This window comes from Bubalus bubalis, chromosome 12 (assembly GCF_019923935.1).
Source record: "Bubalus bubalis isolate 160015118507 breed Murrah chromosome 12, NDDB_SH_1, whole genome shotgun sequence".
NCBI classification, from domain to species: domain Eukaryota; kingdom Metazoa; phylum Chordata; class Mammalia; order Artiodactyla; family Bovidae; genus Bubalus; species Bubalus bubalis.
The window spans coordinates 103,791,754-104,348,003 of NC_059168.1; the positions used below are offsets into that span (position 1 = coordinate 103,791,754).

The following is a 556,250-nucleotide window of genomic DNA, read 5'->3' on the forward strand; positions in this document are numbered from 1 at the left end:
GAGATTGTGGGTGGGGAGGGGGCTTGGGCGTCCAGCGGGGGTCCTCCAGGACTGGACCGCTGGAGTCCCTGGCGAGGCAGAGGAGGAGGAGGCGTCAGCGAGGGCCGTCCCTCGCAGCTGCTGTCCATCGGCACCCTGGAGCACTAGTCTGTGTGGAGACACTGAAAACCCGCTCCTGGCAACGCAAGGGCGGGGGGAGTCTGTCTTCCGAGGCTCAGAGCTGCCCTGCGGCCAGCTGACGTCCCTGTGCTGGGAGGTGGCTGCAGGGCTCTGTGCCCGGGCTCTGCCCCCGTTTGTGGGCGGTGGGCTCACACTGTTCTGCAGTGGGCAGGGCTCGGGGGCTCCAAAGAACAGGTAGGATCTGCCCCCAGGGGTCTCCTCCTCCCCCCAGGCTGCGCTCAGCGCCACAGACCAGAGGCCACGACAGCAGCCCAGGCCGGGCCACCTTCTCTGAGGGGCTCTGTTGTGTGGCCCTGGGGTCTGCATCCCAGCCCCTCAACTCCAGTGTCTCCACCAGGAACACCACGCTGTCCCAGGGAGGACCTCGGGGTCGTGGGAGGCTGGATTCCGCCTGGTGGGCTTCATCCCGGGCCCAGGCCACCCTCCGCCCCCTGCCCAGCCCTCAGGAACGTCCACCGGCCATGGGCAGAGAGAAGGAGAAAGGCTGCGGCCCCGGTGCTGGGAGCCCGGCGGCCCTGACCCAGTGGGCGGGCGCACCTCCTGCACTCGGGCGAGCTTTTGACCCCGACCTCTCTACCAGCCTCAGCGCCACCACCAGGGAGAAGGGCCGGGAGTCTCTGGGGGGAGGAGCTGGGGTGGAAGCTGAGCGGGCTCTGGAGGCTGAGCACCCCAACGTCCGGGGACCGGGGTCACGTGCACGCCGTGGGCGGCACCCCCGGGGCAGGGGTCTTCCCTGCTTGAGTTGGTGGCCGACCCTGTTTTCCCACTGGCTCTTCTTCTCAGGGGGCCCATAATGCTTGCTGCCCCCCGGGCAAGGGAGGCCAGGAGGCCAAGCCCACTGCACACGCACGGGTGGCTGGACACGCGTGTGCATGTGTGTTTGTGCATGTGTGTGTGTGCTCCCGCCTCCTATAGGATGGGCCGGCTGGGGGCCCTGGGCTTTGGGACACCGGCCACACCCTCCTCTGGGACTGCTCATGCCCATCTCCCAGCTGAGCGGTGGGGTCGGACCGGCCCTGCCCTGCGGGGGCTCAGGGTCTGCTGGGGGAGACAGAAGCTCGGCAAGAGGGCACGTGGCAGGGGCCCCGGGACCCAGCCTGGATGGGGGCCACCCACACCTGGCACCGACCGAGGGCACCTGAGCTCAGTGTAAATGCCTGTGTTGGGAGCTGGGTGCTGGCTTGCGGGGACAGGCCGGGTGCTCCTGAGGCCCCAGGGCGGGATCCGGGGTGTCTGGAGCCTGAGGCTGAGTGGGCTGTCGAGGGGCAGCCTTGGACATCGGGGCTGAGCCAGGAGTGGGGTGACCTCGTGGTGTATGTCCGCTGTCTCCCCAGCTGGAGCCTGGGTCCCAGGTCTGTCGGCCTGGACAGCCCTGTGTGTTTGGAATCATGGCTGTGATCTCAGGGAAAGAAGCAGCTGAGGGGCCTGCCCCCCGCCACCCCTGGCCTTTGGAGGCTCCATCTGGGCAGATGCAGACCCTAGGGAGTGCAGCCCCTGGCAGGTCTGTGAACCGGGAGCCCGGCGGAGGCCAGGGTCTCAGGGGCTGTCCGGCGTGCAAGACTGAGGTCTCGGGGCTGACAGAGTAGCCGCCCCAGGAGAGGGCTCTTAGAGAAGCCCGGCTCTGACTCACAGGTGAGGAGCTGGGTTTGCTTTCTGAGGCCTGAAGGAGGGAGCCTGGGTCCCCGTGGTCCTTAAAGGGACGGCGCCACGAGCTTGCTTGCAGTGGAAGGTCTGGAGTCCAGTGGTGGCAGAGGAGGAGGGGGCCGCTGGTTGTTGAGGTTGGATTCCCACTCTCTTTGGAACATTCCCCAGGAGCAGGCCTGGCTGTGGGAGGGGCTGAGAGTGGGCTGGATGGCCCGGGATCCTGGCCAGGCCCAGGCCTCCCCAGCATCCACCAGGTGGGCGGCCTACGTGCATGGCTGACTGGCCTTCCTCCAGTTCAGCTCGCCAGAGGCCATGGTGACCATCTCCTGGGAATGAGGTCCGTGTGAACACGCCATCGGCAGAAGCGATGTGCTCCCTGCATTAGTGTATTAACAGCAGGATGGCCCCGGAGCAGCTCGCCCACCGAGGCTGGAGACTGACATGGTCCAGGCACGTCCTCTGACCATTGCCCTGTGGCCCCCTCTCTGCCTGCAGATGTGCTCTTCAGGGTCCAGACGTGGCTTGGTTCCAGGACATGGCCCTGGCTTTCTCTGTGTGTGCTGAGCGCACTGGTCCCCCGGACTCTGCTGGGGCAACAGTCTCATGATGCTTATATTGTCCATTGGACGGGACTTGCCAAGTGGGAAGTCCAGCTCACCTATGCCCCTCCTAGCAAGGGCAGGGGCGTGTCCTGCAGCTGGAGCCCTCCCCGGTCTCAACCTGAGGTCGGGGCAGCGTCCTTGCTGGGCGGACCCCTCCATTGCTCCCTCGATGCTGGTGGACCTGGATTTCAGCCTCAGAGACCTGGAACCAGCCCCTGGCCTCTGGGAGACTGAGCTGAGTGGACTTGGCCTCTCCTCTGTCAGGAGCTGGACTTCTTGCCTCAGCCAGGGGTGGGGGCAGCAAGCCTGGCCTCGAGGAAGGGGTCCTGGGGCAAGGCTGTCCCCACAGGGCCCCCCAACCCAGAGCGTCTGTCCACCCTGTGAGGTGATAGACTTGAGAAAGGACTCAGCGGCGAACCTAGAAGGCGTTTAAGAGAGATGGGGGTGTGGCCAGAGGGACGTGGGCGTGGTCAGAGAGCTGGGGGTGTGGCCAGAGGGACGGGGCGTGGTCAGAGATATGGGGGCGTGGTCAGAGGGACGGGGCGTGGTCACAGGAGAGACAGCCGGTGATGTTCCCACGGGTTCCCAGCCATCGGCGCCCTTGACCCTTGACCTCGCACTTCTGTCCCCTCACTGTAAGTGGTGAGGAGGGGGGGGCCCCCTCCCCCGCCCCCACTCCAGGGCCAGCACGCCACCCTGCCCCACAGACAGCACCCAGCTCGGGGCGGCGGCTGCAGAGAGGAGGCCCGAGTTCCTCGGGTTTGGAGCTCTGTCCCCCCGCCGCTGCTTTGTCAGGCTGAGCCGGGGGCCAGCCCTCCCCCAGGACACGCCGTCCCTTGGCCGGGCCTGCTGGAGCGGGGCCCGTGCGGGGAATGAATGGAGTCTGACCCTGTGCTCCAGGCATGCCGGGGGCGGTGTCCTAGGGAGGCAGCTGTGCCCAGCTGTTCGCGGAGCACCACCATCCGCCCCTGCCACTTGGCTGACCAAGGAACACAGGTGTGGGGGCCCTTTTGGGGACCCAAGAGTCTAGGGGGTAACAGGGTGGAGGCCGAGGCCTGCTTGGCTGGCTGAACTGTGGGCAAGTGCCGACCCCCAAGTTCTCCGGGGAGCATCAGAGCTGAGGTTTGTCTACAGCCCAGTCTCTGGGGTGCCCTTCGCCTGCAGGCAAAGGCGTCACTCTAGTAGAATTAGGGGTGGCGCCAGCTTCTGATGGAGTGGCTGGCAACTCCCACATCGTGACCACCAGGGTCACCAGCAGAGGGAGGCCAGTCGACCGCTGTGCCCTTCCCGGGCCCAGAGATGTCAGCCCGGAATCGCTCATCTGAATCCTTGTTGGAACTCTCACCTTGATGGAGACGGGGTGGAAAACCACAGGCTTGGGTTCAAGGCCAGCTCAGCCATGAACCTTGGGAAATCACAGAGCTGGCCTGACCCCAGGGTTCCCATGGTCAGCAGGGTCACCTCCGCGGCCTCCCAGAGGCACAAGCGCTTAGGGGGGGTCCCCCCACTCCTCTTAATGGGGTCCCACTTAGAGGAGGGGTCCCAGACTTGAGGCCCCGCTGGAGTGGCCAGTGCGGGCCGAGGTCTCTGCGGAGATGCAGAGCCTCTGACCATCCCCGACGGCCTCTGGAAGGTGAACTCTCTGGGGGCAGTGATGCCACCCTTGGCCCTTGCGGTATCTTCAGGGCCTCAGCCCGTGCGGCAAACTGAAGAAGCTCAATGAATATTTGAGGCGTGAATGAATGAACTCACCAGTTACCGACTCATTTGTTGAGCACATGCCGGCGCCTCTGCAAGCGAATGGCAGAGGTCAAGTGCATAGACCCGGGAGGCAGGGTGTCTGGGTTCCGAGGTTAGAGTCTGTGAATTATGAGTGTCCCCAAGTCTCAGTTGGGCTTCCCAGATGGCTCAGTGATAAAGGATCCACCTGCCAATTCAGGAGACTCAGGTTCGATCCCTATGTCAGGAAGATCCCCTGGAGGAGGAAATGGCAAACCATGCTGGTATTCTTGCCTGGAGAATCCACTAGACAGGAGTCTGGCGGGCTACAGTCCATGGGGGTTACAAAGAGTCAGACAGGACTGTGCATGCACGCACATACTAAGCCTCAGTCTCCCCATCTGTAAAATAGAGGTAAAAGATATCTGTTCCCATCACGACACCCAGTTAAGAACCTGTACACACCCTCTCACTAAAAGCAGCTACACATTCTGAGTAAAATAAGATATTCATCTTGAAAGCTGTCTTTTTTTTGGCCATGCTGCACAGCTTGTGAGATCTTAGTTCCTGATCAGGGATTGAATCCTGGCCCTAAGCAGTGAACGAGCAGAGTCCTCACCACTGGACCACCAGGGAGGGACTTCTTGAACACTGCCTTGAGGTGGCTGCGTGTGTGTGTGCGTGTGTGTGTGCGAGCAGTCGCTCAGTCATGTCTGACTCTTTGTGACCCCATGGACTGTAGCTCACCAGGCCCCTCTGTCCATGGAGTTATCCAGGCATGGATACTGGAGTGCGTCGCCATGCCCTCCTCCAGGGGATCTTCCAGAACCAGGGATCGAACCTGTGTTTCCTGTGGCTTCTGCATCAGCAAGTGGATTCTTTACCTTTGAGCCACTTGGGAGACCCTTTGAGCTGGCTAGGAGGTACGGAGTCCTCAGGGCAGGCTGGCAAAAGTGGGGGCCCAGAGAGGAGCAGCCAAGCCAAAACTGGCTCTGCTTCGAGGGGGGAACATGAGGCTGCTGCCCCCATGTATGACCAAAAATGCTGAATGGATTGATCGTTAGGATCGAGAGAGCCACGGTTGTGAGCCCAAGCACCCCTCCTGCCGGCCTGGCCCGGAGTTTCAGTTAAGTGCGGTGTTGGCCAGGAGGACTGTCAGAGGGGAGCAGGTAGGCACTGGGTGGTCTTCAGCGAGGGAGTGCCGTTCCTGGGGTGTGACCCCCCTGACTGGCTGACTGAAGCTGGTGGTCACCAGCAGATGCAGCTGGTTCTGTTGTTCACTGTCTATGACGGCGGAAGAACAACCTGTCTTCTCATTTTGAATTGGAAGAATCAGCGTCTCTGTCCTGGTGGGTGAACCAGAGCATCCTTTGTTTGTTTGTTTGTTTTGTTTTACTGTTGTTCTTGTTTTCTGACTCCCTTTGATCTCAGTGTCAGAAGACAAAGCACAGAGAGGGCGTACTGGGGGCCCAAGGGAGGACTACCTCGATGCATCCAGGGTTCCCGAGGGCTCAACCTCGTGTCCAGCTATGCTGGGACCCCACCTGGCCTCCAGGTAGCGCCTCGGCTCTAGTGTCTCAGGCCGTGGTACTGAGGAGAGGAGGAACTGGGCTCAAGAATCCATCATCCAGACTCGCCCTCGGGGTCTGTGCAGCCTGAATCCATCTCCTCTCAGTTATCCCCAAACTTCAAATGAAGGGTTTTAGTTTAAAGGCTTCTCAGACCGCCAGCGCTTTCTTTTTTAAGAAGAGCCATGTGTTTGCTTGGCCACCCCCATCTTAGCTGCACTGTGGCGTGTGGGCGCTCTTCGTGGCGGCATGGAGCACTCAGGTGTGGTGCGGGGGCTCTTGTTCCCTGACCAGGGATCGAACCCGGGCTCCCTGCATTGGGAGTGTGAAGTCATAGCCACTGGACCCCCAGGGAAGTCCTGCAAGCACTTTCTGAAGGAATCCACCTTCATCTCAAGCCTCAGAGACATTTCACAGAGTCCCAAAGCCAATGAGCAACTCAGTAAATATTCACTATGTACACAAGCGTCCCTGGTGGCTCAGCTGGTAAAGAATCCACCTGTGATGCAGGAGACCTGGGTTCGATCCTTGGGTTGGGAAGATCCCCTGGAGAAGGGAAAGGCTGCCCACTCCAGTATTCTTGCCTGGAGAATCCCATGGACAGAGGAACCTGGCGGGCTACAGCCCGTGGGGTCACAAAGAATCAGACACGACTGAGTGACTAACACTTTCACTTTCACATACACAGGAAAACGAAGCCCCGTGAGTGAAAGCAGACGGAAATAGGAGGCAGCAGAGTCAGAGTCCCAGGCAGCGCTGGTGCTCAAGAATCAACGGCCAATGCAGGAGACACGGGAGACGCAGGTGCAATCCCTGGGAAAGAAAGAGCCCCTGGAGGAGGAAATGGCAACCCACTCCAGTATCCTTGCCTGGGAAATTCCATGGACAGCGGAGCCTGGTGGGCTACAGTCCATGGGGTCACAAAGAATTGGACACGACTGAGTGACTGAGTATGCATGCAGAGTCAGATCGGCAGAAAATTCAGATATTAAAACTATCAGTCCCAGAAAACAAAGTGAATATGTTTTATAGAAGAAATAAAAGAGACCTGAACACGTCAGTGAATAGCAAGCCGATTCCTAGAAGTAAAAAATATTTAACGCTTGAAATTAAAAATCAGAGGAGAAATGTAACAACAGCTTAGACACAACTGGAGAGAAATTAGTGACCTGAAGGACAAAGTCAAAGGAACTAGGAAAATTGCACCTGGGAAATATAAAAAAAAATCACAGAGGCTGGAGTGAGAGGGTAAATGTATTGCTAGCTGGAGCTCCAGAGAATGAAGAGAGAAGCAGACAGGGACAGAGGCAGTGTTTGTAGAGGATTAAGGCTGAAACGGTTCCAAATTTAATGAAAGAGAGCTGACCACAAGCACAAGAAGCCCAAGGAATGTCAAGCACTATGAGAACACGGGATCCACACCTCTTCACTTCAGAACATGCAGGGCACCAAGGCCAGAAGAAGCCCTGAGACAGTCAGAGAGGAGGCACAGGTCGCCTTCAAGGACTCTGATGTTGAGAGCCAACTTCTCAGTAGCAAAAATGGGAGCTTGAAAACAGAGAAGTGGTGTTGTCAAAACTCCACAAGCGGAAGGCTCCTGGCCTAGAAGTCAACAGAGAAAAGCGGCAACAGGCAAAGGAAAACCAAGAAAGTGTCCCATGAGCAACTGCGCTTGAGGAAGCTTTAATACTTGAGGAGGAAGGAAAGTGACCCCCGATGGACAACGGAAATGCTAGAGAGGATGGAAGTCCAAGCCGCTGTTACACGCGTGGGCACGTCTGGACAAACGTGGAGGGCAAAAGTGCCGCGCGGGATTTAAACGGGGACAGTGTGAAACGCTAGGCTAGGCTGGCCTTAAGCTGCAGGGACAGGGCGTGTGTGGTCAGTTGGAACGAAAAGGTTCTGAAAGAGAAGAAAAAGTATTAATTTAGAATCGAATTTGATAAACAATCACCAAAAGAATGGAAATAGAGTGCATAAATTCTAAACCAGTGGAGAGGGAGGCGGGACAAAGATGCTCGAGAATCCAGAAGAAGGCTAAAAGAGAGAGAGAGCAAGACATAAAAAAGACAAACTATTGATAAGGTGGCAGAAATCAGCCCACCTATATTGGCGATCACAATACATAGAAACTAATAGAACAGTTAAAAGTTATAGTGATGAGACTTTATGATTTCAGGCCAGATAAAAAGGACAAAATCCAGCTGATCTTTGTAAGAAACTTACCTAAGACATAAAGATACAAGAAGATAGCAAGGAAGCATTTACGCAAATACTAAGCCAGAGAATGTTGGAAAGGCTGTCTTCACATCAGGAAAACACGCTTTATCCACCTGAAATAACCACAGCATCGTTACCCGGCTCTGCTGCTGTTGTTCAGCCGCCCCGCCGGGTCCGACTCTTTGCGACCCCGTGGACGGCAGCCCGCCAGGCCTCCCTGTCCGTCGCCATCTCCCGCAGTTTGCCCAAGTTCATGTCCGTTGCAGTGATGATGTCCTCCAGCCATCTCATCCTCCGATGCCCTCTTCCCCTTCCGCCCTCAGTCTCTCCCAGCATCAGAGACTTTTGCAGTGAGGTGGCTGCTCGCATCCGACGACCAGAATACACAGTCTCAGTGTCAGCATCAGCCTTCCGATGACTATTTAACTAAAATGAGCTATACCCCAACGCGACATAAAAAGTTTAAGGCTTGGGGGAAAAAAAGAAATACACTCTGTAAGTCAAAAAGAACTACTAGAAAGAGTCGTCCATTCCTTGCTTAATAATAAAGAGAAACCAATTTATTGGGAAGATCGAACTGTTCTTCTTTTGAGTGTGCCTACTGACAAAACCTCAAGATACATTATGGAGCGAAATTTGGCAGAACTGGAGGGAGAGGCCACAAAAAACGGGTTTAGACGTGCAGGTTCCACGCCATAAATCCACCCACATTAAACCCAGTGCTTTTGTGAATGGAACCCTCACGACGGTCCAGTTTATTTGCGGTTGCACCGGGTCTTCGTGGTGGTGCTCGGGCTCTCTCTTGTGGAAATTGGACGATCCTGTCCACACGAAGCGCCGTCGCTGTGATCACAGCCAGCCTGGTGCGTGTGCAGTGGTATCTCACTGTTGCTCGATTTGCGTTTCCCTGTTGACTTGCGGTGCTGAGCATCTTTCCATACGCTCATGGGCCATTCATAACCCTTTGCTGAGGTGTCGAAATCTTTTGCCCATTTTTTTTCTTCAGTTGTCTCTCTTCTCACTGAGTTTTAAAAGTTCATCTGTGTGTTCTGGATACAAGGTCTTTATTGTGTACAAAGTGAAGCGAGTGAAGTCGCTCAGCTGTGTCCGACTCTTTATGACCCCATGGACTGTAGCCTACCAGGCTCCTCTGTCCATGGAATTTTCCAGGCAAGAGTACTGGAGTGGGTTGCATTTCCTTCTCAAGGCATCTTCCCAACCCAGGAATTGAACCTGGGTCTCCTGCATTGCAGGCAGACACTTTACCATCTGAGCCACCAGGGAAGCCCTCATTCTGTATATGTCCTTCAAATATGTTGTAGAAGACTCTTGAGAGTCCCTTGGACTGCAAGGAGGTCCAACCCGTCCATCCTAAAGGAGATCAGTCCTGGGTGTTTATTGGAAGGACTGATGTTGAAGCTGAAACTCAATACTTTGGCCCCCTGATGCGAAGAGCTGACTCATTTGAAAGGACCCTGATGCTGGGAAAGACTGAGGGCAGGAGGAGAAGGGGATGACAGAGGATGAGATGGTTGGATGGCATCACCGACTCAATGGACAAGAGTTTGAGTAAACTCCGGAAGTTGGTGATGGACAGGGAAGCCTGGCGTGCTGCAGTCCATGGGGTCACAAAGAGTCAGACACGACTGAGCGACTGAACTGAACTGACTGAATGATGTCTTTTGAAGGGCAAAAGCTTTACATTTTGTACAGTCTAGTTTATTGATGTTTTTTGGATGGATTGCACATTTGGTGTCCTAGCTTAGAAATCTCTGCCTCACCCAAGATCACAAAGACTTTCTGGTTCTTTGGGTTAATTTTTGGGACAGGGTGTGAGGTTTCTGACTGTGGACATCCAACTGCTCTGGCATCCTTTGTTCTAAAGGCTGTGTGTCCCAGGTCGTGAGATTTACAAACCTTCTAAACGGCGGCTCAGCAGTAAAGAATCTGCCTGCAATGCAGGACACCCGAGCTCAGTCCCTGGATTGGGAAGATCCCCTGGAGAAGGAATGGCAACCCACTCCAGTATTCGTCTCTGGAGAATCCCATGGACAAAGGAGCCTGGAGGGTCACAAAGGCCATAGGGTCATAAAGAGTCAGACACAACCGAGTGACCACCAGACACAAGTAAGTGACATCGACCACTTAGTCAGGACGTAGGCGGTCTGAGCGAAACACTGGGCGCGCCAGCTCTTGTGGACCCTCCAGAGTGTGACCAGGCTCCCCCAGGGCCCCCAGGGCAACTGACCACACACCCTCAGTCGTAAAGTGACCACAGCCCATTTTGAAGCGTCGGCTGAACTCAGGACCAGTCAGAAATCAGTAATGACAACGGTAAAACAGCCTGAGAATCCCCTTGTCCACAAATGAATCAAGAACACATCTTCATGGAAATCAAAGCAAGGCAGATCTCAGGGCTTGTCTCGGAGCTTGAGGGGCCAGGAGTCAGTTCGTATTAACACAAAGCCGTGCGGGCAAGCGTCCGGTAGGCGAGGTGTGGGCTGCGTTCGTTCTTCGGCTCCTTTCGCCTCCTCCGCTTCCTGCTCCTTTTCTGATTCTTGCCCTGGTTTGTTTGCCAGGGTTCCCAGTTTGATCAGTTATGCCCCAGCCTCGGCGGTGGGCGGGGGTGGGGGGAGGGAGGAGGCTCCCTGGGACCCCCGGGAAGCTGGAGAGGGTCACCGCTGCACAGAGGTGGCCACGAACCCAGCAGCCAAGTTCCCTGAGAGCTCACGGCGGGGTGCAGCGCCCAGTGGCCCGGCTGGTTGGTCCTCAGTGGGGCTTCCGTGGCGACAGGAAGCCCAGGGATGTCCGGGCTGGATGGGGAAACCCCATGCCAGATGGGGTTAAGTCTCAGATCTCTTGGTCTGAGATCCCAGACACACCCACACACAGCCATCCGCATCTGCCAGTCTGTGCAGGGGGATGGCCAAGATGCGTGGGGATGAAGGGGTGATCACAGGTGTGAAAGCCCCTTCCAGGCCTTGGAGTCTGACGCGGGGGGTGAACGACGCCCATCCCGAGGACACAGGCGTCGGGAACCTTGTGCAGAAAAGCAGGTGTTTGCAGAAGGGATGAGCCGGCCCACGGAGCCACCTTGGTCGCTGTTTGGGCCCTGCTGTGATGCGATTTCTGGAACTGGCGCAGACAGTGCCCCGTGCTCCTGCCCCCCTCGCCCACCCTTGGACTCAGGGCTGTGAGTCTGGGCCCGGCAGGTTCCTGGAGTCCCAGCCGGCGGCGCTTATCAGCTGCAGCTCTGAGGCTGGCGGCTGTGGTGTGGGGGGCCCGGGGCTCTGCCAAACCTTTTCCAGATGTGGCCATGGCTGCCCGCTCGCCGGGCTCCGCCTGGGGCTCTCGGCCAACAGGCTCCCGTGAGGAGAACGAAAGGCTCCCAGTGAAGGAGCGGGGGGCCCGGCTGCTCTAATGGGAGACAAGGAGGCAGGCAGGCTGGGCGTGTGGCTGCAGGCACACGCTGGCCGCTTCCTTCTCTGCGGCTCCCCCAGACTGGCCCTGAACGTGGGGTGGTCACAGCCACCTCTGGCTGCCTCCTGGCCTGGGCCCTGAGTCTCTTCAGCTGTGGCCTGGCTCCTGGAGGGCTGGGTGGAACCGCTCGGCTCTGCCTCTCTGCTACGCGTCGGGGTGGGTGGCACTCCACAGCATGGCTCCCCTTTGCTGGTGGAAGGGGCTCTTGTGTGCCTCTGCAGGCCCTCCTGAGCCAGGGGGGCACAGGGGAGGTGCCATTGGACGGCCCCAGCAGGATGAGCAGGGGCCCCTGTTTCTGGAGGTATTGGGAGCTGAAGGTCGCCTAAGGTCGCATGGCCCCTGGGAGTGGGCACTCCAAGCCGGCCCCTTCCCCTTTCTCTTGCTTTTGCAAGGACAAGTCAGCAAGGGGTCAAGGCTAAAGCCTCTGAGGTCACAGGCCAGCCGTTTGTCAGGCGTGGGCTCTTCCAGGAGCTGTGAGCCAGCCCTCACCACAGCAGATATGGAAAGAGGTGCCCGTTTACTGGTCTGACCCACATTGGGTAAGTGTGAGCCGGGTGCGGATTCAGACCCTCCAACTGAGCTCTCAGACTTCAGAGGGTTTCAGATGCCTCCTGGCCCCTCCGGGCATGACATTGGCATGGGTGGTACCCGCTGCCCGCTGGGCCAGCCGGTCCTCACCTCTCTCTCTGCCTCCCCACAATCATGCAGGAGGGTGAGGGACCAAGGGCTCTGGGGCTGACCGTGACTCTACGCTCCCTGACAAAACCAGCGGGCGGTTCAGAAGCTTCCGATGGCTTCCCCGGACTCTCAGAGCATGCAGACCCACCTCCCTGGGGGCAGCCAGGGAGCCAGCGAGCGTTTGCCAGCCTGGTGCACACACTGCCTGCCCTTTTTCAGGGACTGCCCTCTCCCCCACGCCCCCTTCCTCTGCCCTCGCCAGGCCCACCAGGGCCTCCTGCTGGGCGGCTGCCTCTGTTGTTTTCCCTGGGCTTTGCCCTGCTTCCCACGGCAGTGGGACCTGACCCCCTAAAATCCTCCCACAGAGCCTTTTGGGCCCTTGGGAGCCAGCCCATCCATTCTCCTCCTCGCCCTGCCGACAGCCGTCCATGGCCACTCAGACCCTGCGGTTCCCAGATGTACCTGTTTGACCTTTCACCCTCTTCCTGGAGCTCCGCCCCGTCTCCCTGAAGTCAGTGAACAGCACACCCTCTGCAGGGACGCTCCTGATGCCCAGCCCTTGCCTCTCATTCCTGGTTCTGCTGCCCCTGCTAGACCACGGGAGTTGGAAGGTCTGCCTGGTTCCTGGTGAAGCGAGGGGCTGGGGGACCACTCGGTGCCCATGCGGGGCAGCGGCTTCCTCCTCCACCTCTAGACCCTGAGTCGCCAGACGAAATCACCTCTCTTGTCCTGGTGATTTGCGCTCAGTTGTGTCCGACTCTTTGTGACCCCATGGACTGTAGCCCGCCTCTGTCCATGGGATCCTCCGGGCAAGAATACCGGAGTGGGTTGCCATTTCCTTCTCCAGGGGATGTTTCCGACCCGGGTATCGAACCGCATGCCCTGTGTCTCCTGCCTTGGCAGGCGGATCCTTTACTACTAAGCCACCAGGGAAGCCCAGTCCTGGTGTTAGGGACAGAGTAGAGGGTGATTAAATAGTTAATCCCACTAGGGGATTTCAAGTAAAGGAAAAAAAGTACTGGAGACCCGTGGAAGTTAATGATCACTCAAGAAAGCAGGTTCACGTGACCACAAAACCAAGCTGGCTGGCCGAGCGACGAAGCCGTGCGGCGGAAGCGCGAGACGTGTCCCGGAACCATAAAACCATGGTGGCGTGAGCCCCACATCCTGCCCCGGGAGCTCAGCGAGTTAATGATTCCTAGGACATGCTCCTCGGGGCACACTGGGAACAAGAATATAAGGGAAAGGTGGCATCCTACTGAAACCTGAGGCCATTTGCCATTTTTAGTGCATGTTACCACCTTCTGCTCATTTCCACAGTGCCATGACGGTCCTGGCTTGACCATGTGGGAACAAGGAAACCCCGCTGCCTGACGTGGAGGAGGAGCTGATGATGCAAGCGTGATGTCTCCTCAAGAGAGACGAAGAAGGTGGTCTTCTCCCCTCCACACTTTGCCTTTGATTATAAAACTGCAGCCCACTAAGTTCTCGGAGTGCGGCCCCCTCTCGCCCACCCACTAGTAAGCCTCCTAAACGTCCTGTTCTCCTAAATCACTGATCTCTCGCTTTGCCTCTCGCTGAATTCTTCCTGTGCTGAGACGTAACGAGCCGGCGCTCCTTGGACCCCCGGGACGCGTCTCGGCAATTTCCGTGGCACTCACGCCAGCGACGGGAGCAGGGACCGCTCCCCTCTCAGCTGTTGGCACTGTCTCTCCTTCGGGTCAGCAGTGGTTTTCTCGCGGCTCTCAGGAAGGGTGCAGGAGCTCAGGGACACGGTTAGACTCGGAGTGCGGAACTGTGAAGCCATCACCGGAGAGGTCCGAGAGCCAGGTGTGTGCAGGCCCACGTGGTCCCATCCACTTGCTTTTCTAGTTTCGGTCTCAAACCTGCCTCTTCCGAGCAGCCTGCCTTGCTTAATCCCTTCATGCATAATAAACGCTTGTTTTGAGCATTTTGTTTCCTTGTCAAATGGGAGTGTGTGGGGGGTGGACGTCCCCCGAGGGTCAGGATCCTTCACTTACATTCTAGAGACTCCTTTGCTTGACGGGACCACGGATGATGAAAGTGACGATGACCACTAAACGATGACGTTTAAAGAGATGCTCGCCGCTGCTCTGTATTCAACGATCTCGTTTAATCTCAGCAAAACCCAGAGAAGTGAGGGCTACTACAAATGGACAAATTGAGGGGGAGAGGACCCAGGGGACTCGGCGAGCCTGCGTGGGGACGCAGTGGGGAAACTACAGGGGGGATCCTGACTGCCTCCCCACACCCCCAGCCCCCACCTCCCGCCTCCTGCTCCTGCCTCCTTCCCTTTATTCCCGAGACCTCTTCAGTCCAGCCAGCCTCTGACCTAATTCACCCTCATGGGCCCGAGAGCTGGGCAGGGAGAGGCTGCCGCCCGCAGTGGTGGGAAAAGCGGACGCAGGGATGGGAAGAGCACAGAGCTGCGAGGAGGGTGGCCAGGTCCCCGGGGGGCATGTGCCGTGTGTCTCTGCGGACCGCGGCTCTCAGCTCGCCGCCGTGCTAACCAGCTAAGCTGCAGGCCTGAGTTTTATACCCCGGGGCTTCCTGCCGACTCTGCAGAATCGTCCTGCCCACATACCTGGCCCTCCTCCCTGCAGCTCCTGCCGCCAAGACCCTGCGGTGGAGAGCAGGGCGAATTCCTGCCACAGCACCGGCACCCAGCAGGCCTCCCCTAACTACAATTGCAGCAGCCCGGAGCAGGAGGAGGAGGAACAGACCGGGATGCAGGAGATGGCGTAAAGCCCTTTTTTAAAAGGGGCAATAAAAGTTTTGGGTTTCAGATGGTCTTGCTGGGGAAGAGAATAGCAGAGACAGGAAATCTCAGTAGCAGACGCGACAAAGGCCACAGCGTGTAGACTGCCCTCAGACGAAAACACCTCCGCTTGTGCAAACAGAGGACGCCCTGGCGGGGGCCCGAGCCCTCCCCACTCCATGCCAACCTCGCCCCAGCTTGGGGGGAGGCGGAGGGGCCCACTACAATAGACTGTTTTGTCTACGTTGTTGCGAATGTTTATAATACTTCTCCGTTTGGGCCGCCGGAGGTGTGGGCCGTGCCCCCCTCCTTCTCCCGCAACGGGGCTCCGAGTGTGCTGGGGAGAGGGAGCTGTGTGCATGGGCCTGGGGCACGCGTGTGCTCGGCCAGGGCATCGACTACTCTGCAGGGTCTGGAAGCCGAGCCCAGGCCCCGAGAGGCCAGTGTGGGCCTGTACCCGCCCAGCCCCGCCTCGCCTGCGCCGGGCACTGCAGCCTCCCTTCCTGTGTCGCCTGGTTGAACCCTGGGCGCCCAAACCCACGTGTCCAGGGAGATGCCCATCCTTTTGTTTTCTGCAGATGCCTTACCCTGTGGGGAGCTGCTAGCCGTGGGGGCTGGATAAAACACAGGACATTGGGTTACATTTAAATTTCAGAGGAATAGAATCATTTTTAAGTAGGTCTCCTGCAAGCGTGCTCCAAATTAAGACACACCGAGGCAAGATAATTATCTGTTATCTGAAATTCAAATAGAACCAGGCATCCTGTATTTTATCTGCAACCCTACCCATGTGGCTATTGACATTCAGATCAATTAGACTCAGCTGACATTTAAAGAGCCAGCTCTGCCAGGCACGTTTGAGAGGCTCACGGGCCTGTGCATCAGTTGGACGCTGCCCGGGCCGGGTGACCGTCTCCACTGTTAAAGCGAGTTCCGTGGCACGCCGCCACTCGAGGCGTCCAGTGACATCTCGGAGGACATTTTCAGGCACTCACTGTTGGATATTCCAGGACTCGGGGACCCCAGTCCTCCCTGCCTCAGGGCTGGGCGGGAGGGGCAGTCCTGTCTGGAGCCCAGGGTGGCCCGGGATGGCCTGGGGTGGGGGCGCTCCCTGCACCCGGGACCTGAGTCTCAGATTCCAGGGACCTGAAGACCCCAGGACTCCCTGACACTGTGATTGGAGGTGCTGGAACCTGAAGGCCATTGCACTTGGTCCTTATCAGTCTTGGGGTGTTGAGGGGGCTGCCTCTCTTCTAGGTCCCCTTCCTGGGCACTCCCCTCTGACCCTTGGGTAGACCCCTCCGCCTCACAAGATGCCAAAGTGTTCCTTCAAGCTAGAAGAAGACGCCTCTGGGATGTCTGGCAAGACCCTGGGCACTGCCACCAAATCAGTGGTCCGTGCCCAAGGGATGAGGGCCAGCTGCTACCTCCCCGGCCATCAGGGTCCTCATCTGCAAAGTGGGCTCAGGACCCGCCCCTGGGACCCTCCGAGGGGGTCTCCATGGGGGCCAGCGGTGCTCAGGAGGGGCGCAGTCGGGCCTGGAGCCCGAGAGGCAGACAGGGCTGAGGCCTGGAGCGCGCCTCCTAATTGTCCATGACTTACAGACTTGGCCAGGCTCCCAGACGGCCTCATAAATCAGGGCAGCCACAGTGAGCAGCCTGTGGGTGCAGCCCCTACGCGCCTGGCAGGCCCCTGCCTCCTCCCTGCTCGGGAGCAGGCTGGGGCCTCCAACTTTCCAGGCACTGCACAGCCGCGGGGCTGGGAGCCGGGGCGTGCTCTCTGGGGGGCCCGAGGTGGGGCTGGGCGGGAGGTGATGGGTTGGGAGGATGGTTGGGGGATGGCGGGAGGCGGTGGGCAGAGGCCAGCCACCTTGCAGATTTATGGAGCGATGCCACCCGGCTCCCCTCCACCCGCGCGGCCCCCAGAGTCTGTCCTTACCACCTGGTGCTGAGCCGTGAGTCTCCCGCTGTGGAACTGGGAGTCGGAACCCGAGGGGCACACCTGAAGTCTCTTCAGGTGTGTGTGTGTGTCTGTGTGTGCACATGTGTGCTCACACCCCCACAACAAGGCCCGAGGCTGATCAAGGCGTCACCTGCCTGCCCCTGGGCCGGGGCCCCGCTGTGTCTGTGCCCGCCTGTGGGGACGCGTCTGGCTGATGGCCCTGGAGCTGTGATGAGCTAGCTCTCGCCCCACGAGGCTTGGCGAGGACCCTGAGTGCGGGCGGGTCGCTTTGTCGCTAGCGGACTGTGGAGACAGAAATGGGTGGGGCCGGGGCCGGGCTGCGGGTGTCCAGGCCCCCAGGATGCGGGACCCCTGGACAGTCAAGGGGGCCTGCAGATACACGGGGGCCGGGCTGTGGGGTCCGCCTGGTCCCCCGCCCTCGGTGCCAGCTCTCTCCCGGCCCCTGAAGCGTGGCCGGGGTGACTTGAGGACGCGCCAGGGGCTGCCCCATGTGGTGGGCGCAGACGTGGGTAGCTGCACGTCTGGAAACACAAACAGGCCCCAGACAGGTGTAGGTAACTTCCTGCCTGACGGATATGCCTGGATCATTCGGGAAGCTGGGAGCCTCAGCTTTGTGAGGTGATGTCTGGGCAGCCGGCTCCCGCCCCCACTGCTGGGTGGTGCCAGCGGGCCCTGGACGGGAGCGGGCTGACCTCCGCACACGGGGGCGAGCCCTGCCCTGTGGGGCCAGCCTGGAGGCCCGGCGGTCTCGCTTGGGGTTCCGGACCCGGGCCCACCTTCCCAACCTGGGTGGGATCTCGAAAGCCCTGAGGGCACTCCAGAGCGAGGTGCCTGGAGTGGTGCCAGGCCCCGGGGACCGTGGGCTGAGGTCAGCGCTGCCGTCTCGAGCTCTGGGCCCGAAGAACCCCATGGACAGAGGAGCCGGGCCGGCTACAGTCCATGGGGTTGCGGGGTCGGACGTGACTGAGTGACTTCCATACTATAATCTTAACCCTACATCACTTTCCAACCTTCTCTCTCCATCAAAGTAGGGTACCTCTGGGCCTTGAACTTGCCATCTATTTAGACTTGCTTTGAGGACTGGACGAAATGATGAGGGTGAACAGGACATGGAGATGGTTTGATTCAGGGGCCTGGCAGGAAGGGCAGCAAGGGACAGGCAGGCCTGGGCCAGGGACAGAGGAGCCTGGCTGACCCTGGTGCGCTGAGCCTGAGGGCACAGGTCAGGAATGGGGAGACTGGTTGCCAAGAGAAAGCAGGTGGCAGGTGACGTGGGAAGCACATGGCCGGGGGCGGCGGGCAGGCCCCTTGTCGCTGGGACTGGGCGGGGTGAGGGGTGGACAGACACTGGCTCCGGGGCTCTGCAGATACTCCCATCTGCCAGGACCTTGGCCTAGGAGAAGGGAGAAAATTCTTTTCTCTCCAGTGTGGTGCTTAGCACCCAGTACAAACCTAATAAGTGGATTCTCAAGAAGCGCCCGGCCTGTGCTTCCCAAAGCCCTGGAGAGGCCTCAGGCTCCGAGGAGGGATGTTCCTTCAGGTCAGGCAGGACGGGGCGCTCTCGGCAGGCTGGGGACAGGGCAGGGCGGGGCTCAGAGCTGGGATGCACGGTCAGATGCAGGCACAGCAGAGGGTGGAGCAGTCCAGCTTGGCGGGGGGCCCTGCACTTCCGGCCTTCTTGTTGACCTTGGGCAGCAGCAGGGTGAAGGACATGGCCAGGGCACAGTGGTAGAAGCTGTGGACGTAGGTGTAGTCCCAGTCCTGCGGGGACGGAACGGGACCCGTCTGCGGCCTCAGCCCCCACCCCAAGGCCCGTCTTCTTCCACCCGTTCCTGCCTGCCCTGGGCCCTTGGCTTCGGGCCTGGTGAGACCTGGCACCTGCCGGGGTCAGCGGGCCCCTCCCCAACCATCCAGCTTGTCCCTTGGAGTCTGGCCAAGTGTCCCCTCCAAGAGGCTTCCTGTCACTGTCCAGCCCGTGGTGGTCTTGCCCTCCACACCTAGACCACCGCAGGTCTGTGCTGACTCACGGGGGCTTTGCCGGTGGGATGGGGCTCCTCGCCCCATGCCTTCCCCCTTCTCCCTCTTCCCCCCTCCTCCAGGTGTGGCTCCTTCAGGGCTGTGCACCAACCAAATGCAAGCTGTCTGTACCCCCCGCCCCTGGAGGTGCTGGTGGTGCCAGGGAAGGACCAGGCTGCGATTGAATGGGGTGCTCGTGTCAGCAAGAGTTGGCTGCTGCTGGAGCCTCCTGGAGGGGTGTGCCCACCCAGCCTCGGGCCAAGCAGGCTGGGGCTGACCATGGCCTTCGTGGGGGGCTCCTTCCCCACCCCCTCCCAGAGTACCTCAAAGAAGAAGCGCAACATGAGGGCCAGGGCCCCGAAGCAGAGGCCAGGGCCTATCTGGTGGGTGTACACGCTCTTGTCTGGAAACAGGCGCCTCGTCTCCTTCATCTGCTGCAGCTGCGGGGACGGGGGCCAGAGGGAGAGTCTCAGGCCCCAGCCGCGGGCACTTGCACCCCGGGCACCCTCGGGGGGGGCGGGGAAGAGGGCTTGGGGAGGGGCCCAGGCACATTGGGCTCCATAGCTGCAGGACCCACGGGAGACCCTGCCTGGGTGGGCGGACTGGGGCTGCCCTCGGCCCCTTGACCCCGGAAGGACCCTCTGCCCCGTCTGCCTCTTGGAGAAACCCTTGCAAGTGTCCAACCCGAGGAGACCAGTGGCGCGGTGTCCTCCAGCAAAGGGGTGTCGGCAGTGTGGGACCCGCCCTCCAGCCTGACCGCAGGAGAGCGTGGGGAGCGTGTGGCCGACCCTGCGAGACCTCTAGCCACTTTCAGAGTGGACCGACTCATCGTAGCATTTCTTAGACAAACCCGCCCAGCACGTGAGACGGCCGTGCCTCAGCTGGGCTGCCTAGAGTAAGACTCAAGTAGGAATGAGAGACGTGGGTTCACATTTGCTAAACAGATGAAGAAGACTCAGGTCTGCGTCCCGAGAACCCGAACCGTGAGTGCTACAGCCGGCCGGGCGTTTCGGATTCCAGCAAGGGACCCCGCCGGCACACGCTCCGGGTGGTGGACAGCCCACCTCCAGTGGCTCACACAGAGACTGTGAGTAGCTTCCTGCTGGGTCAGGGCCGGTTTTGCCACTGAATAAATTCCGCACCGATATCCGGTGTTCAGTTTTCTGGAATTTTCCACCACTGGTGAGGACTCAGGACCTGCAAAGTCGCAGGTGGTGTGTGGGCACAGCTAGACAGTGTGACTCTGGGCACAGGTGCCTGGGGACCCAGGAGGCCTCCTTCGGCCCGCCCAGCACCTTTGGACTCGAGGCCCCTGCCCCAGGGGGCGCCCGGCCTGGCCCCTCCCCCAGCCTGGTCACCCATCTCTCTGCACTTCCTCTCCCTGACCGTTGCTCAAGAAGGGACGAGGCTCCCAGAGAAAAATGCACCCTCATTCCAGGAAACAACTGCCCTGGAAAAGCCAAAATAAACTCCACATTCAATGGTCTAGAAAACACAATTTGAGCCCCAGATGGAGGGAGGCAGGCAGCCTGGGTTCCCGTGGGGCTTCACAGGGACACGGGCAAGGGACCGCTCTCCCGGCTAATTAGAATCCAGCCCAGAGCCAGACGGGTCAAGATTCTGTAGGAGGGACAACCCTTCAGGGCAGAACAAGGAGCCTTTATCCCACTTCCTGCCAGGGAGGGAATGAATTATCAGTGAGGGGAGCTGTGTTTACGCATTCCAGAATGTTAATTAACGCGGCCCTTCCTCTGGTCCAGACAAGTCAGACCCCAGCGCGCTTCCTCCCCTCGCCTCTCCGAGGGCCTCCTGGGTCAGCGTGGGGCCAGCTTGGCTTCCCCGAGATGTGAGGAGTCACAGCCTGGCCTCGCTTGTCCTGCCGTGACTTCTTGTTAAGTTGCTGACCTCCCAGCCTTGCTTTCTTCACTAACCAGATGGCAGACTAAATCCTCCACACTCTGGGCACAGAGAGGAGGGCGGCGTTTGGAAAGCTCACCCCCAGGACTTCATTTTCCCTCCCCAGACTGCACAGTGGGTCAGTGGGCAGCTTCCCACCTCCTGCCCAGCCCCACCTCTTTCCCAGGTCTGCGTTATGGTCCCCTCGAGGTGCAGTTCCTCAACCCTGCCCTGGTGGCCCAGGAAGTACCCTGGGTCTACTCTGCCAAGCATCCCTCTTTCACTTGGACTAGTTTGAGTGGGTTTCGGCCCTTGCAGCCAGGACGGCCTTGGGGTGGGGGAGGCCTGGGGACTGTATGTAAAAGGCCTTGTGAGCGCTAGGTCCCTGGGTGCCCAGCGAAGGGCCATAGGTGTTGGAAACTGGCTCAGGCCTCTTGCGCGCTCATGAGTGGTCCCGCCTTCCTGTCGACCTCACACTGCAGCCTCCCTTTTCATTGGAACCAGGCTCAAGGCTCACCCCCTCCAGGAAGTCTTCCCAGATTAACCCAGGCCACTTCCAATTGACATTGCATCTCTAAACCAGCCTTTCTCTTCAATAATAATAGTGATAACAATGCCTATAATAGCAGCTCCTATCTGTCGAGCATACCAGAAGCCGGGCTCTGTGCCAGTCCTTAAGGTTCATTATCTCAGTTAATCTTTGGACCGACCCCTGTGAAGCAGGTACTGAGCTGTAACACCCGTTTTACAGATACAGAAAATGAGGCAGAGAGATTAAGTAACTTGGGTCAGATGCAGAGCTGGTGAGTCCAGACATGATACAAACTGGGTCCACAAGGCGGGGGCAGCCGACGGTCCCTTCCTGCGTGTTAGCTGAGGCCCCGTGTCCAGCCTGCCGACCCATGAGATGGGAGGTGGGTTGAGACCCCGAGAGGGAAGAGTCTCCGCCAGGGGAGGCGGCCCGAGTGTTGAGGCTCGCACGTACGCACCCACTTGGCCGCAATGATGAGGATGGCCGAGCCGATGGGGCCAGAGTACACCCCGTAGCCCCAGCGGTCGTGGTAGATCCGCACGGCGATGGTCAGGACGCCAAACATCACGAAAGTCGACCGCTTGGGCTCATCGAAGTCGGCCAGCGCTGAGGGGGAGAGAGCTGGGTAAGGTGAGGGGACTTTTCTAGACGCACAGTTTCAAAAGGTTATGAAAGACGGGAGTCGAGGCATTGATGCCCTGCATGTGGTTTCTCACAGGGGAGCAGAGGGGTGGGCTGTCAGCGGCCGGTCTGGGTGGACGGTGGGCAGTGGGGCATCCTGACCCCCCCCGTGCAGGGCCGGGCTGCGGGCGGCGGCCACTCACCCATCAGTGAGACCCACATGCTGAGGGCCGTTCCGTAGACGCTGAAGTACTCCAGGATGTCGTGACGCAGGAGGCAGAGCAGCGACAGGCCGGGCCCAGTGCAGGCGTGGTGGAGCTGCGGAAGCCACGGCGGAGGGTCAGCAGGCAGGCGAGGACGCCGGGGCCCCAGGCCCTGTGAGCCGGCACCTTGGGCGGGCCGCTGAACGGCCCCAGGCCTCTGTCTCCCCATCTGAAAACGGGGGCGCTCTGCACCGCTCTCCCATAGGGTCCCCCAAAGCCCCACTGAGGTGGGGACTCCCACATGATCTACACGTTCCCTCAGCATCTGCTCAGCGGATGCCAGAGCCTTTTCCCTTGGGTACCAGTCTGCTCTACCCAGGTCGGAGTGGGGGACCTCCTCTTTCACAAGTGACCCCTCTGACCACCGAGTCTCTGGAGCCCTGGGGGCGGGGTTGGGGGGGCTGGTGAAGACGCAGGCGCAGACCTGGCCTGCGAGTTGGCCTGTCAGATGGTCAGGGTGGAGGCTGGAGGCTTGCTTTCTTAAGAGGCTCCCGGGCTGGTCCCAGGGTGCTGCCAGAAGGGAACCCATTTTGAGAACGGCCGGCTGGTGGCTCTCAGGTTCTGTCTGAAGTGAGGGCCGATGGCAGAGATGCCCCCCCCCAACCCCACACCCACCCGTGTGCAGGCGCTGAACTCGGCGTCCTCCTCTCAGCCCCTGGCCTGACTCCTACGGTCGTCTCTCAACATCGGCTTTGAAAGCAGAGTGCCAGTATTCTCAAAGCCGTCCACTTATTTCTGGACAACTCTCTCCTTTGGCGTACCCGTTTCATCATTTTCAGCAATATTTAATTACGTGATGTAATTATTTTGACAAGCTCAAGGGCATAAACAGGCTTGGGGACCAGCACAATGGACTCTTGGTTAACCCGGCTCAGCAGGATGGAGAGGCGTGCAGGAGAGCAGTCCATGTCTGGAGACGCCAGGGGCGCTGCGGTCGGGGGTGGGGTGGGGTCGGGGGAGCCCTGGGTCACCTGGTGCATCGAGCCAAGGTGAGGGCAGCTTAGAGCCTCCACTAGTTGCAGCTGTCCTCAACCTGAAGCTGTGGGGCATCGAGGCGGCATTAACAGAGATATAGTGTCCAGAGCAGGGGAGGAGAGAGTGCTGCTCCTGCCTGTCCGGTCAGACCTAACCACAGGACCATGCTGAGCTTTGGGTGCCGTGCCCTTTGAAGAGACACAGGGAAAGAAAAGGTTGAAGGGGAGGAACCAGGTGATGGATATGACTGTTGGGCGCAGGAAAAAGAAGAAGCTTCAGGTGGGGCCTGATCAAGGTGCTCACCCCTCCAGGGTAGAGGAAGGAAAATGCTTGCTCCCCCGCACGGCTCTGGCAGGCAGGGCCAGACTCTGAGAGTGACACGGGTCCCTTTCTCCCCCAGCCCCACCCAGGCCCATCGTCCGCTATCTCTTTTGTATTCAATGCACCCGTAATAGCACGGGTCACTGTGTAGGGTGGGAGACCTCATCGCTGTGAAATTCTGGATGCGGGCTGTGCCCTCGCTCCCGTCTGCCTTGTCCCAGCCGTGACCTCAGCTCGCAGCAGAGCTGGCTTGCCCTCGGCCAAAGGCTTGCCTGTGAACGCAGAGTCAAGGAGGCGGGGTTTGGAGCGGTTTGGAGGAGAGCTGGCCCAGGAAGGGACCTGCCCCCCGGGCCCGTGGTTCACTGCTGCGGGACTGGTGGGGCAGGTCAGCTTCGGGGAGGGACCACGTGCCAAGGAGCAGGAAGGTGTGGCAGCGGGCACTTGGCCTCTGCGTCTGCCAGGACGTGGCTCCATGTGTCACTGGTGGGGTAGGGGTGGGGCTTGGGGCTGGGGGCCTGGCAGGGAACGCATGGCCTCAGGTCCTGGCCTTGAGCTCGGAGGGGTGGCTGATGGCCCCTGGGGCCACGGCGGGGGCTTATGTCAAGTGGGGATCAGAGCCCCTGCCCCACAGGGTGGCGTGGGCCGGGGAGTTCCATGCGACTGAGCACATAGCGCGTTGTCCAGCCGTGTCACACCTTCTGGTCAGGACACAGAAGATGCCACGTGGGAGGCAGAAGCGGAGATGGTATCGGCTGTACACCAACACAAAATTCAAAGGGAAGTGATGGTGCTTCCGGGGGCTCCAGAGAAAGGGGCTGAGCGAGTCTTTGTGGCCAGAGGACATTTGTCATGGAGGCAGCTGGCCCTGTCCCTCTGGTGGGGCGGGGCGGGCGGGGCAGGTGGGGCTGGCCTCTGAAGCAGGCCTAGGAGGCAGCTGTGGGGCCAGCTCACCCTGGCAGGGAAGGGGGGGCCCGGCGGTGACCAAGGTTTCCTGGGCCGGGTCTATCGTGGGCTCTTGGAGGACGAGACCTCGGCTCCTCTGCCCGGCTGCAGGCCCTCGTCCCTGCAGAGAAGCCCCCTGCCTGCCTGGCCCCAGTCTCCCACCTGTGGGACAGACCTCCTGGCCCTCACCCAAGCCGGGGTCCTGAGAAGGGGGAGGGAAGTGGCTGTTGACAAGATGCTGCGAACGAGCAGGGAGGGGCTGCTACTGGGGAAGCGAGCTGCCTGGGGCAGGGGCAGGCCACCTCTCCCCCCGAGCATGCTGCCCCAGGGAGCTGGGCTTCAGTCAAGGCTGGGACTGATGGAGTATGCTGGGGAGTCAGAGCGGGGCCACTCGCGGGGGTCCACTGGGGAGGGTGGTGGAAGGAGCTTCAGAGGGACGGGGGTAAGGGGGCGGGACGGGGGTAAGGGGGCGGGACCGGGGTAAGGCATAGAGAGATGATCGGTGGCTGTGTGGATGGCTGAGCAGGCAGGTAGAGATGCGACTGATCACATATCTGTATGGATGATGGATCACAGAGAGAGTACATAGGTAGGGAGGTGGACAGACAGCTAGACAGAAGCCAGCAGGATGGATCCATAGAGCCAGAGAGACGCATGGAGGCTGAGGGGGACGAGGCCAGGGAGGGAGAGACCCAGAGACTTAGAAAGAGAGTCCGTTCCATGGGCGTACAGCTCCAGAAATCAAGAGGGAGCCAGACACAGGCGGAGAAACAAAGAGAAGCAGGCCCAGGGGGAGTCAGTAAGAGAAACAGAGGGAGACCCACAGGGAGGTGGGGGCGGGGGCAGGGAGTGGGAGCCCAGAGCCAGCAGCCAGAAGCATAAATAGAGCGAGAAGGGCCCAGAGAGAAGCGCAGGCCCCACGAAGGGGAGACGCGCGCACGTGAGCAGGCCGTCGCGAGCCGAGGCCAGCTGCAGCGTCCTGGAGGCAGATTCCTTGGCTCCTCACGCTCCCCGGGCCCTGCTAGCTCCCCTGTGGGGCCCGGGGTACCAGGGGGCAGGGTGGGGAGCCGGACCCGGAGCCACCTGGAGGGGTCGGCCAGTGACAAGAGAAGGGGAAGCTTGGAGGGGCCGGGCCTGGACCGACTGTCCCTGGCCCCTGTGGGCTTGGTCTCACTCACACCAACCCTGGAGGGCCTTCCTGGCCCAGACGGGAAAGCTGGGGTCCAGGGAGGCGAAGGGGTCCCCAGCCCTCTCTCCTGGGCTCTTTCTTTCACTCCCCATCACTTTTCTTCATCACCCAACACAGGAAAGTGGTAAAAAGGCAGCCCCTGTCCTCTGTCCCTGGGAAGGTGCTCTGGGTGGATGGGGGGGGGGGTCCTCTCCCCAAGACTTACCGCCAGAAAGAACGTGGTGAAGAGGTAGACCATGGCCTCCATGTGGAACCGCCTTTTGGCGGCGATGCTGACCGTGGGGAGGAAGGCCAGGCTGCTGATGGTGGGCAGGAGCAGTTTGGCCATGAGCGTCCCCATGGGCTGGGGAGGAGGGGCGGGGTGCCGGCTGCCGGGGTCCCCAGGGCAGGGAGAAGAGAGGGAGACGGACTGCTCCTTCCAGTGGGGGCCCCGGTGGCAGCTGCAGCTTAAATGGCCTGAAGGAGGCAGGGATGGGAGCGCACATGTCGAGAAGCTCGTGGGGAGGGTCCAACAGCTGACGTACCATGTGATCAGCACTTGTCTCTGGTTTTTCTGGGGGATAGGTCAGAGTTGTTGATTCAGGGAGACCATACTTCTCTTCTCTGAGGCAGCAGCTCTGGAGAAAAGTCCCCCATGAGCACAGTCCTCAGTATCCAGCCACTTTCCACCCTGGCCCCTCCCCAGGGCTCTGGGGAGCCCAGAATGAGAAAGAACAGATGCTGTTTATTGAGTCACATGTCCACAGGGGGGCAAGAGGTGGGAGAACCCAAGGGTTAGCCGGTTCCCCTGGAGAAGGAAATGGCAGCCCACTCCAATACTCTTGCCTGGGAAATCCCACGGATAGAGGAACCTGGCGGGCTACAGTCCACGGGGTTGTAAGAACTGGACACAGCTCAGTGGCCAAACCACACCACCAATCACTACAAGGGCCTTGTAGCGAAATCTCACGTTTTACCAGCCCATGTCCAGGTCTTGCTCGCCTGCTCTCGCCCCAGACAGGTTTCCTTGGTAACTAAATGAATGAAACTAATGTTCCTTTCTGTTTGATTACATTGATCCAAGCCTGAAGCGCACAGACCGTGCTCTATCAGGGTCCCCGAGGCGAGGCCGCCACCAGCCCTCTCAGTGCTCCTCTGCCTTCAGGAGATACTCTTCCCTTTTTGAAGAGGCCTGGGGGGAACTGCCTGGCAGAGGGCCCCCATCCTCTGGCCAAGTTACCCCTGGTAACTCTGTGTGAGTTACCCAGGCTGACTCTCCCTGGAAGGACTGCTGGATTGATTTATTTGTTGTCAGCAAAAGGACAGCTTTCGTTGCACGTTTTGTGTTTCATCATGGTGTGAGGATGTCACCCGCAGCAAAGTGCACAGATTCAGAACGTGCAGTCTGGTGGGATTTGCCAAGTGCCGTGTGACGCTCTAGTGCCCCCTTCACTCCAGCGCGGTCCTTGAGTGCCCAGCAGGGGCAGCCTCTGTTCTGGCTTCTGTGGACACCTGTCTCGGCCTGTATAAACGGACGCACGCCGGGTGCTTTCTTTCACAGTCCCGAAATGTCCCTGGGAGTTGCCCACGTGTGTCATGTGGCTTGTTCCTGTGGTCGCTGGGTGGCTACTCTGGATTTTGTTCTCCTGGGAATTGGAATTTGGAGAATGGGAAAAACAGGAGGTGGGTGGAGGGGCGAGGCTGAGGGGTGCCCACACTCGCCAGTCGGTGCCTCGAGGAGAGGCTGCCGGCTTGTTCCTGGCCTTCGGGGTGCACTTGATCCACCTTTCCTTCCACCTGGGAACTCCCTCACACCTTTCCAGAAAACTCTCTGTTTTGTTGTACGCTGGCTGGAGCCCGTTTCTGCTGCCTGCAATGAAAAGTCCTACCTGGGACATGTGGTCTCATCTTTTTCTGCTCGAGTGGCTTCTTCTAGGCACCCACACCCTCAGTGTGAAGTCCAAGGTCTCCAGGAGAACCCGGGGCCATCTCCCCTCAGCACCCCCAGCCGCCCTTGTGCGCCCAGAACCTCCTCCTGGCCTCCCTGCCCTCCTGGAATGAGCACCCTTCCTCGACCTCTGAGTCTGTGGGGAAGGCTCACCGCGCGGCACAGGTAAGCCCAAGTGCTCTGCGCTGGGCCCCAGCACGCTGCTCTCTCCCATCCGAGCATCCGCGCCTCTGTGCGGAGCTGCTCGGGTTGTGTGCCCGGGGCTTGGTTGGCCAGCTCCCCGCCCAAGCCCTGGGCAGAGCCTGGCACGTGGTGGGTGGTCAGCAGACATTGGCTGGATGAATGACTCTGTGAAAGGAATGAATCAAAGTTGGGGGAGGTGGGCGGCAGCGCGCTTCAGCCTGGCACCTAGGAGCCCCGTGCTGCTCCAAATGGGAGAACCAGGCCCGCCGTGCGTGCGTGCAGCTCTGGGTAAGAGGCAGGTGACTCCCGGCGAGCTGGTCACCACCTCTGCCCCCCAGCCCCGGCTTCCAGGAGGAGCAGAACCCGCACGGTGTGGACATGGATTGGATGTCAGGTGCGAGGACAGAGCTCTGTGGGGCCAAACCCCTCACTCGGAAGCGGGAAAACATTCCACAGTTGGTTTTGTGCATGAGTGTGTGTGTGTGTGTTTTTGCAGCTGTAAACCAGGGCCAGGGCTGAGAGCTTGGGGAAGGGAAAAAGAGAAGTGGGGAGGGGCTGGGGGGCAGGGGAGTTGCACATGTGTTGTAGCGATTAAGGAGGAAGGGGGCTGAGGAGGGGCCCGCCCTGAAGAAGGGAGACAGGTGGCCAGGCTGGGGCAAGGGGCTGGGGCGGAAGACCACCCCCTCACCGCCTCTGAGGAGAGGGGCGGAGCACAGAACAGAGGTCGGGGTGCAGCCTGCGTGTGCTCCCAGCCGAGACCTGGTGGCTGGAGACAGACCAGCTGGCCTGGGGGAAGGCCTCCTGCTCTGAACAGGGCTGGAATGACCCTCCGTTCTCACTGGTGCCGGGGCAGCGATCCGCCTGGGGAGCTGGGAGGGGGTGCAGAGCAGAAGGAGCAGGCTGGTTGCTTGAGGGTGGCACTGGCCCTGGAGCCACAGGGCTGGGAGCCCACTCAGCCTGGGCAGGCTCGGAGCCAGCAGAGACGTGAGCTGGCACCCCGTCCCCCCCGCTGCCCGGGGCTCTGCCTGCCAGCTGGCCTCTGATACGCCCCCCACCACCCCACCCTCACCTGCTGGTGCTGGGGTCAACGCAGACCCCAGAGGCAGCACGCCTGGATCCTCCTGCCAGGGTGCCCGCCCCTGGGGGTTGCCTCCGAATTCACGGTGTAGCTGTCTGTCCTGCCTGAGCCCTGGAGATGGGGTGGGGAGCTCTCACATTTTCAGCCCTGCCACCCTGTGTATCTTGAAAACCATTTACGCACACAGACATTCATTCAGCGCTGGTGTGTGCCAAGCTCTCTTCCTATTTTGTCCCTCTGGGCTGTGTCAGTGGCTGGACGTCTCTCTCTCTCTCCCCATTTTACAGAGGAGAAGACTGAGGCTCAGAGAGGAGGGGAGGCTGGCATTGATCCTGGCCGAGGCCCCCAACCCCTACCGCAGGCAGCATGCCCCCTCTTCCCAGCAGATGGTGCCAGTGAGACCCAGCAGGGTCTGGGTGGGGTGGGCCGCTTGACTGGGCAGCAACAGCCTGGGGAGCGGGGAGGGGGAGCCAACCCGTCCCCCCTCCCCTCAGGTTTTATAGAGGTGCTGAAATGCCCGGAATGCCACACGGCCCCCGCCTCCCGGACAGCTGCCTGTCTGCCCAGCTGGGCCTGCAGAGCAGGGTCAGCTGCTGCAGTCGCGTCCTCCACGATTTGAAGCCCCAGCCTAGAGCTCCGGTCACCCGTGAGCACGGCAGGCCTTGGCTCTGGGTGCAGGGATCCCCTGAGGCGCCCCCCGCCCCATCCCTGGGCACTGATGCTCCTGACCCCTTTGTTGGGGCCCCCAGGCTGGAGTGCCAGCCCAGACCTCCACAACCGGCACCGTGGCAGCAGGCACGCTGTGCCCAGCTAACGGCCGGACGCGAGCCGGTCACGCTGCCCCCAGCTCCTGCACAGCTGCCGGGTGAGCCAGGCGAGGGCTCTGCCCTGCTTGCTCCACAGCCTTGCTGTGCCCTCTGGCCCGGAGCCTCAATCTCCTCACCGACACAAGGGACGCCCGTCGCTGTCCCACGGGGTCGCTGTGATCACGGGCAGGTGCGCTGGGCTCTGGGAGCAGCTGGCCCAGGAAGCACTGCACGTCTGTTCGTGAGAAGCAGCGAAGAGCCGATGTGGGTCATTACAGGGGGATTCTCTTCTGAAAGGTGGGCCTCAGCACCCATGCACGGAGACAGCTGCCCAAGGGACCTGGGGGCTGGGAGCAGGGCTGGGACGGGGACACAGGCTTGTCGTCCCCTGCCCCCACGCCCCTGTGGGTGCTCACTGGGTCCGCCTCTCTGTGCAGAGGGGAGAGTGAGGCTGAGATGGGACGGAGCTTCTGGGCACCTGGCCTTCCTGGGGGGCTCCTACACATCGGGGCGGGCTGTGTAATCCAGGAGCCCAAGGACGCAGGTCCCGCCCAGCCCCTTGGCCTGGTGGTGGGCTGTCCCTGGAGCTGCAGTGGCGAGCTCGCACCCGAGTCGTGCCAGGCCCGCAGGGCCCCATCCTTCTCTCAGATCTGGGGACAAGAGAGCGTCTTTCTTGTGGATTTTAAGAGCGAGGAGGCCTACATATAGAGGCCCCCGGTTGAACGTCAGGACTTGGCCTAACGGAAAACGTCAGTGCTGGGAAGGAGGGAGGAGGAGAGCTCTGGTCCAGCCCGCTGATCCCCGGGGCTTCCCCGGGGCTTCCCCGGTGGCTCAGATGGTAAAGAATCCGCCTGCAAGGTGGGAGACCCAGGTTCGATCCCTGGGTGGGGGCAGACCCTCTGGAGGAGGGCATGTCAACCCACTCCGGTATTCTTGCCTGAAGAACCCCATGGACAGAGGAGCCTGGCGGAATAGAGTCTGTGGGGTCGCGAAGAGTCGGACGCGACTGAGCGACTGACACACACGTGCGCTGCTGACCCGCGGTGGTCTGTGGAGGAGGGTCCTCCCGGAGCGGGAAGATCCAGAGCAGAGAAAGCTGGGCCTGCCTTGGGCTGGGCGGAGAGCTCTGGGGGTGGGGTCGGCCGCTGGGGCCTCTGCTGGGGCCTGGTCCTCTTCCGGTCCTGGCCCACCACTTCCAAACTGGCCACAGCGGCCCTTGGTGGCCCAGTCCCCGTTGGGAAGAAGGGCTCCGCTGTCAGAAGTGGCCCAGGGTGCTCCAGGCTCTGGGTGGGCAGCAGGACGTGGCGGGGAAGGGTGGGGGTCCTCCAGGCCATGTTGGCGGGCCTCTGGGTGCCAGAGTTGAGGACCCCCTTGCAGGATCTCTGGCCCTGGTCCCCCACCTTCAGAGCTCGGTTTTGGACACTTGGCTGTACAGGACAGGGCCCAGCTCCCAGCGTGACTGTCCAACCACCAGGACCGCCAAGCCGGTCACCCCTGGCCCACTGTGTCCCTCCTCCTCCCTGACCCATCCCTTTCCTGAGCAGGCTCCTCTCCTTCCGCCTTGTTCCACGCTTCACCTCACCTTCCCACAGAAATGTGCATGTTTTCTTGTTTCCAAGTTCTTCAGAAATCCAGGTCTGGTGAAAAATCTCTAAAAAAAAACCCAGGTGTCCAGAGCATCTCAAGCCAGGGCTACACAGAGAGTGGTAGGGACACCTCCCCCTCACCCCAAACGTCAGGGGCTGCCAGACAAATCCGCCCTTCCACGCGCTGAGCACCTTCTGTATGCTGGGCCCTGGTAGGTGCCAGGGATGCACTGAGTCCCAGCCACGGGTGGGGAAGCCTGATCAAAGTGCTGGGCTGCTGCCTGGTGGGCTTCCTGGAGGAGGTGTGCTCAGGAGATCATCTGGAGGGCCAGGAACATCCAGATGGGTGTGAACAAGGGCTCCAGGGAGAGGATGGCAGGAACCAAGATGGGGGCTCCGAGCCACTTCTTTCTGTGACACCTCAGGGAGCCCTGGGCATCGTCAGGGCTGGGAAACAGCAATTCCAAGGGCCCCCGGGTGAGCTTGGGGTGAGCTGAGGGTGACCTGGGGCTCAGTGCAAAACGGGCAGCCCCTCATTCACCAACAGGTCAAAGCTTCCTCTTTCTTCCAGGGCCTCTCCCTCTTAACGTTGCGCTCCGCTGGGCCCGGGGAGGTCGTGGCGTGAGCGCTTGGGATTCCACCAGAGACTCCGCCTGAGCCTGGCTCCCCAGGGGGCACGAGGCAGACCTGAGAGGTACGGGGGGTGGGCGGCCGCCCAGCAGAGGCTCCATCGCCCCATGCGATGTCACCCCCAGAGCACAAATTCTAAGATGAGGCGATTAAACCTTCAGCAACGGTGATGGCAGAGTATGGACCCCGGGCGTGGCCTCTTCTGAGCCTGGGCTGCTGCTCTGGTCGCCAACACTTAGATCCTCTGGATCTGCCATCCAGGTCTGGCTGCAGCCCCATGAGGTGGGCCCAGAGGGCACGTGAGGACCAGGAAGCCCGGCCTGACCAGTTCTGCGGAACCGAAGGCAGCTCTGCGCTGGGCACAGGACAAGGCCTTCGGCCGTGCTTCCTGGCTGTGCTTGATTCTTTACCACAAAACACCCCCTGCAATTCTTAGGGTTTTTAGGGCCCCGGGCCTTCCCCCAGACCACCAGCAGACCAAGCCGTGGTCATAGCTCCCTGTGGGTCTGGAGTTTGGGGGAAGGCTGGTGTCCCTTTGGGAGGGGGAGCCCTGGCCAGCTCCTGGAGGTTGAGGGTGGAGTGGGGATGGATGGGGGGCCAGCCCAGGTCACACACCTGCTGGAGGTCCCAGAGCTGGGGTGGCATCCTGCCTCCCAGGCGCCGTCCCACTGAGCTAAGAGAAGGCACTGGGGCGTTTGCGCCGGCTGGCTGTAGGGTCCCTCCCACGGGAAACCATTAGTCACTCTGGCTCTGGCTGGACGCAAATCCAGCTATGTCCGGAGAGCTGGGGACTCTGACTGGGGACGCAGAGCCCTGGTGCTTGGCTGGAGGGACGGGGTGGGGCAGGCAGAGGCCCCAGCGTGCGAGAGTGATCAGCAGGGTGCCTGTGAGGGGGTCGGTGAGTGTGTGCCCCTGTATGTGTGTGCACATACGTGTGCATGGATGTGCACACACGTGTGCACATGTGTGCGTGTGCACGCTCACCAGTGCTGTGTGACAGGTCCCATCGTGTCTGCTATCCAGTGTGCCAACAGGGGGCAGTGTGGGCCTGGGTTCCACCGAACATCCCAGGGGCCCCAGGGGAAAAAAACCAGAGATGGATAAGACCTGCCTTCTCAGAGTCTGGAGAGGATGAACCCGATCCAAGAGCCTGCCGTGGTGGGGATGTGCTCACCAGGGGGCTGGGCTGTGCTGCTTACCAGACGTGCAAGCCTGGGCGTCCCTGGGCGGTCTCGGAGCCTCAGTTTCTCCGTCTGTAAAACTGGGAGCTCCTAGCTCTCAGCAGGCAGAAAGGACTCAGGCAGGAGGGACAGGACGATGGCAGGGCAGCGGGCGCGGTTGCTGGCTCTCCTCCCCCGCCGCTCCTGTTGGTGGCAGAGCTTCCCCAGGGGTGGAATGGTTCTCGGCCTGGAGGAGCTCGCCGCAGTTCCTTCCGGCAGGGAGGACGCAGGAGGGGGAGGGCTCTCCAGGCGCCACTGTGAGCCATCTGCAGCGCAGAGGCCTGGGATGGCTGCAGTGTCCGGGGTCGCCCCCTTCCACGCCCACCGTGTGTGGAGGTGCCCCTGTGTGCTGGGCTCCGGAGGGCCTGGTGTGTGGGGCGGGGGCCTGGCCTGCTTCCGGGGTGACTTGCAGTGTCTGGGGTGCCCCCTGGGTGCCGGGGAGGGAGGGGGGTGCGGCCGGAGTGCGTGCTGCTGGCTCCGTGCTCTGCTCCACGCTCTGACTCAGCAGGAACGCAGGCTGGAGCCCCACGCCGGCCTGCCAGGGGCTGCCCAGCTGGCGCGCGCCCAGCCAGGCCGTGTGCCCTGCCAAGCTGGTGTGAACATCTGTAAAGCTCTGCGCTCCTCCCCCCCGCTGGCTCCGGCCATGCTAGCTGTCTGGTCCGCGGGCCGCGGGCCCTCCTGTCCCGTCCCCGGACCCTTGGCTGGGGCCTGCGCTGGGTCTCGGTCAGTCCCTCCGCTGCTCAGGAGAAACGTCTCCAAGCCTGGCTGGGTGACCTCAGAGCCTGGTGTCCCCTCCCGACCCCAGCCTCACCATCTGTAAGCGCCAGCCATCAGATGGCCGTCTCACACACCTAGGATCCATTCTGGGGAGGGGCAGAGACGGCATTCCCCCACCACACACACACACCCCGCCCCCCCCCGCCCCCCCCAGGGAGGCAGGCATCCAACGGACAGAGCCTGGGGCTCAGTTCTGCTCCCCCACCCTCCCCACCGAACTCCCCTGTGACCCTGGGCCAGCGGCCACTCTGTCTGGACACCCAGACACACGGTCCCGCGTGGTGTCCCCGGGCCGGCGGCCTCTCTGCTCACGGCGGCGGCGGGCGGCAGGCAGCTGGGCCGGCCTGGCCGTGCTCCAGAGGCGCGGAGCGGGTTAAAGTGTGCGCCGGGCCGGCCGGCGGGGCGGCGGGCGGGGGAGCAGCCTGGTGGGAAGTGTGAGTTCCTCCCCGTCTGCCTGACAGCTATAAAGGCCGCCGCCCGCCCGCCCGGCCGCCGCTGGGCTGCGCCTCCCTGGGAACCCCCTCTCGTGGGTGCGCTTTGAAGTGGAGGAGGGAGGCGGCCAGGGGGCGGGGGAGCAGACGAGAGGGAGAGAGGCACAGCCTGCGGCCCTCAGCGTCCCAGCCTCCCCCTGCACCGCGCACCTGGCTAGCCTGCCCGCGGCCGCGGCCCCTTCCCCCGCGAGGACACCCTGCCGAGCCCGGCCAGGTAGGCCACCTCCCCGCGTCTGGCTTCCCTTCCCATGGCTGCCCGCCCAGGATGAAGGTGCAGCCCCAGTGTCTGCAGGTCAGCCCCTGGCCCCTCGGGGAGCCGTTATATAACAGGAGCAGGGGCTCCTGGGGAGGGGTGCAGACCTTCTGAGCCCGGCCCGGGGCGGTGGGTGGGGGTCCCTCAGCTCATAGCCTCCCCGAGCCCGAAGCCCTCGCTTGCAGGGCAAGCCTCTCCCGCTGGCCAGTGGCGGCTGTTTTTGGACCCCAGGGAGGGCTGGATCCCGCGTGAGCCGGGCCTGGCCTGCAGCCACGGCTGTCTGGGAGCCTTAATGAAAACCAAGTGTGCGGCCGGCTCAGCACCTGTCTTCAGCCTGCCGGCAGGAGCCGGGGCCGCAGACGAGCCAATGGGACTGCCGGCAGGGGTCTGTGCTGGCAGGGGGGCTGGTGGGGGTGCAGGTGGGGGCCTACGGGGGAGGGGCAGCCCCGGGTGGCTGGCGGGCAGGCAGGCATGCAGGCAGGCAGGCAGGCGGCTGGGGAGTCGTGGATCTCAAGGTCTCAGCTCCAAATTCTGGGGTGGACTGCTGCCCCATCTGGGGCAGAGAGACATTCCTGGGGTGCGAGGCTGGCATTGGCGTAGCTCCTGGACACTCGCAGGTGCTTGAGCCACGAGGAGGTGAGGGTTTGGGGGAGGAGAGGGGGCAGATGAGGACCTGTTTTCAGGGCTGGCAGGCGTCCGGTGGCGGGTGCTTTCTGCCTTCTTTCCCTGGAACTTATCCCTGTTTGCTCTGGGGTCTGGGGGCTAGTTGGCCACATAGATGGCTGTGTGGCTTTGGGCAAACTGGCTCCCCTCTCTGGTTCCGGGCTAGAGAGAGGTGGGCTTGGGGCTTTCTGAAACCCCTCCAACCTGTTGGCAAGCGACGCTCAGGACCTGAGACAGACCCTGGCCAGAGGTCACTGTGGGCCCCCAGATGGTACTTCTATTTCAGGGGCACATAAGGGAGGCTGAGGGCCCAGGAGGCTGGAGGCAGCCCTTGATTTGATCCCTGGCAGGGAGGACAAGTATGGGCTTCCTGATGGTTCAGTGGTAAAGGATCCTTCTGCTAGTGCAGGAGATGCGGGTTCGATCCTGGGTCCGGGAAGATCCCCTGGGGAAGGAAATGGCAACCCACGCCAGGATTCTTGCCTGGGAAATCCCATGGACAGAGGAGCCTGGCAGGCTACAGTCCATGGGGTCGCAAGGAGTCAGACACGACTGAGTGACCAAACCGTAGCAGGGAGGTCAAGCCGTGTTTTGGGCTGGGGGTGCTGGACTTCTCGGGAAGGGAAGAGCCCCAGGGTGGCCCTGGGTCACCCTCACGCCAAGAACCCAGAGGTGCGAGCTGCGTGTCTTCTCTTGGGAGGGAGGGGACAGAGGTGCCTGGGCTCTGCGCAGCCTGGGGTCCCTCCGAGGCAGGGAGCAGCTGTGTCCAGGGAGGGCCTGGCAGAGTCCACGCATCCACACCTGCTCCAGCAGGTCCACATGGCTGGTGGGAAGGATCGTTCCCCCGTGTAGGTCAGCAAGTGCTGAGCAGACAAACATCCCAGGGTGCTCTTGCTTGGGCCAGGTCCAGCGGCCGAGGTAATAGACTGATCCTTAGCTCCTTCATCCAAGGGGTGAAGCCTGGGCCTATCTGGGTCCCTGGGTTTCTCCCCAGGCATCCTCCAAGGAGCTCAGGTATTCCGAGGCAAAGCTTGGCCCATGTCCCCAAATGCCCTCAGATCTGGTGGAATGGGCTTAGCACGCACACCATCATTCTAGGGTCTCAAGCCCATGGCAGGCATCTCCAATCACTCACGGAGCCCACCCAACAGGGCTGGCAGGCAGCCACTACCAACAGATCCCAGATAATCTCAGGCCTCACCGGGTGGGCCCCTAGGGGGTTTTTCACCAAAGCAGACTCTGGACGCCTGCAAGGGGAGCTGGGCCTGGCCTGGCAGTGACTGTGGCCTTGCTTCCTAGGATGGAGGGCAGATGGCAGTCTTCACGATGGGCCTGGCCCCTGCTGGCTGTGGCCCTAGTGACTGGGAGCGTGTCGTGCACGGGGACCACGGTGAGTGGGGAACACAGGCCCTCACCCAGATGGGCTGACACTGAGAACCGCGTGGCAAGATGCGGGGCAGGGGCCCGGGGGCACCCTCTGCTCCCAGGAGCACGCTTTACACGCCGGTCAGGCCAGCCCCTGAGTGGGTGGTGGGGGGGCTCTGGCCACTCCGGCGACCTTGCCAGTCTGGCAAGCTAGGGGCTGTGGGGATGGGGTGCTCCCTTTCAGCGCGAAGGCCCGGGGTGTAGCGTGTGGACAGGTGGGTTTGGGTCCTGCAGAACCCAGGCTGGCTGTCACCTTCCCACAGGCCACTTGGGAACCAGAGAGGATGGTTAGGTTTGGCATCAGGATCCCACCAAGCCCCCAGAACGTTCCAGATCTCAAGATTAGGCAGCACCTGAGGTGCTCAGCTCTCTGGGAGGTCCCTCGGAGACCCCCCTGGAGGTCTGAGCCGGGGCTTCGAGCAACCCACCCAGGGGGCTGTGTCCTCCCGTCCAGGGCACGGGGTCGGCAGGCCCGTCTGGCCAGGTGCTCCAGCCTCCTTTTAACCGTCGTGGGGCCTCTCACCCAGGACAACAGCCCAACGTCCAACAGCCTGGAGGTGGGCCCCGACGCCACCGCCTACTGGTGGGGAGAGTGGACCAAATGGACGGCATGTTCCCGCAGCTGCGGGGCCGGGGTGACGTCCCAGGAGCGGCACTGTCTACAGCAGAGGTGCTGGTGTGAGAGCGGGCCCGGGGGCTGGCCGCCCGGACTGCAGGGGGCGGGGAGGCGGGGCCCCGGGGGCTGGCCGCCAGGACTGGAGAGGGGGCGGCGAGGCGGGCAGCGGCTGCTGGGTGGGGGGCTCGGGCTGAATGCGGCCTTCAGGTTGAGGCTGCACAGGCCAGCTGAGCCAGTCAGTCTTTTCACTGGCCTCCCTTGGGGATGCGGCTTCTGTCGGGTCCCAGGCAAGAGTGTCCTGCAGTTCATCCCTCTCTGGGGCACTGGGGAAAGAGGACCTGCCTAGGGCTCTTTCAGGGAGTGGTCAGGCCTGCCCTGGCCTTCTCTCTCCTGGAGACCCGAGGTGAATAAACACGGGGTAAGCCTATGGTGTGGTGGTTTCCGCTGGCCAGACCTGCGTTCGCATCTTGCGTCTGCAACTTCCTAGCTGTGTGACCTTGGGGAAGTCACGTAACCTCTCTGAGTATCAGTTTCCTCTTTGTGGAGCGGAGATTATGCTCGAGCCCACCTGACGTTTCTGAGAATGCGAGACCGTGTGTGTGTGCGCGCGCGCGCGCGCACTTTAGCAGAGGGCTGGGCCCGTGATGAACGCTGTTCTGCCATCACTAATTCCGTGCCCTAAGACTGTGCACTGTGTGCTGAGGACTCGGACGTGAACGGGACCTCGCCCGTCCCCCAGGAAGAGGCTGAGAAGCACCCTGAAACTGTGGGGGTGCCTGCGACAGGAGCGGGCTCTGCTGGAGCAGCGGGGTTGGAGTGGGGCAGAAGGAGGCCTCGGTCAGAGGAGCCCGCGGAGGCTCGGGGCTGGGGGGCGCTGTCCAGGGGAGGGCTGGGAGCAGGGTCAGGACGGCAGCCAGCCACTCCTGACCTGAGCTCACAGCCCGGGTCCTCCCTCCAGGAAGACGTCCGTCACAGGTGCCGGGAACCGGACCTGCACGGGCACGTCCAAGAGGTACCAGCTGTGCAGAGTGCAGGTGAGGCCCGCCTGGCTGGACCACCACCCGCCCCCCACAACCCGTCACAGGCAGGACTCCAGGCGGCTTCCTGGTGGCCCCAGCCCTCTGAACACTCTGTCCTGGGCCTGCCCCCTGCATCCCAATGAACAGAAGTGGGGGTGGGGGCCCCCAGGCTCAGAATCCCGCTCCCTGCCTCAAGTCAAGTCCCTGGTGCCCACCACGGGCTGCGGGCATCTGAGCAGGAAGGACCCGCTTCTGCTGGCAGAGCTCTCATGTGACCTCAGGGTTTGAGGTCTTTGGCCACCTGTGCCCCCCTGCACCCAGGGTGAACCGTGTTCCCAGGGAGGCTTGATGTCATAGGCGGCCCCGTTCCGGCCGCAGCCCCCGCGTACCCGCTCCGTGCCCACGCACTCAGCCCCTGAACCTTCTCTGTTAACCTCGCTCTGCAGCAAGGTGGCTGGGCTGGGCTGGCTGGAAGCAACCACTCTGGCTTGGCCTCCAGGCATTTCACGATGATGGGGCCCGAGCCAGTCTGAACCCCACCCCCAGGGCAGGGTCGGGGGGCAGACAGGTGACCTTGTGTGTCCTTGTGTCTGTGTGCACGTGTTGGGGTTCAGAGGTCGGCGAAAGTGAGCAGACTGGCTTCTGGGTCAGCCTCGTGGGTCAGCTGCCCTCCGGATTCGAGCTCAGGAGGGACACTTGGCCAGTTGGGCTTCTGGCCTCCTCGGGCTCCTCTTCCACGAAGTCAAGCCCATTCAGTCAATGCCCATGTCCCGGGCCCCCTGGCTGTAGCTGCAGACACTCAGATGGGCCCCTTTCTGCAGGAGGCAGGGAGAGCACAGGCCAGGATGGTGTCCCCACAGCTCCATGGGCAGTGGGGGAGACGGCCAGGGTGGCGGGGGGTGACGGGATCCAGCCCGCAGCAGTGGGAGGGCCAGCACACGTGGGCCTGGAGGCCTGGTGCCCCCGCCCTCCTTCCAGAGAGCCTGACAGATTGAGAGCGGGGAGGAGAGGCCACCCCGCAGGCCTCGGCCCTGGCACGGCCGTGCCGGCTGCAGCCACTTCCTGCCCAGCCTGGACAAAAATGCCTTTGTCGGGCCGAGTTCCTCCCAGAGCCGCCCTCCCTGCCTCTTGCTCCCAGGAGTGTCCGCCGGACGGGAGGAGCTTCCGCGAGGAGCAGTGTATCTCCTTCAACTCCCGCGTGTACAATGGGCGCAGGCACCAGTGGAAGCCACTCTATCCAGGTACCGCGGCCCTGGGCCGCCCAGCAGGGGCCCGCTCCACAGGCATCCATCCCTGTGGCCAGCCCCTGGGGACCACGGGAGGGAGAGCCCTTGTCCAGCGGGTGGGCAGTTGGGGAAACAGGCCGAGAGGGAGGGGGGGATCTTCTCGAAGGTTCCCAGGAGTTCAGGCAACAGTGTACCGGACTTGGCTTCTCCTGCTCACGGAGGAGGTGCAGGGTCCCCAGGACTGGCAGCCTGGGGCCTCCAAGTCGGCTCAGACCTCCTGCAGAGGGGACGCTGCCCACTACTCACAGGGTAGCAGAGGCTGGACTCTGGGAGCCTGTCTGGGCCAGATCACGTGCATCTCCGTCCCCATTTCTACCGCTGAGGCCCTGGGCAAAGTCCCTTCCACTCTCCAGGTCTCAGTGTCCCCATCTGTGCCGTGGACAGAGGGCTGTCTCCATCGGGGAGGGGGGTGGCGAGAGATGTCCCCGACTCTGGCCCTGCAGCGCCCTGAGACACCCGTCTCCCCGCAGACGACTACGTGCACATCTCCAGCAAGCCGTGTGACCTGCACTGCACCACCGTGGATGGCCAGCGGCAGCTCATGGTGCCTGCCCGCGACGGCACGTCCTGCAAGCTCGCCGACCTGCGCGGGGTCTGCGTGTCTGGAAAATGTGAGGTTGTTCAACACTGTAGCAGAAGCAAGCACCGGTGCCCTCGCGCCCGCCGCCCACCCCGTCGCCCAGTCGGTGGCGGCCCCGGGGTCTCGCCTCGGCGCCCTCCCAGCAGCCTCTCCGCCTCCCTTCCTGCAGCCCATCGGCTGTGACGGGGTGCTCTTCTCCACCCACACGCTGGACAAGTGCGGCGTCTGCCAGGGCGACGGGAGCAGCTGCACCCACGTGACGGGCAACTACCGCAAAGGGAACGCCCACCTGGGTAAGAGCCTCTGGCGCCCCAGGTCCAGGGCCTGGGGCAGCCTGCCTGTGGCCGCCGAGTGACCGTGCAGGGTTCTTCCCCTCCTGGCCCCCCGCCCCCCTCCGCCGATCCTCTGCCCAGGCCTGGCGGGGCTGGCTCAGCAGCTCTGGAAGGACCCCTTGGGGACAGGACTGAGAGCAGCTCTGTGTTCGCACCCCTGGATCCCAGGTGCCCTGGTACGCACGGGGCTGGGGAACCCCCTCCAACTCAGCACAGCCTACAAGGAGGTATTAGCCCTGCTCATAACAGGGGGAAACTGAGACACGCGTTCGGTCCTCACCGCTGACCTGAGGGTGGGGCCTGGGCACGTGGATTCTGAGGCCTTAGCTCTCAGACCCAAGTCTCCAGGGCTGAAAGGACACGCTGTGTCCCACTGGCCCGGCAGACCCAGCGCAGAGCCGGCCCCTCTCTTTCCCAGGCCGCGGCTTGTCAGCAGCCTCACCGGAGCATCCAGCTCTGGGGTCTACGGGCTGGGCCGACAGGGGGTCCATGCATGTGCTGGGACTTGACGCTTTTGGAGGGATGTCGCTTATAATATTCGGGGTTAAACTGGAGGCATTCTTGGGTCTCGGTTAATGCTGTGGGATTAAACTGGGTTATCACAGCCTCTGGACTGGGAGAGGCAGGGCAGCTCAAAACCCATTTAGCAGATGGGGAAACTGAAGTGCAGGGTGGGAACTGCCTACTTGAAGTCCCCCACAGAGGCCAGGCACGTCTGGACTGGAACCAACCCCTGGAGAGCCCCCAAGGACCTGGCTGTTGGGACCGCGCCTCTCCTGGAGGTGGAGCAGATGCGTAATTTCGGAGTTAGTGTTAGAGCTTGGACGTGGGACCCAGGGATGAACATGCCGACTGAGGAGGGTCAGGGTAAGAAAACGAGGGGTGTCTTAGCGGAGGCCCAGCTGGACAGGGCTCTGAATAATGCCTGACAGGTACAATGAGCACAGGCCACTTTCTCTGCAGGGCTCACTTTGGAAGGAGTGTGGGCAAAGACGTCGTGTGCTTCCTCCCTTCCATGCACACACCTGCCTGCAGGGCCTTCTGCCCGGTCCCGGGGTGTGGACACAGCAGAGGCAGCGTTCGGGCAGTGGTCTCATCTGAGTACCGCCTGTGTGCCAGGAACTAGAGGGTACGGGGCCCATGCCTGCACGGAGCTCTCAGCCTGAGGGCCTGGGGGCTGACACGGAGCCAGTCCCACACATTTCTTCCAAGTGCCTTCTGTGCACAGAGCCACGCGCAGCAAGCCTGCCCCCTCCCGCCTCACAGCAGCTCCTCTGGGCAGGGCCACACTGCCGTCATGTTACAGGTGTGGAAGCAGAGAGGCTACGAAACCAGGTTAAGGTCACGCAGCCAAAAGAGCAGAGACTTGGGTCTGAACCCAGACAGCGTGATCCCAGGTCTGAGGTCCTTAGCACCGGCCTGCATGGTCCCCTGGTAGACGTGTGCATGGTAACCACGGGGAAGAATCTTGTGAGCTGGTCGCTAATTTAAAAATAAGTATATGTAAACTAAGATCATGGCATCTGGTCCCATCACTTCACGGCAAATAGATGGAGAAACAGTGGAAACAGTGTCAGACTTTATTTTTGGGGGCTCCAAAATCACTGCAGATGGTGATTTCAGCCATGAAATTAAAAGATGCTTACTCCTTGGAAGAAAAGTTATGACCAACCTAGACAGCATATTAAAAAGCAGAAACACTACTTTGCCAAAAAAGGTCCATCTAGTCAAGGCTATGGTTTTTCCAGTGGTCATGCATGGATGTGAAAGTTGGATTATAGGGAAAGCTGAACGCCGAAGAATTGACGCTTTTGAACTGTGGTCTTAGAGAAGATTCTTAAGAGTCCCTTGGACAGCAAGGAGATCCAACCAGTCCATCCTAAAGGAGATCACTCCTGAATATTAATTGGAAGGACTGATGATGAAGCTGAAACTCCAAATTTTTTGGCCACTGGATGCAAAGAGCTGACTCATTGGAAAAGACCCTGATGCTGGGAAAGATTGAAGGCTGCAGAATAAGGGGATGACAGAAGATGAGATGGTTGGATGGCCTCACTGACTCGATGGACATGAGTTGTAGTAAACTCGGGGAGTTGGTGATGGACAGGGAGGCCTGGTGTGCTGCAGTCCATGGGGTCACAAAGAGTCAGACATGACTGAGTGACTGAACTGACTGAACTGATATGTAGACCTTCAATGCTAGCCACTCCAGTACTCTTGCCTGAAGAATCCCATGGACAGAGGAGCCTGGCGGGCTACAGTCCATGAAGTCACAGAGAGTCAGACAAAAGTAAGCAACTATGCACAAACCTTCATTTAAATAAGAGATATTTAAGCAAAGTCAACCAGTTAATCCTAAAGAAAATCAACCCTAAGTATTCACTGGAAGGACTGATGCTGAGCTAAAGCTCTAATATGTTGGCCTCCTGATGCAAAAAGCCAAGTTATTGGAAAAAGACCCTGATGATGGGAAAGATTGAGGGTCGGGGAGAAGGCGACAGCAGAGGATGAGATGGTTGGATGGTGTCACTGACTCAGTGGACGTGAATTTAAGCAAACTCCAGGAGATGGTGAAGGACAGGGAATTCTGGCATGCTGCAGTCCACGGGGTTGCAAAGAGTCAGACACGACTGAGCGACTGAACAACCACAGTCCTCACTTCCTAATCGTTTTACCTCTAGAGTTACTGTTGAGTCTGTGTCAGCTGGAAATACTAGGGCAGCAGGTAGATGATTGTGTCCCTTTCCGCAGCCCTGCACCCAGCGACACCGGTTGGCAGTTTGAAATTGGCCACCGTGACAGGAAGTGTTTGCACCCCGGAATCAGGCCAGCACTGCAGGTCAGAGCACCTGCGCCCCGACCAAGAGGGCCGGTGGTGAAGCATTTAGGGGCACCCTGCTGGCTGAAAGGACAAGCTCAGGGTCTTCGGGTGCCTGTGAAGGGGAGCAGCCTGTAGAAGCGTCTCATCTGCCAGGTGGGCCCACATGTTCCTCAGGTGACCTGAGGGTCGGGCCCAGCAAACCTGATTCCAGAACCTTCTCACCATCTTCTCCTGGAAGGCTTTCAATTCTTAAGGCTTTAAAAATCTCCCCTCCTTCTCCCCAGCGAACCCTCTACCACCTTCCAGCAGCAGCCCCCTTCCTCAGACCCTGCCCCCAAGACCCTTGGTCCCTTTGTAGGGGGCTCTGCGGGAATCTCCGTGGCTGCCTCCTCACCTGCTGGGGCCTTTGATGACAGGCCCCGAGCTGGGGCCGCGTGCTTCCTCACCTACATTTCTAATGTAGGAAGCCTGTAAAATCAGTGCGATGTTATGACAGCGTGGGTTTCTAAAATAATAATAATGAGAGCGTCCTCAGGGTCAGACTCTGAGCTACCCAGAATCTCCTCCATCACCGAGCGTGGGGGCCGTCATCCCTGTGTGTGGATGAGAACACGGAGGCCCGAGGCTCCAGCAGCTTGCCCAGGGCCACCTTGGTGGTGGCGGCAGAGCAGGACCGAGGATGTTTGACTCTGGCCGATCTATGACCCGCGGGGCCTGTGGCATCCCTCGGGAGGAACAGGGCAGGTACTTGGGAGCGGCACCCATGGCCTCGATAGGAAAGTGTCTTGGAATCCAGTACTGCTCAGGCCGTGCCGGGGAGGCCGGTCAGCTCTCCAGACTCATAGGGGGTTCCTGCAGCCCTTGGGGGCCTGGGTGCAGCTCTTGGGTGGGGACGGGGCTGCCCTGAGACGCTGCCTCTCGCCCACCAGGAGTGCAAGAGGGTGGTGACCGCCATCCAGAGCTGCCTTTCCTCTCGAGAGGCGCCGGTCACGGCCGACCCGAGGCTCACTGCTGTCCCCTCCCCCAGGTTACTCTCTGGTGACCCACATCCCGGCTGGCGCCCGAGACATCCAGATCGTGGAGCGGAAGAAGTCTGCGGACGTGCTGGGTGTGTATGTGGGGCCCGGGCGGCTTGTGGGGCTTGCGGATTTACAGGGGGTGAGATGTAGGGGTTGTGGGTGAATGGGGGGGCGTTTGACCTTGCAGGAGAGCGGTGGCCCTGGAGGCCGCAACTCTGCCTGTGTGTGAGTGTCTATGGGGTGGGGGTCGGGGAGTCACCCGGAGGCTGACCTTCCCAGGTGTGGAAAGACCTCACACTCCGGGCAGCTGGACTCAAGAGGGGCTGTGACCCAGGTAGTGAGCGCCCCATCCCCGGGCGGCCTGGCATGGGAGAAAACTGGAGGTGCTGGAGGCGGCATCTCTGAACCCCCGTCCTGCCCCAGGGTCTGAGGACTGACAGTCCGGGGGTGAGAAGGTTGAGGCAGAGCAGGATGGAAGTGGGCAGCCAGTCGGAAGCCAAGGGTGACAAGAAGCAGGAGTGGGATGCAAGCTCCCATCTGGGGCCTGGAGTTGATGTTCTGGCCACTGGCCATTCTGGTGGGAAGCCGGACTCAGGTGGGGTCTCTGACTTGAGGATTCTGGAGTAAGTTGCGTGGTGGCCGAGGCAGTGAGGCCCACCTGGGTGACAATGTCTGGAAGGGCTCCCTGTGCGGCTGGAGGTTGGTGGGGCCATGCACCTTGTCTGTACTCCTGGGGAACCCTTTCTGGCCGAGGAGGATAGGTATTGACAACTGATCTCAGCCAGGCAGGCCAGGGATCCAGGCAGGCAAACTGTCCCTGAAGCCTGATGCACCTCCGTGCCCCTCGAGGCATCTTCTCGGGGGCCAGGGCTGGCAGGGTGCAGCCACCCTTCCTGGGGGGTGCTGGCATTGGGGTGGGGTATTTGCTAAAGGTCCCCGGGTTGAATCCTGCACAGGCTGTCAGCCCCAGCGTCTGGGCCCCTGAGCGCCAGCCGCTGACCCGGCAGGTCTGCAGGCTCCAGGCCCCAGCCCCGGACCCGAGCGGGAGCCCGGCCTCTGCCAGGCCGGTTGCTCTGTGGCCCGCGGGGGAGGGCGGCGAGGCCAGGAAACACCGTGTTCCCAGAGCTGGCTGCAAAGACATCGTTCTTGAAACAGACGCGTGGAAATACCGAGGGCGGCCCGGAGCGCCGGGGAAGCCGCAGGAAGGAAGGTCATTACTGTCAGGAAGCGGGTTTTGGACGCGGGCCGGGGATTTAACCCCGTGCGCGAGCCCGGCCCCGCGGGTCCCCTCGCCCAGCCCATGCTCTTGCCCTGTTGTTTTTGATGGTGCTGCACGGAGAGTGCTCTTCCAGCGGGTGGAGGCTGCTCGCTGTGTCTGTTTCATAATAAATTAACTGCCGGGCTCCGCCGTGCGTGTTGCATCAGGAGCTTTGGAAACTAAGCTCTTCCCCGCCTTCAGGCCAGTTCCTGGAACGGGACATCCTCTGGAAGAGACGCTGTCCCCGAGGTGGAGCCCCCCACCCCCGCCAGCCCCGAGGCCCCTGGGGAGGGCCAGCCGCCCGGCTCCGGGGCAGACGTTTCAGCCTGTTGCCAGGGGTGTTTGGTGGGGGTGGGGGTTCCAGTTCCAGGAGCAGACGTCCTTCCGAGGTCCTCGGTTCCAAGTGTCCACCACACCCTGCCTCAGAGAGAGGCTGACTGGGAGCCCTGCCTGGGAGAAGGGGCAGCCAGGTCTCCCAGCCTGGCAGAGTGTCATGCTCCCAGCAAGAGCATCAGGCCGGTCCGCCTGGGGTGGTCTGGTAGGGCCTGCGGGGGATGCTGGGACAGGGCTGCAGTCTCTCAGCGTGGGCCCCGTCGGGGTGGGAGGCTGAGAGTGGCGAGTCCCCCGGCTCACAGGGAATCTCTAGCAGAGCCGGACTGGTGGCCTGGCCCCAACCTTGGTGACACCCGCGGCCCAGCGTGTGTCTAGACCTGGCGCTCGGTCCTGACGCTCCTCATCGCCCTGCATCCCCAGAGTGGCAGGACCAAGTGGGCCCCGGGCCAGCCATCCTTGGGTCATCTAGACAAGCCCTTGTTTATTTTAGGCTGGTTAGGAATGAGGACTCATGTCTCCCCGGCCAGGGCCACATGCTGTGGCAGACGAGCCTGCCACTCCCACACCACATGGAGGTTCCTGGCTTTGAGGGTTTGGGGGTCACAGGGCCAGGCTAACCAGAGAGCCCGAGCGTGGGGTCCCGCTCCTCCTGGCCCTTCAGCCCCCTCCCCGCCCCCCCCCCCCCCAACCCCAGCACACGTGACTGGGCAGCTGTGGTCTTTCAGCTCTTGCAGATGAAGCCGGCTACTTCTTCTTCAATGGCAACTTCAAGGTGGACAGCCCCAAGAACTTCAACATCGCCGGAACCGTGGTCAAGTACCGGCGGCCCATGGACGTGTACGAGACGGGCATCGAGTACATCGTGGCGCAGGGGCCCACCAACCAGGGCCTGAATGTCATGGTGCGCACCTGGGGCGGTTCCTTCGCTCCCCCGGTCACTCACTGACTCGCGCCCTCATCCCAGCCCTCACTCAGACTTGAGTTCCTTCACTGGCCTCCCAGTGACTCATGAATTCATTGGCCCATTTGCTCGCTCACCGTCTCACCTGTGTGGTCCTCCCCTCCCCTCCCCGGACCCTCAGGGCCAAGGACATGGCAGAGCTTGTCACGGCCATCCCCCGATGCTGGCCCCGGGATGCTCACGGCTCCTGGTAGCGGGACGGGGGCCCGAACAGAGGGCAGGAGAGTGCAGCCTTTAGGCCCAGCTTGCCAGGACTCTCCCCAGGGCTCCTGTCTGGAAATGAAGGTCACTGCCACCTCGTGCCCGGCTCTGGAAGTGTAGCGGAACTGTCAGTGAGATCAGGGGGTGCTCAGAGGCAGTTCTGAGGCTCTCGGAGGCCTGCGGGCCTTCGTGGACACCGAGGGACACTGAGGGAACGGAGCCCGCCCACCTGGCCGATGCCGCAGGCTGGCCCTAGTCAGCCGGCAAAACCCTTCTGTCTCTTGCCTGGTTGTTTCAGGCCCTCCCGGGGCGGGGGCTGCCCCGAGGGGACTAACAGATGAACCAGAGACCCTCTTCCCCGAATCCACCCAGGCGCGCCTTCTCCAGACCACCTCCTCCCTGATCTTAAAATCTTTTTCATCCAGGCGCCTGACCAACCAGCCAAGCCAACTGCACACAGGCCACGAGTCAGCATTTATTCCTACCTAGGGCCACCCTGCCTTCCTTACAAACTGGGTGACAACCTTGCATGCACTGCCTGAGCTCGCTAGGAGGGTTTTCTTCCACAGCAACTTTGCAGGGTCGCTCCAGAGCAGAGCTCATTTTCAGCTTGCACCCCAGACCAAGCTGACCTGATTTCGCATCAAGTTTGGCCATTGTCCTCCTCTCTGACTTCATCAGAAGGGTACCCTACGCCGCCATAGCCGTGAACTAAGAGAGGAGGCTGGCGCAAGAGTCGTGGATGATGGCAGTTGGGTCGCCTGCTGACCAGCTTTCTGTCGCTCTAGCCCTGGACTGCTGCTGGGCCCTCCCAACCCCGGAACTTAACGGAGCTGTGGGGCCTTGTGTTACGTTGTCCAGCTCTGGTCACTTGATGGCCTGTGGTCAAAGGGCCTTGTAGCCTGCCAGGAGTTTTTCCCAAAGCACATCTATTTATTTTAGGTGGTATGGCCTTTCTCTAGAACGCTAGGGTCTACGTCATCATTTTCTCAGCTAAGGTTGGCAGGAACTCCGCAGTCCATCTTTCTCCACTACAGACTCCTCTGTTACTGCAAGGGCTGCTGGGTACTATGGCCCAGGTGGCAGGATGTATGCACCACCACCTGGATCTCCTGCAGAGCCCTTCCCCCTCAGGACCCCACTCAAAGCAAATCCTGTGTATGGATTGGACCAGTACTCCCAGACGTGGAATATGTTGTGTCCAAAATTCTTCATGATGGGGGAGCGTGAGATGTGGTCATTTCCCCTTTATTTTCACGGAGAGGTCCTTTCCTGCCCTTGATGACTGGACCTGGAGATTTTCACTGACTTGGGGCCAGTCTTCCCAGTGGTTAAATCTCCAAGCATCTGGAGTACCTGTTTTACCAAGGCCTCTGGTGCCCCTTCCCGCTCATCTGATAAACATGATGTTGTCAACCTAGAGGATCAGGTCATGTAGAGTGGGATGGTTCAGACCCCTTTGTCCTGTGTTGTGACAGGGAGTGGGTGAGTCAGGGTGGCCCTGGAGCAGAGCCACAAACACGAAGGGGCAGACGAGAATGTGCCAGACGGATGGCCACACACGGTCAGCTAGAGGGCGCATTAATCTGCTCTAGAAAAGCCGCCACGTCGGCCCCAGAGCTGCAGTTGAGGCTATTGCTGGGCTGAGTTTGTGGCAGTCCACCGTCACCCTCCTGGCTCTGTCTTGCTTCCGTTGGGGTCAAACTGTTGAATTAAATGGGGGCCTTGATGGGGTCAGCACCCGTGCATCCTTGAGGTCTTTGAGCAGCACCAATCTCTCTGTTTTCCCCAAGGATGTGATGTGGTTTCTGATTTACCCTCTTGGATGAGGTTGGGACTCAGGTTCACAGGCTTCCCAACTATGGTATAGCTACTCCCTCCCAGGTCAGGGAGCCAACATGAGAGTTCTGCCAACTCCCAATTATGCGTTTGGGGGCTGGGTGAGCCTTGGATACAGTGGATGGACTCTGGGTCAGACCAGGGTCATCTTGGGGCCATTACCTGTCATGCACGTGTTCTCACAGTAACGGGAGGTAGTAATGATGCTTTGGGTCCCTGGTCAACGAGGACCACGTGGACCCAGGTTCCACAGTGTCTACCTGTTTCTCCACTGAGCAGTTCACCACGTAAATAGCTGTGAGTTTTTGTGGGAAAGAACTGGGGGAGCCTTCTTCCTGGGGACTTGGCTGTTCCATCCTTCAGTGGATTCTGGGTCTAAAAAGTGGTCCAGGAGATAGAGCAGGGACGGGTACTTTCATGTGGCTGCTGCCTCTGCCTCGTGCGTATCCACCCTCGATTTCTTCTGATCGGATGGATGGAGATGCACCTTTCTGGGCCCACGCATCTGTCCCCAGGGCATTCTTTGTCCTATCAGCTGTGTCCAGATGTGTCCCTGGCTACCGTGGCAACCTTCTGGCTCATCACGGTACTTGAGCCCCCTTGTTCTGACTATCCTGGAGAGCAGACGTAGCAGCACCTCTTGCCACCAGCCCCGGCCCACGAGGACCCCCAACACCAGCCCTCGGGTGTCCCTCTGAGTGGCGCTGGTGGCTCTTTGCTGTCACATTTCCCTTCGCGGCGGCAGATGGCGTGTCCTCCAGGCAATCCTACAGAAAACAGTCGCCCGGCACTCACTCTTTCGCCATCTGCTGCAGTGATCCCAGCGTGGATCATTCCCTCAGTGTCGGCCTGACCTCCTCCCGGGGCTCTTGCCAGTGTGGTTCCTCCCTCATCCCGCACGAGGGCTCCCCTGGGAGACTCCTCCTGAGGCCTCACTCAGCCTCAGCTTCTGCTGCCCCCGGCAGCTGGTCCTGTAGGCCCGTCACAGATTGCCCGTCTCCCCTGAGCAGCCCCATGGCCTCCCTGAGCAGATGAAAAGGGGTCTGAGTGTGAGCCCCCAGCCGGGTGGTCCAGGGAGGAGGCGGGCACGGCCCTGAGGGAGGCTGGTGGGGTTTTGAAGGCAGAGACCTCTGTGCCATCTTCCGGTGAGGGCTGGGGGCTGGCTGTCACAGGGGTGGAACGACCGCTTTCCAGGCCCTGAGATTCAGGGGAATCTGAGATTTCAAAATTTTCAAGCAGATTCACTAAGATCCCCAGGCTCCAAGTCTTCCCCGGGTCGGGCTCTTGGTGAGGTGGAGAAGCCAGCCTGGTTCTCTGGCCTCCGGTACACTTTCTAGTCCTGCCGGGGGATGTGCGCGTCTCCGTGTGACACCGAGGAGGCCCTCTGGCTCGGCCTTAGGTTGCAGGTTAGGTGGTGACGTCACCCTAGCCTTCCACTGTCTTTCTCCATGGACCCTTATCTTTTCTCGAGCCAACTCCCAACACCAGAGACATGGCACCCAAAGCACATTTCAGTCCTCTCGTATCCTCCCCAGCCCCCCATGTGGGGGGCATCTTAGGGGTCTGTGCACCGCCAGGGAATAACCCCCGCTGGCAGGGAGCCCCACACTAAAGTCCTATTTGAGAGCCCACTTCATGGGGCTTCTGACACCACCTGACTTAGACCAGGTGAGCCCTCGGGGGGTGGGGGTGGGAGCTGGACAGGCCGGGGAGACGCTGGTGGTGATGCGGTCTCAACAGAAGCCTCAGCACATCCCCCACCAGCTGTGATGCTGGGGGCCCTCCGGGGCCTGGGCCTTGGCCCTTCCCGCGCGGCCAGGGGGGCAGGTGGTGGGGACGGTCCAGTCTTATTGCTTAGGACCGCCGGCATGCGGTGATGGTAAAACGTAGGCTGGGTTTTCACTGGCTTTATTACCTTACAAACACTTCTGCTACCCGAGCGCCCTTGACTGCCTGTGCCTGGGCTTTGTCCGCTGGTCCCGGGCTGTGTTCACCCGTCTTTGGACACGGGCTGCTCGTGGCGCTAAGTGGGTGGGTGAGGCAGCATCCTCCAGATAAGGAGGAGTCCCCAGGAAAGACCCAGCTGTGGGCCTGTGCGTGGCTGGGAACCCTCCCGTGGCTCTGGGACCAGAGTCTCCTATCCTCAAGGGGCTCATGGGCGGCGGGCTGAGCAGTTGCTCCAGGCTGGTGGGGAAGGGGCTGGGGTGGGGAGGGGCCAGGGTCCCACTTCTTCTCCTGCACCCCCAGGTGTGGAATCAGAATGGCAAGAGCCCCTCCATCACCTTCGAGTACACACTGCTGCAGCCGCCGCACACCCACCGCCTGCAGCCCATCTACTACAGCTTCTCGGATCCCACCTCCGACAGTGCCGAGAGCCAGGAGCTGGACGGGGCCGGGCTGGCGGGCTTCTTGCAGCACAATGCCTCCCTCTTCGGCCAGGCCTCCTCGGAGCGGCTGGGCCTGGACAACCGCCTGTTTGGCCACCGGGGCCCGGGGATCGAGCTGGGTCTGAGCAGAGGCCAGGAGAGCAACGAGGTGTGCGCGCAGGCCAGCGGCAGGGCCTGCGAGGGGCCCCCCAGGGGCAAGGGCTTCCGAGGTAACCAGGAGGAGGGGCGGGGCGGGGGGGCTCCTAGGGAGAGGGCCCTCGGGTGAAGGGTCTTCAGAGCCCGCAGCCCGCAGAAGAGGGCGGCGGCGGCACCGGTCACGCGCGGGCTGCGGGGCAGGTGTGCCCCCCACACAGCTCCTTCGAGGCGGGTAAGGCTATCTCCACTTGATGGACTCGGGGACTGAGCCCTAGGGAGGGGTCTTGCCCAAGTCACGCCATCCCCATCTGCTGGGGGCAAATCCTAGAGGGTCTGACCCTATAGCCTGTGCTCTTGACCACTTGGTGGAGACAGACAATGCAGCAAGGTGCGGCGAGAACTCTGGAAGGGAGTGATGGGCAACTGAGGGGTACAGGGAGGACCTCTGGCCCTTGGCAGGGGGGACCCCTGAACTGAGGGCCCAGGAGTGAGTTAAGGGTGAGCCAGGGGAGGGCTTGGGGCAGGCAGGGGACCTGCATGGGGCGGTCTCCAGGGGGAGTGGCAGGAGGCGCAGGGGGAGACTTGGGGGGTGGACTGGGGTCCCCGAGCCCCAGGCTGGCAACTGGGCTGTGCTCCTGAGGGCTGTAGGGGGCTGGCCACGACCATCACTCCTGCCGAGGGCAAAGGGTGGACCAGGCTTGGGAAGAATGCGCTTGCTAACTTGGGGGCATGTTTCCGAGACCCTCGGAGTCCTCAGGTAGAAAACACTTCGGAGGCTGTTAGTCCCCCGGGGCTGCGGTGGCAACCGACCGCAAGCTGGGGCCGTAAAGCCACAGAAACGCACAGGTTCTGTCTTCAGCCAGCTTCTCCTCTGTCTGTGCGTCTCCCCGTGTTCTTCTAAGGGGCATTGCAGTTAGAACCCACTCTAAACCTGTAGCGATCTGCTCTGGAGCTCTGTAGTCTGTAAAGATCTCATTTCCACAGAGGCTCACATTCTGTGGTTGTGGGGCAGGCATGCATCTAGGTTGTGGGGACCCTATTCAACGCCCCCGCTGAGCTCAGGCAGGTTCCCCAATGAGAGCTTGTCTGGGTCGGCTTGCGGGCCTCCGCTGGACGATCTGGGTCCTCTCACTGGGTGGAAACCTGCCTCTGGGTGCTTCCTGGATCGGGTCTTGCTGCAGTCCCGCCCCCCCCACCCCGGTCGGCACTACCTGCCCCCCACCCCCCCGCAACCAGGGCAACCCTTGCCCCACATGAGGGATCGTGGGAGGTTGAGCACTCGTCTCCCCCGTAGACGGTAACGCCACCCTGACGGTTCTGGTGGGAGACCCGGACGACCGAGAGGCCGACGCCCGTTTCGCCTCCCAGGAGCTGCTCTCGGCCAACGCCATCTCTGATCAGCTGCTGGGCGCAGGCTCCGACTCCAGGGAGCTCCCCCTCAACGAGACCGTCAACAGCATCTTCTCCCAGGGTGCCCCGAGGGGCTCCCCGGCCGAGAGCCTCTACCTGGACTACGAGGAGAGCGAGGGGGCCGGGGCTTACCTGCTCAACGGGTCCTACCTGGAGCTGAGCAGCGACAGGCTGGCCAACACCTCCTCCGAGGCCCCCTTTCCCAACGCCAGTGCCAGCCTCCCCGCCTTGGCCGGGAACCGGACGCAGAAGGCCAGGTAGGCGGCCTCCCCGGCCCTGTCTGCCAGGGCTGGTTGGGGTGGGGGGGCCTGGGCAGGGGTAAGGGGGAGGGGGCTGCCCCTGCCTGGCCCCTCGGGGAGCCAGAAGCCTGGGTTTTAGCGTCTTTCCCACAAGTTAGTACCATGGGTTGAAGTTCCTGCTCTGCAGTGGGGCTGGGAAGTGGGGAGGTAGACAGTCCTGTGCACGTGGGGCTGAGCATCGCCCATACAGAGGCAGGCTTTCATCCCAGCCCCCTGTCTTCAGGGACTGGTAGGGCTCAGAGAGGTAGGTGAGTGATGCCTTTGGGGCTCAGAGCCTGGAGGCTTGGCGTCCTATGGTTCTTTGTCTGGACGGTCATTGCACACATGGCCATCAGGCATGAGGTGGACATTCCCTGAAGGTGGAATGGCTCAGAACAACCTTCCCTGCTGTCCAGGGAGGAGACCGGGGGTTGGTCCAGTGGGGTCCCCAGCCAGGGGCCAGATCCCAGGTCAGGCACTGGGAACAAGGCCTTCTGCGGCGTTGGCTGGAGCTGCTTCTGGGTTTGGGATGTGGGAGGGTCCAGCGGTGAGGATACACTGCAGACACCTGAAAAGTCACAGCAGGGGACGCCTGGACAGTCACGGCTGGGGACGCCTGGACGGTCACAGCTGGCCCTGGAGGAGTCTGAGGCCATGAGCCTCCGGGGCTGGGGCCAGCTGGGAGCAGGGTGGCTCCAGGCCTGCTACTCTCATTCCCTCCAAGAGGACAATCCTGGTGACCAGGCCCCTGTTGGCCAGAGGCTCGCAGGGCAGCGAGGCTGTTTAAGCAGACGGAGGCGGTCCAGCAGACACCAGTGTGGGCGAGGCCTGGAGGCCGGAACAAGCCCAGCGGGTTTTGTTTCGTCCTGTTTTCTGCGGACCCACCTAAACCCCTTGGCTTTAGACACCAAGCCAGTGGAACCCTCACCAGGGCTGGGTGTGCAGAGGGGGGCATCCTTAGGGAACTGAGTTTGATGGAGTATTTGGGGTTCACCCTCAAGGTGGCACGGTTGGAGGCGACTCATCCCCAGAGGACAAGAGCAGGGGGGCTAGGCCCCTGAGCCCACAGGAGGTGCCCTTCTGGCCCTATTCTCAAGGTGTTTTTTTTTCTGAGGCTCCGTGAGACTCCCCGGCACATCTGGGCCCTTCTGAGGGGGAGACTTTGCAAATGCGGACAGAGTGGGAGGTCCGGAGTCCCCGAGGCTGTGCTTCCTCTCCCAAGGCCCATTGAGGCCATCTGCTGGCCCGACATGGGTCCAGAAGCTCGCAGAGTGGGCCTCAGGGATGTGTGGGACCCAGCGGCTGGAGGGGGACAGGCTCTGAGTCTGAGAGCGGGATTCAGAATCAGCTGCACTCGCCTGTGTGACCTGGAGCCAGTTACTTATTCTCTGAGCCTGGGGGGCTCTTCTCAGCCTCAGGGGTGTCCAGAGGACTGAATTCTATCCAGGGCACCTACCCAGGAACCAGAAAAGAGGAAGGGTCACAAATGCACTCAGCCTCCAGGGCTGGGGGACGGGCCCTCCTGGGACCATGGGTGTGAGGATGGCCAGCTCTCCGATGGTCGGTCCCTGCCTGAATGGGTTTATAGAGGCGGCATACAGGCTGCTGTTTAATGCGGCTAGAGGCCTGGAAAGTGCAGTGGAGATCCGGGTCACCATCCTAGCTCGGCCCCCCTACACGCGCACACACACGCGTGCGCACACACACACACACACACACGAGTCCCACGGGACTGGGACACACCAGTGATCCTCTGTGGACCTCAGTGCCCTGTCCCTGAGTGAGGGGCTTGTCGGGGGGCTCGTCAGGGCCGTCAGCTCAGGCACCTCAGGATCCCCAGGATCCCCAGGCCGGTCACGGTAGCAGCTTTCCGGTCCTTAGGTCACATTTTAAAGAGTCTCTCCCATCTGGTCCTGTGGGTTCCCGCCCCCACTCCTGGGCCCTTAGGGGAATGTCTGGGATTCAGGAACCAATACAATGACCATCAGGGCTCAGAAAGTCCCCGACGGGGTGAGATGGGGCCACTGCCCGCCAGCGGCTTCAAAGGAACCGCTGACGGAGACCAAAGATGGTCTTTGGAGATAAAGGGCTGAGGCGGCGGCGGGGGAAACCGCCAGGCCAAAATAGCCCCGGCACGGCGAGTTGTCCAAACACAGGAAGTCGCGTCTGCTCAGGGAGGGCGCAATCCAGGCGTGGTCCAGAGAGCAAGGTTATTTTCACCTTCTCGGAACCGCCTCGAACAACCAGGGGAGGCCTGACTCCAGACGCCAGGGCTGGGACGCAGACCTGGGGTCTCTCTCGCAGCCTGGGTGGGGGCGGGGAAGCAAAGCTCTTTCCAAGTCTCTTAGGAACCATCCAGGCCATCCAGAGAAGGTTCCAGATGAAGGACTTGGAGTGTCCCTGCGTGATGCCCAGCCCAGCCTGGCAATCAGCAGGCGCTAGCTTCCCTCCAGACGGAGGCGGTGGAGGGCTCTTGGTCCAGCGATTTCCTGGGTGCTCTTCTCTCCAGAGAGCAGAGCATTTTAGGCTTGCGTTGTTGTGCAAAGACGTGTTTTGAGCAGGAGGGCCTCCCCTGTGCTGCGCTGGTGCGAACTGGGGCGGGCAGCCCCTCCAGAAAGATCTTTGGTGCTGAAAACCCAGAGGGTTATTTTGAACGGCTTGCTGTCTCTCCACCATGAGTCACGCTGCCTGCTGGCCCAGGAGTGTGTAATTAGATAAAGATGGCGTGGCTCCCCCACGGGTGGGGTGGCGGGGCGGGGCTGAGGTCCTTGGTCCTTGTTTGTTCTGGGGGAGATTTGGGAGCCGTTGACGGGAGGGCGGGGGTCACTGCGCTGTGCGGGACATCCGGCTCTCCCTCCCCGAGGAGGTGCCGTGGGCCCTTTGTTCAGAGTTGCCTGGTCTCGGGTGGGTGGGGGGCCCATCTGAAAGGGCCCCCTCACTTTTCAGGGGCATAGGGGAGGACCTTCCGATTCCCCCTGTGTGTGTGGCAAGGCCGGGGCAGGCTTGGACGTGGGGAGGGTGCGGCCACCCGGCGAGGGCTCTCGGCGGGTGTGACCCAGCGACAGGCTGCTGTAGGCTATCCACTCCATCGCCTCGCCTGCTTCCTGGGCTCATGGAACCGCATCAGTGAGTTCATGACTTAATGTCCGTCCGTGGGTAGATTATTTCCTGGTTCTCAGGGCAGGACGTGCCTTCAAGGCCACAAGCGCCGTGTAAGAGCCATTCTTGTGAAATTCCAGAAGTTGGAAGGCAAACTTCCAGTCAAATCCAAACCAAGGTCTCTATCACAGAATCGACGGGAAAGCCTTTTATTTATTTGTTTAGTTTTAAAGGGTTTTTTTTTTTTTAATTTTTTGGTTGTTATTGTCGCTCTGGACCATTTTTTAAAGGTCTTTACTGAATTTGTTACAATATTGGTTCTGTTTTTAATGGGGTTTTGGTATTTTGGCCATGAAGCATGTGGAATCTTAGCTCCCCGACCAGGGACCAAACCCTTAACCTCTGCAGTGGAAGGCCAAGTCTTGGCTGCTGGACCACCATGGAAGCTCCTGGAAAGCCTTTCAGAATGTGCACTCTGCAAACCCTCCTCTAAGCCTGACCTCCGGGGTGACAGAGGTCCCCAGAAAGGACCTGTGGGTGTGCCCCGTGCAAGGGTCTTGGCTTCAGGTGGTCTTCCGTCAGCCCCTCTGGATGGGAAGCGAAGCAGGGCTGGGCGGTGGGCCCATCGCCCCGCGCCCCCCGGCTGGCTCCGGGGGCGGCTGCCTCTCCGGGCAGATGCTGGGCTCGGGGAGATGTCTCCGCCACCTCCCTCGGCTCCTGCCGAGTCCACAACGAGCCGGCACATTGGATTCCGAGGTTGGGCCCGGCACACCGACTGGTTCAAAGAAGCAAACAGTCCTAACAATAGTTGGCCGGGCCGCCTGAGTTCCGGCCAAGAATCCCAGCCCGTCGCTGGCGGGGACCCAGCCAGGCGTTCCCTTGCTCAGCAGCCCTCGCAGACCTGGGCAGAGGCGTCTGCAGGGGATGGCCCTCCCCCATCTGCCCCAGGGGCTGGTCTGTTTTGATCCCCGGAGGCCCGGTGGCCAGGGGGCCCCCATTCAGTCAGAATTCCAGCTGGGGAAGGCTGCAGGAGAGGATTCCGGTGCCTTCTACGCACACCAGGTGCCTCTGAGGCCCCTTCCCGGGGATGGGGGAGGAGTCATCGGCGTGCTCCTGCTGGGGGGGTGGTGAGAGGCCTGTGGGTGTGGAAGGGGCAACTATGATGGCGGGGAGCCCCAAGTTCTTCACCCACGCCCCCCAGAGCTCCCGGAGGGCCCCGACAGCCGCAGGGCCGTGTGCTCAGCCCGCTGTTGAGATGGAAAATGCCAGCTCCCCCTCCCTCCTAGCCCTGCCACCCCGGGGGTGCTCCCTCTAGACAGTGGGCACTGGGGCCTCGGAAGGGCAGCGAGGCTCTGCCCTTTTGCCAGGAGGAGGGGCTCAGGACAGGTACACACAACCGCGCCCCCCACCCCAGTGATGAGAACCTGCGCTTCCCCGGAACTCAGCCCCTTCTCTGCCTCACCCACTTTCAGGACCAGGCCCAAGTCCCGCAAGCAAGGCGTGAGCCCCGCGGACATGTACCGGTGGAAGCTGTCGTCCCACGAGCCCTGCAGCTCCACCTGTACCACAGGTACCCGAGACGGGCCTGGGGGCGCCCGCTGAGCCTACCTCCACGGCGGGCGCGAGTCTGGGCGTCGGGGCCCATCCACTTGCTTGTAGCCCCGAACTGCCCGCGGTGAGCTCGTCTAGCGGTTTCCTGGCCCACGGGATGCGGTGGGACGCGGTGGCAGCCTGGGTGTCCGCGCGCTGGACCACGTAAGGGTCCAGCCGGGTGGGAGTCAGTCAGCACCCCCAGGCTCCCTCGTCCATCTTTCCGCATTCAGTACATCGTTAGGAAAAGCCTCCTCTTGGTTAAAACGTAGGAAACCTCGGGTGGTGAGGAGAAGGGGAAAGTAGACCCGTGTGGACCACGACAGAGGAAACTTTCCAGATTCTAGGGCCTCGTCTGGGGAGGAAACAGCGGCGGGTATCGGAGGCCCTGGGGCTGCCTGGACAGACACTTGGGGTCAGTAGGTGTCAAGCCAGGGCTTGATGTCTGTCTGCTCACTTGACCGGCCGCCGCTGCATCAAGATGCTGGCTTGCAGCCCGGAGGCTAGGACCCCACCTGCCTCCAGCCGTGGTCCCCTCCCTGTAAGGTTGGATGTCAGACCCAGGTGCCAGCCTGCGGCAAGTACAGGGAGACCCCGGGTGCTGCCGTATCTGTACCTGGGACGTGGTGTTTGGGCAAGACTGGGCTTGCTGCTGCTCAAAACGTGCGAGGTCCTGCCCCTGCCCCTGCACTGCCACCCCAGCTGGCCGGAGCTCTGGGAGCCCCTGCACGCTCTGGCCAGCATGGCGGAGGAAGCAAGAGGCTGACGGGGCCCTGGACAGCCGGGGGCCTGTGGGGGTGCAGCATCTCAGGAGATGTGGCCGGGGAAGGAGCTGGGGAGGTGGTTCTGCAGGCCGCTGGGGGGCCACCAGCTCTCTGTCTCTGGCGGGAAGCCAGGCCCGCTCCCGCAACACTGTCCTTCCTCCCCCAAGCAGGGCAGGTGACGGGCTGAGATTGCCCCCGATATTCTGGAGGGTTCGAGGAGGGCTTTGTGGGGGTGTGGTGAGCACTTGGGATGAACTATTTGGTCGTCCACACCCCATGCTCTTAATTTCTTAGTCTCTCCTCTCTACCTGTAAGATGGGACGTCCACCTATCCAAACGTGGTTATAAGGGTAGACGGGAAAGGAAAAAGAAGCAATCAGGGTCAAACCTTGACAGCTGGCTGCCATCAGCAGGACTGCTGCTGCGTGCCACCAGGGGGGCCTGGAGCAGCCACAGCGCTGGTCCGGGGAGTGAAGTCGGGGCTGAGTGCTGGGGCGGGGTGTTGGAGGAGCCCGCTTTGAGAGCCTGCTCCCGAAGGGCAGGGTCCCATTCTGAATCGGGAGCCCCGACGTTATCTGTTGGACCCCACGCGTGCCGAGGGGGCCACAGCACATGTGGTGGGGAGCGTCTGGTCTTCCCCTTGGACATGTCCCTGCCCTGGAGGTGACAAGGCTTGAGATCCCTCCTGGACGAAGCCGCCCTGGTGGTGAGCGGCTGAGCCTGGCCCTGGACAGAAGGTGGTCCCCAGGGAGGTCACCGCACTGTGTCTTGACGCCCACAGGCTGCTGGGCAGGGGATGGGCTGGCCCACCCTGGGCAGCCCGAGGTGCAAAGTAGGATGCAAGAAGAAAGGAAGTGAGGAAGACAGGTTCTGGCTCTACCGAAAGGATGCGCTCTCCTTCAGACGAGCCCGTCTGGGACTGGAGTGAGCGGCCCCGACCCAGAGTGGGTTCCCTGTTGCTGTGGAGGCACCAAATGGGGTCCAGGCGGCACTCCACAGAGGTGGTGAGCCAGGGTCCCTGCAGGATGGCTCACCTCCACACACCCTGTGGCGAGCTCCTTTTGAAATCCCACTTGTCGGGGTGCCGACCCCAAGGGGATCGGGGGAGAGGGTGGTGGTTTACAAACCTTCTGTGGCCTGTGGGGCCCGTGCAAGCATCACTGGTGATCAGCGAGTCTCCTGTGTCCTGAGCCCCGGCCACCGCAGCCATACCAGCAAGCATTCTTTCTTTTCCTTAAAGATGCTCTTGAGAGCGGGAGAAAGGCAGGTGGATTGGTTTGGACCCCTCGCTTGAGTCACACGGGATGATTCCCGATGGTTCTTGGCACCCCCCTGGCCCAGAGCGAGGGGAGTGGAGTGGACGGCCTCTGAGACCCTCTGCCTGCGGGCAGAACAGGCCCACCCAGTCCGGCGTCAGGGCCTCCTGCTCCTTCCCTTTAGAGGAAGGGCTCAGTAAGAAGGTTTGAGAAGCCCCGCATTCCGGACTGACGCCGTGAGGTGGTGCCCAGAAGACCGGAGCTGTGCCTCCCGTCCCGCCTGGGGGGTTCCCGGGAGCGGGTGAGTGGCAAGCGGAGGCCTGGAGAGTCTGACCGCCCTCACGTCACCCCCAGCCAGGGACGGCGCTGGGACCAGCAGTCCCATCCCTCCTGATCAGGACCTGCTGTTTGCCCTGATGACGAGGCGAGAACGAGCAGATGCTTGCTGAGGGGCTGCGAGTCCTCAGACTTGGACCTCTCTGGGCCCCAGAAGTGGTGTCTCTGGAACATTCTGAGCAGGCCTGGCCAGGAAGCCAGCCCCCGGCTCAGCGACGGCTAAAGACGACACAGCCCAGCGCTGGCAGAGGGGAAGCCGTGATTGCAACCTGGCTCGTCCCTCACGGAAAAAAGAAAAAATCCCCGTGTGGGCTGCCTCCCAGGCTGTTTTCATTCCATGCAATGCTGGGGCTTGGAGAGGCAGGAGCTGCTGGCTCTCAGACACGCGCCCCTGGGCAGGGAGCGCGAGTCGGCAGGGGCTCTTGGTTTACAGGGCAGGGCAACCCCTGAGGGGAGATCATCCGGCAAGGCTGGGTCCCTGCCCCTCGGCACGCATGCGCTGGTAATAACGACAACCCCAGCCCCTGACCCCACCTGTGTTCACACTTGCCCGAGTCACCCTGGCTCCTTGGCAGGGAGGGAACCACGCACTGTGGAGTGAGTCTGGCCCCTGTGTCAGCCTGGTGCCTGGCATGGGGGTGCGGGGCAGGAAGACCAGAGAAGCAGAAGGTGGAGGTGGCAGTCAAGGAATGAATAATTTTAGTTGAGGGCTGGCCCTTTACATACGGTCCCCCCACAGGATTTATAGAGTGAAGTGAAGTGAAGTGAAAGTCTCTCAGTCGTGTCTGACTCTTTGCGACCCCATGGACTTTGTCCATGGAATTCTCCAGGCCAGAATACTGGAGTGGGTAGCCTTTCCCTTCTCCAGCAGGTCTTCCCAACTCGGGAATTGAACAGGGGTCTCCCGCATTGCAGGCGGATTCTTTACCAACTGAGCTATCAGGGAAGCCCGAGATTTATAGAGTAGCAGGTATTTAATCACAAAAATGATAAAATAAAGTTTGAGAGGGAGCTTGATAAGGACTAGGGCATGCCATGGGAGGGCAGGGAGGACCTGAAAGTCGAATGTAATCTCTGAGGAGTCTGGAAGGGGCTGGAATGGTTAGATTACGCATCCATGCATCCACCATCCATCCATACTTCCCCACCTATCCACCAACCTACCCATCCATCCATCCACTCATCTATCCGTCCATCCACCCATCCATCCGTCCACCACCAACCTACCATCCACTCATCCATCCATCCATCTACCCACACATAATAGTCATTGAATGAATGAAAATGAGTGACACCTGGCTGTGTTTGCCTCTGAGCCTCTGTGAGGGCCATTCCGGGTTTACTAAAAGCGCAAATGACTGAGACTTCTTGGGCTTCCCTGGTGGCTCAGATGGTAAAGAATCTGCCTGCAATACAAAAGACCTGTGTTTGATCCTTGGATCAGGAAGATCCCCTGGAGAAGGGACTGGTTACCCACTCCCAAGTATTCTTGCCTGGAAAGTCCCATGGGCAGAGGAGCCTGGCGGGCTACAGTCCATGGGGTTGCAGAGTGGGACACGCCTGAAGCAACCAACACATCACCTCCTCGTTTCAGTTCAGGGTTTGTGACGCAGCACTGGGTGCCCAGCCTGGGCAGGGTAGGCTGTGCAGAGAGGAGCTCAGGCCCTCGGGCCCAGGCGGGGAGGGAGCTCAGATGCACAAACGCGGCCTCGCTGGGGCCCACAGTCTGCTCAGCTTACCTGTCGTTGTCCTGGACTGAAACCAGGAAGCGCAAGAGGTCGGGTGGCTCGCCCGCGGCCCCGGGGCCCGCCTGCCGGCCTGCAGAGCTCACGGTGGGCTCAGGTGCCCTTCCCTTTCCTGCACTCAGGGGTCCTGTCGACCTACGCCATGTGTGTGCTCCAGAGCTCACGGTGGGCTCAGGCGCCCTTCCCTTTCCTGCACTCAGGGGTCCTGTCGACCTACGCCATGTGTGTGCTCCAGAGCTCACGGTGGGCTCAGGCGCCCTTCCCTTTCCTGCACTCAGGGGTCCTGTCGACCTACGCCATGTGTGTGCTCCAGAGCTCACGGTGGGCTCAGGCGCCCTTCCCTTTCCTGCACTCAGGGGTCCTGTCGACCTACGCCATGTGTGTGCTCCAGAGCTCACGGTGGGCTCAGGCGCCCTTCCCTTTCCTGCACTCAGGGGTCCTGTCGACCTACGCCATGTGTGTGCGCTACGACGGCATCGAGGTGGACGACAGCTACTGCGATGCCCTGACCCGGCCCGAGCCCGTCCAGGACTTCTGCGCAGGCAGGGAGTGCCAGCCCAGGTGCCGCCACCAGGCCCCGGGCGGCTGTGTGCGGGGGCGAGGGAGCTGGGGCTCTGTCGTGCCGCGTCCAGGGGGCTGCTCCGTCCTGGGGTCTCTGCTCTGTCCTGGGGCCTCTATCCTGGGGTCTCTATTCCGTCCTTGGGTCTCTGCTCCGTCCTGGGGTCTCTGCTCTGTCCTGGGGCCTCTATCCTGGGGTCTCTGCTCTGTCCTGGGGTCTCTGCTCCATCCCGGAGTGTCTGCTCCGTCCTGGGGTCTCTGCTCCGTCCTGGGGTCTCTGCTCCGTCCTGGGGTCTCTGCTCCATCCCGGGGTGTCTGCTCCGTCCTGGGGTCTCTGCTCCGTCCTGGGGTCTCTGCTCCATCCTGGGGTCTCTATTCCATCCTGGGGGTCTCCGGTCCATCCTGTCTCTTGTCCATCCTGGGGTCTCTGCTCCATCCTGGGGTCTCTGGTCCATCCTGGGGGTCTCTAGTCCATCCTGGGGGTCTCCGGTCCATCCTGTCTCTTGTCCATCCTGGGGTCTCTGCTCCGTCCTGGGGTCTCTGCTCCATCCCGGAGTGTCTGCTCCGTCCTGGGGTCTCTGCTCCGTCCTGGGGTCTCTGGTCCATCCAGGCCTCTGCTCCCTATGTGTCTGCTCCTTTCCGAGAAGCTGGGTGTGCAGTCATGGGGGTCCCCTCTTCCCTTCAGTGGGGCTGGGCACCCCAGGACACTGAGGCAGGACCCCAAGTTGGAGTTAGCAGGAGCGGAAGGCGCTCTGGCTGGAGGGAACCGCGTGGAGTCGCAGCTGGGAGTGGGTGGGGGTCACCGAAGGCTGTGCCCTCCCGAGGCAGGTGGGAGACCAGCAGCTGGAGCGAGTGCTCACGCACCTGCGGTGAGGGCTACCAGTTCCGCATCGTGCGCTGCTGGAAGATGCTCTCGCCCGGCTTCGACAGCTCTGTCTACAGCGACCTGTGTGAGGCTGCCGAGGCCGTGCGGCCCGAGGAGCGCAAGACCTGCCGGGGCCCGGCCTGCGGGCCACAGTGGGAGATGTCCCAGTGGTCTGAGGTGCGCAGGCCAGGGCGGGTGGGGGCCGAGCAGGCCGGGTGGGAGCCGAGCGGGCCGGGTGGGGGCCGAGTGGGCCGGGTGGGAGCCAGGCTGTGTGGGGGCCGTGGGCCGTGGGCTGGGTGGGAGCCGGGCAGGGGTCTGCATGCAGCTAGGGCCGCCGCGAGCCCGCCCTTCCACCGTCTCCCCTCAGTGCACGGCCAAGTGTGGGGAGCGAAGCGTGGTGACCCGGGACATCCGCTGCTCGGAGGACGAGAAGCTGTGTGACCCCAACACCAGGCCTGTGGGGGAGAAGGACTGCACAGGGCCCCCCTGTGACCGCCAGTGGACCGTCTCCGACTGGGGGCCGGTGAGGGCCGGGTGCTCAGGGGGCTGACCCGTGTGACTACGGGGGATCAGAACCTTGAACCAACACAAGCGGTCCCATTGCGATGCCCCCGTTATAAGCTCCCTGCCTGCCTCTCTCTCTTCTCCCACCTGGGTGAGATGCTCAGATGCCCACTGGGCTCCCCTCTGGGTGCTGGGTGCGCAGGGGACTCTTCTGGGGTTTTAGGTGTGTTTTTCATCGAGCCTGCCATCTTTCCGTAATTAGAACAGAGCATGGTATTTAAAACAGTTACCGTGGCAACCCCCCCTCCCCCCACTGCTCTTCTCTCTGGGGAAGGAGGCCCGGGGGCCCTGGGAGGGGGCTCTGCCTCTGACCCCGGGTGCTCCCCCTGCAGTGCAGTGGCAGCTGTGGGCAGGGCCGCATGATCAGACACGTGTACTGCAAGACCAGCGATGGACGGGTCGTGCCCGAGTCTCAGTGCCAGATGGAGACCAAGCCCCTGGCCATCCACCCCTGCGGGGACAAGAACTGCCCCGCCCACTGGCTGGCCCAGGACTGGGAGCGGGTGAGTGCCCCCCACCCGGCGAGCAGGGCCCCTCTGTCTGGGAGAGCGTTTAACTGGTTGAGAGCCAGGTGGCCAGAATGACAGGTTGGCTAAATGAGGAATTAATTGGACATTATGATGCCACAATCCGCTAAACACTAACTTGAAATAGAAAAAAAAAACAAAAAAGGTAAGAAAACCGCTTAAAACTTCCCAGATCTAAATAGTCAATGTTCGGAGAGGCATGCACGGCCGATCCGTTTCCCACGACCCCGTGTTCCCGAGGTGGAAGCCCAGGGTTGGGGGTCCTTGGGCCATACCCACCCTTGGGCCGTGGGCCCTGTGCATCCGCTTGTTCTCGTGACCTCTGGGGACCCGTCAAGGTCACCAGCTTGCCGTTTTCAGACGCATGGTTCCCAACCACACGGCTTTCAACCGCTTGGTTCAGGCAGATTGCTATCCGCTAATTCATCACCAGGCAAATGGTCACTGACCATTTTATTTCACAACAGATGGTTTTTCTGTTAAATTGTTTCTGATCAAATCTGTCTGGGGCCATGTGGTTATCGACCAGCAGGTTCCCAGCCAGTGTGTCATTGATCTTAGCTGTTACCCACTTGCCGTTGACTGAGCCGTTTTCACGGGCATGGCTGTGGGCCCCGTGTTCTGGTCTTCCCGACCTCTGGCCCCTGACCCCTAACCTGTCTGCCCTTGCACCCCAGTGCAACACCACGTGTGGCAGAGGCGTGAAGAAGAGGCTGGTCCTGTGCATGGAGCTGGCCAACGGGAAGCCGCAGACGCGCAGCGGCCCCGAGTGTGGCCTGGCCACGAAGCCCCCTGAGGAGAGCACATGCTTCGAGAGGCCCTGCTTCAAGTGGTACACCAGCCCCTGGTCGGAGGTGAGCCCTCCACTGGCCCTCCTAAGGCCGGGCCTGATCTCTGGTCCTGCCGAAAGACCTCCTCGCCCACCCCGAGTGCCCCTCACGTGCCCCGGCTCAGCCTCCATCAGGTCTTTCCCTCCCTGGAGAGATTGTCAGCGCTTCCACGTGGGCGAGCACGAGGGCTGCCTTCTCCAAGTCCTCCCGGATCTCACCTCTGGGATCTCTGCTGCACTCATCCAGGGCCCTTTTATTGGCCCAGGTCACTTCGGCCTTGCCTTTGGAAGCCTTTCAGTCACGCGCTTGAAAGCCTGTGTGCCTGACACTCACCATGGGGCAGACAGATCCCGAGTGGGAACTGGGAGGGTGGGGAGCCAGAGTCAAGGCAGGGACACAGAATCAGAGAGGCAGAGGGGACGAGAGGACGGTGCACGCCGGGCAGAGGGAAGCCAGGAGGAGTGGCAGTCGCCGGCCTGACTCTGGCCTGTGGGCTCCTTCCTCCGCCTCTGGCTGGAGGGTGGCGTGGAGTGCGGCCTCTCCACTCTCTACAGCCCAGGGGTGCATCTCGGGGCCGTTTTTACTGGTTCCCACGCACCCCCCCTCTCTCCTGGGCTGCATCACCGGACCCCACCCTGAGGCCCCCCTCCACCCGGGGATGCACAGCTTCCGGGGGTTGGGGGGCCAGACGGGGAGGCCCAGACGGGTCTTCGCCCAGGAGCCTGGGGCACGGGGGCAGGGCACCCATCACCCTGATGAGTGGGTGGGCTAGGGGTGACCAGACGGTGGGCAGGAGGATCTCTGCGTCCTTGTCCCTGGCTGGGGTGGGGTTTTTTCCCCCTGTGGCCGCCTCTGCTTGGGTCGGGGGCTTAGTAAGAGTGCATCTTCTGAGCCATCCACCCAGGGTGGAGGAGTGGGTGCCAGGAAAGGCCAGATGTGCGTTCTCTCTGGGGGGTGGGGGATGGCTGCGGGTGCCTTGGGGCATCTCCCCCAAAGGCTGATTGTTGTCTGGCTCCGTCCCCCAGGCTGGGCTGGTTCCCTCAAGCTGGGTGCGGGCATCGAGCTGGAAGCCCTCCCGGTGCCTCTGTGAATAGAACTGGTGGGTGGTGGAGCGGGGTGGTCAGGACTGGAACCCCACCCCCCAACCTCTGCAGACCGAGGGCTCAGGTCCCAAGCCTGGGTGATATGGGGTCACCCACAGCAGGGGGAGCCAGAGGGAACCACCGCCTTTAGGATCTCAGTGGGAGGACAGCGGGGTAACTGGGGTCAGCAGATGGCCCTGGCGTTCTGGGCAGCTTGGCAGGGTTTTCCGAGGGGAACATCTGGACGGGAAGCCGGGGGTGGGGGTGCTGGCTCTGGAAGATGTAGTCGATTGGCCCCCAGCTCTTAACTGGAGCGGGAAGCCAGTCTCTCCCTGGACTGTGGCCCCCTGTGTCCTGAGCCTCCCGCAGCACAGGACACTGGAGAGCTGGAACCAAAGGACCTGCCTCGGGGGAGAGATGAGGGGTCCACGCCCTCACAGGGAAGCTGAGTAGTATGCAGCAGGGGGGCGGGGGCAGCAGCATCTGGTTGCCCGAGCCCCTGAGCATCTGTGTGTCCCGCGTCCATGGAGACTCAGCAACCTGGCAAGAGGAGGAGAGTCCCACTGCTCCTCTGGCTGGGCCCCCGCCCCACCAGGGGCTGTGGTCACACCGTTTCTCCCCGCTCAGTGCACCAAGACGTGTGGGGTGGGCGTGCGGATGCGCGACGTGAAGTGCTACCAGGGCACCGACATCGTCCGGGGCTGTGACCCGCTGGTGAAGCCTGTTGGCAGACAAGCCTGCGACCTGCAGCCTTGCCCAACGGAGCCCCCAGGTGAGGAGGCAGACTCTGAAGCCGTGCCGGGGCCTGAGGGATGCGCAGGCAGTCACCCGGCAGTGTCTCTTGGCTCCAGAGACCAAGGCAGGGAGGGGAGCGAAGTCTCTCTCCGGGAGTGGCCAAGTCCAGCTGGGAGTTGTGGGTGGGAAGGGCGGCAGGTGAGATCTGACTGGAGCCTGTGGCCCTCAGGAGCCAGGCCGAGACCCTCCCTTTTGCAAAGAGCATCTGGCTTCAGAAGATGCGGTGGTGGGGCAAAGGATCAGGGCCTGGACAAACTCATCCAGAGCACCTTCAAGCTGGCCACACAGGGGCAGGGTGGCAAGGGCCTGAAGCAGGCTCTCTGGCTCAGGCACCTGGAAGATGCAGGCATGTCCTAGGCTCTGGGGGGCACTAGGGCCCAGCGATGAGCTCTATTTTGGACCCACTGAGTGGAGGGGACTGGTGGGCCTCCCGGGGATGTTCAGACCTCTGGGGTGAGGTCAGGGCCTCCTCCAAATCCTGGTCCCTGGGTATCCACCTTCCCTGTGAGCGCTTCACATTACTGGTGGGGTCCTGATGTCCCTAGCGAGGGGTACGAGGGAGAGCTCCAGGAGAAGAGGTGGATGGGGCGGGGCAGGGGTCCTGCCGTGTCGTCCCCCCAACCACCCCACCGCCCGCTGATGCGCTGTGGTCCCTTCCGCAGATGACAGCTGCCAGGACCAGCCGGGCACCAACTGTGCCCTGGCCATCAAGGTGAACCTCTGCGGCCACTGGTACTACAGCAAGGCCTGCTGCCGCTCCTGCCGGCCGCCCCACTCCTAGGCCCGGCGGCCGCCCCTCAGAGACCAAGCACCCTGTCCCTGGGGCACAGCAGCCCCTCCATGGACACCCTTCCTGCAGGGCGCCCAGCTGTGAAGACGTGACACTGAGCCCCTGATCTCCCTGGACAGGAGAGCCCCCCTCCCCCGGCGTGCCCGTCGGCCCCCCTCACCCCGGGACAGAGATGCGAGGATGGCTCCCCGCCCCCCAGAGGCCCGGGAGCGCCCCGTCTCCCTGCGGGGCTGCAGGCCCAGGAGACCAGCAGGGGCTGCAGGAGGAGCCTCAGGCCCTGACCCTCCCGGTGATTCCTGCGGGGCACTTGTAATCTTACAACTTAGCATCACTCGCCTGCCCATCCGAAGCTCCTGGCACGGAAGGACCCACCGCACTTTACGCCAGGGAGGGGCGTCTTTCTCACGGCCCCGGGGCCGTGCTGTTGTCCGCCAGCAATCTCTGTATGTTAATAAAGTGATCGTATTTATGGCGGCATCGTGGGCTGTCCGGGGCTCTGAGAGGAGGGCCGGGGCGTCTTCTGGGCTCACCGCTCCGGGAAGGTCTGATGCAGCCTCGGGTCCGGGACCAGGTCTGGGACCAGGGCTGGGTCTGGTTCTGAGGCTGGGACCGGGTCTGGGACTGGGGTTGGGGCTGGGTCTGGGTCCAGGACCAGGTCTGGGTCCAGGGCCGGGTCTGGTTCTGAGGCTGGGACCAGGTCCGGGACAGGTTGGGGCTGGGTCTGGGTCCAGGACCAGGTCTGGGTCCAGGGCCGGGTCTGGTTCTGAGGCTGGGACCGGGTCCGGGACAGGTTGGGGCTGGGTCTGGGTCCAGGACCAGGTCTGGGTCCAGGGCCAGGTCTGGTTCTGAGGCTGGGACTGGGTCCGGGACTGGGGTTGGGGCTGGGTCTGGGTCCGGGGCCGGGTCTGGTTCTGAGGCTGGGTCTGGGGCTGGGACCGGGTCCAGGTCTGGGACTGGGTCCTGGGCCAGGTCTGGGTCGGGCTGGGGCTGAGGGCGGCTAGGGCTGGACTACAGTGTCTCCCTGAGGAATGACATTTGGGGAAAGCAGACAGAAAAAAGGTGACAAATGAGTGAGCGCCTGCAGGGAGGGGGCTCAGGGGGCTTTGGACTCGGGTGCTGGAGTCAGAACTGAGCCAGTCTTGTGCCTCCCGACTGCTGCAGGGCCTGGGGGTCTGCAGGGCCCAAGGGACCGCCCCACCCTGGGGGGAAAGTTCCCACCTTGGGGTGCGCTGGGAAGAACACAAGGGGCGAGGCAGGCAGGATGGTGGGCACAGTGCGGGCCCACGTGGGGGGCTCAGGAAACAGTCCTCATTACTGCTGCCGGGCCTCTTAGACGAGCCACTTCATCTGGACTGGCGGGTGCTGGGACACCGGCGGGCTTCCCAGAGGAGGTGATGTTTCGGCCGGTCCAGCCTCAGGAGTGACTGTACAGCCTCCAGGGAGAGGGGTGGGTGTGTACGATGCTGAAAGCACCTTGGTTTGGCTGCAGAGGCGGAGGGAGGGTCTGGCTGTCCACCAGCTGAGGGACAGTGAGCCGGTCCTGGGCGCATATGCCACGGGGAGGGTCTCCGTCGGGGGCAGGGACTGGGGAGGTGAGTGGCTGTCAGGCTGTTTCGCTGGGATGCAGAGCCTTCTGTCCCCAGAACCGGATCACAGCAGGTGGGCTGCGGTGCTTAGGACAGCGTCAGAGTTGGGTCCGTGGCCGTGAAGGTGGAGGCCTGTGGGGTGGGCTCCCTCAAGGTCAGCAGCTCGGTTCCAGCGGAGGTGGGATCACGGCAATCCAGGGGCGCAGGGCTCCCTGACACACCCCACCATCACGCCCAGTCCCTCTCCGCCTTGCTCCTCCTCCCCACTGCCCCTTCCTCCTCTCCTGATAACTCCCCATCCCCCAGCACTTGTTGTGTGCATCCCGTGGGTCGGGTTCTGTGCCCAAAGCGTCCCCAGCACCTCCTCTGGCCCTCCTAAGAGCTCCGTGACGCAGTGTTATTGCCGCCCATCGTGTGGACGGTGAGACCGAGGCCCACAGAGGCCACAGCGACTCACCCCCCAACCCACTCTCCAGGAACTCAGGGTTTTTAGGCCAGTGGTTTCCAATCTTGGAAGATCGATACAGCCACCCCAGGAAAGTCAAAATCCAATGCGGCTGCGACCAGGACCAGCCCCTCTGGGCAGAGCCTTGACCCCTGGGGCTGGACGGGAAGGGAGGGCCCACTCTGTCTGGGTTGGGCTGGATGTGGCCCCTCCCAGGAAGCTCAGGAGAGGGGTCTGGGTCGGCCTGGAGTCCCAGGCGGATCAAAGACAGCACGTGAGGTGTCGGAGAGGAGTTTTATTGGCTCTCAATTCTGTCGGGGAGCGGGCAGCTCCCCCAGTCTCCACGGCAGAGCTGAGGGAGAGCTTGGATGGGTGTGTGTGTGTTGATGATGTCAGATGGATCTAGGAATCTATACAGAGGCCAGAGACCAGAAAAGGAAACAGGAGACCACGCAGAACAGCCACGGGAAGTGCCACCTCCGGACCCTTCCCCCACCCCTCCCTCCCCACCCCCACCCCTCCCTCCCCACCCCCACCCCCAGCCAATACATCAGAAATGAACTCGTGGGGTTTGACAAAGGGACGGGAAGCTTGGGCATGAATCCGTTAGCGAGTCCAAACTGAGGCAGGAAGCAAAGGGAAGAAGAGGGGAAAAAAAATCGAGAATGCCCAAAATAGTAAGTCTTCCTAACTCTGCTCACGTCCAGAGTCACAGCTCTGCAGCGCTTTCAAGAGAGAGTGAGCTGTGGTGCCCACACCAGGGGGAAGCCGCTGGCCCCAGAGCTTGTCTTCCGGGAAGCCCGCTTGGCTGGGGAGCTTGGTCCATCTTCTTGGGCAGACGGGGGCTGCCCTACGGGGGTGCTGGGGGGCGCTCCATGGCGGGGCCCAGAGGCAGAGAGAGAGGGCGCGAGAGCGGGCCCAGGAGAAGACAGGGGCTCTGGGGGCCAGGCTGCAGAGAAAGGAGACAGGGCCTCTGAGTCGGGGGCTGTGTCCCCCACGGTAGGTGCCCCTGGGCTTGGGGCAGCTCTCTCACTGGGTGGAGGGAGGAGCCGCTAGGCCTGAGGGGGCCTGATGGGGGCTGAACTCAGCTGTCCTCGCCTGGGGGGCCGGGGTGCTGGGGGCTGACGCAGGGAAGGGCAGCCTGAGGCCTTGCTCCCAGGTCTTCCTGAGACCCACCAGGTGGGAGGGCGTGGGCCTGTCCCCCTGTGGACCTGAGGGCATGTCTCAGGTCCCACGGGGCATCAGTGGGTCTTTCCGCCTCTAGTGCGAGGCTCTGTCTGCCCGACCATATCAGGGCTGAGTAGTGGGCTGCGTGTTTTACTTCTGAAGCGGGAGGATTGGCACAGGGCCTCCTCCCCACTCCATTTTCACCAAAAAGCCAGTTGGGGCTGCACCTTCCGAGAAACCCCCTTTTCTCTGGGCATCAGCGGGGAGGTGGGCTCAAGCAGGGTCTCAGCTTCCCTGGAAGCCGGGCTGTCTGGGGGTGGGGGAGACAGGAGACTTGGCCCCCAAGGCTTGAGCTGCAGGACCCCAAGCCTAGTGGCCACCACCTCATCCTTGGACATGTAGGTAGACCGAGACCCAGGGACGGAGGGGCGTGGCCAGGCCGAGCGGCAGAGGCGGCCGCGACAGAGGCCCCGGCCCCCCGCCCCGGCCCCCGGCCCCTTGCTGACGGCAGCCCTGGCATCCGCAGCCCAGTGTCTGCACCCCGGAGCCCCACCTCACTCTGCAGCTGGGGCACCTGGGGGCCCCACCCGCGCCCGCATCACGCCTGCCTCCCTGCAGACCCAGGCCCCGGCGGCTACTGCCTGGGGCGGCCCCACCAGCCTTCACTGGGTCTGAGCCCTGCACGGAGCCCCGAAGTGTCTGTGATGACAGGCACGCGAGGATCGCTGGGTTCGGGGCCCGGGGCCAGGCGGGGACCCCCCACCATGGTCTCAGGCTCTGCTGGGGGCCGGGGGTGCGCTCAGACGTCGGTGCTGACGCTGCGGCTGCGGGAGAAGGCCTCTCGCATGGCTGAGAGGCGGTTGGGGTTGAGCGCCTGCAGCCCCCCGAAGCCCCCAGGCGGCGGCCCCACGTCCTCCTGGCTGATGCTCCTATAGGCCACGCGCTCCCCCCCGTTGCTGACGCCCTCGTCCTCCGGCTCCTGCAGGAAGAAGGCGGGCGGCTCGGAGCGGGAGCAGCTGCGGCAGAGGGCGCGGGCCTGCGGGGACCTCTGGCTGAAGGCGGCGGCCGGGCAGAGCGCCGGCCCGTTGCTCAGCACCAGGTTCCGGTTGGAGTGCAGCGGCGGCAGGCGCGAGTGCACCGCGAAGTCCGGCTCCTCCTCGTCCTCCTCCGACTCGTCTTTCTTGCAGCAGTAGTACTGTGGGCAGAGGGCCGCCGTGACCCCCGGCCCCCACGCGGGCCCGGGAGGGCCTAGTACAGTAGGCAGAGGGCCGCCGTGGCCCCCGGCCCCCACGCGGGCCCGGGAGGGCCTAGTACAGTAGGCAGAGGGCCGCCGTGGCCCCCGGCCCCCACGCGGGCCCAGGAGGGCGCTGGGATGCCCCCACGTCATACACCCATGTCCCCATCTCGACCACGGAGGGGAGCTCGAGCCCAGGTGCCCCGGACTCCTGGCATCCCTAAAGGAGGGGTTCTCTCATTTCACCCCTTCCCTGGTGGCTCAGCTGCTAAAGAATCCACCTGCGATGCAGGAGACCTGGGTTGGGATGATCCTCTGGAGAAGGGAAAGACTACCCACTCTAGTATTCTGGCCTGGAGAATTCCAGGGACTGTACAGTCCAAGGGGTCGCGAAGAGTCGGACACGACTGAGCGACTTTCACTCACTTTCACTCATTTCGCCCCACAGCAACCACGGGGCAGGGGCAGGGACCAAGTCCCATCTGCAGGTGGGGACGCTGAGGCCCAGGGGGCCGGGGATCAGGCAGCCTGCCGGCGGCAGAGCTGGCCCCAGTGTAGCCCAAGGGGGCCGGGCTGCACACGCGGCTTGCCCTGCGCACGTGGCTTCTCCTCTCATGAAGACACAGGGCCCAGCACAGCTGTTGAGGGTGGGCACGGCAGGGAGGCGCGGCCCGAGGGCTCACCACTGTGCCCCTCCAGGCAGCTGTGTGATGTCGGCTAAGGCCCTCACCCTGTCCAAACCTCTGCAGCTTCGCCTCGCAGGGAGTCTGGGAAGCTACCACTGAGCCCTCACACGTGGAGGCTGGGCAGGGCTGGCTGCCTTGCACCTTCTTGGAGGCCTGGCCCTGGGGGGGCCCTGCCCTCTGCAGGGCCCCGCTCTGGGCTCCGCTCCCCACCGCACCCCCACGCCCCCGAGTACCTGGAGCCGGCAGTAGCACAGAACCGCGATGATGCAGAGCAGAATCACAGTCGCCAAGATGCCGCCGGTGATGACCACTGTCCCGGCTGTCATTCGCCCCCTTCTCCATCAGCGGCCTGCAACACACCCCGCCACCTTCACCGCCGGCTCATCGCAGGAGCCTCTCCTAGGTTAGGACACCAAGCAAGTGCTCCAAACGGGAAAACAAACACCCCTGGGCCGGCAGGAGGCAGGGGCTCGGGGCGGGAGGGACCCCTGCCCCTGCCAGCACTTCCCGCGTCTGCAGGAGGGGAAGCCAGCAGCACACACCCCCGCTCTACGTGAGCGCTCAGCCTGGCACACCTGCAGCTCGGGCGAATGGCTCGTGCACATGTGTGTGCGTGCGTGCTCAGTCGCTTCAGTCCTGTCCAACTCTTTGTGACCCCACGGGCTCTAGCCCGCCAGGCTCCTCTGTCCATGGGATTCTCCAGGCAAGAATACTGGAGTGGGTTGCCATGCCCTCCTACAGGGCATCTTCCCAATCCAGGGATCGAACTGGCGTCTCTGACATCTCGTCCTGGGAGGCAGGTTCCTCACCACTGGCACCACCTGGGAAGCCTAGACGACCAGCTCATGTGTTTAAAAATTGACCCCAGTGCAGTCAGGCTGAATGTACGCTTTTGTAACCTGCTTTATCACCTAACCAGCTCACCCTCATTTTTCTTTATCATTAAATTTTCTTCTGCAACATAATTTTGAACCATATTCCATTTTATAACATAAATGATCCCTTTCCTTTAAAATATCCAAATTATACATCACATAAAATTTACCATCTTAACCATTTTTAAATGTCCGGGTCAGTAGTGTTAAGCGTATTCAAACGGTCTGCAACCGATTTTCAAAAGTTTTTCATCTTTCAAAACTGAAAAACAACTCCCTTTTTATATTTAGGCTGTTGACATTAAAAAATTCTTAAGGGACTTCCCCGGTGGCCCAGTGGTTAAGACTCCACCCTGCCAGTGCAGGGGCGAGGGTTTGATCACGGGTCGGGGAATTAAGGGCTTCCCTGGTGGCTCAGTAGATAAAGAATTTGCCAGAGATTCTGGCTTCAATTCCTGGGTTGGGAAGAAGCTCTGGAGAAGGACATGGCAACCCACACCAGTATCCTTGCCTGGAGAATCCCCAAGGACAGAGAAGCCTGGCGGGCTACAGTCCATGGGGTGGTAAAGAGTCAGACACGACTGAAGCAACTTAACCTGTGGGTCGTGTAAATATTCCCACTGTGGCCCATTCCAGGTCACCGAGGTTTGACAAGGGGCTTTGCTGAGTACACCCTGTCTCAAACTCCCAATCCCTTCCATTCCCCTCACCCCAGGGAATAGCATGGAAGGAGCAACTGAGTTCCTTAAAGGAAATCCCAGAGCACATCAGTTTATTTATAAACACTTCAGCGCAGACTCTGACAAGTGAGGACCTTCGAAAAGCCTCCGCTCATCTCCAAGATGCTTTCCCACAGTCACTTGTTCAAATCCAGATCCAGTTGTGTTTGGCTCTTTTGACTGTTGTTCCCCTTCATACCCGCTCCCTGCAGGTTGTTTACAGAAGAAACTGGGTCATTCATCTCACAGAATTCTCCATGTACGAGAACGGGCTTGCAGTTCCTCCAGCATTTCCCGTGTTCCTCTGTCATGGTTCTGCCCTCTAAATTGGCTTCCCACCACTCCACCTTCAGGGCCCCAGGACCGCTGTTCCTCTCATCGCAATGTTGGGATGAGCCCAGGCGTTCAGCTGCCCAGGCCTCCCCGCCGGCTCCTCCTTATTCTTTCAGCAGCGGCTGGGAATCCCTGAGGGATCTGTTGTCTCGTTAGGAGTTGCAGACAGAGACTGTTCGGAGGCTATCACCTGTCCTGCGTGTATCAGCTCCGACTCTTCTCTAAAGAATCTTCCCTATTACGTAGCCGGTAATATCAACAGACTGTCTGCAGAGGAAAAGCATAGATGCTCAGCTTGTAAATTTTTCAGTTTTCAGAACAAGTTGGCACCCTGTGAGGGCCATGGCTGTTTCGCCATCTTATTCTCACTGGTTTATATGTATTTGATGCGTTTCAATGCCCTGCAGTCATTCTTCTTTTTGACGTTTAAGTGATCTCACTGGGACCACGGGCTTGGCCTCCACGTGGGCTCCAGTGTCATTTTGATGGTGGTGGTTTAGTCGCTGAGTCGTGTTCGACTCTTTTGCGACCCCATGGACCGTAGCCCGCCAGGCTCCTCTATCCATGGAATTCACCAGGCAAGAATACTAGAGTGGGTTGCCGTTTCCTTCTCCATGGGTTCTTCCCCACTCAGGAATCAAACCTGGGTCTCCTGCATTGTAGGCAGATTCTTTACCGACTGAGCCACCAGGGAAGCCCCAAAGTTAGTTTCGTGGGACCCCGCTAACCCTTCATGGCACGTTGCTTTCAGGCATAAGATGTCCCAGTTCTTGCTGCAGTCCTGGGACGCTTGGCTCTCTTGCTGGGGGAAGTGGTTCTAGAAACCACAGTCTGGGCCCTAGAGGTGTTAGTTGCTTCTGGCTTTGCAATGGTTCTGGGCTTTTTCAGTGGCCAGATCTAGGAAAGACTTTTTTTTTTAAGGGAGAGAAAAAATGAACATGAGTTTATACTGATATTTCCACTTAAAATTAGACATGAAGGAGGTTTTTCCATGTTAAAATATGATGTCTATGTGACTTTTACAGTGCAAATTTTATTTCCTCATAACATATACTTCATTACTTACTTGCTTTTTCCCATTTAAAAGTATCCTTACCAATGTTTTTACTAACAAGCTTACTGAACGGAATCTGGTATTTGTTATTCTTTTTGTTTTTGTCCCCTTAGGGATGTGAAGTAAAAAGACTGTTTCAAAGTCACTTGAAATAATTCTTAGTATGCTCTTTCCCCCCCCCCACCACCTCAATATTTAGGGTCATTTATTTCAGTTAGTTTTTACTGTCTTAAAACACACACACACACACACACACACACTGATTTAGTGTGGAACCTAAAAGTAGCTTAGCTTTTTTTTTTTTTTTTAAAGGTGGCTTTAGTATTTTAAAGTCTTTACTGAATTTGTTACAATATTGCTCCTAGTTTTTTTGGTTTTCCGGCTGTGAGGCATGTGGAGTCTTAGCTCTCCGACCAGGGATGGAACTGCAACCCCCTGCTTGGAAAGTGAAAGTGTCAGTCACTCAGTCGTGTCCGACACTTTGCAGCCCCCATGGACTGTAGCCCGCCAGGCTCCTCTGTCCATGAGATTCTCCAGGCAAGAACACTGGAGTGGGTTGCCATTCCCTTCTCCAGGGGATCTTCCCGACCCAGAGGTCAGACCCGGGTCTCCTGCACTGCAGGAGGCTTCATCAGCGTCTGAGCCACTGGGGAGCCCTGCCTGCCTTGGAAGGGGACGTCCTCATTAACCACTGGGCCTCCGGGGAGTCGCCGGTTTGCTTTTTTCACTGTAGAAAACATTTGGTTCCAAAGTCAAAAGCATAAAACCAGGTGCATTCAGAGAGGTCCTGCTTCCTCCCTGCTCTGTCCTGACTGACGGTTTCACTGAGTTCTGGGTTTGCCCTCCTGTGGCTTCTTTCCAAAAAGGTAAGCAAATATAGATTTCCGTCCCCCTCCTAAACGAAAGTGACACTCTGTCTGCACCCTCCGCACCTTCGCTGGTTACGGAGACGTCTCTCCCCAGATGCCCCAGGTTCTTCTAGATGAGAGACTGTCTGCGGGGATCCCCGGCATGGGCCCCACCACGTGGAGGGGCCCCGCTCGCTCAGCCAGGCCCCGCGGGCCAGGAGCTGCATTACTTCCCAGGTTCCTAGGAACGCGCAGTGAAGAGTTTCGTGGTGTGCACGTTTCTAAAGTTGCTGATAAGCCTTGCCAAAGACTTGCTGGAATTTGGGCTGATTTTTCTTCTTCCAGGAATGTGTGAGAAGAACTGACAGACGGGGCTTTCGTAGGGAGACTCAGTGGGTCTGGCAGTCGGAGGGTCAGGGGTGAGGGGACCTGAGCCCCGCGTGGCGAGGCTGAAGGCTCGGGGGTTCCCCGTAGGCTCATCTGCAGGGTCAGGTAGCCTGGCAGGGAGCAGCTGGGCAGGGGCGCCGTGGACCCCAGTCCACAGACGGAGGAGGATGTGGACGTGTCCGTGGGGTCGGGCCCAGCCAGCGCTGTGTGTCAGAGACCACGGGGGGAGGGGCCCCCAGACCCCGAGCAGACAGACAGAGGGACAGAAAGGTAGATCCAGACAGGCCCGGAGCAGCAAGACAAGAAGACCCAGACTCAGAGACAGCTCCAAATTCAGACAGACAGAAGTGTAGACAGGCAGGTCCAGACAGCTGGGCCCATGGGGCCCGGTCAGGAAGACACAGCGCAGGCCACACAGATGAAGCAGCAGCCCCAGGGACCCTGCATTCCTGGGCACCCTGCCGGGCAGTTCCAACCTCCCTTGGCCCCCAGGGTGGCTGAGGCCAGCTGGCCCACCAGCCCTGCCAAGGGTCAGGCCGACTGGGGCCTGATCCAGGGAGCTGGGTGTGCAGAGGCGGCGGCCAGCGGGGGATGGGGCCAGGGGCCAGGCCTGCTGTCCACGTGCGCTGCACGCCCTTCACGGATGTGAGGCAAAGCGAAGCAAGCAGCTGCCGGCGAAGCACCGGACCCCACGTGCCCACACACTGCCCTCCGGGGACTCACAGGGCACGGCTCATCTCAGCCTGACCCTGGGGTGGCCAGACAGCAGGCAGTGGAAGGGGCCCCGGCGGCCCTCCCTGGCCTCCCGGGGGGTCGTGGGGGGTAGCAGAGGCACTGGGACCCCAAATTTGCCGATGAAGAGACTGAGGTTCAGACTTGGCCAAAGTCAGTCCCGCTGGCTAAGCCAAAGCCCAGCCCCCATCAGTTCACGGATGTGAAGCACGCGTGTCGTTTCCAGTTAACGGGCCCATCACAGCTGAAGGCCACGGGGGACCCACTCCCTGCCGCAGGGAACCCAGGGCCTCCTGGGCCCAGAGGGTCCCACAGCCTCGTGCCCAATGCTGCTGCCCCTCTGGACACCGCTTGCCAGGCACGGGGTGGAAAGGACTCCCCCCACCCCAGCTGGGCCAGCCCTCTTCTGTCTCCCAGGAAACAGAACCGGGGCCTGGAGACTGGCCAGTCCCTACTCCCTTGGCCCTGGGTGGAGACACGGGTGCCCAGGCTGCAGCAGGGCAGCCTGAGTGTGGAGCCAGAGGAGCTGGTCCACGGGAAGACAGGACGGAGAGCCGGCTGTGGGCCGGTGTACAGGCCCCCAGCCCTCCCTGGGGCCCACGGGGTGACTCGCTGTGAATACACTGCCTCGTGTGTGTCTCTGCTACTTGCATCCCAGAAAGCTCGTCATGGTCCTGCCTCGTGGACAAGGGGACTCGCCGGGCAGGAGAGAGGTCTGGCAGGCAGGACAGGCATGAAACCAGACCCCGCCCCGGCACGTAAGCTGCTCCCCGTGTGGCCCCGTCTCCTGCCAGTTGCAAGGACAGGGCTCCAAATGCCTCCTTTTCTCTGGGCCTCAGTCTCCTCCTCTGCAGAATGGGAGCGCATGGAGGATTCCGCCAGACGGCAGGTGTGCTGCACTCAGACGCACCTCCCTCTCCACATCTGAACTTTCCACCGGGTTCCCGAGGGCGTGGCCACACAGCCTCCTCCCAGGTCTGACACAGATGGCCCCTCGGTCTTCCTGGCTCTGAGTGGGGGATCCCCAGTGGCGGGCAGCCTGGCGGTGTGATGGGAGGGTGCTGGCACAGGCCAGGCGCCCAGGGCTGTCAGCAGCCGTGGCTCCGACACCCCCGCCCCGTCCAGCTGGAGCGCCTCAGCCTCACTCTGCAGACATGGGCATGCCGAGGAGCAGCAACGCCCGAGCCAGGCGCTGGTCCCAGGACCAGACCCGGCAGCAGGTGCCCACGTGCACCCCCGGCAGCTTTGCTTACGCCCCAGCCCGACATCAGCCCCTGAGAGTGACGTGGCTTCCTCTCCCCCACCCTCCAGCCGCCCCTCTGCCCTCACCCGGCCCCACCCCAAGGTGCTCTCCCCTCTGCCTCTGCAGGCTTTGCCCTGCCATCAGCGCTCAGAACACGCCTCCTCCTCCAGGAAGCCTTCCTGGACTTCTCAAAGCAAGTCACAGAACCTCGGATGCCAGTGCTTCAAGGACCACGTCCCACACCTCTGTTTAACGGGTGAGGTAGGAGGAGACCAAGGCCAGTGCAGGGGTAGTGACGGGGTGGGGGGCACACTCGGGACCTCACGCAGCAAGTCAGGGGAAGAACAGCAGCCAGAGGCCCTTTCCCCAAGGCCCAGGCCTTGCTGAGCTGTTGCTTTCCCGCTCTCCTTCCTGCTCTGGGGACTCTGCCCAGCAGGACACCGAGCAGTCTGAGGGGCCCTTGTCCTGCCCACGAGGGCGGGCAGCCAGGTCGGGGAGCACCCTGCCATATGCTCACGGGGAACCTGGGTCACAGGCTGCCCTCTGGGCCTCGGAGTCCTCCGTAGTCTCCTCTGTAGTGTGGGTACAGAAGGAGGTAGAGAACCGACTCCGGTCAGCTCTGGACCTCAAGAATCTAGGTGTGCGTCCTTAACCGGCCCTGCCTGTGAGGGGTCCGGATAACTGAGATGTACAAGTTTCAGGATCACGAATGTGAAAACGTGGAGCTGCTGATTCAAGCATATCAGGATGCAAACCCCTGCAGGGCTGCAAATGCTTGACACACTCGCCTGGGAGCTTAGAGGGAAACTGGGCTGACCCAGGAATGGCTGAGTACCCCGGAGACCAGCAGACGGCTTTGGGGCTCAGGGGGTGCTATTGTGTCGGGGAACCATGGGGGGCTTCCTGGAGGAGGAGGCTTCTGAGCCATCCCGGAAGGATGGCTATCTGATGGGCCGGGCTGGGAGAGGACGGTGAGGGACAGAGAGGGGCCACGGGTCCAGTGACAGCCTGGGGGAGCTGCCCGCCACCGCCGCACCTCCTCCAGCCCCCACCCCCACCCCAAGTCTCTTTGCAACGCCCGACTGCCCGCCAAGACGATTTGGCCAGGATTGCGCTGAATTGTTAATCTGCCCCCTGGGACCATAAACGGTTTTAAAGCTTTATAAACGGCTTTGCTTCCCGGTCCCGTCCCCGGCTTTTACAGGGACAAGTTGAGAGAGGGGGGCCCCCTCTGGGCACCCACAGCCCCGAAGTCTGTGGAGGGGGGCTGGGCGGGCCGCAGCCCCCTCCCCACAGCCCGTCTCCAGGGAGCCGCTGCTCTGCGGGCTCTGGTTGTCTCCTGCGGGTGTGACGACGAGGGAGTGGAGGTGGGAGCAGGAAACGCCTGGCGGCAGAGCCAGACGCCCTCACCTGCCTCCCGCCACCGGCCCCAGAGCCCCTCCCCTGGCAGAAGATCCCCGGGTGGCTTCCATCTGGACCACATGGTCCGCCCCATTTCAGACCCTCCGAGTCTTCTCTGTTCCCCTAGCTCCATCCCACCCCTCCCTGTCCTGAAGACCAAGGACTGAGCCTCCTCAGTCTGTCTTGTAGGCAGCGCCCCCCTCCCCACCCGCCAGGCCCCGCCTGCTGCAGGGCACACAGCAGTGCCTCCTGAAGGCTCAGTCTGCCGCTTTCAGGAGCCAAGGAGAAGCCCAGCCCTGCACCCCCCGCACTGGCCGGGCCTCTGGCTCAACCCATCCAGCCACTTCTGGGACCAGACCCTGGGCAGCCTGCAGAGGCCCAGGCCTCAGTGGGTCTAAGTGGGGCCCTGGAATCCGCCTGTTTCGCTAGTAGCACCTGAGACCAAACAGCGATGGTGCTGCTCCTTTCTAGACCGGGAGCCAAGGCTGGGGCGGCGGGCAGAGGGCAGAGCATGGCTGGGGACCCGGGTCTGCCACCCCCTGCCAGCCTCTCCCCACCCTGGTGTCTGGTCCATGGCTTTCCCTCCACAGCATCTGTCTGGTTCCTGGGAGCCCAAGGGCCCCGCCGTCCGCGAGCGGGAGCGGCCGGAGTTCCTGTCTAGACCTCCTCCACATTTGGCCCTAATTTCACGCTCCGTGGGCTCCCAGATTCCTGCGTTTGGTAATAAATAGACGGTGAAGCGCTCCGCATCGCTGCGGCCGGTCTTGGAGATCTTACCCAGAGCCTGGCTGGGGGTGGGGGTGGGTGGTTGGAGCGGCCTGGAGCCTGGAGAGGCTGTGCCCAACCGCACCTGGAATGGCCCCCTGTGCCCCCCTCCCTACCCCCAAGCTCCATCCTCAGCCAGATCAGCCCAGCCTGGAGAGCACCTGGGCCAGCTGGGAACCAGGACCTAGTGAGCCGGGCCTGTGCCCACCCTGGGTCCCAAGGCCGGAGGATGCCTGCAGCATCGGGCCTTGGTACTGCCAGGTGGGCTGGGGCCAGGTTACCGGTGTCCAGAAAATACTGTGGATGCCTCGGGCTGGTTGGCTTTGTGGTCTGGACTCCTCCAGGGGCCCAAGAGCACAGGGGCTGTCCCATTTTGCCAGCCGTTTCTGGGGTTCACGAATGTCCAGAAGATCTCCCCATAACCCTGCTGCCTCTTGGGGTGAGCAATGCAAGAGCAGGGCCCTGCCCATGGTCCATGGCTCTGCTGCCCAGCACAGAGCAGGATGCCTGGCAGGGACTCAGGGGCTCTGACTGTGAATGAAAGACCTGCCAGGCTCCTCGAACTTCTGCAGGAGGAACCAGAATTTCCTAGTGGGATCCCGGCAGAGCTCCAGAGTGGGGTGGGGAGGGAGACTGGGGTGCCATGGGGAGCCACTCCTCCGGGTCTCAGCTCAACATCGTCAGGGCTCAGGAGGACATCAGTGACCACCGCATCCACGCATTGATCTCACCCCCGGCTCCCCCAGGGTGGACCGCAGGACACACCCCTCTCCCGGGCCACGTGGGAAGCAGGGCTCAGATGCATCTCTCTGCACAATCACCCCACTCGCATTTCCCAGGGGTCCACTGAGGCTGGAGGACTGAGTCAACCCACCATGAAAGAGGAAAACCCAATCAGATGGACACCCCGTTTTTGTGGCCCTGCTCGCCTGCTGGGGATACAGCTGCAGCTGAGGAAAGAGGCCGGTGGCTCTGCAGTCCAGGAGGAGAGCCTTCAGGGTGGACCCCAGGGCCTGGTGGCTGGGGAACTGTGGGCAGCAGGGGTTTGCCACACATGAGTGGGCCGGGTGGCCCGGCTTCCCCACTGCCTGGGCACCCCCAGCTGGGTGGCCTTCCTGGCCCCTCTGGCGTGGTCCCCAGGTGGGCGCTGCCCCAGGGAGCAGCAGGAGGCGCCCCTCCTGGCCTCCGTTAAGGAGCTGCACCAACAGTGCCCGGGGTCTCCCCGGCCTTTGGGACAGTGGGTGGTGCCGGCGGTGGGGGGGTGCCTAGTCGTCCTGGTGGGAGGCCTGGCCTAGAGGGTCCTCTTGTGAGGCCGGCGTTCAGAATCTACTGCAAAATTAAAGCCTGAGTTGTGATTGCTGCTGTCCAGCCCGGAGCCCCTGCCTCCCCCCACTGCCCAGCTCATCTAGAGGAGCAGAAATTCAGGGTGCACGCGCTGAGGACTGTGGTCAAAGGAAGCTGGACCCCTGGCTCCGTGGGGGCCGGCCTGGGGGTGTGAAAGGCTGTGAACACATCGCCGCCTGCTCACCGTGCCGATGGGTGGCTGTGCCCCTGAGGGGGAGCCTGGCTCAGGGTCACCCTGACGTCTGCACAGAGGGAGGGCCACAGGCCAGCGACCCTGAACTGTGTCTCTGGGCCCCCAGGTGGCGGCAGGAATCGGGAGGTGGGTGGGGGGGAGGAGGGCGAGCCCCCAGCTGGAGGTTGAGCTCAGCAGCACCCAGACCTCACCGGCCTGCCCTTCTCGTGGCCTGAGAGAGTCTGCATGCTGTGGAGACGCTCACAGTTCAGGCCCATCTCTCTGGTGGGCCCCCCAGCTGTTGATGTCAGCGACGTTAACACAGCAGAGAGGCTGTGGGGGTGTCCCAGGACCTGGCATTCCTGCCCATGCCACCCCCTTGGGGCTCCTGAACCTAAGTCTGGGCAGGTCCTGGCATAAGCACAGGGTCCTGTCCTGAAAACCTCCTCTGTGCCAGGCCGGGCACTACACCCTTGACCAGCATCCTGAATCCCTACGAGGGTCTGAGCAGGGTCGTCATGGTCCCCTTTGGCCAACAAGGAAACAGAGCCAGACACAGCTCACATGATTTGAGGTGGGGAGCAGGGGCTGAGCCTGGGTGCCACCCCAGGTCAGTGTCTTGTCTGGTCCCCCCTTTGCCCAGCCCACCCCTGCTTGCCTATGGGTGGTGGGGCACACGTGTCTCCCGGCGCCCCTCCGAATGGAAGCCCCCTGAAGGCAGGGACCTGGCAGTCCATCTGCCACCGGGGGCAGGGCCTCCCAAGGACACAGGGATGGCTCCGTGTGGCAGGCGGACTGAATTGAGTCAGGGTCCGTTTAGCACGGCTTGGCTGAGCAGGCCCTGAATGTGGGAAAGCGAGGGATGGGCTCTCAGCCCTGCGGCCCCCAGCTCTGGCACGGCCGCCCCCAGCGTGTCCTGGGCAGGTGGAGGGGATGGTAGACACGGTGGGCACTGCAGGCCAGGTCAGGGCACGGAGGGCGGGGGTCCTGGTCAGGAGAAAGGCACTGGGGTGCCCCATTCAGGGGCTTCCTGGGAGGGTGGTTTGAGACCCCTGAGGGAACCCCAGCTCAGCAGCAGGCTTTTCCTCTCCCTTAAAGTAACCACGTGCAGAAGCTGGGTTCTGCTGCTGGACAACTTTGTTTTTACCTTCCTCGTCTAAGACCTGGGCACAGTCCCCGGAACCAGTTCAGGGCTGGGCGGCTATGCAGGAGGGCGCCCCGGCCAGGGCTCCTTGGACCGCCAGAGCTCTGATCGCTAAGTACGTACGAAATCTAGGCGCTGGGCAAGGGCTCTGCCTGCCGCGTTTCACTTCGCCCTCACAGGAGCTCTCAGCACGGGCGAGGAACAGACACGGGGTGTCCAGGTCTGCCCAGGGCACAAGCAGGACCCGATTCGGCCCTGGCCCAGGACTGCAGCTCAGCCCTGGGATCCACAAAACCCTCGTGACTCAGCCAGACCCCGGGGGGCAAACAGAGGCTCAGAGACTCAGCAGGGACGCACCTGTCCCTGGTGACCCAGGACTGCCCACCTGTGCGCGGCCGCACGGCTGTCCCGGGCACCGCAGGGCAGGCTTTCGGGGCCAGGCGTGACCGTGGGCCCAAGGTTGGGGGGCCTGCCTGCTGGGGGTCCTTCCCCTGTCCACAGAGCTGGCCACTGCCCAGGCCTGCGGGGGCCACAGTGACATGACCCCCCACCACCGCCAGATCGCTAAGGCATCCAAGTGAACTGGCCACCCCCACCTGCATGAGCCTCCCACCCACACTGTGGCTGGTCCTGGCCACTTGCCTGAGTTCCTTTGACATGTCTGTTGTCTATTATGTACTGGCGCTGACCCCAACTTCTGAGACCTCCCCTCTCCGTGAGGGGCCCATGGGTGCCCAAGGGTCAACAGAGCAGTACCACTGTGGCTTGGGGAGGCCCCCCCACAACCCAGGCCTAACCTCAGGGTGCTGTCTGCCTGGGTGAGTCAGAGGTAGGAATGGCCCTGAGACAACATCAGGCTTCAGCACTCCATCCCAGCCCCTTCCCTCCTGCCTCCCGGACCCTGGGCCAGACTGGCTCCCCAGCCAGTGCCTGCCCCCTTGAGGGCTCCCCTCAAATTGGAGATTCTCACCTTAGGCCACACTGGCTTCCCCTGGGGGGCTGTGGGCTGCAGGGATTCCTCTGGAAGCTTGTGCTCAGAGGTCCAGGTGGGCTGAGCATGCCCGGGGGCTGCTGATGCTGCTGGACCAGGGAGCTCGCTTGGAGGACTGCTGTCCTGAAGGATGGGCCCCAGAGCAAGGCTGGACTCACAGTGGCTCCCAGTTGGCTCTGAATAAAGCCACTTCCCTAGGGCCAGCCTGGATGCCCTGCCTCTGCGCTGTGGGGGCACAGGCCTGTCTTTGCCCCACGGTCCCTCGGCTTGGGACGCCTCTGGGACCGCTGCCCGCTTCCGTCCAGGCGGCCGATTCCTTCTGACCCTGCCGGCTGATGCCCAGGTCTCCCTGTCTGCAGGAAGCCTGTGCGCTCCTCTGTGCACCCAGCCGTGCTCTGCATACCCTACGCTTTCATCCTGAGCCGCCGCCTTCCTGCCAGTCCCCGCGAGGCCCTGGGAACCCCCGCACTGTCAGCCTGCCCTTGATGCACAGGCTCCAGTAAATGGCAGGCGCTGTCTGCGCCCCTGTGCATTGAGTCACTGGCCACAGCAGAGCCCCTGGCAGCTAAGCGCTGGAGGAGGCAGATGGGAACTGGAGCCACTGATGCATTTCCGGGAAGAGGATCAAGCCGGCTGTGAAGGGCTCATGCCAGAGGGGTGAGCGGAGGAGGGAGACTGAGGCTGCTGAGCCCAGGAGACCCTGACCACATCTGCTTCCGCTCCTGGCCTGCTCTATGGCATCAGGAAAGCCTCACTGCGCCAGAGCCTCGGTTTACCATCTGCGAAAGCAAACGGGGACAGGCTCCAGGGAGACAGCGCAGGTCACATCCTTTAAGCCTCACCATCAGCCTTGGCTTCCCCGGTGGCTCAGTGGGAAAGAATCTGCCTGCAGTGCAGGAGATGCAGAGGACATGGGTTCAATCCCTGGGTCTGGAAGGTCCCCTGGAGGAGGGCGTGGCAACCCACTCCACTATTCTTGCCAGGAAAAATCTCATGGACAGAGGAGTCTGGTAGGATATAGTCCCTGGGGTCACAAGGGGTTGGCCACGCCCCAAGCGACTGAGCACACACACACGTTGTCCCTGGAGTCAGAATAATTGACTCCATTTTACAGATGAGGAAACTGAGGCTCAAGGAGAGAATGGCACTTGCTCAAGGTCAATGACAGGCAGAACTCAGGGCCAGGCTGGAGGGACGAGACTTTTACAGAAATGCCGGCCGCCTCTGGCATCGCACAGTGATTGAACAAACACCCGACAGCCAGTCCCCGTGTCCTGACTCCAGGACGGGAGGGGCTGCCTCGTGCTCTGGGGAACAGAGGCGCCTGGGGGTGAGAGCGAGACGGTTCAGAGCAGAGGTCACAGTCAGTGCAGACTTCGGGGGAGGCGGCAGCCCTGGTCTGTCTGGGAGTCAGACAGACCTGGGGGTGAATCCAGGCTCCTCGCCCTAGTGCCAGGGCGACCACGGGCATCGTGTCCTCATCTTCAGAACAAGATGTTCATGCCAGTCTCCACAAGCATCTGTGGGGTGTGGGCAGTGTGCCAGCTTGTGCCGTGTGGAGGTCACGGCAGGGAACAGGGCCAGGGTGCCAGCCTCCTCCTGGTCCTCAGGGAGCAGGACTTCTGGGGAGCCCCAAGCCTGGCCTGAGATGCGGGGATCCTTGACAGAGCCCTGCTGACCACATCCCCTCTGTGTTTTGAGTGCTTTTTTGCTGCATCCCTGAGGCTCCTCCTCCCCACCCACCCCTCTGGGGCCGAGTCCCCTTCTTGCCTGCTCCCCGGGCCTGCTCTGTCTCGTGCCAGGCCCACAGTGGCTGCGGGGCCTCTGCACGCTGCCCTCTCTGCCTACAATGCCCTGCTCTCACAGGCTGTGTGGCTCTTCCCCTCATTGCACGCAGGTCTCTGCTCAAATTTCTCCTCCTGAGAGAACTTCTGTGACCATCTGTCCAAAATAACCTCCCTCCCCACCATGGCTGCCCCGTACCCCGAGGGGCTCATCCTTCCAGCCCTTACCCTTTTACACATGATACATTCATTCATTGTCTGTCTCTTCTCCCAGGAATCTGAGTCACTGAGGACAGGGGCTCTGTCTGTTCTGCTTCTTGCTCTATCCTGGTGCCCAGAACAGTGGCTCATATTACCTCAGTTAAGTGATGAATGAATGAGTGAATCCAGTGCGAAGGCTCGGGAGGGTGTTGACAAGGACAGTCACTGGGTCAGTTCTGCTTTTTAAAAACTCTGTGGCTGTGGGGTGGGTGGCTGGGCACAGAGGCAGGGTGGGAGGGGCTATCTGGAGGCTAGCATAGGCTTCAGGTGACAAGAGGGGTGGAGATAGAGAGAAGGGGGTGACTGGGAGGCAGGATGGGGGTGCGGGGTGGGGAGGAGTCCTGGGGACCCCAAGGCTTCAGGCCTGGGTGTCTGCATGATGGGGAACCACTGAGTCTGCGGTGCTCCTGTCTGTGAGAGGCAGCATGGTGTGGCCCAGGACTTGCCTCCAGGCTCGGCATCACCCTGGGTAAGCTGCTTAACTCCTCTGTGTCTCGGCGTGCTCACTGACCAAGTGGGGGTGATACTGGGGCTCCCCTCATAATTGGGAGCACTAACCTACGTCCTGAGGAGCAGCCTTGGCTAATCAGGGTCCTGGCCAAGATGGAGGAACTGGGCTGAGATTTACCCTATGGCCTGAAACAACTAAGTACCCAGGACAAAATCTATGAAACAATGGTTCCCAAGGCACTGGCATCAGGTGAGGAAGGACCATCCTCAAGAGATGGGCAAGGAATGAGGACAGTCCAGACTGAACAGGATCCCCACCTGGTGAGAGTATACAGGCTCCCCACCTGGTGAGAGTGTCCAGGCTCCCCACCTGGTGAGAGTGTCCAGGCTCCCCACCTGGTGAGAGTGTCCAGGCTCCCCACCTGGTGAGTCTCCAGGCTGCAGGGCAGGGAAATCCAGGTGGGGCCTGGTGGTCCCCCTAAGTTGGGGAGAGAGAGCTGACTCCAAGGAAGCTGAGTGATGCTACTGCACACGGCAGGGTCTTAGGAAGGAGGAGCTACATAGAACCATGAATCTGTGCAGAGGATCCCCTTGATTACTCAGCTACATACCAGTCAGCACAGCTATGTGGGTGAAACTCCCTGAGGTCAGAGAAAGAAACTTTTTTTTTTTTAAGAGAAAGAACCATTTGAAAAGATTCTAGGGAACAATACTGGAAGCTCACACAGGTCCGGGAATAGTTCCTGCTCCTATCAGAGAGGAAAACTTCATAATTCCTGGAGCATTGGTTAGAAAATTCAGAGGGCTTTGACTAAATGTGCTTTGTTCCTGCCTCCCAAAGCATAACAGCTAGGGCTGAAACCAGCTGTTTTCAAGTAACAACCAAACCCCAGAACAAAGTTCACAAACATACACAGGGGACCTAGCACCCGACAAGGTAAAATATACAAGGTTAGCATCCAGTAAAAAATTACTCGGCATGCAGACAAAAACAGATACAATCCACACGGAAGGGAAAAATCAACCGGAACTAACCCAGAAATGGCACAGATGATAGAATTAGGAGACAAGAACATTAAAATAGTTATCGTAACTGTCGCCCACATGTTGAAACACTAGAGAAAAAATTGGACATGTTAAGTAGAAACATAGAAGATGTTAAAAAGAACAAAATCAAATTTCTAGAGATAAAAAAAGATACAATGTCTAAGATGAAAAATATACTGGATGGGGTTAACACTGATTTACTTAGTGCAGAAGAAAAGATCGGTGAACTTGGAGACAGCGATAGAAAGTATCCAGAATGAATACAGAGAGAGAAAAGACAAAATGCAAATAAGTGAACAGAGCCTCAGTGAGATGTGGGAGACTTCAAGTGACCTCATAGATGTGTAACTAGAAATCCTAAAGGAAGGAGGATGCAGAAAAAATGATCAGAAGTAGTCCTGGATGAAAAATCTCCAAAGTGGGTGAAAACCTACGGACCCACAGATCCAAACACTCGGAAGCACAAACACAAGAAACATGAAGAGAACAGCACCAGAAACAAATCAAATTCCTTTAAACCAGGGATAAGGACAAAATCTTAGAGAAAAGGGCACAGGCCGTGGAATACAGGCAAGAAGGACGGCCGACTTTGCGCTGGAAATGATGAAAGCCAGGAGACAGTGGGTAGCATCTTCAAAGAAGGCACACCAACCTAGAATGCTCTACCCAGCAGAACATCCTTCTGACGTTAAGGTGAAATAAAGGACAATATGAGCACTGTCTCCTCTTCTTGACTAGAAAGCCCTGCAGGGCAGGGCCCACAGCTCAGCTCCTTGCCAGACTGCACACGCTGTCTGGACCTGCTGCTGGAGGAGTCTCATTTTCTTGCTGGGTTTGGGTTCCCAGTGACCCTACCTGAGCAGGGGGGTCACGTGGGAAGTTCCCTGCTTTTGGGGAGGCTAGGTGGAGTGTGGCTTGTCTTGGGGGAGGCCCAGGTGAAAGGGGCAGTGGCCCTTCCGGGGCTCACCCCACCGGGGACCCTGACTTCTGGGATCCGGGCCCTGCCAAGTGAGCAAGGAGGAGGGGGTTGGAGGCACGCTGGCATGACGACCTCGTGCTCTGCATTCCCCTCACTTATCCCCACAGGAGTGTGACAGCGCAAAGGAAATCTGCATAATGTTTTTAAAAACAACCAACCAAAAAATATATAAATTTTAGCTGTTCACAAGGTTACAGGCAGTTTCCATGGCTACTGTTGCAAGCGGTACGCACCGAGGTGAGGAGGTGGGGCTCCCCTTAACCCAGTTGATAAGGGCACTTGGACAATTGATTGTGGCCCAGGGGCCAGGTGCCTGGCTGCTGGGCTGGAGGCAGCGAGGGGGCAGAAAGCAAGCCAGGAGGCCCCTGCCCCCCCACCCCCGTGCCCCCCACCTCCACCCGCCCACCGGCTGGCACGGATTCTGCTGGCTAATTAGAACAGTGCCCGTGACTTTACAGCTCTCTCCAGTGTAAGCTGGCTTTTCAGGCAGGGAATCCCCGAAGCACCAGCAGCCCTGTGGGCTCGGAAGACAGCATGCCATCCTCCCTCCCCACAGGTGGGCACTGAGGACCGGGGACCAGGGCCACCCAGGAAGCCACAGTCAGTGAGATGAAGGCCTGGGCTGCTGGTGCACTTGTGAACTCCCGCCCGGCATACCCGGGGTGGCCCTGAAATTCCCACCCCCGCTGGAGACCACCCAGAGCAGACAGAGGGGCCAGGGCCAGCCCTTCCTGCTGAACCCAGGCTGGGCCACCTGCCCTGGAGCTGTGTGTGTATGTATGGGGGGTGGGGCGGGCATATGTGTATGTGTTTGTATCTGTGTGTGCACGTGCGTATCTGTATGTGTATGCCATACACGTGTGTGTATGTTTCGTGTGCACATCTGTGTAGGTCTGTGTGTGTGGTGCTAATGTGATTGAAGAGCAGATGAGCAGAGGCCAAGGTAAATCAAGCCACCGGGTTTTTCCAAAGACACAGGCAGGACCGTCCAGCACTGGGGGCCCGTGTCATCACCACTCTGTCTGGATACACCCCTTAAGTTCAGGGGACCTGGCACCTGCCACAGAAAGCCCCCTGGACCCCAGCCCTTGTCTCTGACCAGTGCAGCTCATTTAAGTCAGGCTCAGCGTCTGCCTTGTGGCTTCAGGGAGGGTCTGCAGTGGGTGTGGGGAAGAGAAAGGGGGGCAGAGGGTAAAGGCTGGGTGGGCAGCCAGGGGACCCGTGGAGCAGGTGCAAAGAGGCTGCTCTGAGGTGGCGGAATCAGGGACTCCCGGGACACAAGCACCCACGTCCTGTAGTCTTAGAAAATCAGAATGCCTGGGCCACAGATGCCAAGAAGCAGACTCTCCCGTCTCCTCCTAGGTTCAGAAGGGCCTTTGGACGTTACCTGGCCTAATCACCTGCTCCGTGAACAGTAAGGGAACTTTTCTCCTCTTGAAATCACAGTTCATCCAAGGTGGTCAACCCGAGGGGTTGGATCTCCAATTTTCCCTAGTGGGGCAGAGGAGGGCAGTACCACCTCTGATGCTCAGTCAAATGCTAAGCTTTCTGTTCTTCCCTGGAGTCACCGCTGGTTCTCCCCAAGTACAAGCCAGGGGGGCCCCTGAAGAAGGCCCCCCCAGCCTGTGCACCCCCACCCTGGGGACAGAGGCCTCAAAGGGCAGCAGTCAGCCCCCGGTCCATCCTCACCCCGTGCCCACTCACTTGCCTCTTCATTCATCTGATGGTTTATGAAGCTCCACTGCCCACCGGGCCTGCCGGCACCATGGCTGCAAACTTGCCGCTAGCCCTCTTCCACCCTCGGCCACCACAGCCAATTCAGCAACCCCCTTTTCCACTTCTGGGGGCCACTCAGATGCCCTGGGCAGTCTTCCCTGGCCCAGGCACCAGCGAAGACTCTGTTCGAAGCAATCTGTTTATATCCATTTTCCCTTAAAAAAAAAAACTGGGCTCAGCCATTTTTAAGTGAGTGTAGGCGTGTTGTTGAAAGGACCCGTCTTGCAGATTAAATGAATTTTTTTTCAAAATCAGGAGTCGCTGTCAGTGAAAAGTGGCATTAACCCCCAAGGCCTGGCCAGGAGCCGAGGCCCCACCTAGTGAGGCCGTGAGTCCGGAGCTGTCAAGCAGCACCTCGTCTGACGATCACGCTTCCGCCGCTGGAGGGCGGTGGGCGCTGCTTGGAACAACCCCGGGTGCTGGCCGACCTCCCGCCAGGTGAGCTGACTTCCTATCTCTGTACGGTCTGAGGCCTTGCTTCCCCGAACAGGCTTGGATGGTGTTGCTTCTGACTTGAGATGTCGGGGGAGGGGGTGGTCCTCAGTCCAGGGAAAGTCGGCAGAGGCCAGTGCTCCCTCCTGTCCCCAGCAGGTGCGGCTGACCTTGACCTTGAGAATGGCACAGAAACATCCAGCCACCCGACAAAACCTGTAAGCGCCCCACTCGGGTGCCAGCTCTGGGCTCCCTGATGAGCCAGACCAACAGGTGCCATTCTTGACGGGCTCCTGGGCCATAGACGGAAGGAGGCCAGGGGGCACAAGCTGCAGAGCCGGGTGCTGACCGGCTGAGAGCGTGTCCTGGACCTGACCTCCTCGGGAGGTGGTGTGAGGTCAAGGTCGCTTCCCTGACAGGCAGACCTGTGCCAACCATCAGGGACCTTTCAGGCAGGGAGGCGAGGAGGCAGGAGGACCCCTAGGGACGAGGGTCTCGAACGTTCCAGAATGGAAGTAAGTGCGGCAGGGGACGTCAGTGATGAGGCTGGGAGTGGGGGCTGGCAGGGTCTGTCCCCTGCAGGGCCCCTGGACTGTACCAGGGGTCTGGGAGCTGGCCTCAGCGAGGACGGCTTTCAAGGTGGCGAAGTGGTAAAGAACCTGCCTGCCAATGCCGGAGACACAGGAGACGCGATTTCAATCTCTGGGTTGGGAAGATCCCCTGGAGAAGGGAATGGCAATCCACTCCAGTGCTCTTGCCTGGAGAATCCCATGGACAGAGGAGCCTGGCAGGCTCCACTCCTGGGGGTTGCAAACAGTCAGAGACGAGTGAACACAAACACGAGTACCAATCACACGCGACCACAGAGAACCTGAGCTCCAGCCCCGCCCGCCAGAGCCAGAGACCCCGGAGTCCAGCACCAGGCTGCATGTGTCACGCTCCTCTGGCACGCGGGGTCTTAGGTGGGTGACGACGAGCCCTCACTGTGAGAGGCGGATGACTGCCCCGTCTGTATGGACCAGAGAGGTTCAATCACACACCTGAGGTTGCCAGCGGGGGGAGCGCAGGCCGGGTCCCAAGCCCGGGCCTGTTCTGAGCTTCCCACTGCATCTGCGGCCCTGCCGGTCCCCGGCCACCCCCACCCACGCCCTCCTCCTTGCCTCACCTTCCCTCATCCTGACGTCTAAATGCACCGACGCGGAGGGCAGACAGCAAAACCCAGACACAGCCCAGCGGTGGTAAAGTGTTAGTCGCTCAGTTGCATCTGCTCAGTCCCCATGGACTGTAGCCCTCCAGGCCCCTCTGCCCGTGGCATTCTCCAGGCAAGAACACTGGAAAGGGTTGCTGTGCCCTCCTCCAGGGGATCTTCCCGACCCAGGGATCGAACCTGGGTCTCCTGCCTTGCAGGTAGATTCTTTACCGTCTGAAACACCAGGGAAGCCAAAGCTACCGTGAAAGTGATTATTCAAGACACAGCATTGTAAAACAAAATATTTTGGGGGAGGAGAAATCTGTTTAGTAATTAGGGGGAACTCTCTCGTGTGAGAAGTTCCATGAGGTACAATTAAAGTTGACTATGTTTTTCATTTTGTAAACAGGTTCGCACTGAGCCAGGAGTCTTCTGTATAATGAGCGCTTTAACCAAACAAACCCCAAACACAGGCAAATACCAGACGCTCACAAAGTTACAAAAGAGTGGCTGCCGTTTTTGTGGTGAAACGGACTCTTCTCACTGTCTTCATTCAAACCAGGATTGGATCATCGCATCTTGGGGTCGGCCCTCTCAGAGCCATGGTTGGTTTTGTGGTGTTTCAAGGGGAGCCCCCGGCAGGAAAAGACACGTGGTTTCTGGATCTACATGTGGGTGCTTCTCTAAGCCAGCGGCTCTGCTGGGCTCTGGGAGCAGTGGCTGGTGTGGGTGGTGGGGAGGAGGGCCCCCTGAGGAGAAAGGATCCAGGGCTCGCCTTTGAACTGGAAAGGAGAGCATTTTAATTTTGTCTGAAGGGAGCCCCTGAATGGATGGAGTGTGGGCACATTTGCCAAAGCCAAGTGGAAGAATTTGGAAAACAGGATGTAAATATGACCTTTCCACCTGCAAGGTGAGGCCCAGGACAGCGTTCCGGGTAAACTAATGATGCTTCCCGGGCCACCCCGCTCCTCCGCTGGGTCAAACACACCCCCAAGTTCCCCGCTGCAGCCCCAGGCTTTCCTGCCTCCTCCCACACTTGGCAAAACAACAGGCATTAGCACTCGGGGTGCGTCGGCAGCAACGGCAAACCCAGCCGCCACAGCGGGGCCGGGGGCGGGGGCCGGCAGTGGGTCCTTCATTTACTGCAGCAGAGCGCCCTCAGCCCGGGGCAGGGTGTGTGTGTGTGTGTGTGTGTGTGCGCGCGCGCGCGCCTTTTCAAGCCTGGCAGAGACCAGAGGATGAGAGAGGGGGCCGTGGGTGGGGAAACCAACTTCAATCACAGCACATTCTCGAGTGCTTCGAGCCAGGGAGACCCCCAGGAAGGAGCCCAGGTGGTTCTCAAGGGGAGCAGAGAGGTGAGGAAACCCGGAGCATCTTCAGTGGGTCCCCCGTTAACAGCCAAAACCAACAGACGTGCCCCCACATCCGAGGGATGGCAGAAACGCACCATCTCTCCAGCGTGCGTGCTCCTGTCCACTCCATGCTCATCTCTCAGGGCTTAGCTTGAATTCCACCTCCAGGAAGCCTTCCCTGACTGCCCCAGCTCGCAGGGTGCCTTCCTCTGAACCCAGGCAGTGCCCGCCCAGGGTACGATCCACCGGGAACTGCCCTTGCCCTGTCGGACATTCAATGCATGCACGTCCCTCCCCTGAGGCCGTGCCTCCCTCCTGCTCCAAGCCACTCCCTGTGGGCATTACTGAACTAATTTGTACAAACTATGCAACAGAGATGAAACCCTGCTAACTAAGAAGCGTCCAGGTAACTCGACGAGAGAATGGGGTGCTGGCGTGGGAAGATGTTCCAGACCAGCCAATAAAACGACAAGGGAGGCAGAAGAGCCCCCGGGGACGCCCGGTGTGGCCGCAGCGACGCTGATGGCCAAGCTCAGGTGTGCGGGCTGCAGCCGGAACCACGCCTTTACTTTGTCACAAAGCTGGATGGCTTGATTTATTTTTTTAACAGCAGGCATGCATTTATTCTATTTAAAAAACTCTTTAATGTATTACAACGAATATATGTTCATTAATAACGTGAGGAGCATAAGGTAGACCATCACCTACAAGAGCTTTCTGCAGGCACAGCCCTTTTTCTGTTCTGGTGTAGAGTATGTTTTCCACAACAGTGTGTCTCAAACTTTGCTGAGCACCAGAGCTCTACAGCAGGTCTGGAGGGGGCCTGAGGACCTGACTTCCCAACCAGCCCCCAGGGATGCTGAAGCTGCTGGTCTGCGGAGGACCACTGCTCCAGCTGATGCTTGGACGGTTGCTGTTGTTGTTGCTTAGTCACTAGGTCTTCCTAGAGAAGGGATCTTCCCAAGCCAGGGATCGAACCTGGGTCTCCTGCATCTCCTGCTTGGCAGGCGGACTCTTCGCCTCTGAGCCACCCGGGAAGCCCATGCTTGTGGACGGTATGTGGAACTAAATACCGCAAATAGTGGTAATAATAGTCACAGAGAGAAGACAGTTCTCCAGGGACCCAGGGCCCACACAGAGGCCCAGCTGCCAGACAGAACCGGCCTGGGAGTGCCCCCAGGGGCCACCTCTGCCATTACTGCTGCCTGCAGAGACCACGTACCTGGGCGGGTAGAATCAAGACGCAGGTGACAGTCAGGGAACCATGCGGTCCCAGTGTGGGGTCTGCCCGCTTCTCAGCCACGAGGTAAGCCTGTGGCCAAGCCTGGACGTGACCACCAGCAGGAGCTGCCCTGGGGTAGACCCGGCTGGGAAGAAAGGTTCTTGCTAGCGCGCAGGAGTGTATGGATTTGACGTTATTATTGCCGTTTTGTGAATGGAGAGCCTGGGGTCCAGAGAGGCTAAGTAACTCCACTGAGGACATACAGCTTGCACACAAACACAGATCCAGTCGGCCCCGAAGGCTGTGCTCGTGCCTACCGGGCCACACTGCCCACCTGTCCTCGTGGCTGGGGGGCGTGGCAGGCCAGGCTGCAGCTCCGAGAGCCTGGCTTGAGCTGGGCCTCCGGGCTGGTCCAGCCCTCTCTCACCTCTGCCATCTGGGAAAGCTGAGCCTGGCGCCTACCCGCCTCTCACTCTCCTGGCCCAGGCTGCTACTGCTTTCCTCTGGTTGAATGCTGCAGTCTCCTCCCAAGCCTCCCTGCCTCCAGCCTCACCCCCTCCTGGGAATCCTCCACACTGCACCCCTGAGAGCCAGACCTGCCTGGGGTCCTCCCAAGGCTCTTCCCACCTGTGGCTCCTGGAGACCTTGGAGAAAGCCCACCCACAGAGCTGGGCTCACAAGCCTTGCCTGATCTGACCCCCCACCTGCTCCCCACTTCCAATCCCAGGGCTCTCACCAGGACTGTTTATATAATCCTCCAAGGCTCCCAGGGAATTAGGGGCCACAGTCCCCACTTCACAACCGGGACGCAGCAGCACTGGGCCTGGAACTCACGCCTCGGTCTGAGTTCGGGGCTCTTGCTCACCCTCTGCTCAGGGCAGGCTGGCCTGTCCACCCAGGTTTCCTCCTGCAGTCCCTCCATCCCCCCCTCCACCCTCAGACTCCCACAGGAAGCGGGTGGGGGAGGTTCGCCACCGTGAGCCTCTGTGGGGAGGGGACCTGATTCCAAAAGGAACAAAGAGCTTTGCAAAGACAAACAGGCGCAAGCTGGGCACCCAGGAGCCTTTCTGCTACACAGTGCAAGGAGAGAAGCTGGCAACCCGAAGATGCTGGGCTTGTCAAATCCCCTCTGGAGCAAATCCAAAGGGACTGAGATACGGCAGAGAAAGCCAGCGCCGAGGAGGGCAGCAGAGCCAGGCGGAGAAGCCCAGCTGCGTGGCCTCAGAGGGGCCGGCCCTGGACTAGGCTCCGGGCACTGGTGATGCGGCCGGGACTCTCAGTTACCCCTCCATGTGCCGGGGTGGAGGCGGAGGCAGAAGCACCCCTTTTTTTGCACATGACGAGGCCGAGTGATTTGCCCAGAGCAGCCTGGAATCCACTCTCTCTGCCATGGGAATTGCCTTTTCCCTGATGCACAGATGCGGACCTGCTGCTCCAGGGAGAGGGGCAGGCTGGGGGCTGCTGTGGAGGACCGGACAAGGGCCGGCTGCCACTCTGCCTTGCCTCCTGCCTGGCAAGCCTCGAGTCAGAGATGATTTACTGAGATGTAATGAAGCTCTCCTGCAGCCCCATCTGCCCCCTCTCCCGCTGTAATCACTCCTCTGGGCTCCCGCTGCCATCACTCCGTAGAGCCAGCCCGTGTGGCTGGAGCCCAGAGGCTTGTCTGCGGGAATGGGTCCCAGGGTTCCATAGCCTCCCGGCCGGACACACCGCCTGGTTCGCCCAGAATCAGCACCGGGAGTCGGCAACTTTGAACCAGCCCCCAGACATGCAAGACTGGGGTCCTCACTTGAGAGGGAAGTGGCGTTGGTGGGATTGGCTCCAGGCCAGCCCTGAGATTTCAAAACCCCACTGAATTCCTCTAAGACTTCGACTCCTCCTAGCCAGCCTTACCTGCTCCATTTGGGGCTGCAATGAACAGACTTGCAATGGCCCACGGGGGACGTGACGTGATTCACCCCATCATTTCACAGATGGGAAACCGAGGTCTGGAGAGAGAGCGACTTGTCCAAGGTCACCCAGAAAGGTGGACAGAACTGGGCAGAGAAACCCCAGCTCCTCCAGCTGCGGCTGCCTTTCCCCGCCCAGTGCCCTCATCCACTTTGTCGTGCTGACGTGTCATGGTGTCTGGGGGCTCAAAGCCTTGGAGGCTGGACGGGAGCTCTGGGGTGGGCATGTTCTCCCCTCCCCACGCTAGAGAGGCGAAGATGGAGCAGCGGCAGTCCTTCTGTGGGCAAGAGCCTGGAGCAGAGCATCCGCTCGCTCCAGGAAGGCCAGCAGGGCTCCCCGGAGCTCCCCACCCCTACTCCTGTTTATCCTGGGAGCTCCTAGGCTGGGAGAACCTGGAGGTCCTTTTCGGACCCCAAGCCCTTCAGGAAACCATTTCCAAGCTTTCCCAGTGAATCCCCGGGATTCAGCCCCTTTGGAAATGCAGTCCACGGGGAAATGGGAGCTCAGCAGGGTCCAGGGCATGGGGATTACTCTGTCTTTTTCTTCTTGTTCTCCAGGTGCCTAGCCGGCCGCTGCCACATAAAAGAAAGGATGAAGAAAACCCCACACTGCCTGAGCCCCAGCTTCAGGAGCAGGACGCATGTTTCAGAAGCCCCTAGCACACAAGCTCTTTAGAAAGCTAGTGGTCAGCATGCGTGGGGTTAAACAAACTCTTCCAGCACAGGAGGTAGTCACACCCACCTGCTTAGATAAGAAGAGCCCTGGTCACCGAGACCCAATGCTCCCCGAGGAGGAGGAGGCAGGTGGGAAGATGGGCACGTGCGTTTTCCTGGCAAGCCCGAACTTTGGGGGGTTGGAAGTCCTCAGTGCTCCTGGAAGCCATCCCTCCCCAAAAGCCTGGCCTGGCATGGTTGGAGAGCGTCGGGGGGTCCCTCCTTGTCTCCCATGCCAGTTTCTTGGGGGCATGCGAGGGGGCGTGCTGGGGCCATGGCCTCCAGGATGCTCCCTCATTTTCCAGATGGGTCCTTGAACTTGACCCTCAAGATCCTAGTCTCAGAGCTGCGGGGGGCTGCCCACTGGCAGGATTCCTCATGCCCGGGTGGCCCTTGGCCTTGGGAGTATGGGACGTGGAGTGAGTTGAAACAGCAGAGCTGGGAGGGTGGACAGGATTTTTAGTGTTCGCAGTGTCTTTCCATCCCCGACTGGAGAAACCAAACACCAAACACCAGACTGGTCTCCCCTCCCCCACTTCAGCTGAGATTTCGGACAGACAAAGGTGGGAGTGAGGCGGGCAGCAGGCGGGTGCGTCAGAGGCCAGCTCTACCCCTCACTGGCTGTGTGACCTTGGGGAAGTGGCTGAACTTCCCTGAGCCTCGGTTTCCTCATCTGTCAAGGAGGGCCAATGCCCCTCTTCTCCTGGGTGTTGAGCACCTTGAATGGGTGACACCGCAGGTCTGGCCCCAGCAGGGTGTCTCGCAGGAGGCGGATCTTGGTAAACAAAGGGCTCAGCCCCTGGCGGCAGAGAGAACAGGGGCCAGGCTCCGCTGGGAAAGTTTCCCTCTCCAGCATCCCTCATCCCCCCGCCGGGAGGGAGACGAGGCATCCCTTGGCACCGTGGGTGCCCCCGCCTGTTCCTCAGGCCCTCGCTGCCCACCTCCGGTTCTGTCCACAACCTCCTCAACAGGCGCGTACTTTGAGGGCAGCCAGGGATGGGACGGGTGTCAGCGGCCCTGCAGCTGCCCGGGACAGGAGCCTGGCGCAAGGCAGCCCGGGGCAGGCTGCGGTGGGCACTCCAGACCAAGTAAGCACTGCGCCTGGGCTTCCCCGCCTGCCTCCTCTGCCCACGCGCCCCGTGACCCGCGCGCCCGCTCGGCCCTTACCTTGAACCATGGGAACGGCGCGGCCCCGGCTGGCCGAGGACTTGGGCGCACGTGACGGGGCGGTCCGGCGTCCGTCCCAGGCCAGGCGCAGCTAGTAGCGGCCGCTCATGCCCAGGCCACGGCTGCGGCGCCTGCTGGGGCCCGGCGGGCGAGGCGGGCGCGTGAGAGGCCCCGGAGGACCGCGGCAGGCGGCTGCGTGCCCAGGCGGCAGCCCCTCGCCAGCGCCGGCTGCGCCGCGGCTCCGGACGCCAGGCTGGCTCCCGGCGAGCCGCACGCGCGCTGCTCCGGCCGCGTCCCGGGCGCGGGGCGCGCGCGCAGGCGGGGAGGGCGCGCGCCCGAGCCGGGCGAGAAGCGCGCCGCCGGCCCCGCGCGCGCCGTCGTCGGGGGCTGCGGGGAGCGGCCTGGGAGCTGTCCCTGGTGCTGACGGCGGGTGCGCTCCGGGCCGGGGTTCGCGACCTCCCGCCGGCCTGGGGGTGACCCCACACTCTGACCGCGCTTTGCGGGGCTCGCTGGCTCTTCGCCTGCTTTCCTTGCACTCCCCGTTTCCACCGCGCTGAGATTCGGACCCGGACCGAAGTTGCTTGTTTACAAAGAGTGCAACCTTGGGGCAAGTCCCTTACTGGGGTGCCCCTCTGGCTCTCATCTTCAGAATGGGACTGGGAGCAGTGCCTAGAAGGTCGGTCTGAGAATGAAATTCAACCTCGTCCAGGTGCCTGGCGCACAATGAGTGCGTAGTAAATGCTTGCCTTTATCACGATTCCTCCCCCTCCCCCCCCACCCCCATTTTCTTGGTTAGCAGGCACAGAGCAAGTGAGAGAAGGGGCAGTGCTGGTCCTGAACTGGGCTGGCCGGTGCTGGGGGCTTGATGGCTGTCTTTGCACCTCTCAGAGCATTCATAGGGGAAGGGAGTGGACTTCTTCCTCGGGACCTCAAAACACAGACTCAGGACCAACAGTCAGAAGTTAAAGTGGGGCAGCTTTGGGCTGGGTACCAGAGAAAACTTTCTGATGGAAGGTCCTTGACCTTAACGGAATATTCTGTGACCTCTGTCCCCATGGACACTCCAGAGGAGGCTGCAGCCACAGAGACCCTGAACTGAGAAAGTTCTGGAATTTAAAAGGCTTTGAGTTAGAATGTATATGCACGGAAAACCACGCCAGGCTCATTGAAAGCACTGTGTGCATGCTTGCTTTATTGACTCTTTCGTGTGTTCTAAGTCGCTCAGTCGTGTCCGACTCCCTGCGACCCCATGGACTGTAGCCCACCAGGCTCCTCTGTCCATGGGATTCTACAGGCCAGCATGCTGGAGTGGGTTGCCATTCCCTTCTGCAGGGGATCTTCCTGACCCAAGGATCAAACCCACACATCTTATGTCTCCTGCATTGGCAGATGGGTTCTTTACCACTAGCACCACCTGGGAAGCCCTTATTGACCCTCAGAGAGAGAGAGAGTGAAAGTCGCTCAGTCGTGTCCGACTCTTTGCAACCCCATGGACTATACAAGTCCATGGAATTCTCCAGAATACTGGAGTGGGTAGCCATGCCCTCCTCCAAGGGGGTCTTCTCAACCCAGGGATTGAACCCAGGTCTCCCTCATTGCAGGCAGATTCTTCACAGCTGAGCTACCAGGGAAGTCCCTTATTGACCCTAATGTTCTCTATAAGAAGCTCTACCCTGGTAGGAAGAACATGTAACTTCAGCCCATTCTGGAGATGAGAATACCGAAAACAGACAGGGGAGGTAAAGCGACCTCCAGGGAGTTCATTCCCACCTTACAAATGGGCTGAGGACAGAAGGGTATGCAGCTTGCTTGGAGCCAGACAGGGCTGAGAGGTGAGTGCTTACAAACCAAGCGTCAGACTCCACTGCAGCCCGCCCCTGCTGCTCTGGCAGGGGTGCCTGTCTGATCTTCCAGAGTTATTCAAGCAATTTTGACTCTGGAGAGCTTCCTTATAACAAACCAGGCAAGTAGCTCGTTCCTCTTAACTAAGGAGAAGAGCTGGAGCCTGCCCTGCGGTGTCTCTGTCCCTTCCAAGCAGGGTAATTAAGTGTCTCCTGCCTCATCTCCCAGGGGACCAGTGGCTGTGCTTAATTCATTAACTGACTGTGAGCCGTGCCTGCATCCACCAGGCACTTATCTCGTGACAAACATCGTTATGCTCTGGACACAAGGCTACACACTTGTCCTGAATTGCTGCATTTACTCCTCTCAACAGCCCAGCGAGATGGATACTGTTGGTGCCTAAGTTTGCAGCTGAAGATCGAGGCTTTTAAAAGCAGCAGGCTAGAGTTGGGTTGGACCAGTTGTCAAGCATGGGCTCCTAACAGTCTCCTTCCAGATTTTCCACGTTGTCCCCAAACTAGGAAAATAGGTGGAAATATGAATAGAAATTCCATATAAGGAGTTAGAGAAAGAGAGAGAAAGAGGAAACCAGGAGAGAGATGCAAAGTAGCCAGCCATTCAGCGCCCTAGCAGTCGGCATAGGAATCCTTTAAATCAACATTTCCAGTCAAAATCCTCATTTTGACTGCTGAGCAACTTTTTCTTTTTTTTTTTTTCAAGATTTCTTGGATCCTAGCAACTGTGTGCCAGGAATTTTAAAAGGAGTGTCGCTGCCAAACCCTCCTTACCAACCCGTTCGCAGGCCCTTCCACTTCTCCGCAGGCCTGCTTTTCATTCACTGTGCGGAATTTCACAGCCGTGGGTCTGGGCAGCTGCAAATCTCAGAGGCTGATTCAGGTTCTAGAGCTCTTGACCTGCTGAAGCACTGGTTTCCTCCCAGGCTGAGCAGAGAGATGGACTCCTGGTGCTTGTGACGCTGCAGTCCAAGCCCATTTTATTAAAACCAGCCTGAACATCCCCCCTGACATGTAAGGCAGGCACCTTATCCTCAGTCTATAGATGGTAGCAGAGGGTGAAGTGGGTTACCCATGGTCACACGACTGGCCAGGAGCTGCACTGAATGGATTTTATTTAGATAACCATGCCTTGTGATCACCACCAAACTGGTTCTTTGTGTGACCAACGCGTGGCTTCATTTTAAGCAAAAACCTCGTTTCCAAAAATAAAAATAGGGGGAAATGAGGATTCATTGGTCTGACTTTATAGAAACAATTCACCTTCAGATTTCCTTAAATAGCAATTTCTCCCGTGCATGAAAAAAAAAAAAAAAAGGATTAGAGCTACACACAGTTCTCTCAGGTCGGCCAAAAACAGGCCCGGGGGCGGGAGGAACGGCACGGCACCACCCCGCTGGCATTCCTTCCACTACAATCTGCTTTTCGGTTGCATGGCAACTTCAGTCTACGGCAGCTACTATGTCCCCGGCTCCAGCATCTTTCCGCGACGCAGAGCTCCATGGATAGAACTCAAAGCCAACAGATGGCCAAGTTGGTCGAAAAAAATCCCGGCACGTTGATCACGCGTGGCAATTCACAAAGGTGCGTTTCCCACTAAAAGCAAATGGGGCTCTTGGAAGTTGAGGCTGACACAGTAAAGCCAGGACCTTGATGGCCACACACTTCCTGGGTGCAAGTCTGGGCAGCCTGCTGGGGAGGGACCATGACCTCACCGTGGGGACTCAGCCTTCTACTCACAGCCACGTTGCACGCACAGCACATGCAAGTTCGGGTGGACTGAATTAAGTTCTTGGGAGCCGAGGGCATTTGCCCAGCTGCAATCTCTGGACTGAACTTGGTCCTGCAGAGGAGCAGAGCGCTCGAGGAGTGAAGTTTCTGCCAGGATGTGAGACTAATGGCCCAAAGCCTTTCCAACTCTTTGGAAACCTTCAGGAGGGGGTGAGTTCGCCATCTCCAGAAGTGTCCGAGCAGCAGCTGTCCATCACTTACAGCAGGAACAGGCTGGCTGACCTGGCCCAGGGGATGCTTCCAGCCTTGGAAGTCCATGAGCTTTCAGAAGGGGCAGCCGATGGCCGCCCAGAGGGAATCCCACTTCCCTCAGCCTCTATTTTGGCTGATGGTGGACCTTGGGCACCAAGAAGGGCCCCCTGGTGAGTTTTCCAAGGTTACGGGCCTTGGGCCAAATGACCGAAGTCCTTAAGGAAACTGTCCATACCTTCGGGCAGTTGCCACATTAACCTCTGTTTGCCCATTGAATTGTTTTGTTCTCTCGGTCTGCACTCCGGACGGATTCTACCTGATTGAATGGGCTGGTGGCAGTTTCACTGATGTCACTACATCTAGGTTGCAGGTCAAGTCCATTCAGAGAACAAATAATTAAAAAAATATATTTTTTTCCGTGATGGGCAACGCTGTGACACTGAGATTATTCTGTGATGTGGGCTAGCAGAGTGCACTCACATCCTACCTCAAGGACTCTGGATTGGATGCTGTCTGGACATGACCAGGAGAATAACGAGGCATCAAAGTGCGTGAGAGCGAGCAGGCTAGGCGACCAGGCGTGCAGGGGGTCGGGAGTGGGCGGGTGTCCTGTGTGCGTGCCAGCGTTCCCCACACGTGGCGAGTGGGGTGATCCCAGTCGCCCTGGTTGGAACAGACAGCCTCATCTGTTTGAACAGACATGACTGGTGGTTTTTAATTACCGCAATGTTTTAAAATGTTGTGACAGCAAGCTTGATCATTCATTCTTTAGGAGTCTTCAAGGCTGCCGAACGAGGAAGCCTGGGCACTGACTGAGGTGCTCTGACAAGGTTCCCTCAGGGCTCCTTAAATGGGTCTCAGGACAAGTCCTCCCGAGGGTGGGGGCCCAGGCGGGGCCCCGGAGGCATCTTGTTTCCTCCATTTCAGACATTTGTTACTTGTTGAGACGCTTTAACAAGAGCTCTCGGGATGCGATCCTGTTTCCCAATCAAACCTTTCTGCAGCAGGAGCAAACCCGAGCGGTGCCTCCCTCCCTCCATCCGTCCATCCATCCATGTGCCCTTGGGAGGGTGAGGCAGAGACACAGCCAAACCCCCGGTATCTGGGAACTCAGAGCTGGGTGAGGTTTCCAACAAGACCAAGCTCCTCTCACTGGATGGAGCTGGACCCAGGACTGTGCTACAAAGAGCTACCACGTTCGGGGTCTTCTTATCACTGAGCCCTCCTGACAGTCCTGGAAGGCGAGAACTCTCATTTTACGTGACTCATTTGACAGCAGAGAGCCTGAGGCTTGGGGACGGGGGTGCCTGCCAGGCTGTGCGGTGACCGGGACCGTGCCGGCCCCCAAGTGCACACCGAGCAGGCCCCCGCTACCCTGCTTTGAAAAAGGACATAAGAACAGAGACTCCCCGTTTGGACGATGTGCACCCAGAAGCAAGGGCCTCTCCTGTCACCCGTCAGCTTCCATTAGCGCAGGCTGTAGTGAAGGCCGAACGCTGCTCCTGCTAACAGAAGACGCAGCCGGCGGCGCTTCCGTGACTGACACCTACATGTCAGGACATGACATTAACGTCTGCGTGCGGTTGGAGGCCTTTCATCGTAACAGCAAGGGAGCCGTTCCTCCCCCACCAGGACGGTCTCCGTGCTGCCGGGGGAGCTCCGCCACCCAGGCCCTCAGCGATGACCTCCTCCAGGGCACAGAGACCGGACACAGGAGCTTGGCCTGCCCACTGTCAGGACCCGTCACGGCCACCCGCCCCCCACCACCCAGAGGCAGATCTGAAAGGGGGGCACAAATGAGGCAGGGTTCAGAGACGAGGGGACCAGCAGGGTTCCACGAGGGGAAGCAGAGCTGAGCACGGTGTCGGGGTCTCTGAGTGCAGGGGTGAGGGGTGGGCTGTGCCAACCAAAGGCTCCCTCCCGCCCTGGACTTGCTCCCGCGCCCCCCACCTCCCCACCTGGGTGGCCTGGGGTAACCTGAAGAGCCTCGGCCACGGTTCTGTGCTGAAAGACACTGCTCCCGAGCCAGTGTCTGCACGGGAAAAAAAATACACGTGGTTTTTTGAATTCCACTAAAGAAGCCTGGTGGCACTAAGAGTCGGCCTGCCGATGCTGGAGATGGGGGTTCAGACCCAGAATTGGGAAGATCCCCTGTAGAGGGGAATGGCAACCCACTCCAGTATTCTTGCCTGGGAAATCCCGCGGACAGGGGAGCCTGGCACGTTATAGTCCAGTGTTGCAAAGAGTTGAACACGACTGAGCGTGTGCACAGACACACACACACACACACACACACACACACACACACACACAGGGGCACATCCGCCCTCGACAACGCCCCCTCCCCTGCCCCGCCCTGGCCCTTCTCTGTCGACACCTGCTCCCTTTCTTAGTGGCCCCGAGTCTCGGGCGCTGTCTCACCTGTGGTCCCTTCAGGCTCTGCCGCTCTCTTCACAATGGAAGGTCTGCGAAGACTGTGCTTTCTCCATCTCGGGATCCCAGCACCAGCCACAGCAACTGTTTGTTGAATGAAAGAAAGACCTTTGTGTGAGAATGCAGAGCCTCCCTCTGCTCCCGACGTCCCACTGAGACCGCTGGCCATGGTGAGCCTTCCTGTGGGACTGATGAGGAAACTGAGGCGGTGAGGGGCGAGATTGGCGGGATACGGAGCTGATGCACAGCCCAGGGGATCCTGGCCCAGAGCCGCTCCCCAGGCCAGGCTCTGCAGAGAGGAAAGGCAGAGCCCTCTCACCCATCTGCCCTGGGCTCACTGTACTTGGAGCCTCCCTCACCGCAGGGACCCACACAGGCTGGAGCCCCTCCCCAGCAGGAACCCCTGTCTACGTCCAGGGGCCTTGCGGATGGAGGGCAACCTGGGGGGGGGCGCAGCCAAGCGCTGGCCCTGGATTGGCAGTTCCCAAGGCCACACCCCACTGCCATCGCCCTTGCTGGTGCTTCTGCCAGAGATGCCCTATCTACCCAGCACCATCACATGAACTCCTATGCGCCCTACAAAGCCCAGCTTGAATGTTGCCGCCTCCAGGATACCAGGAGGGTCATATAACACTTTGATCAAAATCCCAACAATACTTTTTCTGCAGTTGTTTAACCTATTTGAGTGCCCACGCCGTCAGACCAACTCCTCTACTGAGCACTTACTGTGTGCAGGCAGGGGGATGGTGCTGGGAGGGAGGGGAACAGGACAGGCCCAGTCTCATCCTCTCAGAATCCACCCCTGGGTCAGGCCTGCCATCTGGACGGGTCCAACATTTGGGCCTGGACATGGAGCTCTGGCCACAGTGCCCTGGGGCAGCCCAGGAGGAGGGGAGGGGCTTGGACCTCGGCCCCTGCTTCCTAAGTGGGCGAGCATGAGCCCCAAGCCCAGCCTCTCCGAGCTCGGTTTCCCCACGTGGGGCTCTGAGCCACGTGGGTCTGCTCACCTCCCAGGTGAGGGTGAGGCAGCTTGCCTGGCATGGCTGCTCTGTGAGCAGGGGCTGGAGGCGAGGCCGTGGCCGTCTCAGCAGAAAGGGCTGCACTGGGCAGAAATCCCACCCTTCCTCCCGGTGGTTCCCCCGGGGCCTGGGTGCTGGTCTCCAGAGCCTCAGCCCTGCCAGTTTCACCCGTCCTGGAGGGGGGTGGGGCTGGGCAGCTTCCTTGCCTCTGACAGAGCCTGGAGGGGCCGGTATTCCACCCTCGGCTCCAAGCAGGGCCGCTGGACAAGCCGCCCGGACCCGTGGTGGCGGTGGTGAGGGCCACCCCGGGCGTGTCTCCTCACTGCCCACCCTCGGCTCCAAGCGGGGCCGCTGGACAAGCCTCCCGGACCCATGGTGGGGGTGGTGAGGGCCACCCCGGGCGTGTCTCCTCACTGCCCCATTGTCACCCGAAACGGGGTCGGTCTGGGGTTCGAGTCCCAGCTCACCCTCCACGCCCCCTTCTCAGAGCCGGGGTGCAGTGTGGCTCCCACGTGGGGAGGGGAGGGCCCCCGTTCTCGTGATGGGACTGGAATCGCCGGGCAGGACTGGGCACACCTTCCTGACCCCGGCCGCGTCTCCTGCCACATTCTTCTCACTTGCTTTGCTCTTTCTGTTCTGATGAGAAGTTTGGGGTGGGCGGGTGCCCTGGAGTGCTCCAAGACCCCGCAGACTTTATGGGCTGTGCGTCTCCCCTCGGAGGAGCCAGGGATGCACTCTGCTCTCAGTGAGCCTGCCTCCCTTGGGGGCTGTCACCCCAGCACAGGGGGCTCAGGCCAGAGTAGGCTCCACTCGGCCTGAATGTCAGGTCCCTCCCTTGTATGGGTGGCAGCGGTGTGAGGCTCACGAGGGCAGGTAGGAAGCAGACATGTCTGCTGCCTGTGTAGACGCCAGCCACAGGCACCTTCCAGTCTCCCCAGGTGTGGCCGAAGCAGAAGAGGGGAGGGCTGGGGGTCTTCACGCCCTGGGCCCCCTCCCCGCCAGATTCCTCTCTCCACATCACATCCCAGCTCCTGGGACCCAGCCGTCTCCCTCTGGGGCCTCATCTCTTCATCCCAGCAGTGGGAATAACAGCTCATCACTGCCCTTCACCTGGGCCCCTCACTGGACCCAGGTCTTCATAAAACCCCCACTATTAAACCCTTCTTGAGCTCCTTTATCTGAGTGACCTGTCATTTTCCTTCCAGGACCCTGCCTGATGCCCTTCTCCCAGCTACACTGGGACCCATATTGGATGTGATTAAATGGGGTGATTTCTTCTGATTTCTTGGTGTTAAACTGCATCTCACTGGTTGATTATGCCTTGGGCTGCCAGCTGGCAAGGCTGGGAATCCTTTCTTACACTTGCTCATTTCCTTGGCCCATTTTTTTCCGTTGCAGAATCTTTGTGTCTTCATATTGATCTGGGGACGCTCTTTACATATTCAGGAAATGAATCCTGGATCTGTTTTGTGGCTGGCAAATATTTCCTCCAAGGCTGGTGTCTGTCTTCGCCTCTTTTTAGCATCCATCGTCATGCTGAGGCTGATAGCTTTCGAGGGTAGACCTGTCAGGCTTTTTCTTTAGGCTTCTGGGAGGCTGATCAAAGTAGACAGTATTTTCCCTACTATTGGTGCAATTTTATACTTTTATGCTTAGATTTTAGCCCACTTAAGATTTTCGCAAATGTGGGCTAGAGGTTTGCTTGTTTTTATTTCTATTTTGTTTTGACACATGAATAGCCAGGGGTGACCTGTTCTTTATCAAAGTGGAACTCGCATCAATTGTTAATCTCACTCCATACATGCAAGGGTTTCTGGACCCTTTGCTGTCCCGCTTGCCCCTCCCTTGCCCAGCATGTGGCGGATAGAACTTTTACAGCTCGTGGAACCATTGTTATCGAGAAGCGTGGAATGCCTGCCAACATTCCTTTATCTGGCTGTCAAAATTTTCTTGAGTTTTCTTGTGTTTTGAATGATCTGTATAATCAGCTTGTGAGATTGGGAATCCTTTGGGGGCTCTATGTAAGATCAGTCACAGTTTAATTTGAAGAAACTCAACGCCTGGAGAGGAGGACAGAGTGGCAGAGCCCTAGGGCCAGACAGCGTGGGTTCAAACCCCAGTTCTGTCGCCCCCAGCGGCGTGCCCTTGGATAAGGTGCCCCCTGTGCCTTGGCTCCTTCATCTGTAAAATGGGGTAGTAATCACACCAATATTGCTGGAGGCATTAGCGTGAAAAAATAAAAGGACTACGATATGTAAAGCATGTAGGAAATCAGACGTCATCTGTTTTAAGCTGAGTCACGATTGACTTCATCACTAGGAAGGAAAAACCTGCCAGCCAAGCTGTGATATGCCCTTAACGGTAAAGTATACCTCAGTTTCAGAGATGTTCAGAGGTGGAGAATGTATTCATTAGAATCAATACAGGAGAATATGTCTCTACAACTTTACAGTATCTTCCCATCAAGGAACTAGGTTCTTATCCTTAAGTATTTACCGAGGTTTTCTTTTTCTATCCTTCAGTAAAATTTTATAGCAGTCTTCATATGAGTTCTTTAGGGTCTTTGATCATTTTTAGGGGAGTAAAGGGTTCCAGAGGCCCCAGAGTTTGAGAACCATTGTTCTGCATTAAGAGAAAGGCAGGGAGGCTTTAGGAGCATCTTAACAGATGCTGACAAAGCAAGTAATCCCAGTCAGCACCTACTGCTGTTTGAAAAGAAATGGAGAGAAGCTTGCTGCCCGGGACAGGATATTTCATGCCAGTCTATGGCAAGCATCCTGCCCTCGAGCAGACACGCCAGGTGCCGACGGGAACCAGCTGAGCTGTGCACCCTCGCACTCTGGGCCGGGGACGCCCGGCGAGTCTGCGTGATAGAAACGGAAATAAAAGACACAAATATTGAACCAGAAGACGCTGAACTGTGAATGCTCAGTGACGCTGGAAAATTCCACTTGACAAATCCAAGCAAACCCAATGAAGATTTATTACAACAATCACAGGTTTAGCAAGTTGGCCAGCAACAAAATAAACACTTAAAAATCAATGGTTTTGTACCCAGCTGAGGGCAAGAGGAGAAGGGGGCAACAGAGGATGAGACAGTTGGATGGCATCACCGACTCAATGCACGTGAGTCTGAGGAAACTCTGGGAGATGGCGAAGGACAGGGAAGCCTGGCGTGCTGCAGTCCATGGGGTCGCAAAGAGTCAGACGCGACTGAGCGACTGAACGACAGCAACCGTGACCCAAGGAGAAATGCAATGAAAAGCTGTTTCAATTTGAGGTGAGGAACAGGGCCGGCTTAACTGGACCTGTGATACTTATTTGTTTTGTGAAACTAAAGCCAACACAGTATAATAAACACAGAGAAGAGCTGAGTGGTGAGCACATCTCTAACACCGTTCTCCTCACTTTTCTTGTGTTGGAAATATTTCAGAATGCAACGATGATGGAGCCCGGCCCTGACAACAAGAGAATGACGCAGACTTCACCCTCTGCTGACTTTTCTCTTCCCGTGATGTCTTCTGTCCCCTTTCCTCTTCCTTCTTAAGATTTTTTTTTTTTTCGTGAGAACACCACCCTTGAATAATTCTTTCAGAGAGGAGGGTAGTGGCAAAACATATGAGTCCTTGCGTGCTTGAATATTTTAAATTCTGCCCCAAAACCAGAACGCTGGGTTTGGAATTGTTGTTGCTGTCCAGTCGCTCAGTCATGTCCAACCCTTTGCGATCCCATGGACTGCAGCATGCCAGGCCTCCCTGTCCCTCACCATCTCCTGGAATTTGCTCAAATTCATGTCCCTTGAGTCATGATGATGCCGTCTAAGCATCTCATCCTCTGTCGTCCCCGTCTCCTCCTGCCTTCAATCTTTCCCAGCATCAGGGTCTTTCCCAATGAGTCAGCTCTTCCCAGCAGGTGGCCAAAGCACTGGCGCTTCAGCTTCAGCCTCAGAGCGGTGGACTCTGCGGGAGGTATCATTTTCTGCTGCTCTTAGGGAAGTTGCCAGTGCCCCACAGGTTCCTCCTCAGGTAAGCTTTCTCTGCCCCCTCCCCTCGGCCTCTTTTTCTCGGTTTTGCTCTCCAATGGACATCCTCTCTCTCTCTCTGTCTCTCTGTCTGGGAGCATCTTTACTTTGCTTCTGGTGCTCTTTCTGGCCTCCCCGTATCTGTGCGCCTGTGTTCATTGGCTCCGGGTCTGAAGACGGATGGATGTCTTTGCTGTTTTCTCCCTTCTACCCTTCCTACCCCACCTCTGGATGTCCCTTAGTTGGCTGCGGGGTGTTGCAGCTGTCCCCAAGTCCCCATATTTCCCTCCTGTTTTCCATCCCTCTGCACTTGAAGACAAATTCCTCTACCAGCGCCGGGCCTGGTCTTCCAGCTCACCGGGCTCCTCTCAGATGTCTCCCTTCCGCTCTCAGCTCATCTATTTTAAATTTCCAAGATCTCTAATTAGTTCTTTTATATCAAAGCCCATTCTCGCTTCACGACTACGATAACCTCTCTTATCTCTCTAAAGATACTAATTATACTTATTTTCAAGTCTCTCTGCTGACTCCATCCATGCCTCTTCCCTGGGTGCTGGCGTTTCTGTTTCTGAGACGAAGGCTCTTTGATGGGGTAGCTTTTCCTCAATATGCTTGGTCTGGCGGGCCCTTTGCCTGGTTTTGCATTCGATCCCCGGTGTGGCCGCCTGTGGCTGCTGTGTCTGTTCTGAGCCGCTGACCAGGATGGGGAGGAGTGTGCATCCTGGTGGGGTGGGCGGGGAACTGCTCACGTGGACCGCGGGTCCCTGGTCAATGTTCTGCGGTGGCGACTGTCCTCTGCTTTAATCTGGGGACTCGGGGGCTCTCTGCTGCCTACTTCGTGGGTGAGGGACGATCAGTCACGTGGCTGGTGCCTGTGAAGCCGCTGGAGGAGCCTGCTGACCATCCTCACCCTCCCAGTGTCTGGTCCCCAGGGCTCCGGGTCTGGCTCTCGTAGCGGCTGGGGTTTGGTTCCCTCTAATTTTGTCTCTTTGCCTCTTTCTATGATTCCTGCAGAATTCTGATCCCCTGAAAAGACTCCATTAAAAAAAAAAATCAATTCTCTTGTGAATTTTTTCTTTCAAAAGCATCTTTCTGACACGGGGTAGGAGTTTGGTGGGGAGGAGGTGTTATTAAACATGCCCGAGGATTGTGTTTGCCCTGGGTACCTAGCAGCCTCCCTCCAGTGCCCGGGAGGCACCAATCGCCCCTGGGTACCAAGGAGCAGCCATCCAGATGCAGCCGCATCCCTTGGTTTTGGATGATGCTTCTGGTTTGAGATTAAAGTTTGGTTCTGCTTGACCTTGTGAAGACCCTGCAACAGAAGATAAAATGCTGAAGCTGCACTTCAGGGCGCTTCTCTGGACTGGAGGTGGTGACATGTACTCCCCAGCAGAGACGCCAGCTCACCCAGAGTTGCCCTTTGCCCCTCAAAGTGCTGTCCTGACGCTTCTGTTTGTCCAGATGGAAGGAAGGCGGTTGATGCTTTGGTTTTAAAAGAGGCCCCTCTGTGCTGAGACGGTGTCAGTGGCAACAGACGATCTTAGCCAGGGGGCGGCAACATGGACCAGCCTGGGCAAGGAGGCTCCATCAGATGAGTCCCTTGATAGGCTCTGGGAGGGACCTGGGGCCCTCGGCAGCAGTGACACAGTGATCCCGGTGCTCCCACCACGCGGGGACTGTCAGGCACAGACCCGGCGTCCAGGGGTGGCGATGCCCGGTCCTCCTGAGACATCCTGTCGCTCCAGGTATTGACCAAGTGTCCGCCGGAAAGATGTCCCTGCCTGCACGCCACCGGCTGCTCAGCTACGTGCAGCATCGTCTCTGTCCGGACGTTTAATTCACCTTGTCCCCTGGCCGCTAGCGGGCAAATCGCTCCGTAACTCGATCAGCCAAGGGACAATTGGATCAGAGAGCGCTTATCCGCTGGCCCCTCTCACTGTGCGAATGTCAGAGGCCCCCCGGGCACAGAGACCTGCTCTTTCCAAAGTCTCAGCTTTGGAAAGCAGGTGGTGAGGCTCGGGCTTTATTGAATTTGCGTTTCTGTCTGTGATGCATCTGACTGTAGCCCGAGGGCAGCTGTCCGGCCCAATAGCGAGTTTGGCCCATCAACAGGGCTGAAACCTACTTACCTGTAAGAAGCTGTCTGTTCCAGGCAAGGGGCTTTGCGTCTGCTGGGCGGTGCACAGCCAGCAGCGGCCTGTCCTCCTGGATGAAGGCCTTCTGGGCCTCAGGACGCAGTGGCGTCCGAGGGGAAGCCCCGCTGCCTCTGGCCCCGTGGTTTTAGCTCTAGGGGTGGCCCTGAAGGAGCAGGAGCACACGTGTGTGAGGATGGACGTGTGTGGTCACTGGCTTCTCTCCTGTCACTGCTGGTTAGGTGAACGCACAGACACCCAAACACTGACCAAGAGGGAGTGGGCTCCCTAAGTTAGCGCAGTCCCACAAGGCCATGTCGAGAGTTACGGAAGGGAGAGAGGCCGCACGCCCGGCACCCTCGGAGGCAGACGCGGCTGCTCCGTGTAGCCTGCGTCCTCAGCGGGACCGCGGGTGTCACCAGGCACTCTGGCCAGGTGAGAGCTCCACTGGGCTGGCCAGGTGCAGCCCTGCAGGCCTCTCTCAGATCTGACGTCCAAACCCACCCTGCCTCAAAGCAGGTCGGGGGCCAGGGTGGGCTGGGGCCCTCTGATCTTCAGGCTGGGGTCACCGTTACTTAGCTATGGCTTAAGGAGCAGGGCAAATCAGGGGGTCCTGGGCAGGGTGGCACCCGCTGACCTGTGGTTGGTGTGTCAGCTGAGCCGCTGGCGACCCGAGCTTCAGGGCCTGGGACCTTCAGGGTGTGGCCTCTGAACTTTGAGCCAGGGTAGAGAGGCTGGTCATCCAATTGTCTTGACTGTTGACCAGCCTTGCTGGTCAAGGCTGTCGTGTGGGTGGGCAGGGCCTGCGTGCAGCCCTGGGGGTGGGGTGGGTCTCAGCTTCCAACAGCCCCATCAGCCCTTCTCAGCCCGCGTTCCATGCTGCCATCAGCTGGACTGCTGGAGTTTCCGGGAGCGGAGGGCGGTGGGCACTGCCTGTAGCTCCCTTGGGGTGACTGGGGAGTGGCCTGGCCTGGCCTGTCTGGTTGAGGCCCCCCTCTGGTTATGGCCCCACTGGCTCTAACCTGGTTGTTGGGGAGCCAGCCTCACGTGGCAGAAGCCAGGGGGGATTATAGCTCCAAGGATGACAGTGTCAGAGAGAAGCAGGAAGGCAAAGGGCTTATTAAAACCCCGAAATCGGTTCTAAATGAGGTCAGCCGTCGAAGCGCTTTGGAGGAGAGCCAGGCGCTGAGCGGTGAACTGGTGTTTATTTCCTGACAGGGTGGCAGAGACACCCCGGGGTGCCACCCCACCCTACCCCCACTTCTGGAGGGCAAACTGCACCTGATTGCCAGAGCGGAGCCAGGTTGGGGGGGATGGGAGTGGAAGCAGGGGGCAGCATGAGCCCCCACCCCATCCCAAGAGTGCATGGAGAGGGAGCCAGCGATGCGTCCCGGGGGGCGGGGGTGGCCGCCGTCCAGAGGACGCCTGGGGTGAGCAGGCATCTCACCAACACGGCCAGGGCAGGAGCGCTGAGCACTGCTTCCTTATTCCAGGTCAGATTGCTTGTTTTTTAAAAATCCATTAATGCAAGGAGCTGCACATCGCGGAGGAGGCCGCTGGATTGGACCAGCTCCCTCCCACCCCCGCCGGCCCAGAGCCACCTCAGCTTCTCCCCCTGCTTGCGTTTCTCCCCCCAGCATCCCTTCCTCCTGACTCCAGTGGAATTTCCCTGACCTTGGCTGCCTTGAGTGCAGCCCCCTGGACCGCGAGTGCGCTCAGGACACCAGGCAGACCCTGCTCCCGACAGGGCCCCCCCTCTCCTGAGCATTATCTCGTGTCCGAGGACGGTCACAGACCCGTGCCCACGGGCTGGTGGGGCTGAAATGAAATGAGCAGGTGAAGGGACGGCCGTGAACACGATTTCCAGCTCCGGTTAATTACTAGCATGGGCAATTCTCATTTCTGAAGTCAGCCGAACCCTTTTTATCAAACGCAGCTGGAAGGTCAGCATGCCAGTCCGGCTCTGAGTGGAGACAGAGAACGTCTTCCGAATCCTGTTAAAGATAAATGCGCGGGCACAGCACTCTGCTGTGTACTGAGAGCGCTCGGACCTCGCTTCCTCCGTCTTTGAGCAGCTGTTGCTCTCACCTGCATCCAGAGAGGAGAGGCGTCTGCCTGGGCTTCTCCCCACAGGGCTCCTGACCCCTATCCTGGGCTCTGGCTCCCAGGCCTCACCGCTGGGTTGAAGAGGGGCAGAGGGATAAACTACTGATATCTGCAGATGGGCGCAGGTCTGGGTGGGAAAGCCCTTCCGTGCGAAGGTCCAGCCGGGACTCTGCAGGGGTGCGGCGGGCTTGAAACCAGAGCCCCCAGCCCTGGGTATGAGTCCTTGGGGGTCCTGCTACTCCAGGTGGTCGGGGGTGGGTGGGGGGTGGTACCCACTCTTTCTCTTGTAGCCAGAGCCACGTGGGTGGCCAGGACGCTCACCCAGAGCCAGGACTGCCGTGGAGCCTGGTCGCCCTCGCTTTGCACCTGCTGGCTTTGTCCCTGTGCCCACCGGGAGCACGGCGCCTGCCCCAGCAGCCTGTCTCACCCCCTCGCCGCAGCTGTTCCCTAGTCGGGGGAGGAGGTGGCTAGTGGATGTCCAGACAGTGGGTGTCTCAGCGATCTCAGACGCTCCACGCCTGCCCACCCAGCACAGATGACGGGGTTTGGGCAGAATTTTAAAGAACGAGGCAGTGCCCCGAGGGGTGGGACCTCCGGAGCCTGCACTGTGGTCTCCCCTGGCCTGCACCCTCCTGTCTTCCATGCAGGGATCATTACCTAAAGGCCTTTGTGGTTGATCCTGTAGCCAGGCACCCCCGGGGCCACCCCATCCGTGGGAACCCCATCCTCCCAGGCTCTAACTAAGTCCCTGCCCTGCTCCAGGAAGCCCACCCGCCGCCCCAGGCTGCAGCCCTCCCTGGGCTCTGTCTTGTCACTGGAGCCAAGGGTCTGTGGCCTCCGGGGCCCAGAGGGCCGGCTCTCGCGACCCGTTATCCGTCCGCATCTTTCCTCGGGCCCAGGACGCAGGCTAGCGGCGGCGTCCCGCCTGTTCGTGAGTCGGCTCGCGTGTTCACGGATTCACTCACCCTGTGTCTCGCCCTGACGCTGTGCCGGCTTGGGGAGCGGCCCCAAGGACAGCCATGCGGTGATGGCGCTGTGAGCAGCGTGCCCTGTAGCACCCCACCCATGTACAGTCAGGGGGGGTCCCAAGGCCTCTCGTAGCAGCCTTCTCCTTCCGCCCTGTTTGCAGGGTGGCCCAGCCGCCTTGAGGAGAGCCCACAACCCACCAGGTCCTGGGAGCGGGGGAGCTTGCTCCAGATTTCGCCTTCAGGCAGACACAGTCACCCCTTCCTGAGGAGCAGAGCTCAGAGCAAAAGCAGGGCCAGACGCTGCGAGCTCTAGGCCGGCCTTCGTCGCTCTTTGAGGACTTGTGGATACTTGGGGGCAATATTGTGGGTATTGAGGATATTGCTCAGGTTCTTGGTTTTGCCAGAGAGAGGAGCAAGTGAAGAAGGAAGAAAGAAGGAAGAAAGAAGGAAGTCAGGTTCCTGGAAGGAGGCAGCCAAGTTCAGAGCAGAAGGCAGTCAGGGAGAACTTCCCAGCGGCGGTAGCACATGCCCAACCCACTCTGCACGGAGAAGGACTGGGTGAGCTGGTCTGCAGAGAGACTGACACCTGAGCTCAATGGGACATGAGTCCCAATGGGTCTGTGCAAAAGCCCTGTGGTGTGTGTGGGAGAAACACTGCCATAGACTGGCTGCCCTGGGAGGCTTCGAATTCAGACTGGGTCCACTCCAGGCTAAGCAACACTGTGGGTGCTGGAGCTTCGGAGACAAGGAAGCAGGCCTGTGGCTCACACCCCTTTCTGCAGAGTCAGCGGTCCACCCCTCCGCAAGGCGTCGTCAACAAGTCTGCTCCCCAGCAATGTGCGGTGCTGTCTGGGCTCCCCAGGAACCCACCTGCAGTCTGTGCCCCCCCCCCCCCACTGCCAGCATACCGCTGGGCCATCTGCCCCTGCCCCCAGCAGCACGCCCACTCCCTCGGGAGCAGCTGTGGCCCCAGCTGGAGCCTGTGGGGAGAAGAGAGCAGACAAGAGCGGAGGCAGCAGGCCCGGGGAGAGTGTCTAAACACGGGGACTATTTGGGGATCATCTCTTATTTTTAGTTTGAAGTTGGTCCGCCCTCCAGGGCTATAGACATGGCTCCCTGGGCCTGCAGCAGTGAGGTCTCTTTTCTCACTGGTCACTTTAGAAATAGGGGTTTCCCTGGTGGTTCAGTGGTAGAGAATCCGCCTCCCACTGCAGGAGACGCGGTTCGATCCCTAGGCCGGGAAGATCCCCTGGAGAGGAAATGGCAACCCACTCCAGGATTCTTGCCTAAGAAATCCCACGGACGGAGGAGCCTGGTGGGCTTAGAGTCCATGGGGTCACAAAGGAGTCAGACGCGACTTCACAACTAAACCACCACCACCACCACAACCTTGGAAATAACCCCACGGAGCCTCGGTCTGCCCATCCACAAATGGGGCGGCACGGCCCCGCCTGCCAGCCGTGCGGGGACAGGCCCTGGTTGTCAGCCCGGTGCTCAGCTGGAGGGCGCCCGCAGGGAGGAGCCCTTCCCGGATGGCTCTCGGGGACCATTCAGAGGGAATGAAATCAGCCCGTCTGCTTCGATTCCCGCTGATGATGTCCATGCGTCATTAGTGACAATTAGGAGAAACGAGGGCAGAAAAGCTTTTGGCCTGGGGGCCCGGGCTGGTGGGAGGGTCGCTGGGACAATTGAATTCCCCACCAGACAAATGAGATTACCGGTGCAGCCTGGGCCCACCTCCCCGGGCGCCCGGGACATAAATGGCCAGGTGGGGCGGCCGCACTCGCCCAGCCATGCAGGTCCCCAGCCCCAGCGTGCGCGAGGCGGCCTCCATGTACGGCACCGCGGTGGCCGTCTTCCTGGTCATCCTCGTGGCTGCGCTGCAGGGCTCGGCCCCCGCCGAGAGCCCCTTCCCCTTCCACATCCCCCTGGACCCCGAGGGGACCCTGGAGCTGTCCTGGAACGTCAGCTACGCGCAGGAGACCGTCTACTTCCAGCTCCTGGTGCGGGAGCTCAAGGCTGGTGTCCTGTTCGGGATGTCGGACCGAGGGGAGCTGGAGAATGCTGATCTGGTGGTGCTCTGGACTGACAGGGACGGCGCCTACTTCGGGGTGAGTCCTCCCCGACCCCAGCGCCCCCGATCCTGCCCTTCTCTGCACTCGCCCTCCCGAACCTGGCAAAGGAAGTCTCCCTCTCGCCTCTCTGGTCCCCTGTATCTGAGCATCCCTGTGTCCCAAGCTTGGGCGTCTCAGATGCCGACGTGAGGTCAAGATGCGAAACAGGTAGCTTCCCTGACTGCCCGGCACACCCAAGGAGCGCAGCCCAAGACGGGGGACACGCTCACCACATAAAGCACAGCCTCTCCACACCTCCCTGTCACCCTCAGGAGGGCGGCCCCCACCCCCCCACCTGCACAAACGGTGTGTGGAGCTCACACGCACCCAAGCGAGGGGCCCAGCCTGCGCCGCCTGGGAGCTGGTGCTTGCACACGTGGGTGACCTGTGCACCCGGCCTGGAAGGAACCATCCGCACTGAGGCGCACACCTCACTCCACACCCCAAATTCACCCTCAATTCTTGCTGGAAAGGGTGGAGGAGCAGGGAGATTGCCCTTCAGAGGAGAGGGGCTTGCGGGGCCCTGGACAGACTGCAGAGGGCCCCCCTGCGTGGGGAGAGCCCAGCCATCCTGCCCTAAGCACCGCCCCAGCTTCCTCTACCCCCGCCTCCCCGGGGGGCCAAATCTGCTCTCTCAGGGACACAGACCCAGGAGGGCTAACACGCTCCTGCAAGTCAGCAGGCACTTGATCTGTGGGCAGAGGGGCTCTTACTTCCTGAAGAGTGGGAATCCGGCTGGACTGGCTAGCCAGGCTCAGGAGGGGCCTCCCAGCCTCGTGTTGCCCATCTGCAGAGTGGGTACAATTCTGCCTCTCCACTTTCTCTGGATAAGGGGGTTCACACGAGCTGACACCCTTCGCTGATCTTTCTGGAACCCCAGGGGTGCTCCGTCCAACCCCCACCACAGCTCTGCAGGCAGGAAGGAGCTTTGCCCGTTTTCCGGGGAGGCGGGAGCCTGGGCGAGCCTGACCACCAGCCGGATGGGATGGGGGCCACTGGCTCTGGGCCTCCCCGCCTCCCCCACACGAGGCAGCTCAGTGGCTCTGGGTCACGGCCCAGGAAGACCGGGGCAGCACGGCTCCAAGCCGGTCCCAGAGGAGCAGCGAGCCCCGGGCCCAGCTTCCCCGGCTGCCAAGAGAGCTGGGGTGACTTTCGCATCCTCCCGCACAGGCAAGATTAATTTGCACAACAAATTCCTATGCAAACAAATGTCAGGCTTGTTTTTCCTCCTCTAGCAATATGTTCAACAAATACATTCTAGATTTCCAGCTGAAGGCTCACAGGCTAAGTTTCTGCTTCCGTTTGAACTGAGTCCTGCGGATCCCCAGCGTCCCCCGGCAGGAGCTTCGTCACGGCGCTTTTCTCCAGGGGGAAGATTTGGCAAAATCTTTCGTGGGTTTCTTTTTCTTTTTTTCCTCAAGGAAATGAAGAAAATGTGCCGCCGCCCTGAATGCAGGGTTTGAAAGCATTCTGAGGCCGAATAGCTCTGGCCCGCGTTGCTCCTCACCTGCTGGTCGGGGCAGGGCCTCCCTCGCAGCCACCTGGCCCAGGGGCTGTCTTTGGTGCCCTGGCCTGGAGCCCCTGGGTGGCCGGGCCTTAGAGCTGGGTGCCAGGGGGCAGCTGGGGATAGGGGAGGGGAGGGGCTGGCCAGAGCCACCGCCCTTGAACATCCTGGGGACCGGCAGTGGGGCTGTGTGCTCCGGGGCCTCAGTTTACCTTCTCCAGGCAAAGCTGGGACTCGAGTGAGGTGCACAGGTGCAGGGCTTCTCTCTCTCGGGGCCTTTGAGCATGGGCTGGTGCCCACACCCCACTGCCAGCATCTCTCCCCTCATTCTCCACGTCTCCCCTCTCCAAGGCTCCATGTACTGTCAGGCCGCTGTCCCCCAGACCAAGAGGGATTCTTTGTCCAGGACCCCACGTTCCCAGTCGTGGCATCTCCTGAGTAATACAGGTTCTGGGTCCCACCCAGAGGTCTGGGAACCTGCATGGCCGACCAGCGCCGGCTGGCATTTGAGGTCACCTGTCAAGGCCAGGCACCCCAGGGCGGGGTGTGTCCAGGGACTGTGCTGTGGGTGACCACCCGCCCCCTCGGCCTGGCCGCTTGGGCTCCAAGCCTGACCTTGTCTCTGCAGGATGCCTGGAGTGACCAGAAGGGGCAGGTCCACCTGGACTCCCAGCAGGATTACCAGCTTCTGCGGGCACAGAGGACTCCAGAAGGCCTGTACCTGCTCTTCAAGAGGCCTTTTGGCACCTGTGACCCCAACGACTACCTCATCGAGGTGGGTGGCGGCCCGCTTGCCGTGGGCGGGGTGGGGCCGTCTTAACGTCCTGGGGCAGCATCCCGGGCCCCTCACCCGCAGAGAGAGGGGCTCCCAGGGGCAGCTGGGCAGGGACAAGGCAGCTTGGGAGAAGCCAGCTCTGCTCTCAGCCTCTGATGCTTTGAATAAGCAGCTCTTGGTTGACACTTAGCTGACATGTTTCTAGACGTGGGTCTCGCCCCGAAGCCTTCTAATGGAGCCTTGAGTGACCTTGCCCTGGACTCGCTCTCTCCTTTGGGTCCAGCATCTTCAGTGGAATTCTGGAGAAGACTCTCCAGGAGACGTTGGTCCCCCCACCCGGCCCTGGTTGGCCAATGGGCTGTGAGGCTCAGGGCAAGCCCCCGCCTCCACTGGGCCTCAGTTTACCTGCCTGCAAAGGGAGAAAGGGACCTACAAGTAAGGCTCAACCTGCTCCGTCCAGGAATTCACGGCCACAGCGGATCCGAGACCCTTAGGGAAAAACAGCCCAGTTTTCTCTTGAAGACAAAATCCACCTAACTTTTCAGTGCACGTCGACACCCATGGTCTTGCGTTATCTTTGCAGCATGATGGGGGAGGACGTGCCAGGGGACCCATGGCACGCTGGGGACAGAGCGGGGCCAGGATAAGTCCTGAAACAGACAGGTGGTGTTCCGGGGGCTCCGGACAGCGCCAGTCCTTCCTGTCTCAGTGTAGGAAGAATCCAGCCTGGGGCAGAGGGATCGAGAAGAAGGGGTTCATGAGAACAGGACGCTTGGGAGGCAAGAGAGTGCTGCAACCCGAGAACTTAGTGGGCCACAGTTTTATAACCAAAGGAGAAGTGGGATGGGGAGAAGACCCTCTCTGTCTTTCTTGAGTAGACATCACGCTTCCGTCGTCAGCTCCTCCTCCCGGTCGGGCAGGGGAGTTTCCCTGTCCCTACATGGTCAAGCCAGGTCCACAAAGCACTGCTCTTCCTGTGTGCAGAGGGCATGCCCTAACTCACGGAGCTCACTGGCAGGGCTGAGGGCCTCGTGCCACCGTTGTTTTCTTACTTGGAGGGGGCGCGTCTCTTGCTTCTTCTGTATGGTTTTGTTGCTTGGTTCTGAGGTTAAGCAAACGCTTCTTGAGTAATCATTAACATTCAGGGGTCTCCCGTACTTTTTCCTACTTAGAATCCGCTAGTGGGATTAACTATTTAATCACCTGCTTTGTCCCTGTCACTTCCAGAAGGTCACCCGAGTCCTCAACCCTCCTGCTTGCTTACCCATGGAGGAGGCAAGGGCGGGCAGAGCACCCTCTCCCCGAACTTTGCAGGGTGTCTGATGCCCACGTGTGCTCAGCTCAGAGCTTCTAGTCTGGTGCGGGGCAACCTCCGGCCTGGAGCTCTGAGACACCTGTGCAGAGAACAGCCCTGTTCCCAGGGACCTGGGGGAGGCAGAGGGACCCGGGGGAGGCAGAGGGATCCAGGGTCCCAGATGAGCCAGCCTCGTTCACAGCGACCCAGCAATGGTTAGTTGAACCGGACACTAAGCAAATGTAGATTGAGGGCATTTGGGAAGACAAAAGGTATTAATGCATGGGCTCTGGGCGTGGGTGGCCTTGGATTTAATCCCAGCCCAGTTCACACAGAGCCTGAAGGTTCCGTCCTTCACAGAGATGAGAACCAAGCATGTCACAGTGGGGAGGGACCCGGCAGCCTCCCGCTCACCAGGAGCTGGGCTTGGGGCTATGAGTGACGAGGCCCCATCTTGCCTGCAGGACGGCACCGTCCACCTGGTGTACGGACTCCTGGAGGAGCCGCTCCGGTCGCTGGAGGCCATCAACATGTCCGGCTTGCGCACGGGGCTGCAGAGGGTGCAGCTGCTGAAGCCCAGCATCCTGCAGCCGGCCCTGCCCACAGACACACGCACCATGGAGATCCGCGCCCCTGACGTCCTCATCCCTGGCCAGCAGACCACGTACTGGTGCTACGTGACCGAGCTCCCAGACGGCTTCCCCCGGCACCACATCGTCATGGTACGCGGGCCCCGGCGTGTCCACTCCTGGAGAGCTGTCCAGGGTCCAGCCCCACGCATGCTCTGACCCCCATTGCCCTGCTCGCTCCACCCCCCCAGAGCTGCTGCACCCCGGCTTCCAGCCTGGACCAACCAATGTCTTGATTTCTGCATCTTCCCCTGGGATGGGAATGGCTGTCTATCTGTCTGTCTGTCTGTCAGGCCACCCTCCCCCTGGAAATAACAGCTCAGCTCAGAGCTCAGTTGCTCTGAACATGCACCCGGAGACACAACAAGAATGACAATACCTGCTGAATTACTCTTTGTCTGGCTCCAGGGGAAGGGAAAGTGGTTTACCCACTCCATCCTCCCAGCACCACACACACAGCCCTACAGACCATCATCCTTATTTCCAGTCGAGGGTGTATGGCCCAGAGAGGCTGTGTGAGCCCCCAACTTACACAGCAGGACGCGACGGGACAGACTCACAGCTGCACCTGCCCCCTAGGCTTAGGCTTCGCCTCGAGCAATCTCCGTGTCTCCAGCCCCTGCTGCTTTCTCGCAAGGACTGCTGACTTCCTGTCCCCCCCAACCAAGAAATGACTTGCCCGGGACCCCTTCCCTCTGCTTCAGCTCTCACCATGACCTTCTGGCAGATCCTGACTGGTTCCCGGGTGGTGGGTTAGCTCCCAAAACCCTGGACTCGAGGCTCCCCAGAAACCACCGGGTGCAGCCCTCCCATTTTACAGATGGGCAAGCAGAGGCCCACTCGGGAGGGGGGCTTCAGTGGGGGTGAGCGTGTGGGGGCGGGGTCTCAGCGGGCGCCCACCCCACAGTACGAGCCGATCGTCACCGAGGGCAACGAGGCGCTGGTGCACCACATGGAGGTCTTCCAGTGCGCCGCCGAGTTCGAGACCATCCCCCACTTCAGCGGGCCCTGCGACTCCAAGATGAAGCCGCAGCGGCTCAACTTCTGCCGACACGTGCTGGCCGCCTGGGCCCTGGGCGCCAAGGTGCGTGCCCCTCCCGCGTCTCCCCGGGGTGCCCCCTCTCCCCACTGCCTCTACGCCGCTGGAGTCCCATGGCTCTTTGGAGCCACAGATGCCTCCTCCAGCCCCTGTTCCTTCCCTCATGGGCATCATTCTCGCTCCCCGTCAAGTTCCGCTGGATTTGGAGGGGACTGTGCACAGGGTGGTCCCGGGGCCACCCTGGCTGCGTCCAGGGTCTTCCAGCAGCTTCCTCCAGCAGCTCAGCGGTGGGCTTGGGCGGTGGGCTCGCCTGGGGTTAAGAGCTCTCTGCACCCCCTGACCTCAAGTCTAACAGGAGCACTGTGTGGGCTGGTAATGAGCTGCCCATCAGCGGGGGAGCGTCGTTCTAATCTGGCTGCCCCACCAACCCTCGCCCCCACCCTTTCAGCTCAGGCTCCGGCATGGGGGTGGATTTGCCCTGACCCCCCCAGGGCCTCCCCTGGTGCCTGCCCCGTCTGTCTTCTGGGCTGAGCCCTCCCTTTGCCCCCCGCAGGCCTTTTACTACCCAGAGGAAGCGGGCCTGGCCTTCGGGGGGCCCGGCTCCTCCAGATTTCTCCGCCTGGAAGTTCACTACCACAACCCGCTGGTGATAACAGGTAGGGTTGTCCGAGACGCGCTGCCCTTCTTACTTGCCTCTGACCTGCCCTCGGGAGCCCATGGACTTGCCGTGTCCCAGGGGGGTAGCCGGGCTGGCAGGACTCAGCCTGCGTCCTCTCCCCCGAGTCCAGCCTGCCTGTCGCCTGACCCACTGTGGCCTGTGGCCCTCTCAGCCTCCTCTCTGCCCGTCTCCTGTGGCTGCGGTGGGCTCTTAAAGGCGCACACCCACACAGGAGGGGCCCAGCACCTCACCCCTCCCCCTCCACAAACACCAGCTGCTGCTGCCCTGCCACTGCCCCGGGAACCACCTGGGAAGGCAGCTTGAGGTTTCTTGTGTGCCCATTTTGCAGATGAGGAAATTGAGGCCAGGGTAGGACACAGCTCACCCCTCCCCACAGCGTTTCCTTGCTAGCACCTGCAGAGAAGACGGCTAGTATCAGGGTGTGCCGACCAAAGGGGACACAGACAGTGGAGAGAGGGTGTCAGCTGGAGGGGATTGCATACACCGTATCCCCTGGAAGTCTAACTTCTGTGAGGCTGCTAAGACCCAGAGACGCCCCCTACCCCTGAGCACGAGGGGTGCTTCCCATCTTCTTCCGTCCCCAGAACAGCATGGGCTGGGACAAGGCACCTGGCTGGATAGCAGAAAGCAGGGCCCTCCAAGCCAACATCATCCCTGCCCCAGAACCCAGCCTCCGATGGCTTGACCACGAGGAGGCACGGCCCCAGACTGTCTCCAGGGGCAAGGGGCATGCCTGGCTCAACAGGGGCATTTCTGGCCATGGACCTCCCTCCTGCTTCTCTCGATGGAGCAAATGTGTGCCTGGAGTGTGTGTGTGACAACGGGGCTTTGTTTCCACGTGTTCTGAGTCAGGGCAGCAAACAGGTCCTGCTTGCCTGGCTCTCCTCTGAGTGGCCCTCGGCGACGGCGCCTGGAAAGGCATCTGGGATTGATTGGAGATGTCTGCCCTGGGTGCTGGAGGGGTGGCCTCCGTCTGCCTCCTACTGTTGAGTCCATGCTCAGCAGACAGAAACCCACGAGACCCCCCGTGTGGGAAGCAGTGTGATCTTGTTCCCCGATCGACCACAGCAGACCTCAGGTCCAGGAAGGTGCAAAGGCTTCTCAGAAGGGAGACGCAAGCAGGGGGCCAGGAGGTATGAAAGGAGGAGTCTCGGTGGTCCGGGCAGCATGGTGGCGGCTTGGAGGACAAGGAGCCTTTTCACGAGGGAAGCCGACACGTGCTGCGTTCCAGATGGAGGGACAGGCTGTGCCTAGACATGGAGGTGGGCAAGGCCAGCATGTTCCAGAAAACATAGGTGGTCTGGCCTGGCTGCAGCATAGGGGCTGGGAAAGTGAGGTGGGGGCCAGAGAGCAGGACGGCTGGGTCGCTCTGCACCCGAAGGTGGGCACAGGGTCAGTCTTTAGGAGGGTGATGCCAGCTGATACTACCCCAGAAACTGAGAGGGTTTTCCTCCCTGTTTTACTGGCGTCTTCCGCCATATATAGCCACACAGGCTTCTTCTCACTCACTTTTTTTTAAATGACGTTTCATTTGTGTAATGAAGGGTAGAAATGGTCTGATAAGAACCTGAGCTCCAGGCTGGGCCCAGCCCGTCTCTCCCTGGTGGTGTGACCAGGCGTGGGGCACCCTCCCCCTGCCCGTGCTCACTCACTCGCTCAGCCGCTCTGGGGCTGTGAAGGCTTGGGACACAGCGCTCCCAACGGGGTGCAGGCTCCGGGGGTGAGCTTGACTGGTAGCCGCCAGCGATTTCTTCCTGGCCGCATAATTAATACCTTCTGCCACCGCTAGAATTATCTGCTGCACGCACAGAGAGGACCATAAGTCAGCTTGGGCCTTAGTGTGGTATGGGATTTATGGCTCATTTAAAACCTGAAAGCAAATGGATTTTCGAAAACTCCTTAAGCGTCAAGGAAGTCTGTCCTTTCCTGATTATCTGCTTGTATTTATGGATCCTTTGCCAAATATAAGGACGCTCCTGTCGCTTTGCAAAATCTGGAGATGGATCTCTTTTCTATAAATATCAAAATTCCACAATTATTTCATTATTTAATCCCTGTCTGAATTTTAACCAATTGCATCTCCCTTTTTATTATTATCCTCTGATGTAATCAGCCCAGAGACACAGAGGCTGAGTTTGGACACTGCGGTGGTGGTGGTGGGGGGTGGTGGCTGGTGCAAGGGGGCTGGAGGCAGAGGGGGTGTTCTTGGTTCCACCTCAGAGCAGCTGAGCAGGGAGACAGCCCAGCACCAAAGTCGCCGTGGGCTGCATTCCAGCTCGGCTACTTCCCAGCCCTGCAGTTCTTGAGCAGGGACTTTAGCTCAGGCTCTGCGCCTCAGTTTCCCCATCTATAACGTGGGACGATGATTCTTTGGTTCCATGGGCTCTCTGCCCGGCTCCCAGCTCTCCTGCATATCCTGAGGGGGTGAGCCATGTTCAGCCTCCACTCCTCCCCCGTGGGACCAGACCTGAACTGCTCAGGGCCTCGCTGAGCAATTCCAGGCAGGGAGAGGGCAGGGAGGAGTCGCTAGAGGCCTGTGGGTGCCAGCATCCCCGGACCTCCGGCCATCAGCTGCACATGACCACTGGGAGGCTGCCCAGGAAGTTTTTGGACTCGCCAATTAGCTGATGGCAAGAAGAGCCGGCAGGTGTGGCTGGACCGTGATGGGCAGAAGCGATGATTCTTCTTTGGATGAGGCCTTTGACTTCGAGCCCAGAGAGGGACAGCAACTTGCCAGAGATCACACAGCACACTTGAGCAAACGGAGCCCAGGACGGTGTGTGAGCCAGGGGGAGCTCCAGGACCTCTCCCCAGGAGCCCACGCTCCTTCTCAGGTTTCTCCTGGGACGTCCTCCCAGGAGATGCAAGCCCTGGGTCAACCCTGCAGGACAGGAATCAACGAGGGAGCCCCAGAAGGACGTGCCTTAAATACTTCCTGCTGACTTCACCACGCAAACCCGCGCTCACCTGCTCAGGGGCGGAGGCTCCTCTGTAAGACTGGCCGTGCCCTCCTCTCCATCCAAACTGAGCAGTTCGTGCTGTGGGTGGATTCCAGCTCAGGGACCTGTGAACTCACGGGAAGAGCATCAAGGCGCCTGCCCAGCCCTCGGAGGGACTGGCCAGCTTCCCAAGCCCACGGCAGGCGTCTCGCCCTGCCCGGTTTAACAGCACCATTTTCGGTTTTTGTTTGCTGCCTTAGTTAAGTCTTCCCAGAGCACTTGCCTCGTTTTCGCAGAAACAATAGCTCTTTCTCTCCCTATGGGAACCGCGCGGGGTGTGTGAATTTGTCTTCCAGTAACCATGGCGTCTGCCTGCAGTAAAGGGTGTGGGGACAAAGGCAGGGGCAGCAGGCGCGGGTGCCCGGCGCCTCCTGGCTGAGGGCGGTGGGGGGTCATGTGCGGGGCTGGGGGCCAGGGCCTCCGCTCACCTCCGTCCCTCCTCCCCCCAGGCCGGCGCGACTCCTCGGGCATCCGCCTGTACTACACGGCCGCGCTGCGGCGCTTCGACGCGGGCATCATGGAGCTGGGCCTGGCGTACACGCCTGTGATGGCCATCCCCCCGCAGGAGACGGCCTTCGTCCTCACCGGCTACTGCACAGACAAGTGCACCCAGCTGGTGAGTGGCACCGCCCGCTTCTCCTGCTGAGGCCCGAGGGTGGGCACCAAGGCCAGCAGCTGTGACCTCGCTCCCCCGACCCTGCAGCTTCTGCAGCCTCCCCAGCCCCCTGACCCCAAGGAGCCTTCCTGTGGCTGCGTGTTCTGCATCGCCCTCTCCAGCAAGAACTGTGGGCCCCCATTTGGTGGTGGGGCTGGTGGTAAAGAACCCGCTGGCCAACGCAGGAAACGTAAGAGACTTGGGTTCAATCCCTGGATCAGGAAGATCCCCTGGAGGAAGGCATGGCAACCCACTCCAGTACTTTGCCTGGAGAATCCCATGGACAGAGGAGCCCGGCAGGCTACAGTCCAAAGGGTCACAAAGAGTTGGACACGACTGAAGCAACTTAGCATGCACGCATTCAGTCCACATCCCAGCCAGCACTGAAAATACGAGTTCAGCCATGAGTGAGACAGGCACGCGTTCACCGTGGAAAAACGCAGCTAACCACCAAGGCCCCCTCAGCGCAGTGTCCTCTCCTCTGCCCTGGCTGCCAGTTCTTGGATCTTTTGTTTCCTTCTAGATGTTTTCCCTGCTTGTTGCTACAAGCCCGTTCACTTGCATGCTTCAAAACAAATTGAATAGTTCGTCCGTGACTTGCCCTTTAACCGATGAGCAGCACGGATGAAGTGGGAACTTCATCACCTGAGACCAGCCAGGCGCCCAGGGCAGAGCACACGAGGGAGCACTGGTCCCCGGGGCTGCGAGGGGCAGGTGGGCACAGGTAACATCAGTCTCCTGAGCAGAGGGAGGGCCTGAGCTTCCGGAGGAGTGAAAGGGGCTCCCCAGATTCTGGGTGCTCCGTGCCCCCTGCCTCCCCCAGTTCTGGCTGGGGCTGACCTGTCCCCTCATCACCAGCATCCAGGCTGCCTTAACTTCCCACTGATGGGAAGAAGCCCTCCAGGGAATTTATGTGCACTCAGGAGACGTGTGCCGGGTGGATTCTAGAGGCGCAGCTGCCATGCACGGGGATGTGAGCTTTCATTGGGATGACTCTGGTAAAACGGCCCCCAGAAAGCCCACTCGGAGCTTTCCTCCCCCACAGTACTGGGGTGTGCCCTGTGCCCCAGACTTACCCAACCACCGTGTTATCAGTGTCTTAGCGTGTCAATCATTGGGAGAAAAACATCCCTGCTGTTCCATTTGAATTCCCCTATTTATAGAAGTAGGCTTCCCTGGTAGCTCAGCTGGTAAAGAATCTGCCTGCAATGCAGGAGACCCTGGTTTGATTTCTGGGTCAAGAAGTTTCCCTGGAGAAGGGTTAGGCTACCCACTCCAGTATTCTTGGGCTTCCCTGGTGGCTCAGACGGTAAAGAATCCGCCTGCAATGCGGGAGACCTGGGTTGGGTCCCTGAGTTGGGAAGATACCCTGGAGGAGGGAAAGGCCACCCACTCCAGTATTCTTGCCTGGAGAATCCCATGGACAGAGGAGCCTGGAGGGCTACAGTCCATGGGGTGGCAAAGACTCAGATACGACTGGGCGACGGACCTCAGGACACATTTATAGACGCTGAGGACCTGGGCACCGACCTCTAGGCCATCTGCCCTCCTTTTCTGTGAATATCTGCTCGTAACTTTGTCCAGTGTTCCCGGTGGGCTGTCTGTCTTACTCTGGTGGTTTCTATTTGGCGGAGGTTACTTCTCAGTCTGTTGTGAATGCTGCGAACACCCTGCCGCGCGTGGCCCCTTCGCTGCCACAGAGCCAGGTGAGGGTTAGCATATCCACCCAACAGATGAGGAGCGTGGGGCCCGCGGGGGCCACGGAGCCTGCCTGTATGGAGCGAGACGTCAGGCGCGGCCTGCTCTGCGGTGAGGTTTAGAGTGGATTTGTCTTCCCATGAGTGGATCCCCTGGGATTTGTCCTTCGGCGGGGGGCTCCTCGAAGCCTTAGGCAAGCAAAGTGCCCTTGAGACAGAGCTGGTGGGCTGCGTGGACCTCGTCAGCGTCCACGGCGGATCAACTCCGTCTGAGATGAGGCTGAGAAACTGTAACCACAGCCGCGTCTGACCGCGTCCCGCGTCCCCAGAACACGGTGACTCCTGGCCGTATGAAGGGCCCGGGCCTGCGGCTGCACACTCCCCCGCGAGGAGGGGCCCGGCCAGTCCCTGCCCTGTGCCGGCAGGACCCGGGTCGTGTTGACCCGCTGACCTTGAGCACACCTCTTGCCAGCCTGGAAACAAGGGCCTGCCTGCCTCCTCTCCGCAGAGTCTCTAAGTACTTAACAGCACAAAACAAAAAGAGCTGTGTTCTTGTTCCCCTTCCAATAGTACGTTCTTTGGGAAAATCGCATTTCTGTGGACGCTCGTGGAAGGGCTTCTGGAAGAGTGGGGGTCTCGTCTCCGTTGGCAGACCCCCAAGGGGCACAGCTTCCGCATTCGGAAGTCTGTCCTGGTCTAGACATCCCGGCTGAAGACAAGCCCAGAAGAAGCACCGTGTTTTCAACCATAGGCCCCAAATAGCAATCCCCCTGCACCTTTCACACATCTGAATTCTGGGGACCAGAGGGGAGAGACTCATGGTCCCACCCATCGGCAGGGGCTCCCAGTTGTCACACACGTGGCCATAAGGTCTCCCAGCCCTCCATCACTGCAAGGGCCAGAGGGTGCCCCTAATGACCAAGGGCAGGGGCGGTGGCTGGCACAGAGCAAGCTGGAGGCACGGAGGGGGAGTCAGGTGACCTTCAGAGGTGCAGCAACCTGTGGTCACTCGGTGATGGAGCTGCCAACCGTGTGGACGGCACGGCGGTGCGAGGTCAGGGAGATGATGTGTGGTGGAGAATCGCTCGACGAATTAGGATGCTTTCCGTCTAAACCGCGTGAGCGTCACGTCGGGGGAATGTCTGGGACGTCGTCTTCTGCCCTGGGGTGATGTGAGGGCTGGCCCGTCTCCCTGGTGCTGCCCGGCCACGGCTGGGACGGCCAGCGCCTCGCCCGACTGGGGAGGAGGAAGGGCCAGGGCCGCCCAGGTGCAAGGCCGCCCGTGGGCTGGGGGCTGCGGCGGCCATGTGCCAGGCCCTGACCCTGCCTCGCCCTGCAGGCCCTGCCCGCCTCGGGGATTCACATCTTCGCCTCTCAGCTCCACACGCACCTGACGGGCCGGAAGGTGGTCACGGTGCTGGCCAGGGACGGCCGGGAGACAGAGATCGTGAACAGGGACAACCACTACAGCCCGCACTTCCAGGTGGGGACCCCCACCCCACCCGCCCCCGCCCCGCCAGGCCCGCCAGGGCACGGCCGGGGCCCCGTTTGACCTTCTCTTCCCCGACACCACACCCCAATCCTGTGCTCCTTCTCTTGGGCCAGGCCCACACACTGGAGGAGCCCACCCAGCCAGTCGCATCCTGTCAGGGGCTTGATGTAGGGAGGGACTCCGGTGGTGGACTCTGGCATGCAGCCAACTGGGGGGTTTGGGGGACCCGGGCAGCTTGACGGTGACCTCCATCTTAGATGACCACCTTCTAGTCCTAATGGCCTCCCGGCCGGAGGCCTCACTTAGCCATCCTGGCACCCCCCAGAAGGTCGTGGGGCAGCGGGGGAGAGGGGGCACTGCGTCTGCAGGACTCTGAAGTCTCGCCTCTTCCTTGCCCTCCCCGCCCTCTGCTCTGCCCACCCCAGGAGATCCGCATGTTGAAGAAGGTCGTGTCTGTCCACCCGGTGAGTGCCTGGTTTGGGGCAGGAGACCGAGGTGCGGGGAGGGCAGGAAGGATGGAGAGGGCAGAGGCTGTGGAAGGCCTTCCAGAACCAGCTCTGAGACTCCCCAGGGCTGCACAGGGGGCCCTTGGAGGGGCAAGGACCAGAGGGCACTCGGGGCCACAGGCCTCCTCCCGCCTGATCAGAGGACCACAGACCTGAGAGCTTCAAGGAGAGATGAGGGCCTGGGGCTCACTGGTGGGTCGCTGACCATGCAGCAGGGCACTCCTGAGCAGGGTGGGGGCTCACCCAAACGCAGGCTGTGACATCCGACCAGCCCCATGCAGCCACCAGCTGGCCTGTGGCCCCAGTAAGAAGGGGCCAGAGAAGTCGACTGGTCATCACTCCCTGGGGACACTCCAGGGTGGTCCTCAAGTGTGGGGACCCCGGGGGGCCACTGTCGTGTTCCTCAGGGGGACCGACCACTGTGGTCACTCGTGGGTCCAGCCCGGGGCACCTGGACCCCAGGCGGGCAGGCACTGAGGGCGTCTGTCGCCTCGGCCCTCCAGGGAGACATGCTCATCACCTCTTGCACGTACAACACGGAAGACAGGAGGCTGGCCACCGTGGTGAGTCACCCCCACGTCCCGCCCCCTGCCGCAGAGCACAGGCACCAGTCTCAGCTCCGCTGGAACGCAGGGCGGGGGTGCCCCTCGCTCATTCAGCCAGTAAAGCAGGGGCTCTCACGCGGTGGGCCCTGGGCCAGCGTTAACATCCCCTCTTCAGTTCAGTTCAGTCGTGTCCGACTCTTTGCGACCCCATGGACCGCAGCATGCCAGGCCTCCCTGTCCATTACCAACTCCCGGAGCTTACTCAAACTCATGTCCATCGAGCCGGTGATGCCATCCAACCATCTCATCCTCTGTTGTCCCCTTCTCCTCCTCCTGCCCTCAAACATCCCCTGGGTACCCGATAAACACATAAACTCATCAGTTCCTCCCCAGGCTGGGTGGTGACTCCCGGCGATGTCTGCTTTAACGAGCTACCCGGGTTATTTTAATGGCTGCCCTAGTCGGAGAGCCAAGGCCAGAGACATGTGTCAGCTACTGGAGCCCGCGCTGGGGAGAGGCTGGGGGCGTGAGGGGGCTCCCTGCCCCCAGGGAAACAGGCCAGCCACATGTGACTCCTGAGACCGGCAGAGGTGGGATAAAGCTGAGGATGCGGAGGAGGCGTCGCTCCCTGAGCTGCACGTGCCGGCTGACTGCTGTGCTGTCTGTCTCTCTGGCAAAGGCTGAGGACTCCAGGAGGGCAGGGCCTCTGCCCACTCAGAACACGATCTGGCCTTGTGCGATGAGTGGGTGCATGCGTGCGTGCGTGAAAGCACTGAACACCCAGAGAGGCTGGATGGCGGCGTCTGGGGTGACGCTGACGTGCCAGTGCTGACGGGCATCCTCTCCATCCTGCAGGGGGGCTTCGGGATCCTGGAGGAGATGTGCGTCAACTACGTGCACTACTACCCCCAGACGCAGCTGGAGCTCTGCAAGAGCGCCGTGGACCCTGGCTTCCTGCAGAAGTACTTCCACCTTGTGAACAGGTGATGGCTCCATGGGGCGTGCCCGCTGTGCCTTCCATCCTGGGCACGGCAGGGGAATCCCGGCCCTGAACACTCCCCCCAACCCCAAACCCTCCAGGCCCTGGGCGAAAGCAGGGAGCCCAGGAGCAAGGTGAGCAGGAACTGGCAATCAGGCCCCCACCCACCTTGAGGTGCTGGTGTCAGGCATCCCCAATGGATCTCCATTCTTGCTTCCTATCGAGTCTGGACTTGGCCCAAGGAGCCCCTCACCCAGCCCTGGAGCAGCCGTTCCCACCTGAGCCAAGATGGCACAAGAGATGAAGCCTATTAGTCATCAGGGCGGGAGGCAGGGCCAGGGCAGTGTGCTAGAAGGGCTGCTCTGGGGACCCCACCCCTCTGCAGAGACGCATCACGGGTGCCTTGCTGGGCTCCCCTCCGCTCCCCCAAACCCCTTTCTGGGCGGCTCCTTCTCGCACCAGGTTCAACAGTGAGGAAGTCTGCACCTGCCCCCAGGCGTCTGTCCCCGAGCAGTTTGCCTCCGTGCCCTGGAACTCCTTCAACCGCGAGGTGCTCAAGGCCCTGTACGGCTTCGCGCCCATCTCCATGCACTGCAACAAGTCCTCGGCCGTCCGCTTCCAGGTGTGCCGCTGTGCGCATGAGTGCGTGTCTGCGTGTGTGTGCGTGCGTGTGTGTGGCTTGTCCGCTTCCAGGTGTGCCGCCGTGTGCGTGCATGCACATGCGTGCGTGTGCGTGCGTGCGCGCCTGCCATGCGCATGTGTGTGCGTGCGTGCATGTGCGTGCATGCGTGCATGTCTGTGTGTGCGTGTGCATCTGTGTGTGCGTGTGTGCCTGCCGTGCACATGCGTGTGCTTATGTGTGGCTTGTCCACTTCCAGGTGTGGCTGCCCATGTGTGTGCACGTGTGCATGCGTGTGTGGCTGCCCGTGTGTGCATGTGTGTGCGTGTGTGCGCGCGCATGCATGTGTGTGGTTTGTGCACTTCCAGGTGTGGCTGCCTGTGTGTGCGTGTGTGTGCATGTGTGTGCGTGCGTGTGCATGCACGTGCGCACATGTGTGTGCGCACACATGCGTGTGGTTTGTCCGCTGCCAGCTGTGCTGCCGTGTGCGTGCATACACGTGTGTGTGCGTGTGTGTGCACGTGTCTGTGTGTGTGTGCGCATGTGCGTGTGGTTTGTCCGCTGCCAGGTGTGGCTGCCCATGTTGGGGGGAGGGTGCATGCGGCTGGGGCCGGCCGGCTGCCCTTGGCCACACAGTCGCCCCTTCCGGACACCCAGCAGCAAGTTCTGCCCACCACTGTGCCCCAGAACCCCTAGAGGACTCCAGTGGGTGACAGGCCTCCTCCCCCAAGGAGCTGGCAAGAAGCACTCACACAAAACAAAGATCAGGTGGTGAGAGATGGCCCAGACAGACAGACAGCCGACCACCTACGGAGGGTGCTGACCACTGCCCCCGAAGGTGCCGCCCTCTCTGGCACACCGGCACATCACGGGACTAACCTCAGTGGTGTGAGTGGGGCATCCGCAGCCTCCCCCGGAGCCTAACAACACAGCGCTCAGGGGGTGGGGGCGGTGAGAAGTCAGGGTCTGAAGCTGCAGGCTGGGTTCCCTCCTCATCCGGGACCCACTGGGATCTAAAGGCATCTCGCTCAGCCCCTGCAAGCTCCTGGCAGGGCCCAGGGCCTGGGCTGGGGCTGAGTTAGGTGGAGAAGGCTCCGCAGCCTGCAACTCTGTGAGGCAGCTTTCCTGGAAGCACTGGGAGCTGGACTAATCACTAATCGAACGTTCCCAGCCCCGAGGTGGGGGCCAACACTGGATCATCAAAGAGCAGTTTGGGGCTGACGTCTGACGTGGTTAAGTGTGGCGTTTGACGCAGCCGTGTGTATGAGTCAGCGGGTGGGGAGAGTGGCTGAACACTCAGGCTGCACCCAGGCCTTCTGACCGCTTCCCTGAAGGAAGTGAGGGGTGGCCAAGCAGGCAGATGGGGGCAGCCCTGGCTCCCAGGTGAGGACCCCCACGTAGCAATGAGCAGTTTGCTTTGGTTTGGGAGAAGGTGAGTTTAAGGGCAGGAACCCACAGGGTCACTGGGAGAAGTGCTGGGGGAGGTGGTCCCCACTTCGCCCCTCCAGCCTCCATTTACCTCCTCGTCCCTTCCTTGCAGGGCGAGTGGAATCGGCAGCCCCTGCCTGAGATCGTGTCCAGGTTGGAAGAGCCCACCCCTCACTGCCCGGCCAGCCAGGCTCAGAGCCCCGCTGGCCCCACCGTGCTCAACATCGGTGGGGGCAAAGGTTGAATGTGGGCGGTCTCCTCGCTCCCCTCACCATGCTGTCCCTGCGGGCTCACAGCAGCTCTGTGCACCCCCTACTCTGTGAAGACCCCCATGGAACAGCCCAGCACGGAGGGCTGGACCAAGCCACCACCTGAGACCAGGGTCCGGTCCAGCTTTCTCCCCCAGGGACCCCCTGCATGGCTGAGAGGGTCCCGTGACAACTCTCGCTGACCCACCGAGGCCCAGGTGGACCGGGACCCTTGCACACCCTTTGACACAGCATAAGGGTAACCCCTCTTGGAAGTCTAGAGTCCAGAGCCCCGAGAGCCCTGCCATCTCGCTGGGGCTGGGGGGTGCCCGTCTCCTGGGACACGAGCCACAACCGGACGCAGGCCAGACTCCCGAGAGCTGTCCCGGCCCCGCGTCCCCAGCGCCCGCGGAGGGTGATCGGTGTTGCGTGTGATGGGTACAAGCGGTGTTGCACTTAAACGTGTCCCTGCAGACCGGCTCGTGTGTCGCAGTGGGCGTCTTCTCTGCCGACGGGGGCAGGACAAACCACTTAGCTAGTTAGAGACTCGCCTGGGAAATGGCTCCATTGGAGGGTAAACAGATATTTTCGCCTACCTAAAGGGAAAGCCTAAGAACAGCTCTCACCACCACCAAAAGGATGCGATGGCAAGGATCCAGGCCAGGATCTGGGTGCCAGCTCCCTGGGAGATGGGGTCAATGGCCCAGGTCACTTCTCTCTGCGGTGGGACAGGTGGCTGACAGAGCAAGCAAGCCCTGGAACCAGACCTGCGCTAGAAGGCCGGCCCCGCCTCCCCGACCCTCGGTCTTCTCATCTGTGAGACGGGGCCAGTGTCGTGCAGGTTGCTGAGACGATAAGGCTCACGCCTGGGGCCAGCACCCGGTGGCAGCTGGTGCAGGGTGGTGCTGCCGGCCAGGCCCTGCCTCCCAGGTCATCTCCACCTTCCTTCCCTCTTAGCTGGCGCTCGTTTCAGGCCAAGTTCAGCTCTTTGATCGTTGCTGCCGAGAGAGACAGATTTAGCTCTGTTCAGCCAGTTCAGCAAAACTCTGTGCAGCTTCTAGGAGAGGGTGGGTGATGGATGGGCCTCTGGGCCCCCACTTACACCCCAACAGCCATCCGCTAAGCACCACTTCTCCTCCTGCCAGCACTTCATTACAGGCCAGGCGCTGCGCACCGCGTCTTGTAAATCACACTGCCCCTGCCATAAGTCAGGCCACGACGGCTGTGAGCTGCCAGGCCCGACAGAGGCTGCAGAGCGGCCAGCCCTCCGTCATCTTTAGAGCCTCGGGGGGCAGTGGGGCGAGAGGCCCCTCCCTGCAGGGAGGGCAGATGCGGCTCACCTAGCCGCTGGCCTTGACCGTCTGGTCCAGGAAGTCCCCTCCCTCTGAGGGGTCCCGTCAGCCCGGAGCTCTGGGGGAGGGCTTGGAGGTGGCCCCCAGCCTCACCCCTACCCAGCCCCTCCATCACTTTGTTCCCCAGACCCTGGGAGGCATCAGCGGCGCCCCGCCCCAGCCTCACCCACGGGAGAGCCCAGGTCTGCAGGAGAGAAAGTCACCCCCCGCCCCCAGGGTCCCTGGAGGATTAGTGGCAACCAGGAATCGCTCCCAGTTCCAGAACCTTCTGCCGCCCCCACTGACACACCCTCCCCTGCACTCACTGTTGCCCTCGGGCTGGTCGCTCTCTTCCTGGGGGGCAGCGTGTGGTTCGCCCCACGCACAGGCCCCTGCCGCCCCCTGCCCCGCCTGGGGCATCCCACCTGGGTCATCTGTAAGAACATGCACCCTGCTTCTGCATTAACTCGCCCACGAGCCCAGGACACACTGTCTTTCCTCCCACTGACAGACGGGGGAACTCAGATACCTAAAGCCAGGTGCCAGGGTCACCCAGCATGTGTGGGGGGGCCTGGAGGTGACCCTGGGCCTGTGTGACGGCAGAACCCATGCTCCCAGCCTCCAGCCTCCCCTGAAGACCCAGGCGGCACCCCCTGCGCCTCATGGGGACCAAGCCAGGCCAGCCAGGGAAACGTTTGCGGCCAGGGCTGCGCGCCCCTCAGCCAGGCCCCCCACGCACCGTCAGGCTTGCCCACCTTCTGCAGGACAGGAGCGATACGGGCCCAGCGGCCAGGGGTCCCGTTCCGCCCTCTGCTGAGTGGCTCTGGCCAACCTACTCTCCTTCCCTGGGCCTTCCTCTCCCTGTCCGCCCACGGAGAAGGCTCCCTGGGCTCCTGGGGGCGAGGGCTGCTAGGGTGCCAGGCCTGGAAAGCCAGGCTGAGGTGTGCCCGTGCAGGCTCTGTGTGGAGACAGCCTGGGAGGTGGGGGTGCCTGGCCTGAGCCGGCCCCAGGATGCCCCAGGGCCACACTGCCCACTGGCCATTAGGCTCATGTGGCTGTTGAAGCTTAATCGTAAATAAATTAAAGTGATGTAAAATAAAGCATCTGGGTTCTCGGTCACAGCAGCCACATTTCAAACGCTCCACAGCCACATGTGGCCAGGGCTCCGGCATGCATTGCTGGGATATCGGCCCGTCCATCAGCATGGAAAGTTCCATCGGGCTGCTCTGCACCAGGGTCAGGTCCCAGACTGATGGGGCAGGAGCTGCCTGCACCCCCACCTCCCAGCTCCCTCCCAGTGGGCCCAGTGGCCCTGATCTGGCTGTCACTGGGCAGAGCAACTGGGCCGGCAGGGCTGTGGGGCTTGTCCATGGAGGCATGTAGGGCAGGACCAGTCTCCCAAGCCAAGGGAGGTCCTTCCGGCCCCTGGTACGAGCACAAGAAATGCCCGACAGGCCTCCCAAAGCCTGAGGAGGGCCGGGCTCAGGACCCAAACCATCACAGGCTCTCTCCGTCCCTGCCCCCAACCCGCCCCAACCCTGTGATGCTGAAGGTGAAACAGCCCAGGCTTCCTGGGGGCTCCTGCTGCTCTGGGCTCCGCTGCAGAGGAAAACAAAGCTTCCAGTTACGGCAAAGAAGCCCCGTTCCGTTCCCCTCTGGCTCTTCCAAAATGCGCTGAAACCCGCCAACGGTCTCCCTGGGACACGCATGGTTCTATTTTCTCCCGTCTTTCCAGTCTCCCCCCTCCCCCACGCCCACCCAGCCTCACGCGTACATTCCACATTTCCCTGCTTTCTCAGGAGGTTCTTGGATGGAAGGCAGCCCGCCAGGTCCCGTGAATCCCTGGCCAGAGACTATGGTGTTTGTGGCAGACTCCTGATGGGGGGACTTTGGGAGCCTTCAGTGGAAGACGCTAGACCCGATCCTGGGGAGCCCTGCCCCGTTCTGACGTCACAGCCCAGGAGGCCTTTGTGTGGGGACCCTCACCCTCCATCCCCTCCCAGTCGGAGACCAAGGCTTTGCCCTGGGCTTCCATCCTGTCCCTTCTTCCTCTGGAGGCGAGAGGGCCCGACTGCTGGGAAAGGCCTGGGGGGCTCACGGGGCTAGAGGGGGAGCCCAGCGGGGGAGCCAAGGGGCAGCACCCGCAGCCCCAGGTCCCGCGTGCAGGGGCTAGTGTGTTGGCAGTAGGCTCCTAGGGCCATGAGGAGGGACGAAGGATAAAGCTGAGGGGGAGCAAAGGTGGGACCCAGCACCAGCCCACGCTGGGCTTTCTGAGGCCGCTCAGGATTGCCACGCGCCCCTGAGCTCTGGGAGCAGCCAGAAGGCCGCCTGGAAGACCATCCAGCGCCCCTGGAGGAAAGTGGACAGGCCCCCCCCGCCTACCCGACTCTCCTGCTGGCCCCTGTCCAGCAGCCTGAGCAGGCTGTTAGGGACCATGCGGGCCCCAGGTCCCTGAGCAGGCTGTTAGGGACCATGCGGGCCCCAGGTCCCTGAGCAGGCTGTTAGGGACCATGCGGGTCCCAGGTCCCTGCACCTAGCAGGGATGGTCTGCCGGCACCTGGCCTCTGGTCTCTACATGGCTGGCAAGGATGAGGTTCCAGCTTGCTCAATTCCTAGATGCCTCACACTCACGGGGCTGGCACAGGACCCACTGCCCTCCAGCCGTTAGGAGTGGTGGCAACGGCATTTGGCAAAGGAGAGGTGCTAGGGCCAGACTTGCATGCACCCAGCCCCATGGCCCTGCTCAGGGATGCCCCACTGGCCACACTGCCCACTCCTCCCCTCGGCCCACCAGATGCCCCACTGCCTCCTGCTCGAGCAGCCAGGCGAGGACCCTGGGAGGGGGAGCGTCTTGTTCGGGTCCCAGGGCTTCTGCCGGGCAGGCCCTCTCCAAGCTCACGCTGCATGACCCCAGGCCAGACGGCTCAGCACTCGCCTGTCCATCAGGGACGTGGGCAGGATGTGCTGGCCACCCTAGGCAAGCACTTCGTTCCTTGGCGTGGGGGTGAGCTGAACACTCGGGCCTGTTTGGGCTGGATGGCACCTCTGTGGGGTCCAGGAGGGTCCTCAGCAGGCAGAAGCTCCACCGGGGTGTCCCCAGACTGAGGCAGAGCAGTAACGCACCCTGCCCGCTGCCCCAAACCCCTTTGCAGACGGGGTGGAGGAAGCCCAGCCAGGCCGACACTGCCCGAGGCACACGGCGGGTCACGCCCACCCCAGGATCTTTGCATGTGACAGCTCACTGTCCATGTCACTCAAGTCTGGCCCTAGAGCCTCTCCTTTGCCAAATGCCGTTGCCACCACTCCTAACGGCTGGAGGGCAGTGGGTCCTGTGCCAGCCCCGGGAGTGTGAGGCATCTAGGAATTGAGCAAGCTGGCACCTCATCCTTGCCAGCCATGTAGAGACCAGAGGCCAGGTGCCGGCAGACCGGTGCAAACGTCCTTGCTGGGTGCAGGGACCTGGGACCTGCATGGTCCCTGACAGCCTGCTCAGGCTGCTGGACAGGGGCCACCAGGAGAGTTGGGTAGGCGGGGGTCTGTCCACTTTCCTCCAGAGGGCACGTCGCTGCCCTGAGTCCCTGCAAGAGGCTCAGAGCTCCCGGGATGGCTGGCCGCATGCGGGCTGAGTCTGAGGGTGGGGAGGGGGGGGGCCCTTCTCCTGTGTCCTGCTAACAGCCATGCTCAGACCAGCCTGTGCAGAGCTCCAGGTGGTGCTCAGAGCCATGGTGCTCATTCTGCCCAGAAAAACCTTCCAAAATTAAGGCAGCAGAGTGCTTCTGGATTAGTGTGAGGAAGGGCTGGCCTGAGGTCACCAGCTCCGAGGGGAGAGGGCGATACAGTCCAGCCCGAAGCGATGGGGAAGCTTGCTGGGGCTCAGACCTTCCCGAGTGGCTCTTTGGGGTGAAGTGGGTAAGTTGGGGGGGTGCGGCCCATGACCGCCTCTCTCACGTCGGTGGCCAGTACTGTTTCCAGAGGGGCCCAGGGTTATTTCTCCCCAGCAGAGGGACAAATACAGGCAGGGAAGGGAGCGTGAACACTTCTGTTTCTGCGCTCAGCCCCTGAGAGAGGAGTCGAGGTGGAACCTGGGCAGGACTGCCCCTCGGCTCGAGCCGCCCCCAGGGACAGCTGTGGAATGAACGCTGCACAGGCCCCGTCCGGGAGTCCGGGGCCAAACCACAGGGTCCAGGAAGCAGGCCTGCTCCCCACCCCCTCTTCTGGCTCTACAGGGTCCTCTCGGGGTCCCCCAGGCCCACCTATGGGCAAGGGCGCTGCAGGCGCTACTCCGCCCAAGGCTTGAGAAAGACAGGCCCCTGGCCCCCAGGCTGCGGTCTGACGAGGGGACCAGCTATCTCTCCAAAGGTCACCTGAAGCACAAACGTCTTCCCATGGCCTTGACTTTATTAGCCTGAGCCGTTTCAGCCCAGTCCACAGAGGGCGCTGAGTGGGATGGCACCTCTGAAACCAACCCCAGGCCCACCAGGACTTTCTGCACCCAGTCACCGCACGCCTTCTTGCCCGCGTCTCCTTGAGCCCCCTCCCCCGGGGGTTGTCTGGGTGCCCGGGCCAGGCGCCGGTCCCCGCAGGGAGGATGGGCAGTTCTGAAGGCCCTGGGATGGGGACAGCAGGGTCACCTCATCTCAGGCCCAGGGAGAGTGCCACCCCCAGGGACTGGAAGAGGGGGGGATGAGGCCTAGAGCTGAGTCAGACAGCAAGGACAGAGGCCCCCCGGGCAGGGGGGTCCTGACAGGTCCTCACCCGGCAGCACCCCTTTGTCTCTGACATGGTGAGCAAGGGGCCCCGGGGGAAACCAGGGCAGGAGAGGGAGCTTCTGCACCTTGTGTGTCGGGGGCCCAGCTGAGACCCTCCCAGCCCTGCTCCTGGAGCCAATTTCAGGGCTGGGAACTCTCTGGGGGCTTCCCCGTGTGAAGACAAGCAGAGCTCGCTTTCTGGATCCACCCTTCCTTCCTGGGACCTGGGAACAGACCATCCTGCCAACTCTGACCTCGGGACGGTGCCCGTCTGGCACGCCTGCTCTCCGCCGTCACTGCTGTGCCCGAGGCAGACAGCACCAATCAATCCCACACGGTCTCCCCTGCCAAACACACCCACAGCCCTCAAGGCCGCTACGGACAGCCTGCCCTTCAGGGACAGAGCACTGGGTGATGCTCTTTGCCGCCCGCTTTCACGAGGCCTTCTCGAGGGTTTCCTAAGCTCCTCTTCAGAAGCTCTCCAGGGCTACAGGCTGGTCCCTGAGCCCAAGGCACTGCGGGTGGCTTTTATGGGGGGGGTGGGGGTGGACTCGAGAGCCCCCTTCTGTCAGTGACCACAGAATGGGCCTTCTGGGTCCTCTTTCCACCCCCTCTGTCTGCATCTTTGGGGGCCATGGCAAGTAGCTCTCGACAAAGGGCAAGGGAGCCCACGTTCCAGCCAGGGTCTGGGTCCTGGCGTCCAGGGCGGCGCGGGTCCCTGGGAATGGGCAGCGTGGGTCCCTGGGAATGGGCAGCGTGGGCTGGGGAGGCTGGTCGCTGACTCTCGGACCAGCTGAGGCCCTGCCCGCGGCCGTCAGTAGACCCCCTTCACCCTCTTGTTGTCGGGGTCGAAGGGAGACTTGAGGTGGGCCTGGGCAGCGTGGGTCACCCCCATCCTCTCCAGGGCATAGTCCCCACTCTTCACGAAGTCCAGGGAGACCTGGTGGGCACAGAGGAGGGGCCGCGGTCACTCGGTGCCCTGTGGGAGCCGGGCTCACACAGCCTGACTCCCGGGACAGGGCCACCGTCTCACCCTCTCACGCCCCTACCTCCTCTGAGTCCAGGAACTGCCCTGAGCCCTGAGCATGTGGACTCCATGTCCCTGGGCTCCTGAGCTGGACCTGAGCCCCCAGGGTCTGGCGGAGCCGAGGTCTGGCACCAGGGAGAACCTCTCCTGCTGGGCAGCAAGCCCTGCCCTATAACCACTGGTCCCTGGGAGGGCAGGCGACCGGTGGGGGAGTTCGGGGGTTTATAAATGACGGTTTGGGCAAAATGCTTAAACATTCCACATACAGACCAGGCTGCCCCTTCTGTCTCTTGCCGAGCCCCCCAAATGAGCCTGTGCACATGTGTTTCTGTGTGCACGTATGCCCATACATGTGCTCACATGTGGGTATACCTGTGTGTACATCAATGTGCGCTCACACAACTGTTTGCACACACACAGGATCTCCAGCTCCAGGGAGCAGAGCGGGTGAGCCCTGCCCAGAGCCCCTTTCTGACCACGAGAAGCCTGGAGCTTCCAAAGTCAGATTTGGTCAGGAAGAAAATATAGAAACAGCCGCCACGTCTGCCTGGGGAAGACAGGGCCCGTCAGTCAGTCCCTTCACTGGCCTCCGGTCCCCCCAGGCCCAGCCCACCCAGAGAGGGAGGCAGGGGTGTGGGGGAGAGCCCCAGGGGGGACCAGGGCTCCCCGTGGCAGTGCAGGGGCGGGAGGACTCACCGGCCCGCCGCTGGGGTCTCGGATGTAGCCGTAGGCCAGGGTCTTATTGATGGTGAATCCGAAGTCAGCCCTCCGGACGTGGCCCACCACCTGGCCGTTCCTCCAGATGGCCTCCAGCCCGAACATGGGCACTTTCCTGGAAGAAGCAATAGACGGCTGGGACCCCAGAGCCCCCGGAGGGGGAACTCTTGCACTTTGCCTGACTGAGGAGAAAGGACAGAGCCCCCCAAACCACGGGCTCCACTCCTCAGGGATGGTCTGCTAGGGGCCCATGTGCCCCTCACCTGGCCCCCGAGGATGCCGGGGCTCAGGCTCCGAGCAGATAAATGGACAGAAAACATCAAAACCAGGACCCGACTTTCATGTTTCTGGAGGCAGGCCCCACGGATCTGGAACTGTCACACGACTTGTTTTAATCTGACGGCTCTCCTTTTCTGACAGTGGGATGTATCATTTATTAAAAGTAATTTTCTGTATTACACATAAAATATGAATGCTCGCCGTAAAATTTTTGAAAATTTAAAATAAGAAACGAGCAGAGGATTAAACTGCAACCACAGAAACACCAGTGCCAGAGTGTTTGGTGTAAAGCTTGGCCGGCGTGCCCTCTGCTGCCCGAGTCCTCATGCCCGCGGGCACTGGGCCAGGCGCTGGGGATGAGGTGCCCCCAGGGCTGCAGCACCGCGTGGCCCCGTGGGTCCTGGGGTGGGTGCCAAGGACCATGCCCCATGGGGTCTGGGGCACGGCTGGGCTGGTTACGGTAACCGGAACTGGGGGACCCTTGCACTGAGCCAGAGTCTGAACAGGGTCTGGGTGCCTCCCGGTTCGGAGGCCAGGGGTGACAAGATCTGGGCCCCATGGGTGCAGGAGGATGAGGGTGGGGTGGCGGAAGCTTTGCAAACGCATCTTGTCTCCTTCGGTCCCGTCCTACGGGGCTGCTGTGTCCACGTGAGGAGACAGCCTCAGCGAGGCCCCTGCCCTTCCCAGGGCCCCAGGGCAAAGCAGCAGCATCCTGGCTGCCCCTCCTCGGTCCGGGACGGCCAGGCCGCAGCCCTAGGTGGATTCTGGACCCCAGCGGGGAACCCTGGGGAGGGACGAGCTGGGCTGTGGCCACTGCTCTCCGAGGCAGTAGGAGCTTTCTGGAGGGCAGGCAGCAGGAGGGCTCGGCAGACCCCTGGCCTGTCTGCACCCCAAACCAGAGCCGAGTGCTCCCTGGGAGGCGGACAAGCAGTCAGGCAGAGGGGCAGCCCGATGGGGTCCCAGGGAGGAGCTAGGAGACGACACGCCCAGCTCCGCTCACTCTGCGCCCCCAACCCTGGCAGCCTCAACGCTTCCTTTGAAAGCGCCGAATCTGGGAGAAAGGGCGCCGCTGGAGTCAGCTGTCGGCCCCAAACCACCGAGACCCAGAGACGCCCGCTGCCCCGGGGACGGCTGCTACCCAGTTCCTCATCACCCCACCCACGTCCTCCAACACCAGCACCAGGGCCCCGGGGCCTGTGCAGGCTCAGCTCCCAGCATGTAAGGGCGATGTGCTCAGAACTGCCGGGGAGGTGGGGTGGGAGAGAGGTGGGGGCGGGGGAGGCGGGGGAGAAGAGATCGGGCCCCGCACGGGGCTTCCTTCCACCCTGGCCACGGGCCTGGGTGAGAACCGCTCTGTCCCTGGGCCCCTGTGGTCTCCGTCTGTCGATGGGGCTGCTGGCCCCAGCCTGGCCCCTTCCTCCACGGGGGCCCCTCCCGGGCTGTGGGGCAGCTCTGACCAGGACACGGGGGGCGATGGCAGCACCCTGACAGGCAGCCAGATTGGGGGCCTCGGCCGGAGCCCCCCACAAAGCCCGCTTGGCTGGGCAGGGCCTTCCCTTTTCAGAACACGAGTTCGGAGGAACTTCCCAGCCGTCCAGTGGTGAGGACTCGCAGCTTTCACTGCCAAGGGCACGAGTTCAGTCCCTAGGTGGGGAACTAAGATCCTGCAAGCCACATGGTGCGGCCAAAATAAATAAAGTGAAACGAAACCTGTGTTTGCCGAGGGCTGCCCTGCCCGCTCCCTGCCGACCGCCACCAGCCCACGCCCGGTTTGCCCCCTGCCTGGCCCTGGTGGGATCTGAGTCGCAGCCCCGGCTTCAGAGTCAGGCCTGCTGTGGACCCAGCCCTGCCCCGCAGGTCCCAGTCTCCTCCCTGTCGGGGGCTGTGGTGTGCGCTCCGGGAGAGGGTGCCTGGCCTGCGGGGGCAGGGGGAGCCCAGAAGCACCGTCCCACGCGTCTGCACGGCCGCTCCCCGCTCCCGGGGGCCCCAGGCCCAGCGGTACTCACTCATCCACAGTGAAGCCCACCAGGCGCCGGCGGAGGCCCTCGGCCCGCTGCTTCTCCAGGGCCTCGCGCCCCAGGAAGGGGATGGAGGACTTGAGCTTGCAGGTGAAGGCCAAGCCCGCCTCCAGCGGGCTGTCATCAGCCCGGAGGTCGGTGTGCCAGTGCCGGTAGCCTGGAGTCGGGGAGGCCACAGGGTCACTGTCCAGCGGGGGCGGGGACTTCAGAAGATGCCCCGGGGGGTGCCCACCTAGACCCTCCATGACCCGGGGTTTCTGGGGGCTGGGAGCATCCTCAGTCACAGGAGGTGCCCTGGCTGAGCCCCGGAGTTAGACCACCCCCAGCAGCATCGCCACGCATCTCTGCCATCAGGCTGGAGGCCCTGGGGAGGGGGCAGTGGGAAGCCGGGCAGCTCGGAGGGCCCCCCTCCTGCTCTGATGGTCTTCAGCTCTCTTTGGGAATCTCAGTGCTGAATCCAAGTCTGGCTCTGGGCCCCCTCCCCCTTGGAGATACCTGCCCTCCCCCACCCCCCGCCAAGAGTGCTGGGATCTCTGACCGTCCCCAGGCCCTGGTACAAGGGCAACGAAGGGGGTTTGGGGAAACAGTCCATGTGGGGGGACGGGGCAGACACGCTGTGGCTCAGCGCCCCCACTGTGGTCCAGGCCCCACACACACCTTTCTCGATGCTCAGGGAGTCGATGGCCCGGTAGCCGGCATTGACGAGGCCGTGCTTGGCCCCCGCGGTCATCAGCGCCTGGTACACGGGCAGGCAGGACGGCCTCGGGGCGTGCAGCTCCCAGCCCAGCTCCCCCACGAAGGACAGCCTCACAGCCCGGACCTGGGGGCGAGGCACAGCTCAGACCTGGCCCAGCTACCACCGATGGGTGGACACTTCCTACCACCACCGCTGATAGCCAGACCTGGGCCCAGGCCACAGGCTGCCAAGAAATGGGGCCTGCCAGTGCGAGTCCTCAGGAGCGCTCTGGAAATCTTTGAAATCAAGAGATGTTGTCGTTGGGAGTGGAAGTGGATACGTGGTTCCCAGGCCATAGCTCGTCTCCTAAATGACTATAGGAGTGTCCTAGGGCCTCGGTAGCCAGGGGCAGAGAACCACGGAAGTGAGCTCTCTGCCAGGTCTAAGGCCCGAAGTCCAAAACCAGGGTGTGGGCAGGGCTGTGCTTCCTCTGGAGGCTCTGGGGCGGGTCCCTCCTGCCCCTTCCATCTCCTGGTGGTCCAGGCTCTGCTGACATGGATGCGTCATGCTGGCCTTGGCCTCCGTCTCCTCCATGCCTGTGTCTCCCTGTCTCTCATCAGGACACTGGCTGCTGGGCCGAGCCCCCCCTTACCAGGGTGCTCTCATCCCGGGATCCTCACCGGCATCAAATCAGCAAAGCCCCTGATTCCAAGGTCCCGTTCCCAGCGCAGGGGTGATGTCTTTTTAGGGGGCCACCGTTCAATCACTGCGGTGACCTTGGGCAAGACTCTTGGCCTCTCTTTGGCCTCTAAATGTGGTCGGGAGCCTGGCTTTGTCCGGCTTAGGAAGCTCTGAGGAGGTGTCCTCGAGTAAGGATGGGGAGTCAGCCACACGACTCATGAGTCACAGCGGCTGCGCTTAGCACATTCAAGGGCAGCGGGAGGGGGCAGCTGGGCATCAGGCGAGTGTCCTGGTCACCCCCAACCCTGGCGGGCCTTGGCCAAGAGCTAGGATCTGAAGGCAGACACAGCCTCTGCCCCTCAGGCCTTGAGTCTTGGAAGGACACAGCCAGACGCCCAAGCAGGCTCCAGGGCAGGCAGGTGGAAGGACCCTGAGGCAGGCACAGGCCAAGCTGGGATCTTGTGCGGGGTTTGTGTGGACAGGCCTTCCAGACAAGCGGCAGAGTGGGTGCAAAGGCACAGAGCGGGAGCAGCTGTGGGTGTTGTCGGGGGCGGGGGGCAGGCAAGAAGGCTGGCGGCTGAGGCCGGGAGGGCCTTGCTGACCGGCTGCCGACGCTGGACCACAAAAGCACTGCCCAGCGCTGGGTTCGCAGGCCAGGAAAGGGACCGTGGGCTCCCAAACCCCACGGAAGGGACGGTGCTGTTCATGGAGCACCCCAGGCCTGCTTTTTGTAGACATCACTGCAAAAACTTTCTAAGGGATGATGCGGAAACAGGGGCTCCGGAGACAGCCTGCCGGCCGCGCACACGCAGAGCTGACGCGGGGACGGCTGGTCTCCGGGCAAGCGTGTCTGTCAGCCTGTGGCCCGCGCCAGCAGCCACGTGGAGGCCAAGAGCAGGACAGGCGACACCTGGCCCAGCAGCCTGGCTTTTTCCAGCCAGGTCGCTTGCACACCCAGCTCCTGGTGTCTGCTTCCAGCCTGCAGGCAAACCCTTGAATGCCCAGTGTCCCCACGTGCGGGGCCGGGCACGGCCCTGTCCAGGTCACAGAAGGGACAGGGAGCCGCAGCAGGCCGCAGCGCTCTTGGAGGCAGAGGACCGGATCCCACCATTGCTCTGAGCCCGAGGGGCTGCCCGGGACAGCTCCCGCGGCGATAAGGTCAGCGGAAGGAGAGCCGGCCCACTCTCCCGAATGGCTTGCAATCACAGCCGCTGGGAGGGCTGGATTCAGAAAGCTTTTGAAAGGCACACATTTGCTCTGAGCTGCCATTTGCCCGGGGCCTCTCAAAAAACTCAGAATTGACACAGAAAACATACTGTTGACGTTTCCCTGCTCCCCTGGTGCAAGCCGTGGGCCCCTGACAAAGACTGCCTTGTCAACAGGGTTCTAATTTTAGGCAGACCACGGAGGAGCCTGGGGCTCAAAGCCAATCTCATTTCGAACAGGAAAAAAATAATTTTCAAAGCTCACCCATCAATGGGCCCAGGACTGCGGGTCTTGTCAGACACACTCCCTCCCCCAGTTAAGCCAGGCTCTCGAGTGAATTCAGGGGTGGGATGGAGCGACCCGGACCCTTCCCCAGCTCCCAGGAATCAAACGAGGCTGAGAGGCTGGCTGGCGTGCTCTCCATTACAGCCCTGTGGGCAAGCCCGGCATGCAGGGGGCTGAATAAATACTTCCCGGACGGAGTGGGGAGACAGGTGCAGAGGGCCAAAGCTCTGCTTCCCGGCAAGGCGAGGGGAAGGGCTTGGGGATTCCTAGTGACTTTCTAAGTCGCCAGCATCACTGGTTCTCGAGACATCTTGCACTTTTCTCCACTGAAGCTGTGGATTTAGGCGAGCCGTAGGGTCTTCTGAGAGGGGACGCATACTGAAGGGACGGGCTGAGAACGAGTGCATCTGGAACTTGGGCTCAGAATCAGCCTGACCCATGAGTGGGCCTCCTCCAGCCTCCGTGCCCACGTCTGATAAACGGGGGTGAGCATCAGGCTCATGGAAGGCAGGTGCCTGGTACTGTGGTCTGCCAGTCAGCATCAGCTTGGACCAGCTTCAAAAGCGAGCCCCAAACTGAGGCAAACCCTCTGCAAAACAGCCCCGCCCTGCTCTGGGAACCATGGGCAGTGGGCTGGGCCACAGAGATGCAGAAGGTCATTAGGAAAGGCCTTAAACCAGGTTTTGTTTAAACCCTTTTATGACCCCAGGACTCCCCTGATAGTGTTAAAACCAACGAACCACATCAGCAAGGTTGCAGGGTACGACATCAACACTCAAAAATCAGCTGCATTTCTATACTCTAACAATAGACCATCTGAAAAGGAAATTAGAAAAAATTCCATTTACAGTCACACCAAAAAGAATAAAATACTTAGGAATAAACCTAACCATGGAGGTGGAAGACTTGCGTGCTGAGAACTGCAAAGCACTGCCAACAGAAACGAAGGAGACAAATGGAAAGACAACTCTTTTGTTTGTGGACTGGAAGACTGAATATCACCAAGATACCAATATTACCCAAAGAGATCTACAGATTCAATACACTCTCTGTCAAAATCCTAGTGGCTTTTTTTTTTTTTTTGCAGAAATAGAAAATTTCACCCTAACAGTTACACGGGTGACCTCGAATAGCCAAACAATCTTGGAAAAGAACATGGCAGAAGACTCACTTCCTCATTTCAAAACCTGTTACAAAGCTGCCACAATTGAAACAGTGCCCTGCAGCCATAAAATCAAACGGACAAATGGAATAGAGACGAGAGCCCAGAAATAAACCCTCAGGTAAATGCCTAGTGACCTTGAACAAGAGATCCAAGACCACTGGGACTTCCCCGGCAGCTCAGCAGTAAAGAATCTGCCTGCCAATGCAGGAAACGCAGGTTCAGTCCCTGAGTGGGCAAGATCCCCTGGAGGAAGAAACGGCAACCCATTCCACTATTCTTGCCTGGGAAAATCCCACGGATATTGGAGCCTGGCAGGCTGCAGTCCATGGGGCTGCAGAGAGTCGGACACGACTGAGCGTGCACGCACGCACACACGCCGTGACTATTCCACGGGGAAAGGACAACGATCGGCACACTGAGCCTTCTCATATACCACGCACACAACATACACGCCCGAACTCAAACCGAATCAGAGCCCAGATGCGAGCCCGCAGACAACACAGAGGCGAGCTTCGTGACTCTGGACTCGGCAAAGGAACAAAGAGCACAAAGAGCTAAATGGGACTCCAGCAAATCTAAAAACTTCTGTGCTTCAAAGGATACAGCCAACAGTGAAAAGTTAACCTACAGAATGGGAGAAAACATTCGAAAGTCATGTATCTGATAAGGGGTTAACATCCAGAATATGTAAAGAACACCTACAAGTCAACAAAAACAAAACAACCCGATTAAGAAATGAGTTAAGAACTTGACATTTTGCCAAAAATCTACGAATGGCCAACAAGCACATGAAAAGATGGTCAAAGTCACTAAACAGTAGAGAAACGGCAATCAAAACCACAATGAGATATGACTTCTAAGCCATTAGCATTTCAAAGAAAACAGAAAATAATCAGAGCTGGCAGGAATATGAAGGAATTGGAACCCTTGGGCGCAGTTGGGGGAATGCAAAATGGTGCGACTGTTAGGAGAAACAGTATGGTGATTCCTCGAAAAACTAAAAATAGAACTACCATATGTCCAGCATCCCACGTCTGGGTGTATATGCAAAAGAACTGAAGCGTGGAACAAGGAGCTGGTCTGGTCTTGTACCTCCCGGGCAGCAGCAGACAATAAGCAGCCGGAGCAGGGCCTTGTGTGAGGTCCTGCTGGGAGCAACGTCCTTCTCTGCTTGGCTCAGCTCGGGGACCACTCAGGAATCACCAGGGCTTGGCCAGGGCCCATCTTTCCAGCGGCCGGCATGGTTCTGCCGGCTGACCCACAGAGGAAGGAACCGCTTCTAAAGCTAGCAGGAGCCCCCTGCGAGGCTCAGAGTACTGGGCTGGGGAACAGAGATCGATGGGACCCCTTGATGAATAGGGGCCGTGCTGGGGGTGGGGAGGCAAACCCGTCAAGCCCCAAACATCTGCGTGAGCAGCTCTCCTGCTGTGCGGCTCTTCTCCAGTTTGAATTTGCTCAGAGACCCTCTCCTCGTTGGAAGGACTGATGTTGAAGCTGAAGCTCCAGTACTTCGGCCACCTGACATGAAGAGCCGACTCATTGGAAAAGACCCTGAGGCTGGGAAAGCTTGAAGGCCAAAGGAGAAGAGGGTGGCAGAGGATGAGATGATTAGATAGCATCATGGATTTAATGGACATGAATTTGAGAAAACTCCGGGGGTTAGTAAGGACAGGGGAGCCTGGCGTGCTGCAGTCCATGGAGACGCAAAGAGTCGGACACGACTTAGTGACTGAACAATAACAATCCCTCCTTCGGAAGATTCTGTGTTTCAGACCCCTCCACCCAGGGCCTGCGAGGCCCTGGAGGGAGTTAACATGGGATGCTATGGGTCTCCTCTAGTGAGAGAAGATTCTCCCCTCTGCCCGTCACCTGCTTCATTCTAGGCGGCACCTGAGATGTCGGCAAGGCGCAGTGAGGGAGCGCTCTCCCCACGCAGACAGAGCTGTGTCTGCATCAGCCTTGGCTGCAGCAGGCTTAAAGCTTATCTGCCTTGTAAGGACAAGGTTGGAATCCGGAATACGAGAATCAGATGCCTCTGAGCCCCCCAGTCCTGGGGCTCTGCACACAGTGGGTGGTCAGTAACGTCCGTCATTCCACACGGGGTCACCTGCCCCAGACAAAGGTGGCAAACCCAGCAAGACGAAGCTTCTAGCCACGCTTTCCACAAACGCCTGTGTTCCAGCATCCCCGGGGGCCCCCGCGTCACCACAGGATCTGGACCCTCCTCAGTCCTCCTCAGGGTGGGATTCACACCTGACACAGGGCAGTTAAGGGCCAGCCGCCCTCCTCAGAGCAGGCGCCCTGGTGGCTGAGAGCGTGGGCTGGGGTGCCACGTACCTACAAGGTTTAAATCTGAGTCACAAATGTTGCATCCCCGTTGACTGACATCCCTCTGAGTCTGCTTCTGCAAATCCTGGTGGGAATAAGGTTCACAGAGCCTTGGGTGCAGTCAACAAAACTGTCAGTCCAGGGCCCCTGGCTGCCTGGCGAGGTGGGTGCTGCTGGCACGCGCATTTTACAGATGAGGAAGCTGGCGCTCAGGGAGGTCAGGCCACCTGCCCGAGGCCCCGTGATGTTCTGGAAGATGCTTGACAACCAGCTCTCGGGAGGCAGGGGTTGTTTTGCAGCGTTTACCCCTTTCTGCGGGGTGAACAGTCCTACCATGGTTGATTTCAAGCTGCCAGTGGTTTAACCATCACCTGCCAATTTTCCTCCAGCTTTAGCCATCAGCTCTCACGAGCTGGAAGGAGCACTTTCCAGCACGCTCAGAGGACTCACAGCCAGTAAGTCAGAGCAGGCGCTCCACGCCGTAAGCTCTCCACACTCCCTCCCTACCCTCGACTGACTCACTGGATTATTTTGGGGGCAGTGAATACACTCAGGTTTCAGCAAGATGGATTTGGGGGCTTCCTGAAATTCCTGCCAGCTCTCCATGGGGAGGCACGGGAATGGAGGGGGTGCTATGGGGTGGTGGTGCTGGGTCCCCATCCTGGCTTGGATCAAAGGCTACGTGGGCACCCCGGGCAGGACAGTCCACGTGGCTCCCGTGGGATGGGTGCTCTGGCCACGGGTGACATCAGAACCAGCCTGGGGCTGCCTCTCTGGACAGACACCACAAGAGGGCTTGAGCAGATGTGTCCACAGACACCAGGCACAAGCCAGTGTGTCCAACTGTCTCAAATCACATTAGCTCACGGATGTTTCAATGCTTCCGGGGAGTTTGGTTGTATAACAGCACCCCTGACTCACCAGGCACGTCATCCAAACTTAGTCATCCCTTTAAATAAATGAGGATCCTAGGGGCCCCCAAGGCAAGGGGTAGACAGGGGTCTGAGCACGTGCAGCCCTCTGCAGGGGCCTGGGGCCCTGAACCCACAGACGAGCGGGGAATTCAGCTGGCGGTAAGGCTTAATGGAGCTTCATTTTCAAATCCTCTGAACAACCCAAGACACTCGACTTCAAAAACATCCTTCTACATCAGTGTGCAATTTCTCCCTGCAGTCTGGTCCAGACGGCTGCATGCAGGCATGCTGGTGGTTCTGGTGAAGGTGGTGCTGGTGATGGTGGAGGTGATGGTAATGCTGGTGGTAAAGATAGTGGTGATGGTGATGGTTAGTGAGGATAATGGTGGTGGTGATGGTGGTGGTGATGGTGGTGATGCTGGTGATGGTGGTGATGGTGGTGAAGGTGATGGTGATGGTGGTGAAGGTCATGGTGATGGTGATGATGATGGTGATGGTGGTGATGGTGGTGGTGATGGTGGTGATGGTGGTGGTGATGGTGGTGATGGTGATGGTGATGATGATGGTGATGGTGGTGATGGTGGTGGTGATGGTGGTGATGGTGATGGTGGTGGTGGTGGTGGTGGTGGTGGTGATGGTGATGGTGGTGGTGGTGAAGGTCATGGTGATGGTGATGATGGTGGTGAAGGTGGTGGTGGTGATGGTGGTGGTGGTGGTGGTGATGGTGGTGGTGGTGGTGGTGATGGTGATGGTGGTGGTGGTGGTGGTGGTGGTGATGGTGATGGTGGTGGTGATGGTGGTGGTGGTGGTGGTGATGGTGGTGGTGGTGGTGGTGATGGTGGTGGTGGTGGTGATGGTGATGGTGGTGGTGGTGATGGTGGTGATGGTGGTGATGGTGGTGGTGGTGGTGGTGGTGATGGTGGTGGTGGTGGTGATGGTGGTGGTGGTGGTGATGGTGGTGAAGGTGGTGGTGGTGATGGTGGTGATGGTGGTGATGGTGGTGATGGTGGTGATGGTGATGGTGGTGAAGGTGGTGAAGGTGGTGATGGTGATGGTGGTGATGGTGGTGGTGGTGGTGGTGGTGATGGTGGTGGTGGTGGTGATGGTGATGGTGGTGGTGGTGGTGATGGTGGTGGTGGTGGTGGTGATGGTGGTGGTGGTGGTGGTGGTGGTGGTGATGGTGATGGTGGTGGTGGTGATGGTGATGGTGGTGGTGGTGGTGGTGGTGGTGATGGTGATGGTGATGGTGGTGGTGGTGGTGGTGATGGTGATGGTGGTGGTGGTGGTGGTGGTGGTGATGGTGATGGTGATGGTGGTGGTGATGGTGGTGGTGGTGGTGGTGATGGTGGTGGTGGTGGTGGTGATGGTGGTGGTGGTGGTGATGGTGATGGTGGTGGTGGTGATGGTGGTGATGGTGGTGGTGGTGGTGGTGGTGATGGTGGTGGTGGTGGTGGTGATGGTGGTGATGGTGGTGGTGGTGATGGTGGTGATGGTGGTGGTGGTGGTGGTGGTGATGGTGGTGGTGGTGGTGGTGATGGTGGTGGTGGTGGTGGTGGTGATGGTGGTGAAGGTGGTGGTGGTGATGGTGGTGATGGTGGTGATGGTGGTGATGGTGGTGATGGTGATGGTGGTGAAGGTGGTGAAGGTGGTGATGGTGATGGTGGTGATGGTGGTGGTGGTGGTGGTGGTGATGGTGGTGGTGGTGGTGATGGTGATGGTGGTGGTGGTGGTGATGGTGGTGGTGGTGGTGGTGATGGTGGTGGTGGTGGTGATGGTGGTGGTGGTGGTGATGGTGATATTGGTGAAGGTGGTGGTGGTGATATGGTATAGTGACTGGAAACCAATTTTCCGAGAATAATAATAAGTAAAAGGTGTGGTACTTCCCTGGTGGTCCAGTAGTTAAAAATTTGCTTGCCAATTCAGGGGACACGGGTTCATCCCCTGTCCAGGAGGATTCCACATGCCGCAGAGCAGCAAAGCCTGTGTGCCTTAGAGCCTCTGCTCCAGCACGAGCAGCCACTGCAGTGACGGCATCCTGCAACTAGAGAGGCGCCCCTGCTCATCGCAGCTAGAGAAAGCCTGCACTGAGCAACCAAGACCCAGCACAGACAATAACTAAATAGATGCATCTTAAAAAAAAAGCTGTGATGCTCCGACCACACTTCACAAACTTGGCCATCTCTGAGGATCAGAAGGTGAACAGGAGGGGGCACCCCCAGAAAGACCCCACCTGCACCTACAGACGGGCAGGGACTGAGGGTCAGATATCCCTGCAGAGAAAGGTTCTTCCCTGGAGGAGCCTCCAGAATCTCTGAAGCACGCTTGTTTCAGCCACTCCCTGTCCTTACAGTTTGATGGCAAAAAGCTGTCACTGTCCCCGCGAGATAGCCCTGCGTAGTGGCCTTGGCCACCACGTCTTTCTCAACTACACACACCCCTGTCTCTCCAGGGCTGTGTGAATTTGCACGAGTTGTGCAAAGCAACTTTTCAGGCAACAGCTAAAACCCAGTTGGCAAACCCAGGCTCTGTGAAGGTGCGGGCCTCCTTCCTCTGTACGAGGCGTGCAGGGGGGAAGAACAGTCCACCCTGGACTAATGGAATCTGAACAGTGAGACACACACAGTCAGGAAAAGAAATGCAATTTCCTTTTGACCCGAAATGAATTTTCAGAAGAAAATTGCTTTATCACGTGGCCTCAAGATGAGCCTGTAGCTCAGCACCTGCTGCTTTCCGAGGGGCCCCCGTCCTCGGCTGAGGCTCGGGGACACAGTGTCTTCCCTGAGAACCGGGCCGGGAGCGGACCTACACTGGAAACCTCACTGGCCTTGAGGACATCTGGTCAGCTGGCAGCCGAGGGGACAGCTCCCGCCCCGTTCTTCCGACAGGAATGTGAGGATCTTGGAAGCCTGGGGCCCATCCAAGCATCTCAGAATTGCTGCAAAACAACGGCACCGCTCTGCTTAGGACACGGTGCGACTGGCGGCCCTGCTCAGCCTCGGTCGCCCACCCGCGCGTTTGCCATGACGTTGGGTCTTCACGGGCAGCGGCAGGGTCCCGCTCACCTACCCTTGGGCGGGATCTGTGGTTCTGGGCTCTGACCCTCATCGTCCCGCGCGTCCCTTGTGACCTGGAGGTCTGGCTGATGACTCAGACACACACATTCCTCTCCCGCAGCTGGTTGGCTGGTGACCAATTATCTCCCATAAAGACTTGGCCCTGAACTCTGGCCCCAGCATCTCAACATTGATGGAACTGGTGTCAACACATGTTGATATTATTTAGGAGAACATGAAATTCCCCCTGGATCCAGAGTGCTCAGGACGTCTGGACAGACTTCCAGAACGGCTCAAAAATGCTGACGGCCATTGTCTAGACGCTGTGTGACAGATGGGGAAACTGACCCCAGAAGGGGGTCCTGGGGTAGGACCAGAGGCCAGGCCTGCTGGCCCCCAGCTCTGCTGGGCCCTGATGGGACTGTGCCCCGGACCCCCAGATCCTGGGCCTATCGGCTCCCAGCTCCCCGTCCGCCTGTGAGGCCTCCTCAGGCGGGGCCGGGGCAGCGGCCAGCCCAGCTCCTGCAGCCGGCATCCTGCTGGGCGCCCTCGTGCAGGCGGTGGACGGGGAGGCCTTCACACCGCCCACTGGGACCATCTGGGAACTTGTGGCCCCGCCCACTGTGAGGTCATAACATCGACACTGTGGAGTCAGAGCCCCACCAGCGGGGCCTCAGGGGGAGGTGTGGTCACCAAGGCAAGACTGGAACCCCCCCGTACGCATGCTCCCAGGACCCCCTCACTCCATGTCGGCTCGCGGTAGGGGCTGCGGCCTCTCTCCACCCAGGTCTCGGGGCCAGTGCAGGCTGGGCTGGGGCTGCAGCATCCTTCCCGCCCCCAGGCCCAGCCAGGCTGTGAGCTCGACAGGCCCCTGACGTGGTAGGCTCCCAGCCAACATGCCCAGAACTGACTCCAGGGGCAGCTGCGGCTCAGCACTGGGAGAGACCCTGAGGTGTAGAAGGCAATGCCAGAGCTCAGCTGGGCATCCATCCGGCTGAGTGTGAGCCGGTAGGCTGGGCCGCACTTGGACAGCGTCTCTCCTGTCCTCCCCCAAAGGGGAGGCAGAAAATCCTGCAGAACTGCCGCATGGCTGGAAGGCTGGGGCTGCGACCCTGGGACACCTCTGCTTCTGGGTCCTGGTTCTGAGCAACGTGTCCAAAGTCAATAATCAAAGTCCTAACAGGCCTGCCGTCACGGGGAGCCCGTCACAGAGCAATTCCAAGGCGAAGAAGTGGCCTGACCGAGTGTCCCGCGTACGGTGTTGGAGTGGGTAACGCAGTATTTCAACCTCAGGCGGTATTTCAAGGAACAAGAAAACCATCCCAGCAATGTCCTAAGAGAAGCCGAGTGCACGAACTGTGTACAGTTGGTGGGATGATCCTGCTTCTGTTTTAGAATTTACAGGCAGAGATCAGGGCAGAAGGCGGAAGGAAACACCATTCACCTCGGCTTTCTCTCCGGTGGAAGTGGAGGGGTTTTCGTTAACTTGCTCTTGTCTTATGAACGTTCCCAGTATTTACAGCGAAACACTGATGCCCATCAGCTCTTCAGCCAGATTCTGTGGCTGGCGAGAAAGGGCAGGCTCAGCGAGGTCAAGGGGGGGCACCCAAAGGGGTCCCGCCAGGATGAGCTCTGCACCCCGGCCCCGCACAGCAGCTGGAAACAGGGGTGAGCAATGCGGTGCTTGCCACAGAACCGCTGAGCCAGCTGCGGGGGGCGGCGGGGAGAAGCAGCCTGTGGCCTTCCTGCGCCCCACCTCTGCCCCCGAGCACCCCGTGTCCCCCACCTTGTGCCTGTCGTCCCGGGCCGGGCTTCACCCTGCAGTCTGGCCTCTGCTTCTCCTGGCCCGCACCCTGGCCAAACCCGGCTCCCAGGCCCCAGAGGCCAAGGTGCAGCCAGACAGCCACGGGTCAGGCCTGGGGAGGCAGCCAGGGCCAGGGAGGGCCGTCCCTGCCCCCCAGGATGGGTGTGGGGAGGCAGCTGGAGCCCGTTGTCCCAGCCCAAGTCCCCAGCGCCTCCCTGGAGTGGCCCTCAGCTGGAGGGGTGGCCTTCCCACCTGCTCTTCTTCCACACGAATCCCTGAACCACACACAGGCTGAGCCACACCAGCTGCCCCCCGCCCCACATCACAAGTCAGAACCCCTACTCCTGACTGGAGGGCACTGCACAGACCACCCCCCCGGGGGTGCCGAGAGGGCCCAAGCCGCCCTCAGGCAGGCCAGTGGCCACAGTGGCCTGGGCGGAGCTGTGCTGTGCTCTCAAGACGCACACCCTCTCTGGTCCTGGCAGGCAGCGCTGCGCCAAGGAGGCAGGAAGCGAGCGAGACAGAGACAGCCCCGCTTCCTGCCCCAGCGCGGCCTCCAAGAGCGCAGGCCGAGCAGAGCTGCCTTTATCTGCCTCCTCCTGGCAGCCTCCTTGCTGACGTCAGCGAGACACTGTTTACTTGCTAACAGGACCAGACTGCGTGACCTCCCACCCCTCTGCAGGCCAGGATCTGGAACCTTCCTCGGCGCCTCCCCAGATGAACACAAGGAGAGTAAAAGCGGCGGTGCCCTCAAATCCGGCTGTCTGTCCACCCCTCCCTCCTCACAGCCTTGTCTGTGTTACTGACACATAGTCACGAGGTTTTTTATGTTCCATTAGCTGGGGGGCCCTGGGCAGTCCATCCGACTCCTCTGAGCTCAGGTTGGAGAAGCACCTGCCCTGGCGGTAACATTTCCTACATCGGGAACTGCTGGAAGACCTTGTTCAATGCACATGGCCGCGACCACCTCCAGGGTGCCTGCACGCCTGCCGACAGGCCAGTCACGGCGCAGTGCGGCCCCCCACGGGGCTCCTGCCCTGGGAACCTGTGGTCACGCCTGGACACGCTTTGGGTTGTCACATCTGGGGTGCTCCTGGCGTCCAGGGGCTGCAGGCCAGGCCTGCTGCTCCACACGCTGCTAAGCCCCCTGACCCAAATATCTGCTCCACAGCATCGTTGATCGTGCAGGGCTCAGAAGCCCTGATAGAACCTTCCATGCTGCTGGGAGGATGAAGCCGGAGCCGTGCAAGCCCTTGGCTGACAGTGGCTGACGTTACTTTGACCGCCTGCTCCTCACCTCAGCCCCAAGAAGTCAGAGTGGAAATCATGACACTTATTTTCCAAAAAGGAAACCAAAGCCCCGGAGCAGGACGCGCTGACCAGAGCTGGACCCGGGGCCTGGCCCAGGGGCTCGGAGGGCGGCGGGTCCGCTGGAGCCACTCACAGTCTCAGAAGCTTCCGGCCCCGGGACCCGACTTTCTGGGCTGGTTGGGCAAGGGTGCTGCCCAGGGGCCTGGCAGGGCACCCCGAGCAGTCCCTGCCCCCTCCCACGGTGCCAGGGGAGAGGGGACAGTCCAGGAAGACCTGGACATGCTCAGCACACACAGGCCTCAGGAGCAGCAGAAATGACTGCTGTCCACAGCCCCGAGCCCTATAAGAAGGCGCAGGAAATGCACTGACCCGGGAAGGTGTGCCCCACACCCAAGGAGTGGACATGGGGGGCAGCCGCACCGGCAGAAAGGCCAAGGCAGAAGCTTGGGACCGGGCCCCCGCGTGTGCCAGACACCGACTTGGACCCCCACTCCTCCTCTGAGGCCCTGAAGGCTGGCGGGCATGACCGTCTGGACCCCCACTTTACTGCAGGGAAGCCGGGCCCAGGGAGTTCCAGAACCCTGCCCAAGGGCACGAGATGCCCCGCCCCGGGTTTGGCCCCGGAGCACGTTGCTGCTGCCACCCCAGCCCGGGGGCCCGTGGGCAGCTGCTACCTACCAGGTGCCCGGCGGCTCTCACCAGCTTGTGGGTGGAGAAGGGGAAGGCGTCGTCGCTCAGGTCGGCCTCCAGCACCTCCTGGAGAATGGCCCGGCTGTGAGCAAGGACAAGGCTGGTCAGTCAGTAGGGCAACAAACACCTGCCAAGCCCGCCTGGGTGCACACCCCGGGCTGGGAGGGCTCTGAGGGCACCACGGTGGTCAGGCTGAGGTCCTGTCCTCACGGGGCAGACCGAGAACAAACGTGCTCTTAATAAAACACACCAAGATAGAGACGTGCAAAAGTCCAGTCATACGAGAAAGGCACCTTCAGGACTTGCCTGGCCATCTAGCGGCTAAGACTCTGTACTTCCACTGCAGGGGGCATGGGTTTGATCCCCAGTGGGGGAGCCAAGATCTCAAATACCAGGCACCATGGCCAAAAAAATTTATCAAGTTAAAAAAAAAAAAAGGCACCTTCATCGGAAACAGTGGCAGAAATAGCCAAGCCCTGGCTCTCCTTTCTCAGATGGGGAACCCAGGCCTGGGGCAGCTGTCTAACTGCCCAGTTAGACACCCCACCTGCCAAAGCCCCCCAAGGGCAGGGGCCCCTCTCCTCGCCCCTCTGCCCGGCTGTGCCCAGAAGAGTCTGAACCTCACGCTTGATACTTCGCCTGAGACCTTCCGGTGTCCATGGAAACCCTCACCTCTGGGACGCCTTGCTTCTCGCTTCCCTCCCTGCCGGCCTGAGCTCACTCTTGCACCATGCACATTCCCTCCAGGTGTCCCGGCCCCTGTTGAATCTTCCGTCATCCTTCAGGTCTTGGCTCATCTGTCACCTCCTACAAGAAGCCCTCCCGGATTCCCTGAGTCTGGGTCAAGTCCCCCCTCAACGCCCCTGGCCTGAGCCCGTGGCCCTGAAACGTCTCCCACCAGGGCACCTCTCATGGTTGCAAACCTGTCCCACTGAACTGGGAGCTCCGTGCTGACGGGGCCCCCTCTGCAGACATGCCTGGCACAGAGAGGGCACTTGGTAAATGGGACTGATTGAAGGTGGGCTGGCTTTGCACCGCTGGGCCAGCTCCCCATCGGCAGGAAACAGCTCCCACCCACCCCCATTTCTGCCTCTCAGGGTCCCAGCCAGTGCCCAGAAACACTTCCGACCCTGATGATCCCCGCCCCCCACGGTGCCGGCAGCTGCCCACCCACGCTGGCCCGAGGTACCCAGCCCGCTGCAGTGCGTCAGGATCCTTATGTAACACCCCGGCACCCACGCGTGCCCCCCCCCGGAGGAAGCACACTCGGTCCTCAAGAAGCCTGTCTACACTGCAGCCCTGGGCGGCGGGGTCTGCCGCACGGGGAAGAAGGAAGGAGCTGGAGCTGGGGCTCAGCAGGGCTGGGGGCCCCCAGTCGGGCACCAGCCTGGGCACGCAGGTCTGCAGGGCACGGGCCAGGGTGTGAGAGGCTGTCCCTCCCCCAGTGGACAGCAGGTGGCACCAGAGGGCACCGGCTCTGGGCGGAGACCGGGTTCAGGCTTACTGTCCCCCGGCCTGGAGTTGGGCCCCCTCGTTGCCCTATGAGGACCGTGAGGCAGGCGTCAGCCAGAGGCCCCGAGCCGAGCACCTGGGTATTAACCATGCAACAGCGACCACCGCCTGCCAGGCTGTCTCCACCAGCCACGAGTGGTCTCCTGAGCTTCGGTTAATTAAAACAAAAAAATTCAGCCTCGCCGGCCACCTTTCAAGGCCTTGCTGGCCACATATGGCTTCGAGGCTACCGTTCTGGGCCATCAATTCTGAACTGTCTCCCGAAAGTGCCACTGGTTGGCAGGCCATCCAGCATCTCCCATGGTCCAGCTGCCATGACACGCTTCCCACGTAACAGCTCAGAAAGTTCAGCCCATATCGGCGGCGCTGGTGACATTATTATTCATACAAGAAACTTTGGGTTATTTTTGAAGGAGTGAGGACAGTTTGGAGGAGAAAGTTAAGAAATCGCCAGGAGGAGGGGAGCTCGTCTTCCTGCCCTGGCAACCGTCACTCACCGCCCTCCTGGAGCAGCTTATAATGAGGCTGGGAGCGCTGGCCTGTCCCCGCAGGCCACGCCTTGATCAGTCTGTCTGGTGCCCCCTCCCTCCCCTACCCACTCACCCCCCACCACACCAGAAATAACCCAGTCCCTCCCCAAGGTCGCCATGGCAATGAAGCTTCCGAGGACCGCCTAGCGCTCAGGAGTCCAGGACCCCCGCCCCCATCCCCATTTAGCCCAGAGATGCGGATGTCTGCTGACCCAGGGGAGAAATGCAGACCCCCGCCTGCAGAAAAGGCGCTTCCCCGAGCCGGGCCAGGGCAAGCGTGGTCCATGCATCTTTCTGCAGAATCCCAGCATCCTGGTTCTCCTGCTGCGGCCGGCATGCTCAGCCTCTCTCCACATGTCCCATTCCTGTCCTCCCCTCCTGTCTCAGCACGCCCCCACCCAGCCACCCCTGAGATGACCCTCGTCAAGTCTGTAGGAGCCATCGGGCCGCCAAACCCACCGTCGATGCTCAGTCTTTGTCCTACTGGACCCACTGACCACCCGGACACAGCTCGTCACTCCCTCCTTGGAGTCCCTCCTTCCCCTGGCCCTTGAGGCTCCTGCCCACCTCCCACACTCTGGCCCAGCATCAGAGACCCCGATAAAGCCCACGTCCAACCACGCCCCTCCTCCACTCAGCCCCCTCTCCTGGAGGAGCAGCCTCTGCCCTTGCAAGCTCTGGCCTCTGCGGGCCTCTGAGCGCGTCCTCCCCCACAGCCCTGCCGTGGCTGCGTTTCCTCCCGCCACGGGGCCTTTGCACCTGCCGCTCCCTCTGTCTGAAACACTGGCCCTTCAGAGAGTGCCAAGGCTGGAGCCCCATTTCCTCCAGTGTCTCCTCCAAGGTCCCCTTAACAGATACTGGCTTTTGTGAGCAGCCCGAGGTCCAGCATTTGATGGATAAGGTACACGACCAGCCCTGACTCCGCGAGCACGCGCTGCCTGCCTGTCTGCCGTGTGCCTCTGGGCAACGTGGGGCACACACAGAGCCACCTGCCGCTCTGCCTGGGAGGGGAGGCCCACCCGCCCAGGACCCAGCCCGGGAGCTGCTGGCTCGGCCAGCTCCAAGGCACCAGGGAAAATGGACCCTGTGGCGGGGTCTGAGGGCAGCGACCAGGGATCCTGGTGTGACCCCAGGCTGACAGGGATGCCCGTAGACACAGCCGTGCATCGTCTCAGCGAGCAGCTGGGGGATAACCTGGCTGGAGGCACACTGTCCTCTCTTTCTCACCACTAAGGAAAGAAAACAGTTCTCACCACCTAAAGGGCCGGGGTCAGGACTGGAGCAGATGTTGGAGCACCCCAGGCACCCCGCTGGTCAGCGCCAACACGCGGTGCTTGCCCCTGGTCCTCCACCCCGCCCCCACCCAGCCCTTCTCTGACGCCCAGCCAGAGGGTCTTTCCAAGGTGCATCCCATTGCCTCAGACTGTCCAGGCAGAAGCCAGCATCCAAGGGCCTTCTGGGAGCCGGTTCTTTGTGGGTGGGAACACAGCTCAGTCAACGCTCACAGGATGAATCAAGGAGCGAATGATCGTCCGTAGACCTAGTCACTGGAGGTGCTTAGGGAGGAGCCGGTGTCCTCCTGCTGCGGAGCACCATTCTCAGCCCAGGTGGCACAGGGAGCCCCAGTCTGGCTCCGCCCACTTAGAAATGGCACACACAGTTCTCAGGCCATATCAACCATCCAGAGGCATCCCTGCCAGACCTTCCACGACCCCTGTACCCTCAGATATTGAGTATGAGTCATATATTAAGAGCTTTTCCGTATCCCAGTGCTTTGAAAACCATGTTCCTGGTTGGCCTCTTGAGGGTCGCCGGCACGTTCAGCTCACTAGCCACCGCGTCCCATTCTAGACCAGTAAATGGTTCTGCCTTGGGCCCAGACAGAGGGACGAGGTGTACCCCGGCCCTCAAGTCCCCATCCTCTCCTCACCTGGCCGGGCCCTGGACGCTGATCAGGCCCAGGTCCTCGGAGCTGTCGATGAGCTGGCACCGGAACTTCCGGTCCTGCAGCACGGTCCTGATGTGGGACCAGTTGTGCTGGGCTGCAGCCCCGCCCACGGCCAGGTAGTATCCGTCGCCTGCAGGAGAAGCGCCGGGACTCAGAGCAGGGCTGCGAGGAGGCGGGAGGAGGCAGGACCGGGAGGGGCGGCCCGAGGCCTCCGTGGAGGAAACAAGCCCACCTCCCTTGAACGTGAGCCACCCAGGCCCGAGTCGGGGGACCCTCCCAATGGGGCTCTGGGTTCTCATCGCCCACAGGACAAAATGCCAAGGGAGCATTTTCTGGGAGCATCCAAGGCTTTTTCCCACTTCTCAAAGGGTCTGTGATCCAGGGAACCAGCGCCATCACCCCTTGGGAGATCCTGAGTCCCACCTCAGCCACCAGCGCTGGGTGACCTCGGACAAGCCTCTGTCCCTCTCTGAGGCTGCATCCTCACCAGTTCCCATTTCTCTCCACATTCCCATGTCCCCACCCCATTCCCGGGGTTCCCAGCGGTGGCCTTTCAGAGGCTGGAATTTTACAGCCATTACACCGCTGACCCTCCCCCAGAGGCTGACACGCGTCAACACCCTTGGGTTTCTGAAAAGGAGAATGAGGTTCAGAGAGGCCCCACGTGGAAGACTGCCTCTAGCCAGCTCTGAGTCCACGGCCCGTGGAGCAGCCACTGGGCCAAACCGCCCCCCGGGAACTGCTGAGCGGAGGGCAGCCCAGCTCCGCCCGGTGTCCTGAGAGCCACCGTCCCGGGCGGGCGACCTCAGACGGCCGTGCGGCCCTGGGTCCCTGGAGAATCTGTCGCTGCCCACTGTCTGTGGATCTCGGCTACCGCTCTCCCTCCTGGATGGGAGGGGCCGCCGCACGAGAGACCAGACGGCTCCCTCGCCCGCCAAGGGGTGACGTGATGGGCAGCAGACCTCGCTCAGGGAATCAGACCCGTGCAGACAAGGGGCACGGACGCTGAGCTCCCCATCACTGGAGGCATGCAAGCAGAAGCGGAGGACCTGCAGAGGGCAGTCCAGGCATCAGCTTGGGCCCAGAGCTGGAGATCTTCCAAGGACCTGTCCCCCGTCTCAGACTGGGAGTTCCATGGGAACCAAGACAGCCGATTCGGCATAGATGCCGGAGGCAGGAAGGAGGTAACTTCTCCCTCCACGTGGGAGGCACGGCCTTATCCTTGGCTCACTCTGTTCCGGGCAGGTGAGCTGAACACACCCACGCTGCGGCCGCCCTGAGACCCCGCAGGACAGACAGGTTCAAAGGCATAACCACCGAGCACTCAGGGCTCAGCATCGCTGCCAGAACAGAGGCTGCATTCAGCCTGAAGCAAGACCTCTGATCTCCCAGGCCCTGACCGCAGCGGGTGCACGCAGGATTGCAGAGCAGCCTCGGAAGCCCTTCCCACCTGTCCCGCACTGGCCGCCGCCTCACTAAGCTAGGCTGCGGTCGGGGCGCTGCTGGGCCCCGGGGCACCTCTCACCTTCAAAGGCGGGGGCCAGCGGGGAGGCCTGGGGGCCGGGGGCCAGGCGGCTCACGGTCAGGTCGCTCTCTGTGCCCCCGCGGTGGTTCAGCATGCACGTGTACACCGTGGAGCCTGCGGGCAGGAGAAAGACCCCAGAGAGGGGGAGCCGCTCAGCAGGGCGGGCGGTCCCTCAGGGCCGGGTAACCTTGGCCAGATGCCCCGGGGGACCCTGATAGACCTCTCAGCTTGGTGATGCCATCGTGACTCAATGACCCAGAGAGGGACGGGCAGGCCACCGAGCACCGCCGTCCTCGGAGGAGAAAGGAGCAAGAAGACTTATATATTTTGAAATGTGACTCCTCCCAACCCATCCCTCCCACCCATCCCCCACTTCACGCTGGGGCACTTTCAGGGCAGGATTTACTTCTCATTCACTTTGGTGCTCGAGTGCCAAGCCTGGCATAGCAGAAGCTCCATGAATGCTGAATACATGAATATGTGGATGGAAGATGGGGATGAATGGGGAGGTGGGGAGAGGGTAGGGGCAGGGATGGATGGGAGGAGGGGGTGGGTGGGTAGAAGGGTGTTGGCAAGGTGAATGGGGGAGGGGGACCAGGGGAGGCGGGTAGCAGGGGCATGTGCTGAGGTGTGTGGGTGGTTGGGCAGGATACATGGTGTAATGGGTTGCACTGTGCCTCCCTAAATGGTGTGTTGGGGTCCTAACTCCCAGTCCCTCTGAAAAGTGGACCTTATCTGGAAATAGGGTCTTTGTAGACGGGATCATGTTAAGAAGATCAGAACTCATGAGAGTGGACCTGATCTCACATGACTCGTGTCCTTAGAAGAAGAAAACGCAGGGTTGATGGCCCTGTGACCGCAGAGGCAGAGGTTGGAGTGATGTAGTTGAAAGCTGTGGGCTGGCGGCTGTGGCTGGAAGCCAGGAGATCGATCCCACGGTCTCTGGCCCTGACTTTGAACTTCCAGCCTCAGACTCTTCAGACAACACATGAGGGTTGTTTAAAGCCGCTCAGTGCGGGATTCCGGTGCAGCGGTGCTAGGAAGTACCAGCGTGGGGCCGGGAGAGTTTGGGGGCAGGCAGATGGGTGGGGAAGACGCTAAGGGCACGGTTGATGAAAAAAAAAGGGGAAGTGAGGATCCCAAACGCTGTCTGGGATACACTTACACCATGGGATTGTTCATCCTTCATTCCGAATTCAAGTGCAAGTGAGCATCCTGTGTTTTCACTGAATTCTAGAAACCCTATCGGGGAGAGCATTCCTAGTTGGGGAGTGGACAGGCTCCTCAGCCCCAGGAGACTGTTCTGAGGGCCTGCTGCCTCGAATCCCATCTGGAACAAAGTCAGAGGAGGGTAGTGGAGGATGCAGAGGAAGGTGGAGGGGGCTGGGCCTTGGGGCTTGGTGACCAGGGCAGATGGGGCAGGAGGCGGGGTCCCAGGGCCGGGCTGGGGGCAGAGCCTTGAGCTGTGCGAGCCCAGAGCGGACAGGGTCAGCCGTGCCCAGGGCCGCGCTGAGGTCGGGGAGGCGCGCGGCCCACCCGCTCCATACCTGGGGACCGGCTGACGTCGGCAGAGAAGAGCCAGTCAGCAGCCTTCCTGGCATCCGGGCCCAACAGGAAGAACTTCCCGAAGTAGGACATGTCGAACACGGCCGCGGCCCCTCTACAGGCCAGACACTCCTCCTTGATCTGAAAAGTTCCAGAGTTGGGGTGTCGCAGGGGCTCTGGGACCCGCCTCCCCGACAAAGACCCCACAGCCCTGGGCTCCAAGACCCTCTCCTTCCCTCCAGCTAGAAACGCACAGGCACACTGTCCTCGTGCACAGGGAAGAATGCCCTGCCGGCGTGCACGGGCACACTCTTCTCAGGCGCAGGGAAGAGCGCCCTGCCGCTGCGCACGTGCACAGTGTCCTCGGGCGCAGGGAAGAGCGCCCTGCCACTGCGCACGGGCACAGTGTCCTCGGGCACAGGGAAGAGCGCCCTGCCAGTGTGCACGGGTACACTGTCCTCGGGCACAGGAAAGAATGCCCTGCCGCTGTGCACGGGCACACTCTCCTCGGGCACAGGGAAGAGCGCCCTGCCAGTGTGCACGGGTACACTGTCCTCGGGCACAGGAAAGAATGCCCTGCCGCTGTGCACGGGCACACTCTCCTCGGGCACAGGGAAGAGCGCCCTGCCAGTGTGCACGGGTACACTGTCCTCGGGCACAGGAAAGAATGCCCTGCCGCTGCGCACGGGCACACTCTCCTCGGGCACAGGGAAGAGCGCCCTGCCGGTGCAGGAGACCCAGGGGGAGCGGGGGCCGCAAGAGGATTCGTTCCAAAGGGTGAAGGCCATGCGGAATGTGTTCTTTGACCACAATGGAATCCAATTAGAAATCCGCAGCAGAAGGAAAACTGGGAAGTTCACAAATAAGTGAAACTAGAAAACACACTTGTTAATAACCAGTGGACCAAGTGAAAAGGTCACCAGGAGGATTGGAAACCCCTGGAGAGGGATGAACATGAGGAAACAAGGCATGTAAACTGACGGGCGGAGGCCAGGCCGGGCTCATCGCGACGTTTCACCTGCAAAGGCTCTCAAGTCAGCCTCCGCACACTCCACTTGGAGAAACCAGAAAAGGGAAAGCAAATTAAACCCAGTGCAGGCAGAAGGAAAGAAATAACAAAGACTGGAAAGGAAATAAACAAAAATCTCAATAGATAGAGAAAATAAGCAAATGGAAAACTGTTTTTTTTTTAAAGTTCAGTGAAATTAGCAAATCGTTAATTGAAATTACCAAGAATCAAAGAGGACTCCGAGTGCTAAAATCAGGAATGAAAGAAGGGTGTCACTATCCAATTCATAGGATAGAATTGTAAGGACTAATGTGAGCAACTGTCCACCAATAAATCAGACATGAAATGGAAATTCCCAGAAACACACAAATCACTGAAGTCGGCTGAAGGGGAAACAGACAGTCTGAACAGATCTACAACCAAAAGAGACTTCTTCAGTCATTTAAAACTCTCCACACGGAAAAGCCCAGGCCCACATGGCTTTGCTGGTGAATTCTACCAAACATTCAAAGAAGAATTAATACCAGTTCTTCACAAACTCTTCCCATGAGGCCAACATTACCCAAAGCCAAAACCAAAGACCTCATAAGAAAATCAGACCAACATCCTTCATGACTACAGATACAAAAAATCTCCGTGAAATACAGCACACTAGATTCAACAACATATAAAAAGGATTACGTGATCAAGTGGGATTTATTCCAGAAATGGGAGGCTGGCTCACCATTCCCAAATCAATATAATGTACCATATTAATGGAACAAAGGACAAAAACCAAATGATCATCTCAATAGATGCAGAAAAAGTATTTGACAAAATCCAACACGAGTTCATGATAAAAACTCCATATAAACTACAACTAAAAGGGAAATTGCTTGACCTGATAAAAGGCACAAGCAAAATCCCACTTAACAAGGAGAGACTGGACGTCTGCTGCTAAGATCAGGAGCAAGACGGGGCTGTCCCCTCTGTCACTTCCACTCAACATTGTATTGGTAGAATTTTTCTGCTACCAGTGATATCATTAAAGAAGTGAAAAGACAACCCACAGAAGGGAAAAAATAATTACAAATCATAAATCGGGTAAGGGACTTGTATCCAGAATGTATAGAGAATTCTTGTAACCCAATAAAAAGACAACTCAATTTTAAAATAAGCAAAATATCCAAATAGAAACTTATCTGAAAAAGATATCAGATCAGATCAGATCAGTCGCTCAGTCGTGTCCGACTCTTTGCGACCCCATGAATCGCAGCACGCCAGGCCTCCCTGTTCATCACCAACTCCCGGAGTTCACTCAGACTCAAGTCCATCGAGTCAGTAATGCCATCCAGCCATCTCATCCTCTGTCGTCCCCTTCTCCTCCTGCCCCCAATCCCTCCCAGCATCAGAGTCTTTTCCAATGAGTCAACTCTTCACATGAGGTGGCCAAAGTACTGGAGTTTCAGCTTTAGCATCATTCCTTCCAAAGAAATCCCAGGGCTGATCTCCTTCAGAATGGACTGGTTGGATCTCCTTACAGTCCAAGGGACTCTCAAGAGTCTTCTCCAACACCACAGTTCAAAAGCATCAATTCTTCGGCGCTCAGTCTTCTTCACAGTCCAACTCTCACATCCATACATGACCACAGGAAAAACCATAGCCTTGACTAGACGAACCTTTGTTGGCAAAGTAATGTCTCTGCTTTTGAATATGCTATCTAGGTTGGTCATAACTTTCCTTCCAAGGAGTAAGCGTCTTTTAATTTCATGGCTGCAGTCACCATCTGTAGTGATTTTGGAGCCCAGAAAAATAAAGTCTGACACTGGAAATGGCTAAATAAGCACATAAAAAAGATGTTCAATATCATTGGTCATTAGGGAACATTGTGCTGGAGGTCTGACCCAGGGCAATTAGGCAAGAAGAAATAAAAGGTATCCAGACTGAAAAAGAAGAAGTAAAACTATCTCTATTTGCAGATGACATGATCTTACATATAGAAAATCCTAGAGAACTCACTGAAAAAAAGTATTATAACTAATAAAATAGTTCAACAAGGTTGGAGGATATAGGGTCAATAGAAAACAAACAAAAAATCATTTCTATACAATAGCAGTGAGCCATTAATGAAATTAGGAAAATAATTCCATTTACATCTTCAAAAAGAGTTTTTAAAGGCTTACAAATAAATGGAACAAATGAAGGGCAAATTTGTACTCTTGAGAAAATGTCTCTGAAGAAAATTAAAGCAGACCTAAATAAACAGAAAGGCCTCTCATGTTTGCAAGATGAAGACTTACCATCGCTAAGATGAGGGCAGCAGCCTTGTTTATCTGCAGATTTGACAAGGTCTCTACCAAAACCCCAGCTGGCTTCTTGGCAGACATGGACAAACTGATGCTAAAATTCATGCAGAAATGCGAGGCACTTGGAATGTTCAAGACAATCTTGAAAAAGGAGAACAAAGCTGGAAGATCTGCTCTTCCTGATTTCAAAACTTACTACAAAGTTACTGTGCTCGAGACAGCGGTACTAACATACGGATGGAAATGTAGATCAATGGGAGGGCAGGGAGGGACCAGAAACAAAGCCTCGCCTTATGGTCAGCGGATCTGCCGCAAGGATGCCAGGGCAATTCAATGGGGAAAAGAGTAACCTTCAACAGATGGTGCCGGACAGCTGAATAGCCACTTGCAAAAGTCTAAAGCTGGGTCCCTTCCTACACCTTTCACGAAGCTTCCTCAAAATGGACCACACACCTACGTATAAGACTGAAAACTACAATTCTGAGAAGAAGATTTAGTAAACCATTGTGACCTGAGTTAGGAAACACTTTCTTAAATATGACACCAAAAGAACCAGGGACAAAAGCAGGCATACTTAAGCTGTTTTCATTCAGTCACCAAGTCAGGTCCAACCATTTGCAACTTCATGGACTGTAGCATGCCAGGCTTCCCTGTCCCTCACCATCTCCTGGAGTTTGCCCAAGTTCACGTCCATGTCAAGTACATAAGCTGTACTTCGTCAAAATTAGGAACTTTTGTGCTACCAATGATATCATTAAAAAAGTGAAAAGACAACCCGCAGAAGGGAAAAAATAATTATAAATCATAAATCGGATATGGAACTTGTATCCAGAATGTATAGAGAATTCTTATAACCCAGTAAGAAGACAAACAACTCGATTTTAAAATGAACAAAATATCCAAATAGAAATTTCTCCGAAAAAGATAGAGAAATGGCTAAATAAGCACATAAAAAAGATGTTCAACATCATGGGTCATTGGGGAAACGCAACTCAGATTGTTGAGATACCACTTCACACCCACGAGGATGGCTAGAACCAAACACAGAATTACGAGCGCCGATGAGGATGGAGAAATCAGAACCTCGCCCACCAAGGGTGGGGACGTAAAGCGGTGCAGCCCTTAGAAAACCCTCGGCAGGTCCCCAAAAATGTTAAACGCGGAGTCACCACATGCCCCAGCACTCCCGCTCCTAGATACGAGAACTGAAAACATTTGCCTAAAAACCTGTGCACACATTTGCAGAGCAGCATTATTCACGATGGCCCCAAAGTCCAATGACTCAAGCGTCCGTCCACAGATGAATGGATAAATAAAAAGGAGTGTACCCCTGTGATGGAATACTGTTCCGAAGAAGAAATATCGAAGCACTGACATGTCCTCAAACATGGAGGCCACACTGAAAACAAGCTCGGTGACAGAGGCCAGTCACAGAAGACTGCCACTGTGTGAGTGCCTTACGGGAAACGTCCAGATACAATACATCTACAGAGACAGGATGTAAATCAGAGGCTTCTGGAAGGTGAGTTTGGGGTGAGAGAGGGGCAGAAGCCGCGAGAGGGCCAGCAGCCCGCGCCTTCTCCCCCATCCCACGGTTCAGATGCCACTGCCCAGCGGTCTACAATTAGCCTTACAGCCAGCTGCCCCCTGAGGCCCAGGCACAGGGCGTGGTCTGCTCAGGGTTACACAGGAGGAAATGATGGAGCCTGGGTCTGTCCAGCAGTGCCCGGACCCCAAGAAGCCCCCAAGTGCATCCTCCCCACTGTGTCTTCAGTGATTCCAACTGGATGGGAGGGAGGGTGTGGATGGCAAGTCTCTATACCAGGGAAACTGGCCAGCGTGGGGCCAGCTCCCTGCCCTCCGCCCCAGGGCAACTGGCCGCCACACAGCACCCTACTGACTCATCTCCTGAGCCCCAAAGGCCGCTGCTCACCTCTGTCTAGACCCCACCACCCTTTACGGCTCCCCCTCCACCGTCAGGCGTCAGGGTGCCTTCGCTTACGCTGCTGGGGCTGCATATCCAATCCCCAGACAACTTGCAGGCCAACTCTCGTCTGCCTGGGCTGGGGAAGCTGCCAAGGCTGAGAACGAGCGTGCATCTCCTGCTCCGGGATGTCGAGGCGCCTCTGCTGGGATGCAGCCAGGAAGTGGGGCTGGCACCCCGGCCCGGCGCCCACATCCTTAAGGGTCTGAACACCCTGTGGGCCTTGGAAGCCGCCCCGTGGAGGTGCCAGACAGAGTCCCATTCGCTCCTGGGAGAGGCAGCCCCCGGGGCCTCCTGGACTTCCAGAGGCACGTGCCTCCCCTCCCGTTTCAGAAGCCTCTTCCCCAACGCCTTCACTAGAGCAAGCTTGGGGGGACGTGTGGTTCCGTCCCTACGGAACCAGGTGCAAAGTCAAGGTATGGGCCATGTTCAAGATATATTCAGAATTTGTAGGCAGCAGCAGCAGAGCATGAAACCCAGCCCAGGGTGCTTCTGAGTGAGGTGCCTCACACGACTGCAGGGGTCCCACGTCCAGGAGGCTTCCCAGGCCTCCGTCTCTGGGGACAACCCCCAGGCTGAGGCCGTGGCCCCAGCCCAGTGTAGACACTGATCGGGCCTCCATCCCCCTGTGCGGTCGGCCACGTGCTCACGGACACAGAGAGCACACTGTCCTCTGGAACAGAACAGCTGGGTGTCTCAGCAGGGACGCTGGAGCTGTCTTCTCTGCAGACGCTGAGAACCCCCAGCGTGATGCGGACCTGGGGGAGGCCTGGCCCCTGGGACCCCGTCACCGCCTCTCCCGCTGTCCCGGGGAGCCGGGCTCGGAAGGGCCCAGGAGCCACCGGAGCAGCTGCAGCGGCCCATTTCCGGAGCAAGCCGGGCAGCGAGCGGGCCCCGGCTGCGGTCTCCCCTGCTCGCCCCCTGGGGGCCCCATCTTGGACCTCCGTGTCCTGCGTCTGCTCGGTCAGAGCGGCAGACGGGAACCACGCCCCAGATCCGGCAGGCGGCTCGTCACACTTGGGGGCGGTTCCGAGGGCCTCCAAGAGATGAACCCCGGCCCGAGACCACACAGCCTGAGCCAGGCCGGGCCGCCTGGCCGGTGCCCCCAGCAGGCCGCGCCACTGGCAAAGTCTCAGTACAGCCGGAGGGCCGAGGAGAGCATCACCTATTCTGCCTCAAAACCGAGTCAGCCCCAAATGGGGTGGGGGTACAGGGAGCCGGCTGGGAGGGTCGGAGCTCCCCGGGCGCCTCCCCGGCCGGCCCTAAGCGCCGCCCAGCGTTCCGCCCCTTGGGGGTGGGCGCCTACCACGTGGTGGTGCGGAGGGACGCTGAAGGTGTACTCCTGGCCCAGCAGCCGGCCGTAGGTGTAGTCCTCGTGGGCCCGACGCCCGTACGCCCCGCAGTAGTCGTAGGGGAGCACCTGCGGCAGGCGAGGGGGGTCACAGCCCCGCCCTCCTCCCGGCACACGCCGCCTGGCCCGGAGCCGGAGACCGAGGCCCACAGGACAGACGGCTCTTGGCCCTGCCCTCACCAGGCCCCACACCCATCACGGGGCAGCACGTTGCCGACGGGGCTGGCCTAGGCATGCCAGCAGCACGGCACGAGCGAACTGTGGCCTCCGCGGCCGTGGGAGGGCGGGGCCCGAGACGGAGGAGAAATGGGGTGTGCTCGGGCAGGCGAAGAGAGGGAGAGAGGGGGCTGAACAGCAAACAGGGCGGGTTGACTGGGACCCCGGGGGCCACCCCAGGGCTTCCGTCTCAGTGCCGAGCGGCTGGGATGAGGCCCAGGGCTCAGCCTGCTGAAGAAGAGAGAGACAGAGTCAGGGGTGGGGTGGCTGCCAAGGATCCCGGATGCTGTTGCCATGGCGATCCAGGACGCAGTCCCCCTCCGGCCTGGCCCTGCTCAGAGGGTCTTGCACGTTCAGGAAGGGAGAGTCTCTGGACAGGTGGGGGAACCAAGGTGCAGAGAGACTGCCACCTGCCTCCAGTCCCCGGAGAGCCCTGACTGCCTGGCCTGAGGCGAGGCGGTGGGCCCCAGAGGCTGGGACTCAGCGCCTCTTGCCTTGGTCTCTCCTGTGCTTGGCCAGCCACTCTCAGGGAGGCCCAGAACCCCACACCCCACTCTAGTCCTGTTCCTGCTGATGGAGCCCCTCCTTCCCAACTCTGCGGCCACTCCTGGAAAAGCGTGAGCAAGCCCGGCACCTCTCACCCGCAGCAGGGCCAGCCCTGCCCCATCTCTTCTCACCAGTAAGAGCTGAGGGTGAGGTCTTGACTGAACTGGGCCTCTCTGCTCCTCCAAGTACCCCCTCACTCCCCACCCCCAGCTCCTGGCCGAGCCCTGGTCCAGGGAAGGCCTTTACAGGAGTCTCTGTGGGAAGTCATCTCCCTGGCCTGCCAAGTGGCTCCCACTGGCCCCCGAGGCCCTTGCAAGAACACCCCAGCCCACTGCAGCCTGGCCAGGAAGCAGGGAGTAAGGGATGTCCGGTTGTCCAATGCCCTGGGCTCCCAGGGTGGGAGGGGGCTGCAAAGCCCACCCATCTCAGAACCAAGGGTTTGTTCCTGATTCTGGCTCTGATCTCCTCCCCTTGCCCATGGGTTCTGGGAAATAGGGGCTTCCAGGCACCAGGCTGGAGGCAGGGAGGTGTCTGTGCGGGCCTCTCCTCTCTGCTGACCCCAGAGGCCATCAGGAACTTGCCTTGGGACATGGTTGCTATGGAGATGGAAGATAGGTCGCACTTGGAAGGTGGTTGCTCAAGTATAGCAACAGGAAGGGGCTTTTCACCTGTACAAACCTGGATCCACTCCTATCCCCCTGGTTGTATTAAAGCATCACACCGCCTGCCCCAGAGACCCAGGGCCTCACAGGCAGCATGGTTTCCATTCTTTCCTCTGAGAACCCAGTTCCCTGGAAGGAACTGGGTAGGACGTGGGAGCCCCCAAGAGGGCACCCAGAGGCCAGAACACTGAGAAAACCCCAACTTACAAACTAACACACAGAATGCATAATTTTGTGCTAAATCCTCCTACTCACATTAACAGTTGCAGCTGCCAAAAATATATGAACAAAATTATGAGAAGATGCTCTAATTTCTCCCGTCAACAGGGGAATCTCGTGTGTGGCCTCCTCGCTGTGGAGCACCAGCTTTCCCGGGCCCCTGGCTCATCTGGGCAGTGGAAGGCCGGGCACTGTGGGCGGTGAGTGATGTCTGCGGCAGGGCCCCGAGGTCAAAGGCAGACCGGGCGGACCGGCAGGGGCTCTATTTCTCCAAAGGCCAGACGAGCCTCCCACCCCACGGCTCACCAGGCTCCTGAGTGCCAGTGACATTGAGGGGTGCAGCCACTTCCGGTGGGGCGGACGCAGGGGTGGGCAGTGGGCGGGGCCGGAGGGCAGGGCCCGGCGTGTGCCGGGGGCCTACTCACCGGAGCTGGGCCCTGGGCACTGAACCATCCCGGCCGCTCCCAGCCGTGCCGCTCTTGGAACACGCAGCCTCGTGCAAGGAGCTCCTGTTGTGGGGGGCACAGCGAGCAGCCTCAGGCCCAGTGGACCCCCAGAGCAGGGCAGGCAGGCCAGGACCCGCCACCTGACACCTCAGGGGGTGGACAACAAAGAGATGCTGGTGTTCTGACTGAGGACCCAAGCCCAGGCTCTGAGTCCAGCTCTAGGGCTCCCCCAGCACCCCAGCTGCCCGCCCTAAGAATCCCCAATCTGTAGAACAACTTCTCCTGTGGACTGAACTGCACCCCAAACTCCTGTGTGGAAGCCTTATCCCCAGAGTGACTGTTCTGGGGACAGAGCGTGTGAGAAGGGAATTAGGGGAAATGAGGGCCCAAGGGTGGAGCCCGGATCCTTATCAGGAGAGGAAGAGCCAACACGGCGGGGAGATGGCCGTCCCGAAGCCAGGAAGAAGGCCCTCACCAGGGACCGGGCAGTGGGCTCCTTTACCCCTGACCATCCAGCCCCCAGAACCATGGTGAGAAATGAGCCCGAGCGCCCCCAGCTGGTGGCGTCTGTTACGGGACAGCCGGGGACCCCGCCATGCCACAGCCGGTGTCCACCCAGGAGAGATGAAACCAGGGGAACGGCCCAGCTGTGCACACACGCGTTCACAACAGCCCTGACGAATGCAGGGGCGGAGGTGTGGCCCATCCATACGACGGGGCGTTAGCCTCCAAAAGGAAGGACATTCTGACACCTGTTAGATCACAGATGAGCCCCAGGAGCAAGCTAAGGAGAAGGAGCCGTCACCAAGGGCCGCATGGTGTATGATTCCATTTATCTGAAGTGACTAGAGGAGGCCAGTCCCCAGAGACAGAGAGTAGAGCACTGGTGCTCATATGTAAAGAATCTGCCTGCAACGCAGGAGACCTGGCTTCGATCCCTGGGTCGGGAAGATCCCCTGGAGGAGGATTCTTGCCTGGAGAACCCCATGGATGGAGGAGCCTGGCGGGCTCCAGTCCACGGGGTCGCAGGGAGTCGGACACGACAGAGAGACTAACACATTCACTCACTTTCGCTTTTGTGAGGCTGGAAGGTGGGGGATGGGGAGTTATTGCTTAACGGGTATGAGGCTTCCTCTTGCGGTGACGGGAACGTTCTGGAACTAGCTGGAGGTATGGTCGCACAGCAGCGTGGAGGCCCTGAAGCCCCCTGAACTGAGCACTTCAGGTTCAAACGGCAAGTTGCATGTGACACGCACTTTGCCACAATGAAGCATTACAGCAGACGCAGTAAGTTGTTGGGGGCCGGCGTGAGGCACTCCGCCCATGGCAAAGGTCATGAGGAAGGAGGCTCGACATACGCAAAGGTGGGATCGAGCCTCAGGAGTCCCCCTGGAAATCCTCAAGCATCTACCCCCATAACCAGAGCCTGCCTACTTTACTACTTTGTGCTCTCACCTACACCTCTGACTTTACGGGGGGCTGTCCCCCACCACCTCTTTCGGAGAAGGAGTTAACCTAGAGCTCCAGTTAATAAAAACTCCTGGGCGTGATAAGAGTGTTTTAACCTACAAACTCCTCTGAAGGTTCTCTGGCCTGCCTGACAGGCTTGTCCGGCCACATGTGATTGCTCACAGCCTCCCAACCATGAGAGGCACAAGATGCTTTAAACCTTCTAAAAACAGGTTCCTTAGAAAAGTTAGAAAGCTATTAGTATATGTATAATGGGCTGATTAGAAATTGTATTGGTGAAGGGTTTTTTCATTTGTTGAGCCAATGTTTGCTGCTAAGTCTCCATATCCCCTGCCCTTACACACATTAATGAATATATAGAAGAAATAAGTATTAACCTTTGATATAAATCACATTAGACCTTAGGCTAAGTAAATTCTTTCCTTAACTAAAACCCACCCTATAGGAATGTAACTTTATTTGGGTGGCGTCTGTTTTAAGAATAATCACCCCTGGAGAAATAAGTGTCCTGGTTGACTGACCGCTGTCACAAGGAGAGGGTCATAAATTGTCAGCAGGCCCCCTGGCCAGAAGATGATGTAACACCCCTAAGACCTCTGTATACATTTGTATGAAGCACCTGACTTTGATAAAAGTCAGGACTGCTGACCCCGCGTGACTTTTGCATAACATCTCAGTGTATAAAAGTAGACCATGGAAAATAAAGAATTGGGATCAGTTCCTCGAAAGACTGGTCTCCCCATGTCTCTCTCTCACTCTGGCTGAGTCTCCATCTGGAGCGCGGAACCCACCATGCTTACTAATTATGCCTGTGCTTCTAAGATCGACCGGGGAGGCCTCAGTGTCTCCTCTCCTTCGGGAGAACGGAAGGACGCCTGCGGCCTACGTAAGTGGTGCAAACTTCTTGTCTTGAAGTTTTATTGGTCTCCCGCGTAAACCAAGCTACTCAGCCTCTTTTCTCCACCGAATTTTCCTACTGAACTATCCTTATTCTATTACTCTTTATATCCTTAATTAACGTTTAATTAAGCAGTTGTTTCCTGACCCTCGTCTACGCCGTCTCTCCTTCGAATACCCTGGATCAGCCGGGGCTGGACCCCGGCAGTAAGTTATTTCAGTGGCAGACCGCTTTGAAAATAAATGCGGTTGGGGGGGAAGAAAAGAATCTCCGCTCTTGGGTTTGGAAGGTCCTGGGGCCGGGGCCCAGCCATGTCTGGAGCCCAGGAGGAGTGGGCCTCGGGAGCTGAGTCTGGCAGGACTTACAGGTGCCAGCCAGGACCAACGGGCACCCGAGGCCCAGACGGCCTGCGTCTTCCCCTCCCTGTGGGCCACCGGCCTCAAGGGGGAGGACGCATGCAGCCACATGCCAGCTGGTGACACCCTGATGTCTCCATGGGCGTCCGAGGGAATGCTCCCCTCCAGTAAGAATGGGGGCGCCTTCGCCCAAGACAAGTCACCTCCCCGATGACACACACGTCAGCCGGCAGCGGCTGGGAGGCGTCACAAGGGGGCGGCTGAGGAGGAAGTGGAGGCCTGCGTGAATGCAGATGCCTCCCCAGGGGCACGGCTGCGCACCCACCAAGTCCCCTCCGGGCACAACTGTACACGCCTGGACAACTTGTCTGCGCCCGGCTCCTTCCACCCCAGGCTCGTGGAGCAACCCTGTGTTCCTTGGGAAGCAGCTGAGCTATGCAGACAGTGCAGGTGATGAAAGCCTGGGGTCAGGCGGGGGAAACCTGAACCCACGGGGGTCCCAAGATTGCCCCCGGGCCCTCCAGGCCAGGCTGGAGAGCGGAACAGCCCAGGAACCTCTGCTGACTCTGTCCTGGTGGGGTAGCGGGGAGTGTGCGTGGACGCCAGCTGCCTCCAGGGTCCAGGGACTGGTTTCAGAGGAAGGAGGCCCTGTCTTCTGTAAACGTGACCTGCTCGCTGAGCCTGCCACCTGCCTCCCGCTCCACCCGTCCAGGGGACGGGCAGTCCCTGAGCATCTATCCAGAGTCAGGCTCTGTACCCAGAGACAGGCCCAGGCCCCACTGGCTGGGTCCTCGCAGACAGGTAAGCAAAGCATGCAGCCCCAGACAAGGGCAAGGAAGCGGGAATGGACATGGAATGGGGGCGATAGGAGCAGGGGGACAGAGCCTGGGTTGCTGGGGACCTGCAGAGTGCCGAGGGGCAGGTCCCAGGAGACGGCACCTGGCGATGGGTTTCATCGTATAAGTAGAAGTTTGTCAGGAGGAACGACGGCCCAGGCAGGCTGCTGCCTGGCTCGGCCTCCTGACTGGTGACTGCACACATCTGCCCCCGCGGCTACCCTGCCCCCTGTGCTGCTCCAAGCGCGTTTTACCCACAAATGCCGGGAGTGAGCCAGCTGCCTCGTCACCTCACGCGCCCTGCAGCTGGGGTGCCATGTGCACGCTGTCTCCCCGCACCCGGGACTCCCCGAGAACGCCGCAGCCAGCGCAGAGCAGGCCCCGTGGGGCTGGGGTACCTCGTGCAGGGGGCCCTTCCGCATGTTGCGTCCGGCCAGTGGCTCATCATGGGGAAAGACGACGGAGTAGTTCTTGGCGTAGGCCTCGTGGCTGCGCTCCCGGATCCAGCGGCCGTGGTCTGTGAGTGAGCGGTGGAAGCGCCTGTGGTGGACAGAGAGGGGTGCGTCACCGCCTGGGGGACCCTCGTCCTCCCCAAAGGGGCCTCGGGCACCCCCAAGCCTTAGGGAGCTCAGCTGCCTCCTCTGCAGCCCCCACAGCCGTCAGGCACAGGGACTGTGGGCGCAGGGCCTCAGGCTGGGGTCGTGCTGGGGGTAAGCCGTGCCCCTCGTCCTACTGGGGAGCCGCCCAGAAGCCCGGACCTTCCGGTGGAGGTTAACATTGGGGTCTTCAGAGTCTGGGGTCAGCAGGTGTGACAGCCCCTTTCTGCATGGGGCCCCCTTGGCAGAAACAAGGGGTGAAGATGAGACCCCCTCCAGAGGAATGGAGGCTTCTCTGGGGACCCTAGCTGTGTCTGCGGACCCTGCACCCGGGGACGCTGTGACCAGGATCCCCGCAGGATCCCCCCGGGCCGCTGGGGGACACCAGGTGCAGCCTCGTCACCCCCAGGGGCGTCCAGCTCCACCTACGGGCCCTTCGCCGTTTCCCACCGAGCTCAGAGGCGCCTCCCCAGCCTGCTCACGGGCACGATGGTCGGGCCATCTGAAGACCCTTCTGCCTGGCCTCCTTGGACTGCAGGGCCGCCCGAGCCAGACTGAGCACAGCCGCTGGGCTGCCTGCCCCGCTGGGCCCCGCTGCCCTCCCCGGGCACAGCCCACCCCTCAGGCGCCCAGCTCAACACCCCCAGCCCCCACCTTCCCCCCACCTGTGGGCATCTCGCTTGTCCTCCAGGACCACCGCCCCCACCCCGGCTGCGTCCCCACAGGCTGCTGCCCTCAGGGACCCCGCCCGGGCCTCGTCGCGCCTGCCAACTCTCAGTTCTCATGCGGTTCTCGTCTGCGCGGTGCCCTGATCTGGGCGGGGCAGCGGGACCACACTCGTGAGGGTTCTGAGCCGACTCCATTCACAGAGGCTGCTACCGCGCAAGGGGCTCCCTTCCAGGGCGGGGCTGGGTGCCGGCTGCGGGAACCCGGAGCTGGTCCTCAGAGAGGCCTCACGTGTGGGGCCCGGGTTTGGCTCCTTGCATGGGACAGGAGACCCGCCTGCACTGAGCCAGGAGCATCAGCGTGAAGGCGGCTCATGAACGGGGGTCTGGGGGGTGCCCAGGAGCGGCCGGGACCGAGGAGGGGTATGGGCCCGGGGCAGGGCTGGGTGATCCCCGGACGGACAGATCCTGCCCATCTGGACCAGCCCTCGCCGGCCTTCTGCTCACACCTGTGCACGCCCGTGGGTGTCAGGAGTGGGCACTCTGCTGAGCCAGAGCACCAGCAGGGGTCAGCAGGACGAGGGGCCCTCCCCGGGGCCCGCATAGACCAGGCTGCCATTTCCCACCTGCATGCAGGTGGGCAGAGGGGCCTGCAGCTGGGCACCGGCATCCAGCCGCCCCCCCGATGTAGTAAGGAGCGACTCCTCCTTTCCTGGCTGCCAGGACCCTAGTGACTCTCCTCAAACCAGTGGCCCACGCTCTGGGCCCCGCCTAGGCCAGGCCCCGGGGGTGGGGGGCACATCCCTACCGTGAACCTCAGACGCCTCCGCTGGGAGAGGGGACCCTTGTCCCCATTTCACAGATGGGGAGACCCAGGTCAGAGAGGGGAACTGGCCGAGGGCCACACAGCTAACGGAGAGAGCCCACCCTGGGAGCCTCCCCCACAGGTGACCCCCAAGTCACCTCTGTGCCTGAGCTTGCTCTCTGACCCCTGCAGGTGTGAGCACGGGGACGAGCGCGGTCCCCCGCTCCCGGCACTGAACCCTCTATCCCCCGCCCTGCCGCCCCTGCGGCCCGTCTCCACCCTCGCTCGGCCCGGGGAGGCAGAGCCGCTCATTAGTGCCTAGAGGCCCCGGGTGCCGTGCCGGAGGCTGGCCTGGGGGTGGCGGCCCTCTGGTATGTGCGTGGGGACGGGGCGTGGTGCTGGGTGGGCACCAAGTCCCACGTCAGGGACTGCTCGGGTCGGACGTCTTCAGCTGGTCCTCTCCTGGGGCACGCTGTCCGGGCCAGGAGAGTGGGCGGACCAGACCTCCGCCCCCAGCCCCCGAGATCGCAGCTCTGGGGTCTCCCTCCCGGGACCCTCTGCCCTCCGACCTGTGACCCGAGGTCCCAGCTGGCCGGGGCAGGGGCGGTGGCTCTGCGCGCACCCACGAAGGGGCCCCCAAGACGCTCCCACTGATGTCTCGCTTGTGAGAGGAGGCAGGGAGGGAGAGAGGCCCAGAGCCCCTGAGGAGGGCGTCCGCCAGCCCTGGAGGCGGGAGGCCGTTGGTGAGGCCCAGGCTGCACCCTGGTCCATTGGTTCCCAGGGCGGAGGCCTCACCCCTGAGGGAGGGGAGATGGCAGACAGCCTGCAGGCCTGGAGCTGGGCGGCTGTGGCTCCAGGTGACTTCAGGCGAGCCGCCTCCCGTGAGGGCTGCTCTGCTCTGCTGTTTGTAGCCGGAGGGGCTGGGACTGGCCCATCCCCGAGGCTCCGGGCAGCTTTATCATCTCTGGAACATTCCTCTCTTGGGAGAGCACGTGGGCACAGCCCCAGACTGTCTCCGAAGCAGCAGACTGTGCTGTGCCAGGCGCCACGGGAGGGGTGGTCGCTGGGAGGGGATCTCAGGGTATGCCTGCCTGTCTGTGTGGGTGGCGGACACACCCCCGTGGACGCAAAGTCCCCATCAGGCCAGGACGGGGCGAGGTTAGAAGAGGAGCCAGGGTGCGCCGAGCTGAACCAGAGTGGTCTCCACCACCCCCACCACCTCCAGCCCTGCCGGGCAGCTGGGGTCTCTCCAGGGAGCCCGTCTGCCCAGAGCCGTCACAGCGCCACGGGCTGGACCCCCACAGAGGCCCCTCCAAGCCGCTGTCTCCTCTGCCCCCTGCAGTGCTCGGGCCGCAGAACTGCCACCTGGGGAGCGGAAGCCTGGCCCCACGACCCTGCCTCGGGGCGTCACTGCTCCAGCTCACAGAGGGCCGTGGGCAAGCCGGACGCCTCCCGGCTCCAATAGCTGCGCCCGCACGCACGCTGGCCTCAGCTCAGCTTTGTTTAGTGTTTCACGCGCAGACCTGATGCTGAGCATTCCGCCTACTCAGACACGCTCACTGCTCCCAGCAAGCGCCTCACACCCCCGGTTACAGAGGCACAGGCTTGCACGGGGTCCGATTTATTCCAGTCTCCCCGTGAGTGAAGTGGGCAGCCAGCGTCTCACTCAGGGCTGCCTGCCTCCCAGATGTGCTCGCATCCCAGCAGTGACCACCCTGGCTCAGCCCCATCCCCGGGCAGCCTGCCCCCCCGGCCTCAGTCTCCCCATCTGCAAAGTGGGACGATGGGATCCCACTGCTGACCCCAGAGCTGTCGGACAGGTCAGGCAGGACACTGGGACGAGAGGTCCTGGAAACTGTAGAGGGCGGTGGATTTGCCAAACCCAGGCACCCTGCAGCACCGCCCCCTCCCCCAGCTGGCCTCTTCCTTCTTTGCTTACTGCCACCTCTTCCAAGACGCCCTCTGGATTTCAGGGAAGGCTCCTTTCTAAAGAGCCCGGGATGTTCACCCCACCCCACCCCATCCCAGCAGCTTCCCTTGTAGCTCAGTCGGTAAAGAATCTGCCTGCAATGCAGGAGACCCAGGTTCGATCCCTGGGTCGGGAAGATCCCCTGGAGAAGGAAATGGCAACCCACTCCAATATTCTTCCCTGGAGAATCCCATGGACAGAGGAACCTGGAGGGCTACAGTCCACGGGGTCACAAGAGTTGGACACGACTTAGTGACAAACCACCACCACCGCCGCCCCATTCTAGGGCAGCCACCGCCCGCCCACCGGCCCCCGTGGGCACTTGCCTGATGTCATAGCTGTGCATGTCCTTCTCCGGGCGCCCGTGGACGATCCAATAAGCCAGCTGCTGCCCGCAGCCACCGCCCAGCATCATTCCTGGCAGGAGCAGAGAGCTGTGGGTCTGCAATCCGCCCCCAGGCCCTGCACCCCACCTCCGTGCCCCTCCCACCTCTGTGGCAGCATCAGCCCCCATGCCCCGGATCTCACCCCTGGGGTGCCACACGCCTCCTCCTGGCAGGCCTGTCCCGTCTCCACCCCTGTCCCAGCCACAGCGCTCCTAGGCCCACCCCCACCCCAGGAAGGGGCGGCTCTGAGAACTGGAGGAGAGCCCAGCTGGGCCCCTCACTTCCAAGACGGCAGGAGTCGGGGAAGCCGCGCTGCCCGTACTCACCTGCGCTGTTGAAGCCGCAGCCCAGGAAGAACCCACGGAGCTCGGGCGCCTCCCCCATCAGGGGCTTGTGGTCCGGGGTGAATGACTCTGAAAGGGAGGGGAGAGCCTGAGGGTCCCTCCCGGCCACAAGCTCCTGGGTGGGGTCTCCCAAGAGGACAATAACTGAGGCGGGGGCGGGCATCCAAGGCCGCTTCCTCCCTGCTCGCTCCCGCCACGTTCCGCTGGGGTCCTCCTCACTGATGATCTGAGCTGGGCTCTGCCTCGTGGGGCCCGGGTGTGTCCGTGACTTGCTGCGGTGGGGGGCCTCTCCCCGAGTCCCCGGCACAGCTTCCCATCCCTGTGCCAGCTTCCCGCTGTACCACAGCAGAGCGTTCCTGCCTGCTGGACCACGGGCCACGCAAGGGCCGGGCTTTGCTCATTGCCGTATCTCAAGGCACAGGGTCCAGCAAACAGTTGGTGCTTGATACATGCTCGCTCAGGGAATGAAGGGTTGTAAGTTCTCTGGGAGAGGGGACCAAGCCTCTGGCTTCTGTCTGCCGCCAGCGTGCTGGGGACGGAGGCTAGGACTGGTGGAGAGGAACGCTCGAGCATGATTAAAAAGGGCGTCCCTGGTGGCTGAGATGGTCAAGAATCCACCTGCAACGCGGGAGGCCCAGGTTCAATCCTTGGGTTGGGAAGATCCCCTGGAGAAGGGAAAGACTGCCCTCTGCAGTATTCTTGCTGCTGCCCGCTCTGGTATGATTATACAGAGCTGCACTTGGCAGCCACAGTCCTGGGTTCGAACCCTGCTTTACTGATTCCTGGCTGTGTGACCTTGGCTCAGAAGAGCCTTGGACCCTCGTCTGTAACACAGGGATCATGGTCCCGATGACCGCGGACTTCACAGGGCTGTGAGTTACTCAGTCACAAATATTTGCAGCCCACCCGCTGTGCCCAGAACTCGGCCCTGGGAGGTAACTGAACAGGCCCCACCCCTTGGGGAGCTGCCGGGAGAGTGAGTGGGACAGAGAGCCAAAACATGAGTAAGCAAAAAAGAGGGTGTCTGGGGGAAAAAAGTGCTACGTGATAAGGGGTCTGGAGTGACCGGAGGGCAGGCCGCTCCTAACCACCGTGCCGGCGCCACCAGAACCCCGGGTCACAGAGGCGGACGCCGCCCAGCCGGTCAGGGCCCTGGGCTCCCCGCAGGGTCCTAAGCTCCATGTGCACTGGTCACCAGCAGGTGTCTGACCCTCAGCATCTGAGCTGGAGGAGGCCGCCAGCCCCGGGGACCTGAGAAGGCTTCCAAACAGCCGCAGGGCAGGGTGGAGGAGGCAGGGCGGTCGGAAGGGCAGGGCCCCTGGTGAGGGCCTTGGAGGCCACAGTGACCCTGGCGGGCCTCCAGTGGGGGCGTCAGTGGGGGCCCAGGTCCTATGAGGGGGCCTGTGTGCAGGTCGGGCTGCAAGGGGCAAGCGGGGGAGGCCAGGAGGGCGTCAGGTGAGGCCGGGGCGGCTCCCGAGATGGTTGTTTAGGAATGACCTGGTGAGCATTCTGGGAGTGCTGGAAATGTTTCCAGAATGTTCTGAACAGTCTTCACGGAAAGTTAGCAGGAGGGAAGTTTGGGGGTCAAGGGTCACCTGGATGTTTAAAAAATGATTCAAGAAGATGCCGGATGCCCGGGACAGGGGCCCCCAAACTTGCCTCTGACCTCCCGACCTTGGAACAAGAGGTCTGAGGGCCCCCCGCTTCCTGAAGTCAAGGGTCCTGGGACTTCCCTGTTCTGTCCCGGAGGCCAAGGGCCGTTGACCGGCCAGCAGAAAGGCCTGTGTCCCCAGAGAACCTTCCTCACGCTGGGAAACCAGCCTCCAGAGGTCCTGACAGACACATTCTCCCAGTGGGGCTTCTCGGGCCGATGACCCGCAATCCCGTTAGAGCCAGGACGTTCCCTGGGATTGTGTCGGGCCTGGCAATACTCTTGCCTGGAAAATTCCATGGATGGAGGAACCTCATGGGCTACAGTCCATGCGGGCACAAAGAGTCGGACGCAACCGAGCAACTTTGCTTTCGCCTTGGCTTTCTCCCTGCCAGCCCCACCAGGCCCGGGAAGCCCTGGGGCAGTGAGTCTTCGGCCTGAGCCCCACACCCTGTGCCCCAAACCTCCCGGGCTGGCCAGGGGGACCCCAGCTACCTCTTCCGGGAAAGCTGCCTGCTCACCTTTGCTCCTTCATGAGCTGAACAGATTGAAGCAGCCAGGGCTGGCGGCTGTCTGGACCCCATGTGCTCGGGGCCCAGGAGGGCCGGGCGCCCCGGCAGGCCGTAGGCCTGGCCTGGCCTGCCCCTCACTCCTTGCTCGGCCCGCAGGGACAACTTTGCCCGCTGGCCTGCAGCTCACGTGTGGCTTCCCCTCCTCACTTGGCCTGCCACCCATTTCACAGATGAGGACACCAAGGCTCAAGGAACGCAGAGTTTCAGACCCAGAGCTTCCTCTCTGGGCAACTGTCGTTCTGACCCTCTCTCCACCACTAGGTAGGCACACGCTCCCTGCTTCTTGCCTTTGTTGAGGATTTAAGGGGCCCCTCTGTGCAGGAAGGAGGGGGACACTCCTGTGATTCTGCTGGAGCCAGGATGGGGCGGTACATCTGTGCCTGCAGGCCCACTCCCCCACCCGGAACCCTGGCCCCAACACCCCACATGGCGCCCTCTGGGTGGCCCATCCTGTACCCACCAGCTTTGAGAGCCTGCCTTTGGCCGAGTTGAGGCGCCAGTGATATCTTAGAGGCCCCTGTGAGCCCTGGCCTGCGCTACATGCAGCCCCGCAGCTGAGATGTCTGGGCCTCAGGGCTGCCTTGGGCCCCTCTTCTGCCCAGAGGCCACCCTCTCTCTACCAGGACCCCAGGCTGGCCACCTCAACCCCCACCCCCGCCTCCACGCCCTCACCTTGGAACATGCCTTCTACCCTGCCCAGAGCCCACCACCTTGGGTTCCCACTGCAGAGGCTCCGCCCAGCCTCCAACACAGGAGCTCCCCACCAGCCCGCTGGGCTCCAGGCACTCAGCTCTCAGAAGGAGCTGAGTGGACACCGTGGAGCCCCTTCACACCATGGCCCGCCTCTGGGGCCCCGGGCTCGGTTCTTACTCTGGAATCTTCTCCATCTGCATGCAGCCTTTGAGACTCAGCTCAGACGGCTCGCTCGGCGTGCATAGGTCTCCCCCCATCCTGGGGGCCCTGAACTCCCTGGGGCACCCTAGGATGACCCTGCCCCAGGCCCAGTCACGGAGCCGTCCCCTCTCCCCGCTGCGTTCTGAGTGACCCCCGTCACAACACTTTGAACATCTGCGGTGTAGCCTGGTCAGCTGGCCCTCCCACAGCAAGTGAGTGGTCTTGGCCAAACGTGCCAGCACGGAGGGCCCCAGTCTGCCCTGGCCTGGGGTCTGACCCGGCCGGCTGGCAGGCAGGGTCGGGGCCTGCACCCTGCACACCCAAGAGGGCACTCAGAAGCTGAGCCTTTTGGTTCATGCCGTTTTGCTCCAGCCTCCTGCGGTCCAGCTCTTCTGGGGACCGGAGGGGAGGCCCCAGGTGGGGCCTTTCCACGCTGCGAGGGAGTGTGGCCAGAAGGCAGAGGGGCAAGGCCGACCCGGGGGGCTCACACCCCTGAGCGAACAGCATCAGGAGTGAGCTTGGCCCTTGCTCCCCTGGCTCAGCCTCACTGGACGCTGGGAGGGGCTCACCCCATCTCACAGCTGAAGGCACCGGGTTCAAGCAGAGACTGAGCCCAGGCGGCCCCCAGGAGGGCTCACGCGAGGGTGGGCAGGCAGAGGCCTGGCTGGGGGCCCAGGGGCAGGCTTACGTCTGTCACCTGCAGGGAGAAAGACGCACAGCGCTGCCCGCCCAGGACGGAGGGCCGGCCGGCCACGCTCTGGGGGCGGCCAGCTCCCACCCCGCCCCCAGCTCCGGGCCTCCCCACTCACCAGGGCCGCAGACTGTGGACTTAATCCCGGTTTTCTCCAGCACAGGGACCCGGTTGATGGCACCTTCAATGTGCTGGGTGAACACATCCCAGTCCAGGTCGAAGAGGCCGAAGGCAAACTCGTCTGACACCTGGGGACATGGTGGGAAGCTGCCCTGTGCCGGTGTCCCCTGGGGTGAGGAGCCGGGCAGGCCCTGGCCAGCGTCTCCATCAGGTGGTGATGGTCTAGACAGTCCCCTGTGTGTCTCCCGCCCCCCCCCCACCCAGAGGGCCTGTCTGCTCCCCCTTCCTGCCTGGACCCAGGCCCACCTGCTCTGCCCTGGCCTATTGCAATGGCCTCCTGCTTGCTGCCCTCCTTCAACCCATTCGCCCAAGTCAGATCAGGCCCTTTCTTGCTCTCGAGCCCCACAAGACCCCCTGTGACTCTGTGTCTCATAAAACCCTACATAAGCAGGCCCTGCCCACGTCCACCATGGACCCACAGCCACGCTGACCTTCCTTCGGTTCTTCGAGGACACCAAGCTTGGTCTGACCACAGGGCCCTCACCTCCACGGGCGAGCTGCTGCCCCCCCTCCCTCTGCAGGGTCCACTCAGATGTCAGACCCCCACCCAGCCCTGCCTGACCGCAGTCTGAAGGACATCCTTCCATGCCAGTCTCACTAGGCTTACCCTCAGCCTGTTAACTTCACTCAGGGTTCAGATCACCATCCCAAATTACGTGACTTCTTTGTTTATTTATTGTGGGTCTCCCCACCAGAATACAAGCATCTGGGCACAGAGACTTTTATCTTGCTTTTCCTCTTTCTCCCCAAAGTAAAACAGTGTCTGGCCGAAAGAAGTCATTTTATTGTTCAATTTGAAGACCAAACACATGAATACTAGAGCTGGGGTGACCCATATGTGGTTGAAGTGGCTGAGGGTGCTGAGGTGGGCGCTGGGCCTGCATGAAGCTTCCTGCAGAAGCTGCCAGGAGAGCAGCCCAGGCCGGAGGGAGACACAGCTAGAGCCACGGCGGGCAGGGGAGGGTGAGGGATGCTTTGCTGACGGGCGGAGGGCTTACATGCCTTCATCATCTACTAGAGTCCCCACTGTATAGCTTGCAGCCTCTGACTGCTGCTGCTTTGAGGCCAGCCCTCCGCCTGCCCCGGGTCTATATATGCCCACATGCCAGGTTCTTAAGGGCTGCAGAAATGTGGGTTCGACTTCATGGGATCGGGCACCTGCCACTTCTCAGGTGTGGGGAGAGCTCCAGGATGGGGGTCTCTGGAAGAGGGCGTCTCCGCTCTGAGACGCAGCCCCATGCCCCCCTCGAGCCCTGGTGTCTCACCTCCTCCCAGAAGATGGGGTTGGTCTCGTAGCCGCCCACAGACAAGGCGTCCCCCTGCAGCCGGAGGTAGACGGAGGCGTCGTGGTCGCGGACGTTGGGCATGTTCTGGAGGGCAGAGCACAGAGGCCTTGGGGTCAGCGGGGCAGGGTGGTGGGCCAGCACCTCCACCAGGGCTCACACACCCTGCAGGGCCCACGGTGCCTCCTCCTCATTGTAGGACCCTGAGGACACGGTGGACCTGGGCCTCGCTTACACAGTGGACAGAGCCCCCTGCTCACACCCATAAGACAGCAGCAGAGATGTGGGGAGGAGGGGGCAGCTCAAAGGTAAAACCACAGACAGCAGAAGACAGGAGAGCTCCACCAGCCCAGGGGGACAGAGTGGGTGGGGGGCATGCCTCAGCTGGGGCTGGGGGGCAGAGTGGGTGGGGGCCGTGCCTCAGCTGGGGCTGGGGGTCAGGGGAGAGTCTGCCAGCCTCCATACTCCCTGTCGTCTGCAGAGGCCCAGCCTGCAGGCGGTGGCCAAGCACATGCGTGTAAGTGTGTGCATGTGTGTGCATGTGTGAGAGTATGCACGTGTGTGTGAGTGTGAGAGAGAGTGTGTATGTATGTGAACAGAAGGTTGGACTAGGGTCTCCTCAAAGCCGTCGGACCCTGGTGCCCTCCGTCCAGATGCCGTGACCTCCAGGCCCGAGCCCCGCCCCACAGGCCCGCGGACGTGTCTCTGGTGAAAAGGGTCCCAGAGACCCCAGGCTCCAGGGAGGTGAGGAGTGGGCTGCCATCCCCCCTCAACAACAGACTGGAGATTCTTTTGGAGACACTGACACCAAGGTCCCTCATCAAAGAGAAGAGTGTTTGACAGAAGGACTGGATGAGGCCAAGAACATCTTCCAGGTCAGGCTAAAACACATGAGGCGCGGGAATCAGGAACGGGGAAAAGTAAGAAAATTAGAAAGTCAGTCCTGAAGGGCTGACATTTACCTCACAGGGGCTCCAGGAAGAGAAAACACGGAGAATGGAGTCATAGGAAAGTCAAAGTAAAAAGCCAAGATGACTTCTCAGATTGAAAGTTGTGAATCTCAGTCCTGAAGGGCCCACGAGTGACTGGACCAGGCCTGCACAGAGGCCGTGCTGGAATGGACCACTGGGACACAAGTGAACACGTGGGTCCTAAATAAAGAAACAGTAGCCCTGGGGGCTGGAAGACCTGGGGCAAAGTCCAGCAAATTCTGAAGACGACTTTGAAGGCAGAGTTCCTCATCAGAGTTCCTCATGAGTTGAGTGTAAGAAAGAATAAAGATTTTTTTTTGACTGTTCATGTACACAGAAACATTTATCTCCCCAAGTACCCTTCTCAGTAAGTGGCCAGAGACCATGCCGTGGACACAGAGAGCAACAGATACGAACAGAAGATGGGTGAGGAGGGTCCCGGGGTGACTGCGGAGCAGAGGCTGATGGAGAAGATCAGAACGAAGAGCCCTTTGGGGAGGGGAGTGCAGCTTGGAGACTTTACATGATCTCTCTGCTCTGTATGAATATGCAGAAAATATTACTGTTTGACAGATCTTTTGAGACGTTTGGGGGGGAGGGCGGGGAAACTGTGACAGTTATGAATGTAGATGCAAATATCCAGAGGATGAGACGGTTGGATGGCATCACCGATTCAATGGACATGAGTTTGAGCAAACTCTGGGATACAGCGGAGGACAGGGAAGTCTGGTATGCTGCAGTCCACAGGGTCGCAGGGAGTCGGACATGATTTAGCAACTAAACAACAACAAGCCTTCACAAAATACTAGGAAACGGAACCCAGCAACATATAAAAAAGATTATCTACCATGGCCAAGTGGGGTTTATTTCAGGGACGCAAAGTTGGCTTAACATCTGAAAATCAATCTAGGTCATATACCACTATCAATAAAGGGTGAAAAACACTAATTTATTATTTCAATAGGTGCAGAAAAAGTATTTGACGGATAAAAACACTTTCATCATAAAAACAGTTAATATCCAGGAACAAAGAGAACCTCCTGATAAAGGACATCAAAGAAACGGAACCGCAAGGAGAGAAGAGAAGCCTCCTCAACCGCCAGTGCAAAGGAACAGGAAAGTACAGCACAGGGAAGCCTACAGAGCTCCTCAGGAAGATTAGAGACACCAAGGGGACATTTCATGCAAAGATGAGCACAAAAAAGGACAGAAATGGTATGGGCCTAACAGAAGCAGAAGATATTAAGAAGAGGTGGCAGGAATACACAGCGCTGACCTAAAGCCAGACATCCTGGAATGTGAAGTCCAGTGGGCCTTAGAAAGCATCACTACGAACAAAGCTAGTGGAGGTGATGGAATTCCAGTTGAGCTATTTCAAATCCTGAAAGATGATGCTGTGAAAGTGCTGCACTCAATATGCCAGCAAATTTGGAAAACTCAGCAGTGGCCACAGGACTGGAAAAGGTCAGTTTTCATTCCAATCCCAAAGAAAGGCAATGCCAAAGAATGCTCAAACTACTGCACAATTGCACTCATCTCACATGCTAGTAAAGTAATGCTCAAAATTCTCCAAGCCAGGCTTCAGCAGTACGTGAACCGTGAACTTCCAGATGTTCAAGCTGGATTTAGAAACGGCAGAAGAACCAGATATCAAATTGCCAACATCCACTAGATCATCAGAAAAACAAGAGAGTTCCAGAAAAACATCTATTCTGCTTTATTGACTATGCCAAAGCCTTTGACTGTGTGGATCACAGCTAACTGTGGAAAATTCTTCAAGAGATGGGAATACCAGACCACCTGACCTGCCTCCTGAGAAATCTTTATGCAGATCAAGAAGCAACAGTTAGAACTGGACATGAAACAACAGACTGGTTCCAAATTGGGAAAGGAGTACGTCAAGGCTGTATATTGTCACCCTGTTTATTTAACTTATATGCAGAGTACATCATGAGAAATGCTGGACTAGATGAATCACAAGCTGGAATCATGATTGCTGGGAGAAATATCAATAACCTCAGATATGCAGATGACACCACCCTTATGGCAGAAAGTGAAGAAGAACTAAAGAGCCTCTTGATGAAAGTGAAAGAGGAGAGTGAAAAAGTTGGCTTAAAACTCAACATTCAGAAAACTAAGATCATGGTATCTGGTCCCATCACTCATGGCAAATAGATGGGGAAACATTGAAAACAGTGAGAGACTTTATTTTTTTTTTTTTGGTCTCCAAAATCACTGCAGATGGTGACTGCAGCCATGAAATTTAAAAAATGCTTGCTCCTTGGAAGGAAAGTTATGACAAACCTAGACAGCATATTAAAAAGCAGAGACATCACTTTCCCAACAAAGGTCCATCTAGTCAAGGCTATGGTTTTTCCAGTGGTTATGTATGGATGTGAGAGCTGGACTATAAAGAAGGTTGAGTGCCAAAGAATTGATGCTTTTGAACTGTGGTGTTGGAGAAGACTCGTGAGAGCCCCTTGGACTGCAAGGAGATCCAACCAGTCCATCCTAAAGGAAATCAGTCCTGGGTGTTCATTGGAAGGACTGATGCTGAAGCTGAAGTTCCAATAGTTTGGCCACCTGATGGGAAGAGTCAACTTATTGGAAAAGACCCTGATGAGGGAAAGATTGAGGGCAAGAGAAGGGGACGACAGAGGATGAGACAGTTAGATGGCATCACCGACTCAGTGAACATGAATTTGAGCAAACTCTGGGAGACAGTGGAGGACAGAGGAGCCTGGTGTGCTGCAGTTCATGGGATTGCAAAGAGTCGGACACGACTTAGCGACTGAACAATAATGTAGCTGATTCGCTTTGCTGTACAGCAGAGACTCACAGTGTGTTGTAAAGCAGCTGTGTGTCAGTCACTCAGTCAAGTCTGACTCTTCGCAACCCCTGGACTGCAGCCCCCCAGGCTCCTCTCTTCATGGAAATCGCCAGGTGAGAACACTGGAGATGGCTGCCATTCCCTTTTCCAGGGGATCTTTCCGACCCAGGGATAGAACCTGGTTCTCCTGCATTGCAGGCGGATTCTTTACTGTTTGAGCCAACAGGGAAGCCCAAAGCAACTATACTCCCAAAAAAAATTAATTAAAAAAATGAATTTAAGAAAGAAGTGTGAAACTTGTACTGTAAAAATTAGAAACAATTTCATAAAAAGACAATCCAGGGACTTGCCTGGTGGTCCAGTGGTTACGTCTCCATTCCTCCAATGCAGGGGGAACAGGATTGATCCCACATTCCATGCCGCCAAAAAAAGTTTATTTTTTTTTAATTAAAAAAGACAATCCAATGAAAAATGAGCAAAGTGTCTTAATAGTGGTTTTCCCCAAAAAACATACATAAGGCCAATAAGCTCATGAAAAGATGCTCAACATCATTAGTCATTAGGGAAATGCAACTCAAAACTACAAGATACCACTTTACACCCATGATGATGGCTAGAAAGAAAAAGATAGTAACAAATATTGCTGACAATGTGGAAAAGTCAGAACCCTCATGCACTGAGGCTGAGAGTGTGAAACAGTGCAGCTTCTTTGGAAAACAGTCTAACAGTCAAAAAGCCGCACACAGAGTTAGCAACACTCCTCTGTAACCCAGCAATTCCACTTCGAGGTATCCACCCAAGAGAAAGGAAAACATACGTCCACACAAGTCTTGTACGTGAATGTTCACAGCAGCACAATCTACAGTAACCAAAAAGTGAAAACAGCCCAAACAGCCAGCGGCAGATGAAAGATCACGGTTTACAGGAGCGTATTATTCAGCCCTAAAAAGAAAGGAAATTCTGACACATGTACTAAGAGGACGAGCCTTGACAACGTCATGCAGAGTGAAAGAAGCCAGGCGTAGAGGCCGCAAATCATGTGATTCCATTTCATTCAAAGTCCAAAATAGGAAAATCCATAGAGAGAGAAATCAGATTAGTGATGACCTAAGCTAAGGGTGGCATGGGAAACGGGGACTGATAATGTGAATGGGGCTGTAGGGACAAAGATAATGTTAGATAAATGGCAGCTAGATGGTAGATACGGATGGCTATAATAATAACAGACGGATGATCAATAATGGAGGGATGGATGGGTGATAGATGATAGACAGATAGGCTCAGTTCAGTGCAGTTCAGTTGCTCAGTTGGGTCCAACTCTTTGCAACCCCACGGACTGTAGCCCGCCAGGCTTCTCTGTCCTTGGGATTTCCCAGTCAAGAATACTGGAGTGGGGTGCCATTTCCTGCTCCAGGGGATCTTCCCAACCTAGGGATCGAACCTGCATCCCCTGCGTCTCCTGCATTGGCAGGCAGATTCTTTACCCTTGAGCCACATAGATAGGAAGAATTAATGACAGCTACATAGGGAACTGAACAGCTGGAAAAACATACTTATTAATAGTAACTCCAGGAAACACAAGAAGTTGGACACTGCTTGCTCAGGAGTTAACGATGTTTTCATTGCCATCAGATTGCAAATACTGACTACTGATTTAACTAATACGTGAATGAGCAAAAAGTAAAATCATTTCAGAAAGCAAGTGGGAGTGAGGAGAAGCTCACTTCCCCTGCGGGTCCAGGGCACCGAGCTGGCTCTCAGCACCCCCAACCCTGGAGATGGACTCCTCAGGTGTGATCCCTCCACCCCACATTTGAGGACATGCAGCGACCAAAAGGGGCCACCCGGCAGGGGCCCTGCCTCCTACTCCGGACTGCGGGCCGCCTGGCTCCTCTGAGCACGGCAGCAGGGACGTCTGCGCCGAGGAGCTGCAGTCAGGAGCCACACGGGGAGTTCTCGGTAACCGAGCACTTCAGAACCTGTGATCTTGTTACCTCTGTTGTCTCTACTACCCGAAAAACAAAACACATGAAATGCTGGGGCTCCGCAGGGCGGGACGGTGGGGACACCTGGTGGTCAGGACGGCCCCTGCATGTGTCCAGCAGGATCTGTGTCCCTCCTCCCGGCCTTGCAAGGCCCCCGCTGCCACAGAGAGCCCAGCCCAGTCTCAGCTCAGCCCAAGGCGTCCACGGGGCACCCTCGCTGCCCCCTGCATCCAGGAGCCCACCCTACAGGTGCGACCCCAGGCCACTGCTGCCACTGCCTCCTGATCCCAGCCCGTCCCCGTCCATCCGCTGCTCCTGGCCTCACCCTCGTTCAAATCCCGCCAGTTGCTTCCTCCAGGAAGCCCGTCTGATGGCGCCAGGCTTCCCAGTTCTCTGAGGCCCTTCCTCACCTCGACGTGCCAGGCACTGCGCTCAGCCCTTCAGCCCACCACTTGGTTCCTCCCTCAGCACGGCCCTAAACAGTTTTAAACCCATTTTGCAGAAGAGGACACAGGCTCTGGAGGCACCTCGGCTCGCCTGGCTGGCTAATGGAGCGGGTCGGATGCACACCCCAGGCTTGGGCCTTTTCCCATGGCTCCGCCGCAGCAGAGCAGTAGGTGGAAGGCAGTAGGGTTGCCAGACCCATCACGCAGCATCTGGGCCACCGTGTCTGGTGGACGCAGAGACCAGATCCAGAGAGGTCCCTGGATGAGGTCACAGAGGAGCCGAGGACAGCGCTCGCCTAGGACCCAGGATGGCACAGCTTCTTAGAACTGGGGTCCTTGGGGCAGCACAGCCCCCTGGTCCCCCAGGAAGAAAGAAGAAGGGCATGTTGTCCAGGGGGCTGAACCCTGAGCCCTCACAAGCAGCCTGGGGCATCCAGGCCCCCAACACCATGAGGCCCAGACCTGGGCAGTTGGCCCCTCACAATGCAAGACTCTCCACTGTCAGGGAGTCTCCTGACCATCCATAAACAGACCCGGGTGTCAGGGACCTCCCAGCATGAGCCCCAGAGCCCAGTTACAGGAGCTGCCTTGGCCTAAGCGAGCTTGTTCTCTGACTCACCAAGGGGTCAGACCATGTGGGAGGTCAGGGTCAGGGGCCCGTTCCTCTCCCAGATTCAGGCTGCCCAGGTGTGATCTCAGGAGAGGCTGCCCTCCCAGACTCCCCATGTGGAGGGGAGAATGGGGAACTTGGTTCCCAGCCCCGAATCTCCTCTTTTCTCCTACAAAGAGTCTAAGAGTTTCTGGGGCTGGTGGCCCTTCCCTGGGGTGGAGCCTGGGGTTCCCAGAGGCACACAGGTCTCCGGGAGATGGTAGTGTTTGCAAGTAACACGAATAACCCCAGTGTGGCACTGATCTTAAAAATTCAGGGAGTGTCCACACTGCCCTGCTTCTCCCTGAAGCTGCCTCAAAGCCAGGCATCACATGCATCGGGGCGCAGAGAGGCTGAGGCTCCATCCCAGGCTCCGTGGATGCCCTGTGACCCTCCTCCTCCCCACCAGGATGTGGCCCTCCTCTGCCCAGACCCATCCCCAGCTCTAGCCCAGCCCCCTGTCTACAGATTCCCTGTTGGTTCAGTTAGTAAAGAATCCGCCTGGAATGCAGGAGACCCTGGTTCAATTCCTGGGTCGGGAAGGTCTGCTGGAGAAGAGAAAGGGTACCCACCCCAGTATCCTGGCCTGGGTCGCAGAGTAGGACAAGGCTGAGCGACTTTCAATTTCCTTTTCCAGTCCAGAGCGGTCAGAAGGTGACCCCTGGCGGCCACTGGAGATATTTCCCTCGGAACCAGGGCCGGCGGCTCGTCCCACCGACACCGCCTCTTTCCCCAATGACTCACTGCACGTAGCATACCACAGCCCTCAGGAGGAATGTGCTGGATCATATCAAACCCATCCATGAGTAAGGGAACTTGGTGTTGGAAGAGGGGGGCGGGAGACGGTAGAGGCTCCAGTCCTGCCCCAAGTCCCCACCCCCTTCACAACTGGGCCCACCCAGCAGCCAGCCTGGTGACCCGACAGAAGCCAGGCTTGTCCAGGGCAGGGACAAGGCTCCTGGGACCCTCCCTGCTGGGGCCTGGCCCTAATCAAGGTCAGCCCCATCTCTTACCCACACCTGCGTGCCCAGGCCTGCCTCCGAACCGCCTGCTCCTCCCCAGCTGCCGTGCCCTGCGCCCTCCCCTCCTTCCCTCCTCCCCTTATCTCCCCTCTGCCTCCCCTTGATGTCTCAGGAGGCCCTTCGGATGTGGTCTCTGCCAGGGCACTGCCCTGGTCCACAGGCTGTGGGTCCCTGGGGCCCCAGTGCTTACCAGCCCGTTTTAAAATAAATAAGTCTATTTACTTGCTCGTACCTTCCCACTGCCAGCTCACCTGGGCAAGAACTGGGTTCTTATCTCTGTTACAGCCCCAGTTTCTAGAACAGGGCCTGGAGCACAGAGCTTATCTAGTCAATGTTTGACGGAGAGGGTGGCAGGGAGGGTGGGTTGGTAATTCGTGTGAATAAATGGACGGATGATGGAGGAGTGGTGGGTGGCAGACGGGTGGGTACAGGGCAGGAAGGATGGGCAGGTGAATGGGTGGGTGAATAGGTCCATCAGCAGATGGGTGGATGGAGGGCTAGAGGGAGGGAGGGATGGAAGGAGGGATGAGCAGATGCAGGGAGGCAAGATGGACAGAGAGGAAGTGAGTGGAGGAAAGACGGGTGGGTGGAGGGAGAGACGGGTAGGGGGACAGAGGGATACGTAAGCAAAGGGATGGACAGGGTGGGGACTAGATGGAGGCATGAGGAGACGGGAGAGGTGCGTGCAGGGCAAGAAGCGTGGTCGACGACAGGGCGACAGGAAGCTCCCAGGACGGGAGAGGGGAGACGGAAAGGGAGGGAGGGGGCAGGGGCCCGTGCCCGCCTCCCCTGGCAGAGGGGTCTCCAGGGCTCCCCGGGAGGGTCCCAGGGCTGTGGATCAGTGTCCCCTGAGACTGGCACCCACAGCATATTCAGGGACCCGTGAACATTCAGGGGTTCCTAGGAACACCCGGGGCATGGGACATGGCCAACATCAGGCTGGCCACACCAAGTATGACAGGCTTGGCATCAGTGAGGAGCAGTGCCACGAAGGCAAAGGTGGGGCGGGACCTCGGGTTGCAGCTGAGCCACCTCCTCATCCTCACGCTGCCCAGAGCGTCCAGTCACGAGGAGGCCCATTTTACAGATGAGGCCACTGACGCTCAGCATGGCGACCTGCGTGTGTGGGGTCAGAGCCAGTTCCGTGGGCCACCACGAGCCAGTCTCCTGCAGACTGATGTAGGCCTGGGGGCCAGCTACTCACCTGGATCCCCTCGATGCGCTCGGTGACGACATAAGCATGGTGCATGGCCACCAGCGGGACGTTGACGCCGGCCATCCGGCCCACGGCGCGCGCCCACACCCCTGCGGGCAGAGCACAGGCAGCTGAGCCCTGCCGGCGTCTGGCGGGGGCCGCCAGCCAGGTGGGCACTGGGCACCCCCACCCCTAAGCAAGGCCAGGTTTGGGAACAGTCAGGGTGGCCACTCGGGAGGCAGGAGAAACGCCTTCCCACCTGCACAGTTGACCACACAGGGGGTCCGGATGGAGCCGTGTTCTGTCTCCACAGCTGCAACCCGCAGCACCCCAAAATCATCTGTCCGTACATGGATCCCGGTCACCGGGCAGTTCTCGATGACCTGAGAGTGAGAGGAGCTGCTTTCCAAGCCACGTCAGCTCTTGGAGGGCTAACCGCCCACCCTCTCACTGCCCCCAGCCCGGTCGGGACCCAGGACCCCTGCTTTTGCTCAAGGAGGCTTCATGTGGCCCCATCGGGGATATGCGGGTGACCGCAGGGCGGGAACTAACTCCGCGCTCCTTGACTTGGAGAACCTGTCCCCCTAAACAGAGACTTTAAAGAGAAAAACGAGGGCCCAAGTGACTGACAGATGCTGTGGTTCAAAGGTCACATGAAATTCAGCTCTGCTTTGTTTACTTCTCAGAGAAAAATACTCGCAGTAAAACTCAAGTGTCAGCACTGGGGGCCTCTGGGCGAGTCTATCTTTTCTTCTTTCTTCAACTTTTTCCATGTCTTCTTCCTTGCTTATTTGTCTTTTCTAATTTTTCCTACAACTACGTGTGGACTTGAGTCAAAAGAAGATAAAATATAACGAGAAGAGACTTGGGACAGGTTCGCTATCCCAGCAGGGTGGGGCCTCCGGGGACAGCCGACGTCATGGACGGACCAGAGCGGCCGGCCAGGGCAGGAGCAGGTCAGGGGCTTGGGTCCCCGCTGGCCCGCGGTCTCAGTGCAGAGGGAGCTCGTGTTCCAGGGCAGGAGGCCCAGGCTCGGAGCGGGGGGGCCCGGGGACAGGAGACGGTCGTACCTGCGCCCCCCGGGCAGTGGCAGCCCGGGCGAGGCTGGTGCAGGTGCCGGCGGGGTCCATGGTACCGTCGTGCGGCACGTACAGTGTCCCGTAGAGGTCCTCCACGTTCATCAGCGGATACAAAGCCTTGGTTTCCCCGGGACTCAGCACGTGGGACTCGATGCCATAGACCCTGCCCAACTAGGGGGACCCAGAGGAAAGTGAGCCTGGGGCCTGGGGGCAGATCCTTCCAGCCACTAGCCTCCCCGTCTGGGCCTCCAAGGGTCAGTTTTGACCCTAGCACCCCCAGGAACCCTGAGCCGTGCCCGGGGAAGCTCCTGTCCCTTGGGCCAGCTCCGAGGAAGAGTAAGGAACCCGTGCAGTGTTCAGAAGCAGTCTCTGGGGCCCAGGCACATAAGGACTTACTATGTAAAATAAATAAAATAATCCCCACAGGTCTGATATTTGGGGCTTGAACCAGGAGTGCTGGTCAGACCAGCTCCCCAGAGACCAGAGGGTCCTCTGTCCCAGGATCCCGCTGAATGACAGACCACACCCCTGACGCATTTCATTGGTCAACGGGCAGCCAATCAAGTGTCCGCAGGCATCCGCCCATCAGGACCTGCCCAACCAGAGATGTGTTCAGTGGCTAAGTCGTGTCTGACTCCTTGGACTGTTGCCCACCAGGCTCAGACTTTGTCCATGGGATTTTCTAGGCAAGAATACTGGAGTGGGTTGCCATTTCCTTCTCCAGCCCAACTAGAGATGAGCTGAGTCAATCAGATTCCCTCTCGGAGCATCCTGACTGAGAGGTGGCAGAGACTTCGTTCCGAACTTGAGCTGAAAGATTTGACGGGTCACCTTTGGAGGCCCCGTCCCAGCTGATGAGTGAGTAAGCGTGGGGAAGAGGTGGTGGGAGGAGGCAGAACGAGACCACCCAGAGATCCCCCGCCCTGCTGTGAGGAAGCCAGCTGCCGCTACTTCCGCCGGGGCACTCAGAGGAACGCGGCGTCCCGCGACACTGCATCCCCGCGACCCACACAGCCGGTTCTGCTCGCCAGTATACAGTTGGTGCTCAATAACCGATGCATCGCTGGAGAAACCCGTCCCTTCCATGCCCTGGAATGTGGGGGCCAGCCCTGGCTGCTCTGGGTGAAGAACCAACACTCCACACTCCACCCCAACAGCGGGCCTTCCACGGCCTAAGGCTTTCTCTGCCGTCTCCCCGACAACGGTGTTCCCTAAGCATCTCCGGCAGAGCTGGGGGAAGAGTGGTCCCTGCCTCCCGGGTTGTGCGGTTTCATCCTTCAGCCTGACCCCCGGGAGCACCGCGCATGGGGGCAACCCCCATGCACTGGGCCTCTTCTGCCTCCGAGGCTCAGCAGAACCGTGCTCCTCGACACGATCCCATTTCGAAGGTGAGAATGCCGAGGCTCGGAGGCAAAGCCTCCTGTCACAGGGGGCCCAGCCCAGCCGAGGCAGCCCGAGACTCGAGCCCGCATCCGCCGGGGCTCCTCCCTTGCACTACGCTGCCCACCCCCGCCCGCGGGGGTGCACCCACCGACATGAGCCTCTTGTACTCATCCAGACGCTGCCGGCTGGACGCGATGAACAGGCCTCCGTTCTGGATCCAGCCCGTGTGCAGCCCCGTCTCCTCCTCCAGCTCACGGCTCACCACTTGCCTTGTGTGTGCCAGGAGCTCCACCTCCACGTCACTGGGCCGCAGCTGCCACAGCAGGCCTGGCGGGAGCGGGTGGGTGGGGACGCCGTCAGCCCCTCACTGAGGGGCTGCACCCCCTTCCCCTGGCAGGCCGGGGCTCCCGAATCTCAGGCTGAGGGCCTGAAGCGACCCTGCAGGCCATGGAGAGGCCCCCGAGAGGCCGATGAGCAGGAAACGACAGGGGCAACGCTGAGTTCCAGGACACGGCCCTTGGGCAGCTCAGAGAGGGACACCACCAAAGGCTCCCTTCATCGGGCACCCGCTGTGGGCAGAGCCGGCCTCAGGGTGAGGCGGCCCTGGGAGGCAGGCGGGACTGTTGCACAGCGAAATTAAGGGGCACCAACTGCTCTGTGCCAGGATCTCAGGGCAGGTGGTGACGGGGTCCCGGGACCGACTGAAGTTCCCCCACAGAGCGGACCCCTTCTGAGCGGGGCCTGGGGAGCGGCCGGCCCGGGGAGAAGTGACGGTGGGGGGACAGGCCGTGCGGGCAGTGATGGGTGCCGTCTGAACCTCTCCCCAGCTCCACGTTCGGCGCCGTCATGCTTTTATCGGCCAAAGCGGGAGTGACTGCCCCACAGACGCTGCCAATCTTAACGCAGGGTTAAGGCAGAAGGTTGGCTGCCCTGGGGACATGCACACCAGTCAGATGCTGAGGATCATGGTGCCCGCTGAGGACGCCTCTCTGCCTCATCTCTGGCGGCCCCTCCCCTGTGCATCTTCTGCACCCCACGGATGCCCCTCATCCCGGGGGCTCCATCTGGAGAAAGGGCTTGTACTCTGAGCAGACAGCTGCCTGGGCCCCCAGTTCTGGTCTCAGCTCTGCCCCGCCCCCCGGGCCAGGTCCACAGTCAGCGTCCGCTCCCTCCTTCCCACTGCAGCTCTGCCGAGACTCAGGGACACGCAGGGCCACCTTCAGGACGAGCCCACCTCTGTCCTCCATTGCCTTCCCTCTGGCTCAGCTGCCTCCAGCAGGCCTCCTACTGGTCAGCCCAGGGCTGGCACCTCAGTGGGTCCAGGCCCTCCCGCCCCCACCTGCACCCTGACCCCTACCTGCCGTGTGCCAGGTGGTCCCGGAGGTCAGCCGCTCCCGCTCCAGCAGCACGGCCCCGCTCACGCCCAGCTTGGCCAGATGGTAGAGGGTCTGGCAGCCCAGGCTGCCCCCGCCGATGACCACCACGCTGGCTGTGCCAGGCAGGGGCTGGCTTGGGCCCCGGGGCACTGCCGAGGCGTCCTCTGCCTCTTTCAGGGTCCGCTGGTATGGCGCGCTCTTCTCAGAGGTGGGGCCAGGCCCACTCACCAGGGGTCTCAGCCCCCGGCCCCTCTGGCAAGGACGGGTGGCCGCCATGCCACGCAGGACTCGGCTCAGCGAGGCCATGGGGAGTCAGCTTCAGCACCGCAGGGAGCTGGGGAGAGAACCGGGGCTGCCTGGGTGTGGAGGGAAACAGTGGGCCCTGGGGCCCCCACGCTGCGACCCTCCAGCTTCCCTCCTGCTGTCCACCCACGGCATACATGCACCCTGCATTTATCCAGCCCAGGTGTACGGGGGTCTGTATGCTTCAGGCTCCGGCTGGGCCCAGGGAAGACCACGGTGGGGGAGAAGGAGGCAGTGTTCATGCTGAGACAGGACCACGGAAGGGTGGCAGGGGTCACAAGGCCGGGACCCCAACCCTCCAGCCTACATTCAGCTTGCCCTCCAGGGGAACTCCCGTCTCAACCCCACACAGAAGTTATTTCTGCCACGTTGGCCCCCACAGCCCTTTGGGACCCAAGGCAGAAGGTGAGGAAGGCAGTGGGGCCCGGCCTCCAGCTCCCTTGGGCCGTCTTGAATCTGGAGAGTGGCTGGCTCTTCTGTGACCTCGCAGTAGCCTGCAGGGCTCCCCTTGCCTCCCTTCTCCTCCAGGAAGCCCTCCCAGCCCTCCCCAGCCAGAAGAGCCTCACAGTTATAAGAAGACAGTGACAGGGAGCCCACCTTCTAAGGAGAGGAGGTGCAGGCGAGGTCTCCCTGGGGGAGGGTCCTGGTGGGGGGACAGGACGGCTCCGAGGAGCCCCGGGCCCACCTGTGGGTCAGCAGGAGAGGTAAGAGGGGTGTGGCTGAGACTGCGGTCCTGGGGGGGGGCTCCTGCACCTGCGTTAATAACCGTGATGGCGTCAGTCAGCCGATCAATTAACAAAGTCCACTTGCATTTTCAAGCATGCATTACACGGCAAGCTGGGAACACATGTTCTCTCTGCTCTAAAATCAAGATGACTGTTGTCCCCGTTTCACTGGGTGGGGGGGGACTGAGGCCCAAGGAAGCTGGCCAAGGTGACCAAGGTCACAGGGCCACCGTGTGACCGCGCCTGCTGGCTGTCCTGCCCCCTCCTGAGCTCTTGGGGCTGGTTTGAGGGGGCAGAGGCTGGGGGTGCCCACTGCCGCCTCCTTTCCCTCCCTTCCCCCTCCACCCCCGCGGGCACTGGGGCTCCCCGGTGGTCAGGGCTGTCCTGCCCCTGCCACAGTGACCCCCGCCCTTCTGGGGGCTGAGGGCAGGAGGAGGAGCAGGGAGGGCTGATGGCAGGGGCTCGGGGGTTTGGAGAGGTTGGAGGGCAGGGCAGGGCACCCCAGTCCCTCTCTGCCAGCTCTGCCTACCTGCTCCCAGGCACAGAGAGGGACTCCTGGCACGTGTTGAGACGTCCCTGTGGCCTTGGGATTAGCTTACTCCGCCGGGAGTCTCCAGCAGTGGTTCCTGCTGGTGGAGACGCAGCATCACATGGGTGCCCAGGACACCTTCCCAGGGCCGGGCACCCACCACCCCCCTCCCACCAACACAGGCCACGCGGCACTGCCCAGCACACACCTGCCTGGCCCCCGGCCTGGCCTCCCTCCCTCCTGCTGCACCATGGCCAAGGCTTCTGGCCCGGGAAGCTGCCAAGTGCCCCTTCCCTGCCCGCAGCCAGCCCCGCTCTCCCACCCGGGCAGGCCTGGCCCCCGCCCCCAGGGATGGCCCAGGGCCCTCTAGCCAGGGCAGCCGCTTCACCATTGACCCGCTCTCCTGCCCCCTCCAGCTCTCTCCCAGCTGAGCCCGGCCATCACTGCCAGGGTTGGGGGTCAGGCAGAGGGGGTGGAGCCCCAGGGACACCCTCCTCGAAGGCAGTAGGAGGCGGGGTGGTGAGGGAGGCACTAGACCCAGCTTCTGCCAGGAGAAGGCGGGCTGGGAGGGCGCCCAGGCCCCCACCCCCCACAGAGTCCCGTGGCTGTGCCCGCCCAGCCCGAGGGTCCCTGCAGCCAGAGCAATAGGAGTCCCGGCCAGCTCCAGGCCTGTCCCACCCCTCTGGCCCAGGCGAGGGACTGGGGCCTGCCCGCCCAAGGGGTGTACCTCCAGCCGGCCGCAGAGCTCCGAGGCCCCAAGGGGCCTGCCAGAACCCAGCTCAGCGGCTCCAGCGCCGTCACCTCCTTCCTTCCCAGCAGCAGCCAAACAGGAACCGGGGCGGCCCCTGCCCCTGCCCTGGCCCCAGAGGCCCTCTGCCAGCCCCCTGGCCCGCCCACCGCGGGGGCAGGACGCACCGCCCACCGCCCGGCATCGTGGAGGCCAGCTGGCTGAGCAGCTGCGGAGCAGGCCGTGCTGAGGCGGCAGAGCGGAGCTGCAAACCCTGAGACCCTGATAAGCCTGCGCGTGGGGCAGGTGACCTCAGCTCCTCATCCGTAAAACAGGGGTCACGGGGTTCTGCAGGTGAGCCCGTGCACCCCCATCTACCCATGCCCGCCACCATGCTTCCCGCACCAGAAGGGCACTTAGCACAGCCAGGCGGGCGGGAAGCGCTGGGTCAACAGCAGCCTTGGGCCGGCCGGCGCTCCTTGGTCAGGTGATCCAGGGCCTTAGCACGGACCTGCCTGTCCAGCCTCAGCTGCTCACCCCCAGGGGAGGGGTGCTCGCTGCCCTCGGAGGTGGGAAGTCTGGGTTGGCCCCCCCAACCCCGCTCCTGGCCACTCGACAGTGCCCATCTGCATTCTGCCCTTTGGAGTTCCCAGATGCCTCTGCTGCTGGGCGAGCCACCCCTGAGCTTCTGCTTTCCCACTGCACAGCGATCAGCTTCCCAAGGCAGGGATGCCTGCCTGCATTTGGTCGTCGGGGGCACCAGGGCCCAGAGAGGGGAGTCAGCTTGCCTGGGGTCACACAGGGGAGCCAGACCAGAGCCTGCAGTCTACCCCTGGGTCTAGGGCGTCTGGTTTGTGCTCAGGCAGAAGATGCCCAGAGGAAATCTGGAACACATAAGGACATCCACCTGAGGTGCTGAGATAAAATAGGACTTCTTCCACTGGATCAAAGAAGCAGTATTGAAATTTTGGTCAAGGAACAACGTAGTAATGTTGGCTGCTAATACAGTGAGTGATGTAGGAGAGACGCTGCTGTGATTAATGCAAATGTCTGTGCTCTTGTTCCCACGGAGTGTCCAATGTCTTGCTGCCAGTTCGTCCTCTACACTCACTGAGCATTTTTGCTGTTGTTCAGTCGCTCAGTCGTGTCCGACTCTTTGCCATCCCATGGACTGCAGCACACCAGGCTTCCTTGTCCTTCACCAACTCCCGGAGTTTGCTCAAACTCATGTCCATGGAGTCGGTGATGCCATCCAACCATCAATGAGCACCTACTATATGCAAAACACTGCTGGGAGACCCCGAGTCAACCAGGAACCCAGTCTCTGCCCTTAGGGGCTCAGGAAGAAGACAGAGGCAGGAAGGGGCACGGCAGCCACGAGGCTGGCTGTGATGGGGCTGATCCTGAGCGAGCTGCCCTTCTTTCCAGCAGAAACCCAGGAGGGCATGTCAGAGGAGGTGGGCTCAGAGGGCTCTGGCCTCCTGGGCCTTGCCGCCACTGTCAGAGCCCATCACGGGGACAGAGACTGTCACCCACTCCCTTGGTCCCTCTGGAGGAAGGCCGGCTCCACCAGCGAGAGGCTTTCCAGGGGTGGTGCTCGGGTCCAGGGCACGGAGGACACCAATCCAGACACTCAGTGGACAGCAGGCTTGGCCCTGCCACTTGAGGCAGGGCTGTCCTCCACGCATGGCGGGGTGGAGGGGTCAGAGAGGGCTAGAGAGTAGTGTGACGAGGTCCTCGGAGGACACGGGGTGCACACGGCAGTGGTCACCGCAGCCCCAGGACACAGGCCGGGCAGCCCAGACCTCGGCTCCGTGCTCAAATATAAGCAGCTGTTGCAAAATCGTCCCAGGCAAGCAGGCAGCACCGTCCTGGTGGACTTTGGACAGGGGTGGTGGCTGCAGGGCTGGGCCTGCGTGTGGGTCAGAGTTGTAGAATTTGTCATCCATCAGGCTCTGCCCGGGTCTGGGAGAGGCGGGTTCCGGGCGGTGTGGGGTGCAGCCCAGGAGGCAGCCGGGCTCCAGCCAGGGACACGAGACAGGGACCTGCTGCAAGCTTGCTGCACCATCTGGGCTGGTCTCTCAAGCCTCGGTCTCCCCAGCTGGAAACTAAGGACTATAACCCCTGCCCTGCCGGGTTCAGGGAATTTTGCAAGTTTCTCTGCAGATTATTACCAGCCCTGAGATGCCTCCTTCTGGCCCGGGCTGGCCCTTTCCACATGCCCAGCCAGGCCTCCACCCCCACCTGCTGGCCAGGCTCCCGGGGAAGAGGGAAGAGTCTGCAGGCCACCCTCTGACTGGGCAGATGTCCAGGGGGGAGCGGAGGTGTGGGCGGGGGGAGGGGAAGCGCCTCCGTGGAGCTCTGCTTGGCTCTGGGCAAGAGAGGGGCACTAAGCACCAATCTGACGACACCTGGCCCCTGGACCCAGTGCCCTACCAGACTCGGGCACCCATGGGGGTGGGCAGGCCATCCACTTGCTGAGGGCTTCGTGTGTGACCTCTCAGAGGAGGCAGAACACTGCTGCTCATTGTAAAGATGAGAAAACCAAGGCAGAGCACAGACACGGGCAGGCGCCAGACCCAGATCAGGGGTTTCCAGAGCAACTTTTAAGGGCTGCCTTTGCACTGCCAAAATTTTGTTTTTCCAATAAGAACTTTAAAAAAAAAATAATGAATCAACACCCCATGACTTCATGAAGACAATGCTTTATCATCCGGGAGTAAGCGGTCCTTGCAGGGAGACAGGTGGGTGCCTCTCCCCCAGCACGCACCACCGAAGGCAGGTGCAGAGGAGGGCTGGGGTCTGTGGCCAGCCGGGCTCCACCACAGCATACACAGTGGGTGTGCGCAGCTGTGGGCCAGAGCGCCCCCCACATACCTGGGCCCGTACCTCGCACTGGGCCGCTGAGCCCCCCACGGGCAGGCCAGTACTCAGATCCAGGCAGTCGGAGGCCCAGCCCAGCCTCCACGCGGAATGTCGCCCCTGGTGGCCACACGTGAGTATGACACCCCGGGGCAGCGGGACCCAGAGACTGGGAACGTAGAGCCCCAGGACAGGGACCGTCCCCCAAATGGGACCCGCATCCGGGCAGGGAGGTGGACGCCCACCGGGACCGACAGCCCGGCTCTGCCTGGTTCTCCCGCTGTCCTCCACATGGACACGCCCCGGCAGTCTCCTGACGGTACTGTCGGCTGTCTCTAAGTGCTGAGTGCCCCTCTGTGACTGGGACCCATGCACTTAATTCTGTTTTTATTCTATGGATTTCGAGGCTGCATTGTGAAATGCATTAACCTCCAGGACTTTTTCAGCTTATCGCTGTTAGCGAGCTGCTGCCTCCAGTGGGTGCTGCTAAATGTTTCAACATCTGGCTGTCCAGGTGGGCGACACTGGCCGATTTCTGCTGAAAATGCTCCCGTGAGGGCCAGTTTCAGGCCACTGACGAGAAGGGCACCACGGAACATGGACTTGGGAAGAGGCTGCAGCCTCAGCTCCTGTGAGCCGGTGGCAGCGCATCCCAATGCACCCACAGGGAGCTCATGCGCACATGTGGGGTTTCCTTTTCTAAGGACAGTGAAGGGTCAGACTAAATTGCTAAGGAAAGTAAATGCATCAGCTTATGATGAAGGAACAGGAGTCTGAGTTAACCCACAAAACTCGTAAAACCCCATCAGGAAAGCTCCTCACTGCCACCCCCTCCTCCACCAGCCGTGGGAACCAGCCATCCCTAAGACAGCCATCCAAACCAGAGCTGTAATTTCAAAACCCTGTAATTTATGTGCATTTAATACATTTGTAATTTTCTACTTGGAAAAATTACATTTTCTTTTTTTTTTTTAAACAAATGGAGGCCACTTACTTTCCATCTGAGTAGTTTATTTTGGACGTACCATGGGCTCTCAGTGGGAGCTGCAATGACCTTGTTTTCAAGTCAGGCTGCATTCACAGGTACTGGGACTTCAATCCGCCTTTTTGAGAGGGACACAGTTCAACCCATAACCCGTGTTCGCAAGGAAGTTTTGGCTTTTTCCTCTAGCCATCATCAAGATCCAGGAAAAAGCATTTTCTGTGTCGTCTCACGGTGGTTGCAGTTTGGGGTGGTGCATGTGTTTCTTTTATCCTGACATTTAAGGTCAGGCCCAGTGGGGTCCCAGCATGAGCAAAGAGCTCACCTGTCAGACTTGGTGCTGCGGTGGGGGCTGGGTTTTGTCCCCTCTCCTCATCCGCAGCCAGGCTCTATGGCTCGGTACTCAGGCTCACTCAGTTGGGCAAATGCCCTTAGGGGAGAGAGCTAGCTGGCCTCTCTGGAGTCCTGCCCTCACTTACCTTCTGGCATCTGTGTGTTCCTTCTTCATGACTGGCTCATTGATGAAAATCAGAAATATTTCCCCTCCGTTTCTGTTGTATTTACCCGCAGGACTGGCCAGAGTATCCGCGTACTGCTGCAGCGGAACAGTGGCCCCGCGAAGCCGTCCACGCCCTAACCTCTGCCAGCTGTGGCCATGGGGCCTCTCCCGGCGAAAGAGACTTTGCCGGTGTGACAAAGTGGAGGGCCCTGGCAGGGGAGGTTTTCCTGGATTATGCAGGTGGCACTATCTGATCACATGCGTCCTTAAAAGTGGAGAATCCTCCCCAGCTGTGTCAGAGGGGGAGGGTGAGATGTGACTTGGGAAGGGTTGGAGACGCAACTGCGCTGGTTTTGAAAATGGAGGGGGAGGGGACTATGGTACTGGGAATGCAGACAGTGTCTAGAAGCCGGAGAGGCAAAGAGATGGGCTCTCCCCTAGAACCTCCGGACAGGAACATGCCCGGCAGCACCTTGCTGTCAGCCCAGGGAGATCCGTGTGGGCTTCGACAGCCCACAGAACTGGAGGACGACGGGCTGTGTGTCCCGAGTCCCTGTGGTTACGGTAACTTGTGGCAGCAACCGAAAACCACCAACGCACACAGCTCCGGAGAAGACCCCAAGCCCCTTCTCAGGCAGCTTCGCCATCCCTCTCCCATGAGCCGTGAATGTGCCACTCCCCTTCCCCAGCCTTCCTCTCACCCCCGTCCAGTTTCAGTCCATCATCTTTTCTCTCGTAGAGTTCATCTTCGTGCTATTAAACATGCTTACGCCTCTCTTCCCTTCCCGGTCTCAACACCAGATCTTGACTTTACCTGGAAAAGAGACCAGCACCTCTGCTGCCTCCCACCGCCTGCCTTTGTCTCTCCCCAGCTCTCTTTGCTGAAATCGTTTGACATGCATTATTTCTGCTGACAGGGTTGAGAATCACTGTATTAGGTTCTGTAACCAAATCTTCCCTTTGTTTGATGTGTTCCTGCAGACAGAGGTTCAACATGCTCCCCACCCCCAATCCTGGGGTGAACTTCCCCACTCACCGGGCACCGGGTCGGCAGGCAGTGGGCCCCACACAGGCCAGCCCCTGAGGTGAGTGGAGGGTTGGAAATAGTCTACTTGCTGCCTTATGCCTGGAAGACTTAGCAAGCAGGAAGCCTTGGGCACGGTGACCGGCGGAAGTCTAGGGCAAACCCAAGCTGTTCTCCCCGTCAGGCACTTCACCTTCTGCTTGCTACCCAGGGGATTTTCATTTTATCTGTGAAGCCCAGGATTAGCCATTCTGGGTTCATGAATCCTTTTACTTCCGGAAAGTTTAAAAAGCACATGAAAATATTCGTCCTCATCTGCGATCTTGTTTGTATCTACGCGCGTTACTTTCCTTTTCATGACGGGAGACTTATCTGAGATCTCGGCTTTATGCCGGTGTCCACCTCCGGCTCCTGGCCTGTAGGACCTGTGGCTGATGTCACGATGTCCCAACCCCAGAAGGCCGGAAAGCCGAGAGGCTGCCCCAGCGCTGGCTCCCAGCGGCCGCTCTGCTCCGGGCTCCTTTCCTGGACGGGCCCCTTCTTTCAAGCTCAGCCTCCCACTGTCTTCTGTGGGCTCCTGTGCTAGGGTCGGGGAACAGGAGTGCCGGGCGTCCGCCTAGCCTCAGAAATGGGCTGTTTCCATCTTTCGCTCAGGAGGTGTTTCTCCATCTGTGGACACAGTGGGCTCCACAGTGGCCCCGCCCGAGGGGAGTCCGCTGTTGTCAGGATAACCATGGGCAGCCCGCCCTCGACGACTGGGAGCGCAATGCTCCTGGCTGCTTCTGGGGTGACCTGGGGCAGGCAGGCCCTGCTCCTTGCTGGCCTCCACCCTGTCCACACAAAGCCCCTCCAGCAGGGCGGGGGCTCCCCACCCTTTTCCGGTCAGCACCCCTTGGCAGATGCTGCTGGTGCCCTCCCCAAGGCCCCTCAGCCCCGGTGCCCAGGTTCACCCACAGCTCCCCTCAGACGGCCGAGCTCTCTCCAGGGCTCTCCAAGCTTGCTTGGGCCCCTGCTTGGGACAACTGAGTGCTGGCCCAGGGGCTGGTCAGTGAGGGTCCAGGCCATTCCTTCACCATGTGTGGACATGAGAACTCAGAACTAGAGGCTGAAGTCGGGAGACGGTGTGGGAACCGCTGGGCCTCTTGGGGGACTCAGTTCAGTCGCTGAGTTGTGTCTGACTCTGCGACCCCATGAACTGCAGCACGCCAGGCCTCCCTGTCCATCACCAACTGCCAGAATCCACCCAAACCCATGTCCATTGTGTTGGTGATGCCATCTAACCATCTCATCCTCTGTCGTGCCCTTCTCCTCCTACCTTCAATCTTTCCCAGCATCAGAGTCTTTTCAAATGTCAGTTCTTTGCATCAGGTGGCCAAAGTACTGGAGTTTCAGCTTCAACATCAGTCCTTCCAATGAACACCCAGGACTGATCTCCTTTAGAATGGACTGGTTGGATCTCCTTGCAGTCCAAGGGACTCTCAAGACCTGAGATTCTCAGAGAGGGGCTGGCCCCCCGTCAGATTGTCAGGGTACCAGCCCGAGCCAGGTCCTGGAGACCAGAGACGGGGGCAACCTCCCATTCTCTCCAGCCGTGTCACCTCAAACACCTGCCCTCGCCTCCTTGCTTTATAATAAAACCTGACACCTGCTGAGCACCCGATGTGCTCTAGACTCTGAGTGACCCTTACCACCCCGAGGTGGGGCCTGTCTGGTCACGTCTCTGCAGCAGCAGAACCCAACATTCTCCAGGCTGTACACCCAGCCCAGGACCTGCACCAGCAGCCTCCAGTGCTGCCAGGGGTGGCTATATGCCCAAGCGTGTGAGCAGGATAAGGGGGAGTGCTGTGTCAGCTTCTGTGTCTGCTCAAGGCCTTGATGGCAGGAGCTCTAGCAGCCACCTTGGACCATGAGCTAACTATGAAGAGGGAAGTATATGCTGAAGATGAGAGGAGTCTGGGGGTAGGGAGGGGGTGGGGGCACCAAGCCACCCTGCATCACTGCCTCTAGACTCCATCCCCATAAGGGAAGAATAGGTCTAGGCTGCACTATTCTGACTTTCTCTGGTCACAGGCCACAGTTACCCTCCGGAGAAACTGTGTTTTATCTCCAACATGTATATATAAAGAAACAGGTTCAGGAGGTGACGGGCACGCCCAAGTAGCAGGGCTGGGGTTTGAACCCCATCCAGAGGAAGAGATGGCCGCCTCTGAGAGCTGCTGGAGGGGTCACAGGACGCTGCACAGGAAACCTGTGACCTGGGCCAGCCTGGAGACACCTGGTTGGTGGCCCAGGATCATTATCCCTCCAGACCCCCAGCCTGTGCCTGAGGCCGTCACCCCAAGGCCCGCGTCTGACCCAGGCCACCACCCCTGGGCTGACAGTATCCAGATGGGTAGAACCTTCTGCACACAGACAGAAGAATCCAACCACGCCCTCCTCCCCAGCACAAAAGGCCAGCCACTCGTGCAGAAAAGAACTCAGGTTTATTTGCAGTAGAAACCGTGGTCTGAAAAAACCTATTGGCAAATGTACAGTCTGTGTTCTGTTTGGGGTCACCGCCAGCTGCAGGACCCTCAGACCCCTGACCTGCATGCATCGGGCTCCTAAGGGTTCACAGCTAATCTCGGGTCCCAGCTCCGAAGCCCCCCCAGAGGCGGTCCGTGTCGTGCTGAAACTACCCGCATCCCAGCCTGCATCCAGTCCTCTCCCTTCCTGCTGCCAGCAGTGCGAAAACTAACCCAACTGAGACGAGTCTCCAGACAAACAAAACCAAAGCAGAACAGTCACGAGAGCCGGGCTTCCACGCGGGGTTCTCCGAGAGCCGGGCTTCCGCGCGGGGTTCTCTGAGAGCCAGGCTTCCACGTAGGGTTCTCTGAGAGCCGGGCTTCCACGCAGGGTTCTCTGAGAGCCAGGCTTCCATGTAGGGTTCTCTCAGTGTCCTTTGTTGCCACCAAGCCCTGTTTCACAATGACCTCCAAATATACATTACTTTCTGCTATTATAAAATCTCTTCCTTATTATTCACAGATATATAATGGGAGCTTTGGAGGAAATAATTACAAACTTTTTTTCCCCCTCTCTTAAAAAGAAAACAAGCCAAACCAAAAAAAAAGAGACAAAACAAAACAAAACCCCAACAACAGTAACGAAAACCAAAACCTTTCCAACAACTGTAAACACGACGAGGGCAGCTGGTCTCCTCCCCTCCCATCGTGGCTGGCGGCTGGGCCAGCTGAGCAGAGGCCACGTGCAAAGTGCTGGGTGCGCCCTGATGGCAAGTTTCGGGTCTGCTTTCTCCGTGAAAAACTCTTCCTCCCCACCTCTCCCTTGCCCACCACCCCAAACGTGATCCTGTCACCCTCACTCCCCAAGCCTCTGCTGCCTGCCTTCCGCCTCCTGCTTGCTGCACGCCCTCTGAGACCCCTCCCCACCTCCTCCCCAAGCCAGAAGGCTGCTGTGCCAGCCAAGCCTGGAGATTATGAGGCTGACCTCCGAGGAGCCCCAGGGTGCTGCGTGGCCACCAGCACCCACCCCAGCAGGGCCCAGCCTTGGCAATGGCCGACCTTGTGCAGCTGAGCCCTGGGAAAGGGGGACCCACGAGGCCCAGGTTGCAGCAGCAGCTTTGGCACAGAGCTGGGAGGAGACAGTGTTGCTGGGACTCATGCAACATCCAGGCTGAGAGAATGGGGGCTGGCCAAGCCAGCCAGAGGTCAAGGGCCAGGAGGAGTGAGGAGGGGGAAGTCCAGGGGGTGGAGTCACCCCCAAGAGCACTTATTCAGGGCTGGCCACAGGCCCCGTTTCACAGGCTGCAGGAGTCTTGGAAGATTTGCCAAGGGCTAGAACCAACATCTGTGCAAAGGCTGGGCAGACTCTCAGTGGCCACCTGGCAGGATGTGGGAGACGCAGCAGGCCCCCCCGCCTGCTCGGGGGCAGTGGGGGGCGGGCTGGGGCATCCTTCTGGAGAGGAGTGTGAGCAGCAGACACCGAGCGAGCAGCAAACTCCGTTTGCTTCCTGCCCTCATCAGCATTTATAAACCATGTACCCACCGGCAGCAGGACAGGACAGACACACACCAAGGACTCTGGGCAGAGACAGTACCTGTGACTGGGGAGCAGGGCTGGCAGCTTCATCGTTCCTAAGGCTCCCGGCTGAGACGGGGGCCTCCCCGGGGGTCTCTGCATGCCCCTGGTGCAGAGGGACAGTGGGAGCCCGAGGGGCTGCACAGGCCCTGGTGATGCCCCCTTCTGTCCCCAGGCACAGCGGCCTGCTCTGGGCCCTTCTGCTTCTCAAGGCCTGAAGCCTCCCCCTGGGAGCAGCGGGATGCAGGAGGGCTGAGGGTCCAGAGGCCAAATGGAAGGGGCCAGGGGAAGGTCCCCTCCGCAGAGCCCAGCCCTCCCTGGATGGCACCTGCTTTTCAAACCCAGGCTCCTGAAGGCCATCTTGACAGGACAGGGGCAAGGTGAGCTCTGGCCTCAGCTGTCACCCAGAACCCGGCTCAGGATGCCACCCATGGGCACTCCCTCTCCTTGGCACCCAGGGCTGGCCCAGATTTCCTTTATGTACAAGCAGCATACCCAGGACAGGCCACCAAGGGCAGACTGACGGCAGGACAGATCACATGTAGGTTCTGAACCCCCTCCCCATCCCCATGGGCTGTTGAAGACTGGAAGGTTGGCGGGCATTTCCCCTCTGAGTTGCAGAGCTAGAGACAGACTTCATCACTGGAGCAACTCGTCCAAGAAAATCCGCGAGTCCTGTCCGTGATCTTGCTGTCACTGGACGCCCTCTTCTTCTACATACGTTGAAGGAAACCAGCCGACCTGAAAACAATGTCAGACTCATGTAAGTGTTTGTGTGAAGAAAGTGAAAGTCGCTCAGTCATGTCCGACTCTTTGCGACCCCATGGACTATACAGTTCATGGAATTCTCCAGGTCAGAATACTGGAGTGGGTGGCCTTTCCCTTCTCCAGGGGATCTTCCCAACTCAGGGATCGAACACAGGTCTCCTGCATTGCAGGTGGATACTTTACCAGCTGAGCCACAAGGGAAACCCAAGAGTACTGAAGTGGGTTTCTTATCCCTTCTCCAGCGGATCTTCCTGACCCAGGAACTGAACCAGGGTCTCCTGAATCACAGGTGGATTCTTTACCAACTGAGCAGTCAGGGAAGCTATCGGGAACTGTGTGTGAAGGATGAGGGTGAGTGGAGGCTTGTGGAGTTGGGGGATTCTTTAAAAGGCTGCTGTTCTAAGGCAGGCCTGTCCTGAGACAGGCCCTGGAGAAGAGGAAAAAACCTAGCAGAGCCAAGGCCCAGGGGTAGCGATGACCCTGGAATGCACCAGCCCCAAGCAGCTCCAGACAGCCTGCCCACCAGCAAACTGCTAGCAACAACAAAAAGTTAAACCCTCTCCAGAGGAAAACAGCATCCATCCAGAGCCTCTGCAGTGCTTTATGCACAAGCTTGGCATTTAATCAGGCCCAAGTGACAGAAACTCGATAAAACACAGACAGCAGAAGCAAATCTACAGGGAATCCAGACACTGGGGTCATCCGTTAGGAAATGTAAGTAACCCCCACTTGTCTGCTTCAGAAAACTGATGAAAAAGCAGAAAATCTTACCAGAGAACTGAAATCAGAAATCAAATAGAAATCCCAGAACTGAAAACATAATGATTAAAATAAAGAGCAGAAGAGACAAAACAGAAGACACTGGAGGGTCAGGCAACAAAAAGGAACGAGATGGGAAACCAGGGAAATGGACGAAAACCACAGGAGACCACGCGAGTCACACACGGGCCACGGGGGCTGGCATGCTGCGGGCCACGGGGTCGCAGAGTCAGACGCGGCTCAGGGACCAAACAACAGCACGGAGGGAAAGACTTGCGAGCAGAGCCCCAGAAAGAGAAGAGAGAAAATGGAGCAGACACAATAGCTGAGGAAACTTCCAAAACCGATGAAGAACGTAAAGCCACACATTCGGAAAGCTCCGCAAATCTCAGAGTAAATACAGGGAAAAAAAAAAAAAAAACACCCATAGGCACATTCTGGTAAAACTGATGAAAAGCAAAGATTTTTTTTTTCCCCACGTGGAGCCCCGTTTCTTGCAAAGGAACCACCGTAAGAATGTTGACGGACTTTTATACAGAAATGATGGCAGACTGGGGGCGATGGAAAGACATCCTCAAAGTGCGGAAATAAAAGAGCTGCCAGCCTAGAATTCTAGTTCCAGTAAAAGTACTCTGCAAAAATGAACTCCATACAATGGCTCACATAAAGGAAGCAGGTCTTGGTGGACAGATGACTGATTTTTGGGGCAAGGGGCGGGAACGACCAAGTAGAGAAGTGAAAGCCTTTTCTTTCAGTAGAATGCCCACCAAGAAGTGTCAAAGAAAAGATAGAAAATCACTATTTTCTACCACGATAGAAATAACTGAATAGGCAAAATTAATCAATGAATGATAAAACCAGTAGGTGAAAGTCTGATGAGGAATAGGCTATTTATCTGATTTCAAAGTATTATCCTGCATATTACTTATTAATTACAGCTCATTTATAGTGCAGAAACTCAGCAGATATCACTGAACCAAGTCATCAAGTGAAGGCCCAGGTGTGTGCTTATGAAGCTCCAGGCGCCTCTCAACACTTTGAGAGCCAGTGGTCCCAGCCCTCTAGGTCAACTGCCTAGAACTCAGTGGCCTCATACTTCTGAAGGGCTGTCAGATGGAAACAAGGTCAGACCCAGGGGTCTCCAAGGGCAGACAACATGCCAGGTGAAGGCAGACCAGTTTTCTCCGCCTGGCAAGGGAACGGTGAGTGACGGGAGCCAAGTCTGGCCACATCTATGGGCAGCTGCAGCCCCCTAAAAGCTGGACGTTTCCGAATCAGTGGTTTGTGGAGCTCAGGTACCCTGTTGGGTGAATGCCAATGGAACCGTTCAAAGCCAGGGAGGCCAGACAGGGTACCGGGATAAGGAGCCATGGGTCTGAGTCGCAGGCTGGGTGGGGACACTATGCGTCGCTTCCCATATCAAGGTGTAAACGGAGTCTTAAGGAATGGCAGGAACCCAGTGATGGCACCCAGGCTCTGCTCTCAGTCCCGAGGCAACCTGCCTGCAAAGAGGGTCGGGCACAAGCAAGTGACTTGAAGACTGCACCCAACATCTGTCTCTGCCTTCACCACGATGGACCCCAGAATAGGGCTGAGTACGGACACAGGGTCAGAGCAGCCGGGGTCCAGATCTGAGCCAGGAAGTCACTTCCTCACAACCTGACCCCAGCTCGCGGAGCCTGTGGACACTAAGTCTTCCGGGCGAGGTCAGAGGGCACAGGGTTGGGCAGGGTGGTGCTTGGTGTCAGCCTGAGCCCTGCCTCCCCAAGCCCCAGAGTGAGCTGGGGTCTCCGACTGGGGCCAGGGGCCAGGCCGACCCACTCACCCGGCCGTTGGTCTCGCCCTTCCACCAGCCCTGGTCCCCGCCGATGCGGCTGTATATCTTCACCACGTCACCTTCCCGCAGCGAGAGCTCCCGCAGGTCGCGGGCGGCAAAGTTGTACCTGGCCACGGCCGTGCCGATGACACGGGGTGTGAACACTGCTGGGGGAGATGGGTGGCGTCACACGGTGACATCGGGGCCTCCAGGGTGGGGGTCCTCAGACTGAGCTGGGTCTCTCCCCCGGGGCCCGGCCTTGTGCCCACAGAGGAGGCTGTCAAGCACAAAGACACCAGAAGGACAGACCAGGCTCCAATCCCAGGGCCCCTCAGTCCTCTGGGGGTGCCCAGGCTGCAGGCATGTGGGCCATGTGAGCTGCTCCGGGCTGGAGCCAGAGCTTCACCACCCGCGCTGGGGGCCATCACAGCTCTCTGAGGGCCTTCCCACGTGCCCAGAGTCTGGGCAACACATGAGTGGACTGCAGGGTGACCGCTGCCCAGCCCCAGCTGTCACCCTGACAAGGGCCTGGAAGTGGACCCCAGGGCACTGGTGTCCAACCCCAAACCAAACTGGAAACCGGACTGGACCAGCGTGGCCCGGGACCTGGGAGTCCTGATGGACAGGTGGCAATGGACACGATGATGGGGGGTGTTGCATGAACAGCTGCTGGGTGGGCTCTGCCTCTGGCAGCAGCGGGCTGAGCGGTCAGGGCCAGTCAAGACTGTCCCTCTGCACCGAGTCCCACAAGTCCTTGTTACTGCTGCCGAGCGGGGCCCACCCTGGTCTGCTCCCACCTCCCTCAAGGGGCCGCTGGGCCATTTGCTGCTCTCAGAGGCCAAGCTCCCGGGAAGCAGTAGGGGCAGTGGCTGATGAGCTGGGGAGGGGTCACGGGGTGAGCGATTCAAAGGCGAGGGCAGGGCCGAGCCCAACAGTATCCACAGGAGCTGCAGCAGCCCCCCTCCCACCCCCGCCAGCATCCAGCTCGCCTGCCCCGCCCCGCCCCGGCTGCAGTGGCTGTGGACACGGTCAGGCTGGGGCTGTGGGTCGGCTGGTGGCAGGCCGGGCCCCCCATGCCCCCGAGCAGCAGCGGTACCTGACCAGAAAGGCGTGGAAGAGCCCTGAGAAGCAAGGCCGAGGCCCTGAGGACTGAGAAAAGAAAAGTTGTAGGAAGCGCAGGAAGCTGCAAAGAGGCGAGAGAGAAGGTGAAAAGGGGAGCTGGGGGCATCCACACGCAGTCACAGGCAGCAGGGATTGGGGGGGGCCTGCCCAGGGCGCCATGAGGGCAGCTGGAGCCTTGAGGCCCACCTGGGCATGGACACAGCTGCCCTAGCCCCGCCCCCAGCACCTTGTCCTGGACCACCTCCTCCCAGCGGGCAGGCTGGAGCAGGGATGCAGGAAAGGACATGTGCAGAGATCCCAGCCTCATGCCTGCACTCAGGAGGCGCTCGCTGAAGGGCCCAGCCCCGCACTGAGCTCAGGAGGTGCTCACTGAAGGCCTGGCTTCCTCTCTGGCCTGCTCTGCCCGGAGTGGGGGGCCCTGTGGTTCTACGAACCCCTGCAGCGGGACGAAGCAGGGTGGCTCCAAGACGGAGCCCCGGGCCCACCTTGCCTGTCTCTCCAGCTGGGCCCCGTCTGTGCCAGGCAGCCCCATCCCCAAGTCGAGGTCCCAGCTCTGGCTCCCTGGCAGCCAGGGTCCCTGGGAGGTGGCGGGAGAGGGGGCTGGGGCACAGGGATGGATCTGGGGACAGAAGGGACCTGCCCTGGCTCCCTCCCCATGCTGACCTCCAGACAGAGGCACCAAGGTTTGGAGCAGTTGGAGTTTGGAGGATTCAGAGCTGGCACTCCCGACCGGTCACACGGGGCTGCCCGGGCACCCTGGCTAGGCACGGTGCTGGTGAAGAGCTGGGGGACCTGGGCCACCCCTCCCAGGGGCGGGAATCGGGAAGGGGCTCGGGCCTAGGTCAGGGAGGTCCACCGGAAGCCTTCCTGGAGGGGGCGTTACCTGGAGACCGGCTGGAGGCCCTGGAGGCTGTGCGTTCCCAGGCCTTGTACGGGTACTTGAGCGTGGTGTCCAGCTGCTTGAAGCTCTCCTTGAGCGAGTGGCACTGGTAGTACTCCACCAGCTCCTGCAGGACGTACACGGCACTGCTGCCTCCGCCTCCAGGCAGTCCTCCCGGGCGCCCCGCCCCGCCTCTGCCCCGGCCTCAGGTCCTCGACTCAGGAACTACTCCTCCTCCTAGCCGCCCCCGACCTCAGCTCCCAGACAGGGGGCGGGGCGCAGTCAGTATGGCAAAGACTTTTGATCCTGCAATTTCTCTCCCAAACATTTCTAAAGGAAGAGCCGCGGGAAGAAGGCCAGGATGGATGGCCACAGACACGCCCTGCAACATGCTTCACAACAGGAAAAAATCAGAAACCCCCAACCACCCAACAGCAGGGAAGTGCTTCTAGAATGCACAGCGTATCCACGTGACTGAGTGCCGTGCAGCTACGGCAGGGCTGGAAGAGAGAGGGCCGTCCCCCTGGTGAGTGTTCACTGTGCCCACAGGTAAACTAAGGTTGGGTCCCGTGTGAACAGTGGCATCGTCTGGAAAAGGAGCCCATAAGCCACGCCTGGGCTCCACTCCAGGCTGGGGGGACTCACCCTGAAACAAGAACGTCAGGGTTGGGGGCACGTTGTGGGCACTTTCCCTTTTACCGTGTGCTTTCCTGCAGCCACAGTGGGACATCTGAGAGCCCACGTGCTCGGGTTAGACAGTCTCCACACACGCAACACGTGTGATTGAGCAAAGAAACACTGGGTCTAACTTTAAATCATCTTAAGGAGGGCTGATCATGTATTCATGGCTTTCCGGCTAGGCCGGGACAGCTCTGGGCGAGGCGGGGGCAGGCACCAGAAGCCCCATGTGCATGAGTCCAGCCGGCAACCAGACTTGGATGCAGCCTCCCTGGGCCTCGGTTTCTGGCTCCTGCAGAGGCTTGGCGTGAACGGGCTGTGGGAGGCTGGTGACCCTGCTGGCCACCTCAGGGTTTGGGGGACAGAGGTCCTGACCTGGGAGCTGCCTTACCGGTCCCAAGGTGCCTTACAGACCAGCTTTCCTGGATCTTTCTCACACTGGAAGGACCCCCCGACCCTACCGTAGAAGAGCGGCCCCTAGCCCAGCGGTGGGGGACACTTGCTGGGCCTTCCCCACTGGGAGCCTGGCCTGCAGGAGGGGCTGTGGGGGGCCGCTCCTCCCCGGGGTGGCCTCAGTGGGAGACCTGGGCCCTCCTCCCACCTTCGGGGACAGGCCGGTGGGAGCTCCCCAGGACCACGTACCAAGAGGCTCTCAAATTTCTTGGCTTCTGTGATGTGGACCCAGCTGTCTTTCTCCACCACCTTAATGTGCTTCACCTCATCGTTGAACCTAGGCCAAGCACACAGGCGTGGTGGTCACTGCAGGCCGCGCGGCCCCAGCCCCGCAGGGCTCCGGGCTCACTGCGCGTGTGCTGGAGCAAAGACCTGGGCCCCCGGCCCACACCTCCTGCTCGTCGCTGCTCCCTCTCGGCCCTCTCCCCCGCCCCAGCCTGGGCCTGCCTCCGACTGTCTGCCCATCCATCCACCAGGCCACCTGGTCTGTCTGAAGCCCAAACTCCCGGGTCAGCCAAGGCCTCGGGCCCCAGAGCCCCACACCCGTCCTCCCCGCAGCCCCGTGGAGACGTCCATCCCAGATGCTGCTTGCTGTCTGCACTGGGGACGTCCCCCTCCCCGCGACCCCCTCCCTGCCTGCCCCCGCCCCAGCCCTGAGGCTTCTGCTGACCTCAGCCTGTGAGGTCCGAGGGGCGCGGCCTCACCCCAGCTGTGCCACTGCCTCCTAAGACTCTCCTCCTCCTTACCCTCGCCCCTGGAGGGGTTCTTCCTCAGACACACCAAGCACAGGCCCTCAAGGCCCCGGCATGGGCTGCACCCTCAGCCCGGAATGCTCAGCATCCTGCCACCCTCAGGACTCTGCCTCGTGTCCCAGATCTCAACTCAAATGTGGCCTCAAAGGAGAGCTCGTACCCCTTCCCTTCCAAATACCACCCCGCCCCTTGCCAGCGGACTCCAAAGCCAAAGACATCATGAGTACAGAAAACCACACCCCAACATCCTCTAGGACAACAGAGGCACAAATCCTCAACAGACCATCATTAGAGTGACTCTCTCTCCATGCACACCTATACACACCGACATATGAGAGGGACTTTACACCACGGATAAATGCAACATTCCAGGAATGCAAGGTTGGCTTACCATCTGGAAACCAGTGAATGGAATAAAGAGCTGTTAAGTAAGCGTACGCAAGCTGGCCAGCCTCCTCCCCAGTGGGGCCTTGTGGAACAGCCCCAACCCTGCTTCTCCTGGATTCAAAGTGAGTGAGTGTGCTCACCTCCCCCCTGCCAAGCTCCTTGGACAAGGCCCTCTGAGCCCCACTCCAGAGCCCTGCGGGCCCGGCACCCAGAAGGTGTGCCATGAATTCCCATCAGGTGAGGGACACCTCTGCCGCGGACCTGCCATCAAGCCTCATGCTCCTCTGCTCTCCTGGGGCCCTGCCAAGACTGCTGCTGTGGGAGGCCCCACCCACACTGGGCCACACACCTCACCAAGCCCCATCACCCATGGCAGGTACAGCTGACCTCTGCTCGAGAGCAGTCCCATGTGCCAGGTGGCCCAGGGCATGTCCAGCTGGAGGTCACTGGACAGCTGTCGCTTTCAGTGAACATTTTCAGGCGTCCTCTGGTTTTTGCATTTTAGAAAAACCAGTGCGTTGTTTTCAGGCCCAAACATTTGTGGGGCCTCTTAGAAAGGCCGTGGGGACCGAGGCAGGTTGTCCACTTGGGTGAGGGGTCTCATCTTCAGTTTCAACTCCTCCTGGTTCCCCAGATCCTGACCTGCAGCACTTCCACCTGGAGGTCCCCCAGGAGCCATTCTGTACAGTGGGACCCTGCCCTGGATGACCAGGGAATGACCACCTGCAGACCCCTCAGTAATGTGGGGGGGAAGGGGGAGGTTCACACACGTGCACACATTCACACACGCACACACGTTCACACATGTGCACACATGTTCTCATGACATACGTACACACACGTTCTCACGACACACACACTCGCACATGCTCACACATGTGCACACGTGCACCCACGCACACACATTCACACATGTGCACGCGCACGCACACGCTCACATGTGCACACACGTTCACACAACACACATGTGCACATACATGTGTGCACACATTCAGCACTCACACACATTCACATGCGCTCACACACGTTCACACATGTACACACACGTGCGCACATGCATGCTGGCCAGTGGCAAGTGCTCAGGTCATCACTGGCCCCCACTGCTGGGGCACCCATGCCCTCAGCCCCCACTGGGCCCAGATGTAGAGGAGGCTGCTGTAGATAGAGCGGAGAGCAAAAGCTGAAACGGAAGAATGGGAGTGGGCTGTGTCTTCAGGACCTGGGTGTGGCCCCGCTGAGCTTGGTTCTTGTCTGCCCCTAACAGCCAGAGGCGCTCCTGCCTCCTACAGAAAGGGCCTCACTGCTCCCTCATGTCGACGTCTGTTACTCACTTGATACCAGACTTCTGTTACTCACTCGAAGCACCCAGTGGCCCTGCCATGGACCTCCCCCACCCCCCGCCCCAGCACCCACCCAGCAGACCCGAGGAGGGCTTCCCTGGACACAGACCACCCTGCTCGGGGCTCCTGACCCCGCTGAGGTCACAGCAAACCGGAGCCGTCTATTCACTGGCCCGAGACGCTGGTCCAGGGTGGGTCCTGTGCCAGTGGCGACCAGCCACCAGCCGGCTTCTGTCCTTTGAAGAGGAGACAGGAGACCCAGGAGGGGGCAGCTTCGGGGCAGGGGGATCCCAGCCCAAGGCCGTGGGCTGAAGCCTTTCATGCCTAAAGTGCGCAGTGTGGGCGGCACGTCCCAAGGCCACACCCAGCAAGCCCAGGATCTGGTGGGGATGTGGACGCCCCAATTCAGAACGGCACCGGGGCAGGGGTCTGCCTGACCCCCAGGCTCCACGTACTTGATACTTATGGCAAAGCGCTCGGCCTCCGCCGGCCGCTCCCTGATTAGGTAGGTCCCGCTGGCGTGGGGTTTGAGCAGGTTGTCGGTCTGCTGCCTCTCCATATTTCCGGCAAACCTGGAGCAGAGGGGGAGACGGAGCCGCGTGTCACACGGCCTGAAGGACAACCAGCCGGCCTCTAACTCACTGCTTAAGGGCCTACTGGGAAGCGAGGCCACGCCCCCAGGAGGCGGGGCGAGGGGTGGGCGGGGCCCAGAGGAGACGGGGGCGGGGCATCTGCGCGCCAGCGCACAGGGTCGAGAAAAGGGCCCAGACCCAGCCAGTCCACCCGGGTCTCACCCTCCAGAACCCAGGGTCTGCAAGAGGCATTCAGGGAAAAGGCATTAGATCAAAATGTCCTTTCCAAATTCTTACTGTTTAGGAAGAAGAAAAAAACACCAACTGCTCACGTAGGGTCTTGTTTTGTGTTCTAACCCTTTGTGTCTGGAAGCTTTTCTCTCCATCTCTATGAAAATGAAGCCCACCCACAGCCCGTCTCTTCTCCAGAACAAAGCCTGACCCCATTCGCACCTCCCTGTAGGGCTGAGTTGGGACTTCTGTAAATGGATTCATTAGAAAACTGAAGTTCTGTGCATCAAGTGAAGAATCACAGGCAAGTCCTCCACCCTCCACATTCAAATGCAGTGAATAGTGCACTAGAGGGAACAGACCCTGGGGTCTCAGAGACACGGGTGTGGCGGCTGAGCCCCAGTCCCAGGCAGCGGGTGAGCCTGCAGACGGGGTGATAAAGCTAGACCCTAGGCCGACCTGCATTTGAGACTCACGCCTCCCACATCCACACTCACATTTATTCATCAAACAGCCCCACCTCTCTCATCAAGCACTGTGTGAGCAAATACAGTGATAACTTTTGGCCTTAAATACATGGCTCAGATGGTAAAGAATCTGCCTGCAATACAGGAGACCTGGTTTGATCCCTGGGTCAGGAAGATCCCCTGGAGAGGGAAATGGCAACCCACTCCAGTCTTCTTGCCTGGAGAGTCCATGGACAGAGGAGCCTGGCGGGTTACGGTCCATGAGGTCACTAAGAGTCGGACACAACTGCGCGACTAACACTTTCACAACTCCTTTTCTATATTTTATACTCAAGTAAGATCTCATTTAAAAAAGGTTTCCTTCTCCTAAATGTTCTAACCTGATGATCTATCTGTTTGTTACAGGGAAACAGCTGCCTGGGGTAGAGAACATTCTCCCTGTTTCCCAGCAACTCACAGCTGAGAAGGGGAGAAGAGGCCGCGTGCAGCTGGGCTCAGCCACCCTGGAGACACAGGGGGTAGCCAGGGACCACATGCCTCCAGCACAAAGGGACCCCGCTGACCCACTCACCAGGGGTACGCTGTGTAGTCCATCTCCCGGGACAGCGGCCGGCTGATGGGTGGCTGGCAGGAGAGAATGCTGGGGTCAGTGTCTCCCTGGGGACTGTCCACAGCGTGGGGACCAGTGGTTTCCTGTCACCGGTGAGCTGGGGGGCCCAGCCCTGGCTCCCAGCACGTCTGTGGACTCTCACCCAGAGCCACTGGCCTGGGAGGTGCCGGGACGCACCGTCTCTAGGCAGGTGCTCGGTGGGTTTGACTGAATGAATGAACGTATAGCACTCAACGACCAGTGCACTGTTAGGAGGAAGAGAGCAACCCAAAGGCTGCTGGGACTTCTCAGCGGTGGACAGGAGCACACCCTACCCTCCTGTTCTCTGTGCAGACGGCTGCAGCCCGTGGGTGGGCACGGGGACGGCAGTAGTGTCTGCAGGCAGAGGGCTGCGTCTGCAGGTGAACCGTGCCGCTCTGCAGACCCCACGCTGTGTCCTCGCTGGCCAGAGCCCTCCCCCCGGGCCCCCGCACCGGACCACAGGATGGGTAAAAACGCCAGACTACCTGTCCCCACCCCACCCCAGTCACCATGCCGATGGGGAAACAGGCCCAGGGCCAGGAAGTGCCTCCCGCAACACACACAGGCCACTCAGTGAGTTAGCGACATTTTCTTCTTCTGCTGTCTGGTCCCCTTGCCCTGTCAGCAAGGCATGTCCAAAAATGCTTTCTCCTTCACCGGGGCAATGGCCTGCGCGGAAGCAGCAGGCTGGGCAGTGCGGCCGGAGGCCAGGCAGGGCCCGGTGGGTGCACCAGGACTCCCAGGAGCCTTGCACCTGCCTCCTGCCACTTTGGGAGAAGTTTCATTCTCTCAGTTTTAGCTGTCTTTTCCTGGGTGAATGGGGGTGCTGCCATTCATTCAAGGCTGACAGCGAGATGCCTTTTGTAACACAGCAGGATCTTCTCCACAGCACTCAAATGAAAGAAATGCCATATTACCTCTTTTCTAAATAACACAATCCCTAGCTCTGCATCTCTATGTTTGAGGGAGAAGACCTATGAAGGCCCTAAAAGCTGAAGACAGGCAGCTGGTCTCTGGTCCATGATGCCTGCTACAGAGATGCCCATTTTAGTGTTTTTAAAGCCAGCCATGTCTTCCCACCAGGAGGGCACCCCTGCCTCTTAGACTCCCGTCCCAGCTCTGAGGCCAGCTTGCGATGGCCTGAACATGCCCAGGGTGTCCTGAGTGAGAAGGATGTTCTCGGCACTCATGGCACCCTGGCCCCACGCTCCAGAAGCTTCCGTGAAAAGTACTCACCCTTCCATCCACAGGACAGGGCTTCACAGACGAGCTGGGGAAGTAGCCTGACTTCCTGGTCTGCACCAGCCGACCCTGGGAGTGGACAGAGGGTCAGGGTGTACGGGGCCTGGCTTGGCTAGTTTTGGGGGAGGCAGGGAGTTATCCCAAGGAGGATGAGGGGAGTCCCTGAGAAGCCTGTCACAGCATCACCTGTTGTCACCGGAGCTGAACTCAGAGCCGTTCTGGGCAGGAAGGTGAAGTGCGGGGCACCCCACTTCCCAGACAAAGACACTGAGGCCCCAGAGAAGGGATAAAACTCTCTCTCCTGGAAGCCGTCTCCTCTTATCCACACCGGCCCTTCCCAAGCCGTCAGGGGATCACGGACCTGGGGTCGGGGGTTCACTCTCCCCACTCTCTCCCAAGGTCTCCCCAGCAGCCCCCACCTTCCCATCAGCCAAGTGTCTCTGCAGGGCCACTCAGACCTCACGGCCCTGGGGACACCGGGGAGAGGAGGGGCACTGGGTGGCTGGGTCAGCGTGGGGGAGACCGGACCGCAGCCCCTGAGTCAGCTCGCGAATCTGCAGTTACATGAGACACAGCCTCGTGCAGCGAGTCCGTGAGTAAGAATGCAGGGACAAGCACCGCACACAGTGACGAGGCCGCCGGTAACAGGACTCGGACGCTGACGAACACGTGTGCTAGCGTCAGTTCTAAGCAGGTCACTGCGGTCCCCGGGCTGGGTAAGTGCCCTGGGTCCCTGGGGCGCTGTGTGGACCCCCGGGGACAGGGCTTAGGAGAGGAGCAGCGCTAGCCACCCAACTCCCCTTCTCAGGCCCCCTACCCGGAACAGCAGGATTCTCGGCCCAGAACCACAGACCATCACGGGGACCTGTGTCTTCTGGGGGATGGCTGTGCAGGGCCTCGGACATGCTGTCCCCCCAGCGCTGGGCACGGTGGCGCTGGCCGGGACTGGGGCGGGCTGGGAAGCAGGGTGGGAGAGGCGTGGTCTGTGCGTACAGGACACAGCCCAGGCAGGAGGCCGCGGGGAAACGGCTCGGATGACGACGGTCTCTCTGGCTAGGGGACACTGCTCCCCTTGTCATGTCAAAGCAGACACCCTGACACCCAGGCCCCGCAAACAGCCATTTTCTCTCTGATGGTCTAGCACCCCAAACCCACCCCTGCCTGGAAACGCAGCACTCTGCACTTCTGCCCTGGGGAGTGAGGAGGGGGCAGCTGGGGGCGAGATCCTCCCGGGACCCACCTCCCACCACTGAGACTCGGGGTCGCCTCTCAGCAGCTCGATCACATCGCCCGTCTGGAAGGTCAGCGCCGGCTTCGTGGGGGGAGCGGGGTTGCCATGGTAATTCTGCACGGCCACCATCTTGGGACCTGCGGAGGACAGGGCCGGAGAGGCCTGGCTTCGTGACTTTGTCCCAAGGCACCCTTGGCCTCCCTGGCCTTCTTGGACCTCTTGGGGCTCTTGGAAGTGGACGGGGCCCTGTAGCGTCCCTCCTTGAAATCTTTCCCTAAGACTCGCATGTCTCTTCCTTAAACATCGTAAGTATCAATAAACTATTTATGTGAGGAACAGGCTCAGGGTGTCATTTCCGTAACGGTAACCTGTTTTTAAAGAGCACTTTATGTGTCTTCCTCCAGACACCGTGGGATCTGTGGCGGAGCGCTGCGTGGAGCAGGAGACCACGCATTCCTCCCGTTAGAGACGGGGGCGGGGTCAACGGCCGACCGAGCCACCGGCCGCTCAGGGCTGACACGGGGGCCCGGCTGCATCCCCGAGAACTTGTGGGTCTCTCGAGCCCTGCGCTGACCGGCCCAGCCATACATGGACCGCGTCTGCCAGGTCTGGTTCTGAGAGTGGTGCCCCGGAGGCGGGAACGTGGCTTCTTTGACTGGCTTGTTTGGCTTCTCGTGATTGGCTTGGACTTGGCCTGCAGCTCGGGCTGTGTCAAGCCTGACGCTTTCAGTTCTCCTTTTGCCCAGTTCAGAGCCACCGGGACACGGGGGACGGGAGAAGCTGGGAGCACAGATGTCTGCTCCGCACGGGGCCTGGGCTGAAGGGACCCTGGGCAGGCTGGGCCCTGTCCCCACCCCTGACGCTGTGTCGACAGAAACTAAGACGGCTCCCAGGGGAGGTGGCATGGAGGCGGGAGGGAGATGGGGCCAGAGGGCGCACAGACCCTGGGGGCCTGGAGCTGAGAACTTGGGGCGAAGCCGGCAGCCACCATGGCTAGGCCCAGGGTGACCCCCGACAAGGATGACAGCAGAGAAGGCCCAAGTCCCAGACTCACCTGGCCCCGCTCCAGAGGCGTCCTGTGAGGGCAAGGACAGACGATAGTAAGGACGGAAGGCCGCCCAAGCAAGACACCCCCACCCCCTACATCCAACGAGAGATGTCAAGGCAGGGAGGATGGAGCAGAGGGACACGTCCTGGACACCCACAGGGACTTGTGACAGTTCCCCCGTGGGACCTCCACCCTCCACCTCAGCGCCCCTCCGCAGCCCCGGGACATCTGTCCTCTTCCCCCTCCCATCCCTGACCACTAACTCCCACCTCCTCCAGGAAGCCTGCCCTGACCACCCCACCCGGGGCTTGTCTTCTCTGGCTGGGACAGGTCCCGCTGCACACAATAAATGTGGGGTGTTCGCTCCTCCTGGAGAGCATCTCTGCACCCCACGTAAGAGCCTGTTAAGTGCTGGACTGCATGGCCGGGGAAAGACGTGATGTCCACACCCCATAAGTGAGCTCAGCAACTTCATCTTTGATTAGTTCAAGAGAGGGCACTACATCGAGTCGGGACGGGAGGGAGGTGGGTGGATGCCTGTGGCGGAACCTAGCACCCACGGCCACCAGCAGGACCGCGGGCAGGCGGCACGGGCGGCAGCTGGGCAGGGGGACAAGCTGTCGGGCCAGGAGGCCACGCCCGGACCCGTTTCTGTGTGGTGACCACAATGGAAAAAAAAGGGCCCTCGTAACCAACGGGGCTCTGCGAGCCAGCCTGGCCCCACGGGCCTGAGGGCTGGAATGCTTGGGTCTTTCTGGCTCCGGGCACAGCGTGGCGTGTGGTGCAGGGCAGCGGGAAGGGAACGGTTTGGCGGACTCACCGGGTCTGCAGGAGAACCTGAAACGGAAGCACATGGGGGTCAGAGGGCAAGGGGCCAGGACTGTGGACTGGGGGGCTGTCGCCTCACGACAAGAGCCACTGGGGGCGCCCAAGTGCGCCAGGAGGGGCGCATCAAGGCCCGTGGGCGCAGACAAGGATTATGGACATGCACGGCTGGTGACCATGAAAATCCCTGTTACTTCTAACGACAAATTCTGAGCTCTGGTCACGGGGGGTCCACGGGCGAGCCCCCCATGGCCAACAGGTTTCCTGCACGAACCAACTCTGCTCCCAGGCAGCAGCTCCCCAGCCACTGGGCAGAACCCCGGCCCAAAGGGGAGAGAGCCCCCGTTGACTAGTGACGCCTGCCATAGGCCAGGGACAGGAGGCGAGCTACTCTGTCAGCCCACCCGTTCTCACATACGGGCACTCCAGCTTGTCAGATGGAAGGCAAACATTCTAGAGATTCTTTCCGCTTGCCCTGGGGTGACCCTAGGGGAGGACACAGCGCGGGCTGAGCCCCAGCCATCCATCCAGCTGGGCGGCCAACTCCACCACTGGACAAAGCAAGCGCCAAGCAGCTGACGTGTGGCTGAAGGGCCTTCAACACCACCTCACACTCACGGTCGCAGCCTGCCTTGTGCAGACGCAGGAATCCGACCCTGAAGAGCAGAGGTTAGGGGCGTCAGGCACCGGGCAGGCAGGCAGCTGGTGCCCCCAGGGGAGGATTCCTGGGGAGAGGTGCCCTGGGAGGGGCCGGCATCTCCCTGGGACATCCTGGCCCCGGGGACAGCAGACAGGTAAACCTGCCCGGCCCAGAGGTGGAGCCGAGGAATGTTGCCTGAGACCAGGAGGAAAGATAAGCACATGGGAGGAAAGGAAGCAGCTTGGACTGTGCAGAGGAGAAAAAGCCAGGAGGGGCTGGGGCAGGGCAGAGACACAAGAGAGGGGCCATGCACCTGCCCTTGGGGGGACCAGTTCAGTTCAGTTCAGCCGCTCAGTTGTGTCCGACTCTTTGCGACCCCATGAATCGCAGCATGCCAGGCCTCCCTGTCCATCACCAACTCCTGGAGTTCACTCAGACTCACATCCATCGAGTCAGTGATGCCATCCAGCCATCTCATCCTCTATAGTCCCCTTCTCCTCCTGCCCCCAATCCCTCCCAGCATCAGAGTCTTTTCTAATGAGTCAACTCTTCGCATGAGGTGGCCAGAGTACTGGAGTTTCAGCTTTAGCATCATTCTCTCCAAAGAAATCCCAGGGCTGATCTCCTTCAGAATGGACTGGTTGGATCTCCTTGCAGTCCAAGGGACTCTCAAGAGTCTTCTCCAACACCACAGTTCAAAAGCATCAATTCTTCGGCGCTCAGCCTTCTTCACAGTCCAACCCTCACATCCATACATGACCACGGGAAAAACCATAGCCTTGACTAGACAGATCTTTGTTGGCAAAGTAATGTCTCTGCTTTTCAATATGCTATCTAGGTTGGCCATAACTTTCCTTCCAAGGAGTAAGCGTCTTTTAATTTCATGGCTGCAGTCACCATCTGCAGTGATTTTGGAGCCCAGAAAAATAAAGTCTGACACTGTTTCCACTGTTTCCCCATCTATTTCCCATGAAGTGATGGGACCGGATGCCATGATCTTCGTTTTCTGAATGTTGAGCTTTAAGCGAACTTTTTCACTCTTCTCTTCATCAAGAGCTTTTTAGTTCTTCTTCACTTTCTGCCATAAGGGTGGTGTCATCTGCATATCTGAGGTTATTGATAGTTCTCCCAGCAATCTTGATTTCAGCTTGTGCTTCTTCCAACCCAGCCTTTCTCATGATGTACTCTGCATATAAGTTAAATAAGCAGGGTGATGATATACAGCCTGGACGTACTCCTTTTCCTATTTGGAACCAGTCTGTTGTCCCATGTCCAGTTCTAACTCTTGCTTCCTGACCTGCATACAAATTTCTCAAGAGGCAGATCAGGTGGTCTGGTATTCCCATCTCTTTCAGAATTTTCCACAGTTTCTTGTGATCCACACAGTCAAAGGCTTTGGCAGAGTCAATAAAGCAGAAATAGATGTTTTTCTGCAACTCTCTTGCTTTTCCCATGATCCAGCAGATGTTGGCAATTTGATATCTGGTTCCTCTGCCTTTTCTAAAAGCAGCTTGAACATCAGGAAGTTCACGGTTTGCACATTGCTGAAGTCTGGCTTGGAGAATTTTGAGCATGACTTTACTAACATGTGAGATGAGTACAATTATGCATTAGTTTGAGCATTCTTTGTTTGGCATTGCCTTTCTTTGGGATTGGAATGAAAACTGACCTTTTCCAGTCCTGTGGCCGCTGCTGAGTTTTCCAAATTTGCTGGCATATTGAGTGCAGCACTTTCACAGCATTATCTTTCAGGAATTGAAATAGCTCAACTGGAATTCCATCACCTCCACTAGCTTTGTTCGTAGTGATGCTTTCTAAGGCCCACTGGACTTCACATTCCAGGATGTCTGGCTCTAGGTCAGTGATCACACCATCGTGATTATCTGGGTCGTGAAGATCTTTTTTTGTACAGTTCTTCTGTGTATTCTTGCCACCTCTTCTTAATATCTTCTGCTTCTGTTAGGTCCATACCATTTCTGTCCTTTATCGAGCCCATCTTTGCATGAAATGTTCCTTTGGTATCTCTAATTTTCTTGAAGAGATCTCTAGTCTTCCCCATTCTGCTGGGGGGACCACGACATCTTAAAAAAAAGCCTGGTGCCCACCAGGGGCTCTCAGAGTCACGGGAAGGATGCTGACAACGTCAGCTTGCGAAAGACACACCATTGCCTGTCCCGTGAGGCCTCGGCTGTACGTGCGTGTGCTAAGTCACTTCAGTCGTGTCCGACTCTGTGCAACCCCGTGGACGGTAGCCCGCCAGGCTCCTCTGTCCGTGGGGTTTTCCAGGCAAGAATACTGGAGTGGGTTGCCGTGCCCTCCTCCAGGGGATCTTCTCAACCCAGGGATCAAACCCGTGTCTCTTACATCTCCTGCATTGGCAGGCGGGTTCTTTCCCACTAGCGCCACCTGGGAAGCCCCCAGCTGTACATACGAAAAACACGCAAACCTAAATGGGATTGGCATGGGGGGGGGTCTGGAAAAAAAAGGAAGAAGGCACGTGATGGCCATCAGCGGGTGTTTTTGCCTGGCGTGACCACAAGTTGCTTTTATCTCCTTTACTTTCCTCTGCATTTTGTATGAAAGAGGGTATTTAACAATCAGAGGGCAAAGAGAAACAGCAAGATTATTTAAAACTTAGAAAACTAGTCGGGGAATATGCCAAATACCTCCTTTGATTATTTCTTAATATGCTCATAAGAGATAATTTTCTTCTTTATTCCATTTCTTCTCTTTTTTTGCCCCTCTATTATTTTTGACAAATAAATATGTTACTTTCAAGACCACAAAAAAAAGTCAAAAGAAATGAACCGTCCGGTCTCTTGACATGAAGGACATGCGGCCACCAGAGGGCGGTATCCACAGGCAAAGAGGAAAAGCCTCCTTCTCTGGGGCTGGGGGCCGGCGGCTTCCTCCAGCCTGGAGCAGAGTAGCAGGGCTGCTGGACCTCCGCTGGGCTGGAATGGGCGGCAGAGGGGTCAGCTGAGACAAGGGGGTCCAGGCTGACCTGTCAGACCCTCCTCCCCAGTCAGGGCCCTGGGCCAGCAGTCGCAGTAAATGAGGAACTGACAAAAACTCTCCTGCTCTGCATGCTGGTATCTTGGGTGATCAGCAGGCCTGGCAAGTCCTCCCGTCTACCTGGAGTGTGTCAGGCCTCTCTGAGCACAGGTCCCCCAGGCGTGGATGGCAGCGTAGCCGCCCCATCTCATGGGGCCGCGGGGGCGGCTGAGCCCACGTGAAGCACGGAGCGCGGTGCTGAGGCTCAGCACAGGCCCGTGCCCGGATCACACGAGCAGCCAGCCCTCACCATGGCGGCTGCAATCTTTCGGAACTGCCTGAGGCTTCCGGCTGCCATCCAGCAGCTGTAGGCTGGGAACTCCCCAAACCAAGATGATTCAGAGGAGCCTCAGCCTTCCCATCTGACAAATGGGCTCGGGGCCAAGGGGAGCCTTGTGTAATAAATGCTGGGCACGCAGGGGAACCATCTACAAACGGGGCAAGAGAACCGGGGGCCGAGGTGTTCCTCTGTGAAGGGAAATCTCCACGAACTGCCAAGGACGTTCTGTGCCCTGGGCCGTGTAGGGGTCCAGGGTCTTAACTGCAGTGTGGCAGAGAAAGGCAGAAGGCATTGAAGGCAGTGAGGAGGCAGAGCAGAGCCAGGGAGAGTGAGGCGAGGAGGAGGACTTGGCCGTGGCACCCCAGCCTGCTCTCAGGCTGAGCCTGTGTGCCCAGGGGCACATGCCCCCGCCCCGAGCCTCGGTTTCCTCATCTGGTCCCTGTCTTGTGGGGCCACTGTGAGGGATGGGCCGGCCCCTGGGGCTTGTGCGCCGCAGGCGGGGTGGGGCTGGTACTCACTGATCTTGCAGGGAGGGGTCACTTCCAGGCACTCCTTGTGCGCCCCAACGCCACACTTGGTGCAGAGGTAACCCTGGTAGAAAGTACCCCTGTGCCAGGGGAGGGCGGGAGGTGAGGTGAGCCCCAACCCGCCTGGCCTTCTGCTCCCCCCGAGCAGCCAGCCCAGCCCCAGAGCCCCCAGGACCCCCGCCCAAACGCACAGCCTGGTGCCGGCCCTCCCCTTGGATGATCCTGGCCTGGCTCTGCAGCTCCTGTGACGGACCCCCAGGGACAACCTCCTCCCCTCCCCGCTGGATCCCAAGCACCGAGGGCCGGCCGGGCCCACACAGACGGGCCACTCCCCCGGATCTCTGGGGCCCAGCGCAGCGCTGGCCTAGGGGCGCTGGGCGGTGAGAATGCAGGACGGGGCAGCCCCAGGCGCCCTCGGGGGCTGGGAGCGGGCAGGGCAGGGCCCCCACCTGAGGAACATGCGGCAGGCTTTGCAGTTGGTGGTCTTGTCGAACGTGTACATCTGGAAGCTGTGGTGGTTGGCGTTGGCCTTGTCGGGCTTGATGTTTGACCTGGAGGGAGGGAGAGCGGGTGCCAGGTTCCCTGAGCCCCACTGACACGGGAGCCCCCGAATCAGCCGGGCTCAGGACGCGGCTGGGGGCAGGGGGCCAGGAGGCAGAGCCGGGCGCTGCCAGAACTCCCAGGCCTACCCGGGGACCCTGATGCCCCGGGGAGGGTGGGGTCCAAGTGGAGGCTTTTGAGAAGTTTCTGAGGGTGACAGTGAAGGGCTATCTCTGGACAAGGCTTGGGTGTGGCCAGGGCAACCCCTCGTCACGACTCAGCAAACCCTCTAAGAATGTCACTGGGTGCGAGCCCGAGATGGAAAAATCTAAATGAATCGTGAGCTCACAGGGGGTCACCTCAAATGTCACGGGGGCTGCACCCGTGTCTGCAATTCACCAGAGCGAGTCCACCAGCAGATGCTCCAGGACAGGGCGGAGGGTGGGGAGGGGGCTCCAGGACAGGGCCTGGGGGGGGGGGGGGGAGGGGATTCTAGGACAGAGCGGGGAGGGGAGGGGAGGGGGGAAGGCGGCTCTAGGAAAGGGCGGGGAGAGGGCAGGGGGACAGCGTGTGACAGAGCAGCTCAAGGTGTGAACGCAGGAGCCCAGGCATTTACCACGATGTTTTTGGATAAACACTTGAAGTTTTTCACAATAGAATATGGGGAGAAAATTACAGCCCCTGGAAGCCGCGGGACTCACCGCCTGCCTGCCACCTCCTCTGACGTGCCTCACGTGGGACCCTGTTTGAGCCTCCCAATAACCCCAGAACCAACATCACCCTTCCACCAGGAGGGGAGGCGAGTGCACCTGCCCGGAGGCCCCAGGCCCAGCCGCCCAGGCCTCAAGGTGTGATGTGGCCGGGGACCCCTGTGACCAGCTTTCTCTGTGGGACAACTGGGGCTCCTCCTGGATTTCACAGACAAATGGTTCTGGGGCTTTCCTCAAAGGTGACCATCCGCAGCCTGGAAGGCCCCAAGGACCCAGGTCACCATGAGTCCGTCTTGCATCATGGCCGTTCCTGGCCACTCGCTGCCCAGCCAGACAGGTGTGGGAGGCTCGGCTCCGGGGGCTCTGGCTGCTGGTAGATTAAGGATCAAGAATGCCACCAGGGGGAGGGGACTGGCTTCACCCAGGGCGACAGAGACAGGCTGAGCCTCCGGTCACTTGAAGGACCTCTCGTCTGAGGAGCCCACACGGGGCCGGCCACCCGCACACCCCTGCTGTGGCAGACTCACATGGCCATCTCAAACTGCTCCATCCACTTCCTCTTCATGTCCTCTGTCTTGCAAAAAAACTGGAAGCCTTGCTTGCCTTGCAGGTGAATGAGATAGAAGCCGTAGGACCACTGTGGGGAGACGGTAGCATGCTTGAAACAGGCGCGGGCATGCACGCACGTGCCCTCTAACGAGATGTCCCGGGGCCCCTCCAGGATGGCGGCCCACCCACTTCCACTCCCTAAATGTGATGCCAGAAAAACTCACTGGTCTGAAGTAAAACAACAGAAAACACACAATAAAAGGCAGAGGCGGCCATGGGCCACGGGAGCAAAGCCGGCCCAGCCTGCCCAGCCCTTGGCCACCACCAGGCCGGGCCAGCGCTCGGGGCCTCCGGAGGGAACCAGGAAGAAGAATTTGGGAAATATGAGCCCATTTGTGTCAGAAAAGCTAGAGGGGAAAAGGAAAAGAGAGCAAGACGGAAAGAAAAAAGAGAAGACGGCAGAGAGGAGACAAAACCCCCCAGCTCTGAAAGCACCCCGTCCTCAACCTCCAGGGACCGGAGTGCGGGGGGCAGGGGGCGTCACTTCACACCCTCAACTGCAGACAGATCTGTGATCACCAACACATGTCATCTCATAAGCCAGAGGCCAAGGTGAGGCCGAGGGAATGCCATGAGCTCGCCTGGCTCAGGCCCACCCTGAGCCCCCAGATGCATCCTGAGCCCTCAGACCCCACCCCTGGGGCCCCCAGACCTCACTCCTGTAGTCCCCAGATCCCACCTGGAGCCCCAGACCCCACGCCCAGAACCCCAAACCCCACCCAGAGCCCCCAGACCCCACTCCCGGAGCCCCTAGACCCACCCTTGGAGCCCCCAGACCCCACCCCCAGAGCCCCCAGGCCCCACTCCCGGAGCCCCTAGACCCACCCCTGGAGCCCCCAAACCCCACCCAGAGCCCCCAGACCCCACTCCCGGAGCCCCCAGACCCACCCCTGGAGCCCCCAGGCCCCACCCAGAGCCCCCAGACCCCACTCCCGGAGCCCCCAGGCCCCACCCCCGGAGCCCCCAGACCCCACTCCCGGAGCCCCCAGACCCCACTCCCGGAGCCCCCAGGCCCCACCCCTGGCTCAGGGAAGAGCTGTCAGCAGCAGGCCCAGATGCACGAAGGCAGTGAGCAGCAGGCTGCCGGGGGCTTACCATCTTCCCGTGAGACTAGGCAGCATGAGGAGAAGAAAGGAAAAGGGGAGATGAGGTAATCAAGGAGCCTGGCCCAGCCCCGCGTCGGTGACCACAGCTCAGGACACAGCCCACACCAAGTGCCCTGCGACGGGGCAGCCAGGGCAAGGCCCTCCTCCCAGAGGGGAAGGTGACAAGCTGCACTCAGGGCACGTAGTGGGGTGCATCCTCAGCCCTGAGCCTGGGAGGAGCTACTGCTTTCTACTTCTAAGCTTGAGAGTCCAGGCTCTTTAGCACTTTGGTTCCCTGCACCCCCCACCCAGCCCAGGGCTGCACCTGCTAGGTGCTCAGCAGAAGCTTCGGCAGAGCAGCCCTGAACCAGACAGGAGTCATGGCCCCAACCCCAGCAGTCATGGCTCCTCTTCCTCAGTCATGGCCCCGCCGTCACCCGTCATGATCCCGCCTTCATCCCTCATGGCCCCTCCTCCATCAGTCGTGGCCCCACCCCCAGCGGTCATGGCTCCTCCTTCATCCATCATGGTCCCGCTTTCATCCCTCATGACCCCGCCTTCATCAGTTATGGCCCCGCCTTCATTCCTCATGGCTCCACCCCCAGCGGTCATGGCCTCTCCTTCATCAGTCATGGTCCTGCCTTCATCCCTCATGGACCCACCTTCACAGTCATGGCCCCTCCCCCAGCAGTCATGGCCCCTCCTTCATCCATCATGGTCCCGCCTTCATCCTTCATGGCCCCTCCCCCAAAGTCATGGCCCCTCCCCAGCAGTCATGGCCCCGCCTTCATTCTTCATGGCTCCACCCCCAGCGGTCATGGCCCCTCCTTCATTAGTCATGGCCCCGCCTTCATCCATCATGGCTCCGCCTTCATTCCTCGTGGCCCCGCCTTCATCAGTCATGGCCCCTCCCCCAAAAGTCATGGCCCCTCCTCAGCAGTCATGGCTCCGCCTTCATCAGTCATGCCCTTCCTGCACCAGCCCACAGCCCCGTGTCTGGACATCAGAGTCTGACAAGCCATAGGAAGACCCATCCAGAGCTTTCGTCCAAAGTGGGAGGCCTGGGGAGGGGCAGCAGTGTCTCTTGCTGAACGGGCACAGGGGCTGGAGCCAGGCCGCCAATGTCTAAGGCTGGACTCTACCAGAGGCCTCGGGCAGGGCCCCCACTCAGTGTCCTCACTGGGGAGCTGGGATCTGGATTTGGGGCCCCCGCCCCAACCCCAGGAAAGACTCAGACGAGAGGCCAGGGAGGTGCTGGGCCTGACAGAGCGGCTAGAGGCCGGCCCGCCCACCAACCACCCTGTGTCCGGCCACCCCACGATGCCTCCCTCAGCGGGGTCAGCACCTGCCCCCGGCCCAGCCCAGCGGGGCCCACCTTCTTGACGTCCTTGTTGTTCATGGGGTCGTCGGTCATCTTGTGGAAGAGCAGCTCTATGATCTCCTTCAGCTCGTAGCTGTAGCCCCTCCTCTTGCAGACAATGACCACCTTGTCAAACAGGAACAGGTACCTGCCCGGCAGCACGGCCCGGGACCCATCAGCTTGGCCAGCTGGGCTCTGAGGTCACGTGACAGCCAGGGGCGCCTGGGTGGGTGGCAGGAGGGCTATTCCCTCCCCGAGCCTGAGCCTGCACCCCTGGCTAACTCTGACCCCTCAGCCAGGCCTCAGCTGCCCAGATACACCTCCTCCAGGAAGTCCACCTACACCTCTTCCAGGAAGCCCACCTAGGCTCCTGCCCCAGAGGCCCGAGGTGCTTATGGGCTCCTCTGCCCCTCAAGCTGGCCTTCCTCGCAGCGCTGGCCTCCGACAGTCACTCCCACTGACATGTGCATTGCACACTGGACTGGGAGCCCTGTGGAGGCAGGGCTCATATCTGCTGTGACCCCGGCCACGGTCCCAGGCCTGGGACATGGCAGGTATGAGCGGAAGGCTGAACACACTAGGGCTGCGCCAGCTCACAGGGGCTTTCCTGTGCCCCGCCCGGCACTCCTGACCGTCCCTTTGGCAGAGAACTCACACAGCCGCCCCTAGGAGCCTCTGGCTGGCCCCCACCCCCATGCAGTGCCAGCCACGGGCAGGGCAGCCAGTGGCTGTTGCTCTCAGAGAAGGAAGAAAGCAATTAGAATGGAGCAACCAGAAGCTGAATTCACAGGAAAAGCTGTTTCCAGACCTGCGAGGGCGTGGGGTGCCCCTGGGGCGGGGCGTCTGACTCGGGGTGCGCCAGCCCGGGGCCCGCTCCGCTCACCTGTCTTGCTTAGTGTGGTTGACTATGGACCGGACCTTCAGCTCCCCGTCGATCTTCGGTCTCCCGAATTCCTCCAGTTTCACTTGCTGGGAAAGAAAGGAGAAGGCCGTGAGCCCGGGAGCCAGAGCGCGTTCCCTACGTGGAGAGAAACGCAGGTGGGCACATGCCCGGGGCGGCCGTTTCCCACGGATACCGAAGGTGGGGGCCGTGGGAGACCAGCCCTGTGGTTCCTGGCTGCTGCTGAGGATGGAGCGGGGAGGGGAGGCTGGGGAGGAACCGGGCCTGAGGCCCCCACTCTGGACTCCCCCCAGCTCTGCGGCAACAAAGGGCGATTGATAGGGGGCTCACGGTAACAGGCTGCTGTTGTGTGGCGCCCGAGTGGAAACCTGGTGAGGAAAGCCAGACGCCCAACCCGGAGAAACCGAATCAAAAAGAGAACAAACAGCGCTTATCAGACGGAGGGCGGGCGGGGCGCGGGGGTCCTGCCTGTGGTTCACTTGCCACAGGAAAAGCCTCCGAGTCACAACCCTCTCTCTGGTTTGCAGGGATTTCAGTTTCGTTTTCCGCCTGGTTTGTACCTCTTGCTCTGCTTTGAGTCATAAGAGACCGCTCTGGACAGGTTGCCCTGCGCCCATCTACGCCGACAGATAAAGGAGGGGATGCTGCAAAGTGCTCTGGGGCCAGCTCGCCCAGAGTTACGATGCAGGCTCTCAAGATCTTCTTTCAGAGTTTTCTGTTTTCCAGAAGCTTCCAGAGCACGACTGAGCGTGCATCGTGGGGGCTTCCCTGGTGGCTCAGTGGTAAAGAATCCACCGCTCATGCAGGAGACAAGGGTTCGATCCCTGGTCCGGGAAGATCCCACATGCTTCGGAGCAACTAAGCCCGTGTTCCACAACCACTGAGCCTGTGCTCCAGAGCCCAGGAATTGCAGCTGCTGCTGTCCTCAAGCCCCAGGGCCCGTGCCCCAAAACAAGAGAAGCCACCCCAGTGAGAAACCCCTGCACCTTAACTAGAGAGTAGCCCCCGTTCACCACAACCAGAGAAAGCCTGTGCAGCAAGCCAAGAGCTGGCACAGCCAAAAATAAAAAATAAATAAAATTTTAAAAGAAAATAAAAAAGCGCAGCATTGGTGTCACGCAGGGTGGGACCAACACCCTGATCAGTGACGCAGAGACCTCAGGCCTCATCTCCAAAGTGCAGGCAGACAGGCACTAGGTCCACCTGCTCGGACGGGGTCCAGGGAAAACCGCACACCTGCTCACCTGCTGTTTAATCTTTGCTATTTAATGAGCAAGAACCGCCCGTACGTGAAAACTTAAAAATAAAAGTCGTTGCATGACAAGAGTAGTGCCCGTCCATCCATCGAAAACATCTGACACTCAGAGGGGATGACGGACAGGCCAGGCCACTGGCACCACCGCCAACAGCCTGGCACAGTCGCCCTTGACCTCCTCTGCCCTCTGACAGGAGAGAAAAATCAGTCGAGTCATAACGCTGTCTGGTAACTTCTGTTTTCTTTGCGGTATGACACCTGGTTTTCACACCCCATGTCTGTACGGGCAGTCCCGTCTGGGCTCTTCTGACCCTGGTGGGGTAGCCCGGGGATCTGTCCTAGACAGCGACTCCCCGAGACCCTGTACGTTCAGGGACCAGGAGGTGAAAATGTGTGCAAACCAGTGGTTTGTGGCCAGGGTGATTCTGCAGCCAGGGGCATCTGGCGACGTCTGGAGGTGTGTGTGGCGGTCATTCACTTGGGCCCCCAAAGCAGGGGGTGCTACCGGCATCGGGTGGACAGAGACCAGGGGTGCAGCCCACCACCCTATGATGCACAGAGGCACAGACGCCCCCACCACGAGCGGCCGGCTGCAGGCATCGGCAGTGCCGAGACGGAGAAACCCCGGCTAAACGTCCCGCAGACTGCGCGAGGCCGGCGCTCGCGGACACGGTGGGGGCGGGGGGAACACCGGCCTGCTTGCTGGGATGGCCCGTCTCCCCTCCCTGCAGGACAGCATGCTTCACCCAGCACCCGAGGCTGAGCCTCTGACCCGGGGATCAGGCCCCATGAGGCGTCACCCTGCTAGAGGCCAAGGTGGTGAGAAGAATCCAGGGCAGCTCCCGGACAGAGTGACCAAAGCCTCTCCACTGTCCCTCCCAGGGATCGTAGATGGGGGTGGCCAAGGGGCCCGGACCAAGAGGAGCCACAGCCCCCAGAAACCGCATCCTCCCTTTGGACCCAAGAGAGTCCTGGTCCAGGCCAGGCAGGAAGGGCAGGGCAGTCACGAGTGTCCTTCACCTCAGGCCCCGCCCCTCAGCCAGCGGCCACCTTTGCCACAGGGCACTTGGGCCAGCCAGGGTGCGCAGCCCAGCAGTTCAAGGTCACTCAGCTCCAGAAGCTGCTCGCCTCTCTCGGCGGGCAGCACGGGGCACGGCTGCACCTGCCTCCATGACCCCGATGGACAGTGTCCAGTCACCCTTGCGCTTAATTCAGTGTCAGGATTGTGAAAGTAATGTTTAGAAGTGATATCTATATCTACAGAGAGAGAGACGGTCGCAATTATCTCCACGCTTTGGGCAGTCAACTCACCAAGTTTTCTATAGAGCTCTGAAATTCGCTGATTTTCTTCAGGGTCTCTTTGTCCCGTTTAACTTCGTTTATGTACATGGCCAAGTCCTGGGGCACAACAGAGGTGGGGAGTGGGTTAGCAGGCCCATGCCGGGTGCTGTCCGAGGGCCGGACGTTCCCAGAGCACCGTCTCCTGTTCCCAGAGGAGACTGGGCCTCGAAGTGATGCGGTGTGAGAAGCATCACCCACTTGACAAATGAGTAAGATCAGAAAGGTGCAGCCCATCGGCGGGCCGCAAAACCCCCCATAGACCAGAGTGGCTCCTTTCTAACGTCACTCGGCCCTTTCTTGGTCTGAGAGGAAGAGAGCAGCCAAGGAGACTTGGGCCAGCCCGCTCCTTGTGGAGCGAGGGCAGCCCTGGGCCCGGCCGTCCGCGCGCTGCAGCCTCCCAGCGGTCCCCAGGGGGCACTGCCTGCTGCTCTCCAGCAGGCCGAGGGGGCAGGCACCCAGAGCCTGGGCTGGGGCCCAGGAGGCGGGCAGTGGGGGGGTAGGCGGCAAGAGCCTACTTCAGGCTCCCCTCCAGTGGCCCCTGCCCCAGAAGCCCACCGGCAGGGCAGGTTCCGAGACCCGAAGGCAGGACAGTGAACCGTCCAGCCCCCGCGGCCTCCATGGCCCCCACGGCCTGGAGCAAGGCTCTCCAGGAGGACAGGCTGCTAAGAGGACCTCTTGACACAGGCCGCCCAGCCGTGGGGCGCAGAAGCCAGCAAAGGGCCGGGCCTCCCGGGAACACAGCTTTGTAAAGACGGAGAATGCGCACGGCACTGCCCGGTGACCGGGGCCAAGTTCAGCCCCAGCCAACGCACAGGTGAGAAAGGACGGAGCCCCTGCGGGAGCCTGCCCGGAAGGCGGGTGCATCAGAGGCCAGGCACCACAGGCGGTGGGAGCCACGGGCTGGCTCTGAGTGGGTAGGGACGGAGCCGGGCTCTCCTTTCAGTGCGGAGCTGCTCAGCGGCTTCTGTGGACGGAGTGGGCAGGGGAGAGGCAGCGTGGCTGGGGGTGGGGGGGGGGGCATTTCAGAAGCAGCTGCCACAGGGCTGGACAGAGGGAACCATGGGGCCAGGCAGCCCAGAACCAAGTCCGCTACCTGGATTCTGCTGACGGCAGCGGTGGACAGTCAGAGAGGTAGGAGAGGAGGAACGGAGCCTCAGGGGAGTTGCTGCGGGCCCCCCTGCACACACACACGGTCCCTCTGCCCTTGGTGGGTCTCATCCACCATCCTGCCCCGTCCTGTGTCTCCTGCCACCCCAGGAAAATCTACGTCTCCGGTCACAGAGGGCAGGTTGTTTGTTAGCCCAGGTCCAGTCCAAGACGGCAGGCCCGGCTCGGAAAGCCCTGTCTGCCCAGCCTCTCCCCTGCCTCGGTGACCCACCTGCATGGCCTCCAGCGCTTCTTTGAGCTGCTGCCTCTCCGGCCGGTCGGTGGAATGGCTCAGAAGTTCCTGGAGGGGCGGAGGGCACCGGGTCACCACCCAGGGCCTGGGCCCGCCCCCCACCCAGCGCCAGGTGTGCACAGGGAGCCAGCCCCCCGCCCCCGGACAAGGCCCCCGCGCACCCTCCCCCAGGCTCTGGTCTGACTGCCCAACTCCAGACCGATGGCAAGTCCACCCCAGGGGACACATGGCGTTGAGGCGAGCTGTCCCCAACTCTCATGGATAAAGAGAGGGACATTAAGATAGCACAAAGCCAGGAGCTGAGCAGAAAGGGGAGCTGAGGACTCACTGAGGAGCCTCGCCCTGCACCTCGCGGAGACCGCCGTCCCCCCAGCAGCCTGTCTGTCCCGAAGGGCCTCCCGTTCTCCTGACTACAGGAAGGTCACGGGCTGGGTTAAGAGTCCAGCCCCCGGAGCTCTTACTTCTGGCCTGAGGATGCTTTTCTGTCTCCCGTTTCATTTTCTCTTACTGATCCGAATCATAATGTTCCCTGTGTATTAACTAACAAATACTCGTAATACATATAAATTACTGCATAGCTCCTGATACTTATCTTACAGTTTTTTTTTTTTTTTTTTTTGGCTTGCTCCTCTTGGCATGTAGGCTCTTAGTTCCCCGACAAGGGATCAAACCCCCGGGCCCCCTGCACTGCGAGTGAGCAGTCTTAACCACCAGACCACCAGGGAAGTCCCTGTTTTACAGCTTCTGGGCAGTAGGCATGGACTGTTTTCCGCTGCTTGTTCGTCTGTCAGTCTGGCCCATCTGCGGGCTCCACCGCACACCCTGGGCTCTGTGGGCCCTGGCCCGCTCCGGCCTGTCTCACCTTGAGGAGCAGGTGGTATTTGAGTACCCTCTGCATGGGGACCACCAGCAGGTCCTGCAGCTTGAACTTCCCGTCCTGGACCTTCAGGGTGCATTCCTGGGTGCCGGGGGAGCAGCAAGTGGATTTAGAGCATCCTTGCTCAGGGATGCCAGACCTCAGCTCCCCCACCTCCCAGCTTGGGGAGGAGGGCAGATCCAAGCCCTGAACGACAGCCTGGGTGTCCAGTGCATCTCTGGTCAGGCTCCTAGACACCCTCCCCACACCCACTGTGTGCAGAGGGCAAGGGGCCTGCCGCCCCTCACAGCCTCAGGGTCTGCAGTGGCCACCTGGAGGTGGATTCCGAGCGACCCCTGCCCTGGGATCTACCCGAGATGCTCAGGGGAGCCAGCTCACACTAAGGGGGGACCACCCTCAGGAATGAGGGCTCCCAGGGGCTGCATGGATACACAGGGGCATCAGGCCTCTCTAAGGGGCGTGTCACCTCCCAACACTGCGGGAGAAAGGGGACATGCCACCAGGATTCACCCTGGAAAACATCCGAGCAGCCAGATACAACCCGGGAAGCCCCGTCTCTGTGAACCGCCTGCTGCCCAAAGGAGGCAGGAGCCTGGAGAGGAGCTCACGTCGGGGGCTCAAGGCGGGTGAGACTTGCAGGGCTGGGAGACTCCACGGCTCCCAGCAAACGTCCATCACCTGGGGCCCCTCAGGGTCCAAACAGACCAGGGTCAGGGATCAGTTGTAGCCCCCCACTAAGCCAGGTCTGGTCCTGGGGCCCTGCCACAGCTGCACCCAGGGGACTCAGGCTGGGCCGGGGCCTGGGACGGTGACCTCCCCTGCCCACTCTCAACCCGCAACAAAAGGCAAAGGAAACACTCATCGGCCAAAAACATCTACAAACACGTCATGTCGCTGCCCCATCCCCACCTTTCCAGGAAACGGGCAAGAGGCCAGGGATGGGCAGGCCCAGGCGGGAAGCCCCCAGTACCTCGACTTTCTGTCTGAAGTCCTCCCTGCTGGCCAGGAGCTGGTTCAGTGTGTTCTGGGCGTGCTCCATGTGACTGCAGTACTCCCCGTAGATCAGGAGCCTGGGCGGTGGGCGCACGCGCGCACACACACACACACACAGAGACACAGAGACACACACACACACACAGACACACACAGACACACACACAGACACACACACAGACACACACACACACACAGAGACACAGAGACACACACACACACACAGACACACACACAGACACACACACACACAGAGACACATACAGAGACACACACACACACAGACACACACACACAGAGACACAGAGACACACACACACACACAGACACACACACACACAGACACACACAGACACACAGACACACACACACACACAGACACATACAGAGACACACACACACAGAGACACAGAGACACACACACAGACACACACACAGACACACACACACACAGACACAGAGACACACACAGAGTCACAGACACAAAGAGACACATACAGAGACACACACAGAGACACACACACACACTGGGTGTGAGTCTTCTGCTTTCATGACAAGCCACAGGTCTCTCCCCGCGACAGCCCCTCACGAGTTCTCTGCGTGAGGCTGTGTTCCCTCCCTTCCCTGCCCCGGAGCAGGGCTGCCAACCACGGGGAAACGGGCACCCGCCTTCCCCAGACCTTTCTACTCCAATGATTTGCTATTAAACTGAGAGCTTTCACGTGAAAGCTGATTAAGACCCATCATCTCTGGAAGCGATCAGGGGCTGGAGACCCAGAGATCTCTGTGCAAGCTGTGCCGGTCCGTAAGGCAGGGCTGCCCCACGTCGAGGGAAGGCTACGTGGGCAGCGAACGCCCTGCCCACAGCCCAGCGGGCACTGCCCACATTGCCGGGCACAGCTCCTCAGCAGCCCCGACTCCCCGGGCCCTGCAGACCTGCTCCTGAGCACCTGAAGCCTGGAGCCCCCGAGCGGCCAGCCTTGGGGAGCCCCCTTAACTTCCGCACTCCCTCGGCTCACTCAGCCTGAGGTTCTGGCAGACAAACTGTGTGGACAGCAGGTCCCAGCCCTGTTTTCCTCACCGCACGCCCCTCACATCAGCGAGTACAGCTGCAGACTTCCCCAGCCAGAAAACTTCTACTCATCCATCAAAACCCCGCCTTACCACTTCCTGCTCTGCGTCCCCACCCCTCCCCACCCCGTCCTCCAGCCTGGTGGGGTCCACAAAGGAGACGGGGCCCCCTGCCCGCCACCAGCTCTGAGCTCCAGGCACGGGTCTCCTTCCTCCCCGCGTGCCAGCATGCGGCCTGGAGCCCCGGCTGGCAAGGCCTGCACAAGGCCCTTACATACTCGGCTGTGAGTAGCCATGTTCATCCGTAAACAGGTGACAAGTGAAATCTGACCACGGCAAAGACCAAGGGACTACCCATGCCTGCTCTCAGGCTCACTTACACACCACATTTAGGCTCTGGGAGGTGATCAGACTCCTAAGGTCACCAGCAAGGGAGTGGCCGGGCCGGATCCCACGGCAAATCCAGAACCCACGTGGCTCCCGAGCCCAGTCTCCCCAGCCCCGTGGGGAGGCCTCTTCTGAGTCCAACAGCCAGCACCCCAGGGCCACCCCCACCCACTACCCAACTGCAGAGCAGAGCTGTGCTGCACACACCCCCCGCCTCCGACCACAGCTGGCCCCACTGAGATGGGAGGGGAGCTTCTCAGGGACTCAGCTGACTGGCCAAGATGCTCTGTCCTGGGTGGGACAGCGGTCCCCAAAGGCATGTCCACCAGGGGCCTCAGGATGTGACCCTGGAAACAGGGTCTCTGCAGATGTAATCACAGCCCACAGAGTCGCGGTCAGATCACACCAGACTAGGGTGGGCCCTGCATCTGAGGACAAGGTCCTTGTAAGAGAGGGAAGGACCCAGAGACACAGAAAGAAGCCGAGTGAGCATGGAGAACAGACTGGGGGCTGCGGCCACAAGACAACGACATCTGGGGCCCTCGGGCGCTGGAAGCATCAGGGAGGCCCCTCCCCGCAGCCTCCAGAGAGAGCAGGGCCCAACGAGACCGGTTTTGGACACTAGCCTCCAGGCCTGAGAGAGAATTAAACTTCTGATGTGTTAAGCCTCCGAGTTTGTGGGAATTTGTGGCAACAGCCCCTGGGACACTCATGCTGACCCCTTGGCCCTCCGTCCACATGACGCCGTCCGATCACCAGCCCCAGGCCAGGTTCCCTGGGCTGTGGAGTCTGGGGGCGGTTTGACTCTTCCTTGAAAATCCAGAGAAACCGACAGGATGTTCTGAGTCAGTTGGAGGAAGTCGGTGAAGGAAGTGAAGTCGATGGGCCTTCATTCGAACCATAAAAATCTACTGCTGTTGAGTGAAAGTCTCTGAAACGGGGAAGCAGAGCGATGCGGGCGGGGAGGGCTTCGTGGCTCACGGTCTCTCGGGGGCGCCAGGGACACCCGGGGAAGGCGGCCTTCTCTGACCCGGCCTGACGCACCCTCGCTGGACACTGCTCGGGACACGACGTCCGTCCCGGTGCAGGAGCGACCCGGAGGACCCGGCGCTCTTGTCAGGGAGGAAACAGACTGGTTTGTCTCTAACATGGCCTCCTCCTCCCTAACGTCTGTCCCCACTGACCGCGGCCAGAGCGTCAGAGCGTCCCCTGAGCGAGCGCCGTCATCTTTCCGGCCTCCCTTTCCTGAGCCGGCTGATGTCTGTCAGCGGCTCCATGTGGCTCTCCACCAGGGCTGTGCTGTTTACCCCGGAACGTTCGGTTGCAGCCTCATAAAGGGAAGCACGCAGGCGTCTCCCAGAAGGACTGACAGCCCAGTTCCTCGCTGCGTCACTTCGGCCTCAGCACACACGACCCCAAACGCTCAGGGCGTGGGACACGCTGAACCCCCGCACGCCCAAGCCCCAATCCCTCCCCCGCCCTAAGCTCCCCTATCTGGGAAGGGAGATGTGGAGAGACTCAAAAGTCTGGCCTTTCCAGCTGAGGGTCCAGGGCAGCCCTCCAGACAGGGCAGCCATGCGAACCCCTGTGGGGGCTCTAGGAGGGTACGAGAGGGCCGTCCCCATGCAGGACCACCCAACCTCGGGCTTTGAGATGAGAAGTCCCCAGAGACCCTGCCCCCATGAATGGAGATTACAGTCAGGGCGCAGCACCGTCCCCCTAACACTGCAGCCAGCAGAAGCCACGGGGCACGGAAGCCCTCACCCGCCCAGGACCCCTCTCCAGACACTCACGGAAACCCCCGGGGTCCTGGGCAGGGGGGACCTGCCTTTCTGAATGACATCCTCCTCGCAGCACTTATGCAAAGCCCCACAGGGAGTCCCTTCTAAAAGCCAGGACTCCTGCCCTCCCACCGGGCCACCAGCTCCCCGGGTCCCATCTGGCCCGAGCCTCTGACCCACCAGAAGTCGGGCTCTGGGCCGCTTTGGTCAGCCCCAGCAATAAATACAGACAGTCTGACTTTAATGTAAACCTCTCCTGAGAGCCTGTACCTCTGGGTGGGACATGTCTCTTTAGGCCCACGTGGTAAACAGGAGTATCTGCCTTGTCTAAGGATCAAGGCCACATTAATGGGAGTATAACCTCCAAAAAGAGGGAGGTGACTGTCCTCTGCCACTTGGCACTGGTCATACCACACTCAGATGCCACCCCATTCCTCATCCGTGATGAGCTGCCAGGATCTTGTCCCTTGAGTTCCTCAGTGGCTTTTCCTGCCCTCAGCTAAAAAATTCTGCATCCCTCTCTCAGCCTACAGGACCCTGTAGAACCTGGGATTGCTCCTGAGAGAGCCGCCTCTTCACCCCCTTCATTCCTGCTCCCCTGGCCTCTGCCAGTTTCCAGAACAGAGCTCCCGGCAGCTTCCCTTCAGTTTCTGCTGCCCACACGGCCTCGGGGTTGATCCTCTCCCACCCAGGTCCTCAGGGGCCCCACGGTCGGCTCCAAGTCCCTTCCCCATGTCCCCCTTCCCCTGCTCTCGTGCAGTCCGTAATAAGTCTTGTCTGTGGACTCATTCCCAGGGAGAGCTGAGCCAGCTCTGTTCACCATGATGTCCTTGGCCCAGAGTCTGAATGCCACACACAGCAGGCATTCCATAAATGCTCATGTGCTGCACACAGTAGGCACTCCATAAATGTTTGTGGAGTCAGTAAGTCAGCGAACATCAGCGAACATCAGGGTCATCACTGACTCAGAAATTGAAGGGAAGTGCCAGAAAAGGTGGACGCTGGGTGGACACAGCGATTCGGCCAATACATCTGATGACACGCAGCCAGTCCATCCCACAAAGGGACCCCAACAAAAGGACCCAGGTCCCCGAGGCCTTGCAGGGGGTGACGTCCGCAGAGCTCTTGGTACCAGGATACGCTCAGCTCACTGCCGTTCTCCAAGGTGGAAACATCCATCATGTCCCGAGGAAAGGAGGCCTGGGAGCGGGTCAGCCCGAGGTCGTGCGTGGAGGGGGGTGCTGGGTCTTGCTTATGGGCCAACTGGACCATGGGGGCCAGGCAGCCCTGGCACGGGGGATGAGGAGGGTCTCCAAGAGGGCACATATCCATCTATGCCTCGGCCACCTGCCCTTGAGCTGGGTTAACGGACCCAGAGTCCCGCTTCATCCATAGCCGCCCCCTGCTCAGCCAAGGCACAGCACGAATGAGGCGCTGTGCCCGCCATCCGGGCGAGGGTCAAGTCTGACAGCTCAAGTTAGCCAGCGGGGCACCATGACATGGGCTCATCTGGCACAGTGGGCTGCAGCCAGGTGAGAGGAGAACCTTGCTGGGGGCAGAGGGTGGGCTAGAGAGCTGGCCCGACCCCCGGTCTCCATCTGTGCGTCCTCGCCCGGGCCAGCCAGTGTGCCCACACCCACTGGTCCCCGGAGGAACCCTGTCCACTCCCCTCCCCTTGCACGTGCATTTACATGGGCACTGTTGCTCTCTCGTGGCTCCCGGGAGCCCCCAACTCTTGGCCCCTGAGAGAGCAGGCTCGAGGACCCTTGCCCGCTCAAGGGGGCACAGTGCCTTGCCTGGAGCTGGATGCACCTGGGGAGGCAACTTCAGGGGGTCCCAGGTGAAGGCACCCTGTGGTGGCCATCTGGGCAGGAGGGTTATAAGCAGAGCTGAGAGTCACCTGGCAGACGATGCAGGGGAGCCTCCTGCAGATGACGGTGACACGAACCCAGGGTCCCCACCAGCCCCTGGGGGGCCTTCTACAGCTCTCGGGACCCCTCCTCAGACCCCAGGAATGGGTATTTTTAACAAGCTCCCGTGGCTTCAATGAGCAGCCAGGTCTAAGCACCATGAAGGTAAAGCTCTGTGGGCTCCTCCTCCAAAGATTCCACGACGGACAGAAAGCAAGGCCCCGTCTCCTGGTGGATCTCCTGGGGTTTCAATGGCTAAAACCACTGTCTCCCGGGCCCCCCGCAGGGCCGGCCTCTCGCGAGCCCCCTTCACATCCCACATCACCTGGTTTCTTCCTCGTCAGCATCTCACCCTCGAGAGCCTGCGGCCGAGGTGTGAGGGAGGGAAGCAGGGGCCGAGATCTCTGCTGGGATGGCAGAGCCATCCTGACAGCTGCCCTCCGCACTCAGCCAGAAACTTCCAGAATCCCGATTCCACGTCCCCCCACCCCCGCCAGGCTCCAGCAGGCCATTCTTGAGAACAGAAGGCCACCTCCGCACCCCCTCCATCAGCTGGGGTGGCAAAACAGAGGCTTAAAGCAAAGAATCAAACAGATTCAGAGGCCACACGATAGCAGTGCAGAGACAAGGCGCCCGCACTGATTCCTAAAGCTGTAACTCTCCCCCGCCGGCAGTCTGGATCCCGGACCAGGGCTGTCACGTCGGGCACGTCAGGGGCACGAGGACCGCAGGACACTGCTGGGCTGGAGGCCGGGGCCTCTCTGCATCCAGACTCCGTCCAACCGCCCGGGTGGGACCCGGAGGGGAGAAGCCGCCTCGGGTCCTGATGAGGGCGTCTACACCCCCTCAGCCCCGTGGACACTTGTCCCGAGGCTGCAGATGCTCAGGCGGAACCCGGGCACCACTGGAAGGCCCAGGGCTCTGTGCTCTTGGACCCAGAACAACTGTCTCCCCAAGTTCAGGGCCGAAGCTGGTTTACGCCAGGATGGCCACGCATCCGCACCCACAGCTGCTGCTTGCACCCCTCCCGGCCACCTGGGGTCGGCCCCTCCACACGGCCGGCCGCCGCTGCCTTCACTGGCTGGGGACCAGGCCTGGCCTCTGGTCACTTGCACGGCACTGAGGGGCACAAACGCCATCCTCGCCCCTGACCAACTGATAAAGAACTCCAGGTGTGGCGTCCTGGCAAGGAAGCAGGCATGTGTCCTCCGCCCGGGGGACCCCGAGCCCCTGAAGCCCCTCCCTCAGGCCTGCAGAGGGGTTGGGGGGTTGGTTCGTACAGCAGCAGCGTCCAAGGGCCATGCCCACCAGGCTCAGAGCTGGAGTCCCCTGGCACTGGACCCCCGGGGGCCCACAGCACAGTGGGGAACCCTGACGGCAAGAGGGTCCCTATCCCCCCAGACCCCCAGGAAGAGAGGTGAAGGGGCTGCTAGGGCCCCGTGAGGCCCCCTCCCGTCCAGGCTGGGAGGGCAGTTTCCTCAGTTTACAAGTGAGGACAGGGCGGAAACGGAGACGCCCCCGAGGCCCTGTCCGCTCACCTCTCCTTGAAGTCCAGGAAGACCTTGGCCAGCGAGCTGCCGCCCGCCATCATGGACACGTCGATGGCCCTCAGGAAGCTGTGATGCACCTTGATCAGGTCCTGGGACGAAAAGCAACCGCGTGTGAACAGGCTCGGAGGGCGGGGCTGGGGGTGCAGAGGCTCTGCTCAGGCTCTCTCGGGGCTGCTGCTGGAGGGACGTCCACGTGCGGGCCGGGCGCTGGGTGCGCCGCCCCGGGTGCGATCCACTGCGAGGCTCTACAGCCGGCCACAGCCGTACCAGCCTGTCCAGACACCGCGGCCAACCCCAGGCAAGCCCTGGAGCCAGACCCCAGCCAGCATGCTCGTGACCCACCCGCTGGGTGAGGGAGCGAAGGGGTTCACAGGCTCTGAGGGTCGACTCTCCTCTGCGGAAGTGGGGCCCAGCCCCGGGGAAGTGTGCCCACTCCAGAGCAGAGGGGCAGCCATCACCCTCTGTGTCCGTGTTCAGACCCCACAGGGCAGCGAAGGGGCTCAGTCTGCTCAGAGAGGGGGAGGGGACAACTTCCCTCCACTGCTAAGAAAACCTTACGGGCCCTCGAGGACCTCCAGGGTCCAGCCCTCCAAGACCCCTCAAGTTGGTGCCCGCCCGACATTGGAGCGGGTTAGGACGGCGGCCCCCACGCAGCGAGCCGGGCGGGACCCTCACCTCCAGGTTGATGAAGATGGCCGCCATGTCCACCGGGCTGAGCACCAGCCTCAGGGGCGCCACGTAGTTCTGCAAGAGAGAAGCCTGCACTGCACCACGGCCTGGAGCCGGAGGGGCGGCGGGGGCCTGACGGCCTTACAGGGCCAGGCGTCCACAGACGGGCTCTCCGTGGGGTGGCTGCTCAGCCTGGCACACAGCAGGCTCTGTGCCTCCCAGAGAGCATGGGCTTTCTGGGGAGACCCAAGAGTCACTCTGCGGGGCAAGCCCAGTGTGGGGCCGGGCGGGTTCTGGCCTGGGAATCAGTGTGAGCACTGGACCCCCACCCCGCCAAGGTGGGCACAGCTCCACAGGGAGCCCCTTGCACGTGGCGCTGGACTTCAACCCCAAGGCAACCAGGGTGGGCTTTGCTGTTGCTGTCTGAGACGTTTGGGGAAAATGAGGTTCCCCTGGGACGTGAGGGGCATCGCCCAAGGGTACATGTGAGGACAGAGACACAGCCGTGAGTCTCTCCTGACATCAGGTCCTGGGCCTCTGCCCCAAGTGTCCCCCCAGACCTGTCATCAGAAGGGCGCACTCCAGCCCCACTCGCCACAGGAGCATGCCTCAGATAAGGTGCCCACACGTGGAACCGGCCCTGGAGGCCCCCCAGGGAACGGCCGGCCACCCTCCCCTCCCCCTGCCCCTCCTCCCGCAGGGTCCCAGCCGCCTGGCCTCTCTGCGGCCGCTGTGTGAGCAGAAGGCTGTCCCCCCGCGCTCGTGGCCGCGGGATGCACCTGAACAGTTCTCCCCCGCGGTGCGGCGGCCCCTCTGGGACTGCTTCCTCCCCGGAGACCCAGCTGGGGGGCAGGGCAGGGTTACAAACACCATCCTCCCCGGGGGCATCTCGGGACTCCTGGCTGGAGGCTCCTATGTGCCCCGAACAGTGGGCTCACCTAGGGATCCCCATGACGGTTACACTTGGCCTACTCTGCAAAGAAGGACTAAGCGGGCCTGGTCCCTCCTGAAAGCAATGTCGGTTCTTTCACGCCTCTAAGCACTGCCGTGAGGATGCCAAGTGACAGGGAAACGGCATGGAGCCACTGTTCACGGGAAGCGGGGAGAAAGCCCACCCGTGTCCTCCAGGAACCGGGCAGGCCGCCGGGGAGACAGCACGGACCAGCCAACTGGGAGATCACGCCGTCTGCCAGCGGGGCTGCAGAGACGGCCAGCCTCGGGCCCGGCGGAGCCCCGGGTGCGGGGCGCTCCTGGCCGCCTATGGGCCGGCCCTGCTGCACGCCCGGCTGGCAGAGGGCAGGCTGAGTGCAGACGGTGCCCAGGGAGGCGGTGCTCACAAAGAGCTCCCTCAGTGCCCGGCCTGGGTGGCAGCGTATGCAGAAGGCGTTTAGCTCTGGGCTAGGATGCACACAGAAAGAGCCTAGCTCAGCAGACTTCAGGAGCAGAAGCGGCAACAATGCCCAGTTTCAGGCTGGAAGGAACGGCAGAAACAAGCTCAGGGCAGTCTCGGGTCCGAGCTGAGGCCGAGGGGTGGGAGGCGGGACCCAGACCTCCCAGGAAACTGGCCTGGGCGGAGCCCACAGCCTGCGTGGGGCCCGAGGGCCCAGCACAGGCCAGGGTGACCTCTGGAGAGGTGGGGGCAGGGGCGCAAACCTGAGAGGGCCTGCGCCCCGCCCGTCACCGCTGCCCTGCGCCCCTGCCTGGGGAGGGGCCCCGGGAGGCAGGGGCCCGGGCGGCCCTGGCGGCCGCGCCCACCTTTTCGATGTCCTCCAGCGTCCGGTAGTACTTGGCCTCCGTCTCCTGGATCTCCAGCAGGCAGCAGTTTCTCTTGTCATCCTCTGTCATGCCCATTTTCTAGGGGAGGACACAGGACATCAGCCAGGACCCTGCCGTGCCCCCCGCTCGGCTGGGGGGTCGCTGAGTGAGGAGCGGGTGCGAGGGGGGGTGGCCCCTCCCCGCCTTCCTGGGGACGGGGACGCTGAGGCCAGCGCAGGGGGCCTGGCGTGACCTGAGGACCGGTGACAGCACAGAAGGGACAGGTCTCCACCAGCCTGGCCACCCCCGCAGCACCTACGGCAGGCGGCACATGCTTAAAGCGCCTACTGTGCGCCCGGAGAGAGGCTCTGACCGGCTCCCCGGGGACCCACGTCCACCGATCCACCGTCCCAGACTGTTAGTGCCTTGGAGAAAGGGGCCAATCCCCAGCAGAGCCAGACGTTCCAAATACCCAGCGGTCTCTGACTTTGTGCAGAGCTCTGAGCCCACCGGCAGGGGTCCCTGGGACAGGCCCCTGTGTGGGGGGCCTCTGGAGCGGGACTGAGCAAGATAACGCGGCCACAGAGGCCGGGGAAGGAGCCGGGGGGAGGGGGGATGACTGTCGGGGTGACTGTGGACGGCCCAGGCCTTCTCCTTAGGTTTTCGGCTGAGAGAATACTGGACGGGCGACACAGTGGCCATTTGGACTCAAACCCGTCCTGACATCATCCTTCTTTTCCAAGAAACGCCCCAGGGCCCCGAGGGGGCTGGCTGGGGCCACAGCGCTCCAAAGAGCCTGTCAAGTGGGCACATGACCCAGGCTCCTTCCCAAAGCCCGAAGCCCTGCTCAGCCTGGGAGCTTGGTGCTCAGGGTCCACGACCCCCTAAAGCTGCATCTCAGACTGTGGAGCCTGATAGCATCTCCCTGGGGAGGGTCTCGGGTAGTTGCAAAGGGACTGAGGCTTCTTGAAGGTGTGGGAAGACGGTGCTGGAAGAGCTGAGCCTGGGCCTCCCCTCTGCCTGCCACTTACCTGCATGTATCTAATCTGAAAGCGTGGGGAAACAAGCAGAAAGACCAGTTAGCAGTGCTTGCTCTTACTCAAGCCGAGCTTGGGGAGGTCAGGGAGCTCGCTGACACAGACACCAGACCCGGGGATCACGCCACACCCTCCACCCGCCGAACGCCAGCCCGGCTAGATGGGAGGATGGCATTGGGATGGGGTCAGACTGGGACGGGGTCAGACTGGGATGGGGTCAGACTGGGATACAGGACAGACTGGGATGGGGTCACACTGGGATGGGGACAGACTGGGATGGGGACAGACTGGGATGGGGGGTCAGCACTGGGACTGAGCGGGTGACACCTTCACCCATCCCGGGCCAGGCTCTGAGTGGCACCTGCCATGCCCTGGCTTTATCTTCCTTTAGAAACATCACTATCCCCTGTACCTTCCACTCAGGCTGTTCAGATAGCTCCAGACATGATGAGGAAGGAAATTAAGCCAGCTGCTTTGTCTCTGAGGACCTGCCATGTGGCAGGAGGTCCGCCCTGCCTGGTGGACCGGTGTGAGCCCTAGGCCAAGCCTTGGGAAGCTAAGCGTCGCTGGGCAGGTGGGACGCCAGCCTGTCCCCAGGACACAGGCAGGCATCCCCCCAGCCCTGCAGATGCAGGGCTGTATCTGTATGTCCCTTCAGGACCAGAGACAGCAGTGGGTCCTGGGGTTCTGTGGGCTAGGGGCAGATTGGGTCTCTCAGGAGCCAGCTGGGGGGGTTCCCCCAGAGAACCACATGGGCCACTGCACCCACATGCCCTTCCCTGACCCACGGACACCCAGCTTCCAAAGCCTGGGGAGTGAGCGGGCCCCAATCTCAGCTTGCTGCCAAATGCGGGAGGCGGGCCAGCCTTTCAGACCAGCTCCAGGGAGGCGAAGGGGAGACCTCCAGCCCCCTGAGCCCACGTCCCTGGAAGGTTCAGGAGCAGGACTGCCTGGATGGAGGGGCAGACCTGGGGTCACAAAAACACCCCTGACTCTTTAGAGCGAGATTCCTGGTGATTGTGGAGAAGGAAATCCACCTTCAGACCCTCAAGGGGTAAAACAAGAAACCTCTTCTGGAGTCTGGGGCTGTGAGCTGGCTGCCTGGTGTCTTGACACCTCCCGGCAGAGGGCAAGGCCTCAGAAAGTCCTGTTTCTGCATCAGCAGTGCTCACCCCCACACTGAGGGAAACACCAAAACTTGCTTTGGGAGAAACTCCCTGCCTTTCTTTGGTGAAAGCAAATGGCAGCACGAGCCTCTAGAGTTGTCAAGGGGCATCTCGCCCACCCCAGGCGTCTGGGGGTGCGAGGCGGCTGGGGTCCACCCCACCGGGTCTCCGTCTCCCATTCTGGCCTGGCAGGACCCCTTCCCCAGCTGAGCAGCTGCACAAACAGGCGTCGAGGGGTGACTGCCGACGGCTGGAAATGAACACCCCTGTGCAGGAAGGTGCCCGGCCGGCTGACTGAGCCCACGGCGTCTCGTGCCTCTGCACAGCGGGAGCGGGGCAGGGGTCCAGCTGCCTGAGGTCAGCGCCGAGTCTCCGCCCCAGGCTCCCTGGGCAGGAGGGACTTGGGGTCCTGCACACCTTCTGGGGGGGATTTCCACGGCAATGTGGCTGGGGCGGTGGGGTGGCGGGGGTGGCACCTCCTAGTCTCCCGGGAGCATTTCATGGGAGAAGGGGCGGCTGGGCCCCTCTTGGTGGCTCGGCCGTGGGGTCGGTTCAGAGACTGTGCGGCGGGGCGGGCGGGCTCACCATGGGCTGCTGCACCTCCACCTTGATGATGTCCTCATAGATGTCGTCCCCATCATCCTCGCACGGGACGCAGTCATAGATGTCCTCTCCCACGCCGTGCTCACTGTGGGGAGGCAGAGGGGGTCAGGGGGCACCAGCTCGCAGGGGCCTCCTGGAGAGGAGAGGCTGTCGGGGCCACTGAGAGCCTCTCCCTCTCAGCCTCCATCACCCAGTCCAGGGACGGGGTGCAGCACCTGCCTTCCGAGGCTTCTGGGATCTCAATTTCAGGCAGCCTCAGGCTCTGCCTGCTGCCCTTCTGGAAGGTCTCCCACCACGATAAAGCGCACCCATCCCAGTCGTTTAGTAAATGCTGGGGATACCCGACGGGAGGCTGGGGGCAAGATGCTGCCTTAACAGGTGTTGCCCAGCTCTGGGGACCAAAAATGCCCTTCCCACGCCCACACCTGGGAGCTGGAGCCCCACAAGCTCTCGGCTCAGCCCAGAGTCTCCCCAGCCCCTGCAGTCCAAGTGTGAAGGTCAAAGTGCAGAAGTCGCAGGCACACGGACATCTTCCCTGCCAAGAGGTCAGGGAGCCGAGCAGAGAGGGACGCAAAGCTTGCAATGTGCCTTTCCAAACGAGCCAGGAAGTTACCGGCCTTCCCCAGTGGCTCAGTGGTAGAGAATCGCCTGCAGTGCGGGAAATCCAGGCTTGATCCCGGGGTTGGGAAGATCCCCTGGAGGAGGGCACGGCAACCCACTCCAGAATTCTTGCCTGGAGAATCCCATGGGCAGAGGAGCCCAGTGGGCCATGGTGCATGGGGTTGGAAAGAGTTGGACACGACTGATGTGACTGAGCACGCACACAAGGCAGTAACTGCTTGATTTATAATTCAGTAAACATTTGTTTCTGCTCATGAGCTTGACCAACAAGTCATTTCCTCTGATCTGCAAGAATCAAGTCATGAGATACCTCCTCCAAGAGGCCTTCCGGGACCTCTGCCCAGTCTGCCATCCCGGACTCTCCCCAGCGCTCTTATACGAAGGACTCTCCTCTCACGGCACCTCCAGTTATTCCATACATGCCTGTGGGTAAGCCTGTCTCACCCCCAGACGAAACCCAACTTCGTAATCCCTTCTGATCTCCATGCCTGATATAAGGTAGGTGCTCAATAAATTTTCACTGAATCAGCAAATGAGCCCATGGGACTGTCCAACAGTCCCCACAAGCCTGGCACACACAGCCCACTCCTGACCCCAGGGGTCACTCTGGCCTGGGGCGCCACCGGGCCCGGGGTGGCCAGCTCTTCAGCCTGCTGTGGGGTCTGTCCTTGGGGTCTCAGCAGCCCAGCTCACCATAGAGGCCCATGCCAGCCCCTCATGCGCCTCTCTGCAGGGTACAGCCTACCCAGCCGGGTTGAAGGCGGGCTGGCCAAGTTCTCCTCCAAAAGGCATCAGGATGAGGTGGACCACTGCCCAAGTCAGTGGAAGGGGGAGAGAAGCGAGGAGAAACGACACCAGCCGCTCGTATGAATGGGTTTCTGGCCACGTCCCAAACTGAGCTCTTGAATATTAGCTGCCATTCTAGAGGCGAGGGCGGGCGGGGCCTCCGGGGTGGGGGAGAGAGCGCTCTGCAAACGTAGCAGAGAGGAGGCCGTGCCGTTCTAGGGAAGACCTAGGCAGCCAGAGGGGCCTGGTCTCCCCGGAGCCCTCGACGCCACCCCAGCTCACTGCGATGGGGCAGTGAGCAGAAGCATCAGACGTCCCTCTGCGGGGGCGGGGGCAGCCAGCGCCCATCCTGGTGAGACCCCCACAGCTGATGGGTGGGAGGGCGGGATGGGATGCGGCTGCTCTGGGGGACCTCCCCTGGTGTTTCACAACCTCTCCAGGTGTGGGGAAGCAGAAGACGGGCAGAGAACTCGGCCGGATCGCACGGTGCTGCGCCAGCTAATGGACCCCCCCAAAGCTTACGTGAGCAGCCACCCACCCACGGAGGGGCGGGCAGGATGTCAGAACACATGTGGGCCCTCGAAAAACACGCATCTGCTTTTCAACTCAATGCCGCCTGGGAGGCGGGCAGCGCTGGCACCATTTCACAGATTACGGTCACACAGTGAGGCTCCACGGTGGCTACGGGGAGGGGCGGGGGGCGAGCTCGGCCAGCCCCGTCCCTCCTGCCCTCTCCCGCCCGCCCTCCACCCTCCACAGCAAGCTGCGTGTCTGGACGTCGGCAGTCCCGAGAACTGGGGTGCAAATCGGCACCCAGACGGTGACAGAGCCCCCAGCTCCCATCAGAACCAACGAGAAGGCAGAGGAGGGTGTCTGTCCCCCGAGGTGGGCCTTGGGAACGGTCACTCGCGTTCACACGCATCACCCCTTGCCCCTCCAGTTGTTGCCCCCGAAGGAAGCGGGGCTCCTGCAGCCCCGGCCGCCCGGGTCCTGGGTTCAGGCAGGGACCTGCAGGGGTTCTTTCCTAAGGATGCCGGACACCCTGGAGTTTCCATCGTCAGCCGAGCGAGGCTGGTGACTAAGGAACTGTGTGGAATCCTGACAGCGTGGAACAGAGGGGAGGCGGGCACACTCTCAATCCCACCATCTGCAGACAGACATCTGCTCTGCTCCGATGGGCCGGTGGAAGGCAGTCAGGTGGGTGAGGGGGATCGTGATGGTTAAATATTCCAAAAGCTGATGAAATGAATCAAAATGACTGAACGTCAGCCTGGAAAGGGTCTGTGGGGTCATCAGGTGCAGGGGCAGCAATGTGCCAGCCCAAGAAGAGCCCCCTTTATCATCCCACATTTGGGGGAACATCCTCATTGACCCCAGGACTCTACCCCAACCCGCTCGGAATCATTTTCAGCAAAGATCCCCCTGGGGAAGTGCCCACCACCAGTCAACCCGAATCAGGGCTCAAGATGCACCTAAGCCCAAAGCCGTCCATCAAGCAGATGGGAAAGCCAGGGGGACGGGCAGGGAACTGGGTGTATGTCTTACGAACGCTGTGTTCCTGTTTTGTGGCCCCCGGTCAGCTGGGCCTGTCAGCAAGCTTTCGGTGGATGAGGCCCTGATGACGTGGAGCAGAGGCTACTCAGAGAAACGGAACAGGAGGCTCTCCATCTCAGGGCGAGGCGGACACCTGCCCTGTTGGGATCCCCAGCCAGAGCCGCGGTATCATCCAGAGGGAGAGGAAAGCGAAGGCTGGAGGCTCCAAAGCTCCCAGGACAGGCAGGACTTGAAAGACGCCTGGATGCCCATGTGGACCGTGGGGTCCTAGGAAAGGTGCTGAGGGACAAGCCCCTCCTCTGCCACCCTCTTCTCTGGTGCCACCCGCTTAACTAGGCATGCACCGATCTCTGCAGGGCACCCGCTGCATGTTGAGCACAGGGTGGAATGCCATAACACAGGCTCCCACCATGTTTAGGGTTTGTGCAGACTGACATGTGGCCTTCCCAGGTGCCTCAGTGGTAAAGAATCTGCCTGCCGTGCAGGAGACGCGGGTTCGATCCCTGGGTCGGGAAGATCCCCTGGAGGAGATGGCAACCCACTCCAGTATTCTTGCCTGGAGAATCCCATGGACAGAGGAGCCTGGAGGGCTACAGTCCACGGGGTTGCAAAGAGTCGGACATGACTGAGCAACTGAGCAGGCATGCGTGTAGGCTGAGATGTACCTGAGCTGTACCATTTTGACAAGGGGACCCACACTCCATGACATTAAAGAACATTCTCATCTCCCCTAAAAGTTCCTCTCCTTCCTGATCATCCCCTCCCCTAGTCACCCCTCTGACTGTTCTTCACCACAGATTTTCTCTTCGGCTGTTCTGAATGTCACATCAACAGCATGGTGTGTCATGTCCATTTCTGGGCCCGGCTTCCTTTCCTCAACATCACGCCCCTAGATCCAGGCTGCTGCCTCCATCAGCAATTCATCCCTTTTTTATTGCTGAGTCTCAATCCACTGCATGAATGTGCCACAATTTGACATCCATTCTCCTTTTGATGAACATTTGGGAGGCTTCCAAGTTCCGGTTATCGTAAATAAAAGCTGCTTATGAGCATTTGCCATTTTCTTGGTGGACATATGCTCTCATTTGCTTTGGAAATGAAATTCCACAAGGCGTGGAATTGTTGGAGCACAGGGGAGGTGAGCCCGTTTAACTTCATCACTAACTGCCAAGCGCTTTCCCAAAGCGAGCAGCTGCAGCGTTTAGGCCACCAGCAGCAGCGTGCGTGCGCAACAGCTCCTCCCGTCCCTTCCAGCTCTGGCCACTTCCAGCCTTTTAATTTTACCCACTAGACTTAGTGCGTAAGCAGTGAGATAGAATTGTGGCTTTATTTTGCATTCCTCCATTGATTAATGATGTTGACAACTTCTCTGCGTACTTATGGACATTTGCGTATCTTTCTATGCAAAAGGCTTGCTCAAGACTTCTATCCATTTCTAAACGTTAGTTGCCATCTTCTTACTGAATTCTAGGAGTTCTTTATATATGATGCATACAAGTCCTTGGTCAGATATATTTTTTAAAAAATCCACACCCCGCCCCTCCCCCGCCAGTCTCTGCATGGCTACTTGTTTTCTTCATGGTGTCTTTCGCTAAACATCCATTTTTCATTTTAATGAAACTTACTGAGTTTTTCTTCTATGGTGTCCTGACTCTATCCTGTATCACGTCTAAGAAACCTCTGTGCCTCATGTAAGAATCTCTGCTTTCTTTCAGGGTTTTCTCCTCTATCTTCTTCTAAGATCTATATGGTTTCAGTGTTTTTGTTTAGGTCTCTGATCCATCTCAACTGGATACCTACGTATGGTGTGAGGTAGGGCTCGAAGGTCATCTTCCCACCCCTGTGTGGATACCCAGATGTTTCAGGACAATCTGTTGAAAACTTTCTTTTCCCCACTGGATTGCTTGGATCCCTTTGACAAAAGCCAGTTGACTACATGTGTGTGGGTCTGTTCTAGAATGCTCTATCCTAGCCCATCACTATATTCAGCTATCATTATGCCAGTACCACTCTGCCTTAATTTAAGCTTTACAGAAGGCTTGAAATCAGGTCGTGTAAACTCTCTAGCTTTGTTCTCTCCTTAACCGTTTGACAGGTAATTTTATTTGTTTATTTTTGGTTGCGCCGGGCCTTGGCTGCTGCACGGGCTTCTTCCAGATGCAGGGAGCAGGGGCCACCCTTCGTCGTGGGGTGTGGGCTCCTCACTGCGGGGGCTCCTCCTGTCGCAGGGCGCCGGCCTTGGGGCAGCGGGCTTCCGTAGCGGTGGCACGTGGGCTCAGCAGTTGTGGCTCGCGGGCTTAGTCGCTCTGCGGCACGTGGGTTCTTCCTGGATCCGGGTCAAACCCATGTCTCCTGCATCGGCAGGTGGATTCCGTAACCACCGAGCCACCAGGGAAGCCCCAGCTCTGTTCGTTTATAGGACTCTTTAGATTATCCTGAAGTCCTCTATATTTCTGTATCAACTTTACAATAACTTTGTCAATTAAAAAAAAAAAGGAATCTGCTGGAATTATAATAGAATTGTGGTAAATCTATAGTCTAATTCGGGAAAAACTGACATCTTAACAAGACCATCTTCCAGTCCATGAACAGAGTGTATACCTTCATTTATTTGGTCTTTGATTGTCTCTCAGCAACATTTTGTAGTTCACCACAGAGGTTTTGAATTTAGGAAGCTCGAGGCTACTATTTTTTTCAATTTTTTTTCCTGCCTTATTTGTTTTTTTCTTCTCCTTCTGGGATTCCAATTATGCCTGTTAGACACTTGATATTGTCCCACTTGTCTGAGACTCGGTTCATATTTTTCAATCTTCTCTTCTTTTTGCTACTTAGAGTGGATGCCATCCATTGAACTATCTTCAAGTCCAATGATTCTTTCCTCTGCAATCTGCAGTCTTTTGCTAAACTGATCCACTGACTATTCATTTAAGTTACCAGGCTTTGCTGTTCTAGAATTTCCACTTGGTCCTCTTTTATAATTTCTATTTCTCTACCGAGGCTCCCCATCTGTTCATTCACTTGACACATATTTTCCTCGAAGCCCTGATCAAAATAATAAAAATTGTTAATTGTGACATCTAAGTCATCTCAACAGCGATTCCCCTGGACATTGTTTTTCTCCTTCAGCAGGACTCATTTACACCCGTTTCTTTGTTTGTTTGACGATTTTTTATTGGATACTGGGCACCACAGATGATTCGTTACAGAGATCCTGGATCCACTATTTCTTTCGAAGAGTAATATTTGTTCTGACAGTCTACGTGGTTGGCTGGACTCAAACTTCAAGCTCTATCTTCCCTTCTGTGGGCAGCAGCTGAAATGACAGCTAATTCAGTTTCCAGCCGCTGCATGTTTTGCTGGAAATCTTAGGGCCTCTCCTGTGTATGTGAGGTTTAATGGTCAACCCAGGACTTAGGTGGATTCTGTCAGCAGGTTTGAGTCTGTGGGCTCCTCCCCTCCAGCATTCCCCACCGAACTTTTTGACTGTTCTACTGTTCTACTGGTCTCAATTTCTTGCCCCTGACACCTCACGCCGGTGGACTGGGGGTTCCCTCGGGTAAAGGACTACAAGCTCTCGATCCCAACCACAGAGAGCAGCTCCTGAAGAACAGCCGGTTCCTCCAGCTAGGGGTGACATGATACCGTCCCTTGCCCCCTGCTCTGTACTCACGATGGAACAGAACCACGAGACCGAGACACCGGGAACCCACCCCCTGTGGTCCCCCAACACGTGTCCATCACCGCGAACTCGGCTGCTCCTCCTCCTCAAAATCAATATGGACAAGGAACAGTCATTCAGGCAGGATCAATTTTCCTGCACCACATTCATCTCTTCTAATTCACTCAGGGCACCGAGGTTAAAAATAGGCTGCCAGGGACACCAGACGGAGAGCTGTGTTCCGGCATCTGAACTCGGGACAGAAAAATCTCAAAAATGCAGACACGGTCACTTCTCTCCATTCTGCAAAATGTCTGTTATCCAGAACCTGTTGAAAACTTGTGGGAGGGACGGATAAATTAGGCGTTTGGGATTAAGAGATACACACACTATATATAAAACAACCAACCAAGACCTACTGTGCAGCACAGGGAACTATACTCAGCATTGCAACAACCAAAAGGAAGAGTCTGGAAAAACACACATGCATGCATGTATCACTGAAGCACAGTCCTTGGCACCTGAAAATAACCCAGCTCTGCAAGTCAGCACGACCTCAGTTAAAAACAGACAGACAAGCTTGAGTGGTGAATGAGCCGCTTCACGCCTTTAACGTGCTAACTTTACCCCCGTTCACAGGGCCTCGTTATCGAGCCATGAGGATGCTCATAAGCCTGCTCTCTACATTTATAGGTCTTTTCAATTATGAAGATGCTTCTCAGCCATTATTTAATTCAGGTCGATGAGCACCAAGAAACATAGGTTCGGGCATATTACACGAAATTATAAAATAGTAGCACTGAAATTTCATTTCGTGCATGTTCCACGTTCCAGGAGAGGGGGAAATAAAAGAAACAGCAAAGAAGTGAGTTTTGTTTTTTGTTTTTTTTTTTAAGAAGTGAGTTTTTTTAAAAAGCAAAAAGTCATATATTTGTTCAATTTGGCAATTAAGATGAAAAGATGATCAGATTCGACTGTTTTAATCTACACTTATCCTAAGGCCGAGTCTGCACTGGTAGGTGACTCCCGGAATCCGGGGGACACAGAGGCACCAACTAACTAACTGTCCACTGGCCTCACAGTCCAGGTGGGGAGACCGACGGGGAGGCAGTTACGTCTGAGATGCAGACCCGTCTAACCTGGAGGGATGTCACTTGCGTGGGGTGACAATCTCTGGTCTCCAACCGCTCTGTCCCTTTGGCCAACACTGCATGGAAATTCCACCACTGCCCCGCTGATTCTCAGCTGAGGCATCGCCTCCAAGTGTGAGTCTCCTGAGCAGGCAGAGGGCAGATACATTACAAGCCTTGGGCATCTGCTAACACAGATGAGTTACTGCTGGGCCCAGCTGGCCCAGTTCATCTGACAGCCACGGGAACTGAACAGAGAAAAAGGCAATGGCAGGTGTGGGGTCAGGAGGGGGAGGGGTGAACATGAGGCCCCCGAGGGTCTGAAGGGTCCTGGGGCACAGGGCGGTGACCTGCCCAACGGGGCACGGATCCTGGTCTCTATTTTCTCCTGTAACAGGAGCTGGATCCACCCAGTTATGCCCTGGCCCTCGGAGCTCAGCGGGACCCCATGGCCCCTACAAACCATCCCACGGGGCTAAGGCCAGGATCAGAGCCTGGTGCACTTGACCTAAACTCCAGTCCCACCTCCTATGGTCCTGGAAAAGGAACTCAAGGCCCTGAAAAAACCTGAAAGGGACTCTCAATCACCCAGGCCGAGTTCTATCGTGTCAGGCCATCTCAGTTCCAGCCTGAGTCTTTTCTCAGCATCACGCAGACCCACAGAGCCTTGTCTGGAAGTTCCCAGCTATCAGAGGCTGCGCTTCGTGGAGATACTGCACGTCCCCACCACGCTACGGCGGTCTGTGCACACGACCACGCTCAGGCAACGCTGGACCAGGGCTGGCGCGTCCCCTTCTCCTCCAGCTCAGGCTCTCATCGTAGGATCCTGACTCTCCTGAAAGCAGCCCCCTCGGGGGGAAGCAGTCAGGCGAGTCTGAGATGGACCCTCAGCCCTCGGCAGGGCTCTGGCAGCTCTGGGGAAGAGAACCTAGACCTCAGTTTCCCCACCTGCAAACTGGGGATAAGGCCAAGCCCCGAACTGGGGATAAAGTACGTCGCTGGAAGAATCAGCCTCAACGGAGCTGACAAGCATGGCAGATGCTCACTAATGGCCATGGCCCAGCACCCCACGAGGGGAGGAGAAGGTCAACCAGACTGTACTTAGCACGGTGGTCCAGGCTCAATAAACAGACGCTGTCAGCATCAAAGTCATCAGATATCCTGAAACACATCCGATCAGACAGTCGGGAGGCGAGTGCCAGCACGGATTTGTCCTCGGCGGGCTTCAGCGAACACCCTTCTCTGTCTAATTGTCCAGGAGAGTGTGGAGGACGGTGTGAGCAGAGGAGTCCCGGGCCACGGCAGAGCCAAGGAGGCCCCCACCCCTCCGGATCGCACCCAGGCCACCGTGAGACCCCAGAGCCCCATTCAGCTGGACGCTACGTGGATGCTGGGCAGCCCCGAGCCCACGTCCCAGGGCAGCCCCCTCCGCTCTCCCCCTTTGCTCTGGCAGCAGCTGTATGGGCAGATGCTAAATCCTGACAATTACTCTGGCCCTCACAATGGCCCGAGACCCTCCAGGAGGCCCCGAGCCTGGCCTGCTGCCTCCCTGAGACAGCAGAAACCTCCCCTCCCGCTGAGACCCCAGGCCCGCGCCCCGCTGCCCCAGGAGCCTCGCCCGCCAACCTCGATTTGGGTACAGAAAGTCAGCTGCTTAGAAGAGCTTCCCCCACGCCCCCCGCCACGTGCGGAAAAATCACAGAAGAGCAAACGGACTCTCCGCTTTCTGCCTCCGGCGAGCCTGTGCGTTTACGGTGGACATAAACCGTCGTGACTGACAGTGTGATGTGCGTTCAGCCCCGGGCCGGCTGACACTGAGCAGCAAGATCCCCGACCACCACTAAACTGTTACTAGGAAACCAAGCCCGGCATCTCCTGACCTCCGTCCACATCAGTCGGGGGGCGGCGGGGTGGCCAGGACAGTGGGCTTTGGAGGGCCTGGCGAAGCTGGCTGTGGGCTGGACGGGCTGCACGTGGGGACAGACAGACAGACAGACAAGGCACTGCTCACACTAGGAGGCAGGCCTCACCTGCCCTCAGCCGACCCTCGCCCAATACTCGGACTCCCTACAGGAGCAGACAGCAGGGCCTGAGACGGCAAGATGGTCCCCGAGGTTGCAAAGCCATTCGAGGGTGCCTCTAGACGGCACCACTGTGGCTGCGAGATTCCCAAAGCGGGCTGGGCTCGCCCGGCTCTGTGCTTCCTGCCAGAAGCCCCTCTTTCTCAGGGATTCTTTCGAAGCAGCAGGAGAATCTCCCCACCATTCAGACTTGGTCACAAAGATGAAGCCCAGGCTCCTGACCGGGCCAAGCAGCAGATGGCTCCGGGTTTTAGTCCCTCCTTGGTCGAGTAGAGCTATTTCAAATCCTGAAATGATGCTGTGAAAGTGCTGCACTCAATATGCCAGCAAATTTGGAAAACTCAGCAGTGGCCACAGGACTGGAAAAGGTCAGTTTTCATTCCAATCCCAAAGAAAGGCAATGCCAAAGAATGCTCAAACTACCGCACAATTGCACTCATCTCACACGCTAGTAAAGTCATGCTCAAAATTCTACAAGCCAGGCTTCAGCGATACGTGAACCATGAACTTCCTGATGTTCAAGCTGGTTTTAGAAAAGGCAGAGGAACCAGAGATCAAATTGCCAACATCTGCTGGATCATGGGAAAAGCAAGAGGGTTCCAGAAAAACATCTATTTCTGCTGTACTGACTGTGCCACAGCCTTGGACTGTGTGGATCACAATAAACTGTGGAAAATTCTGAAAGAGATGGGAATACCAGATCACCTGACCTGCCTGTTGAGAAATCTGTATGCAGGTCAGGAAGCAACAGTTAGAACTGGACATGAAACAACAGACTGGTTCCAAATAGGAAAAGGAGTACGTCAAGGCTGTATATTGTCACCCTGCTTATTTAACTTATATGCAGAGTACATCATGAGAAATGCTGGACTGGAAGAAACACAAGCTGGAATCAAGATTGCCGGGAGAAATATCAATAACCTCAGATATGCAGATGACACCACCCTTATGGCAGAAAGTGAAGAGGAACTCAAAAGCCTCTTGATGAGAGTGAAAGTGGAGAGTGAAAAAGTTGGCTTAAAGCTCAACATTCAGAAAACGAAGATCATGGCATCCGGTCCCATCACTTCATGGGAAATAGATGGGGAAACAGTGGAAACAGTGTCAGACTTTATTTTTTGGGGCTCCAAAATCACTGCAGATGGTGACTGCAGCCGTGAAATTAAAGGACGCTTACTCCTTGGAAGGAAAGTTATGACCAACCTAGAGAGCATATTCAAAAGCAGAGACATTCCTTTGCCAACAAAGATTCGTCTAGTCAAGGCTATGGTTTTTCCTGTGGTCATGTATGGATGTGAGAGTTGGACTGTGAAGAAAGCTGAGCGCCGAAGAATTGATGCTTTTGATCTGTGGTGTTGGAGAAGACTCTTGAGAGTCCCTTGGACTGCAAGGAGATCCAACTGGTCCATTCTGAAGGAGATCAGCCCTGGGATTTCTTTGGAGGGAATGATGCTGAAGCTGAAACTCCAGTACTTTGGCCACCTCATGCGAAGAGTTGACTCATTGGAAAAGACTCTGATGCTGGGAGGGATTGGAGGCAGGAGGAGAAGGGGACGACAGAGGATGAGATGCTTGGATGGCATCACTGACTTGATGGACATGAGTCTGAGTGAACTCCGGGAGTTGGTGATGGACAGGGATGCCTGGCGTGCTGCGATTCATGGGGTCGCAAAGAGTTGGACACGACTTAGCAACTGAACTGTACTGAACTGGTCAAGTAAAGAGTGCTGTGTGATCTCAGGCAAATCACTTACCCACTCTGAGCCATAACTTCTTCAACTACAAAATGACTCGATTGGACATGAGTTTGAGCAAGCTCCGGGAGTTGGTGATGGACAGGGAAGCCTGGCGTGCTGCAGGCCATGGGGTCGCAAAGAGTAGACACAACTGAGCAACTGAACTGAACTGAACTGGACTACAAAACAGGGACAGGACCAGTGACCCTGCGGTGTCCTGAAGGCTGAGATAATGGGTGGCACTCAGGCACTGGGCCTTGCACTCGGGGGGCCCTCTGAACTGCCTGGAACCACTGCTTGGCTCCTGAATATAACAGTAACAGATGTTAGGGCCTCGGCCCCTGCCATGGTGTGCAGGGCCCAGCTCAAGCAGCTGCCTTTTCTCTGCTCTGCTCCGTTCGGGGTGGCCCTCATGAGGAGCTCACCTCAGGGGCCTGGGGGACCCCAAGTGCAAGAAGATAATGGCAACACCATGGCAACACTGACCCAGGTGGACCTCTCGTCTCCTGGGGAAGGGGCACCTCCTTCAGTCTTCTGGGGTTGGAGATGGCTTCTTGGAGGAGGTGACCTCTGGGCTGGGTTTTATAGGATGAATTAGAGTTTGGCGACCAATAGAGCAGATGTTATGTACCCGACAGGGTTTTTTTAGAGTTAAGTCCAACATGTTAGGCTTATTCATATTTTGAGCACTATTTTTTAAGGGCTACTGTGCGTCGAGTCTGTGCTGCGCATGGGGGAAGTAACGTACAAGGGGCCTCGTCTCTATCCTCAGGGGGTCCGGAAGTCAGCATCCGGAAAGCGATTTGAAGAGGCCTTCATTAGACAGACTGCAAACATCTCCTCCTGGCCACTGCCCAGCTGGTCCCTGCTTTTTCTTGAAAAGAGCACAATGAATGCCTACCTCCTCCACATCGGCCTCCCCACCCTGCGGAGACTGTTAAATCGGACCACGGAATCGCTGCAACAGCCTTGGTCCTGAAAGGACTCGTGCTTAACTAGGTATTAAAAATAAAAATCCATCCAGGTCTGTCTCGTGTCTGCTGGCCTGTGTGATTTGACTATCTAGCCAGGACGGAGTGGCACGGGGCATCCGCTCTGCGGGCACTTGGGAGGCCCCTCAGACTCACTCCAGCACAGAGAATGAACACGCTTCCTTCCTGGAGTGCTGGGCTTCAAGGTCACTGATGCCCTGGACCCCCAGGGCACGCAGGCCCTGTGAAACAGCTCAGGCCCAGGTGCCAAGAGGTCAAGACATCCCTGGAGGGCAGGACAGGAAGCGGCGCAGAGCAGAGCTCAGGGCTGTCAGCCCGCCGGCCACCTCCATAGCCAGGAGGTGGGGGAGCTACGAGCCTATTCACTGGGCAGGGTGTGGATGGGCTGCCCCTGCCCGGCCGTCCAACAGCCGGTTCTGGGAGGGCAGGGAGCGTCGGGCAGCTGGTCTAGACCACAGGGGCAGGAGGGCCGCTGGGCTGCACACACACACGGTGACTTTGGGGCCCAGACGGCTGGCCCTCGGGTCCTGAGTAACAGACACAGCCTACCCCCAGCGTCTCCAGGACCTCAGCCCCAAATAAGGCAGCGGCCGGCCTGGTGGGGGTGGGGGCATGCTTCCTAAGTCACATCTCAGCAAACCCTCTGCAGCTTCTGTACTCTTGCAGTACCCCTTCCTCCAGGAAGCCCTCCTGGTCTCCTGGCCTGTCGAGGTCTGACCCCCGGTCATCACTGCTCGGGTAGCTGCTCTGGGGTTGGGAGAGCTGAAGAGTGAGAACTGCAGGGGCCAGGTCGCATGGGACTCTACCCAGCCGCCCTGGGGGATGGCCAGGACTTCTAAGTGGGACCCACTTCAAAGCCACTCTGCCCCTTAGCTGCTGGGCTCAGCGTGGGGACAGACCCCCATGTGCCCTGTGAACACTGGCTTCAGCTCCACCATCCTGCCAGTCCCATAGCCCAGGCTGGGCTTCCAGATTTACAAGCGGGTGAGAGCGGTGGGTGAGAGCCCCCCAACAGGGCCGCAGGGACCACATGCTGCCAAGGAGATGCCAGCCCAGGACCGCACCTGCCCTGCATACAGTCGGCGCTCCCTAAGTGCTTACTGTACAGACGAAAACCTGAACAGCCAGAGGCGTAGGCCGCTGGACCAGCACCCGAGTGGCCCCGTCCAGCAAGGACCACAGGAGAGACAAGGCATTCCTATGACCGGCCGTCACCCCCCGAGCAGCCTGGAGCCAGTGTCCCTGGCTCCAGGAGGCAGGTGGCAGGGCAGGGTGAGGTGTCCCAGGCACCCAGGGCTTGGGGCACCCTGCCTGTCCCCATCCTGTGGGAAGAGGGCAGCCGCGGACACCCCCACTTTCGGGGGCCTTACGGTTAGCCCACTTTGGGCTGTGGTGGGGTCTGCATCCTGCAGGAGTGGGCTGTTTTTCCGAAGTCAGATTTGTCCTCTCGGAGAAGCAATTCTTTCAGAGAAACATGAGGCGCGCCCAAACCCAGGGACACATCCAGGCCTCGCACTTGGAGGGTCCCCCACATGTGCAGGTCTCTGGCTCGACGTCGACCTTTCATACAAGGCGGCCTGAACATAAGGGAATTCTCGTCACAGCTGGGAGAGCTGGGCAGGCCAGCTAGGTTGCTGGGAGGGGTGGGCCTCAGCTTGCCCTCGTGTGAGGGTCACAGTCAGGCAGAGCGACAGGTCCTTGTCCCCTGCAGGGACGGGCTGGCCAGAGGAGCGTGGCCTCCGCCCTCCCAGCAGGTGGCCCCCGCCTCGCTCCCCAGGGACGAGGAAGACCAGCTCCCAGAGCATGCCCAAAGCCCTCGAGGTGCCTCAACTCAGAAACGCCTACATTTTACGCATCTTCAAAAAATCACCCCAACGAGGCTAACATGACACGTTTAAAGCTGTGGAGTCATTTTATGACGCGATAAAACATGCAGCTCTACATCTGAGGATGAATTATGTCCCCTGCCATGTCCAGTTGGATTTGCTCAAGCCTGAAAATCACTTCAATCCCGAGGAAAGGGAACCTTCCCGGTGGCCGGGAGCGGGCTCCTAGCTCAGGAAACTGCAGCTCCTTCCAGCTCGAGGGTCCACGGATGACCTGGGCCAACGCTTTCACCCTAGGGAGGGAGGAAGTGAGCCCCGAGAAGGAGCTACTGTGCCCGGAGAGACAGGAGGCTGCCACAAGAGCCGCACGTGGCCAAGGTGGACACTTGGGCTGCATGGCGCTCCGTCGCCAGCCCGCCAGGACGACCTCCGGGCCCCCTCTCCTCGCGGGGCGCGGCCAGCACTGAAGCGCACCCGGCTGGGGGTCTCTACAGGCCTTCCGACGTGGGCCGCGCCTTCCCAGGTGTGAGGGTGGTCCTCCCAGGGAGCCCCAGGGAGCTTCGGTAATTCTGATTTCTTGTCAACACCTTGCAGCTTCTCAAACCTGCCGTGCCTCCACGGGGCAATACCAGGCCACGTCTCTGAGACGGGAGCCTGGGGTCCTGGGCAGGCGGATCCTGTCTTGCTCTTCCTCACCATGCCCCACCTCCCGCTTTCGGGGGCCACCCGCCCTGCCGGGCCTTAGCAAAGCTGCTCCTTCCGCTGGGACGCCAGCCCTGCCTCCGGCCACTTCCCATGTGGACTCTAAGACTCAGGTGTCACCTCCTCCCGGAAGCCTCCGCTGATTTCGAGGCTGGCGTCCACCCGGCCCTACTCTGAGCTCCTGTGGTCAACAATCTCATACATGTTTTTCTCCTGTGTGCAAGTCTGGCTCCCAGCCCTGCAGGGGGCCGGGGGCTCCTCTAGGGCAGATACTTAACTACAAGCCCACCCAGGAGCTGGGCAGCTCTGAGAAGCTGTGGCAGGCGGCTCCAGGCCCCTGGGAGCACCTGGAAAGAAGCAGTGGGTAGCGGGAGGGATGAGCCATCAGGCAAATGCAAGGCACCAATCATCAGGGCAGTTTAAAAACAGGCCTCTCATCTGAGGCTCAGTTTGCTTGACAGAGCGTTCCTTTAAGTGGCAATATTTTGTGCTAATTTTTCCGGCCAGCTGCTCTATTATTTGATGATACACTCTTCAAGGATCTCAGAAGTGAGCTCTGAGTGCTTGAGAACATAATCTCAGCTCAGTGCCATCCGCTCACACAGAGCCCGCAGAGCGGTGCTGTGGCTCTGAGACGGGGCTGCCCACACGGGGTCACCGAGCCACGTGTGCTGTGGGCCACCTCTTACGTCAACGATCACGGGCTGAACTAGGGGATATTTTGGATACGCTGGGTCCAGTAAAAGTATACTCTTAAAATTCATTTGTGTACGCTCAGTCGCTCTGTTGTGTCTGACTCTGTGACCCCATGGACTGTGGCCTGCCAGGCTCCTCTGTCTATGGGATTTCCCAGGCAAGAGTACTGGAGTGGGTTGTCATTTCCTCCTCCAGGGGATCTTCCTGACCCAGTGATCAAACCCACATCTCCTGCGCTGGCAGGCAGATTCTTTACCACTGAGCCACCTGTTTCTTTTTTTTTTTTTTTTCTGATGCAGCTACTAGAAAATTAACGATCACCAGGCAACTCGTGTTTGATTTCTCCTGGACAGTGCTGCCACGGCCGTCGCAGGGGCGTCTCTCCTTTCCCTCTGCAGTTCCCGAAAGTGTGCGGTAACCAGCTGCTGGCTGAACGCACACACGACCCACTGACAGAACGGAAGCATTCTTGGGGCCGCACACACCTGGCGGTCCCTCCCTGGGGCCCCAGACCTTCCACGGGGCTCCGGCCACCCGTGGAGCCGGAGCTGGACTTTCTCCAAACAGCTGCAAAGCGTCCAAGGTCTGGCAGAGCAGCAGGGCCCTTAGAGACACAAGGTGACCATCCTTTCTGACACCTGGTCAGAGCCCAGAGGAAAGAACGAGCCAGTTCTGCTGGAAACGTCACCCCCTCGTTCCCCATCACCGCTGGGCATCAGATCCAGGCCACCGCCCGGCCCCCGCCCCCAGGAGAGGCCAGATAAGAAAAGACATTTCTGTTTATGTCATGTAAATTGCCATAATGGATAAATATGAGTCCCAAGTCCGCAGAGACAAGACGCTAGGAAATCTTGATTTTCAGTGAAAGGAGAAGGGGAGGCGGGGAAAGCATGAAAAATTTATTAACCTGGAGCCTCTGGGACCAAACCGCAAGTTAAAGACTCAAATCCATCCCCCTTCCCTATAACGTATGATTTACGTTTGCAATAACGGGCGCCATACGGAACTCATTGGATTAAGGAGGCTCACTCTTAATGTCACGGAATAATATTATTGAACCGCGCAAAGCCTCCCGTGAGGGAGGAGTTTCATCCTGTGTGTTGGTCTGAGGGGTCAGGCAGCAGTGGAACTGGGGGAGGAAGGGGGAGACGGGTGTGTGCCCAACACACCGCACAGGAATCCTCAAACCTGGACAGGCCCCCGGGACCAGGCAGGGACCCCCGGGGGCGGCAGCAGAGCAGGGGGCCTGGTGGGAACTCAGGAGGCTGTACAAGGTGGGCCCTGCTGTCATGGAACCCGCAGCCTCTGCTGACCACTAAGGCATGTTTCCGGAGGACACGGACCCCTAACTTTGGCTTGAGGGTGACTCTGGAGAAATGGCCTGACACTCAGCACTGGGCAGGGGCTCCCCCGGGGTCCCCGGGCCCCACATCCACAGAGCTAGCCCCAGAGGGAGTCAGTTAGGTTCGGTTCAGTCACTGAGTCGTGTCCGACTCTTTGCAACCCCATGAATCACAGCACGCCAGCCTCCCTGTCCATCACCAACTCCCAGAGTTCACCCAGACTCATGTCCATCAAGTCACTGATGCCATTCAGCCATCTCATCCTCTGTCGTCCCCTTCTCCTCCTGCCCCCAATCCCTCCCAGCATCAGAGTCTTTTCCAATGAGTCAACTCTTCGCATGAGGTGGCCAAAGTACTGGAGTTTCAGCTTCAGCATCATTCCCTCCAAAGAAATCCCAGGGCTGATCTCCTTCAGAATGGACCAGTTGGATCTCCTTGCAGTCCAAGGGACTCTCAAGAGTCTTCTCCAACACCACAGTTCAAAAGCATCAATTCTTCGGCGCTCAGCCTTCTTCACAGTCCAATTCTCACATCCATACATGACCACAGAAAAAACCATAGCCTTGACTAGACGAATCTTTGTTGGCAAAGGAATGTCTCTGCTTTTGAATATGCTCTCTAGGTTGGTCATAACTTTCCTTCCAAGGAGTAAGCGTCCTTTAATTTCACGGCTGCAGTCACCATCTGCAGTGATTTTGGAGCCCCAAAAAATAAAGTCTGACACTGTTTCCACTGTTTCCCCATCTATTTCCCATGAAGTGATGGGACCGGATGCCATGATCTTCGTTTTCTGAATGTTGAGCTTTAAGCCAACTTTTTCACTCTCCACTTTCACTCTCATCAAGAGGCTTTTGAGTTCCTCTTCACTTTCTGCCATAAGGGTGGTGTCATCTGCATATCTGAGGTTATTAATATTTCTCCCAACAATCTTGATTCCAGCTTGTGTTTCTTCCAGTCCAGCATTTCTCATGATGTACTCTGCATATAAGTTAAATAAGCAGGGTGACAATATACAGCCTTGATGTACTCCTTTTCCTATTTGGAACCAGTCTGTTGTTCTATGTCCAGTTCTAACTGTTGCTTCCTAACCTGCATACAGATTTCTCAACAGGCAGGTCAGGTGATCTGGTATTCCTATCTCTTTCAGAATTTTCCACAGTTTATTGTGATCCACACAGTCCAAGGCTTTGGCACAGTCAATACAGCAGAAATAGATGTTTTTCTGCAACTCTCTTGCTTTTCCCATGATCCAGCAGATGTTGGCAATTTGATCTCTGGTTCCTCTGCCTTTTCTAAAACCAGCTTGAACATCAGGAAGTTCACGGTTCACGTATTGCTGAAGTCTGGCTTGGAGAATTTTGAGCATGACTTTACTAGCGTGTGAGATGAGTGCAATTGTGCGGTAGTTTGAGCATTCTTTGGCATTGCCTTTCTTTGGGATTGGAATGAAAACTGACCTTTTCCAGTCCTGTGGCCACTGCTGAGTTTTCCAAATTTGCTGGCATATTGAGTGCAGCACTTTCACAGCATCATCTTTCAGGAATTGAAATAGCTCAACTGGAATTCCATCACCTCCACTAGCTTTGTTCGTAGTGATGCTTTCTAAGGCCCACTGGACTTCACATTCCAGGATGTCTGGCTCTAGGTCAGTGATCACACCATCGTGATTATCTGGGTCGTGAAGATCTTTTTTGTACAGTTCTTCTGTGTATTCTTGCCACCTCTTCTTAATATCTTCTGCTTCTGTTAGGTCCATACCATTTCTGTCCTTTATCGAGCCCATCTTTGCATGAAATGTCTCCTTGGTATCTCTAATTTTCTTGAAGAGATCTCTAGTCTTTCCCATTCTGTTGTTTTCCTCTATTTCTTTGCAATGAGTCAAGAGGCATCAAACTGGGGTCTCGACACAGCAAGTGCACAGGGGTCCCACTCCCACTGTGACCACAGCTCTCACTCAGTGTGAGCCGTGTGACGCAGGAGAGGGAGGCCGCGAGGCTCCCCAGAAGCAGCGGCCGGCTATCGGGGAACAGAGGAACGTCTGCCGACAAACGGGAACGAGTCCCCTTGGCAGGTCGTCGCCTGGCCTGAGGGCCGTGGGCCCACCACCTCGTGAGACAAGCGGGCCCCCCGCCACGGCCCAGGCAAACCCGTGATCTCTCTGCCTCAGTTCCCCGCCAGCCACGTGGAACAGTCCACACGGCCCCGCACCAGGCCACCGCCAATGTTGAAGAAGCCAACCTTCTATTCCAGAAGAGCCCCCACCCAGGGACTCCTGCCAGTCCCTGGGGAGGGCTCCAGATCCCTCAGGTGAAACGGCCGCTGGGGTGGCCGGGCCAGGCTGCATGTGACGGCCCAGGCAGTCCTTGGAGAGGGAAAGGCGGGGACAGAGGCAGGCCAGACCAAGGCTTCGGGAAGCAGGGGACATCCCGGTGGCTCCAGGAGGCCCCAGCCTGGAGCCTCAGTCCAGCCCCGGCCCCTGTCAGGCCGAGAGACAACCCTGAATCACCAGCCGCCCCTGCTCGTGGCCTGTGCTCCCGGGGGCCCAGCTTCTGGAAAAGCGCCTTCCTTCCCCGGAGCGGCCTCGCCCGCCCGGGGAGGCGTGGGCCCAGCCCCACCCCGACAGCAGCACTGAGCCCGGCCCTCCTGGCGCCTGGCCTTGGGGAGGAAGCCACAGCCATGCCACCACGGGAACGCGGGTGAAGCACTGTGATCCTCTGGCGGGGGGAGCGCGACCCCCAGCCCTGCGCAGACGGCTGAGGCGGGCTCCCGTCCCGGGGAGACCCCCCCAGCCCCCCTTCCCTCCCGTCCCCCGCCAGCTCCTTACTCTGCCAGCTCCTCCAGGCTGCGGTACACGTCCTCATCATTCTCCGTGGTCTCCTCCGAGGGGAAGGGCCTGCGGAGACAGACAGGGGGCGGTGAGCGGGTCATGGAAGGAAACAGGTGCATATGACTCGGTGTGTGAGACGGGGCCCTCCGAGTGCAGATGCCGAGCGGGAGGACCCCACGCCCAGCCTGGCCCCAGGCACCGCGGAGCTTGGCCCTTCCATTCAGGCCCCGGAGCACCTGCTGGCAAATGAGGGAACCAGGTCAGGGATGCGGGAAGCTTCCATCTGAGTTACGGTCCTACCTTCACACGTCAGGGGTCCCAGACACGGGGACCCGGGCCCCCCCTGCGTGCCTCGTGGTGGAGCGTGAGAGCCTGTCTTTAGGAGATGGGGGTCAGGGTGCGAACCCAGACTTTTCTGGACTTGAGACCCTTTATTTCTTCCATGAAGACCTCCCGGTTCTGTATTTGGGGGATGCCCAGGGTCCCTGCAAACCCTGTGACCCTAGGATGCACCTGGGAGGATTAGGAGATGGGAAGGGGCGTCAGAAAGCTTCCCAGCGTGGCAGGGGCGGCCAGGGTCCTCACCAGCAGACAGGGGCCCCCTGGGCCGTTCGGAATCTGTGGAAGAACTCACGGGGAGGAAAAGGGGGTTCACAGGGAAAGCGGGGGCTCAGCCACACCTGTCACTACTGCAGAACGAACCTGGGCCTGACTCCCAGAAAAGGGGCGGAGCCAACCCCCGCTGCCCAGGGCCTGAGACGGGGGTGACGTGGAGCCCTGGGCCCGGCCGGGCTCGCGGGAAGGATCACGGGTGCCGCACCACCTGCAGGACGTCCTCTCGGGGAGGGTGGGTGAACCCCGGCTCTGTCACCCCCTCTACCGCCATCCAGAGACTGATAGGAGGTGATCCCAGCTCCCAAACTGGAGGAAACGGGACAGGTCCGCAAACGGGACAGCGTGATCTGGGTAAAGAAGCAATGGGTGGAGGTGGGGGCCACACCCACACCCGGCCCCCTAGGCATCCCCCAGCACAGGGAGCCACTAAGCCGTGAGCTGGAGATCTGGGTTCCGCCCAGCTCCATCACAGACCTGCATGGCCCCGTGTCTGAGGTCCCAAGGCAGATCTGCCAGACCAGGGGTCCCCATCACCTACGGCTTCCTGGCAACAGCTTGCGACGTGGCCCAGCCCGACCTCTCTGTAGATGGGCTCCCCTCCTCCCTCCCATCACCATGACAACAGCATCCCCCACCGGGCATCACAAGAAGGAAGGAGGACAGATGTGTATCTTCAGGTCATGGGGAGAGCCACAGGCCATCAGACGCCTGTGCCCCCAGCAGGACCCGGACCCTCATTGACCCAGCCAGGCTTCCAGCCAGGAAATCCCTCCACGACACAGAGGAACTGGAAGCTGATCCAGATCCCACGGGGTGCTGGAACCGAGCTCTGGTTTCCTAACTGACCCCCGACGGCCGACGGTTCCAGCCCCCACTCTACTGATCACAGAAAATTCCAGGCCAGGCTGAGATGTGACTGTAGGACCCAGAGACGGAGCGCCAGCCCACCCCCACCAGCAGGACACCCTGCTGCCATGACCAGCCTCACACGGACCCTGTCAGCTGTGTACACTCCACTCTCTGGCAGAAAGAGCTCGTCTGCTCACCCCTGGGGGTGGCTGGCGAGGACCCTTCCCAGAGCAGGGGAGTGCCAGGGTCAGGGGCACAGGCTGGACGAGGCAAAGTGGGCAGGGCCGTGCTTTTAAACACTGAGAGAGGTCACTACACTGGGGCTGTACTCACAACCCAAGTAACTTTATTCCACGAGCTCCGCGTAGATTTTCTAACAGGGGGGATGCATCTGTGCTCTGCATCATGAAGCTTTCCACTTTCCAGCTCAGGGAGTCGGCAAACCCACGGCACACACATCACCTCTCACCCTGTGGGTGCCCGGACAGACATCATTAATCAACTGCTACACTCCTATCCTTGAAGCCCCCTACAGTCTCTCTTAACACAGGGCTCTGCTCTCAAGCAGATGAGACATTCAGGTGAAACCCACCTGCTCTGCCAGGTGAGCTGAGACACAGGCAGATTAGGAGAGGAAAAGCATTTTTTTATTTTTTATTTTTCACTAAAAAAAATTGCTCTTCACCATGCTCCACGGAGAGCAGGACCTTATTTCAAGCCACTGTGGTCAAAGTGTCGAGTGCTAACCACTGGATTGCCGCAGAATTCCCTTGGACAGGAAACGCTTTGGAGTAAGGCACACCCAGGGGACGGGAACCCTAGGCCCACCGCCGGCACTCTGTGCGACCTTGGACCCGCTACCTACCCTCTCTGACTCTCAGTTCTCTTCCCCTGGAACATGGAGGCAGAAGTAACCCCTTTACAGACCTGTACGCACTGCTGTATTTTAAACGGTTGACCGACAAGGACCTATTTTACAGCCCAGGAACTGCTCGGTGTTATGCGGCAGCCTGGATGGGAGGGGGCTTTGGGGGAGAGATGGTTACAAGCGTATGTCTGGCTGAGTCCCTTCGCTGTTCACCTGAAACTATCATAACACTGTTAGTCGGCTACACTTACCCCAGTACGAAATAAAAAGTTTTTCAAAGAAACAACCCCTTATTGCGTTGTCCCGAAGGCTGGCTGTAAGATGGGGCCTGTTCTGCACTTATTAGGGCCCCAACACTGGCCGCTGCTATTCCTTATTTCTGCTCAGCCTCATCCTCTCAGCCAGGCCAGTTAATGCCACCCAAGAAAAGTAACTTCTGATGCCTCCATAAGGCCTCAGAGCCCCAGAAAATTTCAGCATCTTGTTTCCTTCCAGACAAACAGGAAGTTCAGTTCAGTTCAGTCGCTCAGTCGTGTCCGACTCTTGGCGACCCCATGAATCCCAGCACGCCAGGCCTCCCTGTCCATCACCAACTCCCGGAGTTCACTCAGACTCACGTCCATCGAGTCGGTGATCCCATCCAGCCATCTCATCCTCTGTCGTCCCCTTCTCCTCCTGCCCCCAATCCCTCCCAACATCAGAGTCTTTTCTAATGAGTCAACTCTTTGCATGAGGTGGCCAAAGTACTGGAGTTTCAGCTTTAGCATCATTCCTTCCAAAGAAATCCCAGGGCTGATCTTCTTCAGAATGGACCGGTTGGATCTCCTTGCAGTCCAAGGGACTCTCAAGAGTCTTCTCCAACACCACAGTTCAAAACCATCAATTCTTCGGCGCTCAGCCTTCTTCACAGTCCAACTCTCACGTCCATACATGACCACAGGAAAAACCATAGCCTTGACTAGACGGACCTTTGTTGGCAAAGGAATGTCTCTGCTTTTGAATATGCTCTCTAGGGTGGTCATAACTTTCCTTCCAAGGAGTGTCTTTTAATTTCATGGCTGCAGTCACCATCTGCAGTGATTTTGTTCTTTTTTTTTTTTTTTTTAAACCTCAAACACTGTATTAGTTTTGCCAAACATCAAAACGAATCCTTGGAGCCCAAAAAAATAAAGTCTGACACTGTTTCCACTGTTTCCCCATCTATTTCCCATGAAGTGATGGGACCGGATGCCATGATCTTCGTTTTCTGAATGTTGACCTTTAAGCCAACTTTTCACTCTCCACTTTCACTCTCATCAAGAGGCTTTTGAGTTCCTCTTCACTTTCTGCCATAAGGGTGGTGTCATCTGCATATCTGAGGTTATTGATATTTCTCCCGGCAATCTTGATTCCAGCTTGTGTTTCTTCCAGTCCAGCATTTCTCATGATGTACTCTGCATATAAGTTAAATAAACAGGGTAACAAAATACAGCCTTGATGTACTCCTTTTCCTATTTGGACCCAGTCTGTTGTTTCATGTCCAGTTCTAACTGTTGCTTCCTGACCTGCATACAGATTTCTCAACAGGCAGGTCAGGTGATCTGGTATTCCCATCTCTTTCAGAATTTTCCACAGTTTATTGTGATCCACACAGTCCAAGGCTTTGGCAGAGTCAATAAGGCAGAAATACATGTTTTTCTGGAACTCTCTTGTTTTTTCGATCATCCAGTGGATGTTGGCAATTTGATCTCTGGTTCCTCTGCCTTTTCTAAAACCAGCTTGAACATCAGGAAATTCACAGTTCACGTATTGTTGAAGCCTGGCTTGTAGAATTTTGAGCATGACTTTACTAGCGTGTGAGATGAGTGCATTTGTGCGGTAGTTTGAGCATTCTTTGGGATTGGAATGAAAACTGACCTTTTCCAGTCCTGTGGCCACTGCTGAGTTTTCCAAATCTGCTGGCATATTGAGTGCAGCACTTTCACAGCATCATCTTTCAGGATTTGGAATAGCTCAACTGGAATTCCATCACCTCCACTAGCTTTGTTTGTAGTGATGCTTTCTAAGGCCCACTGGACTTCACATTCCAGGATGTCTGGCTCTAGGTCAGTGATCACACCATCGTGATTATCTGGGTCGTGAAGATCTTTTTTGTACAGTTCTTCTGTGTATTCTTGCCACCTCTTCTTAATATCTTCTGCTTCTGTTAGGTCCATACTATTTCTGTCCTTTATCGAGCCCATCTTTGCATGAAATGTCCCCTTGGTATCTCTAATTTTCTTGAAGAGATCTCTAGTCTTTCCCATTCTGTTGTTTTCCTCTATTTCTTTGCATTGATTGCTGAGGAAGGCTTTCTTATCTCTTCTTGCTATTCTTTGGAATGCTGCATTCAGATGCTTATATCTTTCCTTTTCTCCTTTGCTTTTTGCTTCTCTTCTTTTCACAGCTATTTTTAAGACCTCCCCAGACAGCCATTTTGCTTTTTTACATTTTTTTCCCATGGGGATGGTCTTGATCCCTGTCTCCTGTACAATGTCACGAACTTCAGTCCATAGTTCATCAGGCACTCTATCTATCAGATCTAGGCCCTTAAATCTATTTCTCAGTTCCACTGTATAATCATAAGGGATTTGATTTAGGTCATACCTGAATGGTCTAGTGGTTTTCCCCACTTCCTTCAATTTCAGTCTGAATTTGGCAATAAGGAGTTCATGATCTGAGCCACAGTCAGCTCCCGGTCTTGTTTTTGCTGACTGTATAGAGCTTCTCCATCTTTGGCTGCAAAGAATATAATCAATCTGATTTCGGTGTTGACCATCTGGTGATGTCCATGTGTAGAGTCTTCTCTTGTGTTGTTGGAAGAGGGTGTTTGTTATGACCAGTGCATTTTCTTAGCAAAACTCTATTAGCCTTTGCCCTGCTTCATTCTGTATTCCAAGGCCAAATTTGCCTGTTACTCCAGGTGTTTCTTGACTTCCTACTTTTGCATTCCAGTCCCCTATAATGAAAAGGACATCTTTTTGGGGTGTTAGTTCTAAAAGGTTTTGTAGGTCTTTATAGAACCGTTCAACTTCAGCTTCTTCAGTGTTACTGGTTGGGGCATAGACTTGGATTACTGTGATATTGAATTGTTTGCCTTGGAAACGAACAGAGATCATTCTGTCATTTTTGAGATTGCATCCAAGTACTACATTTCGGACTCTTCTGTTGACCATGATGGCTACTCCATTTCTTCTGAGGGATTCCTGCCCACTGTAGTAGATATAATGGTCATCTGAGTTAAATTCACCCATTCCAGTCCATTTTAGTTCGCTGATTCCTAGAATGTCGACATTCACTCTTGCCATCTCTTGTTTGACCACTTCCAATTTGCCTTGATTCATAGACCTGACATTCCAGGTTCCTATAGTGCTCACTAAAAGAAGATAGAGGAGTAATTTCAAAACGTTTAGTCTCAAAAAAAAACAAAAACAAAAAACCATTGTGTGTGTGTGTGATTTTCTTGTAAGTTCTCTTTTCCGTGCCTCTGTGGGTGTCCAGGTTTACACCCCTTTTCATCTCCTTCGTCTGTCCCCCACAACAGAGATGAAACAAGAATGTCAAAGGCAGAAGAACTACCCTGCTGTCCACAAAACGCCTCCTGCTTCTGCTCCAGCATCCCTGTTGGGGGCCGCAAATCCCCTTGAGAATGAGGCTGCAAATCCAATTAATTTCTGCCGCAGCCAAACAAAGCCAAGCTGCAGCCAGGCTGGGACAGAGAGAATGGGGCGGACAGCCTGCCGGGGAAGACGTGGGGCCACGCACCCTGACCACTGAGGCCAGCCCCGGGAGGGGACAGAAGGTAGCAGGCAGGGGATGCCTTTCCGACCCTCTGGCCTTCAACCCCACTCTGCCCACTGCCCCCACGTGCTCACTATCTCCAGCCTCTGACGCCAGCCGCCTGACCACCCCATTCACCCAGGTCCCAGTAGCCTGTAAGACTCAATCCAAGCTGTACCTCGGGTGGGCAAACTTGACCGCTGTCTCAGCCTGGGTCCACTTCTGCCTAGCACAGCACCTGACACTAGAGTGACACGGATGGATAGATGGATAAATGGGTGAATGAAAAGACGGATGGACGGATGGATGGACAGATGGATGCATGGGTGGATGTCTAGAACAAGTGGGTGGGAGGGGGTGGCAGTGTGGGTTGATGGACAGATGAGTGAGGTGAGTGAGCAGGGGGTAAGGGCGGAAGGATGGATGGGTGGGCAGAGGGGCAGATGTTAGACATTATCAAGCTGGGGCTCTCCAGTCAGGGCTATGGTTTCGCAGTGGTCATGTATGGATGTGAGAGTTGGACCATAAAGAAGGCTGAGCGCCGAAGAACGGATGATTTGAACCATGGTGTTGGAGAAGACTCTTGAGAGTCCCTTGGACTGCAAGGAGATCCAACCAGCCCATCCTAAAGGAGATCAGTCCTGAATATTCACTGGAAGGGCCGATGCTGAAGCTGAAACGCCAATACTTTGGCCACCTGATGCAAAATAAGGACTCACTGGAAAACAGCCTGATGCTGGGAGGGATTGGGGGCAGGAGGAGAAGGGGACAACAGAGGATGAGATGGCTGGATGGCATCACCGACTCTATGGACATGAATTTGAGTAAACTCCAGGAGTTGGTGATGGACAGGGAGGCCTGGCGTGCTGTGGTCCATGGGATCACAAAGAGTCAGACACGACTGAGCGACTGAACTGAACTGATTCTTATGCTGCCCTTCCCCCCAGAAAACAGCAAATGGCAGCCCTGAACTAGAGGCAAGGGAGCATCTCCAAGAAGCGCTTCTGAGAAGCCGGGCAGAGCTGCCCCAGTCAGCCCTGAGCTGTGACTTTTCAGCGCTGACCCTGACTCCACACCCGGGGACACATCTGCAAAGAGCGGGTTTCTGAGGCCACATTCCAGTTGGAACTTCAAACCTGCGAGGGGCTGGAGCAGGGGTGACCCTGGGGTCACTTGCAAGAAGGCCTGGCTCCATCCTTCTGTCTCAGAACCCCCCAAGCACCCCCTCCTCAGCTTGACCAGCCAGCCAGACGTTCACAGCGTATTCACTTGTTCTTGAAAAGGAGGGGATGAGAATCGGGTGTGGCAGAAGGACACAGACGTGACCAGGGGCTGGGCACACAGTGTGGTCATCCAGGTCGGCTGGGGCGGGGCTGGGTCCTCAGGTGCCGTCAGACCCTCCCTAAGGGTGCATTTCCTGGTGCCCGGCTCCTGGGCAGCCGAGTCGCTCACTCGCACCCCCAAGGGAATTAAGGGGACGCCGAGTCAGAAGCAGACAACCCCTCCAGGCCCGCACATCGGGCGGCGTCGAGTCCACCCAGCACCCCGCCCTTCCGGGGGAATAAGAGGCTTGGGCCACTGCTTCAGGGTCCCCCAAATTATACCTCCCACCCCGAGGCCAACATTCACAACCTCGGCTGTGGCCAGCCTGGCCGTGTGTGGGCAGCCCCACTGCTGGACGCTGACGGATCGCCCGCTGGAGGGATAAGGTCCCAAAACAGAGCGCCCTCAGGAGGGTGGGGCACAGGGTCCCCGCTCCGGGTGTGCCGCCCCCTCCAGCCTTTATCCGTCGGGCCTGCTCTGAGCCAGGCTTGGGGGCTGCCCCTGTCCCTGCCTCAGGGAGAAGGTGCAGCGTGACCGTGGCTCCAAGACCAGTAAACCAAGCTCTGGTCCTTGCCCGCGGGACTTCCCTGAGAATCTGCTGGAAAACCGGGGCCTCTGGGAAGTGCCCCCGTGTGCGGCCATGTCTGCAGCTGCACGTGGAGGGATGTGCGATCAGGGCCGGGGGGCACCCGCTGCTCCGGGGTCCTGGCCTGAAGGCAGCGAACACAGGCGCATGCCAGCTGGGACCCCGGGGCCTGTGGGGCATGGATGCAGAAGAACTGTGCGGCTGGGACCCTGGGGCCCCAAGGGGTGTGGACGGGGAAGACCTGTGCAGCTGGGACCCCAGGACCCCATGGGGTGTTGACGCAGGAGACCTGTGTGGCTGGGACCCCGGGGGCCTGCGGGGTGTGGACGCTAAAGACCCTGTGCAGCTGGGACCCCAGGACCCCACGGGGTGTGGACAGGGAAGACCTGTGCAGCTGGGACCCCAGGACCCCACGGGGTGTGGACGCGGGAGACCTGTGCGGCTGGGACCCTGGGGCCCCACGGGGTGTGGACACGGAAGACCTGTGCAGCTGGGACCCCAGGGCCCACAGGGCATGGACACAGAAGACCTGTGCAGCTGGGACCCTGGGGCCCCACGGGGTGTGGACACGGAAGACCTGTGCAGCTGGGACCCCAGGACCCCACGGGGTGTGGACGCCGGAGACCTGTGCAGCTGGGACCCTGGGGGCCTGCGGGGTGTGGACGCTGAAGACCCTGTGCGGCAGGCAGCAGGGCTGGGTAACAGGATGACAAATGACCCAGGAGCCAACGAGAGGCCCTCCGAGCCCAGAGGCACCCTTGCTGTGTGACCCTGAGCAGGGCTCTCTCCCTCTCTGAGCCTCAGCTTTCCCAGCTGTAGAATGGGGTGTTCGTCACTGTCAAGATTAAATGAGGCAACACGCAGAAGCCTCTCAGCCCTGGCCCTCGTGCCCAGTGAGTGACCCGAGTACGATGCCTGGGTCACCTTCCTTCCCTTTCCGGGGGCTCATCCCAGTCCAAGTCCAGGGCCCCAGACTCAGGAAGACCCCCCCATCCTAGGCTTCTGTTACAACTGCAAAGCATGCCTCGCACAGGAGTCTCCAACCCTGTCCCAGGCCCCCGGGGTCAGCAGCACCACGGGGGTCTTACATTGCCCCCGCCGCGCTCTGGAGGAAGACGGCCACCTCGACAGACCAATGTCCATATTCAGGAGGTGAGGCTATGCTTCAGGGTGGCGCTGGGCTCTGACCGTCAGCGCCATCCGGAGAACCTAGCACACGGGGTTTATTTTTCCACTTTTCAGGTGAAAGTGATCCGGGCTAAGACGGCTCTTCCCCCTCGGCTCCTTGATTAGCACGTGCAGGGAGGAACGTGGAGAAGCGACTCGCAGAAAAGTGATCCCTGCAAAGTGACCTCCAAGGTCAGCGCTCACTGCAGTATCACAGAACCGCACCGTCCGCAGACGCCCCTGGTCCTCCAGGGCCGACCGGGGCCCCGGCTTCTCAGCTCCCAGCCTGAGGCCTGGGGGTGCCCGGGTGTCCTGCGGGGGTGACCACTGCTCAGCTTGCCCCCGGACGAGGGAGTCTCTGAGGATGTAGGAATTCCAGGGCTAAACCCAGGACGAGCCGGCCGCCCGGTCCTGCCCGTGTGGACAGCGGTGACTCTGTTTCTGGCGCTGGCACCACCTCGGAGCCCTCGGAGCTCACCCTGCGGCCCAAGCAGGTGGCGGGGGAGCAGAAGGCTGGGGAGGGAACACGCGACCACAGGGCACCAGGCCACACCTGCCGTGGCAGCCATTCGCCAGGGAAACGGCAGTCAGACAGACTTTAAAGGCACATCAAACTGCAGCCTGAAGGCCCCGACAGGCCTGTTTAATTATTCAAAGAGTCACCTGGGTGCCGCCTGCTAATTGGCTGGGAGGTTGTGAAGCACTGGGATTCTTATTAAAAACAGCTCTCCGGCTAAACAGCCCGGCTGTCCAAACAAGCACAAAATCCGGCTTCTCCCCCCGGCCAGCCGGGCACCCACACTGACGGGCCCTGACACCAGGGCTGCAGGGGGACCTCCCCACCCACACCCACTGCCAAGGCCGCCTGGGCCTGCCAGGCTGAGGGCCACGAAGGCCCGGAAGCGGGAGGAGGAGGGAGCGGGGGAGGCTTCCGGCGGGGAGCTGACCCAGGGACCAGAACCTACCCTGCGTTCAGAGTCCGGCCTCGCATCAGACAGACGGGGGCTGGAATCGGCCGCACCTTAAGCTTCCTGGCCCGAGTTTGCCCAGGGACCTCAGTGAACATGCCTGTAAAATGGGGGTGCACCGCCTGCCTCACACACAGAGACACACGGTGTGGACGTGCCCCCACAGGGCCTGGCACACGAGGAGGAGGAAGCAGGGGTGATGGTGTGTGTGGTCAAGATTCAGGGGCCGGAGGAGGCAGGCCACACAGAGGGGGGCAAAGCCGCTCATGCCCTGCACACTCGGGGGCACGGGGCTCGGGGCGGCTGGGCTGAGCCGGGAGGAGCCGAAGGGCCAGTGGGGCAGGACCAGGGCAGGGCAGTGGGACACAGTGATCGATGGGCCGGCCCAGGGGCCACGACCAGGACCTTAAGCCAAAGTGACCTCAGCGAAGGCAGGTCCAGCAAAGATGCGGGTTGGGGAGGAGCAGCCGGCTCCAGGCGACCGGCGGAGACCCAAGGGGCCCTCCGGAGCCCAGTCAGGCTGTTCTGGCCCTTGTTTCCAGAACCCTAGTGAGGCAGAGGAGGAGGCTGACTTCGGGGCAGGACAACACAGTTTCCCACAGCCCACTGTCCGGGGTCAGGGGTGGGGAGGGGCCTGGGGCTGCTGCTGAGAAGGAGGACGCAGTTTCTCAGCAGCCGCGAGGCTGAACAGAGGTCTGACTTTCCGGCCCGCTTCTCGGAATGGCAGCCTTTCGCAGCAGAAAGGCCAGCGGGTCCGAGGGCCATCTCCCCCTGCAAGCAGAGCCCAGCCCCTGCGGCCACTTGGCTGTTTTCCTTTCATGACCTCTTGACTTCTTCCAAGGGGATACCTGCTTGGCCTAGGCAGGAAATCCCAGCGACCTGCCAGGGCCCCACCTGGATGGAATGCTCTGGAAACGTCCATCAGGGAATGGGAGGCCACACAGCCAGCAGGGGAGCGTTCCCAGAGCCACATCCCACATGGCCCGCCCCCAGACAGCCTGTCCTCCCAGCCTGCGGCCCAAGGCCTCAGGCAGCTCTGTTCTCACCGGCAGAATCTGCACAGAAAGCTCTCACACTGGTCACTTGAGGACCAGAGCCCTCTCGGCTGGGGGACAGCGCCCAGGCACAGCCTCGCTGGGCAGAGAGAGATGGCGGGGTTCAGAGACAGGAGCTGGGGCTCAGGGATGGATGGAACAGGCCCAGCTCCAAGGAGGAAGCGGTCCAGGCCAGCAGTCCTACCCAAGACCCCAGAGCCCCCAACCCTGCCCACCGCTCCCCACACGACCTTCCTCCCCGCCCCGCCCCTCTCGACTGCACAGGGACAGCCAGCACGCCCCCTCCCCACCTCCCTACAGCATCTGCCTGGGCCTCCGCCACCCAGACCCGTCCACCCTGGCTCTGCTCACTTCTTCAAATGCCCCCTCCTCGGGAACGGGCACAGACCTCTGCCTGTGAGGGCCTCCATCCCTGCCCTGCTCGCCCACCTGCAGGACTGGTCCCCTGGAGCCCAGCCTTGAGAGTGTGGCACAGTAGGTGCCCAGGCCACTCTGGGCTCCTGTGGGAACAAGGGCAGGACCGCTGCCCATCTCATCCTGGGCAAGGGGCCCTGGGGGTCCAGCTTGGCCACTTGGGAGCACAGAGCTGGACTGCAGCCCTTCTGCACGGCGCCAGCGCTGGGTCTGGAGGCGGCCCCGGGGAAGGGAGGACTGGGCTCGGGCCAGCCGTCCAGCCCTGCGGTTGGTTGCTCACCTTGGAGTCAGCAGGGCCGAGGGCTGGGCCAAGCCTCAGGGCCGGGCTCCAGGCCTCGGCTTTCATCGGAATCACCGGGGCCTCAGGGCTGCGCTCCTGGACACCACCCCATCCAAACGCCACGCCCAGACCGCTGCTCAGACTTCTGAGCTGGAGAGACACATGGGGCCTGTGAGTGCCCAAAAGCAGTGCCCCCAGCCTCCCACGGCCACCAACCCCGCCCGGGGCAGGGCCGAAGGCAGGCCGGCGCTGAGAGCAGCCCGCATCATGACATGGAGGCCAGACCTCCAGGGCTAGGCCGGGGACAGGCTGGCCCCAGTCTCCCTGCCGGTGACCTCACAGCGAAAACGGAGCCCCATCTCTCCCTAGGGTCAGCAGTGAGGCCTGAGGCTGGTCCCCAGCCCCTGGAGGCCAGCTCTGCTGGTAACTGAAGCCGGAAGGGCTTGGAGACACGCCTGCCCCAGGCCCCAGAACCCTGACCCCCAGCCAACTCCTGCGGGAGGAAGGGAGGGTGGGGTCCCAGTTTTACCCCAACAGGAAGAGACCCTGGGCCAGAGAGGCCCTCTCCAGGCCTCAGTCTCCTCTCAAAGTGGGGCTGATCCTGATTCTCGGGGTCCAGGTGAGCACTCAGTGAGATGAGCCCTGGGGAGGGCTTGGCCCCATGCATGTCGCTGCTGCCAGGATGGCAGGGGCGGGGGCAGGAAGAGGGGCAGCTCCAGAAAAGCCACAGCGCAGCGCAGCACGGAACTGCATGCTCTGCTGACCGCGCAACAGCCGTGAGACCAGGGACTCCCAGGAGTCAGCCCACAGCTGGCAACTCTGCCTAAAAGGTCTGACACCGCAGAGACTGAACACAACTATGCACGAAATACAGTAAAACTAAGAGCCTCTTGATGAAGGTGAAAGAGGAGAGTGAAAAAGCTGGCTTAAAACTCAATATTCAAAAAACAAAGATTGTGGCATCCGGGCCCATCACTTCATGGCAAATAGATGGGGAACAGTGGAAACAGTGGCAGACTTTATTTTCTTGGGCTCCAAAATTACTGCAGATGCTGACATGAAATTAAAAAACACTTGCTCCTTGAAAGAAAAGCTATTACAAACCTAGACAGCATATTAAAAAGCAGAGACATCACTTTGCCGACAAAGGTCTGTCCAGTCGAAGCTATGGGTTTTCCAGTGGTCATGCATGGATGCGAGAGTTGGACCATAGAGAAAGCTGAGCACCAAAGAATTGATGCTTTCGAACTGCGGTGTTGGAGAAGACTCTTGAGAGTCCCTTGGACTGCAAGGAGATCCAACCAGTTCAGTTCAGTCGCTCAGGAGCGTCCGACTCTTCGAGACCCCATGAATCGCAGCACGCCAGGCCTCCCTGTCCATCACCAACTCCCAGAGTTCACTCAGACTCACGTCCATTGAGTCAGTGATGCCATCCAGCCATCTCATCCTCTGTCGTCCCCTTCTCCTCCTGCCCCCAATCCCTCCCAGCATCAGAGTCTTTTCCAATGAGTCAACTCTTCGCATGAGGTGGCCAAAGTACTGGAGTTTCAGCTTCAGCATCATTCCCTCCAAAGAAATCCCAGGGCTGATCTCCTTCAGAATGGACCGGTTGGATCTCCTTGCAGTCCAAGGGACTCTCAAGAGTCTTCTCCAACACCACAGTTCAAAAGCATCAATTCTTCGGCGCTCAGCCTTCTTCACAGTCCAACTCTCACGTCCATACATGACCACAGGAAAAACCATAGCCTTGACTAGACGAATCTTTGTTGGCAAAGGAATGTCTCTGCTTTTGAATATGCTATCTAGGTTGGTCATAACTTTCCTTCCAAGGAGTAAGCGTCCTTTAATTTCACGGCTGCAGTCACCATCTGCAGTGATTTTGGAGCCCCAAAAAATAAAGTCTGACACTGTTTCCACTGTTTCCCCATCTATTTCCCATGACGTGATGGGACCGGATGCCAGGATCTTCGTTTTCTGAATGTTGACCTTTAAGCCAACTTTTTCACTCTCCTCTTTCACCTTCATCAAGAGGCTTTTTAGTTCCTCTTAACTTTCTGCCATAAGGGTGGTGTCATCTGCATATCTGAGGTTATTGATATTTCTCCCGGCAATCTTGATTCCAGCTTGTGCTTCTTCCAGTCCAGCATTTCTCATGATGTACTCTGCATATAAGCTAAATAAGCAGGGTGATAGTATACAGCCTTGACGTACTCCTTTTCCTATTTGGACCCAGTCTATTGTTTCATGTCCAGTTCTAACTGTTGCTTCCTGACCTGCATACAGATTTCTCAAGAGGCAGGTCAGGTGGTCTGGTATTCCCATCTCTTTCAGAATTTTCCACAGTTTCTTGTGATCCACACAGTCCAAGGCTTTGGCACAGTCAATACAGCAGAAATAGATGTTTTTCTGGAACCCTCTTGCTTTTTCCATGATCCAGCAGATGTTGGCAATTTGATCTCTGGTTCCTCTGCCTTTTCTAAAACCAGCTTGAACATCAGGAAGTTCATGGTTCACGTATTGCTGAAGCCTGGCTTGGAGAATTTTGAGCATGACTTTACTAACATGTGAGATGAGTACAATTATGCATTAGTTTGAGCATTCTTTGGCATTGCCTTTCTTTGGGATTGGAATGAAAACTGACCTTTTCCAGTCCTGTGGCCACTGCTGAGTTTTCCAAATCTGCTGGCATATTGAGTGCAGCACTTTCACAGCATCATCTTTCAGGACTTGAAATAGCTCAACTGGAATTCCATCACCTCCACTAGCTTTGTTCGTAGTGATGCTTTCTAAGGCCCACTGGACTTCACATTCCAGGATGTCTGGCTCTAGGTCAGTGATCACACCATCGTGATTATCTGGGTCGTGAAGATCTTTTTTGTACAGTTCTTCTGTGTATTCTTGCCACCTCTTCTTAATATCTTCTGCTTCTGTTAGGTCCATACTATTTCTGTCCTTTATCGAGCCCATCTTTGCATGAAATGTCCCCTTGGTATCTCTAATTTTCTTGAAGAGATCTCTAGTCTTTCCCATTCTGTTGTTTTCCTCTATTTCTTTGCATTGATCGCTGAGGAAGGCTTTCTTATCTCTCTTTGCTATTCTTTGGAACGCTGCATTCAGATGCTTATATCTTTCCTTTTCTCCTTTGCTTTTTGCTTCTCTTCTTTTCACAGCTATTTGTAAGGCCTCCCCAGACAGCCATTTTGCTTTTTTGCATTTCTTTTCTATGGGGATGGTCTTGATCCCTGTCTCCTGTACAATGTCACGAACTTCAGTCCATAGTTCATCAGGCACTCTGTCTATCAGATCTAGGCCCTTAAATCTATTTCTCAGTTCCACTGTATAATCATAAGGGATTTGATTTAGGTCATACCTGAATGGTCTAGTGGTTTTCCCTACTTTCTTCAATTTAAGTCTGAATTTGGTAATAAGGAGTTCATGATTTGAGCCACAGTCAGCTCCTGGTCTTGTTTTTGTTGACTGTATAGTGCTTCTCCATCTTTGGCTGCAAAGAATAAAATCAATGTGATTTCGGTGTTGACCATCTGGTGATGTCCATGTATAGAGTCTTCTCTTGTGTTGTTGGAAGAGGGTGTTTGCTATGACCAGTGCATTCTCTTGGCAAAACTCTACTAGCCTTTGCCCTGCTTCATTCCGTATTCCAAGGCCAAATTTGCCTGTTACTCCAGGTGTTTCTTGACTTCCTACTTTTGCATTCCAGTCCCCTATAATGAAAAAGACATCTTTTTTGGGTGTTAGTTCTAAAAGGTCTTGTAGGTCTTCATAGAACCGTTCAACTTTAGCTTCTTCAGTGTTACTGGTTGGGGCATAGACTTGGATTACTGTGATATTGAATGGTTTGCCTTGGAAATTAACAGAGATCATTCCGTCATTTTTGAGATTGCATCCAAGTACTGCATTTTGGACTCTTTTGTTGACCATGATGGCTACTCCATTTCTTCTGAGAGATTCCTGCCCACAGTAGTAGATATAATGGTCATCTGAGTTAAATTCACCCATTCCAGTCCATTTTAGTTTGCTGATTCGTAGAATGTCGACATTCACTCTTGCCATCTCTTGTTTGACCAATTCCAATTTGCCTTGATTCATGGACCTGACATTCCAGTTTCCTATGCAATATTGCTCTTTACAGCATCGGACCTTGCTTCTATCACCAGTCACATCCACAGCTGGGTATTGTTTTTGCTTTGGCTCCATCCCTTCATTCTTTCTGGAGTTATTTATCCACTGATCTCCAGTAGCATATTGGGCCCCTACTTACCTGGGGAGTTCCTCTTTCAGTACCCTATCATTTTGCCTTTTCATACTGTTCATGGGGTTCTCAAGGCAAGAATACTGAAGTGGTTTGCCATTCCCTTCTCCAGTGGACCACATTCTGTCAGATCTCTCCACCATGACCCGCCCGTCTTGGGTTGCCCCACGGGCATGGCTTAGTTTCATTGAGTTAGACAAGGCTGTGGTCCTAGTGTGATTATCTCCTCCCGGCGGCCGCCCCTGACCTTGGACTTGGGTAGCTCTTCTCGGCCGTTCCTGTGCCATCGCAGCCTGGCACTCTCAGCCGCTGCCCCTGACCTCGGATGTGGGGTAACTCTTCTTGGCCGCCCCCTTCGGGCATGGTGTCCTCCAGGCTTCTGTCCCTGACCTCGGACATGGGGTAGCTCCTCTCGGCCGTGCTCAGTGCGCCGGGTGCAGCCGCAGCCGCCGCCTAGGAGATCCAACCAGTCCGTCTTAAAGGGAATCAACCCTGAATATTCATTTGAAGGACCGATGCTGAAGCTGAAGCTCCAGTACTTTGGCCATGTGATGCGAAGAGCTGACTCATTTGAAAAGACTCTGATGCTGGGAAGGATTGAAGGCAGTAGGAGAAGGGGATGACAGAGGATGAGATGGTTGGATGGCATCACTGACTCAATGGACATGAGTTTGTGCAAACTCTGGGAGTTGGTGATGGACAGGGAGGCCTGGAGTGCTGCGGTCCATGGGGTCACAAAGAGTCAGACACGACTGAGTGACTGAACAACAACAAGTTTACAAGACCCAGGAGATGGAAGACGGGCAGTGGAGGGCCGCGGCTTCCTCCTGCCAGGACCGCGGGGGCAGGATGGAGGAGAGCAGCGGGTGGTCACAGGCATCCGTGCACTCCGCGAGCTAGAAGGGTCTAGCTTGGGCGCCAAATATCAAGCTTGTGAGAATTAAAAACAAGTTAAAGCTAAATGAACGAATCCATAAAAGTAAAAGCAGGCAGAATGACAACCAACAGGGCATAAGCAAGGAATGCTAAGAGAAGCCAGGTGGTTAATTTCAAGAGTCCTCTCTCTCCTATCAAAATACTCCTACAAGTTGCCTGAAAACGCGCGGCATGTGGTGATGGGCACCCCGGACCCAAGCGTGGAGCCGGAGGTGAGGGAGACGGGCAGGCGGCGGGCAGGCCTGGGCCACACAGGCTCACGTGCCAGAGGCTGGACAGGGTGGCGGGCCCTCGGAGGCAGCCTGGCGGGGCTACATGTCGGTTCCCTCCGCCTCTCCCTCAGCACCTGACCTCAGGCCAGCCCTTCAGCCTCTCAGCCTCAGTCTCCCCATCTCTGAAATGGGACACAGCAGTGCCCACTCAGCAGCGTCACACTGGGGGGCAGGGAGAACTCTGGTGGCCGGACATCCCGGCTTCACCGACGGGGCAGAGGCCGCAGGAGCCCGTGGGAGACCTGCTGGGTCTCCTTCCCCAGGCACAGCTGCCCTTCTGCTCCAGCAGGATGCCATCTGTCAGCCTGGCTCTGGGGCAAGCGGCACGGAGGGGAGCACCACCCACCCACACATGCCCCGCGGCAACTCAGCGAGCCTCAGGGGCTGTTCGCTGGCACTGACCATGCTGGCCCGTGCTGACCACAGCAGCAGCAGAGGAGGGACTGGACAGAAGAGCCCCACGGTGAGGACAACCCAGCGCCCCAAGAGGGGGCTGTCCCTCTATTACCAAAGCCCCTCTTCAGATGTAGCTTCCCTGGTGGCTCAGCGGGTGAAGAATCCACCTGCAATGTGGGAGACCTGGGTTTGATCCCTGGGTTGGGAAGATCGCCTGGAGAAGGGAAAGGCCACCCACTCCAGTATTCTGGCCTGGAGAATTCCATGGACTGTATAGTCCATGGGGCCGCAGAGTCGGACACGACTGAGCGACTTGCACTCTCACTCTCCCGATGACGGGATGAATGGGCCTCAGACTTGTCGGGCGCCGCCTTCACACTCTGTAACTGGATGTACCCCAAGCCCCGAAAAACCTTTTGCTGATGATGCTGCATCTCTGATTGGTTGGCCTGGGCAGCCTCCCTGCCGTGGAGGAGACTCGGGCTGTTCCCTCCCACCGGCCACAGCTGGGAGCAGAGAGCAGGACTGGCCTGACCCCAGAGCTGGGCAGGGGGTCACATCCCCCACACCATTGGCCGCACTGGGACGTCCATTGTGTTCCAGGGCATTTTTCAATACCCTCAACATGCCTTCCGCACATGGATAAATCCCAGTGCAAAGCATGACACGATCTCCTTCCCTGTCTAAAAACGAGCTGATAGCGTTACACAGCTGCCTGATAAATGTTTCATGGCGGCACTTGCTGAGAAGGCAGCCTTTGATTGTTTTCCTTGTTACACAGTGAAGTGATCTTCGCTCCCTCGAGGGGAGGACAGGCCTGGGGTTGGGGGGAGCTGGGGCTCCAGGGCACGTGGACATTTTTACAGCCCCACAACTGAACGCCATCGGGGACATGGAACCCACCAGTGAGGACACCCCTGTCCACCTACAGCCCCTGATAACCGGGGGGCAGGTCCCTGAACCCCAAGCTCCCTGCCAGCCGCTGGCCTCCGCCTCGGCCTTCAGGCCTTGACCTGCAGGGGCTGTGCGAGGACCAGGTCAGGGGTGGGGTGGGGTGTGGCCAGCCTTTAGGAGGGGCAGCTTTGTGCCCCCACACAGAGGGGACCCGCCTATCTCAGAGATCACTCCTCGGCAAAACCCACACCCTGGGCTTGAAACAACAGGAATTCATTCTCCCGGGGCTGGGAGGCTAGAAATCCTATATCAAGATGCAGGCACGGCCAGCGAGGTTTTAGAGGAGGAGCCCGCCGGACTCGCTCAGCTCCTGGTGGTCCAGACAGTGCTAGGCTTCACAGCATCAGGCTAGCCTCTGCCTCATCTCCCCGTCCCTCTCCCTCCCCTGTCCCCCGTCCCACCCCATCCCTGCGGCACCCCCACCCGGTCCCCATGTCCCCTGACCCCTGAGGGGGTGAGACGGGCCAGACAGAGCCCTGCCCCTGCCTGCTCCCTCGTGAGGGGGCCCAACCTCACAACGTGCAGCCCCTCTGAGGCACAAGGCGCCCCCCACCCACCCAGTGACAGCCGGTCACCAGCCTCAGATGCCACTTCAGCCCCGAGAGCCTTGAAACAAAACTGACCAGGCCTAACGGCCCCTCCTCCCCCGCCCTCACCTCACCTCCTCCAAGGCCTTCCAGACAGGAGCGCCCGCCCTTCCACTCCTCCCTTCTAGAACTTTCTATGGATCTCCCCCCCAGGAAGGGTGGGGAACCCTTCAGGCACCACTGCCCCAGCAGGTGGGATCCTCCATTCAGGTGTGACATGCTTGGGAATGATATTCGGGGCAGTGGGGAGGGAAGCGGGGTGACTGCAAACACCAAGCCACAGCCACACACCTCAAAGGGATGAAATGTATGTTCTGTGAATTTTACTGCAATTCAGTAAAAAGCCAGAGAGCAGGAGGCTGGGCCAGGTTAGGACCAGGGAGTCAAAGACAGAGGCTTGTCCCGGCTTGCAGGAGCGCTCGGGTCCCCTGAAGACCCAGAGCCGAGCCCACCACGCGGGCCCCACAGGGCCCGGGGCCCCACCACGGCCCCGCACCGGATCCTCAGGCCCACACCCACGTGCCTCCCCAGCACCAGCGCCGCTCTCACAAAAGCACCTCAAACAGCTCGCGTTTACTACCTTGCGGATCCAGATGTCAGGAGTCTACAGTGGGTCTCACGGACTCAAATCAAGGGGTCGGCAGGGCCGGCTCCTTCCGGGGGCGCCAGGGGAGAACCTGACCTTTTCACAGCTTCTAAGATGACCCGCATTCCCTGGCCTGTGGCCACACCTCTCCAACCTCCTTCCTCTGACTCTGACTCGCCTGTCTCCTCCTTATGTCTACAGGTGAAATTCCATCTATAAAACTTCACCTGCAGAGAAGCTTTTCCCAGTCTAGACACAGGGTCTAGGGGCTAGGAGGAGGGTACATCTTTTGGGGGGCCACCTTTCAGCCAGCAGCCCGCGGGTGGCACAGGGTGTCTGGGGCAGCACGAATCACTCTGCACAGGGCACAGGCTCACAGCAACCTTGGGTGGCAGGGGGACCCTTCCCCGCCCACAGAAGAGCCAGAGGGTCCAAGAATATCCCTGCCTAAGACCACTCAGCAAGCGGGCGACTGAGAGATGAGACCTCCAAGGGCTGAGGGTGCCCTGGTCTCACCGTTCAATTTCAGGCCCAGAGAGGGTCCGCCCTTTGCCATCTCCTCCTTCCCAGGCATTCAGAGCCATGATGACCCCCAGACAGGACATCCTTCAATCTGGAGGGCCAGCTCCGGCTGTGACGAGGACCCCCATCCCCACACACCGGGCTGAATGACTCCCCATGGACTTCCCCACCATCACTGCTGGTCCCCCAGCCGGCACCGGGGTGGGGTGCTTAGATTAAGTCTCCTATTCATCACAACTGGGGCTTTTGTGGAAGATCAGCTCATGGCACACGGAGCAAGGGTGGTGAAAATGGTCAGTTTTTAAAGGAGCACGTTGGGCTCCTCTCCAGCCACGAGAGAAGCGCGGGAGAAATTCGTTAGGGCTGTGGGCTTGGTCTGCGGGTTTTCAAAACAGAGGAGTCTAGCTAGAGGAACCCCTCTTGCTAATTACTGACACCATGAAATGCTCTCAAGCGAACAGCAGAGTCAGGGTTCTGTGTGAGTGTGGCTCCAGGCCGTCACATCTCCTGTGAAACCCTCGGCCTGCGCGGAACTGCTCAAACGCGTCCCGCTTGGGAGCGGCCGGAGCCCACCTCCCAGGCCCAGGGAGGGTGAGCTGCGGGGTGTGCCAGAGGGTCTGTCCCCAGGCGCTGCGAAGGGAAAGGACCCCGGGAAAGTTCTGGACTGGGGCTCAGACAGGGAGGGAGAAACACGGGTGAGACGGAGCCCGGGGCACATTCAGTGATCAGGGCGAGGGGGAGACGCAGGCGAGCCGGGCAGCGCTTCCCGCAAAGGCGCTGCTCCGGTCAGCAGGTCCCGTCCCCGCCTCTGGTCCGCAAACACCTTCCCGGCCCCCTCACTTCCTCCCCCACGTGCAATAAAGGGTTAATGCAGCAGCCCTAGGCTGCCCACACCCTGTGTGTCCAAGGAAGCTCTGGCCTGGCTCCCGAGAGGGACCTCTGAGCCCCTGGGACATCCTGCTGATTAAAGCATCTCTGCCTACCTGGGCGGGGTGGGGGAAGCGCCCAGGCCAGGCCAGAGGGTCTGTGAAATGATGGGGTTTATGGGGGACCTCAGGCCCACAGTATCAGCTGGACCTCTCCAGGGGCTGGAAGCTAAGGTCACCCCCACAGGGCAGTTAGCCATGCCTACATGACCCACACCCAATGAGAACCAGGGCACCGCAGCTCAGGGGCCTCCCTGGCTGGCAACTCCCATCTGTGACGTCACACATCATCCTGGGGGAGTTCAGCGCTGTCCGTGCAAGTCCTCGGGGCGAGGAGGCCCGGAAGTCTGTGCCTCGTCTCTCCCGGGCTCCAGTCTATGCGCCTTTTCCACCCGCTGACCTGGACCTGCCTCCTTTCGCTGTAATCGACCAGAACCCTGAGGACAGCGGCTTAGCTGAGTCCTGTGAGTCCTCAGGCCCAAAGGTGGTCTCGGGGCCCTGACAGGCCCAGTGACATCATTACAGCAAACTGGGATATGTACTGAGCCCTCCTGCGGGCCAACGCCGACCTTGGGGTTCAGCCTCACCTGAATGAACCCTGAGACATCCCCTGGGTTTACCCCACTCCCACCAGCTCCGCAAGGAGCTGCCCACACGAGGCGCATAGCCCACCAGACTGGAGCCAGCTCTCAGCCGCTCCGCAAGCTAGACCGTTGCTCTCTGCTCACTGTCGCCCTAGGGGCTGGGGTCTTCATTCCCCATCCAGGGGGCCACTGTGCCCACATGCTGCCCGGAAGAGAGAGGGAAGAAGGTGCATTTCCAAATCCACGGGCTAGCCTCGGAGAGCTAGCCTCTGCCCACCCAGCGCAGGAGCGGCTGGGGAGGCACCTGTGTCGTGGGGCAGGGGCCCTGGGACTGCGGGGTCGGAGGGGTCAGGGGAGATGGGGAGACAGAGCTGAGAAGGCCAGGGCACCGCCCGGCCCCCCAGGGACCTCCACACTGATCAGAGGTCACCTGTTTGCTCTCAGGCCCCTCACCACTTTCTAAGCCACCAGCAGACTCCCTGGCCAGCTGTTAGCCCCAGGGAAACCGAGGCTCCGGGAGCCAACAGACAGGGCAGTCATGGCCTCGGCCACGGGCCTCTTGCCCCCTAGTGCAGGGCATGGGGAGCCTGACACTGCGCTCAGCCCACCACGGGACCTCGTCCGCCCCAGGAGCACCCCGGGCTCCCCGACACCAGGCCCCCGACCAGGAGGATGTTTACGAGATGGGGAGAAAAGATCACACACTCGAGTTATGTGACAAAGCAGATAAAATGACTTCTGTGGCATGAACTCCATTCCTGCCTACACACATGCGTAGACACGCACACAGGTGGAGGACACGCTGAACGGGGCGGCGGCACCCGGAACGCAGCCTGTCATCCAGGCTAGTGGGGCAAAGAACAGACGACCGTTTCTCGGAAAAACACAAACAAGAAAACACACGAACTGTCTGTGTATCCAACAATGATTCACTTTTTAAAACTAAACATTTTTAAACAGTCCCGGGTACAGACAAAAGCTACATTGAAAACCAACCCACGCAGCTGGGGGCCTCACGGGCAGAGCGACGCTCTAGAATGTGGGCCAGGAGGTGGTACAGGGGTTTCATCCTAACGTTATGCTTTACACCCTAAACGTGTTACAAATATTCTCGAATATGTGTTTAATAGCAGTGTAACATTTTTAAACAGCCTGTCCTTCATCTGACATTTAAAAAAATCCTCAATTCAGTGGAACTTCTGAGTCTTTGGAGAACCCAACAGGAAAAGAGGTTCTGGGTGGGTTCCCCAATATTTGCATCTGTTCCCATGACTCTCTGGACCTGGGCAAAGAGCGCACCAAGGGGCCCGTTGCAGTGGGCATCCTGGGTTTGGGATCCCAAGTCCACGAGCGTGCAGGGACCCCCATGACAACACCAGGGGGGAGCCCTTCAGAGTTGAGCCACTCTCAGAAGGTCACCCGTACGCACCCAGGTGAGACCCCCAGTCCCTGTATCCTCAGGAGGAGTCATCTCTGCCTTCTGAAACCTCTCTCTCCCACCCCGCTGGCCCACGACCCAGGGACACCAGGGGAGGCAGGTCCCAGGCTTGAACCCCACTGGGTGTGGAAGCTGGTCTCCCTGACCCCGATCTGAGGGTCAGAATCTGCAACGACCAGGTCTCAACCGGGGGCTGCCCTCCCCTGTCCCCTGTGGCCGGCATGCCCCCATCCCCACAGACGCCTCTGCCCCCTCAGTCCCAGGGTTCCCCACCCCCCAACATCCATGTGTCAGAGATCAGACCCAGCGCCATGGATTCTCTGCAAATCCAAGCAGGATTAAAGCCAAGGTTGGGGAGACTCCTGCGGGGGGGGGGGGGGGCCACAGCCTCAGGCAGGCCCCCTGGCTCAGCCCCATCTCCACAAACAAACACCGCTACTTCATTGGAGGCAAAACCCAGGTCTGACGTGTGGAGAGGGCATTTAGGTAGGCGATGATCTGCGAAAGGATTAATTTGCTGATCTTATTACCTAAATCGAAAGAGATTTTGCAGCCATCAGAAACAGGCTTGCAAGATTTCCCGGGTGTGAGCTAAAGTCTCGCTCCTCCTCCCCACCCCTTCCAGCCGCCGCCAACAGGCAACCCGACAACACGCTGAAAATTCATGAGAAAGACCCGGGCCGAGGGTATCCGTTCAAGACTCCAGGATCTGTGACAGGGCACACGGGAGGCAGACGAAGACGAAGAGGTGGGCGCCCTGCTGCGTGCTCCGCGAAGCTCACCTGATCCCTTTGTTCTGAGCCAAGTTGTGCAGGGAGAGTCTTGACACGGCGGAGATGACCTGCGAGGGGGAGACGAAAAGACGCTTCTGTAATTTCATGAGAAAGCCGGAAGTCGTCACAAAACGGTAATGAAGTGTTTTGTAGATGTCGAGAACGGTTACTAAAGCATTTTTCATTTCAGGAAAAAAAAATAGGAAAAAAGCAGAGCATAAGATTTTTTAGGCAAGACACCTGCTCTGCATTTGCTGTGCAGGGTGCGTCGTTTCGGGGCACTAATATTTGCTGAGGGCCACATGCGCCCGGCGCATGCCCCGGAGCCCAGGCCTGGCTCACAGCCCCCCGCCATCTCCTGCCCGTCGGCCACTCGCTGAGCCCCGCTCTCCTCTCCCCCAGGAGAGGGTCTGCCCCATCGGGGCCGCCGCAGGTGTGCACACACATCACGACCACACAGGGCTCCCCCCAGGCTCCTGCTCTGGAAGGCACCATGTGATTTAATAATAACTCCTGTCTCGGTGGGTGCTGACCCATTTCACAGGCGGGGAGACAGAGACCCAGAGACGTCAAGTGACTTGCCTAAAGTCACACAGCAGCCCGGAGCGCAGCGTAGGCGCACACATCCCAGCGGAGAGCTCCCTTCCCTCCCAGCCCCTCCAATCTTTCCATATGGACCATTTAAACAGATGCCCAGCTAGCGAGGGGGTCAGGGTGTAGAGGGAAAACAAAGAGCCCCAGGTTCAGGTCGCACAAGGGGATCCCAGGAGGCTCTCCCCGGATGGACAGATGTGTCAAAGTCCTGGGGTCCCTGCCCCAGCCCAGTCCTCCCCTGTAACCAGCCCCCTCCAAACAGCAGGACCCACCTGGCTCCCAGCCTCAGAGGCCTCAACACGGCCAGTCCACAGACCTTCAGATGACCGGGGCAAGTAAGGACGAGACTCCACAGATGGTCACGGGGAAATGGGGGCCAGGCGAGAGCACGGCTGACCCCGAACACAGAGCGTTACACGCTCGAGCGTGACTCGCGGGTCACCCAAGCTGCTCACGATTCCCAGCGGGACTGACGGGGAACGTGCTGAGAGAGCCCACGCACCACGGAGGCAGAGAGACAGGCCTCGACTCTGAGAGCCTCCTGCATGTGCACAGGTGTGTTTGTGTGTGTGTGCCCCCGCACACGTGCATCTGAGGTCAGGGGATGTGAACACGGCCTGTGATGACCACTGGCTACATTCACAGACACCCTCTGCTGGGCGCTGGTGCCCAAAAACTGAGCCCAACGAGCCTTTCACCTGCGTCATCCGGCGAATCCTCACACCCCTACGAGGCCGGCTGTGTACACCTGGGACTCGGGAAGCCCGAGGCCAGGTCACCTCCCCAAAGCCCCCCACCCGGGTCACACGCCTCAGACCTCCTGTGAGGCGGCTCTCCGTCCAGCGGCGGTTTTTTAGAAGTGGGGAGAGAGCCCTACACTGTACAGAAGGGCCCTTTCTCAGCTGGCGAGACGGCGGATTTGGCCAACAAGCTGCGCGCTGCGTGCTGACTTCCGGGAGGGGTTCTGTTTCAGGGGCCGGTTCGCACGGAAGTCATGAAGCCGAGGAGCAACAGGGCTCCTCTGTGCCTTCTCAGACAGGACTCAATGGGCCGACTGTGCAGCTGGCCCAGCCGGGGGCCCCCGCACTTGTGTGCGCCAAGAGGCCTTTCACAAATAACGAGTGACTTGGCTTCTGCTGTTATTCTTGGCTTTTAAGGGCTCTAAATATTTAGGAAGAACAAAAATTAAAGCAATATTGCTGGTGTCCTTACAGTCACTAGACAGAATGCTGAAAGTGTTGGGGCCCAAGGGTTTGGCAACTGGAGGGCACCGCGCCGCCCCCTCCTACACCTACCGTGGCAGACATCACCGGTCAACTGCTGCACTCCTCCACCCTGAGCCAGACACAACTCAGGATCCTGCCTGCAGAGTCCAAACAAGACACCAGCAACAGGTCGGCATCGGCTCAGAAAACAAAGCCTGCCTGCTGACCTGGGGTCGGGGCCGCGTCTCGTACGGTAGAGCCCAGGACAGCGGGGAGCTGCCACAGATGAGCGAGCCGAGGCCAGGAGACGGGTCCGTGTCCGTGGGTCCTCAGTCTCAGTGGACGGCGCGGCTTCTGCAGCTGCCGTGACCACAGCAAGCCTCTGCCCTGAGCTCTCAGCCGCTCTGCTCCAGGCTGAAGCCTGTCACTAGCGGTTAGTGAAGGGCTCTGGATTCCCGTCGCCAGACGGGGCCAGCTCCTTAAACGGGGTTAACCGTCCCAGCTCTGCCCAAGGCGCCCTGTCCCTTGCTGGTCCGTTCTGCACCTCTGTGCAGAAAGGGAAATCTCAGGTCTCACCTGGGGGGGGACCTGGCTCAGTGACCCGGGGCCCAGGGCAGGAGCTCCGGGGAGCAGACCCCTGAGAGCCGCGGGGTCAGATGAGGGGAGGGGCCCCCAGGTGTCACGAAGCACCCTAGTGGCTCCCGGAGGCACCTCTGGCCGGTGCCTTCCCCATCCTCCGGGTGAGAGCTGGGCTTCCCCAGAGGCATCCCTCTCCCATGATGATCAAAAACCTCCCGCTCACAGTCCCTGCCAGCTCCCCTGAAAACATAAATGTCAAAGGATGACATTTCCCCACCTTCCATCTCCCCTTCTCGTCTGCATCCCTGATAACGAGTGAAAAGACGCACAGCTGCTCGTCCTGCCCTCTCCCTCCCTCCCTCCACACAAAAGGCTCAGACTCCTGGGCTCAGGGACCCACCAGCAGCTCCCGCGGGGCCCTCGGAGCCTCAGCCCCGGTTCAGCAGAGGAACGTGTGTGCAGAGGCCGGGCGGGGAGTCAGCGGGAGGAGGGTGTGTGCCCACGGGGACCAGTCGTGCCGGGAGTGGACAGCTGCACGGCCAGCTCCCCAAAGCCACGGGTGTCCGCGCTGTTCACTCGCGTCCACCTCCCACCTCGACCGCGGCCTGCGGTGTTTCAGCCCCTTTCCTTGGTGAAGGAATGGTTCTGACAGTGCAGAGCCCGGGGCCCGAGGCCTGCACCCCGGGGGGCAGTCTCGCTGGGCCCCACCAGGCGTGGACTGCTCAGACCCCGAGGCGGCGCCCCGCCAGCCTGCATCCGGGCAAACAGACTGCCAGATACCACTGGCCAGTCGGCTTCCTCGCGTTCACGGGAGGAGCTTTAGAATGGAGGCTCCCAGGCTCAGCCCAGAGGGTGGTCGCTCCTCCTCAGAAGGTGCCCCCCACGGAGCAGGCGTGGGGCGAGGTGGGGGCGGGGACCGGAGTGGTCTGGGATGCAGTCAGATGGCTTGCTGGTGGGGAACAGCCTGCACCGTCCTGGGTTCACATCCGGCCACCGGCCTCAGTCTGCCTGCCTGTGAAATGGGGACGAGCGCACCCCTCCCGTGAGACTGCTGGACTCGCTGGAATGGGTGCCAGGCGTCTGGCCTGCACCAGGTGCTCACGGACGCCTGCAGCTGCGCGTCTGCACGACCAGGGGTCGAGGAGATCCACGCAGTGATTCAGGGTTGACTCACCCCCTCCACCTACTTGGGCTTCCTGGGTGGCTCAGCAGTAATGATTCTGCCCGCAGTGCAGGAGATGCAGGTTCGGTCGCTGGGTCGGGAAGATCCCCTGGAGGAGGGCATGGCAACCCACTCCAGTATTCTTGTCTGGAGAATCCCATGGACAGAGGAGCCTGGAGGGCTACAGTCCATGGGGTTGCAAAGAGTCGGATGTGACTGAAGAGACTTAGCACACACACAAGAACCCTGCCTTCACTCGGACGGAAACACAGGAAGAGGGGGAAAGGTCTGGTTCCAGCCTCGAGGCTCACAACTTTGTTGTGACTTCAAAAGAGAAGTTCAGGATGAGGGCTGAAAAGGCAGAGACCGAAGGCCAAGGGAGGGATAGACAGACAGGGGGTGGGGACTCTGCCTTTCAAAGGCAGCATCACTCAGAGGCCTCCAGGGGAGACAAGGTGGCAGGCCTGGACTCCGCAGCCCCTTGCCAAAGCCTCTGTTAAAACCTGGGGAAAAGCAGTCAGACAGCAGCCTTGCAGGCTGGGCCCCGAGTGGGCAGACTCAGCTGCAGGCTGCCCAGCTTGCCAGCCCTCCTCTGCTTGGGTCCCTGGGCTGCAGCAGTCGGCTTCCTGGTGGGGCAAGGGCTCTAACTCAGGGAAGGACTCACCTCCTACCTCTCCAGGGCAGGGTTTGCGAACTGCAGGCGCTGACCTGCCGGTGAGGCATAAACTCAGACAAGTCCCAAGGGCATTTTTTTCACTGAAGTAGGATGAGATAGGAACAGACAAGACAAGACAGACAATATTGGAAAAGAGAAGTAAAATACCATCTCATGGACATTATTTTCAGTCTAGAGGACACGAGTGACTTAGCTTTCCTGACTTATTCGCTCATCAAACATTCAATGCGCCCTGCGAAGTGCCAGCCCCGGGCCTTCTGGCCAGGTCGTAACAGAGGATGGATCAGGTTCAGGGACATTTTCAGAGCACCAAGAGCTCCAGGAGGCTCCCTCCCAGGAGATGGGGTGGACCAACATTGTGCCCCCATTTTACAGACAGGAATCGAGGCCCAGGGACCCACAAACTCGCTCAAGGTCATACTGCAGCAGCCATGACATCTGACCTTCAAAACAGGCTCCGAGCTGCCTCTTCACAGACGAGAAAGACTGCAGCTCACTGAGTTCATATGATGCCCTAAGACCGGTGACGCAGGGATGCTCGAGGAATGTTTGGGGATATGCGTGAGTGGATAAGCAGAGAGGTGGGTGGGTGGGTGGATGGTGTGTGGTTGGAGGGAAGGACGGATGGACAGATGGGTGGATGAATGGATGGGCAGATGGGTAGATGGACAGACAGGATGAACAGCAAAGATTCCGATGAGAACCTGCCTCCCAATCCTACATCTTAACTATAAGAACATGAGCTATCATCTATCAAGCCCTTACTAAGTGCCACGCGATATGCTATGATGAACATGACGTAAACATGGTTCCTGCATATAATATCTCTCCCCGACTCTCCACGCATCAGACGCAGACACTGGGGACTCGAGAGAACAAGGTCTGTGCTGGCCGCTGCCGCGCTCCCATCACGGGGGCCAGCAGTGGGCAAAGAAACCCCGAGCTCCTCTTCCAGGTCCCCTGCATGTCTCCCCGCAGTTACTGAGGTCCACCCGATGGGAGCAGACCTCCCAGGGGCTACTCTCAGGCACAGCTCACGAAGCTTCCCTGCTTCTGGGGCAACCTTGAAAGCCTCAGGTTAAAGGTGGCAAAGCCGCTATCACATTGGCTCCCAGAAGGCCTGCGCGACACAAGAGGCCACGCACGCACGCGTGTGCGCATGCACCGCACACCCGGCCCTCCCTGAACGGCCCCGCCGTCTCCGGTGGAAGCCGGCCCAGCCCAGGTGCCGCCTGCCCCGAGAGTGCCATCACCAGGCCGCGCGTCACTCTGCCCTGGCTCCACAGCACCGGGCTCTCGAGTTGTGGGATCTCAGTTCCCAACTAGGGACTGAACCACACAGCCCTGAACTGCAAGGTGGATTCTCAAGCACTGGACCAGCAAGTCCCTGCCCTGCAACTCAGGACGTGAGCCGAGGACCCCACAGAGATGACCCAGAGGAAGGATGGGCAGGGACCATCCTGGGACACACAACAGCCTTTGAAAGGGCTGACTGCCCAGTCGCTGGTCAGCTGGCGAGTGGGCGGGTCCGTCAGCCCCGCGTGGTCAGGGGGGTGCCCCGCCGTTCTGAGGAATCACTAAGCAGGAACGGCACAGACCAGGAAGACCCCCTTATCAGCCAGGACCAGGCATCACAGCACACAGCAGCGCCTCGGAGCCAAACGGCCAAGATGATCGCGCTCATTTAAATACGTTGCCCCGGAAACTCTCTATCTGCGGGGGAAATCTACAGCCAACACGGCTGCATATTCAGAAGCGAATCATCATAAATAGCGTTCTCTGGCTCAGCCGGCGTCGACCTGCTTTTTCTCTTTTTGTGTTGAAAGCAAGGTCAGGGACACCGGTGCCGCTGCCTTCAGATGACGAGCGGCGGCGAGGAGGGACCTGTGATGGACCATGGGCGCCCACGCTCCGTGTACAAACTCTGCCTCCAACAGGCCGGGAAACAAAAGCGGGTGGGGAACGCGGTCATCTCAGCCACCACCTTCGGCACGGCAGCACCCGGGGGCCCTACAGATGGGGTCTTCCTTCAAGGGAGCCAGAAGGAGGCTGGGAGATGGGAGGGGGCCGGACTCCAGGCCCCAAGACAGCGAAACAGCAAAATGAAAACCCACTCGTGGGGCCAGGTGACCGGTGGCAAGGGAGGGCGGTCTGCTCGTCCTTAGGGGGTCGGAGCTTCAGAGTGACTTAGGAGAACAAAAAAGGCTAACAAAAAAGAAAAGTCTATCAACATCTCGGAACTGGACACTGCTTTGTCCTGCCCTTGAACCAAGCTTTCAGTGAGACTTGAAACCACTCCCCACATCTAGCTTCCTTGTTTGGTGGGTCCAGATCAAGAAAAGACACTCAAATGCAGGGAGAAGACACCACCCTGAGCCTCAGGACCAGCACCAAGAGTCTCCACGCCTCGGGCTCTGCAGGTGCTGACGTCTGTGACAGGGACAGACAGAGGGCTGAGTGCCGACCTGTGGGGCCCCCGAGCCGGGTACCCTACGGGGCCTGAGCCGGTGGCCTTGCAGGGCCCTGCCCGAGGCGCACCTCCAGGGCAGTCAGCGCCTGCATGCCTCGGTCCCTCCGTGCGTGGACCCGGCCATCTCCACGGCCACCCGCCAGAAGGGCTGCTCGTCTCTGCAAGGTGAGGAAACTGAAGCCCAGAGGGTACGGTGACGTGACGGAGGCCTCACCGCTGGGGTCAGGGACCACGCCGGAGTCGGGCTCCTGAAACATACAGAAGGCCCCGCAAAAGCAGGGACACCAAGCGTCTGTCCTCGCCGCCTCCCCTGGGCCAGGAGAAAGCCTGAGCCCCCACTCACCCCGGGCGGGTGGTCACAGGGGACAGGCTGGCTCCGCTGCCAGCTCCGTCCTTCCTGCAACCGTCTGCCCCACCCGTCGGGCCCCAGTTTCCTGCTGGGAACGCGACCTGTTTACCCTGAGGGCTAGGAGCACGTCTACGAGTCCACGGCACACCGCACAGCCAGAGGAGGAGCCGAGCAGAAGCCCCCAGGGACGCCACAGCTGGAAACAGCCCTGGGCCAGGAGCATGGAGAGGAACCGACCTGGGCCCTGGAGACCAGCTGACTGCCACACTGAGCCCAAGAGGGGCGAGGGGCAGAAGGCAGGGGGCAGGGGCCACCGCATTCCGCCCCGTGTCCCCAGCCCTCAGCACCCACACCTTCTTTGTGTCTCTGAGGCCATGCGGGGTGGGGGCTGAGGTTTACTATCCCCTCCATCCTGACACCCTAGGAACAGCTGCAAGAGGAGGGCTGAGAGGCAGACCCCGCTCCCTGGCGCCATCCCCTCCCGGCCGCCCCAGCCAGCAGGGAGTGTGCCAGCCCAGCCCCGGCACCTCGAGGAGAAGCAGTCCCAGGACCAGTCGAGGCAGGAGAGGCCAGGGGCAGCGCTCCGTACGCCTGGGAGCCAGGCGAGGAGAGGCTGGGAGGGAAGCTGGGTCCAGGTGTCCTCATGGGGCACAGTGAAGGGCGGGAGAGGGTAGAGTGCCCAGAGCCCCCATCGCGGGATCCCTGCCACAGGCAGTCCGTCCAGGGGCCCCGGGCACTGACCGTCTGTGGTCCCTGATCTGCAACGTCGGGGCACAGGACTGGGAGGAGGACCGGGACGGAACCTGAACTAGAGCTCTTCCCGACCAGGAAGGTTTGCAGGAATCAGTCAGGAAACCGCAAGTCTGTAGCAGAAGGAGCTTAGCGACCGTCTGGTCCAGAGCCTTCACTCTGCAGACGGGAAACGTAAATGCCGGCTTGGGAGACACAAGCGATCGGCAGAGGCCTCCCAGGACCCTCCAGGCAGACACAGTGTGGGAAGCAGGGATCCCGTTTGGAGCGCAAGGCCCTGCCCTGATTGGCCTCGTGACAACCACTGCGGACTTGTGTCCAGCCTGCCCCGGCCAAGTCTTTACAAGGCTTATTTCTATTTAATGATTTAAACACCCCCTCCTCCTCCTCGCTGCCTCCACCAGGAGACATTTCTGCCGATTTTTCCATTTCACGGAGGAACAACTGCGGCTCAGGATTCACGGCTGAGAGGGGGTGAGAAGAGGTGGACCCAGCTCGTCCATCTGCCCGTGGGGCCCCAGATCTTCAGCCCAGCTCCGCCCCGAAAGGCGGGCTCATCCAGCCCCGATTGGAGGCCAACAGACAGCAGCCTCGCCTCCAGGCATGAGAGCAGGGTTGCTAAGTGAGGCCCTGAGGCTCCTGAAGCTGAAGTTCAAATCCTTTGGCCACCTGATGCGAAAAACTGACTCACTGGAAAAGACCCTGATGCTGGGAAAGATTGAGGACAGGAGGAGAAGGGGCAACAGAGGATGAGATGGTTGGATGGCATCACCGATGCGATGGATAAGTTTGAGTAAACTCCGGGACTTGGTGATGGACACGGAGGCCTGGTGTGCTGCAGGCCATGGGGTCGCAAAGAGTCGGATGTGACTGAGCGACTGAACTGAACTGAGGTTCCCGGGGGCCAGGAAGCGCATCAGACCACAAGGTGGCTCAGGGAGCTGGAGGAGTGGGTCGTCCCGGCCACTCACCGTCTGTGAATGCGGCTTCCCCCTCCCCCTCGACACCCCTCCCTGTTATCACAGCTGCGAGGGAGCGGGCTGGGCCTGCCCTGCCCCATCTGGCAGGTAAGAGGTGAGCCGAAGGCATGTCAAAACGTAGGCGGTATCTCAAACCCAGCCGCAGACAGGCAGCGGCACGGCTCCCCACTGATCCGAGGCGAGGCCGCCCAGCAGCGTGAGTCACTGCCCAGAAGGCACCAGGATCCCAGGGACAGGACTAGACGCCCCGCCCAGGCCTGGGATGCCCATGCACTTTACAGAACAGCGTGGGGAGGCGGAAGGACGCCCAGCCCCAGGCGAGGGCCTCCCCCTCCCCAAAGGCCCCCACTGCACTTTCCCTTCTCATCCTGGGGAACCGAGGGGCCAGACGGCAGGCGTCTACACAGCCTGCTCCGGGAGCGGGTCCCCGTGGCCCCGCCCAGCTGCGACTGCCTCTGCTGTTACACCGATTCCTGTCTCAGCACGGGTGGTTTGTCTCCAGCACAATCCCATGGGGTCAGGACCATCGCCCCGCCTTTCCAGATGAGGAAACCGCGGCCCCGACAGGCGCCCTCACTTGCCGGGGACCACCTGTAAGAGGCGGCCCAGGCTGGCTGAGCCCAGGCCCCTCTGAGAGGCGGCATCTTCATCTGCACTCCATCCTCACACTTGAAAGAGCTGCTGAGAAACAGGGAGTGGATCCTGTTTCCCTCCATCCCCTCCCAGAACCGCAGCTGGGGGCACCAGTGCTGGGGCGGTGGCTGTCCCCAGCACACAAACCCAAGGGTGCCCAACCACAGTCCCCAGGGCTGGGGACCCACACCCCCTGGCAACCTGGCCCTGCCGCTGAGAGTCAGCCCACGAGCAGCGCTCAGAGTCACACCAGCCTCACAGGGGCCTCCTTGAAGGAGCCAGCACGCAAGTGGGCCTGAGCCCTGATCCCCAGCCTGAGCTCTGACCCTAGGCCCGAGCCCTGACCCCCAGCCCGATCCCTGACCACGAGTATGGTGCTGGGCTGCAAAGTTGCCCGCCTGGCTCACTGAATCCTCAGCCACATGAGAAGGTGATACTGTGCCCCGTGTCGGATAAAGAGACTGAGGGTCAGAGTGGTCACCTACACACTAACAGAGACAGCTGCAAACCTGTCTGGTGAGTGCCCCAGCCTCCGGTCTAAGCCTGACCCAGGAATGCCCCGCCCCCGCCTCGGCATTTCTGGCTCGAGGGCTCGGCTCTGGGCCGGCCCCATCCATCAAACCCCCGGCTGCTAATGGGGACGAGGTGACAGACGCCATTACCTGGAGAGGCCGATGGGTTTCAGAGCTGCTTCACTGCCCTCCCTGATTAATGGCCGTTTTAATGGGAAGGGGAACAAAAATTCTATCTTTTACACCATGGCAATAATTTTTCAATGCACACACTTATCTCTGAAGTGATGACTTAGTAACTCCGTTATTAACTGCTAGCACAACCCCAGTGCCCTGAGCAGCGTGACTCTCTCCACCCTCGCCCGCTCCTTGCTTCTGACGCCAGCGCCTGAAGAGCCTTGGGAGCTCTGGCCACCCTGCAGTATTTTCTCTACTTTCTCCCTGGGCATTCTGACAGCAAAGGAGGGTGCGGCTCTGCCCCCAGCTCCTGGAGCAGGGAAAGCTCTGCCTGCGCTGTGTTCACGTTCCCGGCTCTGCTGATACCCTGCAGGAGGGGAAGCAGGGATGTCAGGGGTGACGGTTGGCACCGGAGCAGCCACGGAGCGGTGTGAGGATGGTCCTGAGCAGCTACACAAGTTAGAGGGCAAAGTGCAAGCCCAAGTGTGTCCGTGGCTAGGTGGGTGTTTCTGGAACGATCTGATGGCACTGAGCATCCAGAAAGCCCGTGCTGAGTCTGACAAATGGCGGTCCCTGTCCATTCCCAGAGGAGAAGCAGATGCTGGGCATAGCTGAGTCCCAAGTGCCTCGCCTGAGAAACGGGGGCGACACACACCCTCGCGGCTGAGGAGGCCCCCACACTTTGGGTTCACTGGCACCACTTCTGCCCCTCCTGGGAGCGGCTCCCCCCTTCCACACCTCCAAGTCCACTGTGCTGGTCTGTCACTGGACAACAGCCAGCCTTCACTACGGACTGAATGTCTGCATCCCCCCAAACTCATGTACTGAAGCCCTACTCCCCGATGCGTTTGTTGCTGGAGGTGATTAGGTCATGAGGGTGGAGCCCCAAGAAGCGGATTAGTGCCCTTAGAAGAAGAGACTGGAGACGGTCTCTGTTTCTCGCCAACACCTGGGGACACAGAGACAGTGTTCACAGCATCCTGAGCTGATGAGACGGCCCCGGGGAGACCGTCCTGTGGACTGTGCCCACAGCCAGCCTATCCCCAGGAGGGCAGGGAGAGGTTTTCCAAACGGGTCCACAGAGCCGCAGGCAGGGGTGGGGAAGAGCTGCGGGCAGCCGCTGACCGTGGGCTGTGGGGTGCCCACTTCCCTTGCTCATGTGTCCTACAAGAGGGAGCTGGGCTCGGGGCCTCCGCCCAAGGTCTCCCCGCGGCCCTGGCCAGGCGCACCGTGCCTCCATCCCAGGGTTCCTGTGGCACAGCCTCCCACGGGGGCAGAGGGCCAGGCTTGGCACCACTAAACCTGGCTTTGTATCCAGCTGCAGTGTCCCCGCGGCCCTAGCAACGCCCTCAGCTCTCGAGGGCCCCGGCCTCGTCCGTAACGTGCCGATGATGACACGGCAGGGTTCTCCCTCCTCACCCGCACGGGCGACAAGGTTCAGCGAGCAGCAGGGCATGCCAAGCCCTGTGGAGGGACGAGAGGTCAGGGGGAGCTTCTGGAGCTCACAGGACCCAGCGCGCGCTCGGTGTTGCAAGGACAGGCACACCAGCAGGAGACCTAACCGAGCCGGGGGCAGGGGGCTCCAGGGAAGGCTTCCTGGAGGAGGTGCCACCCAACCTCAGACCTGAGGGGCGAACGGGACGTGGCTGGGTGACAGGCTAGCGTGTGTCAGAGTAAATGAGGCGCCCTGCCCACAGGACAGCCTGGCGCCTGACACTGCGGCGTGCAGCCGGCTCACCCCAACCACGAGGAACCCTCCCCTTCAGGAAGCAGAGTCAGAGCAAGACCCCTGCAGCCCGGCATCTTTGTCCAAAGGCAGCCCTCAGCGGGAAAGAAGCCTACGGTGACTCTCCCTCCCCGCGTGTGCTGATGGAGGAAGCAGCTGGAAAACGCGCCGAGCTCCAGACTGCGCCCCCCAAAGCGGTTTCCTCTCGACTCCTGCCTACTCCCGGCCCATCGGGGCCTTCCCGCACCAGCCACCGCACGGATTCTCTTCCTATTAATACTTGTGAGTAGGCTTCAAAGATGCATTTTCTTCCCAGAATAGATTCTCCGTGACCACAAGAGAGGAGCTGGCCCGGAGTGGAGGAGACAGAGCTGCTGCCTGGTGGGGAGGTGAGCAAGGACTCACCGGTGTCCCAAGGCCCCGGCTCGGCCTCCCCAGCCGGCCTCACGAGGGCCGTGCGAGGGACGCTGGCCCCAGCAGGAATCCGGTCCTTAAAACGCCTGTCTCACCCTGGAGGAGCCCATGGGCACATGAAAACCAGATGCCACGCGGGGCCCTGTGGAGCCCTGGCACAGAGAAGGACACGTGGGAGCTCCAGGAAGCGCGACAGAGCCGGGCCTTCAGCTTCGCTAACGCTCTCCGCTGGCTGATCAACGGCCACCAACGTCCCAAGCTGGAGGAGGAGGATGATGCCAAGGGCATACGCTGGCTGCGGGGATGGGAACGTCATCCTCTCAGTTTTCTGTGAATCTAAAGCTGTCCTGATAGCAGGCTCTGTTTGAGGGAGCTGCCCTTTGGTTGGGGTGCGGCGGGCAGCCCGCTTGGCCCCCTTGCCTGGCGGCTCTCCAGGACTCTGGTTGTGGAAATGGGGTCAGGAGGCAGATGACAACTCGGGGCCTGGATCCCTGAGGGTCCCTCCCTGGAGGTGTCGGTCCCCAGATGCTCCCGTGATAGAAGCCGCAGCCCCACTCCCAGAGGGGCTGTGGTTCAGGCACGTAACCGAGCGGCCTGGGGTGGCCAGGCCAGGCCCTGAACCCAGTCCAGCGGGCTCTTCCCACCAACAGCATGGCTGGAAGAATTACATGCCCATCAAACCACCTCCAAGACAGCGGGTCCAGACACCAAAGGGCACAGCCTTCTGCAGGCCGGAACCCTTGTATGCAAGTGGATGACACGCGACAAGGCCCGTCTACACCTGTTCTGGGTTGTTCTGTATCCACAAGCTTCCTCCCCAGAAGAAGGATGCTCGTCAGCAGCACAGAGGGAAAGGAGCTGCCCAGGTCAAGAACTCCGGGAACCCAGCCCCCCATTAGGGGGCACCGCTGACAGTCTGGGGGTGGGGGCGGCACAGAGAAAGGACCCACCGCCGGGTGAGCTCACCAGCAGCCCAGCAGAACCCACTGGGTCCCAGCGGCCCGTAAGGGCGGCCTGGAAGCCACACAGGACTTCAAGCCCCCCCACCCCCCACCACAGTGCATCTAACACCAAAGTGTATAATTTAACAGTCGATATTTTCATCCCAGACCGGAATTAATTATTTATTGTCCTATCAAAAGCAATTCTGTCTTCTGCACTGATTCAGATGTGGCAGCCCCTCCCCCGCCCTGGCTGGCATCCCAGCAGAGCCGGGGAAGACGGGTCAGGCCCCCAGCAGGCACTCGAAGAGCACCTGTGACGTGCCCGGCAGGCCCTGCTCCCTGGGGCGGAGCCGGGGCCAGGGTCACCGCATGGCGTGCGGTGCCCAGATTGCATCGGGGGTTCCAGGAGAGGACGTGAGGGTTTCAACCTATCCCAGCCCCTTAGCTGCTCCCACCCGGGATGCATCGTGAGAGACACGGAGCCAGGAGGAGGCGGTGGAGGTGGGGGCTGCTGGCGCAGCCGGAGGATAAGACCTCACAGATTTTACATGCGGCCGACAGAGCCCGCAGCCCTCTCCTCCTGGGATCGGCTGGGCCCTCCCCTCTCCTGGGCACAAGCCAGCTCCAGTCCTGGCCTTTGCCAGAGTCCCCACCGCTTCCCGCTGGCCGCCCCTCCCGCACGCCTCCCAGGTGTCCTCACGCGGCCCCTCCAGGTGCAAGGGGCTGGAGTGGACACGGCTGGGCCTGGCAACTGCGCAGGGCCAGCTATGGGGCTGGGACTTCCTAAGAGGTCCCGGCAAGGCCCCCAGGGAGAACTAGGGCAGGGCAGAGGAGAAAGACACAGAGCGGGGAGGCCTCAGGCCCCTGCCAAGGGGGGGCCCAGCCCATCCATGCCCCTCACACGTTGACTCGGGCTTCTGGCGTCCAGAACCGGGACAGACAGCTCTCTGGAGTTGTGAGCGCCTGGAGAATGGTCCCTGGCGCGGCCGCCACAGGGCACTGTGAAGGTCGCAAGGACAAAGACCTGCCATGTCAGCCTGCAGGGGTGGCCCTGCCAGCGCTCGGCTCAGAGGACGGGTCACCTGAGTCTGCTGCCGTTACAGCCAAGCCTGAGGGTCCCTCCAGAACCCACGTCCTTCCTGAGACCTCAAAATGTGACTTTGCTTGGAACAGGGGCCGCTGCGGTGTAATTAGTCACAACGCAGTCATTCTGGGGCGGGGTAGGCCCTTCACTTGATGTGACTGGTGTCTCCATGGGGACACGGGGAGATAAGGAGACGTGTGATAAGAAGCCCAGGCGGGAGGGATGCAACCACAAGACAGAAACCCCTGGAGTTGCCAGGAGCCCAAGGGACCCTCCCCCAGCGCCTGCAGAGGAAGATCACCAAGGGAGACCCGCCCCTGGAGCCTGCGGGTGGAGCTGACCCCACCAACACCTGGATCCGGGCTTCTGGAGTCCAGAACCGGGACAGACGGCTGTCTGGAGTTGTGAGCGCCCGGTGAGTGGCCCTTGGCACAGCAGCCACAGGACGCCACCCAGAGCTGAAGGTCGCAAACACTGGTCCAGGGTTGAGAGTGCTGACTGCTTGGGGGTTAGAGCACCACACCGGAGCTGCTCCAGGGGCCCCTGCAGCAGAGGCAGCCGGCGGCCCAGGAGGACAGCATGGCTTCACCCGGGGAGGAGACGGGGCTGGTGCATCTGAGTGACCCAGCACGTGTGGTCCAGCTACGTGCAGCGGCTGAAGGGCATGTCCCTGCCAGTCAGGGCCTTACCAAACGTGGTCCGCTGGAGAAGGGAACGGCAAACCACGTCAGTATTCTTGCCTTGAGAGCCCCATGAACACAATGAAAAGGCAGAAAGATAAGACACTGGAAGATGACCCTCCCAACCCCCAGGTCGGTAGGTATCCAGTGTGCTACTGGGGAAGAGCAGAGAAATAGCTCCAGAAAGAATGAAGCAGCTGGGCTAAGGCAGAAATGATGCTCAGTTGTGGACGTGACTGGCGGTGAAAGTACAGTCCGACGCTATAAAGAGCAATATTGCATAGGAACCTGGAATGTTAGGTCCATGAATCAAGGCAAATTAGATGTGGTCAAACAGGAGATGGCAAGAATGAACATCGACCTTTTAGGAATCAGTGAACTAAAATGGACTGGAATGGGTGAATTTAACTCAGATGACCATTTATCTACTACTGGGGCAAGAATCCCTTAGAAGAAATGGAGGAGCCCTCATAGTCAACAAAAGAGTCTGAAATGCAGTACTTGGAGACAAGCTCAAAAACAAGAGAATAATCTATGTTCATTTCCAAGGCAAACCACTCAATATCACAGTAATCCAAGTCTGTCCCGACCAGTAACGCTGAAGAAGCTGAAGTTGAACAGTTCTATGAAGACCTACAAGACCTTCTAGAACTAACACCAAAAAAGACTCAGAGCACAGATTCAACTTTTCCCGGAGGCCCCTGCCTGGCACCCTGGGTCCCAGAGTCCCTGCATCCACCGAAGTGGGGCTGCTCCCACAGGGACCTCCTTCCCCAAGAACGACCTTCCGCAGCTCCACCTCTGGGCCCCCACCCCTCAATCCTTCCATCATAAGTCACGGGGAGGGGCGTCCCTGGGGCTGCAGGAGGCTTCCTGCCCCGCTCGCTCCTCAAGCACATGGACCCTGCATCACTGCCCCCTCCATGATTCATAGAGGGTCCTGGTTCTGCAAGTCCAGCCTGGGGCTGGGGAGATGACTGCAGGGGCCACACAGCAGGAAGTGGAGGGAGGCAGCAGAGCCAGCTGGGGCCCGTGAACACTGACAGGAGCCTGCTGAAGCAACCCGCTGTGCTGACCCCTCACCGCCCCCACAACGGCAGGCCTGGGTTCCGTGGGAGCAGTGCCCGGGAGAAGGGCTGCCGCTGGGGTAGTGAGCGCCCCGCCTCGGGAGGCATACAAGAAGCTGGTGCGGGCACAGCACAGGCGATCAGACCGGTAGACTTCCCAGATTCAGGGCCACTGTGGAGGTCAAGGGCCTGTAAAACCTTCACCTGAGGCCCGCAGGCGAGAGCTGGACCATAAAGAAGGCTGAGTGCCGAAGAATGGATGCTTTTGAACTGTGGTGTTGGAGAAAACTCTTGAGAGTCCCTTGGACTGCAAGGAGATCCAACCAGTCCATCCTAAAAGAGATCAGTCCTGAATATTCATTGGAAGGACTGATGCTAAAGCTGAAGCTCCAATACTTTGGCCACCTGATGCAAAAAACGGACTCATTGGAAAAAGACCCTGATGCTGGGAAAGACTGAAGGTGGGAGGAGAACGGGACGGCAGAGGATGAGATGGCTGGATGGCATCACTGACTCAATGGACGTGAGTTTGAGTAAACTCCAGGAGTTGGTGATGGACAGGGAGGCCTGGCGTGCTGTAGTCGATGGGGTGGCAGAGTCAGACACGACTCAGTGACTGAACTGAACTGAACTGAGGCCCGCAGACAACTGACAGCTTGGATTACATGGGTTCCAGCAGCTCCCGTGGCTGTGAAGAGGGCATTCAAAATGAACGGCAAGCATTCAGGACACTAGAACTGAAGCAAAATAAAACGAACAGAGACACGTGGACCTGCACACACCTGCCAGGCCCCGGGGAGGCCCCGGTGAGCGAGAGCAGCGAGCGTGCATGCCACCTCTTCCTGCCGTGACTCACGCTCCAGCGTACCTGGCTGCCCCCTCCGCCGGGAGCGCCTGCCCCTCCTGCCTGACCCCAGCCTCCTCCAGGCGCCCCTCGAAGGTCACTCATCCAAGATGGCTTCCTTCTGCCCTCGGGACTCACTGCAGCCAGACGGCTGTCCTCTCGGGTCCCTCCATACGCCTCAGGCGATGGGGAGGCCCTCCCGCCCACAGGGTGCAGCGGGAACCCCCAGGTGTTCCTGTCTCTTAACCCTGGTTGCCTGGTTACCTGAGAACTCACCAAACTGTCCCTGTATAACAGATGCTTTTTCTGCAAATGCAGGATACCTTAAGAAGTTATGTTTCAGAAAACCGCTAGCTTTAAATCTAGAGAGTTCAAAGACATTTAATCAGATCTATTCATTCAAAGACACACAGCTCAAGGCCTTCTGATGGGATGGACATGGTGAGAAGCTGAGACGTACAGGAAGGAGATGCCCGCAGACAGGCAGGGGTCACCCAGGGACGCTGCAGCCTGGCCCCAGGTCTGCACACAGCTTCCCCCACTGCAGCCCAGCCAGACAGGGCATGGAGGAGGCTACGTGGGAGGGGAAGGTTCAGGGCTGCCCCGGCTCATCCTCGTCCCTGTAAGCCCAGAGACTCCACTTCAGCCACGGCAGGTCCAGCAGCTCTGCCTGCAGACAGGCGGGGGTGGGGGCTGACTCGAGCCCCTGCAGAGGCCTCTCTGCACACTGGGAAGACAGGAGCCACATACTCAAAACCCGTGAATCTTTTCTGAAGCAATGGCTCCAGCTGCCCCCGAGTGAACCTCCCCTCAGAGCAGGGGCCACGGGGGACACGTGGGCCCGAAGGCCACCTGCCCGGCCCTGATCCGGTTGCCCTGGAGGCGGCCCCTGATGCCCGCCCTGCCTTCTCGGGCGACTGCAAGGTCTATGTGTTCAGGCGTCCCTGTCACATGGATGCGCGGCTGTGGTCCAGCGCTCCGAGCTGTTCACAGCTCTTTAATCCCCAGACAAGAGCAGATCTGAGAACACCAACTCGCCCGTGGGTGGCAGGGTGGCCACCAGAGCTCCCGCGAGGAGCCAGGTCAGCTGGGCACACAGGGGCAGGTCGGCCACGTACATGGGGGCAGGTCAGCTGGGCACACAGGGGCAGGTCGGCCACGTACACGGGGGCAGGTTGGCCGGGCACACGGGGGCAGGTCAGCCGGGCACAGGGGGGCAGGTTGGCAGGGCACACGGGGGCAGGTCGGCCACATACATGAGGGCAGGTCGGCCGGGCACAGGGGGGCAGGTCGGCCAGGCACACGGGGGCAGGTCAGCCGGGCACACGGGGGCAGGTCGGCCGGGCACAGGGGGACAGGTCGGCCGGGCACACGGGGGCAGGTCGGCCGGGCACACGGGGGCAGGTCGGCCGGGCATGGGGGGCAGGTCAGCCGGGCACACGGGGGCAGGTCAGCCGGGTACACGGGGGCAGGTCGGCCAGGCACACAGGGGGCAGGTCGGCCACGTACACGGGGGCAGGTCGGCCACGCACACAGGGGCAGGTCAGCCGGGCACACGGGGGCAGGTCGGCCGGGCACGGGGGGGGCAGGTCGGCCAGGCACACGGGGGCAGGTCGGCAGGGCACACGGGGGCAGGTCGGCCAGGCACACAGGGGGCAGGTCGGCCACGTACACGGGGGCAGGTCGGCCACGCACACAGGGGCAGGTCAGCCGGGCACACGGGGGCAGGTCGGCCGGGCACAGGGGGGGCAGGTCGGCCGGGCACATGGGGGCAGGTCGGCCGGGCACATGGGGGCAGGCCGGCAGGGCACATGGGGGCAGGTCGGCCACATACATGAGGGCAGGTCGGCCGGGTACAGGGGGGCAGGTCGGCCGGGCACATGGGGGCAGGTCGGCCGGGCACAGGGGGGCAGGTCGGCGGGGCACATGGGAGCAGGCTGGCCACGTACACGGGGGTAGGTTGGCTGGGCACACAGGGGCAAGTTGGCCGGGCATGTAGAGGTGCAGGCCTTGGGCTCTGAGCCCCAACAGACGGAGAACCGTCTGCAGAGGCCCCTGGGGGCCCAGAGCCGCATATCACACCCCTCAACCACAGCCAGCAGGCGGCCTCCACACCTCCCAGGCTGAGGTCAGCACGGGAGGCCCCAGGTCCCAGCACAGCTTGGCCAAAAGCAGGAATCTGGGGACCAGCACAGGTCAGGCCACCAGCTCACACCCCAGCCTCCCGAGGAGGGAGCAGTGGTAACCCCATGCCACGTGCCCACAGCAGATTCAGAGAGGCTGAGTCACCTGCCTGCGGCGGCCCAGCAAGAAAGAGGCGTGAGTGCGGCTCACACCAGCTCGGCCAGGGGGCAGTCCCGGATGCCAGGCACCAGGAGCAAGCTCTCCTCCCTCTGGGTCGGGGTCTGTGAGGGCCACGTGTCCAGTGGGGGCAAACCGCTTCCCCTCCAGGAGACAAGGACAGACGACAGGCCCTTGGGTGAGCAGAGCTGCTCCTCCCTGGGGCCCACGGGCACAGCTCTCACCCCTCAAGAGCTAATCCCCTGCGGCAGGACACGTCTCTGCAACCTGGAGCTTCCACCTTTTGTGTGCATTCAGCAAGCACAGAACGCTGCTCCTGCACGCACACTCCCCTGGAAAGCTACTGGGACCCCCAGCCACCCAGCTTGGGCCGGGGGTTCAAGTCAGACGGGCACAAGTTCTCCAAACCGCAGAGGGGGCTCTGGGACACACTCTGCCCGGCAGGCACCCTCTCGGTCCACCCCCACCCAGAGCGCAGAACTTTCTTCTCAGGTCACACAGAGGGCGCTATTGGCGGGACTCAGGCAGGACTGAGGACCCAGAGGCCGGTTTCTCTCCCCCATGGCAGCGGGTAACCTACTGGTGGGAGTGTCAACCCCAGAAAGGGTGCCAGGGCTCAGGCCCACTCGGAGGAGGGAGCCAGGCACAAGGCAGCGCCTGGCAAGGCCAGAGACAGCAGGACCCATCACAAGCCTCCTCTGGGCAGGGGCAGGCCGGGGGCCATCTGCTGGGCCCATTCAGGGGAAGGGACTGCTTCCCCCACACAGAGCCCTTGGGGATTCCCTGCAGAAGCTAATTGCCTGGAAGCATAAATAATACCGCCCAGGGAGGCAGCGGGGGTGGGGCCCGCGAGGCGCACAGGCCCCTAGAATGGGGAACAAAGCCGGCCCCAGCTGCTCCAAGCCCACCCACCCACCCACGGTTTCCAGGGAGGGAAGCAGCCAGGCTTTCAGAGCTGTGGCCAGCTGGGCCCGTGGAACTCCCTGGGTCCTATGAACCCACCTCTCTAAAAACAACAGTTGCCAGCCAGCAGCCCCCTGCCCCCGAGGACTCCCCCCACGAACCCCCAAATGCGTGCACAAGCCCCACATTCATCCCAGGAGGGGCTAGGAGAGCCCGCTCGGCCTTCCTGATGAGCACTCTCCCGGCCCCCAGCACCCACAGATGGCAGGAGGGAGCCACAGGGCCCGGAGGACCAGCCACAGCGACTAGAGGGTGCCCACCGCGGCCGCCCGCCAGCCCATCTCCACTTCCTCTCGGAGGACAGGCGAGCCCGCCGCCCCCTTCAAAGATGAGGGGTGGAGGCCCGGAGGGGGTTGACTCCGTGAGGTCATGCTGGGTGTGGGGGCCACAGAGCATCCCGGCCGCCACCCGGGGACCCCCAGCTCCCCGCCCAGGACAGCCCCGGACGCAGACGGGACGGAAGGCCAGGGTGCTGGGCCAGCCTCCTGCCACCTGGCCCCGAGGAGAGAGAGAGAGAGACCCTCCAGACCAGAACAATTACCAATGCCCACGAAAGAAAGCAGCCACTCCTCCACACAGGGTGCTGAAGGGGCCCCCGCCCGGCCCCAACCCACTCCACACCCTGCCCCGACCCCCGCCTCGCCCAGCCTGGACACGGAGGTGCTGGGAGTCCCGGCCTGCAGGGAGCGAGGTCAGATCTGGGCTCAGGTCCCGGCTGCCCCACGCTCTGCATATCAGGGTCCCACCCGGGATGACATGAGCCCATCGGGGTCCCTGGGGAGACATCTCGACCTCTGATGCGGCTCCCTGTCCCCACCCGCTGAGAGACACCTGGGCTCCCTGGCCTGCCTTCTGCGGGCACGGGGCAGCCAGTCTGGCCCCCACCTCCTCCGGGCAGCCCTCCTGCGCAAAGGCTGTGAACCACGCATCACCCCGAAGCCGGCCCCGTCAGCCGGGGCAAGGAGCTCAGGCCGCGTCCAGCACCGTTAACGACTGTGCCGGCCTGGTCTGCCTCGGCGGGAGGTGGTGAGGCTGCACAAGATCCTTGTGCTCAAGGGCACGGAACTCACACTTCAGAGTGGCTGCAAGGTAGACGCTGCGTGCAGTTTACACAGCTGAGTCACTGAGTGTACACACCTCCCCTGCAGCCCGAGTGAGGGCACACTCCACCCCTGCAACCCCTGAGTGAGTGTACACACTGCCCCTGTACACACCGCCCCTGCAGCAGCTGAGTGAGTGTACACACCGCCCCTGCAGCCCCTGAGTGAGGGCACACACCACCTTCAGCCCCTGAGTGAGTGTACACTCCGCCCCTGCAACCCCTGAGTGAGTGTACACACCGCCCCTGCAGCCCCTGAGTGAGGGCACACACCACCTTCAGTCCCTGAGTGAGTGTACACTCCGCCCCTGCAACCCCTGAGTGAGTGTGCACTCCGCCCCTGCAGCAGGTGAGAACAAGGTCACGGGTGTGCTCTCCCAATTCCTAACAGGCCGGGTCACCCCGAGTGCCTTCCTTAGAAGCCACTGCATCTGTCCTCTGCCTCGCTGCGGCCAGGCGACACCGACGTCCTCCAAAGCATCACAGCCGAGCAATTCCGGATGTTACCCAATTAGTACTGTAAGCCTGAGCTAATTGATTTGTTCCAAAGGCCATCATCCCAGCAGCTGGCTTCAATATACTTAACGTCTAATTCCCAGATCCAGAGAGGCTACCATTAGCGAGATTAATTGTATGCACACACAATTTAATTCCTTCCCCTCTGCAGAAACAAAAGGGACACTTCTCCCAATTAAAGGGCTGGGGGCCTGGTGACGCGGCTAGTCATTCAGGAAGACCACACATCACCACCGATTAAATGGAGTGGCCGTCAAGTCCCTCCCTGCCTGGGACCACACGGGGTCAGGCCTGAGCACCCGGGGTGGGGTGCAGGGACTCGACCTCCAGAAATCTCCCCTCTGACCTTCTCCACGATGAGATGGGGAGGTAGGATGAAGGGCGACAAGGGACTTGGACTCTGAGCTGGAAGGGGTCATCATCTTTTCTTCTGCCTTCAACTTGGGAAGTCGAGGCCCAGAGAGGCCAGGCCCTGCTCCGGTCATGCCCATGCTCATAAAACCAGGGAATTGTGGTTGTTGTTCTTTACTTGTTAGGTCGCGTCCAACTCTCTGTGGCTCCAGGGACTGTAGCCCTCCAGGCTCCTCTGTCCCTGGGATCTCCCAGGCAGGAATGCTGGAGTGGGGCGCCATTTCCTTCTCCAAAACCACGGACTAGAAGCCATAAACACGGGAACAAGTGCCGTGTGACCCTGAGATCCTTGTCCAGGAAATTAGAATAATCGGGGCCGCCACCCTATCAGGAGAGCGGCAGACCGAAGGGTCTCCGGGATACAACACCCAGAAGGACCCCTGAGGCCATCTCCCCTGGTGGCTCAGTGGTAAAGAATCTGCCTGCAATGAGGGAGATCCGGGTCTGATCCCTGGGTCGGGAAGATCCCCTGGAGAAGGAAATGGGAACCCACTCCAGTGTTCTTGCCTGGAGAATCCCATGGACAGAGGAGCCTGGCGGGCTCCAGGTCATAGCGTCACAAAGAGCTGGACACGACTGAGTGACTTACATACCACATCCACTAACGAGGCCTTTCATTTAGAAGCATGCATCTTCTGGTTTCTTCCCTGTCCCCCTGTTCAACCGAAACAGGCCTTCCAAATATGGTGGGTGGTGCTTGACGAGCTCTCCAAATGCTAATACGGATACAAGACAGGGGAGCCCACAGCCTCCGTAGAGGAAGACTGGGATTGTTAGTGTTTCTCGTGAATAATACATGACCCAGAGAGGCCAGCCCTGAGATGACCCCTCAAGTGATTATCTCTGCAGTGGAAGGAGCTGCAGAGCTGGTGGGGGGACCAGGCGAGGCTAATTAACGGCATCCAGGCGCACATGGGCATGAGGGTGACCCTCGGGGGCTGCAGCAAGCTCGGGCCCACAAGGGAGGCACGGAGCCCTACTCTGGGCCGAGGCTTTAGGGGGTGAAACCAGGGTGTGAGTCAAAGATGGAGCCCGGGGGCGGCTCTTGCTATGGAGTCAGGCAGCTCTGGCCGTGAACCCAGCCCTGCGTGAACGCACAGGGCGGTCTGTGCCTCGGTCTCCCCATCTGTAATAACGGGTTGATGGAAGCCACCTCACACCAGCTGTTGGGACTCAAGGGGTAATACTTTCAATGAGCCCAGCAGTGTAAACGTACCGTGATCCCCAGCTCCTGATCAGATTTCTCCGCCTCAAGAGAAGCCGAGGAATAAAACCCCGTGAGAGGGAGGGAACCTGGGCTTAGCTGTCCTCATCTGTGGCAGAGTCCTAGCCACCCCACCCCCAGCTCCCTCTCCCTCTTTGGTGGGAGATGAGTTCCAGATGAACACAGGGTTGCTGGGCAACTGATCCCACCTCCCATCCTTCCCTGCAGCCAGCCATGGCCTTGTAACCATGTTCTAAACATCAAGGGAGAAAGAAAAAGGTGTGAGGAAGACCCTCCCTCTTAAAAGAAAAGTGCTGCTTTCTCCTTCTTCTTCCCTAATGCACAGAATGGAGCATTGGTGTGATGGCATAAGCCAAGCAGCCATCATGCACCACGAGGAGGCCACATGCCAGGGACGGGACTGGCACAGCAAGGGATCCTGGGGGCCTGAGCCGCGGGGACTGTGGTGCAGCCTGGACTTCTGCCCTAAAGAGAAAACGCCTCTGGATTGTTCTGCTGCTTTTAAAAGGTCTCCTGTTTCAGCAGCCACACCTATCTCACTAGCAGCCAACGAGGACTGGCCATCTTCTATAATTGATGTACAAAAATATTCAGATATCCTAATATCCCTTTGGGCATTTTCTGGTCCGAAAACAGGAAGTTCAAATGAAATAAGATAGACTTGCAAAAAAAAGAAAAGTAAAAAAGAAACTTTTCTCGCCCGGCTCTTGCAGGTGAGAACCAGACTCGTCGTGCCCAAGGCTCAGAGGGAACAGAGGCGTCTCGGGGACCCCCAGGCAGGAGCAGCCTGGGTGCAGGGAGACAGTCAGGGCCGCCTCGTGGGACTCTGTCCCAAACTCAGCTCCTCCAAGCAGCGTTCCCTCTCCCCACTCACTCCAGCTCTCTCCTGCCCTCTCCTCCTGACCGGCTTTCCCTGTCCACCCAGCGCCCAGCAGGACCACAAGCCAGCCTCCTCTGCCCCCAGCATCCGGCTCCAGCCAGCACCCCTGACCGGCTCCTGACCCAACTGTCGAGGACAAGGGTCAGCCGGGCTCCGCTCACCGTGCTGGGCCAGGACACAGGTTGTGGGATGCAAGGCAGGGACTCAGGACACAGGATGAGGGGCACAGGGCACAGCACAGGGCATGGCACCAAGGTCAGAGGATAAGAACCCGAGAAAAGACAAAGTCAGTCACAGGCCAGCCTGAGGCACCAGATACCCTAAGTCAAGTGCCGGACCCCCAGGCCCGGTGGCTACGCCACACGGGGTGAGGCTGAGTGGGGCAAGAACAGAGAGCAGAAGTCGGACCCCGGGCCAAGCCCGCCTCCAGCACCAGCTGTGCTGGGACACGAAGCCACGCCTGCCCCCAGCCTCTGTTCCCCCCCAACCCCCGAGAATGGAGGGAACCCCCAGGACTCTGAGCAGCCTCTCCCGTGCCGGCCCTGCAGACCCTCAACAGAGGAAGGGAGGACCCACGGCCCGCCCCGGCCAGGCCCCCGCGTCAGGCTGCAGGCCCGGGCGGCTCTGGTGCAGGTCCAGAGGCAAGACCCTGGAAGGACCAGCGGCGATTCCTCCAAGGGGGCACCTGAGCCCACCAGCCACCCTCCTGGGGTCTGCCGCAGCACGTGCTCGGCCTGCTTCCCCAGGCTCCCCCAGCGGTCACCGTGCCCTGGGGCTTGGTCCAGCAGGCCCAGGGGGGCCGAAGGAAGGCTTGTTCCAGAGAACCTTCTGGACATGGGGCTGACATCTCACACAAGGAGCGGTCGGAACCAGGAGACGAAGGAGAAGCAAAAGACAGAGGCGGGAGGAGGCTGATGAACCAGCCCTACCTTGTCATCCTGGGCGGGGAGGGGAAGGAGGAAGGGGACGCCTGGAGGGGAGGAAGAGATGGGTGTGGGGGAGGGCTGGAGGGGAGCTGTGAGACCCCGTGTGAGGGTCCGTGGGGCCCTCGGCCGAGCCCCAGGCTGAGTGTGGGGCTATGCACTGATCCAAGGCCATCCCGGCTCATGCCGAGGCAGGCGGTCTGTGAGCTGGGAGAGTCCTCTGAACACAAACAAGCCTCTGTTTAGTTTGGAAACAGGGGTAGGAGGCCGAGGGGGCAGGGAAAGCGGACGCCCTGCAGAGGAGGCTCAGCCCGCAGTCTATACACACACACTCACGCTACAAGGACAGCGTTCAGTCCCTCGCCCAAGGTCACCTGGTGAGTCGGTCCCGGGGTCCCCAAAAGCCAACCTGCAAAGACTCCTGATGATTCCACTGCCTGAGGCGGGGCCCAGCCGAACGGCAGCCAAGGGGTCATCCGGAGTGGACGCTGTCCAGGCCATGGGCCCACATCAGACCCCAGCACAGATGCAGACAGGCTGGGCAGCCAGGGCCTGAGTCCGCAGCAGGAAGGGGGCGTGGGAAGGGCTCGGGCCAGGCCCCGGAGGAGGGCCACCCCCCCAGCTTACTCAGGCAGATTCTTCACCCAGGGCCCTCGGAACCCTCTGAGGATCTCAGGAAAGCCGTGGGCCGCTCTCTAAAACACAGCCCACCAAGGGGGCCGTGGACCCTAGCACCTGAACCACAGCGCCCAGGGAGAATACGAGCTCGTAACGCGGGGCCCAGAGGAGAAAAGGCGCCTGCCGCCCTCCAGGGCCTGCGGCGAGCACAGGCACAGTCCAAGCACTGAGCGCAGCTCCACGACTCCACACCCAAGGCCCCCAGGGCGAAGGCCAGAGGGACGCAGTGGTCAGGGCAGAATGCGTTGCCAGTGGCCTTAGAGCAGCTGGACCGGGAGGCAGGAAGGAAGGGCCGCCGGCCAGTGTTCTGGAGACGCCGAGCGAGGGGAGGGAGACACGGGGTGAAGATCGCAGGGTGAGTGTGGAAGGAGAGAAACACCAGCATGAGGACGGTGGGGGCGGGAGGCAGAGGCTGACCCGTAGCAAGAACACAGCGTTTAAGGCCGGTGACTCCAGGGCCAGGGCGAGAGGAGCGCCACGCAGAGCCTGGAAGGTGCCCGGGGGGCAAAGGCGCAGCTGAGCACTGCAGCCCTGGGAGCGGCCGGGCGAGAGCGGCGCGGCGAGCGCCTGCCTCTCCACTCGAGCCCAGAACTCGGGTGCTTTGCTTGCCATGTGTATGTACATAATTAGGGGGCTTCCCTGGTGGCTCGGTGGTAAAGAATGCACCTGCCAATGCAGAAGACGTGGGTTTGATCCCTGAGTCAGGAAGATCCCCTGGAGGAGGCCACAGCAACCCGCTCCAGTATTCTTGGCTGGAGAATCCCATGGGCGGCAGAGCCTGGCGGCTACAGTCCAGGGGATCGCCAGAGTTGCACACAACTGAGCGACGGAGCACACGCGTGCATATATAATTCCTGGGACAAAAATAAATGAGAATCTACGATCAGCGCAAACGTCCGACACGCAGCACACCCAGGCGAACGTTATTCAGCCGTTAAAAGGAACGAATTCTGACCCGAGATGGACAAACCTCCAAAGCATCCCGGCAAGAGAAGCCAGCCCCAGGAGGTCACCTCTTGTGGGGCTCCATTTACACGAAACGTCCAGAGCGGGGGGGGTCCACGGAGGCAGAAAGTAGCCCAGTGGTGGCCTGGCGCCTGGAGAGGGGATGGGGAGGGACAGTTGACGGGCACGGGGTGTATTTTGGGGAGATGAAAATGACCCAGAATTAGACAGCGGCGGGGACTGTACAGCTCTGTGAATATATGCACTAAAAATCACTCAGCTGTACACTTTACAAGGATGGGCTCCGCAGCGTGTGAGCTCTATCTCAATAAAGCTGTTTGTTTGGGTGGTTGGTTTTTTTTAAGTGAGAACGTTGGCTCCTACGAGCTGGCAAAAAGTGCCTCGAAAAGGCCAGAACTGTCATCCGAGTTCACGCCTCCTTCCTGAGCGCCTCTGTAGGGGTGAGAGTCCCGGTGTGCAGACGGCTCCTGGCCACCACCGCGCAGGCCGCCACCGCGCACACCACCCTGCTGCTCACAGCCCTGAGTTTGCGCTGACTCGCTCCCAGCGCGGCCATAGAGGCTGCTCGCCCCTTTCTCCTGTTTGCACACCACTGGGATCGTGCAGGCCACACTCAGTTTCCATTTAACATTTTGATTCCATTTTGGTTTTATTCCAAAACCTCCCATAAGCTGTTTCTTCCTTCCAGATCTGTATTTGTGAGATCTGGGGGCTCACGGAGGTCACCCCATGGATTTGGTTTTGGAAAGAAAGGCAAAGAAATGTAGCCCAGAGTCACTCAAGTCTAACCTCAAGGTGTGGGCATCCCTGAAAACCAGCCTTTGAGAAGGTTCGGGACTGAGCTGTCAGGGCGAGAGATAGGGCACCAGGACTGGGGGTGGTCTGGGGTCACCCATAAGACCACCAAGCCCAAGGCGGCGGGGCGGGGCGGCCCCAGGGGGTGCAGGATGCAAAGATCCTGAGCTTGAAGACAGCCAGATGAATCTGGAGAAATCTATTTCATGAACTGTGAGCAGAAAAGTGCAATTTTATAGTAGCGTTATTTTTAATCATGTGTTTTCTAAAATGTAAGTAAATCAAGAAATTAAATATTTAAGTAAACAGTTGGCAGTTTCATCTGTCTCTGAATGCTTATAAAGTCTTGGTGACCAAGAAACGTGAAATCCTCTCACTGAGAAAAGGTTGGAAGAAGCCTGCCTCTGGGGCTTCTTCCTAGCGGGGCGTATTCTGCACCCCAAGTCACAGGAAGTGCCCAGGGTTCCCTCTTCTGGGCCAACCCCCCAGAGAACTGAATACCCAATGCTTTTTCTAGAGGTTCTAAGAGCTTGGAGAGGCAGACAATATAATCCCAAACCCTCCCTTTCAAAACTTCAACCCATCTGACGTACCAACAAAAGCAAGGATGGATGCCTCCTTATCTGAGTTCCTGTCCTCTGGGGTCCCGTGAAATGCAAACAGGAATTACCTCCAATGGCTCCCGACCACCCGCCAAGTGGAACTAGCCTGGCGCCGCCCTCCCAACCGAGGGCAGCAGACACATGGGCAGGAACCAGGCGGTGTGATGCCCTGAGTGCTGGGCACTGACCCACCCCAGCCTCACCCAGCCACGCTGCACTCGTTACGGGTGGGGCACGGCCAGGAACCCGCTCGCACGGGATCTTAATTCCCCGGAGAGGCCCACGGGCTCTCCTGCCCATCACCACATGCCCCCCTCGAATTCCGACTGGCTGTGGCACCCGTGGGCGCAGACTGTGTTCCGGGCACCCGGCCTCGGACACCAAGCTCTCGGCGCGCCCCAGGGAGGGCACGGTCGTCCTGCCGCCGGTGAGGCCGCTGGGGCAACCCCTGCCCGACGCAGGTTTCACAGCTGCAGTTCAAGGCCGGGGGGCCCCTCCTCCCCACTCCCATCCCCACCAGGCCAAGTCTGCAGCCAGGACCCACGGTCCTCCCCCCAACAAGTGTCCCTTACCGTCCCTGGGTCTTGGGGCCACAGATTTCGCCTGAGATGCCGAGCCAGCTCTTTGGAAAGACTTGTGAAGCTCACCTCCCTGAGAAGCCCCTCCAGCACGGGGGTGGGGGGGTGGGGTAGAAAGAGGCTCTCTCTGAGCCTCAGGGTGTTAAAAATCTAAACGTTAAAGGGCCTGAAAACACTGTCTGGACTAACAGGAAACGACATTTCCACCCGGGTTCAAGGAAGGCGCCCTCGGCCAGCACGCAGGGCCGACACGCCAGCGCCGCTGTGCTGAGCGGCCAGGAGACGGGGGTGAACCCAGCAGGTGCTCAAAAAACGGGAGAGTGAGTGTTGGGGGAGCACGTGGGCAGCAGCACAGCCCAGAGGCTTCTCCTGGCAGGGGGGCCGGGCCAGCTGCCAAGTGCAGTCACCCAAGCCCCCAGACCCCCAGCTCAGGCTCCGCACGACAGTGTCCACGGCGGCTCTGGGGCGGGCAGAGGGGGCAGCCTCCCGAGGCCCCGGGTCTGTCCCCCGCTGCCTGGGCCTGCCTCCCCACCAGCACCCTTCCGGCCAACCCGGCCATCCATCCAGCCCCCGGCTCTTCTTCACACCATCTCCCTCCAACAGCGCACGTTCTTCTTACTCCCAGGGCAACCAGGCATGAACATGCCGCTGCCACCATGCCTGGCGCTGCCAGGCGCCCTCCCCGAGACCGAGACACCGACCCCACGCCCCAGGCTCCGACACAAACCCAAATCACCCCCAAATCCCCGACAACTCGTGTCACAGAACCCCGGGACAGCACGAAAGTCAAACCACCGACCCCAAATCCGCCAGTGCCTGGGGGCTGAGCCCAGACCCGAGTCCCCCAGCCTTCTCTCTCCCAACACGTGGAGACCCAGCTTGCCCACAGCACACCTGGGGCCCACCCGGTCACAGCGGCTGGGACGCACCAGGGACCACCCCTCGTCCCCTCACCATGGGCAGACCCGGTGACCTGCGGGAGCGGGGCCCCGGGCCAGCCCAGGGCCAGCCCAGGACCACCCCTCTCTGACCAGGCCGGCAGCTCAGTGTCCACCGGAAGGCGGGGCTTGGATCTCAGGCATCCACACCGTCCCCCACGCCTCCTTCAACCAGGGCACCCGAATGCACCTGCAGGGACACGGGGAAGAGACGACAGCTGCCCAGGGCCCACGCCCAGCTGGGCACAGAGCCGCGGCCCTGCACCCAGGCCTCAATCAGCTGCAGAAGAGCAAACCTCATGGCGCTCCAGTCGTCACGGCCGGTGGGCACAGCCAGGGGCCCCGCCGCTCCCCCAGGGCAGCTGAAGACCCCCGTGCGGGGCTCGTTACCCATCCCCAGTGACTGCTCTGCACTCACCTGGCCCCCATACCCAGGGCGAGGGGCCCCCAGCCTCGCCCAGCTGACCCTGGTGACCAGGAGGAGACTCTTGACCCCAGCTGGTCCCGCAGGGCGAGAGACTAGGCGACCAGGTGAGCGACTCCAAGCTGGACGGAGGTGCAGAGCGCCTGGGAGCACATTCAGGGGACACGGAAAGCCTCGCCAGAACCGCGAACGATACACAGACTCCGGAGGGAGACGCTGACATTTCCTGGATGCGGCCGCCAGCCTCGTAAATCAAGCCGCACTCTGGGCGCGGCCGCGCCAGCCTTTGTAACTAAATGCCAAGCCTAATGAGTTTCAAAAGGACCGGGCTGAAGTGACAAAGAAGGAAGAGTGGCAGGCAGTCCCCAAGCACCCGGGACGATCACAGGGGCTCAAATGGTGCGGGCAGGAGGGGGCGGGGTGCACTCCCCACCCCCACCCCCGGGCTGCCCACCCCAGAGAGCAGAGGAGGGCAAGGCCAGACAGGGCCCACCGAACCCGCTGGGGCGCACGGACCCTCCCAGTACCACCAGTGCCAGCGTCTTTGGGGTGGCCAGAGCCCCGGGCGGAGGACGGGGAGCCCGGCCCCTGGAGTGAAAGGGCGGAGGGAGGAGCCACCCGAGACAGGAGGGGCTGCCCCTCGACACCCCAGCCTCACCGCCAGCCCCTGGGCAAGGCCGGTGGGCATGCCTCCTCCTCCGGGAGGCTCTGACCCCCCAGCCTCCTCACTCCCCCAGCACCTCCCAGACCCTTCTGCCCACCCCGATGACCCCCGCAGACGAGGACCCCCGGGGTCCACCCCGGCCAGTCCGGGCCCTCACGGCGCATGGCTGCTCTGCGGCCGCCGCAGCCCTGCGTCTCCTCCAACTGAGAGCTCCCCAAGGGCAGGATGCGTTTCAACAACCACGCAGGACTCGCCGCCCCTGTGAGCCCCACTGAGGCCGGCAAGGGGAAACGTGGATGCGCGTCCACCCTTCGCCTCCGTGGCCCCGTGGCCGCCCTCTGACACCCGGCTGTCATGGGAGGGCAGAGCCATGGGATGGACGGCCCCTCGAGGAAACGGCACCCCCTGGACTTGTGTGAGGAGGAGCCCCGAGGGCAGGGGAGACGCCGGGAGGGCGCTGGGCGGGACCCGGGCGTGGGAAAGCCCTGGCCCCAGGGAGGAACTGGACCAAGGACACGTCCCTGCTGTCACGCCAGCCTCCCAAGGCACAGAACCCAAGGGCGGACACGCGGGGTCCCCACGAGGGCCTGTGCGGCCGTGGTATCGGTTCCTGGGTGACGGTCACTGCCCTGCATTGTTTACACGGTCCCAGCCACAGGCTTTTCATTTTATAACACATGGCAGCCACCTGACCCCTTTGTGCAGCGCCTGCTGCATGCTCAGTCGCGTCCGACTCTGTGTGACCCCCCCGGACTGTAGCCCACCAGCCTCCTCTGTCCATGGGATTCTCCAGGCAAGAATACTGGAATCGTCATTTCCAAAGAAGACTGAGTTGTCATTTCCTTCTCCAGGGGATCTTCCCGACCCAGGGATCAAACCCGGTTTCCTGCTTGGCAGGCAGGTTCTCTACCATCTAAGCCACCTGGGAAGCCCTCTGGGCAGTGAGGGAGCTAATCAGTGAATGACTGGGCCCCACCCTCTTGCCAAAGCCTCGTCTGACCTGGTGCGAGAGCACAGTTCACTTGGCATCACAGAGAAGCCTTTGCTGGCTCTGTCCCAAAGCCAGACGCCCGGCCCTGCCCCCCCTGAGAGATGGGCAGTCATCACCTCCCCAGAGGGATGGCCAGCCCCTGTCTCTGTCCCCCACAGAAAACCACAGCAGAAGCAGCAAAGCCCTCGAGTTCGTGAGAGCGGGCACCAAGACCAAGCCCTCTGCGGAGCAGTCTGGAACCTCTGGACCTAATGGCCCAGGAAGAGCCGGGGGCAGGACGGCAGCCGCAAGTCAATTCCAGAGCCCTAAAGGGAACCGGGCAGGCCTTCCTGTCCCTGGTCTCCAGGGCAGACACGTCTACAAACCGTGGGGCAGCAGCATACCCCTCACCCGGGTGGGTTCTGCAGGTCCTGTGGCCCCGAGACCCCCACGCGGGGCCCAGTCACCAGTAACGTGGTCGAGGCCGGGGCGCCCTGCTGCAGCTGACCCCACCAGGGAACTCAGCTCCCAGGATCCCACATCTGACGGGGGCTGGGGGGCGGTGCCAGAGGAGTAAAGGAGAACCGTGTGAACTTTAAGTCACAAACCTGCAGTGTACGACCTGGGACTTTCCTGATGGTCCAGTGGCTAACACTGCTCTCAAAGCAGGGGCCTGGGTTCGATCCCTGGTCAGTGAACGAGATCCCACACTTCACGACTAAGACCTTAACCTGATGCAGCCAAATAAATAAATATTAAAACAAACACACACACAATGCTTGGCCCCAAACCAGGAGCCTAGCGCAAGATGGGATGAACCACAAGCCTGCCCTGCCCCATCCTGCATCCTTGCAGAGAAAGCTTGCTATGAAAAATGGTCACTGAATCCTTCCGACAAACTCTCTCCCAGTAGAGGTGACCTGGAAGCTTGATGCGGAGCTGGGCTTTCTTGTCTCCTTTGCCTTCCCAGGGACAGGGTGGACACGTGCCACCTCTTCTAGGTCCCTGGTGAAAGTCACTCCCAGGGCAGAGTTTCAGCCCCAGAGCCCACCAGCAGGGTCAAACCCAGTTCCTCCACTGCTGAGCTGCAGGATCAGGTACGACCAGCAATCTCTCTGAGCCTCAGTTTCCCCACCTGCAAAATGGGTCAGGGGAGACCAACCGCCACAGCCAGCGAGACTTTGGTGCCCGGACACAGTCCAGCTTACTCCTCGGTCTTGGTGTGGTTGAGGGTGGCACACGCCACCCACGTTCACTTCCGCTGGCCCACAGCCACGTGCCTCTGCAAACAGTGTGGGTCAGCTGCTCTCTACGGGGCTCCAGGCAAAGGGCCACACAAAAGGGAGTGCTCAGAACAGTGTGCAGCACGAGTCAACACTCACGAAATATTAGCACGGGGTGGCAGGGGGCACCACACACACGGCAGAGGCTGGACAGTCCCTTCCATCCCTGACAATGTCTGGCCAGAGCTGTGCAGACCAGACACCTCACCTGGGCCAAGAGGAGGAGAGGGCCTTGGAGAAGATGAAAGACACGGGGACATGGGGTCAGAGAAGACTCCCAGACGCTGCTCTCTTCAACTCTGAAACTGCACCTGGAGAGTGTTTCTGTTTATGAAGGCATCCCCTGAAATCCCCAAACAAGCACTGACTTCAAACTCCCCATGTACGCCAGCAGGGACGAGCTTATGAACTCGCTCTCCTAAACTCAGCTGCAGCCCAGCTGGCGGCCTCTCACCCTCCACCCCACCCTTCAGCCCCACCAGGGGCTCTCCCTCTTTATCAGGGACAGCCCAGTACAAAAGGTCACATTTCCAAGGCTTTCCTGTAACTATACCAGGTCACGTGACTACAATCTGGATGATATCAAGGAATCAGAATGGCGTGTGGAGCTTCCACAAAGTCTGCTTACATGAGTCTGCTTCCCCTTCACCATTCTCTCTACTGCCTGGAATAGAGACGCAATGGCTGGAGCTCTTGCTGCCATTTTGGACCAAGCTGGAAGGCTGAGGCTGGAAGCCAGTGATGAGGACATAGAAAGAAAAATGTGAGGGCCCGGGTCCCTGATGATTCCGTGTCAGGGTCACACCTGCCCTGAACCGCCTACTTCCTTTACGAAAGAGTAAACGCTTCTAACTTTAGGCTGCAGTTGTGTCGGGGTTTTGGATACAACCAGCAGAGTCTCCTCTGCTGCAGGCCCGGGTCTTCCACGTGAAGACACCACCAGAGGAGCACCATGGTGGGAGCTCTGATGGAACTAGAGCTGACCCCACTTTACACATAACGGACCAGTCAGTCACTTGCCCCCAGTTGCAAAGAAACGGGTGAGGGAAGTGGAGCACAGAGCTGGTTGACAGGAGCATCCGAGAATGCTTGGGGAGACGACGTGGAGAAGTCTACAAACGCCTGAACAGGACACAGCCGTCCTGAGGCAGCCCGGTGTTTACTTCCACGTGGGACAGAGCCAGAAACAAAGCTGCAGGTGGGGGCGGGTCACGGTCTCCTGACGGTCAGAATCCCTGGCAAACAGGCCCTGAGATATCTGGTTGGGCCCGGCCACATCACAGGAGCACAGGTCCAATCTCTGCTATTTCGGGCGTTTGGAGAACAGGATACATTCACATGCTCACAGTGTACTGGGAAATACAGGCATTTTTCTTTATTGGCTGTGCTGGCTCTTAGCTGCGGGACACAGGCTTTCTTCGGGTGGTGATCGTGCTCTCTGGCTGCGGGCTCCTCCTGCTGCGGGACACAGGCTTTCTCCAGGAGGTGATCGTGCTCTCTGGCTGCGGGCTCCTCCTGCTGCGGGACACAGGCTTTCTCCGGGTGGTGATCGTGCTCTCTGGCTGCGGGCTCCTCCTGCTGCGGGACACAGGTTTTCTCCAGGAGGTGATCGTGCTCTCTGGCTGCGGGCTCCTCCTGCTGCGGGACACAGGCTTTCTCCGGGTGGTGATCGTGCTCTCTGGCTGCGGGCTCCTCCTGCTGCGGGACACAGGCTTTCTCCGGGTGGTGATCGTGCTCTCTGGCTGCGGGCTCCTCCTGCTGCGGGACACAGGCTTTCTCCGGGTGGTGATCGTGCTCTCTGGCTGCGGGCTCCTCCTGCTGCGGGACACAGGCTTTCTCCGGGTGGTGATCGTGCTCTCTGGCTGCGGGCTCCTCCTGCTGCGGGACACAGGCTTTCTCCAGGAGGTGATCGTGCTCTCTGGCTGCGGGCTCCTCCAGCTACAATGAAGCATCTCAGTAGTTGCCGATGGCACGTGGGATCTTAGTCGCTGACCAGGGATCAAACCTGCGTCCTCTGCATTGTAAGGCAGATTGTTAACCACTGGACCACCAGGCAAGTCCCCTTGGAAATTTGTTTTCAGTTGATAATTTTTTTGAACTTTTGGCTGCACCCCACAGCACGTGGGACCCTAGTTCCCCAACCAGGGATCAAACCCTGGTTTGATCCAAATGCCCCCTGGCCTAGAAGGTGGAGTCCCAACCACTGGGCCACTTGGGAAGTCTCAGAAGTTTGTTTTTAAATAGAGAAAAACAAAACGAAAAGAGGAGCCTCACTCCAGGGCAGGTCCCAGAGTGGCGCTGTCCCCACAACTTCCCTCGGGGACCGAAACATTCTGTGTCCCCGACACACGTGGCTGCTGAGTACTAGAAATGAGGCTGGTACAACGGAGGGACAGGGTGCAGGTTACTGTTGACAGCTCTATACAGTTCAGTTCAGCTCAGTCGCTCAGTCGTGTCCGACTCTTTGCGACCCCATGAATCGCAGCACGCCAGGCATCCCTGTCCATCACCAACTCCCGGAGTTCACTCAGACTCACGTCCATCGAGTCGGTGATGCCATCCAGCCATCTCATCCTCTGTCGTCCCCTTTTCCTCCTGCCTCCAATCGCTCCCAGCATCAGAGTCTTTTCAAATGAGTCAGCTCTTCACATGAGGTGGCCAAAGTACTGGAGTTTCAGCTTCATCAGTCCTTCCAATGAACACCCAGGGTTGATCTCCTTTAGAATGGACTGGTTGGATCTCCTTGCAGTCCAAGGGACTCTCAAGAGTCTTCTCCAGCACCACAGTTCAAAAGCATCAATTCTTCAGTGCTCAGCTTTCTTCACAGTCCAACTCTCACATCCATACATGACCACTGAAAAAACCATAGCCTTGACTAGACGGACCTTTGTTGACTAAGTAATGCTATTTAGTGTGTAACCCGATTGGCTATGACAATTATATGTACCCAGGAAATACGCATGTCCCCTGCTGCCCTCCTCGGAGACCGTGCCCCCCCATACAGACAGCATCATTCCTGAGGGTCCCTATGCCCAGCCCAGGGCCAGCTGGCACTTAGCCGACCCTTTGCTCCCGGCCAGGCCCCTGGGTGAGATAAAAACCTGCAGCCCAGGTCTCACATCTGGGTTGCCCGGGCGTGACTCTCAGGCCTGAGCTGTGGCATCAGCCGGGCGTTGACGGGAAGTTGAGACCCTGGGTCGCCATCAGGACCTGCTGAATCACAGCCCCGGGGAGGCGGGATCTGGACTCCAGGCAGTACCCGGGGCTCCATGGACCTGCTGGATCACAGCCCCTGGCAGGCGGGATGGGACTCCGTGCTGGTAAACACACGCCCTCTGCTTTAATGCTCCAGTGCCCGCTGATGCTTGAGAGCCATGGTCTGCATCGCTGCCCAGAGGAAATGCATTCAGGCGGCTCAGACAAGTTTGCAGGGACCTGTCTCTTCCCAGCAGACACTGTACCTGATAGATCTCTGCAGTAAAGCTGGGGAACAGTGTGCACACCCGCGGAACGACTGGGACACTGCAGGGCGTGCGGGTCCCCCGTGACCTTCTGCCCCTGTGCCGTCGAAAGAAATGTATATATTTGGTCTCTGCTCTCGGTTCCTGATAAAAGAGCTTCTAAGACCCTTGGGATTTCCTGGGTCGTAGGAGCATCTTTTGTTCTAACGAGGTGACTCTGGGTGGGCTCGTGGGTAGTTCAGGATGGGGGCTGGTCACCAAGAAAGATCAAACCAGGTTTGAAACTTGGAACTTCCAGGACTTCCCTGGAGGTCCAGTGGTTAAGACACCACACTTCCGATGCAGGGAGCGTTAGTTCAATCTGTGGTCAAGGAACTAAGATCCCATAAGCTGTGTGGCGTGGACAAAATATTAAAAGAAAGAAGAAAGAAAATTCAGAACTTTCATCCTCATATCCCCTCCTCCCGGGAAGGGAGAGGGCTGGCGGTTGAGTAAACATCAATCTCGCCAGCAATATGAAGCCTCCATAGACATCCCTTCACTGTGGGGTTCGGAGGGCTTCCGGGTTGGTGAGCACGCAGAGGGTTGGGGCAGAGGCGCTCCCAGTGGGGAAGGCTGCCCCTCCCCAGCCCCCGCCGTTCACCTCTTCACCGGACTGCCCCGAGCAGCATCCTTTATAACAAACAGGCCACAGCAAAGTGCTCACCTGAGTGCTGTGGGCTGTTCCAGCAGATTCCAGGAGGGCTGGTGGGAAGCCCCTACTTTATAACCGGTAGATCAGAAGCACAGGTGACAACCTGTCCTGTGACAGGCGTGTGAAGTGGGGGCAGCCACAAGGCTGTGCCCCCGGAAAGTCTGTGCTCAGGGCAGGGAGCGTCAGCACCGCCCGGCGTAGAAAACCCGCACGCTGCGGTCACACATGTTCTGAGAACAGTGTAAGAGAGAGGGCTTTCTCTGGGCCCACCTTCACTCCTCTCTGCTGTTTCCGCACCCAGGTGGCGCCAGTGGTAAAGAGCCCGCCTGCCAATGCAGGACCTGTAAGAGACAAAGGCTCAATCCCCGGGTCAGGAAGGTCCCCTGGAGGAGGGCATGGCAACCCACTCCAGTCTTCTTGCCTGGAGAATCCCACGGACAGAGAAGCCTGGCAGGCTACAGTCCGTGGGTTCACACAGAGTTGGGCACAACCGACGCGTCTTAGCACACACACACCGGCAGGGACACCCGTGTGCGCTGGGGGCACGCGGTCCCCTGGGTGACGCTCTGTCCCCTTCACACTTGTCAACTGATAAGGTCTCCTTAAAGTGCTGGCACGTTCACGGCGTCCTCAAGAAGAGACACTATGAAAGGGCCTGACCGTCCAGCGCAGCTGGGTCAGCGCTCAGGTGTGGGCAGAGCCCTGTCCACTGGGGAGGCCTGCTCGGAGAGCCCCCCACCCAAGACCTGTGGGGGGTGGGGACTGGCACAGCCCTGGCGGGGGTCCTCTGGGAACACAGGCTCTGAACTCCGCTCCACGGTCGCTGGGCACCCTGACCCCATCCTGCCCTCTCCGGCAAACAGCACCATCCAGGGGATTCTGGAAGCTCCCAGACAGCTCCCACGTGGGGCGTCCACACAGTGCTCAATGCAGCATTAAGGGCTGCTGCTGGCCGTTCCCCCAGAGTCTGGCTGCAGGGCGAGAAGCAGATGCCGGCCAAAGGGTTTGTTTGTGCCTCCCCCTTCCAGAGAGGATGCGGGCCCAGCTGCCCTCAGGAGGCCCAGCCCCACCCCCCCTTGGTGGAGGCCTCGCCACGGGACAACCACTCTGCCTGCCGCCATCAGAACCCAGAGGCCTGTCCCACGAGCACGGAGGACACAACACCCAGCTGTGTCCGGGAAGACCCAGGCCCAAGACGGACGCCCGCACGTCTGTGGGGAGGAAAAGATGCCCTGACGCCACGTGCAGAGACCCCGGCTGGGCAAGGGAGGAATCACTCAGTCTGTCTGCAAAGGTGTGCCAGGCACCCCTCTGATTCTGAGACTCCTAGACAAGCAGGAGGCAGCCCTTGTTCTCATGGGACTAGCCTTCTCTCGGAGAAGCGACATGAGCGTATTAATAAAAGGCTGATAATCAGCATTCCAGAGAAAACAGGGCCGGGGAAGGGCAGGGCGCGCAGGGAGGGTGTGGTCAGAACAGGGCAGGGCGGCGAGGGGTGAGGGGCGGGCCGTCTGTGCCAGTCCTGGTTGGGTGGCGGCTGGCTGGACGGAACAGCTGCCCCCGAGGTCAGCAGACCAGGCAGGGGGAGCCACCGCAGGGGCCGTGGGCCTGGCCGATCCTTGTGGGGACCCTGGCTGGGCTATTCCTCCAAGCGAGCATGGACACCACAGAGGGTCTGAGCAGAGGACGGGCACAGCAGACCTCCATCTGAAAGGCTGCTTCGGCCGATGCGTTAAGAGCAGGCGGGGGCTGGGGGTGGGAGGGGGCAGGGGCCAACAGAGAGAACAGACCGGAGAGAGAAGCCGGGACTCGGCCTCCAGCAGGGCACGTGGCACCCAGGGAGTTCAGGGCGCCTGGCGTCAGCCGACGGACCGGCGGGGCTGGGTGCTCTATGCTGCAGGCTGTACCCCTCTACCCACCAGTGCCAGCAGCATCCCCCATCCCCTGGGGAGACATCAGCCCCTGTTTCCTGGGGGGGGGGGAGCGGGGAGCAGAACGGCCAGCTGAAAGTGGACAGGTCAGATCACGGAGGAGGAGCCCCCAGAGCTTGCTGACAGACTGTGTGGGGGTGTGAGAGGGACAGTGGGGAACAGCAGAGTTCCGGTCTGGACACCCCAGCTCCAGGTGGACTCAGGACAGCTTGTCCCCCAGCTCCTGGGCTGACTCAGACAGCCCAAGAAGCCCTCCACCTCCCACCCTGCTCACTGGCTGTGAACAAGGATGGTAGAACCCAATGCTAGTAAGAAATGCTAGCAAGATGCTAGTAAGAAAACGAATCAGTGCCTGCCTCCCCTCCCCCTCCCAGGACCCACCCCCACCCTTCCTGTCCCCAAGCCCTCCAGCAGGGCCAGAGCAGAGGAGCTGGACAACCCCGACCCCAAGGACATGCTCGGTTTCTGGACCTTGGATGCAGAGACCACGTCGGGAAGCCACGTCGGGGAGCCACATCGGGGAGCCACGGTGGGGCCAGCTGGACAGTCACAGAGATGCAGCAGCAGACCGCCATTTGGGGATGGATGTGGGCTCCCTGGTGGCTCAGATGGTGAAGAATCCGCCTGCCGTGCAGGAGACCCGGGTTCCAGCCCTGAGTCAGGAAGATCCCCTGGAGGAAAGCACGGCTACCCACCCCAGTATTCTTGCCTGGAGAATGCCATGGACAGAGGAGCCTGGCAGGCTACGGTCTGGGTCATAAGAGTCGGACGTGACTAAGCACAGCACATGGAGAGATGATGGGGGAGCGGGAGGTGGGGCCCTGCAGAGACGAGCGCACCGCCATGCCCGCAGGTTTCCCCAGTCGGTCCCCCTCGAGAAGGCCCTGCCCCACGGGAGGGGTCTGTGCAGAGCCGCACGGCACCAGCCACATCCTGGCTCCAGAGGCAGAGATGTCAGGCCAGTTACAGGTCAACACAAACCTTGACACAACACCACCCAACCAGAAATGACAAGTCAGCTTAAGTCTCTCAGGCCCTAAACCCTGAGAGGTGCCCTGAGCTGTCCTAGCGTCAGAAAGGTCATGGTCCCAGCAAGACAGACCCAGACCTACAGGTAACCTGGCAATTCTGCTCCCGGGCATCAAGGGCAGGCGTTCAAACAAATGCCTGCGCACGAGTGTGCACTACAGCTCTGTTCACGGTAACCAGCAAGCCCTGGACATCATCAGATCCTACAATGCGATATTCCTCAGCTACGAAAGGATGAAGTCCTGGTGAGGACAACGTGGATGAACCCAGGAAGCCAGACCAAGAAACGACGCGCAGTAAGTGTCCAGGTACGCGGGCGGCCCAGAAGCAGCAAGTCCACCAGCCTGGAAGCAGAGGTGGCTGCAGGGGCTGGGGAGGGAAGAGGGGAGTGGCTGCTGACGGGCAGGGTTTCCTTCCAGGATGACGGATGGAACATTCTGGAACCACACCATGGTGGCAGGTGCTGTACTGGGAATCTATTTAACACCACAGAGTTGCACACTTTCACGGAGAAGGCAATGGCAACCCACTCCAGTGTTCTTGCCGGGAGAATCCCAGGGACGGCGGAGCCTGGTGGGCTGCCGTCTATGGGGTCACACAGAGTCGGACACGACTGAAGCGACTTAGCAGCAGCAGCAGCACACTTTCAAGTGGCCAAGTGCTGTGTCTATTCTACCACCAAAGAGAGACAGCCCGACAGACCCTCCCATGGAGCCCAGTCCAGGGCTCTGGAATGGCAGAACGTGACACCGGTCACTGGTCCTCCCTCCTCTTCGTCTGCCCTGTGCCAAGAGGGTGTCAATGTTCTCCAAGCTGAGGGCAATCTGCACACGGGAAGGACCCAGAGGCAGCAGAGGAGCCCGAGTGGCGTTGTTTTGAGCAGGGGGCCCGCGGGAGGCCCGGCCTGTCCTCTTACTCCGTCCCTTCCCCTCCCGGTGCTCACGTGCTGACAGGGGCCCCCGCTCTCATCCTTTCAGGCTCTGGTAATGTCAGGAGACTCTTCCGAGGTGGACAGGGCCCCTGGCTGCCCAGCCAGTGCACCCCATCCTAGGCCTCCTTCCCTGAGGACACGCCCAGCGGATATTCTCGGGGCCCCGCGGGTCCAGGCGCATCGCTCCTCAGCTCCTGAGGTGGACAGGGCCCCTGGCTGCCCGGCCACTGCACCCCATCCTGAGCCTCCTTCCCTGAGGACACCCCAGCGGATATTCTCGGGGCCCCGCGGGTCCAGGCGCATCGCTCCTCAGCTCCTGAGGTGGACAGGGCCCCTGGCTGCCCGGCCACTGCACCCCATCCTGAGCCTCCTTCCCTGAGGACACCCCAGCGGATATTCTCGGGGCCCCGCGGGTCCAGGCGCATCGCTCCCCAGCTCCCGAGGTGGACAGGGCCCCTGGCTGCCCGGCCACTGCACCCCATCCTGAGCCTCCTTCCCTGAGGACACCCCAGCGGATATTCTCGGGGCCCCGCGGGTCCAGGCGCATCGCTCCCCAGCTCCCGAGGTGGACAGGGCCCCTGGCTGCCCGGCCACTGCACCCCATCCTGAGCCTCCTTCCCTGAGGACACCCCAGCGGATATTCTCGGGGCCCCGCGGGTCCAGGCGCATCGCTCCCCAGCTCCCGAGGTGGACAGGGCCCCTGGCTGCCCGGCCACTGCACCCCATCCTGAGCCTCCTTCCCTGAGGACACCCCAGCGGATATTCTCGGGGCCCCGCGGGTCCAGGCGCATCGCTCCCCAGCTCCCGAGGTGGACAGGGCCCCTGGCTGCCCGGCCACTGCACCCCATCCTGAGCCTCCTTCCCTGAGGACACCCCAACGGATATTCTCGGGGCCCCGCGGGTCCAGGCGCATCGCTCCCCAGCTCCCGAGGTGGACAGGGCCCCTGGCTGCCCGGCCACTGCACCCCATCCTGAGCCTCCTTCCCTGAGGACACCCCAGCGGATATTCTCGGGGCCCCGCGGGTCCAGGCGCATCGCTCCCCAGCTCCCGAGGTGGACAGGGCCCCTGGCTGCCCGGCCACTGCAGCGCATCCTGAGCCTCCTTCCCTGAGGACACCCCAGCGGATATTCTCGGGGCCCCGCGGGTCCAGGCGCATCGCTCCCCAGCTCCCGAGGTGGACAGGGCCCCTGGCTGCCCGGCCACTGCAGCCCATCCTGAGCCTCCTTCCCTGAGGACACCTCAGCGGATATTCTCGGGCCCCGCGGGTCCAGGCGCATCGCTCCCCAGCTCCCGAGGTGTACAGGGCCCCTGGCTGCCTGGCCACTGCACCCCATCCTGAGCCTCCTTCCCTGAGGACACCCCAGCGGATATTCTCGGGCCCCGCGGGTCCAGGCGCATCGCTCCCCAGGGGCAGAGGTGTCACAACAAGGAAACGCCTTTTGGAAAAAATGCCAGGTGAGGAGCCCCGGCAGCTTCGCAAGGCAGCCCGAGAACACGCGCCTTCGATGAGCCCCTTGTCTCCAGGGAGGGGCTCGGCGGAAGCTCCGAGGGTGCAGAACCTGTGTGCACATACATACCACACGTAATCACACACATGCACACAGACACACGCCACAGACATGCACACGGGCACACGCCACACGCATGCACACGGGCACATGCCACACGCATGCACACGGACACACCACACGCATGCACGCGGACACAGGGCACATGCACATGCATAGCACATGTGATCACATACATGCACACGGACATGGACACACACCACCGACATGCACACGGGCACATGCCCCACACATGCACACAGACACAGAGCACATGCATCATACACGTGCACATGCATAGCACATGTGATCACATACATGCACACAGACACACACCACAGACATGCACATGGGCACATGCCACACACATGCACACAGACACAGAGCACGTGCATCATATACATGCACATACATAACACACGTAATCACACATGCATACATGCAAACACCACACACATGCACACAGACACAGGGCACGCGCATCACACACAGGCACATACATACCACACAAATCACATGCATACACACAGACACGCCACACACATCACACACGTGCACACGGACACACACGCACATCTTCCTTCCCCAGGCCTGGCAGGAGATGCCCAAGGCCACAGGGAGAGGCCGGAGGGTCTTCCCCGACGCAGCTCCCCTGCTCCCGGGTGCCACCCACTCCTTGGAGGAGGCTCGGTCTCGTGCAGATAAGGCGGAATGAAGGAGCTGGACGAATGGACGTACTGCGGGCGAGCACCTCACCTGAGCTGACAGTGATTCATGGGGAGGGTCTCCCCCTCCGGGAGGAATTCCTCTTTGTAGGGGGAGGGGGTGGGCGCTAACAAGGCGGTGCGTGCCCAGGCACGCGGGCGCATTCGCCTGCCGCTCCAGACGTGTGTCCAGCCCGACGGGAACCCGGGTGACCCGTCGCGGGGAGTCTGGCGCTCAAGAACATGGCGGGGGCGGGGTGGGTGAGTCAAGGTCTCAGGAGCTGTGGGGAGGGCGAAAGGAGGGGTGGAGAGATGAGGGGAAGGGGGCGAGCCCGCTGTGGTTTCTGGGGCAGGAGGAAAGCAGGCGGGTCTCGGGGGCGGCCCCGACTTCCAGTCCCTCCCACTGGTCTCCTGGGCTGGGGGCAGCTCTGTCCAGGGCCTCCCTCCTGCCTACTGCCAAAGTCTCTCTCCATCAGAGCCAGTGGGCTCCAGCCCATCGCTGCCCAGCCCACAGCTGGGCCGGGCCGGCCTGAGGGCTCACTCGATACCCCAGACTGCGCTCCTCTCCTTCCTCGGGGCCACCACGCCGTCCTCCCCTGCGCTGGGCCCAAGTCCTCTCTCTGCTCCTGATCAGATCTCATTCTCGAGAAAGGACCTGCAAACTCCTCAGCACGGAGCAGCGAGAGACGAAGCTTACCTACATCAGCGGGCACTTAACTCAAAGGAGTGATTCTCTAACAGTAGTGTCAAGTTGAACGTTCTTTATGACTTATCAGAGATCTTGGGAACTACCAAGAGAGAAACAGAAAATTCATTTTTGTCGTTCTTTTTTTTTGCAAGAAGGGCTTTCTATGTTCACCAAAGATAGAGCTATCATTTTCAGTGAGTTGCAAACACACAATCCCCAAAGTGCCGTTAGCAACTCAGAAAGAAAACACCTGTCAGCTGAAGATGTGAGCACTGCACAGACGGGCCGCAGGGATTCCCACCACGCACCCCGCCCTGACTGCTGCTGCCGGCCCCGTGGCCTCACTGGAGGCAGCTGTCACCCTCCCTTCCGTGGGTGAGGAAGCTGAAGCTCTGCGGGGTCGGGGGTGGCGACCGTCAGCCAGCTGAGGCACCCTTACAGGGCTGAGTGGGTTCTGTCTCCCCGCCCCCAAGAACAGCACCTAAAGGCCCCAGAGAGAGAACCCCGGAGACAGGAAAGGCTGGGGGGACCCTGTCTCCGTCCAGCCGGGCTGTAACAGAAGCCCACAGGCCAGGTGGCCCCAAGCATCTCTTTCTCAATTCTGGAGGATGGACGTCCAAGGTCTGGGGGCGGGCAGACTCGGTGTCTGGTGAGGACCCCGCTCCCGATTCACACTCGGGCATCTCCTTGCTGAGCCCTCATGGGGCAAGAGTCATGAGCAAGCTCTCTGGGGCCATTTTATAAGATCACGAATCCCACGGGGTTCCACCCCCATGACCTATTCACCTCCAAAGGCCCCCCCTCCAGGTACCATCACACGGGGCACAAGGTTCAACCCATGAATCTGGGGGGACACACAGCGTCCGGGCTGCAGCAGGGACTGCGGCCAGAAGGAGGGACTTGGCACCATGCCGTGGAGACGCCGGGTCCACCGGCCCGCGGCCCTCACCCAGCTGAGACCCCCTCTCCTTACCCCGACCTCCTCCGAAGGGCGCCAGCGATTTCTCATTTCCCCGCCTCGCCAACCCCATTTTCCAAAGTGATTGAGATTCTAACACCATTAAACATGAATCAGTTTGCTTTTCCTAATGACGCACCCACAGTCGCAAGACGTCTCTCCTTCTCCACTTGAAAGACATCTCGGGGTGCTTTTCTCCAGTTAAATTAACAGGGAAACCGTTAGAAACACTGAAGAGGAACGGATGCCTCCAGCTCTGTGAGAAACTGGTTTTATGCAGAGAGGAGCTAGGTCTCCGCCGCGGCAGGAAGACAAACGGGGCACAAAGCTGCCTGTGTTAAGACTCCTCTTCCAGAAGAGCGGGCACTTCTAACCCGTGCCCCGTGGCTGACCCCGTCACCACATCACCAGAAACGTCTAGAGATGCAGACCAGAGATGAGAGCCCCCATGATGCCACGACCAGGCTGGCACTCCCCCCACCAACCCCCGCAACCCTCCCGAGTCCACAGGGCTGACGTAGCGGCCGCACCTTGCTGCCCATGCTGCACGTGAGCCCGGCGAGGCCGTGCTGATGACCAAGGTCACACCGGGAATAAACACAGAGACAGGGCTGAAATCCGAGCAGGCCCGCCTCCTGCCCGTCTCCTCGACCCCGGGGACCCCAAGGCCCCAGGAGATCTCCCCCAGCTCTCCTCTCCTCCTGGCTGGGCGCGGCCCTCGGGATTTACCACTTGCCTGTCCACCCCTCTGCTCGGGCCCCCCGGCTGCCACACACACCCCACCGCCCACGGAAGGGTAAGACCACCACGGCACTGCTCCAGAGACTTCTAAGCCCGGAGCACCAGCCCTCCCGGGGGCGCGAGGCCCACCTGCGGAGCTGCTACAAACGGGAAACGGAGGCCGTGTCCCCAACCTCGCCACCGTGGAGGGCCCGGCCTGGCTCTGAGATCAGATCCCCCGGCTCCAGGCGTCCTTTGCTGGGTCTCGGAACTGCCTCCCGGGACCCAACCCAAAGCCGCACACACCGGGCAGAGGAGTTCCTGGAACCCAGGCGCCCAGACTCCCAGCCCAGGGCCTCACCGGGCCCACGCGGCCAGGACAGCCGGCCTTCTCCCCGCCTTTCTCATCCACGGGTCACAGGCTGCCTGCTCGGGCAGGGAAGGCGCTGGGACCCCAGAGTTTTCTGGAACATTCCTCCGGTCTTGGGAAGGAGAAAAGGCCCTGAGCCATTTTTGCCACCAGCTAAAATATTTCAGTCTCAGATCAAAAAGGAATGCAAGCCGGAAGCAGCGCGGAAGCCGAGCCAGATGGACATGGTCTGCTTCAGGGAGCAAAGCAAACAGCTCCCCCCGCAGCCCGGGGCCGCGGGCCTTCAGCAGAGCCCAGAGCCAGTGCCCGTGGGCCCTGGAGCGGAGTGCGTTCCATCCTGCCCTGCCCTCTCTGCGCCAGGCGCTGTGGGGAGCCCAAGGAGGCCTGGGCGTGGTCCCGCCCTCAGGCCAGACCCCACCGTCTGCCCAGGAGCCAGGACCCCCAGCTGGGAAATTGGCAGATCCGACAGGTAAAGGGGTCTGCTCTAGACACCGAGACCTCGCCCTCCCAGCCGGGAGAGGATGGGCCCAGCCCTCCATCTGCATGGACCTGGGCTCCAGGGGTCATCAGAGAGGGAGCCCGGATTCTCCTCAGACCCACAGAGGGCCTCAGTGTCCCCACTGGCACAACAGGGGTTCTGGCTGGAAGATGCCAAGGCCAGCCATTCCAGGAGCAACCCAGGGCGGCTTCACAGAGGAAGGGGCACCAGGCCATCCTGGAGCCACACCACAGGATCAGTCTAAGAGGACAGCCCGGGTGGTTGGGCAGAGAGGGGCGCTGTGGCCCCTCTGCCTGCCAGCCTGCCTGGGCACCAGGGCCCACAGCCCCCAGAGACCAGCTGAGCCTAGCGGGGGGACCATTCCTCCTGTATGCTCGTCCTCCACCATCCCAGCAGACCGCATAGGGGAGCCGTGGGCTGGCCGGGACAGGGTGCAGCCCGTCCCCCTCCAAGCTCCTTCTGCCTTCCCCACAGCGGGTGACACCCTCCACCCACCATGGCTGCCGGCCGACAACCCGCTGGGTGCTCCACAGTGAAAGGCGCCCGGCCGGGTCCCCGGAGGCCACAGCCATGGGCTCTCCCAGCCCCCTGAATCACCCTGAACTCAGAACTTCTGGCTGGTTTGCCCTCCACGTGGGGCCCCGCTACTTAGCTCTCAACTAGGCTCTGATTCATTACAAATGGGAAAACTAAAGACTGCCACTGGTTCCATATATGGAGCCTTTGAAAACTCGAAGTCCTAAGAGGAAAGATGGGGACACTCAAGGGGTCCTCGGAGGCCTGAAGCTGGGGCTGCAGACGCCGGCTCCTCCTGAAGACCCCACCCTCGGGCTCCAGGCTCAGGCACAGGAGTGGGGGGGTCCCGCCCCCACCCCGCCTCGCCAGCTGGAGATCGAGGACAGTGGGGGCTGCCCGCCCCGCACCCTGCGCCCCGCGCCTGGCCAGCGGGCACGTCGCAGTCTTTGCTGCATGAATGAATGATCGCTCAGTGTCCAGAAGGAAACCTGGGTCTCGCTCTGAGGAACCCAGCCTCTGAGTCTGGAATCCAGGTTACACCAGGACCCACTTCCCTGACCCCAATCTCCGCAGCCCCACAGACCAACCCAGGGCTACGGCCGTAACGTGGCATCCCCGGGGCCGAGGTCACGGCCGGCCCACCCCCAGGACGGCCACCACGGTGACACACTCCGTCACACCCGGCACAGCGCCTGGCCTTCCCCAGATGACCAGGAGCTGTCCAGCCCCGCCGGAGCAGTGTGCCTGGGAGCAGCCATGACACCCGCACCGCACACCCCCCTGCCCCCCACCCTCCGCTAGGCCCTCTCGTCCATAAAGCCCGCCCAGCGTCAGCCCCGTTCACATTCTCAACAAACCTCACACCCGACTTACTGTCACCCGTTCCTAGCCCTCCTTGAAGTAGCGTCTTCACTTTCAGACACCTGGCGACCCCAATTTCATCTGAGAGCAGCCCCTGGCACCCCCAGGGGCTGCCCCGGGGAGCGGCTCCGACTTCAAAGCTGGCCCCGCATGTTCCCACCTGGCTCCGTGGCCCACGAGGAAGCCTGGGGCCTGAGCAAGTACGAGAAATCAATCGCTGATTAATAACAGATCTCGGCGGAGCCCATCTGCCGGGATGTTCATTCTTCATGGAAATTAAGCCACGAGCAGTAGACGTGAGGGTTGTTCTAATGATGCTGGAAGGCAGCCGTCAGCCGGAGCCATCCCAGCGCTGGCAGGAACAGCGGGCCAGGGAACGGCACACAGGCATGCTTCCTGATACCCACAGAGATGGGACAGGCCCACCGCGAGCTGGCCCAGCGCCCGGGCGCTGTCCGGCTTCAGGTTGCTTTGCGGCCCCGGAGGCTTCCCTACCCCACTTCCGGGAGGCCTGGGGCAGCCCCACACTGCCCGGCCTGGCTGAGCTGGGAGAAAGGAACATCCGCCCCTGGCGCTGGAACACTCGCAGCCGTGACCCCACCAGGGTCCACCTGTCTGGGCTCCCCACCCAGGGAAGGAGGCTGATAGCCAATGACCTGGTGGCCTGGTAGGCAGAGCACTGGGGTGGGGAGCTTTGAAAAGTGGGGAACTGGGGAGAGGTGATAGGTAGACTGGGGGTGCCGGTGGTAAAGAACCCACCTGCCAATGTAGGAGACGTCAGGAAGACCCCCTGGAGGAGGGCATGGCAACCCGCTCCAGTACTCTTGCCTGGAGAATCCCATGGACAGAGGGGCCTGGCGGGTTACAGTCCATGGGGTCACAAAGAGTCGGACACAACGACTCAAGTGACTTAGCACACATGAGAGGCGGACTGGACCGGGCAGACCATGGACGTCCCTAGAACATTTCTCCGGCTGCCGGCCGGCAGGTGGCGTCTGGCCGCCCCTCCCACGGAGGCCCTGTCCTAACAGCTGAACATCTGTCCTCCTTCAAATGTATGGTCAAATGAAATGGGGGAAAAAAAAAACAAAAATATGATTAAAAGATGAGCAAAAGGCTTGAATGAACATCTCTCCAAAGGAGATACACAGATGGCCAATAAGCACATGAAAAGATGCCCGAGCTCACTAATCACCAGGGAACGCGATTCAAAACCACAAACAGAGGCCACGTCACACCATTAGGGTGGCTATCACACACACACACACACACACACACTCACACGGAGGATAACAAGTGCTGGTGAGTGTGTGGGCAAACTGGAAACTTGTGCACTGTTGGTGGGATGTAACATGTGCAGAAGCTGTGGAAACCATTATGGTGGTGCCTCAAAACATACAAAATTACCATCTGACCCAGTGATTCCACTTCTGGGTATAGAATCAAGTGAAATGAAAGCAGGAACTCAGATATTTGCGCACCTGTGCTCACAGCAGCAGGACCGACAACAGCCCTCAGCTCCACCCGCCCATAGGCCTCACTTGTAAACAAACCCCACATTCTCTCAGGCCTGCCCGGAGCCTGGATCCAGACAGATGAGTCTGGGGGCTGATTTCCTCCAGCCCTCTCCACGATAGTGAGAGCCATCAGGCAGGGGGCGGCGGCATCTCCTCCTGGGACGGAGCACGGGCTCCCCTGCCCAGTGAGGGTCCTCAACCTTCCGGGGCTTAGAGCCTTGGAAGCTTAGCTGGCTGCAGGGTTAGGAATTCAGGAATACAAGTGACCAGAGCTTTGCACACGCAGGGTCCCCCAGCAGCAGTACTCACAACAGCTGAGAGGTAGCAACTGCCCAAATGCTCTTCACTGGATGATGGATTCACAACATATAGTCAAGCATAGGATGGAGTATTATTCAGCCTTGAAAAGGAATGGAATTCTGACATAGGCTATAGTGTTGAACCCTGAACACATCAGGCGAACTGAAAGAAGCCAGATTCTAAAGGCCACATTTCATGTGTTTCTGTTTCTATGAAATGTCCAGTGTAGGAAAATGCAGAGTTAGAATGGGATTCCCAGGTGCCTCAGTGCATAAAGAACCCACCTGCCAATGCAGGAGACACAGGAGACCTGGGTTCCCTCCCTGGGCTCCGTTCCCCCCTGTGATCCTCCTCCAGGAAGATCCCCTGGAGGAGGAAATGGCAACCCGCTCCAGTACTCTTGCCTGGAGAATCCTATGGACAGAGGAGCCTGGTGGGCTACAGTCCGTGGGGTCACAGTCAGACACAGCTGAGCACACACAGACAGAACAGAGATCTCAGGGGCTGGGGGAAGGGGAGCAGGGCCTGGGGCTTCCTCTAGGGGTCATGAAAAAGCCTGGACCAAAACACTGGTGATGCCGCATGACGCTGAACACATGGACCACCACTGAAATCCAGGCTTTAAAATGGTTAAAATGGTAACTTTGATGGTAGGTCCATTTTATCAGCATTATCTTTTTTTTTTTTTTTAAGAATGACACTGAGACAGGATGACGCAGGATAAACATCCCAGGGCTCCAGCCCGAGCTCCCTAACCAGCATGTCAGGAGGCAGGACAAGGAGTGTACGAGCTGAACTGCACCCCCGCTGCTGGGGACCTGGGGGAACGGAGCCACAGGGGGCCTGTCCCCCAGCAAGGTCACAGCCACACACCTCGGGACTCAGAGGTGCTGCCCTCAATCCCGGGCGCCTGGCCGGCCGCAGACCCCGCCATCTGCCACTGGAAGCAGCAGTCTCTGAGAAAGGCCTTCCAGGATGCCACGAAAGAACACTTTGTTACAATTAATTATTTACATTTTGATGTTCTTTCCTTCTTGGCCTTTTTTTATTGCAAACATCAAGTTGTCACGCTTCAACAGAAACAATGTCTTGGGGCACTCAGTTCAGTTCAATCCAGTTCAGTCGCTCAGTCTCTTCGCGACCCCGTGAATCGCAGCATGCCAGGCCTCCCTGTCCATCACAAACTCCAGGAGTTCACTCATACTCACGTCCATCGAGTCAGTGATGCCATCCAGCCATCTCATCCTCTGTCGTCCCCTTCTCCTCCTGACCCCAACCCCTCCCAGCATCAGAGTCTTTTCCAATGAGTCAACTCTTCGCATCAGGTGGCCAAAGTACTGGAGTTTCAGCTTCAGCATCATTCCCTCCAAAGAAATCCCAGGGCTGATCTCCTTCAGAATGGGCTGGTTGGATCTCCTTGCAGTCCAAGGGACTCTCAAGAGTCTTCTCCAACACCACAGTTCAAAAGCATCAATTCTTCGGCACTCAGCCTTCTTCACAGTCCAACTCTCACATCCATACATGACCACTGGAAAAACCATAGCCTTGACTAGACGAACCTTTGTTGGCAAAGTTATGTCTCTGCTTTTCAATATGCTATCTAGGTTGGTCATAACTTTCCTTCCAAGGAGTAAGCGTCTTTTAATTTCATGGCTGCAGTCACCATCTGCAGTAATTTTGGAGCCCAAAAAATAAAGTCTGACACTGTTTCCACTGTTTCCCCATCTACTTCCCATGAAGTGATGGGACCAGATGCCATGATCTTCGTTTTCTGAATGTTAAGCTTTAAGCCAACTTTTTCACTCTCCACTTTCACCTTCATCAAGAGGCTCTTTAGTTCCTCTTCACTTTCTGCCATAAGGGTGGTGTCATCTGCATATCTGAGGTTATTGATATTTCTCCCGGCAATCTTGATTCCAGCTTGTGTTTCTTCCAGCCCAGCGTTTCTCATGATGTACTCTGCATAGCAGTTAAATAAGCAGGGTGACAATATACAACCTTGACGTACTCCTTTTCCTATTTGGAACCAGTCTGTTGTTCCATGTCCAGTTCTACCTGTTGCTTCCTGACCTGCATAGAGATTTCTCAAGAGGCAGGTCAGGTGGTCTGGTATTCCCATCTCTTTCAGAATTTTCCACAGTTTCTTGTGATCCACACAGTCAAAGGCTTTGGCATAGTCAATAAAGCAGAAATAGATGTTGGGGCACTAGGGAGAGACAATTAGCCAATTAAAATTTAACTGTGGACACAGACACGTATATATACATATACATATATATAAATATACATGGTATATTGGTAGCTCAGCTGGTAAAGAATCTGCAATGCAGGAGACCCCAGTTCGATTCTTGAGTTGGGAAGATCCCCTGGAGAAGGAACAGGCTACCCACTCCAGTATTCTTGGGCTTCCCTGGTGGCTCAGACAGTAAAGAATCTGCCTACGATACAGGAGACCCTGGTTCGATCCCTGGGTCGGGAAGATCCCCTGGAGGAGGGCAGGGCAACCCACTCCAGTACTCTTGCCTGGAGAATCCCATGGACAGAGGAGCCTGGCGGGCCACAGTCCACAGGGCTGCAAAGAGTCGGACATGACTGAGCGGCTACGCACGGCACCTACATTACGCACACGTGGACGAGGACTAGCTGAGAAAATCGGAGCTCCCACAGGACAGGTCCTGTGTGCAGATGACGGCAAAGATGGGCAAGGCTTACCCGACGCCCACGGGGACAAGAAAGGCCCCCCGACGACCTGCACCAAGGGGACAGCCAGCCAGTCCAACCCTCTGTTCAGGGATGGGGAAACTGAGGCCAGAGGACGGCAGGGCCTGCCCACACTCAGGAGGCACAGTGGCCAGAGCAGGGCTTGGATGAGACGCCGCCAACCCTCCACCCCACGTCCCTGCTGCACGCACACGTTCCCCACAGGCCTCTGCGTCGCCCTCCCCAGGGTCGATCCTAAGTGAGAGAGGAGATGGCGGATCACCGGCCATCTCCCTGGCCATGAGTCCTCCCTGGGACCTGCCCAGGGTCAGGAGCAGAGGGACCAAAGCAAAGGCTTGGAGGGAGGCTCCCGGCCCCCACACCAGACCTGCCCGCCTCCCACGGGGCGGTGGCTCCAATGGCCCACGGCTCGTCAGACTTGCAGGGACCCGGGTCCCCAAACCGAAACTTCCTCCCCGCTCGTCCACTGTGGAGCTGATGCCGGCCGGAGGCTCCAGTCCAGAGAGGGAGGCTGGGGGCAGGGGCACCGCTCCCACCACCGGTCAGAAAACGTGGGGTTGGCATCCGCACGGCTGACGGGGCACACGGGCGTACACGTACGTGTCTGCTAGTCAGCTCTTCCAAAAGTGGACGGGCTAAAAACGTCCCGAAATGACAACCCACAGTAAAAGGAGGAAACGGTCTCGAGCAGAAGCTCAGGAAGCTTCGACCAGCCGGCCAGCACCGGCTCTGCAGAGCCCGAGGCTGCACGCGCGCCACGGCAACTGCATGTTAATAAGTAATTAGCAGTGAGGGCGTGCTGAGGAGGCCGGAACGTCCCAGGCAACATCAGGACAGGGTACAGATGAGCTCAGTGCAGCCTGGCGTCAAGCAGCAGACAGGCCCGGGGTGAGCTCAGAGCAGCCACGCTCGGCACACTGAGGAAGGAACGATAGAGAGGCCTGGGCACGGAGACCGGGTGTCGGGTGGGCGCTCCAAGGCTTCCCTGCTCCTTTCCCGGGTGGAGCCCGGGGCCTACGTTCATCCACGAGGAATCAGCAACTCGACCCCAAAGGCAGGGCAGGGGGTGAGGCTGGTACTCCAGGCAGCCAGAATGTACGCCTCCCGCCTGTTGCCAAGGCCCCCAGTACCCACTCCACGTGCCCGCCCCCAGGAGCCGTGCGGGGGACGCACAGATGCAGACCGGCCCCCGTACGTCTCAGATCCTCCTCCAGCAGCTGAGGCCAGCCCAAATGCAGACACAGTTTACAGATGGAAAAACTGTGTCCCCTAGAGGCGAGGTGACCTGTGGGTGTCACATTCTGTCCCAAGCCCCAGAAGTCACACGGCTGGTCCACTCTCACATGGCTTCCAGAAGCATCTGCAGTCCCAAGAAGTCTGGAGGGCAGTGGGGTGGGGGGGTGGTGTGTGCTTGCAGGAGGGGCCAGGGCAAGACCAGGGGTCATGGCAGTAATAGCTGGGGGCATCTGGCAGAGCAGACTGGTTCCTCTCACGTGCCAGCCCCCGTGGGCTGTGGGTGCTCAGATGCTGTGCAGGCAGACTCAGGGGAGGACGCTGGGATGGACAGGTGATGTCTGCCCCGGGCTCTGGCGGGGGGAACAGCACGTTCCAGGCGCTCCCACGCCCGGAGGACAGACAAGGGGGAGGGCAGGCTGCTGACAAAAGAGGGTCCAGGCAGAGAGGAAGGAGGGAACAGGGCACCTCTGCCACGCGGACAGCAGCCAAGGCGGCCGGGCTGGGGCAGTGGATGACCTTGGGTCCAGCCGGTGCAGCGGCGCTGACCAGCGGGCAGGTGGAGGGGCTGCGATGCTGGGGGAAGGGCCCGTTCCTCCCACATCCAGGACACGGCGACCAGCCTGCCCAGCCTCGGGGCCCTTCAGGAAGCCGGTGAGGCCACAGCGCCAGCCAGCCGCCGCCCTCCCCAAACCCCGATCCCGGGGAAGTGGGTTCCTCGGCTGTCACAGACCGGTGCTTTCAAACCACACTCCTAATCTCTTCAGATCACCGTATAAGCAAAGTGTCAGGCAAGAGCAAAGAGGGAAAACGTAAAAGTGGACTCGCTCGACTCAGCAGGACCCTGCCTTCTGCCTCCACCTGGTCCCCGGGGAAGATGGCTTAAAATCCACCGTGTGAGGGAATTCACTGCCTGCGTCCTTTAAAGAGCTGAGAGTTAGGTCCCCTCCGCCCCATCCTGACTGAGGCCTCTTTGTGGCCTCTACCCAGATAGCTCTCCCGGCCTCCTCGCTGCCTCCCAGCCTCCACAACCCCCTCCCGGCCTCCTCTCTGCCTCCCAGCCTCCACACCCCCCTCCCAGCCTCCTCACTGCCCCCCAGCCTCCACACCCCCCTCCCGGCCTCCTCTCTGCCTCCCAGCCTCCACACCCCCCTCCCAGCCTCCTCACTGCCCCCCAGCCTCCACACCCCCCTCCCGGCCTCCTCTCTGCCTCCCAGCCTCCACACCCCCCTCCCAGCCTCCTCACTGCCCCCCAGCCTCCATATCACCCTCCCGGCCTCCTCGCTGCCCCCCGGCCTCCACATCACCCTCCCAGCCTCCACACCCCCTCCCAGCCTCCTCGTTGCCTCCCCTCCATGCTGTCTTCCTGGCTTCCCCCTGAACAACCCCCGAGCTCCACCAGACACAAGCAGAGGCATGTTCCCTCTGGGCCTCGGCTCCCTTCCTCACCCCGTGAGGCCCCTGAAGTCAGCAGGAGCTCCTGGATGCAGAGATCCCGGCGCACACTGCGCGGGGTCCACGCATGTGGTGACCCCACCGGCAGGAGGAGGGGCGGGCGGGCTCCCTGCGAGGCCGGCCCCTGGAGGCACCGCTGGGCCCCCCACCTCGTGTGCTAATTCAAGGAGGGGCCCGTCGTCCGCCCCCGGCCTTGCTGACAGCCAGGTTCAACCGCATCGGAAGTTTCCGAGCCTAGCAAAATACTTCAATGAATAATAAATAGAAGAATTGAACCCATTTGTTAGAGGGTGTGCTCTGCTCTTTAACTCAAACGAGAGACACAGCCTTACAGACCTTCTTCTCAAAACAGGGGGCGGAGGGGCGGCTAAAGTGAGCCGAGCTGACCCGGCAAGGCTGCAGCACCCCGGGCTGGGGGCAGGCGGGGACGCTGTGCCAGACCAAGCTGGAATCGGCGCCCCGAGACGGGCAGCACCCCAGGGAAGACCTCCGCGGGGCCACCTGGGCCAGCCTGGGTCCCCTGACCAGGTGCCTGGCCAGGCCTTTGGGGAGGTGTCCCGCCGTCACTCTGGCCCCACCAACAGCTCGCTGGCTCCTCCGATAAGACCCACTGAGTCTCGCAAAGATGGGCCAGTGCCCCACATGCCAGGTGGGGCTCTCGGCACCCAGAGACATCAGTAAACAAAGCACAAAAGTCTGTACAGCCAGGAAGCTCGTGATCCAGCCGGGGGCTGTGACCGCAGCCCCAGTAAGGAAGGAAACAGCCGGAAGGTGGGCATCACGGGGCAGAGGAGGCACCCCCGCCGCTTTAAATAGCAGCGATTCAAGCGCAGGCCCTGAGGCTGCAGGGAGAGCCTTGCGGGCCGAGGGTCAGACTGCGGGAAAGCCAGCGACAAGAGTGAGTGTGCCGGGCAGGAAGGTGGGAGGGTCCCGGGAAGGGCGACCAGGCCCGCCCTGAGCCAGGGACTGCCCGCGGCCTCCTGCAGGCTGGGGTCCACCCCGGGCTCCCAGGCCACTCAGGAGAAGCCCCCGCCCCCCTCCCTGCTCCTGTCCACCCAGAGGACAGACTCGCCTCCTGGAAGGCGTTCTCACTTCCGCCCCCGGCTTCACAGTGCAAGTGAACACGTGGCCGGCGGTGGCTGTTCACAAAGGACTATAACGAAAACGAAAAGCAAACTCTGCTCAGTGACCACCGGGCTCCAGCCCACACGGCGAGCTGCCTGCAACAGAGCCCATGGGATCCAATCACAGGGAGAGCTGGCAAGATTGTCCCCATTTTCCAGATGAGGAAATTAAGTCCCGGAAAGTCGCCAGCCCAGGTCACCAGCTGGGGCTGGACGGACCCAGCGGCAAGGCCAGGACCGGGCACTGTGTTGGTGAAGCCGCAACTTCACCACCCGCCTTGGGAGGCCGGCCAGGGGAGTGAGGGCAGAGAGGCTGTGGAACCAACAAACTCCCAGGCCAGGGACACGGTCGGCCATGCGGCCCAGAGGGGTCCACTGACCCTCGGAGCCACCGCCTCCTGGTCTGTAAAGGGGGTCACTAAGTGCCAGCGTCAGGGGGCTGGGTGGGAAGGTGATGGAAGCCCAGCTCACAGCGAGGAGACGAGGCATGCATTCTGCGGCCACAGCCATCTGAGGCTCCAGGGGCAAAACATCAGAGGGAAGCTGCAGAAACCCTACAACCTCGCCAGGACCCTCCATCCAAACCGCCAGCCCGCTTCCACACCGAGGAGTCTTGCGAAGACGCAGCCCACGTGGCCTTCCCACGTGCCCTCCCTTCCCGGGCCCCGCGCACCAGCCAGACACCCGGGACAGGACACGGGGGGACACCCGAGAAGGACGCATATGCCATCGGGGCAGGAGCAGGGCCCGGGCTCGGCGGCAGGCCGGCTCCCAGCTCAGGCCCTCAGCTCACGCTCACCTCTTAGCTCAAAGGTCCCCCAAATCATACCCCATACAGGACGGGTATGAGGAGAAACCTAACATCTCTAATGTGACCCCTGGGGAAATACCAGGGATGGAGCCAAAAAAAAAAATAAGATTCAGAACCAGCTTTCTGGATCCCTCTGCTCCTGCTGAGCTTGCTGGGTGGGTGATCAAGAAAAGGACCAGACCGGTAATAAAAACGGCAGGACCTGGATGTTCGCTTCCTGGCTGAGTCCACGACACGGCCACGCCCTGGGCCATCCTGTCCCCACTCTACTCTGCAGAAAGGAAACCTCAGAGTCCAAGTTACCTGGAGTCCGATCCACAGGATCCACAGGAAGATCCGCAGGAAGTCTGATCTAACCCACAGGAAGCACCCCCTGGGCCCCGCCTGCCCCGTCGATCGCCATGCTCCAAATGAGTGCGGGCTGCCTGCACCCAGGGCTCCCGGAGGCCTCGAGGGTCTCTGGGTCCACCTGCCTGCTGTCCCACTGAGGAATCTGCCAAGGGTCCTCCCGGCTGGGGAGCAGGGAGAGCTCCACCAGCCTGGGGTCAGGGAAAATACTTTCTAGAACATCATACACCCCAAAGCATCAGCTCCTCTCCGCACCCGCCCAAAAGGGAAGGTGGGAAGGGGAAGCCCAGGGCCCCGCTGGTTCTGGAAACAGGAAGAATGCCCGCGAATCAGCCAGACTCCACAAAGTGGTTTGCTGGGGAGGGCTGATCACCCCCTACCACGGGGGCTTCAGCTGCAGCCAAGTCCTGAGTGACCCACCCCACACTCAAGTCCAGAAGACAGGCCCCAGGGTGGTCACAGCTGCACAGCAGGCCAGCACCAGGCAGCTCCAGGGGAGAGCTTAGAGCCTTCACCTTCCCACTCTTCCTTCTACCATGAACTGCACAGCAACTAATGTGGGGGACCCTCAGAGGGCAAAGGTCATGCAAGTCTTTCCATCTTACCTTGAGCTTAGTAAGCATTTAATAAATTCTTGCGGGCGAGGGAGGGGACATATGTATACCCATGGCTGATTCATGTTGAGGTTTGACAGAAAACAACAAAATTCTGTAAAGCAATTATCCTTCAATTAAAAAATTAATTAATTTTTAAAAAATTCTTTGGGGCTTATTGAATGTAATAGAGGAGTGGAGGAACCAAGGAATGAATGCCTTTTCCCTTCCCCACCTGGAGTAGGAAATGGCAACCCACTCTCCAGTATTCTTGCCTGGAAAACTCCATGGACAGAAGAGCCTGGTGGGCTACAGTCCATGGGGCTGCAGAGAGCCACACATGACTGAGCATGCACACTCCCTTCTCAAGGAATGACTCCCAACAATGCCGGGAGACTTGGGACGCTGGGAGGCAGCTGCTTAGAAAAAGAACGATACCCAGAACCCAGACAGAACCTGAACGCTTTACAAACCTCCTGAATAATGGCAAAAAAAAAAAAAAAATCTGGAAAATTCTAAACCAGCCTGAGACAGCCATACCATAAGGATCCTTTCCATTCCTGAATCCTAGGGTGTAAGCAGAGGATGACCAGGCAAACTGAGAAAGGAACAGTGTCCTCAAATTTCTGCCCGCCCACTATGGGAGACCACAACTGACCCCAAGCCCTGTCCCCTTGTCTGGGGATCAACTTAAGGGTCACTCTCCACAGGGGCTCCAGGCAGGTCCGGCCGGCAGGGACCAGGCCAGCAGCGAGGGCCAGGGAGGGCAGAGTCTCCATCACACCGTAGTGGTCTGACACCTCCGAGCACCACAGGCCCACCTGGACCGAGCAGGTGACCCCACGGGGCAGAGCTCCCGGAGGGCAAAAGGCGAATCGGCCGTGTGGCCCTCGGTGAGTGCCTGCTATCTCTGTGCGCAGAGCCACCTGCCCAGTGTCACCGGATGTCCCCCCCAGGCCGGCCTGGGAAGTCACACCTGAGTGAGCAGCCTGGCTGTGCTTCGCCCCGCAGGCTGGAGCCCGGCTCTGCCGCCCGTCCACAGCTGCCCTGCCCAGCTGCCCAGGGTGGCTTCAGTCCCCGTGTCTGTGACCCGGAGCCGGGCAGGCGGCGGTGCAGAGCCAGGGCCTGGCTCGTGTGTGCTTTCCAGGGGGTCCCGTCCCCAGACATCAGCGGGACGAGCCCAGCAAAGCAGGCGCTGGTCAGTGGCCCCCACATGGAGAGAAGCGTGTCTCGGCGCCCCAGCCTTGGCTGGCCCCACATCCCACTCATCTCGGGGTGCCGACCACAGCTTCATTGCGCTCAGAAAACAAAGCAGGGAGGGAGGTGGGCAGGACACGGACGTGCAGCCAGACAGACACGAGGGCAGCAGGAGGGCCAGGCTGGGCTCTGGAGGGCGGCGTGAATAAAAGGACGCAGGAGACCTGAGACAGGAGGCCGCCAGCCACCCGTGCTGGTCTAGTTTCCCATCCACTGAACCTGGGGGGCGGGCGGGGCCAGGCGGCAGCATCGTGTTTAACGAGCACCCGTTGCGGCCGGATCGCCGTTTAATGAGCACCCGTTGCAGCTGGGCACGGGGCAGGCTCCCTGACCCCCGGTCCTCGGCCAGCCGAGGCAGGTCAGCATCGCTGTGCCATCTGCCAAGGTCAGCCGCCAGTAAGTGCAACCAGATTTTGAAGCAGATCCATCCGACTCGACATGAAAAGCAGGGGCAGATTCAGGGCAGCTCTGTCCTCCCTGGAGCCTCCCTACAGGAGGCGAGGCTGAACCAAGGCCCCTCGGCGCCCCCAGTCTATCCGCAGCTTCACGCCCTGACTCAGAGCCCAAACCCACTGCCCACTTGCAGCTTCCCAGAGCGGCCAGCCCCCTTTGTGGGCAGCAAGCACATCCCCCCAGGGCTCAAACTGCCTGCGGGAACCGCTGACAACCACGAGGGGCACCCCCTTTCCAAGTGCTTGGCCGCAGATGGCAGACCACGTGACGAGAATTTAATCCAAATTTACGTCCACCTTTACATCACGTCACATAGGCCAGGCACTCTGCATTCACTGCTGGCCGAGGAATGGGTTTGGCCAGGTTTATCCTGTTTCTCTATGCAATTATTTTAAACACCAGTTGTGTGTGTGAGTGTTTATAAAAAGTGTATGTGTGTGTGCGCGTGTGTGTGCATGTGTGTGTGTTCTGAAGGCCTCCCCCAAAGTGCAGAGCCACTGGTTTCCCGCTGCCCAGGGCACCGCTGGTCACAAGAAGTAAAAACGGGAAAGAGGCTCTAATCCCCCTGAAAGCAAGTCTGTGGAGACTGAGACGCTCACTGATGGGAAAGAGCCCGGCACAGGCTCCCGCCAAGCAGAGGGAAGCCTGGAAGCCTCAGAGGCCTAGGCGAATGCCTCGCAGCCAGAGGGACGTGGGAGAGTCACTCAAGAGAGGGGAGAGGCCTCTAACTGCTGCTGCAGACACGGAGCTGGCCCCGAGCCTCACGTCTACGGACTTTCAGAACCGAGGAAGAGGGCCGTCAGGCCCAGGTGGCTTATGGGAAAGTCCGAGCTATCGATGCTAATCTGACACGTTGCGGCACCTCAGATGAGCTCCTCTTGGAACTGACTTCTCAGCATTTGCAAATACAAAATTCCCCTTGCGCTTCATAAATCACGTGTTCACAGAATACTTCCTCAAACACCAGGTCCCTGATAATGGTCCTCAGATGAAGCAGGCAATAAACATCCTCTGATAACTTCCCGTAGGCAGGTGAAAGCTCGTCCCTGGGTAGTCCGGGAAGTGCCCGTTTCACAAAGCCAGCCCTGACGGCGGAGGGAAGGGCCCCCCAAGAGCAGGTGGGGACCCGGGGACAGCTGCACCACGGAGCCAGGTCTGACTCAAGCCTCGGCTCAATCCATCAACAAGGTCTCACGTCCTGACTCCATCTTTTGAAAGGAGGCACCCGGGAACTGTTGGCTTCCGGATGGAACGTGACGCCCTGCACGGACACTGTGGACCCAGGCTCACCAGGAAGCCACGGTGCGCTGCACGCCCGCCCGGCCTTGGCCCTGCCAGGACTCTGCACGACAGTCGCCGGGGACGCTTGCTGAGAAAGCAGGGAGGCTGCCCGATCTCTGCCACGGACCCAGGGCATCAGCTCCAGGGACGAGGAGTTCACATAATCATCTGTCCCCGCCCGACGCTGCTCAGAGCCAGAGAGCCCCACTTGTCTCAGGCATAACGCGACAGCTCCCTTCTCAGCACACCGCAATAAGTGCCGTACCTGCCCATCCGGGCCCGGCCCACGAAGCTGGTGCCTGCTCGCCCAGAAAGGGTGGGAGATTCAGGGCAGGAAGCAAACGCCCAGGGTCGCTCAACTGGAAAAGCCAGGGCAGGGCTGGACCCCGGGTCTGGACTCATCCAGGCCAGCTTTCCTTCCCTCCATCCTCCTGGGGTCATGATGCCCTGACTTCACTCTGAACAACCTGAGAAGGCGGGAGGAGCCGTCCCGCAGCCCCAGCTCCCGAAGCGCCTCCTCCGGTTGTAACACAGCCCGGCCTGCCCCTGCCCACGGAGTTCTGCCCGGGCGGACGGGGCCAGCCCGGAAAGAGGCCACTCACCTTCCCGAAGTCTCGGACATCGAAGAGGTCGAAGGGGTCAAACAGATCGCTGTTCCTGAGTCCAAACTTGTCATGGCAGACTTTCAGGAAGGTGCGGATGTTCTTCAAACAGAGGAACTAGAGGAGAGAAGGGAGCGTCATTCAAGCTGCACGGTCTGCAGGGCAGTAACATCAACAGCAGCAAACCCTGCCTCCCGGCGCCGCCCGGCTCAGAGCAGACGCCGTGTGCCCCGTAACCCTGTCTGTGGAGCCACACGTCCCAACTCAAGACAACCAGAGTTGGAACAAAACAGACTGCAGTTGAGTCAGCAGGCACGGAGCACGCACACACACTTGTGCACACTGCCTTCCCCGGCACAGACACATCCCCGTTACTCTACCCGTGACAAAGGCCACGAAAGCCACGCAGAGCCCTGGAGTGGCGCAGGGCACACACAGAAGGTGGGGGAGCACGAAGGCCGGCATCAAACCCCAGAGCAGCACCCAGGAACCCAGCATCTGCGTGCCCAGCCCACGCGGGCAACACAGCCAGGGCAGCAGGTGGTGGGTGGGCAGCTGAACAGGGTCACTGGCTTCCAGTCCCCGTGGAGAAGGAGCCGGGAAAGATGGGGGCAGCAGACGAGGCGGCCTGGAACGCAGACCTCAGAGTCACAGGGCGCTGGGTTCGGGTCCTGTCCAGTACCTGCAGCTGGACCAAGGCTCCTGAGGCCTGATGCCCCAGCAGGACACGCCTGGCGGAGTTAATGGCCTGCCCCCGTGGCACAGAGCGGGCGTTAGGTATGTAGAGCCACCAGCCCCCCACCAGTCCACCTCAGCGTGGTGCCCACAAGGTCAGGACCACGGTGCACACAGCTGAACACCAAGCCAGGGTTTCAGACCCATCATCCCCATCATAACCCCTCTAAGGGACAGAGCTCAGCTGGTAAAGAATCCGCCTGCAATGCGGGAGCCCTGGGTTCGATCCCTGGGTTGAGAAGATCCCCTGGAGAATGCCCACCCACTCCAGTGTTCTGGCCTGGAGAATTCCATGGACTGCATGTAGTCCATGGGGTTGAAAACAGTCATACACGACTGAGCGACTTTCACTTTCAAGGGCCCAACAGCTCAGCTTCAAGAGACCTGCAGAGATGCTGGGACTGCTCACCAGAAACTTGAACAAATGGACAGAGGAAGGCCAGGCCAGAATAAGTGGCTACGGCAGGCACAGCATCAACCAAGCTGCACGCAGGACTCCCAGGGGACACGTGGAGCCCAGCAGATGTGGATCTTCCTGCCCACCCGCCCCCAGCGGGCATCACCCCGGCCCCAGAGCAGCCTCTACGCGGCGCCCCTCCTCCCTCTGCTGGGCTGGTCACTGGTCAGAGACAACACCGGCTTAGTGCGCGTGGCCTGTTAATTATTCCCTGCCTGTGGGGGGAACCGGGTGTGTGGGTCTGCGTGTGTACACGCATCTATGTGCTTATCTGTGTGTGTCGGTGTCTGTGTGTGTGTGTGATTCTGTGTGTTTGTGTGTGTGTCTCTGCGTGTATCTGTGTGTTTCTGTGTGTATATCTCTATGTGTTTGTCCGTGTGTTTATGTGTATTTCAGTATGTATCTGTGTGTGTGTATCTGTGTTCGTATGTGTCTCTCTGCGTGTATCTGTGTGTGTATCTGTGGGTGTGTGTATCTGGGCGTGTATCTGTGTGCATCAGTGTCTGTCTGTGTGTGTGTATCTGTGTGTTTGTGTGTCTCTGCGTGTATCTGGGCGTGTATCTGTGTATTTCTGTGTGTGTATCTGTGGGTGTGTGTATCTGGGTGTGTATCTGTGTGTGTGTATCTGTGTATCTGTGTGTTTCTGTGTGTATATCTCTATGTGTTTGTCCGTGTGTTTATGTGTGTGTCTCTGCGTGTACCTGTGTGTGTGTATCTGTGTATCTGTGTGTTTCTGTGTGTATATCTCTATGTGTTTGTCCGTGTGTTTATGTGTGTGTCTCTGCGTGTACCTGTGTGTGTATCTGGGTGTGTATGTGTGTGTGTGTATCTGTGTATCTGTGTGTTTCTGTGTGTATATCTCTATGTGTTTGTCCGTGTGTTTATGTGTGTGTCTCTGCGTGTACCCGTGTGTGTATCTGTGTATCTGTGTGTTTCTGTGTGTATATCTCTATGTGTTTGTCCGTGTGAACCCGTGTATTCAGTATGTATCTGTGTGTGTGTGTCTGGGCGTGTATCTGTGTGCATCAGTGTCTGTGTGTGTGTATCTGTGTGTTTGTGTGTGTCTCTGCGTGTATCTGGGCGTGTATCTGTGTATTTCTGTGTGTGTATCTGTGGGTGTGTGTATCTGGGTGTATATCTCTATGTGTTTATCCGTGTGAACGCGTGTATTCAGTATGTATCTGTGTGTGTGTATCTGTGTATCTGTGTGTTTCTGTGTGTATATCTCTATGTGTTTGTCCGTGTGAAGCCGTGTATTCAGTATGTATCTGTGTGTGTGTGTCTCTGTGTGTACCTGTGTGTGTATCTGTGTGTGTGTATCTGTGTATCAGTGTGTATATCTCTATGTATTTGTCCATGTGTTTATGTGTGTGTCTCTGCGTGTACCTGTGTGTGTATCTGTGTATCTGTGTGTTTCTGTGTGTATATCTCTATGTGTTTGTCTGTGTGTTTATGTGTGTGTCTCTGCGTGTACCTGTGTGTGTATCTGTGGGTGTGTGTATCTGGGTGTGTACCTGTGTGTGTATCTGTGTATCTGTGTGTTTCTGTGTGTATATCTCTATGTGCTTATCCGTGTGAACCCGTGTATTCAGTATGTATCTGCGTGTGTGTGTCTGGGCATGTATCTGTGTGCATCAGTGTGTATCTCTGCAGCTCTGTGTGTGCACTTTTTCTGAACACATGAGAGCACACTGCAGACGCCCTGAGTGTGCCTCCTGAGAACGAGGACGCCCCCCCGCAGTCACAACACCAATGTCAAGATCAGGACATTAACACAGGCCCCACATGACCTCATCTCTAGACAGCACTCAGCATTTCTTTACCAGATAAAGGACAACCAAGACATCCTGGTAGAAACCAGTCCTGGCCCAGAGTTCAATCCTGGATCACAGGTGACTTTAGTCAAGTCCCTTTTGTCTCCATGAACCTGGAAAAGCATCCTCCAATAGAACTTTCTGGAAGGGTGGAAACGCCCTGTGAGCCCGGTCCAGTGGAGCGGCATCAGGCACGCATGCCTGCTGAGCTCTGGAGATGTGGCCAGTCCAACCAAACAAGCGCACTTGTAATTTCACTTTATTCTAATGAATTTAAATTTACTTGCAAAACTGGCTACAGCTACTGGTTTGAACACGTGGCCCCGGAACAGCCCCGTCTTTGTCTTCCCTCACCTGACCTTTCTGAAGAACACAGACACGGAAGGACAGGCCCTGCAGGGGGTCACTCACATGCGGGCCCAGGACCAGAGTCCACAGACACAGGAGGCGGCTGGGGGCCGGGCTGGGGCGGGCACTGAGTGTTCAGTGGGGACAGAGCTTCAGTCTGGGAAGAAGAACAAGTCCCGGAAATGCTGGCGGTGACGATCACACAGCACCGTGAATGCACTCGATGCCACTGAACTGTACGCTGAACAACGGTTAAAATGGCAATTTTAAGGTTTGTGTATTTTACCACGATAAAAAAAAAAAATGTAATTCACAAAACAGAGTCACAGAGAAACCAACACAGGGAGGAGGCTGTGTGACGGCGGAGGCAGCGGCTGAGCAGGCGCTCTGGGAGCCGAGGAAGCCCCAGGAGCTGGGGGAGGCCTGGGACCGAGGCTCACACCCCGACCCCGAGAGAGCCCGTCCCGCCATCAGATCGCAGACACCCAGGACCCTGCCTTCAGCTGCTTCACCCCCATCCCACCCCTGAGAGCAGCCTGCAGACCCAGGGGCGCATCTGAGCCCGAGCCACCCACCCCCCGGGCCCCCCTAAACCCCCTACCCACACCCCCTGCCCTGGCCTGCAGCATCAGACCCCGTGCTCCCCCCTGCCCTGCAGGATGTCTGCAGCTTCCAGCCTGGCTCCAGGCTTTTCTGCACACCACTCGTCTCTAATTTCCACTAAGCCCTTATTTTAATTCCTCCTCAGCCTCCCATTTTTAGAGTTAATTACACAGCTCCCAACCACAATCGCAGCCGGCAAGGCCAGGCTTCCTTTCGGGTCTCGGAAGGGGGCAGGCGCGTCGTGGGCACAGCATCTGCCTGGCCTGCCCACCCCTGCCCTCCACCGTGGGCACGCGGGCCCCTGGCCTTCCAGAACCACTCTCAGTGGCTCCTGGTCCAGCCTGGGCTGGCCTGGGACTCGACCATCAGGGAAAGACGGGTGCGGAGAAAGCACCCAGGCAGCATCCTCCTGGGGGTGCCCCCGCGCCTGGCAGCACACTGCACCCCCGCCCTCCCTCCAGCAATCAGCCCCACTGCACAGGTAGGGACACTGAGGCCTAGACGGCGGAGGACTTCAGCTCCCGGTCAGAAGGCACCCAAGCCGAGATCTGAGCCCACGTCCACTTCAAGAGCAGTGAAGGCCCTTCGAGACAACAGGGGTGACCGCCAGCCGCCCAGAGTCCCGGGTCTGTCTGGGAGCTCACCAGCAGCCTCCCCTGCACCCCTGTAAGGGGCCGGGTTTGAATAAGCAATAACACCACTGCCTCCCTCACTGTACAATCAGGGAAACTAAGGCCCAGGGGCTCCCCTACCCTGCCACCCCGGGTCCCCAGAGGGCACGTGGCTGGAGCCTGGCCAGGCAGGGCCTCTGGTCTGTCCCCCCGCCAGGAACGGCTTCCAGCTCTGGGAGAGAGACAGCCGAGGGCGAGGGCTGGGGGCCAGGGGCCAGACTGCAGCCGGGAGCTGCCCCTCCTCGTCCTGTGGCCCGAGGCCTGACGGCTGGGCGGCCCCTGGGGCTTCAGGCACAAGCGGCATTCTCTGTCCTCCGCCTGTGGGGAATCGACAAAGGGTGGCCACACAAGGCTCTGTCCCTGGAAAACTGGCCCCGTGACAAGTGGCCCAGAAGGGAGGCTGCACCGCTGTACCTGTGTGGGGCACCCTGGGGGGTGTGGGCGCCCCCAGCCCCAGGGAGGGCCCCCAGCCGTCCCTTGCTGAGCCGGGCCAGCCCGCCGAGAGACCAGCCGCCTGTGTCCTGGACGCCTCGCCCTCTAATCCCGGGCCCTGGTTGGCCTCCTTGGAGCTAATCGGGCTGAAATCAGGTTAGTGTGAGCTCACCGGCTCCACGGCCAGGCGCCCACCGCCCCAGGCGCAGCCGGCCGGGGCAGCCCAGGCCTGCTGCTCACTGTCAGCTGTCACTTAGCCGTCCTGAGGCCCAGTGCGGGGGTACTGGGCGAGAGGGCCGGGGCCCCGTCTGAGCCCGCAGGCCCCCGCGCACCCTTGGGAGGGGACAGGGAGGCTTCCTGGCCCAGCTCGAGCAGTTCCACTGGGGCCCACACACCGACCAGGGACAGCCCCACTCCAAGAAGGAGATGTGGAGGCCCTGCCCCGCAGGTGGACAGCCCTCAGGCCGCTGGGGCCCCTCTGGTCACCCAAGTCCTCCCCTGGGGGGCTTGCTGTCCCCCAGGCAGGGCCGGGATGGGAGCCCCAGACCGCAGGTCCACCCCGCAGCACACTCACATGTGCAAGGCGCTCACACCTCAGCATCAAGGGGCAGGTGCAAAGGAGGACCCGAGGCGCGGGGCAACAGGGGGCATGGGAACCGCGCACAGGGCTCAGGAGGTGGGTAACTGCAGCCCCACTCCAAGGACAAAGCCCTTGACTGCCTGTGACGCAAGCCCTCGTTGCCCAGACGGACAAAGTGAGGCTCAACCACGGGTGGGCATCCAAGCTCCTGCCCAACAGGGTACAAAAGGCATGATGACTGCAGGCCCTGCCCAAGGCCGAGCCCAGGGCCAAGGTGCCCGGCCTAGCTGGCTGCCCTGCCCCGGGAGCCCCCAGGGAGCCGTGCTGGGCCTGGTTGGCTGCCCTGCCCCCGGGAGCCCCCGGGGAGCTGTGCTGGGCCGTGAGGGAGGCGCCTCGCCCCGGGCACTGGGACGCGACTCACTGCTCCGAGCAGACCTGGCACCCCCTGCCCCCAACCGCGTGCGCTTGTTAAATCGACTGCTACAGTCTAGGGTCCGGGGGCCCCGGGCACCTCACATTGGCTCCTGAGACTCTCCAAAGCTCCCATGTAGCAAGGGTTTCCATGGTGCCAGCTCCGGGCTCAGGGCTAGGCTGCTCACAGCCTCACAGTCATTAGCGTGAGTCCTAATTTACCGGTGAAGAGACAGAGGTCGCGAGAGGCCGCCTAGTTTGTGCAAGGTCACTCGCGAGGACGGGACACAGCTGGGAACAGGTCGGGGCCATGGTAACCTCAAGGCCAGACTGCTGGACCTGTAAGCAACCTTCACAGTTTGTAGGTTTCTGAGTAGGGAGACAACAAGTTATTTCTTTTTATTTATTTATTTAATTGGAAGATAATTATTTTACAATACTCTGATGGTGTTTGCCACACACCAACATGGATCAGCCACAGGTATACATGTGTCCCCCATCCTGAAAATAATACTTGCAGGACAATTGAGTCTGGCGGGGATGCTGGGGAGACTCAGAGGGCAGGAGCCCAGCCTTCGGGCTTGACAGGCGGGATCCACACACAGAAACTGTGACTCGGGAGGGGCCACCTGCCCCAGGAGGCCCCGAAGTCCCTGAGCCCGGAGCGTCGCTGGGCCCCCACGCCCTGCGAGGAGGGAGCCAGGCCCCCACGGCCCCTCCAGGGCCAGTGATCTGCACACAGGGAACAATCCCTCCTGGTCAGCCACACAGAGCTGCCGAGTGGCCACACCCCGAGTGGCCCTGGCCTTCACCGGCACCCCCGCCGGCTCCCGTTAGCAGCCTCACTCCGAGCCGATGCCTGCCCGGGGGAAGCAGACGGCAGGCCGGCCAAGGCCTCTGGGAGACGATGCCACTGAGGCTGCGTGCTCATGGCCAAACCCCCAGGACGACGGGGAGGTGAAGGCCACCTCCCCTCGCTGCCCGCTGGATGCCAGAGCCGGAGACACACCCAGCGCGCCAGCTCTGGCGAGAACAGACACTCTGCATGCTGGGCCGCACCTTTCGGTGCGGCGGGGCCTCCACATCTGAAGCTCACGCTCCTGGCCGGCACATGGCCCCGAGTCCCATGACCTACCCAACAAGTGGCCCTGGAGCTGCACGTCACGAGGACAGGTCACTTTCCCCTCACTGCCCCCTGGGGCCAGGCCGCTGGGCCTGCCGACCAGACCCCCCTACGGGCCGCTGACGACGAGGTCTTTGATCAATAAAATATGGGAAAATGAATTAATTTCCTGTTTTATTTATGCCACGCTCATTCCAAAAACTATTTTAAATTACTTCATTACTATTTAAGAGGTGCAGCTCACTGGCATGACTCTTTCAAATTTGGGGCCCTTGGGGTAAATCACCAGGGGGCCTGCAGGTGACAAGCCGGCCAGATGCTCTGTGGGGGTGGGGGCTGAGACCCTCCCCTCACCCTCGGTCCCAAACACTCTGGGCAAGAACCCCAGGCTGGGGCTCAGATCTAGTGGGTGGGTGGATGGATCGCTGGCTGGCTGGCTGGCTGGCTGGCTGGCTGGCTGGATGTTTGTCTGCCGGCCATTGACTGACAGCTCGGAAAAGGCCTAGCTTTCCCCCAGGCAGCTAGGACTCCGTGATGGCTTTAGAGGGTCTGAAAAAGCGAAAAGTGAAAGTGTTAGTCACTCAGTTGTGTCCGACTCTTTCCAACCCCATGGACTGTAGCCCTCGAGGCTCCTCTGTCCATGAAATTCTCCAGGCAAGAATACTGGAGTGGGTCACCATGCCCTCCTCCAAGGGCTCTTCCCGACCCAGGGATCAAACGCAGGTCTCCTGCACTGCAGGCGGATTCTTTATGGTCTGAGCCACCAGGGAAGCCCGGGGCCCCCACAGATGGCTCCAGCTGCGTGGGTGGCAACCCTGCCTTCCAGAAGCATCTCTCCCAAAACACACAGGCAGGTGGAACGTGGGGTTGGCTGTGAGCACTGACCCCTGCAGCCTCCAGTACCGTCCTCAGGCCTCTGGGTTCCAGCTGAGTCGAGTCCATAGCTTGCTATGCCCAACAACACCTCGAGCAGGGAGGGACCACGTCACCCATCCGACAGATGGGGAACCAGGCTCAGGAGGTCAGGATCCAGGATTGGAACCAGTCTGTCCAATCCCACAGCCCCGGCTTCCCAAGCCGTCAGGGGCCGAGCTGCACTGATCTCCGTGGGCAGTGCCTCTCTGCCTGATCCCTGCTCTCTGGGAGGAAGGGGCTCCCCAGTGCAGCCGCGCCTCCTCTCCCCCCCGGGACTCCATCTTCCCACCACGACCACCGAGACGTGATTCCAAACACACCTGGCCTCCTCGGCACTGAAAGAGGGGGTCTCTCTAAGGCAGACCTCAAGTCTGGCCTCAGCAAGCTTCCTGAACCCCAGACTCCAGCCCCTTGTCCCACAAGGACACCCTGACTGGTTTCCAGGGCCCTCTGGCCACTTCCGGGAGAACTGGGCGTGGGCCTCAGCCTCTCCCTCAGCCACTCCCCGCTGCTACGGCCCAGAAGGCAGAGCTGGGCACGCAGGTCCCTCTGGGGCTCCGGGCCCTTCTGTGCTCAGCCGCTCGCTCACTCCACGCAGTCAGCCTTCCACTGCGGGCCACAGGGGTGTGGGGCCACCCGCTCACCACACCCTAGACAGTCGGCATCGTGAAACGGGGAGGGGGTTTCCCAGTGGGAATGCAGAGGTGCTCGGCTGAGCCATGGGAAGCAGGTTCTGAAAGGCTGGAGGTCAGGCTCCAGCAGGAGGGGCTGTGCCAAGCTGGGGGCAGCTGCGAAGTGACCCCCCGACCTCATCCCGATCCCAGAGTTCTTCCCCATCAACACAGGAGGGGAGACTCACCAAGAAAAACAGCCCTGGGAAAGTGATGGTTCAGAAGGCTGAGCAGAGTGCGGCGGGGTAGCGGGGGAGCTCATCCTTAACTCTGCCCACGGTCAGCGGACTCTTAATAGACACCCACTGCACTCCCGCCCTGGCCCGAGCTCAGGGATCACAGACCAGAGAGCAGCAGGAACTCCTCTGAGCCCACGGCTGCCCAAGGAAGCCATCTATGATTTCCGCCCGATACCTGGCTGGAAATTGTTCCCAGCAGTCCTCAAAAGATCCGCCTCTCCAGCTAATGGCCTGTTTGAGCCGGAGGGATAAAAACTAGTCCACCTTATCAAGACTTCAAGGTCAGGGTCAAACCAAAGGTTTTTCTACAAAGCCGGCAGGAAATTGCTTTTCTCATGTTTCTCCACGACCATCTTCTTCGCTGAGCCCGCTTCTGCACGCCCAAGGGCTCAATCCCACCCTCCCACTGCGCAGGCGGGTGAGGCTCAGAGAGATTAGCCGGACGGCTGTCTGAGGCGGTGCCCCCCAGCCCAGCACCCGACGCCCCTCCTCTCCCTCCTGCGGCCCCACGCCAGACCCTCAGCGCTGGCCCACCAGCTCTGCAAAATCGCCCCTCGTCTCTGCTGCCTCATCTCCTCCGTCTTGTCTTCCTTCCTGAAAGTGGCCTCAGGGTCAGCATCAGAGCACCCCTCCCCACGCGCCTCCAAGCTCCTCTTCCCCAGCAGGACTCCAGAGGCAGGTCAGCTCTGCGGATACTAACGTACTTCTCTTCTTATAGAGAAGGAGGCTGAAGCTTGAGGAAGCTGTTTGCCAAGTACAGCACTTGAAATCCCATGGACAGAGGAGCCTGGTGGGCTGCAGTCCATGGGGTTGCAAAGAGTCGGGCACGACTGAGCGAGTAACACTTGAAAGGTGGTCTCCAGAAAACATGCCCACGCCCTGATCCCCAGAGCCTGAGAAGTGACCTTCTTTGACAAAGGGTCTTTACAGATGTAAGTAAGGCTCCTGAGACCATCCTGGACCAGGGGGGCCCTACATCCAACGACTTGTGTGCTTGTAAGAGGCAGAGAGAGGAGCGATCCAGGGAGCTGAGAGAGACCAAGGTGGGATGGAGCAGAGTCAGGACTGAGGCGGCCACAGCCGGTGACACCTGGGCCTCCGGGAGCTCAAGAGCCTCTGCAGTGAGGGGTTTGCCGGGGGCGGGGGTGGTAGCAAGGCCCCACCACTCCTTCCTTGACTTTAGACGACTGGCCTCCAGCACCGGGAGAGAAGGAACTGCTGCTGCTGAGGCCCCCGGTCTGCAGCCACACTGAGCAGCCAGAGGCTCCAGGGGTGGCAGGCGCCCTTACGCCCCAAACCACCTGCCCCTGTGACCTCAACACCACGGGTGATGCCACTCCCGCAGGCCTTCAGCTGAGCTCTGTGGGATGGACAGACGGACGGACGGACGAGTGAAGCAGGCTTCGATGAGAAACAGAGGCAAAAATCCCGCTTTCTCCCATCTGTCCTCCCAGGTCCTGAACATTTATGCTCCTCACCGGTTCCCGGACGGCCCCACCTGGCTGGGAGTCCCTGGACTCTGGACCTGGCAGGCCCAGCCCGCTTTCAGGCGGAGAGATCTGGGTTCAAACCTCTAACCCCACCCCCACCACACTGTTCATAGGAACTCCCCTGACCCCATACAACCCCAGCTCTAGGCTGATCACGTCTCAGGCCCCCAGACGTGACCGTCCAATGGCTGCCTCCAAGTCTCTTTGGGAAGGTGGCCAGCTCGAGCACCCCAAAACAGGTCTGTGGTTCCCCACGCCCAGGGAAGAAGCCCGCTCTGTGAAAGCCACCTGCCTGCTCACCCAGGGGCTGGAGGCAGCATCCGAAGGCAGCGGAGACCCCCTCAAACCCCACCCGCTACCTGAGGGGTAAGTGGCCTCCACGTGTGGAAAACAGGACATCACGTGCAGCGCTTGGAGCGCATCCCCACGAGCACCAGGGACACACCCCCTCCTCAGAAGGGCCACAAACGCTGCAGGGACCGTCCCTTGGGACAGCACCCCACAAGCTCGGGGCCCTCGCTCGCGGTCAGCGCACGCCACGGTGAGAAGAGGAGATAAACGTCACGCCCAGCTATCGTCCCCTGGCTCCGGGAAGCAGCATGTCAGTCCGTCTGTTCACAGGCCACCTGCTGGGGGCCTGTGCCCACCCACACGGGCAAGCCCGCTGAGTTAGTTCTGCCGCCGTGCGGGGGTGGGGGGTCAGTGCAGGCCGGCCGGCACAGCCCGGGGCGCCGCCCTCCTGCTGCCCTGACGTCCACAGATGCTACAGGAAGTTCCCAGCGGCATTGCTCGTGAGAGGCTGGAAAGGGCCCCAGATGGCCAGGGCAGGAGCGGCACAGAGTGGGTGCTCAGCAACACCTTAGCCAATACACATGCAATTCCTGGGAAGGACACGCACCGAAGAAATGTGTCTGAAGCCCAGGCAGGTGGAGAATAAGACGTACACACATTTTTCCTGTTTCGAATGGGACTTTATTTTCATTACACTGCCCGCTGTGAGCCATAAACACTCGTCAGGAAAAGAAGGCACCTCCCCTTCCAGCTGCCCCAGCAGACCCCACAGGAGGCGAAACGGCCAGACCCGGAGTGCAGAGGCTGGACGCCTCCCAGGCTCCGTCTGCAAGGCAGAGGCGGCGTCCGGGACCCACGGGGAGAGATGCCGAGGCCCGGCTTCTCCAACCTGTGAGGAGCCCCCACACAACCCTTCACTCGGTCCAAAGTTCACCCCTCCTGCCCCCAAAGAAGCATGCGTCACACACAACCCAGGTGCTAGGGGCCGACGGGGAGCCATGCACCCCATGGAGAAGCCCAGGTAAGGCCCCAGCCCCCACACCTGGGCCAGATGCCCGCTTCTCTCCAGTCCTCGGGCCTCCCCAGCACAAGGGACGCCCTTCAAACAGCACATCAGCACTGGTGTGAACGAGGCACCAGCTCACACCCCTCAGGGGCAAAACCATCACCAAACGGGAAATGACGTGTTGGTGAGGACGTGGACAGCCTGGACCTTGGGCGCTGCTGGCGGGAAGGTGCCCGGCACTGGGACAGCAGAGCAGGCCGCAGACAAGAGAAAATAAAGTTACCACACGAGCCAGGGACCCTGCTCTGGGCGCACACCCAGACGAGCCGAAAGGAGGGTCTCTCAGAGCTACCTGCATGCCCGTGTTCACAGCCACGGTGTTCACAGCAGCCAGAAGTCATGGAGACCACCCACCCATCCACAGATAAGTGGACGGGGACTTCCCCGGCGGTCCCGTGGTTAACACTTCCGCTTCCAAGGCAGGAGCCAAGGGTTCGATCCCTGGTCGGGGAGGTAAGATTCCATATGCCTCAGAGCCAAAAACCAAAACAAAAGCAGTACTGTAACAAATTCAACAGAGTTTAAAAATGCTCCCCATCTCTCTCTCTCTCTGGGGTATGTATATATATATATATAGGAAGAGAAAAAAAAAGATAAATCAATAAACACACAGTCTATCCTTACAACGGGATATTACGTCTGACACACGACACAGGCTGAACCTGGAGGGCGTCACGCCCAGGGAAGCAAGCCAGTCACCAAAGACCAATGCCGTAGGGTCCCGCGCGTACGGACGGGGTCCCTAGAGTCGTCCGGGTCACAAGGCGGGGTGGCGGCTGCAGTTCTGGAGGTGGGGGAGGGAACAGGAAGCTGATTAGGGGTCGAGTTTCAGTTTCAGAAGACGAAGAGAGCTTCGGGGTGGACGGTGTGAGCGCACTAAAAGATGGCGAAGATGGCAGATGCAGCTGTGTGTATCTTACCACGGCTGGAACAAAAACCTGCTTTGAAAACTTCAGAACCTGGATGATGTCCACGGTCTCCCCTTGGTGGGGCCCCCCACCAAGACCACAAGATTCCCCCTGGGCCACCCACCAGCCCCTCAGCATTTCCCAGCCCCCACCCGCCACGCCATGCCCTCCACCCCAAACTCCTGGCCTCATAGGAGGGTCTCTGGCTCTCCCGGGAGGAAAAGCAAAAGTAGCCTCAGTGATGGTGTCTCAGATGGTAAAGAATCTGCCCGCAACGCAGAAGACCCGGGTTTGATCCCTGGGTCGGGAGGAACCCCTGCAGAAGGAAACGGCAACCCATTCCAGTAATCTCGCCTGGAGAATCCCATGGACAGAGGAGCCTGGAGGGCTACAGACCATGGAGTCGCACAGAGTCAGACACGACTGACTAAGCATCCAGATGGACGGACACTGTGGGTCTGGGGGCCTCAAAGCAACAGAGACACAGGCCTGTGGGGGGCAGGGGTCCAGGCAGCTTTGTCTTTCTAAGGTGTTTCTGTTTTTCCAAGCAGTAGGCGTTACTTTCAAGACCCCTTATGAAGATTCCTCCACTTTGGATGAAGCCTGGAGCAGTGGATCCCATGAACGGACTGAACACACAGCCCGGGAACCGGCGCGGCAAGCTACTCAGGACAACACCTTCCGACAGCCAGAGAACCCGGATGTCAACTCAGAGACTGCACTTTCTGGAAATTCCAGCCACACCAGCGCCAGGCCTAGGGCACTGGAGTTGGGGTGGGGGGGGCTCCATTGTTTGCCAGGCGAGCAGCTGGGCTCTCTCCCCCGAACTGGGGTCAGGAATGTTCGCAGCTGCAGACTCACCCCCGCCCCTACCCGGGTGGGAGCCAAGCGGGGGAGGGAGGCGGCACCCGGGCCTGAGGACACAGCCCGTCCAGGGAGGCCCGGGCCGTTTGCAGGCAGAGAAGCTGACAGCCCGCCGGGTGCCACCTGCCCAGGATATGTGGGAGGACACGCGGCTCCCTCGCCCAGGTGCCCTGGGCCTGGAGTCCACTGGGGCTCAAGCTGCAGCCAGTCCCCCTGGCCTTTCCCTTCCCTGAAACCTTTGCCACTTGAGGTGCTCCCGGGCGGGAATAACCATCCCGACTTGGCCAGGTGGGGAAACTGAGGCCCAGACTGGTACTGAGGGGTCTGCCCCCTCGCCAGCTGCCAGCAGGTCCTGTGCAGTTTTAACAGATGTCTGGGGGCACCATTCTGGTCAATTTGGGGATTGAAATAAAGCAAAATCTTATAGGATCTCCAACTCTCAAGCCTAAAGCACCACTAACCACTCAGGGCCTTTTTCTGCCCAGCTCCTTGACTTCTGCTTTAAAAAAAAAAGCCTGCTGGGAATAACTGGCAACCCCGAGCCCTGACACCTGCTCGCTCGCAGCATGAGTGGCCAGCTCAGGTGCTGGGGGCTTGCAGTATCCCCCAGGCCGGCCACTCTTCCACGTCCCATGACTGTCCACCCCTCTCCCAGGGGCAGTCCGGGTGTTTCCAGAGTTTCACTATTATATCTGCAGGGCAGCGAATGGCTCCATTCCTCCAAAGAGATTCTCTCTTGGGACCAAAGGCTCTACCTCCAGTAGAGGTCCGAGGCGGGGAGGCCACCGTGCGGGACTGTCAGAGCCCACGGCCTCAGTCCAGACGGGCTCCACCAAGCGGAAATGGTGGCACCAAGGAGGACCTCAGAAAGCCCCGGGCATCCGTCACCCACCTTCAGTCATCCGTCACCCACCCATCCATCTGTCTGTGCATCCATCTATCCACCCATCCATCCATCTGTCTGTCCATCCAACCACCCATCCATCTGTCTGTCTATCCATCCACCTATCCACCCATCCAACCATCTGTCTGTCTGTCCATCCAACCACCCATCCATCCGTCCACCCACCCATCCACCCATCTGTCTGTCCATCCATCCATCCATCCGTCTGTCCACCCACCCATCCACCCGTCTGTCCATCCATCCACCCATCTGTCCATCCAACCACCCATCCATCTGTCCATCCATCCACCCATCCACCCATCCATCCATCCATCCGTCTGTCTGTCTGTCCATCCAACCACCCATCCATCTGTCCATCCATCCACCCATCCACCCATCCATCCATCCATCCGTCTGTCTGTCTGTCCATCCAACCACCCATCCATCTGTCCACCCACCCATGCACCCATCTGTCTGTCCATCCAACCACCCATCCATCTGTCTGTCCACCCACCCATCCACCCATCTGTCTTTCCATCCATTCATCCATCCATCCATCTGTCCACCCATCCACCCATCTGTCTGTCCATCCATCCACCCATCTGTCTGTCCATCCAACCACCCATCCATCTGTCTGTCTATCCATCCACCTATCCACCCACCCATCCACCCATCACACCCGTTCGTCCATCATTCAAACGCCAGTCAGGCCCACCTCTGTGCATGCACAGGTGCCCCAAGCAGGGAAGTGAACGCCTTTCCCCACCCACCATGGACGAGAGCCCCTTAGTCAGACATGAAACCAAAGCTCCTGGGTCCGGTCAGCGAGCTGCCCGCCCACCTGCCGACCAGCCCCACCCCCACCCACTCCAGTGCTATTTCTGGGAGGAGGGGGCGGGGGCAACCTAGGGAAGTGAGAAGTCAGCCAAGCGGCTCAGGGGGTGAGAACTGAGCACAGCGACCAGCTGCAGACCACAGGGGCCCCACCAGCGCACGAGCCCCACGTCCACCCCCTTGACTCCTGCCGATCCATCTCTGCCTGGCCAACCTGCCCCCGGCCCTGCCAGCCAGCCCCCTGCCCTCCTGGGGGCACCCACACCTCAACATGCACCTTGCCCACAGTCCCAAGCCAGTCGTTCAGCAAGGCCCAAACCCTACACCCCATCCCACCAGGAGCCCAGATACCAGCTAATGCCTGGACAGGAGAAAGAGGAAGCAGAGTGCAAAGCAGGGGGCCAAAGTGTGCTCCCTCCCCCAGAACAGCAGAGACAGCCACGTCCTCACCCCAGACCCTCAGATCGTGACCTTATTTGGAATCAGGTAAAGACGTCGAGACAGAATCACCCCGGCTCAGGGTGGACTCCTCACCCAGTGAGCAGTGTCTTCTTCAGAGAGAGGAAAGTGGGTTTAATCCCTGGGTCGGGAAGATCCCCTGGAGGAGGAAATGGCACCCCACACCAGTGTTCCTGCCTGGAGAATCCCACGGACAGAGGAGCCTGGAGGGCTACCGTCCCTGGGGTCACAAAAGAGCCGGACAGGTGAAGCGACCAAAAAACAAAACCAAAGCAGACACATGCAGGAGAGAAGCCACATGAAGACAGAGGCAGAGGCGAGCCGGGGGCGGCTGGGCCACCAGAAGCTGGGAGAGGCGGGAGGGACCCTCCCCTGGAGCCTCCGGAGGGGGCCCTGTCCTGCCCACACCTCGACTCCCAACCTCCCTCCGGAGAGAAAACACTCTGTTGTGTAAGCTCCCAGTCTGGGGGGCTCTGTTAGGGGTGCCTGGGCACAGGAAGGCCCGGGAGCGCTCAGGGCAGGGCGGCCACCTCGAGGCCCTCATGGGAGGCGCCTCCTTTGCCCTGGTCTGGCCGCCAGGCTGTTGCCCTCTCTGCTCCGCGGTTGCTGGGAAGAATCAGATGATTAAACCCGGTTGGGAGCCCCGCCCCCCGAGGTCTGCCGTCCGTCCAGCACTTTGTTACAGCTCTGGCTCTAGGGTCACAGATCTAGGATCTAGGATCATAGGATCTAGGGTCATAGCGCCTGCATCGTGGGGCAAGGGTGGGGGTGCTGGGGTGCTGTCAAGGCCACCCTTCCCAGGCCAGAGCTGAGCAGATCTGCGGGAACTTCCAGCATCTCACAGTTTAAATTTGAAACCACGAGAGACTGAAGCCTTACTCCCCTGCCGCCCCGGAAGTGCCCTCCAGTCTGGACAAGGGCCCAGGGGCCGCTTACCCACAGGCTCGCCCTGAGTGCTAACCCGAGGGACCTCCAACCAGAGAATCGCTCCACAAGGCTTCACCCCAACCCAGCCTGCATCGGGCAGGTCTGCCAAGGGCTCCCTCGGCCAGGAAACTAGCACCTATCTGCCGGGGGGGGCGGCAGTGAGCTGAGGGCATCACGTTTCCTCTTCACTGGGACTCAGCTAATGCCAGCCACACAGAAAAGGGAGGTGCCCGAAATGAGGGCGAGGTTCTCTCCTCTCTGCAGATGGTTCATGTGGGACGTTCTGCCCGCCCAGGCCCTGAGACGTCCACAACACCCTCTGTTTACCAAAGCAGTGCCCGACCCAGGGAGAAGAGACTGACAGAGGAGAGGCCCATTTCCTAGGGTATCGCAGGGCAGCGGCGGTTCTCTTGGGAACACAGGCTCCCACGTGACCCCAGGGGATGAAAGCTCCCCCAACAGGGCCAGCACCAACAGGGTGGGAGGGGAGCCGGGCACGTGGAGCGGGCAGGCGGTCTGAGGGCGGAGTCCGGCTGGCCTTGGAGGAACCCGGAGAGGGAGAAGCAGGAGACAGGCACTCGGGAGGGGGCTGTCACACGGCCGGGTACCCTGGGTACCTTCCCTTGCACCAGGGAAGGCAGATAAGCAGAGCGTGTCCCCCTCCACGCCCCATGGCCTGGCAGACATCCTTAACCTACCTGCTTCCCCCAGTAGCCACGCTTCAGTGGCCCATCCTTCTCAGCACAGGCATGCTGGGCCCATGACCGGAGAGTGGAACGCACCAGTGAGGCTGAGCGTCAGCCTGTGACAAGGAGCCAAGGGCAGCGGAGGGAAAATGCAGTCCTCTCACGGGGAGTCTGGCTCTCCACCGAGTGGCCCGGTGTCCAGAGGTGGCCCAGGCTCCTCTGAAGAGAACCAGGGTCGGGGAACGCCAGTGTCTGGAGGTGCAGACCCCACAAAAGGACTAGAATCCGCTCTCCGCCCTGGCCAGGGCTCAGCGGGGGTGTGCCCCAGGCCCCTCCCTGCCCCACGCTCAGGCAGGCCCAGCAAGGCTCCTTTTACTGCTCGAGGGTCTGCCAAGCCACCCAGCCCTCTTCCCGCCCCAGAGCTGGGCTGCCTGGGAGAAAACTGGCCAGGAGGGCACCAAGGGGGCCGGCTGGCTGACCATGGGCTCTGTGGACACACAGCTGCGGCTGGCCACGTCTCCCGTGTCCAGTCCCTGCCCCGGCCAGCGTGGAGGACCACGTGGCCAGCAGCACCTCGCTTTTTAGGAAACAAGGTCAGACCATGCCTGAGCCGCCCGGGACAGGCCAGGGAGAGACGGCAGGAGGAATCAGCATGCACAAACCAGGGGGTGAGAAGGAGCGTGGAAGGGTGGCCGCCGGGCCCCGGAGGCCGCCTGTCAACTGCAGCCACCCGGGCCTGGAGGGGGCAAGGCGCACCCCCAGAGTGCCCCACCCTGACTGCTGCAGAGCCCTAGCACCCCCACCTCCTCACGGCTCCGTCCTGAGACAGCCCCTCCTGACGGCCTTCAGTCACCATCGCCCTCGAGCAGCCGGGGAGGCCTCGTGGAAGCCCGAGTTGGGGGAAAGAGGCCACAGCACTAGCCGGCCCAGCGCCAGAGGGCGAGGGCAGGGGGAGGGCGGGGAGCAGACCACAGGAGGGCCCCAACCAGCTGCGCCCACCCACCCCCCTCTCTGACCCTCCTGGGCATCTGCGAGCGGAGGCTCCGAAACGCTGCGCAGAGAGAGAGGGCTGAGGAAAGAGGAAGCCCCCACCCACCCCAACCCGCTCTGCGACTCCTCGCAGGAAGGTCACGCTGCCCGGAGGCGCCCACCCAGCCCCTCCGGCCCGCCCGGGTCGGGTCGCCCAGCGCAACCGGGAGCCACGCCCACTGGCCAGGCTCCACCCACGCGCACCTGCACCCGCCCCCCCACCCCTCCCCCCGGCTCAAAGCCTAGACCCCTAGACGGGATGGGATGGCCATCCGGCACGAGCTCCGCCGCTTCCATTAACTCCTAGAACCGTTTCTCGAGATCCGTGTTTGCTCTGGGGCTTCTGTTTGTCTCAGCTTCCAGTCTTCCGCTCAAGTTGTCCTCCCTGCTCCCTGCTGTCACCCTGGAGGCTGATTCCCGGTCACCTCTCCCGGCTCTTGGGTCACCTTCCAGTTCTCCTGAGGTTCAGCTTTTCTTTCTCCAGATCTCAGTTCCACCTGCTTTACTGAATAACGAGGTTTACCCTGTGCAGTTTCAATGATGGTTACTTTTCGGGGGGGTGGGGGGGACCGACCGTGCTGTGGGTGCTGTGCTTAGTTGCTCAGTCGTGTCTGATGCTTCGTGACCCCATGGACTGTAGCCCGCCAGGCGCCTCTGTCCATGGGATTCTCCAGGCAAGAACACTGGAGTGGGGTAATGCCCTCCTCCAAGGGCTCTCCCCCACCCAGGGATCGATGCCAGGTCTCGCCATTGCAGGCGATTCTTTATCGGGAAGCCCACTGATCATTCCCACCCATAGATACACTGTGAGTTACCACTTCTTGGAGCAACGACCCTTCGAGAGATTTGAGGGCGTGGCCAGGCTGCACCCAGAGGGCTGGCCCCTCCCAGAGCACGTGACAGACACTCTCTGCACAACCCCCTGAGGGACACGGGCAAGTGGGAGCCCCTTCCCTCGAGACAAGCACCATCAGGGCCTGCACCCGGAAGCTCGGTGCAAAGAGCCTTTCCTCCCTGAGGCTTCATCGCTGATCATCAACCAGAGCCCCGAACCCACAGACCGTGAACCCACTGAAGAGTCGGCAGCTCGGGCTCGCCAGACACCTGGACGACCAGTTGACGCCACTGGCTGGAGCCAAGGACAGTGTCTGGAGAGGGTCGGGGCGCCCTGGGTGGACACAGCCCCTGCCTCGTGAGGACAGGCTCTTTAAGGGAGGGGCCTTGCCTCAGACGTGGCCTCAGAGACGCACCCCTGATTCAAGAATGCCCGCTGGACCGAGCCTTTGCACACGGAGCTCTCAGAAGGGCTGGCCCGTAGCAGGGGCAGACAGGGCACGCTTTCTACAAAGGAGGGTGGTGGGCGTCCAGCCATGGGGCCTGGGGCATCAGCAGCTTCCATACACCAGGGAACCCTGGAAAACGGTGTAAAACGCCACGAAGGCTCTGTCAGACGTAAACACGGCAGATTTCATGTCTCGCTGGGAACACCGCCCGACACGCGAAGAATATGCGGCTCCCAGACCCCGCTGATGTCAGGACAGTGAGAAGGTGAGAACACCCCCTCCTTGGAGCAGATGAAAGAAGGTGTGTGGAGAGACCTCAGGAGCAGGTGTGGGGATGAGACAAGCAGATTCCTGATGGCAGGCCCAGCCCAGTCCCGTGACTAACACGGGGAGCTTCTCTGGGTACCAACTTTCACATCCATACATGACTTGGACTGCAAGGAGATCAAACCAGTCAACCCTCAAGGAAATCAACCCTGAATACTTATTGGAAAGACTGATGCTAAAGCTGAAGCTCTGATACTCTGGCCCACCCGATGTGAAGAGCCAACTCTTCGCATCAGGTGGAAGGTCTCTGAAACGATCCTGATGCTGGGAAAGGTTGAAGGCAGGAGGAGAAAGGGAAGACAGAGGACAAGATGGCTGGATGGCATCACCGACTCATTGGACATGAGTTTGAGCAGCTCTGGGAGATGGTGAAGGACAGGGAAGCCTGGCGTGCTGCAGTCCATGGGGTCGCAAAGACTCAGACATGACTGAGCAACTGAACAACCGCCTCGGGTACCAGACCAGTCAGCCTCAATCCATGTGCATATGAACATCTCTGGCACGGCCCACACCAGGTCTGCAGAGGGCAGACGCTCCCAGGTCCCTGCCTGTGGGGTCCTCCTTGGGGGCTGGGGGGCTGCATAAAGCCGCACCTGTCCAGATGCCAGACAGCCTGGTACCCCTAGAAGCAGAGGCCGGGAGAGGACATCCCCCTCGCTCTCTGACTCCCAGGTAGAGCAAGTTGGAGGCGTCCCACCCTGACACCCTGGGCTCACCCCTGGGTCAGCCCCCACCCAAGCTCAGGCCTTGAGGATGAGAGCCAGACCGCTGGCTCACATGCAGCAAACATCCACCCACCCCCATGGAAACCCAGCCAGGCTGCCAGGTCACCCTGCACAGAGCCTACTGCGCCGCTGTTCCCTGATTAAAGCTTTACAGGATCAACAGCAATGAAGCCATCCCAAAGAAAGCCATCTGAGGCAATGCCCTTTTTTAAGAAAAACCACTCTCTCCACAGGCAAAAACCACTGAAAAATAACACAGCTATGTTGAGGCAGTTTCACTGGGTCTCTGCAAAGGCCCTCCTGGTGTTATCTGGAGGCGAACCAGGTGCTGGGGGGTCTGTCTGTCCCCAGAGAGCTGGGCTCCGGCGCGCCCACCCCACGCTTCTGAGTGAGAAGGTCAGCGCCCGCTTGTAACCTCCCGCGTGGAGTGCGGGCTTCGAAGCTGGTAGCGGGGTGACAATGGAGTTGTGAGGAGGAGCGGTCTGGAGTCACGCCCCTCGCCGACCAAAGGCGTTTGTCTCGTGGGCCGGCTCTGCGGGAGGATTCAGGGTTTGGCACACGGAGGCCGGGACGCTAGGATGACCGCCCCCTCAACTCCAGGTCCAGCCTGGACACTGATGTGGTCCGTCACACAGAAACAGGAAAAGCAGCCGGAAGCTCAAAGCCAAACAGAGAGCCCAGCGGGGGTGGGGCTGAAGCATCCCCCAGCTCGGCTCAGGGCCGATCCCGGACGGCGGCCGGGAGAGCCTGGCTTCCCTGGGCCCTCGGCCAAAGCCACCCTGAGCCCCCAAGGCCGGATCTGGACGGCCCCCCACCCTATGCCCCCCGCCAGCCAAGCCCCCCATCGGGGCACCCTCTGCGGCGTCCCACGTCTGAGGGATGGCCAGCCCGGCCCACCCTCCTCCTGGGTCCTGAAGCCCTCGTCTCCCTCCCTCCCCCCGCACTGCACCCCACCGCCCCTCCCCCCCAGCCAGTGCAGGCCCGGTCAGTTTTCCTGCGGGGGTGACCACATCCGCCTCCACCCCACCCTCCCCGACTCTAGGCCTGCCCTCCGATCCACTCCCAGTGCTGCAGACACAGCAGAACTTTCTGGAGCCAAACCCAGGCACATGGAGTTCTCTCCCACCCCTTCTGGGACTCCCTGGCCCCCAGGATGAGGCCACCCACCCACCGACCACACCCTGCCTCCTTCAAGGCAGTGGCTTTGAGGCCCTGTCACCTCCCCAAGGGATGACCCCTCCTCCCGTGGGCCTTCCCCACCGCTGAGCTCCTCCCCGACTCTGGACCCCTCAAAGGAAACAGTCTCACCCATCTCTCCCTCACCCTGAGGACCAGTTGCTCACAGGCTTAATAAATCGTTCCCTAAGAGCCAGACAGTCCAGAGGACCGGTGCCGATTGCAGGGAGAGGTGGTCAAATCCAGGAGGTCTTCCTGGGGGAGGGGAGACTTCAGCAGACTTTAAAGGAACAGGGAGCTCCAACAGTGATTGGGAAGGCAGGCCCTCGAGAAAAAGGCAGCCCACCCCGACCCCGCCATGCCAGGAGAATCCCACTGCAAGTGATGTGACCGGCATTCGACTGACGGGTGCAGAAAGGCCCAGGGCCAGGTATCCCCCAGTGAGAGCCCACCTGTGGCCCAGCACGGTCCCCACACACCGCGCAGTGGCTCAGACAGAAACCAGTGCCTGGTGTGTCCTGGAGACGGCAGCTTCCAAAGTGGAGGGTGGGACCCGCTCGTGACCCAGCGCCCACTGGGAGCCAGGGAGCCGGTCCGCCCGAGGCCAGAGACCCCGGGATCTCACACAGCCACGTAGCAGCCCATTTTACAGATCAGCCAAGTGAGCCTGAGCGGGGCAGGGCGACCGAGGCGCTCGTCCAGGGCCCACGTCCGCCACGGGGCACGCCCGGCCCGGCTCCTGGCCACCACGGGGCGCCCACCCTCCCTGCCCTGGAGGAGGGGGTGCAACTAGGACCCGCTGGGCTCACAAGCCCCCTGGGCGCCCGCGGGCTGCAGGCTCCAGGAGGCCTCTCCCCCAGGCCTGGCCTCAGATGAACCCACACATCCCCAGGAGGCCCAGCGCCTCCCTCCATCTTCGGGGCCCACCGCCAGTCCCTGGCCGGGCCCCATCCGAGGACGTTCCCACTGTCCTCGGGGACCCAGGGACCAGCACAAAGGCCCCAGCCCTTCCCCTCCCAGCATGTCACAGTGGCCTCAGGTGCCAGCTGAGCCCGCAGGCGGGCAGTCTGGCCGGCGAGCCCCCAATCCTGCAATAAATTACCTCCCCGGCGCTCTCGTGTGACTGTACAGCTCGGCTCGGCCTGAGCCTGCCTGGCTAACAGATGTTTCATTTAAGCAGCTAAATTACCACAAGTACACCCAAAGAGACGACAGGCCGATTTCTCCCAAGGTTTATTTGCATGAGGAGAGAGCGGCGTGTGAAAATTCTATCTTGACTTTTTTGGGAAAAAAAAAAAAAAAATTTTTTTTTAAGACACACACGAGTTGAGAAAAGAGAGGGGTGTCAGCCCACGAACTGCCAATGGGAGAGTCCTGAGGGATATAAATTCCCACCTCGCAGGAGCCCACTGCATCCTGCAGGAATGGCTGCAGAGGCCACAGGTGCGGAGACCACAGAAACGCAGCTCCGCCTCAAACGGGTCGACACAGACAAAGCCCCATGCTTTCTGAGCCTCAGTTTCCAAACCTGTGAAATGGGTGCCGATGATGCCTACACCACAGGGCTGCCCTTTGACTCCACCCTGTGACTAATCGTCACCCCCTCAGCGTTGCCGGGTGGTCCAGGAGGAGCCCAGAGCAGGCAGGGCGAGACAGGGGGCGCTGTCTCACCCAGGGGACGTCGGAGGGGCTGGGCGCTCCCGCTGGAGACAGTGTCCCGGCCAGGGCCATTCCCCACCGCCACCCAGAGGTGCCAGCCTGCACCTCCCGGAGCCACCAGATGGTAAAGCAGGAGAAAGGCTGAGGGCCAGAGCCGCTCCACGGGGCGGGTGAGACATGGCCGTGACACTCTGGCCTCCTGCCTGGGCCGACCACTTCCCACCACCAGCAGGAGGCCCGGGCAGGAGGGAGGGGGCAGGAAGGGGACCCCAGAGCTGGTCCAGGGCATGGCCGAGGCACAGCCACAGGTCCGCAGCATCAACGGAACCCGCTGTTCAGCGGCCACCAGCAATGCCTGTTTCCTGGTCCGTGGTCAAGAGGCAGGCAGGGCTCCCGCCAAGCAGCTAGGGTGGACAGAGCCCTCGGCCGCTTCAAGGAAAGTGGACTCAGGCCCTCCAACGACCAGAGGAGGTGGGCGTCATCACCCAGACGTATTGGGATGCAGGCAGGCCCAGAGAGGGCACCGGGGGACTCAGCGGAGCCGGCCTCCTGACTCCTGAGTCCACTCCAGAGTGTCCACGCCTGCACCTGAGCCCAGCAGGGCCCACCCTGCTCCCAGGAAGCAGAGTCGCACAGCCCGCCACAGAGAGAAGCCAGACCGTCAACACGCACACACCAGGGCTGCGGATGGCGAGGTTTACAGCCTGGATTCACTGACTCGGTTATTGACTCCAGACAAGGCGTGCGTCCTCCGCGGCCCACCCCTCAGTGGCGGCCAGGGAACAACCAGGAAGCACGCCGCCCGCACGTGACCCTCCAGTGGGTCGTCCCCCAGCTCCAGCCTCCCTGCAGCCCTGGGGGTGGCGGGCAGGGAGGCTCCGGGAATCTCACGTCATCAGCCAACTCAGAGTGGCCGGGATGCTCCGGGACACCGCCAACAACCCACGTGGCTCGGGGAAGCAGACGCGGCGTCTGCAGGCTGGTTCCCAGAGATGATCGCAGCTCCTGGGACAGCCCTCCTTAAGGAGCAGCAGGAGAGGGGGCTTGTCACCCAGACACAGAGACTCACGGAGTCAGGCGCTTGGCGGCTCCCCTCAAGAGTGAGTCCACACACACAGATCCTGGGCTTCCCCTGTGGAGACCCCAGACGCCCCAGAGCGTCTCCCTTCCACAGTCCCTTCGCTCAGTCATGTCTGACTCTTTGGACCCCATGGACTATACAGTCCATGAAATTCTCCAGGCCAGAATACTGGAGTGGGTAGCCTTTCCCTTCTCCAGGGGATCTTCCCAACCCAGGGATGGAACCCACGTCTCCCACATTGCAGGGAGATTCTTTACCAGCTGAGCCACCAAGTAAGCCCCCTCCCTTCCACACTTGGAGGCATCTGGGGAAGAACGGATGGCCCATTTTACAGGTGGGCCAACTAAGACCTAGGCACGAAGCAAGTGGCCCAAGGTCTCCCGAGGGCCCATCTTCTCTCATCACCTCCAGGAAGGCACGTGGGGCACAGGGCATCAGGACAAGGCCCTTCTGCACACAGAGGCTTCCGTCTGCCGAGCACCAGGCCCAGCCTGGCCCTGAGCTAGCAGGCCCGAGCATCTTCCCCTTTAGCCTCACGATCCTTCCGAGCAGGAGGAAGCAATGTTCTCCCACAAAACTCGGAGACGATAGGAGACTTACCAAGTCAGACACCAGGTAATAATGGGCTCAGGTGCCTGCAAATGCCTGGCTCCCTTCCACGGCCCCGGTCGGGGACCGTCATCCGAGCGGAGGACCCACCCCTCCAGGGGCACCTGTTCCCCGAGGCCACCAGCAGAAAACCCCCAAGCTCCGTCTCACAGGTAGGAAAAGGAGATGGAGAGAAGGGGGCTCGGCCCACCAGGGCAGGAAGATGTGGCCAAGGAAACGGTCCAGCCATCAGTCCCCCAGACGGCCCATCAAGGGCAGACCCCTCATCCCTGGGACCCCACCTGGGCCCCCAGCGACGGTGGCTGGTCAGACCGACCTGTCCCATCAGCTCCCACATTAGGGTGCCCCCTGTGCAGGAAGGCAGGGTGCAGGACATCAGCGAGGTGAGCGCCCAGTTCCCACTTGGCCTCTGCAGAGACACGGCCGCCGGGCCAAGAGGACAGACAATCAGGGAGGAAGAGGAGAAAGCAGGAAGCAGACTCAGAGCCAGAGGCCGACCGGACCTGGCCCGGCCTGAGATTGATAAGCCAGGAGTAGGGGCTGGGGAGTTGTCGATTCCTTCTAGAATACGCCTCCCCACTCCACCCCAACCGAGCCAACTCACACTCATTCTGCGAGGCTCAGCTAAAAGGCACTTCCTCTAGAAAAGTTCCCTGCCCCCACCTAGACCGGGGGGCCCCACAGCCCTGCCCCCACCTAGACTGGGGGGCCCCACACACCCCTGCCCCCACCTAGACGGAGCCCCCCCATACCCCTGCCCCCACCTAGACTGGGGGTCCCCCAGCCCTGCCCCCACCTAGACTCGGGGGGCCACACACAGCCGTGGCTCCCCCAACCCACCCGACATGGAGCCCCGAGCAGTGACAGAGCCCAGGTCTTCCCCAGTCTCCTCCTCCACCGACTCCCAGGTCATTCACGGCCACCCTCCGAAGCCAGCTCTGTTATTGCCCACAGAGGGGCCCAGTCCTTCTCCAGATCCTCTGCCAACAGGGACTCCGGGCAAAACTCCCAGGGCGGAGAGAGGGAAGGTGTCACGTCACCACCTCCCGACCCGCACGGAGAGCCACCTCCCTCAGCAGCAGCAGGCGACGTCCGCAGGGCTGACCACCCTGGGGCCCGATCCACAGGGCTGACTGCCCCGGGCCCCGACGACCACAGGGCTGACCGCCCCGGGCCCCGACGACCACAGGGCTGACCGCCCCGGGCCCCGACGACCACAGGGCTGACCGCCCCGGACCCCGACGACCCAGGGCTGACCGCCCCGGGGCCGCCCAGCACTGCTGTTTGCCCAGAACCCAGGAGTGGTGACAGGGGCCCGGGTTCCCCTCCCCTGGACCACGCCCCTCGAGGACAGTCCCAAGCGCTTGGCGTCCACGGCAGGAAGCTGCTGCAGGAGGCAGGCCACGGCCCCTGGCCCCCTCCCTGCCCCCAGCCCCCCGGCTCACCTGCCGTCTCATCTCAGGGCAGCTCCCCAGGCCCAGCCTGAGACCCCCCCCCTACACAGGGGTGGAGTGGGGCTTAGGCTGGATGTTGGCAGATCTTGCCACTCAGAGGAGCTCATCCAGCTTCCGGAACCCTGTGATGGGAACCCCTGCGGTCAGCACCAGCGTCCCCAGGCTATAGACAAGGCAGGCGATTTATCCAACATCACAGGACGGACCAATGACAGCCCTTCCCTGTCCTGCGTGGACCAGGGCGGGCCCCACGGGCCTGGCTCACCCCGCAGATGCTGTGGGCTGGCACTGCTAAGGGCCCACGCAAGTGTCTTAGGTCAGAGACAATACTTAAATGTTTTAGATATCTAAACACACTATTCGGGGAGTTCCCTGACAGTCCAGTGGTTACGACTTCAGCTTCTAATGCAAGAGGCGTGGGTTCAATCCCTGGTCAGGGAGCGAAGACCCCATGTGCCTCGGGGCCAAAAAATATGAACCATAAAACAGAAACAGCCCTGGAACAAATTCAGTAACGACTTTAAAACTGGTGCACTGTCAAAAGACTCTTTAAAAATAAATAAATAAGTACACACTATCCGTGTATTTGCCTTGACGCCCACGCGGTCATCTGACGTGACTTAACATTCCTTTCGGAGGAAGGACCAGCTCGGGGGCAGGTGTCCAGGCCACGCACCTCCTTGAACTCCTCTCGAAATTCTCCTCCCAACCCCACGAGGGTGGTGCTACTGTTTATTGGGGTAAAGTGTATAGAACATGGGGTTCCCTGGTGGCTCGGGGTAAAGAACCCGCCTGCCAATGCAGGAGACAGGGATTCGATCCCTGGGCCGGGAGGATCCCCTGGGAAGAGGAAATGGCAACTCATTCCAGTGTTCTTGCCTGGGAAACCCCGCGGACAGAGGAGCCTGGAGGGCTACGGTCCAAGGGGTCACGAGAGTCAGCCATGACTTAACGCCTAAGCAACAACAACACGTATAAGGGAATTCCCTGGTGGTCTCGTGGTGAGAACTCACTGCTCACAGTGCCAGGGCCTCGGTTCAATCCCCGGCCAGGGAACTAAAAGCCCACAAGACTCACAGCCCAGCCAAAAAAAAAAAAAGACCACATAACAAAATTTAGTACTTTCCCATGTTGTGCAACGACTCCCACTATTAATTCCAGAACCTTCCGTCACCCTGAACAGAGCCGGTACCCAATGGCAGTCACTCCCCCCACCGCTTTCCCTCCCACCCCCCCGACGACCAGCGACCCGCCCTCTGTGTCCATGGATTTGCACGTCCCGGCATTTCACAGAAACGGAATCATGCAGGGCTTGTCCTCCTGTGTCTGGCTCCTGTCACTCAGCATAACGTTTCTGAGGCCCACCCATGCCGGAGGGTCTCCGGGCTTTATTCCCTATGACTGAGGGCACCCCACTGACTGGGTAGACCACACGCTGTTTACCCATCACCTGCCGTGAAAGATGCTGTGTTTATCCCCATCCTACAGAGGAGGAAACCGAGGTTCCATGAAGGTCAAGCTCAGGGGCCCACAGCGATCCGTGGCAAAGCCCAGGCTCCAGCCCCGGGCCCTCGCCACACTGACTGCCCTGCCATCACGAGAGAGGGGTGTCTGGTCCCTTTACAGCGAGCAACCCAGAGGGGAGGGGAGGGCACGCGGCAGATCAGAGGGGAGCCAGGGGGACACCCGCCCCGTCTCCAGCCTGGGTCACACCCTGCGGCCCTGCCTCCCACCTGCTTCCTTTGAGCCCTGCAGTGACAAAGGAATTAAACCGCTTCAGGTGGAGAGAGACCTCCCGCATCCAGATGGGTGCTCAGAATCCACCCGAGCGAGTGATCTACCAGGCGGAGACGAAAGCAGCTCGGCTCTGAGAGGCACCCCCTCACCAACTGCTTGTCTCCAGTCCCAGCAGCCAGACAAGCCGGGGGACGGGAGCTCGGATGCCCTGCCTCTGGGGTGGAGGGTAAAGGGAGGGTCGCAGAGCTTAGGGCCAGGGAGGGAGCGTCTCAGGATGTGGCTTCAGGACCTTAAGGGTCTAGAACGTTCTACCTCCCCAGGGGGCCTTGGAGGCGTGAACAGACTAAACCTCTCCAGCTGCCCTTAGCGCCGGCACCGGGAACCAGACACCCAGTGTGGCTGAAAGATGAGGAGGTCTGTGCTGCATCCATGGCCCTCCAACCTCACTGGGCCAAACCTGGCAGGGACACTTCTGCCCATCACAGCCAGCCCCACGGGGAGGAAACCAAAACTCGGGCCTTGGAACCCCTGCGTGAGGAGGGCCAGCCGGGTGAGCCCAGCCCCAGCCTCTCAGGACTGCGTGGCCGGGCAGGCGACTCAGCGACTCGGAGCCACAGCGGCCAGGAGGGCCGCACTGGCCCCTCACCCGGGGGCTGGGGGTCGGGGGCCACCCGCAAGCTGCGCACAGTGCCTGCACCCACTCCTGATGGCATCCCACGCTTGTAAGACAAATACGACCATCAGGCAGATGTGGATGAAGACTGGAGAAGTGTGGACAGTGTGTTTCAGAGGGAGGCGGGCAAAGGCAGGGCTGGGAGGGATAGGGAGGCACTCGGAGCAGAGAAACATCTGGAATCAAAACCTGCCCACCTGCGAGATGACTGCAGTCAGGCGCCGCGCCCCTTGCACCCTGCCCTGCCGCCCCCTACGTTCCAGCACACACGTCTCCCGCTGCAGCCTGGTCAGGAGGCGCCATGGCGACATCTCAAAAGTCCTCTGACAGCAGACGACAGCAGACAAGTGCCCGACCCCGCAGAGATGACAAGGCCTCGGGGGCAGGTCGGGTGGGGGCCCATCCCTGGAAAGGCCTGGAAGCTACTGAGCCCACGGCGGGATGGGAGGCCAGGCGGCTGGTGGCCACGCCCCCGCCCGCCCAGACCCGCTCTCACCAGGCACCACATGCGCACGCTGCCTCTGTAACCAAAGGCACAAAACCAAACAAACCAACACAAGCGTTTACAGCCTAAACGCTTGTGTTTTTAAACCGGCTCAAGGGGACAAGGAGGACCTGTGTTAAAGATAAGAATTTTAATCCTTATATAAACTCCACAGCGATGACAGGTCCCACAAAACAGCGTGCGTTCCCAGCAACACGCAAGCTTCCGAAGGCGGGGAGACTCACATGGGGCCGCCCTGCAGGGTCCCGTCCCGGCCAGCGGGCACCCCAGCACCGCCCAACCTCCCTCTGCGGCCGCGTGGTTGTTATTCTTGTTAATCTCTGGGATTCAGAAACTGAAACGGTCTGGGTAGCCACAGGATGCTGACCTCCGGAGAGTCCCCGGAAAGCGTGGCGCCTCAGAGGACCGAGAATGCAGAAGGAGCAGGGGCGCGGGGGGTTGTCCAGGCCAAACTGGAAGCTTCCCTGGGTGGGGGGCGGTGGGAGAGTCCATCCCACCCAGGCCAAGAGCCAGCTCCCAACCCGGCACGGACGAGGTCTGCAGGGCCCGCGGCATCCGCACCCCCACCCCAACTGCCCTCCTGGGTCAAGCTCAGAGGCTTCCCTAGGGAGGAGCAGAGCCCCAGGCCGCAAAGGGCCGGCCGCCCAGCATGAAGCTCTGGAGCAGCAGGGCGGGGGGCACCACCCACGGAGCGTCAAGGTGGAGGCATCAAGGTGGAGCTGGACAGCCGGCTAGCTCCGGGTTCAGGCACTGCGCGTCCCCCGCCTCCTCACCCACGGGGACCGTGCCAAGGCTGTTTAGCTGGCAGAGATGGAGGAGCGAAGTGAAGGGCACTCTAGAGGCCAAGAGACCTGGGTGGCTTGGCCCAAGGCCTCTGCCCTCATGCAGCTGGGTGTCCCAGGGCCGCCTGTCACCCCTCCATTCACGGGGCACAGCTGCCCAACCCTGCATTTCACAGGGTCTCCCGAGGCCCAGGGGAAGTGCCATGGCTGGCCTGCCAGGGAGCAAAGTTTCTCGGGACAGGGCATGGCCAGGCAGAAGCCATCTGCTGGGGGCAGTAGGGGGTACTGAGTGGGAACCCCCCACCCCAGCCTCCGCCCCCACTGAGCCCCACCCCTGCAGTAACCACCAACCTTTAGCTACCTGAAGGCATCGGTTTCCCAAGGCAGTTCAGGCGCCACCTCCTCCATGAAGCCCTCCGTGGCCTCCCTGCCCCCAGGAACCTAAGCAGCCACGCCGGCTGAGGACCAACACAGCCCCAAAGGACAGGACAGCAAGTGCTGCGCCAGCCAGCCAAGAGCCGCTCAGCAGGAAGCGGCAGAGACAACGGGTGAGATCCCTTTCGTTAGGCGGCCGGCCCCAGTCACCAGCAGGCGAAGGGGCAGGGTGCTGCCCAGCGGCCCTGGGTCCTCCACTTAGGCCCAGGGTCCTCCATGCCCCCCACACACACCACCTGGGGCAGGAGGGGGGGTGGAAACCCCGGGGCCTTGGCATCCCGCGGGGGGCCGTACCACCAAGAGGCCCTACAGCCGTCAGAGGCGAAGGGAGGCCAGGTGGATGGTGGAGGCCCTGCCCGGGGAGGCCGCCGGCAAGCCAGGGCCAGTGACCAGCCTGCGGGAGCAAGCTGGCCACCTGGGCATGGGGTGGAGGCACGGCGTTCGGAGGCTTACCGGGCCTGGCAGGAGGCAGGCCCACATTTTCTCTCCAAATCCTCCCGACGGCCTGAAAGGCGGCCACGGTCGACCCCGGTCCAAGCAGGGAGACTGAGGCCCGGCCAGCCAGTGACACGTCATCACAGGGTCTCGCCGCAGCCGAGCGGCCGAGCGGGGGCCCCCTCCACGGCCGTTGCAGGCAGCTCAGCGGGCTGAGGGCGAAGAAGCCCGAGCCATACACGCTCCGGGGACGCGGTGAGGTCATCGCCACCGCGCTTAGCACAGTTTCCGGGCACCAGGTGAGCCCAGAGGAAGCTTTGTTCCCTGGAGCAGTTCCTGCCTGAGCAGCCCGTGCCAAGGGCTCTGGATACAAATGGAGACATAATTGCAAACTGTGATGGGAACGGGGAGGGGAGGATCCCCGGGGACCAGGACACCATCGCAGGCTCTGGGAAGAGCTCTGAGCAGGCTAACTGCAGCCCGGCTCTCGCCAGCCTCTGGGCTAAGAAAGGTTTTCATGCTTTTAAATGGTTTGGAAAAAAATAATAGTTAATTCGTGACACGTGAAAAGTATCCGAAATTCACATCTCCTTCTCCATGAAAACATTTCACGGGCACACAGACCCCCACTCCTTCACAAATCATCCAGACAGCCTTCGCCAAATGAGGGCAGAGTCCAGTACTGGCGAGGGGACCATCTGGCCCAGGGGGCCCGGAATATTTACTACCTGGCCCTCGACAGAAAGCATCTGCCAACTCCTGATCTGGGAAGACAGGCGGTGGTGGCCAGCTGGGCGCCAGGGCAGGAGCAGGATCCAAGGGGCAGTCAGGAGAGAGGTCCACCTGGGCGTCACCCCAACAGCCCTGCCCTCGTCCTGGGAAACCTCGGCCGCAGGCACGGCCCGGACACGGGGACAGATGGCGGGGCTGGAGGGCACCTGGCTGCCTGCGAGGGGCCAGCTGTGGTCATGGGGAACCTCAGGGCCGGAAATGGCTCCAACGAGGCCCCAGAGTGGGGTCACCGTGTGGCTACCTGCCCTGGTCAGGCCCTGGGCCCGGGCACAGCTGAGTCCTCATTTCCAGCGCTGACACGCCCCGCTTCCAGGCCCCAGGCCACAGACGGACACCATGGGTCATCCCTCAGCATGGCCTCCCGCCCAGGACTCAGCAGTGCTCTCCCTGCCCGCCAGCGGTCACCCCAAAGCTGGGGGCTGTCATCTGCACCCACGGCATGAACAAACCACGTTCCACCACCACCAGCCCGTGCCCACCCACGACCAGGGCAGGGGACGCCCGCCAGCCTTCCCTGCCGACTCCAGACCCAAGCCTCAGCCCCTGCCCTCCCCCCACCGACACACACACCCAGGCTGCAAGGGCCCCTCCAGCCAGCAGGTCAGCGCCCCGGCCCCCCGCCTCTGTGCTCCCCTCCCCCACACCAGCCCGGGGCTGCCCACTGGGTGCCATGGACCCCGCCGCCTGGAAATGGCAGTGCTCAGGAAGTCTTCAGCATCACCCCCTCAGGAGCCTTCCCAGGCATTTGTCCTGATCGCCCTCCTCGCATGAAATTTTAATACCACAGATGTACTGGGTACCTGCTCTTTTCTCTCCGTGCAACCGCGCTTGATGCAGGAGAAGAATACGCCTCCTCCACCCCCACAGATCTGCTCTCTGGCCCCTTGGGCATGGGTTATGCACACTGTAGTCTTAGAATTAATGTGGCACAGTTCTCTTTACTTTTTTAATACGACCACCAGGAATTTTTTTAAGAGATGGATGCGGCTCACATATTTCTACTTGACGGCATCGCTACAGACAGAAAACAAATAGAAATGTGAATGTGTGCAGCCCTGTGTGCGCACAAGACACACACACGCGCACACACACACAGGCACACGCACTCACACACGCACACACACGTCTGTGTCTACTTGGAGCACACGCGCACACACTGCCCAGGTCTGAGCGCTAAGCGGAGGCGGGGACACCACAGCAGAGGTGTGTCTGCAGCCAGATCCCAGCTTCACACCCGCCTCCGCACTGCAGACCCGGGGCCCCTTACACCAACGGCTGGTTCCTGAGCTGGGACCAAATGAAATACAAGATGACCTCAAGTATCTTGTGCTAGGAAGGCAACAGAGCTCAGAAAAACGGTGGGAACGTGTCAGACACAGGGAAGCAGCTTGAAGCAGCAGCCCCTGGTCCAGCCTGAGACCATCTGAGCATCAAAATGAAGAGCGATGGTGACTGACGGGAAGCCACGGAAGCGAAGAGGAAACCGCAATCCGGAGCGGCAGAAAGAGAGGAGAGAAAGGAGACGGGAAGGGCAGAGACGGGGAGCGAGGACCTGCTCAGCGTGCCTCCCGGAGGACATTCGTGGTCTACAAGGGGAGACAGACACCGTGGCATCGAGAGACTTCAAGCCGACACCCCCAGCGAGAGGACGCTGGGAAACCCTGCGCCACCTGCGAGACCGGATCCAGGAGGCACCGCGTGGCCGCTCCACCCGCTCCAGGTCCAAAGCCTGAATCTAACACGAGGAACCGGCGGCCGAACCCAAAGGCAGGGACATTCCGCGACCAAAGGGGCCTGTCAGCTTCAAAAGCGTCAAGGTCGGGAAAATCAAGGTGAGGCCGAGCGGCCGGCCCGGCCCCTAGGTGGGCCCTTGGCTGAAATGGGCATTTGCGGAGACCCGTGTCCAGACTCGAGTGGATTCGGTGGTGGCAGCCTCGCCACTGTTTTCTGGGTTCGGGGGGCCGCGGAGGGGACCTCGTCTGTAGGAGCCCTGCGGGGGTGCAGGGCGCCAACAACCTCTCACGAGTGTCAAGACATGTTCAAAGTTAAAACAATATCTGACTTAGCAAAAAAGGCTTCCTGTTTCCACGGGAGTGGGCGCTTGTTTCCTTGCTCCCCGCCAGCCGGGGGTCGCACCCCGAAACCTTGGGAACCGTGTCTCCCTGCCTGCGCTCAGGGACTCTCCGGACACTCAAAGGCCACTTCTCCGTCCTCGGGCACCTCAACGGCTGCGTGTCCTGCTCGCCGGAAGCATCTCAGAGCGGGGACCGGGCGCCTGCCGGGCTGCGTTTGTTTCTCAAAGGAAGGCTCAGAATGACCCAGGAGCAAACGGGGGGTGGGGGGGGGGAACGGCTGTCAGAGGCCCAGAGACTCCTTGGGAGGGCTCACATCACACGGGCCTGGGGACGGAGGGCAATCTAACCAGCTCCGGGGTTTGGAAGGGTGAGCAGCGAGTGTGTCCTGAGGGATGCTTGTCACTGAAGCAAACTGTGGGGAGCGCAGGGTCAGAGGTTCACACCGGGACACGGGAGGCCAAGGGCCAGGCTCGCAGCGCCACAGGACCGGAGGCAGTGAAATCAGAACCAGCTTCCTAGAGGAGGTGGCTGCTAGACTCACTCCCACAGGAAGACGCAAGCCAAGACCAGGGGCGGTCTCCCAGCATGGGCCCAGCGCAGCCTTGGGGGCGGAGGGGGCAGAGGGGTTGGCACGAGGCAGGCTGGAGGTGTGGGTCGGGGGAAGCCCTCTCTGCTGGCCCTGCGGGCTGCCTCCCCAGCCTGTGTCTCCGAGCAGGAGGCTGGGCGGCTGGTCCCCAAAGGTCGAGACTGCACACTAAATGCAAGGGCTGGCTGCTGGCATCAGCAACCGCAGGACGCCATAACCCAAGCTGCTAGGACACACACAATCTTGTATTCGGATCAGCAGCTTGTGGCCATGCCTAATTAGTTTAATTAAACCCAAGGTGGCTGCCAGGCATTTTGGATTTAAAAAAAAAAAAATTAAAGCACACCCTGCCAGCTCCAAAAGGGCAGGACAAAGGAGCAACTTGGGGCTGCCTGAGAAGCCTTCCTCGTTCCTGGCTCTGCACGCAGGAGATGCTCAGTAAGTGCACATGGCTATGATGCGTCTTCAGGGCCAACAGCCCAGCGGAGGTCCACTCTAATGCCCTGAGAATAGGATGTCACCTGTCACAGGAGAGGCCAGAGCAGCATTCTGGAACGAGGGGACTTCGGGCAGGCCTCTGGGCTGGCAGGGGCCATGGAGAGGCACGCAGTGGCCACCAGGAGATGGAAAAGGGCCCCGCCCACTGGCCAGCAAAGTAGCCAGACCCCACAGGAAATAGGCAGGCACGCCCCGCCCCACCCATGGAAACAGACACACACCAGGGACAAGCTGAGAAGCAGGCCAGGAGCACCCGTCAGAAAGCCAGGAAGAGGGCAGAGAAAAGGCTTCTGAAATCAGAATTTATTTAAACAGCCCTGAAAGGGAGGCCCAAGCTCATGTTTCAGTTTCACCACCAGCTACCTGTGTGACCTGGGGCAAGTTCCCTCGACCTCTCTGAGATGTAGTTGTCTGATTTATGAAACAGGGGTGGGGACTTCCCCGGCGGCTTGCTGGTTAAGAACTCACCTGCCAATGCAGGAGACACGGGTTCGATCCCTGGTCGGGGAAGACCCCACTTGCCACGGAGCAACTAAGCCCGTGCGCCTAGAGCCCACGCTCCAAAACAAGAGCAGCCACTGCAGTGAGGACAGGATCACACACACACGTGTATCACACCAACAGCTGCTTGCCGCGCTAGAGAAAGTCCACGCGCAGCGACGAAGACCCAACGCAACCAAAAACATAAATAAGAAAGAAACAAGGGCGGCCTGTGCCTCCCAGGACGGTGCCTCGCCCAGGGCAGGACGGGCGAGAAGGGGCAGCTGCGGTTTTCTCGGATACCATCACCACGGACCATGAGGACGGCGTCCTCTTCCCTCCTCTGTCTCGGGCACAGAAGCACCCCAGACAGCAAAGAACAGCCACACAGACAGAACCCACGTTCCTCTCCCAGACCCTGCACAGCCAGACGCAGTCCACAGAATGTTCTTTAACTGGGAACACACAGACGGGGCGCTCCAGCTAGGCCAGGTTTACGGAGCACCCACAACCAACCCCATGCCAGTCACAGACATACAAAGCCCAGTATGGTCAGCTCCACCCTCCATGAGACGACAGGCGGAGGGGGGCCAGCCGTCAGCTACAAGGGGCCGTGCCTGCTCACATCCAGGGAAGATTGCTAACGTTCAGTCAGCGCACAGCACTAAGGACATTCTCCACCTTCCTTCGTGGAGCCCTCCCATCAGGGCTGTAAGGCGGCCACTACACAGATGGGGAAACTGAGGCCCTTAAAGCGGTCACTGGCAGGAGGCAACGGTGCCCACCTCACTAAGGGCACGTGGCCATGAAGACAGACACTCACCCGTCGGGCCCTCACCCCCACCCAGCTCCCCTTAGCGCCCCTTTACCCAGGCTGGGGTGGGGGGCTTCCAGGGACCCCAGGAAGTCTCTGCATTTCCAGCACTGGGGTTGAGCCAGCCACCTACCAGTGCCCAGCGGGCATGGGGGGGGGCAGCTCCAAGACCCAGCCCTGGCTGTGCCCCTCTGCCAATCAGCTGCGGGGGTGGGCAGCCCCTGCTGCTCACAGCCAGAGGCAGACACTCCGGGCCCAGCTCTGCCCCCAGCAGCTCCTCCTCCCCTCAGTTCCTCCAGCCCTAAAATGGGTAAGTCCTTCCCAGCCCCCCGGGGAGAGGACTGGATCTGTGAGAGCACCCCGCAATCAGGGTGCCCGGCCCCAAGACCTGGGGCTGCTCAGCACTGAGAGGGCCCAGGTCGGCGCTGGCTTCAGGGAGCCTGGGGCCCTCCCTGGGGCATGCACCACCGTGGAGCAGGAGGGTGGCCCCCTGCCCCCTCAGGACTCCTCTTTGTCAGCGGCCACCCTATCCTCTTGGGGGATGGGGCGGGGGGTGCCCCCATCTCCTTGGAAACGCGGTCACAGCCAAAGGGCAGAGGCCATGCAGTCCAGCCTGGAAAAGCAGTGACTCACGCCACCCCTCCTCCCCAGCCCACTTCGGATGTCACACTTGTGAGGGGCCCTTGTCCATCCAGGCTTGCCGAGGATCACAGAAGAGGGGCTCTGCTGCTGGCCTGCTGAGGGCTGGCCCCCTCGGAGGTGCTGGGGTGGGGCTGAGGGGCCAGGAGAGCAGGAAGCAGCCTGCCCTCTGCTTAAGTCTTCACCAAGTTCCTTAGAAGCCAGAGAGGCAGCTCCTGCCGGCCAAGCAGACATTTTCCTGCCTGCCGGGCAGCCACATGCGCCTCCGCCGCGACAAAGGCCACGCTTGAGGGTCCTGGGGAAGCCAAGAGAGGCTCTGGTTCCCACCGAGTTCCACGACCTGGGGGCGCGGCGCTGCCTGCCCCCTCCCCCTGGGGTCAGGAGGAGGCTGGGGCCAGCGAGGGGGCGGCGTCCCCGGCCCACCCGCTCTCCCGGCGGCTAGGGCTCCCGGCTCCGCCGGCCCCTCCCGCCGGGCCCCGGGGCCCGCTGCCTGTCGGTTCGCCTTCCAGGGCGTCCAGCCACCAGGCGCAAAGCCAAGGGACACTACGCCTGAGGAGGCCACCGGAGCGGCCGGATCTCTGGGGTCCGCAGGGGCCGGGACTCGCTGGGTCCCGACGCCAAGGCCCAGGAGGGAGGGCGGCGGTGGTGAGCGCCCCGCCGGGGCTCGATGTGCCCACATTACCGGCAGGCGCGGACCCAGCAGCGGGCGCTCCCAGGCAGTGGCTGGAGGCGGCGGAGGCGCGCCCCGGGCTTGGGGGACTTTGGCTAACTTCGTGCCTCCGGGGATCGCCCCTCGAAGCAGCCGGCTCCGAGGCCCGGGGCGCGTCTCCTCTCGGCTCCCGGTCCAGCCGCCCGCCGACGTCCCCGAGGCTGCCGCTCGGATCCGGGCCCCGGGGCCGCCCGGCGGCGCGAACGGCCGCGCACCGGGGCCCCTCCCGGCGCGCCCGGACACTCACCTGGGACATCTGCGGCCGGAAGTTGACGTCCTTGAGGTCGATGGAGCCGGGGGAGAGGTTGTGCAGCAGCTGGCACAACAGGACGCCGTCGCGCAGCGCCTGGGCCAGGTCGAAGACCACGGCCGAGGGCCAGACGACGCGGTGGTTGGGCGGCAGGACCCTGCAGTCGATGAGCCAGCGGCCGCATTGCCGCCACTGCTCCATGGCGCCCGCGCCTGCCGGGCCGGCCAGCTCAGGGCCGCGCTCCGGCCAAAGTGCGGCGGCCGCGGGGCATCCCGCCCGCCCGCGCGGGGCTCGGCGGCCGGGGCGGGGCTTCGCGCGGGCGGCCCCGGGCCCCCGCCGCGCCGCGGCGCGTCCCCTCCTCCTCCGCCTCCTCCGCCTCCTCGGCTCCTCGCCCACGTGCGGTCGCGGGGCGGGCGCCGGGCAGCCGGCCGGGTCCCCCTTCACACACGCAAGTCCCTCCAGGCCCCGGGCCGGGCTCCGCGCAGCCCTCCGCCGCAGCGCCCCTCGATCCGCGCCGCCCGGCGCCTCATTCTGCGCTCGGGGCGCCCCGCGGCCGCCGCAGCTTCTGCCCCGCCCGAGACAAAGGCCCGGAGGGTCGCTCGCTCCGCGCGTCCGGGGCCTGGGCCGCCCTCGCAGCCGCCGCTTTGTTCGCCCCGCCTTTGGGTTCAGCGCGCGGTGCCCGGCGATCCGACTCTGCAGCTCGGCGGCTCCGGGGTGCAGGGGGCGCGGGGGCGCGGCCCGGGGCGGGGTGGGGGCGGGGCCGGCGCGCGCGCCTGGCACCGCCCCCTCGTCCCCCACTTCCTGCCCCGCGGCCGCTCTCCGAAGTTGCGCAGGGCGGGGGCAGCGGCGCGGCCGCGGCCCCGAGCCCGCGGACTTTCTCCGAGAGGTACCAGGACTTTGGGGAACCTCTGCGCCCCGGGCGCGCGACCTCGCCTGCGGAGTGACGGCCGGTCGTGGTCTCTGCGCCCCTCCTGCGTTTCAGGAGGAGCTCGGGAGGTGGCCCTTGTCGCGCTGCGGGGCCTCTGCGTGGTCCTTCTGGCAGGACAGACCCTGGAGGGGGCACAGGCTAGGCGGACTCGTCCGGCGCCCTCTCGGTCCACGAAGCGGCCCTGGAGGAGAACTCGAGGCGGGAGGCACACGGGCCAGAGACTCGCCCAGAGCCCCTTCCTGTCCTGTGCCCTGGGCAGGGACCCGCAGGAAAGCCCCCGATCGCGCACAAAAGCCGGGATTCCCCTGTTCTGTAACCCAAAGGCCTGCCACTGGCAGCTGCCCAGAGGGCAAACCCTGGCGTCGGAGATGGAATATGTGACATAGTAGGTGGGAGAGAGGAAAGGGGACGCGGCCAGACCCGGCCCTGGGTGGCGCCGCCTCCACGCTGGCTGCGGGGTCCCCTGACCCTGCCTTGAACTCCGTCCTGGGCCACGCCCTCTGGGGGGGAGTGGGTGGGCTGTGTTCCCAGCAGCCGGCCTCCTGCGAAGGTGGGCGGACTTCTAGGAAGAAAGGAGCCAGTCTGGCAGTGAAATGATGCGGATCCTGGCTCAGCTGTCAGGACACCCGGTTCTCAGCTGGGTGAACCTGGACAAGTGTGATCCCCTCGCTAAGACCGGTGCATTCTTGGGGTGAGGGTGGGGGTGACCAATCCCTGAGCCCCCCACACTTGGGTTGAGCCCTGGGGCAGCACCGGGCAGCTGCCCTCCTGACCCAGATTGCCTCTTTTTTTGGCATTCCTGGAGCAGGAGCCAGCGCAGGGCGAGGGTCTGCTGCTAACCAGCAAGGGTCCCCTGAGGCCCCCTGCCACCCACCCCCCATTCTGGGCACCGGTCTCTGCAGAGAGTCAGGCTGGCCCCTTCCCAAACCGAGGAGGAAGCACGGGGACCCTGGCCAGGTTCCGGCCCATGCAGAGAAGTGAGGGAAGGGCTGGCCTCCCGGGACACACACCCAGACCCCACCCCAGATCCTGGCAGGAGTAACATCAGGCCAAGTTGCTGTCTGGGCGTCCTTCCTTCCAGGAGGAAGCGGGTGTGGCAGCTTCGTGAACACGGACAGGAAAGAGCTAGCTTGAGAGGTCTGGGATCCAGCCTGCCTTGCCCAAGACAAAAGATTGCCCCTCGCAGCAGGCGGATTCCTCCGGCATCGCCCTGAGAAATCACCAAGTGGGGACAGAGCCAGAACCCGGCACCTCCAGCTGAGCCGCCCCTCATCTGAGACACTGCAGGACACCTTCCCCTGATAGGACCCCCCCCTTCCCTGACCATAGAGTGGACAGCCCCCTCCCTGTGGGAATCGCTGGTGAGGAGAGGACAGGAGTAGTTATCCGGGAGTTCTGCACAGTGCTGGGGGCGGACTGGAGCGCTCCTTGGGGTTCTCACGGCTCCCCGTCTTCCCGCCTGGACAGGGAACCAGCCCAGAGGAGGAGCCCCAGCTGGAGACACGGGCAGCCTGGCGCCGGCCAACTGCACGGACGATCGTCTGCTGCCCCCTGGTGGGTGCGGCGGGCACTGTGGCCACCTGGCTGCCCCTTGGCCAGGCACTGCCCAGCGCCTACAGGATCGGGTTTAGCCCAGAGAGGAGCCAAGGCAGGAGACCTGGGCCTCACCTCTGTGTGTTACTGAGCCAATCCCAGCGTCTTCCTGACTCCCAGTGACCTAAGGAGGACTGACCCGCCCCGTGGACCTCACAGGGTTCGGAGGAGGCTCTGAAGGAGGGGGCCGGGTGGGACCGAATGAAGGGAGCTTGATGGAACTCTTCCAAACCCTCGGTGTGGGTGTCATGAGCGCGGCTGGGCTGTATCAAGTCAGAGGACAGCTCAGGGAGAGGGGACACCGTTCCGAAACGTCCTGCCGGCATCCACCCCCTCTCAGACTCAGCTGCTTGCCAAGACGACCCCTGGTACACCTCCAGGGGGCACGACGCCCATCGCGTCCCATGGAGACGGCGCCCTGGGGAGGGGCCCATGACCTGCAAATGAACGGTGTGCTCTGGAGGTTGCACTCGGGTCTTCCCAGGCGGCTCAAGTGGTAAAGAATCTGCCTGTAATGCAGGAGACCTGGGTTCGATCCCTGGCTGGGAAGATTCTTCTGGAGGAGGGCATGGCAACCCACTCCAGTATACTTGCCTGGAGAATCCCCATGGACAGAGGAGCCTGGCGACTATAGTCCATGGGGTCGCACAGAGTCGGACACGACTGAGCGATGAGGCGCATGGCCCACATGACGGCACTTGTCCTTAGCAAGAGAGGCCTGTGCTGAGCGCTGGACTGTCCACAGGAGAGGCAGGAGGCTGGGAGTCCCAGCCCAGTGGCATAGATGAAGCCCACGGGGCAGGGAGGCACATACCTCAAAGTAGGGATGGAGGGTCACAGGTCCCCACTCTCTGGGCCACTTGGCTTCCACCTGCAGCACCCTGGCCCCTCCGGTCTGTCCTCAGCAGTCAGCAAAGACCCAGTCAAACCTCGTGAGGCCTTGTCACTCTCCTGCCCAGACAGGGGGCACTTGTGGCTCCTCCTCTCCAGAGATAAAATCAGATGTTTTCCCAGGCAGGTCCCACGTGGCATGGTTACTCCCCCGATGACCTCACTTCCTGCAGCTCCTCAGCCACACCCAGCAGGGCCTCACCCCAGGGCCTTTGCACCTGCCACCCCTCTGCCTGGGACTCTTGCCCAAATGGCCACATGGCTCGCACCCTCTCTTCCTCTGTGACTCACTCTTCTCCACACTTTCCTGTTGCTCCGTCTCATCCCCCTAGATCGTCAGTTCTGTGGTCACAGGGGCCATCTCTGGCCTGTCCCCAGTCCACTCCCAGCACTGCAAACTGGGCTCAGCCCGTGGTAGGTGGCCAAAAAAGTTGTTAAATGGATCACCACGTAGGGAATTCCCTGGCAATCCAGGGGTTACGACTCCACGCTTTCACTGCTGAGGGCAGGGGTTCATTCCCTGGTCAGAGAACTAAGATCCTATAAGCTGCACAGCTGAAAAAAAAAAATTAAACACCAAATAAATAAACCAACAGCTCAGCAAAGCACTGCTTTGCTGATTTTAAAACTACAATTTTAAAATCCAATATTTTCTTTCACATAGAAGTCATAAATAGGTAAAACAGATTCAAAGGTTTAAAAACTAGGCTGTATAATCTATTGATCCACAGTGTATCTCACCGTCTTTATGTGAATCTGAAACATTACACTCCAGGAGATTAGCACTGACTTTGCATTTCATTCTAACTATTTGCGACTGGAATAGGTGCTCCCATTCCTTGAGCGCTACATGGCTGGCCTGAGGGCTTTGTCTGCGTCACCTGGCCTCCGCTAAGCCTCACAGTGACAGTAGTCATTATTGTCCTGAGTGATTAAATGCAGAAACCCAGCACACTGGGAGCTGCGCAGCATCACCCCGCGAGGCGCCAGTGAGCCGGGTCCACACGCCAGGCCTCCCCGGCCCCTGCTCCTGCACCCCGAGGTGGCGAAGGGTCTCCACGCCTGGAACAGAAAGCTGGTGGTTGACACACTGGTTTGGAAGGATCGGAGAGCAGGGAGACAGGAAAATGCTACGTGTCTAAAACACGTAAATCCTGACTCAGCATGGAACGCAACAACCTCAAAAGGCCGGCACACACATGCACACACATGCTTGCACACGCTCACACGCACATGCACGGACATGCACACACGCGCACACGCTCACACACGCGTGCACACATACATGCTTGCACACGCTTGCACGGACATGCACACACACTCATGCAATGCACGCACACGGTCGCACACGCACACACTTGCATGCACACGCTCGCATGCACATAGCCCCTGCAGAAACGGGTGCAAGCACAGTCAGGGGCAGTAGGGCTGGCCGGAGGGTGGCTGCCGTGGACCCAGCCTGTGTCTGACCTGAAGGAGGGCAGGGTATGGAAGAGCCACCAGCCTGGAGCTCCTGGAACCTGGTGGCTGCAGGATCCAGGTGACCCCAGAGAGGGCACCCCACTTCCGCCTCACGTGGAATGATCATCCAGCTCCAGGCTGTTATTGATCCGCTGTCAGGGGACAGCCCACAGCTCGAGGATGGGCCCAAGGTCAGGCCTTGGGCAGCGGCAGGGTCAGAGCCCTGGTCTGGACACTGAGTCTGTCCTGCAACGCCTCCAGCCGAGCCTTGGCTTCTGCTTCCCCTTGATGGCGTGACGGCTCCGGGGCAGCAACACCTGGTGTGCGTGTGTGCCGGGGGGGTGACCTGAGCCCACAACTGCCCCACAAGGCCTCCTGAGTTCCCGTGGAGCCCCCTGATCAGTAGGAGAGCTCATCGCTGGGGTAGCACTGGGACTTTGCTCTGAACGAGGACCTGGGGGTCTCTCCACGTGTTGGCCGTGGTACAGGCCGAGTGGAAGGACTGGGGAGCTTTCTCCGCCCACGCAAACAGCCCAGACCCTTCCTTGCCACACAGGCGTCCTCTGAGAGCCAGGGGGTTCCTCAGCCCAGGTTTCCCCCAAAATCCCAGGGCTGCTGCAAGGTCTCAGTGCTTCTTATCTGCTGCTGCTAAGTCACTTCAGTCGTGTTCGACTCTGTGCAACCCCATAGATGGCAGCCCACCAGGCTCCCCCGTCCCTGGGATTCTCCAGGCAAGAACACTACAGGGCCCTTATTCTCCAGCCAGGGTCCAGCTTCTCCTGCAAGCACCTCCCTCCGAAGCCAGAGTCCACCCACCCCTCCATCACTCCACCCATCCGACCCCCCACCCCCCCCACATCCTCCACCCAGAAAGCATTTACTGAGCCCCGGCCTTGTTCTTAGGAGAGAGGAAGCGAATGTTTTGACTTTTCCCAACATGACTCGGCGAAGGAACTATTCTCACGTCCAAACCACATGAACACACACATTTTGCAAATTCCATTTGTAGCTACATCATGCAAGTTCAGCTGTCACGATTTCCCGGGAAACCATAGGTGTAGAAAAAGACCATCTGGCCCGCCGTGGAGTCAGACTGCACCCACTGAACTGTTGGCTGCGGGCTTTTGGAAGAGGCAGAATGCAGGCATCTTACCTCTCGCTGCTTTGACTTAGGATGCCGTGGTCCCCGGGGCGTGCCTCCAAGTGCAGCCTCTGACGTTCCCCGCCTGGGGACCCTTCCTTAGAGCCGGGCTCGGGCTCGGGCACAGGGCGCTTCCGGCTCTAAGGCGGGGTGGTGATGGGTGTGTCTCCAGGACTCAATTCATTTCAGGCGAGAGGCCGAGCAGTTGGGATTCGGGGCAGATCCTGGATTTCTGCAGCACCCTTGTCATCATGACCCCCACAGGCCACCTCGACGAAGGACAGAAGTCCAGTCCTGCCGGGGAAGCCCCAAGCCGCAGGTGGCTGGTTGTGTGCTCCAGGACCCGAGGGCTGGCCGTGGTGTTCAGAACACAGTCAGGGAGAGCCGGTTAGCGTAGGTCTGCCCTGCCCTTCCTGAGTCCAGTCCTGCCCTTGGCCTCCTGGGGCGATACATCAGCACAGCCAAGGGAAGCGCTTGCTAGACCCAGCCTCTGGACCCAGCAGGAAGGCTCCAAATCCTAGAACGCGCCCATCGCCCCAGAGAGACAGCCACGCCCCTCAGCGGCCCTTCCAGCGCCCTGCCCACTCCAGAGCTCGCCACTGGTAACCGACTTTCTATCTCCATGGATTTGCCTCTTCTGGACATTTCATCTAGATGGAATCACGTCACGCCTGGCCTTCTTTCACTCAGGATAATGCCAAGGCTCATTCTCATTGTAGTGTCCATGAATAACTTGCTGTTTAGTCTCTAAGCCGTGTCCAACTCTTTGCAACCCAACTGAACCGTAGTCCGCCAGGCTCCTCTGTCCATGGCATCTCCCAGACAAGAACACCGGAGTGGGTTGCCATTCCTTTCTCCAGGGGATCTTCCCGACCCGGGGACTGAACCCACATCTCCTGCATTGCAGGCAGATTCTTTACTGTCTGAGCCAACTGGGAAGCAGCCCATGTAACTACTACGTTATATTTTATGGCTGAATGATAACTCCCTGTAGGTGGAATCCATTTCAACAATTCACTTTATTTTCATCCATCTGAAACATTATCATTTCAACATGTAATCAACCTCAAAACTCATTAATGATATATTTACATTTTTCTTTTCATGTTAAAGCCTTCAAAATCCAGTGTATGTCTTACACTCCCAGCACATTCCAGCCGGAACGCTAAATTGTCATCAGAACTGCTTAATCTGTATTTACTGAAGTTCAGAAAATGTATCGTCGAACAATAGATTCATGTACCCAAGTTGTTTCAAATATACATAAAAGTTTGCCCCACACTGAATTGAGTATGCAAGTTTAAGTTAACTACAACTGAGAAAAGTGAAAGTGTTAGTCACTCAGTCATGTCTGACTCTGTGTGACCCCATGGACTGTAGCCCATCAGGCTCCTCTGTCCAGGGATTTCCCAGACAAGAATACCGGAGTGGGTTGCCACGCCTTCCTCCAGGGGATCTTCCTGACCCAGGGATCAAACCCAGGTCTCCTGAATTGCAGGCAGTCTTTAACATCTGAGCCACAGGGCAGTCCTATTTACAATTAAATGCAATTCAAACTTCGACTCCTCTGTGGGAGAAACCGCATTCAAGACTTCAGGGGCCATACGTGGCTCATGGTCACGGCCCTCTAGAGACAGGCCTCCACTCCCCTGAGCCGTCCCATCGGCGCCTCCTGGGGAGAGGGCTGTGCTGCCTGCTGCCCACTGTCCTGCCCGCTGCCAGCCCTGCAGGCCACGGGCCACTTCCACCCCCGGACCTGGCCGCAGAGCCCGACCCAGCCGGCCTGGTCCTCCCAGGGCCGCCGCTCCGCGCGTGGCCCCGCTCACGCCCTCGGCCACGGCCACTGCACAAGGGTCTGTCCTTTGGCGTCGGTGTGTCCACCAGGGCGGAGCGCTGGCATCTCCTCCTCTCACACTTTCACGTGAGCCTTGTCAGACGCCCGCTTACCGCACTTCTGGGCGGCCACCATCTGCTCTGCCTTAGTCCCCGGGCCTCCTCTCCGCCACCCCTCAGGGTCCAGAGGTGGGTCACAGTTCTCAAGCTGCATCCCGCCTTGGCAGCCTGTGGCACCAGGATGCCCGCGCACCTGGGCTTCTGACAGACACAGCCTGGATTTTCTCTGTGGCTGCCGTCAGGACAGGTCTGTGCCGACGCCCAGCCCGGCCGCGTGCCCTGCTCCTCCCACTGGCCTGATCAGGGAGGGGCCGAAGCCCGCTGGCCTGGCCAGCACGGGGCCAAACCTGGAGTCAGGAACAGCCTGATGGCTTCCTAGGCACCCCACCCGCCTTTCCTTCCAGACAACACCGATCCTGCTGTTTCCCCAACCCACTCCCAACACTAGGGGCCAGGAAGCAGGACAAGCAGCTACAACTGACCAGCTGGCCTCCGCCCACCGATAGCAAGAGCCCCGCTGCCGGCAGAAAGTGGGGTGAGTAGGGTGCCCGACACAGGCAAGGATTCCTAGAACTCTCCCGGGCGGTGAACCAGGACAGATGCCCACAGAATGGAAGGTGCCGGGGACGGGGGCGATATCTCAAGCATTTGAATGGTGTGTGTTAGTTGCTCAGTCATATCCGACTCTTTGTGACCCCATAGACTATAGCCCACCAGGCTCCTCGTCCATGGGATTCTGCAGGCAAGAATCTCGGAGTGGGTCACCACGCCCTCCTCCCAGGGATCTTCCTGCCCCAGGAATCGAGCTGGGGTCTCCATCTCCTGCATTGCAGGTGGATTCTTCACTGTCTGAGCCGCAGAGGGGAGAGCAATTAGGGGAAGCACAGAAACATCGGCTGCCGCGGGCAGCTGGGAAAGCACCCACGGAAGTCTGTGAACGGCTGAGGGATTCATCACAGCATGAGGCAGAGGTGGAGCAGCCGTAAAGGGACGTCGTATAAGGAGACTTTGTCCCCTGGAGCTCCAGGGCAGGAAGGGGGCAAAGGTCCGGGGGAGGCTGCAGTCAACATGTTTCCTGCGTCAAGATCAGGGTCCTGACCGGGAACCAGGGGCTGCACGAGAGCAGGGGGCGTCGAGGGACACCTAGGTCAGCGTGCCGGGACACCAGCCGCCCACGCTCCCGCTGGAGCCTCTGGCCAGCAGATGCAGCCAGACTCCCTTAAGGGATAGCCCTCCCCTGCCTGAAGACCACCAGAGACCTCTGCCTTCCGAGACAGCTCTCCTCTGCTTCTGGCTGATGGCATCTTTGAATATCAGTCTGTGTCTACAACTAAAACAGAGGAGTCTCAGCTTTCCATCTCTTGTAGAGCCATTGAAAGAGGGCCCCACAGGGCAGCGGCGCGCGTCCTTTTTGGGCACTACTTCTGTCCACCAGAGCCTGCCCCGGGCCCCTCCCTCAGGGAAGTGCAGGGGACAGTCTACTGAGCTGTATGGCCCCTATTCCAATCCCTAAGAAAGGCAATGCCAAAAAATGCTCAAACTACCACACAATTGCACTCATCTCACACGCTAGTAAAGTAATGTTCAAAATTCTCCAAGCCAGGCTTCAGCAGTACGTGAACCGTGAACTTCTAGATGTTCAAGCTGGTTTTAGAAAAGGCAGAGGAACCAGAGATCAAATTGCCAACATCTGCTGGATCATGGAAAAAGCAAGGGAGTTCCAGAAAAACATCTATTTCTACTTTATTGACTATGCCAAAGACTTTGACTGTGTGGATCGCAACAAATTGTGGAAAATTCTGAAAGAGATGAGAATACCAGACCACCTGACCTGCTTCCTGAGAAATCTCTATGCAGGTCAGGAAGCACAGTTAGAACTGGACATGGAACAACAGACTGGTTCCAAACAGGGAAAGGAGTACGTCAAGGCTGTATATTGTCACCCTGCTTACTTAACATACGCAGAGTACATCATGAGAAATGCTGGGCTGGATGAAGCACAAGCTGGAATCAAGATTGTCGGGAGAAATATCAATAACCTCAGATATGGAGATGATACCACCCTTATGGCAGAAAGTGAAGAAGAACTAAACAGCCTCTGATGAAAGTGAAAGAGGAGAGTGAAAAGTTGGCTTAAAGCTCAACATTCAGAAAACTAAGATCATGGCATCCAGTCCCATCACTTCATGGCAAATAGATGGGGAAACAGTGGAAACAGTGTAAGACTTTATTTTTTTGGTCTCCAAAATCACTGCAGATGGTGACTGCAGCCATGAAATTAAAAGATGCTTACTCCCTGAGAGAAAAGTTATGAAAACCTAGACAGCACATTAAAAAGCAGAGACGTTATTTCGCCAACAAAGGTCCGTCTAGTCAAGGCTATGGTTTTTCCTGTGGTCATGTATGGATGTGAGAGTTGGACTGTGAAGAAGGCTGAGCGCCGAAGAATTGATGCTTTTGAACTGTGGTGTTGGAGAAGACTCTTGAGAGTCCCTTGGACTGCAAGGAGATCCAACCAGTCCATCCTAAAGGAAATCAGTCCTGAGTGTTCATTGGAAGGAATGATGTTGAAGCTGAAACTCCAATACTTTGGCCACCTGATATGAAGAACTGACTCATTTGAAAAGACCCTGATGCTGGGAAAGATTGAAGGCAGGAGGAGAAGGGGCGGACACAGGATGAGATGGTTGGATGGCATCACTGACTCAATCCACATGAGTTTGAGTAAACTCCGGGAGTTGGTGTTGGACAGAGAGGCCTGGTGTGCTGCGGTCCATGGGGTCACAGAGAGTCAGACACGACTGAGCGACTGAACTGAACTGATGGCCCCTATTGGGCGTCCCAAGTGGTGCTAGTGGTAAAGAACCCGCCTTTCAATATAGGAGATGTAAGATACTCGGATTTGATCCCTGGGTGAGGAAGGTCCCCTGCAGGAGGACATGGCAACCCACTCCAGTATTCTTGCCTGGAGAATCCCATGAACAGAGAAGAGAAGCCTGGCGGGTTCACAGAGTCAGACACGACTGAAACGACTTAGCACGGCACACACATGGCCCTTTTTGTCCCATGTGCTAATAAAGCTGGATTTTCATTGCTTTCAGCCACAGCCTGGCCAAATACCAATCCCAGTTTCCCTCCCTCTTCCCTGAACCAGTTTCCAAGTTAGGATTTAGAGCAGGTTGAATGGTGGCCCTGAAAGCACCGTCACGTCAAACTCCGAAGTCTGCAAACTGCGACCTTATTCGCAAAAGGGGGTCTTTGCAGGTGTAATTAGCTATCTTGAGACGAGATCATCCCGGATTTTCTAAATCCAGTGACAAGTGTCCTTATTAGAGACGTGTAGGACAGATACAGGGAGATGTGGGGAGGCCAGGGTCTTCCAGACGTGGAAGATCGAGACAGAGATGGGGGTCTCTCTGCCAGGGGGTGCCAAGCCTTGGCGGCAGTCATTGGAAGCTCGGAGAGAGGCCTCTGCCCACAGCGTTTGGACGGGGTTGGAGGGGGGTAGCGGTGGCCCTGCCAGAAATTTGGCTTCCTGCTGGCCAGGCGTGGAAAATCTTAAGAATCAAATACATAATCAAGGCCATTCACTGAAAGACATCAAATGCATTCAAATTCAGGAGGTCCTATTGATAATATTTTTTTAAAATCCCTGACTTAAAAAAAAAAATCCCTTTGGAAGTTGGCAGAGCACCAGTTCATTACTCAGTTGCGGTTCATGGTGTCGCAAAGAGTCGGACACGACTGAGCGACTGAACTGAACTGATAAATAAAGAGAAAGGGTGTACGGGGAGGGAGGTGGGAGGGGGGTTCAGAATGGGGAACATGTGTATACCTGCGGCGGATTCATGTTGATGTATGGCAAAACCAATACAATATTGTAATTAGCCTCCAATGAAAATAAATAAATTTATATTAAAAAAATTAATTAAAATAAAGAGAGAAAGGATACAGCACTTATTCTGCCTCTCCCGTATGAACTGCATTTCGGGGTAACCTGAGAGCTGAGGAAAGGGCTCCCCTGGTGGCTCAGTGGTAAAGAATCTGCCTGCCAATGCAGGAGACACAGTTTCGGCCCCTGGTCCATGAAGACCCCACGTGCCCTGGAGCAGCTAGGCCCTCGCACCACAGGTATTTGAGCCTGTGCTCAAGAGCCCGGGAACCACAACTGAAGCCCGTGTGCCCCAGAGCCTGTGCTCCGCAAGCAAGAGACGCCACCGCAGTGAGAAGCCCGAGCAGCGTAGCAGAGAGTGGCCTCCGCTTGCTGCAGCTAGAGGACAGCCTGCAGGGCAGTGAAGACCCAGCACAGCCAAAAGTAAATAAATAAAAACTTAAAAAGAGTCGATGAAGAAAGTTCTGCCTTCAGGAGAATTCCAGAAAACAGAGGCAGAAGGAAAATTAGAATTGGATGATCCCTGATTTGCAATCCTTAGTGAGGAACGGACCTCAGTTACGATCATTCTGGGCAGGTAAAGCTATCCTATGAAAGCCGGGGGGGGATTTTTGTACGAGTAGGTCAGTATGAAAGCCGGGGGGGATTTTTGTACGAGTAGGTCAGGCTGCCCACAGCCAAGGCCAGCGGTCAATGCTAGCACTGAGAGAGAAGCACCCATGTGGTCCCTCCTGTCTCACGATGTGCCGGGGCGTTCACAGCACCACTCGTGAAGCAGCCTCGCTGACAAGTCAGGCCTTCGTCTGACCAAGGCTGAGCGCCACCTGCCAGTTTTCAGAACACGCAGAGGAAAGCAGGACATGTGAGTGACGCCAGGGGGTCGGGTCAGCCAGATCCAGGATGCGGACGGGCTGTAGAAACACGATCTGTGTCTTCAACAACTAGATGGCTAGGGAGAAAGCGGCAGGCGCAGCACAGAAAGAGGTGTAAGAAAAAAAAAAGGAGGTGTAAGAGACAGGGAACCAAATACTCGGACCACCTCTCCAGCAAATTAAACACGTGACAACATTTATCAGATAATCAGCAAATATGAACACTGACCAGATGTTAGATATTGGTGAAGAGTTGTTACACCAGCCTGTGACCCCACTACCGTGATTCTGTATAAAAACACCAACAAGAAATTCCCTGGCGACGGTCCAGTGGTTAGGACTTGGCATTTTCATTGCTATGGGCACGGCTTTGATCCCCGGTCAAGGATCTAGTCCCCTGTAAGGCACACAGTACAGCTACAGAATTTAAAAAAAAAAAAAAAAAAGGACATATTTATAGTGAAATAACATGATGCCTGGGACTAGTAGGTATCACTTTTTCATGACCTGTAATTCACTTTTTAAAAATTAAAACTTGTTTTTGTGAAATCTGACCTACAGGATCACGCATCAAACATGAAGGGGCAGCTTACTGCAAAACTGTGGAGTCAGGACCTACGGAACCAGGGCCAGGTCAAGGGTCAGAACCTGACAAGCGGTTCATTCAGTTTGTCTCTGTGACTCAGCCGCGTTTCTGTACATGCTTGAGTTCACTTCTCTTCACTGCGGTGAGTAGTCCTTTGTGTGAACACGCCCCAGTTCATCCCCCCATTCTGATGACGATACATGTCGGGTGAAAGGAAGTATTAGTCGCTCAGTCATGTCCAACTCTTTGCAACTCCATGAACCGTAGCCCAGCAGGCTCCTCTGTCCATGAGATTTCCCAGAAAAGAATACTGGAGTGGGTCACCATTTCCTTCTCCAGAGGATCTTCCCGACCCAGGGATCGAACGTGGGTCTCCTGCATTACAAGCAGATTCTTTGCCATCTGAGCCACCAGGGAAGCCCCTTAGAACATTTCAGCCTCCTTAAAAACAACCCCAGGGACTTCCCTGGTGGTCCAGGGGTTAGGAGCTTCCCTCGTGGCTCAGACGGTAAAAGCATCTGCTTGCAATGTGGGAGACCCGGGGTTTGATCCCTGGATGGGAAAGAGCCTCTGGAGAAGGAAATGGCAACTTACTCTAGTACTCTTACCTGGAAAATTCCATGGATGGAGGAGCCTCGGGGGCTACAGTCCACAGGGTCCCAAAGAGTTGGACACGACTGAGCGACCTGACTTTCACTTCCACTTTTCTTTCCAGTGGTTAGGAATCCACTCGGCAATGCAAGGGACGCAGGCACAATCCCTGCTCAGGGAACCAAGATTCCATGGGCAATTAAGCCCGTACACCTCAAAAAGACCCCGGAAACCCCACCTCAAAACAAATAAAAAGCAACCTTGAGCCTATTAGCTATTGCCCTGCACTCTCTCCCAACCTCTGCCTCAGCCTTTGCTGTTCTGTTGCGTCGGACTCTGCGACCCCCTGCACTGCAGCACGCCCAGCTTCCCTGTCCTCTCCTGTGTCCCAGAGTTCAGTCAAATTCACGTCCATTGAATTGGTGACGCTGTCTAATCATCTCATCCTCTTCTTCTTCTACCTTCAATCTTTCCCAGCATCAGGGTCTTTTCCAATGAGTCAGCTCTTCGCATCAGGAGGCCAAAGTATTGAAGCTCCAGCTTCAGCATTAGTCCTTCCAATGAATATTCAGGCTTGACTTCCTTTCTGATTGACTGGTTTGATCTCCTGGTAGTCCAGGGGACTCTCAAGAGTCTTCTCCAGCATCACAATTTGAAAGGATCAATTCTTTGGTGCTCAGCCTTCTTTATGGTCCAACTCTCACATCCCCAGCCCTAGGGAGCCACTGATCTACTTTCGGTCTCCCTGGTTTCCCTGTCCTGGACATTTTAGATCAATGGAATCATACAATGGTCTTTGGTAACTGACTTGTCTCACTTTTCATACTGTTTGCAAGATTCATCCATGTTGAAGCATGTATCAGTATTTCATTTTTCAAAAAATGACTGAATAGTCCTCCATTGCATAGACCTACACTGATTCTCAAGTAGTTGCTACTGGTTTGGCCAGATGGTCAAGGGCTTGGGAAGAAAAGGATTAGGAGCTTGATGACAAGGAGATCTGAAGAAGAGCCCAGCGATGGACTCAGAAAGGACACAGATCATATCTGTATTCCTGGTGGACACATGTCTCTGAGGCCCGTCCAGTGCAGAGAAGGCTCTCGATATCATATGCACAGAGGATGAGAGACAAACGCGTCTCCCCTACAGCCTGACCACAGGCGGCCAGGAACCAAAGGGTGGAGCTGGGAGAGGCCCTCCAACAATGCCTCACATCAGTTCTAACTCTGCCCACATCTCTGAGCTCTGACGCTTGGAAGGTGGGTTCTCGGGGTGGGGTGGGGTCGGAGAGAGGAAGACCCCCTCGGGGAGAACATCAGTAGCTCTTTGATGTGGAAGATGAGCCTGCCACTTAAATCTGGGCCTCCTGATACCAACCAATCAGAGCCAACTGGGGTGGTGAAGCCCTAATACCAAGGAGAAGGTGAGTCATTGCTTCACATTGAGGTTGAGGGCAGGAAGAACTATGTTGAGAACCCAGAGGCTTCTCCCCAGGGCACGAGCATGTTCGTATTCCTACTAGCAGTAGCAAAGTTCACGGAAAGTTGTAGTCACCAAAGACAGACAGACAGACAGATGGACAGACAGACAGATGATAGAGATAGACAGATAGATGGGTAGATGATAGAGAGATAGATGAGATGGATAGATAGATAATAGATACAGACAGATGGACAGGAGGACACTTGCGAGTTAGTGCCCTTCAGGAATGCAGGTATAAGTCACCCCACGAGACAAACCTCGACCAGCTGAGACGCTGCTGGAGGCAAAGGAAACCCCTCCTGACTGTTACAGAAACAAGCACAGAAACAATTCACATCTCCGCCTGCCTGTAAAGTATGTACATATTAGTACCCAGCTCTTCTTCTATTTCCTCACTTCCCTTATGACTTTCAATACAGTTGTGCTGGAAGTTAATTTCGCAATTTAGTTTCAGCTGAAAGAATATTCAGACAGAAGGAGGCTGAACAGGAAAAGTAATTAACCTAGCCCAGAAATGGACACCATCACTGGTAGGACTTTGTACTTCCTCTATTTGGGGAGAAGACAGTCTCGCTCTTTTTTTTTTTTTTCTTATTTTTTAAAATGTAAGTATAGTTGATTTACAATATTTCAGGTATTAGAAAACTGATTCAGCATATACATATATGTATATTCTTTTTCAGATTATTTTCCATTATAGGTTATTACAAGACATTGAATATAGCTCTCTGAGCTATGCAGCAGGTCCTTGTCCATCTATTTTATGTGTAGTAGTATCTGTTAATCCCAAATTCCTAATGTATCCCTCCCCACCTTTCCACTTTAGTAACTATAAATTAGTTTTCTATGTCTGTGAGTCCATTTCTGTTATGTAAATAAATTCATTTGTATCATTTGTTTTTTAGATTCCACGTATCAGATCAGATCAGATCAGTCGCTCAGTCGTGTCCGACTCTTTGCAACCCCATGAATCGCAGCATGCCAGGCCTCCCTGTCCAGCACCAACTCCCAGAGTTCACTCAGACTCACGTCCTTCGAGTCAGTGATGCCATCCAGCCATCTCATCCTCTGTCGTCCCCTTCTCCTCCTGCCCCCAATCCCTCCCAGCATCCGAGTCTTTTCCAATGAGTCAACTCTTCACATGAGGTGGCCAAAGTACTGAAGTTTCAGCTTTAGCATCATTCCTTCCAAAGAACACCCAGGACTGATCTCCTTCAGAATGGACTGATTGGATCTCCTTGCAGTCCAAGGGACTCTCAAGAGTCTTCTCCAACACCACAGTTCAAAAGCATCAATTCTTTGGCGCTCAGCTTTCTTCACAGTCCAACTCTCACATCCATACATGACCACAGGAAAAACCATAGCCTTGACTAGACGGACCTTTGTTGGCAAAGTAATGTCTCTGCTTTTGAATATGCTATCCAGGTTGGTCATAACTTTCCTTCCAAGGAGTAAGCGTCTTTTAATTTCATGGCTGCAGTCACCATCTGCAGTGATTTTGGAGCCCAGAAAAATAAAGTCTGACACTGTTTCCACTGTTTCCCCATCTATTTCCCATGAAGTGATGGGACCGGGTGCCATGATCTTCGTTTTCTGAATGTTGAGCTTTAAGCCAACTTTTTTCCTCTCCACTTTCCCTTTCATCAAGAGGCTTTTGAGTTCCTCTTCACTTTCTGCCATAAGGGTGGTGTCGTCTGCGTATCTGAGGGGATTATAAGTGACATGATGGTATTTGTCCTCCGGCTCTGGCTGACTTCACTGAGTAGCATGGTCTCCAGGTCCATCCATGCTGCTGCAAATGCCATAACTTCATTCTTTTTTATGGCTGAGTAGCCTTGGAGAAGGAAATGGCAACCCACTCCAGTGTTCTTGCCTGGAGAATCCTGGGACGGGGGAGCCTGGTGGGCTGCCGTCTATGGGGTCGCACAGAGTCGGACACGACTGAAGCAACTTAGCAGCAGCAGCAGCAGTATTCCACTGAGTATGTATACACCACATCTTCTTTATCCATTTGTCTGTTGATGGTGAGACAATTCCACTCTCGTATGAAAGATAGTTGCATCGTATCAGGCAGAAGTGGAGACTTAGGTTTTTGTCTGATTTGCTTTTGTTATATGGAAGCTCAAATGCGTATAGAAACCTGTGGATGGAGGCTGAATAAAGAGATGCCAGTGAGGAAGGTTTTGCCTGTGCCCGTAAACCTTTGCCTTGAACCATAGATCTAAACAGCCTTCACAGCCTGCTTCGTGAGGCAGGGACCAGTGGGATCCGTCAGGAGAGGGTGCTGGAGGTAGACAGAAAGCCGAAGGAGAGAGAAGGAACCTGCTTCTTCGTCTCTGCTTCCTGCCGGCAGCTGGCAGCTCCCTGGGCCACGATTCCTCACGTTTTTCCTGAAGCAGCAGCTGAATCCAGTCTGCAGTTTCTCCATCGAGCACAAAGTCCACTTCATCCTGTTGCTACCGCTCGGGCCAGTGGCTGGCTGGCACCCCATCCTCCGGGTCTGGGTCTCGCCCTGCTGGGACCCTCCTCTTGGTGCAGAGACACCAGCTCCGACTGCCAGCGCCCCCTCCTCAAAAGTCTGAGTTGCAGCTCTTTGGCGTCCCTCCTCTGACTTTCCAAATGTTCATAACTCCACCTGCTTCGCTCTGGTCCTCTGCTTCCTGAAGTTACCACCTTGAGATACTTCAGAGGTTTTTATTTTAACCTTGTTAACAAGTGACCTTGTTAACACCTTTGTACCTAATGTGCAATCCCTTCTATTAATTTCTCTTTGGTCAAATCACTGGTGTGACTTCTGTCTTCCAGCAGGACCCTGACTAAGTCCCTCATCAGTGATATAGATTAATTTTTTCTCACCTCTGTGACTTTCCTTTTCACTAATTTTAAAAATAAGCTCTTATACTTTAATTGGGGACAGTTTTAGATTTACAGAAAAATTGCAAAGACAATACAGAGTTCCCAGATACCCCACAAACACACCATATATACGTATATTTTCTTGTATATGCATTTTAGACTCTAAACTTCCCTCCAGGAGTGATTTTAACTGCATCCCACAAATTTTGATATATTGTATTTTTATCACCATTCCGTTAAAATAGCTTAAAATTTGTATTGTGAGTTTCCCTTTGACCCATAAGAAATTCAGAGGTTGCTTTTTGGTATCCTTGAGTGGGCTTGAGAATATATTTCAAAATAATCAAATATATGGGTTTTCTTCTAGTTATCTTTTTATTGCTGTTTTATAGACTACTTTTCCTGTGACCCTTTCCAGGTAGGACTTATATGCTTTGAAACGTATTGAAACTAATCTATGGTCTGGCCTGTGACCAGCTTCTGTATATGTTCTGTGTCCTTGCCAAGAACGTCAAGAACGTGGATCCTACGATGGCGGGCTCAGTGTTCGATGAACGTCCCTTCTGTCCACTTCCTTAATTAGCGTTGCCGCCGCCGCCAAGTCACTTCAGTCGTGTCCGACTCTTAGCGACCCCATGGACTGCAGCCTACCAGGCCCCTCCGTCCATGGGATTTTCCAGGCAAGAGTACTGGAGTGGCGGGAAACCATAAAACTCAGTAAGGGAAGTTCAGTAAGGAAAGGGGAAGATACGAAAGGAGCGTGTTACTGGAATACGATTTGGAGGCCGGGTGCGGAAGAATGGGGACCTGGCCCGGCTGGTTGACAGGGGTGAGTGGGAGGCCCAGACTGAGAACATGTAATTATTCCAAAACAACGGTATCGCTCACTAGGAGCAAGAATGCTAGGAGCAACAGCAACAGCAGCGGCAGAAGGACGCGAGTAAGTGTTCGCCGCCCAGTAGTGCCCGACCCCATGGACTGCAGCCCACCAGGCTCTCCTGTCTATGCGATTTCCCAGGCAAGAATACGGGAGTGAGTTGCCATTTCCTTCTCCAGAGGATCTTCCCGACCCAGGGATTGAACCCAGGATTCCTGCACTGCAGGCATATTCTTTACCGACTGAGCTACAAGGGGAGCCCCAGAAGTACGCAAGCAGCCACACAAAGGGACAAGCAATATGATGCAAAGACCAACAGGAACGGCGGCAGGTCAGGCTCCCGCGGCAGCCTCTGCTCCAGCAGGAAGCCCCGCCCCCGGCCCCGCCCCGCGGAGCCATCGATGGCTCCGGCTCGGCGCGCCGCCTGCCTGGCCTCAGGGCTCGGCTCGGCATGCCTGCGGCGCTGCCATGGAGACGCGGCCCCGCCGCCCGCTGGCACCGCCCTGCGCGTCCCCGAGGCCCCGCCGCGCGGGTGGCCGGGGCAGGACGCCTGGGGCGCGGGCCAGGTGACCGGGCGGGCCGCGGGCCGGGTCACAGGGGGCTGCGGGGCGCCTCCGGGCGAGTGGGCGCCCGGGACGCTGGGGAGGCGGTGGGGACGCGCCGTGGGCGGGGCCGCGGGGGCTCAGCGGGTCGCGAGGACGCGGCTGGGCGACGGGGGCGCGGGCCGCACGGAAGGGAGAATGCGCGGCTGGGAGAGCCGGGCTGGGGCTACTGAGGATGCGCCCTGTTCGGGTTTACCCTGACGTCATTTTTCCTTCGGGTTCAGGGCCCTCCTGGCTGCTCGGAGGAGAAAGGGGGCGCTGGGTGGGTACCAGCGTGGGCAGGTCCCTTCTGCGCCTCGTCAGATTCTTAGAATTTCTCTCTCAGCTCTCCCTGGACTTTAGCTCTCCAGCAAGGGGTTTCCCCAGCACCACCCCCGTAGTTCACAGAACTAGCATGAGGCATCCTTCTGCTTCTTAAACCCAAGCTCACTGCGTCACCGGGGAGCAACCGAAATAGTGGGAGCATGGGGCTGGATGGCTTGGCTTAAGGGCTCTGATCCCAAGAGTTAAGAAGGATCCCGTGCCATAAGCCCTGCCAGGACCGCCGGCGTCCTTTCCTCTCCCTACACCTGACGGCAGGTTCGTTTCTTTGTAGCTTCACCTTGCGGAGGAGCTGAAGGCTAGCCAGAAAGAAGCCCTGCACAAAAAGCTGGTTCCACACCCCTGGCAGGGACCGGACCGCCTCTGCGCTGCTGAAAGCTGACCCAGGCACAGATCAGGAGGGCAGTTCTCAGGGCAGCTGCTGCTAGTTTCGGCCTAGTGCACAATGCCTTCTCATGCAGGACAGCGGACGTGTACCTTCAGAGGCAGTGGTCTGAGGCACGGCGTCAGACTCGCAGTGGGCACCTGACAAGTCCTGCCTGCGGTGAGAGCCTCGTCCCTGTCATCGGCACAGCTGACACAGAGCACACAGCCGTCACGGGGACACGCTGCGGCCGGGGCCCCGCCGACCTGCCTGCCGACTCACGCGTGGCTCTTGGCTGTCTTCAGAATGCTTGGAGACGCCTCTCCAGTTTCCTCGCCAAGAGCCCTCATAAAGGGTGTTGCCTGCAAATGGCCTGAGTTCCTCGTTACCATTAAGTTAAGGAAGGAATCCTCACGCCCAGCTGCTGCAAAGCTGATTCATTAGTGCATTTAGTGCAGAGCAGGTGGCCACTGTGCAGGAGCCCAGGAGCAGGGAGGTTCTGGCCAGTGATGAGTGGCCGCGTCCCGCTGGCAGAGAAAGCTCTGTCTGAAAGCTACGCCCGGCTCCGGTACCGGGACACCTCCCTGCTCATCTGGCAACAGCAGCAGCAGAAGCTGGCATCCGCGCTGCCCGGGACGTACCTAAGCAGGAGCCGAAGCATGTGGTACTCACAGTACGGGAACGAGGCCATCCTCGTCCGGGACAGAAACAAGCTGGACGTCTCGCGGGACACGGGGCAGTCCAAGTTTTGTTCTATAATGTAATTCTGGGGTGAAAATCTGAGCCCAGGCACCAGGCCGCCTTGCTGACCCCTAGCCCTCACTGGGAGATTCTGACAGGGAATGTGAAGGCTGAGCTGTGATAGAAGAGCCCCCAAACCCCAGAGGCGGCACCCCGCCCGCTCACAGTCGGGGTGTTGGGTGGACTTCTGGACCCCGTCCTGACCCTGCAGGCACAGCCACAGCCTGGGCCCAGCTAGATGCTGTCCTGGTCACGCTTCCAAGAAAGTCACGCGAGAGAGATACCCCAGGTACAAACAACCTTTTCACATTCTTACAGGTTCTCTCTAGTATTCCCTCCTGCCTGGTGAAGAATGGGTCAAATCTTAAAAAAAATAAAAGTGAATTGGCATCATGTAGGGATCGGAAATCCATTGGCAGGACCACAGTGGTTTTACCCTAAACAGGTCATTGGCAGCAGCATTTCAGCAGGAACTCTGTGGCACTTGAGTTTGTCTAGTTACGAAAGCGATCATTGCCCGCGATGCACTGTGATCACTAGCTCCCTGATGCTGGGGGCTGTGGGCAAGGCAGCCGAAAAACTTAGGTAGGGGAAACCCCCAATTATGAAGTTACACGTCAGCTGCTAACAGTGACCTCAGGCTTAATCACAGAGCTGAAACAGGCAGGCTCTCAGCCGACAGCAGCTCGGCCTCTGCTCCAGGCCGCAGCCCCCGGCCAACTGCAGTGTTTGATGTGTGTTGGCCCCCCGTGTGGGCAGGTTTATGAGTCAGTTTAAGGGATTTGCTGTAATTAAAGTCTGTGTGGCAAGGTGAACGCAGAGGTGTCTTGCCGAAGCTCAATTTTCTTTTTTTTTCGAATTTTCTTTTTAAATAAATCTCCTTCAGGAGGCTCCTTCCTTCCTCACTCCAAATTTCGATCTGTTTGTTCATAATATCCTGCCTTGGCTTCCAGGGTTTTTGTTACAACAGTAACGCCGGACAACTGCTAAGAACCGCAGGGCAGGCAGCGCTCCACGGAGCCCACGGGCGGGCAGAGACCGTCCCACCGGGCGTGCACACAGCGCATCCAGGGCTTCTGTGTGCATGGTTCCTCGTGCAGGCATGCAAGCTAGCCAGCAGACAGCATCCAGAGGGTAAGGCCGGGTCAGACTGCATTCCCCGACGGTCACACGTCCAGCCAGAGGCCTGGTTCTTGCTGATAGAGCCTCGGCTTTCTTGCCACCTCCGGTCGGGAGGCTGGAAGAGAGAGTTCCTTTAAGTGGCTCCCGGAGATGAAGAGGAAGCCTGTCTCCTGTAGAGTCGGGCCTGTGCAGTAAAGGCTCGCCCATCCAGGCGCCGGGACACTGGAATCCCCTAGGAGAGGCCTCTCTGCAGTCCTCCGACTTAAGTCCAGCTCGGGAAGGAAGCAAAGTTCTGACTTGGCTGGAATGCCTGTACCTCTCCCTAGACTGACCGAGGAATGGGCCATGGCTGGTCAGCTACAGTCACAGAGGTGGTGGCAAGGACAGGAGAGCAGGCACTGAGCTGCTTGGTGAGCAGAGTCTCCTTGCCTCAGGGAAGCCTGGGCACCTGGCCTTCCCCACTGGGGCTGGGACACTGAGGTAGATGTGCTCAGTCCCCGACCTTGGGGAACTCACGCTGGGTGACATGTGCCAAGGGAATACAGGGGAGGGTGGCCTTGGGCCTGGACAACACCCCACTGCAAGGCCTGGCTCCAACAGTCACGATTTGAAAACTGTGTCAGAACGCACACTTGTCTCGACACCTCCTTGATCTGTTGCTGCCCGGTTCCAGGCCGCCTGGAAGAAACCTCAGCGTGTACACTGCCCGATGTGGTTTCTCGGAAACATCCTTGGGCCAGCCGGACGAGCACTGGACGCCTGTGGTCTCAGGAAGCACCTTAGTGTAGACGGAGGGCCCAGTGGGAGTGCCAGACAGATAACCAGGCCAGGGGGCGGGGTGGGGTGCCTGCAGGTCAGCCACGGAGGCAGCCGCTGTGCAGCCACTGGCCTGAAAAGGCATCACACAGGGTTCCGGAGATCCTGGGGCCTCCCCAACCCGAGCTGAGGACCACAGCCACTGGGCCGGCTGAGACCCCTCTGGGACGCTCCGGGCATTCCCACCAGGAACTACATGATGTTAAAACGAGGGCCCCCTCCCCCATCACATGCCAGCCAGGGGAGCGCTGGGAGCCCAGAAAGCAGAGACGGTGCCTCTTTTTTTTTTCTTCTTTTATTATGAAAACAAAACAAATGCCCCAGGAGAAGGGTCCATGATCACCAGAAACAGTACTTTCTACCACTTTTATTCTGTCGTGATGAGACCAGCGCTGCAGTAGACAAGCTACAACTACTTACATCGGACTCATTTTCAGTAACTGACATTTACAGGAATATACTAGAAACGGCACTAAAAAGTTTAAGAAAAGTTACGGTAAACTTGCATGCACATCATACAGAAAAGTAACATTTTAAATATAAAAAAAGGAAAACTTCCTGGAAGTGTTATGCCAGTATCAGGGAACAGCGCTACGCTGGATGTAACGAAGCCTTTATTGTGGGCGGTGTTCCCCACCCCCCCACCCCCCACCAAAACTGTAAAAGATGTAAATGTTGCAAAAGAACAAAAACAAAAAGCAAACAAAAAAGAAAACGCATCTTAACAGTCTGTAAGCAAGATGAGTGAGCAAGGGTTTCTGGAATTCAGTTCACGGCCAAACCCACCCCCTCGGCCCCCAGGGGTCGGGGAGACTGTTTGAAAGCCACAATTTCGAGTCCTGCACGGGTGCAACCCACTGAACACGGTTCCTAACCCTCTATGGGCTGCCCTCTAGTTCTAGGAGAACTAGAACAATTTCACTTGCCCAACACAAGAGAAATGAAAACAGCAAACACCCATAGGCTGACGTCAGGGGGTGGAGGGAGTCCCCCCAAAACTCTGAAATCAGTTTTGAGTCTGGACAGAAAGCCTAAGAAAAAAAAAAAAAAAACCAATGACCTACATGGCTCAGCTCTCCGGCAGCATCAGAGCCAGCAGAGATTTCAGAGGAAAGGAGGGGAGGTGGCTGAGAACCCCTCTCACACCTGGAAACCCGCGGACAGGAACCGCTCCCACTGCGCCCAGCACTGGGGCCCCCTGTCCCCTGCTGAGCGGCTGGCAAGGGCATCCCTCCCCACTGGCAGCTGGAGGGCACCCCCGGCAGCTCCCAGCACCTCCAGGCCCCTTGGCTCAGATCTGTCTGTCCCCCAGACCTGTGCCTCCTGCCTGTCGCCCATGAGATCCTGCTTCAGGACCTTCCAGCGTGCACTAAGTCCTTAAAGTCAGTTTTTACTCCATTAAAGATCTGTTTAGAAAACACCTTTGAAAAACAGGGCAGCTTTAAAAAAAATGGCAAGTTTAAAATCCATTTATATTTTTATTACAATGAAAAGTTGAACGAACTGGCTCAACACTCACCAAAGGTCAGAATCAGCGGCGGTCAGAAAAATGGCAACCCCCCAAGCACGTTTCATCAGAGTTCTACCCCATCAGAGGGCTCATTAGCCATCAAGGTTGGTGGCATCCAAGTGGATGTTAGGAATTTTTAGAACCACCACCTGTTAGGACGCCAGCAGCTGATGCCCTGATCTATCCAGAAGGGCTGTCGGGAAGAACGCGACCTCGGACAAGCGGCTGGGCCGCCCCCAGCCCCACCCCCAGCCCCTGCCTCGGTGAGGTCCCGTCATTTCTGTGCTAACTGAGAAGCCCCCATGCAGTCTTGAGGGAGGGAGCCCTCCTGGGGCCAGAGGCTCCTCCAGCCCGGGCCATGCCGTTGCCGGCTGGCAGCCGGGAGACGAGGTGGGGCAGCAGGGGCCACGCCCTCCCTGGAGGTGGGGTGAGGGATGCCCCACCGGGGGCCATGAACCCCTGGCCAGAGCCACGCGGCTCAGAGCTAGGCAGGCGGTGTGGTGGGTACCCCGCGCTCAGGGGGCAGCCTCTGGAGAAAACAAAACCGAAACATAACCTTCTGTTAAACTCTGTATATTATTATTACTTTTTTTTTTTTTTTTTTACAATAGAAAGGTAAAAATCAAGACTTAGATTTACTATACATTTCTTTTTCTCGCAGATTACAAAGTTTATATTATATAACTGGGGTTCCCTAAATCGAAGTCCTTTTTAAAACAGTCCTAAGAGAGATCGGAAGTGAATATAAAAGAGCTAAACGCAATTAAAAAAAAAAAATGAGAATGTGCTGCAGCCGGAAGTCGTCTATTACCTGTGAGTCTCCAGATTTCACACACACACACACACACACACACACACACACACACACACACGCACGCACACACACGAGAAAGAACGAGAACAGAAACCCCGCAGCCCCGAGACGAGCACGCAGACGAGGTTCAGCACCGCGCGGGGCAGGAGGCGGTAGCACCTGGGCGAGCGGCCCACGCCCCGCGGGGTCTGGGCTCCCCTCACACCACGAAAAAGGCCTGCATCTCTGCTCCTCTCTTTCTTTTTTTTTTAAAATGCATTTCTTTTGCGGTTTTGTTTTTCTTTCTTTTTAAAAAAAAAAAAAAAGACCAATGATGTTAATAAATAAAATATTCATATATACACGAGACTGGGGCGATGGTTCCGGAGTGCGTGGCAGCGGCTGGGCTGGGGACACGCGTGGGGCTGGCCTTTTGTAGAAAATTGCTGAACCTTACAAAAAGAGTCTCCTTTTTTTTTTTTTTTTTTTTTTAATCTTTTCTCTGTTTTTTTTTCCAAAGTTGAGGTAAAAGTTTCAGTGTTTGGGAACCCTCGTGCTGCCCACGCAGCCACCGTGTTCCTCCCGGGAGATCAGAAAGACGGCTCCTCTGCACGCCCCCTCGCCGGCTCCCCACCCGCAGAAGCTCCGGCTGGGGACCGCGGGGACCCCTCCCGGCGGGGGCCCAGCCCTGGCCCTCACTCACGGCAGGGGTGGGCTTGGCTGTCCGCAGCCCCTGCAGAAAGAGCTGCCCTCGACGTGAGGGTCAGGGCCCAGGGCCCCCGGAGACGGAGACAAACCCCTGTCGGCAAAGCCAACAGCCTTCGCGTGCGGCACCATGTCCGAGACACTTCCTCGGGAGACGTTCTCGCTGGGGCTACAGACCAGGTCGGGCGTAAGGAAAGGGGCTCTGCAAGCACCTTCAGACCACACCTCACACGCTTCCTACGGTTACCAGGTTAGCGTCTGAAGCCGGCATCTCCAAGGGGCTTGAGTTCAGTTACGGAGGAAAGACCTTATGCCGATTCACAGCTTCTCAAAGTCTAATGGACACACAAAGAAAGATCCTGGTTGACCTATTAAAGCCAGAACTGGAAGATACCATAACACTGAAGTGAAAGGAGAGCCTGCACGCCATGGAACAAAAGGAGTATATTAACCGCCGGGGGGAACGCCGCGGCGTCCCCGCAGCGGCCGCGGCCACCGGCTGCGTCCCGAGCCGCGCGCGTCCAGGGCTCACTCGGAGTCGCTGCTGTCGGAGCTGGATCCGCTCGTGCTGCTGCTGCCGGACTCGGAGGAGCTGCTGCTGCTGAGCCTCGAGGGCCCCCCGGACGCGGCGGAGCCCGACTTCTCTGGGGGAGACGCACAGGTGAGCGGCGCACACCCCCACACCGGCCCGCCGCCCCGCCGTCCTCGCGGCCTTTCCTGCAGCCCCGGTGCTGGCTCCACGGCCCCCCAGCCCAGATCCTGACCTGGTCGCTTGATAAATGTTAACAGATCCACTGATGCGAGTCAACGCATTGGTGAGGCTGCGAGGAGTCTGTCTGGTGCCTGTACCTGTCCCTGGCACAGGGCTCCCAGGTCCCCCAAGACCTCCTGAGTGGGGCCCTTTAGATCACACCTGAGTTTATGCTAACGAGTGACTGGGATGGGACCCCCTGAGAGCCTCGGCCCTGGCTGGTCACCAGGAAGAGCACGTGACTGGAGGGCGGGAACTCTTCAGCTCGCCCTGCCGCCCCACCCTGCCAACCCACCAGCTGGCCACCATCTCCGAGGGGTGGGAACTGCCATTCACTTCTTCCCAGGCCCAAGTGCATTCGGCTTTGCTGGTCTCTGAGCTGGTTCTGCTCTCGCTTCTGACACCAGCTGTGTGAGTTCCTCTCACACCAGTTCTCCAGGCTCCAATACGAGCTGGGCGTCTGTTCCCTCCAAGGGGAGAGAGCTGGAGGAGACTGAGCTCCAGAGAAACCCGCTACGCAGAGGGCTTCCAGGTGCTGGGAGGGGCGCCCGACTCCTGACCTGAGCCCCAGCCCTGTGCCTCCCGCCCACCTGGCTGTCCCCGAGCCGCAGCCTTTATGACAAACCACCGTGTGATTCAGACTCAGGACTCCCGAGTTCTGTGAGCACTCCAGCGAGTGCGCACACCTGAGCAGAGGACCGTGGGGGCTCCCAAGTCACAGCCCGGCCGTCAGCGGCACGGGAGCGGCACAGCCCGGCAGTCAGCGGCACGGGAGCGGCAGGGGACTTGCACCTGGCAAGTCCAGCCCCCACCCTGCAGGCTCTGCACCATCCCCGAGAGACAGTGTACTGACTGAACAGCTGGATGCCCAGCTCGTGTTGGAGCCTGGAGAACTGGTGTGAGAGGAACTCACACAGCTGGTGTCAGAAGTGAGCACAGAACCAGCTCGGAGGCCAGCAAAGCCAAAAGCACTTGGGCCTGGGAAGAAGTGAGCGCCGCCAACCGAGAGGCACCAACGGGCTGTGGGGGTGGGCTGTCCCCCCCGGGCAGGCGGCTCTGAGCCGTAACCGCATGCCCACCTGCCCTGCCCTCTCCGGGGTTGATCCAAGGGAACTCAGCCGTCGGTGGCAGGGGGAGGGCCCCAAGGCCCACCCTGGCACCGGGCAAGCAGGGCCAGGCAAGGCTGTGGCAGCCAGCTGCTACATGGCCAAGACTGAGCCTAGAATCTGACCACCATCAGGGTAGGAAAAAAGGCACGTGCCCTTTCTTACAGGCTCCAGAGAAAGGAGGCAAGGAGCCGAAGCACCTGCTCACCGAAACTGAGACCCCAAAGTCCACAAAGCACACAGTCGGGGCTGGCAGCCCCCCTCCCCGCCTGTGACGCTGGCTAACTTGCTGGGCACTGGTGTCCCTCTCCCGGGGTGACCAGGAAGCTCAGTGCTGGGGCCAGGACCCTCCGAAGCTGCAGGGTGGGGCCCCAGTCCCTCCCACGTCACGGAGTCCGGCCCCCCACGGACCACGGCTGGGCCAAAGCGCCCGCTCCCAGGAGCTCCACAGAGTGGTGCTTTCCCACATGCCTGCTGCCTGCTCAGCCTCGGAGCCCCAGCCGCAGGTAAGGAGATCAGGGTTCCGGGGGGCCGACAGCCTCCTCTGGGACACGCAGCGTGCCGCGGCCCTCTCCCCCGCCCCGAGCTGCACGGGGGCGGCCCTACCTCTCTTGGCTGGCTTCTTGCTGTTGCTCAGCTGCCCGCTGACATCCTGCAGCCGCCTCTCCAGCTCCTTCTTCTTCTCCTGAGCCAGCTCCTCCTTCGACTTGGCCGCCTGCTTCTTCCCGCTCGTGGCTTTGGGAGAGCAGGGCGCTGTGGCTGCGGGCAGGGCAGGCGAATGCCCAGCCCCCCAAGGCGGTGCCCCTGCCCACCCGGATGGAGCCCCTGCCACAGGAAAAGCTCCGGAACTGTCACAGAACTCCTGAGGTGGGACTGACCACCCCCTGCTGCAGGCAGGGGTGACTTGAAGCCCGGACCCCACCCCTCCTCCAACTCCTGGTTTTCCTTCACTGTGGCCGAGGCTCTCCCGAGGCTCCACGCGGGAGCCCTGTCCACCGCCTGGCACACCTGCGCCAGCACCACTGAGTCCACAGGCCGCTTACTGAGGGCCAAATGTGCCAGGACCACAGAGAGCAACAAGATGCTCCATCCAGAAGGCTGCCCCCCACAGAGCAAGTGAGGGGCCAGTGGCCCGAGGGGGCCACACACAGGAGCAGTGCACCCTGAGTGTCCTCGGGGCTGCCTGGGGCTGCCTGGGGCTTGCCCTTCCTCTCGCTGACCAGGCAGCGGCTCATTCCCACCCAGGGAACCCTGAGCCAATGCGGCTGTTTACCCGGGGGTCCTCTGGACCCTCAACCCCAGGCAAAGGGAGCCGGTCTGCTCAGGCAGGGAACCACTGACAGGTGATCTGCAGTCAGGCCCTAAACGGAGGGCCTTAGCCAGCATCTGCGTGAACGTGGCTGGAGCCGACCCCCGGGGCCCTGCCTGCACTGGTGAAGGCCGGGGCATGTAAGCGCCGCCCACCTGCCCAGGGGCTGGGGGCTAATTCGGGGGTCTCGCCTGCTTTAGTGAAGGCCGGGGCATACAAGCCCTGCCCACCTGCCCAGGAGCAGGGGGAAGAAGGGCTCTGGCTGGGGAGTGGCTGGCAGCCAGTCTCAGCTAAGCACCCCCATCCCGAGGTGAGCAGACAGACGCTGTACCCTTGCACCCTGGGGGCGTGAGACAGAAGACAGGGGAGGAATCTGGAGCCCGCCACCCACTGTCTGCCCCCCCACACTCTCGGGGCTGCCTGGCTTTCTGCTCCGGGGAGCGGCAGACAGACAGGGGCGGGCGGCAGGAACCCTCTCTGCCCCGGCAACTTACAGAACGGCTTCCTTTGCTTTTTCTGTAAACAAGACTTGACGTATCTCTCCAGCTCCCGCAGCGTGGTGGGCTTCAGGGTCTCGAAGTCGATCTCGATCTCGTCGGGGTTGGAGTCCCGCAGCGAGGGCTCCCGCGACTGGATGATGTGCACCACGCGGCCCAGCTTCTCCCCAGGGAGCCGGTTGATGTCCAGGCTCAGCTGCCGCTTCTCATCGTAGCTCATGGGCAGCCCCTCCTCCTCCTCCTCCGAGTCATAAGAGGCTGATGCCTGCTTGCCGCCCTTCTTCGGCTGTCTGAGGCAGAAGGCAAGGGGCATCACGGCGCGGCGTCCCGGCCCCCACACTCCACCGAGCTCCACCCGAGACCCTCACCCTCACCCACTGGCCCTCGTCCTCTTCAGGACCAGGCTGTCTTTCCAATGAGCAGTCCCAATGGCACCCAGGCAGAGGAGCCAGGCCACTGCCCAGGACGCACCTGCATCTCCAGGGACACGGAGACCCTGCTTCAGAGCTCAGAGGCCCCACCAGCTCAGGGAGGCCTTGGCCAGGAGACAGCCACAGCGGGCAGCCCGCCTCGACACCCCACAGGCATCTCAAGCGCAACAGGTCAAACTCCGTATTCAAATACCCCAAAGAAGGCAGGAATGGAACAGAGGGGTAAACAGAAGGGACTCATAGAAAATAACGCAACAGTGAACAGAAGCCCTGGACGGCGAATTAGGCAGAGACATCACTATGCCGACAAAGGCCCATCTAGTCAAAGCTATGGTTTTTCCAGTAGTCGTGTATGGATGTGAGAGTTGGACCATAAAGAAAGCTGAGTGCCAAAGAATTCATGATTTCAAGCTGTGGTGCTGGAAGAGACTCTTGAGAGTTCCCTGGACTCCAAGGAGATCAAACCAGTCAGTCATAAAGGAAATCAACCCTGAATATTCACTGGAGGGACTGATGCTGAAGCTGCAATACTTTGGCCACCTGATGCGAAGAGCTGACTTATGAGAAAAGACCCTGATGCTGGGAAAGATTGAGGGCAGGAGGAGAAGGGGACAACAGAGGATGAGATGGTTGGACGGCATCATTGATTCAATGGACATGAATTTGAGTAAGCTCCGGGAGTTGGTGATGGACGGGGGGGCTGGCGTGCTGCAGTCCATGGGGTCGCAAAGAGTCGGACACAACTGAGCAAGTGAACAACAGATGGAAATCCAATTATATCAATAATTACATTAAATACAAATGATCTAAACACACCAATTCAAAGGAAGAAACGGTCAGACTGGGTAAGAACCAAGACCCAACTTTTAGGCTGTCTACACAAATCCCTCTTTAAAATAAAAGAGGTAGGTTAAAAGTAAAAAGATAGGGGGGAAGTATCCCATGTATATACTAATCAATCAAAAGAAAACTCCAGTAGCTATAACAACTTCAGACAAAGTAGACTTAGGAAAAGGAATATTATTGGGGAAAAGATAGTGCGTGAGGATGAGATGTCAGCTGGCCAAGCAGGCCGCACAGTTGAACATGCCTGTTCATCTGAAACCAAGCTTCAAAAGATATAAACGAAAGCTGACAGAAATAAAGGGAAATAGGAAAATACGCAATCCTACTTAGAGAATTCAATGATCTCTCGGTAATCAACAGAACCAGTCAGCAAGAACACAGACGATCCCAACACCACTGTCAACCAAATTAACTTAAACTTTTTTTTTACATATACATGTATCTATACTCTTCAAATTCTTTTCCCGTTTAGGTCATCACAGAATATTGAGCAGAGTTTCCTGTGTTATACTGTAACACAGTTAGTTAGTTTGTTAGCTATTTACTTTTCCCCCAATTTCCTCTGTATCACTCATCTCTTTTTGGTCACGCTGGGTCTTTGCCGCTGCGTGTGGGTGAGTGGACTTTTGTGATGGCTTCTCTTGTGGAGCTTGGGCTGGAGGGTGTGTGGGCTTCAGTAGTCATGGCACAGGGGCTTAGCTGCTCCACGGCATGTGGGAGGTTCCCGGATCAGGGGTTGAACCCGTGTCCCCTGCACTGGCAGGTGAATTCTTTGCCACTGAACCACCGAGGAAGCCCAGTTATCTAAACGGTGCGTGCACGTCAGTCCCAAGCCCCCAACCTAGCCCTCTCTTCTACCTGTCCCCTCCCCACCAACCATAAACTCATTCTCCAAATCCATGAGTCTGTTCCTGTTTCCTAAGTCAGTCATTTATGTCCCTTTTTTTTTTTTTTTTTTTAAGATTTTTTAAATCTTCTAACTGACAGTTACACAGTACTCCACCCAACAGAGGAGAATACACATTCTTTTCAAGTGTACACGGAATGCTGACCAAGACAGACCACATTCTGGGCCATAAAATAGATCTTAACAAAAGTTTCAAAATGCTGAAAGCATGCAAAGCATGTTCTCTGACCCTGGAAACCAGTAACTGAAAAATATCTTGAAAAGTCTCCAGATATCTATAGGTCAAACATACTTTTAAATACCCATGGTCAAAAAGAGAACCTGGAGAGAATTAAAAAATGTTTTGAACTTAAATGAAATCACAACAAATCACGTCTGTGGGGAACATAGAGCCAAAGCAGTGAGTTCAGACATAAACTTAAAGCATGAGATGCTTATACTGGAAGAGAAGGCCTGAGGCTTCAGCGGTTGAGACTGTGCTTCCACTGTGGGGGGTGCATGTTGGAGCTCTGGTCAGGGAATTAAGATCCCGCGTGGCTCAGGGCCAAAAAACAGGACAAAGAAAAAGAAGGAAAAAAATCAATCATCTAAGCTTCTGTTTTCAAGCTAGAAAAAGAAAAGCAAATTAAGTCCATATCAAGCAAAGGGAAATAATAAAAGTAAGACCAAGATGAAAGAAAAAGTAAATAGAAAAGTCAACGAAGTCAGACACTGGTTCTTTGAACAACCAACAAAACTGATCAAATTCTCCAGATTCACCAAGAAACAGACACGAATTACCAATACAAGGAATGAGAAAAAAAAAAAAAAAAAAAGAACACATTGCTACAAACCCTACAGACTTTAAAGGTAAGGCGACATCTCAAACAAACCTACCATGATGAGAAAAACACAGACTCAAACCAATAACCTGACTTCCTGTATCTGTCAAAAGGACTGAATTCACCGTTAAAAACCTTCCCACAGTGAAACTCCAAGTCTAGATGGATTCATGGTGAATTGTATCACACATTTAAGAATCCCAATTTTGGGGGCTTCCCCCATGGCTCGGTGGTAGAGAATCCACGTGCCGATGCAGGAGACACGGGTTCGATCCCTGGTCGGGGAAGACCGCACGTGCCACGGAGCAACTAAGTCCACGGGCCACAAGTACTGGGCCCGTGCTCCAGAGCCCGGAGCCGCGGGCGCTGCAGCTGCGCGCCGCAGAGCCTGTGCTCTGCAACGCGAGCAGCCGCTGCCGTCAGAAGCCCACCCCCTGCAACTTGCGAGCAGACCCCCTCCAGCAACGAGGACCCAGCACAGCCAAAAACAAACTAAAACACGAGGAGGATACCAGTTCTGTAAGCCTGCCCCAGGAGACAGAGGAAAGCACTGCCCAAATCATCTCTGAGGCCGGCAGTGCGCTGACGCCAAAACCAGACAGGACAGGGCGCGGAGTCCTGCCTCCCCGAAAGAGGGAGGTACCGACAAGCCCTGACCGCGCTCACTGCCCGGCCGCTGCCGGAGCCCACGCCCCACGCTCCACCAGCCCCTCCTCCGTCCAGGGACCAAAGCCTGTCGCCTCTGCCGCAGCAACAGCTGTCGAAGCCACTCGCCTCCCCAGCCAACGGGCGAGCCGGCCCCGCCTGACCGCAGCGCCGCGTCGGCCTCCAAGCGTGTCCTTCCGCCCCTTCTGCCCGCTGCGCCTCCCTCCTCCGCTCCGGCTTCACCTGCTCAGAGGATCAACCGCGAGCCCCTAAAGGAAGCCCGTCAGCCTCCGCAGCCGCAACCCTCCCCTCCTCCCAGCCCCGTCTCCGCTCCTGGGCGGCGCCCCGCTTGTCCCGGTCCCCACGAGGGACACGTCCCCTCCCCGCCACAGCTCTGTGCCCGCTGCCCCTCCCGGCTCCTGGATCTCCATCCTGCATGTCCATGCAGCTGGATGGACGAGGCCTGGGGAGGTCGCCTCACCTGAGAAGCTCTTCGCCCCCACTCCCGGGAGGAGCCCCCGGCCCCCACACACCTCCCCGTGCTGTCCCTGCCTGTCTGTGGCCAGCGATCCTCGGGGCGGCGCCGGGCCTCGGCGGGAACCAAGGAAAAGCCGTGGGGCCCACGGAGCTGTGTGCCAAGGGGCACCGCCCCGTCCCGACCCTGCACGTGCCGGGCGACCTGGGAACAGGGTGCCCAGAGCCCGACACACCCCCAAAGAAAAGCCCTGCCCAGATCAGGAAAACGTCCCTAAAACTGCGACTCTAGAGGTCTCCACGCCTGTCTTGAGGCCAGCCCCCCGGGAGGTTGAGCTCTGCCCTCCGGGGCCCATACCCTTCCTGGAGGAGACCTTGCTGGGTCCCCACAGTCTCCCCACAATGGGGGCAAGACAAGGCCCACCGATGCCCCCCCACCCCGCCCTCTCTCCTGACAGCCCCGTGCCCTCGCCAGCCGATGCCAGCCTGCCCGGCGCCCACCTGCCGGCCGCGCTGGTGCTGTTGGCCTTCTTGGCAGGTGCCTTCTTCTGCGGGGCCTGCTTGGCGGGCGGGGCGGCCTTGGCCCGCTTCTCCTCCTCGGCCTTGGCCTTGTGCCGCTCCTTGTCTTTGTCCTTCTTCTTCTTCTCCTTCTTCTCCTTCTTCCTCTTTGGCTTGTTCACCGGCGCCTGAGACAGAGCCGCCAGCTGCTCGTGCACGGCCTTCAGCTGGAAGACACGGCCGCCGGGTGAGGACTCCGGGCTGTGCGGAGGGAGACGCTCCGGGAAGGCGCTTAAACCGCCCACCCCGGGGAGAACATCCGCAGCCGAGCTCGTGGGCAAGCTGCCGGGGCACCACACGGCAGGACTGCGGGGCAAATACGGCGCAGGGCCGGCAGCCAACACCGAACGAGGCCTGCAGCGGCGGGCAGCGTGTACGCACTCCATGCGCCCCTCACCCCATCAGCCCCCCAAGGGGCCCAGGGGCTCCGGGAGCCACACTCCACAGGCGAGGAAACAGTGACCCCAGCCTTTAGCAGGTGGATGGGCTAGGATGGGGACGCCGTGCACGCCGAACACGTCCCACGGCGCGGGAGGGACCCCAGCCCGTGAGCCCCCACAGGGCTCAGCTACTCGCTGTCTGCTCCTTGCCAGAGGGCCCCCCGGGAATCTAGCACCTCGTGCTCCCGTCTTGCACAGAAGGAGCGTGAAGAGGGGTGGGAACAAGCCTCAGGGGTCAGAGGAGGCAGGACAGTCCCGTTCCCCGACCCCCCCCCACCCCACCCCCACGAGGCAGGCTCTGCGGCCCGCAGGGCTGCAGCCCCTGCAGACCTTTCTGCAGGAAGAGGCTCCAGGGACATTACAACACAGGCGGGCTCACAGGGCCCCAGGCCTGCAGGCACTGGCGAGGGGGCCCTGGAACTAACACCTTTCCCGGGTTCCCTCCCAGCGACACCGCGGCAAGGACGGCTGTGGCTGGGGAGGGGGCGGCAGCTGGGGCAGACCTCAGGTCAGGGGCCGGCGGGGACGGACCGCGGTCCTGCCCAAGCCCCCTGGCCCGCACAGCCGCTCACCTGCTCCTGCAGCTCCGCCAGCCGCGTGGCACGCTCCTCCTCCGAGTCTGAGCTGCCCGAGTCCGACGAGCTCTCGTCGCTGCTGCGGCTGCTCTCCACGCCCTTGCTGACCACAGGGGCCGCAGGCGCGGGCAGGGCAGGCGCCTCTGCCGGCTCGTCCGGCATCTTGGCGAAACGCATCTCAAACACGTCCTGCGGGAGAGCAGGGGCAGCCTAGGTCCCAGCGCCTGTGGGCACCCTCCGGGGCATGGGGAGACGGCTCGGCCTGCCCAGGGCGCCTACTCCCTGCCTCCCTCCCTCTGTCGCTCCCTCCCAGGCAGTGAGCGCGGCCCCTGACTAGGGGCACAGGGCCAGCAGCTAAGGATGCAGCCCTGCAGGAGCGGGCACTTGGGTACCCGCCTCCTGTAGAAGACAGGCAAGTCCTTTCTGCTCTGGCTCCAAGGCCGCCACCCACTGCCAGTGAGAGGCCTGCCCGGGAGCTCGGGCCCCTTCTGGGCCCCCGACACCGTGTCTGGGAGCCACTCACCCTGTCCCATCCCTCTGCCCAGTGACATCACTGGAGCATCACACCTTGTTCTTGGGGTGGAGGGGGGGTGGTCCAAGAGCTGGCTCAAAGGATCCAGTTCAATCAAAACAGCCAGCTCCTGCACAGCCCTGGGAGCACACTCAGCGAAGGTCCCCCCTCCCTGGCGGGAGCACGCTCAGCAAAGGCCCCCTCCCTGGTAGGAGCACGCTCAGCGAAGGTCCCCTCTCTGGTGGGAGCACACTCAGCATAGGCGCCCCCTCCCTGGTGGGAGCACGCTCAGTGAAGGCCCCCTCCCTGGTAGGAGCACGCTCAGCATAGGCACCCCCTCCCTGGTAGGAGCACGCTCAGCGAAGGTCCCCTCTCCGGTGGGAGCACGCTCAATGAAGGTCCCCCCTGTCTGGTGGGAGCACGCTCACCAAAGGCCCCCCTCTCCCTGGTGGCCCAGGTTCATCTCAGACAGGCTGAGCGGCAGACGGCAAGCCTTCTCCGCCTGGCTCACGTTCCTGAGGCCACATACACCTGGTTCACACGCGGAGCCACACTGGCAGGTGTCCAGCTCTGGGAGGAGCCTGCTCCGGGTCCTGGTCCCCTAGAATCTCCTGCTGAAGTCAAGGCAGCAACATGCAGGAGGCACGCGGCCACCTTGGTCCGGCCTGCTCTGTCCTGGTTGGGGGCGGGGGTTGGTTGACCTCAGACTGCTGCAGAGTTGGGCTCTAACCCAACAGTGGGGTCATGACAGTCATCAGCAGGTAGGGTCCCACACCGGGGAGACCCCCTTCCATGGGATCAGAACAGTCGTCAGCAGGTAGAGCCCTACACAGGGGAGACCCCCTTCAGTCGGACCAGAACCAGCCACTGCCCTTGGCCTGTGGGCCGCCTGGCTTCCTTGTGGGGCAACTTATAAGGTTTAGGGGCGTCACAGAGCAGCGAGAGCACAGGGCTGGGCAGGGCCTTCTGGGGTCCGGGCTGTGGTCTGAAACCTTGGGTCCGGGCAGCTGCCTCTGGGAGCACTGGGACCCCAGGACGGCTCTGCGCCCACCCCAGTGGGAGCCAGCAGAGTGGGCAGCACGCAGCAGCCAGCGCCCCCAGGCAGGAGGAATGGGGGAAACCAGAACCCAGAGGCCCCCGAGGAGGACCCCCGGCACCCACATCTGGGGCTGGGTGAGCAAGGATGTGCCCCAGTGACCGTACAGGGTTTACAAAAGGTTTAGATCTGAGCAAGAGATGGGGGGTGTCTTAACAGAACAGCGTGCTAGGTCTGTGCAAAGAGAGCTCCTGGAGCAGGACACACATCCACACATCCACATCTCTCTTTCTTCTAAACAGAAAGCTTTCTGATTTTATCCCGTGTAAAACATAGGTGCTGTTATTTACAAAGGGATTCTGTGGTTGTTCAGACGGTAAAGAATCTGCCTGCATTGCGGGAGAGACCTGGGTTTGATTCCTGGGTGGGGAAAAATCCCCTGGAGAATGGCAACCCACTCCAGTGTTCTTGTCTGGAGAATCCCATGGACAGAGGAGACTGGCGGGCTGCAGTCCATGGGGTCGCAAAACAGCCCAGGTGATCGAAAAGAGAACAGACTCTGCGTGCCAGCCTGCACAGAAACCTGTGTCAGCCTCCAGACTGACAGACGAGCACGCACATGGGCGCACACACGACACACGCACACTTGCGTGTGTGAGATCTGTGTGCACACACGCAAGGCCCCGCCACTGAAGGCTTCCCCTTCAGTCTGCGCTTCCCACAGGTCCCACGCTCCCGCGTCGTCCGCAAAGCCACGAGCCACTGCCTGGCGGGATGCCCGCGGGCCCCAGCACGAGCGGCCTGCCTCCCCTCTGCCCTCACCCAGCCAGAACGCCTGCAGGCCCACCGGCAACGCTGACGCCCACTGGAGCCTGCGCTCCCCAGAGGCGGGGACTGGCTGGTGGGCCACCTCATCCCCGGGGAGCAGGCCCAGGCCTGGCCGCCACTCAGCCAGCGCTCAAGAGAAACGTGCTCGTGGGTGAGGTCCCCGGACACCCCCCAACCCTGCGCCTCCCCCAGCCGGATGCTCCCGACACCTGCCCCGAGCGGCTGATCCCGCCTGTGCCCAGGAGGCCCCGCCCCCCAGCGCCTGGCTCACCTGCAGCTTCCTGGCCATGGCTACCACCTCGTGGTCCGGGGGGTTGTATTTATAACAGTTGGAGAACATCAACCGGATGTCGGCCGCGAAGCCCTGTGCGTCCGGGTACTCGCGGCTGTCCATCTTCTTCTGTAAGACACACGCCACAGGCGTGAGGCACCGCCGGGCCTCGGGGCCCGCCACAGGTCCAGCACCAGCCTGAGGCCGTGTCCGGGAGCCCAGAAGAGAGGGGAAGGGGGCTCAGGGGCTTGGAGGGGAGGGTCCAGGAGCCCAGGAGAGAGGGGAAGGAGGGCTTGGAGGGGAGGGCCTGGGAGCCCGGGAGAGAGGCAGATCCCCGGGGAGAAAGAAAAAGGCGCTCACAGGAGTCAGCTCCTGTAGCCAGCACCCACCCCATCCTCACCCCAAATCCCAGGTCTACGTCCTGAGTGATTTTTCACACATCCGTGTCCCCGCTGGCAGGGGCTCTGGTAGGGAACGAGCAACTTCCGGCAGGAAGTCACCCTCCGCTCGTTTAGGGGGTGACTCAGCTCTCGCAACGAGACTTTTAATTTTCTCCCTGGAGAATCCAGGTGCTGTTGGCCAGCCTGCCTCCGGTGGCACCCAACTGTCCCGCCGCCGCTGGGATACGGACGACAGGCACCACGGCGGGGGACGGGGTGCGCCCAGACGGGGGCGCCGCACGGAAGCAGCAAGGTCAGGGCGGACCAGGCAGCGGCTCTCGAGGCGTGAGCTGCCTGGGCCTGGCTGGGTTCACGTGGAGCTCACGTGTCAGGGACCTCACGTCAGGGGTCTGAGGTGCCCATTTTTCCTGAGGGCCATGCCCCACTGCCGCGGGACACTGGCCCGGAGCCCAGCCACTCACCCTGCCTGTGCCCAGAGCAACAAAGTCCTAGCCTCGGAGGAGGGGCAGCTGGTGGTCAGACTCTAGGACCTGCAGCCCCTCCAGCCTAGCGCACATCACCCTCCTCTGCCCTCTTGGGAGCTTCCAGCAACACTGGGGCTGCTGGGCTCCAGCCCTCTGCACAACCTCCCCACTCTGGAGCAGCTCAGCAAATGGGAACCCGAGACTCTCTCAACACCTGTGGCAGTCTCGGACTTGGGCCCTAGTTTGACTGCTGGCCACTGTCCTGGTGCACCTCGGAGCCTGGGAACCACTGCCCCACTGACAAACCTGCTGGGAAGGAGCCAGCCTGAGCCAGGATCTGGTCAGAAAAGATGCAACCGAACCAGCAGCAACAATCACCCCTGGGGAAGGGGGTCAGTGGAACCAGAGGCGGGGCTTCCCTCTGCTGCTTGGCTTGCATCCTGACCTTCTGTTCACACCATACATACCCAGGAAAAGCAGCTGGTGCCGCGGGGCTCCCTAAAGAGGCAGGGCCCCCAGAGCACTGCGTGTGTCTAAGGAAGCCGGCACCTGCCCTTGTGACCAGGGAGAGGGTCAGAGAGGGTGAGGAGGCCACGCGGTCACCCAGCCCAGCAGGCTCCCCGGGACACTGCCCTGGACGGCCGGGCCTGTCCTGCCCCTAGTGGGAGGCAAGACTTCCAGAAGGAGAGTCTGTCCCAGGGCAGCGTTCGCAGAGCAGGGGCAGAATGACTGAGACCAGCAGCTCAGGGCCCCGCCCCCACAGGTGCAAAGAACCCCCTCTCCCCTCTGCGGGGGCAGCTTTGCGGGGCCACACACGCCCATGTGCCGGGGACACCCCTTAGGCCATGCGAGACTGAAACGGGCTGAGGAAGCAGAGCTGTGTTGGGCCTGAGCCCCCTCGTCCACGCGGGGAAGACCCCTCAGGAGCTCACAGCCCCGATCTCCTGCCCTTGGGCTGCCACCAGCCAGGAAGCCCCCTCCATCCCTGCCTGGCCCAAGCCTGCTCTTCTCTGCTTGTCCACACCTGGCCTGACCCACTGCAATGCCCACAAAAACCAAGGGAGAAGCCCCCGGGGCAGGAAGACCCTGGTGCAGGGCCTGAGAGGGCGGGGATCCTGAGGCCAGCTCCTCCACGGCCTCCTCCAAGACCCGCGTCTATCCTGGGAGGGGCTGGACTGTGAAGGGCCTCCTCGCCTAGCGTTACAGAGACCCGCAAATGCACCAGGACAGGAAGAAACGGAGGAACCAAAGCGGTTCAACAGAAAGAGGTGACGGGAAGCCACAGGTTCAGAGGGGACGAGGTAGAGCACAGCTTGCTGAGTGCCTGCCGCGCCCCGGGCCTGCAGAACGGCCCTCTGTCCGTGCCATACCTTGACGGTGCTCAGGTCCATCGGGTGCTTGATGATGTCGTGGTAGTCGTGCAGCTCCAGGGCCTCGGCGTCCACCGGCTTGTAGAAGGGCCAGGCGTAGGCCGCGTGCTTCTTGGACAGCATTTCCTTGAGGATGCTGTCGCAGTGCCGCAGGTGCTCGGACAGCCGGCCCTTCTTGCCCGCGTGCTGCGGCACCTCGCCGTCCTCCAGGTCCTTCTTGGGCGGCTTGATGGGGCGGCCCCCGCTCTCCCGCCGCGCCACCACCTTGGCCTGCTTGGGGTCCGAGAGCGGCGGGGGCGACTCGCTGCGGCTGGCCGTGATGGCGGATGTCGTGGGCGTGGTGGTGTCCGCTTTCCGCTTCACGCCCTTCTTCTGTGACAGCGGAGACGGCCGTGAGCCGGCGCCCACGGTGGGCATGGGGGACCAGGACCCGCCCGAAGGCGCTCCTGGAGCGCGGACCGCCCGCCAGGCCCCGAGCGAAGCAAGGGCATGCACGGCCACCGCCGCCCTCCCAAGGCCCCCGCGCCACGCAGGACGCCGAGGCTCAGAGGGGCCACGGCACCTGCCCGAGGTCACACAGCTGGCGGTGGTGAGGCTGGACTCTGAGGCTGCCTGGGCCCCCAGGCCCCACGGTCACAGGGGCGCTCGCCACCCTGAGACGCATCACGCTGCCCACTTGTGCCCACACCTGTACCCAGACCACGGCTTAGGGGCCCGCAATACCAGGGTCCCTCTGCGACCGACACGGGTACCCAGTGGGGCTCGGGGACAGCAGAGATGAGACCCCTGCAGGTCAGAGGCTGGAGGGGCATCCCCGACACAGGCCTCAAAGCGGGCGCTCTGTGGACAGTGGCAGCCGCAGGATGAGGGGCTGGGAGGAGCATGCAGGCGGCGGGGCGGGGCGCCGGAGACAGCAGCAGGGGCGCAAGGTCTGGGAGCCGGGACCCTGGGGCAGAGTGCTGGGCAGGGCCGGAGCTGACCTTAGGAGCGGCTCCCCGCCCAGGGAGGGAACACTGAGGCGATCCGCCCACCCCTGCTAGGCGGGCACCGTGGGGAGACAGTGTCCAGCGCCTGGGCAGCCAGGGTGCAGAGCCACCCCAAGACCAGCTCAGGGTCCGCCCCCCGCCACTGCCGTCAGGCAGGCGGGACAGCCCCCGGGAGCCATGAGCACCCGGCCAGCGGCCTCCCCAGGGTCCGCAGCGTGCACGCCACCAAGGCCAGCCACCGAGGGCACCGCCCTAGCCAAGCCCCTGACCCCAGGCCGGCAGGCGTGAGCCAGCCACCCACACACACACGTCACGGCGCCCACGGCAGGCCAAGCGTGCACCGCGGGGCCCCCGGGCTCACGGGCCGCGGCAGACGGGACATGCTCCAAGGCAGCAGGACGCTGGACAGGACAGCCTGCCAGCGCCGCCCAAGGGCAGGCAGTGGAGGCCGCCGGGCAGGGCGAGCGGCGTTTTACCTTGGGGGAGCCATTTAACCCCTCTGAGCGCCCGCCTCCTCATCTGAAAGATGGGGGAAACGCTGCCTGCCCCCGAGCGTTGCTGTGAGGGTCAAACCGGAGAGGACGGTGCGTGTCAGCGGGAGCGGGACCCTCGGCCGTCCCTGCTGGCCGCGGACCTCGCGGAAAGCAAGCGCTCCAAGCCCAGGCCCTGCGGGGGAGGCTCCCGGCGAAGCCAGGAAGGGGCGCGCAAGGAGGCCGCCGCCGCCCTCCCCGCGCCAACCGCTGGAAATCCGAGCGTGCCCTCACCCCCTGCATGCCCCGCCGGGAACCCATGTGCACCACAGAGGCCAGAGACGCTGCGGGCCCAGCCCAGCCGCCCTCGCCAGCTGTGTGACCTGTGGCTCCGAGCGTCGGTGTCAGGAATCACGGCCCACCCCGCAGGCGTGGGCGGACGGGACCGGTCCAGAGTCCCGTGTGCCCAGTGCGCCAGGGGCAGCCTGTGCCCGGGGAAGGGACAGAGTGCCCCCCTGCCCACCCACACAAGCCCACGCCCGGGACCCCGGGAAAGCTCACCTTTACGACGGGCGGCGTGGGAGGGACCACGGGGATGATGGGCGTGGCGGGGGGAGGCGGGGCGGCAGCCGGGGGGACAGGGACCGGTGTGGCATTTGTGGTGATGGTTGGCACGGGGGTGGCGGCGATGACGGGCGTCTGGGAGACCGTGGGGGGGACGCTCTGGAAGGGGGTCGCCGGGCACACCGAGGACACGGCCGCCACCTGCTGCGAGCCTTGAGGGCAGAGGACAGGAGGCGGAGCTGTGTGAACGGCCCCTCCTCCCGAGACCCTGGCCGTCACCCTCACGGCAGCCGTCTCTAAGGCCGGGGTGAGTGAACCAGGATGGGGCGTGAGGCCCGGGGGGTCACAGTCTGGGAGGGCGGAGCCCGGGGCTTAACCCGGGTCCCCCAGGCCATCACCGGGTGACCCGGAGCTGTGTAACCAGCCACTGCCCCGCCTCTCCAGAGGATGGGCCCCTCCTGGGCAGCTCTTCATGGAATACACCTTGGTTCTGGGTTCCCAGGGCAGGGAAGGCTGCCCCCCAGGCTCCCGGTGCCAACCCTAAACCCCGCCACTCCCGGACCATTCACAGAGAACATGCTGCGTGCTGGGGAGGCAAGGTCCTTGGCGGGGACACAGAAGCGGAGCGGCCTCCAGAAGGGGCAGCCTCCAAGCCAGGGCCAGCGGGGAGGAGCCTGGGGTCCCGGCAAGGCAGGCGCCAAGGCAGGCAGCCTGCAGACTACACGGCAGAGCTCCCGGGCCCTGACCGCTGTCGACCACGCAGGGAGGGGCCGCTCTCGTCGGCTTTGGGAGGAGGGCATCCCCCCCCCTCACCTGTGCTCTGCGTTCCCGAAGCGGGTTTCCGGCCTTTGCCCTTTGGAGCAGGGGGCAGTAACTCAACTTCCTCCTGGGGCATCTGAGCCACTTTCTGCAGAAAAATTTTCTCTAAGGCTTGGGCCATGAGCACGATGTCATCTGTGGGCTGAAGACACGGGAGCAGCAGGGTCACGCGCTGGAAAGGAGCTGCGCTGCTCGCAGCAGACAAACGCACAACCACTGCTCGAGAAAAATGTGTGTTTAAAAAGTTGTGAAGGGATCTGGCAGGGTGGGAGGAAGCAACAAGAACACATTTTAACACGGAAACTCTTGCAAGAACTCAAAAAGCACAAAGGATAAAAACCACGCTTTATCCCATCATGGAGAGGAAACAAGGTCCAGGTGTGGGGAGGTTTTAAAGCATCTGGTGTCGACTCCCCCTGAAAAGGCTATTCGAACGTTCACCGTGCCAGCAGGGCACGTGGGCCCATGCACAGGGCGACCCTCAGACACGTGGCTTATGGGGCCCACACACAGGGGTCGCAGCCAGACAAGGGCTGAGCGGGAGGCCGAGGTGGCCTGAACGGGCCTGAGAGCCGCTGCCACGCACCCAGCCTGGTGGACACCGGCCAACCCCATACTGGCGCTCCCCCCAGGTCACTCAGCAGCGATACGGCCCACGCCACCTTCTCACCTTGTTATAAATGTAACAATTTGTAAACATGGTGTTGAAGTCCTGCATACATTCACTCGCGCTCCAATAATAATTATTTTCTAGTCTCTTCTTAATGGTTCCCATGTCCATGGGGTTTTTTATTATCTTATGATAATCCTAGGAAAAAGACAGTCAGGGGCGTTACTGTTGGGTTCAATAAGACAGTTTTCATGATTCCCAAGGACCGAGATCACGCACGAGGCGGTCTTGTCCAGCAGCTCAGCGCTGGGGCGGCGCCAGGTCTGGGGGAGCCCTGGGCCAGCACGGACCCTGCCAAGACTCTCTGGTCTGATGGGAGTCTGTGTGGACAGAGGACTGCAGAGCGGGTTTAGGCGCTGGATGAGGGATAGGCCCCCTCTCTGGGTCCCATACTTCACTCTAGGGCCTGCACGTACCCAGCGGCCAAGCTAGCTCAGGAGCCAGGCTGCCAGGTGCTGGCCCAGGGCTGCCCTTGCAGGACTCTGCGGTTCTCTGCTCAGGCCCAGAGGAGAAAGCCGTCAGACGGTCAGGTGGGCCCCAGGCATGCAGCTAGGGCGCCATCCCCAGGAAGGCCGGTCGCCCCCACGTAAGCACAAGGCTGTGTGTGCAGACGCGTCACTCGGCGGGACGGGGCTGGTGCGGGGTGAGCCTCAGTGCGCCTCTGCGCCCGGGCTGGTCTGCCTCGTCCACCCACGAGGCCACGGCCTCCCGCTCCCTGCACCCACGGCAGCCGCCCTCCCCGCCCCCAGGCATGCGTGTCCCCTCTGCCCTTCCATCATCGCGATTCTGGGCTGGGCCCACCCTCCTAGCACCTGCAGCCTCCCTGCACCACCCGGGGCCAAGGCCACAGGGGCTGTCCTCCCAGGACAGGGGGCCCCGGAGGGGCAGCAGGCAGGACCCTCACAGGCAGGAGTCGGGGCCACGGAGGGGCTGGGGTGGCGGGCGGGGCACTCACGGGCAGGTTCAGCTTGATGGCGTCCACGGGCTGGTAGAAGGGCCAGGCGAACTGATGTTTCCAGAGCGTCTTCACCACCACGTTCTGCATGTACTGCAGCTGGTTGGTTTTGCGGCCGGGCTTGGCGGGGTTGGAGACCTCCGGTGGGGGCGGGTTCACCGGGCCCGGGGCCGCCGGGATCCCCGTGGGGGCGACCGGCGTCGCGGTGGACATCCTCCAGCTGCTTGCTCACTGGCCGTCACGGCAGCGGCTCAGGGAGGCCCTGGCTTCCTCTGTGTTTCCCGCCGAGGCGCGACATTCCATGTCCGGGCCCAACCAGGCAGCACCTGCAGGGTGGAAAGGACCGCGGGGGGATGGCCGGTCACCCCAACCTTGGCCGGCTCCATGGGCACGTGGGGCTGTGCGGTCACGGCAGGGCCAGCCTGGCACGTCCACCCCATCAGGCCCACCCTCACCTGTCACAGGACCACTGTCATGCCACTGCCCTCGGGCCAGGGCAGGGAGAGAGACCGGGGACGGGAGGCAGAACGGCAGCAGGTGCCCCCCCCCGGGTGGGTGGGGGAGACACGAGGGGTGGGGAGCGGCCGTCCAGGCGGAGGCCAAGGCTGTCGGCTCCCCGCCCACCAGCCACCGGCGTGCGGGGGACTGTCTCTACACCGTCCTGGACAGCAGCAACCTTCCCGGCAGCGACTCGCACGTCGACAGCGGCGACGCGGACCTGATGGCCGAGCCAGGCCGGCAGAAAGGCGCATGGGCAAGGGGGGTTCCAGCGTAACCACGAGAACGGGCCCTGGTTTGTGACAGCGGCCGGGCTGCGACACGGCCGGTCCTCGGCCAATCAGGGAGGGCGGCGGGGGGTGGTGGACCACAGCCCGGCTCGCCAAACTTCCTCCACGCGCAGCGCCAGGAAGGAAGTGCCCACCGTGGCCCCACGTGTGTCAGGAGGCCGCCCAGCGCCGCGCGGACAGCCGTGCGCCGGGTGACGGACGGGCCGCTCCCACAGTGGCTCCCCCACCACATCCTGGGAGGAAGTCGATGGCCCGGTTGTCACTTGCGTTTGCAGAACGCCCTGGGGGGCTGCACACAAGAGCTGGACCTGGGCCCAGAGGCGCTTACGGGCACCTGTTAGGGACCCAGCCGGGCCCGGGCTGGGAGGCAGGGCCTGCATGGGGGCCGGAGGGCCCTCCGGGAGGACAGAACAGCACCCGTCCGCCACTGGGACCACGTCTACCCGCTACGATTTGCAAAAGCAGGTCGCTGTAACTTGCAGTTTTGCTAGCCGGTTGACATCCTGCCAGCGGCCCGCAGTCTGCCACGTGGGCGTGTGTATACCACAGTCATCAGGGAAAGCTACAGACCAGGGGCTGCCCCCAGGCCAGCGCCTCCTTGGCCCCCACCGACCCCAAGCCAGAGCAAAGAGGACTCCGAAAAGAGATCCGGTGCATCCCACGCATGGAGCAGACCTGCCTGCCCGCTCCCCTCCTCGAAGGAACGTTCTGGAACACCCTCAAGGGCCTGAACACCTCTCCTCCACGCCGGCTCCAGGGCCTCCGTGGGGAGGGGGCCACGCCTGATTGGCTGACGGTGCGGACACCGCGTCTCCCCACCGCACAGAGATGGCCCGCTGCCCCCCACTCCTCAGGTCTCAGCCTCGATGCCCCGCTGCCCCCCACTCCGCAGGTCTCAGCCTCAACGCCCCGCTGCCCCCCACTCCGCAGGTCTCAGCCTCGACGCCCCGCTGCCCCCCCCCGCAGGTCTCAGCCTCGACGCCCCGCTGCGCCCCACTCCGCAGGTCTCAGCCTCGACGCCCCGCTGCGCCCCACTCTGCAGGTCTCAGCCTCGACGCCACGCTGCGCCCCACTCCGCAGGTCTCAGCCTCGACGCCACGCTGCGCCCCACTCTGCAGGTCTCAGCCTCAACGCCACGTTGCGCCCCACTCCGCAGGTCTCAGCCTCGACGCCCCACTGCCCCCCACTCCGCAGGTCTCAGCGTCGATGCCCCGCTGCGCCCCACTCCGCAGGTCTGACCACTTCTGGCCTAGTGCCACCGCCTCTTGCTGGGGTCCCTGCGAACCTTCCCCCCTCAACAGCCTTGCCCTACACGGGGCTCCCATCCAAACCAGCACTGCCTGTCCCACTCTGGCCTGCAGGCCCCAGCCCGACCAGTGACTCATCTCCCCATCCTGGCTGCCGCGGCCTCACAGGCCCGTGTCCCCCAGACCTCCATCACCGGCTGGGCCTCCCAGACCCCAGGCAGCTCAGGGGCGCAGAGCAGACACAGGGCCAGACCTCTGGGCGCAATCCCAGCTCTGCCCATCGCCAACCCCGGGATCCAGTCCGCCTATGTCCCCATGGAACTCAAGACTAAAGGATTCCAGCGCAGAGCACCCAAGCAGCACTGGACACGCACCCATCACCCCACGGTCCTGCCGTGGAGGCTGCGGTGGCTGCCGACGTGGGGGTCCCCAAGATCCAGGAAGGACACACCCCATTCCTGCTGACGTCGGACGAGCACAGCGTGGGCCCCCAGGTGCGGGCCGGGTGGGGCCCCAGGTGCAGGGAGAGTGAGCCCCCAGGGGTGGACCCCTGGGGGTGGGACAGGCAGGCCCCCGACGCGGGAGGGGCGGGCGGGCACCCGGTACCCGAGCTGCCGCTAAGCCCTCAGGGAACAGGCGGGACCCCACCAGGGCCTTCAACCACCTGAGGGGACACGGGGGCCCCAGGAAGGGCCCAGGCTGCTGCCAAGGTGCAGCCCGGCCTCCTCCATGCATGAGGACAGGTGGGCACAGCTCTCTGCAGGGACGCGCCGGGGCCGCCACAGGGGCCCTCAGCCTGGCCTTCGACCTGCGCCCCCTCTGCTGACCAGTGACTGACCAGTGCACACGTAGCACAGCAGGAAGCCGGGCCCGCCGCAAACACGAGACACGCGCCTGCCGTGGCTGAGTCCGGGGCCACAAGGCCGCCAGCGCCGCCCAGGAGGGGCCAAGAGCGCAAGCCAGGCGGACAGGCCACCTCTTGGGTCCTGCCTCACTCCCGCCCAGCCTGGGCGCCCACTCGAGACAGCCAGGTACCCCAGACAATGCGGTTCAGCTCAGAGCCCAGCGCGGGCCCAGCACGTGCTCACTGAACACCGACCACAGGCCACAGGGAGTCCCGAGGCTAGAACCACGCGGACCCCGGAGGGTGTGTGAGGTTCAGCAGGACACACACGTGGAAGATGCCGTGCGCCCCACAGCCTGGGGCTGGCACGGGGCAGGGGGACTCTGCCAACGCGGATGTGGCCTCCAGCACCTCCACTGGGAGGAGTGCACCCCCTGTACCCAGCATCAGACAGTGGCACACAGCACCCCCGAGGGCAGAGGCGAGCGCGTGCCTTATCCTCTGCCCCTGGCAGCCTGGGCACCAGCTCACCAGGGAGGAAGGGAGGGCAGCAGCAGCATCAGTGGCTGGGCAAGCCCCCATCCCAGGCAGCAGGGCTGCTGTCCCCGCAGAGCTGTGTGGCCAGGGGCTCGGGCAGAAGCCTCCCAGGCGGGCCGCACCATGACACGGGCCACCCGGCGCGGTCCCTCTGGGGGCGCGTGAGGGGCCACGCCGCTCCCTGTACCGGCCAGCCCTCCTAGAACGCAGCAGAGCCTGGGTTGGGCTGCGTGTCCAGGGTGAGCAGCGCAGTGAGAGTCTCGCCTTGCCTCCCCGCCAGCCCTGCCGACCCGACAGCGACCCCGAGGAGACCAGGCATTGGTGGAGCCAGGGACGTCCCCTTGAGGGCCAGCAAGATGACAAAAAGGCCCCCTGGGTGCCCAGGACCCCACGCCCACAGCACGCAGGCTGCCTTCTCCCTTTCTGCTTGCATTTCTGAACCGGTGGATTTATTTTTTTAAGAAAACATTACTTTTGCGAAAAGAAGCAAATGTAAAGAGACTTCTAGTTTGGAAAAATGCTCCAACCCGGCCAAGCGTCTGGAAGCTCGCGTCTCTTCCTCCAAGGTCCAGGGCCGGGCCAGGCAGCCGTGCATGCTCCGTCCAGGGCAAGTCCTTGTGCCACGACCACCCTGAGGTCCCGGCTCGCCCTCAGCAGGGCTGTGAGAGGCGCCGTCGACCCCGTCACGCACCTCCCCGCCCCGCCTCCCGCCAATGTCGCCCGGTCGGCCGAGAAACCCCACCAACGCCCACCTGTCGGGCAGCAGGAGGTGGAGGCTGGAGGCCCAGTGGGGCCGCCTGCCGCAGCTGTGCCGTCCATCAGCCGCCTCGTCTGGGCGGGTGTCAGAGCTGCATCCCGAGACCGGAAGGCACAGGCTGCTTCCAGAAAGAAGCTGGAGCCACACGGTCCACTAGCTGCCCCACACCCGCCCCTCCAGGGCCCAGCCCTGAACCGACACCGGTCCTGGAGAAGAGGGCTGGAGCCCTCACCCTAACCCTAACGACAGGACAGGCCGGAGAGTCACCATCCTGCCGCGTCCAGGGTCACCATGCACCCGCCCCCAGTGGGCCCTGGCCAGGCCTCACCAGCTGCCCTCCTGGGTGAGGTTGCGGGGGCGGACGGTGGAGAAGCCCCGAAGGGCGCTGGGTGGCGGCCGCGGGCCCTCCACCCCTACGGAAGGGGAGATGCCACGTGGATCCCACATGGCCAGTGACCAGACCCGCCGCACGGATGACAAAGCTGAGGCTCTTCCATCCTTGAGAGCCTCGGGGACACGAGCCCAGGACCTCCCTGCCTCCCGACCTGGCTCCTGGCATCACAGGGTGAGAGAGGGTGCCCAGCAGCCATAAGACACCACACGGCCCCACCACAACCACAAGCAGGGCCCCCACGACCCCGGGGGGCAGTCCCGGGCAGTGGCGCCCCTCCAAGTTCCTGGTCTGAGCCTAACTTCAGCTGGGGACACGAAGATGCCGCAGACATGGGGGGCGCAGCAGAAGGGCCGCGGGGCGTGCCTGCTGGGGTCTGCCACGCCAGGGGGGCGCAGCAGAAGGGCCGCGGGGCGTGCCTGCTGGGGTCTGCCACGCCAGGGGGGCGCAGCAGAAGGGCCGCGGGGCGTGCCTGCTGGGGTCTGCCACGCCAGGGCTCGAGTCCAGCTGCCCTCCTGGCCGAGCACTGGCACAGCCGCCAGCAGTCAAGCGCGTCCAAGCCAGCCCCGAGGACGAGGAACGGCGCCCACCCTCGAGGATGTGGGGGACCGGGGGCTCCTGGACACCGGACACAGAGCCGGGCGACACCAGCCCCTCGGGGGGTCTCCTCAGCCCAACAGGCCTGGGCTCCGCGAGGGCACGTGGGACCTCCTGGCCCCTTCCTTCAGCCCTGCCAGGCCCCGCCCAGGACGGAGGCCTAGTCACCAGCCCACCTGGCCTCCCTGGCTAGGGACCCGGATGGGAAAACTGCAGGGGGGGCCAACTTGGTGGGTGCCTGCGTCCACTGGCAAAGATTCCAGAACCTCTTCCTCAAGAGAGCCCCAGTGGGTGCCCACAGCCCCCCTAAACCAAGAGAAACAGCGCAAACTCAAGAGTGAGGATTTCCAGAAGGATCCAGCCCACTCCCATGACCTGCGCCACTGTGGCTGGGCGGGGACAGCAGGAGGGGCCACAGAAGGAGCAAACGTCTGGCTGGGAGCCCTCCTCGGGGGTCCTGGGTACCCCTGGCAGCACCACAGGGGCTGGCTGCAAACAGGGAAACTGAGGCCCGGGGCACTCAGGCCGCTACCACACGGACGAGCGGCCTCCTGGAGCGGAAGCAGGGCCCCCACAGACGCCCATGAGCCCCCAGGGCGTGAGTGCCCCCACTCCAGCCCAGTCGGGGCACAGGCAGGCAACGCCCGCCGTGATCGGGTCGGGAGCAAACCACCGCCCAGCCGGGGACCGCGACCTCACGGAACAGGCGGGAGCCCGACTCCCGCTCCCCCAGCGCCAGGCGGGTCCCGATGGAGCCTCCGGGGCCTCAGAACCCAGCCAGCGCACCTGCATCCCTGCAGCCCCCAGGGTCTGAGACGACGTCCCAAGTCAGACATGACAGCAGCAGGGAGACATGCCAACCTCCCCGGGAGGCAAACTCGGACGCAGAGGGCCGTCCCTCAGCAGCAGAGGGCCAGCTGCCGCTGCAAAAACGAGGACGAAAGCCCACTCCTCGGGGTAGTTTCCTGGGCTCGCAGCCGCAACGGAGGAAGGCTGCCCATCACTGGGTCGGCTTCCCCACCCAGCCTGGGAAACGCCTCGGGGCCCCTCGAGGGCTGGGAGGGACAACTGGGGTGGGCGAGGCGGTGCCCAACCCCGGCACCTCCACCCTGGGCCAGCGCGCTGGAAACACCTGCTCGACAGTGAGCTGAGACGCATCTACGTCCGCACAGACTGTTCGATGACCCTAGACTCAACGTCAGCGCTTTGGGGGTGATGGGGGTGTGCGGTACGATCCTTTCAAAGTCCTCACACTTCAGAGATGAGAACCAAGTCTTAGGAAGAAGACACGTCTGCTCTGTGATCACAGGGATGGGAGCAGGGCTGAAATGACTGGGGGTCTCTGAGCAGAAGCGGGGCACGCAGGGGGCCTCCACTGCCCCTCCTCTGGCCACACTGAAAAGCCCCCACCTCACAAAGAAGAGGTGAACGCCCTTTCCTTGGGCGCTCAGGACCCTGCACCCCCCTACCCCACAGCAATAGTGAGATCTGGGGGGCACAGCCTGCTCCCTGGGGCCCCTGGCCCAAAAGAGAAGACGAACCCAGGTGTGTGTGGTTGCGGGGGTGGGGGGTGGACTCAGGCAGGACGGCCCGGGACTCGGTAGGGAAGCGCAGGTGAGAGAGCCCAGAACGCAAGAGCAGACACCAGATGGAGCCGACCTGCAAGCCGCCGGGGCGCCCCTTCACCCCCACCCCATCCCCGGCAGGGCTGGGGGGCGGGTCTCACCTCCTGGGGTACACAGGCAGGAGCAAAACATGCGGCCCGCCCCCACCACGGCCACCGGAGCCCGCCAGGCCCGCTGCAGGGCAGCCTTCCAGGAGACGGGCCGCAGGGACAGCGAGGCAGGCATGCTCGGCCCGTCGTGAGGAGCCTCGCGTGTGCCCTGCACAGGGACCCCGGGCCCCAGCCCCTCAGAGGGGAGAGCGAGGCTGGGAGCACCCGCCCACACACACACTCCTCCCGGGGAGAACCCCCCCCCACACACACACCCCTCCTGGGGAGCACCCACCCACACACACACCCCTCCCAGGGAGCACACACACACACACACCTCCCGGGAAGCACACACACACACACACACCCCCCTCCCGGGGAGCACCCCCCCCCCACACACACACACCCCTCCCAGGGAGCACCCCCCCACACACACACACCCCTCCGGGGGAGCACCCCCCCCACACACACACACCCCTCCCAGGGAGCACCCCCCCACACACACACACCCCTCCCAGGGAGCACCCCCCCCCACACACACACACCCCTCCCAGGGAGCACATGCACACGCACACCTCCCGGGGAGCACCCACACACACACACACACCCCTCCCGGGGAGCACCCACACACACACACACACCTCCTGGGGAGCACACACAGACACCCCTCCCGGGGAGCGCACACACACACACACACACACACCTCCCAGGGAGCACACACACACACACACACACACACACACCCCTCCTGGGGAGCACACCCCATACACACACACACCCCTCCCGGGGAGCACCCACACACACAGACACACCCCTCCCGGGGAGAACCCCCACACACACACACCCCTCCTGGGGAGAACCCTCCCACACACACCTCCCAGGGAGCACCCCACACACACACCCCTCCCGGGGAGCACCCCCACACATACACACCCCTCCTGGGGAGCACCCCACACACGCACACACCCCTCCCGGGGAGCCCACTGCTGGCAAGAAGGCAGCACCATGAACGGGCGAAGGTCAGAGTGAGAGAAGCCTTCCCTCGAAGAGAAGGGATCTGAAACCACCCGGAGCGGAAATGCTCAGACAAACCGCAAAGGCCCTCGAACGCGAGAGGAAACCCAGACAGGTTCGGGCGGCATCCTGCGGGAGGGTTCAGAAAGCCACGCGGCTGGCCCAGTGCGGAGGAGGGGTGGGGGGCCGGGGCTCAACGCGGGGCCACCCCACCCCCTGGAGCCACACACACGCCACTCCGTCGCGAGGGACTCTGTGCAGGACACGTCCAGCCACGGGTGGGGCACGGGTGTCCTTAGCTCCGCGGCAGGCAGGCCCCAGAGGTCACAGCCATCTCCCCGCCCCTTCCCAGGGTCCCTGGACCCCAGGCTCTGGGACCTGCCTCCTTCCTCCCTGGGGAACTGGAATCAGAAATAATACACAGAAACTCAGGCCCTGCAGGCTGGCTCAACCCAGAGGCACACATCAAGAGAGGCTGGACACCAGGGCCCTTCAGGCTCCTGGACAAACAAGGGGAAAAGTGTGGACCTCCGTCCAGGGGCCATGATGGAAACCGCCCAGAGAACGCAGCCGCGGTGGCAGTTCTGACCCTCCCACTGCAGGCAGGACACAGTGGCCGGAGTCGGCCACTTCTGGGCGGCCTGCTCTCTCCATCTCTCGGGGGTGCTGGGGGGTGGGTTGCCCAACCCAGGGGCTGCTCGCTCACCAGCATTGGGGGACACGCTTTCAGCCATGGCGGGGGGGGGGGGTGCGGGCAGCGGGGAGGTGGGCATGGTCAGAGGAGGAGGCAGAGGGGTGAGGAGTCCCAGGAAGCTCCTAGCTTGGAGGGCGTCGGGCGGAGGGGGGACTCCCAAGCCAGGATCAGGTTGGGGGAAAGCTGGAAGGGAACATGGGCACTGAGGGCAGAGGTCAGAGGCTGGAAGAAAGCCTGGGGGGGTGCCCCATCCCGGGCGTCACCTCCTCCCCCTCCCCTCTGGCCAGTTCAGACCCTGCGGTCTCGCCTCCTGAGTTCAGGGGGGTGGGTCCCCTTTCTGCCCGTGGGGGCCCCCCACCACGACACTGCCCCATCTCCCCGGGTCCCATCCCGGCATCAGCGGGGTCACACGGGCTCCACTTTCCGGGTGGGGTGGGAGGCTCAGAGGGGAAAGGGCCCAGGACAGAGCCAGGCTGTGAGCGAGGCCATCCCCCCAACCCCGGAGGCTCCGCACCACGTCCCAGAACGCCCGGGACAGACCCGCAGAGACACGGCAGTGACCCGCAGGGAGGGGTCAGCCCACCGCTCCAGCGCCTCTGCCTGGGGTGGCCGGGCCTCAGGAAACAGGAGCCGCGTGGGCAGGGTCGGCTTCAGTGACGGACGGAGCCAACTGCCTCCTCCAGAGAGGGGACCCAGGGGCCCGGCGAGGGGCCTCGGAGCAGGTCAGCCAGGCGGGCGGCGGCCCCGCACACCCTGAGCCCTACTGGCCACCAGCCCAGCCCAGCAGGGACGGTACCACCACAGCCGCCACCCGAAGGGCCTCTGCCCAGAGCAGCTCAGCCCGACCAGGGCCCCGAGCCCACCCAGGGTCAGGGCGTGACCCCCACAGGCCAGCCCCATTGCATGCACACAGCACCCCCAGGTCGGCGGGGACCCTCAGGTCCATATAGTCAGAGCTACGGTTTTCCCAGTGGTCACGTACAGATGTGAGAATCAGACGATAAAGCAGGCCAAACAGAGAACTGATGCTTTTGAACTGTGGTGCTGGAGAAGACTCTTGAGAGTCCCTTGGACTGCAAGGAGATCCAACCAGTCCATCCTAAAGATGATTCCTGAGTGTTCAATGGAAGGACTGATGTTGAAGCTAAAACTCCAATACTTTGGCCACCTCATGCAAAGAACAGACTCATTGGAAAAGACCCTGATGCTGGGAAAGATTGAGGGCAGGAGGAGAAGGGGATGACAAAGGATGAGATGGTTGGATGGCATCACTGATTCAATGGACACGAGTTTGGGTAAACTCGGGAGTAGGTAATGGACAGGGAGGTATGGTGTGCTGCAGTCCATGGGGTCAAAGAGTCGGACACGACTGAGCCACTGAACTGAACTGAGGCACTGGCCTGGCCCACCGAGTCCTTGGTCCCCTCCTGACGCCCCCCGTCCTCTCAGCTCTGCAGAGATAAGGCTCCTCCTCAATGCAGTGTTCCCTGACACCCCCTGTTTCTGCCCAGCCTGCCAGCCTACCTGGAGAAGCCAGCCTCTGACCAGCTCTGCTATGGGGGTCAGGCCAGCCACACCCCCTAACCTGTGCAAGGCTGTCCCCACCCACCTCTCAAAAAACCCACCTTTAAGAAAAACAGCCAGAAAACCCACAGAGACGCTGCACGAGCAGTGCATGTCAGGGGCTGGGAAGCTGCAGGCGGCTTCTGGGGGGGGGACCGGCCACTTGGAGAGGGGGGTGACGCCAGGGGACACACGGAGGACAGCCTGGCCAGCCCCCACGCTCCTGGAGGGGGGGACCAGCCTCTCTGGGCCAGCCGGCCCCACAGAGGGTGCGAGCGGTTGGGTGGTCACTGCACTTTCCGGGGGCCTGGCCCCACCTGCAGTCACTGTCACCTGTCCCAGTAGCCAAGCCCCACTGGACACTGACATCCGTGTGGACAGCGCCGGGACCCTGAGCGGGAGGAAGCTCCACGCACACCGTGCATCCCAGACCAGGCCTGGGCAGTGGCTGCGCCTGCCAGGGCCCTCCCGAGCTCACACCCCGGGCGGCGGCCCTCATGAGGACGCTGACCCTTCGCCCCACCGAACAGACAGGACCCAAGGCCTAGAGGAGCCGGGAGGCTGTGGAGCCTGAGCAGGGAGGCGGGCGATCAGGCTGGGACCCCACGACCACCGCCCAATCCTGGGGTCGAGGGGCAGCCGGCCCCCCACCCCCAGCCCTTGGGGGAGCCCACCGGTGCCGGCCCGGAGCAGCACCTCGTACAGCCCCGCCTTGGGAAACCAGGGTCCCCACACAAACGCGCTCCCTGAGTGCCCACAGCTTCCAGGGCAGCAGGGGCTCCCACGGAGGGTGGGCTGGAGCCAGAAGCCCTGGAGAGGGTCCGGCACACGCTCCGAGCACGGGGGCCGGGCGTCCCAGCCGCCACCCCTGGGACCCTTCCCACAGCCCCAGAGCTCACACGTTTACCAAGCACCGCCTCTCCCTACGGGGCGTGGGGGTGCGGGCTCCGACATCAGGGGACCGCCACACAACCACCGGTGTCTTCCCCACCCAGACCCGCAACGGCCCAGCCGGGACAGCCTGATGGCAGCTGAGACCGCAGAGCACAGGTGGGTGGGGCCTATCTGGGGCACGCAGGCAGCGGGGCCCCAGCTCTGGACCAGCAGCCCTGGCACCCAGCTGGCATCGCCAGGGCTCTGCCCACAGGGCAAGCAGGCTGAGGGCTGGGCAGCACCCCTTCCTGCCCTCTCTTCCCATTTGCACCCAAGTTTCACCCTGCGACGCTGTCAGACCACACTGCCCGTCAGCTCCTCCCGATAACACGGCATGAGGGTCCAGCCGCTCGACACATGTTCCAGCCCCCAGCTACTGGGGACCTCAGCAGGGACCCCGGGACGCCAGCTCCTCACGACAGGGCGGCATCTGGGACACCAGTGCCCCCAGCCCTCCTGAACACGCTCCTGATCCCCCTCCTGAATCCAGATTCCAACACTTGCAGGAAAACCCTACTGGGCGCCTGCAGCACCCGGCGCCCCGGGTGGCAGCTCCTGAGCACGGGGCGAGTGTTCTCCCAGGCACCTCGTGACCTCCTGAGCAACCCCCCCAGCTCTGCGGCAAGGATGGAGGGGGCGTCCCCCCATGCGTCTGCCAGCTCAGACTCCAGCTCACAAAGACCCTGAAACGGGGTTAGGTTCAGACCAGGTTGTCATGCACAACAGTGAAAACCGGCTGCAGAAACAGACGCTGACCCACAGCGCTGACACAGAGGGGCCTCTGGACACACCACCCCGCCCCCCCCCCCCCGACCCTGGCCCAGGTAACCATCGTCTCCACTTGGAGACCCAGAAACGTCACCCTTGGCCTTTAAGAGCCCAGTGCTTGTCAGAGGCAGGGCCATAGGCCCCCAGAACGGGGGGCGCAGGTGCCAAAGGGCTTCATGACTCGAGGGGAAGCTGAGGGGGTTCAACAAGCCGCCCGCCCCCCAGACACCTACCTACCGGCACCCTCAATCCAAGTGCCCAGGCCACCCCACGCTGTTATGACACCCGTGGACCCGTCCACAGACACCAGGGAGCAGCGCCCAGGGTGGGGCGGAGGGCGGGCTCCCAGGCAGGGGCTCTCCTGGGACAAGCTCCCAGCAGACAGGTGTGCGCCCAGCTTTCTGCCACATGTCACTAAAGTTCCCTTTGGAAGCAAGGAATGCTGACTAGACACTGGCCGCTGGTTCGGGGTCTACGGGGCCTGACGGGTGCCCTGTCCCTTTACAAGTCCGCTATCAGTCAAGTAGACAAGAAAGGAGGACCATCCTACTCAGCCACCCACAGACCACCAGGAGACTGGCGGGGGGTGGGGGGGGGGGGTGTGTGCCTGCAGAGCCGTTTCTCACATGCACCCGGGCAAACACTCCCTGGGGGCCCCCCACTCCCCACCTGGGCCAGCTCCCCCTGGCCCCAAAGGATAAGCACTGCTCTCCAAGGAGAACAGGACCCACCAGCGCTGGGTGCAGGGCCAGGCTGGCCGGGGCGGCGTCCTGCACCAACCACACCACTGAGATCGGTGGCGGGGGGGCCAGCGCTCCCCAGAGAGCCTCTGCCGCCCAGACCCAGGAAATGGCCGTGCACAGCGCCGGGCGCGGGGCGCAGGGCTCGGGCGGCTGGCAATGCGCCAGGCTGGAGAAAGAGGGCGCAGGAGGCGCGGCTGGCCGCGGCGGGCGCTGTCTACCCCGCCGCCTCCCCCCCCACACACACTTTCACTTTCTGCCCGCGAGTCCGGCCGGCGCAGCTTATTTAACAGATCGCCTCCGGCCCTCCGAGCTCACTTTCCAAGCGCGCGCGGGCTGTTGTGGAGGGAAAGCAATTACTCCACTTTACAAAAACAAAACAAAAATCGACCGGTGCCGCCTGGGCCTCCTTCCCCGGACATCCCCGCGGCGGGGCTGGGGCTGGATCGAAGCTTCCGAGGAGCTGCTGGGGCGAGATTCCAGAGGCCTGCCCACCCCCCCTCGGGTTACCAGAAAGGTCAGGGCAAAACAGCCCACTCCGCCCCGCGTCCCCTCCCGCCCCAGACGCCGTGAGCCCTATCTCTCCGGATCTGTAACCGCGAGCACACATCAAGGCCTCACGACAGAGAAGGGCAAACACAGAGCTTTATTTGCAAATAAGAGGCCGGACTCCCGGCTGCGGGAGGATGGTGGAGGGGGAGGGAAGGGGGAGGTCCCTAACTCCTGAGGCCGGACCCTCGCAGGGATTCAGGCCTTTTCTTCACCCCCTTGAATGCCAACCTCTCCCCCAGGAGAAATGCCATCCAGGGACTCAGGAAAAGAACCCCCATTTTAAAGAAAGAGTCAGGAAGAAAACCTACAAAACAAGGTTAAAAAAAGAAGAAGAAGAAAGAAAAACAAACTTTTTCTCCGTTCTTACTTGGGGGGGGGGGGCACAGCGATCCCTCAAGTTACACGCCTTCCGCTGCCCCCAGCCCGTAGTTTGCCCAAGGATACACAACAGCACCCCCCAGCACTATTAACTTTGCAGCCACAACCCAGGGAACACACGGGGAGGAGCCCCAGTTGTGCGCTTCTGGGTAGAAAGCTTCCAGCCAAAATGAAGGATCGCAGGACAGTCAGGGACTGGGCCCAATGGCGGGAACCCGCAGGGTGGACCACGGGGCCGCCCCCGGGGGGTCTGCTGGCGGACCCGTGCCGTGCTCCCACTTTCGTCTTTCCAAAACCGCCCCTGGCCCCAAGGGAAAAGGAGGCGACCCAAGGCCTCCACCCTCCGGCCCTGACCCCGACGAGCAACCGGCGGAGAGGACTCCCCCGAGCCCCACCTTTATTCTCGGGGAGCCCACGAGGGCCGGGGGAGCCGTGTGAGGCCTGGGGTGAGCGCTTCTCCCTGATGGGCTTGTGCCGTGCCGTCAGGCCAGGGCCCAGCCCAGCTCCTCCCGCTCCAACTCGAGCTCGCCCGTTGTAAGCGCTTTTCACGCTGTTTTCAAAACGGGAACTGGGTCTCCTCCTCCGGGCTGCAACGACCCAGCAACTCCAAAGGGTTCAAAGTCAGCTCGGGCCGCTAACTCTGAAGGGAGCGGCCTCCACGCCGCGCCGCCGGCCTCGCCCCCCGCCCCAGCCGCGGCGACAGCCCCCGCGCGAGCCCCGCGGCCAAGGACCGAGGCGGGCCGGGCGCGCGCGGGCAAAGTGGCGCCGAAGCGCTACCTTCCCCTCCGCGTCCTCCCCGATCCCCTCTTCGAAAGATGGCGGGCGGAGGAAAGGGGGGGAAAAAATCCTTTCCGTGAGGGAGGGAGCGCGGGAGGTCGCTGGCGCAGGGCGCGCGGGCCGTGCCAACTCCAAGCTGCGCGCCCCGGCCGCGGCGACGCCCCCGAGCCCGGGACGCGGGCGGCCGGGAGAGCGCGGGCGGAGGGCCGAGGGGAGGGGTCCGCGCCGCCGCCGCGACCCCGGGCCGCCGCCGCGCTTTGTTGCATCGTGGCCGCGCACAAAGGCGGCGGCGGAGACGGCGGCTCGGGTGCCAGGCTCCCCGGCCGCGCCGGCGGCCTGCGCGGGGCGCACGGGGCCGCGCTCCCCGGCCCGCCCGGCCCGCCTCCGCCCGCGCCGCCCGCCGCCCCGCTCGCGCAAAGAAGCAAAAGAAAGGCGTACTTGGCCTCGGCGGCTCCGGCGGCCGTCCCCTCCCGGCCCGCGCGGCCGGCTCCTCTTTGGCTCGCCGGCCCCGGCAGCATAATAGACGCGCCGGAGCCGAGCAGGGCTCATGCGCTGCGCCGCGGCGCCTGGCGGGAGTCGTAGTCCGCGGCCGGGCCCGCGCCGGGGCCGCCCAGGGGAGGCCGCGGCGCGCGGACTACATGTCCCGGCCCCGCCTGCGCCCCGCCCCGCCCCGCGCGCCCCCGCCGGCCGCCCGCCCCGCCGACCCGGCCGCGAGCGGGCCCGGCCCGAGGGGCGCGCGGGGGCGGGGCGCGGCGCCGGTGGCGACTCGGAGACCCTGCGCGACGCCCCCGCGCCCACTCCGACGCAGGGGACACGCGCCTCTGGGCGTATTTCCTGGTGCCCAAGGAGGCGCGCAAAAGGCGGGAGGACGGCCAGCGCCCGCCTGCTTCTCCCACCCTCGCCCGAGGACCCCCGAGTCAGTGGGGCCGCCCTGGAACCCCGGGCGCGCACGGTCTGGGCGGCGCGCACCTGCCGGGCGCCCATGTTTGTAAACAAACCGCGCGCCTAATTAGCCTGGCGGGGGCGCGCGCGCGGGAGGGCGGGGGCGGGGCGTCGGCGCGCGCGCGCGCAGGGGCGGCCCCGCCCGGGGAGGAGTCGCGCTCGGCCGCGCCCCCATCTACCCACCTCCTGCCAGCCCGCCCACCTCCTGTCCCCGTGTCAGGCTAGGGCCTGGGCGCTCGAGTTCTTGGTCGTGGGAGAGGGCACCAAGTCCCTCGTGCTGGCGAGGAGCAGGGGACGTTCCCGGCTCTGCCCGGGGACCTTCCCCCGCGCCAGCCTCTTTCCCTGTGAGAGGCAGGAATGAGATCAAAGGTCCCCAGGCTGGGATTCCAGCAGTGGGCCCCGAAGGTAAAACCTGTGGGCCCTAGCCTTTTTCTGTATTTTGAAAGATTCAGCTCCTGGACACGTTTGAGATCTTTTTTCTGGGGGGTGGCAGTTCCTCCTGTGCACACATTAGGTCAATTTTTATCTAGCTCTAACCTAGAGTAGGCTGCCCTGGTGGCTCAGAGGGGAAAGCGCCTGTCTGCAATGCAGGAGACCCGGGCTCGATCTCTGGGTTGGGAAGATCCCCTGGAGAAGGAAGTGGCAGCCCACTCCAGTATTCTTGCTGGAAAATCCCATGGACGCAGCAGCCTGGTAGGCTACAGTCCATGGGGTTGCAAAGAGTCAGACACAACCGGGCCACTTCACTTTCACTTTCATAACCTAAAGTGGATACTTTGCCTGTACTGGTGAAAGTGAAAGTCACTCAGTAGTGTCGGACTCTTTGCAACCCCATGGACATGGGGCTCTCCAGGCCAGAATACCGGAGTGGGTAGCCATTCCCTTCTCCAGGGGATCTTCCCAACCCAGGGATCAAACCTGGGTTTCCTGCATTGCAGGCGAATTCTTTACCAGCTGAACCACAAGGGAAGCCCTTCCAAATGTTAAACCCCCATGGAAAGTCAAAAGCATAACAAGTTTTCCTTGGTATCCACTGATCCTGCCAATTGCAAGGTGGAGTTTCCCTGTGTGGGCTGGATCCTTCCCAGGCCCCTGGGGTCACTGGATTTGTTCCAGGTTGAGCAGGAGTGCTGCTGCCTGCGTTTGCAGGCATCTTTATAAAGTCAACATTAAAGCGGACGCTGACTGCGCTGAGCGGATGCAGCCCCACACCCACCCAGCACAGGCCTCCTGCACCTGGCTTACAGGTGCGCAAACCCTGGGCGCTGAAGTGTCCGTGGAGCACAGAGGGCTGAGACGCCAACGCCTGGGCTCCAGGGAAATGCAGCTTGTAGAGGAAGCCAAAACCTTCCCCCACCCTCCCAACCGTCCCTTTCCCGGGAACCCCGAACTTCTTACACCCCGCGGGGACAAGGCTCTGGCTGGGGAAGACCTTAGCCTCTTTGGTTTATAAAGCATGAGAAGGTTGGAGAAAGGAGGTGAGGACCTGCCGATGAACTCCTTTGGAACTACCATCCCGGTCGCATCTTTTCCACAGCCCCACCTTGGCACCCCAGTTTACAGACTTCTGTTCCAGTCATCGCCTTCCTGCCCCCTGGCTTTCATCCTCGTGGATATTTTGGGCTCTCTGGGCATCAGCATGACCCACGTTTCTGCTGAAGAAGATTCCCACCCCACTCCTCCTGAGGCCGAACAAAGAGCCTCTCCACCTCGTCCAGACCTTGCAGGGACTTGGATGGCACACACACAGAGGCCATCCCTGACCAGCCAGGCTGACAAGGCTGCAGGAGACTGGTCCTCCTCCTCTGGTCTCCCACTGACCAGAGGAGTCCCTCCCAGGAGCCTAGCAGGAGCCTGGGACACCCCTGAGCACCTGGGTCTGATGGAGCAGCACCGGTTCTCCTCGCTCACTTACCCACAGCAGACAGAGCTCAGCCAACTGACCTTCCCTGAGGCTGGAGAAGTCTCTAGGAAGGAGAATCAGTAAAAGAAACCTGACCAATGCTCACATTTGAGAACTCGGCCCCTGGGCTAACGACCCCTCGGGCCCAGTGAAGAATCCCCTCCCCGAGGCTTCTTGGGGAGGCTGGCCCTGAGCACCCCCACCTCCGCTGGCTCCGTCCTCTCCCTCCCAAGGCTCTCGTAGCTTCGACATGAGCGGCTGGGCCTCTGTGTGCCTGGGACACAGTCACTTAATCTCCCCAACCGGGGTTTCCTCGTCTGTCAAAGGAGAATAAAAATAGGACCTGATTCTGCAGCTGCGGAAGGAGAGAGGCACGTAGGGGGCGAGTGGGCCCCCGGTCCACCTCGGTTGTGGCTCCCTTCTCTGGCCTGGTCTCTCACTTAGGCTGCGTATTGATCGTCTGCACCCTCAGGGAGCGTGGCAGCTCCCTGAGAGCAGGGCTCCAGGCCCCCCACGCCCTACAAGAGATCCAGCATGTCGTGGCTGTGTGAACAACCTTTCCTGCACCTCTGACCCCTTCTCCAGCCTCCATCTGCGAAACTCAGGGCAGCCAGACCCCCAGCAGCTAAGGCAGCTGCCCCGTCAGCCCAACAGGAGCCCTGCAGACCTAAAACCATGGCCTTAAAGCTTGCACTTGGCCTTGATTAAGCCCTTGCTCAGGGCCTCAGTGGCTCCCTGCTGCAGTCTTCCCCCACCACATCCCTGGAGACCCCAGTCAGCGAAGCTGTTGGTTCATAGTTGAGTCAATACACAAGTCTCTTAAAAGTTTAGTTATTGTGTGTCCTTGCGGAGGACGCAGAACAACTAAGGAAAGGGAATCTCTGTCTCCCCCCAGCACAGGCTGAGCCCTGGTGGATGGGGGTGAGGGTGTCTACTCATGCAGTCCTGTGTTGACCGTTTAGGGTGAGCCAGGTGCTGGGGCGAGAGGTTTGCATACGTCATTTCACTGACTCGCTGGTTTTAAGGGGTAGGGACAATTATGCAGATCTTCCTGGCAAGGGATCAAGCCCAGGTCTGCGGCATTGCAGACAGATTCTTTACCATCTGAGCCACGCAGGGAAGCCCTCAAAATGGAGGCACCGTGAGGTTAAATTACTAGCTTGAGCACAGTTTGAACTCGGGAGGAGTGGGGTGGGGGTTCACATTTCACCCCCAAAATACGTTCCAGGAGCCTGCATTGTGGTAGGGGGGATGAGGTGTGTGGGGGGATGAGGTGTGTGGGGGCAGCAAGCACCCCAAGTCTGTCAACTAGTCCTCTCAGAAAAGCGCTCGGAGCCCCCGGGACGGGATGACACTCAGTGAGCGTTCTCACTTCTGCTTCCCCCACCCTCCAGTGGGGGGTCACCGGCCACATGAAGGTGACTGCAGAGAGTCGGTCAGGGCAGGGGTCTCGGTCTGCCCGGCTGTGAAGTGGGTCAGTAAGCACCTGCCTCGTGGGACTGTTGTGAGGGTGGACGCAGCGGGTGTTTTCATTCGCGAGACGGCCCTACACGTGCATGTGTTCATTTGCCGCCCTCCACCCCCACCCCGAGGTGCTGGTGAGGGAACCATGCCCCACCCTCCCGATTCCTGGCTCCGCACACACAGGAGGGGACAAGACAAAGCACCGGCTGTCTCGGAGCTGACATGCTCCCAAGGACGCACAGAGTATCATAAATAAGATACGCGGAGTGCCTGATGGTGCTTGATGCTATGGAGGAAAATCAAGCCAGCAAGGGAGCCAGGGAGCTGGGCTAGTGGGCTCGTGGCAGCCAAGTATGGGAACGAGAATTGTGGGTGATTTTATTTTTCTTCTTAACCAGTTTTCCCTATGGCTAACAGTCGTTGCTAGGGCTTCCCCAGGTGGCGCTAGTGGTAAAGAGCCTTCCTGCCAACACGGCAGGCGGAAGCAAGAGACATGGGTTTGGTCCCTGGGTCGGGAAGATCCCTGGAGGAGGAAATGACAACCCGCCCAGTCTTCTTGACTGGAGAATCCCATGGACAGAGGAGCCTGGAGGGCTAGGGTCAATGGGGTCACAGAACAGTCGGACATGACTGAAGCGACTCAGCACACACACAGTGAAAATTGAGTTTTGTTTGAAGAAGCAACCGTGGTAAAAAGGAGAGAGGCTTGGCCTGCCCAGTGCAGTAGTCCCTGGGGCTTCTGGAATCCTCGCTTAGAGTGTAGGTGCCTGGGCATCCCTGGGGCTCTGACGGCTTACAGGACAATGCAGCCAGCCCTCCGGGCTTTATTTACTCCCAAAGGAAAGCTTTCTGCTTTGATGTCCTGGGACTCCAGGGCCCTGTCTGTGTCCCCTCTCTATTTCCTCTGCTTCTGAGAAGGAACTTCAAGGCTATAAAATAAGTGTGTCGGAAATGATTGAAGACGTAAGATAATTTTTAAAAGACTAACAAAAAAATCTGTAAGTTTGGGGGGAAAAATCCTAGAACTGATAGAAATTTAAAAAAAAAGTAGGCTATGTGGAAATTTAAAACTCAGAGGAAGGGACAAATAGAGAATTAGTTCCCCAACCATAATGAAGCCTAGGGGAGCAAAGAAATTATTGTAGACATTGGAAAACTCTGTTAAGAAAGAGGGGAGAGGCACTAAGTCATCCGTTCAAAAGGATATTCAGACAAAGAGAGTTAAGAAAGGGGTGAAGGGATGTTTGAACGTCTAAGAGGTGAGACTTGGGGACTTCCCGGGCAGTCCAGTGGTTAAGACTTCCCCTCCAAACGCAAGGGGTGCAGGTTCGGTCCCCAGTCAGGGTGTGAGGATCCCACAGTGCCTTACGGCCAAAGAACCAGAACGTAAAACAGAAGCAATATTGTACCAAGAGCAATAAAGACTTAAAAAAAAAAAAAGGTGAAACTTCAACAAAATAGATGGAAGAAATGGATCCTGGGATTCAGGAAGCCCAAGTCACACATAGGATGAACACAAGTGAATCCACGCCTAAATGTGTCACCGAGAAACTGAAGACGCATCAGAGACAAAGAGCTGAAAAGCAACAGGCCGCGGGGAAGTTACCAGAACGGCAGATGAGAGGGCTGCAGGGCCAGGATTCCACAGACGCAAAACCGTCAGGACTCAGTGCATCCGAACTCTGGAGACCAAGCGCGAAAGCAGTCAAGAAAAGGGTGGCTGCCTCTCAGTGACTGAGGAAACCTGTGTTGACTCACGAGCGTCTGACCAGCAAGCTAGTCGAACACGCCCTGCAGTGGCCGCAGAGCAGAGAACCCTGGCTGTACAACGTGGGTTCAGACAAGTCACGGGACAAACAGCAGCAAGCTTGCACAGGTGTAGCATCAGCAGACCGCTGCACCGGGAGAGTGTGGTTCCCAGAGCTCCACATTGTAACATTCAAGAGGTCCAGTTGTCAATGAGCGTTATGAGGCCCAGAGAATGACAAGGAAGTATGGCCTACACACAGGAGAAGAACGTGAAATGGGTCAAGTACGCTTCAGTAAGGAAGAAAGAGGACTTCCCCAGTGGCCCAGTGGTTAAGAGTCCGCCTGCCAATGCAGGGCACATGGGTTCCCTCCCCGCTCTGGGAAGATCATGCCTGCCGGGGCAACTAAGCCTGAGCACCACAGCCCTGAACCTGAGCTCTGGAGCCCACACTCGGCCTGAGCACCGCAGCCAGAGGAAGCCCCCGAGAGCAGCAACGAGGACTCAGCGCAGCCAAAAATAATAAAAATAAAATCAGAAAAGAGGGGGGAGAGAAGAAGAAAGAAAGAAAGGGACTTCCCTGGTGGCTCAGTGCTTGCAACTCTGCTCCCATTGCAGGAGGCATGGGTTTGATCCCTGGTCAGGGAACTAAGATCCCATGTGCCACGACTAAATATCACGTACGGGCAGTGAAGATGGAGACTCCCGCCAGCTTCAACTAAGACCCATTGCAGCCAAAGTAACTAAGCAATTTAAAAAATAAAGCGTCACTGTTAACAAAAAGTGTGTACAGATCAGTTCTGTCGCTCAGTCATGTCCCACTCTTTGCGACCCCATGAAGCGCAGCACGCCAGGCCTCCCTGTCCAGCACCAACTCCCGGAGTTCACTCAGACTGACGTCCATCGAGTCAGTGATGCCATCCAGCCATCTAATCCTCTGTTGTCTCCTTCTCCTCCTGCCCCAATCCCTCCCAGCATCAGAGTCTTTCCCAATGAGTCAACTCTTTGCATGAGGTGGCCAAAGTACTGGAGTTTCAGCTTCAGCATCATTTCATCCAATGAAATCCCAGGGCTGATCTCCTTCAGAATGGACTGGTTGGATCTCCTTGCAGTCCAAGGGACTCTCAAGAGTCTTCTCCAACACCACAGTTCAAAAGCATCAATTCTTCGGCGCTCAGCCTTCTTCACAGTCCAACTCTCACATCCATACCTGACCACAGGAAAAACCATAGCCTTGACTAGATGGACCTTTGTTGGCAAAGTAATGTCTCTGCTTTTGAATATGCTATCTAGGTTGGTCATAACTTTCCTTCCAAGGAGTAAGCGTCTTTTAATTTCATGGCTGCAGTCACCATCTGCAGTGATTTTGGAGCCCAGAAAAATAAAGTCTGACCCTGTTTCCACTGTTTCCACATCTATTTCCCATGAAGTGGTGGGACCAGATGCCATGATCTTTGTTTTCTGAATGTTGAGCTTTAAGCCAACTTTTTCACTCTCCACTTTCACTTTCATCAAGAGGCTTTTGAGTTCCTCTTCACTTTCTGCCATAAGGGTGGTGTCATCTGCATATCTGAGGTTATTGATATTTCTCCCAACAATCTTGATTCCAGATTGTGTTTCTTCCAATCCAGAGTTTCTCATGATGTACTCTGCATATAAGTTAAATAAGCAGGGTGACAATATACAGCCTTGACGAACTCCTTTTCCTATTTGGAACCAGTCTGTTGTTCCATGTCCAGTTCTAACTGTTGCTTCCTGACCTGCATACAAATTGCTCAAGAGGCAGGTCAGGTGTTCTGGTATTCCCATCTCTTTCACAATTTTCCACAGTTTATTGTGATCCACACAGTCCAGGGCTTTGGCATAGTCAATAAAGCAGAAATAGATGTTTTTCTGCAACTCTCTTGCTTTTTCCATGTCCAGCAGATGTTGGCAATTTGATCTCTGGTTCCTCTGCCTTTTCTAAAACCAGCTTGAACATCAGGAAGTTCACGGTTCACGTATTGCTGAAGCCTGGCTTGGAGAATTTTGAGCATTACCTTACTAGCGTGTGAGATGAGTGCAATTGTGCAGTAGTTTGAGCATTCTTTGGCATTGCCTTTCTTTGGGATTGGAATGAAAACTGACCTTTTCCAGTCCTGTGGCCACTGCTGAGTTTTCCAAATGTGCTGGCAGATTGAATGCAGCACTTTCACAGCATCATCTTTCAGGATTTGAAATAGCTCAACTGGAATTCCATCACCTCCACTAGCTTTGTTTGTAGTGATGCTTTCTAAGGCCCACTTGACTTCACATTCCAGGATGTCTGGCTCTAGGTCAGTGATCACACCATCGTGATTATCTGGGTCGTGAAGCTCTTTTTTGTGCAGTTCTTCTGTGTATTCTTGCCATCTCTTCTTAATATCTTCTGCTTCTGTTATGTCCATACCATTTCTGTCCTTTATCGAGCCCATCTTTGCATGAAATGTTCCTTTAGTATCTGCCTGCTTCATTATTTGGATGAGCAACGCAGTCTTTGGTGGCAGATGGCACTACTTTGAGGCTGAGATAAAAGCCGTGCATGAATGGGATGTGGCCTGGAGCATTGTCAAGCAGCAAATGAATGTTGAAAGGGACATCCTTCTCCAAACTTAAGTGGTGGAAAAATCAGCCCTGGAAAATGGCCTGTGTAACTCGGGCTTTGGGGTTACTCTTGTACACAGCAGGAGGAGAGCCCTTGGCTGTGTTTCTAAGGGCTCTTGGGTTCTCTGAATGATAAACGGAGAGAGGCTTCAGGTTCCTATCACTGGAAGCATTGCCTCCAAACAACAGAGTTAGTCTGTCCTTTCCTCCCTTAGAGCCTGGCGTCAGCGTTCCCTCCTTACTGATGGGCCTTTGGTCTGGCGTCGTCTTCTGTGCAGTCCTGGCTCATCCGCAGTGAAAGCTGCCCCAGTCCATATGACCTCTCTCAGCCATTTCTCAAAGCATTTCAGGGAATTCCCAGGCAGCGCCTGTAAACGCATTCACTTACGTTTACCTCGTGAAGGTTGGCTCTAGCCTTGAACTGACAGCAGTCACGGCTGGGCCCGACCTCTCATCCCTCCCCGTGCTGCTTCCTCAAGTCTTCATGAAGGCTTTTCACTTCCCCTGAATCAGCGTTAAGCTGAGCAGGACCCGATGCGGATGCTAACCTGGCCTCCACCCACTGAGAAGTTTCTCTGGCTCCTCCATCACCTTTCCTCGCTTCTTCTGTATCGTTGTCGACGTTGTTAGTCCAGCAGACTTCCCGTGCTCCACGATCCGGCCCTCGCTCTTTAGAATCATGCCAGTGGTTGAATGATCCGCGTTCTGAGGATGAGTGACGTCTCCCCTCTTTGTGCCTCACTCCACTCTCTCAGTCATTTTCACTGCTGTTTCCTTTGGTATCTCTCAGCACTTCTCAGCAGTACCGGCATCGTCACCCCTGCTTTTATGCTTGCTTCTAGATGTCCTGGGCCTGAAACGAAGATGCTGCCCCACTGTACGCGACGCAGCAAAGCACACAAAAGCACCGCCTCGTGTGGCGAAGGCGGGCAGGTGACGGCGTGCGATGCCACAGAGCAAGCTGATTCCATGCCTGGACGTGAGGGCAGATGTCCACACTGTTCGGAGTCCTCAACTTGAAGGTTCGTTTGGCTTCCCTGGCATCTCAGGTGGTAAAGAATCCGCCCGCAGTGCGGGAGACCTGGGTTCGATCCCTGGGTTGGGAGGATGCCCTGGAGAAGGGAACAGCTACCCACTCCAGTATTGTGGCCTGGAGAAGTCCATGGACAGAGGAGCCCTACGGGCTACAGTCCATGGGGTCACAAAGAGGCGGACACAACTGAGTGACTTTTCACTTTCACTTACTGTAGTCTGTCCATCCATCCATCCGACATTGACTACGGCAGGCAGGCACGGGGCCGCTGGTAGGCCCTGAGCCCGTCTCTACACGTCTCTTCTGAAGTAGACTCGGGCACACGGTCTCCTAGTCCGAGATGAGCGAGCCGCACTTTGAGAGGCTTGCTTGTTGGTTCCCACTGAATCTAGACGGCTTCTGCTTCTGGGAAGACGGAAGGCCGCGGGGTGAGCTCCCTGGGGCTCCCTTTCCCTCCTGCAGCCGAGACGTCAGCAGCCTGCACTGTTGGTGTGGTGTCTGACAAGGGCAGTTAAGGAGCTAGGAGCTTCACCTCTGCGGGGTGGGAACGTCCAGTGGCCACAATGTCCCTGGAGGCTACACTGTGGGCAGTGATGAGACATTCCTACCCCTTCCAGCTGGGGAGGTATCGGCTGAGGCCCACTAGGGGGCTGGAACCCCTGCCCTCCCTGGCATTAACAAGAACCACTGCCTTCAGGTGAAGGCTGGACTTCTAGCCCCACTTGGCAGCCACAGGGAGGCAGTGACCCTTACCTCATTCCCTTGCTGGAGCAGTGTCAGAGGAAGACAGTAAAAACAGGCTCAAGAAAGATCCCAAACTTCATAGCATAATACCTAAAATGTCCAGCTTCAGTTAAAAAAAATCACTGGTCATATCGAGAGTCAGAGAGATCTCAAACCAAACAAAAAAACACAGTCAAGAGATGCCAACATCGAAACGACAGAGATCTTACAATTATTTGAAAAGTATTTTAAATCCACTAACATAAAAAGGCTGTGTTGAATAATTGTGAACAGCCCTAAAACACGCAAAGAAAAAGTCTCAGAAATGAAAGAGAATACATAAAGAAGAACCAAATGGGAATTTCAGGATTGGAAAACACAATAGCTGAAAATTAAAACTCAGTGGATGGGCTCAACATCAGAGGAGGTGGGAGAGGGGAGAAAAGAAAAAGAGAACAATAGGAATCATCCATGCTGAACAGCAGAGAGAAAATATCCCGGAAAAAAAGAAAGAGAGAGAGCACCTTAGGGACCCATGAGACTCTAACCAAAGATCTAACATTCATGACACGGGAGGCTTGGGGTGGGGGTAGAGAGAGGGCAGAGGAAGAAAAGTGCTCAAAGAAAAAAAAAGCAGATAACCCCCAAATCCAGAAAAAGATACAAGCCTACCTGGAGATTCAAGAAGCCGAGTGAACCAAAAATAGATTAAAATAAACCCACACCAAGACATGTCATAGTCAAACTGCCAAATATTGAAGACAAAGAAAGAAACTCTTTAGAGTAGTTGGATAGAGATACTGCTTATTAAAAAATATTGAAACGAAATTGAATGACATCAGATTTCTCATTCAAAAGCATGGAGGCTGGAAGCAAGTGGGACAACACTTTTAGAGTGAAGGAAGAGAATCCAGCACAAAAGATCCTTCAGGAAGGATAAAGACCTTCTCATACGAAGGATGACTGAAGGAATTTACGACCAGCAGATACGCTTTTAAGAGATATTCTCAGAAGGAGGGAAATGAAGCAAGAGGGAAACTTGAAATGCCAAGAATGGAGAATGCGAGTTTGGAATTGCAAATAGCTAGGAAAATATGCTATTTTTGCTCTTGTAAGTTTTAAAAAATAGATGCGACAGTTGAAGGAGAAACCATTACACTTTCTCATGGGCGTTTTCACTGTGTTTGGATCTAACACAGTAGTGAGTGGGCGTGGGGACCAATATGCTGGGGGGGCATCCATGTTCTACTTGAAATGGTAAAGGAGCGGTGGGCGTGATGCAGACCGTGGAATAAGTTTAGAAACATACTTATTTTAACCACTGGAGAATCCACTAAAAACTATACACACAAAACACATAGGCAGAAAATCCAGCTGATAAATTAAAATGGAACGCTAAAAACTCTTAAGATACTTTTCAAAAAAGCATGGAAAGAGACAAAAACCAGGCAGAGTGGAAGGACCTGGGCTCTCCTCCTTCTGTGAGAGCACAGAAGTCACAACTAGCTGTTGAACAACCATCAACAAGAGAATGCCTGAGCCCACTAAAAAAGATGCCCCATACCTCAAAGCAGAGACGCTGCAACAAGGGGGTATGGGGGACACGGTCGTGATAAAATCAAATCCCTGACCCACCAGGTAAAGTGAAAGTCGTCAGTCATGTCCACTCTTTGCGACCCCATGGACTATGCAGTCCATGGAATTCTGCAGGCCAGAATACTGGAGTGGGCAGCCTTTCCCTTCTCCAGGGGATCTTCCAACCCAGGGATCACACCCAGGTCTCCTGCATTGTGGGCAGAGTCTTCACCAGCTGAGCCACAAGGGAAGCCCAAGAATACTGGAGTGGGTGGCCTTTCCCTTCTCCAGGGGACCTTCCAACCCAGGGATCACACCCAGGTCTCCCGCATCGCAGGTGATTCTTTACCAGCTGAGCCACCAGGGAAGCCTGCCACCACCAAGTAGGTGACTCACAAACTGGAGAACAGTAACACCAAAGACGTTCCCCCACTGTTGTGAAGGTTCTGAGCCCCACATCGAGCTTTCCAGCCCGGGGACCTGGCAAAGAGATTAGGAACCCCCAGGAAATCTGACTTGGAAGGCCAGCAGGATTTGCTTACAGGACTTCCACAGGACGGAGGGAAACAGACTCCACTCTTAGAGGTCACAAACAAAATCTTGCACACACTAGGACCCAGGGGGAAGGAGCAGTGGCCCCTGGGAGACTGAACCAGCTCCAGCTGTGGAGCTGGAGGGTCTCCTGTGGAGGTGTGGCTGGCAGGGGCTCACTCAGGGATAGGACACGGGCAGCAGCAGTCCTGGGAGGTTCTCCTTGGCATAAACCCTCTTGGAGGTTGCCACGAACCCTACTATAGAGCCTGCAGGCTCCAGGGCTGGGTCGCCTCAGGCCGGACCACTAACAGGTAGGGAGTGAGCCCCATCCATTGGCAGACAATTGGATTAAACTCTTACTGAGTGTGGCCCTGCCCACCAGAACAAGACCCAGTTTTCCCCACCCTGTCCTTCCCATCAGAAAGCTTACAGAAGCCTCTTAGCCTCATCCACCAGAGGACAGTCAGAAGAAGCAAGAAGAACTAGAATCCGGCACGAAAGCCACATCACAGAAAGTTAGCCACAAGGGAAAGGCAGAGGATCACGTCACAGATGAAGGGACAAGATAAACTCTGAGAAAAACAACTAAGTAAAGGGGAAATGGGCAACATTCCAGAAAAAGAATTCAGAATAATGAGTGAAGATGATCTAGGAGCTCAGAAAAAGAATGGAGAATATACAAGAAATGTTAACCAAAGACCTAAAGAACTAACAAACGGAGATGAACGATACGCTGCTCAGCTGCTCAGTCGTGCCCAAACAACACACTAGAAGGAATCAATAGCAGAATAATGAATAAGTGACCTGGGAAACAGAACAGTCGAAATCACTGTTACAAACAGAACATACAAAGAAAGACAAGAAAAGAAATGCAGACAGCCCGAAAGACCTCTTGCTGTTGGCGGCGTGTGTGTCTGACTCTTTGCGACCCCACAGACCGAAGGACATTACGCTTCCCTGTCCCTCACCATCTCTCAGAGCTTGCTCAAACTCAGGTCCATTGAGCCGGACAACATTAAACACACCAACGTTCGCATTATACAGGTCCCAGAAGGAGAAGAGAGAGAGAAAGGATTCAAGAAAACATCTGAAGAGCTAATAGCTAAAGACTTCCCTAACACGTGAAAGGAAATAGTCAGACAAGTCCAGGAAGCACAGAGAGCCTCAGGCAGGATAAACCCAAGGAGAAAGACGCCGGGACGCATAGTAATCCAACTGACAAAAATTAAAGGCAAAAATAAAATATTTATTCCCAGTAAGGGAAGAATGACAAATAATGTACAAAGGAACGGCGTGATGACTTGAAGTGATAAAAAGGAAGAACCTACAGCCGAGAATACTCTACCTAGCAACACTCTCATTCAGATTTGATGGAGAAATCAAAAGCTTTCCAAGTAAGCAAGAGCTAAGAGAATCCGGCAGCACCAAACCAGCAGGCGCGGCCCAGGCCCGCCTCCTTCTCCCTGCCAGGCTGGGGGCCAGGCAGCCGCCTCAAGCTCACAGTGGCTCTGTTCACGCAGCAGCCCTGCGAGGTGAGTCTGGCCCCATTTTCAGGAGAGGAAGCAGAGCCCACAGGGTGGTTGTCCAGGCTACTCTGGGCAGCCCAGCCAGCCTGTGGGGCCATGGCCTGAGCCTGGAGCCCTGCTCTCAGCCCCATTCCTGCTGCTGCCCCTGGAGGCATGGTTTCTGTCATCCTTTTGTCTTCGGGACCTTCTGCGGGCCTGGAGTGACCCCAGGTGTGAGGGCTGCAGGCTGGCCTCCCGACCTTGAGCTGCAGGAGGCTCTGAGTTCGTCCCCTCTGCCTCCGAGGTCCCAGCTCTCCGCGGCTTGCGGCCGGGCCCTACTCCCCACTCCAGCATCGGCCCTTTGCGCCTCCATGTCACTGGCCTTTGTTTTTGTGGCCTGTTCACCACGCCCTGCCCCCGTTGCCCCCTGGCTCCCAAGCCTGCATCCTGGTTGCAGGGCAGCCACACCATCTGGAAAGGCCTCCTTGACTTTCCACCAACCCACAAGAAGCCTAGTCTAGAATCCGGAACCACGTTCTGGGACCAGTGGCCTGTGGGTCTGGCCTGGCGGGCTCAGAGCAGGGGCCCTGTGGGGACAGCTTCACGTCCATGGCTCCTGGCAGCACGGGGTACATGGGTCTATTTCAGGGGTGCTGGTGGGTGAGAGGGGGCCAGGGAATAGGCTGGATGGAGGGAGAGATGTTTGCAGTGGCCTAGCTGAACCATCAGAGAAGGCAATCCCACTCCAGTACTCTTGCCTGGAAAATCCCATGGATGGAGGAGCCTGGTGGGCTACAGTCCATGGGGTCGCTGAGGGTCGGACAGAACTGAGCGACTTCCCTTTCACTTTTCACTTTCATGCATTGGAGAAGGAAATGGCAACCCACTCCAGTGTTCTTGCCTGGAGAATCCCAGGGAGGGCGGAGCCTGGTGGGCTGCCGTCTATGGGGTCGCACAAAGTCAGACACGACTAAAGTGGCTTAGCAGCAGCAGCAGCTGAACCATGCATCAGTCTCCTATTGTGGAAATGAACAAGACCCATTATTACTCTGTTTAATTGCAAAGGGCATCAGTTGGGAGAATCTCAGGGGCATAAAAGGGAAACGGAAGGATGCTACCTCGTCCCCTCGCCCCAGGCGCCTGTCGCAGGCGAGAGTCCGCCAGAGCCGGCGCCCGCCCTTCCCCAGTTTCTCCTTGCACAGCTCTGTGTTGTCTCCTATGCGTTCTCTTTCTGCACGTGTGTGGCTATCCCCCAGGCATGACGCCCCAGCTACCGCAGTCCTTTGGAGTCTACAGAATATTCCAGGAAGCAGTGTACTCTGGAGAAGACTCTTGAGAGTCCCTTGGACAGCAAGGAGCTCAAATCAGTCCGTCCTAAAGGAAATCAACCCTGAATATTCATCGGAAGGACTGATGCTGAAGCTGAAGCTCCAATACTTTGGCCACCTGATGTGAAGAGCCCGCTTATTGGAAAAGACCCTGATGCTGAGAAAGATTGAGGCAGGAGGAGTAGGGGACGACAGAGGATGAAGATGGTTGGATGGCATCACTGACTCGATGGACATGAGTTTGAGCAAGCTCCAGGGGATGGGGAAGGACAGGGAGGCCTGGCGTGCTGCAGTCCACAGGGTCGCAAAGAGTCGGACACAGTTTAGCAAGTGAACCACGAGGTGCCTGATCCGCCTCTTCCCTCAGAGCTGGGTGTTTGTGTCGTCTCCAGGTATTTCATCTTTGTAAATAACGTTGTTGTGGGACTTCCTTGGTGGTCCAGTGGAAGGACTCTGCACTTCTACTGCAGGGGGCTCAGGTTGGATCCCTGGTCAGAGAACTTAGATCTCGAAAGCCACACAGCCAAAATAGAAAACGTTTTCGTGAACATCCTCTGGCAGCCTGAGACTCCTGCAGCTGTTTCGGAGAGCATGATTCCAGGAAGGGGCCTGTGCACTCACGTGGCACCGAGGTCCATTCTTCATTGGAGCTTTTGGAGTCACTACTTCTCTTATTTAAACGGCACCCCTACCCTTGCAGTCCCGCCTCCTTGGTCCCCAGACAGCTTCTACATAAGTTACGGTCTGGGATTAGAGCTAGCCAGAGCATCCACACCCTGCTTCCTCTGCCCCAGACAGAACCAGACGGCCCCAGTTTCCAGCCCGCTCCAACTTCCCAGAGCAAGCCCACAGCTGGGGAACGCCTGTCCTGTCCGCTGGGGGCTGGAAGCTCTTGCAAAGGGTCTGGGCGTGGCCAGGCAGCCCTCTCTGCCTCCGGTTTCATCCCTGAGGCCAGACTCACAGAAGAAGACAGGCGTGAGGAAACGCAAAGGCTGGCCAGTCTTGTCCACGTCCCTGGTCCCTGCAAATGCCAGGCCCTTAGCTGTTTGCGGGGGGATTTAAAGACCCTGAGGATGGAGGCAAGCGGACAGGCTCTCTGGGAGAGCGGCTGCAGCAAGACCGCCTGGGCACAGACTTTGGCCCCTGGCGTTTCCCCTGTGTCAGCTTTTCTATTTTAGGCCGGCTGCTCCTCGTCAGGGAATTCTCAGCGAGCTGTGGGAACCCCAGCGAGGCGGGTGCTGGGTCTGCCTGGCTTCTGCGCGCCCTGCCGCAGCCCTGGGTCCCCTCCAGCCCCCGGGCGAGACCCCAGGTGAGACACCTCGGGTTGGCACTCTCGCTCACCCACACGAAGGGCACCCTTCTCCTGGGTTATGTGTCCCACTGAGAATGTTCCCATCTTGCGATCCAACTGGGATCCTGGATCTTAGCCCACGGAAACAATCTGCAGACATGAAACCTTGGCAACGACCCAAGCTCGCAGCCGAGGGCTCACGGCGGCTGTGGGAACTGGATCGCGGGTGCCTTGTGGGGTGACGCGGGAGAAGCCCGAGACAGGCGCCTCGCAGGGGGGCTGGCTGCAGGCTGACTGTGGGCCCACCCACAGGGAAATCAAATCTGCGGGGAAGAGAGACATGCCGTAGACTCCAGGCTGAGGGCGGGTCGAGCCCCAGCTCTGCCGTCCACTTTGGCCTTGGGACTCTTTGAACCTCCGTCTTCCTCATCTGTGAAAATCAGAACAGTTTACCACCACGTTCGGGGTTTCAGGAGACTGTGCTTATGATTCTCAGACCAGGAGGACTCAGGCATACAGTAGGCGCTCAGGAAGGGCAGCTGCAGTGGGGTTTACAACACGGACAAATGGAAATAGTTTGACAAGACAGGGAAACAGGTGGGAAACCAGCAGCCAGACTTCTATTCCTTAAAAATGGCCCTGTATGCCGCTGTTGCACAATCCACACCCGCTCCCCGCCACCCCCAACCCCCCACCCCCTGCCAACCCGGAAAAATACTCTAAAGCCTTTGAAAAAACTCCCCCCGGCTCTTTGGGTCTCTGATTTCCATCTCTTCTGTCACAGGAGCTGCTTCTTTCTCACTGGCTGGGAACCTCTCTCCGCAGGGGGAGCTCTGCGGGCCAAGAGGTGGGGGGAGCGGGTGTGCAGACCATTTGCAGACTGGAACAGGTGGGGCCTGGTTGTGGAACCAGGCGCTGCGTTCCTGGGATTCCTGCGGGCGACCCGCCCAGCAGGCTCCAGGCCAGACAGATGCCAGCAGCGCCCCGCTCCACCTGCAGAGGGCCCGCCCAGAGACACCCAGGCCTGGAGCCAGGTGGAGGCTCAGGGCCGAGGGCTTTGCACTGGGGACTTTCAAACTACTTATTCCACTCAGTGGTGTCCGACTCCTTGCGACCCCATGGGCTATACAGTCCATGGAATTCTCCAGGCCAGAATACTGGAGTCGGTGGCCTTTCCCTTCGCCAGGGGATCTTCCCAACCCAGGAGTCGAACCCAGGTCTCCCACATTGCAGGCAGATTCTTTACCAGCTGAGCCAAACTAGCTGAAAAGAAAGTGAAAGTTAAGTCGCTCAGTCGTGTCCAACTCTTTGGGACCCCTTGGACTGTAGCCTACCAGGCTTCTCAGTCCATAGGATTTTCCAGGCAAGAGTACTGGGGTGGGTTGCCATTGCCTTCTCCAGGGGATCTTCCTGACCCAGGGATCAAACCCGGGTCTCCCGCATTGTAGGCAGACGCTTTACCCTCTGAGCCAGCAGGGAAGCCTGAGCTCGGGGGGTGGGCAGCGGGGGGTGGGTGTTTAAATCCGACAGGAAGTGAAAGCGAAAGCATTCGTTGGAGGGGCTAGCATGCCAGTAGGCGTCTCAGCCCAGCTGGGCTTCCCTGCTCCTATGAGCCCATAGGAGTGGCAGAGGTGGGGTTCAGGTGACGGTCCCAGCTCCCCTGGGAGGGAGGGGGTGCTGGTGATGAGGGCTCTCGGTTCTAACACAGGTGGAGCCAGGCAAACTGGACAGCCAGTCTCCTCAGAGCGGACAAGATACAAGCCTGACCTTTGGGAGGATGGCACCTGGAGGGCAGGTGATGAAGGGATGCTTCCTAGCTGGGGGCAGGGGTTGAGGGAAGGAGCCAAGGGACGGGATGTGGAGTCGGGGTCCAAGCTGGGCAAAGGCCTTTGGAAGGAGGGAACTTGACATTAGACATCAAGAGAAACCCCACAGTCCAGGTCCAGAGCTGGCAGCTTCCTGTCTTACCTGCCCTTTCTGCACCTGGGAACTGAGGAAGAAGAACTTCCAGGGAGGAAGCAGAAGGTGGCACAGTTAGGACTAGGAATGGCTTTTGGAGACCAGGGTTGAGAGCTGCAGGCCTACCAGGCACCACCTATCCATCCAGCCACCCACGTCCATCCAGCCACCCACGTCCATCCAGCCACCCATCATCCATCTAGCCACCCACATCCATCCAACCACCCATCATCCATCCAGCCACCCACGTCCATCCAACCGCCCACCATCCATCCAACCACCCACATCCATCCAAGCACCCACGTCCATCCAATCGCCCACCATCCATCCAGCCACCCATGTCCATCCAGCCACCCATCATCCATCCAGCCACCCACATCCATCCAACCGCCCACCATCCATCCAGCCACCCACATCCATCCAAGCATCCACATCCATCCAGCCACCCACATCCATCCAAGCACCCATGTCCATCCAGCCACCCACGTCCATCCAACCGCCCACCATCCATCCAACCACCCACATCCATCCAAGCACCCACGTCCATCCAACCGCCCACCATCCATCCAGCCACCCACGTCCATCCAGCCACCCATCATCCATCCAGCCACCCACATCCATCCAAGCACCCACGTCCATCCAACCGCCCACCATCCATCCAGCCACCCACGTCCATCCAACCGCCCACCATCCATCTGGCCACCCATCATCCATCCAGCTACCCACATCCATCCAAGCACCCACATCCATCCAAGCACCCACATCCATCCAAGCACCCACGTCCATCCAACCACCCACCATCCATCCAGCCACCCACGTCCATCCAGCCGCCCACCATCCATCCAACCACCCATCATCCATCCAGCCACCCACGTCCATCCAACCGCCCACCATCCATCCAACCACCCACATCCATCCAAGCACCCACGTCCATCCAACCACCCACCATCCATCCAGCCACCCACGTCCATCCAACTGCCCATCATCCATCCAGCCACCCACATCCATCCAACCGCCCACCATCCATCCAGCCACCCACATCCATCCAAGCATCCACATCCATCCAGCCACCCCCATCCATCCAACCGCCCACCATCCATCCAGCCACCCACATCCATCCAAGCACCCACATCCATCCAGCCACCCACGTCCATCCAACCGCCCACCATCCATCCAGCCACCCACATCCATCCAACCACCCATCATCCATCCAGCCACCCACGTCCATCCAGCCGCCCACCATCCATCCAGCCACCCACATCCGTCCAACCACCCATCATCCATCCAGCCACCCACGTCCATCCAACCGCCCACCATCCATCCAACCATCCACATCCATCCAAGCACCCACATCCATCCAACCGCCCACCATCCATCCAGCCACCCACGTCCATCCAGCCACCCATCATCCATCCAGCCACCCACATCCATCCAGCCACCCACGTCCATCCAACCGCCCATCATCCATCCAACCACCCACATCCATCCAAGCACCCACGTCCATCCAACCACCCACCATCCATCCAGCCACCCATCATCCATCCAGCCACCCACATCCATCCAGCCACCCACGTCCATCCAACCGCCCATCATCCATCCAACCACCCACATCCATCCAAGCACCCATGTCCATCCAACTGCCCACCATCCATCCAGCCACCCACGTCCATCCAACCACCCACCATCCATCCAGCCACCCACATCCATCCAACCACCCATCATCCATCCAGCCACCCACGTCCATCCAACCACCCATCATCCATCCAGCCACCCACGTCCATCCAACCGCCCACCATCCATCCAACCACCCACATCCATCCAAGCACCCACATCCATCCAACCGCCCACCATCCATCCAGCCACCCACATCCATCCAAGCACCACGTCCATCTAACCAGCCATATCCACCCAACCATCCACCATCTGCCCACCCTTCCATCCATCTGATAAGCACCGCTAAGTGTGCATTCTGTAGTCTGGTGGGTGGGAGTGCAGCCTCTGCCTTCCCAGTCCTGACTTCCGTGGTTGTGCCAATTGTCTATGTCCTTGGGCGGTTTCTCAGCCTCTCTTATTCTCAACCTCAGTTTCTGCTGTGAAAAGCCAGAAAGCAACTTGCTTGTGGCTTGCTTGGAACGTGCAGAGAGGCAACATATGTAACAAACTTACTAAAGACTTAAGTGCTCAAGTGTATCCCCTCCTCTTATCTGGGCTACTTCCCCAGAGTGCTGTGATAAGGAACCCAACTCAGCTCAGCCAGGAGACACTGAACTAGGCATTACAAGGAAAGATGAGTGTTTCCACTGGGAAGGAGCTGGGAGCGTTGAAAACACAGCTAGAAGACTCACTAGGTTTGAGGGTCAGGGGAGGAAACCCCGGTGGACTGGCTTTGGCTGTGTGGGGAGGTAAGGGCGCCCTGGGGAGCAGGAGAGCCTGGTGGAGGGACCTAGGTGAGTGGAGAGGGTGCCCGGACATGCTCGTGTTTTCAGGCTGAGGGGACAGCCCAGAGATATGCTGTATTTATAAAAAATGTTTATGGAAACAAGTTCATTGGCCAGTTAGTTCCTGCTGGCCAAAGCACAGTTAATGTTCTAAAAAAGAAACAAAGCTCCAAAATGTTTTCTCCTTCTCTTTTATCCCTCTCTTCCATTTCCACTTGTGATTTTCCTGAGTCTGACCATATTTGGGGAGGGGTGGAAAAGGATTTTGGAGAAGGAAACGGCAACCCACTCCAGTATTCTTGCCTGGAGAATCCCGGGGACAGAAGAGCCTGGTGGCTGCTGTCTATGGGGTCGCACAGAGTCGGACACAATTGAAGTGACTTAGCAGCAGCAGCAAAGGATTTAAAAGTTGAGACAATAAACAGATCACCTGCTTTGTTTAAATTGCTTTGCTGCTGCTGCTGCATTGCTTCAGTCGTGTCCGACTCTGTGCTACCCCATAGACGGCAGCCCACGAGGCTCCGCCCTCCCTGGGATTCTCCAGGCAAGAACACTGGAGTGGGTTGCCATTTCTTTCTCCAATGCATGAAAGTGAAAAGTGAAAGTGAAGTCGCTCAGTCGTGTCCAACTCTTAGCGATCCCATGGACTGCAGCCTACCAGGCTCCTCCGCCCATGGGATTTCCCAGGCAAGAAAAGGTACTGGAGTGGGTTGCCATTGCCTTCTCCGTTAAATTGCTTTACCTGCTATCAATACGCTATTTGGCTTCAGGATTTTAGCTATGACCACAGGATGGACTGCAAAAACACTTGAGAGATCTAGAAGATTAGTTTTCTCATTTTCACTGGAAGGCTGTATCTGGGAGGTGGGGGGGGGGGGGGTTGTTGGTAGGGTGCCAGTGGGGAGAGGAGGAATGCAAGACCCATTTACTTGGGAACCTGGTTTGAGTCTGAGTTCTAGAGTTAGAAGTACTTTCGGCTTGGGGCTGGAATCTGGGGTGCACAGTTTGGGGGTGGCTCTAGGCTACAGGATGGAGACCAGTCTGGGCACCCCCGCCAGCAGAGACTGGATTTGGACCCGATTTGGACCCAAGAGTTTAGTTCAGACTGTGTTTCAGAGAGGTTTGGAAAAAGCCAGCTGGGAGGCAGCAGTGGAGTATGGAGGCAGGGAAGTTGACGGCTAGGAGAGCTGTCTGAGCAGGGACAGAGGGGTATTCCTAATGGGCTCCGTTTTGGGCCCAGGCAGCCAGGTGGATGCAGATACCCGTCTTCATCCAGAGCTGGTTTTGTTACCTTTGGTAGCCACAGCCTCCTTGCCAGGCAGGGTCAGACAGGGACTTTACCGGCCCTGGCATCCTCCTTGGGAGGGGCTGGACTCCAGCCAGCTGCCAGTTTGGGCTCCTGTATCTATGACAACCACACAACTCATATTCCCTGGGCATTTCCATTTCAAATGCTCTGTCCTTTTGTTTGCACGGGTTCCTGTGTCATATTCGGAGTTCCCATTTTTAGTTGGGAAATAAGAGACTGCACGAAATTCTATCCAAGGGCCCAGGGAGGGGCCATAGGGCTCCGGAGACCATCCGCGATTCTAAGACCCAGTGGGTAGCAGAAGCAGGGCAGTGGGGGTGAGAATGCACAGGATTTGGGGCCAGAACACCGGCTCCGGATTCTCCTTGGGCCGCTGATCCCTCCGCTCCGGGCCTCCCCTTCCCCATTTGTAACCAGAGGAGATAATAATACCTGTCTGGGCTATAACCCCGCAGACCCCAGAGTAGCCCGCACGCAGCGACAGTTCGCATCTCCGCGCTGGGGACTCAGGAGACAACTCTCTTGACCCAGGGGCGGGAAGGCCCCGCCGACTCCGCCGCAGGTCCTGCGGGGTAGCCGGTGGGCGCAGCTCCCAGAGTCCAGGTTCTGAACCTTTCGAAGCTCAAGGCTCCTCTCTCTTACAAGTTGGCAGGCCAGGGCCCCTCACAGGGGTGTCCCGAAATTAATGGAGATGCCACGCGGAGAACCGCCTAGGCCGGCCGGGGGCTGTGGACGCGGCCGCCGCCGCTCCCCGGCTTGCGCGGCTGTGGAGAGACGCGACCCCTCCAGCGCCCCGCTAATCCCGGAGACGGAGAGCTCGGCTCCTCCCTGGGGCGCCGCTGCAGGGCGCGCTCAAGATGTGAACACTCAAGGGGCGCGCAAGTACTTCCTGTAGGCATCACCATACTTAACTATTTAGAAGGTGCAGAAGGACCTGAACTCGCCAATCCCAGTTCAGTTCAGTCGCTCAGTCGTGTTCGGTTTTTTGTGACCCAATGGACTGCAGCACGCCAGGCCCTGTCCTTCTCCATCTCCCAGAGCTTGCTCACGTCCATTGAGTCGGCGATGCCATCCCACCATCTCATCCTCTGTCGTGCCCTTCTCCTCCCGCCGTCAATCTCTCCCAGCATCACGGTCTTTGCCAACGAGCCACTACTAGGGTTAACGCCTTAAAGCAGGGGGCGCGCGCGGCACACTGTCCCTTTAAGGCGGTGAGCCAGGCCGAGGCGTTCTGTCCCTCGTCGCCTCCCGTAGCTCGCCTCCGAGAGGCCGGCTTTGTGCGTTTGCCCCGCCCCGTCCGCCTCCGCCCCCCGCGCACGCGCACGCGCACTGCCGCCCAGCCGCCTAGTCAAGCTCGGCCCGGCTCCCGCCCAGGCGGCGGCCGACGCGACGCCCGGAGCGCCCACCTCAGTCCCTTCACCGCCCCGGGCAGGTAAGCGGGGGCCGCCGAGCCGGCGGGCACGTCCCGGGGGGCGCGGGGCCGGCCGGACGCCGGCGGCCCCCGCGCCCCCGGCCGCCGCACGTGTTCCGGCGGCCCGGGCCCGGCCCGGGTCCAGCCCCGCCGGGCCTCGCAGCGCGGACGCCCCGCGCCGGCCGCCTCGCCTCTGGGCGCCCGCGCCGCGCGCCTCCTGCCTGCCGGACGCCGGGCCCCCGGCGGCCCTCTGCCCTGACGCGAGCCCGCCGCGAACGGGCCCGCCCGGACCGCCGGACCCTGGGGGCCTCCCCGCCCTCGGCGGTCAGGTGACGAGCCCCCGGCCCCGGGACTACGGCCCCCAGCGCAGCCGAGCGCGGCGCCCCCTTTGCTTCCAGAGAGAGAGACCCCCGACCCACCGGGCCAGCCCGCGCCTGGGTGCCCTCAGCCGCACAGACGCCCCCACCTCAGCCTGCCGCCCTCCCGCCCCCCTGCCCAAGGCAGCCGGGCTCCCTGCTCCCCGGAGGGCCCGGGGCTCCGGGGATCGCGGGGCTGCCCGCGGCCACGGACAGCGCACCGCGCTCCCGCAGTGGAGCCTCAGACCCCTTGCAGCCTGGCCTGCGAGAGCCGTTCTGGGGGTGTGGAAGATGCTGCCCGGAGCCCGCTCACCCCGTTTCTTCCCGCCCAGGTTCCCTGTCGACGCTGGCGGGTCCTGAGCGAGACAGTGCCTCCGAGCTTGGCGAGGCTGCATAGGAGGCAGAGAGGTAAGCTGGCGCGTCTGAGAACCCGGATGGAGTGCCGGGAGCGGGGGGTCCCAGACTCTCCGGCGGCTCGTGGCCCCTCTCTCTTCCCACGGGCGGGGGCCCAGTCTCTGGGGTGGAGCCCCGAGCGTTTTGCGTTTTACCGGTTGACCAAGAGCACTCCCCACCCCCCAAGTCGGTTGGCTCAGACTTGGGTGGCCAGGCTCACCTGGGTGCCAAGAGGGGTCTGTTGTTAATTGCTCTGGAGGCTGGCTCCACACGTAAAGAGTCAAGCGATTGTATTTGCAAGAGCTGGGCTGGATTTCCCTGCGCTGATGTTTTGTGCAGTTAATGATTTGCTGGCGGAAGGGTAGGGCAAGGGTTGATCTGGGAGGAGTCGGGCACCTTCTCTTTGAGACCCCCTGTGTATCCCTGCTCCTCACCCGAGGGCAGCAGGTTTGCAGGAGTCGAGCCTCACCTCACCTGGTGGTCTTGGCTTTTATGCTAACAGGAGCTGCTCAGGCCTCAGAGCTGCCGTCCCATCCCGAACGGAGCCTCTTCTGTTCCCACTTGCGTTCGGCGTGGACACGCCTCGGGCTTCCCCTCTGTCAGCCCTAGCTGTGGTCTGGCTCCCTCAGGGGCCAGCTTCTGTGAAACAGACCCTCCAGCTCTGGGCCTTTGCTCCTCTGCCCACCCAGTGTGCCGCCCACCCAGGGGAAGGCAGTGCTTGGGTCCATTGGCGGGGCCTGGTCGCACTAAAGGTATTCACTGAGTAGCCAGCGCTTCCTGAGCCGCAGCTTTGTGCCCGCACCTTGCCCCCGGGCAGGTTTGCCAACCAGCCCCTGGCCTCCCCTGCCCCATTCTGGGTGCCCCCGCTCCGTCCCTAGGCCGCGACCCTCACAGCAGGTGGCCGGCCGGGTGCTCTGCACTGCCGTGTTGCGAGATGGGTCCTCTCCCCTCCTCCTGGAGGAGACCGGGGACGTGCTCTTGTGGATGGCTTCCGTCCACTCCGCCTCGGGGTGACTGCAGTTTTCAGTGCCGAGCTACAACTTAGAGTGTGTAAACTCCTTGGCTCATGGTGGTGCCAGCTTCTGGACTTGGATGGCCCGCGATGCTTGTGGGATGTCTCAGTGGCTCTGCTCTGGAATAATGCCTTCCCTTGATTTCAGAGTCACCTGGCTTCTGGGCTATGTATCCCAGTAACGGCATGTCCTCCTGTGATAGGGGAAGCCAGGCTCTTGCCACACGGTGTTCCCCAGGTTCCCGTTTGCATGTTGCAGTCTCTCCATCCTCTGCAGCGAGCTGGCTTGCAAGGTGTCTGGGTGTGCTTCAGGCGAAGGCTTCTAGGAAGGCCGGGCGGTGGGGACTCCATGGCAGGGCCAGCTCCGGGCTGTGCTTTACGGCTGCCTGGTCACTGCCTCACCGGGGACAGAGAGTCTCTCGCTGTTAGCGTTCTTCAAGGGGCCATGTGTCTGCAGCCTGCACTCGGCAGCCCTGGAGCCGGGAGGAGGGCCGCGGGGGCTGCGCTCCTGCTGTGGGCCCTGTTGCGCCACTGGGGTGCTGTTGGGGGCTTGGATGTGTTCCTGCAGCTCAGCTCCTGTCACTTGGCATGTTTGTTCCCTGATCAAGAGATCCTTGGCTACTTTTATTATTACTAATACATTTGTTTATTTTTAGCACTGCTGAGTCTTGCTGCATGAGCTTTCTCTTGTAGCAGAGCGTGGCTCTAGGGTGCTTCAGTGGTTGGCTCCAGTCGCTGCTGCACGTGAACTCAGTCGTTGCGGTTCCCGGGCTCTAGAGCAGGCCCAGTAGTTGTGGTGCGCAGGCTTTGTTGTTCCGCAGCACGTGGGATCTTCCCAGACCAGGGATCGAACCCGTGACTCCTTATTGGCAGACGGATTCTTTACCACTGAGCTACCAGGGAAGCCCTGATTTGTTTTAAGTGTATCAGGGGATCTTTGAAGAGAATTGCCTTTTGTCTGCCTGGACTTTGCTGTGTTTCTGCAGATGTGTGGGTAACAAAGCAGGAAACGCCGCTGAAGGTGGGTCCTGGGCTCTGATCCACAGGTGGGGCGAGAGCAGCGGTGTCTGAAAAGGACTAGCGAGGAGGGGCGGAGCAGACCCCAGCCTGGACCAGCGCCCGCTGCAGGGCTCAGGAAGGCCAGCGCTGTTTGTTCTCTTTCCTGGACACTAACTGTCTAATATATTTTATTTGTAAGTTTATTTATTTTTGGCTGGACCATGCAGCATATGGGGTCTTTGTTCCCCGATCAGGGATTAAACCCGTGGCCCCAGGCGTGGAAAAGCAGACTCTTAACTCTGGCACCCCTGGCGGGTCCCTGGAGGGCACCCATCTTTGCAGCGTGGTTTGTGTGTTGGCCCGTCCCCCGCTGCAGGCTTGGACCAGCAGACGCCCTCCCACGGCACGTCCTCCACTTGGGGCTGTGACCTCTCTGCCCGGGGTGCTGCAGAGCCATGGCGACGGAGGAGAAGAAGCCGGAGACGGAGGCCGCCCGAGCACAGCCCACCCCGTCATCCTCGGCCACACAGAGCAAGGTGTGTCCCTGGGGGCCCCAGGGAACGGCCAGGGCATGGAGGATGCGAGATGCTCGGAAATGGTATTTCAAGTGCGTAAGCCTGTTCTCCCTCCCCACTGAAACAGTGCCGGCTTTTACTCCAGACCACATCCCCGGCCAGTGCTTTTATGGGCCATGTTGGGGATGCCCGCCCTGTCACCTGGGGAGGGGGCTTTGTCATGATCGTAAGAGTCTCTGTGGGACTCAGACAACGTCTCTTGTTAAGCTCCCCAACTCTGGTCCCACCCTTCCCAGTGGAGGTAGCCCGCAGACAACAGGCAGGTCTGCCCAGGGGCGCAGGATTCAGGGGAGGTTGTGGGGGGCGGAGCTTGGCACGGGTGGGGGCTGCTGAAGCAGGGCTGGTGCTGCTGGGGCTCCCAGCTGCACGGTGCGGGGGCAGGTGCTTCCGGGAGGGATCCCCGTGTTTCTAGTCTGGATGGCAGAGCACGGGAGAAGCAGGGCTGGTGTGGGAAGTCCGGGCTCAGGGTTAGGCACGTGTGTTCAGCCGGATGAGGGCTCTCGGAGGCACTGTCCAGAGCTTGACCTTACACCTTGGGCATCACGTCCAGACTGGCGATCAGTGGGCAGTGGGATAACTGTTGGCTGACCAGTACTCTCTCTTTAACAGCCCACACCGGTGAAACCAAACTATGCTCTTAAATTCACCCTGGCCGGCCACACGAAAGCTGTGTCCTCTGTGAAGTTCAGCCCCAACGGGGAGTGGCTGGCGAGTTCGTGTAGGTGCCCCCGCCCTGTGACTGCTGGTTGAGACTCTGCAGAGACGGGCCGGGGCGGGGGAGCCTGGTGACAGGTGCTGAGGACGCGGCTCCTCGGGTGCGGCTGTGGGCAGCCCAGGTGTTGACTGGAGACCTTGACTGCCTTTCATTCCTTTATTTCAGCTGCAGATAAACTCATTAAGATTTGGGGAGCATATGATGGGAAATTTGAGAAAACCATCTCTGGTCACAAGCTGGTAGGTCTCTGCCCCACCCCGACTGAAGCTCTGCTGGGCGTGGGGGGCCCAACTCCCAGGCCTGTCAGGTTCGGGTCGGAGCCCCCCGCTCGGGCCTCCTCCCCAGTTTTTTAGGTGGTGATTTGCCTCCCAGCTTTGACCTCCTCAGGTGCGTTTGTGCCCGGCTGCAGGCCTGGCAGAGCCCCAGGGAACAGGCTTCTGGGCCTGGCCTGTGTGTCCATCTGTGCGGTCCTCCCGAGCTGAGGGCATGATGTCCGGTTATCTTCAGTTGGACGTTGGGGGTCTGACTTTGGCTGGCTGGTCCCGTTTTGTCAAAGCAATGACCGTGTGTCTCCTCCCGCAGGGCATATCCGACGTGGCCTGGTCGTCAGATTCTAACCTCCTTGTTTCCGCCTCAGATGACAAGACCCTGAAGATCTGGGACGTGAGCTCGGTAAGCTCCGGGCGTGGCTGCCGAGCGGCGGCGTGTCGCCAGGCGCTTGGCCACTGTCGTGAGTTGGGTGAGGCGGGGTCGCCCTGACACCGATATTTGGGGAAATAATCCCCAGGAACGATGTTATTTTAGGGAAAGTGTCTGAAAACCCTGAAGGGACACAGCAATTACGTCTTTTGCTGTAACTTCAACCCCCAGTCCAACCTCATTGTCTCGGGCTCCGTAAGTGTGCGGCTCCCCTGGGCGGGGGTGGGGGCCCCCAGGCTGCTCGCTGAGGGGCTCGGGGCTGGGGGGTTGCCCCCCGTTCCGCCCAGAAGAGCCGCCGTCACCTGCCCCTTTGCCTTCAGTTTGACGAGAGCGTGCGCATATGGGACGTGAAGACAGGGAAGTGCCTCAAGACCTTGCCGGCCCACTCAGATCCTGTCTCGGCCGTGAGTCCCGCCGCCGCCCTGGCGGCAGAGGCCATGCTCGGGGACCTGTGCTCGGGGGGTGGGGGGGGTCTCACAGGGCAGGCAGGGAGCGGGTCTGCAAGGGCTGAGCGGCGCAGGTGTGACCACTGGTGCGGGGAGTGTGGCACGGGGGTGACTGTAGTGGGTAGAGCATCCCGGGTCGTGGTGGCCAGTCGTGGGGAGACGGGGGGAAGGTATCCTCCCTGCGTGGTCCACAGTGACTGTTCTGGGCACCCCCGTGTGCGGGGTGAGTGTGCAAGTGTTAAACTACTCACGTGTCATAAACTGCCCAATGTACAAATGAGACAAAGTGTCTCTTTGTCAACAAGGAGCCAGAAATGGTTTTTTAGCCAAGTTTACCTTTTGAAAAGTAGAAGGAGTCATGTATAAACAGGTTGTCTGTTGTTACCAAATGGTTGGTCCTTTTCAGGTTCTGAAGTCCGGTAGCTGAGCGATTTTAAGCATTCTTAGCCATGGAAGGCCTTTGTCCTGCTGATGCTGTGCTCAGGGCTTGACCTTTTGGGGACACGTAATGAGCTAGTTATTGTCACTGTGCTTATTTAACTTAACATGCAGTGTGCATCACGAGAAACTCGGGGCTGGATGAAGCACAAGCTGGAATCAAAATTGCTGGGAGAAATATCAGTAACCTCAGATATGCAGATGACACCACCCTTATGGCAAAAAGTGAAGAAGAACTAAAGAGCCTCTTGATGAAAGTGAAAGAGGAGAGTGAAAAAGTTGGCTTAAAACTCAGCATTCAGAAAACTAAGATCATGGCATCCAGTCCCATCACTTCATGGCAAACAGATGGGGAAACAGTGGAAACAGTGACAGACTTTATTTTTTTGGGCTCCAGAATCACTGCAGATGGTGATTGCAGCCATGAAATTAAAAGACGCTTGGTCCTTGGAAGAAAAACTGTGACCAACTTAGATAGCATATTAAAGAGCAGAGACATGACTTTTCCAACAAAGGTCCGTCTAGTCAAGGTTATAGTTTTTCCAGTAGTCATGTATGGATGTGAGAGTTGGACTATAAAAGAAAGCTGAGCGCCAAAGAATTGATGCTTTTGAACTGTGGTGTTGGAGAAGACTCTTGAGAGTCCCTTGGACTGCAAGGAGATCCAACCAGTCCATCCTAAAGGAAATCAGTCCTGAATATTCATTGGAAGGACTGATGCTAAGGCTGAAACTCCAATACTTTGGCCACCTGATGCAAAGAGCTGACTCATTGGAAAAGACCCTGATGCTGGGAGAGATTGAAGGCAGGAGGAGAAGGGGATGACAGAGGATGAGATGGTTGGATGGCATCACCAACTCAATGGACATGAGTTCGAGCAAGCTCCAGGAGTTGGTGCTGGACAGGGAGGCCTGGCATGCTGCGGTCCATGGGGTCACAGGGTCGGACACGACTGAGCAACTGAACTGGATGAGCTGTTTGAAGCTCCTGGCATGGTGCTGGCCCTCGGGCATGGCCCTGCTGGCCCCATGTCGTGACCCGTGCCTGGGGCTGCAAGGAGGGTGCCCGCTGCAGTTTTTAACTACATGTTCTCCAGTGCACCCCTGCTCTGCTCCAGCTCTGCCTGCTGGGGTGAGGGTCTGGGGCTCCTTCCAGCTCTGTGCCTGCCGGTGGCCGACACTTTGTGCTGGTCCCCCCGACGGGCGCTGACTGGCGGCTCTCACTCCATGGAGAGGGGTGCAGCCCAGGTCGGCACGCTCGTGCCGCGGCGCCCCTGGGCAGGTGTTGGCAGAGCCCGGGCCTGCATGCCGCTTGGTGTGTGGCCCGCACTGTGGCTGTCGTGCCCTCACCCAGCGCTGGTGCAGAGGGACACCTCGCTGCGTTTGCTGGCTGTGCCCTCTGAACGTGGTCAGGAGCAGGGCGGAGCGCCGTGCGGGCTTTGGGCCCACTCAGCATCACCTGCAAGGGGTTTCCATCAGATCACAGTTCACAGGTTCAAAGGGTTGAGTGTGATGAGCTCAGGTGCTGCGAGTTTGAGAGAAAGTCGGTTTGGGAGGCTGAGGAGCTCGTGGTGGGAGCCGGGCGGGGCCAGCGACCAGGGCTCCTCAGGGGCCACGTCGTCCACACGGAGGCCCCCGGCCACCCGGGGCAGCGTCCCGACTGAGGTGTGAGGGAATGTGAGAAAGCGAGCCTCTCAGGTTTCCAGGACTCCGTGCACCAAAGGGAGAGTCAGGTGCCGCTGGTGGTTTCTAACCCTGGTGTGTGCTGAAGTGTGTCAGATGCAGGCGTGTGTGTGCTCAGCCGCTTCAGTCATGTCTGACTCTGCACCCCCACGGACTGTAGCCCCCAGGCTCCTCTGTCCATGGGATTCTCCAGGCGAGAACGCTGGCATGGGCTGCCATGTCCTCCAGGGGACACTGGGTGAAATGAAATACCTGGGGCTCGTTTCACCTGTTACTGCCCTGCGCAGCGGCTGAGAGGTGGAAGGGGCGCACGCGGCCCCGTCACGGGCCCTGGGCCGTGTGGACGGCAGTTCTCCCAGGTGTGGGCCCGGACCGGCCTCTGCTGGCAGCGTGGGAGAGACGCAGGCTCTCGGGACCCTCGCGCAGGGCAGGCACAGCGTGCGGCAGCAAGCATGGTGTTTCCCCCGGGGTCACTTGTTGTGAAACGGCTTGTCCTGCCCAGGACTTGAACTTCTGACATGGATTGCTCTTGCCGCTCAAGCAGAGAGTCAGTCAGAAAAAAGAAAGAGGATGAACCAAAGACCCACCAGTTGGGAGTCGGGGCTGGTCCGGTGGCCCTTGCTTATCAGATGTGTCTCGCCTGTCCCCATCGTGGGCAGGGTCAGGCATTCAGGCAGAGTCTCTGGTGTGGAGATGGCACCGGCCGCCTCCCACCTGGGGGCTCTGCCTCTCCCCAGCCACGTGGTTTGGAGTAGCCTGGGTCATGTTCCCGCCTTGTCTGGAAAGCTCATGCTGGCTCGGGCATCCCGGGGTTCGGTGTCTGGGCACTCGGAGCAGCCGATCTGGGTGTCTTGTGGTTCTGGGGGGTGCTCGGCGGGCAGGGGTACGCCCATGAGTGACACTCGCGAGTGTCTGAATAGGTGGGCCTCTCTCCTGACTTTTCCCTCTGGATGGAGGCCGTGGTCAGACCACCGTCACGTCTACATCCACAGACAGGCTCCGGCCAGCTGGGCCTCTCCCTGCGGAGCAGGGCATCTGGGTTGGACGTTTGTAGTTTTCCCCGGGCGTTTTGTAGTCCACGATTGAAAGACCCCAGACGTTTCAGGGTTGGTTTTGTGTGGTTCAGTCTTCCGTCATGAAACAGACTTGCTTGAGACGCCAGGTGAGAACGATCACTTCATCCCTGTTGCTTGTGCGTCTCTTAGAGGCTCAGGAAGTCGGGGGAGTTCAGAGCTGCTCCGTGTGTGTGTCTGTTGTGGGGTTGGAGTGCGGGAGCCGGCGTTGATGATCGCGTCTGTGTTGACCTCAGAGTGCGTCTCCCCCTCCCTCTCCTTCGTCCTCAGGTTCACTTTAACCGAGACGGATCCCTGATAGTTTCCAGTAGCTACGATGGTCTCTGGTAAGTAACAGTCTTACTTGACTGAGCCAGTGAGCATTTAAAGGCCTTTCCTTGCACCGTTTGTGCCTCTCGGCGTCCAGCAGGGGCTGTGGGGCAGGTGGGGTCGGGGAGGCGCAGCTGTCCCAGACGTGGCTCCTTGTGGGCCCTGGAGGGTGGGCGTCCTAAGCTTGTGGCCCCGGTAAGGGGCGTGGTGGAGGAAAGGTGTGCCAACGTGCGCATCCTCGAGTGCCCTGTTGGGGACGTCAGGTCCTGAGCAGGTGCTGAGAGCCCAGGTCCGTCCCAGGGGGCGGGTGGGGGAGGGGAGGTGGGGCACTGTCACGAGAGCATGCTGTCTGAGGTCAGGCCCGTGGCCTTGACGCTTGGAGTGGAAGTGCTGTGTGGACGCTGTGAGACGTGCGGGGAGCTGTAGGGAGAGTGTTTTGAGCTGAGCTCAGCGCGCGAGTGCGGAGCGCCGGGGCGTGCTGGGCGCAGCGCGCGAGTGCGGAGCGCCGGGGCGGGCTGGGCGCAGCGCGCGAGTGCGGAGCGCCGGGGCGGGCTGGGCGCAGCGCGCGAGTGCGGAGCGCCGGGGCGGGCTGGGCGCAGCGCGCGAGTGCGGAGCGCCGGGGCGGGCTGGGCGCAGCGCGCGAGTGCGGAGCGTCGGGGCGGGCTGGGCGCAGGGCTGGGCGCAGCGCGCGAGTGCGGAGCGCCGGGGCGTGCTGGGCGCAGCGCGCGAGTGCGGAGCGCCGGGGCGTGCTGGGCGCAGCGCGCGAGTGCGGAGCGCCGGGGCGGGCTGGGCGCAGGCTGCTGTCACAGCAGCCACTGGCCAGACCCGGGCCCGCAGGGGACCTCCAGCCACGAGGGAGAGAGCGGCCTGAGAAATCTGTCCACGTTTAGTGCCAATAACAGAGAAGCTAGAGTAACAAAGTGATGTGCGTAAGAAACCGTGGCAGCACCGGAGCGCGCCGCGTGCGCTGCGTGCCATTGGGCCTGGCTGCGCCCCGCAGGAGAAGCTGTCAAGTGTGGGTCAAAGTCCTCTGACCGCTTGTTTTCAAGAAACACACCTGAAACAGGGCGCGTCGGTCCAGGCTCGGGAGAGAAGGGTGGGTGGGCCGGGCAGAGACAGGGGCTGAGCCGGGGTGAGCAGGTGGAGCTGCAGGAGGCCAAGGGGGTCAGGACCGGCCGGGGCTGCGCCAGGGCCTGGCCACGCGGGACCCGGTGTGTGTGAGCACGCTCAGCCGGCGGCGGCTCTGCAGTAGGGCTCCCGGGGCGCGGCAGGGCTGACCGTGCCGTAGGCTGTGTGTCTGCTGCGTGTGAGGAGTCGCGTGTGGCCTGTGGACAGTCCGCATGTCCCCGTTTCCTTCATCACTCAGTGCAACTTGGGATTTCCAGCTAACGTGATGAGAAGGTCATCGCGTGAGAAGTGGATCGAGGCTGATCTCTAGGTCATGGGGTGTCGTGCTGGCAGAAACCGCACACGCACAGAGGCTGGATTGGCGTGACGCCTGCATGTCCAGCCGGGGAGTATCGGCTCTTAGAACAGGCTCTCTTGTCCCTGAACCAGAGGCCATCCAGACGAGTGCCATGATAACGCTGTTTGTGTGAGAAGCGCTGCCCCCGGGGCTGCGTGCTTGGCGTGCCGGTGCCTGGAGAGCCTGTGGTGGGGCAGGTTGGGCCGGTGGCCATGGGTGCGGAGCGGGCTGGCCATGCCGTCCTCCACTGTCTCCCCGTGGCGCTGAGAGAGACTGAGCGAGTGACCGAGGCGTCAGGACGGGAAGCGGGCCCGGGCCCCGTGGTCACCGCTCTGCCTGTTGCTTTGCAGTCGGATCTGGGACACCGCCTCGGGCCAGTGCCTGAAGACGCTCATTGGTGAGTGGGGCGGCCTGTGGCCACGTCCTGCACAGACACCCTTTCTCCCGCAGGGGCTCCTTCTCTGCTGCCGTCCCTCCTCTCCCACTCCTTCCTGCTCAGCTCTGTCGTCCAGCCTGGCTGGGGCCCTCAGTGAGCCCTGTCTGCTAGGGCTGGGGACTCCAGGGTCTCCGCAGACGGTGTGGGGCTGTGCCGGGGGTGGTGGCACCGTGGGAAGGCAGCGTGCTGTGTGTGGCCAGAGGCGCCGCCGGGTAGGGTGTGTGTGTGGCCAGAGGGTGGCTGAGGGGCCCCCAGGGCCTCAGGCCTGGGAGGCTGACAGGGGTGGGGAGGGTTTACTGTCAGGGAGGCCAATCTCTGAGTCCTGATGGAAGGCCTCTGCTGTGTTGGGTGAGTTGGCGGGCTCCATGGGCCAGGCTTGCCTCCTGCCCTGGGCTGTCATGGGAGCAGGCGTGGCTCTGAGGGTCTGCTCTGGCCACCATCACAGGAGTCTGCAGGCCAGGTGGGTGGCTTCAACAGCAGAAACCTGTGCCCACGTCTGGAGGCTGGAGTCCATGGTCAGGGCATGGGCAGGGCTGGCTCCGCCTGGGCCCTCTCTGTGGCCTTCCCCGCGAGCCCTCTGTGGGCGTCCTCACCTCCTCCTGCAGGTCACAGGACGCTGGTCAGATCGGCTTGGCCCCCGCAGCCCGCCCAGCTGCCTCATCTGACGTAACCTGCCTCTGAGGCGCGGTCTGCGTGGCCAGGCTTAGGCCAGGAGGGCGGGGTGGGCCCCCGGTGGCCTTGGAGGTTTTCTCGCTCTGCGCGCTCTGACTGAGACGTTGCCCTGTATGTCCTGTGGCACCGTCCCATGGGTCTGGGCATCCCCACCGGTGCTGTGTCCTCGTGCCCGTGGCTGAATGAGGGCTCCTAGCTGAGCTCGTGGCCGCCCCGCGGCTGGGCGGGAGCCGAGGCCCAAGATTACAGGCAGCTGCAGCTGCATCCCGCCCCGTCTGACCTCAGCTCTGGGGCGTCAGGCCCTTAGGCCGTCCTCGGATGAGCCTGTCCCAGCTGCGGGGCGGCCCTCATGCGCCCCCCCATGTGCCTTTCCAGCGTCCGCCCAGCAGAGGGAGCAGCGGCCCCCCGCGTGCGGGGCGCAGGCCTGGGCCCCCCGAGGTGGTAACGGGTGGGCCACCCCGGTGCTCGGGACCCAGGGCCACGTGGCCCCTCACCAGGGTGCACTCGGGCTCCTCCCCAGGCGGGGGCGGTGCGGTCACCGGGCCACATGCCTCCCAGGCCGGCCCTGCCCAGCCAGCAGCTCCACCCTGCCTCCCCAGGGCCCCCGGGCACGTTGCACCCCGAGTGTCAGGAGCGGGGGTGTGGGCATGGCATCGCTAGGTGGTTTCCAGGGAGAACCTGCGCTGTCCCAGCGAAACCTTCAGGAGAATGGCCGCCACGATTCAGCGGGCCGGCCGTGTCCTCAGGGCAGCTGGGTTGGGCAAGCCCCGTGTGAGACGGCCACCCCGAGGCCTTCTCTGTGCCCTGAGTGGAAGCAGCCCGGGGGCGGCTGAAGGCCCGGCCTCCTGAGGCCGAGTGGCCACAGGGCCTTTGTTCCTGAAGCTCTCCTGCCCGGGGGTCACAGGGCGGAGCGGCTCTCACGCTGCATGAGTGGTGGGTGGTGGCAGCGTGGGCACGCGTGGCGGTGGCCTCACTGGGCGGTGGTGGGGGAGCCCCCCGGCAGTCAGGGCCCCCCGGCAGCCACGTCTGTGCTCCATGCAGATGACGACAACCCCCCCGTGTCCTTCGTGAAGTTCTCTCCGAACGGCAAGTACATCCTGGCCGCCACCTTGGACAAGTAAGCGCTGCCGTGCCCGCCCGGGGTGGGTGTGTGGCCAGGCCCCAGCCCGAGACCGTCCCTCCCTGCCGGGGCCACGCCGGAGGCCCATCTGTGCAGCCGGGGCTCAGATCCTCGGCTCCATGGTTACCGGGGACCCTCCTGTCCGAGGGGTGGTGGGCACTGCTCCCACTTCCCCTGGGCGCTCTAAGAGAGGGGTGGTGGGCACTGCTCCCTCTTCCCCTGGGCACTGCTCCCACTTCCACTGAGCACTGCTTCTGCTTCTCCCTGACAAGATGGGGGCAGGTGTCACCGCCCGTCAGCTGCCCTCCTGGGGGTTGTTGGGGCTTGGCCTCCTGTGCACAGAGGGCTGCCCGCAGGTGGGCTCTCAGGGTCCGCCCCGGGAGGAGGAAGGACCGTAGCTGACACCTGTGCTGGACGGGCTTCCCCTGCCCTTCTCAGGGGCCCTGAGGACCCCTTACTGGCGTGCCTGGGGCTCCCATGGTCCGCTCGGGTGTCCTCACCCCCGGCCGCTTCGCGGGGCCCCTGCCCACCATGTGCTGACCCGGCCCCTCTGCCTTGCAGCACGCTGAAGCTCTGGGACTACAGCAAAGGCAAGGTGGGTGACCAGAGCAAGGGTCTCTGGGCTCCTGAGGGTCCTGGGCTGTGGCCGCAGGGCACAGAGTGTGACTTTGTGGAGTTGGTTTGGCGCAAATGTCCCCACGATGTGGGTTAAACTGGGCCTGGGTGGGCTGTGGGTGGGGCTCACGGTGCTCACAGAGCTGTCCGTCGTGGCTGGGGGGTCACCAGCGGCGAGGGCGGCCCTGAGTGAGTGGCGGCCATGGCTGTTTCAGTGCCTGAAGACGTACACGGGCCACAAGAATGAGAAGTACTGTATATTCGCCAACTTCTCTGTCACCGGTGGGAAGGTGAGTCATCTGCCCCCCGTGGCTCCCCGGCCCCTCCTGCAGGTGGCCCGGTCCTCAGCCACAGAACAGGCGGGAGCTTTCTGGATGTTACTGGTGTGAAGGCCCCCTCTGCAGACTGCTGGTTTGGGAACGTCCTGCTCCCTCTGCCTGGGCCCCACTGGCACTCTCCCGACCCTCAGGCTCAGGCAGGAGCCTTGTGATGAGCAGCTGGGCCGTGACTGATGGCCAGCGTCCCAGAAGCCGCCCCGAGGCGAGCGGCAGGCGGTGGGACAGCGTCTGGATGGGGGTAGTTTGGGGGCTGCATGCCCTGCTGGGGCCGTGGGCGCAGACCATGGTCCGGCCGAACGGGTGCCTGACCCGGCTCTGTCCCCGCGCCCCTGCCCCATGCTGTACCCAGTGGATCGTGTCGGGCTCGGAGGATAACTTGGTCTACATCTGGAACCTGCAGACCAAGGAGATCGTGCAGAAGCTTCAGGGCCACACAGGTGAGCGGGGCGTCTGCTGCTGCCGTCACTTCTCAGCTGCTCTGGGAGCCCCTCCTCGTCTGCAGGTGCCAGGGCGGTGCCTCCGGATTCAGGGCTGTCGGGGGATGGTGTGACGCCTCCCCTTGCAGGGCTGTGGGGGGACGGTCTGGCCTCAGCTTTAACCGCTCATTCCCGGCAGCTGGCTGCCCAGCTCTGAAGTCCCTGTGGCCCGTGGCCTCCCGGGAGTGGCCGGGGCCCATGTGGAGGTGGTTCCGTTGACCCGGGCTCCTCCCGGGCCCCTGCACCATGCTCCTCTCCCCAGCGCTCAGGGGCCAGCAGTGTAGAGCCCTTAGCTGCCTGGGGCGACACCCTCTCCCTAAGAACGCAAGTCCCCTGGGAGCAGGGCCTGCCCCTGCCCCCCACCTTTGGCCTCCACTGTCAGCTTGTGGCTTCTGCTGTGTGGCCGGGACACTCAGAGGCTCACTTGAAGCCGCCCCAGCCAGAGGGGAAATGCTGGGGCTCCGTTTCCTGAAAAGCTATAAACTCACTGACTTGCCTGATGCCAGGGCCAGCTCAAGACGGGATCTGCTGTGCCCGCCCTGGGTGGATTTGCAGAGCCGGCCCCACAGGGCATCAGGGCCCATGCCGGGGTGGGGGGCAGTGCAGCTCTGGTCCAGGTGGGGGGTGCGACCTCCGCACTGCAAGCTTGACGGCAGCCCCGGCACGCCCCTGGCCTGTGGGGCACCCCTTGCCTCGCCAGGGTCTGGGTGGGGCCCCCTGCTGTCCTCCCGCCCTGAACCCCGGCCCTGTGTGCTGAGCGCGGGGTGGGCAGCCCCGTGCAGAGGGCCGGGCCCAAGGGGGGAACGGACGTCGACCATCTGTTTGCAGACGTCGTCATCTCAACGGCGTGTCACCCCACGGAGAACATCATTGCCTCGGCTGCCCTGGAGAACGACAAGACCATCAAGCTCTGGAAGAGCGACTGCTAGGCCAAGGTGCCGGGCGCTGCCGGAAAGTCCACCCGGACTCATGGGAGCGCGGCTCTTGGAGGGGCTCCCGGTCCAAGCCCGGGGACCTGTGGGGCTTGGCCCTGAGCTGCCTCTGAAGAAACTTGGCTGGGGCGTGTCTCCCACTTGAGGGTCTGGAGGTTGCTGGTGACGTTTCTGCCAATCCCTTTCTCACCGTCTGGGGAAAAGTTTCTAGTCTGTATTGTGTTCAGAGTCCACAGAAATATTGTGTTCAGAGTCCACAGAGATTTTTAATTTTTTATTACAAAAAGGTGAAGTTCAATTTATCATGAGTTGTGTTTTTTCTGGTAACTATTCTGCACCGTTTTTGCGATTTTATCGCCAGTGCTGTGCCGTCGCCACCACGGGTCCTGGCTGCCAGCCTCGGAGGCCGCCCCTTGCGTGTGTTCAGTGATGCTCTGGCGACAGCGTCCTGCCTGTGACCACGTGTCCTGAGTCTGTCTGGGGAGCACAGAGCACTCACTGTGTGATGGCCATGGAAAAGCCTGTGCTTTGGGGTCGTTGCCCCCGTGATGCTGGCGTGGGGACCACCCTCAGTGCTTCCTTTGGTCCCATGGCTGGTCACACGACAAGCAGCACCCTGAGCCGTGCTGAAGGCAGCCAAGCACGTGTGTGAACGCGTGGCAGCCGAGTTCTCACCTGGCGCTCTTCTCTGTGTGGCTCTTTTACAAGAAGTCTCACAGTCGGCAGGAGGTTGAAAGGATTCTTGACAGATCTCCCAAATGACGTGTCCACTCCATCCCGCGGAGCCCAGGACCACAGAGGACTAGCCAGTGCCCTGCCGGCTCGCGGCGCGCAGGTGTGGGGCTGCAGGCAGGCAGTAGGGTTCCTTGTTGCAGAGACTCCCAGGCCCCTGCGGTGTCTCGTGGTCTATGGCAGACGCTGGCGAGGGCAGGGGCGGAGAGCCCTGGTCTGGTCCCCCCGCCACCAGCCTCAGGACGGGTGGGCTCAGGAGCCGGCTCCTCACAGGGAGATGGTGTCATCCACCCGCCTTGCCCACCTAGGCTCTGATCGGGGGCCTCTTCCTGCCAGTGGAACCGTGGGAGTTGGGGGCGCAGACTGCAGGGCAGCGCGGTCAGGCAGCTGCTGCCGTCCACGGGGGCCCCTCTCTGCAGCGGGTTCACCTGGCGTCCCGAGGCCTCTGCGGTGGAGGCGTGTCCCCTGCCTGGGCCCAGGTGGCGAGGCCAGTGCTTGGCCTCCAGGGAGCCCTGCAGGTGGGGAAGCAGGAGGCGCCGCCCGGCGGCTGCTGAGGCAGCATGTACAGCCACAGGTGTCGGGACAGCCCGGCGCTGCTCCCCCAGCCTCCCCTTCAGAAGCAGAGACGCCGATGGCTTGGCTGTCATAGGAGTGAACCGCTCCAGCGCAGGGACCCCCGAGCCTGCAGCGCCTGAGCGTCTGGGCGGGAGATGCTGAGGCCCCATGGCAGTGGCGGCCTTGGTTTTCCCTGGACCAAGGTTGAGGTTCTTTGGGTTTTGTTGGTTCTGGTGTCAGACTTGCCCCAGGGCAGGGGCATGTGTGCAGAGTGCTGTGTCCTTGAATATAGTTTATTTTTTCTACATTTGAATTCTCTGTTGTAGAATTATGTAAAAATGCATTCATTCTCTTTTTGAAAATAAAGAATTTCCTGTCTTGTAATTTTGTTCCCAAAGAAGCACTTACCCTTCTTAACATGTAGCTGTTACCGGGGTGTGAGGGGGCAGGGGTGGCACAAAGGCAAACGACCACTCAACCAGCGCACCCTCGGCGGGGGCTTTACTCAAGTCAGGGAGGAAACTGAAAGAGGCAACGACGGGTTCAGAGATTTCTACACAGGCAACAGGACATTGATTTGCAGAGGGATTCAAAACTGGTAACAATCCATAGGACACTAATGTGGACATCCCACGGGGCACAGTTTGGCGTTTCTGAGGATAAGGGTCTGTGGACAGCCTGCGATGATGGTCGTGAAACGGCCCTAAGACCACAGTGGGGACCTCTGCATGGCACTCTGGACCGGACACCTGGCCATCTTGCTTTGGCCTGTTTCAAGGTCACATGTGTTTTCCTGACATTATACCTGTTCATCAAAAGGTTGGGGAGCAGGGGAGCAAGGAGGTTGGAGGTGAGGCCTTCGGGAGATGGTGGGAGGGCCAGAGAGCAGGGGCTGGTGGGGGGGAGCAGACTGACCCCCCGAGAGACTGTGGAGACGGCCCCGCCAGGCCTCAGGCCTCACTGGCCTCTGTCCACGCTCCTCCTAAGTGGCCTTACCAGCCTCATGGCTTTAAACATGGCCCGTGTGCTGATGAGTTACAGCGTTAGGTCCACAGGCCAGACCCTCTTCCTGGAGTCCAGGCTGAGTCGCAGCCCCCCAAATCCCCAAACCTGCTCCTCCTGCGCCCGATCGTCACTGTTAGCAAGTCCCACAGACATCATATGTGTCCCAAATGACCACTCCTCGTCACCTGGACCAGCCCCCTGCCTTCTCCCACCCTGCCCTCCGAGCGGCCAGGCCCTGTCCCTCAGCTGTGGGAAACCCTCTGCTGCTCCCCGGTACCCTGGCCCATAGCCCTTGCCCTCTGACCCCACTCTGCAGCCACGCTGGCTGGGCAGGCCAAAGCCTCTGCACTGGGCTCTCCTGGTCTGGACCATCCTCCCAGAAGCCCCCGTGGCTCCTCACTGCCTCCCTTCAGTCCTGATCCCGGGTTGTCTTGGGCCCCACCTTCCCAACCACTGCCGCCTGCTCTGCTTGCCCCACTTAAGTGTCCACTAAGACTCTGGAATGGTCTAGGATGTGAGCTCCTGGAGCTGGGGTCCTCTCCTGCCTGGACCGTTCCCCAAAGAGCGGGGCTGCTCAGTTACTATTTGTTCCTTGAATGTCTGTGATGCTGAAGTGAAAGTGAAAGTGGTGTCCGGCTCTTGGCGACCGCGGACTATACAGTCCATGGAGTTCTCCAGGCCAGAATACTGGACTGGGTAGCCGTTCCCTTCTCCGGGGGATCTTCCAACCCAGGAATCGAACCCAGGTCTCCCGCATTGCGGGCGGATTCTTTACGAGTGGAGCCCCAGAGAGAGAAGCCACAAGAGTCGCCGACCACAGCCACCTGCAGGACCCGCTCTGACCCCCCGGGCCTCCTGCCCAGCCTCCCCGCCCCTGCGCCTGCGCCCATGCTCAGACGTACTGACGGGAAATGGAAGCCACCTGGGTGTCCTGATGCCCGGTGTCCGTCCCTGGCCGTGCCCCCGACTCTGTGGCTGGGTGGGGATGAGGTGGGACACACCTGCTCCAAGTACACGAGAGCCGTGGGCCGCTTTGTATTATGAAAAAAAGCCAAGCAGCTCCAAGAGCGGAGGGAGTGCAGTCGCATAGGTGCCTGTCCCCGCGGCACACACGTGTACCACAGCCTCGAGTTACACGCTCTGACTGCGCTGTCGCGGTGCAGTCGCGTGCCGCACACGCCGTGTACCCACGCGCACCACGCGCCCTTGTGTGCACAGCCACGAGCCGTGCAAACAAACTGAAAAAAAACAGTGGTTAGATGCCACGAAGTAGGTGGCAATGCCTTAACCGTATGCGTGTTGTCAGGCCCGAAAGCCTCTTCCATCCTTGTCAAGGGGAGTGCTAACCTTCTCTCCTTTCATACAACACGACTCAGCCTCTGCGCGCTCCGTATTTAAAGCCCTGTAGCACAGCCACTTTATGCTTATGGTGACTGACGTTCGAGCCGCTGGAGGCGGCTGAATCCAACATGGAGGCACGATGAAGCCCATCCTAAACTTCTACTTATTGTAGCGTGAAGAAAAAAGACTGCTTCCGAAAAAGGGAGAAAAATTAAAAAAGCCTTCTTGCTCTAATATATTCATAAAAGCAGCCAATCAGAAGCTGAGAGGAATACCCGGAAGCCCAGCGTCCCGCAAAGAAAAGAGATTCCCCCGGAAACAAAACAGGGCGGGCGCGCACTTCCTACCGCGACACGCCTCGCGGCCCGTCAGGAGACGGCGCGAAACCGTCTGCGGAAACGGAAGTGGTTTGTAGCGAATCAGAGGGCGAGGAAGGAAGGGCCCGCCGCACGAACTTCCGGACGTGGCCGCGCGCTTGGAACTGTGGGTGTGGGCGTGTCGGGGCGCGCTGTGCGCATGCTCTCGGGGTACGGCCGTCGGCTTCCGCGCATGCTCAGGGTCGAAAGGCGGACGGTCGGTTGCCGGCTGCTCGCTGGGGTCTACACGGTGCCGGCTTCTGCGCTTCCTGTCCCCCCTTAGCCTGTAGCTTTAAGATACAGTTCTGCAGCTTCGGGTGCTGGCCGTCCCCGGAGTGCAGACGGCGGTCTATGCGGCTCCCGGCCCGAGGCTGCAGGCGCGGGGCCGCGTGTGCGCGGGAGGCGAGCCTCCGGTAAATCACGTATTTGTGCGTGTGCACGGGTGCACGTGCGTGCAGACACGCCCGCGTGTCCAGTTTCTACGCGCGCCTCGGCGCCCACACGCGCGCTGTGTCAACGTCGTGTGTGTGCGCGGAGACAGCACCCGAGGTGTGGCCGGTGGGTCCAGCCTGGGGACACCGAGCGGTCTGGGGTGGATTCGGCCTGCAGGACGCCAGCCGCGTCCCGCCAGCCAGCCGCCCCTTGAGAAGTTTCAGGTTGGCCGGTTTCCTTAGAGCTCCTCCGTCCCTGGAATTCTCCAGGCAAGAATACTGAAATGGGTTTCCATGCCCTCCTCCAGGGGATCCTCCGACCCAAGGATTCACCCCCGTCTCTTAAATCTTCTTTGGCAGGCAGGTTCTTTACCACTAGCACCACCCGGGAAGATCCCGTTAGTTCCAGGTGGAGAGCTCACCGGGTCCTCAGGGGACAGCTGTACCCAGTTTGCAAATTATCCTGGGAGAAAATAGCCTAGACCGTGACCAGGAGACAGGCGGGCAGCCACTGGGAACTGGGTCAGCTGGGAGCGGGTGTGATGCCCCGTGTCTGCATTCCCCACGTGCAGCTTGAGGCCTGGCTGTCACTCTGGAGCCGATCAGGACCGTGGGCAGCTGCAAGAGGCATCAGTCCTTTCTGGGTCACTGCTTTGTCCACCTGCCCGCGCAGTCCCAGCGGCCGGGCCCCCTTAGTTCCAGACCTCGGGGGCTGTGACTCGTACCCACCGTCAGACCACTGCCAGCCATGCTCAGCAGCGTTCCGCGGCTCTTACGGGCAGCCTGCCGCGCCTTAGCATTTTCCTTCCAGACCCAGCACGCTGCTGTCACTTACTACCTGAAGGGCCCTGGGCCGCTTCTCCAAACCTTGGCTGTGTTAGAACGCCTTCTATTCCTCTGTATTCCAGGCTTGTCTGGGTGCCGCCCCTGCCCAACCTGGATGCCCCCTGCCTGGGGGGCATTTCAGGGCAGGGCGAGTGCCCGCTGGAGAGGAGCCGCTGTGTTCACTCAGCACCCGCTGTGTGTTGAGGCCCTGGTGGCCCCACACCACTGACCTCCCGCGAGGATGGTGCCATCAGCACCCGCATGTCTAGCTGACGACATGGGCAGAGGTGTGTAACATGGACATCAGCCCTCCAGTGGGCAGCAGAGGGCTTCCAGCCAGGCTGCAGGGTGAGAGGTTGGGGGCGTCTGTTGGTGCCAGACGGTCTTGCTCCACAGCCAGGGCTTCTGCACACGACCCCCCAGCCTTGGGCCTCCTGGGACCCTCGGGTCTGGGCACATGGGAGGCTCCATCCAAAGTGGTCCAGAGCCCCGGTGACGTCAGCTTCTCCCCATTGCCAGGTTCCTGGTCCCCACGGGCAGCTGACTGCGTGCAGATTCCTGGGTAGAGTCTGACTCTGGGGGGTCCAGGGTCAGGCCTAGGAATCGGCATTCACAAAGCTTTTCGGGCACCCCACTCACCCCCGTCTTGACAGCCTACCTTTGCTCTGGGTGGAGACTGGGTCACTCCACCTCATGTAAAGGACTTGGAGGTGATGACACTGACCGGGGAAAACTTCAGAATAAGTGAAGGCTGCCTGTGAGGGCAGGCGCCAGAGGGTCTTCACAGGGTCTCGAGGACCAACCGGGGAGGACCCTGGAGGCAGCAGCTTCCTCCTGGGACTGGTGCAGACCGGGGTTCCCGGACTGCATTTACTGCGGCTGTTTCTCCTGGGGCCTGCCGGTGCCTCCAGGACGCCCATCCCTCAGCGGACCTGAGTTCCCTAGGAATGAACTCACTAGACCATCCCCAGCGGTCATCCCTAAAGGCCCCCGCATGGAATCAGGGGCTAAGCCCAGAAAAGTCCCAGAAGTAAGAGGGTGAGATCACCCAGTCCTGCCTGTTTCTCAGAAGCTGCGGGAGAGACGTGGCTTGCGGAGTGTGCTCCACCCCCTCCACCTGTTGTTGCCTGGGTTGTTGGGAGGAGGGTGAGAAGTGTGGGGTCCCCTCCAGCCCTGGTGAAGCCTGGGGCCCCTATGAGTCTTTGCTCTGCAAATGTCCTGATGGAATTGCTAGATTAAATACCGGACTCCGGTTGGATTGGAATCTCAGATAAAAGATGAGGGTTTAAAAGTGTAAGGATGCCTCAAACATTTTTTAGGACATGGCGTATTTATTGTTTCTGTGATACTGCCCTGGGTTTTCCTTGCTACATTTGGCAACTGCAGGAACAGGGGAGGGGGGCTCTTGTTATCTGCCCAGGAACGAAGCACCTTCCAACGTGTTTTAGTGACTCTAGTCCTTGGGATGCCCTGTGGGAACAAGGAAGGAGCTTGTTTGGGCACTTCTGTGTTGAACAAGGGCTTCCCAGGAGGCGCTAGAGGTAAAGAACGTGCCTACCAGTGAGGAAGACACAAGAGATGGAGGTTTGATCCCTGAGTCGGGAAAATCCCCTGGAGAAGGGCATGGCAACCTACTCCAGTATTTTTACATGGAGAATCCCATGGACAGAGGAGCCTGGCAGGCTACAGTCTATAGCATTGCAGAGTCAGACATGACTGAAGCAACTTAGCATGCACACACAGCACGTGTGTTGAACAAAGTTGCAGAATGCTTCCCCACCCTCTTTGAAAGGAAAGCCTGCGGGGGGGCCATGGAGTTTGTGAACACGAGGGCTTGTCGGGGGCGGGGGTGGGCACTGAGTCATCCACAGCGGTTCTGCAGGTCGCGGAAGAGAAGGTTCAGGGGAGGGGAGAAAGTGGGGGAGAAGGGCCAAGGACAGAGGAGAGGAGGCCAGGGCCTCAGCAGCCCTTGGGCCCACCCGGACCAGCTGGCGTCCACGCTGGGCACGCCCCGGTCTCCGAGTCCACTTACGGTCCCCGGAAGCACTCCACCGCAGGGACTGAGGACCACCTCAGGCTGGGTGGGAGCCTCAGCCCTGCTGCTGCCCTGGCTGCAGTGCCTTCCCTGCGGGCCAGGAGCTCTGGACAGCCTCAGTTGTCCCGCCCTCTGGTGAGGCCTGCACTTGGGCTGGGGAACGTCAGAGTCAGGAGCCAGGTGGCTGGAAGAAGCCGGAGGCCAGCTTGGGCCCCCGAAGCAGCCGTCTCCCTTTCCCGGGAAGCCCTCGGTGTGGCGGCTCCGTGTGTCTCACAGCTTGGGGTTCTAGGCCCCTGCAGGTGGGGCAGGGCCATAGGTGGGGGCACTCTTCCCTCCCCTAGCCCCATCCCACAGAGGCCGGGCCTTGGTGGGACGAGAACTCAGGCTGGACTCAGGACTGGTCTTGGAGACATCGGCGGGCTGCCTGGGGCCGGGCCGACGGCCGTGGGCTGGCCTAGCCTCTGACCCCCTCCCTTCCAGCTCCCAGACCTCCATCTGTCTGCTGACCAGCTGGCCCCCGCGGCCCTTCCAGTTTCCTGGGAGGTCCTCGGTTGGGCAGTGGAGAGCGGTGACATTCCCAGCAACGGCGACAGGTGCCAAGGACCCATTGCTCTTTTGGGACGGAAGGCCTTGGTGACCCGGGAACCTCCTGGGGCCATCACGAGTGTTTCAGAGGCAGTGCTGGGGTTCCGAGGGTTGGCTTCAAGGCCTTTGCTCACCGCCACCCCTCGGAGCAGGGGCCTTCGGGACCCAGCAGGCCCCAGCCGGTGGAGGGCCCTGTTGGCTGGCTCCCATCCTGCTGGCCTTGGAGTGGCTGGCGGGTCGTCCCTGGGTGGGGGCTCCAGCCCCTTGCCTGCGCTTTGCTGTCTGCAGGGAGCGCCAGGAGGAGGGGGCGCGGGCTGTCTCCTCCTCTCTGCCGCGGTGGGCCTGTGTCCCACCTCCTGTAAACCTGAGAAGCGGAGCCTTCTTCCTTGTCCAGTCTGGGTCTCGGGGACCCTGTACGTAGGTCACCTAATGGCCAAGCCTCAGTTTCCTCCCCGACGGGACTGGATTTCAGAGTTTGGCTCCCAGGGAGGGCTCAGTAGTGGGTGACTGTTACTGTCCCCTTTGCCAGATAGACAGACGGAGGTTCAGGGCGTTTCGAGAGTGCCTGCAGGGGGCACCCCAGGTGCTGTGGGCAGCAGGGTCTGGAGCCCAGGCTCCTGGGCCCCAGAGACGCCAGGAGGTACCAGAGGATGCTGGGGGCTGGTGGCCGTGCCGGTGGGGGAGGCATCAGATTTGTGGGGTTCCTGACACAAAATCTCTACCCAGGTGTAGCCTGGACGCTTTTCCTGGAGTTAATTCTTTCAAAAAGTCCGCTTTTTTTTCATAATACATGGAAAACCTCCTCATTGCCTGTGCATTTAAAACCACACAGGAGCAAAGTAACCCTACTCTTGCCAACCATCCACTCTGATCAGCACACTTTCTTGCATTTTTGCTGATTTCATATTTCCTATTAATTGCTGCACGTGAAATGGCCTCTCAGTGACTTGGGGGGTGCCCGGGGCAGGACCAGCAGTAATTATTTATTTTTTTGTGTGAATTTCAGTTTCTCACGACTTTTCCTGGCAGTAGAGGACTCATCTAGAGGTTTGCTGTGCAGGGGAGGAGGGAAGGTCCAGGTGAGTGGCTGACTTTCCAGGGTTTTCTCTGAGTGTTAATGGCCCAGATGCTTTCAGACAGGATGTCCTGTGTGGTTCTGAGACCCTGTCGCTCAGCGTCGTGTTTCTGAGGATGGGGCGTGTCGCTCAGCCACAGTACAGAGTTGGTGCAGTTTCTTTCTGCCCCCCCAAGAGCTGTTACGAAATTGCTGCCGTCTTGCCGTTGATGGTGGGAAGGAGGAACCCTGCTTTGCCCTCTGCTGGGTCCAGAGCCCCGGGCAGGCAGGGTGGCCGTGTCCCCTGGCCGTCCCTCCCGGGGATGCCCCCAGGTCGCTCGGCCGAGCCCGCAGGAAGGGTGATGCCGGTCCAGGGGGCGGGTGACCTCTTCTTGGGGCTGCTATGAATAAAGTGACCGCTGACCCCGGACGTGCGGATAGTGGAGGGGACCGCGCGTTCCCAGGGCTGGTGCTTGGCCCGAGGCCTTTCGTGCGTGACTGGCTGGCCTCTCGGGCTCTCTGGTCCCGCCCTGGCCCCCATGGCCCCGATGGACAGGAAGCTCCTTGTGGACCAAGTGTGGGGCTGCCCTTCCTCCCAGATATAAATATCCCAGGACCAGCTCCCTGCGAGCGTCCTGAGGCCCCGAGGGGGGAACCAGGCGGGACCCGGACACAGGTCATCTGCTCTCCGCGGGCCGGCTCATGGCCGCTCCAGAGCTTTCCGAGGCTGCCGCCAGCTCTGCCTTGCTTCTCCTCAGTCGTTCGTGGGACAGAAGGGGGGACGGTGCCACCTCCCAGGAGTCCTGCCCGTGGCTGGGGGGACAGGGAGGCTGTGACGGGGGTGTCTGTGTCTCGCGTCCTCTGCATCCGGGCCCGAGCCCTCGGCTCCAGAAGGGGGAGACAAACGTTCACACAAGTCACTGCCAGGCCGGCCTGTCCAACGAGCGGCCGTGTGGGCGCCCTTGTCCGGTTCCCGCCGCGCTGCGTGCTGCGCCTTGTCTTCTCACGGGTCCACGCGCCGACCTACTGCCTCCGTCCCCCCTGGGCCCCGCGGCCATCCCCCGCGGCCCTGGGCACCCGGCTCCTCCCCAGAGGCTGCAGGGGTGTGGCCCTGGAGCCTGGGAGGGAACACAGCCCTCCTCGTTCTTGGCCCTGGTGGGTCCAGTTTGGCAGGGATTCTGGGGGACTCAAAATGATGAAACATCTACACACCCGTTGCGTGGGGGCACCAAAACTCACCCTGTAAGTGAGACTGGAAAGAATTTAGTTTTAAAAAAAAGGCTGCCAGACAGAGCAAGGCTGAGCCAGGCGTAGGGGAGGGCACCTGCTCCCTGCCGCTCTCCTTCTCAGGCCCATCGAAGCCGCCCTCGCCTCTGCGTGCAGCTGTGACCAGGGGAGGGGGTACATGGAGGATTTCTGCCCTGGGACCTGGGCTTTGCTCTCTCCAGGTGACAGAGGAGAAAGCTGAGATTCAGGGGTTTGAAGCCAGCTTTGGGCTTCCCTGGTGGCTCAGATGGTAGAGAATCCGCTGGCAATGCAGGAGACCTGGGTTCAGTCACTGAGTCGGGAAGATCCCCTGGAAAAGGAAGTGGCTACTCACTGCAGTATTCTTGCCTGGAGAATCCCATGGGCAGAGGAGCCTGGTGGGCTGCATACAGGCCAGGGGCTCGCAGAGCCGGACATGACTGAGCGACTAACACGCTTGGGTAACTGCACAGTCCAGGTCAGCCCCTGCCGTCTGCCAGGGAACCGAGGCGGCCCTCCATGGGGGTGCAGAAACACCCCCGTGCGAAGTTCTGCTTACGGTTCTCCCCGCGGGCCGGTGAGCAGAGGGCCTAAAAGCTCTAAGTCCTGTGGGAAAGAATTCCGCTCCCCCTTCACCCACCCAGTGGAGACTCTGCCTGCAACAGACCCAGGTTCAATCCCTGGGTCGGGAAGGTTCCCTGGAGAAGGGCATGGCAACCCACTCCAGTATTCTTGCCTGGAGACCTCCATGGACAGCGGAGCCCGGTGGGCTATAGTTCGTGGGGTTGCAAAGAGTTGGACACGACTGAGCAACTAACGCCTTCACCCATCCGGCACTTCGCAAAGCCCCATCCCCTGGAGTGGCGCCCGCAGCCCCCGTGGGTTAGGGTTAGGGAGACACGCACTTTGAGAAGTGCTGCCCTGTGGAGGAGGAAGGTCGAGTGCACCGGTCTCTCCTGCCTGCAGGTCCGTCCCCCAGCAGGCCAGTGAGGACGGGTGTCGCGCTGGGACCACCAGGGGAGTTGCCCCAGAACGTCCAGCCCTGTCCTGTAAGGAGTTCAGGGCGAGACCGTCCCCTCTCTAACCTCTCTTCTCAGCTATGGGTGGAAACACAGGGGAAGCCCTCACCCTTCATTCAGGGGGTCAGTGCTTGCTGAAGATCCGCTGTGTGTCTTCCCTGACCCAGCCCCACAAGAAGACATTCCTCAAACACATGTGGCCCCACACTCTGGAGCTCCAGGCCTGGGTGGGGGCCAGGGAGCCGGCAGTGAACAGATGATTCCTGGGTTAGGTTCAGGAGAGCCTCGGGGGCTGAGGGAGCTTGTCTAGGGAGTGGGCAGGGAAGGACAAGACCTGGAGTTGGAGTCAGAGTTTGCCCAGGAAAGAAGGAGTGTGCTCTAGGAAGAAGACACAGCCTGTGCAAAGGCCCTGGGGCAGGAAGGACCAGGGCCCGGCAGGACCGGGAGGGAGGAGACACACTCAGGAAGACCCAGAGATGGAGTCCGGGCGGCTGCAGAGGCATTGGGGAGGGGCGGGGGCTGGGTTGGATTCTCAGGGCATAAGTGGGCAGCGTGGAGGACGTGGCCCCCAGGGTGACTGCAGCCATCAGGTGGGATGCGGGGCTGGCCTGACTGCGAAGAGCAGCCTCTCCGCCTCAGAGCTCCTCCCAGGTCTCACAGCCCCTGCCCTGTCCCTCCGTCCTCCGTCCGTCCTTGTCCAGGGCTCCAGGTGCTGCACTTACGGAGGCTGGCGTGAGCTCTGCCTGTGTGTCTCCGGGGGAAGGGCCAGCCCAGAGCCCGCTCCTCCCAGTGGACCCCACTGGCCCAGACGTGGGAGATGCTGCGCTGGAGAGAAGCGTACGTCAGAAATTTGGACTCGCAGCTCTGGGTATGCACGCTGGATGGCGGGGCCCAGGCTTGGGCCACCACGGTGCCTGGCTTGGAGGGGGCTGGGGGGTCCCCTGGGTGATGAGCACGAGGCGTCTCCTGGGGTCGCCCCAGGAGACGGAGGTGGGGAGGTTACCGCTGTTGCCTCGCCCCACTTCCGGCATCTCCCTCCGCCCAGCCTGGGGTGGAAACGGCAGTGTCCATGTATGGGGTCAGCTCTGTGCCATCTCAGGCCTCCCCAGAACCCCGAGGTCGGGGTGGCCTCCCCTTTGAGGATGAGGAAGCAAGCACCAGAGAGGGGAGTCATGGTAGAGCAGGGGTGGGTGTCATCCTTGGGGTCACGTGCCCCGGCCTGGACTTCGCATGCACAGTGAGGGCTCAGCCCCAGAGGCAGGCGTGACTGAGGAGGTCCCACGGGGGCTGGGGTGGGGGGCGGTGGTGGGGGGCTCCTGGATGCTGCTGGCCCCAGCCTGGCTCCCTGAAGCTTCCTGCCCTGACCCAACGACCCTGCCCTTGCCCCAGCGGCCTCTGCTATTTCCGGCCTCTCTGAGCCTCGGCCTTGTCACGTCCCTGGTTCCCTGCAGGCTCCACACTCAGCCTGCTGCCCGCAGAGGCGACGAGAGCCACACTGGGCCCCTGGGCTTTCTGCAAAGACAGGGAGGTGGTCCCTGGGTACCTCCCGCTTAGCTGGGCCGGACGCTAGAGGGTGTTCGGAGCCTAAGTAAAGGCAGGCGGGCCAGGTCCTTCTCTCTGGGGCTATCTGTCCAGGGCGGCGCATGGCTGCCTTCAGCTCAGACTCTGAGGTCCCACCCGCCGTCCTGAATCTCCGTTTTGTCCTTGGGGGCAAGCGAAGCTGTCTGCCTGGGCTCCGGCAGCTGCTGTAACAAGACCCCACAGACCAGGGGCCTGAACACCACCGACGCGTACCCTCTCTGGGTCCTGGAGGCCTGAGGTCTGAGATCCGGTGTCACAGGGCATCGCTCCTCCGGGGGCTCCCAGGCAGGGTCCTTCCCACCTCTTCCAGCTGCTGGCGGCTGCAGGTGCCCCTGGCTTGTGGCCGCATCTCCTCCTCCATCTCCACGCGGCCCCTCCTCTTGTCTCTCATGAGGACCCGGTCACTGGTTGTAGCCCCCCTCCCTCCCCCCATCCCCCCGGAAATCCAGGATGATTCATTTTGAGATTCTTAAGGTAAGTAATTACATCTGCCAAGACCCTTCCCCCGATAAGATCGCGTATGTCTCCAGGATTCCAGGGACACATCTCTGGGGCCGTCAGGAAGCCCACTGCCCTCTCCAGCCTCGGTTTCTGTGTCTGTGAATGGGCCCCTCTTGAAGCCTGGGTGGGGCTGAGCAGAGCCCGGACCCTCTGGGGAAGCAGCTTCTCCGCGGGGGTCTGGACCTGGGCTTTGGCCCTGCTCTGTCCCCTCTGGACCTTGGGGAAGCTGCTCCTGCATCTTTGAGACCACGAGGTTCCCGCTGGGCGTTGGTGTCAGAGGCCTTTCAGACTCTGAGACAAGCCTGTTTCCCAGAAGAATGGAGTTATGTTTCCGGTTCCGGGGGTGCAAAGTTCTGCAGAATCTGGGTTATTTTGTGCTTTCCGTCGGGCCCAGAAGGACACGTGGAGGCTGGAGAGGCTGTGAGGGCAGCTGGCCCCCCAGCCCCATCTGCCCCAGGCCAGCTGCAGCCCCGCTGCCCCTCCGAAAGGCCGCGCCTGGAGAAGAGGGCAGATGCCGCCCGAGGGTCCATCTTCTGGTCTGAGGGCAGGACGGGCGGGGCTGGGGCCAGGCAGGCCTCCCCCAGGGCCCCTTGGCCCCAAGGGGGTTACCGTGGGCCTTGTGCTTGCAGGCGGGCAGCTCCCCCAGCCCGCAGCTCCTTGGCCAGGCGAACCCCACGGTTCTGCCCACATCCCTGCAGGCCCAGCTGCTGCGCCCACTGGTCGGCTGGCTGTCGTGCTGTGTCCATGCATCCCTTCTGCCCCTTCCTCTTGTTTATTTAGCCTGGAGTAACCCCGGTGTTGCCTCTGCTCAACTGGGGAGCAGCATCCTCCGCACTTGGCCCATGACCTTGGGATGCTGGGCCCAGTTCTCTCCTTCCATTCTGGGCTGGTGGCCAGAGTGGGCCCGGGGGACCCGAACACACGGCCCTGGGCTGACCACGCCCGCCAGCAGAGCATGGACTGAGCGTGGCTGGGCACTCCTCTGTGAGAGGGGATGACCCCACCGGATGTGTGCAAGGAGGCGTGATCCCGAGTGTGCAGGCGCTTCTGTGGGAGTGAGAGTGCGTCTCAGGATCTGGGGCACGGGTGGGCCTTCAGCTGGGAGCTCTTAGGGTGAGTGGACAACTGGTGTGGGTGGGTGCGTCAGCTTCTAGGAGGAGGAGGCCAGTCATAACACGGGGACAGAGGAGGCAGGGACACGGGACAGGTGGTGTCGGGGGCCGACTTCAGGTGGGAGGTCAGGGAAGGCATCTTAGGGTTTAGCTTCCATCTGGAGGTGAGGGCGGAGCCAGACATCAGGGCCCTGGAGAAAGCAAATCCAGATCCCGGCCGGCGCTTGCCAAGGCCCTGCAGGGGGTGAGCTTGCCGGAGGGACAGAGGCCGAGGCTGGAGCGGGGAGTTGGGAGCTGCTGTCCCCAGGCCTGATGTCTGCCGTGTGGCCCTGAGTCCGTCCATCTCACTGGCCCTCACTTGCCCCGCTCAGCTTCTCAGTCCAGGGTGAAGGTTGGAGGGGCCCGTGTGCCTGCTTCCCTCTTGCCACCGGGTGGCCCTGCCCCGCGCCCTGCCCGGGTCACTCCTGTGGGGTCTGCTGGCTGACGGCCGCCCCATCAGGCTGCCTCCCCCGGCGGCGTCCCCCCCTTCATGGCTCGGTCGCACCCGGAACGCTGTCCTCCTGCCGCTCTGCCTGTCGCCCTGCCCCGCTGTTCCGCGTATCCAGGGTCCTCTCGCCGCCCTCAGCCCTGGACCCACGTGCCCATGAAGCCCTCCCCCGCTGCCCGCGTGGCGGGGTGACACGTGCGGTCCAGCCCCAGGCCCTCCCTGGCGGCCCGTTCAGGCGCTGAGAAGCCGCTCGGTCACCTGGAGGTTTCAGAGTCCACCGCCTGTAACTGAGCTGGCGATGCGGCCTCTGCTCTGGGAGACCAAGTCATAGCCATGCTCCAGTTTCACCCTCAGACCCCGAGCAGGGGGGTCAGGTGTCACCCCCTCCCCAGGTGCCATCTGAGGCCAGCGACCTATGAAGTTCAAGCGGTCAGCTGCAGGCCAGGGGACCTTCTGCGGCTCCTTCCTGGGTTCCATGGAGAGCTTTGGAAAGAAGCAAGTTTTGGAGTTTGGTTGTGGGAAAAAACTCAGGTTCAGTGTGCAAGAGATAGAACCGAAAGAAGAGAAAAGTGAGGAAAAAAGCGATTTTGCCACCCAGAGAGCACGGCCTGTGGCACAGGTGTTTATGCCTTTCCCGTGTGTGTGTGTGTGTGTGTGTGTGTGTGTGTGTGAGACGTATCCGCACCGAAGTGTCGTTAGGATCGTGCCTCTCTACGATGTCCGTCTTGTGTTCCTTGTATCCATGATGAGCTCTACCACAGGCCTTTAAATAACCATGAGGTGTCACATTATACAGGCTTCTCTACTGGCTTTGCAGTAAAGAATCCTGCCGATGCAGGAGATGTGGGTTTGATCCCTGGGTTGGGAAGATCCCTGCAGGGCATGGCAACCCACTCCAGTATTCTAGCCTGGAGAATCCCATGGACAGAGGAGCCTGGCGGGCTACAGTCCACGGGGTCGCAGAGACGGACACGACTGAGCGACTAAACCGTCATCACCGTCACATTACATAAAAACACCATAATTTATTTACCCTGCCCCAGCCCTCGATTTGCTTGTTTTTCCATAACAAAAGCCAGAATTCATTCAAATAGCCTAAGGACCCACTCCATGGAGCGAGCCAGAAGTGAGGTGCCTAAGTCAGCAGGTGCCCACGCGTGACTGTGTGCATGTGTGTGCTGGTGTGTGTGCATGTGTGTGTGTGTTAGTGAGATGGTGTGTGTGTGTGTGAAAATTGCCCTGTTTCCTTCCAGGACAATAAATAGGAAAATGGAGTGCCTTTTCCCTCCATCTTATTAGTTTTAGGTGTTAACAGTCATGCTGATTTGGGAGGGGTAAGTTCAGTTCAGTTCAGCCGCTCAGTCGTGTCCGACTCTTTGCGACCCCATGAAGCGCAGCACGCCAGGCCTCCCTGTCCAGCACCAACCCCCGGAGTTCACTCAGACTCATGTCCATCGAGTCAGTGATGCCATCCAGCCATCTCATCCTCTGTCGTCCGCTTTTCCTCCTGCCCTCAATCCCTCCCAGCATCAGAGTCTTTTCCAATGAGTCAACTCTTTGCATGAGGTGGCCAAAGTACTGGAGTTTCAGCTTTAGCATCATTCCTTCCAAAGAAATGCCAGGGCTGATCTCCTTCAGAATGGACTGGTTGGATCTCCTTGCAGTCCAAGGGACTCTCAAGAGTCTTCTCCAACACCACAGTTCAAAAGCATCAATGCTTCGGCGCTCAGCCTTCTTCACAGTCCAACTCTCACATCCATACATGACCACAGGAAAAACCGTAGCCTTGACTAGACGGACCTTTGTTGGCAAAGTAAAGTCTCTGCTTGTGAATATGCTATCTAGGTTGGTCATAACTTTCCTTTCAAGGAGTAAGCGTCTTTTAATTTCATGGCTGCAGTCACCATCTGCAGTGATTTTGGAGCCTATAAAAATAAAGCCTGACACTGTTTCCACTGTTTCTCCATCTATTTGCCATGAAGTGATGGGACCGGATGCCATGATCTTCGTTTTCTGAATGTTGAGCTTTAAGCCAACTTTTTCACTCTCCACTTTCACTTTCATCAAGAGATGTCTTTTTTAACATTTGCATCTTGCGAACTTAAACAGTTTGAAATGCTTGTTGACTGTAAGCGGATAGGTATTCAGGCCCTTTGCCCACTTTTCCCTGATGGGATAACCGTCCTCATTATGTGCTTGTAGGACCCTTTTTTTCTTTCAATTTTTTTTAATGAACTGGAGTGTGCATTTTGTTTTTGTATTTAGTTATTTTTCGGCCATGCTGGGAAGCCTGTGGGATCTTAGTTCCCTGACCAGGGATTGAACCTGTGCCCTCTACATTGGAAGCCCAGAGTCTTAACCACTGGACCACCAGGGAAGTCCCTAGGACCTCTTCTGTTCTAATAATGGAGAATCCTTTCCGGCTGTACACGCAGCAAATATTTCTCCAAGTTTGTTTTTCTTTTGTCCTTTGGGTTTGTCTATAACTTGTCTGTGTTTGAGCGTTAATGTTTCTGGACCCACTCAAGTGGCTCTCTCCTCAATAGTGCTTACTGGGGGCTTTCAGCGAGTGGGAGGACGCCCCTGTGTCATCAAGCTCTTCCTGGAAGTGCATTTCGTGGTGGGACAGTCTGGGGTCATCCCTCTTGGCTCACGTCAACCTAAACAGGACATTCTGTGCAGTAACAGAGATTACATTTTGTTTGTTTGTGGGAAAATCAGAGATATGTGAATGGGTGTGTGCGTGCGAGCCTGTGTAGGGAAATGGGGCAAGACTTACCCAATTAGCAAGTTTTAAAAAACGCCCTTTGCCCAGTCTTAAAACTCCACTTCCTTTTCAGCATAGAGCATGGCCTGGCCATTCCCGGAGCCCAGAGCCCTCCCGAGTCATGGGGGAGCCCCTGGACGGGGAGGCAGCCAGCCAGGGGAGGGTTGACTGAGGGCAGCACATGGGCGTCTAAGGCATCCAGGCTTCCCCCAGCACCCGGGGGCTCCCCAAAGGCAGACGAGGACAAGAGTCCTCGCGCCCTTTCCAGCACATTGCATCAAGTGGGTAGAGGTCGCATTTGCTCCAGACAAAGCCTATCCTGGCTGGCAGGCTTCCCAGCACAGTGCCCTGGGTGGTGGCCACTGCCTGGGTTTCTCTCCACACCCACTTCACAGATGGGGAAGCTGAGGCCTGGGGATGACTGTTCAGGAGGCAGACACCCTCTTGCTGCTCAGCTGTGGTTTTGCCTCTGGGAGACACGGGGCAGATGCCTCCAGGCTAGGGCCTTGTTCGCAAAGGTCCCCTCAGAGCTGAGAATAGAGCAGCTGGCAAATGGCAGGTGCTGTGATGACAGAGGAGGAAGGGGTCGAACGCGCTTTCCACTGTGGCTGTTTTCATGTGAGTGATGTCCCTGAGGCCCCGGCCTGGGCAGGAAGGGATGAAGTCATGGTCTCGTGATGGGCCTGCTGGGACACATACCCTGCCTCCTGAACAAATCTTCAGCCACCCGGGAAGGTCAGATGGCCGACCTCCCCAGGAGGCCTGGGAGTGGCCCTACCTGGTGTGTCCCCACGGTTTCCCTGGGTGATGAGGGGGAGGACGTCATGGCCCTGGACTCCTGGGGACCAGCAGCCTCAGGACAGAGCCCTGGCCCTGGGGTCCTGAGACCGCTTTCTGGTCCTGGCATGCCTTCTCCAGCCTCAGTCTTCTCTTCTGTAAGATGGGTCTGCAGCTCTCCCCATCAGTGAGAGGCAGGCAGACTCGGTGTCTGCATCAGCCTTACAGACGCAGAGTGTCCGGTCACTTCCCTGCACATCCCACCTGCTACTTCCTGGTTCTCCCGGGCCCCAGAGGTCAACTGATGCTCCTGGAACATCAGAGAGCCTGGTACTTGGACCGCTGGACCCAGAAGGTGAGCCCTTAGCATTTACGGCCGGCCATCTCGAATGGGCGCAGACTGGCTCTGAGACCCGAGTGCCTGCCTCGTTCCTAACAGCCCAGACAGCGGACGGGCAGCCCCAGGCCAGCCCCGAGGCTCTCTGGTGAGGGTGCTGGGTGGGGGCCCTGTCGGCACTGGCCATGGGACCACATGCCGACCCCTTGGCGTGGTGGCCTGGACCTCCAGCGGGGTCAGACCCAGCCAGGTGGGCAGTGGAGGGCGCAGTGTGCGGCAGAGATGTGCCCTGGTCCAGCCTTCTCAGACAGGAAGGGGGTCACCCCAAAGTCCTCCAGGGAGTCAGGAGTCCTGGCCCCCAGCTGGTGCTGGAGGCAGTGAGAGGGCCCCCGAGCCCAGGCCCCCCAGATGCTCCTCGGGCTGGCAGGGATGGGGGCGGACAGGACCCCGCCCGTCTGCAAAGCTCTCAGGCGCTTGGAGTGCTTGATTCCCCCGCTCCCCTCCCCTCCCTGCTCGGAGTCCAATTAATCAATAGAAGAATTCTCTGCTGTCGCACCTCTCTGAGCCCCGCAGGCTCCTACAAGATTGATTAACACAAACATCAATTTCTCGGTCTGCACGCCTCCGAAAACACGGCACTTTTTCAGATTGAATTGCTACTGTGTGCCCGGTGTAAATACAGGAGAGGGTGTAGAGTGGAGGATTTGTGGCTGCCCCCGCCGCTGTGCCCTCGCAGGCGGCTGTTACTGCAGGTTGGAGGGGGTGCAGGGTGGCGGGGAGAGGAGTGGGGAGGGAGGGGAGGGGAGGGGCGCTCAGGAGCGGGCAAAACCCAGGAGGTGTGACGGGGTCGTGCGTCGGGGTCGTGGGTCCGGGTCGTACATTGGGGTCGTAAGTCGGGGTCGTACGTTGGGGTCGTGGGTTGGGCGGGAAATGCCGTTTGTTGGCTTCTGGCAGTCTGCCCTGCGGGGGGTGGCAGCCCCAAGGGGCGCTCTGGCCTTGCAGTCACTGGTGGGGTGGCCAGGACAATGGCACTGGGCTCCCGCGCCCTCCCTGCTTCCTGCACCCCCCACAAAGCAGGCCTTCTGAACCGTGGGCTGGGCCCAGGAGCACAGGGCCCTAAGTCCTGGCCAGACTTAGCTTGAGCCTCATGAGCCAGGAGGCCTCAGTTGCAGCAGGGAGCCTGGGAGCGGGAGCCCAGGCATGGGCCCTGCCCCTCGGGCAGTGGGGTTGAAGACCCAGAGCCTGGGAAGCTCCTTCCCGCTGTTTAGTGCCCCCGCCCCCAGGCGTGCCCTCTCACTCCAGCCTGGTCCCCAGTCTGCTCCAAGTTTCTGGGCTCCTTGTCCCTGCGGTGGAGACACCACGGGACCCAGCATGGGAGTTGCAAATGTGATTTTAGATTTCCAGGAGCTGCATGAAAAACAAAAAAAAGCTGGTGACATTAGCTTCAATAACATGTTTTATGTAACCTGAGTTACCTCGTCTTCCCAAGTGGCACAGTGGTAAGGAATTTGCCTGCCAATGCAGGAGACGCAGGAGACTCCGGTTCGATCCCTGGGTCGGGGAGACCTCCCTGGAGGAGGAAGTGGCAACCCTCTCCAGTACTCTTGCCTGGAGAATCCCATGGACGGAGGAGCCTGGCGGGCTGCAGTCCAGGGGGCCGCACAGAGTCAGATGCGACCAAGCCGCACGCGTCGCCCGTGGACGGCATCTCAGCACGTTTTCAGCCTGTGATAACTCGGAAACGGCGACTGGCGCGCCGGTTGTTCAGACTTGGTCTTTGGGCAGGTCGGGCTTTGCCTCCTGCCTGGCGTCCTCCTCCCGGCCAGCCCATGACGGGCGCTCAGTGGCCAGCATGGCGAGGGCCATGGTGGACGCTGCGGCTCTGGCCCTGGCCCTGGCCTCTCAAGAGAGCGCGCCCCGCTTGGTCCTGGCGACGGCAGGTCAGGGAGCTTCGCAGGCGAGGGGCGGGCCCAATCCCGGCTTGGTGAGGGTGGGGGCAAGTCTGTTGTTGAGGGAAGGTAGGAGGCTTGTGCGGGGAGAACCCAAGTTCAAAGTTGGAATCCCGTCTCTGGTCAGCTCCAGGCCGGCCCCAGCCTTGGGGGCCCTGGGTCCTTGGAGGGACGGAGAGCAGGGCTGGCGGCCGGGGGCCCTGGGTCCTTGGAGGGACGGAGAGCAGGGCTGGCGGCCGGGGGCCCTGGGTCCTTGGAGGGACGGAGAGCAGGGCTGGCGGCCGGGGGCCCTGGGTCCTTGGAGGGACGGAGAGCAGGGCTGGCAGCCGGGTGTCGGGGGTGGTTGGAGGGACGGAGAGCAGGGCTGGCAGCCGGGGGCCCTGGGTCCTTGGAGGGACGGAGAGCAGGGCTGGCAGCCGGGTGTCGGGGGTGGTTGGAGGGACGGAGAGCAGGGCTGGCAGCCGGGGGCCCTGGGTCCTTGGAGGGACGGACAGCAGGGCTGGCGGCCGGGTGTCGGGGTTGGGTTATGTTTATTTTGTCGTGGTTATTTTGTTGCTGCTGTTGGAATCCACCTGGAATCCCCCAGGTGGGCCCCAGCCCCCTCAAGTAGAGCTCGAGGCCCTCCCCTCACCGCCTAGATCCTGAGGGGTGGCTTGGCCTCCGTCTCACCTGTAGGCTGTCCCTCCCGCTCCAAAGGCCGGCTCCTTGCTGTCCCCTCAGGACCTGGCTTCCTAACAGTCTGGTGACGTTTGGTGAGGGCGCACTGGGCGCTGGGGGTGCCCTGGGAGCTTGAGATCTGGGGGTCCTGCCTTCCTCCCAGAGGCCCTTTTCTGCTGACAGGTGGGGCCCCCTGGGTTCCCCCAGGACCTGCCTGCTTGGCCCCTGCATGTCGGGAGCTACAGGATTACCTGCCCATCAGGAATCCAAGGAGCTGGGAATCTCGACTCGAGTTAGAAAGTGTGAGAAGGGATGCAGGCGGGCAGGGGAGCTTACTACTGGAAGTCCATGCCCTCCCCACCTCGCCCTCCCACTCCCCAGATGCGTCCTGAGGACTGACCTGCGTCGAGGGGACATGTGTATTGGCTGTGCCCAAGGTAGCTGTCAGGACAGGACTGAGTGAGGGCCGAGCTCGTGTAAGGGCTAGGTCTGTGGAGCATCCTGGCAGGCTTCCTGGAGGAGGTGACTCCTGGGGGTTGAGTGTGCGTTACGTGGGGGAAGGAATCAGGCCCAGGAACTCACAGGTGAGAAGCGAGGGGACTGGGGCTGCAGGCCAGTGGATGGGGGACCGGAGGCCACAGGGGTGGACGCCCAAGAGGGCGTGGCCTGGACCACGGCGAGGAGGAGGCAGGAGGAGGGCAAGCTGGAGGAATGCTCGGAGGCAGGGGGCTGGCCCGCGAGGGGAACGGCGTGAAGGGGGCCAGAGCTTCCTCTGCCCCTTGTGGAGCCCCTCATTGTGTGCCCCGCGGGCTGAACCTTCGGAGAGAAAACCTTCCGGCCGTCTCCCTGTCTCTCTTTTCCCTTGTCCCGAGGCACCTTGAAGCCTACCCCCCACCCCCACTCTGCTCTTAGCTGAAGAGAAGGGCCAGGGACCAAGAGGACTTGAGTCCTTGGTGACCGCCCCCTGAGGACCCAGGGCAGCTTCTGCTGTTGGTTTTCCGTTATAATTGAGGTCAGTGGGCTCTTGAGAGTCCCCAGCGGGTGGCGAGCCCAGAACCTCGGATGATGCGCCTTCGCTCTTCAGGGGCTTCTGGGGGCTTCCTGGAATCAGGGAGCCTGTGGCCCAAGAACCTGAGGGTCCCTGTTACGTCCCCTTGGCCCCGAGGGGCTGCCTGAGCAGAGAATGCTTTCTGTTTTTTTCTGAAGTTTTGGTTGTGCTGCGTCTTTGTTGCGATGCGTGGGCTTCCCTCTAGTTGCGGTGTGCGGGCTTCTCGTTGTGGCGGCTTCTCTTGGAATCTTCCTGGACCGGGGATCAAACCTGTGTCCCCTGCATTGGCGGGAGGATTCTAATCCAGGGAAGTCCTCCCTTGGCATAATAAACAAAGAACAGGCTCACAACGGTGAAGAGCTGCCCGCAAGGGGAGGGAAGGCTCCCAGGCTGCCACCTGGCTCCTTCCTGAGCTGGCGCCCCCCGCACCCCGCCCCCCGGCCCTGCCTGCCTGCACCTGTCCCCGGGGCTTTCTGGGTCCTGGAAGCGCTGAGCTTCCTGCCGGAGCAGCGCCTCTAAGTCCCTGACATCCCACAGTGGGAACAACCCAAGGTGACCCAGGATGTACGTGTTCCCAGCCCCCGTGAGCCACCCGTGCTGAACCTGCCTCCCCGAGGCCCTCGGACACTAGTGCCTGCCCTGGGAATGGAAATCCAATGAAGAAAAATGTTCACTTGTTCCTGTAGGGATGGATTTTTGTCCAGTGGGCACAAGTGCTAAGCTCTGTGAGACTTTACACGTTTTCTAGTATAATTTTTCAAACAGATTTTAGAAGAGCCTGAGTCATCTCCGCTCTGCCAGGTAGGAAGGTAGGGACACTCCGGACTAGCCCCCCTTGGCTGAGAACTTGGCCCCCGTCCCCGCACGGCTGTCCTTACCGGCAGTGAGAATCGGGGTGAACCGGTGAGGAGCAGACTCAGAGAAGCAGGAGTCACGGGCGGGAGGAGACCAGACTTGGGCTCTGGACTCGCAGTCCAGTGCTCCCTGAGCCAGTGTGCTGGGTCTCGGGTCCCTTCCCCGGGAGGCGCCCTGGTGACCGGGGCCGACAGCGCCATTGCCCGGGGCATGCAGAGCCCTGTCAGCCTGCCCACGTCCGTTCCTTCATTCAGTCATTCAAGAAACACCCGGAGCCCGTGGTGGTGCCAGGCACTGGGCCGCCTCCGTTAGACGCAGCGACTCTAATACCCGGCGGTGTGGGGACTGTTGTGCCCCTGTGGCAGAAGAGGAAACTGAAGCCCAGCGAGGGCAAGGGACTTGCTCCCGGACAAACAGCCGGCGGGATGGGGCGCAGAACTGAGCCTGGGCAGGTCTTCTCCCCAAACCCCCGAACCTGTTGCCTTACATCCACCCTCTCTCTGTGGCTTGGCCCCAAGCAGCGGGACTCCTGCCACTAGCTCAGTGCCATCGGGGTGAGGACAGCCGCTCTGTAGGAGGGGAGCTGCTGGCCAGGCGGGCAGGGGTCTCGCCGCAAGGGGGCTGGGGAGACGACGGGCAGGGGGGCTCCGGGCTGCTGTGTCACGTCTGTGCTCAAGAGGTCTGGTTTGCCCCAAACCCTGGCTTCACGGAGCAGGAGCGGGCCCAGGAGGGGACGCACACTGCCCCCGAGTCACACAGCAGCTCAGCTGGGCCAGGCCTGGTTGCCTCGAGTGTGGGTGGAGGCAAGGGCCACCGCTGCTTGTGAACTTGCAGGGGCGCAGGTGAATGAGTCAGGCCTGCTGCGGGCGCGGCGTGTGGGCCGGCAGGCGGGCGGGCGGCAGGCACTTGAGTTAAGTGTGGCTAATTTGGTTCAAGAACACGGACGCTGCTCGCGATTCCTGCATCTTGGAGAAGCCGGGAACATTGTGAGGGGTGCTCAGGCACAGCAAGCGGGGGGCGCGGGGGGCGGCACGGAGGGGCTGCTGTGCACCGGGTCTGCTCTGCGTGCGGGTGGACGGAGGGCCCGGGCCTCCGCAGCCACGCCCCCCCGGGCGCCGGGCTGGGCTGCCTGCAGCCAGCGCTAGAGGCAGTGTCTGCCCGTGGCCTGTGCCCGGGGCGGGTCCCGCGTGCTCACGCTCTGCTTCTCTCTCCCACTCTTCCCTCTGAGGGTCCTTGGGACCCTCGCTGCAGTGCTTGCACCTGGAAACGCATCTCCTCCAGCAACAAAACGCAAAGAAACTATAAGGAACCAGAAATAACCGCGCAGGCACAGTTGGAGCAAATTGCGGACAACAAGATACAGAGAGACCCAACGCCCAGTGTCCACTTCTGAACAACCGGGAGCCAAAGCAGGAGCGGTGCCCGCCCCCTGCACAGGACACCCCAGAGCCGGGGCACCTCCCACCGACCGCTGGAGCGGTGCCTGCCCCCTGCACACAACACCCCAGAGCCGGGTACCTCCCGCGGACCGCTGGACCCACCCTCGGCCTCAGCCCGTACAAGGAGCCCCCTCCTCCTCCTCCTACTGTTTGTCCTCACCCCCCACCCCACCCCCGGTTGCAGCAGGGGCCCCAGTAAAGCCTCGCCTGGATTTCTTGTCTGACCTCTAGTCACCTTCTGTAGGTTAGGGGAGGTCAAGAACCCTGTTTGCTAACACCTGCCTTGCACGAGGAGCAACCTTGGGGCCCTGGAGCTGAGCCTGGTGTGTGATCCCCCTACCCCCGGAGGGGCTGGCCCTCCGGGTGGGCGTCTGCGCCTGTGCTCAGGCCCCAGCTGGCTGCAGGGTGAAGCTGCCCATTCAGGACTTAGCTTTTCTGCTGAAAAACGTCCATGCCCTTGAGTTCAACTTCAACACCCACCCAGGTTCTAGACTGGAAGGAAAGAGATAGGGTGCTGGTGGGCAGGGTGCTTCTGAGCCGTGCCGGGGAATGAACCGGACGGTCTCGGGAGATCTCCATGAGCTGCACAGGCACACCTGCGGCTTCTGCTCTAGCCCAGGGCCCTGCTGGCCTGGGGACCACAAGGAGTGTGGAGTAGGAGGAACCACACTCACTCTACCTTGAAAGGAACACCGCAGACTCAGGCTTGGCCAGCCTGCCGTCCTGGGGTAAAGGGAGGGCTCCTTGGCTGCTGGCATCGTGTTTGCCCGAGCTGGTGGATAAGGAGCCACAGAGGTGAGAAGTCCCCCTGGAGCACGGGTCAAGTGGCCCTTGGGTGCCACGTGCTGCAAGCGCATCGGGAAGGCTGCGGCTGTGATGTGCAAAGATGGGGGTGCCTGAGAAGGGAAGCGCAGAAGCCGGGTGTCCGAGACGGCCCGAGGAATCCAGCCCATTTTCTCCCCAGTGAACAGCACTTTGGGGATTGGCCTGGGGCAGCGTAGAGTCTTAGCCTGGATACTGGACGTGGGATCCCAGAGTCCCAGATGGTGCTACTGTGCTTAAGTGTCCCCCGGCACACACCCCAAACTCCTGGTCATCCCATTGGCCCAGGGCCACACAGCTAGTCTAGAGGGCTGGGTAAAGGGCCAGGGGGAGTACCAATCATTTTGGATCAAATGAAAATGAAAACCCAACATAGCAGCTTTGTGTGATGTGGGTAAAATGATATTTAAGGGAAAAATTTACAGCTTGAATTTGCTTAAGGAAATTTTAGGTAGAACAAACTTAAAGGAAATTTTAGAGCTAAATGCTTACATTGGAAAAAAAAAAACAAAAACCAGTGATCTAAGCTTTCACCCTAAGAAACTAGAAGAAGAGGCAAAGTCAAAGCAAAGAGAAGGAAGGAAACAATGAGCAGAAATCAGGAAGAAGAAATCAACAGGACGGAAGACAGGAAATGGGAGAAATAATTCATGAAACCAAAATTGCCTCTACAAGAAGGATTATGCATAAGTGACAAATCTGTAGTCAGATAGACTGACCCAGAGGAAGAGAGAGAGAGAAGGCACAAATGACCAGGCACAAAGTTCAGGAACAGAAAAGGCCGCATCACTACAGGCCCTATAGACATTAAAGGCGCAAGGAAGAACATGGCAAGCAACTTTATGCCCTACATTCTGCAGCTTAGACAGAGCAGGCAAATTCCTTGAAAGACATAAGCAATCAGAGGTCACACAAGAAAAAGTCTCATACATGTGAGTACATGCTAAAGCGCTTCAGTTATGTCTGACTCTTTGCAACCCTATGGACTGTAGCCCACTAGGCTCCTCTGCCCCAGGGATTCTTCCGTCAAGAACACTGGAGTGGGTTGTCATTTCCTCCCCCAGGGGCTCTTCCCAACCCAAGGATTGAACCAGCATCTCTACATCTCCTGCATTGACAGGTGGGTTCTTTACCAGTAAAGCCACCTGGGAAGCATATATATATATATATATATATATATATATATATATATATATATATCTCCCATATATACTAAACAGTTAGATGTTAAAAACCTTCAACAACAACCACCTCTAGAGTTAGAGGACTTTTCTGGCAAATCCTAACAAACACTTAGGACAAATAAGACCAATAATATTTTCTCTTTCAGAAAATAGAAAAGGAGGGAACAATTATCAACTCTTTCTGTGAGGTCAGCGTTACCCTGATACCAAAACTTGACAAAAACATTACAAGAAAACTATAAAACAAGCCCATATCCCTCATGAACTTGGACATAAAAATTCTAGTGAAATATTAGCAAATTAAATCCAGCAGTATTCCAAAGGGAAAATCCATCCTGACCAATGAGACGTGTCCTGGGAAGGCAAATCTGTTTCAATAGTCAAAACATTAATCAATATAATTCATCATATCAACAGATTAAAGAAGAAAAACCACATCACTTACATAGATACAAAAAACCACATTTGCTAAATTTGACATCTATTCATGAAAAAAAATTTTAGCAAATCGGAAAGAGAAGGCAATTTTCTCAATCTTATAAAAGGTGTCTACAAAAAACCTATGGTTAATGTCATAATTAGTATAAAATACTGAATAGTTAATGAAGAAATGGTCATGAAGAAAGTTAATGAAGTTAATGGTCCCCTAAGATCAGGACTGGGCTTTCCAGGTGGCTCAGCGGTAAAGAATTTGCCTGCAACAGAGGAGCTGCAGGAGACGTGGGTTTGATCTCTGGGTTGGGAAGATCCCCTGGAAGAGGGCATGGCGATCCACTCCAGTATTTTTGGCTGGAGAATCCCATGGACAGAGGAGCCTGGTGGGCCACAGTCCACAGGGTCACAAAGAGTCAGACATGAATGAAGTGACTTGGCATGCCTGCACACAAGATCAGGACCAAAGTCAGGACACGCAGTGACATTATTCCTGTCAGTACTGTTCTAGGATAAGTATTGCCAGTGGACTGAGGCAAGTGAAGAAAAAAGAGTTGGGCAAGGAAGACATAAAACTGCTTCTTTTTACATTCAACGTGACCTGAGTTTCTCTATTTAGGAAGGTGGTTTTTTGTTTTGTTTTTACTGATTAAATCCATGTAATTGTTACAGGTGCAGGAGCGGCCAAGAGGAGATGCCCCACGTCCAAGGTAAGAGAAACCCAAGTAAGATAGTAGGCGCTAAGAGAGGGCATCAGAGGGCAGACAGACTGGAACCACAATCACAGACAACAGGCCAATCTGATCACATGGACCACAGCCTGGTCTAACTCAAAACTAAGCCATGCCACGTGAGGCCACCCAAGATGGACAGGTCATGGTGGAGAGGTCTGACAGAATGTGGTCCACTGGAGAAGGGAATGGCAAACCACTTCAGTATTCTTGCCTTGAGAACCCCACGAACAGTATGAAAAGGCAAAACGATAGGATACTGAAAGAGGAACTCCCCAGGTCGGTAGGTGCCCAATATGCTCTTGGAGATCAGTGGAGAAATAACTCCAGAAAGAATGAAGAGATGGAGCCAAAGCAAAAACAACACCCAGTTGTAGATGGGACTGGTGATGGAAGCAAGGTCTGAAGCTGTAAAGAGCAATACTGCATAGGAACCTGGAATGTTAGGTCCATGAATCAAGGCAAATTGGAAGTGGTCAAACAGGAGATGGCAAGAGTGACCGTCGACATTCTAGGAATCAGCGAACTAAAATGGACTGGAATGGGTGAATTTAACTCAGATGACCATTATATCTACTACAGTGGGCAGGAATCCCTCAGAAGAAATGGAGTGGCCATCATGGTCAACAAAAGAGTCCGAAATGCAGCAGTTAGATGCAATCTCAAAAACGACAGAATGATCTCTGTTCGTTTCCAAGGCAAACCATTCAATATCACAGTAATCCAACCAGTAATGCTGAAGAAGCTGAAGTGGAATGGTTCTATGAAGACCTACAAGACCTTCTAGGACTAACACCCTAAAAGATGTCCTTTTCATTATAGGGGACTGGAATGCAAAAGTAGGAAGTCAAGAAACACCTGGAGTAACAGGCAAATTTGGCCTTGGAATACAGAATGAAGCAGGGCAAAGGCTAATAGAGTTTTGCCAAGAGAACGCACTGGTCATAGCAAACACCCTCTTCCAACAACACAAGAGAAGACTCTATACATGGACATCACCAGATGGTCAACACTGAAATCAGGTTGATTATATTCTTTGCAGCCAAAGATGGAGAAGCTCTATACAGTCAACAAAAACAAGACCAGGAGCTGACTGTGGCTCAGATCATGAACTCCTTATTGCCAAATTCAGACTTAAATTGAAGGAAGTGGGGAAAACCATTAGACCATTCAGGTATGACCTAAATCAAATCCCTAACGATTATACAGTGGAAGTGAGACATGGATTTAAGGGCCTAGATCTGATAGATAGAGTGCCTGATGAACTATGGAATGAGGTTCGTGACATTGTACAGGAGACAGGGAGCAAGACCATCCCCATAGAAAAGAAATGCAAAAAGGCTGTCTGGGGAGGCCTTACAAATAGCTGTGAAAAGAAGAGAAGCGAAAAGCAAAGGAGAAAAGGAAAGATATACCCATCTGAATGCAGAGTTCCAAAGAATAGCAAAGAGAGATAAGAAAGCCTTCCTCAGCGATCAATGCAAAGAAATAGAAGAAAACAATAGAATGGGAAAGACAAGAGATCTCTTCAAGAAAATTAGAGATACCAAGGGAACATTTCATGCAAAGATGGGCTCGATAAAGGACAGAAATGGTATGGACCTAACAGAAGCAGAAGATATTAAGAAGAGGTGGCAAGAATACACAGAAGAACTATACAAAAAAGATCTTCACAACCCAGATAATCACGATGGTGTGATCACTCACCTAGAGCCAGACATCCTGGAATGTGAAGTCAAGTGGGCCTTAGAAAGCATCACTACAAACAAAGCTGGTGGAGGTGATGGAATTCCAGTTGAGCTATTTCAAATCCTGAAAGATGATGATGTGAAAGTGCTGCACTCAATATGCCAGCTAATTTGGAAAATTCAGCAGTGGCCACAGGACTAGAAAAAGTCAGTTTTCATTCCAATCCCAAAGAAAGGCAATGCCAAAGAATGCTCAAACTACCGCACAATTGCACTCATCTCCCATGCTAGCAAAGTAACACTCAAAAGTCTCCAAGCCAGGCTTCAGCAATACATGAACTGTGAACTTCCAGATGTTCAAGCTGGTTTTAGAAAAGGCAGAGGAACCAGAGGTCAAATTGCCAACATCCGCTGGATCATCAAAAAAGCAAGAGAGTTCCAGAAAAACATCTATTTCTGCTTTATTGACTATGCCAAAGCCTTTGACTGTGTGGATCACCATAAACTGTGGAAAATTCTGAAAGAGATGGGAATACCAGACCATCTGACCTGCCTCTTGAGAAATCTGTATGCAGGTCAGGAAGCAACAGGTAGAACTGGACATAGAACAATAGACTGATTCCAAATAGGAAAAGGAGTTCATCAAGACTGTATATTGTCACCCTGCTTATTTAACTTGTATGAAAAGTACATCATGAGAAACACTGGGCTGGATGAAGCACAGGCTGGAGTCAAGATTGCTGGGAGAAATATCAATAACCTCAGATATGCAGATGACACCACCCTTATGGCAGAAAGTGAAGAAAAACTAAAGAGCGTCTTGATGAAAGTGAAAGAGGAGAGTGAAAAAGTTGGCTTAAAGCTCAACATTCAGAAAACTAAGATCATGGCATCTGGTCCCATCACTTTATGGCAGATAGATGGGGAAACAGTGGAAACAGTGGGTGACTTTATTTTTCTGGGCTCCAAAATCACTGCAGATGGTGACTGCAGCCATGACATTAAAAGACGCTTACTCCTTGGAAGGAAAGTTATGACCAACCTAGATAGCATATTGAAAAGCAGAGACATTACTTTGCCAACAAAGGTCCGTCTAGTCACGGCTATGGTTTTTCCAGTGGTCACGTATGGATGTGAGAGTTGGACTGTGAAGAAGGCTGAGCGCCAAAGAATTGATGCTTTTGAACTGTGGTGTTGGAGAAGACTCTTGAGAGTCCCTTGGATTGGAAGGAGATCCAACCAGTCCATCCGAAAGGAGATCAGTCCTGGGTGTTCATTGGAAGGACTGATGTTGAAGCTGAAACTCCAGTAATTTGGCTGCCTGATGTGAGGAGCTGAGTCATTGGAAAAGACCCTGATGCTGGGAAAGATCGAAGGCGGGAGGAGAAGGGGACAACAGAGGATGAGATTGGTGGATGGCATCACCGACTCGATGGACATGAGTTTGAGTGAAGTCCGGGAGTTGGTGATGGACGGGGAGGCCTGGCGTGTGGCAGTGAGCAGCTGAACTGAACTGCCAGCCCCATGCCCCCAGCCCAGAGACAGGTCCGAGGTGTGTCCATGGATGCTGGGGATCAAGCAGACCCAGACCTGGAGGCAGCAGGCAGCTTGGCTCCTCGCTTTGCTGCCTGGTGTCAGCCTCTCTGTCCCCACCTCCGCGGGGGGCCGCCCCTCTGAAGGACCCTTGGTGTGGGGGCTGCGGTGCTCTGTTCTTGTCTCCTTTTATGGACCTGTGCCCCACCTGGACTCAGGTACCTGTTCCCCACAGCAAGCGCCAGGAGTCCAGGCTCCCAGCACCCGCAGCCTTCTGTTCCTCATCTCTGGAGGTTCCCGCGTTTTCCGTCCCACCATGCCTGTTGGGTTCATCACGTGGCTTTTATCACTGGAGCGGCGGACAGGAGAAGGGTCCTCCTGAGAGCTGGGTGCGCCCTTGTTCTGGGATGCAGCCGGCTCGTGTCTGTCTTAGTTTCTGCAAGTTGGAGTAGAGGAGGTGGTCTTGCCCCATGGGGTGAATCGGCCCCACCACCCCGGGATGCAGACGCGGCCGTGGGCTCCCAGCTCATGTTTTCCTTCCCTCTTCGTGTGTCTCCTCTGACGCGGTTCTGCACGGGTGGCATGTGGAGGCGGTGATAAGATCGGGGCCTCTTTCAGCTTCGCTCAGACTCAGGGCCTCCTGGCCCCTCTCTGACCGCAGCCTTCCTCTCCCTGTCCTCCACCCCCATGAAGACCCTCGCCCTCCCAGCTTCAGCTCAGACATCGCTCCTGAGAGAAGCCCTCCCCCCCGCCAGATTGGCCCCTTCATACTCCCGCCCTCCACGCCCTGCCTTGGCCCTGGTTTGGCCTTGATGGCACCTGGGGGCCTTGCGGGCTCTGGGTCAACCTGCAGGGAGGCGGCGCTAGTCGGGAAGGCTGGCCCCTGCCCGTCCTGCTGCAGGAACACAGCGCATCTCTCTGGCAGGAGTCTGGACAGTCCAGGCCCGGGCTCCCCCGCCTCCTCGCCGTCCTCGGGCGCTACCTCTGTGGGTGAGAACTGGCTGGGACTGCTGATTTGCGTTCTTGTAACCTCGACCGGGCCTCTGGCTGCGCGGTCTCCTTCTCTGGGGACCGCTCGCAGGCCTGCCCTCCCTGCCCCTCAGAGGGGAGGCTGAGGCAGCTCCACTCTGGCGCACGCCCCGAAGGGCTCTTTCAGGGGTCCAGGGTGACTTCCTGTTTGAAGATCTGCAAAGTTTATGGAATTTGAGAAACGCTCTGTTAATAAAGGCAGAAGCAACCTTTGACCCCCTCCCCCCCTCACATCCTGTGACAGGAAGCAGTGATTCTGCCCCACCTACCAGAGGGCAAGAACACATCCCTGGGAGGAAGGCCGTTGCCTTTTCACCCCATCCTCTATCTGGAAAGTTCTGTGCTCTCTCCCCGGGGTGGCGGGGGCGGCGGGGTGAGTAACACAGCTGCGAGAAGCCTTAGGACTTTTAAAATAATGGCCAGAGCCCTGCAGAGCCAGGGGCTGGGGGTCCCCCTCTGGGTGGGGGGTGCCCTTTAGGAGGCGGGGAGCTGGTGGGTCGGCAGGGGGCACCCAGGAATACCTGTCTGGAAGGGAGCTCAGTTCTCTACCCGGGGTGGGGGGCGGGGAGAGACCATCAATCTGCGAGTTTTATTTACCTTGAACTACTCAGGCAAGCAGACACATTATTTAGGGACTAGAATAAAAAGCCATTCACTTTACTTCAATTGACCATTTAGTTCAATTTGTGTGTTACTGCAGGTAATTACTCCAGTAATAACGTGCCGTAATCCCCGCTGATTGGGAGCTGGCCCCGGCTCCGTGTTAACACCGCGTGCCGTATGCACTAATTACCCATGTGTTGCCATGGTTATTTGCGTGGACGCCGTGTTAATGACACCCTGGAAACAGAAAGCAATAGAGAGTTTTGAATTAAATCTTTGTGTTCTCTTAGAGCTAAAAGTGCATTTCGCATCAAATAATCATGAATAAAATGAGATCACCTCGGCGGAGTTGCCAGGAAGCTGATTAACTGAACGCAGAAATGTGACTTTACTCTGCTCGAGAATTAGCGCCTCCCAAACGTTGTCGGTTGCTAGGCAACCCCCACGATGACATCACTCACGCAGCCACGCTGCCCACGATGTCATCTCTGCATATTTATAGCGTCTCCGTGGAGAGGCTGTGCATTATAGAAACGACATTATTTTTCTCCCAGATGATGGGTATGAATGGGGGGCGGGCTTCGGAGGGCCGCGCAGAAAGGGAATTTGGGAACACCTGTGAGCCTCTTTCTTTGCGCAGTAGACGCTTTATTTCCAGCGGTTTACAGTAAGGGGTCCAAGTGAAGAGACGTGTGTCACTGCATGTGTCTGAGAGCTCGGGCAACGGCGGGTCCACCTCCTGCCCGTGAACAGGCAGCTAGACGTGCGCCCAGCCTGGGGGGCGTAGAGGGATGGAGTCCCCCAGCGGGGGTGTGCGCCCCACCCCTGGCCCTGCTGGCCCTGGTTCCCTGCTCTAGCTTAGAGCCAACACCAGGAGGGAATAACCAGAGCAGAGACACGGTGCCATGAGTGGTGCTGAGCACCCCGTCATGGGGGGCATCCAAGGGGAAGCTGGACAGTCAGAGCAGAGAGGCGGAGGGGTTAGGGGCACGCGGTTGGCCTGGCTGACCCCAGCAGTCTCTCCTGGCTGTGCTGTGCTCTGGTCCTGTGGCGGCGTCTCCGCGCTCACTTCCAGCCAGGCCGGCCATGTGGTCGAGGCCTCTGGGAGCTGGAGGTCTGGCAGGCGGCAGAGGTGAGTGGACCCCAGTGAGGCATGAGCCTGACCTACCTCCTCCCAGTGGGAGGGGGCGAGCTTCCTGGAGGAGCTTTAGGAGGTCACGACCAGAGTGTGGGTCTCCCAGGGCAGGTGGGCGGGCTCTGGACTTCACCTAAGGGCACCGGGGAGCCACGGCGGCTTTAGCAGGGGAGGGCCACGTCTCCATCCAACCTGAAAATCGGCTTGCTCCAGGGGCGGCGGTGTGAAACTCGCTGTGGGTAGCTCCAGGCACTGAAGTGCACCTGATCTCAAGATCTGGGCCCCAGACAGGGCTTCCCTGGTAGCTCAGTTGGTAAAGAATCCGCCTGCAATGCAGGAGACCCCGGTTTAATTCCTGGGTCAGAAAGATCTGCTGGAGAAGGGATAGGCTACCCACTCCATTATTTTTGGGCTTCCCTGGCAACTCAGCTGGTAAAGAATCTGCCTGCAATGAGGGAGACCTGGGTTCAATCCCTGGGTTGGGAAGATCCCCTGTAGAAAGGGAAGGCTACCCATTCCAGTTCATTGGAAGGACTGATGTTGAAGCTGAAACTCCAATACTTTGGCCACCTAATGTGAAGAGCTGACTCATTGGAAAAGACTGGGAAAGATTTTTCCTGATGCCGGGAAAGATTGACAGAGAAGGCAATGGCACCCCACTCCAGTACTCTTGCCTGGAAAATGCCATGGACAGAGGAGCCTGGTGGGCTGCAGTCCATGGGGTCACAAAGAGTCGGACACGACTGAGCGACTTCACTTTCATTTTTCACTTTCATGCACTGGAGAAGGAAATGGCAACCCACTCCAGTGTTCTTGCCTGGAGAATCCCAGGGACGGGGGAGCTTGGTGGGCTGCTGTCTCTGGGGTTGCACAGAGTCAGACACAACTGAAGCAACTTAGCAGTAGCAGCAGCTGGGAAAGATTGAAGGTGGGAGGAGAAGGGGACGACAGAGGATGAGATGGTTGGATGGCATCACCGACTCCATGGACACGAGTTAGAGTAAACTCCGGGAGTTGGTGATGGACAGGGAGGCCTGGCGGGCTGCAGTCCATGGATTCTCGAAGAGTCGGACATGACTGAGCGACTCCCTTTCATAGCTCCAAAGCCACCTTGTTCTTGCCTGGCCATCAGCTGCCCTCCCTGTGGGCTCTGACTGAACAACCTACAACCCTGCCCCCTTCCCCCCATGTCTTCAAACTACCCCTGCTCACTTCCGTCAACCAGCCCCTCATCAGGGAGGCTCTGCGTTCTCCGCCCTTGCTCCACCGTCCTCCTCCCTCTGGGCAGGGCCTTTCCTGTGTGATCCTTCTGTCTCTTTCCTGCTGGGAGCACCGGGCTCAGCCCCATCACGCCCCTCCACCAGCCCTTTAAATGCCATCCGCGTGGAGAAGGCTCCTGGGCTCCAGTCCACCCTAAGATCCAACCACCCAGTCCGCTCCCCGATAGTGTCAGCCTCTCACAACCTTGACTGTGAGATTACCTAGCAGCCCGTCCAAACCGAAGCCTGCTGTCTCCCCCACGTCCATCCGTTCCTTAAACACCAGTGTCCTCCTCCGTCCGGCCCGGCTGACGCTGCTGCCCTGGTGGACACCCTCAGACACTGTTCTCCGTGCACCCTCTGCCTCGTCTTGCCCCTCCATCCCACCCCAGGGCCTTTGCACCTGCCGTGCCCCATGGGAGCCCCTTGCGGGTGTTGTCACGGCTCCTCCCCTCCCTCCCTGGCTTGTCTGCTGTGAAACGCCCACCGCACTCACGGGAAACAGTATTCTTTATTCACAGAGAAGCCACCTGTCTCCCTCCTGAGGGCAGCAAGTCTGCTCTGCTCACGTCACAATAGGAGCTGGTGTGTTGGTGGTGGCAAGTGAGACACCAGGATTCCCAGCACAGGCTGCACACCAGGGCCGGGATCCCCGGGCTCCCAGAACAAAGCGTGGACGGCCACCTGGGGTCCTACAGCGGCTCGCTTCTCCCGTCACGGAGTGAAGACCCTCAAACAAGCAGAGCAAACACCCGGCTTCCAGCTGCCGCCACCACGAGTCCATGACACAGAGGCCACCTCTCCCCACACGGAGGGACAGCGGCATGAGGTCAGAGCAGAGGACGCCCCGCCACGCATCCTGCTCTCGCTTGTCGCTGACGGCAGAAGAGGCTGGTGCCACCGGAGCCCAGTCTGGGGACCGGGGCTCACGAGGCCCTGGATCTAACCCGGCCTCACAGAGGTGCTGGGCGTCGGGGTGATACCCAGGGCCCCGGGACAGCTGCAGCGGTGGTCCCGCCGCCGCCGCCGACAGAGCCCACGGTCCCGGCGACGCCGCAGAGCTGTGCACTTGGCCCCAAGGCCTTCGGCAGTGAGGTGGCCTTCCCGGTGGATTTGGAGCCTGAGCCCGGACTCCATCCCCTGTTTCAGCAGCACGTCGCCGGTGAGCAAGTCCAGGCTGACGTTCAGGCCCCTGAAATGCTCTCCAGGGTGCAAACAAGCCTGAAATGCTGACTGCCCACTGTCTTTGTCTTTAGAGGCAGCTCCAATACTCTCGGCCAACTGTCTCCTAAAACCCTCTGTGGCTATTCATCCAGCAAGGAAAAACTTGGCGTCGCCTTACAATCAGGGCAGAGACCCCTGCAGCCCCTGCTGTGAGGTCTGCGGTTCCTCGGGCCTGGCCTCGGGTACACTCCGTGGGGGGCCTCTCCCTCCGGGACCTCTCGAGTCTCCCCTCACCACGTCTGAGCCAAGTTGTCCTGCTCACGGGAGATGTCCATCCGTCCCCGGCCCCCTGTCCCTGCTGCCGCAAGCCGCCCTGGCCACGTGGGCAAGCCGAGGCCACCCTTGCTGGACTCTGCTGGGGCTGGACCAGGCGCAGTCCAAGGGTCCGTGCTACCACGGCGGCCTGGCGGCGGGGAGGAGTCAAGACCAGCTTGGTGGATGGAGGCCTTAGAGGGTTTGCAGCAGAAGCTGGGCTTCAGGGTCTAACTCAGGAGCTGGGCCAGAGAGTGGTCCCTGAGAGAGGGCGCCAGAGGTGACCATGGAGGCACGTGGAGAGGACGGGGGTCCTCAGAGGGGTGCAGGTGACCCAGGGTGGGGATGTGGGCTGCCGCTCATGGGGCTCTGGATTGGGGAGAGGGCTCTGAGACCAGGAGGGGTGGAGACAGCCTCGTGCCCACTGCTTCCGCCCAGCTCGGGGGGCACACTCCTTGCTCTCCTCTGAGAGGCTTGGCCCGCGGGCTCCGCACCCGAGTCCGCTCGGCCAGGAGGTGCTGGAGGGTCAGTGCCGCCCCCGAGCTTGCTGCGGCGGCGTCCCCCAGCTCTGGTCCAGAGACGGCCCCGCCTGGCCGGGCAAGGGTGTGCCCCTGGCAAAGCGGTGAGTCCACCCTGTGGGCTGCTGTGGGCATCCGGCAGGAAGCGCAAGGGCAAGTCCTTCTGGACCAAACATGCAGCGTGATGTGCGTGCGCGCTCACTCGGTCGTGTCTGACTCTGTGCGACCGCATGGACTGTAGGCCGCCAGGCTCCTCTGTCCATGGGGATTTTCCAGGCGGGAATACTGGGGTGGGTTGCCGTGCCCGCCTCCAGGGGATCTTCCCGACCCAGGGATCGAACCCGAGTCTCCTATGGCTCCAGCATTGCAGGTGGATTCTTTACCACGGAGCCGCTGGGGAAGCCCTGGAGCCTGGCAGAGGCGCCAAAACCTTACATTCATCAACCAAACGGAGGCGAGGGTGTCCAAGACCCACTTCATAAATCACATCTGCCCTCTGTGCGGGGGACAATTAACAGCCCCCAGGGCTCCAGACCTGGCTGAATGGGGCGGGGAGGCTGGAACCTTGCCACCTGGCCTCGGACTTGCCCTCTGGGGCAGGCCTGGCTGTGTTTGCGATGGGGCTCTGTCCTCTGATGCTTGTTGACAACCTGCCACCTGTCAGGTATCCTGGGGCCAGGGCAGCGTGGTGTAGAGAGCCAAGTAATAATTTGCCTCTTGCAGGCTGCAGACTCTGCTCAAGCAGTCTCACCTAGCAGAGCCTCGTTTTCCTGGTCTCTAACTGGGGAGGCCCTCTGCCTCCGAGCTGCCACGGGGCTCCTGAAGGCTGTGCAGAGACAGAGAGCGAGCAGTGGGCTCGGCCAGGCCGTGGGGACCCCCCGGTGAGTGATGGCTCCCTCCCCTCCCCCAGCCCTGCTTGCCCCTTCTCCTGGGGCCCCCGGGAACGTGTGGGTGCCTGGTGTCCGGCTCCCCTGTGGGGGCAGTCTCTCTGTGACTCCAGAAGTTATCCAATAGGTCAGCATTTTTGAGTACCTGCTGCAGGCCGTTTTCCAGGAGAAAGAAAGGAGACCACAGAGATGCCGGTTCCAGGGACGTACCACCTTGGGGGAGGAGGTCGGACCGTCCGAGACTTCTTACGGGAGTGAGCACACGGGCTGTGTGGGTGGGGGGTCCTCAGGGATATTCGGGGTGTGGAGTCTGAGTGGTGTAGATCCAGAAGGCTCCCTCCAGGTGGCAGGGCGCCAAGGGAGCCCTTCACGCCTCAGTGTTCCCATCAGCGGAATGGCACTAGAGGTGTGTGCCTTGGTCTCAAGGACTGGGGAAACACAGGAAAAAGGAAGGTGGAAGGGGTCTACCCTCGTGGCCTGTGTGACGATGGTCAAGGGCGTGGATTCTGGAAGTGGCCCCACTCCCCGGGAGACGTGTGACCTCGAGCTAAGGAGCTTTATCTCTTTGTGCCTCTGTGTTCTGGTTTGAAAAACAGGGCTGATGATAAGCCCTGCATCCTGGGGTTGCTGTGCGGGTCAGGGTGTTCACAGACCTCTGACCCTTAGGGAGTCCAGGCCCCCAGGGAGGACCCGGACCTGTCGGCCATCATCACTGGGTGTTTTGTGTCAGCTACAAATTGGCACTTACCAAGAGCATTGCCAGCGACTGAACGACAAAGGCCTTTGCCATCTGCCTCTGCGGAGATCGGACTCCGGGCTGCTATAGCTGTTGATCTTCAGCGACCCCGAGGGCGTTCAGGGTGGAGGGAGGCGCTCTGTGCTCCAGGGAATCTGGTGGGACAGGTCTTTAGATAGTTGGATGTCTTTAGGAACAGATTTTGTGATCTCAATCCTTGCATCTCCTCATATCAGAGAAGCACGAACTCCCTTCATGGCGACGTCAGATCCTCATGACTAACCTTTGGTGAAATGAGTGCTCCGTGGCATTAAACTCCCCCTTGGCCAAAACCTTGCGTATTGGCCTTCCCCCACTGCCGCTTTGGAGCAGACTCTCGGAGCCCTGCCTCCTGGGCTGCGGCCCTCATTTTGCCCCAAATAAAACTTGGCTTGCGACTCTTGAGTTGTGCATCGTTTTTAGTCAACATTTGTTTCCTCTCTGCTCTCAGAGTGGGACCGACTGGGCCCGTGGAAGCCGCTCAGGTGCATGCACGCTCAGGGAGTGGGGTCACTTGGGCTGACAAGGAGGCAGCAAGCCATCAGGACAGCGGCCCTTCTGGGTTGCGCTTGGAGCAGGCGCATCTGAGCGCTCCTTCTTTCCCGAATCCCGGGAGAGGCCAAGGAGGGGGGAGTACAGAACGAAGACGCGGCAGGAGGGGCCGAGCCAAGGCTTCCGGTGAGGTGGCTGGCCTGGTCCGTCAGCCCAGGAGGGTGGGAGGGGGCATACTGGCTGAGAGGGTTCAGCCCAGAGAAGCCGCCATCCTGGGTCTGGTGGGGGGGGTGGGGTCTGAAAGCCCTCCCCTGTCTCTCCCCACCTCCCCCGACGTGAGTGCAGGGTCTCATTTCCCAGGTGCGCTGGTGATACTGTCTGCCTTCGGGGATGCTCTGGGAAGGGGCGTAGAGGGGAGGAAGGCCCCCCAGCCCAGCCCAGCCAGGAGAGTGGGCGCAGGCCCACCTGCTGGGGACCCTCTCCTGCCCTAGGTCTGTGCCAGCTCCCAGCCAGCCAGTGGCTCCGGCTGGAGGCCCTGCCCTGCCTGAGGTTGTACTGGGCGCCCCTCTGGGCCACACCAGGGTCAGCCCGGATGTCTGTGCTTGTAGGGGTGTGGCTGCCATGAGGGGAAAGGGGGCCCCAGGGAAGATGATGGGCTCTGCCCTTGGCCTGGACTCTCTGTGGGCCCAGAGGTGGGTGCAGACAGAGCAGGGCTGGGCAGAGCCCCCTCCTGCCCGGGGCAGCTGCCGGCCTGGAGGGGCCTGCTCGGGTTCAGAGATGGCGGTGAGGGGGCGGGGCCTGGCGCTGAGCCTGAGCTCCTAGAGGAGAGCTTGGGGCATGAGCGGGTCCTCCCGCCCCGGCCCAGGCAGAGGGTCTGCACCCCGGTGCTCACCTTTGTCGTGCGATCTGGCGGTTGGGGGGAGGTCACTCCAGCTTCCTCATCTGAAAATGGGTTGTCGACAGCCCGGGGTCATGGGCTGCTGGGGGGACAGTGGGCACACCGGTGGGTCTTCACTGAAGCTGATGGTTCTTCCTGGGGGACCCAGAGAGGCCGAGCTATTCAAGACGGGGAAACCGAGGCTGGGAATGGGTGGCCAGTGGGCACCTTGGCCCAGGCTGGACGGAGTGCCCTGGCCCGCTGAGGACAACCCCGTGGGGCTCCCTGACCCCCCGACATAACAGCTATTCTCAATCTCCCTCCCTACCCCTGCTCCACCGAGGTCCCCAAACATGTCCCCAGCTCTCATCACAGCTTGGACCCAAGGTCCCTGGCCATGGGGATCTCTGTCCCTTCAGGGGTCCCCAGCCCCCATCACAAGGGGGCCAGCGTGGCTGGTTGGCCCGTGGTAGGGGCAGGGCGGCCTGCAGCCGGTGTGGACAGATGGACGGAGGGCCACCGCACAGGGCCCTCCCCTCTCCCCCGCTGCAAGCCACAGCCATTCCCCAGCTCCTTGATTTTTCATTAAAACAGCCACCGGCTCCGAGCTGCCAAGGTCACGGGGCTGCCAAGGGAGCTGAATGCGGGCCATTACGCTGGCCGCGAATGTCTTTGAGGCAGCGGCTGCTGGCGCGATCAGGCACCCGGGACACTCCAATCTCCGCCTGTCCAGCAGCGATGGTATCGGGGCCTGAGTGATCTCCCCGCGGGCAGCCCTCCCTGGGGAGCAAAGGGATGCTCGTGGGCTGCTGGTCGGCCGAGGGGCTAAGAAAGGGGCCTCTCCCCGCTGTGCTCCCCCCGTCCCCTGGCCGAGTTCGCGCTCAGTTCATTGGCTGCTGGGAAACATCATTCATTCCATCCTCTTCTGGCTGGAAGGCCTGGGCCAGGGCAGGCACAACCCCTGCATGCTGCCCACCCGAGGTGGTGGGGGGCGTGGGGGGCGCCGAGGGGGCCGCGGCCTGCCCTTAGGCCTCCTCAGGACCTGGGGTCCCATCACCTCCTTTACAAAAGGGCTGGGATTCTAGGTGGTCCCGTCGCCACCGCAGCCTGCCAGGTAAAGGAGCGTGCAGGGGTGGGGGTCCTACAGCCCCCCAGCAGGAGACTCGGGGTCCCCGAGCCTTGCTGACCACCCCAGGGATTCTCATGGCGGCCCACATGTCAGCGCACAGCAGCCCATGTGCAAGGGGCTGGAGCCGGGGGCCATGAAGCCTGTTCTGGGCTGAGAAACAGTTGTAGATCTTGGCTAAGCAAAAGCTAGCAACAGCTAGAATGTCCGTGTCTGGGGAACAGATCGCCGGAGGCCAGGCCAGTGGGGAGCGTCTCCGAGCAGCGAAGAGGCTGCAGGGCCGGGCCCAGACTCTGGTGCCGGCTGGGCCCCAAGGACCAGGCACTGTCCGGTTCCACTCAGTGGGCTGCCTGCCGGGCACAGAGGGCGGTGACCCACCGCCAGCAGCTGGGGTGGGGCGGGCTGACAGTCAAGGGCGCAGTGGGGGCGTGTGGGTGCTGGTTGGGGCTAGATCTGGACGCTTACACGGCCGCATGGACGCATCCCGGCTCTCAGAAGGGTGCACAGGAAAGGGCGCGTTTCTCTGCCTGTAAATTATACCCGAACCGAACGACGAGAAAGCTCCCTTCCCCTGTACCAGACACAGTCGGCACCCGGGGTGGGTACAGGCGGGACACCCTGCTAGGAAACCAGCCACACCAGAGCAGGGCCTGTGCTGTTCGCCCCTGGGTCCCCGCTCTGGGCCCGGAGCCGCTGCTCCTTGTGAGGCTGGGAGGGCCCCTGGGGCGAAGGTGGCCTGGCTGCCAGGGCAGCGGGAATGGGCCTCAGTGGCCCGCCTCCCAGTGTCTGGTTCCACCACAGTCTGGGAGAGAGGGGTCTCCGGGAGACAGAAGGCGGGGCTCTTCTGGGGACATGCTTTCCTCCTGCAAAAGCAGCACCCTCGAATTTCAGCAAACAGGCAGACAGACCAGAGGAGTCCAGAGGAGTCCAGGAGTGGGAAAGGGTGGGCAGAGCTGGGATGGGGTCTGAAAGCCACTCAGCTCCTGGGTTTTCTTTCCGATCAGATGGTGGGGAAGGTAACATGGTAATGAAGCCTCAGGAGCTCTCTTGGGGAGGGGGCTCCCCTTTGCTCCTGTTTAATTGACCCTTCTCAGCTTTTTGGCTAAGATCAAATGTTGTATGGGGGCTTCCTAGGTGGCTCAGCTGGTAAGGAGGAGCCATCTGCCAGTGCAGGAGATTCCAGAGATGCAGGTTCGATCCCTGGGTCAGGACAATTCCCTGGAGAAGGAAGTGGCAACCCACTCCAGTCTTCTTGCCTGGAGAATCCAATGGACAGAGGAGCCTGGCGGACTACAACCCAGGGGGTCACACAGAATCGGACACGTCTGAGCACAACGGGGAGGGGTTTGTCCCTCTCCCTGTCTCCTCTCGGGCAAGGCCACGGCCTCTCCATCTCTCCCCTCTCCTGACAGCCCCCCACAGGGCATTCTGTGCTGCAGAACATAGCTCCTGGGACGTGAGGAGGGAAGGGACCGCCGTGTTCCTGAGTCCTGGTGCTCGGCTCTGTGTCTGGGACGTTCTCATCTCAGATGAGAAAGCTGAGGCTGGAGGAGCACAGGGAACCCACCCAGGCTGGCACTGGGCACTTCTTAGGCGCTCCCCTGCCCCCCGCTTCCCAGACCAGCTGCGCCAGCTTCCCCGCCCCGGGGCCTGGGCACCAGCATGCTATCAACCCCCTGGCGGTTTGCTGGGTAGCCGGGACTCTGCGTTGACCTGCTCTCCCTCATCAGACCCGTCCCTGTACTGTTTGATATGAAAATCATAGGAGATACAATTCAGCTCATACATAATTTTGAAAATGAAAGCAGTATAATGTCCCGACTATGATATAAAGGAGGAACGGAAGGGAAGTCATTGATAATAACATTAAAAGTGAAAATCGATCAGTGGTGTCCGGCTCTTTGCGACCCTGTGGACCATCCAGTCCATGAAATTCTCCAGGCCAGAATACTGGAGTGGGTGGCCTTTCCCTTTGCTCTCCCAAGTCAGCATTAAAAAGCCAAGATCACGGCATCCAGTCCCATCACTTCTAGGCGAATAGAAGGGAAAAGGTGGAAAAAGGGACAGATTTTATTTTCTTGAGCTCCAAAATCACTGTGGACAGTGACTGCAGGCATGAAATTAGAAGTCGCTTGCTCCTTGGAAGGAAAACTGTGACAAGCCTAGACAGTGTATTAAAAAGCAGAGACGTCACTTTGCTGACAAAGGTCCGTCCAGTCCAAGCTATGGTTTTTCCAGTAATTGTGTATGAATGTGAGAGCTGGTCCATAAAGAAGGCCGAAGCTTTGGTGCTAATTGTGATGCTGGAGAAGACTCTTGAGAGTCCCGTGGACTGCAAGGAGACCAAGCCAGTCCATCCTAAAGGAAATCTGTCCTGAATAGTCACTGGAAGGACTGACACTGAAGTGGAAGCTCCAATACTTTGGCCACCTGATGTGAAGAGCTGACTCATTGGAAAAGACCCTGATGCTGGGAAAGATTGAGGGCAGGAGGAGAAGGGGACGACAGAGGATGAGATGGTTGGATGGCATCACCGACCCAATGGACATGAATCTGAGCAAACTCCGGGAGATGGTGAAGGACAGGGAAGCCTGGCGTGCTGCAGTCCACGGGGTCTCGAAGACTCGGACATGACAGCGACTGAACAATAGCAACAACAATGGAAAGGAATCTGGGAAAGAATAAGTGTGTGCGTGTGTGTGTGTGTGACCGAATCGCTCTGCTGGGTGGCTGAAATGAACACAACATTGTCAAGCACCTGTGCTTCAATTTAAAGAAGAGTTAGAATCTCCAGCCCCCCAAATGCCTTGGCCACCTGTGCGGTCGGCTGTTGGAAATCTGTCATTCAGGCTGAGCAGGATTATGCCCGGTTACCACACCGGCAGCGCTGACGTCTTGGCGTCCTCACCTGGGCTGGAGCTCTGCAGGTGTGGGTGTTCTTGGAGTCCAGACTGGCAGAAAGGGGCGGAGGAGCACAGCCCCGCTCCAGGCCGTCCCAGCCAGAGCCGGGGCCCCTCTGACCCTCAGAGCGAGCCCTGTGTGTGCTCTGCTGCTGTTGCTGGGCGCCCGAGAGGGCCGCTCCCCCTGCGCCGCCCGCGTGATCTGCTGGTTGGACCCGCCGCCCTGTCCCCCCCGTGGTGATTGCATTTCGCACCGACTGGCTCAGAGTCACTGGGTTATTGGCTCATTTTTCATTTTGCATCTGTGGTAACCAGACTTGGAAATAAAAAGCACGGCGAGGCCTCGGCCTGATGGGGAAGGGCTGCGTGGATGCCTGGAAGTGGGGTGAGGGCGTTCCATGGTGGTGGTGCAGTGGGGCGGCCGGCTCCTGCCAGGCCCACCTAGGAGCCGGCCCCAGGCCCGCGTGGCCGGGGTTTTCCCGGCTGCAAAGTGGGAGAGTAAGAGCCACCTTGAGAGCCTCACGGCACATAGTAGGTATTCGATAAGTGCAGTTGCTATGGTAATGGCTATGGGATGTTACGACATTCTTTTAGAACTCATGAAAGAATAGAAGTGTTTCACTGAGGGCTTTTTTAGAAAACACAGATACGAGAATGAGCCGTGGAACGGCTGACCTGAGACTAGCTTCCTCTCTGATATTCAATTATCCTCCCCTCGCCCCGTGCACCTCCTGTGATTTGATTACTTCGGTGCCCACGAGGCACTCCTGTCGACAGGTTGGGGGAGTTGACTGCAGCTCTTCTCTTCGGGGTGGGGCTGGTCTCCAGACGTCCTAAAAAAAATCCTTTCGTTCTTGAGATTGGCAGCAGGCAGAGTGAGGGTGCGTGCATCTCGCTGTCTCGCTGTCCGTCTTATGGACAAGAAGGACGAAATGATCAGCTCAACCAAGGTGGCAATAGAGCAGCCAGGCTGCGGTTCAAACTCAGGTATCTGCATCTCAAGTGTTTGCTGTTTTGGGATCCAGTCCCCATTCAATATTTACCTCCCTCAGGGCTCAGCGCTCGGCAGACACAGCGGGGAAGGATTCAGGCCCCACAGCGGCTGGGCCAGGGGACACACGCAGACAGAGCACAGAACGGAGCGACCGGAGAGCTGCTGAGGGCTCTGACGGCGGGCCTCGGGGGGACGCCCCTGTGGCGTCGGGGGGGGAGCTTCTTTAGGTGGGACCGTCTCAAGGAGGTGACCCAGGGATGGGACGGAGCCTGCAGGCTCTGGACAGGAGGGGCGGTGAGGCCCAGAGGTACGGAGTGGCTAGAGGGCTGCTGCTGCTGCCGGAGCCGTGCGTAAGGTCACTGCGGGCCTGACTGGTGGGGTTCCTCCCGACGCTTGAGCCGGGCACTGGGACTAGGGGCAGGGCCAGCCGGCGTGCGGTGCCCAAGCTGGGCCATCCAGCCCCGTGCTTCAGCGGCCTGGTCTCAGGGTCTTGGGCATCAGGATTTGATGGAACCCGCTTCTTTGAGAAAATTGCAAGCCCACCCCAAGAAAAGCCAGGCACTCAGCAAATCTCTCTCCAACTCCTGTGCGGTTATTATGGGCCGGGAGGGATCATAAGCGCTTTTCCATGACGCTTGCTTGCCTTTGCGGGGTCATGGGCCCGTTAGAGCGCTTGTGAATTTGAAGATTTTGTAGGTTCCTCCGTAGGTATGTGTATTGCTGGTCAAGTGATATTGCAGATCCTGGGCGACTCCCAGCCTGGTCTGGGCAGACCTGGGCACCTGCGGCTCACGGCCTCCCTGGGCCCTGGGGTCCCACTGGGCAGTGTGGTTGGTCAGGCCGCGCCTCACCCAGCTGAGTGCCCATGTGGTCCTCGGGCACCTGAGTTCTGAGTGACAGCGTTGCACCTCCCCCCAACATGGATGCTCCCCTGGGCCTGGAGGCACGTGGCCTCTTTTCATCCTTTATGCTGGTGGCCAGAAGCCCAGGATGCGGTCCGGGGAGTGGGCCCCTGGGGGGAAGCCCAGCACCGCTTCCGTGTCAGCCGCCGTGGCCGGTGCTTCCTCCGCGGGTGCGGGCGGGGCCGCCTTCTCCCCAGGCAGGTGGGCTCACACCGTGTCCAGGGTACCTGCGGGCTGGGGGTGGTGGTGGTCACAGCACAGAGACGCCCAGCCCCAGCTCCACGTCCCCCCTCGGTGGGATTGGGACGGGAAATCTGGAGGGATCCAGAGGAGCCAGGATTGGGGCTTGGCTGAGGGGTGGGCAGAGACGCAGAGCACCCCCAGGGCCTGGGGCGGGTGAGGCAGGGGGTTCCCACTGCCCGTGGACCCTGGGGCAGGGGCTCCCCGGCAGGTGCAGCGAGTGTGCCTGAAAGCGAGTGCTTCTCTCTTTCTAATGAGCCCCCATAAATCACACCTTTCATGCACAGCAGCCCTCCAGCACTCCCGGACGCAGGCCTCTCCAGCGCCCTCCCTGGGGCAGCTGACGGGCACCCTCCCCAGTGCCTGCCGAGTCCAGGCTCCGCCGGGCACTGCCGGCCGGGCTGCAGGTTCCCAGGGCCTGAGCGGGGGTGGTGGGGGCGACGCGGCAGCTCCACCTTCACAGGCTGAAGGAGCGTGTCTTCACAGGGGACAGCGTGTCTGGGGTCCGGCCCAGCCATCTTTCCACACGCCGTGTTTGTCCACACACGTTCCTTTCTTTAAGAGCAATGTGTGTCGAGGTGGAATTCACATGCCATGAGACGAGCCGCTGCCAAGTGGACCATCCGGCGGCACTCAGCCCATTCACAGCGCTGTGCTCCCAGCCCTCTATCTGGTTCCAGAGCCTTGTCATCACCCCAAAGGAAACCGCCCCCTCCCAGGCCTTGGCAACCCCCGGTCGGGCTTCTGTCTCGAGGGATGTCCTCAGGCCAGACACTTCCCGGCCACACGTGGCCGTCCACGCCGGCCTTCTCTCGCCTGGGGGCTTGTCTTTGAGGTTCGTCCACGTTGTTTTCCCCGAACCTCCTTCTTGTCGGTGATGTGTCTGAAGCCCCCGTTCTGGCCGGCATTCCACATGCTTCACCTGATACCACCCCGACACCAACCCTGAGAGGTAGGTGTTAACACTGTGTGGTCCCACTTGAAAGCCAAGGAAGCTGAGGCTCCCTGAGGTCGGGCGACGCTGCCCAGGGCTGCAGCTGGGGCTTCAGGCTCTCCTGTCCTTCGGACCCCGCTTCTGGCTCCTGCTCGTCCGTGGAGCCCCGGTCCCACCTCCGCCGCCTCCCAGAAGTCTCGGGCAGGGCCGCCTGGGTGCAGAGCCCGTTTAGAGTTTAACCTGCCGAAGGGAAGCTCCTCGCAGGCAGTGAACTCTTGTCCTTGGCCTTTGTGGGCCCCCCTGGACCTTTGCACGGTGGGTGCTTTATCAATTAGCAGGTAGTGCCTCTTAATGGGCTCCCCGGGTTGGGGCTGAGCCCGGGACGCGGCCGTGGCCTGGATAGACTTCTGGTGCTCCGCGGCCGCCCAGGGGTCCCTGTGCCTGCAGGGGCATTCCTTCTGTGAACCGCGGGTCAGCTGGTTTCTTGAACCTCTTTTTGACTGAAAGGAAACTCGTGTGTTTGGAACATAGGATGCTGCCAGGAGGGCCCGAATCTCTCACCTCCCTTCTAGAAAAATAGATCGTTATTCCCCTTCCCTTTTCTTTCCGCCCATAGTGGAGCAGATGTTAGCTTTCCAATAAACAGGGGAAAAAATAGATGAGAGACGTTTAGTGAACTATCACCGTGCGGGCCAGAGTTATCGCTCTGATTTCAACTGGGACCATAAAATTTTATGAGCTATTAAATTGTCCTAAAGCTCCTTTAACATACAAACTTGAGTGTCTGAGATTACCCATTAAGAAAAAGTGGGTTACATCAGGAGAACTTTTACTGCTAACACTCAACTGTGTTCAATCAATAAAACTTTTAACTAGCCGTGTTGCTCTGGGCGGATTACACGGGTCCTGCTGGGGACGGGCCAGCCGGTGGTCCTAGACCCATCCTTGAGCATGGCCTTGGCTGGGGAGCAGGACTCTCTGCCAGGCCCGTCACCTCTGAGCATTCCAGAAGGTTCTGCTTCCTGCCTGGGCATCTGTGATCAAGCGGTAGCTTGAGCTGGGAGGTGGGCTCGGAGGCCAGCATGTCCTGGGGGTTCCCACCAAGAACTCGGCAGGGAGCCCAAGCGCCAGGCCCCACTGTGGGTGGGAGTTACGCCTCTCAACGGTGGGGAACTGGGTGCTCCTTGGCTGTGGAGGCGCCTCCTCTGGGGTTGACCCCTCAGCCAGAGGGCCATGTGAAAGGGGCCATCGCTACCTGGACGGTGCCCCTGAATCCAGGCGGGACCCTGACCCCAAAAGGGGACGGGGGCCCGGGAGGCACCGTTGCTGCGGGTCTCCCGGCCCTCGGTCCTCCAGCAGGGCTGTGGGCCTGTGTCCAGTCTGCTCCAGCTGGGGCTGGGCCACCCTGGCCTGGGCTGCTCAGAGAAGATGCGAGGCCCGAGGGCTGCCCTACTGGGCCGATGGGCAGGGCGGCGCTTGGAAGGAGGAGGAGGGAGGAGGAAGGGCTTGAACCGGGGGCTCTGTGGTCCTGGCTGGACCCTTCCCCTCTTCCTCACCCGTAGGGTGGGGCGGGAACCTTTGCTGCCTGGCCTCGTACCTATTGTAAAGTGCTCGGAAACCGTGGGTGGACCAAAAAAAGAAATTAGATTCTGCAGAACAAAAGGAGGGATTTGGTAAACACCTGTAGAAGGAATGGGGTTGCTTTGCCCCCTTCCCCGGGGAGGTGGGGCAGGGGCTGGTGGATGGGGGCCAGGCTGCCCTGTGTGACAGGCAGGTGAGGCCGTGGCGTATGGCCTCCCGGAGTCCTAGTGAGCCCAGAGGGCCCTCCCGAGGCCGGAGGGCATGTGCTGGGGTAAGTTTAAGATTGCTTCTGTGGGCAGCGCAGTAATCTGCCTCCACCCCCCGCCCGACAGCAGGGCTGTAGAGGGGCGGGAGTGGGTTGGGGAGCCCCTCTGGGCCAGGGCTGTGGAGCTGCAGGCAGGGCTCATGGTCGTCAGGCATGGGCCTGGGTCTTCCGTGTTTCCTGGGGGCAAGTGGGGGGCATCTTGGACTGTCCTGGGGTGAGAATGGTCGGCCCTGAGCTGCTGCTGCCCCAGAGGCCTGATTCCTGCCCCTTGCCCCAGCCACAGACTGCAGGGCGCGGGGCCCAGGAACGCTGGGCTTTCCCCATGCCGGGCAGCCACTGTCCCCGCACCCTCGGTGCTCAGGGCAGCCGGGAGGCCCGGCCTGGGCAGCTGTCTGCAGGGCTGACCCTGGAATCCTAGCCCATTGCAACAGTCCAGTTGGGCAATTCCCGGGGGAGAGCTCAGCCCGGAGCTGGGCTTCCCATCCCCGCATCTGGGTCAGCGCAGACGCAGCCTCCTATCAGTGTTTACGAGCCGCCTCTAATCTCCCCTGCACGCCTCCGGGGCCCGCCTCTGTCTCCGGCTGGCTTTGCTGCAATGCTCTGGCCCCGAGGTCAGGGAGACACATCTCCCAGGCCCGCAGCCCGGCCGCTGTGGTGCCTGCCGGCTGGGAGAGGGCCCGGTCAAAGGCTTCCCGGGGCGGCCCAGGCAGTTGGGTTTGGGGGGCTGTTGTAGAGGGGGGTGGTCAGCTTGCAGACCTGGCAGGAAAGCAGGTCGGGGTCGAGGAGTGTGCTCTGCCAGACGCCAATTAGCCTGGAATTTGGGGCCTGTGGTGGGGCCTGAGATCCACTCCCCACCAGACCCTTCCTGTGGGACCCTCTCTGGTTCCTGAAGTCCCACGACCCAGGGGCACGTTCGGGATCAGAGGGCCCTAAGCCTCGGGTTGGGAATGAGGGAGGGGGGTGTCTGGAGTGCAGGCCAGACCCCTGCCAGCCTGATCCAGCCCTGCTGGCAGCTCCAGGAGGGGCCCAGTGAGGTGCTGGCCACTGTGGGCCTTGGAAACGAGGGGAGCAGGAGAGTGCCCCCCAACTTGAAACCTAAACTTCCGGGCTTTGGCTCAAGGTGACTTCTAGGAGCTCCAGATAAACAGTAGTGTGTTTCCAGAGCAAATTCACCCTGAAGCCACTTTTAGCTAATTCCGCTCTAGTATGAATGAGCTTTCCAGACCAGCTTGAATGCAGAGCTGAGAGGGGCCCGCTGTGCTCGGGCCTCTGTGAAGAGGGGAGTGGGGCAGACCGGGAGGTGCCTCCTGGCAAAACTGGACATCCCAAGGGCCCCTGGGGGGAAGGCCCAGGAGGAGGAGGAGGAGGAGGAGGAGGTGTGACCTCAGTGTGGGGAGCTGAGTTGGGAAGGAGAGTCCGGCACTGGGAGCGATGAGAACATTCATGCGGGGGTAATGGGGAGCCAAGGAGGGTTGTGTAGCGAAGGGGTGGACCGCCAGCAGCATATTTTGGGGAGGTGATGCCAGAAAGTCACGTGAGGGCTGCAGGTGGGAGGGATGGAGGTGGGACCCTGGCTGGGCTCTTAAATGTCCGCTGAACCCGGTGAGAAATGCCCAGCAGGGAGGGTGAAGGTGAGGACTTGGGCTCTCCCTGCCCTTTAGCCGAAGTGGCTGTTTGACTTGGTGGCTTTGTCTTATGGAGTTACCCCCAAACTCTCAAGGACCCCTGCCCCAGAAGATGAAGTTCTGTGTTCCCTTGGGGGCAGGGAATACGCCCAGCTGTCCCGAGGCTTCCGGAAGCTGTTTCAGGAACACGGGCTCCGTGAGGTGTTAATGGGGTCCCCAGGGAAGGGCTACGGGGCACGGAGGTCTCGGGCATCCAGTTCAGTTCAGTTCAGTTGCTCAGCCGTGTCCGACTCTTTGCGACCCCATGAATCGCAGCACACCAGGCCTTCCTGTCCATCACCAACTCCCGGAGTTCACTCAGACTCACGTCCATCGAGTCGGTGATGCCATCTGGGTTCAGGTCAAAGCCTACGTCCACTGTGGGTTGTCCAGCCTCAGTCAGCATCTCCTGGGCCCCCCAAGCCCTGTGCTGGGTAGGCCCTGTTCCTCAAATGTGCGCATGGCAGGGAAGGCCGGGAGCTGCTGGCTTCGGGGTGCCCACGCTCCTCCCCTGGGCGGAGTGACTGACCACTGCAGCTGGGGGATCACGGCCCCGACTGCCGGGCCTGTGACCCAGCCATCCAGTCCTTGGGGGCAGGGGCAGACCCAGGCTCGCGTCCCTCTGTCCATCCGCCGATCGCGTGGCCTTGGACGCGTTAGGGGGCCTTCCACAGCCTCCTCGGGGGACATGAGGCTGCCCCCCACCTGGTGTCTGTGGCCTTCAGGACAGTGACAGTCGGTCCTGTATGGACACTCTCAGAGAGCCAGCCTGGCCCCTGGGGGAGCGGTCAGCCCGGGAGGAAGGCCGCCACGGGCCGGGGCGTGGTCCCTGAGAGGCCAGCACGGCCGCGTCACGGCTCCTCACCCTGACTTCGCCCCTGCCCTCTGGCTGGGACGACACTTCGTGGCTTTGTCCCTTTCCTGGCACGTGGGGCACGCACGGGGCGTCAGCGGGCCGCTCAGGCCGGGACCAGCACAGGACCTACAGAGGCCCGTTGCCCGTGTGCCCCGGGGCCGAGCACTGGGGGCAGCTCAGGGTGTGCCCCCCGCCCCCACGCCCTCTGCCGCCCCAGCTCTCCTGGGCCGGGCGAGGGGAACAGAACGCCGGTGTCCCCCTCTCTCTCCCGGGCACTTGAGAAAGTGGCTTCGTTTGGCCTGCAGTTGCGGAGCGGCTTGGCTTGCAGGTGCCCGGAGGCCCGGCCGGCCAGGGAGTCCCCCGCCAGCCGAGGGGTGGAGGGCCTGGCGGTGCTGGCATTGGCTGGCAGTCCCTGCGGCCCCTCCCTGCTGCCCGGCTCCCAGATGGGCCTCCTGGCCGGGACTCCACCCGCTGCAGCCAGGCTGGAGGACGCTCCCCAGCCCCCCGGGGCCACACCGCGGGTGCGGGCAGGAATTCAGGGCCTTGGCTGCTCCCATGCTGCCTGGCCGCCGCGGCGAGGACAGAGAGACTGCTGGCGGGGAGCCCTGTGCCTCGGGAGGCTGTAGCAACCCTCTGAGACACACGAGTGGGCGGCGGGGGGAGCCCCTCACCGGGCACCGAGCCTGGGAGCCCCAGTCTGTTGGGCAAGGAGGGACTGAGCCATGGGGCCAGGCCCACAGGCCCCACGACTTAGAGGGACCCGTGTGCTGTGGGTTTCTGCTCACTCCTGCCTCACATGGTGTACTCAGTCACCCAGCAGGCGTTCACTGAGCACCTACTGTGCGCGGCCTGCAGTTCCAGCCCATTCTCCGGGTCTACCTGCCTTTCCCCTTGCTCCCCCACCCGCTCTCTGGTCCTCAGGCCTCCAGAAGCCTTCGCTGTCCTCCCCAAAGCCCCGCCACGGCCCCAAGGCCGCCGTGTTGCCCGGCCCTGCAGTGTGTGCGTTGCCCTGGTTTCTGCTTGCCCGGGACCAGCCAGCCCGAGTGGGGTGCCGTCCCTCCGGGGCCCAGTCCTGAGCCGGGCCGACAGCCAGCCCTCGAGGCTCCTGAGCGGGGAGGATGGTGGACTTGGTGGTGTGGGGGGGGAGGTGATTCCTCCCCAGGGTGAGGCTGATGCTCCCAGGGAACTCCAAGGCCAGGGCCCCACCTGGACGCTTTCCTCCCGTGCATGGTGCAGAGGTGGGAGAGGGCAGGGGTTGGGGTGGGGGGTGGGGGCAGGTTTCTCTGCTGCGGGCGCCTCGCCCCTACACGGGCTCTCATCTCTGTCTTGGGACGGAGGTGGTGTTCTGCCCGTTCTACAGATGAGAAGACTGAGCCCCAGGTGGATCGAGCCGGGAGGGGCTGAGCTGGGCAGGGTCCTGCTCTTTGCCAGGAAAGTCAGCCTTTGGCGTCTGAGGCCACACATCCCCAGCACCCGGGCCCCTGGGAGCTTCTAGGCCCTCAGCACCACGATTAGTGTGTAAAATGCTCCGGAGGAGCCGAGAGACCAGCGGGTGAGCGGGTCCAGGCCCTGGAGCGTGCCTTCCCGCCAGGCTCGCCTCCCGCCCATGTCTCACCTTCAGACGCCAGGTCTCCCTTAATTAGCTCCCTGGGGAGCCGGGCTCCCTGTTTCCTTCCGAGGGTGGCACTAACCTGGGTCTGCTCCAGCTGGGTTCCTCGGGAAGGGGTGGGGTGAGCCGGGAGTTGCTGTGTGCCGCAGGTGAGCCACACGCACAGACACGGGGGCACACCCACCGGCACTGGCACGCTCTGTGCTCCTTCCCAGAGCTGTGTATAGACACGCATCCTCCCGGTGAGGCCTCCATGCGGCCCCCGTGTCTGCACACGCAGGCCGTGGCCCAGACCATGGGCTCGCACGGGCACCGGCCCCACAAGGCGCCCTGGGCAGGCGGTGGGCTGCATGGAGGCCCTCCTCCCGCCCACACTCCCCACCCCCCACCCCCACCCCCAGCAGCTGGCCCTTCTTTTGCAATTCTTGCATTTACTTCACAGTCCTTTATGTCGGCAGAGGCTTTCAAAACACTTTAGGCTTGTTTACTGAGCTGTGCAAGAACATTTTGTCTCCTTTCCAACTCAGCCTTCCAGAAGGACCAGGAACGTGCCCGTCTCTGGCGGGGCCAGCTGTGCGCTGTGCCATGAGCAGCCCCCTCTTCTTAAAGGGCCAGCTGGGCTCCCCCTCCATGCCAGACGGTGCCCACTCGGACCCTGGGACTGCTGGCCCCAGACGCCGGGGCCGGTGAAGCCCGGCGTTACAACCCCAAGACTGGGAGCCAGCCCGGGGACCGTGCTGCTGACCGTTCCTTACCATCACCTCGTAACCGAGTTGGGAAGGACCCCTGCCTAGGAGGGGGCTTTCCTGAAGAATCTGCCTGCAATGCGGGAGACCCAGGTTCAATCCCTGGGGTGGGAAGATCTCCTGGAGGAGGGCATGGCAGCCCACTCCAGCATTCTTGCCTGGAGAATCCCATGGACAGGGGACCCTGGCGGGCCACAGTCCATGGGGTCACAGAGTCGGACACGACTGAGCAACTAACACTCTCATGCTTTTTTTCCTGCCGGGGAATGGTCACTTGGCTGCTTCCTGAAACACGGTTGGGACGACGGGGGCAGCAAGACCCTCTTCTCTGTTCCCCTCTGGAGGCTGAGGCCAGTTGCCGCCCCCACTGTGACCGGGGCCAGGCACTGTCCCCAGGACCCGCCCTCCAGATGGCTGCAGAGGAGGCTCTGGAACCCACCGGCTGGGGGTCCTGGAAGCTGGGGTCCCAGTTGGAAAGAAAAGCAGAGCTGTCCTGTAGAGGATGGGGGGCCCTGGGGACAGCTCCCCACTGCCCACCCCCTACTTGGCTGTTGGTAATTGAAAGACGGTCCCTTGCCTTCATCTTCTTACCAGACCTCTTTGACACGCAGTACCCAGACCTGCTTTTGCAGCACCCATGCCCGCCTGAGCTCGTGTGGGGCCCTTGTGGACATCAGCCTCCCTGGTGGACATAGCTCCTTTGTGTGCACGTTTAAACAAATGAAGCCTGAGTCCACCTCCCTCTTCTAAGGTCTGAGGAGGTCTGCCGGGGACACACACGCATCAGGGAGGACGGGGGAGGCAAAGCTGGCCCTGGAGGGCGGGGTCCGGGGGGAGCAAGCAGCGTGACGGTGTGGTTGGGCTGGACTACAGTGCTGAGCTGCCGGGCAGCCAGGGCAAAAGGGAACTGGGACAGAAGAGAGCCCTCCTGACGGAGAGAGAAGACGTTTAACTATGAAGCTCTTACAGGGAATGCGTAGGAGAGTATAGCTTGACCTGGCAGGGAGGCAAGAAAGGAAGCAAGGGGGAGAGAAAGATGACACAGGTCACAAAAAACAATAATCATAAAATATAAAATTCTTCCATGATTATTTTATATTCTTTGCAGCCAAAGATGGAGAAGTTCTATACAGTCAGCAAAAAGAAGACCGGGAGCTGACTGTGGCTCAGATCATGAGCTCCTTATTGCCAAAATCACACTGAAATCGAAAAAAGTAGGGAAAACCACTAGACCATTCAGGTGTGACCTAAATCAAATCCCTTACGATTATACAGTGGAAGTGACAAATAGATTCAAGGGCTTGGATCTGATAGACAGAGCGCCTGAAGAACTGTGGATGGAAGTTCTTGACACTGTACAGGAGGCAGTGATCAAGACCATCCCCAAGAAAAAGAAATGCAAAAAGGCAAAATGGTTGTCTGAGGAGGCCTTACAAATAGCTGAGAAAAGAAGAGAAGCTAAAGACAAAGGAGAAAAGGAAAGATATACCCATCTGAATGCAGAGTTCCAAAGAATAGCAAGGAGAGATAAGAAAGCCTTCCTCAGTGATCAAAACAAAGAAATAGAGGAAAACAATAGAATGGGAAAGACATGATCTCTTCAAGAAAATTAGAGATACCAAGGGAACATTTCATGCAAAGATGGGCTCGATAAAGGACAGAAATGGTATGGACCTAACAGAAGCAGGAGATTTTAAGAGGTGGCAAGAATACACAGAAGAACTGTACAAAAAAGATCTTCACGACCCAGATAATCACGATGGTGTGCTCACTCACTAGAGCCAGACATCCTGGAATGTGAAGTCAAGTGGGCCTTAGAAAGCATCACTACAAACAAAGCTGGTGGAGGTGATGGAATTCCAGCTGAGCTATTCCAAATCCTGAAAGATGATGCTGTGAAAGTGCTGTGCTCAATATGTTAGCAAATTTGGAAAACCCAGCAGTGGCCACAGAACTGGAAAATGTCAGTTTTCATTCCAATCCCAAAGAAAGGCAATGCCAAAGAATGCTCAAACTACCACACAATTGCACTCATCTCACACGCTAGTAAAGTCATGCTCAAAATTCTCCAAGCCAGGCTTCAGCAATACGTGAACCATGAACTTCCAGATGTTCAAGCTGGTTTTAGAAAAGGCAGAGGAACCAGAGATCAAATTGCCAACATCCGTTGGATCATTGAAAAAGCATGAGAGTTCCAGAAAAACATCTATTTCTGCTTTATTGACTATGCCAAAGCCTTGGACTCTGTGGATCACAATAAACTGTGGAAAATTGTGAAAGAGATGGGAATACCAGACCACCTGACCTGCCTCTTGAGAAACCTATATGCAGGTCAGGAAGCAACAGTTAGAACTGGACATGGAACAACAGACTGGTTCCAAATAGGAAAATGAGTTCGTCAAGGCTGCATATTGTCACCCTGCTTATTTAACTTCTATGCAGAGTACATCACGAGAAACGCTGGGCTGGAAGAAGCACAAGCTGGAATCAAGATTGCCAGGAGAAATATCAATAACCTCAGATATGCAGATGACACCACCCTTATGGCAAAGTTCCTCTTGATGAAAGTGAAAGAGAGTGAAAAAGCTGGCTTAAAACCCAACATTCAAAAAACTAAGATCATGGCATCTGGTCCCATCACTTCATGGCAAATAGATGGGGAAACAGTGGAAACAGTGACAGACTTTATTTTCTTGGGCTCCAAAATCACTGCAGATGGTGACTGCAGCCATAAAATTAAAAGACCTTTGCTCCTTGGAAGAAAATCTGTGATCAACCTAGACTGCTTATTAAAAAGCAGAAACATTACTTTGCCAACAAAGGTCCGTCTAGTCAAAGCTATGGTTTTTCCAGTAGTCACATATGGATGTGAGAGTTGGACTGTGAAGAAAGCTGAGTGCCAAAGAATTGATGCTTTTGAACTGTGGTGTTGGAGAAGACTCTTGAGAGTCCCTTGGACTGGAAGGAGATCCAACCAGTTCTTCCTAAAGGAAATCAGTACTGGGTGTTCATTGGAAGGACTGATGCTGAAGCTGAAACCAATACTTTGGCCACCTGATTGGAAGAACTGACTCATTTGAAAAGACCCTGATGCTGGGAAAGATTGAAGGCAGGAGGAGAAGGGGATGACAGAGGATGAGATGGTTGGATGGTTATCACAGACTCATTGGACATGAGTTTTGGTAAACTCCTGGAGTTAGTGATGGACAGGAAGGCCTATCATGCTGCAGTCCATGGCGTCACAAAGAGTCGGACACAAGCGAGCGATTGAACTGAACTGGAAAGATAAAAAAAAGTTGAATTAGATCTCATCAGAATTTAAACTTTTGCTCATTAGGTATGGAGGCAATAGTTACAAAAGGTGGATCTGACAGAGAATTACTATCCAGGATCTAGGAAGATACCTTGCAATTCCATAATAAAAATACCAAAAACATCATGCAACCAAATGGGCAAAAAGTTTGAGCAGACACTTCACAAAGAAGATACACAAGCTACCAAAAATAAAAAACAAGAAAAAAGTGTTCAGTATAATAAAAAAGAGAGAGAGAAGCTTTTTGAGACTTTGTGTGCAGAAGGTCCTTCCGTCTAGGCCTGGAGAGGGAGGTGGTCTGGGACAAGATGCGGGAACTTTCCTTCTGGGGCTCTGCTCCCGGCGGCCGTGGGGGCTGTGGCCCAGGGCCCCGTTTTTGAGTCTGCATTTCAGCAGGGAGGAGCCTGGGAGTCCAGCCTCAGCCTCAGAGCAACATGGAGTTCCAAGTCGGAAGGGTCAGGGCCTAATGCAGTTGAAGCAGAAGGTCCTTGGGACCCCGAATCCTCAGAGCCTGGTTGTGCCAAAGCCCTGCCCGGGGAGGGGTCCCTGGGCCTGCAGACGATCCCCGCGCTGTGGAGCTCTGGCCCACCTGGGGGGCGCCGCGGGGACTGCCGGACCACAGGCGGTCAGGAGGCCATGTCCACCCCCACGGCCACAGGCAGGCAGGCTTCTGGCCAGACCTGGAGGCTTGTTCACCGTGAGGCCTCCGACAATGCCCGCCTGTCTGGGCGTCTGCATCCCTCGTCCCGGCCCACCCTGCCTCGTGCCCGGGGACCCAGGGCTCTGCCTGCCCAGATGGCCTCCGTCTGCCTCTTCACCCACCTCCGCCTCCTCCTTTCCCGGGGCCCCCGCCCTGTGCAGGTGGGTAAGGACCGGGTTCTGCCAGGGTTGCTTACACAAGCGGGCACCCAGCCCCAGCGCGGCAGGTCCTCAGTGCCTTAGCCCACACCGTGAGGCCGGGTGCGCAAGGCCCAGACGCCCAGACGCCCGCCGGGCCGCCTTCTCCATGCCCCGCCCCGGCTCCGCGCCTTCACGTTGCTCTCAGCTGTTCGCAGGAAGGTTTTCTCTTTTAAAATTGCCCTGTGGCTCCCCAGAAAGGCAGCCGCTTTGGTGGGTGCCGGGCAGGGGCCGGAGGGTCTTGGGACACTCCCAGCCCCCCGTGCCCCCTGGGATGGGCGCCGAGGCTCTGCTCTCTTCTTCCCGGACGGTCCGGCTGTCCAGGTGCCCCCTGCCCCGTCCCCCGGAGTGTGGTGTGGCTCTGGCCTGTCCCGGGAGCAGGGCGCTGGCCTGCCCAGCTCCAGGGCCCCCGGTCAGTGTCGGTCCTGGAGGGAGGGCAGGACTTCTGAGCGAGGGGCTGATGTCTGTGGGGGACCGGCACCCACCCGAACCCACTGGCTGCTCCTCCGGGCTGGGGCGTGGGGA

General features: G+C 59.8%; 10 protein-coding genes, 1 long non-coding RNA gene and 2 other non-coding genes across 52 annotated transcripts; 6 read left to right on the forward strand and 7 right to left on the reverse strand.

The window, feature by feature from the left end:
• Positions 1-9,145: 9,145 nt before the first annotated feature.
• On the reverse strand, positions 9,146-9,217 carry TRNAC-GCA. Its single transcript has one exon. It is a non-coding gene; the product is annotated as a tRNA-Cys (tRNA).
• A 4,987-nt stretch (positions 9,218-14,204) lies between these two features.
• MYMK (myomaker, myoblast fusion factor) lies at positions 14,205-33,944 on the reverse strand. Of its 12 annotated transcripts, none has more exons than XM_045162336.1 (10): positions 32,998-33,944; positions 31,361-31,488; positions 29,720-31,231; positions 28,768-28,887; positions 27,669-28,567; positions 25,794-27,213; positions 22,102-22,216; positions 21,735-21,883; positions 19,173-19,289; positions 14,205-18,594 (listed from the first exon to the last, which is right to left on the reverse strand). In XM_045162336.1, exons 6-10 carry the CDS (start codon positions 25,926-25,928, stop codon positions 18,445-18,447), a joined length of 666 nt encoding a protein of 221 aa, XP_045018271.1. In that variant the 5' UTR covers positions 25,929-27,213; positions 27,669-28,567; positions 28,768-28,887; positions 29,720-31,231; positions 31,361-31,488; positions 32,998-33,944; the 3' UTR covers positions 14,205-18,444. The 12 variants fall into 12 exon arrangements, with proteins under 12 accessions (XP_045018271.1, XP_044782456.1, XP_044782455.1 ...); XM_044926521.2 differs by having other exon boundaries at positions 29,720-29,817; positions 31,165-31,233; positions 31,361-33,944; XM_044926520.2 differs by having other exon boundaries at positions 29,720-30,928; positions 31,165-31,233; positions 31,361-33,944.
• Positions 33,945-34,056: 112 nt separating this feature from the next.
• On the forward strand, positions 34,057-68,376 carry ADAMTSL2 (ADAMTS like 2). 4 transcript variants are annotated; one of them, XM_044926510.2, is made up of 19 exons: positions 34,057-34,578; positions 36,502-36,592; positions 37,155-37,297; positions 38,202-38,277; positions 39,401-39,503; positions 40,019-40,164; positions 40,298-40,421; positions 44,309-44,389; positions 46,617-46,792; positions 51,140-51,488; positions 52,709-53,081; positions 57,674-57,771; positions 62,327-62,453; positions 63,279-63,492; positions 63,683-63,838; positions 64,212-64,382; positions 65,084-65,260; positions 66,946-67,090; positions 67,776-68,376. In XM_044926510.2, the coding sequence occupies exons 2-19, from the start codon at positions 36,503-36,505 to the stop codon at positions 67,892-67,894; spliced, it is 2,868 nt and encodes a 955-aa protein (XP_044782445.1). In that variant the 5' UTR covers positions 34,057-34,578; position 36,502; the 3' UTR covers positions 67,895-68,376. The 4 variants fall into 4 exon arrangements, with proteins under 4 accessions (XP_044782445.1, XP_025118176.1, XP_044782447.1 ...); XM_025262391.3 differs by having other exon boundaries at positions 34,057-34,500; XM_044926512.2 differs by having other exon boundaries at positions 34,057-34,500; positions 51,140-51,427; positions 52,783-53,081.
• Positions 68,377-70,214: 1,838 nt separating this feature from the next.
• FAM163B (family with sequence similarity 163 member B) lies at positions 70,215-99,642 on the reverse strand. The gene is made up of 3 exons (XM_006062469.3): positions 99,352-99,642; positions 73,255-73,370; positions 70,215-72,296 (listed from the first exon to the last, which is right to left on the reverse strand). The coding sequence occupies exons 2-3, from the start codon at positions 73,345-73,347 to the stop codon at positions 71,901-71,903; spliced, it is 489 nt and encodes a 162-aa protein (XP_006062531.1). The 5' UTR covers positions 73,348-73,370; positions 99,352-99,642; the 3' UTR covers positions 70,215-71,900.
• Positions 99,643-101,030: 1,388 nt separating this feature from the next.
• Positions 101,031-106,971, forward strand: LOC123328672. The gene is made up of 2 exons (XR_006639841.1): positions 101,031-101,183; positions 105,627-106,971. It is a non-coding gene; the product is annotated as an uncharacterized LOC123328672 (long non-coding RNA).
• A 10,691-nt stretch (positions 106,972-117,662) lies between these two features.
• DBH (dopamine beta-hydroxylase) lies at positions 117,663-135,067 on the forward strand. Its single transcript, XM_006062468.4, has 12 exons — positions 117,663-117,980; positions 120,116-120,262; positions 122,021-122,278; positions 123,093-123,269; positions 123,778-123,880; positions 127,352-127,518; positions 130,594-130,737; positions 131,172-131,210; positions 131,756-131,815; positions 132,653-132,780; positions 133,239-133,398; positions 134,936-135,067. The coding sequence occupies exons 1-12, from the start codon at positions 117,663-117,665 to the stop codon at positions 135,065-135,067; spliced, it is 1,833 nt and encodes a 610-aa protein (XP_006062530.3).
• A 5,715-nt stretch (positions 135,068-140,782) lies between these two features.
• Positions 140,783-204,056, reverse strand: SARDH (sarcosine dehydrogenase). Of its 14 annotated transcripts, none has more exons than XM_006062462.3 (23): positions 203,899-204,056; positions 203,172-203,271; positions 202,515-202,602; positions 201,596-201,948; positions 200,387-200,565; positions 198,847-199,026; positions 198,036-198,159; positions 197,786-197,886; positions 188,661-188,765; positions 187,334-187,463; positions 183,390-183,476; positions 183,004-183,094; positions 179,041-179,182; positions 175,062-175,145; positions 172,949-173,062; positions 166,367-166,505; positions 164,820-164,933; positions 163,277-163,424; positions 159,293-159,386; positions 145,849-146,011; positions 145,180-145,348; positions 142,874-143,009; positions 140,783-142,090 (listed from the first exon to the last, which is right to left on the reverse strand). In XM_006062462.3, the coding sequence occupies exons 4-23, from the start codon at positions 201,918-201,920 to the stop codon at positions 141,965-141,967; spliced, it is 2,751 nt and encodes a 916-aa protein (XP_006062524.1). In that variant the 5' UTR covers positions 201,921-201,948; positions 202,515-202,602; positions 203,172-203,271; positions 203,899-204,056; the 3' UTR covers positions 140,783-141,964. The 14 variants fall into 14 exon arrangements, with proteins under 14 accessions (XP_006062524.1, XP_025117833.1, XP_006062525.1 ...); XM_025262048.2 differs by having other exon boundaries at positions 202,515-202,670; XM_006062463.3 differs by having other exon boundaries at positions 203,172-203,268; positions 203,899-204,050.
• Positions 204,057-211,729: 7,673 nt separating this feature from the next.
• Positions 211,730-400,320, reverse strand: VAV2 (vav guanine nucleotide exchange factor 2). Of its 4 annotated transcripts, none has more exons than XM_044926526.2 (28): positions 399,991-400,320; positions 361,834-361,950; positions 300,176-300,234; positions 275,997-276,065; positions 256,030-256,132; positions 253,242-253,340; positions 251,493-251,561; positions 250,806-250,906; positions 244,096-244,195; positions 243,111-243,206; positions 242,228-242,296; positions 240,820-240,906; positions 238,236-238,321; positions 237,368-237,500; positions 234,826-234,935; positions 233,498-233,599; positions 233,040-233,128; positions 228,543-228,559; positions 227,729-227,750; positions 226,684-226,811; positions 225,438-225,512; positions 224,142-224,194; positions 222,756-222,872; positions 220,011-220,098; positions 218,694-218,817; positions 217,785-217,871; positions 216,698-216,855; positions 211,730-214,086 (listed from the first exon to the last, which is right to left on the reverse strand). In XM_044926526.2, the coding sequence occupies exons 1-28, from the start codon at positions 400,192-400,194 to the stop codon at positions 214,039-214,041; spliced, it is 2,610 nt and encodes an 869-aa protein (XP_044782461.2). In that variant the 5' UTR covers positions 400,195-400,320; the 3' UTR covers positions 211,730-214,038. The 4 variants fall into 4 exon arrangements, with proteins under 4 accessions (XP_044782461.2, XP_044782462.2, XP_044782463.2 ...); XM_044926527.2 differs by having other exon boundaries at positions 216,698-216,852; positions 399,991-400,319; XM_044926528.2 differs by lacking the exon at positions 217,785-217,871 and having other exon boundaries at positions 399,991-400,318.
• Positions 400,321-419,491: 19,171 nt separating this feature from the next.
• On the forward strand, positions 419,492-421,996 carry BRD3OS (BRD3 opposite strand). Of its 2 annotated transcripts, none has more exons than XM_025262063.2 (2): positions 419,492-419,622; positions 420,254-421,996. In XM_025262063.2, exon 2 carries the CDS (start codon positions 420,853-420,855, stop codon positions 421,105-421,107), a length of 255 nt encoding a protein of 84 aa, XP_025117848.1. In that variant the 5' UTR covers positions 419,492-419,622; positions 420,254-420,852; the 3' UTR covers positions 421,108-421,996. The 2 variants fall into 2 exon arrangements, with proteins under 2 accessions (XP_025117848.1, XP_044782466.1); XM_044926531.1 differs by lacking the exon at positions 419,492-419,622 and adding an exon at positions 419,770-419,920.
• Positions 421,997-425,089: 3,093 nt separating this feature from the next.
• Positions 425,090-459,617, reverse strand: BRD3 (bromodomain containing 3). 3 transcript variants are annotated; one of them, XM_044926530.2, is made up of 12 exons: positions 459,468-459,617; positions 444,736-445,061; positions 443,781-443,918; positions 443,105-443,252; positions 442,289-442,503; positions 440,272-440,643; positions 438,037-438,165; positions 435,388-435,579; positions 434,319-434,542; positions 429,691-429,983; positions 428,494-428,622; positions 425,090-426,365 (listed from the first exon to the last, which is right to left on the reverse strand). In XM_044926530.2, exons 2-12 carry the CDS (start codon positions 444,946-444,948, stop codon positions 426,349-426,351), a joined length of 2,070 nt encoding a protein of 689 aa, XP_044782465.1. In that variant the 5' UTR covers positions 444,949-445,061; positions 459,468-459,617; the 3' UTR covers positions 425,090-426,348. The 3 variants fall into 3 exon arrangements, with proteins under 3 accessions (XP_044782465.1, XP_025117846.1, XP_025117847.1); XM_025262061.3 differs by having other exon boundaries at positions 425,090-426,674; positions 459,468-459,616; XM_025262062.3 differs by lacking the exon at positions 459,468-459,617 and adding an exon at positions 458,648-458,927 and having other exon boundaries at positions 425,090-426,674.
• Positions 459,618-482,681: 23,064 nt separating this feature from the next.
• Positions 482,682-497,866, forward strand: WDR5 (WD repeat domain 5). Of its 7 annotated transcripts, XM_044926536.1 has the most exons (18): positions 482,682-482,834; positions 483,502-483,577; positions 484,065-484,314; positions 485,621-485,767; positions 485,950-486,109; positions 486,758-486,866; positions 487,029-487,102; positions 487,446-487,535; positions 487,668-487,757; positions 487,883-487,966; positions 491,472-491,527; positions 493,326-493,372; positions 494,459-494,524; positions 495,125-495,200; positions 495,765-495,798; positions 496,034-496,108; positions 496,506-496,593; positions 497,461-497,866. In XM_044926536.1, the coding sequence occupies exons 5-18, from the start codon at positions 486,029-486,031 to the stop codon at positions 497,559-497,561; spliced, it is 1,071 nt and encodes a 356-aa protein (XP_044782471.1). In that variant the 5' UTR covers positions 482,682-482,834; positions 483,502-483,577; positions 484,065-484,314; positions 485,621-485,767; positions 485,950-486,028; the 3' UTR covers positions 497,562-497,866. The 7 variants fall into 7 exon arrangements, with proteins under 7 accessions (XP_044782471.1, XP_044782469.1, XP_044782470.1 ...); XM_044926534.1 differs by lacking the exon at positions 484,065-484,314; XM_044926535.1 differs by lacking the exons at positions 484,065-484,314; positions 485,621-485,767.
• A 3,233-nt stretch (positions 497,867-501,099) lies between these two features.
• On the reverse strand, positions 501,100-501,225 carry LOC112578277. Its single transcript, XR_003102575.1, has one exon. It is a non-coding gene; the product is annotated as a U6atac minor spliceosomal RNA (small nuclear RNA).
• A 29,959-nt stretch (positions 501,226-531,184) lies between these two features.
• LOC123328759 (formin-like protein 7) lies at positions 531,185-536,501 on the forward strand. Its single transcript, XM_044926715.1, has 5 exons — positions 531,185-531,411; positions 532,900-533,024; positions 533,372-533,502; positions 533,559-533,835; positions 533,930-536,501. The coding sequence occupies exons 1-5, from the start codon at positions 531,185-531,187 to the stop codon at positions 534,346-534,348; spliced, it is 1,179 nt and encodes a 392-aa protein (XP_044782650.1). The 3' UTR covers positions 534,349-536,501.
• Positions 536,502-556,250: the final 19,749 nt, after the last annotated feature.

Bases quoted from the DNA above. Each gene is read 5' to 3' on its own strand.
- DBH (XM_006062468.4), top strand. From the start codon at position 117,663: ATGCAGGTCCCCAGCCCCAGCGTGCGCGAGGCGGCCTCCATGTACGGC. The intron at 127,519-130,593 runs GTGAGTGGCACC...CTCGCCCTGCAG, and splicing joins CAGACAAGTGCACCCAGCTG to GCCCTGCCCGCCTCGGGGAT. The intron at 133,399-134,935 runs GTGTGCCGCTGT...CCTTCCTTGCAG, and splicing joins CCTCGGCCGTCCGCTTCCAG to GGCGAGTGGAATCGGCAGCC.
- MYMK (XM_045162336.1), bottom strand. From the start codon at position 25,928: ATGGGGACGCTCATGGCCAAACTGCTCCTGCCCACCATCAGCAGCCTG. The intron at 21,884-22,101 runs GTGAGTGGCCGC...TCTCCCCCTCAG, and splicing joins CATGTGGGTCTCACTGATGG to CGCTGGCCGACTTCGATGAG. The intron at 18,595-19,172 runs GTACTCTGGGAG...CCGTCCCCGCAG, and splicing joins TGTTGCGCTTCTTCTTTGAG to GACTGGGACTACACCTACGT.
- VAV2 (XM_044926526.2), bottom strand. From the start codon at position 400,194: ATGGAGCAGTGGCGGCAATGCGGCCGCTGGCTCATCGACTGCAGGGTC. The intron at 253,341-256,029 runs GTGAGCCCGCCC...GTCCTCCCCTAG, and splicing joins TGGAGGTGCAGCAGCCCATG to AAAATGGGCATGACAGAGGA. The intron at 226,812-227,728 runs GTGAGTCTGGGA...TGTCCTCCGCAG, and splicing joins CGCCTCTGGAGCGGGGCCAG to GTCCCAAGATGGTGGCCGTG.
- ADAMTSL2 (XM_044926510.2), top strand. From the start codon at position 36,503: ATGGAGGGCAGATGGCAGTCTTCACGATGGGCCTGGCCCCTGCTGGCT. The intron at 40,422-44,308 runs GTAAGAGCCTCT...CCCCTCCCCCAG, and splicing joins CAAAGGGAACGCCCACCTGG to GTTACTCTCTGGTGACCCAC. The intron at 62,454-63,278 runs GTGCCGCCACCA...CTCCCGAGGCAG, and splicing joins GGCAGGGAGTGCCAGCCCAG to GTGGGAGACCAGCAGCTGGA.
- LOC123328759 (XM_044926715.1), top strand. From the start codon at position 531,185: ATGAGTGGTGCTGAGCACCCCGTCATGGGGGGCATCCAAGGGGAAGCT. The intron at 531,412-532,899 runs GTGAGTGGACCC...GAGATTACCTAG, and splicing joins AGGTCTGGCAGGCGGCAGAG to CAGCCCGTCCAAACCGAAGC. The intron at 533,025-533,371 runs GTGCACCCTCTG...GGGGTCCTACAG, and splicing joins ACCCTCAGACACTGTTCTCC to CGGCTCGCTTCTCCCGTCAC.
- SARDH (XM_006062462.3), bottom strand. From the start codon at position 201,920: ATGGCCTCGCTGAGCCGAGTCCTGCGTGGCATGGCGGCCACCCGTCCT. The intron at 187,464-188,660 runs GTGAGACACCAG...CCATGTCCCCAG, and splicing joins ACCCCATCTTCTGGGAGGAG to GTGTCAGACGAGTTTGCCTT. The intron at 159,387-163,276 runs GTGAGGAGAGGA...CCTTGCTCACAG, and splicing joins AGCGTCCAGGGCCCGGCCAG to CCGGGCCATTCTCCAGGAGG.
- BRD3 (XM_025262061.3), bottom strand. From the start codon at position 444,948: ATGTCCACCGCGACGCCGGTCGCCCCCACGGGGATCCCGGCGGCCCCG. The intron at 438,166-440,271 runs GTATGGCACGGA...TGTGTCTTACAG, and splicing joins TGGACCTGAGCACCGTCAAG to AAGAAGATGGACAGCCGCGA. The intron at 426,675-428,493 runs GTAGGGCCGCCC...CGTCTCCCCCAG, and splicing joins CAAGAAGCCAGCCAAGAGAG to AGAAGTCGGGCTCCGCCGCG.
- BRD3OS (XM_025262063.2), top strand. From the start codon at position 420,853: ATGAGTGGCCGCGTCCCGCTGGCAGAGAAAGCTCTGTCTGAAAGCTAC.
- FAM163B (XM_006062469.3), bottom strand. From the start codon at position 73,347: ATGACAGCCGGGACAGTGGTCATCACCGGCGGCATCTTGGCGACTGTG. The intron at 72,297-73,254 runs GTACTCGGGGGC...CTCTGCCCACAG, and splicing joins TGTGCTACTGCCGGCTCCAG to TACTACTGCTGCAAGAAAGA.
- WDR5 (XM_044926532.1), top strand. From the start codon at position 489,532: ATGTTCTCCAGTGCACCCCTGCTCTGCTCCAGCTCTGCCTGCTGGGGT. The intron at 495,201-495,764 runs GTAAGCGCTGCC...TCTGCCTTGCAG, and splicing joins CTGGCCGCCACCTTGGACAA to CACGCTGAAGCTCTGGGACT. The intron at 496,594-497,460 runs GTGAGCGGGGCG...ATCTGTTTGCAG, and splicing joins GAAGCTTCAGGGCCACACAG to ACGTCGTCATCTCAACGGCG.